This window comes from Mobula hypostoma, chromosome 4 (assembly GCF_963921235.1).
Source record: "Mobula hypostoma chromosome 4, sMobHyp1.1, whole genome shotgun sequence".
NCBI classification, from domain to species: Eukaryota; Metazoa; Chordata; class Chondrichthyes; order Myliobatiformes; family Myliobatidae; genus Mobula; species Mobula hypostoma.
Genome location: NC_086100.1, coordinates 148229360 through 148688869, shown reverse-complemented (window position 1 = coordinate 148688869; position 459510 = coordinate 148229360). Strand labels below are relative to the sequence as shown.

The following is a 459510-nucleotide window of genomic DNA, read 5'->3' as shown; positions in this document are numbered from 1 at the left end:
CACCTCGACCTGCCGCCTGGGACCAACAAAGGTGATCGACCAGACGCTCCACACGAGTCCGTCTCCGTCTCCTCTCCTCGCCAAACACCTTGGACCTCAGACTCCTGCTTGGGGTCCGACCCCGTTAGCGGACTCACAGCACCTGGTCCATCCTCTGTCTCTCTCTCTCCCGCCTTCTCAACAAAAACCTGCGCATCACACTAACTTACAGACACACAGAAAGAATAACATCTATCCCAACTGGTTTGTTCACCCTCTTATCAGTAACATGATCCAAACAAACTGCTAGCGGGAGGACTTTCTCAGCAGTTAACATAACAAAGAAGCCATTTTAATTAGACTACGCAGTATCATAAAAGAAGAAACCCTTTACACTCTCCCCCCACCAAATAAAGTTATGTCCTCATGACTTCTAAATAACTCACCAACCAGTCCTCCCGACACAAAAACCCATCCAGATTCACACAGTGACATTGCTTCCCAAACAGTGGACCTTCCACCCGTCCACGGGCGCTACATAGGCCAACCTATCTGAGAGCTTCCTAATCCTCCAAGATCTCCATACCCCCTCACCTAAACCCTAAAGGCTCGGACACTACTAGAGATACCTCGGGTCTGCTTGCCAACTCCTCTCTCACTGATGCCACCACAACAACTCGGAGCCCCCTGTCCCATGTCCGGGGCCCCACTTCTTTTCCTTCCTGGTCCTGCTGTAACTGAGACGGCCTACAGATGTCAGACGTCAGCTTCTTCTGGGACTCCTTCAACTCTCGCCACAGCCTCCGCAGTTCTGACTCAGGGTTCTTGGCCATCTCAATCTGAGACGCAGTTACCCCACCAGCTTCTTCCACCCTGACCTGAAAAGCAGCAGTTAAAGGATGTTCAGCCTCCGGTTGTTTCTTCCTGAGGACGTCTTCCAGGTCAACTTTCAGTTTTTCCACTTCATTTAAACTGTCGATAGTCATCTTCAGGTTCCTTTCAAGCATCCGCCTCCCTTTTCCGAGATCTGTCCTCCATTTCTTCACCTCCTCGGGAGTGTAGTCAAACTCCCCTCCCTGGGCTCTTGGTTTTCTATTGGCCTTAGTCAGAACACTTCCTTAATCTTCCCCAACTTGTAAGTCTTCCAATCTTTTCTGAATCGACGTCTTGAGTGTCTGCTGATCCCTTTGAAGGTGGGTCATTGTTTCATCTCACTAGATTAATTCATCAGTGCATGACTGCAGTGTTGGCTTGGAATTCTGTTGCTCCTTCTCCACTTTGACGAGCGTGAATTCCAAGTCTGCAATGGTTGTCCCGCAAGTGCGGCACTCAGTTTCCGGCCGGCATTTCTGAGCACTCAGTTCAGCAGTGCAAATCCCCTCTCTCCCCTGTGTCTCATTCAGATTGACGACCTGGGTTTCCATCCCCGAGTCCACCACCGTCTGTTCCAACACCAGGAAATTCAACTGGTATGTCCGGTCATTTTTCTCACATTGCACCAAACTCCTCCACATTTCACACTTCGCTTCTGTCGCCCGGGCTCAGCCACTCGCCTCGCCTCATACTACCCCCAGGCGAATCCAAGCTCTAGGCAGTCATCCACATACGCCAAAACTCCACACACCTTCACTTCCTCCACGGTCTTCCTCATGCCCCGCGGGAAGGTTGCAGGGGCTCCGGATATGCCCTTTGGTATCTCTTCGGATGGGAAGAATCCTAGGGAATTAATAATGGCTGTCTTCTCCTCATCAGCCGCAATCCTCGGAATCTGGCAAAGTCCACTCCTCAGATCCAGCACATTAAACGACATCGCATAATCCGCACACACGCTGCCTACGTCTTCCATGGCGCCAGAGTCCAGTTGCCGTGACCTCTCTCTCACTGAGGTGTCTTCAGTGGTCAACTCCCCTCCCTTGTGGTAGTTTGGAGAGCCTACTAAGAGGGTCTCACCCTCAGCTACTTCCCCCAGGCCGTACCACCGCTGGGTCTCGTTTAAATTCGGTACCGGCTCAAAGCTGCTACCCACGTCCTCAGAAGCAACTGAACACGCTGGGTGCCCAGACAATGCCCCCATTAACTCCAGGGTCATTAACCAATCGTCGTCTTCTGGATAATTACTGGCACTGGTACCCCAAATCTCCGGTGCCCTTGCGGTTGTCAAGGGAAAATGCTTCAGACACCGGTTGTAAAATGAACTGTACAACAACTTGATCTGTGCCCCAGGGTCGAGGATGGCTTTAGCATCGCTTCCCTCTATCCATAGCGACACCCTGGGGCGTGGTCCCTCTAAGCCTTCAGGAATAGGGTCTTTTCCTTTCCGAAGTTCCTTGGTGCATTGCTGGGAACGTCCTCCCCCAGAGACCCCAAGCCGTTCCCCCACTGGGCCTCCACTAAGTTTCTCGACACCTCTCTAATCAGCTGAACAACTGAAGGAGGGGCTGATCCCCTGAAATGATCCCCTTGGCACTGCAAGCAATTTAGCTGCCCTCCTAGCCAGAGAAGACACACTGAAATTTTTCCCCCTCTTTCAAATAACTGACAGCTGTCACTACGGAGTAATTGAACCTGAGAGCTCTAACACCGTCACCAGCCCGCCTACTCAAACTTTCAACCAATCCCTGTCTCTCTCCCTCAACCGAGCACTGCCACTCATCTAACAACTGAGACATCCGCTCCGCCCACGTCTCATACGCCTCCGCCTCTCTTGCAGCGGATACTATCCCAAACGCCAGGCAGAGCCTGCCGGAGCTAGAACACTTACTCGCAGACACTACCTCCGAATCAGACCACTCTTTCCTCTCTCTCCCAACAGCATGGACAGCCCGGAATCCCACCCCCAACTTGTCAACACTAGTCTGAACTCAAACAAAGACCTCACCCACCATGCATGCAGCAACAACCAGCAAATAACCCACAGAGACACACATTACTGATTTAAACAGGGCAACCACACAGCATACCACTGGATCCAATCCCAGACGAGCCCCCAGATGTAGCCCCCTTGGCCAGCCTCAGGGTCATACAGCTTGCTGTCATCTTGGGAAAGAGCCCTTGGCCCCGACAAACTGGGTAATTAGTTTGTGTGGATGCTGTGTGATGTACCCCACCTCACCCAGATAACAGACAATACACCAGATACGATTAAATGATTTACAGTTTATATATACTACTGGAACTATATAATTAATAGAGAATAAAATATAAAAGGAAAATAGAAGGCGCCATACTTATCAAAGTTCAATCTCTTCGCGCACAAACAGTTGGAGCTCAGGACCCTCCTTCTTCAACCTGCAACCCCTTGGACCACCTCGACCTGCCGCCTGGGACCAACAACGGTGGTCGACCAGACACTCCACACGAGTCCGTCTCTGTCTCCTCTCCTCGCCGAACACCCTAGACCTCGGACTCCTGCTCAGGGTCCGACCCCATTAGCGGACTCACAGCACCTGGTCCATCCTCTGTCTCTCTCTCCCGCCTTCGCAACAAAAAACCGCGCATCACACTAACTTACAGACACACAGAAAGAATAACATCTATCCCAACTGGTTTGTTCACCCTCTTATCAGTAACATGATCCAAACAAACTGCTAGCGGGAGGACTTTCTCAGCAGTTAACATAACAAAGAAGCCATTTTAATTAGACAACGCGGTAACATAAAAGAAGAAACCCCTTACACATACAAGGGATAAACTCTGGATCAATCAATTTTTTAAGACTGCTCATACAACATAGTGTTCTGTGTCATTTTCATGATCAAGAATATTATGTGATTATAAATGATTTTTGCATTAATATTATTATCATTTCAATTTAATCAGGAAATCACTATGAAGAAAGTAAAATCCATGGTGCTGAAAAAGCATTTGCTTTATTGAATCATGTTTTCTAACACAATGACACTCCAAACACTATCAAAATAAATTTTGAATATGCCTCTCAGCAGATTGCATCAGAATAAGTACATTTTATTCAGCATTTGAATAAAAAGTAAGTTCTAAATTACAAAAGTGACACGTCTAGTTGAATTGAACAGTTGATTTATTCTGTATGATTCACAGACAGAAGAAACTGAAGTAGACTTAGTCAGGATCTGTGAACACAAAATGTGATTGGTCTCATAACTGACAAGGACCACAAGCCTGAATGAATTCTGTAAATCTTACAGGGATGGGCAAAATAATTACTATAGTTCATCACTAATTATTTTCCAAATTGAATGCACGGTAGACTTCTGCAGTTAAAGAGCTGCATCTTATTTTCCTGCGGAAGCCAACAACAACTGCATCACAATTTTCAGCTCTTAAGCGTCATCATAGATAGAATGCAAATCAGCACTCAGATGCAGAGTTACTGTTGTAGACAAACTGAACTGTATTAAATTTAAATATTGTCGATAGTATAATAGACACCAAGGGTATAATCAAAATCTGAGGACCAAAGGCTGATAGAAAACAAATCAGTTTCATTTTCATGGCTTTGACATCATTCAAATGAAATCCTTCATTTGGTTTAACTGCCTGCAGCAATGCATAATTTCGATGCAATTTATTTCCAAAATTGAATCACTTTATGCATAATTGTCATTTAAGTCACTCTCAAATATCTGTTCATTCTCCACAAAATGCCAATGCAAACAGTAATTCTTAATGCAATTACTCTTGGATATTTATTAATATACAAACTGTGGATAATTCAATGGAAGTTATTCCTATAACTCACCATTTTAAAGTCACATATCAAAATATTATTTAAAAAAAAGCAGGATACTGTCAAGCAATGGATAACGTAAAGCACTTGTGTACACTCTGGCATATCTAATTTTCTTCCGTATAAACAAAATTGCTAATAATGGAGCATTTTCTGTTCCCTACAGAATCTATTACCAAAAACAAATTATTGATTGCAAATACAATGGATTTGGTTAATTGGGACACATCCAGACCAGTACATTTTGGCCCAATTAAGCAACTGACCAAATAAGCCAAAGTATCATGGAAATAGTTTAAAAGATTTTAAAAAACTAACATTTAACTGAACAACTAATTATGCATTTAAATGAAAAACTAAGCAAATTAGAACATTATCAATACTACTACAGTACTATAAAGCCATGTATTATTTCTAACACATTGACAGAGAAATTCATCCAGTGTATGCTGCCGTGTTCTTATGATTGACTGTAAATGAACAAAATCAGCACAGACACCTAGTGTAGATAATGGACTATCTTCATACAATTCTTTTGAGGATTGCATCCTCCAAATCTTCATTTTCGGTATAACATTCACGATGATTGTCGATAAACTCAAATTCTCTGTTGTTCACGACTTGTTGAAATGGTGAAATAGTTTCATTTTCATTCCCGGCCGTTCCTGACATCTCCAAGCCTGAATACTTGAAAACACAGTGAGCCAAACAGTTCTGAATTGATTTACTGCTTATGTCTCACCACTATCAGTGACAAAAATCACATAACATAAACGCATGCAACATAAAACTGTTCACTCTAAGCACAGTATAGTGTCTAACAGCTGCACAAGTGTACGTGACTGATGTTAGTTAAAAACAGCTCAGCAACAGTCTCCTGCCCCAATTAAGCAGCATAGTGTCCCAAATAAATGAAAGAAATCCCAGCTATTTTTGCAATTAGTTTTTGTTCTTTAAGAGTTGGTCCAAGTTACCCAAAGCCCTAATTAATCGATTGTGCAATTAACCAAATCCACTGTCATATAAAACATCCTCTGTTAAAAAGCAAATCCTATGTTTGTCTTTCAAATATTTACAATTATTTAGGAATAGAGAATGAAAATGCTACCAGACATAAAACTAAAGTAGCAGCTACATGCTGTAAGGCCAAGATGGATTTTAATTCTGTTGTAAATGATTAAGCAACAATTATAATGCACAAAACCATCATGAAGGCATCTAACCTTCAAATACAGTGTATAAAATACCTACGTACACTAATTTTAAAAGTTCTTTAATATTACTAATATTACTTTATTAAAACAGTTGTAGACGAGTGTGTTCCCACAAAACCATTCAGTCTTCTCCAAACAGAAGCCCTGAATGAATCATGAGATCTGCAATCTGCTGAGAGCCAGATTAGAGGCTTTCAAGTCTTGTGACCAAGAAAGTTACAAGAGGTCCAGGTACAATATCTGGAAAGCCATTTCACAGTTGAAGTGGGAACACTGGACTAAACTTGAATCAACAAAGAATGCTCGACAGTTATGGCAGGGCTTGAAACTATCACCTCTTAACAAGTTAATTCAAGTGACATAGGCAACAGCAGGGCTTTGCTTCCAAATGAGCTCAATGCCTTCTAAGCTTGCCCTGACCATCAAAACATGGAGGAATCATCATGAACTCCCACAGCCCCAATAATCCTGTGATTTCAGTCTCTGAGGCTGATGTGCAGGCATCCTTTAGGAGGGTGAACCCACAAAATGCATTCGGCCCAGATGGGGCACGTGGCCAAGTACTAAAGACCGGTGCTGATCAACTGTCTGTATTGTTCACTGAGATCTTTAGCCTCTCACTTTGGCAGTCTGAGGTACCCTCCTGCTTCAAGCAGACTTCAATTATACTGGTGCTCAAGAAGAATTTGGTAACCTGTCTCAATGATTATGGTCCAGTAGTACTTACATCCACAGTAATGAAGTGTTTTGTGAGGCTGGTGATGAAACATATCAACTTCTGCCTGAGAGCGATTTGGATGCACTCCAGTTTGCCTACTGGGGCACTAGGTTCACACTCATTTGCTCTCCATTCAACTCTGGAACCACTGGATAGCAAAGTTGCATACATCAGGATGCTCTTTATGAACTCAGCAATCAATACCATCATCCCCTCAAAGCTAATCGCTAAGCTCCTAGACCCTGGCTTCAATACCTTCTTGTGCAATTGGATCCTCAATTTCCTTACTTGCAGAGCCTAGTCAGTTCAGATTGGCAACAACATCTCCTCCATGATTTCCATCAGCAAAGGTGCACCGTAAGGCTGTGTGCATAGCCCTTGCTCTACTTGCTTTACACTTATGACTCTGTGGAAACAGTACATAAGAGGGAGATTGAAAGTGGTGGATATGGCCAAGTCTATCACAGGTAAAGCCCTCCCCACCATTCAGCACATCTACAAAGAACGCTGCTGCCTGGAGGCAGCATCCAATAGGGACCCTCACCACTCACACCATACTCTGTTCTCACTGCTGCCATCAGGAATCACAACAGCAAGTTGAGGACCATTTATTACCCTTCAACTATCAGGCTCTTGAAACAACTTCATTTGCCCCATCATTGAAATATTCCTACAACTTATGGACTCACTTTCAAGGACTCTTCATGTTCTCAATATCTATTTCTTATTTTTTTTTCTGTTTGCATTTGCACACTGCTTGAATGCCCTTGGTGGTGCGATATTTCATTGATTTTGTTTTGATTATTATTCTACGGATTTATTGTGTATGTCCACAAGAAAATGTATCTCAGGTTTGCATATAGTATCATATAGGTACTTTGATAATAAATTTACATTGAACTTTAATAGTTGGAGCTTGTACAAATATTTAATAGGTACAAAATATTAATTTCACAATAAATAACTTAAATGCTAATATCCAGCTGATAATAATTATTTAAAATAATTCATTAACATATTGTTTTTCTTAAAATAGCAGACAAAAATGGTTGAAGAGGAATAAGGGGAAAAAAAAATCTATAACTATAGCCGCTAATTAACATCAGCAGGCAAAAGCATTCATTAAAGTGACTTCAGCAAGAAATAAAGCAAGGCTATTAGCCCAACAGCTGTCACAAAGCTATTTAATGCCCAAAATTGATTTGTAATTTGGCCTTTTTCAATATATATTTTAATTTCAGAATCAGGTTTAAAATATTACTGGCAAATGTTGTGAATTTGTTTTGCAACATCGATAAGTTGCAATACATAATAATAAAAACTATAAATTATGGTAAGTATAAATAATGAAAGAAAATAAAATTAAATAAGTGGTGCAAAAAGAGAGAGAAAGTACTGAGGTAGTGTTCATGAATTTATTGTCCTTTCAGAAATCTGTTGGTGGAGGGGAAGAAGCTGTTCCTGAAATGTTGAATGTATGTCTTCAAGCTTCTGTACCTCCTCCTTAATGGCGTCAATGAGAAGACAGCATGCCCTAGATGATGAGGGTCCTTAATCACAGATGCCACCTTTTTGAGGCATCCCCTTTTGATGATATATTGGATGCTGGGGATGTTAGTGCTCATGATAGAGCTGGTAGAGTTATTCAGATTTCAAACCATTTATTCCATTTTCTAAAACAAGAGAAAATCTACAGGTGCTGGAAATCCAAGAAACACACACAAAATACTGGAGGAACTCAGAAAACCAGGCAGCAGTCTCCTAATCTATTTTGGGTCTCACTGATATACAGGAGGCCACACCGGGACCATCAGACACAGAATATGACCCCAATAGACTCACAGGGTGATGTCGTCTCACCTGGAAGGACTGTTTGGGGCCATGAATGGTAGTGAGGGAGAAGGTGTAGGGGCAGGTGTAGCACTTGCTCCTCTTGCAAGGATTAGTGCCAGGAGGGAGATCAGTGGGGAGGGACGAAAGGACAAGGGAGTCACATAGGGAGCGATCCCTAGTCTGTCATTGCAAATATTTTTAAGAAGTGACTGCTATGGATCACAAACTGGCTGAGAAATATTTGCACCATTTAATGAAACATTCATTTAAAAAATCATAGATCATGTTATACAGACTGGAAAGGCAATACAGCAGAAACAACAATGCTACATCGCATGGGATATAGATGTTAAGAATGGGGATGTCTGGATGGAAAGGAAAAGTAGGAGAACTAACAATGACTACCAGCATTTATAGAATTAATCATAGAAAAATGTCCCAAAGTACTAGAGACCCATATTCAGTCAAAAAATTGCAATAACCTACATTAGACAGATTTACCAGTAAACAAAGTAGAGGACTTTAAATTTGTCTTAAAGGAGAAAGAGAGCGCAGAGACATTTGGGGAGAGACATCCAAAGGCATCCAGCCAATATGCAATAATATCTGATGAATATAGTACATGTGAGAAAGTGAAAGACAGGAAAATGAGTAGCAGTCAGAAAATCAGTGGTGGTATGGATTGATCTGTAAGAGAGCAAAAATGATTTACAACAAAACCAAAAGAAATCCAATTATTTATGGAGTAATATTCCACAGATCAGGAACAGACAATCTTTTTTAACTATTACACATCTGTTAACTTTCTTTACCAAGAACATAAAATTGCAACCTTGCACAATCCAGTATTTTTCATCAGAATTTATCTTTGAAAGGAAACAGATTACTGTCTTCTTGATTAATTAGGAAAAGAATGATTTTGTAGATACAATATTAAATATTTTCTAATTTCTTTCTTAAATTTTCAATTGCTTTCTTTCATACCTTCAGAAGTATCCATATAGTCATTTGACTGCACCTATTCATTATCATTGGATTTTCACCTACACTATTCCTGATAGAGTTTCTATCTTCCGCTGAAGAGGAAATGTTATTAAGCTTACCTCCATGTTGCTATAGCGACATACTGCTAATGTGACTAATATCTTTTTCCTATGAGTGTAGTCCAAAATAATTTAGTTGAATGAGGTAAATATACAAACCAGTGTCAAAAATGTGAATGTTCTCTTCCAACAAAATAACTTCCACTTTCAACCTGGAAAATGAAGTAGAAAGTACTAGCAAATTGTCCAACCTGACATTGCATTAACTGGAATACTATGAAAACTTTTTTTTGCAATTTACAAGGTAGAAATATATAAAATGACTAAGATTCTTCATTGTTGCATATAGTATTTACTAAGAAAAGGTTACCCACAGTAACATAGGCAAAACGTATGTGCAAGAGGAAAATGAAGACCAAGCACATGGGTTGGTGGTCCTTGTACTTCCTAGTAAAATAAGGTAAATTGCATGAAATTACATTATAAATAAAATGATTAAAACTTTGAAATTTTTATCTACATTTCACTTGTTTTTATCATTTCTAATAAATGCTTTAAAATAATTATTCGATGCCAAGATAAAATGGAAGCATTTCTCTCCATTTCAGACAATACTGACTTCATTTTGCCTTTTAACCTCTCCTCTCCCAAAGGAGGTGACATATGCATCAATTCACTTTCAAGGAATGCTGACACTGCTTATCAGCTTATCAGGTTCTGCAAACCAACATTTCAGGAAAGCAGATATGACACCAAGAAGAAAGAACCCTTACAAGCAAACCTCATACACAACTCGAAGGCAAACATAATGCTGACATACCTTAGCTGCTGACAATAAGGAGGTATATAAGGAGGTAAATCTTACCATTTGGGCCTGTCAATATTAGGAAATGCTTGACTGTGGAACGTGAACTGCACAAATATAGAATTAAAAACTGAGGTCAAAATGTTCATGATGTTCAGTCCAAAATTTGGGCACCAGTCTAAGATGTTACTGATCTATACAAGAACATATGTATCTTAGAATATTATAGACAACGTGACAATAAAAACATTAAACATGTGGTGTATTTCCTTTAAGTCTGGAGCACTCACATATCTATCATGTATCATAAGACCATTGCCAATTTCTGTTACCTGAATTTTCTTCCTGAACTTCTTCCACACTTCCTGACGAAGGGTCTCAGCCTGAAACGTCGACTGCACCTCTTCCTACAGATGCTGCCTGGCCTGCTGCGTTCACCAGCAACTTTGATGTGTGTTTCTTCCACACTACCTATCTTTGTCCTTAACAGCCATTCCAACTCATCAAATTTTAGTCACTAATTATTTATCAAAGCTAGTTACTAACCCGAATTTCCCAAGTCACTCAGCAGCCTTTTTACCTCCTCATATAGCTTTCTATTTTAGTACATTAGAGTTGTAATAGTGCATGTCATTAAAATCCCTTTGCTTCTCCATAAGTGTAATATAAATGTTAAATTATTGAAAAGTAATATTTCAGTTCATAATTGGATCCAGCTCCTGTTATCTCTTTCTGCAATAAATCACAAAAAAACTAGTCATGTTATGATATATTTAGGTACACTAGAAACGACCCAGAAAAAACACAATGTTTCCACAGCCATACACAGAGGAATCAAGAATTATCTTGACCTCTTCCCAGCTTGCTCCTATCAATGTTGTCATAACATACAAGAAGAACAATTAAGTTATATTTAAATAGGCCAGAATGCCAGACTTAGTAATACTAAGGAAGTCAGGCACATTCTTTGAGTAGGAATATAAAGGAGGCAAAGCTGAAAGGCAAGTCGGATGCTGGAGGTTATGGCAAAGACAGCAGGGAGCTGAAATAAATGAGAGTATTCAATGCCTGTGTAGCATGGAGTTAACAGCCCTGAAGACATGACGAGGAGGAATCAGTGGGAAGTAACAGTCTCCATTCCTCAATAATGGGGATCATCTAAGAAAGGCACACAAATGTGACAGTTAACTGAAAAGTGACTGCATAAAGAACTAATGTGATAATAATGTAGCATTTCCACTTCAAACAATTTTAAGAGTAAAAAATTGATAGTTTAAACAAAACTATGGAGGGAAAAATAAAAAAAATGAATTTTTCAGACTTTTTAAAAATCTCATCTTAGAAGTGCTCAGATTGTTCTACAGAAATGCTGCATAACCTACTGTAAAACAGAAAGCATCTCAGTATTGAAAGAAAGATGCAGTCAATGTCCAGAAACTGACTAAGCAGAGAAAATTAGTAATGTATTTATGTGCATCAATTTATCAGCCAAGACAATGGTAAAAACAGGCAAAGTTTTGTAATATTTTTATTTTTGTAACCATACAATTTTTAAAAAATGGTGCAAGTACCTTCCTGCTATATCAAAACACTTCCCAAGTGGTGTTTCATGTACAATGAGTGTGCAGCTTACCTCTGTCCTCTGAAGAAGAGTCTGATTGACTTTTTAGTTATTAGGTGTTGCAAAAAAAGATTCAAAAAGCCATAAAACGGGCAGCAGACAAATAAAGCATCTTTATATCAGTTGATAGGTATACCAAAAGTACAATCATCATTAAAAAAAATATAAGTAGGATCAGATCAAGATCATTATTGATGTTGTGTCATGTTGCAAAAGTCTGGCTTTACATCATATTGCCGACACTAGACTTATTCTAAAGACGTACGTTTCATAAGAAGAGTTATGAGTGAATTTCTACGCTAATGTAATTCCGTTGCTGTTGAAGTTATTGTTATATGCGACATAGACACATGTCATTACGAGTTTTGGTTAAACAAAATAAATAAAAGACTTATAGTGCCTTATCAAACATCTTTTCCTTTGGTTGCAAAAGTTTCTTTTCTGCCACAATCCTATTATCATAATGGAAAGAAACAGTAATAAGAAATAGAAAACATTTAGGAAAGGGTGATTAATTTCTAAGTTATGCCCTGTATATCATCAAATAGACTGCCAAGAATACACAGGGAGAGCATTGCCCATCTTATTTCACTCTATTCACAATCCTTGTCAACATCAGTTTACTGCCATATTTATTCTTCGGTAATGGCCCCAACTACTTCTTTAACAGCCTCCAAGCAAAATGCCCTTTCTTTAACTGACAGTCCTGCTAACCAAGCCAATGACTCCTTTATTAATTTGTATTTCCAATGCTGCTCCACTACTAAGCTAATTTATAAACTAAGCTTAATAAGTTTCTCATCCATATGCACAAATGGAGATTTCTGCTGATACAGATGACTAATTCAATTACAATGCTGACCTGTCTCCTTGCCACAGTACCTCAAGTTTTTAAGTGATTTCAAATTTCTACTTTGAGTTACCATTAATTTCACAGATTTTCTTGCTTATTCTGTTTATCATTCAAAGTAATAAACTTAATAATAGAATGGAGCTAATAATATTGGGAAAATTAGTAGCCTAACTACAATAAAAGATCTACAGTATATATTAAAGGCCCAAGTATTCTAGCAATATTCATGAAGGCATTAGCAATGTATGGAAAAATATATTCCAGATCTGCAATAAATTTCCACTAATTAACAGTGAGATTCAGCTTTAACAATACTAGCAATTACTAGCAAATATATTAGCAATTACTCCAACATGCTTATAGTTTAGTTCATTTATAGAACTATGGAGTCATATAGCATTGTAAAGGTCTCCTTGGCCTCCACATCCATGCAGTCCAATGCACCTGTCTATACTAATCACATTTGCCTGCGCTGGTACGAGAGGGAAAGCAACCAGAAGTCGTGATACATGTTGGCACCAACGATATAGGCAGGAAGAGGGATGAGGTCCTGAAGTGTGAGTTTCAGGAACTAGGCAGAAGGCTAAAGAACAGGACCTCAAGGGTGGGATTCTCAGGATTGCTGCCAGTGCTACGTAATAGTGATGGTAAGAATTGGAGGAGATGGCAGTTGAATGTGTGGCTGAGGAGTTGGTGCAGGGGGCAGCGTTTTAGATTTTTGGATCATTGGGATCTCTTCTGGGGAAGGTGGGACCTGTACAGATTGGATGGGTTGCACCTGAACTCGAGGGGGAGCAATATCCTTCTAGGTAGGTTTGCTAGCATGGTACGGGAGTGTTTAAACTAATTTGCAAGGGGGATGGGGCTCGGAATGATAGAGCAGTGGAAGAAGCGCATGGAGTAAAGCCAGATCTAACATATAGAGAGGCTTTGAGGAAAGAGAAGCAGAATAAAGGGTGTAAAGTTAGGAAGGTAGAAGGGCTAAAGTGCGTGTACTTCAATGCAAGAAGCATCAGGAACAAAGGTGATGAACTGAGAGCTTGGATACATACATGGAATTATGATGTAGTGGCCATTACAGAGACTTGGCTCGCACCAGGGCAGGAATGGATTCTCAATATTCCTGGATTTCAGTGCTTTAAAAGGGATAGAGAGGCGGGGAAGGGGAGGAGGAGTGGCATTACTGGTCAGGGATACTATTACAGCTACAGAAAGGGTGGGTAATGTAGCAAGATCCTCTTTTGAGTCAGTATGGGTGGAAGTCAGGAACAGGAAGGGAGCAGTTACTCTATTGGCAGTATTCCATAGGCCACCTGGTAGCAGCAGAGATACTGGGGAGCAGATTGGGAGGCAGATTTTGGAAAGGTGCAAAAATAACACGGATGCTATCATGGGTGAATTTAGGGAAGTTTGGCCAGGTGAATTCAGAATTGGCTTGCCTGCAGAAAGCAGAGGGTCGTGTTGGAGGGAGTACATTCAGATTGGAGGATTGTGACTAGTGGTGTCCCACAAGGATCGGTTCTGGGACCTCTACTTTTCATGATGTTTATTAACGACCTGGATGTGGGGGTAGAAGGGTGGGTTGGCAAGCTTGCAGACGACACAAAGGTTGGTGGTGTTGTGGATAGTGTAGAGGATTGTCGAAGATTGCAGAGAGACATTGATAGGATGCAGAAGTGCGCTGAGAAGTGGCAGATGGAGTTCAACCCAGAGAAGTGTGAGGTGGTACACTTTGGAAGGACAAACTCCAAGGCAGAGTACAAAGTAAGTGGTAGGTTACTTGGTAGTGTGCAGGAGCAGAGGGATCTGGGGATATATGTCCACAGATCCCTGAAAGTTGCCTCACAGTTAGATAGGGTAGTTAAGAAAGCTTATGGGGTGTTAGCCTTCATAAGTTGAGGGATAAAGTTTGAGAGTTGTGAGGTAATGATGCAGTCCTATGAAACTCTGGTTAGGCCACACTTGGAGTACTGTGTCCAGTTCTGTTCGCCTCACTATGGGAAGGATGTGGAATCATTGGAAAGGGTACAGAAGAGATTTACCAGGATGCTGCCTGGTTTAGAGAGTATGCATTATGATCAGAGATTAAGGGAGCTAGGGCTTTACTCTTTGGAGAGAAGGAGGATCAGAGGAGACACAATAGAGGTATACAAGATATTAAGAGGAATAGATCGAGTGGATAGCCAGCGTCTCTTCCCCAGGGCACCACTGCTCAATACAACAGGGCATGGCTTTAAGGTAAGGGGTGGGAAGTCAAGGGGGATATTAGAGGAAGGTTTTTTAACTCAGAGAATGGTTGGTGTGTGGAATGCACTGCCTGAGTCAGTGGTGGAGGGAGATACAATAGTGAAGTTTAAGAGACTACTAGACAGGTATATGAAGGAATTTATGGTGGGGGGTTATATGGGAGACAGGGTTTAATGGTCGGCACAACATTGTGGGCTGAAGGACCTGTACTGTGCTGTACTATTCTATGTTCTATATTGGTATCCTTGTAAACTTTGCCTACGGAAGTGCCTGTCTAAATGCTGGATACTTTACAATTGTATGTATTACATTACCTTCTCTGACAGCAGATTTCCTCTATATATTTTTTCAGATCCCCCTTAAAAGCCACCTTAAAACCAAGTTCTGTTGTTTTTGACATAACCACAAAGAGAAAAAGATTTTGACAATCTAATCTATGCAACTCATTATTTTATATACTTCTATCAGGTCAACCCTCAGCCTCCTTCACTTCAGTGAAAACAAATCCATCTACTCCAAAATCTCCTTATAACAAAAAGTCTTCCAATCCAGGAGACAACATAGTGAATTTCCTCTGCACTCTCTTAGCACAATCACGCCCTTTCTATAGTATGTCAACTGGAACTGCAGTCTGACTACTGTTTTGTAAAGCTGAAACACGAGATCCCAATTCTTATATTCTATGTCAAGGCAATAAACAGCTTCAAAGGCTCTTCTCATCTTTGTGACCATACCTGTTTGTTAGAACATATGATAATAATGAAGAGAAAAGTATGATCCATTGCATTTTGCTCATAGACATTAGCACCAGAATTCCTGTGGACACACACTAGCAATCAAGATCATTTATGAGACCACATTAGCCATAATTTATTTTCTTCAGTATCTCACCTATACTTTATACATTTGTTGTCTAGCCAGGCTAGAAATTCCTACAGCTTTATTGAAAGTTTGTAGGAGTGCACAATTCATGCAATGTTTGAAAAATGACTTGTTCCACAGATCTGCTTTACTCAAGGAAAAGAATCTCATAAAATATAACTTTGACCACCCTTTACTAAATTTTACAAGCAAACCCAGGTTCTCCCTAAGCTACAAAACCAAAACAATCGGCTTTTAGTCTACATGAGGAATTCTGCAGATGCTGGAAATTCAAGCAACACACATCAAAGTTGCTGGTGAACGCAGCAGGCCAGGCAGCATCTCTAGGAAGGGGTACAGTCAACGTTTTGGGCCGAGACCCTTCCAACCCCCCCCCCACCCCCCAGTCTTTAGTCTACTTACTTTTTACAGCTCGGGTACATTCTCAGTCACTGTTTTATTTTCTACTTTGTGTATCTAATTCTGTTGACTAACTAGACTCAACACTTAAGGGAAACCAAGAAAAACTCCATTATTTCCAGGGGCATCATCTGAACCCTTTCTTAAGCATTATCATCCACTTAAGGCCATCAAAACTGGACTCTGTATTCTAAATGGAGCCTAACTTATAAATAACTGAAGGAGACTGTGGAGCTTTTTGATTTATAATGAATCTTCCTAGAAATACAAGTTAATAGTACTCTATTGTTTCACACCAGTGGCTATGAGCATTAAAAATAAATACTGACATAGAAATCATCATCATCTTTCCCAACAGACTTTACTTACGTATCCTGTAGGCATACACTAGTATATCTGGTCCAATCTATGTGTAGATCTTTGTTAAATGCCTTTGTCAATCGAGCATAATATACTATGCAAATTGCAGACAGCTATCATAATAACCCGACCCATGTCAATAACAAAGATTGTAAAAACCCATGAGCTTCACAACATTTCCTGTGGGACATTAGTGATTATTTGTCACCATTAATAACCTTACCACCCACACTCACCCCACTCGGTCCAGGGGAATAAAGTCAATTCTTTAATCCAATCCAGAACAGTACATTGTTGAGTAAGATATTTTGCAGTATCTTATAAAATCCTCTTCAGAATTATAGCTATATGTACTCTACCTTCATGCATCAGTTTAGCTACAAAGCATTTAGTTCAATAAGCAATATTCAGTTTTTAATGACTGCTCTTATCTCTTGGTAATGATACACTTTTTGTTATAATCCCTTTTGGTACCTTAACCATGAATGAAGATAATTAACCTTTGTAAAATAAGCAGTCTATTAAAAAGCATGTTACATTTACCTTGATATCTTCATGAATTCACATTATACTGAAGGTACCATGCTAGTAAATTACTGTGACAGATGTAATGTGTCTATAGATGACAATTGCATGGTGTATTACTGAGAAATTAAGCATCATAAATGCAATAGTCCCAAGAATTAATGGTTGTTAAACATTCCTGTTGCAACTGATTTGCTTCCATAATGATAATACCAATGCAAATTTTAAAAATACAAAACATGGCATCCAATGGTTTTGTTGGTTGACAATGCAGTAAGTATAGATTAGTGCTTATGAGATTTGATTATTCCTCTTTGCTGTATTAGTCAGAACAAATGGAATACTATAATTGAGTATCCTGTGGCACAATACGACAGATTGATTAAATGTTTGATTCTTGATTCCTATCCCATGATTCCTGTTTAAGATCTTCAATGCATAAGTATCAAATTAATGGATGGATCAAGGCTGCTCCCTCACTTGATAAAACACTATCTAGACAAAACATGACCGCAAAAATCTCAAGGACATCAAAAGATGAACTATTTCAGAAAAGATAGAAGAATATACAAATTGGTGTAAAATGGAAGAAATGTGCTTCATGGAAAGTACTGCATAGACAAAAGTTGGACTGAAGGATGGCAAACTTACTATATCATGAGGAATTGACAAAGACGGACTTTTCTAGAGTTTAAAAGAAAGATTTCCTGGAAATTTACAATTTTAAGAGGGCTTGACAGGCTGCACATGGGAAGGGTGTTTCCCCTGGCTGAGAATTTTTGAGCCAGGAGCTACTTAGCAGATAGATGAGGAAGAATTCCTGAAGCAGAGTCTGGCAAAGTTTAGGAATTCTCTATCCCAAAGGACAAGAAGCCTCAGTCAAAACAGAGATTTTAATATTGAGGGAATCAATTGCCAAGAGAATAAATATTAATAAAAGGACATGCCGGCAGAAGGAAAGCCATGATCTTGATGAATGACAAAGGAGGCCTGATGGGTTGGTAATCAAATCCTGCTCTTATTTATTACCTCATTCTCCAATAAATGGAAATTGATGGATATTTTCAGATTAGTTGATGCAGTTGCTCGTAAGATTGAAACTGGACAACATAAGAAATAGTAGTAGGAGTAAGCCTGGCCATTCAAGCCTGTTTCACCATTCAGTAAGATCATGGCTGATCTGGCCACAGGCCAGCTCAAACTGCCTGCCTTTACCTCGTAACTCTTAATTCCCCAGCTATGTAAAAACAGTACCTTAAATATATTTAATGAGGTAGCCTTAACTGCTTCCCTGAGCAGAGAATTCCACAGACTCACTACTCTCTGAGAAAAGCAGTTCCTCCTTATCTCCATCTTAAATCCATTCCCCAAGATTTTCAGGCTACATCCCCTAGTTCTAGTCTCTTTACCAGTGGAACCAACTCACATACCTCTATCTTAACTATCACTTTCATAATATTAACTATTTCTATGATCCCTTCTAATTCTCCAGCATTCTAGTGAGTATAGTTCCAGGCAACTTAACCTCTCCTCATAGACTAAGGTCCTCACCTCTGGAATCAATCTGGTGAACCTCCTCTGCATTGCCTTCAAACCTCTCCTTAAGGACACCAGAAATGTACGCAGTTTTCCAGGTGTGGTCTCACCAGTAGCCTGTACAGTTGTAGCATAACCTCTCACCTCTTGAATTCAATTGCACTAGCAATGAAGGCCAACAAATGCCTTCTTGATAATCTGTTGCACCTACAAACTAACCATTTGAGATTCATGTATAAGCACTCCCAGGTCCTTCTGCACAGCATCATGCTACAATCTTTCACAATTTAAATGATAAGCTGATCCTCTATTTTTCTTTCTTTGCATTACCAATGTTGTACTCCACTTCCCAGATCTTTGAACACTCACTTAACCTATCTATATATCTCTGCAGACTCTTCATATCCTCTGCACAATTAGCATTTCCACTCAGCTTAGTGCTATCAGCAAACTTAGATACAATACACTCAGTCCCATCTTCCAGATCATTAATGTATATCGTGAACAGTTACAGGCCCAGCATTGATTCCTGCAGTGCTCTGCTCACTTCAGTCTGCCAAGCAGAAAAACACCCATTTATCCCAACAAGTTTATCCTAATTCTTGGTTTGTATCAATAAGCAGTTATGGGCAGAAAATCATTTTGATGCAATACCCAAAATTATGCAGGTATGTATTACTATCAAAGCACTAACTTGTGACCGCATTAACAGCATGTTTACAGAAGTGATTGTAGACTTCGGGGAAGGGAAACCAGAAGTTCATGACCCAGTCCTCATCAGAGAATCAGAGGTGGAGAGGGTCAGCAACCTTAAATTCCTGGGTGTCACCATCTCAGAGGAAATGTCCTGGACTAGACCCAGCACATAAGTATAATTGCGAAGAAAGCACAGCAATGCCTCTATTTCCTTCGGAGTCTGCGGAGATTCGACATGGTATCTAAAACTTTAACAAACTTCTATAGATGTGTGGTCGAGAGTACATTGACTGGCTGCAACACAGCCTGGTATGGAAATACTGATATCTTTGAAAGGAAAACCCTACAAAAAGTAGTGGATTCTGCCCAGTACATCATGGGTAAAGCCCTCCCAACCGTTGAGCACATGAACATGAAACACTGTTGTAGGAAGGCAGCATCCATCATCAGAGATCACCACTACCCAAGGTCATGGCCTCTTCTTGCTGCTGCCATCAGGAAGGTGGTACAAGAGCCTCAGGACTCACACCACCAGGTTCAAGAACAGTTACAACCCCTCAGCCATCAAGCTCTTGAGTAAAAGGGGATAACTACACTCACTTGCCTCATCACTGAAATATTTCTACAACCAATGATCTTACTTTAAGGACTCTTTATCTCATTATCTTATGCTCTTATGGATCACAGAGACATGGCTCCAGGGTGACCAAGGATGGAAGCTCAACATTCAGGGATATTCAATTTTCAGGAGGGATAGACATGAAAGAAAAGGAGGTGGGGTAGCATTGCTGGTTAGAGAGGAGATTAACGCAATAGAAAGGAAGGACATTAGCCTGGAGAATGTGGAATCAATATGGGTAGAACTGCATAACACTAAGAGGCAGAAAATGCTGGTGGGAGTTGTGTACAGGCCACCTAACGGTAGTAGTGAGGTTGGGGCTGGCATTAAACAGGAAATTAGAAATGCGTGCAATAAAATTGGTAAGGGTACTGAGGAAGAGGATTTCTTGGAATGTATGCGGGATGGTTTTCTGAACCAACATGCCAAGGAACCAACTAGAGAGCAGGCTGTTCTAAACTGGGTATTGAGCAATGAGGATGGGTTAGTTAGCAATCTTGTCGTGCGAGGTCCCTTGGGTAAGAGTGACCATAATATCGTGGAATTCTTCATTAAGATGGAGAGTGACATAGTTAATTCAGAAACAAAGGTTCTGAACTTAAAGAAGGGTAACTTTGAAGGTATGAGACGCGAATGAGCTAAGATAGACTGGCAAATGATACTTAAAGGGTTGACGGTGGATATGCAATGGCAAGCATTTAAAGATTGCATGGATGAACTACAACAATTGTTCATCCCAGCTTGGCAAAAGAATAAACCAGGGAAGGTAGTGCACCCGTGGCTGACAAGGGAAATTAGGGATAGTATCAATTCCAAAGAAGAAATATACAAATTAGCCAGAAAAAGCGGCACACCTGAGGACTGAGAGAAATTCAGAGTCCAGCAGAGGAGGACAAAGCACTTAATTAGGAAAGGGGAAAAACATTATGAGAGAAAGCTGGCAGGGAACATAAAAACTGATTGTAAAAGCTTTTATAGATATGTGAAAAGAAAAAGATTGGTTAAGACAAATGTAGGTTCCTTACAGTCAGAAACAGGTAAATTGATTATGGGAAACAAGGACATGGCAGACCAATTGAATAACTACTTTGCTTCTGTCTTCACTAAGGAGGACATAAATAATCTTCCGGAAACAGTAGGGGACTGAGGGTGTAGTGAGATGGAGGAACTGCGGGAAATACATGTTAGTAGGGAAGTAGTGGTAGGTAAATTGAAGGGATTAAAGGCAGATAAATCCCCAGGGCCAGATGGTCTGCATCCCAGAGTGCTTAAGGAAGTAGCCCAAGAAATAGTGGATGCATTAGTGATAATTTTTCAAAACTCTTTAGATTCTGGATTAGTTCCTGAGGATTGGAGGGTGGCTAATGTAACCCTGCTTTTTAAAAAAGGAGAGAGAGAGAAACCGGGGAATTATAGACCAGTTAGCCTGACATCGGTGGTGGGGAAAATGCTAGAGTCAGTTATCAAAGATGTGATAACAGCACATTTGGAAAGCGGTGAAATCATCAGACAAAGTCAGCATGGATTTGTGAAAGGAAAATCATGTCTGACGAATGTCATAGAATTTTTTGAGGATGTAACTAGTAAAGTGGATAGGGGAGAACCAGTGGGTGTGGTATATTTGGATTTTCAAAAGGCTTTTGACAAGGTCCCACACAGGAGATTAGCGCGCAAACTTAAAGCACACGGTATTGGGGGTATGGTATTGATGTAGATAGAGAATTGGTTGGCAGACAGGAAGCAGAGAGTTGGAATAACAGGACCTTTTCAGAATGGCAGGCAGTGACTAGCGGGGTACCACAAGGCTCAGTGCTGGAACCCCAGTTGTTTACAATATATATTAATGACTTAGATGAGGGAATTAAATGCAGCATCTCCAAGTTTGCGGATAACACGAAGCTGGGTGGCAGAGTTAGCCGTGAGGAGAATGTTAAGAGGGTGCAGGGTGACTTGGATAAGTTAGGTGAGTGGACAAATTCATGGCAGATGCAATTTAATGTGGATAAATGTGAGGTTATCCACTTTGGTGGCAAGAACAGGAAAACAGATTATTATCTGAATGGTGGCGGATTAGGAAAAGGGGAGGTGCTACAAGACCTGGGTGTCATTGTACACAAGTGATTGAAAGTGGGCATGCAGGTACAGCGGGTGGTGAAAAAGGCAAATGGTATGCTGGCATTCATAGCAAGAGGATTCGAGTACAGGAGCAGGGAGGTTCTACTGCAGTTGTACAAGGCCTTGGTGAGACCACACCTGGAAAATTGTGTGCAGTTTTAGTCCCCTAATCTGAGGAAAGACATTCTTTAACCAATTTCCCCTGGGATCAATAAAGTATGACTATGACTATGACTTGCCATAGAGTACAAAGAAGGTTCACCAGATTGATTCCTGGGATGGCAGGACTTTCATATGATAAAAGACTGGATCGACTAGGCTTATACTTGCTGGAATTTAGAAGATTGAGGGGGGATCTTATTGAATCATACAAAATTCTAAAGGGATTGGACAGGCTAGATGCAGGAAGATTGTTCCCAACGTTGGGGAAGTCCAGAACGAGGGGTCACAGTTTAAGGATAAAGGGGAAGCCTTTTAGGACCGAGAAGAGGAAAAACTTCTTCACACAGAGAGTGGTGAATCTGTGGAATTCTCTGCCACAGGAAACAGTTGAGGCCAGTTGATTGGCTATATTTAAGAGGGAGTTAGATATGGCCCTTGTAGCTAAAGGGATCGGGGGTATGGAGAGAAGGCAGGTACGGGGTTCTGAGTTGGATGATCAGCCATGATCATACTGAATGGCACTGCAGGCTCGAAGGGCCGAATGGCCTACTCCTGCACCTATTTTCTATGTTTCTCTTCATTTATTGTTATTTATTTATATTTGCACTTGCGCTGTATGTTGTCTTCGGCACTCTGGTTGATCTTTCATTGATCTTGTTAGTTACTATTCTATAGATTTGCTGAGTATGCCCACAAGAAAATGAATTTCAATGTTGTATATATTAATATACATGTACTTTGATAATAACATTTACTTTGTGCACTTTGAAATTGTAGAACTTCCAATGTGTGATATTAAAAAGGGATGTGAACCAGATTTACTACTTGGAGCAAAAAGACATCTGAGGCCAATGAAAATGTCCTGTTATAATCCACTTTGCTTTTTGTGAGAGGGGCATGCTAAGGAAGTGTTCTACGAGTGCTTAACTACTTTCACTGAGACTAAATTGAGCTTGGAGGCAGTGCGAAAGGGAGGATAGGCAGGTGATAGAGAAGGGATGTATCTCTTTTAATGTGAGGAGTATTATGAATAACGTGGATGAGCTTAGAGCATGGATCAGCACTTGGAGCTATGATGTTGTGGCCATTACAGAGACTTGGATGGTGCAGGGGCAGGAATGGCTACTTCAAGTGCCAGGCTTTAGATGTTTCAGGAAGGACAGGGAGGGAGGCAAAAGAGGTGGGGGCATGGCACTGTTGACCAGAGATAGTGTCACGGCTGCAGAAAAGGAGGAAGTCATGGAGGGCTTGTCTACAGAGTCTCTGTGGGTGTTTTTTATAGACCCCCCCCCCCATAGTAACAGGGACATCAGGGAGCAGATAGGGAGACAGATTCTAGAAAGGAGTAATAATAACAGGGTTGTTGTGGTGGGAGATTTTAATTTCCCAAATATTGATTGGCTTCTCCCTAGAGTGAGGGGTTTAGATGGGGTGGAGTTTATTATGTGTGTTCAGTAAGGTTTCTTGACACAATATGTAGATAAGCCTACAAAAGGAGAGGCTGTACTTTATCTGGTATTGGGAAATGAACCTGGTCAGGTGTCAGGTCTCTCAGCGGGAGAGCATTTTGGAGATAGTGATCACAATTCTATCTCCTTTACCATAGCATTGGAGAGGGATAGGAAAAGAAAAGTTAGGGAAATGTTTAATTAGAGTAAGGAGAAACATGAGGCTCTCAGGCAGGAACTTGGAAGCATAAATTGGAAACAGATGTTCTCACGGAAACATACAGAAGAAACGTGGCAAATGTACAAGGGATATTTGTGTGGGGTTCTGAATAGGTACGTTCCAATGAGACATGGAAAGGATGACAGGGTACAAGATCCGTGGTGTACAAAGGCTGTTGTAAATCTAGTCAAGAAGAAGAGAAGAGCTTTCAAAAGGTTCAAAAAACTAGGTAATGATAGGAATCTAGGAAGATTATAAGGCTAGCAGGAAGGAGGTTAAGAATGAAATTAGGAGAGCCAGAAGGGGCCATGAGAAGGCCTTGGCACACAGGATTAAGGAAAACCCCAAGGCATTCTACAAATATGTGAAGAGCAGGAGGATAAGATGTGAGAGAATAGGACCAATCAAGTGTGACAGTGGAAAAGTGTGTATGGAACTGGTGCAAATAGCAGAGGTACTTAAGGAATACTTTGCTTCAGTATTCACTATGGAAAAGGATCTTGGCAATTGTAGGGATAACTTGCAGTGGACTGAAAAGCATGAGCATGTAGATACGAAGGAAGAGGATATGCTGGAGCTTTTGGAAAGCATCAAGTTGGATAAGTCACCGGGACGGGATGGGATGTAACCCAGGCTACTGTGGGAACGAGAGAGAGGAGATTGCTGAGCCTCTGGTAATGATCTTTGCATAATCAATGAGGACGGGAGAGGTTCCGGAGGGTTGGAAGGTTGCGGATGTTGTTCCCTTATTCAAGAAAGGGAGTAGGAATAGCCTAAAAAATTATCAGCCAGTGAGTCTTATTTCAGTGGTTGGTAAGTTGATGGAAAAGATCCTGTGAGGCAGGATTTATGAACATTTGGACAGGCAAAATATGATTAGGAGTAGTCAGCATGGCTTTGTCAAAGGCAGGTCATGCCTTACGAGCCTGATTGAATTTTTTGAGGATGTGACTAAACACATTGATTAAGGTAGAGCAGTAGATGTAGTGTATATGGATTTTCGCAAGGCATTTGATAAGGTACTCTATGCAAGGCTTATTGAGAAAGTAAGGAGGCATGGGATCCAAGGGGACATTGCTTTGTGGATCCAGAACTGGCTTGCCCACAGAAGGCAAAGAGTGGTTGTAGATGGGTCATATTCTGCATGGAGGCTGGTGACCAGTGGTATGCCTCAGGGATCTGCTGATGACACATAGGTTGGTGGTGTTGTGGATAGTGTAGAGGGCTGTCAGAGGTTACAACAGGACATTGATAGGATGCAAAACTGGGCTGAGAAGTGGCAGATGCAATTCAACCCAGATAAGTGCGAGGTGGTTCATTTTGGTAGGTCAAATATGATGGTAGAATATAGCATTAATGGTAACTCTTGGCAGTGTGGAGGATCAGCGGGACCTTGGGGTCCGAATCCATAGGACACTCAAAGCTGCTGCGCAGGTTGACTTTGTGGTTAAGAAGGTATACAGGGCATTGGCCTTCATCAATCGTGGGATTGAGTTTAAGAGCCGAGAGGCAACATTGCAGCTATATGGTACCCTGGTCAGACCCCACTTAGGGTACTGTGCTCAATTCTGGTCGCCTCACTACTGGAAGGATGTGGAAACCATAGAAAGGGTGCAGAGGAGATTTACAAGGATGTTGCCTGGATTGGGGAGCATGCCTTATGAGAATAGGTTGACTGAATTCAGCCTTTTCTCCTTGGAGTGACAGAGGATGAGAGGTGACCCGATAGAGGTCTACAGGATAATGAGAAGCATTGATCGTGTGGATAGTCAGAGGCTTTTCCCCAGGGCTGAAATGGCTAGCACGAGAGGGCATAGTTTTAAGGTGCTTGGAAGTAGGTACAGAGGAGATGTCAGGGCTAAGTTTTTTTACGCAGAGAATGGTGAGTGCGTGGAATAGGCTGCCGGTGGCAGTGGTGGAGGTGGAAACAATAGTGTCTTTTAAGAGACTCCTGGATGGCTACATGGAGCTTAGAAAATAGAGGGCTATGGGTAAAGCCTAGGTAGTTCTAAGGTAGTGACATGTTCGGCACAGCTTAGTGGGCCGAAGGGCCTGTATTGTGCTGTGGGTTTTCTACGTTTCTATGTTTCTAAATCACAATTTCAATCTGATCAGCTATGTGGTTATAAAGCACAAAGCATTGCCATCTACTGTTGAATTTGAGTATTTCATTTACAAAAGTACAGACATAACTACAACCATAAATGCTGAAAATTTATAGTCAACTTATTAGTAGAGTCAAAAAGGTATACCATAGCCTTTGTACAACAGTAACCAGGCCTCTTCTTTAGTACTGTGTCCACTTTAGGAAGGTTCTGATGCAGATATAAGGATTTACTAAAGATGGGAAAACATAAAAGCTAAGGAGTTACAGACACAAGGAAATCTGCTGATGCTGGAAATTCAAGCAACACACACAAAAAATGCTGGTGAACGCAGCAGGTCAGGCAGCATCTATAGGAAGAGGTACAGTTGACGTTTTGGGCCGGGACCCTTCATCAGGACTAACTGAAAGAAGAGATAGTAAGAGATTTGAAAGTGGGAGGGGGAAAGCAGGGTGGGATCCGAAATGATAGGAGACAACAGGAGGGGAGGGGTGGATCCAAGAGCTGGAAAGTTGATTGGCAAAAGGGATACCAGGCTGGAGAAGGGAGAGGATCATGGGATGGGAAGCCTGGGGAGAAAGAGAAGTGGGGAGGGGAGCCCGGAGGGTGGAGAGCAGAAAAGGAGGTATAGTGAGAGAGAGAAAAATGAGAGAGAGAAAAAAGGGGAGGGGAAAATAAAAATATATATAAAATAAATAAATAAGGGATGGGGTGTGAAGGGGAGGAGGGGCATTAACGTAAGTTAGAGAAGTCAATATTCATGCCATCAGGTTGGAGGCCACACAGACGGAATATAAGGTGTTGTTCCTCCAACCTGAGTGTGGCTTCATCTTGACAGTAGAGGAGGCCGTGGATAGACATATCAGAATGGGAATGGGACGTGGAATTAAAATGTGTGGCCACTGGGAGATCTTGCTTTCTCTGGTGGACAGAGCGTAGGTCTTCAGTGAAACGGTCTCCCAGCCTGCATTGGGTCTCACCAATATATAGAAGGCCACATCAGGAGCACCAGACGCAGTACATCACCCCAGCTGACTCACAGGTGAAGTGTTGCCTCACCTGGAAGGACTGTCTGGGGCCCTGAATGGTGGTGAGGGAGGAAGTGTAAGGGCATGTGTAGCACTTGTTCCGCTTACGAGGATAAGTGCCGGGTGGGAGATCGGTGGGGATGGGCGGGGGGGAAGAATGGACAAGGGATTCGCGTAAGGAGCGATCCCTGCAGAAAGCAGAAAGGGGGGGGAGGGAAAGATGTGCTTAGGAGGTGGGATCCCACTGGAGGTGGCGGAAGTTACGGAGAATTATATGTTGGACCTGGAGGCTGGTGGGGTGGTAGGTTAGGACAAGGGGAACCCTATTCCTAGTAGGGTGGCAGGAGGATGGGGTGAGAGCAGATGTGCGTGAAATGGGAGAGATGCGTTTGAGAGCAGAGTTGATGGTGGAGGAAGGGAAGCCTCTTTCTTTAAAAAAGGAGGACATCTCCTTCATTCTGGAATGAAAAGCCTCATCCTGAGAGCAGATGCGGCGGAGACGGAGGAATTGCGAGAAGGGGATGGCATTTTTGCAAGAGACAGGCTGAGAAGAGAAATAGTCCAGATAGCTGTGAGAGTCAGTAGGCTTATAGTAGACATCAGTAGGAGTTGGTAGGTTGTGCTCCTTAAAACAAAAGTTAAAGGGAGACAAAATAGAGCTAACCCAAGTCATGAAAAGTTTTGATCGACTCAGAAGGAACTAGTTATTCTGGAAGAAGTGACGAACAGAATTCACAGATTTAAGAAAAATCCAGGAAGAAATTTGGAAAATTGTTTTTAAAGCAGCTACCTATTGTGATCTAGAATGTACTACTTGGGCAAGTAGAAGCAGTTTCAAACATTCACTTCTAACGGTAAAGTGGTTGTAGCTTTCGAAAAAAAAGAGAACAGGAATTCTTTGAGCAATGTAGGAGGGGGGAAGAGATTGATAGTTATATTGTCATGCAGTATACAAACCTAAAGCTGTTCAATCCTCCATTAACAGCAGACCTCAATGTGAATCAGAAGTATTTGAAAAATAATTGAAACTCGAAGTGCAATGTAATGAGGTAGAAGATTGCTAATTAGCCAGTTATGCTGGCTAATGTTAATAAATTCATGTAATTAGCTTTGCATTTGTAAAAGCACCAAAAAAATTAACACGCTTTCTTTTAGACCACAAATGGGAAATGTTGGCATGCAAAAACAAAGATGACACAAAGATGCATTATCATCAATGAATATTAACAATGTAACTTCTCCTTAATTAAATTACAACACATTGTTACATTATTCAGTTATACTTCGCAACTTGCACAACATTAGGTTTGGTTAAATTTGCATCCAAATTTCAATCTCTTGAAATTATACTTGGGCTTCTCATGTTTCTAAATAATTTCTACTTATGTTGCTACATTTTCTCATGTATCATTTACCTGAAATATTCTGTCAAATTGGTTTTGTGAAATACTACGAACATCTGATCATCATTCATGTTATTGATTATGAAAAGACCAACCCTCAAAACCTCTGTGTTAACTGTGTTTGGGTAACTAAGACAATTCTAAATATATACTATCTCAAATTATAAATTAAGAATTTTCTGTGCTGTACTATATATTAAAATATTATGTTCTATAGCAATGAGATCATACTAGTTTACTGAACAAATCATTACAGTAAAAGAAATTTGAATGGAAATTAATCCAAGACTGTCTGTCCCTTCTACAAACCAAATTCCTGCAAGTTAATCAATCTTTCCAATATGACAGATACTTTTCTCCCTGTGCCAGTCAGATCTTCTGCAAAAGCCATTGAAAATCTGTACATTACTACAGTAAGGAAGACAACAGACAAATACCAATTTTACAGTTTTACCTTACAAATAAACAGGAAATAAAAGCATGATTTAAAAAAATGTTTATTTCATTTGACAGTTTCACAAAAAATAAATATACAGTACTTTTTGTCCAAATGTAGCATTACTATATAGAAAACACCGTTCTCAATGATTTAGTAAACACTTGTAACACCAAAACAATGATGTATCTTATATCTATAAAACAAGAGTTCATAGGTTTCTGTAGTGTCATCTAAAAATACACATTCTACAATATGATTCATATATGAAAGTGCAATTAAAAAGTTTCACTACCCTAGCACCAATGATGGATGTTAAGACAAAAGCTATTTATAGGAAATCTGGTCTTCACTAGATTGGCATCAAATGAAAATAATATTATTCAGCAAAATATATGCTTTAAAGATCACCATCTAATTTACCTTTTAAAAAAGTTAGTATGATACACATGTACATTTTGTACATAACATAAGTCAACATGATAAATGGCTGGAAACAAAAAACACCAGCAACTTTGAAAATCACTTTTGCTGCTTCAAAAAATAATAGGGCAAAGTAGTTTTCCATTAAAATACATTATTTCTTTCAAATGAAAAGCAAGCCACAGGTCAGAATGTGTTGAAACCACATATATGGAGACCATTTCCCCCTACACTATGTAGATCTTCAGATATAAAAATTGATGTGATGTCTGGTACATTCAGAATATAACATGTTTAAACACAAAAGAGAGTTAGAAAGAAAAAAAACAAAGGGGAAGGAGAAAAATATTGACTTGAACTACGCTTAGGAATTACATAACCATGCCAAATATCTTTCCTTATTGTATTTCAACTATCCAATAAACTGTAATGCAGCAAATTTAAACCCATCATAAAATAAGTGAGACAAACGCCGTTTGCTTACTCTCAGCATGTGCAAAAATTAAATACAACTTAGACCACAGTGTGAACGTATTTCTTTCAACATGCTTTGATAACCTGATACAGAGCACAATAAAGACATACTCATCAGTGAGACAGCATTTAAAACAATAGTTCTGTTCCATGAAAGTCAAATTTGACAGTCAAAGTCTCTAACAGATCGATATTCAGTGAAATTCAATGTTCACATCTGACCTGATTTGCAGCTTTAAACCTTTTCTTTCTTCATCATTTACTTTTTATTTTTTCTTCAAATTTTAACAAAGGATTTTTGTGAATGGAAGTGTTCCTGCAAAATCACACGTAATTAGTTACATCTAAATTCTTTTTACAATCAGTTTACTTGTACATAATTGTATTATGATTTTAGCTGCTTATTATCTTTGATTAATACAGCAAAGTACATTAAAGGCATTTAAAAGAGAGTACTCACATAGCTATCTTTCACAGACAAGCATTGATAATAAGTAAAAAGCAAAAAATAGAGATGCTGGAAATTTAAATTTAAAAAAACCGAAGAAAACATTGGAGAAAACTTGACAGGTCAGGGAAGTTCTGTGGAGAGAGGAAGAACTGATGCTTCCGTTTCATGAACCAAACCGCAAATTCAGATCTTTCATCACAAGGTTCACAAGGTTAATTCCCGGGATGGCGGGACTGTCATACGTCAAAAAGATTGGAGTGACTGGGCTTGTATACTCTGGAATTTAGAAGGCTGAGAGGGGATCTTATTGAAACATATAAGATTATTAAGGGATTGGACAGGCTGCAGGCAGGAAGCATGTTCCTGCTGATGGGTGAGTCCAGAACCAGAGGCCACAGTTTAAGAATAAGGGGTAGGCCATTTAGAACAGAGTTGAGGAAAAACTTTTTCACCCAGAGAGTGGTGGATATATGGAATGCTCTGCCCCAGAAGGCTGTGGAGGCCAAGTCTCTGGATGCTTTCAAAAAAGAGATGAATAGAGCTCTTAAAGATAGCGGAATCAAAGGTTATGGGGATAAGGCAGGAACTGATTGTGGATGATCAGCCATGATCACAGTGAATGGCGGTGCTGGCTTGAAGGGCTGAACAGCCTACTCCTGCACCTATTGCCTATTGTCTATCACAGATAAACCCAGGCTAACTTTCCCATCTTAAACCAAGAAAATTAATTTGCATCAAAAAATCAAAAATCAACAAAGAGGAAGGACAGAATCTGAGATTTTCATGATAGAGTGACTGATTTGTTCCATACCAAATGGAAATTAGCTTTGGTTGAAAAGCTAAAGGTCAGTTCAAGCAGGACAAAATCTTTCTCTAAATCATTAGGATGTTTTAGTTTATCTCACAATTAATCAAAAACAAGCCAATTCCATCATCATGTTATCCTCAGATCTTCATACTCAGAATATAAACAGCATTTTACAACACCCATGAATTTTAATTCGCCAAAGATCGTAAAAGCTTTAAAATCCTCACAACTGATTGATTGGACAGCTATTTATCTCTTCTGGAAAGACTAATGCCCAAGTCTGCCTTCTCTTACCCGAATATTTTCACAGTTTGTTTTAATTTATCACTCACAGCAACAAGAATAATGTGTATTAGCCGTAGCGTTCAAATGTTTGCCATGATTAAGCTTATCGCCACTAAAACAGTTGTGAAGCCAAATTAAATTATCTTAGAATTTTCCCAATGTTTAATGCTGTACCAGCAATCACTAGTTATGCTGTTTACTAATATTTAATCACACAAAAAATGGTACTTTCAACTATAAATTTCAGCAATAATTTCCAAAAGATTGAGATATATAACAAAACAACTCTAAGGTATCCTTAACATTTCATAAGTATCACAGTGATAACAAAAATAGGTTATCTGGCAACTATTGCATTGCTGAGCATTTCCTGTAGTGACACATCAGAATTATTGTTGCATCCTTTTGATCTACAGTGTATTTTCATGAAAGCTAAACTATTTGTTAGGCTTACTTAATGATCAAAATAACGTATACCAAAGAGCAAATTTTCCTACTTAATGACTGGTTAAAATAAAAATTGCTGGTAGTTCTCCCAGACCAGAGATGATTTGTTTTATTACCCGATTCACTGAAATTTGAACAAAATAGCAGGATTTATTGCATAAAACTACCAATTAATGACACTGAAAGTACAATAATATTATTACTTGTTAAATTAGTAAACAATTTCAGTCCCTTTATACAGTGTCTATAAAAAAGTATTCATCTCCTTGAAAGTTTTCTTATTTTATTGTTTTTGGACACTGATCAACAGAAAAAGACTCTTTTGTATCAAAGTGAAAGGAGATTTCTACCAAGTGATCTAAATTAATCACAAATACAAAGCACAAAATAATTGATTGCATAAGTATTCACCCCCTTCAAGTCAGATTTTAGGAGTTGCCCTTTGGCAGCAATTATAGCTTTGAGTCTGTGTGGATAGGTCTCTGTCAGCAATTTTCCCCCATACTTCTTTACAAAACTGCTCAAGCTCTGTCAAGATGCATGGGGATCATGAGTGAACAGCCCTTTTCAAGTCCAGCCACAAATTCTCAATGGGATTAAGGTCTGGACTCTGACTTGGCCACTTCAGGACATTAACTTTTTGTTGTTTTTTTAAACCATTCCTGTGTAGGCTATATGCACAGGGTCATTGTCTTGTTGGAAAACAAATCTTCTCCCAAGTCACAGTTCTCTTGCAGACTGCATCAGGTTGTCCCTATATTTTGCTGTGTTCACTTTACCCTCTACCTCCTTTACCTTCTACAAGCCTTCTAGGGCCTGCTGCAATGAAGCATCCCCACAGCATGATTCAGCCACCACCATTCTTCGCGGTAGGGATGATATATGGTGTTTGGTTTATGCCAAATATAGCTTTTAGTTTGATGGCCAAAAAGCTCAATTTTGGTTTCATCAAACCATAGAACCTTCTTCCAGCTGACTTCAGAGTTTCCCACATGCCTTCTGGTAAACTCTAGCTGAGATTTCACGTGAGCTATTTTTTCCTCCCAACAGTGGCTTTTTCTTTGCCACTCTCCCATAAAGCTGTGACTGGTGATCACCCGGGCAACAGTTGTAGTATGCACAGTCTCTCCCATCTCAGCCACTGAGGCTTGTAACTCCTACAGAGTTGTCATAGGTCTCTTGGTGGCCTCCCTCAAGCCCCTTCTTGCACAGTCACTCAGTTTTTGAGGATGACCTGCTCTAGGCAGATTTACAGCTGTGCCATATTCTTTCCAATTCTTGATGAATGACTTAACTGTACACCAAGGGATATTTACTGACTTGGAAATTTTCTTGTATCCATCTCCTAACTTGTGCTTTTTAATAACCTTTTTGTGGAGTTGCTTGGAGTGTTCTTTTGGCTTCGTGGTATAGTTTTTGCCAGTATACTGACTCACCAGTAGTTGGTCCTTCCAGATACAGGTGTATTTTTACTACAATCAATTGAGACACCTTGACTGAACACGTCTCCAAAAACAGATCTCCATTTAACTATTTATGTGACTTCTAAAACCAGCTGGCTGCACCAATGATGATTTGGTGTGTCACATTAAAGGGGATGAATACTTATGCAATCAATTATTTTGTGTTTTACATTTGTAATTAATTTAGATCACTTTGAGGAAATCTGTTTTCATTTTGACACGAAAGAGTCTTTTTTTGTTGATCAGTGTCAAAAAAAGCCAAATTAAATCCACTGTGACTCAATGTTGTAAAACAATAAAACATGAACACTTTCGGGGGGGGGCACTTTTTATAAGCACTGTGGGTGCACTCAGTAACTAAAACCACAAATCAGACTGTTTGGCTTTAGATCATGTTCTAAAGCAGAGAGTATATAAGTTTCAGTGAGGGCATTATAAAGCTTACTGCCTGACAACTAAGGAAAGAACCAACTATGACTGGTGACCAGATTACCAACAGCAAACTCAAAAAAACTAATCTGACAGTGTTGCTCTTGCATTTAATAAAGGGTTTTAGTTATATGGCTATGCTTGACCAGTCAATGAACACATGTAGGAGTCCTGAAGACCCTCAGAATCAGCCCACCAAGAATCTGGAAACAGTATCCTGAAAGGGAAAGTAGCTCTTCACTCACAACCACAAAACTTGGACTTATTTCAACCATCAAAAAAAAATGACTACGAGAGATACAGATGTGTGATATTCTAAGCAAACACTTGAAATAAGTTACAATACTGACAAAGAGCAAAAATAAACAAAGCAATGATATGAATAAAAGTGAAGAAAGGAATCCATTTTATGTTATAAGAATGCTATTTTGTAATAACCAGGTTCTCTAGAAAAGCATGTTAGGGAACATGTCTTAACAGATCCAGAGCCTCAGGGTTGATGTCTCTTATTCTCCACCAGTTGGTGTACAAATTGGATTCATAATGGCAGATGAGTTTAGTTTATTTTGTAATATTGTTTTCACCTTTTATCCTCCAAGATAATGCTTGGATTGAGTTCTGAGATTTCATAATCTGTAAGGCAGGGATCGCATCTCTGTATCATTTTGAGACAAATGAGCGAAAAGGCTACAAATAATCTCCACCCACTAATGTCCTCATCAAACACATGCTAAATAGAACAGTGCTGGTGTGTTGAACTAATATAAATCAGTGCTAAATTTTACAGAGTATAAAATAAATGCTCCACAAAAGCCAAAACAACATTAACAAAAAGAAAATCGAGAATTGCATAGACTATACCATTAGATTCAACACACTCCAAAACTGGGCCTCTGTACCTCCCTCTTCAACTGGATCCTCGACTTCCTCACTAGGAAACCATAACATGTATGGATTGAAAATAACATCTCCTCCTCGCTGACAACCAATACTGGTGCACCACAAGGATACGTGCTTAGCCCACTGTCCTACTCTCTCTACATCCATGACTGTGGCTAGGCACAGCTCAAATGGCATCTCTAAATTTGCTGATGACACAATTATTGTTGGCAGAATTTCAGATGGTGACAAGGTGGTGTACGGGAGCGAGGTAGATCAGCTGGTTGAGTGGCGTTCCAACTACAACCTTGCGCTCAACGTAAGACCAAGGAATTGATTGTGGACTTCAGGAAGGTGCAAGGTACACACACCAGACCTCATCAGGGGATCAGCAGTGGAAAGGGTGAGCATTTTTAAGTTCTTGGGTGTCAAAAGCTCTGAAGATCTATTCTGGGCCTAACATATCAATGCAATTACAGAAAAGCCACATTAGCAGCTACATTTCATTAGGAGTTTGAGGAGATTTGGTATGTCACCAAAGACTCTTGCAAATTTCTACAGATGTACCATGGAAAGCATTCTAACTCATTGCATCACTTTGTTATGAAGGAGCCACTGCAAGGGATCTGAAAAAGCTGCAGAAAGTTGCAAACTCAGCCAACTTCATCAAGGGCACTAGCCTCCCCAGCATAAAGGACACCTTCAAAAGGTGCCTCATTAATGACCCCCATCACCCAGGACATGCCCTCTTCCCAAGGAGCTACAGAAGCCTGAAGACACAGACTCACCATTTCAGAAAGAGCTTCCCCCCCACCGTCAGATTTCTGAATGGACACTGAATTCTTGAGCACTACCTCACTATTTCTTTCCTCTTCCTCTCTTTCTGCAGTACTCATTTAATTTATTTTTATACATACTTCTTATTGTAATTTATTTTTTTAATTATTTCACGACATATGCCAGTGATATTAAACCTGACACTGAGAAGTAGGTATGATAACAAAAGTGATTTATAGCTCACCATTATCCGTTACTTGGATGTGGAACTGAAAGAGCAATGGAACCATTTTTAAACTTTCCAATTGTTCATCCAGTGATGCTCCATATGCTTTCAAATTCACAAGGTCAGTTTCCAATTTTACCTTCTGATTCTAAGACAGAAAATATTTAGATACATCATGGTAAATGACAGTTAAGATGTCATGTAAACATTTGATGAAACACGTTTTTGTTTTATATATGTAGATCTAAAATACAATGAAAAATAAATGCCATGATACAAAAGCAGAATTAACCTTAATGTTCTAACATTTTAATATGGTTGGTAGAAGAAAGTGGAGAGATAAATTGATTCAGGCAGGCATATAGGATGCCATAATAATCTGTACTTGGGACTCAAACCTTCTAAAACCTATATTTAAGACAAGATGAAAAATCAAAGGGTATCGCAGTTTGCTAGTAATTTAAAACATGCAGTTCTTGGTCACCTAGAGAGCAGAGTAAATTTAAAAGGATGTTGCTGGGACTTGAGAACCTGAGTTATACGGAGTTATTCCCTGGAGAATAGGGGGAGATCTCATAGAGATTAACAAAATTATAAGGGATATAGATAAGGTAAATACAAGCAGGCCTTTTCCCCTGATCTTGGGTGAGACTATGACTAGAGGGCATAGGTTTAGGATGAAAAGTGAAATACTTAAGGGAAACCTGAGGGGGAACTTCTTCACTCAGAGGTTGGTGCAGATGAGCTGCCAGGGAAGCTGGGGGTGTGGGTTCAATTGTAACATTTAAAAGAAGTTTAGATAGGTAGATGGATAAGAGGAATACGGAGGACTATGATTCTGGTGCCAGTAGATGGGAATAGGCAGAAAAACAGGTTGGCACAGAGAAGATGGGCCAAAGGACCTGTCTCTGCACTGTAGCTCTCTATGACTACAGTCATGCCATGGTAGCATAGCTGTTGGCGTGACGTTATTACAGCTCAGGGAACCAGAGTTCAATTCCAACACCGTCTCTAAGGACTTTGTACATTCTCTGTGTGACCATGTGGTTTAACGGTTTCCTCCCACAGTCCAAAGTAGTACAGATTAGTGGATGAATTGGTCATTGTAAACTGTGCTGTGATTAGGCTAGGGTTAAATAGGTGGGTTGCTGGGAGGAGTGGCTCATTGGTTCTGCAATCCTCTAACAAAATAAACAAATAAATAAATAAATACGGAGAATGATCTGAAGCTATTCAAGAGCTGAAAAGCGAACAGAAAAATTGGTGAACTCTGTGATCATTATTATCCAATCTGGAGTACAATGTATAAGATGATTTTACACAAATTCAGCCTGCCAAGGAGGCTGGTAGAAAAATAAAACAAGTGTGTTCAGAGGGATCCGGGCATGATTGCAATGTCAATATATGAGCTCAACAACCAATGTTTATTTAATGGCAACAGCTTGGAGCCCAATATAGAAAATTCTCACTGCAATTATACAGGGGTTTGATCAGATTACATCTGATACACTGCTAACGCTGAAGGTGATGCAGGTAGACTCATTTGGTACAGGGGATGAAGGAGTCATCATCTGAGGAACTACAGAATACAATGAGCTTACATTCACTACAAAACTTAATACTTGAAAGGGATCAGCTAGATGCAATATTCAGAAGTTGTTTTCTTTGGCTATGAATCTTGAACCAAATATTGTCCAATAGATAAAGGATTGAACAGTTTGACTGAGATGAGGAAAGTGTTCTTTATTTAGATTGTTGAGAATCTTAGGAATTTTTACCAAATCATGAACTTATTAACATTCAATATTAATCATTTCACATACACTGTATGACAGTACTTTTACTCTTTATAAACAAATATATTTCTCTTTTCAAAAAGCTCTGAATGAACACTTCTAGACAATTACATAAAAGGAATAGCTGAACACTAAAGAGATAACATAAGTTACCTTCAATACGTCCAACTGCTTATTTAAATTTTTATGCTTATCTTGTACGTGCTCCAACGATTTTGCAAGTTCATCAAGCTCAAACTCTCTTACTAGGGGTCAAAGAAAACAACTTTAACACAAAAGTCCTTGGTCATGCCTGGGCTACACACTTGCTCCTAATCAGAATTATTGAAAAACCTACAAATACTTTTTAAAAATTCACGTTAAAACACGGCTGACCAATGAAAGTAATTTATTAAAAGGTAGGTCGTACCTAACACACTCAGCTGAGTTCTTCAATGGAGTAAGAGATGGTTCATTGAATTTCAGAGCAGACAGGAGACTATTGGGTCCAGGACACACTGAGAAGGGAGGTTGAGCAGTCAGAGGTCATAGTATATACAAGTATTAATAACACAGGCAGGAGCAGGGATGAGAAACTGCAAAGGGATTTTAGGGAGCTCAGTAGAAAGTTAAAGAGCATAACTGTTAAGGTTGTGATCTCAGGATTACTACTTGTGCAACGTGTCATTGAAATGAGAAGCATACAGTATAGTGTAGTTCAGTACTTCACAAAGGAGCTGGTGTAAGTGGGAGACCTTCAGACTTAGATCACAGGGCTCTTTTCCAGGACAGGTAGGACCTGTACAGTTCACACCCGAACTTGAAGGGAACCAATATCTTAAGGGGAGATTAGCTAGTGCTACTTGGAAAAGCTTAAACTACAGTGGCAGGGGAATGGGAATCACAGCAGCAAGGCAATAGGTGATAGGGTTGGGGGCAAGAAAGATGATATGGTAAGTAAGACTGAAAAGAAGAATAGTAAGGTACTAGCTAATGAAGATGGTGGGATTGATGGTCTGCAATGTCTTTATTTTCATACTAGGAGTATTATGGGGAAGGTGATGAATTTAGAGTCTGGATCTGTACATGAAATTATGATGTTGTTGCTATACAAAAACATGGTTGCAAACAGGACAGGACTGGTGGCTCAACATTCCTGAATTTTGTTGCTTCAGATGTGATAGAGAGGGGGGCAAGAGAGGTGGAGGGATAGCATTAGTGATAAGGGAGAGTTACAGCAGTACTCAGAGAAGACACACAGGAGGGCTCATCAGCAGACACAATTTGGGTGGAGCTATGAAATAAAAAAAGGTCACAATTATGCTGATGGGATTATATTAAAGTACTCCCAACAACCACCAAGAGGTGAAGGAACAGATATAGACAGATTATGGAAAGGGGTAGAAACAACAGGATGTCATAGTGGGTGGCTTTAACTTTCCCAGTATTGACTAGAACTTCCCAAACACAAGAGGCTTAGATGGGGTAGGATTTCTTCAGTACATCCAAGGGTCCAATGTGAGGAGAAGACATACTGAACCTGGTTCCGGGAAATGAGTCAGGTCAGGGAACAGATCAGATAGTGGTGGAATATTTTGGGAATAGTGACCAAAACTCATTATATTTTACTCATTATATTATATGGACAAGGATAAAATTGGATCTTGTGGAAAGGTACAGGAGGTAAAGGATGTTGATTGGGAGCAGCTGCTGTCAGACAAGTGCATGTCTGAAATGCATGAAATTGTTTAAAGATCAGAGTTCAGGATTGGCATGTTCCCATAAGCAGTTAGGACATGGATGTTAAGGAAAGGGAATCTTGAATGACCCAAGATAATCCAACATTTAGTCAGGAGGAAAAAGGAAGCATCTGCACGTGGTAAATAAGGGATATGATTATTATTGCCTCCATTAGTAGGGGTGTTGAATATAAGAGTAAGGAAGTCATGCTGCAGTTAAATAAAAAATTAGACAGACCACACTTGGCGTCGTACATGCAATTCTTGTTGCCCCATTACAGGAAGGATGTGGAGACTGTGCAGAAGAGATTTATCATAATGCTACCTGGATTAGAGGGTACGAGCCACAGGCAAGGTCAGACAAACTTGGGCTGAGGGGAGACCTGACAAAGGTTCTTAAAATTATAAGTAACATACATAAATAGTCAGATTCTTTTCCGGGGTAGAAATATCAAATACCAGAAGACATGTTTTTCAAGTGAGATAGATAGATACTTTATTGATCCCAAAGGAAATGACAATGTCACAGTAGCATTGCAAATGCAGAGATATACAAATATTAGAAAAGAAATAAGTAAAAATAAAAAATAAGTTACCTCAAACAGTCTAACAGGAGCGAGTCATCACTTACCTGGCTATAGGTTGACATTATAAAGCCGAATAACCAAAGGTAAGAATGACCTCATAATGCTCTTTAGAGCAACACAGTTGTCTTTAGAGGTGGGAGGAGTTTACAGCTGATGTGAGGGGCAAGGGGGCAAGGTTTTTTAAAAAACAGAAAGAGTAGTAGTGCCCAAAATAGGCTACCAGGGATGGTAGCAGATCAAGCAGTTTGGTGAGTAGAAGAGGCTTTTAGATGAACACATGAATATGAAGAGAATAGAGAGACATACAAGTAAGGACATTTAGTAAGAATAGCACAAAATTGCCCCTCTAATGTTGTACTGTTCTCTTTCCTATTCTGCGTACAAATGGCATGTCAGCCATTTACAGTTTACAATTAGCATTCCAACCAAAATGGAAAGTTTTGATGAAGACTTTAAAAATGTTTGAAGAGTTATTACAGTGGAATTACGTAAGATTTGAAGTGACTCTGGCAGTATGGAGTCTGTAAGCTGAGAACTTCAATGAACCTGTCCTTCACAGCGGAATAAAGTGTAAAAGTACTCTTGAGGACTTTGCTTAAGGAGCATTATTCTCTTTTGTTACTGATCTGAACATAGGTTCTGGCAACACACTTTAAAATTGGTGGAGGAACTAAGGAAACGTAGTAACAGTGAGGACAACTGAGGCCAATTCAGGAGGTAATCAACGAAGTGTACAGAACCTGATAATTGTAGTTTAATGCAGGACATATGATATCATACATTTGGACGGTTAGAGTGTAGAGACATGCATAATACCAACTTAAAAAGTAGGGCTGGAAGAAAGACAGGCCTAAAGTTCCAGAATCTAAAACTTTGAAGTTTCCAGTGGGGTTGATAAAGCTGGTAAAAATAATAGGTAGCACTCTTGGTCTGATAAAAAGGCATGATACAAACAAAAATAAGGAAGTTAAGGTAAATATCTGTGCATCACTGATTGATCTTGAATATTGGTCAGCACACTTGAGGTAAGAGAATGCGGGAAAACTTAGCAGACTGGTATCAGAATTGGGGGAATTGAGTAATGTGGCGAAACCAGAAGTGGATATTTCCACAAAACAGGAATGTTACAAGGAGAATTATGAAAAGTTGAGGTTTTGAAAAATATTAAGGTTATTTCTTTAAAGTTTCAGTTAGTTTTCTGGAATGTGCTACCTGATAGGGTGAATGAAATAGAATTAATCATAATTTTCAGAGAGAAATTAATATGAAGAGTGAAGGACAGAAAATAATTCAATAGTGTTTTCATCAAGCATGAAATATTCCCTCTAAATTCTTTCTGTGGTTAGATTTTAGGATCATGTGAGACAAAATATAAATTGACACCTTTGAGAATTCCAATGGCTGGCTTTAAACTGCAGTTATTTATTTGGTCATTCAACATGGTGGTGATGTATCAAATTTTGTAGCAGAAAAGCTTTCTATTCATCGACCAGGGTTTCAAATTCTCAGTTACAATGGTAATTAGCACAAGTCAACATGACAGTGATACCATAAAAGGAAGAATCTATAGGTACAGCTGCAAGAAAAATTTTGTGAAACCCTTTTCAATTACCTGGTTTTCTGCATTAATTACTCATAAAATATGGTCTGATCTTCATCTAAGACACAATAATACACAAACATAATCTGCCTAAACTAATAACACATGAACTATTGTACTTCTTTTCATCAATACTGAGTAAACCATTTAAATAAGTAAATCTCTGGGGTAATGACTTCTACAAAAGCTATTTGGAGTCAGGTGTTGTGTTCTAATCAATGAGATGAGATTGGATGTGTGGTTTGTAGAGGTGCCCTGCTCTATAAAAAAAGACAAAGTCCGGTTATTGACAGGCCTGTGATTATTGATCTCAAGAAAGATCTATTTATCTGGAACATGTGCCTCAATCAAAACAGCTTTCAGAGGACTTTAGAAGAAGAATTGTAGAGATGTATGAAGCTGGAAAAGGCTACAAAAGCATTTCTAAAGACCTGAGTGTTCATCAGTCCACAGTAAGACAAATTGTCTACAAATGGAGGACATTCAGTACTGTTGCTACTCTCCCTAGCAGTGGGCATCCTGTAAAGATAACACCAAGATGCAATGCTGAATAAGGTGGAAAAGAACTCAAGAGTAACAATAAAAGACCTGCAGAAATCTCTCGAACATGCCAAAGTCTCTGATCATGCATCCACTATAAGAAAAACACTGACAAAGAATGGTGTTCTTGGAAGGACACCATGGAGGAAACCACTGCTCTCCAAAAGATGCTGCACATCTCAAGTTTGCAAAAGATCACCTGGTGTTCCACAACACTTTTGGGGCAATGTTCTGTGGACAGATGAGACAAACATTGAACTTTTTGGTAGAAATGCACTCTGCTATGTTTGGAGGAAAAAGGGGAATTGCACACTAACACCAAAACGTCATCCCAACTGTGAAGCATGGTGGAAAGAGCATTATGGTTTGGGGCTGCTTTGTTGCCTCAAGGCCTGGAGAGCTTGCAATCGTTGAGGGAACAATGAATTCAAAATTGTATCAAGGAATTTTACAGGAGAATGTCAGGGTAGCAGTATGTCATCTGAAATTTAATAGAAATTAGACAACGGGGTGACCCATTGAGGCACCCTTTGAGAGAAGGGTAGAGCAGTCTGATATGACCAGAATGAACATTAAATTTTCCTGAATGCTATTGGTATCGCTTTGCTTTGGAAAATGAAGTAGAAAACCTCAGGTTATTAAAGATGAACGACGTGTAGCAAAGGAAATATAGCTGCTCCTCATTTAAAGGAGGACAATTTTGATGGCACCATTTCTGGTTTATCTGCCACCCTCGTGCCTCTCGTTGTCATTCTGGAGACGCACAGCCCTTTCATGCTGTCACTTCAGCTCTTCTGCTGTTTGTTGTTTGTCTCTGATCCTGGAGACGTGCACGCCTCTCCTCTTCTGTCTCTTCTTCTCTCATCTTTTTTTGTCCTGACTCTTTGATCTTGGAGTCGTGTGGCCCTGGCCTCATCTGATTCTTGTTCTCTCTCTCTCCTTGCCACTTCCCAGCGAAGTCTGGCGTCATCCCTTAACCATAATGACCCCCTTCCCTTTCCACACGGCATAATTAGGCTGACCATTTTTTTTACCCTAATGCTGGATAGAAGATACGAAGCACTAACACCAAAGGATGCTGATTATTCTTGATGATGTGGTTGGCACTCTCCTAAATGGAAGTGATATAGTTACCGCTGTCCATTGACTGTAGCAAAAGGTTTTATGGGTGTCTCGAAGTACGTCATTATAATAAGACTTAATTATCTCTTATTGATGGGTGGTAGTTAGATCTGTCCCAATCCTGCACATGCTGATGATGATTAACAGAATGTGATGCCTCAAAATCCCTCTCCCTCCCTTCCCCCATCCCAGTTTCACTCTGCCCCCTCCCCCAGCTGCCTATCACCTCCCTCATGGTTCCACCTCCTTCTACTACCCATTGTGCTTTCCTCTATTCCTTCTTCACCTTTCCTGCCTATCCCCTCCCCCACCCCTTTATCTTTCCCCTTACTGGTTTTTCACCTGGCACCTACCAGCCTTCTCCTTCCCACCCTCTCCCCCCACCTTATTAATAGGGACCCTGCCCCCTCCCTCTTCAGTCCTGATGAAGGGTTCCGGCCCGAAACATTTCCGTGGATGCTGCCCGACCTGCTGAGTTCCTCCAGCGTGCGTGTTGTGTGTGTTGCTTTGACCCCAGCATCTGAAGATTATTTTGTGCCCTCGAAATAGAGCTGCCCTGCCCTTTTGCTCCAGTAGGTGTCGCTGCTGAGGCTGGCCATGTGCATGCGCCGGGCTGTCGCGTCCCGATTTCCATGATGGCTGTCTTGGGTGAAAGGCAGCCTGTTGATTTTTGGCAAATGAGCAATTTTATACGAATATATAACCCTGAACTTTGCCTGCATTCTGTAAGTTAGCGCATTTTAATTCGAAGTAGTCAATAAAAAGTGCCGCTGTAATGCAGCTTTTGCGCTGATTGGAGGTCACAAACAGACAGACAGAGCATGAGAGTTTTAGTAGTATATAGACTGGGTGATGCAACAAAACAATGATCCCAAACACAAGAGTAAATCAACAACAGAGTGGTTTCAAAAGAAGAAAATTTGTGCCTTGGAATGACCTTAATAGAATTGAGATGCTGTGGCATGACCTGAAGAGGCTGTTCATGAAAGGTGTTCCAGAAATATTGATGAACTGAAACAGTTTTGTATGGAGAAATGGTCTAAAATTCCTCCTTGCCATTGTGCAAGTCTAAACAGCAGCTACAGGAAACATTTGGTGGAGGTTATTGCTGCTAAAGAAGGTTCTACCAGTTAATAAATGCAAGGGTTCATATACTTCTTCCAGCCTGGACTGTGAATGATTAAACAATGTGTTCAATAAAGACATGAAAAATACAATTATTTGTAGGTTATTAGTTTAAGCAGATTGTGTTTATCTATTATTGTGACTTAGATGAAGATCAGACTACATTTTATGAGTAATTAATGCAGAAAATTGGGTAATTGCAAATGGTTCACAAACTTTCTCTTGCAACTGTAAAACAAGGGACGACTCAATATTATGATGATTCCAGGGTGTGAAAATTATTAACTACAGTTATTTTAAAGCTAATGCCAAACAACATCAGGAAAAATGATCATATTAATGAAATATGACATAAGGTAATTTAACCTCACTTTCACCTCTGCATTTACTAGCAATGGAATGTACGCTGCAGTATTAGCATTCGGGTATCACGGCCAAAGAAAATGTTTCAAGCAATTTAAAAGCTATTTCACATTAATCTATAACTGTATCTTTGACAAAAAGGAAAAGGAGACCATATCACCAATGTCACAACCCACCCAATACAACCACCAGCACAAAAACAAATAATGGAACTGTCAAAAAAGGATTTTATTGTATTTTGTTTCCTCCTGTCCAATACTCTCATTAAACCCAATGGTGTGAAAACATTCTTTGATGATGAACTTACTTAAACAAGAGAACTAAAAGTGTACTTTTCAACAAAAGCAAATTACTGCAGATGCTGAAAAAGAGGATTACCAAATATAAAATCCTGTAAATAATACACAACTCAGGTAATTTTCAAGTGACACATGACACAGCAACATCTGCTGGGAGCACACACAAGAAATTCAAGGCTTATAAATGATTTCATGAGTCATTAGTTTAAATAGGTTTACAGAGAGTGGTGATTTACACTCAAATTTCTGATGTGTATCATTGAAGGTCTCTCCATCGTGATGCAAAGTAAAAAAAAAAGCTCACAAAATTTATGAAGTCCAACCAGCTTTGATGATGCACCACTCAATAAAAAGATGTCAGCTCAGTAAATGCTTTACTAAGTCATAAGAAGGAAGCTTTATTCTCATTCACATACAGTATAACATCACAAAACTAGATTAATTACATTTTCACCATAGATATTCTAGATTGTATTATTAAGGAGTTTATCATGTTCAGTTGTTTTATCTGAACAGAGATCCTGTTTAGATATAACCCTGTGTACTGAACACAGTTGTTTCCTCAAAGTGGTCACCCAGTCTGTTTTTGGTTTCTCCGGTGCAGAGGTGATCACATTGTGAACTTGTAATGCAATAGACAAAACCGCAGCATCACAGGGAAAGACCATTTGTGTCTCTGATTGGTGAGAAGAAAAGAAGTGAAAGGATATATATTGCATTGCTGTGGCTGCCTTTGAAAGTGCCAAAGTTTGGAGAATGGTTGGTGGAATCAGTAGGATGGACCAGGGAGCCTCAAAAGGGAGAAGTCCCTTTGAAATACTGAATCGGAAGGTTGGAGGTTGGTGGGTAAGGTTGAAGTATGTTTATGATTGATGGTAGAACCTTGTTGGAGCTGGAAAAATGTATCTGACAATCTGTTGAATAAAGAAACTGATAGGACTGAAGGTGAAGACAGAAGAACTCTATCCTTGCTCTGTCCAGGGGCAGATGGGGTGAGGGCAGACGTGTGGGAAATAGTTGAGACACAGTCATTGGTTCTGCCCATTAATGTAGTACCTGTGTGAAAAAGTTTCATTAGCAGAGCATATATGATGAAGATGGAGGAATTGGAAGAACGGAATTGGGTCCTTAAAGAAGGCCAGGTGCAAGAAGGTAAAGATAGCTGGGGGAGTCTAAGTCAAATGAAAACTGCAGGAGGCTGGACTAATACAATGTACTGGAATAATCAATAGAGCAGGGGGCCAGAGTAAGCTTGAAGCAAATACTGTGCACATATCCAACAAGAACATAAACAAACCTCGGGCTCATGCAAATTCCCATAGCAACACCTTTGATGAGGAGAAAGCCAATGGTTGAAACAATTGTTCAACATGCAAACAGGTTCAGTCAAGCAAATTAATTTGTTGCTGGAGATGAACTAGTAAGACCTCTGTTCAAGGAAGAAATGGAGGGCCCCTCAGCTTCTCCTGATGTGGGATACAGGTATGAATGTATTCATCATGAAGATATAGCAATGGGACCAAAAAAACAAAAGCTGTCAAAGTAGCAGAGACCATCAAGGACGTCATAAATGTATATGGAAAGATACTGAACCAGGATGAAAGGATAGATTCAGGTAGAAAGAAGTAGATCTGGTGGAAAATAGCAGGATAAAACAATAGGTCTATCTGTGCAGAAGATAGAAACAGGTAGTGCAAGGAAGTACAGCATTTGTGACTGCCTGGTGACAATGGCCTGAACTTTGAGGGTAGCATGTTCGTCCAGGAGATAGGAGATGTGTCCATGTTGAAGTCTGACATCTGTGAGATATGTCAAGTGGCCTGACCACAGCAACACCAGCCTCAAAGAAAGGTAAGCACACGGAACCAGAATATTTTTTTCTATTTCAGGCAACATGTATGATCATTTTGTACTCCCAAATCAAGTACTAACCAGATCAAATGAAGAATAATGCCTCTATCACTCTATGTGAAATAAGCTTTCGGACCCCGGATGCAAGCTGTCATCAATGCAATTCACAATAATTGAATTAATGCCAACTGTATCAAGTTGTAGGAAATTGATGTACTTATAAGACTGTAGTCAAGGCTGGGAATAGATTTCAACTGGGAACCTATTTGCAAAGAATACATGACGTGAAGCTAAATCCATATGAGATCTAAGCATCACCAGTCATTTATCCTTTATTGGTTAAAATACAGCAGCTAATAGAAGTCAGATTATCTTAGCTAAGAATTTATAAATAATACATAAATAACTGAAATAAATAATCATATTTACTTACATTTTACCTGCTTGAAGACATATTCCTCCAGAAAACTTAAATTCAGCGATGTATAGTTATGCCTTGAAGTCAGGCCACATAAATGGGAGAACTCTGCCATGCCAATGTCATCAGCTGAATCTTCATCATCCTTCTGCTGTTCCTGCTGCTGTTTTGAGAGTTCAGCTGCCTCTTTCTCAAAGTCCCCTGTTTAAATTTAAAGTCACAGTCGTTAACATCTAAACATCCAGTTCGAGTGGGATCGGAGGGTATGGTGAATACAATACATTTCCCACATAATTTTTTTTATGAAGTTGTGATGGTAACTAAAATTATTTTAAGTTCTACTAACACAGATTAACACCTTAAATGTTTTGCAAAAGCATTACATTTATAGTATGACTGTCATTGAAATCTGAACACAGTCCAAAAGTGCTAAGGGGATGCTGGTGATACCCAGGGAATGCAATGATAAGTTAAGATCTGTCCGCACTTGCCAAACATTTCAACTGATTTGGAAGACCTTTCTTCTTAATAAGAAAAACTGCCCCATAATCTAAAACAACCATTTGTTCTAGCTGTGCATTGCAGTGCCAGGAATCCAGTCCAAATCCCCATCCCTGGTGCAGGGCTGAGTGAGGCAGCTATTCAGTGGTGACACACATGGCCCAGTTGTAGACCCTAGCTGAAACAGCAAGTGCAGGTTTAGTAAGCAGACATTTAGTCTAGGAATGCAGCCAAGTTCATGAAAATGTATCTAATTTTGAACTACATGAAAGCTTTGTTAGTCAAGTGCACCAAAACCTAATTAGTTACAGCAACAACTTAAAGGAAGCAGAACCAAGTAGAAAGGTCACACTGATGATGAGCGATGAACAAAGGCGGCATAGAGTGGTTTGAACCACTGTAAGCAAGTCGAGAAATGTTCAGAAGTATGGAAATTAGGAAGGAGTATATGCCTCCTGATTCAGACTGTGAAAGAGATGCCTGAGAAATATACAGGGAATAAACTAAGATTAATAATGACACAGTACAACCTGTGTAATGCCTATACATGTGTGAGCTCAAAGCTTGCAATTATGAGTGAATAAAAACAAGGAACTCGATCTGGTCCTGCAGCATGAACCAAGGTTCACAAGTTGAGAACTCGGTGCCAGGTTTTAGCACAGCCAGAATAACTGATGCTGACAATCTGTAATAGTAAGAGAGGTTGCAAGTGCTTGATTACCTGCTGCCCTTTGAATAAATACTATTCTCTATATCACTTTTCCATTGTCCTGCTTTAATACTCAAGGGCTAAAGTTGTAGCAGCACAGGTCACTTCTGGGAGCAAGCAGTGGTTGGTTCATGGCAAAGCCCCAGCATACAAAATGTCATACAGCTGGGAAGGTGTCACGTACACGCAACTCTGTAAAAATCTCAACAGCAATAGAACACACCTGGAGTCTAGTTTTGCTATTAACAAAACACTATTTTATTAGTAACTACGTCATATAATAACTTAAACCAGGTAAAATAAGAGTTAAGGGCATTATGCATATACGGGTGTAAATATATCAATTCCCAAACTTCTTCAGGCTTAGGTGGTGAGTGATACAGTCTTACGAAGTAAGGATATACAGTTCAGTCCATGGAACTGAAGGGAGAGGGGGAGAGGGGGAGAGGGGGAGAGGGGGAGAGGGGGAGAGGGGGAGAGGGGGAGAGGGGGAGAGGGGGAGAGGGGGAGAGGGGGAGAGGGGGAGAGGGGGAGAGGGGGAGAGGGGGAGAGGGGGAGAGGGGGAGAGGGGGAGAGGGGGAGAGGGGGAGAGGGGGAGAGGGGGAGAGGGGAGAGGGGGAGAGGTAATCCAAATCAACAGGTGTCGTCGATCCTCTTGAATGTCCTCCCAAACTTCCAAGTTAGCCAAACGTGACCAACTTAAGAGTGCCGTCTTCAAGTGATAATCTACCAACCCAGGCAAGGGTTAGACACACTGATAGAGTCCACAGGGTCGCTCTTTCACGCACTAATAATCACAGATCGATTCCTCTTAATCGATCCTCAGTCCCACACTCGTGGGCACCTGAAAGTGTAGTGGTAATTTCACCACACCTTAGTGCGTCTGCGTGTCCTGTGAAACAAGCAACTACGCTGGTTTAAATGTTGTTGTGCCAAACACCAGCTGTCCATCATGTAGCTCCTCCCCTCTCTCTTTGTAGGAACTCAGAATCTGGCAGTGTCCTTGCATAAATCCCAAACAAACTGTGTGTCCCCCCCCCCCCCGTAACAAGCTGTTTGTGCTGTACAGCTTCTCTTTCCCATAGGCAGGGTTCTTAAAGGCACAGTCCATCATGAGTAAAATTTAAGATTCCATCACAGAAGGCCATGCCTCCAGATTTCTCTTCTAGTCATAGACGATATAAAAATCAATTAAAGGTTTTTAAAGATTAACAGGAAAGGTAAATCACTTAAAAAAAGTCAAAGTAAACACAATCCATGAAACAATTACCTTTCACCTCCCTTTCTCCATCAAACTATTTCTCCATTCACATCAACAGGGCTCTCCTTTCCATGTCTAATTCAGCACAATTCAGCAGACAAATCCCTCAGTCCAAATACTATGACTCCCTGTTTAGAGTTGTAAACTACGTAACATTGGCAAGAACAAAGCCCACAGTAGTTCACTGCCTCACAAGTTGAAGCCTAGTATTGTGCACTGAGTTCTCAGAAAATGTCAAGAATTCTGCCCTTTTCCAAGTGTAGCTTGGCTTACTTCCAGGAGACAAGATCTTACACGTTTTAATATGACTAGAAAAAGTTATGGCACTTGTTTCTGTTAGTTAAGAAACATAATGGATATAGGAGAAATTGTAAACTATATGTAGTTTTTCAAGACACTTTAAAATCTTGAATGTCTTGAATGACTACCAGAGGCCCTGACCTCACACATCATGAAGACCCTAGAGAGGCTGGTGCTGACTCACCTCTGAACCCTGGTCAGATCATTCTCAATCCCCTGCAGTGATTGGAGTCAACAATGCTGTCATCTACCTGCTGAACAGAGCCTACTCCCATTTGGATAAGCAGGGCAACACTGTGAGGATCATGTTTTTTGATTTCTCAAATGCCTTCAATATCACACAGACCTTCAGTGCTGGAGGAAAAGCTCCATTGAATGCAGGTTGGTACTTCCATTGTATCCTGATTGGCAGACAGTTTGCGTGTCAGATGTGGCCATAAGTAGCATTGGGGCCCCACAGGGTACTGGATTAGCTCCCTTCCTGGTTTCCCTGTATACCTTGGACTTCAGATACATCACTGAGTCATGTCTTCTGCAGAAAGTCTCTGATGATTGAGCAATAGTTTAGTGCATAAAGGGTGGGCGAATACAGGGCCCTGGTGGAGGACTTCATCAAATGGTGCAAGCATCAGTAAGACAAAGGAGGTGGTGATGGACTTGAGGAAGATTAAGCCTGCACTGCTTCCTGTTACTGTTGATGGAGAGGATGTGGATGTGGTGAGGACTTACAAGAACATGGAAGTACGCCTGGATGACAGACTTGAATGGAGCACCAACACAGTGGCCAGGTAGAAGGGCCAGAGTCACCTCTACTTCTTAAGGAGACTGAGGTCCTTTGGAGTATGTAGGCCTCCCTTTCACATGTTCTAGCAGTTTGTTGTCACTAGCACAGTCTTCTATGCAGTGGTATGCTGGGTCAATAGCATCAACACAAGTAATGCCAACACACTCAATAAACTGATTAGAAAGGCTGGCTCTGATATAGGTGCCAAACTGAACACACTAGAAGCTGTGGTAGAACAAAGGACCATACAGAAAACCCTGGCAATTCTGGACAATGATTCTCACCATCTGTATGCCACCATGGCTGAACAGAGGAGAACTTTCAGGACGGGGTCAGCAACCTTTTTGCCTCTGCGGGCCGGATTGCGTATTAATGAGCGGACGGTGGGCCAGATAAATGCCATAAAAAACTTGAAATATGGGAATTATCCATTTAAATACAACTAGTTATGTTTTGCCTCAAATTAATGAATAACACATGCTAGAAAATCATTTGTGCTTAACCAAGGATGCCAATTAGTAATCGAAGAACTCAGTTTAGTTTTTCTGTCCCACCATTGCTGGTGCCCCATCAGTTGTGATGCCAATTAGCTTCAACACATTAAGTTTTATTTCTAACATCATTTTCAACAAAGCTTCAGAAATGTCTGCTCCAGTAACCGTGTTCTTCATAGGAATTAATTGAATAAACTCTTCAAAAATTTGAAAAGTTGAGGTCACTCCTCGCACAAACACTGCAAGTTAAGCAGTGTCTCTCAAGTCTGTACTCCCATCAAGAGCAATTGAAAAAAAATGCAATTCGTTGCAGGCATCCGTTAAACAACTTATAACATCTGCTGACATTTCTTCAACTCGCCGTGTGATCATTCTTGCCTACAAGCTGATAGATGCAAATAAAGATTTCTCTTCAGGACAAACAATATCCACCACTACCAGTAAACATTCTTTGACAAACTCTCCATCTGTAAAAAGCTTCATCTTTTCCGCAATACATTTTGAGACTTTGTAGCTGGCACGGGCATTTCCTTCACTTTCACTGCTTTTTCGGCACTCAGCATCTACCTTCCTGAGTTTTGCATTCATTGCCATTGGAATTTTTTTCTTATTTTATTTTATTTCGAAACGCGAGTTATTCAACAAGTATCATATCACATGTTAATATCTGGATATTTGGCGTGGATTTCTTGTTAAAACACAGTGACGCTGTTTCTGTTTACAAAATTGAACGTTCCCATCTGAAAACCTGCACATGCATAGAGAGTATCTAATATATATTAATAGGGTAGTCTGCCTTCCCGTCATTCGTATATACCAGTCTTTGGTTTGGAACAAAACGGAACCTGGGGCCAGTGTGACGCCATGCATGTCTATCAGTGTGGTTGCATGAAACACTCAGAATAAGGAAAAATCACTCGCAGGCCAGTCACAATATCTTCGTGGGCTGGATCTGGTCCGTGCGCCCATAGGTTGCCTACCCATTTTAGTAAAAGACGAGGACAAATGTGAAGCTCCAAAGAGCACGATATGAGGTCATTCTTACTCTTGGCCATTAGGCTCTATAATGAGTCAACCTATAGCCGGGGAAGTGATAACCCCTCCTGTTAGACCGTTTGAGGTAACTTAATTTTTATTCTTTCTTACTTCTCTTCTAATATTTGTATAATTGGATATCTGTGCACTTGTAATGCAACTGTGACACTGTAATTTCCTTTGGGATCAATCATTAGGTAAAATAGGCTGATACTCCATCCCAAATCCAAATTTTAAAAAATCTGTACATCAGGTTGAATGTATTCATTAGAGGGCTTCCGCTGCTCTAAGGGGTAGTGAATTCTCAAACTTCACACTTTTCATATTTCTTTACAGTCTCGCCTTTCAGAGTATGACCCCACTGCTTGATCCCACAAGTGATCTGTTCTGCTACAACTTTGGCCCTTAAATAACAATGCACAGAAATACACTCCATCAGTCCCATTCCCTGTCATCTCTCTGTAATTAATTATCTATCTCATGCCTATCAGGTGTCCTCAACTCTCCTGTCTCCCATCTACATACGAGGTGAATTTACTGTCATTTTCTTGAGATGCAAAAGAAAACTGAAAAGTTCAGGGAAAGCTCCAAAAGTCGCTGGGAGAAAATGCACCTTCCACACAAATGACAATCTGTGAAGCAATTTCTTAACCTCGTCCTAAATAACCAACACCTTGCCCGACTTCTAGTTCTAGACTATCCTGTCAGAAGAAACAGACATGAGAAGCTGGAAATCAGAGAAACACACACAAAATGCTAGAGGAAATCAAAAGGTCAGGCAGCATCTATGGAAAAGAGTGAACAGTTGATGTCTCGGGCCAAAACTCTTCATCAGGACCAGAGTTCTTGGGAGAACTATCTTATTCCAAGAAACAATGAAGTGAATCTACACCACACTACTTCTAAGCCAGGTTAGTTCTTTAGCTAGAGACCCACAACACATGGTGTGTTCTCAAGGAAACTCTGTACAATTTCAACAAGACTGATTTATTTTTGTAGTTCAATCTACTTGAAATAAACAATACATTTGGTGTACTGATCAATTTCTCTACTTGTACGTAAACTTTTGCAAATTGCACTCTTCAAATACAAAGATTTAGTGATTTCCTATCATTTAAAAGTTCTATTTTCCAATATGTCTTCCCATTCAAGCTCCACATCCATATATTTATTAAAATTTTCATGCAGTGTCCAAATAGAATATAAATAAATATAACTATGCACATTTTAATTACTATAGCTACACAGAAAATATCATGGCTATCTCAGAAGTCTGAATTTTCAGAACACACCAAAAGTAATTTTATTTGAACACTGGCATGTTATGTCATTTTTAAAAATTTATTGATTGCAATGGACTTACATACATCATGCAGTCTGCAATGGACTTAAATATATATTTTTAAAGTCATTAGATGCAGTTATAACACAAATTGAAAATCCATATTTTAATAATAAAAAATCTTGTTTAATTTCTATGTTGAAGTCACTAGTATGCTGAAGGCCCTGATGCTATTATTTCAATGATATATTTTCTGGTTATTAATGGCCGTGATCAGGAAACACAGAATTCTTTTACCTGTCAAGTTCTGAAGATGTTGTCTTCCAAAAAGATGTTCCTTTTTGTTATGTAGTGAACTAAAATACTGATTACATGTTTTGCAGTACAGGTCATTGTTTCCCTCATCCTGCTTAAACAAACACATCCAGTTAATGAATCAATTCGAAACAAAAGTAATGATGACGTACATCATTTCTTGACAAATTATTTTCGACTTAAAAGCAGTACTATAGATCCAGGATACAAATTAAACCAAATTGTTGACTCATTTTCATCGCTATTATCAGCATTTAAAACAATGTCAATTCAAGAGTCAAGAGGTTGATGTTGACTAAAAGAATATAAAACATTCATCTGGTGTATTTTGCATTGACACTCAAGTAGATAAAGTATCGCATGGCATTACACATGTGCAATATGAAAGAGTAAATGTGATAGCAAATGTGAAGTAATAATTACTTAATAATAACTTCCACCAACACCCAGTCCATTCACGACTATTCAGGATCACGAGAAACACATTGGAATATATAGTAATACAAATAGGTTTTTGGATCCTCAAGTTTGTGCCACTCTTCAATGGTTGTGGGCCAACAGCACAAGTGCTCTGATAAGATCAAACATGAAAGTAAATAACATGGCATTAACTGTTACTTCAAAAGGATTTCAATATTATTTATCACCTTCCACATGTAGAGGTCTTTCCTAAAATAATTCCTGAAAAACTTTCCCTAGTTTTAGAACAATGACCACTGGTCGTAAGACAAGACTATCAAACCATCAGAAACTTCACTTCCATCCGTTAACAAAAAAAAATCACTGCATCTGATAGTTTTACATTTGCAAATTCATTGATTTTTACATCTAACTAATGAAGGTCTTAAACTGAAAGAGCCACCTTGGGATAATCTTCACAAATTATTTCTGTCCAATGTTACCACAACTGTAGAGGTTGTTATTCAAGTAATAAACTAGACTTGGCTAAGTAGCTATTCCAGAGTCATGCTGCATGAACCAACCAGCACCTTTGTACAGCACTGAAAAATTCAGCTTTGAGACATTTGAGAAAGCCTTCCTGGTGGATATAACACAATTTACAAAACTATTTGGAAAGTAGCAGAGTTTACCTATTATCCTGACCAGCAATGATGTCCTAAAAACTGTAAAAATAATAACTTCTCTAGTTACTGTTTTATAGCAGGCAATCTGTGTTCAGTACTATTAAATTTCCCTACCTTACTTTGAAATATGTATACTTCAAAAATATTAATTTGCTCTTCAGGTACCAGTGGTAATAAGACCACACTATGGTTTAAAAAAAACTTCCTTCTACCGTACAGACGGCTTCATTAATATATTTCTACTCTCCTTTCATCATTACATATGAATAATTTTCAATAGATTAAGTGTAATAAATTCTCTACTTACACCTATTTCTGACATTGTAACAGCTTCATCTTCACATTCAGTGTCCAGAGATTCGACACCTAATTGGAGTACAATTTTACATTAAGCTCAATTTAAATTCTCAACAATCTAATGGCTCACCAGAAAAAGGAAGACATCTCCTGCTCAGCAAGTTAAACACCATAATCTCCACTGCTGATGAATTCAATATTAGTTCACATTGCATGGCTTTGGTTTCCATGTTAACAGTGAAATGGTTAAACACTGCTAGAGTGTTAAGATATCTTCAAAATAATTTCCACCCATAACTAAAATGAAAAACTTCCAATAGAAATCCGACAGGACATTTTGATCTGTTTTACACAATAAAAAGAGTGCTAAAATTAAGGTGTACTTTTAATTATAGCATTAGTAGTATGCCTGCTCTTGCACATATCACAAGTATAAACACTAAACAATCTCCAAAACTGAAGCTGCAAACTGACAAATATATTTCAATTTCTCTGAACAAAGATCAGTTAATCTGTGAAAAGCCTAAAGCTTTATTTGGTTAAAAAATAAAATTTGAAATTCTTTAGTAATGAAGTTGTAAGTAAATAGCAATCCACATTACATGGACCTGAAATGGTAACTCTGTTTCAGGTTTTCTCTCTACAAATGCAACTTGACCTGCTGAACATTTCCAGTGTTTTATCTTTAATTTCATTTATTTTTCTTTCTCCATCTACACCCTTACCAGCAAAGTTGTTTTCTGTTTGAGTAAACTCTAGGTGCAGCACTTTTGTAAACAGAGCTTACCTGATTAAAACAGTGTAAGAATAAGGAAAATAATTTTCTCTCTTACCACACAGGTTTTTCACTTTGTTCATTGCCTTTCTTTTCAGGAAAGCTTGGTAAGCCTCTGAATTTTGATATGCTTTCAGCTCTTCAATATATCGGCGCTTGTCTTTTTCTGCCTCATTAATGTACTTCTGTCCAGAAAGATGAAAGAGCCCTTAGTGGAAGTAATGTCATTGCTGCAGAGTACATTTATCTACTTCAAACCAAGTTAGATGTAGGGGGTTTGCATTAATTTTTTTTCTTTTTTACAAACTTAACATTAGAAATCTTATCACAGGGCCCAGACTATTTATACATTACTTAACCAAAAACCTGGAGCACACTTAATGCTTCAGCCAAGATTATTCTGGCACATTGACGCTTCAATCATAAAATCAACATTGCAAAATTTCTCAAAGACAAAATTTCTAATAAAAATACTCTAAAATTATCAAACCACAACTGAAAAGTCAAACCTTGTTGTTATGACATGGAATTCCAATGACATACACAGTATACTAAGGTAGCTCAGGATCACATCAGTGAATACACTGAAAATGGTACAACAATGGCTCAGAGTATGATAGCCAATTAAAACTGAAGTGAGAGCTGAAGTTTAAGATTACAGCTAATAATAGGTTCTTGGCTGTTTATGAACTACCCTAAAAAGATTACTAAAGACCTATCTTAGTATTTATATCGGTTAAGTGTTTTTTTTAAAAGGAGAATTCAATAAATATCTAGACTATTAAATGAAAAGCAGAAAATCCAAAAGTGGACTAGCAAAGTTTGAGATTATTTTTCGATACTAAGGGAATCAAGGGTTATGGGGCTAGTACAACAAAGGAGCAGATGGTAAAAGATCAATTTGCTCTTGTGCTTCTATTTCTTCAATTTTTAGAATCGTATATACCTAGAGATTCAAAAGGGAGATTTACTGCTACTGTTACATCCGTGAACACCAATATTAGTTTGCATCAGCACCAAGATATATGTTAGTTAATAGAAGTACAGAAATAAACTCTACATGAAAGAGTAACAGTCAAAGCTTCACATTATACACCTAAGGAAAAATCAAGAGAAACACCTTCTACTTTCTCTCTAGCCATTTTCCTTCCAGACATTTGGGTGGAGAGCAAAGGATGCAACAGTTTAAAAAAAACCTAAATATTGATTTTAATCGTTTAGTGAGAAAAATAATGACATGGGACTTCTCACCTGTTTACCCTCCTGAGACAGTTGTGACCACTGAGTACCCAGCAATTTAGTTATCTCTGTAAAAGGAAGTTCCGGATGTTCAATTTTCAGCTTGGCTCTCTGTTCATTCAGGAATAACACATACCTGTCAGGTAGTTACAAGGAATTTAAGAAACAACTTCTTCAAAATCAGTGCCACACGATTTATAAAAATTTTAAAAAAAACTTTCAAAGGAATAGGTCCTGTGATGTGTTAACTACACATAATAAGTTAGGCAAGAGCAGATATTAATGAAATTCATAAATTACATTTGATACATGTATTTACATATACAGTGCCTATAAATAGTATTTGCCCACCCCCACAAGATTTCATGTTTTATTGTTTTACAACATTAAAATCACAGTGGATTTAATTTGGCTTTTGACTCTTTTGTGTCAAAGTGAAAACAAATTGGTCTAAATTAATTACAATTATTAAACAGAAAATAATTGATTTCATAATTACTCACTCCCTTGAAGTCAGTATTTAGAAGATACATCTTTGGTAGCAATTACAGCCCTGAGTCTGTGTGGATAGGCCTCTATCAACTTTACACATCTGGACACTGCAATTTTACCTCATTCTTTTCAAAACTGCTCAAGTTCTGACAGTTTGCATGGGAACCATGAGTGAACAGCTCTTTTCAAATCCAGCCAGAAATTTTAAATTGGATTGAGGTCTGGACACTGACTTGGCCACTCCAGGACATTAACTGTGTTGTTTTTCAGGTATTCCTGTGTAGCTTTGGCTTTATGTTTGGGGTCATTGTCTTGTTGGAAAACAAATCTTTTCCCTAGTCACAGACCAAACAGCATAAGGTTTTCCTCCAGGATTTCCCTATATTTTGCTGCATTCATTTTACTCTCTACCTTCATAATTCTTCCCGGGCCTGCTGCAGTGAAGCATCCCCACAGCATGATGCAGCCACCACCATGCTTCACTGTAGGGATATACTACTATATTTATACTCTATTCTTGGTTGGTGCAACTGTAACGAAACCCAATTTCCCTCGGGATCAATAAAGTATGTCTATCTATCTAGGGATGTTGTGTTTTTGATGTGCGTGGCCAAAAAGCTCAATTTTGACTTCATCAGACCATAGAACCTTCTTCCAGCTGACTTCAGAGTTTCCCACATGCCTTCTGGCAAACTCTAGTCGAGATTTCATGTGAATTTTTTTTAAAAACATTGGCTTTCTCCTTGCCAATCTCCCACAAAGCTATGACTGGTGAAGCACTTGATGACAGTTGTTGAATGCACAGTCTCTCTCATCTCAGCCACTGAAGCTTGTAACTCCTCCCGAGTTGTCAATGATCACTTGGTGGCCTCCGTCACTGGTCCCCTTCTTGCCCAATCACTCAGTTTTTGATAACCTTTTTGCAGAATTGCTTGCAGTGTTCTTTTGTCTTCATGGTGTAGTTTTTGCCAGGATACTGACTCGCAAACTACTGGACCTTCCAGATACAGGTGTATTTTTACTACGTTCAATTGAAACACTTTGACTGCACACAGGTCTCCAAAAACAGATCTCCATATAACTAATTATGTGACCTCTAAAGCCAATTGGCTGCATCAGTGATGATTTGGTGTGTCATATTAAAAGATGGTGAATATTTCAGCAATCAATTATTTTGTGTTTAATATTTGTAATTAATTTAGATCACTTTGTAGAGATATGTTTTCACTTTTCATGAAAGAGTCTTTTTCTGTTGATCAGTGTAAAAAAAAAAGCCAAATTAAATCCATTGTGCTTCAATGTTGTAAAACAATAAAACATGAAAACTTCCAAGAGGGGGTGAATACATTTTATAGGCACGGTACATACACAGATATATTTAATCACAATGATATACTCAGAAGCATATATACACTGAGTGGCCATTTTATTAGGGTTAGGAACGGAACCCAGTGTGGTCTTCTGCTGCTGTAGCCCATCCACTACCAAGGTTTGACGTGTTGTATCTTCAGAAATGCTATTCTGCAAACCACCGTTATAACGTGTGGTTATTTGAGTTACTGTCATCTTCCTGTCAGCTTGAAATAATCTGGCCATTCTCCTTTGACTTCTCTCATTGACAAGCATTTTTGCCCGCAGAACTGCCCTTTGGATGTTGTTTTGATTTTCACACCATTCTCTGTAAACTCTGGAGACCTCTGTTTGTGAGAATCCCAGGAAGTCAGCAGTTTCTGAGATACATAAACCACCGCATCTGGCACCAACAATTATTCCAATCTAAGTCACAAAGATCACATTTCTTCCCCATTCTGATGCTTTGTGTGAACAACTACTGAACATCTTTGACCATGGCTGCATGCTTTTATGCACTGAGTCACTGCCACATGATTGGCTAATTAGGTTTTTTGCATTAACGAGCAGGTATACAGGTCTACCTAATAAAAGTAACCACTATATATTTTGATGATTTTGCATGTTATGAAGGTGATACCCAAAATTACTGAAATAGGCTCATTTGCATTTATAATAAAACACTGGTTTATCCAAAAATCAGGAAATCCCTTAGAAAAATGTATTTAGTTTCAGACAAGAAACATACATCATTGGGGATTTGTCAATTAGCATCAACATTATTCTAGAACTATAGAGTTGTCACATTTATAAGATATGTCACTGGTTAATTTATTAAAAGTTAGTACTTCAAACGTAACTGTATTTAGGTAGCAGAACCACAACTGACATTCAACAAGACATTATTTGCTTACCCTGTGGTTGGAGCACGTGGAGGAGTGAAATCTTTAGGTGGCTTTCTCTTCTTTCCTTTGGGCCAACCACCTTTCCGTTTCTGAATTTGAAAGAGGTAGGGGAATTTAAGATAATTTTGGATGTCTTGATTATATTTTGAAAACTTGGTATAAGCACCATACAAGAAAACAATGTTTTAAGAAAATTCAGACTTCACATCTTAAATTTATTATAGTTGACACTGTAAGTGATTACGTGATGAAGCATGGACACGTGAAAAATTCATAAAAGCCTGATATTTTCTAATTACTATTCTCTATTTATATGTCCTCTCCCTTGTGATTTACAACCTTACTACGTTTGTAATTCAAATTTCTAACAGAAATTATGAAGTCAATTTTTCAGGACAACTTGACAAAACTTACTGCAAATATTCTTTCCTGTCACAAAAAGGAATGTTTCATAGCCATCCTGAAATACAGGGAATCCCCGAGATACGAACGTCCAACTTACGAATAACTCGTACTTACGAATGGAGGAAGGAGAGTGCCGTCCGCCACTTTAAGTTGGATCACGACACTGTTCGCCATTTTAAGTCGTTGCCGTTAACACTGTGTTGAGTGTGCAACTTTGTATTTAGCTTAAATTTTTATTAGCAAGATTCACCCTGAACCCCCCCCCCCACTTTTCCAGTCAGCACTGCCCCCACTTGTCCCATTTAACCTGTCTCACTGCAGGTGGACTTTAGGACCCGGGGGAGCTCAGGTCAGGACCTGCCGCCTGTGGCTGCAGCTGAATCCGCAGTGTTTCTATTCTGTTGATGGAAACGATCACGATTGAAAATAAAATGGAAATAATAAAGCAATCAGAAAGAGGTGAAACGCCATCAGTCATTGGAAAAGCATTAAACTACAGTCGGTCAACGATCGGAACAATTTTAAAGGATAAAGTGAGAATAATGAAGCATGTGAAAGGCCCTGCCCCGATGAAAGCTACGATTATTACTAAGCAACGCACTGATTTAATTATTGAAATACATACGTTTCTTAAGTGTTTTATATGCATAGAAAGGTAAAATATATACTATACACTAAGACAAACGTTTGACTAACTGACGCTAAATAATACTGGATATACCTGTTCTGACTTACGTACAAATCTGACTTAAAGACGGACTCAGGAACGGAACTCGCTTGTAACTCAGGGATGGCCTGTCTATCAGTAATGCCAGATATAAAGTAGAATGATCAAAGCTCAGGTGAATGCAAAGGATACTAGATCATTATTATTAAACACAAGTTCTTCCTTTCACCTATTCAACATTTATTTCTTAGTCAATATTAGGAAAAGCATGTTGCCTGTTAAATTTCATATTATTTGTTGAGAAAGCTTGATGTGTAAAAATTAGCTGTCGCCTTTACATTATAGCAACAAATGGAAAGTCTCAACTCTAAAGCACTTTGTGTGTTTTGCCACTTTCAGACATTACAATGTACGTATTATTTTAATAACAATGGGAATAACAATAATGAAAAAATTATCCCAATGTTGGCTAACATTTTATTTGATCTTGGGAGGCTGTGAAGAGCTCACCATTTTATTCTGAGGCTTTGGGGGCCTCCAAGTCTCTACCTGTATGAAAGGGACTCCAACCCCCAAAATCAAAATAATTATAGTTACACCAGGAGCCAAGTCACATTTCAGCAAAATATTGTTTTCAATTTACCTGACAATATAATTAATTTTAATTACCCAAAGGCAAATCAAACAGTGGATCACATTTCAGCAAGTCAGTTCCTCAGGCTGAAGGACAAATTTGCCATGAGATGTCAGAACTTGCTGGTCTTTGAGGTCAGAGCCAAGGTACCTCCAAGAACATCCAATTCTTAACAACATCAAGGCATAGCATATGTGTGCTTAAGACAGGTCTAAAACCTATGCTCAACCAGAAATGCTGAGTGAATAATCTGTCCAGGCTTCTTTTTGAGATTGCCACCTTCAATGATATCAGTGTTCAACCAGTTCACATGATATCAAAAGCTAAACTAACAACTGGGATACAGGATAATCTATGGTACCGGGCAATATTCGAGTTATAATAATCATGGTATGTATTTCAGAACTAGCCACAGTCAAGCTACAACATCAACTCTTTTGGAAAATGTGGAAAAATGCCCAAATGCTCACTAAGAACAGGACTAATCCAATTCACTTTTAACATCAGTCTTTCTGCTTTCATCACAGGTTTTGAGACAGAATGCTTTTAACCTGCACTTATTCATAATAACTTTCTCACTGATTAAAACTAAAAACTAAAAGCTAAGGATGGAAATCTGAGACAAAGACAAAACACATTGAAAATATTCAGCTGCTCAGGCAGCATCTTCAGAGAGGGAATTTCAGCTAACGTTTTAGTTTTGATTAACAGAACAAGGCAAGATTAAAATCAGCTGCAGAACAGTGTGTGGTGGAGAAAATAAAGATATTCCCAGTGATAGGGTGTGAACATAAGAATCAGAATCAGGTTAACTTAGCAGCAGCAGTTCAATGCAATACATAATCTAGCAGAGAGAGAAAAAATGATAATAATATAGAAAAAACATAATAATAAACAAGTAAATCAATTACATATATTGAATGGATTATTAAAAATGTGCAAAAACAAAAATACTGTATATTAAAAAAGTGAAGTAGTGTCCTAAGCATCAAAGTTCATTTAGGAATCAGATGGCAGAGGGGAAGAAGCTGTTCCTGAATTGCTGAGTGTGTGCCTTCAGGCTTCTGTAACTCCTACCTGATGGTAACAGTGAGAAAAGGGCATGCCCTGGGTGCTGGAGGTCTTTTAATAATGGACGCTGCCTTTCTGAGACACTGCTCCCTAAAGATGTCCTGGGTACTTTGCAGGCTAGTGCCCAAGATGGAGCAGACTAGATTTACAACCTTCTGCATCTTTCGGTCCTGTGCACAACTGAATGACACAAATGGTGGTGGTACCAGCCATGCAATTAATAAGCCTTGCACCTTCAATGGTCACTAGCTATTGGTATTCAGTCATCCTTGCTAAAATGTTCAAAAAATGAAGTCAAGCATGATTCTACAAGTGGCATGAAATCTATGGAGTTGTCAATGGGTGGAGCAAATAGGAAATTAGAGCCATTACATTTTAACTAAAGCAAACATCTGATCAGCCTCTGCTTATCAGGCTTAAAGATTCCTCAAAATTTTATTGTAAACTGCAGCAGAATGTAAAACATTCCTTCACAATGCTTACTCATCCAGACTTACTTTTAAATGTTGCTGTCTTTTAAAACAATTAAGTTTTATGGATAAATACATTTGGCAATGAATTCAAAAGCCAAGAGCTGGCTGTACCTCTGCTTCTTTAACCTTGACAAAGAATCAACTGGTGTCCAAAATGTGACATGGGATTTCATTATATTAATGAACGCACCATAAAATGTAACCTCATTCTGCTATCGCTTAGGTGTTTGATTAGGAATAAAACTGTCTAACTTTGTCAAAACAAAATTATTAAATTTCTAATGCAAATACCTTTGGCTCATCACTCTCCAGTTCTTTTGTGCCACTGCTACCTTCGATTTGTCCTTCCAGAATAACATTTTGTAGTTGTTGTGATCCTGCATCCAGAGGGCGAATCTGAAGAAGGGGACTGCCTGTTGAAATAGCACTCAAACCATCTTGCTGCAGCAAAGGCTGTGGAGACACTAAAACATATTTATAATAATTTTTATTTAGACACATCCAAATTATAGACCCACATCTGCACATGCTTCTTGTACAAGCTTTGTCATTGTATGCCACTGGCTGTCACAGTACATGTAAGCTGTAATTTGAAGAGCAAAAAATAAATTGTCCTTGCAGCTGGAAGGCCCTAAAATTTGAATCACACACTATGAAGATTAAATGATCTGCCAGGATTCCTGAAAACCACAGCTGTATATTTTCAGAATGCATATGTCAAGTAATGAAATATCCTCCAACTAGTTTGCCAAGAATCACAATAATTTTCATCAAAAGCAAAAACTTATGTTTAATTTCTAAAATGTTCTATAACATAACGAAAGTTCTGTATTTTCAGCTGCTGTGAGGCACAGAGCTGATCGTACAGTTCAAATGCACATTATCAAGCTAACAATTTACTGGATAAAACATGTGCTCAACTTGAAAGTAAACTCCATGAGAGATTAAACAACTACACATGAAAAGATACTCAGCAGAATAGCCAGCAGTTCCAAAAGGAACTTCCAGCATTCAGTTGCTCCCAAGCAAGGAATTCCCTGACTTAAATCAGGCAAACTGTAACTACACCACATGATCAGTCATTGCATATAAATTTGAAGATTAGAATTGAGGTTATGTGCTTATGCAAGTTTGCTTATTAACAGCTAGACAAGAAAAACAAATACACAATTAAGAGCAATGCCGCCATGCCAAGCATAAAGTCAAATAGTGGTTATATTTCAAGTCATCCAGAGCTCAATTCTCACCAAGGCAGCTGTGAAATTTAGTGAATCAGAGAAATCTGGAAAGGCAAGTTTGAAAAGTTATCCTGAAACTACCAAAATAATGCAAAAACACTTCTGATTCACAATTCTACTATAGGGAGATAATCTACCATCCATACATGGTAATTACGTGATTCTAAAGCTATATCACTGTGTCTGACACCCAGAAATGATCCGTTATAGAGCAAGATCAAATACCTCAAAAATGAAAAAAATCTCAAACACTATGGGGCAGATTAACCGTCATCTTACTTACCTTTATTAACACTGGGCTTGTGTCAAATTTTGATTAAATTCTACTTAGTTTGAAGAGTCAGGTGCAGTTTCTCTGGCTCCTCACTCTGTTCTGGACCATATGGTAACAGGAACCTGTAAATCAAACTGCCTTCATGGGCTACTGGTGTTCAACATTATCCCATTCAAATTCATCATCAAGCTTCAAGACCTGAGCCTCTGCAACCTGTAGCTTCACACATTCTTGCACATTTGAGGTCTGCTGATACATAAAGACCCTGGTGCAGTCCTATTTTATCATCAGCAGACCTCAATTAGTGAGAATTGGTAACTCCTCCTCCTCACTAACCATCAATGCAGGTGCACCTCAAAGCCGCTTGCTTAGCCCTGTACACATAACTGTGCGGCTCAGCGCGGCTCCAATGACATTTTCAAACTTACTACAAACTACTACCATTATTGCACAAATCACAGGGACCAATTAGTTTACTGGAGTGAGATAGGTCACTTGGTCAAGTGGTGCCGCAACAAGAATCCCCCACTCAATGTCAGCAAAACTAAAGAGCTGCTCAATGACTTCAGGAAGGAGAAAGACAGCAAATATACACCAATCGATATTGGAAAATCAGCAGGGGAGTGAGTCAGCATCTTTAAGTTCCTGGGAGTTATCATATCAAATGCTTGTCCTGGGCCCAGCACATAGATGTAATTATAAGAAAAGTGCATGAGGGTCTTTAATTTCTTAAGAGCTTAAGGAGATTCAGCTTATCACTGAACACGATCAAACTTCTACAGAGATACTGTCCAAAGTATCTTGACAGGATATATCATGGTTTGGTGAGGCAATTCAAATGGCAAGAACGTATGAAACTACAGGGACGAGTGGACTCTGCCCAATACATTATACACTGTCCCTGTCATTAATAGTATCGACAGGAGGTACCGCCTCAAGAAGGCAACATTAATGATCAATCACCACCACGATCTGGATCTTGCCAACTATTCACAGCTACCATCAGACTTGAGGCACAGAAGCCTGATGTCCTACACCAGCAGGTTCAAGACCAGTGACTTCAGTTCAACCAGTCCATGCTTGAAACAAATAGCAAACGCAATAGTTTAGCAACACTATGAACACTTCGGCCACTTGTATAAAAACGGATGTTTTTGTTCCTGCTACTTGTGTTTTCTTGTAAAAATTGCATATAATTTACGTTCAAAAGAAAATCTGCAGATGCTGGATTTCACAGTAATACACACAAAATGCTGGAAGAACTCAGCAGGCCAGGCAGCATCTATGGAAGAGAGTAAACAGTCAACATTTCAGGCCGAGAGTCCTGATGAAGGGTTTCGGTCCCAAGTATCAACTGTTTACTCTTCCATATATATAATTTACACTTATGGGTTTCTTGTGAATGTTGCTTATATGATGCTATGTGCCAGAGATGCCTCTACAAGCATGTTTTTCATTGCACCTGTGCATACTTGTCCATATGACCATAAACTTGACTTTGAGGATTTCATTAGAAAATGTTAGGTTGCCCAGCTCCAAAATTTGAGTATTCAAGTCCTTTTTGAGAGAACAGTTAAATCTGTTTCCAGCAGCCATACATAGAGTCCATTCCAGAACACAGCTCTCACTGTGCAATTAATTTATTTGGCAAACCACCACAGTTTGACTTTAAATGCACATATTCAAGTCAAGTTTATTGTCATTTCGACCATAAGCTGCTGGTACAGTACACAGTAAAAATGAAACAATGTTCCTCCAGGACCCTGGTGCTACATGAAACAAAACAAAACTATGTGAGACAGCACAAGGCTACACTAGACTACGTAAAACAACATAAAAACTGCACTAGACTACAGACCTGCACAGGACTACATAAAGTGCACAAAACAGTGCAGGGCAGTACAATAACTAATAAATAAGACAATAGGCACAGTAGAGGACAAACTACAATATAATAATAAATGATGTAGATGTCAGTCTAGATTCTGAGTATTGAGGAGCCTGATGGCTTGGGGGAAGAAACTGTTGCACAGTCTGGTCGTGAGAGCCCAAATGCTTCGGTACCTTTTGCCAGATGGCAGGAGGGAGAAGAGTTTGTGTGAGGGGTTTGTGGGGTCCTTCACAATACTGTTAGCTTTGCGGGCACAGCGTGTGGTGTAGATGTCTGTAATAGTGGGAAGAAAGACCCCGATGATCTTCTCAGATGACCTCACTATCCGCTGCATGGTCTTGCAATCCGAGACGTTGCAATTCCCGAACCAGGCAGTGACGCAGCTGCTCAGGATACTCTCGATACATCCTCTGTAGCATGTGGTGAGGATGGGGGGTGGGAGATGGACTTTTCTCAGCCTTCGCAGCAAGTAGAGACGCTGCTGGGCTTTCTTGGCTATGGAGCTGGTGTTGAGGGCCCAGGTGAGATTCTCTGCCAGGTGAACACCAAGAAATTTGGTGCTCTTAATGATCTCAACGGAGGAGCCGTCAATGTTCAGCGGAGAGAGGTCGCTCTCTGCTCTCCTGAAGTCAACAACCATCTCTTTTGTTTTGTTCGCATTCAGAGATAGGTTGTTGGCTCTGCACCAGTCTGTTAGCCGCTGCACCTCCTCTCTGTATGCTGACTCGTCGTTCTTGCTGATGAGACCCACCACGGTTGTGTCATCGGTGAACTTGATGATGTAATTCGAGCTGTGTGTTGCTGCATTTTAATCCTGTTTTCAGTAGAGTTGAGAATCTAACTAATACTTCAGGTTTGACATATTTGAGTACCTGAATATATTTGATGCCTTCCCTATCATTGTGGAGGACTTCCACCAGACCAGCTTGAAGAAATCTCTGAACAACTACCACCAACATTTCAACTGTGGAACCAGAGAAGCCTACAAACTTGACTACTGTTATACCACCAGCAAGAACACTTACTGTGCCATCGCAAGCTTGGAATGTCCGATCATCTGGCTAAACTACTCCCAGCGTATAGGCAAAAACTAAAGATCGGAGCACCAGTGAAGTCCCAGAAGGTATGGTCAAGAAAGGCGGAGAAGTGCTTACAGGACTGCTTTGAGTCAATGGACTGCACAATATTCAGGGACTGATCTTTGAATGTGGATGAATATGTCACAGTTGTGACTGACTTCATCAAGAACTACAGGGATGAGTGTGTACCCTCCAGGACACACCGGACATACCCAAACCAAAAGCTGTGGATGAACCAGGAAATTTGTTGTTTGCTGTGGGCTATATCTGTGACATTCTTGACTGGTAATCCAGAACTAAACAACCCGTCCAGGTACGAGTAAAGGCAGCTATTTTAAGGGTAAAAAAGCCAATTCCAATCGAGGTTAGAGATGGAATTGCATGCGTATCAGCTCTGGCAGGGTTTGCAGGCCAGTACTTCCGACAAGCAAAACATAACATCACGAATGGATGTGGTGCTTCAGTTCCAGATCAGCTCAGCGCCTTTTATGCACAATTTGAGAGGAAGATACACCTGTGTGAATCCCTGCAGCATCAGGTGATACTGTGACCTCTGTCTCTGAGGCTGATGTCAAAACATCCTTCAAAAGGGCCAACCCTCACAAGGTGTCAGGCCCAGATGGTGTACCAGGTAAGGCATTGAAAACATGTGCCAACCAACTGGCAGGAGTGTTCAAGGGCATCTTTAATCTCTCACTGCTACAGTTGTAGGTTGTTCCCCCACTAAAAAGTACAACAATCAAAGCAGTGCCCAATGACTATTGCCCAGTCACTTTGAGAGTTTGGTCCAGGCCTAAGCAAGAACCTGGACCCACTGCAATTTACCTACCACCTAATAGGTCTACAACAGATGCAACCTCACTGGCTCTCCATTCAGCCTTGGATCACCTAGACAACAGCAATACCTACATCAGGCTGATGTTTGCTGATTGCAGCTCAGTGCTCAACACAATCATACCCTGAGTTCTAATCAACAAGCTCCAAAATCTGCACCCCTGTACCTCGCGCTGCAACTGGATCTTTAACTTCCTCACCCGAAGACCATACTGTGTGCGGGTCGGAAATAACATCTCCTCACTGACCAACACTGGCATACCTCAAGGATGCCTTCTTAGCCCACTGCTCTACTCTCTCTATACCCATGTTGTGCAAGGGGAGGATGTTTGGGGGTTGATATTCTGTTAGTTATTTGCGTGGGAGAGGGGTTGTTCGTGGGGGTCAATGTTCTTGTTCTGTTTTGTGTGGGGGAGGGGTGGGTTTGATGTTTCTCTCTGAATGCCTTTCAAGCTCTTTCTTTGTTTAGCATCTATCTAGAGAAGACAAATGTCACAGTTGTATATGGATACATGGTTTGATAATAAATGAACCTTTGAGCGATGTGTGGCTAGGCACAGCTCAAACGCCATCTATAAATCTGCTTTGATACTATTGTTGGCAGAATTTCAGATGGTGACAAGGAGGTGCACAGGAGCGAGGTAGATCAGCTGATTGAGTGGTATTGCAACAGCAATCTTGCGTTTGATGTCAGCAAGAACAAGGAACTGACTGTGGACTTCGGGAAGGGCAAGTCAGTGGAACACACACCAGTCCTCGTCGAGGGATCAGAAGTCAAAAGGGCGAGCAGTTTCAAGTTGCTGCATATCAACATCTCCGAAGATCTATCCAGGGCACAACATATTTATGCATTTACAACGAAGGCATGACAGCAGCTATATTTCATTGAGAGTTTGAGGAGGCTTGGTATATCACCAAAGACATTCACAAATTTCTATAAATGTACTGTGGAGAGCATTCTAACTGTTTGCATCACTGCTTACTATGGAGGGGCCACTGCACAGGATCGGAAAAAGCTGCAAACTCAGCCAGCTCCATCATGGGCACTAACCTCCACAGCATTGAGGACACCTTCAAAAGGCAATGGCTCAAGAGGCGGCATCCATCTTTAAGAACTCCCTTCACCCAGGACCTGCCCTCTTTTCATTGCTATCATCCAGGAGGAGGTACAGGACCTGAAGAAACACATTCAATGTTTCAAGAACAACTTCTTCCCCTCCATCATCAGATTTCTGAATAGACAATGAACCCATGAACACCACCTCACCATATTTTGTTCTTTTTATTGAGAATATCATTTTTAAAAATTATTATTAAGTATTGCAATGCACTGCTGCTGCAAAAGATTTCGTGACATCTCCCAGTAATATTGAACCCAATTCTAAATCCTTTCAGAAAACAAACCTCCTAAAGCAATTCATACTTCCCCAGCAGAGACTGTAAAACACAGGGGTTCCCACCTGGGGTCAACTGACCCCTTGGTTAATGGTAAAGGTTTGTGGCATGAAGAAGGTTGGGAATCCCTAGTCTAGTGGGAACTTAGAGAGAACACGGGTGAAAGAAACCTGATAACTGACTAAATTATACCTTAGTTTAGTCAGTTGTCAAAACAATGAATGCCCTGAATTTTAAAATATTAACAATGTATTTGTACCCAAAGCTTTCTATTTTAGGACAAAAGTCGGCCACTCTTCTGTTCATTTTCTCATTTATTTTACCTATCACTATTTCTTAACAGTCAGTCTATATTAGTTCTAGTGGAAATACCCACAAATTAAAACTTGTCTGACAAAAAGTATATCTTTTGTCACAATGTACAAGTGCCTTACCTGCAGCCTGCAGTTCCAAATTCACATCTGAATTGAGCTGGCCAACATAAGACAATGTACCACCGTTAGCATCTGTCGCCAAACAAACAATCCTGAAATTTTAAAATACAGACAAATTAAATCTTAAAAAGGAAAATTAATGTCCTTGTGTTTTTGATTAAAAAGTTACTTGAATAGTCTAATAGTTTTTCATATAAAAATGTCAGTAATATTCTGCTATAACCATGGCTTAAAAGTGCAAAAATAACAAATATTTATAACTGGTTAATAACCCTTGTGCATTTGATCCCTCATTCCCTCAAAAAATATGCACACTTGTTAAAATTATTCAGATCCATAATCCCAAAAGCTTGATAAAAACTATTCTTGGTTATTAGGAAATAAAGCAAACAAAAGTTGTAGCTTGTGACATAATATTTCTATTTTATGCTTTACCATCAGAGTTAGATTCATACTTATGGTAACTTTTGAAGTATAGTACCCTTTCCTGATTGTAATAAACCAAGGATCAGATTTGTAACTTAGGTTGCAGGGTCCGTGGAGTTTTATGGAAATCATTATCAAAAAAAAAAATCAGACAATGAATTAACAAAATCACAAACTCAGGGCAAAGAACCTCAACACTATTAAATCAATTAGGCTGTACCGTTTGTCGATTGAGAGGATATATTGGTCCTTCCCTCCAAACAATGCCCAATGTTTGGCTCCTGGCAATACATATTGTGTGAGTTGTGTGAGCTGGGCAAACATCATTTATGATTCAAGTTCTATAGTTGCAAGTATTCTTAATACAAACTTGGAACAAATAATACATTTAACAAAAACATACTGATTTTAATCTATTTCAGTATCTAAAAATGTACTAAATGACGCTATGATGGGAATTACTTCAGAAATTTTACCAACAGTACGGAATTCTTAACTGTTACTTATTAGTACAATTAAAGTCACAACAACTACAAAAGTTATTCTGGAAGGACAATTTGAAGGTAGCTGTGGCACAAAAGAATGAGAATGATGAATCAAAGATATTTATGTATTAGAAATTTAATATTTTGTGTTGATAAGCTAAGACAGTTTTATTCCTGGTTATAAATTAAAATCAAATGCTTAGGAATCAAGTTAAAAGCCTTTAGAAGAGAGAGCCAAGAGAGACACTTGCACAAACTGTCAAGAGATACATTTTACAAATGGGGAAAAAAAATTGAAAGAATTGCAAATATTAAAGCAATGTAAAAACATTACCAGAAGTGTTATTAGTTGACAATTAATTTACCTTGTGACTTACACACTAAAAACAGTTAAGAAAAAAGATCAATTCTGTATTTCTATAATTTCAACCTCAACAGTATACATTAACAAAATTATTTTCATAAATCCTGAAACAATTACTTTATTAATGGTGTTTTGACAGAATGCAAAGAGTTCATTTATTTAATGATGTCATCACTTTTTAAAACTTAATATCATGTGGTGTTTATGCCATGCTTTTCCGATTATATAAACACCTTTGTGTTGAAAATCCTAATGTTCAGTACATTATTATGGTTTGAGGATGCAACATTTCAAACACAAGATCAACCCACAACTACACTGCAATTGTGTGATGAGGTCAATTTTCAGTATTGAAATTAATTGGCACTAAAACACAAGTACAAGCAGGAGTAAGCCACCTGACCCTCAATACATCAGCAATTAATAGCATCAAGGTTGATTTAAGTTGGCCTCAACTCTTCAGCGTTAATTTCAAGTTATCCTCAATTCCTTGACATTTCAAATGTTGACCTATCTCCACCTTAAATATATCTAATGACCTTTCCTCTACCATCCTCAGTGGCAGGGAATGCCAGAGATTTACTATCGGCAAAAACATATCTAAGCACCACGGCTTAAAATGACTGTCCCCTTTTTTTGAATACATGTCTTTTGTTCCTAATTCTGCCACAAGTCTGAATCTCAACATTTATCTAATCAAGTCTCCTTAGGATATTATGTTTGAATATGATCATCTTCCATTCTTTTAAACTCCAAACTATATAGCTCCTTGATAGGACAACCTTCTCATCACATGAATTAGCCTGGTAAATTTCCTTTGTTGCGCCTCCAATGCTACTACACTGGATTCCAGTTAACTGGGACACATCAGGACCAATTTTGGCCCAATTAAGCAACTGCCCCAATCAGCTGAAGTTTCATGGAATTAAATTAAAAAGGTTTAAAAAGACAAACTGAGTAACAGATTATGTATTTAAATGACTTACAGAACAAACTAGTCCAAAGACATACCGGGTCGGTTTATAGGTCATTGTGAATTGTCCCGTGATTAGGTTAGGGTTGCTGGGGGCCCGTGGCTTAAAAGGCCTACTTTGCACTATATGACTAAATACATGATTGTCCTTCAAATTATTTGCAGTTACTAACTTGTTTAAGTAGAGAAATTATTTCATTTTCAGTCATAACCACTTCCGGCATCTCCAAGCCTGAATGCTTAAAGCGTGAAAATCTGGAATTGTCTTGCTGCTTATTTCTTGCCAACTATCAGTGACAATAATCACTGCTTTTTGATCACAAACACACACAACTGACACTAGTTTAAAACTGTTTGCTCTAAGCACGGTATAGCGTCTAATGGCCAAACAAGTGCATGTGACTGACGGTAGTTAGAAACTGTTTGTCTTCTGTCCCAATTAAGCAGCAGTGTCCCAAATAAGCAAAAGGAATCCCAGCTATTTTCTCGATCTGCTTTTGTTCTTAAAGAGTTGTCTCAAATGAGCAGGAGCTTTGATTAACCAATGGCACAATTAACCAGAATCCACAGTTTTTAAAGAAGGCAAAGGTCAAGGCACTAGTGAGAAAAGTCATCACTGTTGCATCTTCAAAGCAACATACACAAAATGCTGGAGGATCTCAACAGGCCAGGCAGCAGCTATTGGAAAGAATAAACAGTCAATGTTCCAGGCCGAGACCCTTCATCAGCACCGTCTTCAAAGGGCCACTGCTACATTGTGCTCCTTGTGGCATTCTTAAAAAAAAAGTGTTGGTAAGGTACGAGCATCAGAAATGGTAGAAAACACCATTAGCTTGAGAAGTCAATGAGTCCATTTGTGTGTGGGTAATGACACATCAGCTCAGAGGCCAAGCGGAGAAGTGCAGCAGCAATCACTGAAAGAGCTGAACCAACCTATATTAAGAAATTAGCACAAGGCACTGTTACTTTGGACCACAGCAGGAGATGCTTGCTGTAAAATTGAAACACTACTTGAATATCATGCCACCATTTGTAGAAAAGTAGAAGAGAACAAGAGTTCAGGCACAAGTATGCTTCACAGACAACCTAGAGTTGAAAAACAAAACTTACTCAGTGAAGGTTATGTTGAGGGAACACAGCAAGGTAGCTGTACTCTGAAACAGGCTCCAATACAGTTGCACACTCACTCAGTTTGCAGTTCTGCAGTCAGCCTGTTTAACTAGGGTGTGTCAACTCACATGTTTTCAATAGAAAAAGAAAATACAAAGAAAAAATTGGGTGAACAATGAACCACAATATTGCAACTTTGCAAGGTTTTAGATTACACATTGAGACAAATTTATGTACGGTATAAGCAGCCGAAGCTAATAGACATCTCACCTGATTCTGCTTGCATAACTGACTTCATGAAGATGGCAGACCAATGCATCAAGAATTCAGTTCCCTTCTAGTCACAAACATAAGGGTGACTTCATAGAACATAGAATAGTACAGCACAGTACAGGCCCTTCGGCCCAAAATGTTGTGCCGACCCTCAAACCCTGCCTCCCATATAGGCCCCCACCTTAAGTTCCTCCATATACCTGTCCAGTAGTCTCTTAAACTTCACTAGTGTATCTGCCTCCACCACTGACTCAGGCAGTGCATTCCACGCACCAACCACTCTCTGAGTAAAACACCTTCCTCTAATATCCCCCTTGAACTTCCCACCCCTTACCTTAAAGCCACGTCCTCTTGTACTGAGCAGTGGTACCCTGGGGAAGAGGTGCTGGCTATCCACTCTATCTATTCCTCTTATTACCTTGTACACCTCTATCATGTCTCCTCTCATCCTCCTTCTCTCCAAAGAGTAAAGCCCTAGCTCCCTTAATCTCGAATCATAATGCATACTTTCTAAACCAGGCAGCACCCTGGTAAATCTCCTCTGTACCCTTTCCAATGCTTCCACATCCTTCCTATAGTGAGGTGACCAGAACTGGACACAATACTCCAAGTGTGGCCTAACCAGAGTTTTATAGAGCTGCATCATTACATCGCGACTCTTAAACTCTATCCCTCGACTTATGAAAACTAACGCCCCATAAGCTTTCTTAACTACCCTATCCACCTGTGAGGCAACTTTTAGGGATCTGTGGACATGTACCCCCAGATCCCTCTGCTCCTCCATACTACCAAGTATCCTGCCGTTTACTTTGTACTCTGCCTTGGAGTTCGTCCTTCCAAAGTGTACCACCTCACACTTCTCCGGGTTGAACTCCATCTGCCACTTCTCAGCCCACTTCTGCATCCTATCAATGACTCTCTGCAATCTTTTGACACTCCTCTACACTATCTACAACACCACCAACCATTGTGTCGTCTGCAGACTTGCCAACCCACCCTTCTACCCCCATATCCAAGTCGTTAATAAAAATCACTAAAAGTAGGGGTCCCAGAACAGATCCTTGTGGGACACCACTAGTCACAATCCTCCAATCTGAATGTACCCCCTCCACCACCACCCTCTGCCTTCTGCAGGCAAGCCAATTCTGAATCCACCTGGCCAAACTTCCCTGGATCCCATGCCTTCTTTCTGAATAAGCCTACCGTGTGGAACCTTGTCAAATGCCTTACTAAAATCCATATAGATCACATCCACTGCACTACCCTCATCTATATGCCTGGTCACCTCCTCAAAGAACTCTATCAGGCTTGTTAGACACGATCTGCCCTTCCCAAAGCCATGCTGACTGTCCCTGATCAGACCATGATTCTCTAAATGCCCAGAGATCCTATCTCTAAGAATCTTTTCCCAACAGCTTTCCCACCACAGATGTAAGGCTCACTGGTCTATAATTACCCGGACTACCCCTACTACCTTTTTTGAACAAGGGGACAACATTCGCCTCCCTCCAATCCTCTGGTACCATTCCCGTGGACAACGAGGACATAAAGATCCTAGCCAGAGGCTCAGCAATCTCTTCTCTCGCCTCATGGAGCAGCCTGGGGAATGTTCCGTCAGGCCCCGGGGACTTATCTGTCCTAATGTATTTTAACAACTCCAACACCTCCTCTCCCTTAATATCAACGTGCTCCAGAACATCAACCTCACTCATATTGTCCTCACCATCATCAAGTTCCCTCTCATTGGTGAATACTGAAGAGAAGTATTCATTGAGGACCTCGCTCACTTCCACAGCCTCCAGGCACATCTTCCCATCTTTATCTCTAATCGGTCCTACCTTCACTCCTGCCATCCTTTTTTTCTTCACATAATTGAAAAATGCCTTGGGGTTTTCCTTTATTCTACTCGCCAAGGCCTTCTCATGCCCCTTTCTTGCTCTTCTCAGCCCCTTCTTAAGCTCCTTTCTTGCTTCCCTATATTCCTCAATAGACCCATCTGATCCTTGCTTCCTAAACCTCATGTATGCTGCCTTCTTCCACCTGACTAGATTTTCCACCTCACTTGTCACCCATGGTTCCTTCACCCTACCATTCTTTATCTTCCTCACTGGGACAAATTTATCCCTAACATCCTGCAAGATATCTCTAAACATCGACCACATAGTACGTTTCCCTGCAAAAACATCATCCCAATTCACACCTGCAAGTTCTAGCCTTATAGCCTCATAATTTGCCTTTCCCCAATTAAAAATTTTCCTGTCCTCTCTGATGCTATCCTTTTCCATGATAATGCTAAAGGCCAGGGAGCGGTGGTCACTGTTCCCCAGATGCTCACCCACTGAGAGATCTGTGACCTGACCCGGTTCATTACCTAGTACTAGATCTAATATGGCATTCCCCCTGGTCGGCCTGTCCACATATTGTGACAGGAATCCGTCCTGGACACACTTAACAAACTCTGCCCCATCTAAACCCTTGGAACTAATCAGGTGCCAATCAATATTAGGGAAATTAAAGTCACCCATGATAACAACCTTGTTATTTTTGCACCTTTCCAAAATCTGCCTCCCAATCTGCTCCTCTGTATCTCTGCTGCTACCAGGGGGCCTATAGAATACCCCCAGTAGAGGAACTGCTCCCTTCCTGTTCCTGACTTCCATCCATATTGACTCAAAAGAGGATCCTGCTACATTACCCACCCTTTCTGTAGCTGTAATAGTATCCCTGACCAGTAATGCCAACCCTCCTCCCCTTTTTCCACCCTCTCTATCCCTTTTAAAGCACTGAAATCCAGGAATATTGAGAAGCAGCCAAATTTGAGGCATATGGCCCACACCCTCTTGATTGACACAATCAACAGCTTCAGTAAGTCAAACAAAGCCACGTATAATAGTTTGCATTGTTCCCTGCATTTCTCAAAGCCCCCAGACGAACCGAACCCATTATGTCATTCAGAGAACAGCTGTTTGTCCACTTCACAAAACAGTTGAGGAGGATCTTGGCGATGATTTTCCATGGCAGACTATAGCCAGTCATATTTGTTTCCTTTTTTGATAGCGGTCTCAATTATGGCATTTCTCAAAGTCCCGTGGAATATCTACTTCTTCCCAAACATGGGAGAAGCAATGATGAATTTAAGACCGAATTTCCTCATTGCTATATCAAAGAACTTTAGGGCAGATACTGCCGGTACCTGAAGTCAGTCCACACTTATCAAATCAGTTCTGGTTCTTTCTGATGCAGAATCCTAAGAGTCTCTTTCTTGATGCTAACTATGATGGACTTTAGGAAAGTTCAGATGTTGTGGCCACTTTATGGTTCCTGTTGGTGGAGGCCAGCAGGTTAGAACATTATGTCTCAGGAGTTCTCTTTATAATGCCTTGGACCTTCAACAATGATTTTCTTATATTGATTATTTCTGTCGTTGATGCTTTGGAGGCAGATTAATTGAGTTAACAAAGTTAGTAAGATGGTAGCCCATCCAAGAGACATTGTTAAATGTCACAGCATGGGTAATGCACCCTCTTACTCAGACAATGACATAATCCAATACATACCAGTATTTGGATCAGTTGTCCTGATTTGTTGTTCTTGTATCTCTGAGGAAATAGTGTATTGGTTATGATAAGGTCATGCTGCAGACATTAAGTCAAGAGGACACCCCATTGGAGTTAATGTTCCCTATTCCTCACTTACCAATCACACCTTGTCAGAGAGATGCATCTTTTCAAACCCTGCCTTTTATGTTGTGCAGCATCTTCCTTTGGCCAAAAGTCCCCACACCACCAGAGCCAATGTAGAAAACTCCTCAACTACATCCACAACTTTCAGAGTTGGAATGCATGTACTGAAGAGAATATCCTTATAAGTCGATGCCTCAAGAAGATAGCATCCATTATTAAGGACCCTCATGATCCAAGACATTCCCTCTTCTCATTACTACCATCAGGAAGGAGGTATAGAAGCCTGAAGACACACACTCAACACTTCAGGAATAGCTTCTTTCCCTCCACCATCAGATTTCTGAACTGTCCATGAACCTACAGACACTACTTCACTATTTTGCTCTCTTTCTGTATTACTTAATTTTTATATTTCTTATTGTAACTTACAGTAATTTTTTTGCATTGCACTGTACTGCTGCCGCAAACCAACACATTTCACGATGAGTCAGTGATAATAAACCTGATTCTGAGCACAGAACACTATTTCCTTATATGAGTGTGCCAACATGTCATGAGATGTCCATATACAGTATAGCAAAGTAGTAGCTGTCAAGACATCAGATTATTCATTCATGATAGCAAAGCCATAGAAGTAAACCAATCACCTTGTTTTTTTGAACTGGACATCTCCTACTTGCCATGTACCGTTCAGGGCAGAGATGGCAAAGTAACTTTGTTCCCAAGCTATGACAACAGAGCAGCATTCAGGTTAGTCGCTGATGGTGGTGTCTATGATGCCACGATGATCCTAATGCTCCAGGTGCAGAAACTCCATATCAAAGACTGGAATTTGCCTTTATTTGACTAACATGGTTAGCCATAGCTTAACAACTACTGACAAAGAAAAGCTTTCAGTGGCAATGGGACCAAAAAGACTGGAAATCAAACTCTGCTTTCTGGATATGACCACGTATAAGCATCATTCGGATTGTATAGATTATATTTGTGCATACAAACATCTATGCCCTATTGCCCCACTGAACTCATAATTGGCATACCTTGACTTTGTTTTATCCCCCCCTAGTTCAGTCCCTTCCTACCTACGTCCGTGACACCACACACACACTCCTTATCTTTTCAAGGACTTGAAGTTCCCTAGCCCTCATCATCTTATTTTTACTATGGATGTCCAGTCCCTATACACCTCCATCACCTGCCAGGAAGGCCTCAAAGTTCTCTGTTTTTTTCTGGACACCAGACCTAACCAGTTCCCATCCACCACCACTCTCCTTTGCCTAGCAGAACTTGTCTTCTCTTGAAACAACTTCTCCTTTGGCTCCTCCCACTTCCTTCAAACAAAAGGGGTAGCCATGGGTCCCAGCTATGCTGGCCTGTTCGTCAGCTTCACGGAACCATCTATGTTCCAAGCCTACACTGGTGACCGTGCAGCATTTTTTCTACACTACATCAATGACTGCATTGGTGCTGCTTCCTGCACCCATGCTGAACTCGTCAACTTCATCCACTTTGCCTCCAACAGCCACCCTGCCCTCAAATTCACCTGGTCCATTTCTGACACCTCCATTCCCTTTTCTCAATCTCACTGTCTCTATCTCCAGAGACAGCTTACCCACTGATATCTATAACAAACCCACAGACTTTCACAGCTACCTGGACTACACCTTACCCCACCCTGCTACTTGTAAAAACGCCGTCCATTCTCTGAATTCCTCCGGCTCTGCCGCATCTACTCTCAGGATGAGGCTTTTCATTCCAGAATGAAAGAGATGTGCTCCTTTTCCAAAGAAAGGGGCTTCCCTTCCTCCACTATCAATGCTGCCCCCAACCATATCTCTTCTATTTCACCCGTCTTCTTAACCCATCTTCCCACCACCCTACAAGGGATCGGGTTCCTCTTGTCCTCATCTACCACAACATCAGCCTCCATGTCCAGTACACAATTCTCCGAAAATTCCGCCACCTCCAACCGAATCCCACCACCAAACACATCTTTCCCTCCCCCTCACTTTCTGCAGGGATCGCTCCCTACATGACTCCCTTGTTCATTCGTCCCTCCTCACTGACCTCCTTTCTGGCACATATCCTTGCAAGCAAAACAAGTGCTACACCTGCCCCTATACCTCCTCCCTCACTACCATTCAGGGCCCCAAACAGTCCTTCCTGGTGAAGCAACACTTCACTTGTGAGTTTGTTGGGATCATTTACTGTGTTCGGTGTTCCCAGTGTGGCGTCCTGTATATTAGTGAGACCTGATGTAGATTAGGAGACTGCTTCGCTGAGCATCTACACTTTCTCTACCAGAACAAGCAGGATCTCCCAGTGGCCACCCATTTTAGTTCCACTTCCCATTCTGATATGTCCATCCATGACCTCCTCCACTGTCGTGATGAGGCCATTTTATATTCCTTTTGGGTAGCCTCCAACATGATGGCATGAACATCGATTTCTCAAACTTCCGGTAATGCCCCCACCACCATCTTCACCATTTCCCATCCCCTTTCCCCTTTCTCACCTTATCTCCTTGACTGACCATCACCTCCCTCTGATGCTCCTTCCCCCCTTTTTCAGTCTTCCATGGCCTTCTGTCTCTTTCACCAATCAACTTATCTCTTTACTCCAATTCTCTCCCTCCACTTTTCACTTATCACCTGGTGTTTCACCCACTCCTCCCCCCATCTTTTAAATCTACTCCTCAGCTTTTTCCCCCCAGTCTTGCCAAAGGATTTTAGCCGGAAACGTTGACTATCTTTATCCATAGATGTTGCCTGGCCTGCCGAGTTCCTCCAGTATTTTGTGCCTGTTGCCCTATTGCCAACTACCTCCCTTCCCCTTGAAATATTGACATCGGTTTCTTTTATTTAGAACCCGTGAGAGAAGACAAAATCTCAGTGTGGGCTGTCATCCAAAGGCAGCACCTCCAGCATTTCATCAGCTCAGATCTTTCAGCTAAAGTTTCTCGAATGGAAACTGAAACCGGCACATGGCAATTCACTTAGATGGTGGGTGGTAAATGAAACGGATCCTGCACTCAAAAGACGGGAAGATCCGCCAAGAGTACACGGAACGGGAGGGAAAATTATGAAATATCAATATCAACAAAGAATAGTCGGGCCGAACGGACTCCGTTCTCCGTTGGTCCTTACGGGTGCTACAAAGCTAGCGGCACTCTCAATGCCGCTCCTGGCCGTACCTGTGCTGACCGTCGACGTTCTCCAGGGAGACGGTAACGGGTACGGTCCCGATGAAGGAGTCCGACTCTCGGGCTCCAGTACTGCCGCTGCAGGTCGACACGTCACCGCCGCCTCTCCCTCCTCTGGCGTCGGCCACCGGGTCCGTCCTGACTACCGGTGCCGCTTTCTGGCACGACGGCGCTGCCAAAGGAGACACCGTGTAATCGGGCTGGGGTAAGGCCTGCGAGTCCCGAGCTCCGGAGCCTTCGCTACCGCTCGCTTCCAGATCCATATTGGCGCGGGCGCGGACGCGGATCGCGAGCCCGGGACCCGGACCCGGACCGCGAGCACACCCAGCGACCCCAAGTGGAACTACAGCGAGCGAGCAGGAGGACGTCTGCGGGACCGCCGGGCATGCGCGCCGAGTGCCCTAACCGCAGAGAGACGGCGTGCGCTCGGGCGCGATTTGCGTTGGCAATCGTACAGTATTCGCCATCATTGTGGTGATAAAAATTGCATTAGGGTTAGGGTGCATGTAGCTTTGATGAAAAGCCATAATTCACGGCATATTTTCCCGTGGGAGTGGATGCATGCAAAAGTCTCGGAAACCAGTTCTTGTAAAGTTTAATGGCGGTTGGCAGAACATCATAGTGCGTTACCGCCACCTACTGAGTTCAAGCGTGGAACCAAGAGACAGGATGTATAGCAACCTACACAAAATGCTGGAGGAACTCAGCAGACCAGGCATCATCTATGAAAAAGTGTTACTAAATTCCCCCGCCCACCGAAAGTCTAATGTTTTTCAAAAAGTCAAATACGCACTTATGATGGCAATGGCACTTAAACAAATTTTCCATGTTTCCACTGTGTTTGTCCCAAAGATCTCAATTGAGCAATCAGATGTTTCCTTTCACCTCGGAGGAACTGCATTCAAACACATGCTGCACCGTTTTTTGATAACTGCACTCCCTAAAAGTGGCCACATCATGCATTTTAATTCTGAACGAAGTATGCAACCTAGTATGACCAACACATAAATGAAAGTATAACATATTCCCTCCTTTCATAGCTATCTCCCAGCTGACTTCCCACCATTCTCAGAATTTTATATCAATGCTGTTCTTTCTTCCTTATCCCAACTTTGTTGCCTTAGTGATAAAACAGACATTTTAATTATGGCTTTCACCTCCTCCTTGTGCAAAGGCATGACTATATTTATATCCTTAATTTTAAGTGTTTGCTTGGCTAGAATGTCTGCACCTAGTTTCCTTCAACCCCAACACGGCAGGGACCCATAAGAAATGAATACACGAGCCTGCACCCAGCCTCAACAGCTGTCCAATCTCAAGAAGAATGTCTGACATACCTGTTTGAAACAGTTTGAAATACAGTACCTGTTTTAAGACATGTCAAGACCAAGAATGAATTGGAGCATAGAAGTACATAATCAGGGCATACTCATTGTCAATCTATTCCATGGCTAAAATGACAGCAATAATCTCAGATGTGAATACTGATACCTTGTCTAATAATCTTTTCTGAATAGTCACCCAAAACTTTGGAATATAAACATACATTTGAATGACCTGTCACTGGATCTTTTGAACCATCTGTGTCGAATTATAAAAATTCATAATATCTGTCATGCATAAATTGCTGAACTTCCTGTTCCCCGATATACAATCACTTCTCAATGTGATCTTTTCCTGAAAGCCCAAATCAACCACAGGCAAAGGGAAAAACCATGGAGTGACAGAAAAGGGTACACTGGGGTCACCTTCCACATTAAAAAACTCAGGGTTTTGCGCCCATTCATTTTCCATCCACCCAATTCTGAAAACCTACCGATATAGTGCTCCAAAAACTCTTGTAATGTTGCCAATATTGAATGACCAACTTTATGTTCTCTTACATAGAGCAATAAACCATTGCTGACTGTAACCTGCGTAAATGTAAGTGTCATGATCTGGTCCGTTAACTACTCATTTCAGTTAATTTCGTTTTCCTCGTGTTCCACCAGGCTCCTTGATTAGGGCACCTGATCTTCATCCGAACCAGCAGGATAAAAGCCCGGCTTACAGCTACTCGGGGCTGGTCTGTCACCATCGCCAGGGCAGCAATGAATGTTCCACGCTGCCAAGAATAAGGGACCGTTTTCTGACCCACCAAGAATAAGGGACCGTCTTCATGAGCTTCTCCGTGTCAAGATTCGCATCGTCTGTTGTTTGTTTTTGTCGTCTTGTGTCCAGCTGAGTGTTGCTGACCGTTTTGCTGCTGCTGCGAGCTGGGATGCGAGTGGTCTGTCATTGTTTTGTTTTGAAGGCTCCGAGTCTCAGTCCAAGTCAAGTCTTCGTGTCCAGTCAAGTGATTACTGGCCGTTTGCTGCTTCATGAGCTTCTTTGTGTCAAGATACGTATTGTCTGTTATTGTTTGGTTTAGTTGTCTCGTTTCCAGCTGAGTAGGTCCAGCCATTTGCCGCTACTCCGAGTTAGGTATTCTGTCACTTCGTGTCCGTGTCCAAGTCCAAGTTCAAGTCCAGGTCCTGGCTCCATGCCTGTGTCCTGCACTTGGGTCCACTTCCTCCAGCTGCCCTTTGCAACAGTAAGGGTACTTTACCCATTTCTACCAGTAATGCCACCACAATATAATAGCACCATAACATAATCTCGATGCTTGGACTTGAACTTTCTCTAGAGGCTTTAAGATTGCAGGCGAGGCTGACCCATAGGTATGTGAATGACCCATTCATAATCAAAGGCAGATCTGATTAAAGCAATATATATATTGGTTTAAATGGCCTCCCACCTGTAATCCAATCACACCCAACTAAGCAACTGAGCACCTGGAAATATTACCATTGGCTCTAGTTCAAGCTTTGCCATATAACTTGAGATCAGTTGTGGATGTAATCAGGGGTGCATTGCTGCTGGAGCTCACTGGAGCACTGCTCTGGCACCCTGTAAAAAAAAGTCAAAATAAACAAATGGGAAATTTAACAGCGGCCGCATATTAAATAGAGGGAATTTTACGGAAGCAGGGGTTGGAGAGAGGGGATGGTGGCTGGTAGGGAAAATACCAGTAATAACATTAGGATATTTGATTGTCTTTGGTGAAATCCTGGAGCTGTGACTGTTTTTTATTTAGGTATTTGCGAAATTCCTCCTCACTCGACCCATTTTCCCAGGAAGCTGGGAAATACAGTACACAAGTGTGAGCATTTTTCCGCTCTTTCCAATGGGGTACCATTGGATTGCAGGTAGGAGCTATATTAAGCAAGGAATGAACATTGAAACCTAAGGTTAAAAGTCAAAAATAATGAAAGAAAAATTCACTGCTCGCTTATCTTCAGCCTGATTTTGATGAAATATTCAAGGTAATCATCCAAGATCTTTTTCTACACCTGGATAAATTTAGTTTTTTTTAATAAGCCAAATGGGGAAAAATATTTCTAGGCTATAAGCTAGTTTTATGTCATTTCAACAATCATTAATAGCGGATCAACCCCTTGGCCTAGTTCCACCAACTATAGTTGATTGCAAAGAGGTTCTTTTTCTCTTTGTGTTGATAGGAAAAAGAGTAATTTAGTGAGGCAATGAACGAGACGAAACGCATTTCCAAACCTCCCCAGTTAACATTTGTCACTGCCAAAGTACGATATTTTTATTCGTATAGATACAATAATAATTTATGTAAAGATTCAAGCTTCTTTAACTTTTTACATATTTAAAGACTAAACAGGGTATTGGTCCAACCATGTATAACCCGACGTCTGAGGATATTGTGAGTATCCACGCACACAGGTACACTTCCGGTCCGACCATTTCTGCAAGAGGCACAGTGGCCAACCTACCGCTTTTGATACTAATATTCAGCAATATTCGTGGCTTTAGCAATAGTTCATTAGGCGTTCTTTTTTTCATACTTGATTACTTGGTTCCAATTTAGGTGGCTAAAAGTGTAAAAAACTTATTTACTTTATTTCTGTTATTTTTCTACCTGCAACAAATCCATCAGCTCCAATCGTCGTGGTTTCCATGCCATTGGAATCAGTTGGTTGATTTGTGAAGTATCGTGTGCTTCTTGGAGTGCAACATCAAGTACACTTTAAACAAATACACGCATAGGCGTCTTCACTCTGTGGGCCACTTCTTCAGAACGAAGAACAACATCCTCGACCTTGAGGGATAGCCACGACGACCTGCTCATTACGTGAATGGGGCAAGGAAGTTACCCAGTACATGAAATTAGCAGGTACACAAATTGGGTGTGACATATATATGGCCAGGACATTGGAAATGGCAAAACATTTTGTCAGCTCCGGCACCTAAAAAATAGCACTGCACCCCTGGGTGTAATGTTCCTTTTACAAAAAAACAAATAACTTGAATCTTTGTAACGGGAATTTAAAGTCCCCACCGACATTCCCATTCATCTACTTCATTACCAGCTACTTGCTTGTATTTTCCGGACTGTATGTTTTATATATCCGCCACGCGCAGGAACTGTCTTGCGCGATTGGCTGAAGTTACGCCTGGGGACGACACCGATGAATGACGTCAGCGGAACGCCGGGCTCCGATGACTGCACCAATCAGAGGTCCGGAATACGTTGGTCTGACAGGGTCGGGCAGACTGCCGCAGCAGGCGCGGCCGGCGGGCGGGCGGAGGTTGCGGCGATGGACCCAGAGCCGCTGACAGTCCCGCAGCACGGCAAGTCACAGCTGAATGCTGCTGCTGAAGATATGCATCGGGATGGATCAGAGGCTGTGACCCTTACGGAAGCGGCAGCAGAAAATGGTTAGTATTTTGCACCTTGTCCACCTAAAACGCTTCAACAGTTGGCCGACTCCAAACGTATTAGTAGTCTATCCTAAACACAAGTGGAACATATTCTTCTATACAACGTGCAGAAAGCTAACACTATAAGGACACGGCTTCTGTGACCGTAAAAATCGGTTTTACAAATCTTTATTGCTTGTAAGCGGGAAAGTCCTTGTAAGGAGAAAGGTGTGGTACGCTTTTAAAAAAAATAATGTTCGTACAACAGTACGTTTCCTATTTACCTAAAGTTCTTGGTTTGCAAACGTAACTATTAGTTCATTTTTTTTATTCTAAGCTAAACAGCAGGATATTCAAAATGAACCACACACACTCAAACAGCGTTTGTGAAAGGAGATTCCAATCAATGTAACCCTTCTTCAACGGAGCTGGGTGATTAAAAGGGTGCAACTATGATGGCACTGTTCCACTTTTCCCCATCCCTGTCCCAACCAGCCCCTTTCAAATTGGGCATCAGGCGCTGTAACATAACTCTAGATAAGCAAGACTTGAATGATCCAAGATGCTTGGGATTTCTTGGATGAAGAATGTGAAAATGCTGTCAAACAATGCTATGTTGTCAGAACATTTGACAAAATCTCCTAAAGGTTTTAAGGGGAAAAGTAATAGCAGTTTGCAATTAAAACAAAGAATGTTGGAAGCATGTTTCAAAAACACAGACCAAGGCCTTCCTTAGTGTTCAACCCTATCCAACACTAATTAATAATTTCCAGTTGCACTTAATGTAACTAAAGCAGAATAAATAGAAAGTCATGGAAATAAGATTATATAGGTAATAGTCAGATGTTTTTTGTGTGTATCTTCACTGGCATCAATTGGCATGCAGTAGCGCACCCTAACAAGTGATTTAAGGGTAACTGAGGAAGTGGGGTGAATGGTGATGAGAAAAGGGCAGGGGAAGCAATGTTAAAGTTGATCAAAGCACTGTTTTGTAGAGTTAAAGATATTTGAACAAGCCAAACCAGCATTGATAATTGTTGCCACACACACTAAATGCTGGAGGAACTCAGCAGGTCAGGCAGCATCTATGGTGAGGAAGAAACAGTCAATGTTTCAGGCTGAGGCCCTTCATCAAGTCTCTGATATGGTTACAGATTTGTGTGTGCACCAGTGCAGCTTTCTTTCCCATGGTGGTGGAGAATAGTTGGCAAGAGTATTAGTGTTGACATGTTTATACTACACAAACTCCTCCAGTGATTGTTTTTATTTTAAGTTTGTCTGTGGCATTTGAAAAAAAACCTTTAATCATTTAAATGAATCCAACATTAACAGATGTTCTTCCAGAGTTTATCACATCCTCAAATGTTAGCAATGAAGCTTAGTTGATGTTTGCTTTGCCTGTCTAAATATTCAAGTGGATTATTGTAGTGAAATGCCAATGGACCAATGCCACTTAATCATGCTTGGACTTATTGCATGATAGTGTTTGTCAAATGAGGCTTGTTGTTCCTTTTCATTTGCTTTTGTTGGGCTGCAGCAGTTAAATCTTTTTATTTGGATCTCCAACATTTTGCGTGTGTTGCTGTGGATTTCCATTGTTAGCCAAATCTCTTGTGGTATTGATAATTGTTTTGAAAACTACATTAAAGTTTTTAAAAACTATCATCTCACACTGAAACTACATCTTCTCATTGTTCATCTTACAGAAATCACTTTAAATGCATCTGCTTTCTTATGTCAGTTCGATTTTTTTTTTGTTTGCTTACAATGTTCGAGTGAAAACAAGCTAGTTGCAGAAGTAGTTCACCCCTGGCAGGGCACAGTCCATTCAGCTGCATACATGCTTTCCCAGTACTTCTCTGTTCAGGTTCTGGTGAGATTCCAATGCCATTACTCACCAACAGTAAAAGTAATTCTCTGTCAACTAAAATCTAAGCTTTTCCATTTGAGCTATGCTGAAGCTATCTGGCTTGTCATTCCCTAACACAGATTGTTTTATTAATGCAAGGGAATAGGATTATTCTTAGCTTTTTGTCTAACAATAAGTAATGTAGCTAAAAATAATCAGATACCCTCTGAAATCAAATGTATCTCATGCAATTAGGAGGATATGAAGTTTTAGATTATCTTAGCAAATGTGGAGCTTGTAAAGCATCCTTTACATTAAAACCCATTAGATACTGCAAGAAACACATATGAGATGCTGAAGGAGCAGCATTTATGGAAAAGACTAAGCAGTCGATGTTTTGGGCCAAGAACCATGATGAGAAATTGCATGATCCATTTGATTAATTAAGTTCCAAGATAATGTTCTACTTTATTTTTTGAACAATAGGATCTTCACTTTATTGACTAGCAGAAGACCAAGCTATGCCTAATCAGTTTTTTGTTGGCTAGCCAATTTTCTGTTGATGCCCTTGTGTTCTCCGACACTGTGAGCTCAACAACCTTTGATTGGAACCTTGTCAAATATCTTCTGAAAATGTAAGTCAACCCATGACTGGTGTTCCTTCCATAAGTGAACTGAAGTGCTCTTTTAATTACCTAGTTATTTTTGGTGATTGCTGGATTGATGAGTGTTTAATCTGTTTTGTTACTTCCATTAACCTGGCTGCAGATCTTCAGCAATAGTGGCAATATTGTTACTAGAAGATCGACTGATCAATTTTCAGGTGTGCCATAAAGGTAGATCTTCTCAGAAGATCCCTCACAAAAAAAATCTGTTAGTAACCGTCTGACAGGAACCACCAAGTTAGAGTGTAATTTTTGAGCTGCCGTTCAATTGAGTCATGATTACCACTTGTACGGAAACTCCTGGCTTCTCTACAAGAAAAGCAGGATGAGTTTGATGAGAATAATCAGGAGATTAAGACAGGATATTTCTGGATTGGAAATTGCACTCATTCCTCAAGGGAAAACAAGCTATTCTCCGGCAGAAAATCGATTACCTGAAGAACATTTGGAGTAGAAAAATCACTGGAGGCTCAGTAACTTAGAGACAAGCACAATATATGAGAATACCTCAATGCTGATATGAAGGGGCCACTGCACAGGACCAGGAAAAAGCCGCAGAGTTGTTAACTCAGCCGGCTCCCTCATAGGCAGTAGCCACACCAACGATGAGGACATCTTCAGAAGGCAGCAGCATCCATCCTTAAGGCCCTCATCACTTTGGACATGCCCTCTTCTCATTACTACCATCAAAGATGGGGTACAGGAGCCTAAAGATGCACGCTCAATGACTTAGCTTCTTCCCCTCCACTATCCAATTTCTGAGTGGTCAATGAACACTAACTATTTTTGCTCTCTTTTTGCACTACTTATTTAATTTTATGAGTATTTCTTATTGTAATTTAGTTGTTTACGTATTGCCCTGTACATCTGCAACATAACAAATTTCACAATATATGTCAGTGATACTAATACCTAATTCTGATTTTGCTGTTAAGCACACGAGGCCCACGCCACTGAGAGCCACAGATAGAGGAAATATTATCAAGGACAGATAGTAAATACCTCAACACCTCAAATACTGCTTTGATATGAGTCTCCTAGGAATTCTACGGCAGCTTATCCAGTCCAGCTTGGCCACCACTCCTGACAACTGAACGTCGAAAGGCCCAAACTCAACAAAAAGCCACTTTAGGACCATGCTGCCTCCTTAATGCAAATCTTGAATCCACACTCATCCATATTCATGAAGAAGGGGATTTACCTGTAAACCTTTGAGAAGCCACAATCCTAATTATCCTAATTTTAATCCTAATTATCCTCAAGGAAAGAGTCAAATTAATTGTGGTAACTACTGCTGGGTCTTTCTACTGTTTGCTCCAGGGAAAGCCATTGTCAGGACCACAACCCATTGTCTGAAGGCCTGGTTCTGCATCTCAATGCACATTCACCCTTGAAAGTAAGGGGGTGTGGGCAGAATCCTCACCATACTACAACTCTTAGAAGTACAGAGAGCAAATTTTGACCTCACTTAAATATTGATTCCCATTAACAGTGAGGGAATGTGGAGTATTCTCAAATTTGGCTGCCCACACAGATTGGACTACTTCATAAATTTTAAGGTGGCATATGAGTGATGGCCCTTACAAATGATGTTGAAAATCAGGACAAATAAGACCAGTGTTGTTGCTCCATCACTTTTTTTTTTAAGACTTTCTGGTCTCAATTGTGCATCTCTTCTCCTACAGCAGTGAGCAAATGTTCAGAACTTCGGTAGTTGAGCTGTAGTACGTGTACCGCGATTCATGGAATCCAGCCTTCCCTCCATGGACTCCTCCACTTCTTACTTCCTCAGTGATGCAGCCAATGTAATCAAAGGCCCCACCTACCCTGAACATTCCCTTCTCACCCCTTCCCATCAGACAGAAGATACAAAACCTGAAAGCACATACGCTGGTGCTAAAGGAGAGCTGCTGACCCACTGTTGTAAAACTATTGAACAGTCTCCATGTACAATAAGATTATCCTTGCAATCTACTTTGTTATGACCTTGCACTCCAATAAAGTGCAAGGTTATGACATGATCCTGATGAAGGGTCTCGGTCTGAAATGCCAACTGTTTATTCATTTCCATAGATGCTGCCTGACCTGCTGAATTCCTCCAGCATTTTGTGTGTGTTACTTTATTCCCTACCTGCACTGTACTTTCTCTGTAACTGTAACAGCTATTCCATACTGTCATTATTTTGTCTGATACTACATCAGTATACTTCTGTATTGAAATGTACCGTATGGATTGCATGCTAAACAAAAGCTCTTCAATATACCTTGGTACATGCTTCCCACTTCAAAAAGGCAACAATTATACCAATGCCTAAGAAGAATAATGTGAGCTGCCTTAATGACTATCGCCCGGTAGCACTCACATCTACAGTGATGAAATGCTTGGTCATGACTAGACTGAACTCCTGCCTCAGTAAGGACCTGGACCCGTTGCAATTTGCCTTTTGCTACAATAGGTCAATGGCAGATGCAATCTCAATGGCTCTTTACACGGCTTTAGACCACCTGGACAACACAAACACCTATGTCAGGATGCTGTTCATCGACTATAGCTCAGCATGTAATATCATCATTCCCGCAATTTTGATTGAGAAGTTGCAGAACCTGGGCCTCTGTACCTCCCTCTGCAATTGGATCCTTGACTTCCTAACTGGAAGACCACAATCTGTGGAGATTGGTGATAACATATCCTCCTCGCTGACGATCGACACTGGTGCACCTCACGGGTGTGTGCTTAGCCCACTGCTCTACTCTCTACATCCCCATGATTGTGTGGTTAGGCATAGCTCAAATACCATCTATAAATTTGCTGATGATACAACCATTGTTGGTAGAATCTCAGATGGTGACGAAAGGGTGTACAGGAGTGAGATATGCCAACTAGTGGAGTGTTGTCACAGCAACAACCTGGCTCTCAACGTCAGTAAGATGAAAGAGCTGATTGTAGACTTCAGGAAGGGTAAGACAAAGGAACACATACCAATCCTCACAGAGGGATCAGAAATGGAGAGAGTGAGCAGTTTCAAGTTCCTGGATGTCAAGATCTCTGAGGATTTAACCTGGTTCCAACATATCGATGCAGTTATAAAGAAGACAATACAGCAGCTATACTTCATTAGGAGTTTGAAGAGATTTGCTATGTCAACAAATGCACTCAAAAACTTCTGTAGATGTACCGTGGAGAGCATTCTGACTGGCTGCATCACTGTCTGGTATGTGGGGGCTACTGCACAGGACTGAAAGAAGCTGCAGAGGGTTGCAAATTTAGTCGGCTCCATTTTGGGTACTAACCTACAAAGTACCCAGGACATATTCAAGGAGCGGTGTTTTGGAAAGGCAATGTCCGTTATTAAGGACCTCCAGCACCCAAGGCATGCCCTTTTCTCACTGTTACCATCAGTTAGGAGGTACAGAAGCCAGAAGGCACCCACTCAACGATTCAGAAACAGCTTCTTCCCCTCTGCCATCGGATTCCTAAATGGACATTGAACCCTTGAACAAAACCTCACTTCTTAAATGTATATTCTGGTTTTTGCATGATTTTTAATCTATTCAATATACGTATACTATAATTGTTTTACTTACTTATTGATTCGGAGCAAGAAGGCTGCGAGTTAACGGCTGTTTTCCGGAGTAAAGGCAGTTTTTTACTGCTTGGGGTAAAAGAGAGGTGAGACTGCGCAGGCGCATGACGTCATCCATTAGAGCGCGAAAGGTTTAAAAAGGCAAGGAATCTTAAACGGTTTTTGATTCGGAGCAAGAAGACTGTGAGTGTTGGGGTAAAAGGGAGGCGAGACTGCGCAGGCACATAACTTGGATGGCGAAAGGTTTAAAAGGAAGACTGCCATATCCAGCGGGCAGCATTCAGAGCGGGAAGAGGAGTGAGAGGCAGCAGAGTGATAGGGCTTTGGCTCAACGGGCTTAGGCGGTAACGGGACAAGGCGAAGTAGGCTTACATGTGTTATTTGCGGAAAGGAGTTATAGGCAGGTGCTCACACTGGGGCCATGGGAGACAGACAAGTGGGTCACAGTCAGGAGGGTGAAGGGGAAGAGTCAGGTACTAGAAAGTACCCCCGTGGCTGTACCCTTGACAATAAGTACTCCTGTCTGAGTACTGTTGGGGGGGGTAGCCTACTGGGGGGAAGCAACAGTAGCTGTGCCTCTGGCACGGAGTCTGGCCCTGTGGCTCAGAAAGGTAGGGAAAGGAAGAGGAAGGCGGTAGTGATAGGGGACTCTATAGTTAGGGGGTCAGACAGGCGATTCTGTGGAGACAGGAAGGAAACTTGGATGGTAGTTTGCCTCCCAGGTGCCAGGGTCCAGGATGTTTCAGATCACGTCCAGGGTATCCTGCAGTGGGAGGGAGAACAGCCAGAGGTCGTGGTACATATTGGTACCAGTGACGTAGGTAGGAAAAGGGAAGAGATCCTGAAAAAAGAATACAGGGAGTTCGGAAGGAAGTTGAGATGCAGGACCGCAAAGGTAGTAATCTTGGGATTACTGCCTGTGCCATGCGATAGTGAGAATAGGAATAGAATGAGGTGGAGGATAAATATGTGGCTGAGGGATTGGAGCGGGGGCAGGGATTCAGATTTCTGAAGCATTGGGACCTCTTTTGGGGCAGGTGTGACCTGAACAAAAAGGACGTGTTGCACTTGAATTCCAGGGGGACCAATATCCTGGTGGGGAGGTTTGCTAAGGCTACTGGGGAGAGTTTAAACTAGAATTGTTGGGGGGTGGGAACCAATCTGAAGAGACTGGGGAAGAGGAGGTTGGCTCACAAATAGACAAAGCTCGTAGACAGTGCGAGAGGGAGGATAGGCAGGTGATCGAGAGGGGATGTGCTCAGACCGAAGGTTTGAGATGCGTTTATTTTAACACGAGGAGTGTTGTGAACAAAGCGGATGAGCTTAGAGCGTGGATCAGTACTTGGAGATATGATTTGTGGCCATGACAGAGACTTGGATGGCTCAGGGACAGGAATGGTTACTTCAAGTGCCGGGTTTTAGATGTTTCAAAAAGGGCAGGGAGGGAGGCAAAAAAGGTGGGGGCGTGGCACTGTTGACCAGAGATAGCGTCATGGCTGCAGAAAAGGTGAACGCCATGGAGGGATTGTCTACTGAGTCTCTGTGGGTGGAGGTTAGGAACAGGAAGGGGTCAATAACTTTACTGGGTGTTTTTTATAGGCCACCCAATAGTAACAGGGATATCGAGGAGCAGATAGGGATACAGATCCTGGAAAGGTGTAATAATAACAGAGTTGTCGTGATGGGAGATTTTAATTTCCCAAATATTGATTAGCATCTCCCTGGAGCAAGGGGTTTAGATGGGGTGGAGTTTGTTAGGTGTGTTCAGGAAGGTTTCTTGACACAATATGTAGATAAGCCTATAAGAGGTGAGGCTGTACTTGATTTAGTATTGGGAAATGAACCTGGTCAGGTGTCAGATCTCTCAGTGGGAGAGCATTTTGGAGATAGTGATCATAATTCTATCTCCTTTACAATAGCATTGGAGAGAGATAGGAACAGACAAGTTAGAAAAGCACTTAATTGAAGTAAGGGGAAATATGAGGCTATCAGGCAGGAAATTGGAAGCTTAAATTGGAAACAGATGTTTTCAGGGAAAAGCACAGAAGAAATGTGGCAAATGTTCAGGGGATATATGTGTGGAGTTCTGCAAAGGTACATTCCAATGAGTCAGGGAAGTTATGGTAGGGTACAGGAACCGTGGTGTACAAAGGCTGTAATAAATCTAGTCAAGAAGAAAAGGAAAGCTTACAAAAGGTTCAGAGAGCTAGGTAATGTTTGAGATCTAGAGGATTATAAGGCTAATATGAAGGCGTTTAAGAAGGAAATTAGGAGAGCCGGAAGGGGCCATGAGAAGGCCTAGGCGGGCAGGATTAAAGAAAACCCCAAGGCATTTTACAAGTATGTGACGAGCAAGAGGATAAGACGTGAAAGAATAGGATCTATCAAGTGTGACAGTGGGAAAGTATGTATGGAACTGGAGGAAATAGCAGAGGTACTTAATAAATACTTCAGTATTCACTGGAAAAGGATCTTGGTGATTGAGTGATGACTTGCAGCAGACTGAAAAACTTGAGCATGTAGATATTAAGAAAGAGGATGTGCTGGAGCTTTTGGAAAGCATCAAGTTGGATAAGCCGCCGGGACTGGATGAGATGTACCCCAGGCTACTGTGGGAAGCGATTTATGAGTCTCTGGTGATGATTTTTGCATCATCAATGAGGACGGGAGATGTTCCGGAGGATTGGAGGGTTGTGGATGTTGTTCCCTTATTCAAGGAAGGGAGTAGAGATAGCCCAGGAAATTATAGACCAGTGAATCTTACCGCAGTGGTTGGTAAGTTGATGGAGAAGATCCTGAGAGGCAGGATTTACGAACATTTGGAGAGGTATAATATGATTAGGAATAGTCAGCATGGCTTTGTCAAGGGCAGGTCGTGCCTTACGAGTCTGATTGAATTTTTTTGAGAATGTGACCAAACACATTGATGAAGGAAGAGTAGCAGATGTAGTGTATATAGATTTCAGCAAGGCATTTGATAAGGTACCCCATGCAAGGCTTATTCTGAAGTAAGGAGGCATAGGATCCAAGGGGATATTGCTTTGTGGATCCAGAACTGGCTTGCCCACAGCAGGCAAAGAGTGGTTGTAGATGGGTCATATTCTGCATGGAGGTTCATCACCAGTGGAGTGCCTCAGGGATCTGTTCTGGGACCCTTACTCTTTGTGATTTTTATAAATGACCTGGATGAGGAAATGGACGGTTGGGTTAGTAAGTTTGCTGATGACACAAAGGTTGGAGATGTTGTGGATAGTGTGGAGGGCTGTCAGAGGTTATAGCGGGACTTTGATAGGATGCAAAACTGGGCTGAGAAGTGGCAGATGGAGTTCAACCCAGGTAAGTGTGAAGTGGTTCATTTTGGTAGGTCAAATATGATGACAGAATATAGTATTAATGGTAAGACTCTTGGCAGTGTGGAGGATCAGAGGGATCTTGGGTTCCGAGTCCATAGGATGCTCAAAGCAGCTGCGCATGTTGACCCTGTGATTAAGAAGGCGTGTGGTGTATTGGTCTTCATCAATCGTGGAATTGAATTTAGGAGCCGAGAGGTAATGTTGCAGCTATATAGGAACCTGGTCAGACCTCACTTGGAGTACTGTGCTCAGTTCTGGTCACCTCACTACAGGAAGGATGTGGAAGCCATAGAAAGGGTGCAAAGGAGATTTACAAGGATGTTGCCTGGATTGGGGAGCATGCCTTATGGGAATAGGTTGAGTGAAATTGGCCTTTTCTCCTTGGAGCGACAGAGGACGGGAAGTGACCTGGTAGAGGTGTATAAGGTGATGAAAGGCATTATTCATGTGCATAGTCAGAGGCTTTTTCCCAGGGCTGAAATGGTTGCCACAAGAGGACACAGGTTTAAGGTGCTGGGGAGTAGGTACAGAGGAGATGTCAGGGGTAAGTTTTTTACGCAGAGAGTGGTGAGTGCATGGAATGGGCTGCCGGCAACGGTGGTGGAGGCGGATACGATAGGGTCTTTTAAGAGACTTTTGGATAAGAAGCTTGGAGCTTAGGAAAAATCGAGGGCTATAGGTAAGCCTAGTAATTTCTACGGTAAGGACATGTTCGGTACAACTTTGTGGGCCGAAAGGCCTGTATTGTGCTGTAGGTTTTCTATGTTTCTATATTTATTATTATTATTATTTTATTTTGTTATTTTGTTCTATATTATGTTTTGCATTGAACTGCTGCTACCAAGTTAAACTTTACAGCACATGCTGGTGATAATAAACCTGATTTTGATGTTACAATGATAAACCAATTTATAAAATTACTAAGCTTATGATAGTGTAAGCCTGGAGTGAGAGTTCTAAGTTATCAACTCATTTACTGAAGCTTACAAGAGGCTAGATTGTACAAGCAACATCTACAAGTTAGAGACTCTTCACCAACCTGACCCACCGTTCAGCCATGTTCTCTTATGGTAACAATTCATGCCAAGACTTTGGAAAATACACACCATTTCTCATATCATGGGAGTCACTTAGCAAAGTAAGTTATCAGTGATGAAATTTGCTATTGTTTTCAATGTGCCAGAACAACCTTTGGTCACTCAAAAGACCTCTGACCTCACACACAACTCACGATTCATATACAGCAGTGATTGCTGCTTCTTGTATGCTTACAAGTTCTAGGATATCTCCAGCAGATGCCAGTTACCATCAATTGTATGTCTGCAAAGTTCTCTGAACTCAATAGAAGAATAAGTGATATTATTTCTGCTTTTTGCACTATTTTTAATTTATTCAATATACATATACTGTATCACTTATCTAATACCTCAAACTAATATCCCCAGCATTGAGACCCTTGTTAGCTCAGCCAGGCAGATCACATCATTTGCATGCCCACCACCAGACTCTACAGAAATCAACTGCTCTGAGCTCACTGCATAGAAGAGAGTACCAGGTGAAGGAAAGAAATTATTCAAAGCCTCATTGGTAAAACATTCCCACTGGTTCTCAGGCATATCTGGTGGTTCAAAGTGGAGAAGGTATATCAGTGCTGGTACTGAGAATCTTAAGTTCATGTATCATGACCATACAGCAGCCTTGTATGAGGGACAGAGAGAATGCAAACCATCACGACTACCCAGCCACTTGCCTGCTTAGTCAGGCACAGTATGTCCCATCTGCAGGAGAGCCTCTGGTTTCCACATTGATCTCGTCAATTATCTCGTAAGCCACAAAACCAGAGTGGAAGTGAGTCATCCCCTATTTTAAGAGACTGTCTTAGACTATTTTATACTGCCATTTTTTATGAATTGTTGAATCATGCAACCCTATCTTCAAATATTATTTTCCTCACTTGAACATCTACATCCTAGGAGAAATCCAGGTTTTATTTATTTATCCAAAAAGGTGCAATCTTGTGCTGGTCTGTTTTGAAGTTTAATTACAAATTAAATATACATTGTTCAATATTATTAATATGTTGTCTTGATCTTCTATATTAACCACACCTAGCAACCTGTTTTCAAAACAAAGAACAGTAGTATTTGCAGTTTTTTAAACTGACTTTCAATTCTTGGGTCTAGATTGTTTTTTGTGTACCATAAGAAACCTTCACCAAAAATAATTTAAAACATTCCCCCCCCCCCCAAGTTTGAATAACTGTCTTTAAACATTTGCCCTGTGTTTGCAGGCAGCTTCTTGTTTTCTGTATTTCTTGCCCTTTAGATTCTCATTAGGTTCTTTTGTTTCATACCTTTCCGTATCTTATTCTTTGACAATTGAAAGGTATTTTCTTGATTACAATACCCTATTCTTTGATAGAGTTACAAGTGATTCAATAGAGCAAGATCGTCACCATACTGACTCAGGAGAAAAAAGCAATTTCGGCTTGTGAGTTCTCATTGTTCACTATTGGCCTATGATAATCCACTGTTGTCATCTCTAGTGATCCTCATGTAATAGATGCCTTGCACAGTTGGCAGAATGTTATCACATGTATGTAATGTATTATCTTAACTGTTCAAATATCTAGTACTTAATGAGCTCCTTCGCAATATGGTGTGTCTTTTTTAACCTATAATTTTAATGTTCATCTGTGCCAGAACAGTTGCATAGTGTTAGGCTTTGCACTAAAGAAGGATAAAGCTGATCGATGAGATTATTGAATTCCTTTTTGTCTGTTTGAATTTTGTTTTTTAGAGGAACCACTAAATGAGGAAGAAGACGTACCAATAGAGGAACAGAAACAGAGAGCCAGAGATGGTGATGCAAGAGCACAGACTGAGGTGGAATATGAACTTTATGCAAAGAAGTTTGGTGATTGAAATGTACTCAGCTATTGCTCATATAATCGCAATCTTCCTTCATGTCAACAACCTCCATATATATTTACATGATTAAGAAAGGAAATAATCAAAGACTTGAGAATTATTGTGGAATTATCCATTTTGTTTGCCCACCTACACTATGTGGATGAGCATAGTCACATATCAATATTTTTGTGAGCATACTCTATACATTCTGAAACTTTCTTTTGACTGGTGCATCTTGTCTGCTTTTTAGACAATTTGAAGCTTCATTTAATTTCACAAACATGGCTGGGGTAGTATATATTGGGAAAATATTATTCTTTAAATGTGATTTTTTAAAAATTATTATTTTTTTTGCTCAGCATAACAGAACTTTCAATTTCCAGATACACTTACATTTACATTTCTTCCCCTCACAGATATCAAGTATCAGAACACTTCCATCGAAATATAGATATCACCACAACATCCTATACAAAAGCCCTAATTAGTATAGCAGATAGGTTTACATCTACTGTATATACTGCAGAAAAGGTTGCCATGTTTTATGAAAACTCTTTGTTTTTGAGTGTACCATGCATGTCAAAAAGTCCAAAGGAATGTATTTCATGATTAATTTATGCCAACCAAAAAGTCCGGGGGCATTATCAGATATCTAACAAAGTAAAATGTTCTTCCTCGCACAAAAAGTCAGGATGTTGAGAAGTTTTTTTTGACGTGCATTAATAATGCGACTGCTGGGTAAGCCTAAGAGAAAAGACACTGGGTCCAGTTCAAGCTCCACCTTCAGAATCTTTTCCATTTCACCCAAAATATCACTCCAGTATGCCTGAAGTTTGGGACAAGTCCAAAAACAGTGGGTGAAAGTTCCAGTATTTACTTTACATTTAGAACACATTGGAGATACCTCTGTCTTAAATATAGAGAGACGATCTGGAATCAGATGGGCTCTATGCAGAATCTTGAGTTGCAATGCTTTTGTTCTATTACAAACTGAAATCTTCTTTGCATTATCACAGATGTCTTCTCATGTTTCAGCTGTAATTTCTACTCACAGCTCAGCCTCTCCACAAGAACATTCCCTCAGGATGCTGTGAAAAGTACTAATAGAGACTTCACCCTCAGAACGAAACACCCTCTTTTCTATGTCAGAACTATAGAAATCAGTTAACAATGATGATTTTTTTTCTGTATATAATCTTTTATCTGAAAGAAACGAAAAAGATCCTTGTTGGGTATGTTAAATTTCTGTACTATTTGACTAAAAGACATCATCGTTCCTTCATCAGACAAATCTCCTAGATGGAAAATACCCTTAGAAATCCAAAGTTTAAATCCAGAATCCATTATGCCAGGCTGAAAATCTGGACTGCCGGTTATTGGAGTGAAGGGTGATATTTTCGCTGTGTTGCCCTCAATTTGTCGCACCGCCCTCCAAGCCCTGAATGTATTAATTGTTATTGGATTGCGACAATATTCCTTAACTAGTTTCATCTTATTGAGGAAAAACAAATTAATAAGAGGGCATTTTGCTTGTGAAGCTTCAATGTCTAGCCAAATTGAGGAGGGGTCCCTGCAAACCCAGTCAATCACATTAGATAAAAAGGAACTTGATTGATATTTTTTGATGTCTGGAAAATCCAGACCCCCTAGACTACTGGGAAGCTGTAACTTAGACATTTTAATACAGGGTCTTTTTTTTTGTTCCAGATGAAAGAAAGAAACCAGCCATTTATTTTTTTAAGTATTTGTTGGGTAGAAATGATTGGAATCATTCGTATTGGGTAGAGCAGACGAGGAAGAATGTTCACTTTGAGCAAGGATATTCGGCCAAGCCAAGAAATGGGAAGAGTGCTCCATCACTCAAGATCCTGTTTGATTTTGTCAAATAACTGTGTAAAGTTTGCTTTGAACAAGAATAGTAGGTGTGCAAAATATGCCTAAGTAAACAAAATCTATCTGCGACCATTTAAAGGGGAAAACACTCAGTGTCAGGTACGCTGCAGATTCCCCAGAGGCATAGCCTCTGATTTAGTGAAGTTGATTTTATAACCTGAAAAGGCGCCAAATGAATTGATACACTTATAAGGTGGTGCACTGATGTAGCAGGGTTTGATAAGAAAATTAGAACATCATCCACATACAATGTAATTTTATATGACTTTAGTCCTATGTCTGCAGCAGATATTTTGGGGTCTCGCTGAATAGCCTCAGCCAATCAATCGCTGACTAGTGTGAAAAGTAGTGGTGATAAAAGGTAGCCCTACCGGCTGCCCCTCAGAGTACTAAAATTATCCGACTTAATACCATTAGTGAGAATCGCAGCCAAAGGGCTTCACCCACTTAATAAAATTATTGCCCAAACCAAATCGTTCTAAAGTGAAAAAAAGACATGGCCATTCGACACGGTCAAAGGCCTTTTCTGCATCTAAGGAAACCACCAATGTGTCTCCTGCAATAAGGCTATATCCACGCTTTCCTTTTTCAGAATTAGTAGGATTTTCTTTCTCTTGATCGCTGAATGACTCCCCTTAATGTTCCAAGCGCACAATTTTAATATACAGTCGCCCTCCTTATCCACGAGTTCCACATGCGCGAATTCAACCAACCGCGAATCGAGAAAACCTGGAAGTGCTCTTCCAGCACTTGTTGTTCGAGCATGTACAGACTTTTTTTTTGTCATATTCCCTAAACAATGCAGTATAACAACTATTTTTCATACCATTTACATTGTATTAGGTATTATAAGTAATCTAGAGATGATTTAAAGTATATGGGAGGATGTGCGTAGGTTATCTTGAATCGGGATCGAAAAAAAACCGCAAGTTCTCTTACTTAGTAAGTCGGAACGGGTACATCCGGTATTATTTAGCGTCAGTCAGTCAAACGTTTACCTTTAGTATATAGTATATATTTTACTTTTCTATGCATATAAAACACTTAAGAAACGTATGTTTCAGCGCCGGGCTTGGAAATTCCCGAGTTCGATCCAGTGACCAATTGCTCTCCATCCCTGCCGGGATGATGTGGAGGATCAAAAGCCCAAAATCCCAAAACCCAATAATTAAGCCACTGCATTGCTTAGAAATAATTGTAGCTTTCATCGGGGCAGGGCCTTTCTCATTTTATCCTTTAAAATTGTTCCGATCGTTGACCGACTGTAGCCTAACGCTTTTCCAATGACCAATAGCGTTTCACCTCTTTCCGACCGCTTTATTATTTTCACTTTATTTTCAATTGTGATCGTGATTATTTTTGTGAACAGAAATACTGCGGATTCAGAGCTCCGCCGCCGGGTCCTAATGTCCACCACACTGAGACAAGTTAAAAAAGGTCCGGGTTCTGCTGGGTCCTAGGGTCCTAAGGTCCACCGCATTGAGCTAGGTTGAATAAAGTCCCTTATTCATCCGCGTTTTTTGGTATCCGCGAGAGGTCCCGGAACCAATCCCTCGTGGATAAGGAGGGCCGACTGTATTATTGGTCATAACCCTTTATAACAATCATGTGACTCCGGAGGAGAAGAAACCTGACTTAAGATCAGCTGAGCAGCAATAAGTACCGTAAATAAAAAAAAACACAAAAAAATCAAAGCGCCAACAGCGCTGAACAAGAGGAATTACCCCACACTTAAAGGGGATATCTGAACCTTCTAGCACCCTATATTCTGCCCCACTGCCAATATGGCATTTAACCTAGTCAAAAATAAAAACGGCATAATTTATCAATCCACCAATTTGTTACCGTCATATTTAAACTCCTTCAGGCTGGAGCAGCACCGCTAATTTAATCAAATAGACTGTATCAATCAAAACAAACACGTTACCCATCCTATAAGATATCTTGCTGTTGAGTAATGAAAAGGTGAAATAAAGCGACCACAGAGCATGTTATCATCCATAACCAGGGCTACACAATATACTGTATACATTCTTTAGCCCAATGTGTCCACAGAAGTTTTAGCTTTGCCAGGAGAATCAAATATCTTGGTGGTCCTGTTGTAGATGATTTTCAGCACTGCTGGGTATAACATAAAGTACTGGATTCCGGATTCTTTCAGCTGCTTCTTTACTTGATTGAATTCCTTGCACTTCTGAATAACAGCTGCTGAAAAATCTTGAAAAAACATAAGCCTGGATTCCTCCTATATTAAAGCCTGGGCATCAGTCCCGCAGCACCTCGAAGCCTCCATCACTCTTTGCCTACCACCAAAATTATGGAGCCGCACAAGAACAGGTCGAGGGCGTTGGCCTGGGCCCAGCTTTGGCACCAGCGTACGGTGAGCTCTTTCCACTTTAATGCGTCCAGCCTTGGTTTCCAAATCAAGGAAATTAGGCCAGCCAGCCCTCAAAAAAACTTCGCTGGTTGGCTGTCTTCTGTACCTTCAGGTAGACCGATGATTCATATATTCTTTCTCCTACCTCTGTTCTCAAGATCATCGATATAGTCAGACAGGCTTTGAACTTGCTTTTCTAGCGCCCGGATGCGGCTTTGGGCCTGATCAGCTACAGTTTCTACCGTGGAGACTCGGCCCTCGGCTTCGGCCGTTCTTGTATTAAGATTTTTAAGCTCCAGTGTGTGGTTTTGAAGTGTTAGAGAGAGTGGAGCCAGCTTCTCGTCCATCATTTTGGATATGTTCTCCGTAACTTCCTGAATTACTTGACAAAAAGCAGGGTCCAATGTGTTAGCATAGCTAGCAGCAGCTCGCTCCTCAGCCCCGGGCGAGCGCTCTGTGCAGCCCATCTTGGCCACCTTTTTAGTACCTTTCGATGGCATGGTGTTAAAGCAGCTCAAGAAAAATTCTATTAATATTCATGTCATTAAATCCAACACGAGCATTTAAAAAAAAAAGGTTGAAACGGATAGGTTTATATGCGAAATTATCAGTGTTGCGGTGCTGAGCTCAGCAAAGCAGACTTTTCACCGCGCCGCCATCTTGAAACTCCTCCAAGTGTGATATTTTACTCTAATTGTAGTTTCATTGCTCAGCTGCTGTTGCTAATTTTTATTGAATTGAATTGACTTTATTACTTCCATCCTTCATATGCATGGGTAAAAATCTTTACGTTACGTCTCTGTCTAAATGTGCAATGTGCAATTTATGGTAAATAGTATGTACAACAATATAACTGTAGACACAGTTGTGTCAGCATGAATTAAGCAGTCTGATGGCCTGGTTGAAGAACCTGTCCCGGAGCCTGTTGGTCCTGGCTTTTATGTTGTGGTACCACATCCCGGATGGAAGCAGCTGGAACAGTTTGTGGTTGGGATGGCTCTGGTTCCCAATGATCCTTCAGGCCTTTTTTATACACCTGTCTTTGTAAATGTCCTGAATGGTGGGAAGTTCATATCTACAGATGTGCTGAGCTATCCGCACCATTCTCTGCAGTGTCCTGCGATTGAGGGAAGTATAGCTCCCATACCAAGCAGTGATGCCAGGATGCTCTCTATTGTTCCCCTGTAGAAAGTTCTTAGGATTTGGGGGCTCAAATCAAACTTCTTCAATCATCTGAGGTGAAGAGGCGCTGTTGTGCCTTTCTCACCACACAGCCAGTATGTACAGACCACGAGAGATCCTGGGTGATGTTTATGCCGAGGAACATAAAGCTGTTCACCCTCTCAACCCCAGATCCATTGATGTCAATAGGGGTTAGCCTGTCTCCATTCCACCTGTAGTCCACAACCAGCTCCTTTGTTTTTACGACATTGAGGGAGAGGTTGTTTTCTTGACACCATTGTGTCAGGGAGATGACTTCTTCTCTGTAGGCTGCCTCATTATTATTTGAGATTAAGCCAATCATTGTAGTATCATCAGCAAATTTAATTGGCATATTGGAGCTGTGGGTGGCGACACAGTCATGGGTATACAGACAATAAAGGAGGAGGCTTAGGGCACAGCCCTAAGGTGCACCTATGTTGAGGATAAGAAGGGCAGAGGTAAGGAAGGCCAGTCTTACCACCTGCCCGTGATCTGACAGGAAGTCCAGGATCCAGGCAGGGTGAAGGCTGAGGTCTCTGAACTTCTTGTCGAGCCAGGAGGAAATGATGGTGTTGAATGCTGAACTGTAGTCCAAGAACAGCATTCTCACATAAGCATCCTTCTTCTCCAGATGTGTAAGGATGGTGTGTAAAGCAGTGGCTATTGTGTCATCTATCGATCAGTTGTGTCGGTAGCCGAATTGTAGGGGATTCAGTGTGGGTGGTAGCATGCTGCAGATGTAGCATGCCTTGCTACTGGATAATATTGAATATGACACTTCATTTGTTCCATTGCCAGTGTCATTCAACTATTACTCAATGTGGTAGGCGTAACGTGGAAAAGCATTTTGTAGCCAGTGAGATTAGCCAAGCCACTGCAGGGAGAGACTATTGGAGATGGCCAGAGAATCAACCTGGCAAGAGCTGTATTGGAAGAAATTTCATGTTTGTTGAATTGCTGAGACCCTGAGCAATTGACGTTGAGATAACTGCAGTGTAAAAGTGTCTTCCTGCCTTTGAAATGAGGGTGAAGCTCTTGTTTGGAGCTCTTCCAACTAGCCAGTTTGTTCCTAGTTGTAGGATATCTGCAAGGCCCTGCACTTGCTGATCTCAATACAAGTTTTAAGGTTGTTCTGTACTTGTGCTTGAAAAATATTCAGTTTGTTACTTTTGATGTAACTATTTGGGTTTTAGATGTAATTTGATTCTGGTGCAGTTGTAGGGTGGCAGGTTTACTTTAACAGTGAAACATTTTTCAATATGTCTGATAGATGGGGAGGATCTGATGCAGTGAATGACTTCACCCATGTCTCAACCACCCCATCATTTATATTCATAGCACAGATCTGAGTCCTTTGGCCCACCACATCTATACTAATCTTTATGCCCATCTGCACTAATCCATTATGCTTGTATGAGGTCTGTTCTATACCTTGCCTTTTCAAATGCCTGTCTGAATGTCTTACTATTATAGTGACTGCATGTGATATGAATGCTTTCTCTGCTAGTGAGTTTCATATATCAACTAGTAAACATTTCTCTGCCAAATTTTAAACTCCTCACACTTTTTGTCTATGTCCTTTTGTTTTTTAAATATCTTCCATTTGATAAAGATTCTGACATTCTACCCTATTTGTATTTTCATGATTTTACACCTTTATCAGATCATCTCTCAACTACTTTGCCTCAGGGAAAACAGCCCAGGTGGATTCATTTTCTCCCCGTAACTAAAGTTGTCCATAATGGGCAATCACTTCTGTGCTCTTTCTGGCACAATCTCCTTGTAGTCTCTTCCTGCATTGCAGCAACTAAAACTGCTTACAACACTCTCAATGCAGACTAACCAGCGTCTTGTAAAGTTGCAACATAACATTTCCCGATTACAGCTTGGGAGTGTCCCTGAGTTTGGAGTTCATTTCTGGCGCTGTCTGTAAGCAGTTTGTGTGTTCTCCCTGTGAATCCTGTCGGTCTCCTCCTAGTGTCTGGTATCCATCCACGGTTCAAAGACATACCAGTTAGTAGGTTAGTTGATCATTGTAAGTTGTCCTGTGATGAAATGTGGGTTGCTGGGCACTGCAGCTCGTTGGGTCAGAAAGGCCTGTTCTGCTCTGTATCGTCTAACAAGTAATTCTATGAAAGCAAAGCACGCTATATGTTGCCTTCACTGTACTATCCTCCCACATTGCCTCCTCAGGGAATATGAATTGGAACTCCAAGGTCCCTCTATTCATCAACATTCCTTATTGCCGTACGATCATTCACTGTATCTGTCCTATCCTTATTTGACTTTCCAAAATGCATAGCTAAGATAAAATTCCATCTGCTAACTCTCTGCCCACCTTTCCATTTGATCCATACCCTTCTGTCTTCAGTGACCTTCTCATCTGCAGCAACCCCAACTTTTGTGTCACTTGCAAACTTGTGAATTATTCCTCCTATATTCGGATCTCAGTTGTTAACATACATGCAACCAACAAGAATCCCAGAAGTGATCTCTCCAGTACATCACTGATCACAGACTTCCAATTCGAAAACCCTCTCTCAACTATCCCACTGCCTTCTGTCAGCAAGCCAATTAGCCGACTCACTTTAAATCCTTTGTACCTTCATCTTCTGACCAGTTTACCATGCAGGCCTTTATCAAATGCCTTATGAAAATTCAGAATCAGGTTTATATCACTGACGAATGTCTTTAAAAATTATTGTTTTGCTGTAGAAGTACAGTGCAATACATAAATATACTATAACACTAAGAGATATTTATTTTTTTATAAATTGTGTTAATGCAAAAATAACGAACTGCCTTGCCTTCATCAATCTTCCTTTTGATATTTCCTTTGTCCCCATTACCTCTCCTCTATAATTTAAAATGACTGTTTTCTTTTTCCAGTTCTGTTGAAATATCATTAATCAGAAATTTTTACTATTTCTCTCCCCATAGATGTTCCCTGAATATCTGATTATCTCTTAAAATTTTGTCTGTTTCATCTAATTTATTAATTGTTTTGATTGCTTTTTTGCATAAGACCATCGGCAGACAAATATTTATTGCCCAGTCCTAATTTCATCTCAAAGACACTGAAGTTCTTCTGTTGAAACTACTTTCACACTGCTGTTGTGTAGTGTTACAGAACTCCATGATGAAATAGGAATATGATGTGATTCTAAGTCAGAAAGATACCACCAAGTCATAAACCAAACTATATGTTGCTGATGGATAATGTCCCTGACTCAGAGTCCATACTATGAAAATTAAAAAAAAAGCAATGCTTCAAGATGCTTCTCAACATTGATCACGAATCAACAGAAGGCAAATGACTTTCCCGAATGTAATCTTAAGCCATGTGATGTCATGGGATCTGCAGTCAACATTGAGGATTTCCAGGTCTTTACCCTCTTTTCTGTACACCACACTACTCTCAGATCTGAAGCTCTTTCTATCTTTAAGGAAGCATAAGGGAACATTACTATCTGTGCATTATCCTTCCCTGAAAATGTGTTCAGTCCAAGAGTCCCTTCCCCAAACCATGTAGGCTCTCTTAGGTCTACACCAATTGAGTAGAATAATTCTCAGCTACTCAACAACAACCCGTGGTTTTTGAAACAGCAAAGCATTCTAAAAAAGATGCTGTCTAGCAAACAGTGGCACTAAATCACATTAAGGTAGGTAACACATGTTTGTGGAAAGGTTAGTTTTAAAGAGCACGCTGTGCATGTGAAAGGATTTTTTAAAAAAATACAGTACTGTGCAAAAGTCTTGGGCACATATATGTGGCTGGGGTGCCTAAGCCTTTTGCACAGTACTGTAATTGTCAATGTGGAGCGGAGAGTGAGTTTGTAAATCTAGCGAGGGAGGTGTGTAGGATAAGTGGCAGAGATGAAGTGTCAGGGATAGGGGGATGGCACAAGTGCAGATACACCTAGCCGTGAGATACCTGGCAGGGTCATTTGATTCTAAAGAATTGGTTTATTGATCATTACAGAATGTCTCTCTGATGCTTCCTGCTCCCTTCCTTCTCCCTTCCACTTTTTTCAACCGTGAACCATTGTTTAGTCCATATCTAAGATTACCCGCTATCTTTTAATGGACTAGTCAATGAAAACTCGTGATCTTCATGGTCACACTATTTTGCTTCTACTATTCTGACAAAACTTGTCCTAAAAGCATATTTTGTAAGCATTTATGTAACAGTGAAACATCTGGGAATATACAATTCTTACTCAAATCTGGGTGCAAGGAAGCACATAATTCTCCAAAACTTCTGCCACCTCCAATGGGATCCCACCACCAAGCACATCTTTCCCTGCCCGCTGCCCCCGCCCCACTTTCTGCTTTCTGCAGGGATTCCCTACGGAACTCCCTTGTCCACTCGCCCCTCCTCACTGATCTCCTTCCTGGCACTTGTACTTGCAAGTGGAACAAGTGCTACGCCAGCCCCTACACCTCCTCCCTCACTACCATCCAGGGCGCTAAACAGTCCTTCCAGGTGAGGCAGCACTTCACCTGTGAGCTTGTTGGGGTCATTTACTGTGTTCGGTGTTCCGAGTGTGGCCTCCTGTACATTGGTGAGATCTGACGTAGATTGGGAGACTACTTCGCCAAGCATCTATGCTCCATCCACCAGAACAAGCAGGATCTCCCAGTGGCCACCCACTTTAATTCCACTTCCCATTCCCATTCCAATGTTGTGATGAGGCCACAGTTAGGTTGGAGGAACAACACCTTGTATTCCATTTGGGTAACCTCCAACCTCTTGGCATCAACATCAATTTCTCAAGCTTCCGGTAATGTTCCCCAACCCACCCCCTCCTTCTCCCATCCCCTTTTCCCACTCTAACCTCATTCCTTGCCCGCCCATCGCCTCCCTCTGGTGCTCCTTCCCCCTTTTTCTTTCTTCCATAGCCTTCTGTCTCTTTCACCAATCAACTTTCCAGCTCTTTACTTCATCCCTCCCCCTCCAAGTTTCAGTGGTTCTCTCCCCCCCCCCACCTTTTAAATCTACTCCTCAGCTTTTCCCCCCCCCCAGTCCTGCTGATGGGTTTTGGCCCGAAACGTCGACTGTACTTTTTTTTTTCCCCCATAGATGCTGCCTGGCCTGCTGAGTTTCTCCAGCATTTTGTGTGGGTTGCTGGGATTTCCAGCATCTGCAGATTTTCTCTTGTTTGTGAGTTTCTGTACTTGTGATAAGCATCAAAGTAACCTTTCTATTCCCTCTGCATCGGTACCCTCCAACCTTCTGAGTATTTCTGTTTTGTTTTATTTTCTAAACTTTCTTGTTTTAAAAAAAAATTGTCAGTAACAATTTTGTGGATGCACTTGATCAGATCTCTTCTGATCCCAGCAACACCATTTTCTGTGTCATCCAATTTGGTGTTGTCGGCAAACTCAGATATACAGTACCCTTGATTTCAATACAGAGATATACTAAACTAAATGTCCAAAATGGCACAGCAATCTAGTAATATCTTGGTAAGCACGTCTGTGTAATATGACACTGCAGTGATCTGCTTCCTGCATGCCAAAACACTCCAAAGGAGTCTTCCAGCTGCTCCTGTTATGTAGAAAGATGATTTGCACTGTAAAGTAAAGGTATAAAATGATATAATCATTTACAATTCCTAGTAGAACCTAAAATATATTTATGTACATTCAACAGGAAGAAAAATATCTTTACTCACAATAATAAAAAAAATCCTTTGCAGAGTCACAGACGTATTTTACCATTTTTATTTGATTTTTTTTTGTCAGGCTGATTGTTTGCCATCTCGTGATTTTTTATGTTCTGGATACTTACCTTGAGAATGTAGATAGGCCTAGGAGAGGCTGCTATTCCATTCACTGGAATGATATCAGCACAAAATTAAATTTTGAAGACAGTTTATATTTTATTTTCTATTTGAATACTTTAGAAACAGTATATTTCAGTAATTTAAGATTAAAGCAGTTGAAAGATGGACTTCAGAGATTCACCTGAATAATCTTAAATTTAGATTTTTTTTTTACACAGGTGATGTCAGCAATTATCTGTTCATCCCTCTTGTGCCCGAGAAAGCTGCTGTATATGGGTCAGTCGAAGTTATCAAAACAATGACATGCAAAAAATGCTGGAGGAACTCAGCAAGTCGGGCAGCATCCATGGAGGGGAATAAATAGTCAACGTTTTGGGCTGAGACCCTTCAGGAATGGAAAGGAAGGGGACAAAAGCAAGAATAAGGTTGTTGGGGAGGAGAATGACTACAAGCTGGCCAGTGATACGTGAGACCTGGTGACAGGGAAGTTGGGTGTGTGGGTGGGCAAAGGGGGATGAAATAAGAAGCTGGAAGATGACACATGGAAGAGGTAAAGAGCTAAGGAAAAGGAATCTAAGATGAGAGACATAACTTTACCTCTTCCTACTGTCACTGGTAAAAAATCTAATCCTTAGTTCTTTTGTCCCTACTGCATCTGTTCTCAGTGTAAGGCTTTCCATTCTAGAAAATCTGAGATATCCTTCTTTTTTCAAAGAAAGGGATTTCTCTCTCTCAACCATTGACGCTGCCGTCATCTGCATCTCCTCCATTTCCCACACTTGCCCTCACCCATTCTCTGATTGTCACAACAAGGATAGAGTTCCCCTTACTCTTACATGCTACCCCATGAGCCTCTGTATCCAGCACATCATTCTGTATAATTTCTGCCATCTTCAATGGGGTCCTGCCACTAAGCACATTTCCCCCACCCCCTTTGCTTTCCATTCAGATTGCTCTCTGCATGACTCCCTTATGCGCTAGTCCATCCCCTTTGATACTCCTTCTGGCATTTATCCCTGCAGACAGGATAAGTGCTACACCTGCATCTATACCTCTTCCCTCACCACCATTCAGAGCCCTAAGCAGTCCTTTCAGATGAGGCGCTCTTCTCCTGTGAGTCTGTCAGAAACATCTGTGTATCTGGTGCAGCCTCCTTTACATTTGTGAGGTAGATAGAGGATAGCTTCATCAAGACCTTCACTTAGTACGTTGCAAAAGGCAGCATCTCCCAGTGGCTACCCATTTCAGTTCAACTTCCCTTTCCCATTCTGATGTTTATGGCCATGACCGCCTTTACTGCCATAATGAGGCCACACTCGACTTAGAGAAGCAGCAGCTCCTATTTCCCTCCATGGATGATGCTTGACTTCTTAATTCCTCCAACGTTTTGTGTGTGTTTAACGCAAGATATCTATCATCTGCAGAATCTCTTGTGTTTATCAAAACACTGATTGGATAGATTCTTGTTAGGTAGGACTGTTTAGGCAGCCTAGATGGGAAGGAAGATAATAAAGCCAGAATGGATTCATGACCTACCAGTGATGTGTGGCATTAGTGTGGGCCAGTTACAGCCGGCTGTGCCTGCCAAAGTCTCAGCTGATTTCAGTAGATCAGCTGGAAGTCCGATCTGTTGGCTGCCCTGATGAGGCTCCTTTCCACTGGTGAACAGGGGCAATGTGGCTTTTTACAATGACCGATTAACTTACTACTCCGTATGCTTTTGGACTGTGGTAGGAAGACGAAGCACCCGGAGGAAACCCATGCAATTCATGGGGAGGATGTACAGATTCCTTCAGAGGGCACCACAATTGAACTCTGAACTCTGGAACGGCCGAAACTGTAATAGTGTCGTGCAAACTACTATGCTACCGTGGCACAAGATAAATGCACACACACACTTAGTTAAAGTATATGTAATGGAATCCTTATTTTACACATTGTTCCCAGCATTTTCAGGGTAATTGAGGAAAGTTGGTGATGTGTTTTGCTTTGGGGCAGACAAGACTGGTACAGTTTTATCTGAATGGTCTGAATGTGCACATTTAGTATTAATTGAACTAAATTCACCTTAATTGAAGCAATCTCTGACACATGGACTTGGGTCTCTGTATGGATTGCACATTTTAAACGGTCTTTTACAATTGAAGAAGCTGTCTACAGTCAACAAAAATGTTTGAGGTCTTCAGGCCTTCTGCTTAACTGTTAATCAGTGCAGCCAATAATTTGTATGCCGTTGCCATCTCTCGATAATGACAGCTGCTGGTACTAGTGGGAAGTGAAAGTGGTATTGTAACTAATCAAAAAAAAATCTCTGCAATAGACTGCTTCAATTAATTATTAGTTACAGTAAACTAGGGCCAACACAATGATGTCTTAAATGTTCATTGTGACTTCCTTGTAACTTTAAAATGGGGAGAATTTTCCTCATTGGACAAAATGGCTTTAATGTAGAAGACTACCCATCTCTTGGGATTCTTGAGCAGTTTGATGCAGGAACATAAGAAGCAGAAGCAACAAACCCATTCGATTCCTCAATCAGGGCTTATCCAATCTCTTCCACTCTTGTCATAGCTTAAATGTCTAGATCTGTGCTTGAATGTGATTCTTTACACTGCCTCCATTGCTCAGGTAAAGATTCCAAAGATATAGGAGCCCTCTGAGAGAAGAAATCACTCTTTGCCTCAGTCTACATGGGCAACCCCTTTATTTTGAAACTGTGCCCCTAGTTTTACATACCCTCCCTCTGGGTCTCCATCCGGTCAGGCCCCTCAATTTTTTGTTTCAAAATGATCACCTCTCATTCTTCTAAAAGTCAATAAGTAGAGGCTCAGTTTTCTTGGTTGTTCTTTAAAAGTCAACTCCTTCAACCCAAACTGTTTCTCTATTTACCGATTTGTTCTTAAATCAAGTCAGAGTTTATCGCATAGTACAGAGATAAATAAGAATAGTAGCAATTCAGTAACACTCAGCTCGGATAGCTTTCTTGAGTGTGGTTTCCATGGCTGTGTTCTGTCGGCTGATGTCTATCTTCCTCATTTAAACACAAAACAACACAAAATGCTGGAACAATTCAGCAGGCCAGGCAACGTCTATGGAAAACTTTTTTTTCCTCCATAGATGCTGTCTGGTTTGCTGAGTTCCTCCAGCATTTTGTGTGTGTTGCTTGGATTTCCAGCATCCGCAGATTTTGTCTTGTTTGTGATTAGATATCCTCCTCTAAACTTAGGTTTTGTGACAACACATTTATTGCATTGTGCCTCACTGTGATTGTATTAGTTGAAAATAAGGTGACTATTGGTGCCTTTTGCTTACTCATAGTTTTTATGGCTCTGTTTGTCGACTACTAAATGTTCCTTTTTCCTACTTTGGGAACCGCTCAAAATTCACACGTACTCCTCCTCATGGCTTTCTGCACATGCTCCTTATTCTGACTCACTTGCCCCCATGAACCTGTACAGATGTATTCTGCAAAGATGTCAGCTTTGAAGAACAACTATTGTCAGTCTTTCAGTGTAGCAGAGTTGTATACATATTGGCTTTCTTATTAGTGAAACTTTCCCTTCTCGCCTGCTAGTTTGCATTTTATAGTCATAGTCATACTTTATTAATCCCAGGGGAAATTGGTTTTCGTTACAGTTGCTCCATAAATAATAAATAGTAATAGAACCATAAATAGTTAAGTAGTAATATGTAAATTATGCCAGTAAATTATGAAGTAAGTCCAGGACCAGCCTATTGGCTCAGGATGTCTGACCCTCCAAGGGAGGAATTGTAAAGTTTGATGGCCACAGGCAGGAATGACTTCCTATGACGCTCAGTGCTGCATCTCGATGGAATGAGTCTCTGGCTGAATGTACTCCTGTGCCCACCCAGTACACTATGTAGTGGATGGGAGACATTGACCAAGATGGCATGCAACTTAGACAGCATCCTCTTTTCAGACACCACCGTGAGAGAGTCCAGTTCCATCCCCACAACATCACTGGCCTTACGAATGAGTTTGTTGATTCTGTTGGTGTCTGCCACCCTCAGCCTGCTGCCCCAGCACACAACAGCAAACATGATAGCACTGGCCACCACAGACTCGTAGAACATCCTCAGCATCGTCCGGCAGATATTAAAGGACCTCGGTCTCCTCAGGAAATAGACGGCTCTGTCCCTTTTTGTAGACAGCCTCAGTGTTCTTTGGCCAGTCCAGTTTATTGTCAATTCGTATCCCCAGGTATTTGTAATCCTCCACCATGTCCACACTGAACCCCTGGATGGAAATAGGGGTCACCGGTACCTTAGCTCTCCTCAGGTCTACCACCAGCTCCTTAGTCTTTTTCACATTAAGCTGCAGATAATTCTGCTCACACCATGAGACAAAGTTTCCTACCATAGCCCTGTACTCAGCCTCATCTCCCTTGCTGATGCATCCAACTATGGCAGAGTCATCCGAAAACTTCTGAAGATGACAAGACTCTGTGCAGTAGTTGAAGTCCGAGGTGTAAATGGTGAAGAGAAAGGGAGACAAGACAGTCCCCTGTAGAGCCCCAGTTCTGCTGATCACTCTGTTGGACACACGGTATTACAAGCACATTTTGAGGCAAGTCATAAAGTTACCCACACCAGGATAATATTGAACAACATATTGGAATGCTACATATCTTGCAATTTTAATTTAAATGCTGCCTCCATTTAGAAATCTGCTCCATCTTATCTACAAAATGTGTGCATTTCTTAATCATGATGTCAAGTTTTTGGAAAACATTGCAGACTGATCTTCCTGTTACAACTAGGTTGGTAAATATTATCTGAAGCTAGCTGATGAAGAGGATGAAGAATTGAATAACTGTACAGCTGTAGAGTGGTTGATCCAAGCTGCCAAACAGGGCAGGAAGGAAGCAGTGAAAATCCTGAAAACTTGTCTTGCAGAAAGGAAAGGTAAGTTTTCTTAACTGAGAAGAGCAAGTTACTATTTGTGACTGAAATTGCAAATGTTAGCTTGAGCTCAGGCCAACAAGATTGCAGTGCTATTCCATTTAGTACAAAGCAGCACACTGACAATTCAGTTACTAAAAACACAATGACTAAATCTAAAATAACGTCTGAGTTATTTAGAATGACATTTAAGTTGCAACTGAATTAAAAACAAACAACTCTAATATGGGGCATCGTTCCGTTACATGACAGCCATAGGGAAAAAGCTGTCTTTCAGTCTGCCTGTATCTGTATCTCCTGCTGGATGGTAGGAGATTGAACAGGTGACTACTGGGATGGGATGAGTCGCTCACGATCATGCGACCGCAATGTGAACACCATGAGTTGTAGATGGTTCCATATCTGGTATTGTGTCCCAGTGCTGTCCTGTTCACTCGCTGAAGTGGATGATTTTGTTTCGGCTGGTCTACCATACTGTCATGCATGAGGTCAATATGCTCTCAATTACACATCGATGAAGGTTTACCTGCAGCTTTTGGGGCGGATTTGCTCTCTTTCAGGTATAGGCGCTGCTCAGCCTTCCGTACTTGGGTGTTGTTGGTCAATTCAAGCTGAAGACCCTTTCCACTGCTTCGCCTTTTGAGTGGTGGAGCTTGTTCCTACTTCTTTGATTTCTGAAATCTGTAATAATTTCTTTGGTGTTGAGTGAGAGGTTATGGTTATCGCACTATTCGGACAGTTTCTGCGCCTCCACTCTGTGTGCTGTTTCATTGTTATTTGTAATTAATCCATTCACTGCGGTGTCGTCCGCAAATTTGATGATGGAGTTGGCGGCATTGGGGCAAGGGCACAATCATGGGTGGAAAAAATGTATAAAGGAGTGTGATCAGTACACATCCCTGTGGTGTATCGCTGTTCAGGGTCAGGGAGGTTGATGTGTACTTGCCTAGTCTGGGTGCGATTGGTAGGAAGGTCCAGAATCCAGTTACAATATGATGTATTCAGTCCCAGATTATGTAGTTTAACAGTCAGCTTGTTGGGAAGTATGGTGCTGAAGGCAGGACTGTAGTTGATTCAAAAAGTATTCTGCCAATACCACTCTAAAACAAATAATATTAAACAAGGAAAGGTCATTCATTACATAATCACTTAAGTAACCTACTCATAATAAAATACTGCCTACACAGGCTATAATTTAAATAGTTATTCAGTTTTGAACAAAACTAAATACATCTACTGAAAAACATCTGTAAATAAACTTATTTGAATTTTTAACTTTGAACTTTGACAATCCAGCTATTAGTCTGTTGTATCCTTTACTTATGGCAAGAAAAATATTCTTTAAGACCAATACTGTGCACAATGCTACAGTGTTTATATATAACGAAAGCATTCCTTTCAGAGCAATAAACAATAACTTTCCTAGCTACGTGCTGAAGCTCCAGATTAGCCTCGAGCAAATTGTACACCAGGGCACAAATTCCTTTGGCACATCACTCATGACATCTTGCCAAGGCAGGTCCATTCATGCCTATTTTGCTCGTTAACCAATATTTCATCCATTCCAATTTAATATTATCAACACTCTGGGTTTTATTTCCCACAATAACCTTTCAAGTAGCCTTCTGGAAATCTTGGTACACCTTTCGGTTTTCCTTAATCGTTAGCATGTTTCTTCAAAGAATTCCGATAACTTGGCAATACATGACTTGCCTTTCACAAAAATATCATGACTTGCCTTAGATTTTATTTTAGGTACCCTGCTAAAAATGTCTTTAATTTCTAACATTTGCTCAATGAAAACAAGGAGTTAACTGGTCTGTACATTAAGACTTCTATCTAAAATCAAAAAGGGTACAAACTTCTTGTGGACAACAAAAACGGGGACATCAAAAAATACAGGTACCTCTAAGATCTCTTTCTCTGCACTCAGTACAGCCTACCCACAATATTCTAAGAGCATAATAAACACTAAAACATCTAAATACCCAAAGGAAATAATATTAGCTAACAAAGCAATTCCATTGATATTTAAAAGTAGTGGTTAGTTTTGTAATCAAATAGTGCAAATTGCTGTCTGTTAAAACAACACATAGTAGGAAGCCACTTAGTACAAATTGCCTGGAAAATGTTCACTATTTATATGACAATAATTGGTTGCTTAACATGTTTGGGAAAAGTTAGGATGGGAAAACCTTACTAGGGTGCAGATGTACATGTGGCAAATTGATAGGTAACAAAGATGGAGTGTAGTTACCTACTTTGTCTCCCTTTTTGAATTGCGTTCCCTTATTTTCCAATTTAATGGAAACTTCAATAATTTTTGAAAAAACTTAAAATGAAGGCAACAACTGTCTCATTGGTCACTTCTTTTGAGATCTTAGTTTGAAGTCTATAAGATCTGGGAACTTCCCTGCTCACACTTCTAATAATTTAGTCAGTACTATTTCCCTTGTTACTTCGAATCCTCCTTCCTTCCCACCCCCAATTATTTTTGGGATGCTACTTATTATCTTTTAGTGCATAATCCACTGTGACCTTATTGTACATTAATTCCCCAGATTCTCTTTTCTACAGGGACCACTGGTCACTTTGTCACTTTCTACCTGTCACATTTTCTAACTTTTCCCTTCTCATTAATCTTTTAATCATTCTTAAGTTTTATATTCTGTACCATCTTCTATCTGTCACCCAACTTTTCACAAACAAGTTTTGTTTCAGTCATTGGAAATGTCTTTAAATTTAGTTAATCACAAATTATCAAAGATTTGTCTATCACAAAAGCTTAAACAAGCTGATTCTCATTTTCACCTGATAGACCTTTAAAACTGAGGGAATTGGAGAGATTATTAAAAGTTCAGTAAAATTGGGAGCCATGAGTGTAAGGCAATAAGTCCAATAAAAGAATAAATAAACTTCTTTACACAGAATGATATGGGTGTGGGACGTGTTCGCACAAGTAATGATTGAAGAGAATAAAAGAAACACTGAAAGCAGACCAACATGTAATGGGGAACAAATTAATGGACACATCCTGGCTGAGTAACTTCTTTGTGAGCTCTAGGTGTAAGATATTCTTCTACAAAATGAGATTGTACTAAGATTAAAGACCAAAGTAGCTGAACCACTACCTTTTTAGAGGAAGGCTAAAGCGAGAACTTTATAAAAATACAGTATCTGAAACAAAAGCTCAAAATCTATTGAAATTAAACCTGTTTTCCCATCCAAGCATAAATTTGGTGGGAGTATAACATTGAAGGTGGGAATTGATATGATTGGCAAAAGGACAGGAAATTGAATTGAATTGACTTTATTTCTTACATCCTTCACATACATGAGGAGTAAAAAATCTTTGTTACGTCTCTGTCTAAATGTGCAATGTGCAATCATAGTAATCTGTAATAAGTAGAACAGTCAATGTAACATAGAAATACACTCAAATCAGCGAGAGTTAATCAGCTTGATGGCCTGCTGGAAGAAGCTGTCCCAGAGCCTATTGGTCCTGGCTTTTATGCTGCGATACTGTTTCCCAGATGGTAGCAGCTGGAATAGATTGTGATTGGGGTGAATCGGGTCCACAATGATCCTTCTGGCCCTTTTTACATACCCGTCTTTGTAAATGTCCTGAATAATGGGAAGTTCATAACTACAGATGTACTGGGCTGTCCGCACCACTCTCTGCAGAGTCCTGCAATTAAGGGAGGTACGATTCCCATACCAGGTAGTGATACAGCCAGTCAGGATGCTCTCAATTGTGCCCCTGTAGAAAGTTCTTGGGATTTGAGGGCCCATACCAAACTTCCTCAACCGTCTGAGGCAAAAGAGGCGCTGTTGTGCCTTTTTCACCACACAGCTGGTGTGTACGTGAGGTCCTCGGTGATGTGTTTACCCTCTCAACCCACAGATCCATTGATGTCAATAGGGATGATGTCTCCATTCCTCCTGTAATCCACAACCAGTTTCTTTGTTTTTGCAACATTGAGGGAGAGGTTGTTTTCTTGGCGCCACTGTGTCAGGGAGATGACTTCTTCCCTGTAGGCCACCTCATTATTGTTTGAGATTAGGCCAATCAATGTATTGTCGACTGCAAATTCAATTAGCAGATTAGAGCTGTGGGTGACGACATAGTCATGGGTATACAGGGAGTAAAGGAGGGGACTTAGTACACAGCCCTGAGGGGCTCCTGTGTTGAGAGTCAGAGGGGTGGAGGTGAGGAACGGTAAAGGAAGCTACCATGGCTAACACTATTCTGTGTAATCTACCTGGGCTGACTTGGCTGGGATCAGGTAGTTGCTACTTTCATGACTAGCTTTTAAACACTTTCGACCAATATTTAAAGACAGTTTAAAATTTCTTTTCCATCTATACTGATACAAAATTTTTAGACTTCTGTCTTTGAAGTTAAGTCTTATCCATTAGTATTCTATGAACTTGGTTTCCTGATATACTTAACACCACAATTCACCCACTTTTTGGCCTACTTTGCTGTTCAGACTATGAAAACAATCATGTATGTTGTCTGCATCCTCCTGCTACAGAATCCTCTCTCTATCTTGCAATCCAGTAACATGTATTCACTTTTTTTACCCTAATACAAAAAATAGTTGCATCTCTGAAAGTGAGGATGGGAATAATTGGTGAAAGTGACTTAATAAGCTGATGCCATTCTAAAATTGACTTGTAGATGGGTTGTCAAAGTCTAAAAATCTTCATCTTGAAAAGAATCTTGTTAGAAAATGTTGTATAAGATGTTTGGTTCCCATTGATTAAATAATTGTCTTCTCACATTTCCTGCCCCCCTCCACCCCCCACCCCCACCACAAAGGAATCACTTCAGAAAATGAGCAAGAAGTGAAACAGCTTACAAGTGAAAGTGATTTTGAGCGGATTGTGCGGAAGGCTACTTTAGTTATGTACTGGAAGCTTAATCCAAAGCGAAAGAAACAAGTTGCTGTTTCTGAACTCCTGGAAAATGTCAGCCAGATCAATGCTGAAGGTAGGATAAAAGAAAACAGTAACGGCTGAAGCTTTTCAGATTTGTTCTTGGAGAGATGACAGACTTTCAGATTTAAAAAGAACATGTTTTATGCTCACATGGTTGAGGTTTTTCATTTCAGAACAAAGGAGGTGTCCTCCTCCTTCAAAGAAAGGAGCTTCTCTTCCTACCTACAGATTCGCACAGTCACCTGGACCCTTTTACTTGTAAAATTGCCAACCCCTTCTCTCAATTTCTCAGTCTCCGAAACATCTGCTCTCAGTATGAGGCGTTTCATTCCAGAACAAAGATGGCCTCCTCCTTTAAAGAAAGGGGCTTCCCTTCCTCCCCTATCAATGCTGCCCTCAACCGCATCTCTGCCATTTCACCCAAGTCTGCTTTCACCACATCTTCCCACCACCTTACCGGGGATAGGGTTCCTCTTGACCTCACCTACCACCCCAGTGGCCTCTGCGTCCAGCACATAATTCTCCACATCTTCTGCCATCTCCAACAGAATCCCACCACCAAGCATATCTTTCCCTCCGCTCCCCCTCCTTTCTGCTTTCTACAGGGACTCCCTGGTCCATTTGACCCTCCCCACTATCTCCCTCCTGGCAATTATCCTTGCAAGGCGAATAAGTGCTACACCTGCCCCTACACCACCTCCCTCACTACTGTTCAGGGCCTCAAACAGTCCTTCCAGTTAAGGCAACCCTTCACCTGTGAGTTTGTTGGGGTCATATACTGTGTCCGGTGCTCCTGGTGTGGCCTCGTGTATATCAGTGAGACCAACGTAGATTGGGAGACCACTTCGCTGAGCACCTATGCTCTTGTCCACCAGAAAAAGCGGGATCTCCCAGTTTAATTCCACTTTCCATTCCTATTCCAATAAGTCTATCCATGGCCTCCTCTAGTGTCACGATGAGGTCACACTCAGGTTGGAGGAACTTCTTGTATTCCATCTGGGTGGCCTCCAACCTGATGGCATGAACATCAATTTCTTGAACTTATGGTAATGCTCCCCCTTCACAATTCCCCATCCCTTTTTCCCTCCCTCACCTTATCTCCTTGCCTGCCCATCACCTCCTTCTGGTGCTCCTCCCTCTTTTCTTTCTTCCATGCCTTCTGTTTTCTTCTATCAGATTCCCCCTTCTCCAGCCCTGTATCTCTTTCACCAATCAACTTCCCAGCTCTTTACTTCACTCCACCCGCCCCCCCCAGTTTCACCTGTTACCTTGTGTTTCTCCCCCTTCTCTCCCCCCCCCACCTTTTAACTCTGACTCCTCACCTACTTGTCTCCAGTACCGCTGAAGGGTCTTGGCCTTAAACGTCGACTGTACTCTTTTCTATAGATGCTGCCTGGCCTACTGAGTTCCTCCAGCATTTTGTGTGTGTTGCATGTTTTATGATAAATTAACTTTGTCTTTATTATAATACAGAGACCATGGCTGAACCAGGCCCTGTCCCAACAGTGCTGCAAAAAGAGAGACGAGTGCTTGAACGACTGGTCAGTGTTCAAAGTAAGGGCAAATCTTGCTAGCTATTTCAGTCTTAATATCTTAAATTCTAGTTTAATGTTCTAATAGAATTTTTAAAAGCAATTTCATTATTAACGCAGCTTTCCACGTGTTTGAAGAATCATTCCCTCAGAAATGCCGCACCATGTTTCCATGAGCTGCAAAATAGCATCATCAAAAAAGGCAGCTTGCAATCAGGTTCCATTGTATATAACAGATTTTCTTTCAAGGTTGTTTGCTGCATCCAAGCGTAACTACTGTTTGGATGATTACATGAAAATCCATTGGAACTAAAGAAAACCTATAGTTTCAAGGAAAACTCTAAAATTTGGAAATAATTTAAAGTCCATTGGAGAATGTTGCACGTGCCGAGTCACTGCTGAGTATAAATACAGGTGTTCAGTAGTTCTCAAACAACTTTTGAGCAACAATGGGACAGTGGTCTAGTGCCAGGCCAGTAATCTCTGCCTCAATGTCAACAAGACGAAGGAGGTGGTTATTCACTTCAGGAAAGCCTGCACCACCTGCCCCACCTTTCACATTGGCAGTACAGCGTGGAAAAGGCAAGCAGTTTCAATCCCTGGGAGTGCTCATCTACAGATGCATCCCAGCACATTGCATCATTGTGTGGTGTGGAAACTGCACTGTGGCAGACAGTGGGGCTCTACAATGCATAGTTAGAACTGCACAACTCATCACTGGGTACCAGCCTACCCGCCGTGAAGGAGATCTATACAGAAAGGTGTTTGAAAAGGCCTTTTTTAATATATATTTACAGCTCTGTGGGGTCGAATGCTCTGATTAATTTTTCTTTTATTCACAGAAATGGTTGTCCTGGGGTTTTTCCATGGGAGGCTGGGGAGGATACTAATCTTATATGATTTTATTTTCGCTGCTTTTTCCTTATTGTTATGACTTATATATTGGACATGTTTGTTTTCACTGTATAAATCTCCATTTGGTTGATTTTTTTTTCCTGTAGCTATATGGTAGAAACGCATAAAAAAATTAATAAAAAGAAAGAAAAAGGCCAACAGTATCATGAAGGATCCCACTCACCTTGCTTATAGACTGTTTGTCCCACTCCATCAGGAAAGAGGTACACAGCATACGCATCAGGACCACTAGACTCAAAAACCGTTACTTCCCCAAGCCAACAGGCTGATCAACATCTCCACTCAATAACCACTTCACCATCCCCCACTACCACAATATACACATCACCGAGTGTCACCTATGTACATACAATCACTGTGTGTATAACCGTTACTTATTCATTGAGGTTTGTAGGAATGCATTTATATTTATTATAGTTTTTTGTGTTTTTATGTTTATTCTCTTTTCTTCAGATCCAGTGCAGCAGTCATTTCATTCTCCTTTACACTCATGTACTGATACATTCATGTAACTGTTTACAGTTACTGTACTGTAGATTTGCTAAGTATGCCCACAGGTAAAAGAATCTCGGGGTTGTACAGGTGACATGTTTGTGAGGTGAGGGCCTCGGTCAGTCAGCATTGACCATGGGTATTATGTCCCAGCTGTCTAGATACACAAGCCTGGGCAGGATGAAATGGAGAGCAAGCTGTTGCCTGTGTAACAAGCTCTCCCTCTCCACGCATCTGATCAACCCAAAGGAACGGCAGAGACTGATACAGTTTGTCACGGCAGTGTCATAGAGTTACCAGTCGGCATTGAACTCAGTGTAAGACTGCCTTACGGACTCCAGCTCTGGATCTTTCCCTTGGGGTTTACTCCTGAAGCCTTCTCCACACAGCGGAGGTTTGAGATCAGAGTTTTCCTTCTCCCAGATGAGCTGCCAACCATGGCTGATGAGCCCCATCTGCTCAAAGTGACAAGATTTAAGTTGCCAGTATCCCGCTTTTGCCCCTTGTCCTGTCAGTAGAAATGGTTCCGCCGGGCTTAGTAGCTAAGTCACACGTGAGGGTCAGGAGCAGAACTTGGTAATAAGAGGCTCTTTGAGCTGCACACAATTGGGAGCATTTAATAGGTAGTGGGAGCTTGTCCTTGTCCTGGCTACCTTAAGGAATCTGATATGTACTGTACGTACTCTGATAAATTTTACTTTGATCTTTGAAGAATGACAATAAATAACCTCAAATCTTGTAATTAATCTATCTTGTAAACATCCTAATATCATTGTTATAACTTAAAATGAAACTTGTGTTGCTGAATCAGCTTTGTGGTTTCTGTGTTCTACAATGCCATTGTAAGACATTTTATACAGCGGAAGTGACTGATTAGATTTAACTACCTATTTTGAAGATTAGATAGTTCAATATGCCAGGGTACGGCTAATTAGAAGGTATATTCTTAGGCCTGAAAGGCTTTATTTGCCTGGGTTGTAAGTTATCTGTAGATACAAACAAATTAATATCATGACAATTCTGCTCCCACCCACCCAGTACAGTACTCCAAGCAAAGATTCATCCATTCACTTAAAATGCATCTGAGTATTAATTCTATTAATGTTGATGGGAAAAGACTCTGGCCTTGTGAGGAAGCTTCACTGCCTCTGATATTCATGTGGCAAAGTTATAATTATACAACGTGTTCATAATTTGGCATAAAAATGACAGATACTTGGACATAGATGCTGGGATAATTAAGATCTTATTAGATTACACATCATGCTTGAGCCAAGAGTAATATTCAATTTGCCTGAAACACGGGCTTGTTCTGTTGGTCATTGTTAATGCCCTTACTCCAAGCATGAAAATATATGCTGCAGTGATGCAGTGTTTTAGTTGTCTTTCTGGTGCATCCGGATGTATTAACAAAAATTGGTCCTGCTATTTCAGGTAACAAGGACATGAAGGTAGAAGATTTTGTTGACATGACTAAGAATTATGCCAAGGGTATTTTACCGTCTGGCTTGATAGCCCAAGGAGAAGATGACAGCGTTGAAGGGAAACCACCTGAAGATATGCCGTTGCAACAGAAGGTAAAATTAAGAATGTGCCGAGTGTATTCTATAGATGATTTTGGCAAACTGCAGTTTCAGAAAGGAAGTAGAGTTCAGACTTTGACACTTAGTTTTGCAATATCCTGAGTGTGGTACAGAAAGCAATCACACTATTTGGTGAATTATCAAAATTGTGGTTTATAAAAGGAAAAAGGGCGGGTGAGCAGTCAGCTGTAAATAGTTCAGTGGTTCCTTTGAATACAGGTGAAAGTTCATACCAAAATCTTCCTCTTTTTTTGAATAAAAGCAGCACCAACTAAACAGGTTGAATTGAATTCCTACAGATTATGTATATTTCTTTAAGTGACTTCAAGTAAACATTGCTATTGATCCTTTAAATGCACATCACTGGGTTTCTGATCATTTTATTGGCCTATTGAACTGTAGTATTACCTTATAATTTGTCAATAGTGACATTGCCTTGTTGTAATTAATATAGTCAGCTTTCATCAATAGTAGGGGTTATAGCTTGATGAGCAGTTTTTGTTACCGATTGTATACAGGTTTAATATTTTAATATAATGAAGATTTTCTATCATCTTTTACAGATTCTGAAATACCCACTTCATGCCTTAATGGAAATAAAGGAACATCTAATTGAAATAGCCTCCAAAGCGGGAATGCATTGGTTGCAGACAATTATTCCACTCCACCATGTAAATGCCCTTATCTTTTTCTTCATAATTAGCAACTTGACAATAGATTTTTTTGCTTTCATTATCCCTCTAGTCATCTTTTACCTGTCCTTTATTTCCATGGTGATCTGCACTTTGAAAGTCTTTCAGGACAGTAAAGCATGGGACAATTTCAGGACAATGACTGACCTGCTGCTCCGCTTTGAACCAGATCTAGACGTAGAACAGGCTGAGGTAAATTTTAGTTGGAGTCACTTGGAACCACATATACACTTCATGCTCTCCGTGTTCTTTGTGATTCTTTCCTTTCCGGTAGCAGACAAAAATTGGATTCCTTGTTCAGAGCTTTCAGTCATTGCTATTTTCTTCTTGATAACATCTTATATGAGCTTGAGTTCATGTGCAGAGCCATACACACGGTGGGCTCTCATTACAGAAATTTCATGGTCAGTATTGGGATTCTTTCGCTCTCTTCCTGATGGTTGGTACTATCTAAAGGTCCTTGGGCAAGATATTATAACCATCACGATAGGTAAAAACTTTGTACTGAATTTAGGTCTGCCCTGTGTCTTATACTGTTTCTTGTTCTACTTGTTCTTCAGAATGGCACGACTGAGGAACTTTAAAGGTACCTACTGCTTCTTAATTCCTTACCTTGTCTGCTTTATGTGGTGTGAACTTGCAATAGTCTTACTTAAGATATCCACAGGAATAGGTCTTATAAGGGCATCAGTTGGCTACTTCCTGTTTCTCTTTGCCCTGCCCATCCTCTTGATAGGACTTGCATTAATGTTTGTGATCCAGGTAATAAAATGGTTTATTTCCATGGAATTGATCAAGATTATTGTCACCATTGTTTTGTGCATTATTCCTGTTGTCCTCCACATGTGGACAAAATCAACTGGCACCTTACTGGGCTTAGTCAAGTCTCTGACTAGGAGCTCAATTGTAAAGCTCATCCTGGTTTGGCTCACCGCCATAATGATGTTCTGCTGGGTATATGTGTATAGATCAGAAGGAATGAAGGTGTATAACTCCACCTTAACTTGGCAGCAGTACAGCTTGGTTTGTGGCCCTCGTGCCTGGAAAGAGACTAACATGGCCAGAGTTCAGATGCTTTGTGGCCATCTTGAGGGACACAGAGTCACATGGACTGGAAGATTCAAGTATGTTCGTGTTGTAGACATTGACAACAGTGCAGAGTCTGTGATAAATTTGCTTCCATACGTCATAGGTGATTGGATGAGGTGCTTGTATGGCGAGCCATATCCGGAGTGTGATTCCCAAAATGTGTCAGTGGTTGAGGATGACCTTTGTCGTCTCAAATTCCTCACAAAGCACACCTGCCATCTTAAAAGATTTTGTCATTATAAGTTTGAAATAACTGTTGGCATGCCATTTAATACAAATGGAAATGAGGTGCTTGAAGATGATGCAACTAAAGATATTGTACTGAGAGCTAGCAATGAGTTCAAGAATGTTCTGCTGAACTTGGTGCAAGGAAGTGTGGTGGAATTCAGTACCATTTTGGAGGGCAAATTGGGTAGTAAATGGCCAGTCTTTGAGCTGAAAGCCATCAGGTGCCTCAACTGCATGTCGAAGTTAATACCACCAACAGCAAGGCAGGTTAAAATTGAACATGATTGGAGAGGCACAGTAAAGCAAGCTTTCAAATTTGCTTTCAATTTTTTCTTCGAGCCAGTCATCTGTGCTTTATAAAGCTCGATTTTTGCCTTTCAATCTATTCTTGCTGTATAAGCTCCTGCTTCCTTGAGGAGTATGCTGCAGCACATTTATGCCACAAACCCGAACCTCCAACTCATTGGAATGAATGAATGCGCATTAGGCAATAAAATGCACATTACCTAGTTCAATTTTATTGTTATCTGGACCAATCATCATGGTTATGTAGGAAAGGAAAGAAGAATTACCAATCTTTAGGAAGAGGTGCAGTCGACATTTCGGGCCGAGACCCTTCGTCAGGACTAACTGAAGGAAGAGTTAGTAGAGATATGAGAGGGGGAGGGGGAGATCCAAAATGATAGGAGAAGACAGGAGGGGGAGGGATGGAGCCAAGAGCTGGACAGGTGATTGGTAAAGGGGATATGAGAGGATCATGGGACAGGAGGCCCGGGGAGAAAGATGGGGGAGGGGGCCTCGAGGATGGGCAAGCGGTATAGTCAGAGGGACAGAGGGAGAAAAAGGAGAGTGAGAGAAAGAATATGTGTATAAAAATAAGTAACAGATGGGGTACGAGGGGGAGGTGGGGCATTAGCGGAACTTCAGTTAGTCCTGACGAAGGGTCTCGGCCTGAAACGTCGACTGCACCTCTTCCTAGAGATGCTGCCTGGCCTGCTGCGTTCACCAGCATCTGCAGAATTCCTGTTGTTTGTTGTTTACCAATCTTTTTCTGGATTGCAATATTTGGGACATGTGGGACATGTGCTTCATATGATCTTAAGTGGCTGTGCTGCTACTATCTACTCCTTCAGTCTGAGCTACTTTAAATCAGAGATTAGATGGTTGTGAATTATTTTGAACAAGGTGCTTAAAACTGTTAACTAGTAAGGTACTTATCTATCACAATGCAAAAGAGTTGACTTTAAAAAAGGCTAAATAACAAATCATGTACTTACTATGTATGTTACAGTTCCATAGATTACTGGAATGTACATATGTGGCCATACTTATTTACTAGAAAATATACTGTAAGAGGTCTCAGTGAAATGGCATTCTAAGCTTCCTCGGGTTTTGCCTTTGCATGAAATAAGTTTGAATTTAAGTAATGTCACCTGGTTTTAAAATGCAGGGGAAGACTTCAGTCACATTTAAAAGACAAATTACTCTATCCACACGAGGTTTTTATTGAATAATCATACTTTGCATCACTCGTATTATTTTCATCTGAAACTGTACTTGTATATTACTGAGAGATCACTGGATTCTATAAAGGGTACTTAAATTTGCATTTTTAATAGATGGTATATTTTATTTCTTGTTAGAGACCTAAGATAATATGGTCAACCTATGATGTTGTACCATTAGAGATGCTCAGAGGTCACTCAGTTATTCTACAAAATTAATTTGAGAACACAGAACTTGAATGCCAGGAATTTGATTCCATCACAGTGAGGATATGAAGATCCACTTCTGTTTTTTAAAAATACATGTAATGAGCTGGGAAATATTCCTCTTCCCTCCAAAATCTGCCAGACAGGTGCACTGTCATGTAACATGGGCAAAATAATTATAGCATACCTGTTGTTAAGCCTTTAACCAATAAATGGAAAGCTGTTTTTAAATTTCATTGTAATATTCTCTGAGCATAGGATTTTGGTGATGACCAATGAAGGAATAGGTTATGATTAACGAATAATTGGTCCATTCTTGGACTTAGCACCTTAAATCTCAAATGACTGAGAAATTGACCAAGATTTGGGCATTTATAATGGATAGTTCAAAAACTGTTGGTCTCAGTAAAATTAGTTTACTACCATCTTGGTTTGTGCAATTATTAATTGGATCTTATGTGAGTATTTTAATCACCTTTAATCAGACTTCTGGTTCATGAAACTTATTTGCCTCTGACCAAATAGTATAATGTATGTGTACGGAAAGATGCTGCTGTTTGCCAGCATTATGCATTGCATAATCATGTCAATCAGTGTGAGGTGTTGATTTCCAAAGATCAACCTTTCAAACTTTTGTGAACTATTATAAATGTTTAAAAGCTAAATATGGTTGAAAAAAAAAACAAATGTTAAGCCATTTGATTTTATAGTTTCTAAATAGAAAATCAGAATTTAAAGGAGAGTTTTAATCTTCCATTACAGTCGGAGCATTACTTTGAACATTACTTTCAATAAAGCCAGCAATTTTCACTGGTTTTATGAAAACCCTTTTCTGTGTAAGACGAGGGGGAAGAGTAAAAGATAAGCTAGCATGGGAAGTTGTTAACTACTACAACAAGATACTTGGTCATACATTTCTGGTTCTAGAAGTAGTCATAAGTAATAGGGTTAGCATAATGGAAGTGGGGCAATATTTCGTACGAGCACTTGGATGTTGCATTCAGTATGATTAGATCTATCATACCTCTGCAGGGAGACATGAAATGCTGAGATTAAATCACAAAATTATATAGCTGAACTTAAAGTAATAAAATTCTTTTTTTCATAAATGGTACTTTTAAACTATTTCTGTAATGCAAATTCCAAATCAACAGAAGACTACACTTTTGTGAATGGATTTGGCATCTGTTTGTCCGACACTATTTTGAGTTAAAACATAATTAAAAGCTAAATGCATGCACTGTTTCCCAACGAAGGCTTATAATTCATGACCCTTTGTAATAATTTAAAATGTTTCTTAACCTAATTAGTCAAATGCTTCACAGGAATTGAATTTGTTTCATGCTGCTTTTACTAGAAATCACAGTTCATTGAGTAATCAGTTTTTACTTTGAAGTGCCTGATGCTGACCTTTCAGTGTGGCCCTGTAACCCTGTTATTAAGTATTCATCAGTTTAAACAGGATAGAGAAGCAGACAATACATTTGGAGTAATTTCGTTGAAGTGTTACTTACTGTTGTATAAAGATCAACACTAAATCCTGAGAAATAAAACCTGGTGCCTATGGAGTTATCATTGAACTGAATTTTTTTTTAATTGCAAAAGTCTTACATGAACTTATGTTCACTATTGATGGTTATTTTCTTAAGCTTTATCATTTATTTAAAATATTGTGACAGTACATATTAGCTTGAATTACATCTGCACAAAAACTGGTATGGGCATTGTATTAATGCTTGTACGATGTATTACCAAAGAACCTTAAACTTCTGTTATTCTTAAATAAAGGTACTTCTTGACCTGTTCAGTTTGTCTTTTATTCTTGTTACATTTGCAAACATACAAAACTTTTGGTACAAGGAATTTAGTTAGAATTGTATACTCTAGTAAAGGGTCCATCTTTGGGGATAAAGTGGGATGGAGAGTGATGCATTACAATATTTGTTCCCTAAAGATTTGAGCTTCATTGTGGGAATAGACACAAGCAACTGGACTGTGGAAATAATGGGTTAGTGTTTTTCTTAAATGAATTTAAAACTTGCATCAAATTTCTTCGTGGAATTATCAATCTCAAAACAATGACAGAATTTGGATTGTCAAGAGCCAAAAGAATTGCTGATGACTTTCAGCTATGCAGAACTGCAGAATGTGTCTTCAAATTGACTCCCCCATGGATAATAATATTTTTCCATCTGTGTGATTAGGCATAGTGAAGAAAGAGTTTAATTTTGGTTTTTATAGGGTTTTAGAATTATTGCCCATGAACCTTTGATTAGATCTGATTAGACAGACAGTTCTTATCACTTTGGGGTTGGAATGCACGACATTGACGCCAGGGGGTCAATGATTGCACCCAATGGAGGCCACCATTAGGACCCAGTGTGAGTTACAGGTCATGGAAGGACTGTTTGATGTTTTGAGATTTATGTGATTGGACTATCCTTTATATTGATCCCCCTCATTTTTTCAGTGTTTTCTTTCTTGAGGTCGTTTGGCAGGTGGGGGTGGGGAGAGAGAGGGGGAGGGTTTTTATACTACCATCACTGCTGTTTGTTTTTCTGTGGGGGAGGGGTTGGGATATGTTGCTATTGTTGCTGTCTTTTTCTGCAAGGGGGGGTGGAGGATTATTATTATTTTTTTTCTATGGGGGAGGGAGTTGGAAATTGTTATTGTTTCTGGGTTTTTTCCTGCCGGGGAGGGGGTGGGGGATACTGGGGTTTGTTCCTTTCTTTTCCATGTGTATATCATGGCTAACTGGAGAAGACAAATATCAGAGTTGTACATGCATATGCTGGCAATAAAATGAACTCTGTGCAAAGTTTGTCGAATTTTCATCATCTTCCCTTTTTTAAAAAACAAAACCACGCTTGTCATTTTGAAGGAGTGTGGTCAAGATTGATTCCAAGGATGATAGTTCTGAAGGGTAAAGAAAGATTATATTGAAACTTGGTATTTGATATTCGGGATACAGGGAGGATGTTTTACCTGGCTTGAAGAATCTAGAACCAAGAGTTGATATTTTAGAACAAAGGCAAGGTTATTTTGAGCTAAAGATGAGACACATTTTGAGAGGAAAGGGTTATGAATCCTTGGAGAACTCTGTTCTGGATGGCAGCAGAGGTTCAGACACTGTGTTCATTCAAAACAAATGGTGATTCCTAGATATCAAGGCAATATAGAAGCAACACTCACAATACGCTGGAGGAACTCAGCAGGTTGGGCAGCATCCGTGGAAACGATGAGTCGACGTTTCGGGCCGGAACCCTTCGAGGCAATATAGAATCTGGATGGTGCAGAAAAATGGCATGGAATTCTGTTCTTGTTAAATTAGAAAGATAGTAAGGGCTAAGTAGCCCACTCTACAATTATTAATGTGTTCATTACTAAAATACGAAAAAGTATGGGGCCAAATCATTTAAAAATGCAATGAAAATGAATGTGGGGAAGACTAACTTCAGGGTTGTATAGTGCATACATATTTTGATGATAAATGTAATTTTAATCTTTGAAGCAGCTTATTACCTTGCAATAAAATTGAAAGTAATCAATAAATAATCACATTTCCTTTGATTGAATTTAGATGCTTTTGTAATTTTGATTTTAAAATAAAACTTACTTAATTCCCCTGGTTTATAATTTGCTTAATTTTTAGGAGAAATTTGAAATCCAAAGCTATATATTTTGGCTGTTGTGGTTTAGTATTCAGAATGGCATCGAAGAGAACAATTTAATACAAATATATTTAGGTAAAAATAGCAAACTAAAAACCAGGTGGCATAGGGTTTATGTTGAGCTGTGAAAACTTTAAGAGGGACCCTTGAGGCAATTTGGTATGCTTATCCCCCCACTTTACTCATTTTATACATGTAGTTAACTACAGCTCCAATGCTCTATTTAAGTTTGCTGATGATACCAAGTTGTTGGCTGCTTCAAAGGTGGTGATGAATCAGCATATAGAGGGAGATTGAAAATCCGGTTGAGTGAGGCCACAATGCCCTCTCTCTTTACATCAGAAAGCCAATGAACTGATTATTGACTGCAGAATGAAGAAGCTGGCTATGGACTGCTTCGATTCAATGGACTGGGCTGTATTAAAGGACTCAAAGGATCTGGGCAAATGTGCCACAGTTGTCATGGTCTTCATAAAGACAGTCATGGGTGAGCCTTCCCCAACTACAATCCCTGGATAAACCAAAACATCCACAATCTGCTGAGGGCCAGATCAGTGGTGTTCATGTCTGGCAACCAAGAAAAATACAAGATATACAGGTATAACCTCCGGTAAGCCACATGATATGCAAGATGGGAACTCTGGGCCAAACTTGAATCATGGGGCTTGAATATTGTCACCTCCGACAAAGTGAAACAAAGCAACGCATGTGATGATGTTTCACTCCCAGATGAGCTGAATGCCTTTTTATACTGGCTTTGACCAACAAAACATGGAGGCACTTTCACAAACTCTCACAGCCACCAATGACCCTGTGATTTCAGTATCTGAGGGCAACATGAGAGTATCCTTCCGGAGGGCATGCCCACAGAAAGCATCTGGCCGAGTACTGAAGACCTGTCCTATTCAACTGGCTGATGTGGTCAAAAAACTATAGCAGCAAAAACCTCAACAATCCCTTGACTACTCGCAATTAATTAAAGAAGAAAACTTAAGACAAAAAATTTACAATTGAAGTAAGGAATAGATTTCAAAGTCTAGAAATAGAATCTGTTGAAGATGATAGCAATCATGTAGAAATGAAATTTAACTCTCTGAAAGATGCCTTGGTAGAATCAGCTGTGTACATGCTTCTGGACACATCTTCAGTGATGTTCCTGGAATCATCGGGTGTTTCAGGTCTTTCAACATCATACAACCTCCTCCAGGTGACCCAGCCGGGGCTGATCAGACCCCAGCTTGTGTCCAGATGGCTAGCTACTTATGACTCCATGGCTCCCCTCTTTTGAGCCACAGCCATCTTGAGGCCCTCTCTGCCGCATCGGTGGTACTGCGGATGGCTCTCCTCTTCCTCTCTCCCTCGATGCCCAAAATGCTGAAGGCTCTAACTAAGGAACAGGCTGCGAATCCCCTACAATCAACCTCCACTGGGAGACACCTCGCTCTCCATCCAGCCTACTGACAGTTGCTGAGCAGTCCTGCGTACTTGGAGAGCTTCCTTTCAAAGGCCTCTTCCAAGCTATCTTCCCATGGGATTGTTAGCTCCAGCAGCACCACTTGCTTAGTAGACTCAGACACTAGGACAATGTCCGGTCGCAGGGTGGTGGCTGTGATATGGTTGGGGAACTTCAGCTGCCCTTCGAGGTCCACCAACGGCTGCCAGTCCCTTGCAGAGGTCAGAATGCCTGCAGATGTTCTTTTAACAACACACATCAAAGTTGCTGGTGAACGCAGCAGGCCAAGCAGCATCTATAGGAAGAGGTACAGTCGACGTTTCAGGCCGAGACCCTTCGTCAGGACTAACTGAAGGAAGAGTGAGTAAGGGATGTTCTTTTGACAGGTTTTGGCTGCTCCTCAGCTCTGAAAAAGGCAATGGCCTGCTTGGAGGGTCAGGACCGCTTTGCCCACTCAACTCCTGCGCTGATGGCTTCAGCGATGGTCTTCAGGACCTGATCATGCCTCCACCTGTACCGTCCCTCACCAAGTGCCCTTGCACAGCTGCTGAGGATGTGCTCCAGGGTTCCTCGCTTGGAGCACAGTGGGCACGCAGATGATTCTGCCTTGCCCCATGAAAATCAGTGATTCCTAAAAAAAATCACAAAGAATAAATGGATGACAGATGAAATCAAAAATCTAATGGAAGAAAGGAGACTGAAGAAAGCAAATCCTATGGATTATAAATTCTTAGATAATGAAAGTTAAAAGCTTATGTCAAAAAGCCAAAGAAGAATTGTGAGCAAATAGAAAGAATCCCTATTATTGATTCAAAAAGGATACATCAACAATTCAAGAATATCACTGGTAAAAAGCTCCTCTGCTCTTCAGGTGGATGTTTGAAAGCAAAGGACAGTACTATTATCATGGAAAAAGATGAGATTATGAACAGATGGACTGAGTATATTCAGGAATTATTTGAAGACGATCGAGGCGAAAGACCAGAAATTAAAAAGAACATTGAAGGTCCAAGTATTTTAAAATCTGAAGTTCGTAATGTAATAAATAAGATGAAGGAAGGAAAGGCAGCAGGTAATAGAACAAATTATTGCCCTTAAAGATTATAGAATTGAAAAGCTTACTGATTTAATCAATGACATTTATGAGACTGGAATAATGCCAGAAAAGATGAAGAAGCAGTATCACTCTTTCAAAGAAACCTGGAGCAATAGAATGTGAATTACATAGGACATAAGTTTAATGAGTCATATCACTAAGATACTTCTAAGAATTTTGATGCCAAGAGCTAAAAGTAAAATACAAGCTGAAATAGGTAAAAAAAAAACAATGTGGCTTTGTGGTATGGTACAAGAAACGCAATATTGATGTTAAGGATACTATCAGAATGAGCTATTCAAGTGTAAAAAGATTTTTGTTTGTTTTATTGACTACACAAAAGCATTTGATAAAGTGAAGCACAATAAATTATTTGAAATATTACAGGAAACTCAATCTAGATTCGAAGGACCTCCACCTAATTAGAAATCTGTACTGGGAACAAACTGCTGCTGTAAGAATAGATGGAGAAGTGAGTCAGTTTACAAAAATCAAGAGAGGCGTTAGACAAGGGTGTGTTTTCTCCCGATTTGTTTAATGTGTACAGTGAAACAATATTACAAAAAATAAGAGACATCTTGGGAATCAAAGTTGGCGGTGAAAACATCTATAATTTCAGCTATGCAGATGACACTGTTAATTGCAAGTAAGGAGGAAGAACTACAAAACTTAATTGATATAGTTGTTGAAGAAAGTGCAAAAATAGGTCTATCTATCAATTGCAAAAAGACAATGTATGGTGATATCCACAAAGAAGGAGAATCCTATCTGCAGGCTGAAAGTAAACGGGGAAGACATAAAACAAGTACAGAACTTTTGCTACCTAGGAAGCTGGGTGACATCAGATGGCAGGAGCAACATGGACATCAAAAGAAGAATAGGGATTGTTCGGCATGGACTAGAAGGGCCAAGATGGCCTGTTTCCATGCAGTAATTGTTAATTGTTACATGGATGGCAAAAGACACCTTTACAAGAATGAAGAGTGTACTGACCAACACTAAACTAGACATGACAACCCACCTCAGAGCACTGAAATGTTACATTTATCCAGTTATGTTATATGGATCAGAATGTTGGACAATATCTAGTAACATGAGGAAACGAATTGAAGCAGCAGAGATGTGGTTTTTGAGGAGGATGCAAAGAATATCATGGACAAAGTGAATATCTAATGAGGATGTCATGAACAGAGCAAGCACAAAAAGAGAAATAATGTGTGAGATCATGAAAAGGCAACGCGACTTTATTGGACATGTGATTAGAAAGAGGAGTTACAATACACGGGTAATTATGGGAAAGATTGAAGCGAAGAAAGCAAAAGGAAGGCGAAGACAAATGATGATGGAGACAGCAGCCAGAGAACTGGAAATGAATACCAATGAACTGATCCACTTGACCTGAAACAGGAGTGTGTGGGCCATGGCAGTCAAAGCTCAAACTGGGCATGGCACCTGATGATGATGATGATGATGATGTGGTTACTGGCATCTTTAACCTCTTGCTTTGACAGTCTGAGGTACTCATCTGCTTCAATTATACTGGTGCCCATGGTAACATGCCTCAATGACTGTTGTACACTTACTCTACATCCACTGTAATTAAGTGCTTTGGGAGGTTGGTGATGAACCATCTCAACTCCTGCCTGAGAATTGACTTGGATCCACTCCAGTTCACAACAGGTCAACATCAGGTTCCATTTCATTGGCTCTTCATTCAACACTGGAACGTCTGGATAGTGAAGATGCTTACAACAGGCTGCACCTCTGCATTCAACATTATCACCCCTTCATAAGCTCCAAGACCTGGGCTTCAATACCTCCTTTTGTAACTGGATCCTGATTTCCTCACTTGCAGACCCCAGTCAGTTCAGATTGGCAACAACGCCTCCTCCATAATCTCTATCAGCACAGGTGCACCACAAGGCTGTGTGCTTAGCCCCCTGCTCTACTCACTGTATAGTTATGACAGGTTAAGTGCAGCTCCAATCTCAGTGAAAGTTTGCTGATGACACCACTGTTGTTGGCCAAATCAAAGGTGGTGATGCATCAGCATATAGGAGAGAGACTGAAGATCTGGCTGAATGGTGCCACAACAACAACCTCTCACTCAATATCAACAAAACCATAAAGATGATTATAGACTTGAGGAGGAGGAAACCAGAGGTCTATGAACCAGTCCGCATTGGGGATCGGAAGTGGAGAGTGTCAACAACTTTTAAGTTCCTTAGCATTAGTATTTCAAAGAATTTGTCCTGGGTTCAGCAGGTAAGTGCCATTACAAAGAAAGCACAGCAACACCTCTACTTTCGTAGAAGTTTGTGCAGATTCAACACGTCATCTAAAACTTTGACAAACTTCTCTAGATGTGTGGAGGAGTGTATGTTGACTGGTTGCATCACGGCCTGGAATGGGAACACCAATTCCCTTTGACGGAAAAAACCTACGAAAAGTGGGTACAGGCTGCCCATCACAGATAAAGCCCTCCCCACCACTGAGCACCTTTAAACAAGGAGCATGGTTGCCAGAAAGCAGCATCCATTGTCAGTGACCCCCACCATCTAGGCTATTCTGTCTTCCCACTGCTGCTATTACGAAGGAGGCACAGGAGCCTCAGGACTCACACCACCAGGTTCAGGAATGGTTATTACCCCTCAACCGTATGGCTTCTGAACCAGAGGGGATTACTCCATTTCACCCTAACACTTAACTTACTCCACAAACCATGGACTTCCATTTAAGGACTCTTCAACTCATATCCTCAATATTTATTGCTTATTTATTTATTTATTTATTATTATTATTTTTTTTTTCTTTTGCAATTGCCCAGTTTCTCTATTGCACATTGGATTTTTTTTTGCAATTGTGTCCAGTTTTTAATTCTATTGCTTCTTTGTCTTTGCTGTGAATGCACCATAGAACACTACAGCATAGAAAACAGGCCATTTGGCCCTTCTAGTCTGTGCCAAAACATTATTCTGCTAGTCCCATTGACCTGCATCCAGTCCATATCCCTCCAGAGCTCTCCCATCCATGTACCTATCCAATTTATTCTTAAAACTTAAGAGTGAGCCTGCATTTACCACGTCAGATGACAGCTCATTCCACACTCCCACCACTCTCTGAGTGAAGTTCCCCCAAAATGTTCCCCCTTAACTTTTCCCCTTTCACCCTAAAGCCATGTCATCTTGTATTTATCTCCCCTAATCGAAGTGGAAAGAGCCTATTCATGTATACTCTGTCTATATCTCTCATAATTTTGTAAACCTCTGTCAAATCTCCCCTCATTCTTCTACGCTCCAAGGAATAAAGTCCTAACCTGTTCAGTCTTCTCCTGTAACTCAACTCCTGAAGACCTGGCAACATCCTAGTAAGTCTTCTCTGCACTCTTTAGATCTTATTGATATCCTTCCTATAGTTAGGTGACCAGAACTGTACACAATACTCCAAATTGGGCCTCACCAATGTCTTATACAACCTCCCCATAACATCCCAACTCCTATACTCAATAAACAACAGGAATATACTCAATACTTTGATTTATGAATGCCAGGATGCCAAAAGCCTTCTTTACAACCCTGTCTACCTGTGACACCACTTTCAGGGAATTATATATCTGAACTCCCAGATCTCTTTGTTCCTCCGCACTCCTCAGTGCCCTACTATTTACTGTGTATGTCCCACCTTGATTTGTCCTTCAAAATGCAACACCTCACACTTGTCTGCATTAAATTCCATCTGCCATTTTCTGGCTCATTTTTCCAGTTGGTCCAGATCCCTCTGCAAGTATTGAAACCCTTCCTCGCTGTCCACAACGCCTCCAATCTTAGTGTCATCAGCAAACTTTCTGATCCAATTTACCACATTATTATCTAGGTCATTGATATAGACAAACAACAATGGTCCCAGCACAGATCCTTGAGGCACACCACTAGTCACCGGCCTCCAGTCTGAGAAGCAAGAATCCATTACCATGCAAACATGAGGAAATCTGCAGATGCTGGAATTTCAAGCGACACACATAAAAGTTGCTGGTGAACGCAGCAGGCCAGGCAGCATCTCTAGGAAGAGGTACAGTCAACGTTTCGGGCCAAGACCCTTCGTCAGGACTAACTGAAAGAAGAACTAGTAAGGGATTTGAAATTGGGGGGGAGAGAGGGGAAATCCGAAATGATAGGAGAAGACAGGAGGGGGGGGATGGAGCCAAGAGCTGGACAGTTGATTGGCAAAAGGGATATGAGAGGATCATGGGACAGGAGGCCTAGGGAGAAAGAAAAGGGGGAGGGGGGAAGCCCAGAGGATGGGCAAGGGGTATTGTGAGAGGGGAAAGAGGGAGAAAAAGGAGAGAGAGAAACAGAATATGTGTGTATAAATAAATAAATAACGGATGGGGTACGAGGGGGAAGTGGGGCATTAGCAGAAGTTTGAGAAGTCAATGTTCATGCCATCAGGCATTACCACTCTGTCTTCTTCCCACACAGCCAATTTCGAATTCAGTTTACAACCTCTTCATGGATACCTAGTGTCTGAACCTTCTGAACTAACCTTCCATGTGGGACCTTGTTAAAGGCCTTACTAAAGTCCATGTAGACAAAATCCACAGCCTTTCCTTCATCTACTTTCTTGGTAACCTCCTCAAAAAACTCTACAAGATCTGTTAAACATGATCTACCACGCACAAAGCTATGCTGACTATCCTTAATCAGTCCTTAGCTGTCCAAATACTTGTATATCTGATCTCTCAGAATGCCTTCCAATAATTTACCTACTACTGATGTCAGGCTCACCAGTCTATAATTACCTGGTTTACTTTTGGAGCCTTTTTTAAACAACAGAACAACATGAGCTACCCTCCAATCTTCCGGCACCATACCCGTGGCTAAGGACTTCTAAACTCCCCGAGCAGAACTAGCAAACCTACCTGCAAGGATGTTACTCTCCCTCCAGTTCAGGTGCAAACCGTCCCGTCGGAACAGTTCCTACCTTCTCTGGAACAAAGCCCGATTGTCTAGAAACATGAAGCCCTCCCTCCTGCACCATCTCCTTAGCCACGTATTTAGCTGCATTATCTTCCTATTTCTAGCCGCACTAGCACGTGGCAGGGGTAGCAATCCTGAGACTGCAACCCTGGAGGTCCTGTCCTTCAACTTTGCACCTAACTCCCTATACTCTCTTTGCAGGACCTCCTCCTCCTTCTAATCCACGTCATTGGTCCCACATAGAGCATGACATCTGGCTGCTCACCCCCCACCCCGCAAGAATATCGAGAACTTGATCTGAGATATCGTGGACCCTGGCAGCAGGGAGGCAACAGCTCATCCGAGATTCTCAATCTCTCCCACAGAACCTCTTATGCCCCGCAACTATCGAATCCTCTATCACTACTGTTCTCTTCTTTTCCCTCCTTCCCTTCTGAGCTGAGGGTTCAGTCTCGGTGCCAAAGGCTTGACCACTACAACTTGTCCCTGGTAGGTCATCCCCACCAACACTATCCAAAGTGGTATCCTTATTGTTGATGGGAATGGCCACAGGGGTGCTCTGCTCTTTCTGTCTACTCCCCTTCCCTCTCCTGACAGTCACCTAGCTTCCCGCCTCCTGACTTTTAGGGGTGACTGTCTCCCTGAAACTCCTGTCTATTTCTGCCTCTGCCTCCCGAATGATCCGAAGTTCATCCAGCTCCAGCTCCCTAACATAGTTTGTCAGGAGCTGCAGCTGAATGCACCTTTTACAGGTGTAGTCATCAGGGACAATTGTGCTGTCCCTGACTTCCCACATACAGAGCACTCGACTGCCCTAACCACTGCCTCCACTACCTACTTCTAAGTTAATTAAATTAATTAAAGGAACTGACCCGGCTTTACCTCACTGGGAGCAGGCTCGTCCTCAGCCTCTGCTCGCCGAAGCCTTTTGAGCCAAAACCTCAAAGCTCCACTCCTACCCTGAGCCACTCATGCACTGGCCGCTCCTCTTCAGTTACCCCTCCATTTATTTGTGTCTGCCGATATCTTAAGTACTCACTCCCTCTAATCAACACTGTTTAACCCTCCATGCTCCTTTTTAAAGCACACTCACCTGAGCTGCCTCCCAGCACTCAGTGCTCTCCCGAGCCTTTCACTCCTCCTCCAGCTGCGACCGTTCCTCGATCACACTGTCCACAAGAAAATGAATCGCTTGGTAGTGTATGGTGATGTATATGTGTTTTGATAATAAATTTACTTTGCAGTTTGACTTGAAGTCCATGAGCTAGTCCTCATTAGGGAAACAGAGGTGGAGATGGTCAATAGCTTTAAAGTCCTTGGTGTTATATACCTGAGGATTTGTCATGGAACTAGGAGGTAAGTGTCTTCACAAAGGAAGCACAATAGCACCTCTAATTTCTTAGAGGTTTGTGTAGATTTGGTACGTCACCAAAAACATTGACTAATTTCCATAGGTGTACAGTGGAGAGCATCCTAACTGTTTGCATCACAGCCTGGTAATGGAAGCACCAATGCCGAGGAACAGAAAAGTGGTGGATGCAGCCCTATCCATCACAGGCAAGGTCCTCCTCATCACTGAGTATTTACGTGGCGCATTGTCACAAGAAAGCATCATCCATTAGTAAAGACCCCATCCATGACCTCTCTTCATTATTACCATTAGGTAGGAGATATCGGGTAGAGCCAAGTTTATGAAGAAATATTACCCTACAACTATCAGGCTCCTGCACCAGCATAGTTAACTTTATTCCCCATTACTCTAAACTGAACCTATAATCAGCAGCCTCACTTTCAAGGGTTCTTTGCAACTGATGTTCTCAATTTAACTTTTATTTTCACAATATGACTTTTGAACAGGTGTTTCAGTCTGTCTGTTTATGTATAGTTTTTCACTAAATTCTATTGCACTTTTCCTGTAAATGCCAACAAGAAAATGAATCTCAAGGGAGTATATGGTAACATATATAATATTTTATTATTGTATACACTTCAACCACTTACTCTGTGTGAAGTTGAGTTCAAAATCAACTTATCAAAATATATAAATATACAATATCGAGAATAAATCTATTTTGAACTTAGAACTTCACACAAAGGGTGATGCATGTACAGAATGAGCTGCCAGAGGAAGTGATTGAAGTGTGTACAATAATAAAATTTTAAATACATTAGGACAGGAGGAATTGAGGAATTTGGGCCAAATGCAGGCAAATGGTGATGGACAAATTGGGCCCAAGGGGCTGATTCTATGCTAGCGATGATTTCTTCTGCAACACCTTGCATTACATGCCACAAGATGGCACCATAATACTTAACTTGAATGAATATAATTGAGCTCTGCATGGAGGATCCTACCAACAATCTTCCATATGTTTTCTATTTGCAATTTGCCTTACCATGAACTTCATCTTCTGACTTAATACAGGAGTGTGAATAGAGCTTTTACAACAGTAATTTCAAAATATTTCTCCCATTTAGTGAATTAAAAGATTCGAACTGCAATTACTACCACCATCTCTTCCTCATTCCTTCATTCGCCCCAGTTTCCTCCTTCCCAAAACCCACCCACCACCAATCAATTACACAAAATAAAATTATGGAATCACTCAGGTCAGCAATCTTCCATCTCAGTACAGAGGCATGCTGCAGGTCACTGGTGATTTTGAGGTAGGTTGTATTACTGTTAAAACAAATTAATTACAATCAACACACATAAAAGTTGCTGGTGAATGCAGCAGGCTAGGCAGCATCTCTAGGAAGAGGTGCAGTCGATGTTTCAGGCCGAGACCCTTCGTCAGGACTAACTGAAGGAAGAGTTAGTAAGAGATATGAAAGTGGGAGGGGGAGGGGGAGATGCAAAATGATAGGAGAAGACAGGAGGGGGAGGGATAGAGCCAAGAGCTGGACAGGTGATAGGCAAAAGGGGATACGAGAGGATCATGGGACAGGAGGTCCGGGAAGAAAGACAAGGGGGGGGGACCCAGAGGATGGGCAAGCGACATATTCAGAGGGACAGAGGGAGAAAAAGGAGAGTGAGAGAAAGAATGTGTGTATAAAAATAAGTAACAGATGGGGTACGAGGGGGAGGTGGGGCATTAGCGGAAGTTAGAGAAGTCGATGTTCATGCCATCAGGTTGGAGTCTACCCAGACAGAATATAAGGTGTTGTTCCTCCAGCCTGAGTGTGGCTTCATCTTTACAGTAGAGGAGGCCGTGGATAGACATGTCAGAATGGGAATGGGATGTGGAATTAAAATGTGTGGCCACTGGGAGATCCTGCTTTCTCTGGCGGACAGAGCGTAGATGTTCAGCAAAGCGGTCTCCCAGTCTGCATCGGGTCTCACCAATATATAAAAGGCCACATCGTTGTAGTCTGGCGTACTGACCTCTACCTTGCCGAGGCACAGCGACAACTCGCGGATACCTCCTCTTATTTACCCCTCGATCGTGACCCCACTAAGGAGCACCAGGCCATTGTCTCCCACACCATCACCGACTTTATCCGCTCAGGGGATCTCCCATCCACTGCTACCAACCTTATAGTCCCCACACCTCGCACTTCCTGTTTCTACCTCCTACCCAAGATCCACAAACCTGCCCGTCCTGGCCGACCTATTGTCTCAGCTTGCTCCTGCCCCACCGAACTCGTTTCTGCATACCTCGACACGGTTTTATCCCCCCTTGTTCAATCCCTTCCGACCTATGTTCGTGACACTTCTCACGCTCTTAAACTTTTCGATGATTTTAAGTTCCCTGGCCCCCCCCCGCTTTATTTTCACCATGGATGTCCAGTCCCTATATACTTCCATCCCCCATCAGGAAGGTCTGAAAGCTCTACGCTTCTTTTTGGATTCCAGACCTAACCAGTTCCCCTCTACCACCACTCTGCTCCGTCTAGCGGAATTAGTACTTACTCTTAATAATTTCTCCTTTGGCTCCTCCCACTTCCTCCAAACTAAAGGTGTAGCTATGGGCACCCGTAGGGGTCCTAGCTATGCCTGCCTTTTTGTTGGGTTTGTGGAACAATCTATGTTCCATGCCTATTCTGCTATCTGTCCCCCACTTTTTCTTCGCTACATCGATGACTGCATTGGCGCTGCTTCCCACAGGCATGCAGAGCTCGTTGACTTTATTAACTTTGCCTCCAACTTTCACCCTGCCCTCAAGTTTACCTGGTCCATTTCCGACACCTCCCTCCCCTTTCTAGATCTTTGTCTCTGTCTCTGGAAACAGCTTATCCACTGATGTCTACTATAAGCCTACTGACTCTCACAGCTATCTGGACTATTCCTCTTCTCACCCTGTCTCTTGCAAAAACGCCATCCCCTTCTCGCAATTCCTCCATCTCCGCCGCATCTGCTCTCAGGATGAGACTTTTCATTCTAGAACGAGGGAAATGTCTTCCTTTTTTAAAGAAAGGGGCTTCCCTTCCTCCACTATCAACTCTGCTCTTAAACACATCTCCCCCATTTCACGTACATCTGCTCTCACTCCATCCTCCCGCCACCCCACTAGGAATAGGGTTGCCCTGGTCCTCACCTACCACCCCACCAGCCTCCGGGTCCAACATATTATTCTCCGTAACTTCCGCCACCTCCAACGGGATCCCACCACTAAGCACATCTTTCCCTCCCCCCCCCACATTCCACAGGGATCGCTCCCTACGCAACTCCCTTGTCCAGTCGTCCCCCCCATCCCTCCCCACTGATCTCCCTCCTGGCACTTATCCGTGTAAGCGGAACAAGTGCTACACATGCCATTACACTTCCTCACTTACCATCATTCAGGGCCCCAAACAGTCCTTCCAGGTGAGGCAACACTTCACCTGTGAGTCGGCTGGGGTGATATACTGCATCCAGTGCTCCCGATGTGGCCTTTTATATATTGGCGAGACCCGACGCAGACCGGGAGACCGCTTTGCTGAACATCTATGCTCTGTCCGCCAGAGAAAGCAGCATCTCCCAGTGGCCATACATTTTAATTCCACATCCCATTCCCATTCTGACATGTCTATCCATGGCCTCCTCTACTGTAAAGATGAAGCCACACTCAGGTTGGAGGAACACCTTATATTCCATCTGGGTAGCCTCCAACCTGATGGCATGAACATTGACTTCTTTAACTTCCGCTAATGCCCCCCCTCCCCCTCGTACCCCATCTGTTACTTATTTTTATACACACATTCTTTCTCTCACTCTCCTTTTTCTCCCTCTGTCTCTCTGAATATACCCCTTGCCCATCCACTGTCCCCCCCCCCGTCTTTCTTCCCAGACCTCCCGTCCCATGATCCTCTCGTATCCCTTTTGCCAATCAACTGTCCAGCTCTTGGCTCCATCCCTCCCCCTCCTGTCTTCTCCTATCATTTTGGATCTCCCCCTCCCCCTCCAACTTTCAAATCCCTTACTCACTCTTCCTTCAGTTAGTCCTGACGAAGGGTCTCGGCCTGAAACGTCGACTGTACCTCTTCCTAGAGATGCTGCCTGGCCTGCTGCGTTCACCAGCAACTTTTGTGTGTGTTGCTTGAATTTCCAGCATCTGCAGAATTCCTGTTGTTTGAAATTAATTACAATGCCTCCTTCACTCCCAAACCTGTGAGGAGTGAAAATGGCTCTAAATTTTGAATGCTTTGAGGATTTCTTAGAACAGAAGCTAAAAGTTTATCTATGTGCGTTGCAAAACTTTTTTTTTCCTTAAAAGCTGGAAATAGTTTAAAGAAAAATGTTTGCATGTGCAAGATCAAAGTGGGTATACAGACAGTTAAGTTGGCATTTCTGGGACAGGGAGCATGCTGCAGGCAGGGACTTTCTTCCCCTGCACCACATTGTTTCTAAAATAGTTGAGATGGCTCACAACTTCAACATTAAGCATTATCTACTTAAAGAGACCTCTTCCATAGCTCAATCATGTCTTTAAAAACAGCATGGATATACCAAATGATAATTTGCAGAAAGGTGCTGACGAAAATAGAAAGGGGCAATTTTTAGACAATTCTATATCTGTAGATAGGTGGAGAATAAGCGAGTGAGAGGGAATACCATACACCAATTGATGAATCAATGCCAGTGGGAAAGGGAGAAGGGCAGAGTTCGCAGCTGGGAAATAGATCTGATCAATAGAGTGGTTGATCGTGTCTAACCAATTCTGTAAAGTTTTTTGAGGTGGTTACCAGGAAAGTTGATGAAGAAAAGGCAGTGGACATTGTTTATGTGGACTTTAGCAAGGGCTCTGACAATGTCCCACATGGGAGGCTGGTCAAGAAGGTTCAGTCACTCGACATTTAGAATGAGGTAGTAAATTGGATTCAACATTAGCTTCACTAGAGACTGTTGCCTATCTGACTGGAGGTCTGTGACTAATGAATTGCCGCAGGAATTGCTGCTGGGTCTGTTGTTTGTCATTTATATCAATAATCTGGATGATAATATGGTAAATTGGATCAGCAAATTTGTGAATGACAAGATTAGGGATAGCAAGGAAAACTACGAAAGCCAGCAGTGGAATCCGGACCAGTTGGAAAAATGGCAGATGGATTTAATGCAAACAAGTGCAGACATTTTGAAGGAAAAATCTGGGGTAGGGAAGGACAACTCACGATATGTGGAGTTCTGGTTACCTGCCTACAGGAAAGATATCAATGAGAGCAAATTCACAAGGATGCTACTGGGACTTTTATAGAGATAGGTTAGGACTTCATTTCCTGGAGCATAGGAGAAAGAGGAAAGATTTGATAGAGGTATACAAAATTATGATGGGTACAGATAGGATAAATCAACTAAGGTTGGGTGAGACTAAAGGTTATAGGTTAAGGATGAAAAAGAAATATCTTGGGGTTCTTCATTCATTGAGTAGTGCGAGCGTGGAATAAGCTGCCAGGTGAAGTGCTGAATGTGGGTTCGACTGCAACACTCAAGTTCACTTAAGTACTTGGGATGGGAGGGATATGGAGGCTATGGTCCAGGTACATGTCGAAGGGATTAGATAGTATAATAGTCTGAACGGGCCAAAGAATCCATTTCTGTGTTGTCGTGTTCTATGACTAAATCCCCCCAAGGTGCTTCTCAGTCACGTTACCACGGAACTTGAAACACCAGATGTGGAGAGGATGTTTCCTATAGTGGGTGAGTCTAGCACCAGCGGGCACAGCCTAAGAATAGAGGGACGTCTATTTAGACCAGAAATGAGGAGGGATTTCTTTAGCCAGAGTGGTGAATTTATGGAATTCATTACCACAGACAGCTGTGGACGCCAAGTCATTGGGTATACTTAAAGTGGAGGTTGAAAGTTTCTTGATTAGTTACAGCATCAAAGGTTACAGGGAGAAAGCAAGAGAATGGGGTTGAGAGGAATAAGAAACCAGCCTTGATGGAATGGCAGAGCAGACTTGATATGCTGAATGGTCTAATTCTGCTCCTTTGTCTTAGAATGAATTTAGAATGACTGAGGGTCTTAATCTATTGGAATGTTAATATACATTCAAAACAGGAAAGACTGAAGTATTTAATAGACAAAAGTTATTTAACAATTACTTCCTAATATCATGTATGAATGAGTGTTTGCCCTCCAAAGAAATAGTTTTCTTTGTTTACCATATAGATTGCTTTCTCTCATATAAAACAAATTGATTATTCTAAGTACGCCAGGGAGCCAGTGAGACAATCATTTGTCACCTGCATGATTGATTATATCTTGTTTTAAGGTCTTGCAAGGAACTTAGCCAAGTCAAGGATCATTCTGCAACAATTCCTGATACAAGTTCGCATTGATAGCAAATTAGAACAATTCAAAAGCTTGTGATTTCTGATTTAAATTAACTGCAGAACATCACAGTGCCAAAATGACAAGGTCAAATTGTATGATGTGCAAATGTCACTGCAACTACAGTGAGGATTTGCCCAAAATAAAAGTAATGTTCTGATATTAGTTACATAGAATAAAAACTTGTCTGATTTTATCATCCAAGTACTTAATAGATAGCATAAGGGTGGTGTGCTCATGGTTGATTCAAAGTAAATTCAGAACATTGCTAAACTGATAAAATATTGGAAATTGCAATGTTATAAGCAACCAACCGGCTCCTTTATTCCCCTACTGCCATCTTCCTCCATCAAAACCGATCATGACTTGAACATACATTACACTCTGTCTTCACTTGATCTGTGCTCAAGAACTTTCTGACCAACACCACTAAAGCAGAACCTTCCTAAGGATTGCCTTGACCCTCTGCCATATTTCAGGGAGATTGGGAATGGACAATGAATTTAATAAGTTATCATCCCCATCCTAACTTACCTTAATACATCTGCTCATAAAAGTTTACCAGTGTTCTGCTTGTCTCAAAATGTGACCATGCCAACACTTTCGAGCCTGACCTTCCATGTTCCAGCCTCAACCAAAACCCGCTCATTCAAAATTCTTGATTGTCAATGACAGGCATACCAGTTCCTGTCTGTTCATCAGTCCTCCGCTTAGTGATGTGTACTGGTGCCCAGTTAATCAACAATTATCATGAAAAGTATGCATTCTCATCCTTACATCCTTCTGCTTTTATTCTTCCCCGTCTCTTCAGCCATAGGAGTGACTTTGCCTTCAGCAGTTCAGTGTCAGAATTCTGGAAATCATTCTCTAAACTATGATTCTGTATACTTGCTTACAGTCATAGAATTATCCAGCACGGAAACAGGCCCTTCAGCCCAGCAAGTCGATGGTGACCAAGTAGCTATCTATACTATAACCATTTACCTACACTTGGTGTGTAGTATTTAATGCACTGGGAATTCAAGTATTTATTCGCACATTTAAATATTGTGAGAATACCTGTCTTCACTTTCTCTATTCATCATTAGAACATCAAGTTGATATTACTGGACACATTACTGAAAGGAGTCATTAGACTAGGTGCTAAACATTAGGTGGCCAAACTGTGAGAAAAAGATTAGCGTTTCAGCATCTTTCTCTCTGGCTTGGCATTTTTGAAAATGTTAGTAATGTCCAGGCTCAGTAGATGCAAACTGGTTGCCAACAACTCCATCTATGGATGTCATTAACATTCGACATCTATTCCTTGTCACTAAAATGTTTGCCCTCATCTGCCACATTGATAGGGAATGTCAATTTTAAAAGTGTAAGTTACATTTATACACTAGACTAGGGGTTCCCAATCTGAGGTCTACAGACCCCTTGCTTAACAGTATTGGTTCATGGCATAAAAAACGGTTATGGACCCCTGCCCTAAACTGTGCTTCTAAATTCTTAGTTTCCACACTAAATTCTGAAGAATTCCCTACCGTTCTTCAGAAAACATTCCAATCTAAGCTAGTTTTCTATCTTATTACATAATTTTTCTTGAAAATTTATAATTCTGATTTATCAGTATGTCATTATGTTGAATTATTTTAATTGTGTATAAAGTTTCGTAAGTTGAGACTGACATTCAGAAAATGTACAGTATGATAATGGATTGAGTAGATTATATTCATCATATATATCAACACAGAAGCAAGGCACATGGCACAGTTCATAGGTTCTTTCAATGGAGAGATATTATTGTTCACAGCTGATATTATTCAACAGCACTGGACGAAGCTCTGATGAAAATATGAATACAAGACATCACAATTTCATGCTGTAATACCTTGTTCAAATTGTCAAATGACATCAGTCATAAAAGGATCTGTTTTTTAAAAATTTCTCAGGAGCTCTTCAAAACCAGTTACAGCACCTGTGGCCAGCGTAAAGAAAGATACTTTTCTGTAGGAGCTGTGTACACATAAATAATGCTCTAAATAGCAAAGTACACATTTAGGCAAAGGTAAAGGTTGCAGTGGCTGACATTAGATTTTATTTGAAAACCTGATCCTCTCTCTCATGGACAAATATTTTTACCAGCATCACTTGGATATAGACAAGCAACAGGTTCAAGAGATATGTTTTTCAAGCAAATGTCAAAGTTAGTTCTTAAAATAGCTTCAAGTTGAAGCTCTAGTGGGTTATTTTTAATATTCAATACAATCTCCTCAATCTTTAATAGTTTTTATTCAGTTCTTTCTCCAAGAAGTTAGTGTTAGTGATAATGAGTCTGTTCAGTGAAGCAGGGAGTCAAAAAGAGTACCAGAACACACTGAATTTTCACACATCCATTACATTTTGACAACGTTAACCAATTTACTTAAACTGTATTGTGCTTTATGATTCAGGGCCAATTTTCTCAATGAACATCTCCAAAACTCAATGATATTTCAGAATCTTTAATAAAGGATAAGAATAAAGACAAAGTACTTGTGCCTTCTGCATCACAACACCCATTATCCTCCATTCCCAATCCATCACTCTCCCACCCCACCCTCCCCAACCTAACACTGTCCACTTTTAAGCATGTCATTTTAGGTTATTGAGAAATTTAGTAAAATATAAAAACACAGCAAGTCTTGTGGCTTTTCAATGCTGAACTATGGACATGAGAATTAAATAGTGTTTAAATTGTAATGACTTTCATTATTTTATCTTTTCATCTGGTTAACCATAACACAAAAACTGGTATTGTCAGCACACAACAGGTTCAATAGAGGCACTATCATCTGATACTTTATCCTTCTGCTTTATTTCAAGCATCTGCAAAATGAAATAGTAACATTACCTTCCTTTTTGCCCTTAGACTCAATACAGAGAGCAATGGTTATATCAGGGATATTCCAAATAATGATGTGCTCGATTTCTGAAGTCTGTACAAATATCTAACATTCCGCCTAATATCTTTGAAGGCCATCTAAAAATTTATGACAGGTCACAAAAAATTCAACTTAAACAGTTTCTAAAAATTGCAGCTTAGTCTCGGTTTATCTAATAATTCATTCTATGGTTCCGTTTGGTCAGAGCCCAAGTAGATTTTCAGCTGTTTGAAGAATTATTAATGTAAGGATTTTTGTTTCAAAATTCTGAAGATATTTTTTGAAATAAAATTGCATAACCTTGGATTTCTCCCCCCAATGCAGTGCTGAATTATGGACAATTTTCACATTTGGCAGTGTGACCCTGACAAAAGGTTTTGGAATCAGCTGTAAAATTATTTACGTTCAATGAAATATTCATAACATTTTCACCTCAACTGCAACTTCGAAACAATGTTCCTTGTACTGTCAGATTTTAACTTAAATGCCTTTGAATCAGACTGCCAAATTACTATCATTTATGCCAAATCTGACGGCAATTGTTATTTTTTTGGTTCATATTTTCAGTGTGCAAATAAGCAAACCTACTTTGCTTCGAACAATTCTCAGCAATCTGAAAGGAACGATGGACCATTACCCAAATATTCAAGCTAATTGGCAAGAGAATACTATTGGAATCCATTTGTCCTTAGAAAAGCAAAAACTGCAGATGCTAGAAGTTTGAAATAATAACAAGATGCTGGAAACAGAGGCAGCACCTACAGAGATTAAAGCAGATAACTATTCTGCTGAAACAACCTGAAATTTTAATTATGCTTCTCCCTACAGATGCTGCCTGACCAGCTATACATTTCCACCATATTGTTTCAAATTATCTAACAACCAAAACAATTTTTTTTTACATTGCCATAAATTTGGCTAGCAATCTGTTAAATTGGATTGTGGGCAGACTGACACAACTAAGACTGTTTTTTTTAATCTTTCAGGTTCCTGCTGAAACTATTTACTGATACTTGGCCATCTGAATCCACCAAAAATACCAAAAAATGTATCAGGAATTAAATGGTAATTAGATCCTGTTTGTGTCTTTGTCTATTAATTTGGAGATGTTAGGTGAAAAAGATTTCAACCGGTAAATTATCTAAGAAGCCCGAACCATTGGCTGGAGAAGAGGTGTAACTGTGTTGATGGTAGTCACACCTGCCCCTTTGAAGTGCTCAGCTCACCCCCAGTGACAGACAAAAATCAATCCTTACTGACAAGTGATACATATTAATGAGAAATCACACTCCACAATTCCACTAAGATGAATTCAACCTTGCGAAGATCATTGGCAGAAAGGTCAGAAAAAAAAGGCTGGTTTATAATTACGCCAAGGTATTTATAAACCTAGTGCATCTCAGAGTTCACTTTATCCTGAAATATGTAGAGATTGTTTGTCGCTGCCACTGCTATTATGTTCTCTGTTGGGTGCCAGGCCATGTGCAGGATCTTCTTGTTAAAGTCTAAACTGTCAACACTAATTTCATCTTTTCTCCTCTTGCCTCCCGTGCAGACTCTGCGTGGTTTAAGCACTGCCCGTGGTTTACTGTTCTCTCTGGAAGCTTCCAGTGTGACATCTCGTTTTGTGTTCCGGTCAAACATCCTGAAGAAGTTATTGTAGGCACCAGTCATAATAACACTGTGGAGAAACAGATGTTGAAGCTTTAGTCCAGTGTATTCGGTTAATTAATATGATCAGATAATCAGGACAGCATCTAGTTTGAATTGTATCAATGAATGCACATGCTTCAGAGTAAATTTTTTAGCAAATGGATTTTCAAACAATATTTCCTTCAATGTGGACAGTTTCATTGTGTACAACATCTATTCCTCATATAGTTGCACTGTGCTCCGAAATGTAAAAAAATCACCTTCACCTTATGGTACCTTCAGTGAGTCGAGTGCCCTCAACAAAATATGTTTAAATATAGTTGGATACAAAATGCCACTGAAAGTGTTCAAACAGCTTCTAGGACATTAGAAATTGTCTAGGACACAACTTCTAGTATTTTTTCCCCCAGTTTGAGAGGTGACAGTCACTACGCTTCACAGGTCAGATGAAGCACCTTTGTGATAGCTACCAAACGATATCCAGGTTCTGGCTGCAGGATGGCTTCCATTTTATTTCTACCACCATAAAATATTATTCTTTTTACCATACTTTTCCTTTGGATGTTCAAGTCTATATTTTGGAAGTGTGTGAATGGCAATATCTGCACTAAAAACACGGTCCTGTAAAAAGGTCCAGATCCAAGAGATCCACCACAATCTTTAAACAGTTTGATATTGCACTACAGCAGAGAAAACACTTTTTCCCATTCAGTCATACACCATCTATAACAGAGCAAATATTTCTTCCATTCAGTCATAAGTCATAAGAACCTGAAATAAATGTTTGAGACCCAGACAAATGCATATAATTAGAGAGGGTTTTATGAAAAACACAGCTGATTTCACCCTAAATGCCAGAGTGTACAAGTAGTAATCATTGAGTCATGATCAGAAGGTGAAACCTTTTCTTGATTTGCATCTCCAAAGTGTACAAGAATTCAGTAAAAATCCACCAAGATCCACCGTCTCAGCACAGAATATCTCGTAGGCTGCCCTTGCACATGACACAAGCAATCAATTATATAGCCATGCCAATTTGGACAATATTTTTGAAAAGTCTCATTTGAAGTAAGCTCATGTGCCAATGAATTTAATTCTTTGCAGTTCAGTTACAATGACCATCACAATGAGCCAGCGTAACTGCAGCCACAATAAAGAATTCTAACAGATGACCATGACAAATATTGTACTGTAACTTAACTCATGCCTTCAGGAATAATATCGGTCCAGGCAATTCAGGTAACCCGATAAACCAGTGCTACATACACAATGAAGGATCTCGGTATGAAACACTGACTGTTTATTCCTCTCCTCGGAAGTTGCCTGACCTGCAAAGTTCCTCCAGCATTTTTTGTGTTCTCTTCTGGATTTCCAACATCTGCAGAATCTCTTGTCTTTTATGAATCCAATGAATAATTTTGCTTACTTAAAAAGAAAGTATCTGAAAATACTTCTGAGTTCATTGACAAGGAAGATGATTCCAATGCATTTTTAAACGACCTACATTCATTCTTTTTTGCTTCGAAATTGTCAGCTGAAGATGACTCACACAGTACATGCAGTTCTATATCCCAGAGGTTACTTCTCAGGGACTGAATGTGCCAATTTTTGCCTGTTCAAATTAGCTATCTTCAAAGGTACATAAATTCTGGAATTTAATGAGTTGATTTCTTAAAGATGTCTTTTCTGGAACAAATGCACCTATCATCATATAAATTGTCAGTAACAGACTTTACCACCTGCTGTGCAGAGCCTAATGCAACATCTGTTCAAATGGTCAAATCAAAAGGAAGCTGTAATCTTATTCAATCTGTCAATCAAAATTCCATCTTAAAACTTCCTTCTCCACTTTTGTGGTGAGAGGGGTCAATATAAATATTAAACCAATTTTGCCTTCCTGTGTTAAAATTGTTTTCTTTTCATTAATTTGCAGTTGCAGATGCAGTCAAGCTGACCATTGATTGAACACCCAAAATCATCTGAACCCAGTTTTCAGAGAGAATCAGTGTGATTGCTGAGTGTCTGGACTAATGGAATGCCCATTATTCATGGCTCCTTAGATAGTTCACTTGAACCCCAAGTGAGAGTTAGTAACACCAGCCACAATTCGTCTTTGCTGGCATACACAGATGACTTTATGAAAACCACAGTGGTCAGCAGGAGAAAAGGAACAGCTGCTTTAAGTTCCTCGGTGTCAACATCTCCAAGGCTCTGGCCTGGGCCCAACACATTGAAACAATCACAACGGCTATACTTCATTAGTAGTTTGAGGAGGTTTGCTATTACAACAAAATCTCTAGCAAATTTCTACAGATGCATAGTAGAGAGCATTCTGACTTTTGCATCAGACTGCAATAGAGCCTCCAAAGCACAGGATTACAAGATGCTGTAGAATTGTGGACTCTGTCAGCTCCAAAGGAACAACCCTCCCAAGCATCAAGGACATCTTCAAGAGGTGGTATCTCAAAAAGAAAGCACTACCATTGAGGGCCCTCACTATCTGGAACATGCCTTCTTCTTGTAACTTAACATTAGAGGGGATGTACAAGAGCCTGGAGACTCCACAATTCAGGAACAGCTCCTTTCCCCGTCATCATATTTCTGGGCACTTCACAAGCCTGTGAGCTCATCTTTTTTTCACTATTTACAATTAGTAATCTCATGTCTTTGCACTCCATTCCTGCCACAAAAGAATACATTTCACATCAGATAAAAGTGAAAGTAAACCTAATTCTGAAATGATCAAGTCACCTTTTATTGTCATTTCGACCATAACTGCTGGGACAGTACACAGTAAAAACGAGACATTTTTCAGGACCATGGTGCTACATGAACAATACAAAAACTACACTGAACTACGTAAAACAACACAAAAACTACACTAGGCTACAGACCTACCCAGGACTGCATAAACTGCACAAAACAGTGCAGGCATTACAATAAGTAATAAACAAGACAATAGGCACAGTAGAGGGCAGTAGGTTGGTGTCAGTCCAGGCTCTGGGTATTGAGGAGTCTGATGGCTTGGGGGAAGAAACTGTTACATAGTCTGGTTGTGAGAACCTGAATGCCTCAGTGCCTTTTGCCGAATGACAAAAGTATCTGGCAAAATCTGAGCCATTGCACAACAACAGCCACAAAGTCGCTCTCCACTAAACCTACTGATACTCCAAAGCGGACTTTATCTGCAAACCATTGTTGGCAGAATTTCAGAAGGTGACAAAGGGGCAAACACAAGTGAGATATACCAGTTAGTTGAGAGGTGTCACAGCAACAATCTTGCACTCAACGTCAGCAAGACCAAAGAGCTGTTTGTGGACTTCAGGAAGGGTAAGATGAGGGAACACAAACCTATCCTAAGAGGGATCAGAAGTAGGGAGAGTGACCAATTTCAAGATCCTGGGTGTCACAATCTCTGAGGACTTAACCTGGATGCAACACACTGATGCACCTATAAAGAAGGCAAGACAGTGGCTATATTTCATTAGGAGTTTGAGAAGATTTGGTTTGTCAGCTGAAACACTTGAAAACATCTACAGATGTACCATGGAGAGCATTCTGACAGGCTATAATCACCATCTGTTTTCTTTTTGGGGGGGTGGGAGGTTACAGCACAAGGTTAAAATAAGTTACAGAAACTTGTAAAAATTAGTCAGCCAACAACAGGAATTCTGCAGATGCTGGAAATTCAAGCAACACACATAAAAGTTGCTGGTGAACGCAGCAGGCCAGGTAACATCTCTAGGAAGAGGTGCAGTCGATGTTTCGGCCCGAGACCCTTCGTCAGGACTAACTGAAGGAAGAGTGAGTAAGGGATTTGAAAATTGGAGAGGGAGGGGGAGATCCAAAATGATAGGAGAAGACAGGAGGGGGAGGGATGGAGCCAAGAGCTGGACAGTTGATTGGCAAAAGGGATACGAGTGGATCATGGGACAGGAGGTCCGGGAAGAAAGACAAGGAGGGCGGGGGGGGGGGACCCAGAGGATGGGCAAGGGGTATATTCAGAGGAACAGAGGGAGAAAAAGGAGAGAGAGAGAAAGAATGTGTGTATAAAAATAAGTAACAGATGGGGTACGAGGGGAGATGGGGCATTAGCGGAAGTTAGAGAAGTCGATGTTCATGCCATCAGGTTGGAGGCTACCCAGACGGAATATAAGGTGTTGTTCCTCCAACCTGAGTGTGGCTTCATCTTTACAGTAGAGGAGGCCGTGGATAGACATGTCAGAATGGGAATGGGATGTGGAATTAAAATGTGTGGCCACTGGGAGATCCTGCTTTCTCTGGCGGACAGAGCATAGGTGTTCAGCAAAGCGGTCTCCCAGTCTGTGTCGGGTCTCGCCAATATATAAAAGGCCACATCGGGAGCACCGGACACAGTATATCACCCCAGCCGACTCACAGGTGAAGTGTTGCCTCACCTGGAAGGACTGTTTGGGGCCCTGAATGGTGGTAAGGGAGGAAGTGTAAGGGCATGTGTAGCACTTGGTCCGCTTACACGGATAAGTGCCAGGAGGGAGCTCAGTGGGGAGGGATGGGGGGGACGAATGGACAAGGGAGTCGCGTAGGGAGCGATCCCTGCAGAATGCAGAGAGAGGGGGGGAGGGAAAGATGTGCTTAGTGGTGGGATCCCGTTGGAGGTAGCGGAAGTTACGGAGAAAAATATGTTGGACCCGGAGGCTGGTGGGGTGGTAGGTGAGGACCAGGGGAACCCTATTCCTAGTGGGGTGGCGGGAGGATGGAGTGAGAGCAGATGTACGTGAAATGGGGGAGATGCGTTTAAGAGCAGAGTTGATAGTGGAGGAAGGGAAGCCCCTTTCTATAAAAAAAAGACATCTCCCTCGTCCTAGAATAAAAAGCCTCATCCTGAGAGCAGATGCGGCGGAGACGGAGGAATTGCGAGAAGGGGATGGCGTTTTTGCAAGAGACAGGTTGAGAAGAGGAATAGTCCAGATAGCTGTGAGAGTCAGTAGGCTTATAGTAGACATCAATGGATAAGCTGTCTCCAGAGACAGAAAGATCTAGAAAGGGGAGGGAGGTGTCGGAAATGGACCAGGTAAACTTGAGGGCAGGGTGAAAGTTGGAAGCAAAGTTAGTAAAGTCAACGAGCTCTGCATGCGTGCAGGAAGCAGCGCCAATGCAGTCATCGATGTAGCAAAGGAAAAGCGGGGGACAGATACCAGAATAGGCACGGAACATAGATTGTTCCACAAAGCCAACAAAAAGGCAGGCATAGCTAGGACCCATACGGGTGCCCATAGCTACACCTTTAGTTTGGAGGAAGTGGGAGGAGCCAAAGCAGAAATTATTAAGAGTAAGGACTAATTCCACTAGACGGAGCAGAGTGGTGGTAGAGGGGAACTGATTAGGTCTGGAAAATTAGTCAGCCTATTGTGGGTACCACCCTCTGTAGCATCCAAGACATCTTCAAGAAGTGGTGCCTTAGGAAGACTGCGTCCATCATTTTCCATTCAAGATTATCGGTGTTTATCATTGCAGGTTGTAATCCAGCCAGATAATAAACTTTTCACTACACATCTGTAGAGGTTCGTCAAAGTTTTAGATGTCATGCCAAATATTTATAGACTCCTAAGGAAGTAGAGGCACTGTTGTGCTTTCTTCAAAATAGTACTTCCATGCTGGGCCCAGGACAGGTCATCCAAAACAATAACACCAAAGCATTTAAAGTTGTTGTCCCTCTCAACTTCAATCATCCAATAAGGACTAGTTCATGGACCTTTAGTTTCCTTCTCCTGAAGTCAAAAATCAGTTCCTTGGTCTTACTGACATTGAGTAAAAGGTTCTCGTTGCAGCACCACTCAGCCAGATTTTTAATCTGCCTTCGATATGCTGATTCATCACCACCTTTGATTCAGCCTATGACAAAGGTGTCATCAGCAATCTTGAATATTACATTGGAGCTATGCTTAGCCACACACTTAAGTGTAGAGTGAGTAGAGCAGGGGCTAAGCACACCATGTTGTGGTGCATCTGTGCTGATAAGAGATTGTGGAAATGTTTGCCAATCAGAGGTGACTGGGGACGGCAAGTGAGGAAACCAGGGATCCAATTGCACAAGAATCTCACTGAACAGCATCCTTGAAAGAGATGCAAAACCTGTTTATTACTTCTGCAGATGTGTCTCCAATCATTCAAAATAATTAAAAAGCATCACACATTTCTTTAGAAATTTAAAAACAAAATATATCATGTCTATTTAATTTGGAAGCTATGCACAATCTGTATATTTCAGGGAAAAAATATATAAAGGTAGGTATTTTTGTTAAGCTCATTGGCACTGCACACGAACATTTGTGTCACTATTAGTTTGAGTTAAGGGATTTAAAAGTACCCTGTATATCTCTGCATATTGCAACCTGATAATCTGAACTCCTAGATGACAGGTCAGATTTCCTGGACCACGATGGACCATCAACACTCGCCACTAACCACAAAGACTTCATGGTGTAGATTTACCCTTCCCTAATGTGCTGCACTTTGGTACCATCTAAACAGGGCTTGTGGCTAATTCCATTAAAACAATCTCATAATAATTACGTTAATTTGCAACTTTTTAAAAAATCAGAAAGTTTTTGATCACATGAATAGGTGAAAATTAATTTTCATAATAAAAAAGCAGAATTTTCAAATATTTGGAGAGAATAACACTCAAATTAAAATTGGGTTTAAAAGGTAGAATGTGTTTTTATTAGCAATTTAGAAGCACCACATCAACAGTGCTTTATTTTTAATCTACGTATCTCAATTGTTACTTGGATAGTTCGTGGTGCTCAAAACTAAAGTGAGAACTGAATGCAAAATTGATCCAATTTCACTTTAACTGGTACATTAGTTTGCTTAAAAGGAATAAATGAATAGTCACTTTTATCAACTGTAGAGTCCAGAGCCCACTTTTACAGAGGTTAGACTCAAAAGGGGCTGTACTATGCTGAAGTAACATACATAAAATGCTGGAAGAACTCAGCAGATCAAGCAGCACCAAGGGAAAGGAACAAGAATTTTGGGCTAAGACCCTTCAACTGGACTGGAGAGAAAGGAGAAAGAAGCCAGAAGCCAGAATAAGGTGGCAGAGGGAGCTGAATGTGTTTAAGTACTGTGTCTAAAGTCTGAATCCCCACTGATTGCACCTCAAATGAGCTGCTACATATTGTCTTGATGAGCAGAAAATTCCACGCATCAGCTACTTTACAAAGATTTCGTAGTATCCCAGAGGCTCAAGGCTGATGCATGAACTGTTCTGGTCACCGCATTGAGAAAGAGAGAATTCCACCAGAGAAGGTGCACAGGAGATTTGAGGTGGCTTTGTCAGGACTGCAAAAGTTTAGCTGCAAGGAAAGATTAGGTAAGCTAAGGCTGTTTCCTTTGCAACAAAGGAAATTGAGGAGTGACTTAGATGAGGGGCATAGAATTATGAAGGCTCCAGATCGAGTATATAGGAAAGGCCATTTTCCTCATTAATAGAGGCTTCAAAACCAAGAGACGTAAATTTTAATTTGAAGAATTGGGGAATGGTAGAGGTCTAGAACTGATTGTCTGAAAAAGTGGTAGCAGCTGACACCCTCATCACAGTTATAAAGAGCTTGAACGTGTACTTGAAGATAATATGGTTTGTGTGGTAAAGGGCCTAGTACTGGAATGTCAGAATAGGAATCAGCTTTAATATCACCAGCATATGTCACGAAATTTGTTAACTTTGCAGCAACAGAACAACAATGCAAAACATGATAATTATAGGAGAAAAATGAATTATAATATATAAACATTTTAAAAAAGTAGTGAGGTAGTATTCATGGGTTCAATGTCCATTTAGAAATCTGGTGGCAGGGGGGAAGAAGCTGTCCCTGTATCATTGAGTGTGTGGTTCAAGCTTCTGCACCTCCTTCCCGATGCAAGTGTGAAGAGGGCATGTTCTGGGTGGTGGGGATCCTTAATGATGGGCACCACCTTTCTGAGGCACCGCACCATAAACACTTCTTGGATACTATGGAGGTTAGTACCCATGACTGAGGTAACTAATTGTACCATTCCCTATAGCTTCCTTCGATCTTGTGCAGCAGCACCCCTTCCACAACCATACCAGATGGTGATGCAGTCACTCAGAATGATGTCCACAGTATATCTGTAGAAATTTGAGTGTTTTAAGTGACATTCCAAATCTCCTCAAACTCCGAATGAAATTTAGCCACTGTCTTGTCTTCTTTATAGCTACATCAATGTGTTGTGTCCAGGTTAAGTCCTCAGAGATACTGACACTCAGGAACTTGAACCTGCTCACTCTCTCCACTTTTGCTCCCTTTATGAGGATACTTTTATACTTTATACTTTATTGTCGCCAAACAATTGATACTAGAACGTACAACCATCACAGCGATATTTGATTCTGCGCTTCGCGCTCCCAGGAGTACAAAACAATAGTAAATATTAAAAATGTAAATTATAAATCATAAATAGAAAATAGAAAAATGGGAAGTAAGGTAGTGCAAAAAAACCAAGAGGCAGGTCCAGATGTTTGGAGGGTACGGCCCAGATCCGGGTCAGGATCCGTTCAGCAGTCTTGATTGGTGCAGGGTCTAGTTTATTGTCATTCAACCGTACACATCTATACCGTCAAATAAGACAATGTTCCTCTGGACCCGGGTGCACAACACAACACAAAATAATATTACCATAAATGTGATATACTGTTTGATATAAGTTTAAAGTAAAACAGTACAACGCTACTGGCTCTTCATACGTGATGAAAACTGGGTGGTGGCAGGGAGTTCAGTAGTCTTAGGGCCTATGGGAAGAAGCTATTTCCCATCTTAACCATTCTTGTCCTCCTGTCTGCTGGTAGGGGATTGAAGAGATTGTTGGACTGGTGTGAGAGATCACGGACAATGCTAAGAGTCCTGCATATGCAGCACTCCTGATAAATATCTCCAATGTGTGGAAAAGAGACCCCGATCATCTCAGCAGTCCTCACTATTAAATGGGGGGGGGGGCTCAATGTTCTCAGGAAGTGGAGATACTGTTGTACACTTTTGACCAAAGAGGTGGTGTTGAGGATCCAGGTGGGAGCTTTCTTTGTGTGCACTCTTAGAAACTTGGTGCTCCAAACTCTCTCCACGGAGGAACCATTTATGTGCATGGTCAGCCTAAAGTCCACAATCATCTCTTTGGTCTTGTATATGTTGAGGCTCAAGTTGTTGAACTCACACCATTCTACCAGCCGCTCTACGTCCTCTCTGGACACCGTCTGATCATCGGTGTAGATGAGGCCAACTGCTGTTGTGTCCTCAGTGAACTTGATGATTTGTTTGGATTGGACTGGATCTAGCAGTGCAGTCGTGCGTCAGCAGTGTGGACAGCAGTAGGTTCAGCACACGACACTGGTGCTCAGGCAGCTAGAGATGTTTTTGCCAATATAGACTAACTGTGCCCTTTCAGTCAAGAACTCTAGGATCTAGTTACAGAGAGAAGTGCTGAGACCTAATGAGGATAGTTTACCCGCCGTATTCTTGAGTATAATTGTATTGAATGCAGGGCTGAATTTCAATAAACATCATGCTACCATTTTCCAGGTGGAACAAGATGGAGTGGAGTGCAGAGGCTACGGCATCATCAATGGACTGAATTGACCAATAAGTGAACTGGAAAGAATCCAATGTAGCAGGAAGATGGGATTTAATGCGATCCATAACCAGTCGCTCAAAGCACTTCATTATTGTTGAGGTCAGTACACTGGAGAGTAGTCATTCAGGCAGGTTACTGTTGCCTTCTTGGGCATCAGAATGACGATGGCCGCCTTGAAGGCTGAGGGGATGCAGCTGAGTAATTTTTTTTGGCATTTTTGAATTAGTATAATTCTATTTCAGATTCTGTATGGGTAGTCCAGAGAGGGATCACCTCTCGCGAGGGTTATGCCCACTCGGGGGCAACTCACTTACCTTTGATCCCCACTGGACACTCAGCTCTCACCGGCATCTCCAAGTAGCTATTCGTATGCGACAGCAGCCACGCCCCAGTACATCACTTCAACAGGCAGGCTAAACCAGGCAGGTAGCAGGTGGGCCTCATACCCCATTGAGATAGGGACATCCCTGTTCTTGCATGGAAAATCTGCTCCAGCAGGCTGGGAGAATGAGATCAACAGTGACATCCAACAGCCAGGGAGCTGGTTCTGCAATGCTTTGTGAAGAGCATAACAAGGCACAGAAGTATTTGTAGTCATCCACTGCAGCCAAAGATAGCCCCAGTTGTGATGACTATTCATCACTGGACTCAGAATTCCGAGATCAAAAGAATGAACTGTCCCAGTGCAATAGCTTTTCCACTTTATTTCTTCACGCAATTCACATCATGAACCACATAGATACAACTGTCATCATGCAATGGACAACAAATCAGAGGCATCAAAGATGTACTCAACTGGGAGCCAAAGCCTTGCAACTCCATGTGCCTTTCTATTGACTTGACAATATCTAGCAAGGCAATTACAGACCATGAAACCAGCAGGCATGATCCTGGTGTTGCATCTTAAGCCTGTTCGAAAAACATCCAGAGGATCAAAGGAATTCATGAATACCAGCCAAAATGCATATTAAGTTAGAGACAGTTGTAAAACAGTCAAGTGTTGGACTGGGATGGACTTACACTATTCATGTTCAACTAAATCTGAAAACATTGTAATAGGACTTCAGAGACTGGGAGCAGAGAAATTTGCTGCAGTAAAGAATGGATTGTGTGAGAGGAACAGAATGTAAGATATGGTCTAGGCTGCCATGAAGTAGGCACACGTCTACATAGGGATAATACATCTGCTGTGAATCAGCCATATGATTTTGATAACCTTACTGAATTTCATGAAAGGCTGATGCTTGTAACCAAACTATTAAAACAATATCAGCTCTCTGTAGACTCTAGCCTGCCAGTTGGTAACATGTTGATTCAGTACAGTTTTCTGCAATTATTAACACGAGAGTTCAATACTTCACCTGTGAATCTGTTGGACAACACATCACCTGCAAATCTTTTGGGGTGGCCTGCTGTATCCAGTGCTCCAAATGCAATCTCCTTTACATTGGTGAGACCTGACACAATTGGGGGACTACTTACCATCCCTAATGTAGTACTCTTGTGACATGCAGAACCAGACCTGGTTCAGTACATGAGCAGTCTCAGTCAGGGTGGCCAAGTGGGGGTTGGGGGTGGGGGGAGAAATCAAACATCCTCCTGATGTAGGAAATCTGATATAACAACAGAAAATGCTGGAGAAACTTAGTAGATCAGGCAGTTATGGTGAAAGTGAAACAGTTACTGTTTCCAGTTTGTGATCCTTCGTCAAAGGCCAGAAATACAGTGCTGTTCTTTTCAAAATCTTACTTGATCTGCTGAGTTTTTCTACAATTTTCTATTACTGTGGCATGATTAAGTGGTAGTTATCAACAAGTCTCAGAGCAGGTTCAATTTTGAAAGTACTTTTCTTAAAAATAATTAGAGAAACAAAATCAAAATTTATTTGGGATTTTCCTGATCTTGGATTTCCACTGGGGCTATTGAAGATGTCAGAGTTCCCTTTCATTACCAAGGTGAACATTCACTCTGCAATGGAACATCGGGGCTCTTGAATTCAATGAAATACCAGAGCTACAGACCTGTCTGAGCCATTCCACGCACATTCAAACTTGTCAAAGATGCAATCATTCTCGTAAAGAGAACAAAGCTTGCTCCGGAGGTAATCATGAACCTGTTGTAAAAAAATTAACCATAATTAGCAATTGAAAGAATACCATGGTAACATGAAATGACTGTTATTAGCAACATAATAGAAATAGAAGATCTTAAACCAATTACAGATAGCAAAATTGAAAGGATAATCAATACATTCCTTCTCGTGAAATATAGCACTGCCAAAATTAGAGTCTGAATAACTGAATTCTTCATTAGCCTGTCATAGCTCTTTCTTAGGTAATCCTTTCTGCACAAAGCACACAATTATTATTTGCTGAAAATCTAACTGCATTCCTAGGATATAAAAATATGGCATTATATCTACGAATATATATGGTACTGCAATGGTGAATGACAGTTAGACACAGGAAATGATGACAATCATTCAGCCACAGACCAGTCAGCCTGACCCTGAATGCAGAACGTAATGAAGAGACCAACAATGAACAGATCTGAGATATAATTCACCTTGTGACAATGAATGCATGCTACTTATTTTTTTCATTCCTCCAAATCATGTTCATGAGACACATTGCAGACTCTTCTAGTTTTATAGACTGAACCTTTTAGTGTGTTAGGCTGAAAAATGCTCAGTAAATGTGTGATAAAGTACTGATTTTAAGCTGTGAATGTACGCTAAATAAACTACAGATAATGCTGATAGGCTAAGCTTCTAGAATAGGAGAAACAAAAAAGTATGAGAACCCAGAAACAATCTTAAAATGAAGCAATAAGTAGTTAACAAAAGGTGAAATATAATTTCAGAATGAAATAAGACTATAGACCATAAGACATAGGAGCAGAATTAGGCCATTTGGCCCATAGAGTGTGCTCTGCCATTCATCATGGCTGATCCTTTCTTCCTCTCCTTAACCCCACTCCCCAGCTTTTTCCCCGTAACGTTTGATGCCATGTCCAATCAAGAACCTATCAATCTCTGCCATAAATACACCTAATGAGTTAGTCTTCACAGCTGCCTGTGGGAACAAATTCACCACCCTCTGGCTAAAGAAATTTCCCCACATCTATTTTAAATGGATGTGCCTCTACCCTGAAGCTGTGCCCTCTTGTCCTAGTCACCCCCAACATGGGAAACCTCCTTCTCAGATCTACTCTGTCTACGCCTTTCAACATTTGAAAGGTTTCAATGAGATCCTCCCCCCCCCATCCTTCTAGATTCCAGCGAGTACAGACCCAGAGCCACACGTTCTTCATATGATAATCCTTTCATTTCCAGACCTTCTCCATTGCTAGCCCATCTCTTCTAAGATGACGAACCCAAAACTGTTCACAATATTCAAGTTGCAACCTCACCAGTACAGTGCCTTAAAAGCCTCAGCATCACATCCTGCTCTTGTATTCTCGACCTCTTGAAATGAATGCTAACATTGCATTTGCCTTCCTCACCACTGACTCCACCTGCAAGTTAACCTTCAGGGTGTCTGAACAAGGATTCTCAAGTCCCTTTGCATCTCAGATTTTGGGATTTTCTCCCCATTTAGAAAATAGTCTACACATTTATTTCTACTACCAAAGTGCACAACCGTGGATTTTCTAAAATTATATTTCATTTGCCATTTTCTTACCCATTCTCCTAATCTGGTTAAGTCCTTCTGCATCCTACCTATTTCCTCAATACTGCCTGTCCTTCCACCAATCTTCATATCATCTGCAAACTTGGCAACAAAACCATTAACTCCATCATCTAAATCATTTATATACAGCATAAAAAGAAACAGTCCCAACACTGACCCCTGCGGAACACCACTAGTCACTAGCAGCTAACCAGACAAGGATCTTCTTATATGCACTTGCTCCCTCTTACCGATCAGCCAATGCTCTAACCATGCCAGTAACTTTCCTGTAATACCATGGGCTCTTGGTAAGCAGCCTCATGTGTGGCACCTTGTCAGAAGCCTTCTGAAAGTCCAAATATACAACATCTGCTGCATCCCTTTATCTATCCTACTTGTAATCTCCTCAAATTTCAACAGGTTCATCAGGCAAGATTTTCCCTTAAGGAAACCATGCCAACTTTGTCCTATCTTGTCCTGTGTTCCCAAGTACTCCATAACCTCATGCTTAACAATTGACTTCAACATCTTCCCAATGACTGAGGTTAGGCTAACAGGTCTATGGTTTCCTTTCTGCTGCCTTCCTCCTTTCTTAAAGTGTGGAGTGACATTTGCAATTTTACAGTCCTCTGGCACCATGACAGAGTCCAATGATTTGTGAAAGATCATTTCTAATGCCTCCACAATCTCTAGCGCTACCTTTTTCAGAACCCTAGGGTGCACTTCATCTGGTCCGGGTGATTTATGTATCCTTACGTCTTTCAGCTTTTTGACCACCTTCTCGCTTGTAATAGTAACTGCATTCACTTCTCTTCCCTCACACCCTTCAACATCTGGCATGCTGCTCGTGTCTCCCACAGTGAAGACTGATGCAAAACACACACTTAGTTCACCTACCATCTACTTGGCTCCAGTTGCTATTTCTCCAGCCTCATTTTCTAGCAGTCCTATATCCACTCTCATCCCTCTTTTTTTTTAAAACCTACTTGAAAAAGCTTTTACTATCCACTTTGATAGTGCTTGCTTTCATATTTCATCTTTTCCTTTCTAATGATTCTTTTGGTTGCTCTCTGTAGGTTTTTAAAAGCTTCCCAATCCTCTATCTTCCCACTAATTTTCGCTTTGTTGTATGTACTCCTTAGTTTTTACATTAGCTGGTAATGAATGGGATATGCATCTTTTCACTGTCAGATATAAGACTACCATGCTCTTTTCTTTAAGCCCTTCAAATGTCATGCATTGACAGCTATTTTACAATGGTGGGTACGTGGATCAACAGTTTCAATTCAATTCCTTCGAAAAAAATATGAACATTGAATACAAGCAAAGAAAATAATTTCATTGGACATAGACAACACACAAGAGATGATTAGCTTTCTGAGTTCAGTCAGCAGCTTGCCAATACTGGTCATATAAGCTGCTGGTAAAAAAAATCCTGATAATGTAATTTTGCTGTAAATTAAATGCTATCCACCACCTCATTTTACAGACAACAAACGTAATAAGCTGTCTGTGAACTCTGGAACACGAAATTGTAAGACTTTATAACTGCCACTGGAGCAGTCAATAGCAGGGGAAGATTAGGAATGATATTCTGTTAGAAAGGATAACTGAAATTGCTTTAGTTAGTTTCTAAAAAAACACATTTTAATTAATTTTTCAGGATGTGTGTGTCAAGGCAGGATTTATCAACTAACCTAAAAGTCCTAAGAGGTGGTGAGCCATCTTCTTAAACTGCTGCAGTTTGTTTGGGGAAGGTATTCATTAGATAGGGAGTGCACCAGGATTGAGCTCCAGTGATGCTGAAAGATCAGCAATATATTATCAACTCAGAATCATGCGCAATCTGTAGAAAACCATAATAGTGACTGACGTATTCCACTCCTGCTACCTTTCTTGACTGTAGAAGTCACAGGTTTGGGAGATGCTATTGGCAGAGCCTAGATGAGCAACCACAGTGCATTTGGTAGATGATCTACACTGCAACAACTGTGTATAGATGGCAAAGGGCAAAGAAGTTTATGCTGATCGATGGTGTGCCAGTCACAGGGGTCACACTATCCTAATGGTAGCTGGCTGTCAAAATATGAGTGGCAGTTATTTCTGGAGTTCTGTTTGTAACTAAATGAATTTTATAGTGCAGTTCTCCAACAGATTTAGAGGGATACGATTCAAACACAGGAAAATGGGATGAAGTCAGCGTGAATATGCTGCAAAGTGATCAAAATGGGCAAGGTTACCAGTACAGGGACAAGTCATTCCATCCATAGGACAACCCAGTAAAGTGTCTTGGTAAGTCGTTTAATACAGCAGTCATGGACAGTGGCAACATCACTGACACTGTGAAGCATTCTGAAGAGTCACTGGAGACGATCGACAAAACCAGACTCCCTGGTAAGTTTAAGACAGGCTGTACAACATGATTTTTGCTGGCACACTGGAGCAGGAGAGGTGTAAAAAGAGACCAGCTGGCAGAGAGGTAAACAGGGCAGTAATTTTGATCAGGGAGAGGGCCACGTCAGTCACATCAAAAAGGCCTGAATCCAGTCTGCTGCTAACTGCCAAATCACGGGAGGTGAGGGGCGATGTGGGGAGGAAGCTACAGCTCCCGGAGGTGGTGCAAACCACCCTTCAACCAGTCATTGTACTGTGCTCCGCCGAAGACAAGAAAATCATCCTGGAGGAGCTCACAGTACCATGGGAGGAAAGGTATTAGGAGGCTCACTAGAGGAAGACCCTGAAGTACTAGTCCCTAGCCCATGAGTGCATGGACAAAGGATGGTAGATGTGGCTATTCCCCATGGAGGCTGGCTGTGGAGGGTTCCCAGCAAGGTCAGCATGGAGGTTGCCGTCTGTGCTGGGCCTTGATGAACAGTGCAAGAGCCAAGCAGCTCGCAGAATGGGGGAGGAAGCAGAAAGAGCCTCTTGCTGGATATGGAGCAGGCAAGAGGAGTTGAGCTGGAAGTCAGGAACAGAGTGCAGTGGTTAAGGGTTGAAACACTCCATGAAGGCTGGGCACCACCTGACAACATCTGCCCCTGGCCAAAGGCTATGGTTACCTCATCAAGTAACAGAAGAGAGCAAACAAGGAATTGTATGTTAAAGGATAGAGGAAGATAACTGGAAATAAAAGTCTTCTGGGAGTGAAAAGTCAATATATTATAAAATCAGATATTTATAATAATTGTCTTTGAACTGTTAGTAGATAACCAGTCTTAAGAAAACTCCATTGCTTAAGGGAAGAAACTACAGGACACGTATGCTAAAAACTCGCCTCAAAATCTTGATGACCGGCTTTCTTCTTTGGATTTTGCCTAACCTGTTGAGTTCCTCCAGCAATTTATGTGGAGGTGATATCCAATGCATTTTTCTCCTCTGCTACTCCCTTCCTTAAAAGCCAATGAGCAGAACTTTTGAAAAACTTGCAAAGAGAGGTGATAGATTTTTTATAATCAAGGTTAAAGGTTACAAATAACTTGTGTTGAAAGGCCATCATCTCACACCACTCCCCTCTCCACGTATCCCCATCCCACATTCTGCCACACATTTCAGGAATAATGTGAAACTAGATGCCCTGCAAACATGTCCTTTGCAGAGCCATTTTCTTTTTAGAAGAAATAGCTACAGACATAGCACAATGAGGGGCTAGTTTGGTTCAACTACTGTGCAAATCTTGCATGAATTCCCGGCAAATGTTGGAATGCAATACAGAGAGATTTGTTCCAGTAAGGTCACCAACAAGATTTATTCTGTCGCCTTTCCTACAAATTCCCAGTTCTCCACAGCACACATCACTCAGCGTGCAGTGGATTACCTAGGTGCTCTTTTCATGAGAGAACCACAAGCAGAATGAAAATAAAGGCAAAAATCTTAAATTTATTAAAAGAGTGCTGAGGTCAAAACCAGTACTTTTGTCCCTCGACTGTTACAAGTACCTATTTGTGAAAGGTTAAAGTTTCCATTTCAGGGAATGCAATTTTAACAATTGAAAATAAAACTGCTGATGCTGGGATCTGAAACAATGCACTCCCTGCACTAGAATATGTGCAGCTCCATTGCAATTCAAAAAGCTTCAGAGCATTAATGACAAAGCAGTTCACCCAACTGAAATTCTGTCCACCACCAGCACAAAGTGGCTGCAGTATGTATTAATAGCAACACTTCCCAAGTTACAGTCTGCATCCTCAAAAAGGGTGACCTTCATGGATCTGGAAACATCACCACCTGCAAGTTTTCCCCCCCAAATCATACAGCATGGTACTATCATTATTGGTATTACTGAGTCTAAATCCTGGCGCTCCCTTCCTGATGTCACTGTGGGAGTACCTTAACTGGATGGACAGTGCTGTTTCACCATCACCTTTTCAAGGACAAAAGAAAAAAAAAATCAGTGTTGCACAGTAAATGCCGGCCTTGAGAGGAAAGTTTATGTCTTGTTCAATAACTTGAGCTGGAAATCTATGGGAATTTTAGAACTTTTGTATAAATTACAACCAAAAATTTGTAACAGTACTAACTGGCGAAAAGGTAGCCCACACCATACAAATTGATAGCAAATGATAGCAAATGAATTTAACAGTTTTGAATACAAAATACCTGATATGTTTCTATAGGCTTGGTTTCCATATTGAGATCCCAGACTTTGACAGTGAGGTAATCTCGTGTCATCATATATCGGCCACTGTGACTGAACTTCACATCGGACACGGAAGAGGTTATCTCTGAGAAGAAGAACCTATTACTGGGATCCTCTGGCTCCTCAAACACTGCAAGGCAAAATAAATGAAGTAATATTAAAAGTTGTGTTCCAAAATCCATACGATTATAGTTAGTTCAGGGAGAAGCATTTTTAAAAAAATACACTGTTAACTCAAGGTTATATAAATTACTTTCTCAGTCCATGTGTCCACTCATAATATTAACCAGCCAGTAGCAATGGTACAGAAGCTGTGCATGTATTGCAAAACTATTTCTGAAGGCAGTTTTGTCCAACATGAATGCTGCCATAAAATATTTGTTAGTCTTTTTGAACTGATTTAATTACATGCTTAACTCTAGGATGAACAAAATATCCAAATTCATTTTATGGCTATCCCACTGTTAGCTTGAGATACAGTAAATGGATATTTAGTTTCACAGAAAATACAAATTAGTGATTTTATAAATTAGCAGTAAGATCATTTCCAAAATTATTTCATAGAAGGCAGCACGAGCAGCAATCATGTCTGGTATTATATTAACTTCAGGCTATTTATTCGCTTGCAGTCTCTCCAAGCTGATTTCCCACTGGGATGCTAATCCAAACCAATCTTTGTGTACTGAAATAATTATATTGGTCTCAAGTTTTTATATTTTAATAAACAGAATGTATGTTTTGAAATTCCATAAGAATATATGCCAATTTCAGCTAAATAGTGGAGCTTAAACAATCACAACAGAAAAGTAGTCTCATCATTACAAAGGTTTTACAGGTTACCATCCTACAGCCAAAGTAGTTTGTGAACTGATTCAAAAGTGATCACATTCAAATTTCACTATCTCAATGTTACATGGACAGATCTACTTTCAGAATTACTTAGACTTAATTCAACAAGTTTTGGGAGTAAACCTTATCAAATTAATTCATTGTATTAAATTAGCATATCTGAAGTTCAGCTTTCAAAATGTGAATTCAAACAACTTCATATCACTATCACTGGCTATAAAAATGATAATGTATTTCAAGGCAGGTTAAAGAAGTTTTGCCTCAAAGAACTCAGGAGATTGACAAGGATGTTGCCCGGATTGGGGAGCATGCCTTATGAGAATAGGTTGAGTGAATTCGGAGTGACGGAGGATGAGAGGTGACCTGATAGATGTGCACAAGATAATGAGAGGCATTGATCATGTGGACAGCCGGAGGCTTTTTCCCAGGGCTGAAATGGCTAGCACAAGAGGGCGTAGTTTTAAGGTGCTTGGAAGCAGGTACACAGAGGAGATGTCAGGGGTATGTTGTCGGTTTTTTTTGCGCAGAGAGTGGCGACTGTGTGGAATGGGCTGCCAGCAGTGGAGGCAGAAACGTTGGGGGTATTTTAAGAGCCTCCTGGATAGGTACATGGAGCTTAGAGAATTAGAGGGCTATGGGTAACCCTAGGTAGTTCTAAGGACATGATCGTCACAGCTTTGTGGGCCGAAGGGCCTGTATTGTGCTGTAGGTTTTCTATGTTTCTAAAAAGAATAGCAACAGTTTTGTTTCAGTGGCAGACTAATTTCTTGCAGACTTAGTTCATGTCCGAAAGTGATTAAATTTTCTGCAGCTGTCTTAAAATAGTTTTTAAGTTACTTGCTCCAGAAGAATCACAATATGAAATCCTAACACAGCAGATCCTGTGAATACAAAATCACACCATGGGAAAAATGGGGTGGCATTGTGGCATAGAGATTAGCACATTAATGGTAGCGATGACCATTGGAGCTCAATTCTCCCCACTGCCTGTAAGGACTTCAGTCCATTCCCCCCTTGTCCTCGTGGGTTTCCTCCCACAGTCCAAATAGGTATGGGTTAGGGTTAGTTTGTTGTGCCAGCTTTGTTACATTGGTGCCAGAAGAGTGGCCCCATCTGCTAAGCTGCCCAGTACAATCCTCAGTGATTTGACTTGATGCAGAACAATACATTTGACTGTATGTTTCAATGAGCTCCACTGTAGCAAAGTAGTTAGCACGATGCTATCACAAGCTTGGTGTGTTCCAGACTTCAGAGTTCAATTCTGGCACAGTTCTGTACGCAGTCTCTTCCCATCCTCCCTATGCAACGTGTGGGTTTTCTCCAAGTCCCCTGTTTTCCTTCCACAGTCCAATGATGTACCAGGTTGGTTAATTGGTCATTGTAAGTTGTCATGTGGTTAGGTTAGGGTTAATCAGATTTGTTGGGGGTTGCTGGGGCAGGGAGGTTCGAAGGACCAGAAAGGCCTACTCTGTACTGCATTGCTAAAATAAATAACCTGTTCTATCACTAAAAATAGAGCTCAAATTAAGCAGTCTATTACTCAATCATTTTGTAAAAGTCTATTTCTACATATGACATTTCAACAGTAGGCAAATGCACAAAGCCCAAGTAGTTAATGCCAGCAAAATACATGAACATTTTGTTTGAATCTAAAAAATATAGTTTCGTTTTCTTTCTGGTGGTTTATTGATCTTTCTTAAACTTGTTTGGATTCAATGCAACCTTAAATGGAAAATATTCTGATCAAGTATAAGATCATACCAATTACACTGATATTTTATTCCCTTTTGTTTGGATTATGCATGATCGGAAATAAGTCCTCAGACATCACATAAGACATCTGTTTAAAAAAAACTAAACTCCACAAGTCTAATTCTTGTAACAAATTAGCAAACTAAGATAAAGGAAAAATTATAATTACAGAAAATACTATGAGGAAAACACTGAGCTGGTCAGAAGGGCTTGGAGAATAATGTTACATATCCTCAACTGATAAATGGTTGGAGACAGCAATACATGTAATGTATGTCATTTACTACACATCTTCCCCTCTGATGAATCTGCTCAACTAGATTTTAATTTGCTGACCAGGATACTTGCTAGAAGGAAGCAAAGTTCTTTCATACAATCCATGCATGTTGGACCCAATGATATAACAAAGCACACCTGGGCATCAAGATTACCCATTCACTCACGGCATTCAAAGTCCCTTGTCCTCAATCATAGCCCCAGTCTGAGGCCTTACACCAAGAACTTTATTCCTTCCAAACTTACAACTGTTGGGAGGGGAACTGGAACATTTTATTTACACAGTGCTTCAACAGCAACATTCTGAACACTCTACAAATATCACTAGACTATGATACACATTCAAACACAGTTGATTTTCCACTGTGGTGTAAACCTGATCATGTGTAACATGTAATAAATTTCAACCTTTCACAAACGTTAGAGATGGTACTGCTGCATTACAACGCACTACATATTTGTATTGATTAAATTTTATAATAAACTACTGCAGTACCATGTAGCAGTCTGCAATATTTCTATTGATTTTGTCTCAAGTTTTACACTGCGTGTACAGTATTACATCTTTTGTTCCAATAAATCTGTTTGTTTTCCCTATAAATTTAAATTACAGCTGCCTTGTCTGACCTGTAGTCCCAAGTGCATTCTCTTTTTATGGGCAATGCTGAATCACTATAAACAAAAAAAAATGTTTATTACTACACTACAAACCTGTCTGAGGAATTCTTACCAGATTTATGGAATAAAAGTCAAAGTGTGCATTAGAACATGTTATTATGTCACTATAACAGATTTATAACATCAATGGTGAAGACAAAATTGGAAAGGCTTTCAAATTGTAACCTATGTCTTGAAATAGGACTCAAAGACCCTTTTCTTCTATCCTCTTTTTTCTTCTATCCTCTTAGTTTCAATCCTCTTATCCAAAGAAAATGATAAAGTAGCATTCAAGGCATTTTGAAGGACATTCAGGAGACTAAAAATTAGAATGAAAGGGCTGCCCTACCAAGTAATATTAGACAGTTTGCATCTGTACTTGATGGAATTTAGCAGAATTAGGGGTGACCTTTCTCAAACAATAAGATCCTAAAGAGGTTTTAACAGGGTAGATGTTAAGATATTTTCCACTGGTGGCAGCATCAAAAACAAGGTAACAAGGCAGTCATTTAAAACAGAGGCCAATTGAATTTCTTTTCACATAGATCAGTGAATCTCTTGAATTCTCTGACTCAGAGGGAAGAGGAGATCTGATCATTAGAAATCTTTAACAATAAGAGATAAAAATTTGGAAGTTTAAGTAATGGAGAGAAATGGAACAGAGGACAAAATGAGATCAGGAAATAGTAAGGATTACAATGAATAGCAACATAGGCTTGCGGGGGGGCCTGATGCCCTACTCCTCCTGCTTTCTAGTGTCATTTTTTTTCCAGAGGAAACAAACAAAACCATCAAAACAAATTTTAATTAATATGAATGCTTTAATCAATTTACATCAGTTAAGTGATTCCATTGTGTTTGATTGAATTTTTAGATTTCTTCCATACTTGCTTCAAATGTGTCTAAACATCGGAAAGGCTTGTCCAGCATTTGTAAAGCCATACTTGCTTCAAATGTGTCTAAACATCGGAAAGGCTTGTCCAGCATTTGTAAAGACCAGACAGTGGCAAATGAGAAGTCAGGAAGTTATTTGGGTGGTTATTAGCTTCTGGTGCCTGGGGCCTGGTAGCCACTTGTTGAGTCCTCTGCAGTTGCCATATGCAGAAGCTTTGTGACTTTGCACTTTCATTGACCCCTATGAGGCAAATCATGGGCCACATGCAGCACAACTCAACCCAATAATTTAACGAGCATTAAATTTATAATCTGCGAAAAGAGGCAAAATTTATTTCAGTTCAAAATGAGAATGAATAAAATTTTTAAAGTGGATAAGTATTTGCACAATGAATACCAAAACTATATTTATTGCAAAAGATGACATTCAGAAATCCACTGTTATCTTTTTAGAGGCAGTACTTAAATGATAATGTACCTTTCTCTCTCTCAAAATGTAGCTTTCAAAGTCTATCTGAAACTTTTGTCTTCCAAAATGTAATCATTTCATCACATTTCAATTGGGAGTATAATGAGCACAAACCATTTATCATCCCTAAAATCCCAATTTCTGCAGGCAATCAAGATGCATGTGTGTCAGATATAACAGTCATTCAATGGGACAAATTGCATTATTTGTTAGTGAAAGTGAAGATGCTATCAGACCACAATTGCAGACTTAATTGCATATTTTTAAAGCAAAAGAAACTTGAGAAAATACAGTGTTTCTCCATTCTTTTTGCTTAGTTTCCCTCTTAGGCAGATAACATTAGATTTCCTCAGCAGATAAGATGGAAGACATTTGACCGCAAGATGTTCCAGGTCGACTGAGAAGGACTGAGACAGAATTGCCATATCTGGGCACCACGATTACCTCTACTTTTTAAAATAATAAGCTTTTTATTTTAAAGGTAGAGGTAATCGTGGGACACATATACGTTGATTCTAGACATACTCTCTTCTCATTGCTACCATCAAGGACATAGCATAGGAGCCTGAAAACACACACTCGATGTTTCAGGAACAGCTTCTTCATACCTACCATCAGATTTCTGAATGGACAGTAAAGCCAAGAACAGTACCTCACTGCTCCTATCCCTCTCCGATGCTATGGAAAAGGAGATAGAATTGTCATCACTATCTCCAAAATGCTCTTCCACTGACAGAGCTGACACCTGACCAGGTTCATTTCCCAATACCAGATCAAGTACAGCCTCTCCTCTTATCTACCTCACTGTTTTTTGTTCTCTTTTTATGCCAATTACTTTATACACCTTATATAGGAGGAAGTCATGGAGGGATTGTCTACTGCATCTCTGTGGATGGAAGTTAGAAACAGGAAGGGGTCAATAACTACTGGCTGTTTTTTTGTTTAAAATAGACCGTCCAATAATAACAGGGACATCAAGGAGCAGATGGGGAGACAGATTCGGGAAAGGTACAATAATAGCAGGGTTGTCATGGTGGGAGATTTTAATTTCCCTAATATTGATTGGCATTTCCCTTGAGTGAAGGGTTTAGACAGGGTGGAATTTGTTAGATGTGTTCAGGAAGGTTTCCTGACATAATATGTCGGTAAGCCTACAAGGGGAGAGGCTGTACTTAATCTGGTATTGGGAAATAAACCTGGTCAGGTGTCAGGTCTCTCAGTGAGAGAGCATTTTGGAGATAGTGATGACAATTCTATCTCCTTTACCATAGCATTGGAGAGGGATAGGAACAGGCAAGTTAGGGAAACATTTAATTGGAGTAAGGGGAAATATGAAGCTATTAGGCGGGAACTTGGAAGCATAAATTGGGAGTAGATGTTCTCAGGGAAATTTACAGCAGACATGTGGCAAACGTTCAGGGGATATTTGTCTGGCTTTCTGTATTGGTACGTTCCAATGAGACAGGGAAAGAATGGTAGGATACAGGAACCATGGTGTACAAAGGCTGTAGAAAATCTCGTCAAGAAGAAAAAAAAGCTTATGAAAGGTTTAAAAAAAAAACCTAGGTAATGACAGCGAACTAGAAAATTATAAGGCTACCAGGAAGGAGCCACAAATTAGGAGAGCCAGAAGGAGCCATGAGAAGGCCTTGGCGAGCAGGGTTAAGGAAAACCCCAAGGCATTCTACAAGTATGTGAAGAGCAAGAGGATAAAATGTGAGAGAATAGGACCAATCAAGTGTGACTGTGGAAAAGCGTGTATGGAACTGGAGGTGGTAGCAGAGGTATTTAATGAATACTTTGCTTCAGTATTCACTATGGAAAAGGATGTTGGTGATCATAGGGATGACTTACAGTGGACTGAAAAGCTTGAGCATATAGACATTAAGAAAAAGGATGTGCTGGAGCTCTTGAAAAGCACCAAGTTGGATAAGTCACCGGGACCGGATGAGATGTACCCCAGGCTACTGTGAGAGGCAAGGGAGGAGATTGCTGAGCCTCTGGCAATGACCTTTGCATTATTAATGGGGATGGGAGAGGTCCTGAAGGACTGGAGGGTTACAGATGTTCCCTTATTCAAGAAAGAGAGTAGAGGTAACCTAGGAATTTATAGACCAGTGAGTCTTACTTCAGTGGTTGGTAAGTTGACGGAGAAGATCCTGAGAAGCAGGACTTATGAACATTTGGAGAGGCATATTATGATTAGGAATAGTCAGCATGGCTTTGTCAAACGCAGGTCGTGCCTTAGGAGCCTGATTGAATTTTTTGAGGATGTGACTAAGCACATTGATGAAGGTAGAGCAGTAGGTGTAGTGTACATAGATTTCAGCAAGACATTTGATAAGGTACACCATACAAGGCTTTTTGAGAAATTAAGGAGGCATGCGATCCAAGGGGACATTGCTTTGTGGATTCAGAACTGGCTTGCCCACAGAAGGCAAAGCGTGGTTGTAGGTGGGTCATATTCTACATGGAGGATGATGTCCAGTAACGTGCCTCAGGGATCTGTTTTGGGACCCTTTCTCTTCATGATTTTTATAAATGACCTGGATGAGGAAGTGGAGGGGTGGGTTCATAAATTTGCTGATGACACAAAGGTTGGGGGTGTTGTGGATAGTGTGGAGGGCTGTCAGAGGTTACAGTGGGAAATTGATAGGATGCAAAACTGGGCTGAGAAGTGGCAGATGGAGTTCAGCCCAGATAAGTGTGAGGTGGTTCATTTTGGTAGGTCAAATATGATAGCAGAATATAGTATTAACGGCAAGACAGTTGGCAGTGTGGAGGATCAGAGGGATCTTGGGTTCCAAGTCCATAGGACACTCAAAGCTGCTGCGCAGATTGACTGTGTGGTTAAGAAGGCATTTGTGTATTGGCCTTCATCAACAGTGGGATTGAGTTCAAGAGCCAAGAGATAATGTTACAGCTATACATGACCCTGGTCAGACCCACATGGGAGTACTCTGCTCAGTTCTGGTCACCTCACTATAGGAAGGATGTGGATACTCTCAAGAGAGTGCAGAGGAGATTTACAAGGATGCTGCATGGATTGGAGAGCATACCTTATGAGAATAGGTTGAGTGAACTTGGCCTTTTCTTCTTGGAGTGATGGAGGATGAGGGGCAATCTGATAGAGGCATACAAGATGATAAAAGGCATGCCCAGGGCTGATATTGCTAACATGAGAGGGCACAGGTTTAAGGTGCTTGGAAGTAGGTACAGAGGAGATGTCAGGGACAAGTTTTTTTTTTATTAAACACAGAAAGTAGTGAGTGCGTGGAATGGGCTGCTGGCTCGGGTGGTGGAGGTGGATACAATAGGGTCTTTTAAGAGACTCTTGGATGGGTACACGGAGTGGAGCTTAGAAAAATAGAGGGCTGTGGGTAACCTTAGGTAATTTCTAAAGTAAGTACATGCTTGGCACAGTATTGTGGGCTGAAGGGCCTGTATTGTGCTGTAGGTTTTCTATGTTTCTATCATTTTCCTGCTGAAGCACATATTTCCTGATTCCGCTAACATCCAGAAATCTAATCATGTGTTTTGTATTCCTCCAGAATGGGGAATTGTAAAGATTCACCACCTCTTTGGGAAGAAATTCCTTATTTCAGTCACTCATGGCCTACCTTTTACTTTAAGATTTGTCATCCTTGATTCTTCACATTCAGTGAAGTAAAGTATCTTCCCCATATTTACCTTTCGTAACACATCAAGAATTCTCAGTGGCCTTCTCAACATTAGTGGCACCAGAAGCAGACACATTGGCTGACTGTTTTATTGAGGACATTTGTTTCATTTATCATGGCTGTCTGGATCTCTTGGTTGCCAGCCATTGTAATTCTCCTTCCCATTCCCACTCTGACATATCTGTCAACTGCCTCCTCCACTGCCAAGTTGAGGCTAAATACAAATTACAGGAACAGCACCTTATTTTGACTGGCTGTCTGTGACTAGTAGTAACCTGCAGGTAGCTGGTTGGGATCCCTGTTCTTTGTGATTTTTTAAAAATGATTTGGATAGGAAGTGGAAGGGGTGGGTTAGTAAGTTTGCAGTTGATACAAAGGTTGGTGGAGCTGTGGATAATGGAGAAGGTTGTTGTAGATTACAGAGTGAGCTGGACGGAAAAGTGGCAGATGGAGTTCAATCTAGAAAAGTGTGAAGTGATTCACCTTGGAAGGTCAAATTTGATCATGGATTTCCGGGTTAATAGCAGGATTCTTAACAAAGGGACCTTGGGGTCCACATTAATGGACCCTGAAAACGCTGAGCATATTGATAGGATTATTAAGAAGGCATATGGTGTGTTGGCCTTCATTAGTCGGAGGATTGAGATAATATTCCAGCTCTATAAAGCCCTGATCAGACCGTGCTTGGAGTACTGTGTTCAGTTACGTCATTATAGGAAGAATGTGGAACTTTTAGAAAAGGTGAAGTGGAAACTTACCAGGATGCTGCCTGGATTGGATAAAGTAGACAGATATCACCTCTTTCTTAGAATATCTTGGAAGGAAATGTTGAGCGAGCTAGGGCTTTTCCCTTTAGAGTGAAGGAGGATGAGAGGTGATTAAGATGATAAGAGGGATCGATAAAGTAGACAGATACCACCTCTTTCCCCAGGGTGGAAATGGTTAACAGGAGAGGACATCATTTTAAGGTGATTGGAGGAATGTCAGAGAATTTTTTTTTAAATATACAGAGTGGTGGGTGAGTGGGACGTGTTGCCTTGGGGTGGTGGTAGAAGCAGATACATTAGAAACATTTCAGAAACTCTTAGATAGGCACAGGGATTAAAGAAAAATGGAAGACTGCCAGGGAGGAATGCATTAGATTGATTTTGAAGTAGGTTAAAAGGCTGGGACAACATAATGGGCCAAACAGCTTGTACTGTGCTGTTCTACATTGATAGCAAGAAACTAGGAGCACATGAGACAAAGTCAAAAAAGAATAGCTTCAAAGATACTCCACCTGCAGTAAAAACAAAATATTCTGGAATTGATCATGCTCTCACTGTATTGAGATGACACTTGTCAATGACCACAACTCGAGTCATTGCCAGCGTTCTTCAGCACAGCATCCAAAGACCAACCACTTTCAAGAATGTCCCCTTTCTCATAAGATCAAAAGTACACTTTATTTTGCTCAAGTTTACACATGTCCAGTTCCAATCAAATAATGAAAAAGCCCTTGATCACATTCATCCAGATTTGGACAACATTCAGGGCAGCACTACGCTGTAAATAATACTTGCAGCACACAAAATGCAAGCATTGTCATCTGCTATGAGAGATTAGAAATATGTCTACTTGATATTCACTGGCAACATAATTAGCATCATTAATTCACCCACCATAAAGCACCAATGCTTTATGAGGGTTCCCACTGACCAGAACTTGAAAAGTCACATAAATAATCTTAGTAAAACAGATCAGCAACTCGGCATTGAAACAAATCACTGCGTGACTGAACAAAACCTTTCAACGATTTACAATTTGCAAGGAAGGTGAGTGATAGAATACTTCTTCTTGCTGGACAAGCACATGCGCAACAATATGAGAGTAGCTCAGTAGCAGCCAAGGCAGACAATTAATTGAAGTCCGACTGGCATTTTGAATACGCACAGCTTTGATTGCACATGTTGTGGTTATACTGTGCACCACACAGATAACTCACCAAGTTATTTTCATTAGAGCTTGATTCCTGAGAGCACTTTACCAAGGAGACTGCAGTAATATGAGGCAGCAAATCACTACCATTTTCTGATGGACCTTGAAGAATGTCGAATAAATTTAGAGTAAATAGTAATGCCCAGATCTTATAAAGTGAAGCAACATGCATGTGATGGTTGATGACCATTAAATCAGTCTCCCTCTGCCCGACACAAAATTGAACCATTTTTAGGGATACAGCTGTTCAACTACAGTGTATGCTTTACCAAAAAAATTGTGAATATTATACTGCTTCAGGTTAATTGTTATGAAATTTCTGCCCTTTGCCGTCATCCATCATGCTTTAATAACATTTCAGCAGACTTATACTACTGCAATCCAGCTGCTGTACAAAAATACGGTAATTAACCAAGCATATTTTGATTGATGACAAGATTCTAACTTTACTGATAAAGGAATGAAGCCAAAATAGAATTGTCTTGTGATGGAGAGAAGCGTAACATGTGGAATAATGCAATTGCTAAAGAAAGCACTCAGTACAAATGTTCCTTGATATTAGAGACTCTTGGTGCATGCTTAATTAAACACTTTCCACTGGGAAAGTTCACACCCCCTTCACAAAATATTACAACCATTTGTTTCATGACAAAACCATACAACTTCATACAAGTTGCCAGTTTCTTTTAAACATTATATAGATGTATTTAAATATGTTTCACAGATGAACTGGTTGACCAGATCTAATCCTGGAGAATGGAGCTTCAAGTTGGAGAACTGGGAATTTTGAAGTGCTGTTGTAAATAATTTAGAGTGAACTTTTGAAATGCCAAATAAAGAAGCAATTGAGATTGAAATGCAGATTTAGCAGTGAGGAACATAGCCTTCTCTGTAATATATGTGCACTTTCCAGTGTCCAAGAAAGCTGACCTCAGCTTTCCAGACCAGCAGCATGACCTTTCCAAAGAGTCAGAGCTGTTAAATTTCAAACAAATATTCCGGCTCAGCTTGTTGTTGTGAACAAGAACCAGTCTTCAGTTCTTAATGCAAATTCCAAGCAGTTATCAGTTTGATGTTAAAATACAGCTTTGCGCTACAGAACCATAGCAGGGGGTTGGCTGCTAAGAGATGTGGTTTACAAAGTGAAGGGACTATGAAACTTCTTGTCTGCATTAGCTAAGCGTAAGAAAATGTGGTCATGGCAATTGGCTTACATTAAACCAGGCAACTACAGCTTCGCAGGTTATTTACATCATTGTGACAGAGATCAGGGAAGTTTCCAGACTAGGCTTATTTAGTCACTTAGTACATCAAAAATAGCCACAGATATGATTGATCAATCAATAGTTGGGTTATTGTGTAATCAGAGTCAGCCCTCACAGCATTAAATTTAGGTAGCTGGGACCCCTAAACTAGGGGTCCCCAACCTTTTTTGCATTGCGGACCGGTTTAATATTGACAATATTCTTGCGGACCGGCCGACTGGGGGGGTGGGGGTAGGGTTGCCAACGGACAAGAGTAGCAGTCAAATGCATTGTTTACCCAGAAAAACTACAATGGCCATGAAGCCTTGCGCGGGCACCAGTGCGCATGCGCGTCGTGACCTGCCGATTCCCGCCCCCAGCAAATCCTTTTTGACGATTCTGTTCATGGGGGTGGGTGTTAATCACTACTGGAATATAGGCGATAAGTGGGTAATACACTCAATTTTGTTTCTAAAAGGGTTTATCTAACGAATTTAATATTAAACAGCGCATATTTTCCTCGCATGAATACAGTGATAAGTCAATTATCAGGGGAGGTCAGGGGAGCTTGAAGTGTTGAACGAACTTCCAGTAGAAGTGGTAGAGGCAGGTTCGATATGATCATTTAAAGAAAAATTGGACAGGAAAGGAATGGAAGGTTATGGGCTGAATCAGTGGGAGCCCTGGGCTTGTTTCCCTGCAACAACACGGTCCTATCGAGAGGTGATGGGAGACAGCGATACTCGAAGGGGGTTCCTTATGTCAAGTCTATTCCGCAATTTAGTTTTCATTGCATTCATTGCAGAAAACTCCGCTTCGCAGAAAAATGTTGGAAATGGAAGCAACACTTGCAGTGCTTTCGTGGCTATCTCAGGATATTCAGCCTTGACTTTGATCCGGAATGCCGGCAGAGATGTAATGTCAAACATACTTTTCAGCCCGTCGTCATTTGCAAGCTTGAGGAGATGATCTCCTTCCCACCCTGACATGGATGACGCGCGGGTCACGACCTCGCATGCATAATGGTCGATCAGTGGCCGTGACAGGGAATGAGGAAAGGTGCAGCTGACTCACATCGCCAAATCATATTGCTTCCTCGCGGCCCGGTGGTTGGGGACCGCTGCCCTAAACCATATGTGTATATTATTTCGTCATAGCAAAGGTAACCGGAAAACAAACATGCAAATAGTATCAACTAGTAGCAAAACTATCTTAATGTTTGAAAGCATTGGGGATTGTTCAGAGTGACAAGGAGAATGACAGAAAGAACTTGAATTCATTCCTCAGCCTTTAGTTTCTGACAGACACCTCATTCGTCTGTAACTCATTGGTACGTTCTTTGAGTTTGCTCCTGCAGAAATACAACTGTTTTCCTGGTCTCCAACCAAAGACTTAGAAGCTTGGAAAATATTTCCTCCATTACAACATTAATCCATGCTTCCTCAGAAACTATATTCGTAGAAAAGTGAATTTGGGATTCAATTGCAGAATCTCACAAGTGAGCAGATACTATATGTATCATGGTCGCAACCCAGGAGCATGATCATTGGCCAGTTTCCCTTTCATAACTCACACAAGGCCCTATTCATTTCAAATCTGCTACCATGGCACATCAACAGTTTGTTTCTTTGGTTCATTCTTAAACAGACATGCAAAACACAAATGTCAAGACACTCTCAAGCCAGTGCACCTGGAAAAGGTTTGCAATTTCACAAGACTTCCTACTTGACAAGTATGCCCCTACAGAAAAGCTACTAATAATGCAATGCACTGACCCTGAAAGGAAAATATCATAGGGGAACTGAAAAATTGTCTCAATGATTATAGGAACATAGAAAATAGGTGCAGGAGTAGGCCATTCGGCCCTTCGAGCCTGCACCACCATTTATTATGATCATGGCTGATCATCCAACTCAGAACCCCGCCCCAGCCTTCCCTCCATACCCCCTGACCCCCGTAGCCACAAGGGCCATATCTAACTCCCTCTTAAATATAGCCAATGAACTGGCCTCAACTGTTTCCTGTGGTAGAGAATTCCACAGATTCACCACTCTCTGTGTGAAGAAGTTTTTCCTAATCTCGGTCCTAAAAGGCTTCCCCTCTATCCTCAAACTGTGGCCCCTCGTTCTGGACTTCCCCAACATCGGGAACAAGCTTCCTGCATCTAGCCTGTCCAATCCCTTTAGGATCTTATACGTTTCAATCAGATCCCCCCTCAAACTTCTAAATTCCAACGAGTACAAGCCCAGTTCATCCAGTCTTTCTTCATATGAAAGTCCTGCCATCCCAGGAATCAATCTGGTGAACCTTCTTTGTACTCCCTCTAAGGCAAGGATGTCTTTCCTCAGATTAGGGGGCCAAAACTGCACACAATACTCCAGGTGTGGTCTCACCAAGGCCTTGTACAACTGCAGTAGTACCTCCCTGCTCCTGTACTCGAATCCTCTCGCTATAAATGCCAGCATACCATTCGCCTTTTTCACCGCCTGCTGTACCTGCATGCCCACTTTCAATGACTGGTGTATAATGACACCCAGGTCTCGTTGCACCTCCCCTTTCCCTAATCAGCCACCATTCAGATAATAATCTGTTTTCCTATTTTTGCCATCAAAGTGGATAACTTCACATTTATCCACATTAAATTGCATCTGCCATGAATTTGCCCACTCACCCAACCTATCCAAGTCACCCTGCATCCTCTTAGCATCCTCCTCACAGCTAACACTGCCACCCAGCTTCGTGTCATCTGCAAACTTGGAGATGCTGCATTTAATTCCCTCATCCAAGTCATTAATATATATTGTAAACAACTGGGGTCCCAGCACTGAGCCTTGCGGTACCCCACTAGTCACCGCCTGCCATTCTGAAAAGGTCCCATTCATTCCCACTCTTTGCTTCCTGTCTGCTAACCAATTCTCCACCCACACCAATACCTTACCCCCAATACCGTGTGCTTTAAGTTTGCACACTAATCTCCTGTGTGGGACCTTGTCAAAAGCCTTTTGAAAATCCAAATATACCACATCTACTGGTTCTCCCCTATCAACTCTACTAGTTACATCCTCAAAAAATTCTATGACATTCGTCAGACATGATTTTCCTTTCACAAATCCATGCTGACTTTGTCCGATCATTTCACCGCTTTCCAAATGTGCTGTTATCACATCCTTGATAACTGACTCCAGCAGTTTCCCCACCACCGACGTTAGGCTAACCGGTTTATAATTCCCCAGTTTCTCTCTCCCTCCTTTTTTAAAAAGTGGAGTTACATTAGCCACCCTCCAATCCTCAGGAACTAGTCCAGAATCTAACGAGTTTTGAAGAATTATCACTAATGCATCCACTATTTCTTGGGCTACTTCCTTAAGCACTCTAGGATGCAGACCATCTGGCCCTGGGGATTTATCTGTAAATTATAGTAAATTCTTGTACATAATTATTAAAGAAGGCAGTATGAGACATAATACTGAAAGTAAAGGGAAAATTATTAGACTGATCACTGAAACTGATAAACCTTGATTTCTACTCTAGGAAAGCAACACGAGTTATTTTCCATTTAACACAAATATCCATTCTTTAATATTCAATGAATGAGATTGCTAACTTACTAAAGAATTCCAATTTTGATCCTGTTAGAGGAGACTCAGCATAACTATTCATGCAGGTCAGTCAACAGGAAAGTCACTCTCAGTCAGCCCGCATGGTATTATCTTTCAGTTCTAATATTTGATAGTATTAGAGGAAATGATACAATATTACAGGTTTCCCCTGCCATGCGAAGGTACAGCATTCCTATGAAACGGTTCGTAAGCCGAAATGTCGTAAAGCGAAGAAGCAATTACCATTTATTTATATGGGAAAATTTTCGGAGCGTTCGCAGACCCAAAAATAACCTAGCAAGTCATGCCAAATAACACATAAAACCTAAAATAACAGTAACATATAGTAAAAGCAGGAATGATATGATAAATACACAGCCTATATAAAGTAGAAATACTTTTCCACAATCATTACTGCACTGTTCTCCGTAGCGAAAATCTCACGCAAGCACCATTGGCAGAAAATCTCACACAAGCACTGTCAGCAAAAACACGGCGCAAGCGCTCTCCAGTAACATTTAAGCTATGAAGCTGCCAAATCATACCAAATAACACTTAAAAATACACAGCTGATATAAAGTAGAAATAATGCATGTACACCGTAGTATCACTTACCGGAATCGGGACAGCGTCGAGCACACTGATGATGGCGTGTTTGGCTGAGTGGTGCAGTGGCCCCCACCCTCCGGGCCACCAACCGATACCAATCCGCGAAGCATGCAGGGGTGCAGCGGTAGCCAGGAGGCACACAGCACATCTTTAAGGAAAAAGCTGAAACAAACATGCTAATTAATTAGGTGCCGCTGGGCACGTAATTAATTAGCACGTTTGTTTCAGTTTTCTTAAAGATGTGTTGTGTGCCTCCCAGCTACCGCTGCATTCTCCGCGAATCGGTATCTGTCCGTGGCCTGGGGGTTGGGGTGATGGGACACTGGGGTGTCATCTCGTCATCGTCTGTTTCCATTAGGGCAGACAGGTCACCTTGTATCTCTGCCCACCTTGATGTCGAAGGTCGAGGTTCATTGTCTGCTGTGACTGATGTGGAAGGCTTGCTTGACTGCTGAGCCTCGCGCATTTTTCTATCACACAGTTCTTTGTAAGGACTCAAACCATCTTGCAAATATCCCCTAAACCTACGTACCCTTTCAAAATTAAAGTCGTACTTTATCATTGCAGCGAAAATCTCATGCAGTTGCTTCACATTCAGTTCCTGGACAACTTCACTTTCGGTCCGTTCGCTACTGCATTCGGTTTCAATTGTTATCCTTTTTTCTTCCAATTGCATCAGCTCTTCATCTATCAGTTCTTGGTCATGGGATACCAAAACCTCTTCAACATTATCTTCGTCAGCTTCCACAAGCCAAACTCACTTTGTCCTTACTTCGTTCACCACGATCAAAACGTTTAAATATGTCTAGCTTTATGCTAAGCATAATACCCTTACGAGCTCTTTCAGGTTTTTCCAATACCATAGAACTCATCTTGCAAAAGACTGCTCACAGGCATGTGTTTAAACAATGCCGGCGAGAATGCAGTTCCAAATCTGGGGAGAGCGGCTGCTCCGGGCGCGCGCTGATTTTTTATCGCGCACTGCTTTTTTTTCGTAACAGTGCAAACGCCTTCTGAAAGTGAAAACAGGGTACTAATGTAGGTCTTTCGTAACAATGAGGTTTCGTAAAGTGAATGTTCGAAAAGCAGGGGACACCTGTACTTAAATACCATTGCCAAAAAATTGGGGCATGATGTTTACACAATTGCTAACGGCCAGGTCCTGGGAGATGAAGGTCGATGTGGGAAGGAGGCTGCAGTTCCCGGATGTGCTGCACACAACCCTACACCCGGACATTGTACTGTGGTTAACTGAAGACAGGAAAATAAGTCTGGTTGAGCTGACTGTTCCGTAGGCTCACGAGAGGAAGGACTTGAAGTACCAGCCCTTAGTGCAGGAGTGTAAAGACAAGTGATGGCAGGCATGGTTGTTCCCTGTGGAGATTGGCTGCAGAGGTTTCCCAGCCAACCCAGCATGGCGGTTGTTGTCAGCTCTGGGCCTGGGAAAAAAAACAAGCAGCTCGTAGGATGGGGGCAAGAGGCAGAATGAGCCTCTTGTTGGATTTGGAGTAGGCAAGAAGAGGGAAGCTGGAAGCCAGAAGCCAGGAGCAGATGGGCAGTGAGCTGGCCACCACTGCCGACCCACCAACTGGAGAGTGTCGTGGTTAAGGGTCAAAACACTGTGAAGGTTGGGAACCACCTAATGACATCTGCTCCTGGCCGGAGGCTTACGGTTACCTTATAAGGTATCTGGAGAATGCACCCCAACAGGTGTATGTAACAAGTAACAAGTAATGTTTAACACTACAATTGATCTGATGCACAATAATAACTCATGCTAGGAAGTTAGCTGAGCAATGCAACATAACCTGAAATGATCACTTTCATGCCCCACTTAACCCAATGTTTATTTTAATCATATACTTACATAATTAGAGCTTGAGATCAAACTTCTTGCTGACATCTTTCTATCAATGAGCATCATGCATTATCATTGGGAAAGGATTTATTTAATAATTCTTCAGGATATGGGTGTCACAGGCAAGTGCAAAATTTATTGCCCATTCATAATTGCCCCTGTTGGAGTGGTTAGTGAGCCACCTTCTTGAACGATAAAAGTCCTTATGATTTTTCAATTCAAATATCTCAAACACTAAAGCAGCTCAACAAAAACATCCTTTGTCTCCATCTACAAATGTTTTAAAATGGGTGATAACTAAACTTTGTGTCACTATATTGGTCATTTGTACAATGCCATTTTAACTTGCATCTGGAAGAAGCTTACTTATATTGCATCCAAAAGAAGCAAGTTAATTTTGACAGCATCTGTAGTGTTAGATAAAGTTAATCTGCTTTTTTTGTTTAGAAAAGAAATATGCATCTATTTGTCGTTCCAATCCATTTAATCTACTTACAGTATACAATGTTTACCTGCGTAATTGGGGATAGATCTTCGCTTGATTGTGAATGTAGAAATACACCACGTCAATGTTAATGTTGCATGGTTCTGACCTCTTAAATACAAGGTGACATTTTACTTTACAAGTCTCATTCAAACTTAAAAACAAATGTTGTCTCTTCATCTTGGCAATTGAACTAAACTAGAAGCAGGTTCCTCCCCATCCCCAAACGTTGAGGTGAACACAGCTTAAATTTGATAACTAGGATATCTTCCATAAAAAATTTGGAACTGTAAGCTTATCCAATAGCTTCAAATACAAAAATATTTTAGGCAGGCCTTTGATTTGCGAAGAACAATAAGCAGACTCCTACACAGAAGAAGAGTTATACAGCACAGCAACAAGTCTTTAGTCCCTACTGGCCCGCGGCAACCAAGGTAGCTACCTGAGCAAGAGTTCCATTTGACTGTGCTAGGGCTATTTCCCTCCAACTCCTCCTTATTTCTGCTCTGTTAAAGTATCTTTTAAACATTGTAATTGTACCCACCTCTATTCCTTCCTCTGGGAGCTCATTTCATATATCCACCACCTTAATGGATAAACTTACTTCTCAGGTCCCCTTTAAATCTTTCTCCTCTCACCTTAAACCCATCCCTTGATTTTAAACTCCCCTTGTCTGGAACCATCCACCTTACCTGTGCCCCTTGTGATTTTGCATATGTTATTCCTGGCATGTAGGATGCCAAGGTCACTCCTCAGCATCCTACACTCCAGGGAAAACAGCCCCAAGCCCATCAGACCTCTCCTTATAACACAAGCATCCTTATGAATCTTTTCCATACCCTTTCCAGCTTAAAATATCCTTCCCATAGCTGGGCAACCAGAACTACACCTGATATCAAGTATTTGTACACCTGTAACAGGACATCTAAATTCTTGTACTTAGAGTCCTGATTGATCAAGACAGGTTTGCCAAAATGTTTGTAAGAACCTCTCATCATTTCCAGCAAACTGTACTTGTTCCACTTACTCTCTTTCTTCTGTGACACTCTCCAGAGCCTGGCTCTGTTTTAACTTGTTAAAATCTATCTCTTTGCTCTTGTTAGGGTTAAATTCCATCTGCCATTCTGCCCACCTTCCTAGCTGACTGGATTATTATTAAAAGTAATCTTTAACTGTCCACTATACTACCAATTGCGGTGTCATCCACCAACTCACCAACCACATCACCAAGCTTCTCATCCAAGTCATCATTAAAAATTACTACAAGAGGGAACCAGAATGGATCCTAGTGGTATACCACTGGTCATAGGCCTCCATTCTGAAAAATACAACCCTGAACTATCATCTTCTGACAACAATGAAGGCTTACTATTTTCAGTGCATATCTACTCCTCCCCCCCAAAAAAGAAAAATGAAAACTTAACTTCAAATAATTTGCTTTTCTTATTAATTTAAAAGATACTTTACATCCTTGTCTCCCTCCTCACACATTCCTAACAATATTACACCCTTCCCTCAATATTACACTCCTACTGCTATGCACCATACTTGTATAACGCCCTGGTTAAGATTTTTTTACTGCAATGCGGTAGTTATTTCATTTTAGCAGTTCTGTAAGAACACTCTGTTCTGCTTTTAGCATGTTTGGGTTTGAGCTGAAGATAAGGGGCTATGTTATTCAGCTTAGGGATATTGTGTCAGCCAGTCAGGATGGTGGAATTGGGAGAAGGCTCTACAGAACACTGGGTGGAGAGGTTTTTGTGATGGATACAGGTGTGGGTCAAGGTCTTTTTGGCAGGAGCTGGGAGAAGACAGGAGGGAAGATGGCTGAGGATGCCATACTTGCTGCAGATGAATGGCTTCAAGGAGGAAGCACCAATACTCCCATGGGGGACCCTGTTTATTCCAGGTGGATTTTAAGCAAGATTCAGAAGGTGGGGTGTGCTTTCACACGACCGTGGCTCCAGCTTGCGAGCTAAAGACAATTTCAAAATGAGCTCCAACTTATGCACACATTTGTACTGGGTTAACTGTAATGAGCCCTTTTTATTTCTTCTCTTTTTCCTACTAACTGTTCCATAAAGTTGACATTTATAAATATACTTCCTTTATAATTGTATGCAGTGTATGATCTGTTATTTCTTGCTGACGGCTAAATGCCTGGGGGCAGCATTTACGCAGCATTAATGCAAATCAGGGTTCAGGTGATCGAGACATCCCAACTTCCTGGTTTTGGTGGGACCCAAGTCAAACCGACCCTAGACGTATGGAGTTTGAAAAAGCTGGTTTTCTCACCTCTGAGTCCAGTAGCTGTTAGCGAGGGGTTAATGAGCCCGTGTCTGGAGATGCCTGGTAAAAAGGGGTTTCACTCGATTAAGAGTATACCTAGAAATACGGCTCAAGCTTACTCCTGGCAGATGAAAAATGAATATACAAATGGCTTTATTCAAATTATATTTTAAGCCATTTTCAGAGCCCATAACTAGCTTTGGACATTTCAGTATATTAAAAAAAAGATAGGCAATTGCAAGTTGCTGTTATTATTGTAATGTGTATTCCACAAATGAGCTGCATAAACCAGCCAAAATGAGCAGAGTATAATTTCTTCTGATATGGATTATGGGTCAATTAGAACCAAACGAGTTGGGAATTATCAGTTCTTCTAATAAAACAAGGCACGAGGAAGCAGTAATGACTATGAGAACGATTATGCCCCCAACATGATTCATGTTTTGTTTTAATATCAGAAAAAAACAGCTTAATAAGACAAGTGATACTGTGTATTGACAACATAATCAGGTGATAGGTTCATTAACAGCATTAAAAAAAAAACTCAATGATCCACTGGGTGTCATTTCTACATGTGTTTCAAGAGTGGCAATGAGTCATTTAGCCTCGTATCTAATTTAGCTGCCAAGCCACCCACTTTATTAACCACTTTCAAATCAGTCTCACCAAGTCAAAAGAGTAACTCGGGTTTGGTAACATACCTCAAGTTCAAATGTTTCAGCAAACTATTTCTTTGATTCCCATTATTGCTTAGCCACATTGAAGTTCAGAAACATCTTCCATCCCAAAAATCAGTCAATAAGCCACAGGAAATATGATGAAAGATTACTATTTCTCCACCTCCAACCCCATCCCCCTCTAGAGGGACTTGTTCACAGTCTCTGGGAATTGGCACAAAAACCACTGATTTTCTTGATATACTGCACATTAATGGTTTAGACCAGTGGTCCTCAACCACCGGTACCGGGCCACGAAGAAACAATATGATTTGGTGATATGAAACGATACGAGTCAGCTGCACCTTTCCGCATTCCCTGTCACGCACTGTTGAACTTGAACATAGGGTTGCCAACTGTCCCGTATTAGCCAGGACATCCTGTATATTGGGCTAAATTGGTTTGTCCCATACAGCAGCGGTCCCCAACCACCGGGGCTGCAAAGCATGTGCTACTGGGCTGCGAGGAAACGATATGATTTGGTGATATGAGTCAGCTGCACCTTTCCTCATTCCCTGTCACGCCCACTGTTAAACTTTAACTCACGCGAGGTCATTACACGTGAGGTAATTACCCACGCGTCATCCATGTCAGCGCAGGAAGGAGATCAACTCCTCGAGCTTGCAAATGACAGCAGGCTGAAAAGTATGTTTGACATAACATCTCTGCCAGCATTCCGGATCAAAGTCAAGGCTAAATATCCCGAGATAGCCACGAAAGCACTGAAAACGTTGCTTCCATTTCCAACATATCTCTGCGAAGCAGGGTTTTCTGCAATTAATGCAACGAAAACTAAATTGCGGAATAGACTGGACATAAGGAACCCCCTTTGAGTATCGCTGTCTCCCATCACGCTTCGACGGGACCGTTTTGTTGCAGGAAAACAAGCCCAGGGCTCCCACTGATTCAGTGATATTGGTGTGCTGCAGTGATTTTATATGTTCATACAGGGAAAATATGTGCTGTGTGTTTAATATCCAAACGTTACTTAAAATGTTATAAGTCAATAGCATCATAAGTGACTTATATAACCATATAACAATTACAGCACAGAAACAGGCCACCTCTGCCCTTCTAGTCCGTGCCGAACGCTACTCTCACCTAGTCCCACCGACCTGCACTCAGCCCATAACCCTCCATTCCTTTCCTGTCCATATACCTATCCAGTTTTTCTTTAAATGATAATATCGAACCTGCCTCTACCACTTCTACTGGAAGTTCGTTCAACACTTACTTCAAGCTCCCCTGTCCTCCCCTGATAATTGACTTATCACTGTATTCATGTGAGGAAAATATGCACTGTGTGTTTAATAATAAATTCATTAGATAAACCCTTTTAGAAACTAAATTTGAGTGTATTAGCCACTTATCACCTATATTCCGGTCATGAGTAACACCCCCTCCCCCCACCGGACAGAATCGCCAAAAATGATTTGTAGAAAAAAATCGGCACATACATGCATTTCTCGGGGTAAACACAATGTATTTGACTGCTACTCTTGTCCGTTCGCAACCCTACACCGCCCCCCGCCGCTCCCCCCCACCCCTGTCGGCCGGTCCGCAAGAATATCGTCAACATTAAGCCGGTCCGCAGTGCGAAAAAGGTTGGGGGCCCCTGCCATACAGGACCGCCCTTGTCCCGTATTTCCCCCGCTAAGGTAAAGTGTTCCTATGAAACCGTTCGTAAGCCGAAATGGCATAAAGCGCGGAAGCAATTACCATTAACTTATATGGGAAAAATTTTTGAGCGTTCCCAGACCCAAAAAATAACCTACCAAATCATACCAATAACACATAAAACCCAAAATAACGCTAACGTATAGTAAAGGCAGGAATGATATGATAAATACACAGCCTACATAAGGTAGAAATAATGTATGTACAGTGTAGTTTCACTTAACAGAATCGGGAAGATTAAGCCAAAACTGATTTGTAGAAAAAAGAATCAGCATGTCACATATGCGCACATCACACATGTGCACACAGGTGCCCGCGCAAGGCTTCATGGTCACGGTAATCTTTCTCGGGGTAAACACAAGTGTCCCGTATTTGACTACTACTTTTGTCCCTTATTTGGGAGTGAGAAAGTTGGCAGCACTACTTCAACATCACACACCACCCCCCACCGCCCCGTCAGCCAGTCCGCAAGAATATTGTCAATATTAAACCAGCCCGCGATGCAAACAAGGTTGGGGATCCCTGGTTTGGACTGGGTTCAGACAGCACTGTTTCCTATTTTACTAAAAGTATATCGATGTGCATGATGGAGTCTGAAGGGTGACTTGATTAAAGAATAAAAGATTGAAATGCAAAGAAAAGATGTATAGTCAAAATCCCTCTCAAGTGGAAGAGGTATCAGAAGCAAGAGGGCACAGTTTTAATATGAAAGGTAGAAGTTTTAAAGGGGACTGAAGGGGCAAGTTTGTTCCCCAACTAGAGTCTCAAACATACTGCTACAGGAGATGGCGGGGCATTGAAGAAGCATTTACACAGACATTTATGTAGACGAGATGTGGAAAGCCAAAAGGTCAGCAAGAACATGGGCTGAAGGTCACATTTCTTTGCTGTACAACCAGGAGGATCCAAAATAATTGGTACAAGAACAGAGAAGGGGAAGATGTATATAGTTTGTTGAAATCGACAGCAGGTGAGAAAATGGTTTAAAGAGTACTTGGGCTCTATAAATAAAGGCAGAAAGTACAAGAACTTAGAAATTATGATTAACACTCTGAACACCTTGGAGAGGATGCAGTAACAAGTTACTGAAATGATTTCAAAGCTGAAGCATTCTTGTGTAGTGAAGACAACTAATTATTTTATTTGTAAGCATAGCTGCTGAAGAGCTTGAAAGATACAGATTGACCACAGAGGAAAAACTTACCACTGACTAGTGGTAAAGCTCCATGGGCCATGAAATAAAGGTGAAGGTGATTGTCAACAGGACCAAAAGTAATAAGAGGAAAATATATATTTTTTAAAAGTATACATAGGATCAGAAATGTACTGGCAGAGGTAGCTGCAGAGGCAGGATTAACTAGCTAGTTCCTTGTTGAAACTAGAGCATCAGAATACAAACTAATATAGAATTGTGGTAAAAGCTGAGCTGCACGATACTTGCAAACTGTCAGTATAGACAGCAGGTTGAACAAGCTCTTTCTATGCCACAAATATTCTGTGATTGACTCAGCCAACCACAATTTTAAAAGAAATATGGAAGTCTGTTGTTAAACTTTCAGGTTCTTGGCATAAAAATTCAAGAAATAAACTGCACACTGAAATTTAACTATTATATTAAATCCCAGATTTAATACTCTGATATTAGACACATGCTAATTAGATTGATGCCATACCACCGATACTATTTTCTTTTGTTACCTGATAGCATCGCCCACAGGTTGCACACTACATGAACCTTGAACTTGCTCAGTAAAGCTCTGCTACATTAAACGGCTATTTTCCAACTCGCAGATCTGGAAAATGGACTTTAATCAATGATAAGACTTTATTATACTTTTAGGCACCAAATGGATTATACATATCAAACCATGTTTTATTTATGACCATCCAAATCATAAGGATAGATGAATATCATTGCAATTCTAAACAGCACATAGCCTGTATGTGATCCCATGTTGATAATGTCTATTGCATTTTTGTGCCTCCTGTCTGCATAAAATCAATGTTACACAATAGAAAAGCTAAAATGCTTAACATACAATCAAAACATTTTCAATGAGCATTATTGATTTTTTCATAGTTTGAAATCAAGAAAATACATTTTATTGTGTTGAAGCAAAAAGACTGAAAAATATAATAGGTAAGGAGGGCAATTCTCCTCCATCTGCAATAAAGCAGGAGAAGGCCAATTAGGAAAATAACTGCAGAACACTGTTACATCTGACTTTTCAAAGTAAAACAAAATATAGAATGCTTATATGGGAGACTGAAGGAGGGGGATGGGGTGGTGGGAGTGCTATGAGGGAGCCCTCATTAATACTATATGATATAATTACCAACGCAGGATGGAAAACATGCTTGAGATCAAAAAGTGCTCTTTAATACTGAAACTAAATATAAACTATGACTTAATGCTAGATTATTAATTGAGTGAAATATCTCCAGCAAAAGCAAACGTGAAGGGGAGGAGCAGGACAAAAAAAAATGTAGAAAGGGGAAGGAAAGGAATAAGGGAAGCAGAGGGAGAGATCCCAAAGTAAATTGTTGAAGCAGGGTGTGACCTCTACCCCAATGTTACAAGTGCAGGGCAAATCTCTAAAAGTAGGAGTGTCTGCAACAGGTTGTAGGGATGGACAAGATGACACCAAAGAACATGGCAGGCAATTATGCACGCATAGTATAAACAATAAAATTTACTTATGAGCAAATTATATTCTTTAGGAGTTAGCTAAGGAATATACAGACCTCTGCTTAGTTTTGAAACAATACCTCCACACAGAGGAGAATTGGGGTGCTAATTTAGCATCTCATTGACAAACACAGCCATTAAGTAAGTAGTTCAGCAGCTCCTAAGCACTGCTCTGGAGTAAAAACCTTTTCTTTTGTGCTCTCATCTCTAGAGTGGGACTTAAAAGTACAAACTCTGAGATAGGTGTCAAAGTATTATCTTGCTAAATGGACTCTTGCACACTACCTCGCATCCAGATATTTTGGAAATATTCTTAATCTTTCTTGGATCCACCACACTAAACTCCTTTCGTTCTTCATAATCTCCAAATAATCCCTGATCACCAACCTTTGCTGATTTAACTTAGTTCAGCATGTTATTTTATAAATAATTATTACCATCTAATCCTTATGAAAAAGCACACAATATCATTGACAATGCTTATCAAGGTCACTGTGAAAAAGGTTGTTAGGACACTCAGATTGTGACCCAAGGTTTCAATGTCCCTTAACACTAGCAAATCCAATAATCATCCTACTCCATCAAAAAGAGCAGCACTAATTTAATATTATAATCCTTCCCAAAAAAGCAACTTAAAGCCAAGCAGAATTTTTAGCCATGTTGCTTCCAACATTATTTGATATCTATATGAAATATAAAGCATGAAAAGATATAGAAGTAAGCCTATAAAATCAAAATAGGTTTCTGGATTTTTAAAGGACACATATACATTGCTCAACAACAATGGTTGATATTAATGATAGTGCAGTAACTAACTAGAGAATGGTACAAATGCAGGCGTTAAAAATGAAACAGTGAGTTCCAGAGATATCCATCACTTTAACTAAGAACTTGAGATAGAAGTAAAAGTCAGCCATTTGGCTCTTTGTGGCTACTCATTCAACAAGATATTGGCTGATCTTTTATCTTTTACTTCAGCATCACCTCACTGTATGTAGCCCATACTTCTCAACTCACTTTATATTTTATAAGGTGCCACACCTGAAGCTGCTTAACAAGATAAAATCCCATCGTGTAACAGGAAAGATACTGGCATGGATAGAGGAATGGCTGACAGGCAGGAGGCAGTGAGGGGGAATAAAGGGGGCCTTTTCTGGTTGGCTTCCAGTGACTAGTGGTGTTCATCAGGGGTCAGTATTGGGACTGCTACTTTTCACATCGTTTGTCAATGATTTGGATAATGGAATTGATGGCTTTGTGGCAAAGTTTGTGGATGATATGAAGTTGGGTGGAGGGGTAGGTAGTGCTAAGGAAGCAATGTGATTGCAACAGGACAAATTGGAAGAATAGGGAAAAAAGTGGCAGATGGAATACAGTGTAGGACAATGTATGATAATACATTTTTGTATTTCAAGGGGAATAGAATATAAAAACAAGGCGATAATACTGAGCCTTTATAAGACACTAGTCAGGCTGCACGGAGTATCGTTAACAGTTTTGGACCCCATATCTCAGAAAGGATGTGTTGTCATTAGAGAGAGTCTAGAGGGGGTTCACAAGGACAATTCCAGGAATAAAGGAGTTAACATATAAGGAACATTTGGCAGCTTTGGGCCTGTACTCACTGGAATTTAGAAGAAAGTATGGGTATTTCATTGAAACAGACTAGATAGGGTGGATATGGAAAGGATGTTTCCTGTGTTTGGAGAATCCAAAACTGGAGGGCACAGCCTTAAAATTGAGGGGGTCCTAAAAGAAGAATTTCTTTTAGCCAGAGAGCAGTGAATCTGTGGAATGCTCTGCCACAGATTGCGGTGGAAGCCAAGTCCATGGGTATATTCAAGGCGGAAGTTGATAGTTTCCTGATTGGTCATGGCCTCAAAAGATTTGGCGAGAAGGCAAGTGTATGGGGTTGAGTGGGATCTGGGATCAGCCATGATGGAATGGTGGAGCAGACTCACTGGGCTGAATGGCCTAATTCTGCTCCTATGTCTTATGGTCTTGTATCTAAAAAATTCAGTCTTGAATTCAACTGAGCCTCCACATCCCTGTTGGCAGAAAACTACAAAGATTCACTACCACGGCATTAAGAAATTTCTTCTCAGCTCAGTCCTGAATGCCAAATCCTGGTTTTGAGATTTGCAGGTTTTATTATCACTTTGGATAGCTAGCTGCATGAGGTGATTTCATGTTAACTATTAATGAAATCAAATATCATGAGTGCGTTCATTAAGTGTGGTGAATTATAGAAAAGCTGCTTTGTGATTGATTCAAGGCAGGCATGAAATTTCAACTAGCTGCCAAAATTACAGGAAAGGGCTACATTTAAATCTTATTTAAGATCCTCTAACTCTGGAGTCTCAGAACACTACAACACAGAGAAAGACCCTTCAGCTCATCCAGTCTGTGCCTATTACTCTGCCTAGTTCTATCAGCCTGCACATGGACCATAGCCCTCTGATCTATATACCCGATCAAATTTCTCTTAAAATAGTGAAATCAAACCCAACTACATTCACTACTTCCACTGGCAGCTCATTCCACACTCTACCACTCTCTGAATTAAGATCCTCCCCCTCTGACCCCTTTTGAGAGTGCAGAGTTTGTATGTTCCTGTCAGGATTAAAGGCAAAGTGAATAAGAATAAGGAACCTTGGTTCTCAAGGGATATTTGAACTCTGATAAAGAGGGAGAGAGAGAGATGCATGACATTTATAGGAAACAGGAAGCAAATAAGGTGCTTGAGGAGTATAAAAAGTGCAAAAAAAACTTAAGAAAGAAATCAGGAGGGCTAAAGGAAGACATGAGGTTCCTTTGGCAGTCAAGGTGAAGGATAATCCAAAGAGCTTCTACAGGTATATTAAGAGCAAAAGGATAGTAAGGGATAAAATTGGTCCTCTTGAAGATCAGAGTGGTCAGCTATGTATGGAACCAAAAGAAATGGCGGAGATCTTAAATGGGTTTTGTGCATCTGTATTGACTAAGGAAACTGGCATGGAGTCAATGGAAATAAGGCAAACAAGTAGTGAGGTCATGGAACCTATACAGATTGAGGAGGAGGAGGTGCTTGCTATCTTGAGGCAAATCAGAGTAGATAAATCCCCAGGACCTGACAGAGTATTCCCTCGGACCTTGAAAGAGACTAGTGGTGAAATTGCAGGGGCCCTGGCACATATATCTAAAATGTCAGTATCTATGGGTGAGGTGCCGGAGGACTGGAGGATAGCGCATGTTGTTCCGTTGTTTAAAAAAGGATCAAAAAGTAATCCGGGAAATTATAGGCCGGTAAGTTTGACGTCAGTAGTAGGTAAGTTATTGGAAGGAGTACCAAGAGATAGGATCAACAAGTATTTGGATAGACAGGGACTTAATAGAGAGAGTCAACATGGCTTTGTGTGTGGTAGGTCATGTTCAACAAATCTATTAGAGGTTTTCGAGGAGGTTACCAAGAAAGTGAATGAAGGGAAGGCAGTGAATGTTGTCTACATGGACTTCAGTAAGGCCTTTGACAAGGTCCTGCATGGGAGGTTAGTTAGGAAGATACAGTCGCAAGGTATACATGGAGAGGTAGTAAATTGGATTAGACATTGGCTCAATGGAAGAAGCCAGAGAGTGGTAGTAGAGCATTGCTTCTCAGAGTGGAGGCCTGTGACTAGTGGTGTGCCACAGGGATCAGTGCTGGGTCCATTGTTATCTGTCATCTATATCAATGATCTGGATGATAATGTGGTAAATTGGATCAGCAAATTTGCTGATGATACAAAGATTGGAGGTGCAGTGGACAGTGAGGAAGGTTTTCAAAGCTTGCAGAGGGATTTGGACCAGCTGGAAAAATGGGCTGAAAAATGGCAGATGGAGTTTAATACAGACAAGCGAGAGGTATTGCACTTTGGAAGGACAAACCAAGGTAGAATATACAAAGTAAATGGTAGGGCACTAAGGAGTGCAGTAGAACAGAGGGATCTGGGAATACAGATACAAAATTTCCTGGAAGTGGCGTCACAGGTAGATAGAGTCATAAATAGATCTTTTAGTACATTGGCCTTTATAAATCAAAGTACTGAGTATAAGAGTTGGAATGTTATGGTATAAGGCATTGGTGAGGCCAAATTTGAAGTATTGTGGTTGAAAGAGTGCAGAAAAGGTTTACAAGGATGTTGTCGGGACTTGAGAAACTGAGTTACAGAGAAAGGTTGAATAGGTTAGGACTTTATTCCCTGGAGCATAGAAGAATGAGGGGAGATTGATAGAGGTATATAAAATTATGATGGGTATAGATAGAGTGAATGCAAGCAGGCTTTTTTCCACTGAGGCTAAGGGAGAAAAAAAACCCAGAGGACATGGGTTGAGGGTGAAGGGGGAAAAGTTTAAAAGGAACATTAGTGGGGGCTTCTTCACACAGAGAGTGGTGGAAGTGTGGAATGAGCTGACAGATGAAGTGGTAAATGCGGGCTCACTTTTAACATTTAAGAAAAACTTGGACAGGTACATGAATGAGAGGTGTATGGAGGAATATGGTCCAGGTGCAGGTCAGTGGGACTAGGCAGAAAAATGGTTTGGAACAGCCAAAAGGCCTGGTTCTGTGCTGTAATGTTCCATGGTTCTATGTCTCCCTTAACCATTTCACATTTTAGGCTTGAGCCATGACCTCTAGCCCTAGCCACTCCCAAACTGTCTATCCAAATATCCAGTCCCAGAGTAAAGGAGCCATGTATCTATTTTTCTGTCTGTCTATATTGTATTGTGTTGCAAATTTATTATGGGTGTTTTGTCATGTGGTTTGGGGCATAGTAAAAGGAAATGAACATAGTTATGTATTCACACTTTGTCTTCAGGCTCAGTTTAGTCTAGTTAAGAGCCAGGAGTGAACCACGGGATGCCATTTTTTCATTGACTGCTGCAGCTTCAATCACCAATTGGAATACCAAGATCATTAATTTCTCTATCACGCTAAGATCATTAGTTTTGCTACTGCTTAGTACCACTAACTTTGTTAATTTCACTATATCGCTTGTTTTAGTTTTGTTAGTTTTTTTGCTACAAGATTGTTCATCTTTGCTAATTCCTAATAAAGGATTGCACATACTCTTTTGAACTTTGGAACTTCATTATTGTGGAAAGCGCATCATAGTGTCAACCCCCATAGTCAGTCTGTGAGCAGTTTTGGTTTGTTTTCAAGTCACTGCTACACAGAATACACATGTCAGTAACTTACCCACTACTGATGTCAGACTCACCGGCCTAAAGTTTTCTGGCTTATTCTTCGAGCTTTTCATAAACAATGGAACAACATTAGCTATCCTCCAGCACCTCACCTGCCGCTAAAGACATTTTAAATACTGCTGTTAGGGCCCCTGCAATTTCTACACTACCTTCCCACAAGGTCCATGGGAACATGCTGTCAGGACTTGGGGATTTATCCATCCTAATTTGTCTCAAGCAACAAGCATCTTCTCCTCCTCTAATCTGTATACAATCCATGACCTCATTGCTATCTTGTCTCAGTTCTAGACTCTGTGCTCATCTCTGGAGAAAATACTGATGCCAAAACACCCTTTTAAGATCTCCCCCACATCTTGCAACCCCATGCATAAATAGCCACTCTGATCTTCAAGAGAGCCAATTTTGTCCCTTGTAATCCTTTTCCTCTTAATATATGTATAGAAGTCTTTGGGATTCTTCTTCACTCTGTCTGCTTGGGCAACTTCATGCCTTCTTTCAGCCCTCCCAATTTCCTTAAGCATTCTCTTGCATTTCTTATACTCAAATGTCTCATTTGTTCCTTCCTGCCTTTACCTGCTATGTACCTCATTCTTCTTCTGAAACAGGGCCTTAATATCTCTCAAAAACCTGTGCTTCCTAAACTGTTATCCTTGCCTTCTATTCTGACAGGAATGTACACACTCTGAATTTACGAAATTTCAATTTTGAAGGCCTCCCACTTATTAAGCACTCCTTTGCCAGAAAACAAACCTTTCCCAATCCACTCTCATCAGATCCTTTCTGATGCCATCACATTTGGCCTTTCTCCAGTTTAGAATCCAACCTGAGAACCAGATCTATCTTTCTCCATAATTATCTTGAAACTAAAGGAATTAATGATAATTAAATCCAAGATGTTTGCCAGCACACTCTTCTATAACCTGTTCCATCTCATTCCCTAAAAGATCTGATATCACACTCTCTCTAGGTGTGACCTCTGCGTACTAATTAAGGAACCCCTCCTGAACATATTTGACAAGCTCTTTCCCATCCAGCCCTTTTACAATATGGGAGTCCTGGTCAGAATGAGTAAAATGGAAAGTGTTTACCATCAGATAAATGCACTTGGACATAATTTCCATTCGGTTTACAATGGAAATAGATTGATTGTGAGGATTAAAATCAGGATTTTCAAATATAATTATTATCCCCACCCATCACAGTCTGGGTGGATTTACTGGGTGTTAAAACCACTCTCAAGCTTTTACTTACTTATTGTTAGCTCCTCAACTCTCCAAACAGTACTTAAATGTTTGGCATGCTGCCTAAATGTGGCCACACTAATGTACAAAGGTTTCTAGTAGAGTGCAAAGGAAATATAGACTTCCAATCACACCCTTCTCAATTCAACAGACTGATGCAGGAAGCACAGAACAGTCTGTGTGTTGGGTTCACAGCAGAACGTAACCCTGGAATGACAAAAGACTGCTCAGCTCACTTGTTTTAATAGCAAGACAGGAATGGTTCAACTGGAGTGTAACCTCTTCGCTATATATTGTACAACTATATAACAGAATAATGCAAATCCCTTTGTACTGCTTGCATGCAAATTCAACCATGAAATTAGTGTTTATCCAAGACTTGTATGTAACCAGATTTGAAAATCCCAAATGACAGGCAGATACCCAGCTCACTCTAGCATTTTGAAGGATAATGAAAACAATCTCAAATTACTTTATAGATCCTCTTTTTTCTTTATTACTTTCGTCCTCTATTGCAAATCAATTAATGAAGACAAGACGTGAATTTTATATACATAGTGACAAAGTTGGTAAACTGTTGGCTAATCAGTCGAAGACTAACTCCATTAAATTTCAAATTAATCAGATTTATAATCAAAAAGATCAACTTACGTTTGATCAAGCTGAGATTAGTCAATCCTTTTTGACTTTTATTCCTCTTTATATCAATCAGAATCTCCACGAGATTCTAAACATATGTGTGACTTTTTAGATAACCTAGACTGCCCTAAGATTACACACGATACACCTTCTATATTAGAAACTTCCTTTACTACTGATGAGATTAAGAACGTTATTTTTTCTATGAACTCGGGGATAGCTCCTGGCCCTGATAGGTTTACCGTGGAATTTTTAAAATCTTTTGCACCCTCATTAGTCCCCTGGTTATCCAGGGTTCTGGAGGCCTCATTAAAATTTGGTAAAGTACCAGAATCCGTCTATAGAGCATCAATCTCTTTAATATTAAAGGAGGATAAAGACCCCGCTCAATGTGCATCTTACAGACCAACATCCTTGTTAAGTGTTGACTCTAAGATTTTTTTCTAAATTATTAGCAAATAGACTATAAAAAAATACTTGCTTATATTATTTCGGAAGACCAAACGGGTTTTATTAAGGATCGCTACTCTTTTTATAATATTCGTGCACTTTTAAATATTGTCTACACCCTGTCACAAAATGATCCTGAATGCGTCATTTCCCTTGACGCTGAAAAAGCCTTTGAATGGCCCTACTTATTTAAGGTGCTTGAAATGTTTAACTTCAGCCCGAAATTTATATCCTGGATCAAATTGTTATACCATTCTCCTATGGCCTCAGTTAGTACTAACACTCTAAATTCACCTTTTTTTCCTCTTTTTCGAGGTACCAGACAAGGTTGTCCTCTTAGCCCTTTATTATTTGATATAGCATTAGAACTTCTTGCAATTGCTATTGGAGAATCTCCTAATATTATTGGTATAACTCGTGGGTTAAAGTCTCATAAAGTATCACTTTATGCTGATGACTTACTTTTATATACTTCTAATCCTCAAAGATCTATTCCAGCAGCTTTAGATTTATTAGCACAATTTAGCCTTTTTTCAGGATACAAATTAAATCTTAATAAGAGTGAACTTTTCCCTATTAATAAGCAGAACCTTACATCAGAACCTGCCGTTTAATAATCATTTTTCATATCTTGGGATTAAAATTACCGGTAAACATAAGGATTTATTTAAGACTAATTTCTTACCCTTAATTGATCACATTACACAACCTTCCTTTAACTGGTCTCCACTTCATTTAACTTTGACCGGTCTTATTAATGCTGTTAAGATGTTTATTCTGCCAAAATTCTTGTATATATTTCAGGCATTACCAATTTTTGTTCCAAAATCCTTTTTTGATAAAGTAGACTCTAAAATCTCTTCATTTATTTGGCAAAATAAAACCCCGAGATTGGATAGAATATATCTACAGAAAGCTAAGAGAGATGGAGGCTTGGCATTACCTAACTTTAGATTTTATTATTGGGCAATTAATATTCGACACATGAAATTTTGGTTACTTGACCAAGATATACTATCCATTCCTAAATGGGTAGTTTTGGAATTACATTCTGTTCAAGGCTATGCACTTGGCTCTATATTTGGTTCTTCTCTTCCTTCCGATTTGAAACACTATAAACAGGTTTGCAACCCGATAGTTAAACATACCTTACGCATCTGGTATCAATTCCGAAAATTTTTCGATCTTAATCAATTTGTGCTAGTGATCCCTATTATTGGCAATATATTTTTTCTCCCCTCCTCTACAGACCGTGCCTTCCAAATTTGGAAGACCAATGGTATATCATGGTTTTTGGACTTATTTTCAGATGGTTCCTTATGTCTCTTGAACAGTTATCTAACAAATACAATTTACCAAGAACGCATTTTTTTTATAAAGATATTTGCAAGTTCGAAATTTTCTAAATACCATACTTTCTTCCCTTCCGGCGTTACCCCCTACAAATATTTTAGACGCTATCATTAACCTCAACCCGTGTCAGAAAGGTGTAACGGCTATTATTTATAATACTATCATGAACCTTAGGATAGCTCCATTCGATAAGATTGGGACTGACTGGGAAAAGGAATTGGGCCTTACTATCCTGGCGGATGACTGGGCTCATATTTTACAACTAGTCAGTACTTCCTCTATCTGTTCCAAACACTCCTAAATTCAATTTAAAGTTGTCCATAGAGCACACACATCTAAAGATAAATTAGCTCGTTTTTATTCTCATATTAACCCTCTTTGTGATAGATGTCATGGGGAGATAGCTTCCTTAACCCATATGTTTTGGTCTTGTCCTACTCTGGAAACTTTTTGGAAAGACATTTTTAATATTGTTTCAAAGTTTTTGAATTGTGATATTTCTCCCCATCTTTGGATTACCTAAAACTTCTAATAATTTATCCCCCTCAGCGCGTAGAATGATTGCATTTCTTACTTTAATGGCGAAAAGGTGTATTTTGCAACATTGGAAAGAGATTAATGCCCCAACTATGTTTTTTTGGTTCTCTTAAATGATACTGTGTCTAAATTTGGAAAAAATCAGAAGTAGTCTTTATGATACCTCAGTTAAATTTGAACAGACCTGGAGATCTTTTATTCAATATTTTCATTTAATGTAACTATTTTTTTTCTCTCTGATCATATGTACACTCCGTTTGTGGATTTTATCTGCTATTAGTGCAGCTCAGGTTTGAGGACGTGATTGTTTAATCTGTTTAAGTCTACTATTTCCCTAGTTAGCCCATTTCTTTGCTTTGTAGCTCAGTGGCACGGTAGTTTTTTGGGGGTTTTTTTTCGGGGTTTTCTTCTCCTTTATCGTTTTATATGGAAAACTAGTATACTATTATATTACCTTGTTATTTTATAACTAACCTATGTTGTTTGCATTTTTTTTGCATTAATATTTCTTGTATATCTATATCATATTAATGTATTGGTTGCTATATGTTTTACCTTGTGTATACTAATTCAATAAAAAGATCTAAAAAGAAAGATCCTTTTTTTTAGAAAAAAATCTTCCCAGACATGATTAATATGGCACAGCTTCTCCAATTCTTTTCTCCCCCTGGCTTCATAGCAAGCCAAGCTAGGAGAAATAGTGAAAAAGAAATAGTTAACATTGAAGGTTATCTTTCTGGGACAGCAGACTCCAAAAGTTCATGCTCATCAAATTCAGCTGCTGCTGAGAGAACCATTTAATAAATGAAATTTTTTCTTTCCCAAACCAAACCACTGGCATTTCCTTCCACCTGACTGGTTAAACTCTTGAGCAAACTGTTTTGTAGAAGTCTACATTTGCACCAAAAAATTACACATTCACGGAAGTACGTCAATCAAGACGACAGCTAGAATTTGGGAGCTGACACTTACATTTGGCGTGTTTGTCACACAGTGCAGCTGTCCTCATGTCGCAGAGCCGCAGTGTTCCTTTGCTGCTGCTGTAAACCAAGAGGTTACAGTGATGAGGGTGAAACTCAGCTGCCGTGATAACTTCAGTCAATTCTTCCATGTCTACTGGTTTAATATCTACAATGTCTGGTTAAAAACACCATTAAGGACAAAAATTGAAAGATGTGAATAAAATTGATGACAGAACATTAAAGTAATGAAGAAACAGTGAAACTGACTGTGAATTGCCCCATGCACCTGTAAGCAATGTCTGAACTAATTGATCAGGAAAAATCTGGATGATCAAAAGGACATACAGTACATACAGAAAGGTGTGGAAAAAGGGCTTGTAACATCATGAAGGATCCTGCTCACCCTGCTCATTAACTGTTTGTCCCACTACCATTAGGGAGGAGGCCAAGTCACATCCACACCATGATCACAAGAAACAAAAACAGTCACTATCCCCAAGAAGTCGATGAATCAATCAACACCTCTGCCCATTAACCCATCCCTCCACACCTGCAAACGCCACTACTTTATCATTTCCTGTAATCACCTTATTTACACACACGCTTGTGCCCAGCGTCATTCGTGGACATCCAAAGTATATAAGCTGCCTTGTGTTTTTTTTCTAATTATTATTGAATTGTCTTACTTTTTTTGGTCCATCGGAGCTGGAGTAACAATTATTTTGTTCTTCTTTACACTTGTGTAGTGGAAATAACATTAAATAATCGTGAAACATAAAGTAACATCTTACACCTCGGAAATTCATTCAGTCCACTTGTTTAAGTTCATGTGGGAGTGCAGGCAAGTTATAAAGAACTAAAGCAACTAGTACCTTGTTCCACAGGACCTCAGCAACATTTCACACACAAAAGACTGCCTAATTGCATAAAAACACTTGATCACAAGTAAGAGATTCCACCCCCTCCTCCCCAAAAGGGACAGGTGATGTTGCATGGTCCAATAGAATGTGATGTTCGCAAGAGTATGACTTGGCCCATTCACAGCTCCAGGAAAGGTAAAGTGGCAGCACATGGTGACGTCTGGCATTTGTACACCTCGACCTTATGCACATTTTGATACACCCACACACAAAGGTTACCATCGGGATGAAGGATACTTTAGGGGTACTTTCCATCTTCTCTGACTGCTTAGATGGAGGAATGGGCCATCCACACCTACAGCCATGTACAGCAATATTAACAGCACCTCCCATCTGATGATCATGTGCTTTTCTATCACTGAACAAATACTGCTCTCAAAGTTCCAACTTCTTTTCACCTGAGTATTCATTCCACCCACCCCTTATTCCTTCATACCAGTTTCCCAGCATCTTTGGGTGAATAGTCTTGACAGTGAAAAGGATAAATGACCAGTTATCAAAGAACACGGCTTCATTTTTTCCTCCCGAACTGGTTCTGTAGATTTGAACTAATTGCAGAACGGGATCTAGAGACTAATGGTGAAAGAACAGAAAGTGATGACACTGTCCGTGTATAATGAGACTTTGATTTCAACATCGCTACTGCTCGAGAACATCACTCCTTAAGCGAGATGCACTGAAAAGCTTGTCTTGCATCTTGTTCATACAACTCTAATCATTATACAGTGCCTTAGCTAGAATAAGATGAAAAACAATAACAATGCAAAATTAAGTGCAAAGTTACCAAATGATTGCAGTGCAGGCAAGCAATAAAAATGCACAATCATAATGAGATAGACCATCAGGTCAAGAGCCCATCTTATCGTATAATGTGTCCATTCAAGAGTGGGAAAATAGTGGGATAGAAGTTGTTCTTCAGGTTGATGGTAAACACTTTCAAGTTTAGTATCTTCACCTTAATGTGAGAGAGAGAGGAGAAAGAATACCCTAGATGGGTGGAGTCTTTGATTATGCTGGCTGCTTTACTGAGGCCTTGGTAATTATGGTGCGGACAGACCATAGAAGGGGAAGCTGGTTCCTGTATGCTGAAATGTGTTCACAACACTCTGCAGTTTCTTGTGGTCACGTGCAGAGCAATTGCTACACCAAACTATTATTAATCCAGACAGAATGTTTTCTATGGTGCTTCGATAAAAGTTATTAAGAAACAATGAGGACATGAATTTTGTTAGCCTCCTAAGGAAAAAAATACCACAATTCAGGAGCCAAGACCACCAAAACATTTTCGTGGCCTCATCCAATCTGGAGAAATTATTCATTACCACAACGTTCAATAAAATCACAATTGTGAACTAGTAGAGTACATTCTTGTTGGAATGCAGCAACAACAGTCTGCACTGAACTACAATAAACTTGATTATATGGTACTTAAGCATCTGAAATTCTTGTGCAATTGCTACAAAATTTCTAAGGATATTTCAGAATTTCAAAATTGTAAATTTCAATTTTATACTCTGAGTTCTGATACAATCTCCCATGAGCCTGCAGTGCAGCAGCCCTTCAAGAGGCAGTTGGTTCCAATACATAAATTGTACCATATTCATCACATCTATGCACTACATCAGATTGGAATTCCCACAGGGAAGTTACAACACAGAAACACATTGTTTGAATGCAGCCACTACCCCCATTCCCAATGGATATCCAAAGACCAAGACAATACTGTAATTAATAAAACTAAGCCTTGTGTTATAAACACTTCTGTCAGCAACTTCAGCAATAATTAAATCAGAATTTTATAGATTTTCATTGATTGTACAATTACTGCCAAAGAGTTAGCATGCTGACTGAAATAAGTACTATCACTTATCCTCAAATATCTATATAATGTTCTTGGCCTCCTCCTGTGCCATGATGAGGCCCCCACCCCTCACAGTGAAGCAGTAACACTGTCTGAGTAGCCTCCAATCTGATGGCATCAATATTGATTTCTCCTTCTGGTAAAAAAAAACACCTCCCCCTCCCCTCTTCTTCTATTCTCCACGCTGCCCTCTTGCCTATTCTGATCTGCCTATTGCCTCCCCCTGGTGCCACTCCTTTCCTTTCTTGTATGATCCACTTTCCCCTCCTATTAGATTTTTTCCTCTCCAGCCCTTTACCTTTCCCAGCTGTCTAGCTTCACCTGTCACCTTCTAGCCATCCCCCTTTACCTTCCCCTAACTCGTTATTCTGGCATCTTCCTCCTACCTTTCCAGTCCTGAAGAAGGGTCTCGGCCTGAAATATTGACTATTTGTTCATTTCCATGGATGCTGCCCAACCTGCTGAGGTATTTTGTACATGTTGCTTTGGATTTCCACCATCTGCAGAATTTCTTGTTTCAGATTCTAATACAGTCTCTAAAGTACGTATTATCATCAGTATTACTGTTTGTAATATTATCTTAGGCTAGACAATGTAATTTTTGAGGGGATTTTAAATGAACACATTAAGTGGTGCTTTACCAACAATGAATACCCTTACGATAACAGTACAATCCACAAAGGTTGCAGTTACTTGAAGAAATTGATAAAGGAACAGCTCAGCTGGAAGAAACAACAAAAAAAGAGAAAAACTGCATACATCTTGTTTGTAGCTGGTAAATTTTTCATGCCAGTCAGTCCTTGTTAGATCCACTCACCTTCCATTAAGCTATCCAATTAGAATAAAGAAGAAATCTCTTGTGCTCTAAAATGCACTTCAGCCAACCGCAATCATTGTTTTGCTTTATATGGAAATTAAGATTTGTTAGCAATTTACTAAAATGTTATGGCTTGGGGACGAGAAGATGGGATCAAGCTTGCTGGGGTGGAGATGGAAAGATAACTTATGAATGAAACATTACCAGTTACATTTTTAAGTCATACATATGCAAATATAAAAAAGAGTCTTGTGCTTTCTTGGCGTATATGACAAATAAACTCTCCTTGGGATTCCAGCTGGGTACAGGTATCGATTATAAACGATGTTTGACAACAAACTCTGCCATCTTCATCGGGGATGATGCCTGGGCATGTCTAGTCTGGTGGTATTTATACCCATCACCCGTCCCTCCCGGCTGGTTAGTCCTCATCCAATCAGGTTGCTGCTCTCCCACCTTGTTTACAATCGAATTCCAGTTCTTATAGAGCGACACCTTCATCTTTGTTAAAATTCTTTTTCCTCTAGTTTTATTTCAATGGCTTCCTTTACCAGGCAGTCTCAAAAGCCTTTGGCGCAGCACAGTAGTTTTATGTGAAGTCAGTCCTACAGTCACTGCGAATGCAGTGTTCTGCTACGACCAATTTCTCCAGGTAACCCAAGCAGATACACCTGCTGTGCTCCTTGATGTGGGTTTCCACCGTGACCCGTCTAGCCAATACAGGCTGCTCCGCATTCACAGGGAATCCAGTACACGCCAGCTGATCAAGTTTTATTTATTAATTGAAATAACCCAAGTTCTGAAGAGTCATGCCCTGCAGATTGATGGTGCACGGCATCTTGTCCTGGAGCCACGTTTCTGCAAGAACAAGCATGCAGCCACAGATGAACACAATTTGTTTTCCACCGAGCGAACACTGGAGAGCTGCACTGACAGGAGAGGACAGCCCTCAACTCAGCATGGACTCCTGCCATGAAAACATTGCCTCCAGTGTCTCCTCCCCGGGGTGGCTGCAACAGGCGACCCCACAGCGTGAAGGCTTGGTCCGCGCAACAATTGACGCCACAGTGCTCCCCCGCCATCAGCCTCATCAATGAATCAGACTTGCAGTATTCTATAATACCAATTTCCAACAGGGTTTTGCAATCACACGAAAATGCCCAAGACTATCATTTGCACCATTTGCTTTCCGTGCACTACCTCCAATGTGTTCCTGTAGCAGATGGCAACACGGTATGCAACAAGTCCAGCTCCTCTGCTGTTGAGCAACTGCAATACTTAATGCTCTTAATATCCAGCAGTATCTTGTGATCGTGAAAGAGGCATGAAGGACAAACAATTACATCTTTATTTAGACTCAGAGTTTGGTGAATTCTACTGTTCTGTTCTTGCAACAAGTAATTGTGGTTGAAGAAACTTTAGAGAATTTAAGGCCTGAATAAATATTCACATAACCGAAAGCACATCCTCCAAAACCTGAAGAGGTGCCAAAGTATTGTGGTTAATGGGTGAAAGAGCAAGTATTCAAGCCTAGAAACTGGACTACATTTAATTTTAGTGCATAAAAACACTACTGCATTTCATAAAAATAAGAGAGTCTGCATATGCTGGAAATCCAGCGCAACACATAGAAAATGCTGGAGGAACTCAGCAGGTCAGGCAGCATCAATGGAGAAGAATAAATTGTCAATATTTCAGGTCGAGACCCTTCACCTTTAATCATGCTGCAATAGGGCTAATGAAAAATCATGTTCCCCTCAAAAACGTCATGGAATAGGTCAAAAATCCATGTGAAACTGTTATGGTGCTTTACACCCAGAAACGAGCACAGAACTATGACTTCACTGAGTAAATACAGCTGCCATCATGTTTCTGCAAAGCAATCAGAAGGCTGGTTGCCCTAAAAATAAAATCACAGTCTTCAGTGCAACCATGTAACAGCAACATCAGTGCCATGGAGCAGCCAGAAGTGACAGGGGAGAGGGAGATAGCTCCCACCTTTCACATTAAAGATGGCATAGTGTGGGTGACATAGGTGCAACACGGTAGCCTAGCAGTTAGTGCGATCAATTTACAACACCTGCATTCACCATTCGGGGTTGATACACACCACTCTCTGTAAGGGGAGACAGACGGTGTCAACTTCAAAGGTTGCAGCAAGAACTGGACCAGCTGGAAAAGAAGGCTGAACAATGGCAGATGGAATTTAATGCACACAAGTGTGAGGTGTTGCACTTTGGGAGGACAAACCAGAGTAGGACTTGCACAGTGAATGGCAGTGTGGTAGAACAGAGGGACCTGGGAACAGATTCATAATTCCATGAAAGTAGCATCACAAGTAGATAGAGTCATAAAGAGAGCTTTGTAGTATATTGGCCTTCATGAATCAAAGTATTGATTTCAGGAATTGGGATATTATATTGAAATTATTTAGGACATTGGTAAGGCCTAATTTGGAGTACTATGTCCTGCTGGAGTCACAGGAAAGATATTAATAAGATCGAATGAATACAGGCAATTTTCAAAGACACTGCCAGGTTTTGAGGACCTGAGTTATAGGGAAAGGTTGAAGAGGTGAGGAGCTAATTCTCTAGAGCGTAGGAGAATGAGGGAAGATTTGATAAGGGGTATACAAAATTATAGTTAGGGTAAATGCAAGCAGGCTTTGTCCATTAAGTTTGAGTAAGACTAGAACTTGAGGTCATGGGTTAAAGGTGAAAGCTGAAAGACTTAAGGGGAACATGAGGGGGAAACTTCACTCAAAGTGTGAGAGTGTGTGGAAAAAACTGCTGGCAGAAGCGATGGATGCAGGTTCAAATTCAAAATTTACGAAATTTGGATAGGTATGTGGACAGGTGGGTACGGAGGTCTATGGTCTGGGTGTAGGTCAATGGGACTAGGCAGATTAAGAGTTTGGCATGGACTAGATGGACCAAAGGGCCTGTTTCTGGGCTGTAGTGTTCTATGACCCTATGACTACGAATGTACAAACACATTCTCCCTGAGACCTTATGTTTCCTCCAGACGCTCCAGATTCCTCCCACACTCCAAAGGCAAATGGTTAGGATTAGTGTGCAGTGGGCATTCCATGTTGACTCTGAAAGCATGGCGACACTTGCAAACTGTCCCCAGCACTATCCTCAATGAATTGATTTGTCGCAAATGATGTATTTCACTGTATCTTTCAATGTATACGTGTCAAGCTAATCTTTAAAAAAAATTTTAAAAGGGTGTTCAAGTGCATCTGTGGTAAGAATCCCTGGACAATGGATGAATACAAAAGAAATATCATGTCTTTTTGAGATAAGCTGAGGAAATCTGCACAACACTGTTTTGCCAGCAGAGTAGCGGTCCAAAGAGGTATGGAGATGTCAAAATATGTTAAGGGAGGTATCACCCATCACTAAATACGTACAAGGATATTGCAGCAAGCCTTAAGAAGCAGGAATACATTCAATCATGTTATAATCGAAGCAAGTAACCTAGAGAATAGGTGTGCCATCTGATTCCCTCCCCCCCCCCAACTGATTATTGGTAACTCTACTGATGGTAGCAATCCTCCTGTAGACAGAATCTCTCAGCCTGCATTAGGAATGATGACCTTGACAGTCATTTTGGAAGAATTTTGAAAGATCTCCTCACATCAGCAGTTTGCTCCTCTGAATAGCAAACTGAAGCAATAAACCAGTGTGACGCATTCCTAGTTCTACTGGGACTGCTCCAAAATAGAGATACTTAGGAAATTTGAACTCCAAGTTATGCCTGTATGGGCAGAAGCAGATGTTACGCTGATAAAGGCGTCCTTCAGCACAGGCTGAATAAAGATCAGCTCTATCAGGTATGGAAGTTCCCAGTCCAGTTTTGCAATTTCATCCAGAAATTGTCACTGTCATGATCTGAAACAGGGGTTCCCAACCTTTTTTGATGCCAGATGGACGCCTATCATTAACCAAGGTGTCGTGGACCCCAGGTTGGAATACCCCTATCAAGAGCAAGGTAGATGGAGTAAGTGGAGGAGGGAAAAGAAACAGTGTTAGGATGCTTGACTGGGTATAGAAGGAACTGGGTTAAATAGGAGTAGAGAGTAATGGATATAGAGAGAACAGGTTACCTGAAATTACAGAATTCAATGTTCATACTTGTAGACTACAGAATATGAGCTGCTGTTCCTCTAGTTTATGTTTAATCTTGCCCTGGCAATAGTGGATAGACAGGTCAATGTAGGAATGGGGAAGAAAATTAAAATGGCTTCCAACTGAGAGATCTAGACTACCACAATGGCATTGTGTCGGTGCTCAGCAAAGCATTCGCCTAGTCTCACAGATGTATGTGAGAACAGATCAAGTTCAAAGTACATTACCAATATATATAGTATACAGTATTCAACCTTGAGATTCATCTTCTTGCAGACAGCTTCAAGGAAACACAATAGAACCCATTAAAAAAACCCACACAACAAAGACTGCCAAACACCCGTGTGAAAAAAATGTGCAAACAATAAAAAATAAACAAATAACACAGAGAATATTAACTGCAGGGTCTCCAAAATTGAGTCCATAGCCATGGAACCAGTTCAGCACTGAGGTAAGTAAAGCCGGTCCTGGAGCCCAATGCCTGCAGGCCACAGCCACAGAGCCAGGTTCAGTGCTGACGTGAGTACTGATGGTTGCAGGCCACAGCCACAGAGCCAGGTTCAGTGCTGACATGAGTACTGATGGTTGCAGGCCACAGCCACAGAGCCAGCTTCAGTGCTGACGTGAGTGAAACCATTCCTGGAGCCTGATGCCGTCAGGCCACAGCCACAGAGCCAGCTCAGTGCTGATATGAGTACTGATGCCTGCAGGCCATAGCCACAGAGCCAGTTCAGTGCTGATGTGACTACTGATAGTTGCAGGCCACAGCTCCAGAGTTAGTTCTGCACTGAAATGAGTAAACCTCAATGAGTAGGAAGCTGAACTCAGGTCCATCCTCTGCTCTCAACCTTGACACCTTGATCAGATTGTGTCAATAGTTTTTAAAAAAGTACTCAAAAACACATGGAACGTGAACTGCATATCAAGAGCATCAAATACAATAAAGGCCAGAGTGGTTACGTGCCAGTCTCCTTCTCACCTGGAAGGACTATTGACAGCTCTGGATCATGGTGCAGAAGTTACACCTCCTATGGTTGCAAGGGAAAGAGCCTGGGGTCGGGATGGGGGGGGGCATGTGATGGATGGGTAGAGTTGAGAAAACCAGGAAGTCACAAGGAGAATGATTCTTATGTTAAGCAGAAAAGGGTGCAGGATGGAGGGTGGCTGGTGGCAAGATCAGGTTGTATCGAGTATGATCTACCCTTGGTAGAGACAGATGGTCTAATTAGTATTTAAAAATGTAGTAGTACATGATCCAATTTCTAGGCATTCCTGATTAATAATCAGCATAAAGCAAAGCATTTAGTGTAAGTACTGTTGCTATTTGAATTTCCACATAACTTGCATCCAGCTTATCCATCATAGATGTGTAGTGCATTGCAAAGCAATGGGACTGATAGTCAGAGCTTTAACACTAACTCACTGTAAGTAACTATGATAACATTAACAAAACAGATGGTGGACACAAAGGTCAACACCAATTTAACAAGTATTCTATGTTGATGACCACATTAAAGCATTTCCAGAGGTCATAGCAGTTTCAATAACAGCGAACTGCAACTAATACACAACACCCTGAAGTACACACAATTATTTGATTATCTAAGGAGTCAAATAGGAGTTTAAAGAATTAAGTTTATCTTGTTTGCCACCACTCACCCAACTTGCCACTGATAATAAAGCTGTTTCCATGGCATTATGCGAGCATGTGTCTGGAAGCATTATGGATGGCTGAATTATGGGGCAACCTTGTATTCCTAAAATAATCTGACACTCCCATGAACACTTCAAAAGAGCAATTACTGCAAAGTGAGGATCAGCAATTTTGAACAAAAGAAAATCTGAAGATGCCAGAAATCCAAGCAACACACACACACACACACACACACACAATGCTGAAGGAACTCAGCAGGACAGGCAGCATCTATGGAAAAGAGTACAGGTAACCCTTTGGCCTGAAACTTTGTCTGCACTCTTCTCCATAGATGCTGCCTGGCCTGCTGAGTTTCTCCAGCATTTTTGTGTGTGCTGCCAGCAATTTTTCCTGCTTTTATTCTCTTTAAATCTATGTAATAATAGTATAGAATTTCCTGGCTGCTTAATGGATATCCAGTGAATAATTCTTGTGCCTAGATCAGACAAACACATCATTGTTGATAGATATGGTACAAGTAAAAAGGAATAATGCAAGTTTCTCACATCAGCAGTTTTTGCACATGTAGTGAATCACTGAAGTTTAGCCAGATTAGAGTTTAAGCAGCTTGATCATGGAATACAATACATCCAATCTCATGCAGATACGAGCTGAAATTTTCTATACACAGCTCACTAAACATATAATTTGGATTATTTTAACAGTAATATTTGAGTAAAGTTTCCAAAAGCATCTAACACAGGTTTCAATGAATTAAGATGGAAGTCAGCCATTTTGTCCAGTGAATCCAACCCAGTCACTTTCTCCCCATCTTCCCTTGCAGTTCAGAAAAAAGTTTCCTTTGAATAACCATTCACATAAGTCATTCACGAGAGCTATTCCTGTTGTAGACCTTCTAGCTCAATGTTTCACAATCTTTTTCAGCCCAGCATCCCCCTAAAGCACTTTTGCACTTGCTAACACCTCTCTTAGACACAATATACTTTCTGGCACCCCCATAGTGTAAAGACATGTCTGCCATATGCTAACGTTAGAAAAATCATTCTGCTTTAAATTTTCATTTGTCCTTAAACCTATCTTACTTAGCACCTGTGCGCTGTACAGCAGATTCGACAACAATGTGATCCTTGAACTTGGTTTTTAGGAAGAGTTGAAATATTCGGTTCAAGTTGTGACAGCAAAAGCCTCAAGTCCCCATGCATAACAATGTCCAAGCAGTTTCTGTGTTTTTTCTTAGGTACGTGGTTCACTGCACTGAAGCCTCTTACAGCAAGGTAGGAGGATGGAAATGCAATGAAGAGCAGTTTGGCTTTTCTCCAAAGACCAAGAAATATCGTATGACAATGTAGTCATGTACTACAAAAGCTGACATTTTTGAAAAGCATTTTTGCTTCTTCATTCTAAATTTAGTAATTTCTTCTTGCAAGCTCTCTTCTTGTACTTCCACCTTGCAAAGAAATGGGTTAATTACCCAGTCAAAAAATTCCAGACCATTCAAATACTTGAATCAATTCTGAAAATCCTTTTTCAGTGACTGCAGGTGTAAGCAGTACTCTGGCAAATCACCTTCTGTGAAAGAATGCCGTACTTTCCATGAAGTGAAACTGTGAGAACATTCTTTTCCCAAAGTTTTGCTTATATGTTTCCACTTTTCTAATAAAAGTAAACACTGCACTTTTTGCCTGGATTAAATTGAAATTCTCACCCTGCAGTTTCATATTTAGAATAGAACCATAGAAACTACAGCACAGAAACAGGCCTTTTTGGCCCTTCTTGGCTGTGCTGAACCATTTTCTGCCTAGTCTCACTGACCTGCACACGGACCATATCCCTCCATACACCTCCCATCCATGTATCTATCTAATTTATTCTTAAATGTTAAAAAAGAACCCGCATTTACCACCTCGTCTGGCAGCTCATTCCATACTCCCACCACTCTCTGTGTGAAGAAGACCCCACTAATGTTCCCTTTAAACTTTTCCCCCCTCACCCTTAACCCATGTCCTCTGGTTTTTTTCTCCCCTTGCCTCAGTGGAAAATGCCTGCTTGCATTCACTCTATCTATACCCATCATAATTTTATATACCTCTATCAAATCTCCCCTCATTCTTCTACGCTCCAGGGAATAAAGTCCTAACCTATTCAACCTTTCTCTGTAACTGAGTTCCTCAAGTCCCGGCAACATCCTTGTAAACCTTCTCTGCACTCTTTCAACCTTATTTATATCCTTCCTGTAATTTGGTGACCAAAACTGAACACAATACTCCAGATTCGGCCTCACCAATGCCTTATACAACCTCATCATAACATTCCAGCTCTTATACTCAATACTTTGATTAATAAAGGCCAATGTACCAAAAGCTTTCTTTACGACCCTATCTACCTGTGACGCCACTTTTAGGGAATATTGTATCTGTATTCCCAGATCCCTCAGTGCCTTACCATTAACCCTGTATGTTCTACCTTGGTTTGTCCTTCCAACATGCAATACCTCACACTTGTCTGTATTAAACTCCATCTGCCATTTTTCCAGCTGGTTCAAGTCCCTCTGCAGGCTCTGAAAACCTTCCTCACTGTCTACACCTCCAATCTTTGTATCATCAGCAAATTTGCCGATCCAATTTACCACATTATCATCCAGATCATTGATATAGATGACAAATAACAATGGACCCAGCACTGATCCCTGTGGCACACCACTAGTCACAGGCCTCCACTCGGAGAAGCAATTCTCTACTACCACTCTTTGGCTTCTTCCATTGAGCCAACGTCTAATCCAATTTACCACCTCTCCATATATACCTAGCGACTGAATTTTCCTAACTAACCTCCCATGCGGGACCTTGTCAAAGGCCTTACTGAAGTCCATGTAGACAATATCCACTGCCTTCCCTTCATCCACTTTCCTGGTAACCTCCTCGAAAAACTCCAATAGATTGGTCAAACATGACCTACCGCGCACAAAGCCATGTTGACTCTCCCTAATAAGTCCGTCTATCCAAACGCTTGTAGATTCTGTCTCTTAGTACTCCCTCCAATAATTTACCTACTACCGACGTTAAACTCACCAGCCTATAATTTCCCGGATTACTTTTCGATCCTTTTTTAAACAACGGAGCAACGTGAGCCACTCTCCAATCCTCCGGCACCTCACCTGTAGACAGCGACATTTTAAGTATTTCTGCCAGGGCCCCTGCAATTTCAACACCAGTCTCCTTCAAGACCCGAGGGAACACCCTGTCAGGTCCCGGGGATTTATCCACTTTAATTTTCATCAAGATAGCAAGAACGTCCCCCTTTTCGATCTGTACAGTTTCCATGATCTCACTACTTGTTTCCCTCAATTCCATAGACTTCATGCCAGTTTCCCTCGTAAATACAGACGCAAAAAACCTATTTAAGATCTCCCCCATTTCCTTTGGTTCCGCACATAGCCGACCACTTTGATCTTCAAGAGGACCAATTTTATCCCTTACAATCCTTTTGCTCTTAATACACCTGTAAAAGCTCTTTGGATTATCCTTCACTTTGACTGCCAAGGCAACCTCATGTCTTCTTTTAGCCCTCCTGATCTCCTTTTGTTATGCAGATCAGCTAGGTACGCCACATCTCCACATACAAATTCAATTTTGTTTCCCAAGCTCTGTCAACTTTGAGCAAAAATTCAAGCACAGTGTCAAAAAGATCACAGAAACATTCTAAGCAGTAGCCTTCTGACAGCCAATGCACATCAGCGTGAAGAAGCAAGCATTCAAACTCATTGTTACCTTGGCATAACTCACAAAATATTCTGCTACTTAATATATGAGCTTTAATATTGTTGACAACAGATATTACAAGAGTCATGCTTGAAAAATGTCACTGGCTGAGGTTTTTGGCTGCGGGATGTTGATGATGAATTACACAATGGATTGCAAACAGACTTGGAATTTGTTTTTCATAAATGCCACTAAACCAACATGGCAACCTGTCATATATGATGCTGCATATGTTGCACAAGAAATTAGATTACGAAGACACGCAGTCCTCTTTTATTGTCATTTAGTAATGCATGCATTAAGAAATGATACAATATTTCCCCTGGTGTGATATCACAAAACACAGAACAGACCAAGACTGAAAAAACTAACAAAACCACATAATTATAACATATAGTTACAACAGTGCAACAATACCATAACTTGATGAAGAAGTCCATGAGCACAGTAAAAAGTTCAAAGTCTCTCAAATGTCCCATATCTCACACAGACGGGAGTACGAAGAAAAACTCTCCCTGCCATGCCCGACCACAGTCCGACTCTGAGACATCCGAATACTTCGAGACTCCGATCAGCTCTCCGACACCAAGTACTGAGCGCCATCTCTGTCCGAACGATTCAACCTCAATCTCGGTCGCCAACAGCAGGCAAAGCCGGGGATTTTGAGGCCTTCCCTCCAGAAGATTCCTGACCACGCAGTAACAACAGCAGCGAACTGGTGTTTCAGAAATTTCTCCAGATGTTCCTTTGTGCTTTCACGTCTGTCTCCATCAAATCAGAATTGTCCACGGCCCCTATTTAACGGATACGATGTTATTTTTCACCAGAGGGCTGCACACGCGCTGTGCGCTGCTCTCTCTCCTCCCGCCACTTTTATATCCCTAAATGGAATAATTTCATCCTCAACATATATTTTGAGCTTATTGTAGATTGATTCTCTGTTGATATTTGTTTTTGTCTTTGAATAAAGGAAATAAACTCTTCATAAGCTTTTCCATTTTTGATAAACCATAGATATGCCATTGGCAATGCCTTGTTGTCTCACACAGTTGACTCATCCAGTTGTATCCCAAATTCTGTTCTTGGTAGCTCTGTTCATAGTTGATACTCAATGTCTTCACTCGTTTCATCAATACGATGAGCAGCAGAGTTATTACTCAGAGGAATTGATTTTAAAATACTGTTATCCATTTTGAGAACAGTGGTGAGCACTTCTGATACAGCAGGCATGATTAATCTTTCACCAATTGTATGAGATTTTCCACACCTCGTTGACATTTTGGAAATGTTATAAAAAGCAATGAGACCACCCTCAAGGTAATTGTTTGGTTTTCTTGGCAAATGATTCGAATGTGCAATGCTCATCAAATGCTTCTTTCATCTTCTGGAACTGAGTAATACCATAAGTAGCCTTTTCAGGGCATCTTTTATGGAAGTGCTCCTGCAATCTTGATGGTTTCATGGCTTCACTGGAGAGTACAGTATTACAAGAAAGACATATGGGATCACTGATCTGATGGGAATGTTATAAAACCATACTCCAGGTATGTAATATTGTACTGACACATTTTCTGTAGATTCTGTTTCCTACCAGGATTAGAGTTCAAGGCTTCGCTGACGTCAGACCCATAGGGGTTGTGCCATACATTTTTATCCATCATTAACAGGGCTAAATTAAAATAAAAAATTGTCACAACTGGGAATGCCTGTTGGATGTTGATGACAGCAGTGAGTTAACACAAATAGAATGATAGTAGTGGCACACAAAAGAATGGCGAGACAAAGATAAAGACAATAACAGTGAAAATTACGTTGACAAAGATCCAGATTGAAATCTGAATGTTAGTTGGGATAGAGCTGGTGTTTGGCAAGCTACCTTTATACTACTCCAATTAGTGCGATTGACCAATCACGCAAGGTCTCAATCCACAAAAATAGTTCTTGACTGCCTATTTGAAGCTGAAGTTGCTTTGATCACCTTTAAGAGGAATCCCCTGGGTTGGTGGGTTCACTGATCGGCTCTATTTCACCGCTTGGTTCAGGCCAGTGCTGTATCATTGCACGACCTGTATTCAGTGAATCTGTAGAGAAAGTTGAGACGTGTACTTAACATACCAATTGTTAAATTGCATGAACTTGTTCCATGCCGCGAGTCCAGGGGAACGGTTGGGCACCCTAGTTGCTAATTCATGCAACCCTAATGATGTCTGTTTGGTTGTTGAGGTCAGATGAGATTGCTGAGTTGCAGATGTGTTGTGACGACGAGTGCTCACCACACACAGAGCCAGGTTTTTTCTGTGTTCCAGTGCCTCACCTTTTTTTGGGAAGTGCCTGCTCTAATGGTCAGTTAGGTCTCGTGCTTCAAGTTAGAGCACAGCTTACAGCCCCCCCACCCCGCCCACCCCCAAGAATCTTGAATGGGCCCATGACCACTTCTAGTTCCCCTAATGCCCCCTTAAGACACGCATATGCTCCCATTGGGAATCACTGTTCTAGACACCATAGCCATTCAGTTACCTTCTGGTAAAAAAAATTCCCTCCCCCTCCCCTCTTCTTATCTTCTCCACTCTGGCCTCATGTCTTCTCACCTGCCCATCATCTCCCTCTGGAGTCCCCCTCCTTTCCATTCTCCTTTCCTACAAGATTCCTTCATCTCCAGCCCTTTCCCTTTCCCACCCACCTGGCTTCACCCATCATCTTCACGCTTGCCCTTTCCCCCCTCCCCCCTTATACTCTGCTATCAGTTCTGCCTTCCTTTCCAGTCCTGAAGAAGGGTGTTGGCCCAAAATGGTGACTGCTCATTCCACTCCATTTCTGTCACCTGACCTACTGAGCTCATCCAGCACCATGCTGATTAAAATTCTGAAGTATTCTGCTTTTGCATATGCCTACAGAATCCCACACAGAAGCTTTAACAGCTATTAATCTTAGCTCCTGTAATGATTGAACTCCGAAGGCAGGGTACTTGGCTGAGAGTACAACTTCCACAAACTTGATCATAAATGGATTCACCCCTAAAGAATTAAAATGCCACCTATAAAAGTAATTTTGCAGGATTTATCATCAAGTGTGCTAAGATATACCCCGATGTTCATATGATATTCATAAAGAAGATCCCTTTGTTTTAATCTAATTACCACATATCTGCAAAACTACCATAATGAATAGGGCATTCACACCAAACTTGCATACCATCAAGGGAAGAAAGGTGCTGAGGACTCATCAGTTATCCATTCAATTCTCACGTAAATGAAATAGTTGCTTAATCTAAAAACTGGGGGATAAAATTGCTTAAATTAACCTGAATGAAATGGTTGCTTATTCCAAAATTGTGGAATAAGATTGCTTAAGATTTCTCTACTTTATTTGTCACTTAAAAACTTTATGTCACACTCTTTATATTTTCTTTCAAGCATTAAATGGGTCTAGAAGTACAGGAGAGAGATTCCACCAACAGCAATTGATTTCCACTTTGCCCCTGCCAGTTACCCATCCCGACTCTCATCTGAACACACTTCACCACACCCCACCCAACAACCTGTAATCTCTCCTTTTTCCATTTCTAATCTAAATAGAAGCTTTGTGGTCTTCCACCTCCAGGGTCTCTGGCCTAGTAATAAAGTAAAAGGCAAAAAGCACAACTTGAAGTGCTGGTATGCAAAAGTTTGGGCACCCAGGTCAAAATTTCTGTTACTGTGAATAGCTAAGCGAGTAAAAGATGACCTAATTTCCAAAAGGCATAAAGTTAAAGATGACACATTTTTTTAATATTTTAAGCAAGAAAACTTTATTTCCATCTTTTACAGTTTCAAAATAACAAAAAAGGAAAAGGTCCCAAAGCAAAAGTTTGGGCACCCTGCATGGCAGTAGTTAGCAACACCCCCTTTGGCAAGTACCACAGCTTGTAAACGCTTTTTGTAGCCAGCTAAAAGTCTTTCTATTCTTGTTTGGGGAATTTTCGCCCATTCTTCCTTGCAAAAGGCTTCTAGTTCTGTGAGATTCTTGGGCCGTCTTGCATGCACTGCTCTTTTGAGGTCTATCCACAGATTCTCGATGATGTTTAGGTCGGGGGACAGTGAGGGCCATAGCAAAACCTTCAGCTTGCGCCTCTTGAGGTAGTCCATTGTAGATTTTGAGGTGTGATTAGGATCATTATCCTGTTGTAGAAGCCATCCTCTTATCATCTTTGGCTTTTTTTTTTACAGATGGTATGGTGTTTGCTTCCAGAATTTGCTGGTATTTAATTGAATTCATTCTTCCCTCTACCAGTAAATGTTCCCCATGCCACTGGCTGCAACACAAGCCCAAAGCATGATCGATCCACCCCCATGCTTAACAGTTGGAGAGGGGTTCTTTTCATGAAATTCTGCACCCTTTTTTCTCCAAACATACCTTTGCTCATTGCGGCCAAAAAGTTCTATTTTAACTTCATCAGTCCACAGGACTTGTTTCCAAAATGCATCAGGCTTGTTTAAATGTTCCTTTGAACTTTCTGAATAGAACTTTTGGCCGCAGATTTTGATAAAGTTGTTGAATAAAATTACAGCTTCGCAATACAAACATGGTTTAAAATTCAGTATGAACAGATGTGTAACTCCTTTTCAAAGTATAATATTTAGTCAGCTCATTGTAATTCACAGTGGTTCATTTCAACAAAGTTAATCTCACAGCGAAAAATGTGACATGATTGTTATGGAAACAATATACTTCCTCCTTCATGCCCTTTAAAAAATACAGAGCAAATGCAGCAATGATTCAGCAGACTAGCTTTTGGTATAACTAATCTATCAAGTAAGGAGAGATTAGGTTGGCTATGCCTCTATTATTTTTCTAAGTGAGCTAATTGAAGTTTACAGAATTCTTAGTGGAGACACAAGAGAATGCAGATGCTGGAATTTGGAGCAATCACAATAAGCTGGAGGAATGCAGGTCAAGCATCATCTATGGCAGGGGTCCCCAACCTTTTCCGCACCGCGGACGGGTTTAATATTGACAATATTCTTGCGGACTGGCCGACCGGGGGGTAGGGTTGCCAACGGACAAGAGTAGCAGTCAAATACGTTGAGTTTACCCTGAGAAAGACTACCATGACCATGAAGCCTTGCGCGGGCACCAGTGTGCATGCATGACTTGCGCATGCGTGTACGTGCCAATTTTTTTCTACAAGTCGTTTTCGGCGGTTCTGTTCAGGGGGGTGGGGGGTGTTAATCACGATCGGAACATAGGTGATAAGTGGCTAATACACTCAATTTCGTTTCTAACAGGGTTTATCTAACGAATTTAATATTAAACAGACAGCATATATTTTCCTCGCATGAATATAGTGATAAGTCAATTATAAGTCAATAGCATCGTAACATTTTAAGTAACATTTGGATATTAAACACACTGCGCATATTTTCCCTGTATGAACATATAAAATCATTGCAACACACCAATATCACTGAATCAGTGGGAGCCCTGGGTTTGTTTCCCTGCAACAAGACAGTGCCATCGAGGGGTGATGGGTGACAGCGATAGTCGAAAGGGGTTCCTTATGTCCAGTCTATTCTGCAATTTAGTTTCTCATTGCATTCATTGCAGAGATATGTTGGAAATGGAAGCAATTTTTTCAGTGCTTTCATGGCTATCTCAGGATATGTAGCTTTGACTTTGATCCAGAATGCCAGCAGAGATGTTATGTCAAACATACTTTTCAGCCCGCCGTCATTTGCAAGCTCAAGGAGTTGATCTTCTTCCCACGCTGACATGGATGATGCGTGCGTAACGACCTCACATGCGTTCAAGCTCAACAGTGGCCGTGACAGGAAATGAGGAAAGGTGCAGCTGACTCATATCACCAAATCATACCATTTCCTTGTGGCCCAGTAGCACATGCTTTGCGGTCCAGTACCGGTCCGCAGCCCGGTGGTTGGGGACCGCTGATATATAGGAATAGATAGTTGATGTTTAGGGTCCAGACCCTTCATTTGGTCTAAAAGATTGCTGTGTACACTTGTGAAGGGAACTGGTGGATCAAGATCTGGCAGGTATTAGGTTGATCCACTAAAGGTGAAGGGAAATGGAGAGATGGGTGAGGCGTCAGAGTGAGAATTGCATCAGAAGTTATGAGATGATGAGTAGAAGTGACAAAGGGAGGAATGGAGATGAAGGTTGATGGAATCTCCTGAGAAGAAAGTGGAGCATGGAATTAAATGAGGATGGCGGGGAGGGAAACCAGCAGTTGGAGAATGCAGAAGGTGAGGGCGGCAAATAGAAAAGAAATAATAATGGGGTTCAGATGGATCTGGAGGAGAGGAAGGATGGACACAGTTGGAGTAGTTACCAGAGGTTAGAGAATTCAATGTCCATCCTGCCAGTTTACAGATTACTAAATCAGAATAAGGTGCTGTTCCTGTAATTTGTGCTTAGACTCAACTTGGCAGTGGAGGAGGCAGATGACAGATATGTTAGAGTGGGAATGGGAAGATGAATTACAATGGCTGGCAACCAAGAGATCCAGACAGCCATGATAAATGAAACAAATGTCCTCAATAAAACAGCCAGCCAATCTGTCTGCTTCTGGTGCCACTAATGTCGAGAAGGCCAGTAAGAATTCTTTGTGTGTTACTAAAGGTAAATATGGGAAAGATACTTTCCTTTGCTGGAAGTGAACAATCAAAGATGACAGATCTTAAAGTAAAAGGTAGGCCACTTGTGACTGAAATGAGGAATTTCTTCCCTCTCTCTCTCTCTGGCTATTCATCCCATAGGATGATGATGGTTCCTTTCATTCAGTTAGTGGGGTTTGATATGTGCGTCCTGGAGTGGCTATACAGGCCGATCCTTGACAGGCACTGCTTGCCACATACTTGGCAGGTGAGGCCTAGAGGGGCAACAGGGGCAGAAGCCCTGGGGTGGCACTTCCTGTGCCTTTCCTCTGTTGCCTCGTTGAGCTTGTTCTCAGCAGTGTCCACACCTCTTCTGATGGCATCCCTCCACTGTGAGCGATCTTGAGCCAGATCCTCCCATGTTGATGGGGCAATGTCAGCTTTCTTGAGGTTGCTGTGCAGAACATCCTTGTACCGTAGTCGCTGGCCTCCTCATTTTTGGGTACCACTGGACAGTTGGCCGTACAAGGTGTCCTTGGGCAGTCTTCCCTCAGGCATTCTGACAACATGTCCTGCCCAGCGCAGTTGGGCTGACATCACCAAGGCTGAAACTACTGGCATTCTGGCTCGAGAGAGGACCTCAGTATTGGAGACCTTGTTTCACCAGGTGATCTTCATCAGAGAATGTATGTGATGCTGCTGCAGTTGGTCAAGCTGGCGTAAGTGTTTCTGATATGGGCACCATGTCTCACATCCATATAACACGGTTGATATGACAATGGCCCTGTATACCTTGCACTTAGTGGCCAACCTGATGTTCTGTGACCAAACTCGATCTTTCAGCTGACCAAAGGCAAAGCAGGCTTTTCTGGTTCTCGACTCAATCTCTACATCCAGAGAAGCTTAGGATGTTATTACACTGCCCAGGTAGCAAAACTTGTTGACAGCATTGAGACGAGTGTCATCAATGAGGACAGTTGGTTCTTCGTAGCTTGAGCCAGGAGCCGGTTGGTACAAAACTTCCATCTTTTTCAGGCTGATTGTCAGTCCGAAGCTTTTGGCTGCACTGGCAAAGCGACTGGTGATCTCCTGTAAGTCTTCGAGAGAATGGGCAACTAGTGCACAGTCATCAGCAAACTGTAGCTCATGCACCACAACGTCCCTGACTTTTGTTTTCCCTCTCAGTTTTGCGAGGTTGAGAAGCCCGCCATCAGCCCTCGTTTGTAGGAAGACCCCTGACTTCAGATCTGATGTGGCATCCTGAAGAACAGCAGTGAAGAATAGTCCAAACAGAGTAGGAACCAGAACACAACCCTGTTTTACGCCATTGCTGATGGGAAACGGGTCGGACAATTCACCACACATGTTGATGAGGCCTTCCATACCTTCGTGGAACTGACAGATGATGCTGGTGAGGTGTGGGGGGCAACCAAATTTTGGTAGAAGCTTCCACAGGCCATCTCTACCAACAGTATCAAATGCTTTGGTTAGATCAACAAATGTGACATAGAGACTTCTCTGCTGCTCAACACATTTCTCTTGGAGCTGCCTCACTGAAAAATCATGTCCACTGTACTATGGCCTGTTCGAAAACCACACTGGCTTTCTGGAATGATGTTGTCACTGATGTTGGACATCAAGCACGTAAAGGTGATCTTCACGAGGCATTTTCCCGCAACTGACAGAACAGAGATGCCACGGTAATTGTTGCAGTCTCTCGTCTCCCTTGTTCTTGTAGATGGTCATGATTGATGCATCTTTGAAGTTTTGTGGTAGTTCTGCAGCTCCCCACAACTTTGTGAACAGCTGGTGCAGGTATGATGTCAGTGTGTGATCCCCATACTGGTAGATCTCAGCTGCGATACTGTCAGGCCCTGGTGCTTTGTTGGGTTTTAGCTGTTTGATGGCTTTGATGACCTCGTGAAGAGTAGGGGGAGCATCTAGCTTGAACAGTATGGGTCCAGGGTGTACTCTGCCCAGTGCTTCATTGGTGATGGTTCCTGGTCTGTTCAACAGCTCGTGGAAATGTTCTTGCCATCTTTTCACGTGCTCTGACTTCTCAGTGAAGATGGATGTACTGTTCTTGCTCAGGAGTTGTGAGGTGCCTTGTTTTGATGAACCATACACAACCTTGATTGCTTCATAGAAACTTCTTCAGTCATTACAGTCAGTGAAGGCTTGTAACTCCTTGGCCTTGTTTGCCCACCACTGGTCTTTCTTAGCTCTGAGCTGCCTCTGCAAAGTTGATATTGCACTCAAAAAGGCACGTGTTTTGGAACTTGAGTTTGGGTGTCGATGAAGAGCCTGGTGTGCAGCTGCCTTGGCTCTTAGAAGGTCTTGTACAGATTGGTTGCTCTCATCAAACCAGTCCTGATGCTTGTGCTCGACTTTACCCAAGGTGTCCTGGGCAGCGCTGTAGACCGTTTCTTTGAAGTCATTTCAGTGCTCAGTAACATCGTCTGGTGGATTCTCAACCAGTCTGCTTAGAGCAGTTTCCATAGAGGATTTCAGGGCATAAGCACATTCGCCATGTTTCACTTTGGTGATGTTCAGCTTTTTGGTGGTTTGGCACCATTCAGTCTGCGTGGAGGTTTGATCGATAGACATAGATCCGACCACACCATTTGCTCTTTCTTTCCTTTTTTTCCTCAATCTTTTTATTGATTTTTTTAAAAAGTGTGTATACAAACAGGAGGAGAATATCTCTGGTATTTATGTCAATAACAGTACATACAGAAGGTAAAATACACACCATTTGGTAATCAGTTGAGCACTCAGCTCCACGGTTAACTCTGGTGATATGAATATCAGAGATGTCTTGTTGTCAGGTGATGACATTGTCAATGAGATGCCAGCTTTTAGATCGCGGATGCATCCATGTGTACTTGAGCTTGTCTGGCAATCTGAACAGTGTGTTAGTAATGCACAGTTTGAATTCTGTGCACATCGGGAGTTGGTGGTGAATCTTTACAATTTCCCATTCGGGAGGAATACAAAACAGATGAATAGATTTCTGGATGTTAGCGGAATCAGGAAGTATGAGCTAGAGCAGGAGAATGATGTTGAGAAAGATCAGTCATGACATTGTTGAATGTTAGAGCAGGTTCAAGGCATAGAAATGGTTAATCTACACCTACTTCAATTTCATAGGTTCAACTCCCCGCTTCTTAATTCATCTGCCTTCCCCTGCCAACCATCCAAATTCCCCTTCATTTGGTCTCACATTATCACCTGCCAGCTTTTATTCCCTCTCGTCCCACCTTATTCTGGCTTCTGTCCCCTTCCTCTCCAGTCCCGATGAAGAGTTTCAGCCAAAGGCATCGGCTGTTTATTCTCCTCCATAGATGCTGCTCGACTTGCTGAGATCCCCCAGCATTTTGTGTGTTGTTCAAAATTTCCAGCTTCTGAAGAACCTCTCGTGTTTATTATTTGTCACTCATTTCCTGTTTCAAGGGCTAGGACAGGCAGCCAATCCTTTCTCAGGAAACAAAGCCCAATTCAAAATATTTTGTTCAAGACCCTGGTTTTGATTTTGTTTTTCCATCTTGGGTTTAACACTGGCTTAATTTTGTTTTGGATCACAATTACAGTAGACAAGGTAGTATGGGTAAGACACATGTCTACTGTTCCACTGGTTAGGGCCACAGGACCACCAAATTAACTTGCCTATCTCTTCCCCCATAATCTCCAAAGTCCTCCTCTCCATACACAAAGTTCAACTTCCCATGAAGATTACCACTAATCACACCCCCACTACCATTTCAGTCAGTATCCCCATAGTCAGCTCCTTGTGCCCAAAATCTCTGCACCCTGACATCAGCCTACATCAACTATTCTTCTCTTCATTCCTAGCCATTCCTTGACACCCAACAGCCAAATCTCCACATTCCTCAGCTGCTCCTTTCCTTCCTTCACATTAACACTGGAACCAGAGCTCTTGGCTACAGCAACAGGAGCTAGTTGACATAAGAGCATAGATTTTATTGAAACAAGGAATTGAATCAATTATAGGCATCTTTTTTTTTAAAGCACTAACTGCAGATTATAGTGTAACATACTGGCAATCAATCAATTTTCTCTGTAGATTTTGCTCACAGTTTGACATAACCTCTTGAATACACAAGCATTCAGCAGATAAGCTAATTTGGTTCAGCATTTGTGTAAGGTGTAACAGCAGCAGTTTATTTCCCCCAAGATCTTTCACATACAAAACTGTAGACAGAAGAAGATTGTTTTATTTTATTTTGCAATACGGCGTGGAGCATTTGAGCCATGCCACCCCAGCAACCCCACAACCCCAACCTATCACGGGACAATTCACAATGACCAATTAACCTACCCAGCACGTCTTTAGTCTGCGGGAGGAAACCAGAGCACCCAGGGAAAACCCACACATTCTAGGGGGAAGACATGTAGAGACTCCCTTCAGAACGGTGCTGGAATTGAACTCCAAACTCTGGAATGCCCCCGAGCTGTAATAGCATCATGCTACTCGCTACACTACCATAGCACCCTAAAAGCAAAGTTACTGATTGGACATGTTTGAAAGAGGACATTTTGGACACAATAAAATCCTGCACACTTCGCTAATAACAAGCCCCTTGCTTTTGAGTTCTATTAGTCTGACATAAGGTTCAGACTTTATTCGACCTTACCTGAGACAGTAGGATCATACTTCAACAACAAAAACAGGTGCAGTAAACCTATATTTCTTCTGGAAACTTGCAGTTACCCTGCCGTGCTCAAAAGCACAATAGGGAGTGCGACCAACTATTAATAATCGCATTTTCTAGTCAGATGAAACACTGAGCAGATATTAAGTGCAGAATTCACACAGCTGTTGTTCTAAATCACTGCACTGAAAATGAAATTACACTCAAATCAATTCCCAGGTTACTGCAGGTGTCATTTAAATTACTGCACTGCATACAGCCAATAAGCTCTGAAATCACTTCCAGCACATTGATCATGAGGCTGCTTAAACCACTCTAGTCAAGATACTAAGCAAAAAAATCTGTTGTAACATCAGTCATCATTAATGCTAATTTCCTTTGCATTAGCCCACTGCAACCTCAATCTCCTAAAAAAGCAGATGAGGTTTGGACACTTTGATAAGGACCTGCAAGTTGAATTTAGTAGATATCAATGCAGATCAAGATTCAGACTCAGCATATGATTATGGACTAAAGTGTCTTGAGACCATAGCACAGCTTCTAGCTTGGACCCAAAGAAAATTTCCATTTCTCTTTTAGATGCTTCGTAGCCTGTAAGGAGTAAATTACAGGAAAAGATCACTCAAACAAGACTGCTGATGCTAGAATCTAGAGCAAATAAAAAGCTGCTGTATGATTTCAGCAGGCCAGGCAGCATCTGCAGAGGATAATGGATTGTCAACATCTTGGGTTGATGCCCTTTGTCAATTCTGAAAGAGTAGATTGACATAGCCAGTACAAAGAAGTGAAGGGAAAGCAGTGGGGCAACAGCTGGCAAGCAAAGGTGGATCTAGGTGAAGGGGGGCAATTGGCAGATGGATTGAAGTATAGAGAGCTGTGTGGGGAAATTGCATTTGTCCATTTTCCTCCTGAAAACAGGGAGAAACATAAATCAGTAAAGTTATGGAGGACCTCTACAGAATGTCTGAGTTTTGCAATTTTGTTCTGCAAGTTGCAATTGATGCTTGATCAGTAGTTTATTTAAATGCAAGGCTGGTAGATTTTTGCTAACCAATGTATTAACAGGAGGAGGAAAAGTAAATGAAAAATTAGATTACAACTAAATTAAAGCTTATATAAATTCTTAAAAATGAAATGATTACACAGCTTGCTCATGTTCCTATTTCTCTATTTAGGATATTTTGAAATTTGCAGCTACAGACACTGAGAGCTCCATCCATATCAGAATTTTAAAGATGAGTAGAACAGAATATTGAAAAATACAACACAAGAACATTTGGCCCACAAGGTTGTGCTGAACTAATTAGTAATGAAATGGCCAACAAAGCTAATCACTTCTGCCTACACAATGTCCATATCCATCCATCTAGAGCACGTTAATCTGCATCTCCAGGAGCCTTGAACATTTTAATTGCATTTGTCCACCACTACATTGGATCTCCCAAAGTCTGACACATCACATTTAGCTGGGTTAAACTTCATCTGCCATTTCTGCAACCGATCTATATTCCCGGCTGTATCCTTTGCCAATCTTCTATGCTATCCACAACACCCACCTTTGTAACATCTGCAAATTTACTAATTCTCCCTTCTAAGTTTTCATCCAGGTTAGTTATATACACATCATAAACAGCAGACAGCCCAGTACAGAACCTTGTGCAACACTACTCATCACAGATAACCAGCCAGAATAATTCCCATCGACTACTACCATCTGGCTTCTATGGGCAAGCCAATTCTAAATATAAATGTCCAATTCACCATGAATCTCATACAATCCAATCTTCTCTATGAACTCCGCATGAGGGACCTTAACAAATACCTTACTAAAATCCATATAAGACAACATCCACAGCTCTTCCTTTCATCACCTTTGTCGCTGTCGTCACCTATAACAAAATAAAATGACTGGGCCCAGAACACACACACTCACATAACTCAAGCAATATTTTCTACTTCACATGTGCACAAGGAGAACAGCATGGGCCCATGTCAGCCACACTACTTTGAAGCCAGGACAGAAAACTGATTTTTTTTATATATACAGAATTAGCTTATCAATTACAAACATTGAACATTTGGTAAATCATATGTTTGAATTCCTTACTTGCAAAATCAATCACCATTCACGAAAGTCAATTGAAACTTCAAGCAGACAACCGATGATATTTCGAAGATAGTAAAGGAATTGCTCCTTTGCTAGGTGTGTTTCACAGCCTTCTGTTATTCCCATATTGTCTGCATCCAGCACCCCCTTGTGGTAAAGGGATGCTATGTTTCAGGAAGACATTTCTGATAAAGCCTCTCTGCAGAGCTCTCACTTGTCTGGCTTAGTCATAGTCATACTTTATTGATCCCAGGGGGAAATTGGTTTTTGTTACAGTTGCATCATAAATAATAAATAGTAATAGAACCATAAATAGTTAAATAGTATGTAAATTATGCCAGTAAATTACCAGCCTATCGGCTCAGGACCAGTCCAGGACCAGCCTATCGGTTCAGGGTGTCTGACCTTCCAAGGGAGGAGTTGTAAAGTTTGATGGCCACAGGCAGGAAAGACTTCCTATGACACTCGGTGCTGCATCTCGGTGGAATGAGTCTCTGGCTGAATGTACTCCTGTGCCCAACCAGTACATTATGTAGTGGATGGGAGACATTGACCAAGATGGCATGCAACTTAGACAGCATCCTCTTTTCAGACACCTCCGTCAGAGAGTCCAGTTCCATTCCTACAACATCACTGGCCTTACGAATGACTTTGTTGATTCTGTTGGTGTCTGCTACCCTCAGCCTGCTGACCCAGCACACAACAGCGAACATGATAGCACTGGCCACCACAGACTCGTAGAACATCCTCAGCATCGTCCGGCAGATGTTAAAGGACCTCAGTCTCCTCAGGAAATAGAGACGGCTCTGACCCTTCTTGTAGACAGCCTCAGTGTTCTTTGACCAGTCCAGTTTATTGTCAATTCCTATCCCCAGGTATTTGTATTCCTCCACCATGTCCACTCTGACCCCCTGGATGGAAACGGGGTCACCTGTACCTTAGCTCTCCTCAGGTCTACCACCAGCTCGTTAGTCTTTTTCACATTAAGCTGCAGATAATTCTGCTCACACCATGTGACAAAGTTTCCTACAGTAGCCCTGTACTCAGCCTCATCTTAACTCCTCTCCCTAGTAGTTGAAACTCCTCTCGTAGTCCTACTACTCCTAGTAGTCCTAACTCCTCTCCCTAGTAGTTGAAGTCCGATGTGTAAGTGGTGAAGAGAAAGGGAGACAAGACAGTCCCCTGTGGAGCCCCAGTGCTGCTGATCACTCTGTCGGACACACAGTGCTGCAAGCACACGTTCTGTGGTCTGCCAGTCAGGTAATCAAGGATCCAGGACACCAGGGAAGCATCCACCTGCATCGCTGTCAGCTTCTCCCCCAGCAGAGCAGGACGGATGGTGTTGAACGCACTGGAGAAGTCAAAAAACATGACCCTCACAGTGCTCGCTGGCTTGTCCAGGTGAGCGTAGACACGGTTCAGCAGGTAGACGATGGCATCCTCAACTCCTAGTCGGGGCTGGTAGGTGAACTGGAGGGGATCTAAGTTTCCCTGACCATAGGCTGGAGCAGCTCCAGAACAAGTCTCTCCAGGGTCTTCATGATGTGGGAGGTCAATGCCACCGGCCTGTAGTCATTGAGGCCGCTGGGGCGCGGCGTCTTTGGCACAGGGACGAGGCAGGACGTTTTCCACAGTACAGGAACCCTCCAGAGCCTCAGGCTCAGGTTGAATATATGGTGAAGTACCCCACATAGCTGGAGCACAGGCTTTGAGCACCCTGGTACTGACACCATCCGGTCCTGCAGCCTTGCTTGGGTTGAGACGTTTCAGCTGTCTTCTCACCTGTTCAGCTGTGAAGCTCACAGTGGTGGTTTTGTGTGGGGGAGGGGTATAGTCATGAGAGCAGGGTGAGGGACTGTGAGGAGGGGTAGGAGGGGAGAGTGGAACATGTGTTGATTGGGGGCTGACAACAGATGGCTCATGTGGGGGATGGGCAGGGGTCACAAAGTCAAATCTGTTAAAGAACAGGTTAAGTTCGTTGGTCCTGTCCACAATGCCCTCAGCTCCTCTGTTGCTAGTTTGCCAGAACCCAGTGAACCCTGTCCTAGTCAACCCAGCCGATCTCATCTGTAGTAAGCAGAGGTGTCTCTGGTGGTCTCATTTGACAACAACTGTCCCAGGCTAACCTTGCCTGGATGTTGTCTTTAACCCTTGCCTTACCACAACTTCCACATCACCTCAGAAAATGCAATCAAGTTATCAAAACATGACTTGCCCTGCACAAAGGCATGCTTACTGTCTCATGGTTCTCCAAATGCTCATAGAGCCTATCCTTAAGAATCCTTTTCACCAACTTCCCAGCATTAACATGAGACTCACTGGTCTACTGTTTCTAGGATTATCCTGATCCTCCATCAGGCCCTGGAGACTTAGCCACCTTAATGTTCTTTCGGAAACCCAGCACAACCACCTTTAACCTGGAATGCACTAACAAATTAGCATGCTCTCCAGATCTCCCTACCATCTACGTATCTACATCTTCTTCTTGAATACTTCTGCAAAGTTTTAATATATGATCTCATTCACATCCTCCACCTCTAAAGCACACGCTCCCTCCTTTATCCTTGAGTGGTCCTAACTCCTCTCCCTAGTAATCCTCTTGCTCTTGATGTATGTATAGGATGCTTTGGGAATTCTCTTTTCTGATGTACAGCTGCTCTGATATGTCATTTGTTAACATCAATAACTGAGTACAAGGTATTTTGCTGCATCTCAGTCAACTGTACTTCAATTGCAACACAAGTTACCATTAACCATGCAAATAAATTTGACTTCATATCCCCCACAACAGGTCTGCGCTGATCACAAAAAGCAGGGCAAATCTAATCCACTTGATTATAGCACCTTTGACCAACTGTTTATCACCAAAGTCATGGATATGACATCGAGTGAGATCGTTCTTAATAACCTGTTCTAGTTTTCTGCTGGGCTCCACCAGCAAGATACACCAAACTATGAATTTTTAAAAAAAGCTAAATTCCTAGGTTGAGGCGAAAGCAACTTCCTTCAACGAGGCAGCATACAATCATACGCGACTTTAAGGGGAAAGAGTGACAATCATTCAGCAGGAGGGTAGTGGAATGGCAAGCCGCTGCACTGGATGGGGTCACATCTAATACAAACAGAAACAATCATTGTTCAGAACCATTCATTTCAGCCCCAGATGTCAGAGAAATGCTGAATATCTAGCCATTTTCAGCAGTTTCAGGATTGAGAGCATTCTCACACCATTGAGATATCTAGGTGAGCAACAGAATCACCAAGGCACAGCTCACCATGGACTGAGCACTGGGAAATGGGATTAGTATACATAGATATTAGGTGGTCAGCACAGAGACAGTGGGCCAAAGGGCCCACTCCCACATATTATGATTTTATGACTCTTGGCGATATTACTTAAGGAGACAATAGCATCAGAAAAATGATCAGGAAGTCCAAGTGGAGGATATTGGTGGGAGTAGTATAGGGCATGAGTTGCAAACCAACTATAACAACATATAGGAGGCACTTAACGAAACAGATTCCAGCAGAACTAAAGAAGGGGGCATGGGTCCTATAACACTAAAGTTATTAATTAAGATTTTCTTGGCCATCTGTAGCCTGAACATCACAGACATCGGCGAGTAGGATTTTGTGCAAATCATGTCAAAGCGAACATCATTTGCATTTGAACACTGCAGTGGAATCCAAAAACTCCAATCTAAAATATGGAAGTAAAGTGTATTTGTGCTTCCATATGCTTCTTATAAACATATCATTTGCAATGTCCATATCTCACACAATAATACTACACATGTTTAAACATTATACAGGATTTACTACAAAATAAATTCACCAAAATTTCAGCAAACGGGCTTCCATTTATACAATGTTCTTGAAGACGCTCTGTCACTGATCATTATGGGTTTGTAGGGGAGGCGCGGTAAGAACGGAGAGGGGATAGGGGTTAAGGTGTGTCAGGTGACATTCAACTGTGGCAAGCAACTACCAGAATTATATTTATTATCAGTGCTGGTGTGAACTTCGATGATTTACATCAGATACCATAGGCTTTGAGGGGAAGACGGAGAAAAAGAGGCCATTATGGGATTTAGTGGGTAAATGAAGGTTCCTCAGAAGCAGAAGGGGTAAGATTGCTACTTATCAAGAAAAAAGACAGTACAATTGATGAGAAGAAAGCTAAAGACTTGAGCAAGTAGAAAGCTGGTGGCGGAGGGGATGGGAGTGTGCAAGAAAGCACAGGCAGGTCAGCCCTGGTAACCAAGGAGTCCCAAACTATTTTGAATATTGATTTGTTCACCAGTCAGAAAATACGCAAAGAACTCAACAGGGCAAACTTACTTCCATAATATTGTAATGAATAACATCAAAATCACACAAGACTGATGAGAACAATTCCTAGAACTGTAGTTCTGCCAATCATAACAATGAGCATACTGTGTACATACATCTATTGATGCTTCTGGACACATCTTCAGTGATGTTCCTGGAATCATCGGGTGTTTCGGGTCTTTCAACATCATACAACCTCCTCCAGGTGACCCAGCCGGGGCTGATCAGACCCCAGCTTGTGTCCAGATGGCTAGCTACTTATGACTCCATGGCTCTCCTCTTTTGAGCCACAGCCATCTTGAGGCCCTCTCTGCCGCATCGGTGGTACTGCGGATGGCTCTCTACCTCTCTCCCTCGATGCTCAAAATGCTGAAGGCTCTAACTAAAGAACGGGCTACGAATCCCCTACAAACAACCTCCACTGGGAGACACCTCGCTCTCCATCCAGCCTGCTGACAGTTGCTGACCAGTCCTGCGTACTTGGAGAGCTTCCTTTCAAAGGCCTCTTCCAAGCTATCTTCCCATGGGACTGTCAGCTCCAGCGGCACCACTTGTTTAGTAGACTCAGACACTAGGACAATGTCTGGTTACAGGGTGGTGGCTGCGATATGGTTGGAGAACTTCAGCTGCCCTTCGAGGTCCAGCAACAGCTGCCAGTCCCTTGCAGAGGTCAGAATGCCTGCAGATGTTCTTTTGGCAGGTATTGGCTGCTCCCCAGCTCTGACAAAGGCAATGGTCTGCTTGGAGGGTCGGGACCGCTTCGCCCACTCAACTCCTGCGCTGACGGCTTCAGCGATGGTCTTCAGGACCTGATCATGCCTCCACCTGTACCGTCCCTCACCAAGTGCCCTTGCACAGCCACTGAGGATGTGCTCCAGGGTTCCTCGCTTGGAGTACAGTGGGCACGCAGATGACTCTGTCTTGCCCTATGTGTGCAGGTTTGATGGGCTTGGAAGCACATCGTAGACTGCCTGGATGAGAAATTGGATGCAGTGTGGTTTGGCTTTCCAAAGATCAGCCCAGGTCACTTTCCCCTCAACCGCATTCTCCCATCTTGTCCACACTCCCTGTTGCTTCATTCCCACCGCCATGCAGGCTCTCGTCTCCTCCACTACTGCTCTCACCTCCTCCTGAACTAGACGACCCCTTTCCTTCCCTCTGGTGTCCATTTGGGGAGTTGGAAAGGATCCTAGCCCAACTTCGCCTCGTGTGACCACTCCCACCAGCCTCCTGTGACGCAGCCTCGCCTCTGCCTCCTGAACAGCTTCCTCTGCCCTCCACTTCCTGCCAGTACTTACTTGGATCCCTGCTCTAGCCACCTTCGGGTCACTTGAGTCCCTATACTGTAGCACTTCTCTGGCTCTTGCTACCTTGAATTCTTCCTCCAAAGATTTGAAGAGCAGTTGCAGTTTGTTGTGGTGTCCATAGAGTGCGAAGCTGCTCAGGCTCTTTGGCAGCTCCAGCCATCTCCTGAGGTGGCTGCTAACCCTTCTCTCTAAGGTTTTGACTGTCGAGATCGGAACTGCATAGACGAGGAGGGCCATAGGATTCTGGGAAGAATGCCATGCTGATACACCCAGGCTTTAAACTTCCCAGGAAGGCCAGACTTGTCCACGGATTTTAGCCAGCCATCCAACTCGGTGCAGGTTGCCTGAATGGATGTTGTGTCCCTTAAAGAGCTGTCAAAGACTTTGCCTAAGCTCTTGACTGGCTTTTCTGTGATGGTTGGGATGGCTGTGCCTGCGATGCTGAACTGGAACTTGTTCTCCATCTTCCCTTTCCTTAGCACCATCGATCTTGATTTGGCAGGTTTGAAACACATCCAGGAATAAATAATTATGTCTGATTTTTGAATTAAATATGTAGATGTGTTCATAAGTCAGGTGTGCTTAACCCAGAGACTGTCTATGTTTTTACTATACAAACCTACAAGATGACCACAGTGAACCATCAGAATCTTGTCTCTGCTTTGCTTTTCAATCATTTGGGGAAACCTATTATACTTAATTCCAGGTGCACATTATTGGGTGTGTATTTGATGCAAACATGTTAGTAGAGTACTCCAATTTCTGAGAGGAGCCTACTCATCTGATGTCATATGTACTGGTGTGGGATAGCAACTGGCATACACAATGGTGTGAGAACATAAACAGCGTGTTTGAGTTTTACATTTTGAAGCACCCTGTCCATATGTGGAACTACTCAATCAGAAACTGAGGGGAAAGCATTAATTTAGCCACAAGTGCCAAAATGTTCCATAATAAAGGAAATAATTTATTTATACAATTCCTCCTTTTCATCAAACATAACCAGGAGCAAATTTATTCTATTAACATCAAATGTGACCAGTTTCCAGCTAGCCATTTGTAGTGGGTAACACACTCAGTTAAGAGCAGACAACAGTATTGCACTTTTTAGGTCCAGCTGAACAAGCTTTGATGTTTCATCATATTAAAAACAGAGCAACTTGCCAGACAAATAAGTTTCTGTTGGCAGCCGGCTCCTTATTGGATTCAGTAAATTAATCTACAGTTACAGCAGTCTGGCTCAGAAAGTGATACTACCACTTGGCCAAGCCGATGTGACATCATAAACCAAAACAACTGATGCAAGCAAACACCAAGCGAAGTCACTTCCTTCAAGGTTCCAAGCACTTCAGAGTTAAACAATAACTTTTGCAGTCACTATCATTTTGTGCTTCATTTCGTTCAATCAGTAATTCAATGAGGGTTACAAAGACTTTGGTTTCAATCTCCCTCAGCAATTAGATCTTCAGTTCCTACACTTGCAACTATTATGGATTAGAAACTTAACCTTGTCATTGACCATCAACACAGGTGCATCACAAAGCCGTATGTTTAGACCTTGCTCCAATCTTTACCAACTACTGTGCTGCTAAGCACGGATCCAACACCAACTCCAAGCTTGCCAATGACACCAATGTTGTTGGCGCAATCACAAATGGTGACAAGGCGGTAAAGGAGTAAGATAGGTCAGCTGGTAGACCGGTGCCTCAATATCAGCCACAACTTCCATTGTGAACTTTAGGAAGGGGAAATTAGGCAAACTAGCACCAGTCCTTATTGAAGGGTCTATGTTAGAAAGGATGAAAAGGTTCAGTTTCCTGGATGCTAGCAGCTGAGAATCTCTCCTAGGCAGAGCTCATAGATGCAACCCTGAAGGCAGCGCACCAGCACCTCTCACAAAGTTTAAGGAAATTCAGTGTGCCCTAGTCTCTGACCAACTTCTCCAGATGTTCAGTGGAAAGCATTCTAACTAGGTGTACCACGACCTGACAAGGGAACTCAAGGAGGCTACAGAGAATGGTGGACTTGGCCAGAATCATCATGGGCACAGCTCGCCCACTACTGAGGACATCAACAAGAGATGTTATCTCCGGCAGGTAACATCCATCATTGAGGCCTGCCACCATTCAGGCCATGTCCTCTTCTCACTGCTGCTACGAAGCAGGAGATACAGGCAGCTGAAGACCCAACCCCAAAGTTCAACAGTAGCTCCTTCCCCACTACCATGAGGTTCTTCAACAGACTATAAAAAAAATTTTCCGAGATAGAATTAGGTTTTCCCTCAAAATGCTCATTATGCTTATTTTGTCAAGTAACTTGCTTTGATTTATGCAATTTCTGCTCATCATATTTGCAATGTTCAGTTCTGCTACTACAAAAACTTAACTTTCATGGTATTCATACTATGGGTGTGAATGCCCATGACAATAAACTTGGATGAGAACAATTAAGAATAGCATAGGTGTAAAAATAAAAAGAGCTTATGTAGAACTGCAAGAAGTTTAGTTTGAGTAACAAAAAAATCTAGAAGGGGTATTGTCATTGTAATATTTGCATATACCTAGCCATAATAACTTCGACACACAAACATGTGCAAGATATGTTAGCAGTGCACGTCTCTAAACATCCTGTGATTAATCAGTGCCTCAAGGTACGAGCTCCTTTACCCACTTAATTTCAGTAACAATAATCACATACAAACACAGTGAAAGGATACTGAAACTCCTGTCTGTTATTCCCAAGTGCCAGAGGTTTATCCTGAGGTCATCAGCTGACATATACGTCTCACAGTCACTGTTGACTGAAATTGAGTTGATGTGATAGGTATGAGCATTAGCGAAGATCTTCCGTGGAGTCACCTCCACCATCAGATCCATAGGTTTCAGTACTGGGACCTGCAGGGAGAAACAAAAGTGCATTATTCAATCACTTGTAATCAACTTCAACACCTTTATAATTCTCAGTGTATTAAGCAAAAGGTACTATTGACGCCAGCAGTCCAGGTACCTGAAGTATATTCAAAGAGTAGTCTTCAGCTTCAAATAGTTATAAATGAATTCCTTTAAAAGCCATGGCTCCAAATGGAAAAGCAGTGGGAATCTCAAAAATCTGTATTCGCAACTTGCACATCTTTAGTTGATTTACATTTTAAGCAACATTTCCAAGTCAGTTAAACTCGTACATTTATAACTGCATCAAATTTTTCTGCATGGGTTTAGTTATCTGCATTCCATAAAGGCAGGAGGAAATGCCAGAGCACAAGTAATGAAAATTTTCTGTTTGACTTGAACATGTAAATTTGGCATTGAGTGTCAATCCATGTCAGATAACCAGGCTACTGAAGAAAAATTATCTATGGCGCACTGTAATATTAAGGTGGTACTGAAATATAATAAACCATACAGCATAATAAAACATTTATTCTACAACAATTCTCTATCACCAAGGTGCCAAAAGTAACTTCAGGTTTTAAGCTCAAAATAAATTTGGTTGTCCTCTTATACTAGGGCATTTTGAGCTTAATCAAAATCAATGGTCAAGAAAACTGACCAGGCTTCGTGATATTTTTATCCTGGCCCTTCTGATTTCTTAATCGGATGGAGAAATATATAGAATTGCTGAACGACTCAGTTTTCTGCGCTCTCCTCCAATTCATTTGCGTGTCTGCCTAAATTATCCCATTCAGTTGTGCCACCCCTTTTGTCCCATTTTTGGTGGCTTAATTCATCACCTGGTCATGGGCTCCCCCACTTCTGTTAATTATCCCTCAAAACTGTATTTACTGCTACCCTTCTATAATATCCATCTTAAACCTGTTCATTCTACTTCCTGTCTCAGCAGTGGACATATCTGAGTTAGAACATTAAATGCATAGAGAAGTAGAACAGCAACCGAAGGGTCATACAAAATGAACAAGTTCAATATTCAATTACAAGAGCATATAATTGCAAATTGTCCCACGATTAGGCTAGGATTAAACTGGGTGATTGCTGGGCGGTGTAGCTCAAAGGGGTGGAAGGGCCTACTCTGTGCTGTATATCAATTTTTTAAAATTAAGTTAACTTAGCAGTGTCACAGCTTGAACCAAATCACTGTAGAATTAGATCCTCTGTGAGATTCAACACAGGCTTATTTCAGATGTCTGGTCAGTTGCTTAAATCAATTAATAAGTACTATTAAGACCACAAGATACTGGAGCAGAATTAGGCCATTTAGCCCATTGAGTCTGTTCCACCATTTCATCCTGGTTTATCCAATTTCCCTCTCAGCCCTAATCTCTCGACTTCTCCCCATATCCCTTCATGCCCTGACCAATCAAGAATCTATCAACTTCTGCCTTAAATATACATAATGGCTAAGCCTCCATAGCTGCCCGTGGCAATGAATTCCACAGATTCACCATCCTCTGGCTAAAGGAACTTCTCTTCACCTCCATTCTAAAGGACACCCCTCTATTCTGAGGCTGTGTCCTCTGGTCTTGGACTCTCCCACCACAGGAAACATCCTCTCCACATCCACTATCAAGGCCTTTCAACATTCGATAGGTTTCAATGAGATTCCACACCCCCTCCATCCCCCACCAATCTTCTGAATTCCAGTGAATACAGGCTTGGAGCCATCAAACGCTCCTCAAATGATAAGCCTTTTTATCCTGAAGTCATTTTCATGAACCTCCTTTGAACCCTCTCCAATGTCAGCACATCCTTTCTGTTTTATTTTGTAATGAAACCTCTGTTTGCAATGCTCAGTTACATGATTCAATTGCTGAGCAAAGAGAAAATATTTGCAGGTTTACTGATCAACTGAAGTTATCTTATAAATGCAATGTACTACCAAAAATAAAAGCAATCATTGCGTATTCCTCAAGAATTTTATCATTGGCATAGTTTACTCCAGCTCTACAAAGTGCAGTAGTGCACTTGTCAGTCGGCCGTGAAGCTGCATCACACGAAGCTTTTTCACAATATCATGCAGGCACATTATCCGTCAATGTTTATGACCTTTTCTCTGAAATCCACTGACAGGCACTGTATTTCACACTGCTACATATCCCCAAGAGCTTTGCTGCATTCGCATGATCATTTCAGCTAACGACTGATTTAAAGTCTCATTCCTGCACAAGAAGAATTGTAGAAATGACCATAATTCAATTTAAAAAATGAATGAAAAATTTTGGTGGTTCCGCTAATACGTGACTGCAAACAAATGGCTTTAATTGATAGATTTCTCTCATATTGATGGATTAATGGGGCAAGATGGTGCCACTGAAAACTGTTTTATTGCTTTGTTGTTCATATCTATTTTAATAGCCTCTCACCGTATGCACCATTCCTCACTGTCCTAAGCAATCACAACAACAGTTCAATCAATGTTCATTTCCCACTTTCTCTCTCCCTTTGGGGGGGGGGCAAGGCTCTAATTCAAAACAAACCAAATACCGATTTTCTCACCAACTGCCATTATGCTTCCCCCACCCCCATTCATAATTTCTGGAATTATGCATAGAAAACTGGCAAAGTATAAAGCAGGATATGTATCAGTTGCAGTTATGAGCGGAGAAACGGCAGATTGAGTCTAACCCAGCCAAATGTAAAGTATTGCTCTTTGAAAAAACAAATGAGAAGGGACAGTACACCGTTAAAGGCAAAATCCTTAACAGTGATGAGCAGAGGGATCTTGTGCTCCAAGTTGATAGCCCCCTGAAAGTGGCTACACAGATTGACAAGGTGGAAAAGATTGCATATGGCATGCTTGCCTTTATTAGTTGAGGCACTGAGTTCAGAGGTCAGTAAATTATGTAACAGCTTTATAACGCTCAGGTAAGGCTGCATCTGGAGCAGTACGCAATTCTGGTCGTCCCAATACAGGAAGGATACCTGGGCTTTGGATGGGGGTGCAGAAGAGGTTCACCAGGATTAGAAACTATGTGCTTTAAGGGATGGCTGTACAAACTTGGCTTTTCACTGGAACAGCAGAGGCTGACAAAATATCTGATCAAGGTTTGTAAGATTATCAAAGGTATAAAGTTGACAGCTAGTGACTTTTCTCCAGGGTTGAAATATCTAATACCAGATGGCATGTGTTTAAGGTGCGAGGGGCTAACCTAAAGGAAATGTGCATTGCAAGTTTGTTTTACAAAACACACAAGAGATTTGAAGTTCCCTGCAATGTGCAGCCTGTGGTGATCGTAAAGACAAATACAATAGGTGGTGTTCAAGAGGTTCTTGGGTAGGCACCTAAATGTACAAGAAACGGAAGGACATGAACATTGTGTAAGCAGGAGGGATTAATTTAGTTGGGCATTTGGTTACTGATTTTAATTAGCTTGGCACAACATTGTAGTCCGAAGGGCTTTCTCCCATGTTTTACTGTTCTATGTATCCTTACTTGCATATTCAAAATATTGGGCCCAATTGCTCATCAATTCACTTCTTGAAAAAAGGTTATAATGAGGGTCACTGATTTACCAGAATTAGCAAAGCAAAATTTTATTTGCTTACTTGGAATTATTTTGGGGGAAACTGATTCATCCATATTCCCATGAAAGTCAATCTGTGGCTTGGGACATGAAAATAATGGTAACCCAAGAAAAATATTCTCACTAAATTCAATCTTCCTCATATAAGATTATTCCATTTAGTCAAACAAATTCATTTAAAAAATCATTAGGTAGTACAATTTGACCATCCTATCAGACGTGTTTAAAAAAGAAGTGCTGCCAGAGTACGATGTGTTACATGGATGAGGAAGTAAACTCATCTGTGAGTTTTGACTGGCTTCCATAGTAACTTCAGATAGTGCATGAGACTGGGGAAATACTCAGGGAAGGTGCTAGAAGCCTGGAAATACATTTGGAAATAAGATTACACTGCTGCTCTGCTATATTGAAAAGCCCAAAGGTCAGGATGGGAATAGTGGGACGTGGCTTGGAACTGGGATTGGATTGACGATTAAAGCAACACACACAAAATGCTGGAGGAACTCAGCAGGCCAGGCAACATCTACGGAAAAGAATACGGTTGACATTTTGGGCCGAGACCCTTTAGCAGGACCCAATTCGTGATTGGATTGACTAATATCATGTGTGAGAGTGACTGGTAGAATCTGGGAGGAGTTAGTGTGCACAGAGGAAGATTAAATGGGTAAAAGGATATGATTAGTGTAAATAGGTGCTTGGTCATTGGCACAGATTCTAATTGAACAGCCCATTTATATGCTGTATCTCCATGACGAATATCATCTTTGTGAAAATGAGAGAGAAAAACAGGTGCAGAACAAATTAATTTATCAGTGACACTGCCTGAACGACATCACTGCAGAATTAGATCCTCTGCAAGAGTGAACACAGCCTTATTTCAAATGTCTGGGCAGTTGGCTAAATCAGTTAATAAGTATTTTTAATAGGCACATCTCAGAAGAATGGGATTGGAAATACATTTTGGTTTTAATAAACTTTCGATTAACTGAGCCCAGTTTAAATACAACCGAGACCTGTTCAGCAACTAAACATTAAACACCAGCATCTTGTTTCCAGGATTCATACTCCAATCAGGAGACATAATAATTCAAATTTAATGGGAAATATGACACACCAATACTGTTAATTCAATACGAGTGATAATTTTATATGATGATTGTAAACAGCCCAAAATAATTGCAGTTGGATGGTGAGAATACTAGAATAATCACATCTCTTGGGACATAACAGCCTCCAGGCATCAGTCCCTCTCTTCATTACCCCTTCTCGTACTCTACCACCTACATGCTCCTTCCCACCCGAACCAATTCATTTCTACCAACATAATCTCACTACATCCAGTTCGGGCTTTGGGAGATGTGTCCCATTGGTGGTAATTACCAAACTCTGGGTTCTCGACTTTAGTTACATTGTAGTATTTTCTTTTTGGTATTGTTATCTTTTGGAATTTTATTATACTTTAACATTGTATTAATGTTTATATGGCTTACCTTTTTTGTATACTTACTCAATAAAAACATTTAAAAAAGAAAAGAAAAGACTTTAGTACAAGATCCCATATCAAAATTCAATCAATTTAGCATGTGTACTTTACAGAAGGAAAGTCAGTTGAAGCTGGGGGAGCTCGGTAGCTCAGGTAGCATCTATAGAGAGAAATCGACCATCAATGACTCAAAGCTGAAATCGCTCATCAGGAATGAAAAGAAAAAGCTGAATCCTGTCACCTCCTGGCTTCTGCTTTTTTATTTCTGGTTCTGATGAAGAGTCTTGGCCCTAAACATCGACAGCCCGTTTCCCTCCAAAGATGCTGCCCAATATACTGAGCTCCTCCAGCATTTTGTGTGCGTTGCTTCAGATTTACAGTCTCGTGTCCCCAGAAAGCAGCACTTGGGATTCAAATCAACGACTTTTGATAGCTATGCAAAGACAATCCAAAGGAAGGTCCACAGGGTCTGTCAAATAAAGCCAAGTTGCTACTCATAGAATGCTCTACTTCCTGGGACATAGTACCAATTTTTCCAGAAACATCAGGTTGCAAGAGGTTTGTGCAACAGTAGGATTCAGTGTACCGGGCAAGTCAGAAGTACTCCTAACATGTAATTGACAACACAAGCAGTTAGAGCCTTTAGTCAACTACCAATACATCCCTACAATCAAGTTGAAACTAATCCACCCAAGGAAGGCAGAGATATACAACATCCAACAGAACCAAACTATTCTGCTGTAAAACATTGAATACCACTTGTGCATTGATAATATCTCATTCTGTTTTGGACAGGTGACAGACAAAGGAACACGTGACATTTCCCAATACATCAATTTTTGAAGAGCGGAATGGCCTCGCACCCTGCCCCACAAAGACCCCGATCCCAAATTGTCAAAGCATGTAAATCATTTATAACCTTGAGATTCACCTTCTTGCAAGCACACACAAAACAAAGAAACACAATGGAATTCACCAAAATAAACCACAGACAACCGCCACATATCCAATTGCGCAAATAGTAAAAAAAGTAAATAGTAACACATTGGACATGAACTGCAGAATCCCCAGAAGTGAGTCCACAGCTATGGAACTTGTTCAGCACTAATCCAGGAACCCAGTGGCTGCTGGGCACCAACTGCTCCAGAACCTGGTAGCCTGAAACCCAAGACTTCTGCACTCCCCACCCGAAGGTAGTAGCGAGGAGAAGGGGAGACTGGTCAAATGCAAGCAAACAACGCTGAAGACCTGCTTTCTCCTCTTGCCTCAGATGATCTTCCACTATCAGGCTTTGACGCAGCATCCACCCCCAGCAACAGCCACGCTGGCCATACCTGCAACAGAGTCTAGTTTGCTGAATCCCATAAGAGATTGCACGAGTGCCAGATCGTTAAGTCAATTCAAAAGTACATCTTTACAAGGGAAATTACAGACTGTAGCGATTGCAGTTCAGAAGAAGATGTATATCCATTAGAGTATCTCGTAGCTTCGTGAACTCTCTGCAAAACATTGTTGTTTGTTGCAGCACCATCTTGGGAAAGATATTCATCTTTCCCAAAGTCTAACACAAACAGATCTCCTGTCATTCAGTGTACAGTCTCAACAAAGCTGTAGCATGTAACCACAGGGCCACTGACCAAAGGCTGAAGAAAGCCCATATACCAGTGGAATGCAGTGAAGGACCTGCTGCTCCAATGAGCAGATGGCATAAAGTGGCTATCTCCATGGTTGGCAAGTACTAGTTCAATCTTCTGACTGTAAATAAAGTTAGTTACTGGTATTTCTGTTACTGTTTTTGAACAATGTGGTCATTAATTTCTCTTCTTTATTGTCCTCTGCCTCTGTTCTAATTATCTCAAAAATGCAATTGCTGTTTGCCTTGAGAGCTCAAAGGCATTGTAAAATCCACTGGAGTAATATGGCAACAGTTTTTATTATACTAGAGCCTGCAGAGCAAGAGTACATCAGCCTCTTTTTAATTTTGAGATTTATGACCCGTGCAATGGATTTATGGGCAAAATGTTACATTTCAATGCTTAACATACAGCTTGGCTAATAAACTGGATGGTTTAATCAAAATTAATCCCCTTCAACTGGAGAAAATTATTACAACAGTGGCCTGCATGGGGGCTGTTATCTATGTCTTGCTACCTCACAGAATAATGGATGCAATTTTCCAAGATGCAAGACAAAATTAATCTTTTTGCAATGACAACATTGCCATGTATTAAGCAGTGGGGGAGACCAAACAAAAGGGACAAATGGAATATCTTTCAAACATTATAATAAATATGCCAAATGTTAAAAGTTGTTTAACCGAATTGAAAGGTAATCTCTCCTCTTTCAAATTATCTGAAATTCATGAATATCTGCCTCATTGTTTCTGAAAGAGGAACTCTTTCATTTTTCCTAAAGCCAAATTAATGTGTCTGAGATCCAAGAGGAATGCAGCCAAAGGGAAAATTTAGAAAACAACTAATCTGGCATAAAGATATGATGGAGATTAAGCACTCGCAATCAAACTGAAGAGAAGCATTTGGAAATGTTTATGGACAAGAATAAATACAAAAACAGTAATTAATTTCATCTCACACCTACACTGAAAATGAAGTAGTCAAAATCCTTGCTAAATTGGTCAAGAATTGCCAAGATATTAAATCACCACTAAAGAATATCAACTCTGTAACTTAAAAAGAGAAGAGAAAAATTTCCTTTGTTGTTCTTTGTAATAGTAGCATGCTTACAGTCAGTCTCAGCAAATTAGTTTTAGGACTATTTTCCACAGTACCTTGTACACATCAAATCATACCAAGGCAACTTACCAAAAGATCCAAGAGGACCCTAAAAGATGACCGAGAGGAATAACCTCAAAGTTCAAAGTAAAATTTATTATCAGAGTACACACACGTCACCATATACAATCCTGAGCTTCTTTTCTGCGGGCATACTTAGCAAATCTATAGAAGAGTAACTGTAAACAGGATCAATGAACAAACTGTGCAAATAGAAATATAAATAAACAGCAATAAATAACAAGATAAAGAATCCTTAAACTAAAACTATTGGTTGCAGGAACACCAGAAATAGAATGATTGTAGTTATCCTTTTGTTCAAGATCCTGATGGTTGAGGGGTAGTAGCTGTTCTTGAACCTGGTGGTGCATGTCCTGAGGCACCTGACGGCAGTAGTGAGAAACCAGCATGGCCTGGATGGTGAGGATTTCTGATGATGGATGCTGCTTTTCTATGGCAACGTTTCATGTAGATGTGTTTAATGTTTGGGAGCATTTTACCTGTGATGTACAGGGCTGAATCCACTATTCTTGTAGGATTTTCCACTCAAAGGCATCGGTGTTCCCATACCAGGCTGTAATGCAGCCAGTCAGCACAATTTCCACCAAACACCTACGCAAGTTTGCCAAGGTTTCTGATGAAAAGCCAAATCACCGCAGACTGAGGAAGTAGAGGCACTGTCGTGCTCTCTTTGCAATTAAGAGTTGTCTTTCTTTGTCAGTAGAACATATTCTTGCATAACTGAATATTTATAAATACTCGGAATATAAAATAACAGATGTGATTTAATGAACTAGATAGTTCACCACTTAATTGTCCATTTGACTCTTGGATAAGGAGCTCATGCTTGACTACATTTTGAAATTCGCAGCACGCACGGCCTCTCCAATGAAGTGATATCGTATTTGTTAAATAGGGGCCATGCACAATTCTGATTTGATGGAGACAGACATGAGAAGCATGAAGGAACATCTGGAGAAACTTCTGAAATGCCCGGTTCACTGCCGCTGCTACTGTGAGATCAAGAATCTCTAGAGGGAAGGTCCCAAATCCTTGGCTTTTCCTGTTGCTGGCGGCCGAGGTTGGGGTCAAAGTGCTCGGCAGAGATGGTGCTCGGTGCTTGGTGTCGGAGGGCTGGTCGGAGGCTCGAAGTTTTCGGACAACTCAGAGTTGGACTGTGGTCGGGTGCTTCCAGGATGCTGCATTGGCAAGTTTGCGGCACTGGAAGCTCATGGCAGGAAGAGAGTTTTCTTCCTTCTCCCGTCTGCATGAGATGATGGGACTTTCGAGAGACTTTGAACTTTTTTTTACCGTGCCCATAGCCTGCTCTTCATCAAGTTACAGTATTGTTTGCACTGTTGTAACTATATGTTATAATTATGTGGTTTTTGTCAGTTTTTCAATCTTGGTCTGTCTTGTGTTTCTGTGATATCACACTGGAGGAACATTGTATCATTTCTTAATGCATGCATTACTAAATGACAATAAAAGAGGACTGTGTCCTCATAATATAATCTAATCTAAAAAAAATTAATTGTTTAACTTGGGTTTCATGCTGCATGACACATTTGAAAGCGAGATTCGATTGTGTTTATTTCTGCACAACACACAACGGGAAACATTATCACCTTCCTCAGATATGATACATTTGCAGCAACTGATATAGCAATAGCTATGCACATTTGCTGCCTCTGGTGCAATATACAAATACACATTCATGGGAAACCATAAGAGTCCTTGCAGTATCAAGAGTAGGCCAAGGTCTTCCACTGCTTTCAGAGGAAGCGATTAGTAACTTTGACCTTTTCCCTGAGTGCCCACCTCCAAAGCGAGAATATCTTGACTCTCTATCAGAATTGTAAACTTTCCTCATTCATTTCCAACCTGTAACTGAAAGCATCAGCTAAGCCATTTGAAGCAGTACATCCACAGCAAATTGCTCCTTTAGAAGGTCATGCCTTGCACTCTGTACTCAAGAAAATCATTCCCCAGCAGCCCACACAGCAATAGGACACATTTCCTTGTGTAGCACTGGGGCTGAAGTGTACATTTTCATTTTCAGAAGAACACTGACTTCCTACCTATGATTCTGAACTGATAGAAGCAGCCTCATATATGTTCAAAGCTCGCTCTTCCTGGAGAATCAGCCAAAATTCCTTCCTCATTAAACTATATATAGTTCTACCCCATGCCTGGAAAAATAAAGTAAATTCAAAACCTTTTGATCTGATTGCTGAAGTAAGTAGTAATTGTTAAAACTCCGATTCAGAGCACTGCAGCACAGAAACTGGCTATTCAGCTTATCAAGTCTATGTGACTATTTTCTGACTAGTTCCATCTGCCAACACCTAAACTATAGGCTTACATACACCTCTCATTCATGTACATATCCAAACTTCTCTTAAATGTTACAATTGCACCTGCATCTACCATTTTCACTGGCAACTCATTCTACACTAACACTTTGAGGAACTCCCCTCAGATTCCCCTGAATTGTTTCACCTTTCACCTAAACCTATGAGTTCGAGTTCTAGTTCTACCTCACACAACCAGAAAGGAAGAGCCTGCATGCCATCACCCTGTCTATACCTCGATAAGATCACACCCCATTCTTTTGCCCTCCCGTGAATAAAGTCCCAACCTATTCAACCTTTCTTTACAACTTAGGTGCTCAAGTCCTGCCAACATCCTTGTAAATTTTCTCTGCACCTTTTCAAGCTTATTGACACCTTTCCTGCAGATAAGTGACCAGAACTGCACATGATACTCTAAATTCAGCCTCACCACCGTCTCATACAACTTCAATGTGATACCCCAGCTCCTACAGTCAACTCCCTGATTTATGAAGGCCTATGTGCCAAAACCTCTTTTTATTACTCTATCTACCTGAAATTTTAAATCTGTATCCCCAGGTCTCTTTGTTCTACTGCAGGTCTCATACTACCCTACCAGGTCTCTTTGTTCTACTGCAGGTCTCATACTGCCTTACCAGGTCTCTTTGTTCTGCTGTAGGTCTCATACTGCCCTACCGGGTCTCTTTGTCCCACTGCAGGTCTCATACTGCCCTACCGGGTCTCTTTGTTCTACCGCAGGTCTCATACTGCCCTACCGGGTCTCTTTGTTCAACCGCAGGTCTCATACTGCCCTACCGGGTTTCTTTGTTCTACTGCAGGTCTCATACTGCCCTACTGGGTCCCTTTGTCCCACTGCAGGTCTCATACTGCCCTACCGGGTCTCTTTGTTCTACCGCAGGTCTCATACTGCCTTACCAGGTCTCTTTGTTCTGCTGTAGGTCTCATACTGCCCTACCGGGTCTCTTTGTCCCACTGCAGGTCTCATACTGCCCTACTGGGTCTCTTTGTCCCACTGCAGGTCTCATACTGCCCTACCGGGTCTCTTTGTTCTACCGCAGGTCTCATACTGCCCTACCAGGTCTCTTTGTCCCACTGCAGGTCTCATACTGCCCTACCATTCACTGTAAGACTTACCCTGGTTTGTCCTGCCAAAGTGCAACATCACACACTTGTCTGCATTAAATTCCAAGTAGCAATTTTTCAGCCTATTTTGCCAGCTGCTTCAGATCACACAGCAAGCATTGATGGCCTTCTTTACTGCTTATGAAGCCTCAAAATCTTGGTGTCATCTCAAAATTTGTTGATACAGTTTATATTAAATCATTAATATAGATGATAAACAATGATGGAGCCATCACCAATCACCGGCACACAAGTCACAGGCCTCTAGTCAGAGAGACAAACCACTACTTCCAGTCTTTAGCTTCTCCCACTAAGGCAATATTAAATCCATTTGACTACTTCATCCTTAATGCTAAGCAACTTAACCTTCTGGGCCCACCTCCCATGAAGAACTTAGTCAAAGGCCTTGTAGACAACATTCACTGCCTTCCCTTCATTAACCTTCTTGGAAAATTCCTAGAAAAACTCAGCAGGATTGACTCCTCTGTAAAGAGTACAGGACAGGTATGTTCCTGTCAGAGGAAGGACAAGGATGGCAAGGTAATAAAATTTAGTCAAGAAGAAAAAGGTGACGTATGCAAAGCCGAGGAAGTTAGAATCAAACAGAGCCTTTGAGGATTATAAAGAAGTCAGAAACAAAAACTAAGGGCATTAAGAAAGCCAGGAGGCGTCATGAAAAGTAGGATTAAACAGAAACCCAAGGCATTTGATACTTACGTTAAGATTAGATAATACTTAGGGAGAGGACAGGACCATTCATGGATAAAGGGGGAAGCATTTACTTGGATGTGGAGGATGTGGGTGAGGTCCTTAATGATTACTTAAAAATCACTATTTACCAAGGAGAAGACGTGAAGAATACGAAGATTAATGCCAAGCGTATTGATATGCTAAAGCATTGAGGTGCAAAGGTTCATTTATTATCAGTTTACAACTCAAATTCTTCAATTCTCCAGGTAGCCATGAAACCAAGAAAGAAAAGGAAAGCAGCACAATCATCAACCTCCAAATCCCACCTCCCCACAAAAAAACGAACAAAATTGGAACAGACACATCAACCCCCAAATCCCTCCTCCTGCACAAAAGAAAATGAACAAAAATGGATCAGTCATATCAACCCCCCCCATCCCTCTACCCACACTCAAAAAAAAAATTGGGCAAAAAAAATACAATATAAAAACTAGAAAAAAAAAGGAACTATAGTCCAAGTCCACATCCAAAATGCAGAAGAAACCTGGGCAATACTCTCTGGGTGCAGCAGCAGGCTCTCCCCTCTGCAGTATGGAGCAACCAATCAAAAGGCAAGCAGCCATCACTCACCCACTGCACTCACTTCGATGCTTCAACCTCCCTCATCGCTTTAATCAGCGAGCAATGGAAGTTATACTCTGAAATGGAGACAAACATCGGCTTGCATCCTGCCCTATAGCTCACCCACTACGAGGTCCACGCACGCTGCTTCTACCTCCCAGAATCCTCTTGGAGACTCAGAGTACTGAAGCCCCTAAATGATCTCTGAACAGCAAAACACAAGCTCCAATGGTTCCAGAATCACATTCAAGATAAGAAACAAATATAAAAGGGGGAAAAAAGTTAAAAAAAAGATGGTTTCATGATCTATCCAGAAGATGTTGGCCAGAGGTGTGTTATACACAGCCGCCATCTTGATGGAGACAGGGGAAGAGGTGGTGCTGGGTGCATTAAGTTGGATAAGTCCCCAGGTTTTTGAGAAAGGCAAGCAAAGAAATTGCTGATGCCTTCACCAGTATCTTTGAGTCCTCTCTCACCACAGGTGAGACCCTGGAGGACTGGCAAGTAGCTAATGCTGTTCCATTATTCAAGAAGGCAACCGAGGATAATCATAGAAACTATAAACAAGTGAGTTTCACATCAGTGGTAGGGAAGTTACAGGAGAGAATCCTTAGGGATAGGATTTATGAACTTATGGAAATCTGAGGCCTAATTAGAGAGAGCCAGCATGTGCAGGGCAAGTCCTGTTTTGCTAACGATTGAGTTTTTGAAGAGGCGACATGAGTGATTGATAAAAACAGTGCTTTGGATGTTGTCTGTACGGATTTGAGTAAGGTGTCTGACCAGGTCCCTCATGGGAGGCTGATCCAGATGATTAGATTGCATGGGATCCATGATGAATTGGCAGTTTGGATTCAGAACTAGCTTGCCCATAAGCAGACAGAGGGTAGTGATCAAAGAGAGCTAGCAGGAGATCTGTGATTAGTGATGTTCCACAGGAATCTGTACTGGAACATCTGTTGTTTGTAATTATCTGGATGACCTGTATGAAAATGTACATGGGTGGGTTAGTAAACCTCCGCCATCGAACAGACCCAAGCCTGGCTGCGAAAGCAAGAGAATTGGCCATGGGGCTAGCAACCCCATCCCAAATAACCCAGAATTGCAGAAACTGCAATGGAAGTTCCAAATACCTCATTCCTGGGAGGGGAATGATCTTTGCCTGGAAGACACACAAAGTTGTGTGTTGAAAGTGGAAGTCACAGGGTCGATTAACCTTCGGCTCAGGATGGAGAACTTTGGTGAGCTGTTGTCCACAGCCTTTGCCCCAGTAGGGGTGATGGGCTCAAGACAAAGGGTAGTAAGTCTGCAAATGATATGAAGATTGATGGTGTTGTGCAAAGCGTAGAAGACTTGCAAGGAATCCAGTGGGATATAGATCAGTTGCAGATACAGTTGCAGAAATGGCAGATGGAGATTAACCCAGCTGAATTTGAAATGCTGCACGTTGGTAGGTCAAATGTGAAGAGACAATATACTGTTAAGGTCAAAGTCAGGAAGTTATGCTACAGCTTTATAAAACTCTAGTTAAGCTGCATATGGAGTATTGCACACAGTTCTGGTCACCCCATTAGAGAAAGGATATTGAGGATTTGGAGAGGGTGCAGAAGATGTTTATCAGTTTTCTGGCTGGATTAGATGGCATGTGCTATAACAAGAGGTTGGACAAACTTGTTTTTTTTTCCTGGAGCAATGAAGGCTGAGAGGAGATCTGATAGAGGTTTATAAATCATGAGAGGCATTAACAAAGTCACAGCATCTTCTCAGGGCAGAAATTTCTAATACCAGATGACAGGCATTTAAAGTGAAAGGGGGCAAATTCAAAGGGGATTTGAGGGTATTTTTCTTTCTTTTTGAAAACAGAGTAGTGGGTGTCTGAAATACGTTGCCTGGGGTGGTCGAGATAGATACATTAGGGACTTTTAAGAGATGCTTAGATAGGCACATGGATGAGAGGAAAGCAGAAGAATATGGACATTGTATAGGCAGAAGGGATTAGTTTAGATGGCCTATTGATTAGTAATTTAATTGTTTCAGCACAACATTATGGGCCAAGGTGCCAGCTTCTGTGCTGTACTGTTCTAGGTTCTATTAGACATGAGCTGCACAAAACCATAATGACTATTCATAATCAGGCCCTATAGATCCAAATACTTACTGTCACTTCGAATACCTTCTGAATAATTTACCCACGACTGATATCAGACTCACTGGACTATAATTTCCAGGCTGATTCTTAGAGCCTTTCTGAAACAATGGGACAACACAAAATATTCTTAGCAATGGGGGAGGTGCCAGAAAATTGAAGGATAGCTTAAGTACATCTGCCAGAGCCAATGCAACTTCTGCAATAGCCTCTCATAAGGTCTGAGGCGACACCTTATCAGGCCCTTGGGATTTATCCTCAAGACAGCAAAGACCTCCCCCTTTGTAATCCAGATGATGTCCATTACCTCACTACTTTTGCCTCAGTTCTACTGACTGTTGTCCAAGTAAAAACAGATCCTTCTCCAAGGGTTGTCACTTTATCACGGTGGAGAGGCTTGTGAGTTCCTGAAATCCCAAGAATGATGACTTCTGGAGGAGTTTAGCTTCTGGCAGGGTCACTCATGGCGGTAAGGTCAAGGGTGAGAGGTTCCAGACAAAGAGCGATCCAACCAAGACCTCATTGGTGGAGCTGGCCGAAGATGAGGACACTTCACAATGCCAGTGGAGAAGAAAGACTGCAATGGTGAATGCAATGGTCACCAGTCACCCTGCACTGCATATCATTGACCTTGACCCCCCCACCACAACCCCCACCCATCTGCCAAGGACCATGTGGTGGCAGCGTGTGTATCAGTCTCCCCTCATTAAACAAAGTCATGCACAGGTGTTTTCCCATTAAGGCAATCTATCGTAACATCTGGATTTACTGCAGTCCCATGGTGATCAGCAAGTGGGGAAGGGGGCTGGATTGTGAGGTCTGTGACCAGCTGGCACATTGGATGGTGGCTGTCAGTCGCTGGGCTCTTGGGCTGAGGCAGAAAGAGCACCCACAAATGAGCAGCCCTATTTAGGATCCATTCTGTTCACCCCACTCAGAGAAGAGGCTGAAAAAAGGTGCCTAAAAAAAAACAGCCTGCTTTGAAACCTCTTGATTGGATTCACGCACCCAGAAGGATCACCATATGAGGTCCAAGACAAAAGGAACATTGCCTTTGGAGCCTGGAATGTACGCACTCTGAGAGATAACGTAACCAGTGACCAACCAGAGAGGAAACTGATCATCACCGATGAACTGAGGAGATGTCAGAGTGACCTAGTTGCTTTTTCTGAAACCCGTCTGCCCTGCCAATGATTGGCACAGATAATTGCTGTTCAGATAATCACTTATCCGCTCCACCATGTCAAGACTCCTGAAAAAGAGGAGGATTCATAAAAAGCAGACTGGGCCTAGACTAAATCTTGAAAGCTTATTTGACACTGCCACCCAGCAGCACATTCAGGCCTCATTTGAGTAAAACCTCCAACAAGGATATCTGGAGGATATCAAAGAACACCGGGGTCTGCTCAAATCAACCATCCTCTCTACCTGCAAAAACATCCTTGGGTGCAAGTCCAGAAAACTTCAGGATTGGTTTGATGAGAATAACATGGAGATAGAACAACTTATCTCCAAGAAAATGAAAGCCTTTTGTGCCTGGCAGAACCACATTAGCAGCAGGGCCAAAAGAGAAACTTACTCCCACAGCAAATGTAGAGCGCAGGGTAAGGGAGCCCTGAGAAAGCCCCAGAAATCCAGAAATTCGCACTCTGGTGATACTAGAGACTTCTTCAGTGCCACCAAAACAATCTATGGTGCAAGTTACTGCAGGTTAAGTCCCCTGAAATTAGAGAATGTGAAGAACTCGCTAAAGGATCGTAAGGATATCAAAAATTGACTGAGAGAGCTCTTAACCACGACAGCACTGCTGAACCAGAGGTAACCAACCAAACCCTCAAGAAACCTGTGAGGGAAGATATGGGGGAACCTCCCAGAATAAGAGAGGTCCATGATGCCATCAGGAGCATGAAAAGCAAGAAAGCCACAGTACTGATGAATACTGAGGCTACTGCATAATGGCAAGTCAGCCTAAACACTCAGCAACAGTGGCACTGAATCAGAACCCTTTACTGTCTGGACAGGAGTCAAACAGGGCTGTATCATTCACCACCTTTATTGCTGCTGTCCTTCACCTGACTGGCCAAGATCTGCCGCAGGGAATCACAGCTGTGTATTGAATGGACAACAGCCTTTTCAAATCTCAACTGGTTCAAGACCGAGAACAAGGTCAGCACCACCAATATCAAGGAGCTTCAGTATGCAGATGCCAACACCATCACAGCACACTCTAAAGACGACCTTTCAAATGTATCTTGAATGCCTTTGCCAAGGCATAAAGGGCCCTGGGTCTTGTTTTGAATATAAAAATGAGTGGTCCTGTATCAGCCATCCAAACATTTATCCAGACCTCCATAAAAGTTGACAATATCACCCTTGAAAATGCAAACCACTTCCCCTACCTTGGCAGCATTCTCTAATCAAAATCTAACATCTACTCTGATCAACCACAAACTGAGTAGTCCTCGTGGAACCCATGCAAGCTTAAGGAAGGGAGTCTTTGAAAACTGCAACTTAAAGGTCCAAACGAAACACTTGCTCTATGGAGTAGTCATCCTTCCTACATTGCTGTTTAGAGCTGCATCACAGACCACCTACAGTAGACACCCGAAAGCCCTGGAACAATACCAAAGAATATTAAGACAGATTCAGGATCATCTGAAAAGACAGGTGCACTAACACCAGCATACTGGAAGAAGCCAACGTGAATAGCATCTCCACCATAAAGTAAAACCAACTCTGATGTCATGTCATCCAGATGCTAAACTCGTGCCTCCACAAGCAGATCTTTCATGCCCAGTTGAAGGTCAGTCAGCGAGCCCCTGGTGGCCAAAAGGAATGCCTCAAAGGTAGCATCAGGAACAACCTGAAGAAATTCAACATTACATCTAAAAAATGGGAAGACACTGCACTCAGTAGATACACCCAGAGGAAATCAGTTCACTAGGGAGCTGTACTACGAGAACGACCTCCACAGTGCTGCAGAGAACAAGCAGCAGCTGTGAAAGGCAAGAATGAACAACTGAAATACCCAACCACTAACCAGTTACAGAGGGAAAACCGTTGCAAAGGTTGCTGCTCTGTATTTCATTGTTACAGAAGTAACATTATTTGAGAAAATCTCTGAAGCATACCTACTGGCTTTATTCTTATGATAGGATCGATTTGTGACTTAAGCAGTCAAAACAGGTCATCTTCTGCTATTCAATATTACAAAGAAATAAGCTGATCCTGGACTTATTTCCATCTGGCATAGTTTGCATATTGTTGTTTGATTGTTTGTGGTTTTTGTATTGCTATATTTATGCTCTACTCTTGATTGGTGCAGCTGTCAATTTCCCTCGGGATCAGTAAAGTCTATTCACTTTTGCAAATTAAATCCACGGTAAAGTCTTTAAATATGATAGAGTCATCCTGCAACAGCCCCAGAAATATGCTGCTACCAACTCTACTTTACTTAGCAGATAGAATTAGCACCAACTCATTCAACCTCTTGTTCCTTACAGCAGTGGTCCCCAACCACCGGGCCGCAGAGCATGCGCTACCGGGCCGTGAGGAAGCGATATGATTTGGCGATATGAGTCAGCTGCAGCTTTCCCCATTCCCCGTCACGGCCACTCGCATGCGAGGTCATGACCCATGCGTCATCCATGTCAGGGTGGGAAGGAGATCAACTCCTCGAGCTTGCAAATGACGACGAGCTGAAAAGCATGTTTGACATAACATCTCTGTCGGCATTTTGGATCAAAGTCAAGGCTAAATATCCTGAGATAACCACGAAAGCACTGAAAACGTTGCTTTCATTTCCAACATTTTTCTGCGAAGCGGAGTTTTCTGCAATGAATGCAACGAAAGCTAAATTGCGGAATAGACTGGAGATAAGGAACCCCCTTCGATTCTCCCATCACCCCTCAATAGGACGGTGCTGTTGCAGGGAAACAAGCCCAGGGCTTCCACTATTTCAGCGATATTGGTGTGTTGCAATGACTTTATATACTCATACGGGGAAAATATGTGCTGTGTGTTTAATATCCAAATATTACTTAAAATGTTATGATGCTATTGACTTATAAGTGACCGTATAACAATTACAGAACGGAAACAGGCCATCTTGGCCCTTCTAGTCCGTGCCAAACGCTACTCTCACCTAGTCCCACCGACCTGCACTCAGCCCATAACCCTCCATTCCTTTCCTGTCCATATACCTATCCAATTTTTCTTTAAATGATAATACCGAACCTGCCTCTACCACTTCTACTGGAAGTTTGTTCAATACTTATTTCAAGCTCCCCTGATAATTGACTATCACTATATTCATGTGAGGAAAATATGCGCTGTGTTTAATATTAAATTCGATAGATAAACCCTTTTAGAAACAAAATTGAGTGTATTACCCACTTATCGCCTATATTCCAGTAGTGATTAACACCCACCCCCACGAACAGAATCGTCAAAAAGGATTTGCTGGTGGGGGAAATCGGCAGGTCACGACGCACATGCGCACTGGTGCACGCACAAGGCTTCATGGTCATTGTAGTCTTTCTATGTAAACAACGCATTTGACTGCTACTCTTGTCCATTGGCAACCCTACCCGCCGCCCCCGCCCCCCAGTCGGCCGGTCCACAAGAATATTGTCAATATTAAACTGGTCCTCAATGTAAAAAAGGTTGGGGACCCCTGCCTTACAGCAGTCTAACAGAATAAGTAGTAGATAGATACCCAAATCCACCACTATAACAACACATACAATGTGCCTTAGTGAAGAGACAAACTAATGTGGAGGATTACAGGCTTTATTTCTGATGAAATATTAAATTTAAATAAATAAAAAGCTCAATCTTCATGTGGAGGCACTAGGTACCCACAAAGTTAAATGTTACGTGCATCTCACAAAGAACATGATTGGTATATAACATCATACAATGCTAAAATACTAATAAATAATACTATTCTGGAGATCTGGACTACATCAACTCAAGAGCTGACATCTAATACTTCCACAATCACAAATACATCAGTTAAAAACCGAGCAACACACATCAAAGTTGCTGGTGAACACAGCAGGCCAAGCAGCATCTATAGGAAGAGGCACAGTCGACGTTTCAGGCCGAGACCCTTCGTCAGGACTAACTGAAGGAAGAGTGAGTAAGGGATTTGAAAGCTGGAGGGGGAGGGGGAGATGCAAAATGATAGGAGAAGACAGGAGGGGGAGGGATAGAGCCGAGAGCTGGACAGGTGATAGGCAAAAGGGGATACGAGAGGATCATGGGACAGGAGGTCCAGGAAGAAAGACGGGGGGGGGGGTGACCCAGAGGATGGGCAAGAGGTATATTCAGAGGGACAGAGGGAGAAAAAGGAGAGTGAGAGAAAGAATGTGTGCATAAAAATGAGTAACAGCTGGGGTACGAGGGGGAGGTGGGGCCTAGCGGAAGTTAGAGAAGTCAATGTTCATGCCATCAGGTTGGAGGCTACCCAGACGGAATATAAGGTGTTGTTCCTCCAACCTGAGTGTGGCTTCATCTTTACAGTAGAGGAGGCCGTGGATAGACATGTCAGAATGGGAATGGGATGTGGAATTAAAATGTGTGGCCACTGGGAGATCCTGATTTCTCTGGCGGACAGAGCGTAGATGTTCAGCAAAGCGGTCTCCCAGTCTGCGTCGGGTCTCACCAATATATAAAAGGCCACATCGGGAGCACCGGACGCAGTATATCACCCCAGTCGACTCACAGGTGAAGGGGAGGGAGGTGTCGGAAATGGACCAGGTAAACTTGAGGGCAGGGTGAAAGTTGGAGGCAAAGTTAATAAAGTCAACGAGTTCTGCATGCGTGCAGGAAGCAGCGCCAATGCAGTCGTCGATGTAGCGAAGGAAAAGGGGGGGACAGATACCAGAATAGGCACGGAACATAGATTGTTCCACAAACCCAACAAAAAGGCAGGCATAGCTAGGACCCATACGGGTGCCCATAGCTACACCTTTAGTTTGCAGGAAATGGGAGGAGCAAAAGGAGAAATTATTAAGAGTAAGGACTAATTCCGCTAGACGGAGCAGAGTGGTGGTAGAGGGTCTTCCTACTTATCCGTGTAAGCGGAACAAGTGCTACACATGCCCTTACACTTCCTCCCTTACCACCATTCAGGGCCCCAAACAGTCCTTCCAGGTGAGGCATCACTTCACCTGTGAGTCGACTGGGGTGATATACTGCGTCCGGTGCTCCCGATGTGGCCTTTTATATATTGGTGAGACCCGACGCAGACTGGGAGACCGCTTTGCTGAACATCTACGCTCTGTCCGCAAGAGAAAGCAGGATCTCCTAGTGGCCACACATTTTAATTCCACATCCCATTCCCATTCTGACATGTCTATCCACGGCCTCCTCTACTGTAAAGATGAAGCCACACTCAGGTTGGAGGAACAACACCTTATATTCCGTATGGGTAACCTCCAACCTGATGGCATGAACATTGACTTCTCTAACTTCCGCTAGGCCCCACCTCCCCCTCGTACCCCATCTGTTACTCATTTTTAAGCACGCATTCTTTCTCTCACTCTCCTTTTTCTCCCTCTGTCCCTCTGAATATACCTCTTGCCCATCCTCTGGGTCACCCCCCCCCCGTCTTTCTTCCCGGACCTCCTGTCCCATGATCCTCTCGTATCCCCTTTTGCCTATCACCTGTCCAGCTCTCGGCTCCATCCCTCCCCCTCCTGTCTTCTCCTATCATTTTGCATCTCCCCCTCCCCCTCCAGCTTTCAAATCCCTTACTCACTCTTCCTTCAGTTAGTCCTGACGAAGGGTCTAGGCCTGAAACGTCGACTGCGCCTCTTCCTATAGATGCTGCTTGGCCTGCTGTGTTCACCAGCAACTTTGATGTGTGTTGCTTGAATTTCCAGCATCTGCAGAATTCCTGTTGTTTGAGTTAAAAACCGAGGCAATGTTTATAAATGTTTGCATTTATGCAAATACAACCCAAGGTAGGAAGAGTTGAATTAATTCAAAGGAAGTAAACTTTTGAAGTGATAGTTCACTGAGACAAACTAATTGTTCAACACATGCAAGGATAAATTTCTGCTCTGTATATTCATGGCTGACAAACATTTTACATTTCATAATTCCTTAGCACATTATCAGATGCCTAGCTATGATTCCTCAACAAGACTGGCTGGGTCAAAAGATCGCAGAAAGAGCTGAATGATTAAACTATGAAATAAAGGCAAATAGTCAACAGGATCAATATAATTAAAAACAGCTTTCTAATAAGGAATTGCTCTCAAAACCGTAACCTGCCATAATATTGTGTCTTATTTAGCTTTACATTGACAAACACAATCTGGAAATGGCCTTTACATCACACATAATTTATGTGAACAATGAAATTAAGCACAAATTCAATTTCCAAATATTTACTCCAATCTGTGCCTAAAAAATCTAATCGTACTGAATTTCAAGGTACTTAATTTTCTGAATCAATTACTGTCTATTATTTCTTATATTTAGGCTTGATGACAATACCTCTGTCACTGGTGAAATCAAAGGTGGTGACAAATCAGCATATAGGAGCAAGATTGAAAATCTGGCTGAGTGGTGCCACAACAACTCAATGTCAGCAAGACCAAGGAGCTGATTATTGACTTCAGGAAGAGGAAACATCAGGTTCATGAGATAGTCCTCACTGAGGGAATCAGAGGTGGAGAGGGAAAAGCAACCTTAAATTCCTTGGTGTCATCGTTTGAGAGGATCAGTTCTGGGCCCAGCACCCAAGTGCAATTACAAAGAAAGCACGGTAGCACCTCTACTTCCTTGGGAGTTTGCAAAGATTTGGCATGACGTCCAACTTTTTGACAAACTTCTGTGGATATGTTGTGAAGAGCATCACAGCCTGGTAAGGAAACACCAATGCCCTTAACTGAAAATACAACAAAAAGAAGTGGATACGGCTCATTCCATCAGGGGTAAAGCTCTGCCCACCATTGAGCACATCTACCTGGAGCACTGCCACAGGAAAGGAACATCCGTCATCAGTGACCCCACGCCCCAGGTCATGCTCTCTTCTTGCTGCTGCCAATGGTTAAGTGGTACAGAAGCCTCAGGACTCACACCGCCAGGTTCAGGAAGTTATTACTCCTTAGCCATCATGCTCTGGGACCAGAGGGGATAAAATCATTCAACTCGCCTTGCCCCATCACTCAATAGTTCCTACTAACTATGGACTTACTTTCAAAGACTCTTAATCTCATGTTCTCAATATTTATTGCTTATTTCTTTCATATTTGCACACTGGTTGCTTGTCTGTCATTGGGTACAGTCTTTCTTTGATTCTATAATGGTTCTTGGATTTACTGTGAATGCCCACAAGAAAACGAATCTCAGGGTTGTAAATGGTGATATACATGTACTTTGATAATAAACTTACTTTGTACCAAGAAAATCTAGATTAGAGTTGTAAACACATTAATAAACAAAAAACAAAAATTCTTGGACTAATATTTTAACATACCTTGCTCCTAATGGGATAAAACTAGGATATCACTTTATCAGGTGTGATTAGTTTAAAATATCAATTTCATTCTGAAACAACTGACATGTGCAGCAACATGTTTAATTTCAAGGCTCCTAGTTCCCTGCACAGCCGCATCCAATTGCTTCTTCCAGGACAAAAAAAAATTACATCTAAACAACTTCATACAGTATTAATATTTAACCTCCAGTGTGTTTCATGTCACCAAAAAACCCTTAAAAATAGCTTGGAGGCAGGCTATAGAATATGAACAATTAAAATAAAGCCCAGAGCAAGCTGGCCTCAAACATGATTTTGTTATTGCTCTTTAAAATACACCACGTGCCGAAGTATTTTTTGTTCTCCCCACAATTCTTGGGCAGTTTACTCAGCTCCACACAAAGAACAGTTACTCATTTACGGCGCAATGTTGTTTACGAATCTTAATGAGCAGCAGTTTTGCAGACAGCTGGCAAATAGGCAAGAGGTCAGTCCTTGCCTGCATAAGTATGTGGCAGTGTTTGTCTCTCAGCTGCAGCAGACCAGACTAGGATATCCACAGTTGTTTTGAGGTGTGCAGATTAAAATATAATTGTCAATTTAGAGGTTGACAACTTAAGTGAATAAACTGCACAAGCAATTTGTTGAGGGTTCATTCAGACAAACTGAATCAGATGAGTCTACAACTGGATTCATCTCATTGGATGGCCTTTTTTGTCCATCTTCTGAAAAGTATGACATCTGTTTTCAATACACAGGGGGATGCTTTGTTATGTCTTCCAGGGTCTGGTATTACTTAAAACATCAAACACTATAAATAATTCCCTTGCTTCTAATTACTTGGGCTATAATCCATTGAAATCAAACAGGTTTCAGATTCTGCAGAGAACCACATCGCGAGGGATACGAGGACAATATACATGACTGCAACCACACATTTTAGAAAACATTCTTCAATAGCAATTTGAAAGGTTTTAACCTGATCAGAGTCATATTACTTAGCCCACTCATGTCTCAATATTATCGGTGTGTATGATAGTGATCCTCGCTCTCAGTGCATAAACTGCGCTGACAAAGGGAAACTAAAGCTCAATATAAGTAGTTTCTCATGGAAAAGGTAATTCCTTCATGAACACAATCATGCTACAGATTTTACACGATAATGAGATCATCTCCATTCCAACACCGTTTCAAAATCTCTTAAGGAAAGATGTTAAAGTTCAGTTCTGCTTTTAATCAAGACATAACAAAGTTTGAGTATAACCACTTGTTAAATTCTGCCAAAGTGAGGCTCAACATGTGAAGTAGTTGCTCACCTGTAACACTGTAACTGTTGATAAATCCTTCATTCTACCTTCTTCATCTTTGAGGTTATAACCTTCTGGCCTCTTATCCCTTTCACTGACCTTCCACAATTTAATGGTTTTATCTGTGCAAACCAGAGTACATTACAATCTGTTAGGATCAAAGAATGCACAGTAAGAGTTACGTAATAGGAGAAGCACATTTTTTCCATATCACATTCATCGCATTATTCCACTAATCAGCTGAAACACCTGATCAAATGGACACTATCTGAATTGAGTGAATCACTCACAAATACAAGCATCATCTGCAGCTTGAACACTTGAGATAGTGGCTTTTATAGACCCATGTCAGGCAGTGACACAGAGTACACAACAACCTGTGTTTCTAATTTAGGCACAAGGCGAGTTTCTTGACAAAAGAACAAGGAACAGTTGAACAATAATTCTCAAAATGTGCACAGGACCTCCAGAGCTTTTGATCAGGTGCCATATAACAGCAGTGTTACTGAGTATATTGACTAAAAGGGACCATTTCTACATTTGCAAATAATACAAAACTTGGCAGCTTTGTGAAATGTGGAGCTTAGTAATAACCACAGCAGGATATAAACTGATAGAATGAGCAAACCTGTCACAGATGAGAAGCAACGTTGAGAACTATCTATCTGCGAATAAAAATGAGTCCAAGAAACAAAGACTCCTGTTGTAAAAGGGGTGCAGGAAAAGAGGGACAAGGAGGGCGTGTTTAAATTATTATATGTGACAGGCAGGTTAAGAGAGCATAAGCAATCACTAGCTTTGTCAATACAAAGAGTACACAAGCAGAGAAGTCATATTGAACCTTAATAAAGCATTGATCCCATTTCAACTGCAGTGCTGTGTTCAATTCTGGTCACCAATTACAGGAATGGCGTGCAAGCAACAAGACCATCAGATGGAAACGGAATTAGATCATTTGGCCCTTCGAGTCAGCTCCACCATTCCATCATGGCTGATTATTATCCCCTGCAACAACATTCTCTTGCCTTCTCCCCATAACCTTTGACGTCCTGACAAGAAACAATCATCATCCACTTTAAATATAGCCATACAACTTGGCTTCCACAGTCATATGTAGCAAAGAATTCCACAGATTCGCCACCCTCTGGGCTAAAGGAGTTCCTCCTTATTTCTGTTTAAATGGATATCCCTCTAATCGGAGTTTATACCCTCTGACCCTTGACTTGCCCACTATAGAAAACATCCTCTCCACATCCACTCTACCCAAGCCTTTCAATATTAGGTAGGTTTCAATGAGATCCCTCCTCATTCTTCTAAACTCCAGTACAGGCTTACAGCCAAACACTCCTCATACATTAATCCTTTCATTCGCAGGATCATTCATCTGAAACTTCTTTGGAACCTCTCCAATGCTAGCACATCTTTTCCTAGATAAGGAGCCCAAAACTACTCAATGCTCCAAGGACATTCTAACCAATGCCTTATAAAGCCTCAGCATTTCATTCTTGCTTCTGTATTCCAGTCCTCTTGAAATGAATACAAGCCTTGCATTTGCTCTCCTCATCATCGACTCAACCTGCAAGTTAACCTTTTGGGAATCCCGCACGAGGACTCCCAAGTCCATCTGCACCTCTGATTTTAGAATTTTCTCTCCATTTACAAAACAGTCCACACCTTTATTCCTTTTCTTACCTTATATTCCATCAGCTATTTCTTTACCTATTCCCCCAATCTAAATCCTTCTGCAGACACCTTGCTTCCTCAACACTACCTGCCCTCCACCTATCTTCATATCATCCACAAACATGGCCATCAAGCCATCAATTCCTTCATCTAGATCATTGACATACAATATGAAAAGAAGCTGTCCCAACACCCTCCTCTGCAGTACACCACTAGTTACCGGCAGCCAACCTGAAATCATCCCCTTTATTCCGACTCTGCATACTGCCAGTTATCCAAGCTTCTATCCATGCTAGTACCTTTCCTGTAATGCCATGGGCTTTTATCTTGTTAAGCAGCCTCATGTGCGGCAGCTTGTCAAATGCCCTCTGATATCCAAGTAAACAACATCCACTGATTCTCCCTCGTCTACCTTGCTTGTTATTTCCTCAAAAAAATTTTAACAGATTTGTCAGGCAAGTTTTCCCTTTCAAAACTATGCCAGCTTTGACCTATTATTCCTTAAGGGAACCATGCTGATTTTTGCTTGTCTTATCATGTGCCTCCAAGTACCCTGAAACCTCATCCTTAATAATGGATTCTGACATCTCTCCGACCACTGAAGTCAGGCTAACTGGTCTGTGATTTTCTTTCTTCTGCCTCATTCCCTTCTGCGAGTGGAGTGACACTTGCAATTTTTCAGTCCTCTGGAATCTTTCTAGAATCTATTGATTCTTGAAAGATCATTATTATTGCCTCTTCTGATAAAACTTTCAGAACCCTGCGGTGTATGTTGCTTATCTACCTTCAGACCTTTCAGCTTTCCCCAAGTTCCTAACTACACTCACTTCTGCCCCCTGACACTCTAGAATTTCTGGTATTCTACTCATGTCTTCTCCTTAGTAATTTCAACTACACTCACTTCTGCACACCACCCCCCCACACCACCGACACTCTAGAATTTCTGGTATTCTGCTTGCATTTTCCACAGTGAAGACTGATGCAAAATACTTATTCAGTTCATCTGCCATTTCTTTGTCTCCCATTACTACTTTCCAGCATTATTATCCACTCTCATCTCTTTTACTTTTCATATATCTGAAAAAAACATTTTGTATCCTCTTACATTCTTGACTAGGTTTCCTTCATATTTAATCATTTCTCTATGGTTTTTTTTTAAGATGCCTTCTCTTGATTTTTTTATAGCTTCTCAATCCTCCAATGTCCCATTGATTCTGGCTAAATCATAGGCCTTCTCTTTACCTTTATTCTGAATTTGACTGCCCTTGTCAGCCATGGTTGCCTCATATTCCTTTTAGAATACTTCATCTTTGGGATGCACTTTTCCTGCACCTTATAAATTTCCTCCAGAAACACCAGCCATTGCTGTTCTGCTGTCATCCTTTCCAGTGTCTCCTTCCAGTCAACTTTGGCCTGCTCCTCTCATGCCTCTGTAATTCCCTTTATTCCACTGTAATACTGTCACATCTGATTTTAGCTTCTTCTGAAACTGCAGGGCGAATTCTTTCATATTATGCTCATTCTCCCAAGAGTTCCTTCCTAATCAAATCTGGGTCATTACATAACACCCAGCCCTGAAATGATATTCCCCAAGTAGAGCTCAACCACAATTTGCTCCAAAGAGCCATCTTGTAGGTATTCTACAAATTCCTTTGCTTGGGATCCAGCACCAACCGAATTTTCCCCAATGATTATTGCCAACATTCCCCTTTTTACACACCTTCGCTAACTTCCATTGTAATTTGTAGCCCATATCCTGGCTACTGTTTAGAGGCTCGCTATAAAGTAACTTCTATCAGGGTCTTCTTATCCTTGATTTGGTTTCATCTTTTTAAAGCAGAGCTACGCCATCTCCTCCGCCTATCTGCCTGTCCTTGTGATACAAGACGTATCACTGGATGTTAAGCTCCAAACTATTATCTTTCAGCCACGACTCAGATGCCCACAACATCATACCTGTCAATCTCTAACTACGCTACAAGATCGCCTACCTTATTCCGTATGCTGGGTGTACTCAAATATAATATCTTCAGTCCTGTATTCATCACACTTTTTGATTTTGGCCTCACACTTCAACTAATCCCACTGACTGCAATTTTGCCCTATCATTTGCCTGCCCTTCCTCAGTCTCGCTACAGATTGCATCTACTTGAATACCAACTGTTCCATCCAGAGTCCTATCACTCCAGTTCCCATTCTATTTTGATTCCAACTCATTCTTTGAGTGAAAGCTGTACAGTATGCACTCCTGTTCTGTGGCAACAGGATACTTAAACAAAGTGACGGTCCAAAGGCCATAAAACAAGCAGCAAAATATATCCCACATCTCACATCATACATTAAATACGAGGGGTGGGGGTAATGACAAGGCCAGTATTTAAAACTCCTTCGTAATTGTCCAGGAGAGGGAGTGCCTCAATTTTGGTTCAGTAGCAGTTAAGAAATGGCTATACATTTCAAGCAGAGTGTGTGACATGTTAGGGAAATATCCACTTTCATTAAAATCCTGTGGCCTTCGAGATGGTGAAGATTTGGTAGCGTTTCTGAAGAAGTGCTGGAAAGTTAACACAATACATTCTATTTGTGGTACATCCTGCAGGTACACACAGGTATAGTGTAGCAGACAGTAGGGTGGCATGGTAGTGTAGTGGTTAGCACAACGTTTTACAGTACAGGAGATCCAGGTTCAATTCCCGCGCCGTCTTTAAGGAGTTTGCACGTTCTCCCCGTGAAAGCGTGGCTTTCCTCCCACAATCCAAAAATGTACCGGTTGGTAGGTTAACTTGTTATTGTAAGTTGCCCCATGATTAGGATAGGATTAAATTGGCGGATTGCTGGATGGCGTGGCTCAAGAGGCCTGAAGGAACTCCTTCACACTGTATCTCAATAAATAAACAAGAGCTCTGAGCGTTGTACATTGTCCCATGACCTCTGGGTTGTTCAATTTCCCCCATATCCCAAATGTGTACAGGTGAGTAGGTTAGCTGGCCGGTAGATTTAGTGTGCACAAGTGATAGAATCTGGGGCAAAATTATGAGAAAGGGAGAAAAATAAAATGGAATTAGTGTCGGATCAATGTAAATAAGTGCTAAATGATCCATGTGTTTCAGTAGATTGTATGATTTAATGGTTTCAATGATCCAATTTCTTAAAAAAAAAGGAGAAACATCAGGAATTCAGAATCTGCTCGACCAACCTTAAGTTGCTGCACTCGGATAACACCACCAGGCAGAAAAATCGAAGGAAGAGTCTGAGTTCACTCACCGTTGGTGGAGAGGAGGAAGTGGGCTGCATTCTGTTGAGGCAGCCACCGAATCTTGTTTATCTTTTCTTCTATTTCCAGACTTTTTAAGTAATCAAATTCAGGTTCATGACTCTGGAAAGTGCTGTAAACATTATACTCACCTTGGTGGTGAGGCTGGCTTTTCGTCTAAAAAGAAAAGAAACAATAACTGTAAAGGTGAACAGAAGAGATTAAAGGGATATTTTTGGCCAGGGGGAAGCAGCATTATTAATAATTTTCAATTATGACCTCTAGTGCTGATTGTGTGGAGTTTGCAGGCTCTCCATGTGAACAAAGGTTTCTTCCAGAGGCTCCCATGTTTTGGGGTGTTCAAGCTGTTAATGTAATGGCTACTGTAAATTGCCCCAAGTGCAGGTGGTTGAGGGGAGAAAATAGAGGGAATAATAGGATCATGTAAGTGTATGGATTATGGGTAAATGTTAAGAAATAGCACTTGGCGGGATTGAGACAAAGTCAATATACACTGCATGTGCCCAAAGACCACCTTTTAGCTAATGAAGTGGTAACTGCAATGCTCCAGCAATCCGGAATCGAACTTGATCTGTGCTAGTTGGTTTATTTTTGTCACATGTACTGAGGCACAGTGAAAAATATTTGCATGCCATCCATAGATCAAGAGCCAAAGTGTAGGAGCCATGACAAATTAGAATTCTGTAGACTATAGATGGTTGGATTGTAGGAAAGCCCCGCAGTAATCTGATGGAAGGAAGTAGCAACACAAACCAGAATATTCTCAACTTTGATAATTCATCTCGACTGAATAGTTATACAAGTTAATGGCCTTAACACTTTTTGGGGAAAAAAGTCATCCCATTCTTACACTTGGAAATACTATTCTTCAGCTGCTGCTAAAGTTGGGTCATCTGGATATATTTCATAATCAATGAAAAGGTGCCAAAAATATCAGCTAAAATGAGACACCAGATTAGCAAAACTGGTCAGGTGCCCCATCCCAACTCAAGTTTGCATCTTCAGGGGAGAAAATGAGTGGCTGAAAAGGAAGTGGTGTGTTGAAGAATACAACTGATTCAATTGAAGGCAACAATTAGTTAATAATGATGTCGCCAACAAACAAGAACGTTACACAGAATCAGTAAGCTACAGGCAATGGAAATCTTAAAAAGCAGAATGCTGAAAACACTCAGCTGGTCAGGGAAAGATGGAAAACAGGCATTTCAGGTTGAAAACCCTTCACAAGAACTGGAAGGATGGAGGAATTGCTAAAAAAAAAAACAAGCCAACAGTCACCAATGCACTAAACTTAGTGCTGGGGAAATTAAGCATTTTGCAATTGTTTTGCCTGTTTTTATTTAATTAAATTGCTACCTTATCATTTCCTGAATCTGATAAAATTGTTGCTGGCAACATCTATTAAAAAACTGTAAAGTTCTAACAGTGATGCAAACCAGTTTCTTTGCTGATTGTTACTCCAAGCAGATTGGTTGGTTTAATGGAAAATTTATTTTGCACTGGGACCTCTAAACATGAAATATTCAGACCTTTATCCAATTACATAATGGAAAATATCTTGCAGATGTATTTTATCTATGATTGATACCTTGAATTTTAAATCAGAATATTTGAATTACAAAATAATAATATACAAAATGTACAATTACTTTTTTTTAGTCAAGCCACACAGCAGATTTCTCTCAAAATTCTGCAAAATGCAAGGAAAATTTCTCCAGGCCACCTACACATTCTTGGAGAAGGTTCTGAGGTTACATTTAGATGATTAACTGTGGAACATGTAAAATGAACCTCTGGAATTCTATTCTGAATCACATACCAAATCTGATCTCAACTCAGTAAATGAGATATTAACGTTATCAAAAAATTGGGGACATTGTTATGGGCTTCAGCACAATCAATTTTCATCTATCTCCCAGAGAGGAGAACAAACTGAAGTGAAAAATATTCATGTATTTTAACAAACATTGAGAATTAATGTGAGCACTGCTTTCAGGAAAGAAACTAGCTCATTCAGGTTGCTAACTTGCCAATGAACTAAGCTCAGAAAGCGAAACAAACAAGACAATCTGCAGATGCTGGAAATCAAAACCACACACACAAAATCAGGATCTATGAAAGGTCTCGGCCCAAAACATCAACTGTTTACTCTTTTCCATAGTAAGGACTATTTATTCTTTGCCTGGCCTGCTCAGTTCCTCCAGCACTATGTGTGTATATTGCTAGAAAAGAGTAAATACATTTTCAATCCAAAGCAAAATATTTATTGTTCTGTTTTAAGTCATGGAAGGAAGCTTCAGCACACAGAATTTACAAGGGGGAATTTAATCAACTGCTTCATCTACTGCACTCAGGGAATAAATGTAGTATTATTCAAAAGAATTAGACACCAGAAATGGCAATGGAGTACTGACTTGCAATTTGTCAATGCTTACCTCTTGCTCTCTCTGAAATATTACAACACGACCCCCCTTGTCCCCTGTAGCCAGCAATTCTCCAGTGTGGTTGAATTCTACCGTAGAAATGATATCAGCTGGAAGACATGAAAACACAAGTTCAAACTAAAACCAAGTTGGAACTCAAAGGTACATTTATTCATCTTACACACACTAAAGTGATACACTTGAATTAAGACGCACACAGCACACGTTTCAGTAGATTTGAAGACTAGGTTCCACTCAAGCAAGACAGACTAAAGTTACTCTTTTAAAGATAGCATCTCTTTTAAAGATGACACGCTGAGCGACACTGATATCCATGGGACAGTGAAATTTTGATGATGCATTATTAGTTTGGTTGCACTAACAATCACCTCCTCATTGTAGGGGAGAAATAATTAATGAAAAGTTATTAATAAAAATTAATGAATCATAGGCGCCATAGAAGCATCGTTGAAAAGCAGTGTCCCAAAAAAAGGCTGCATCTCAAAGAAGTCAGCATTTATCTTTAAGGACTCTCACCATCCAGGATATGCCACTTTCTCATTACTACTATCAGGGAGGTAGTGCAGGAGCCTGAAGGTGCAGACTCAATGATTTAGAAACAGCTTCTTCCCCTGTCAGATTTTTGTATGGTCCATGACCCTACCTCAGTACTTTGCTCTTTTGCATTCTGTTTTCATATATCACTTGAATCGGACTTAAAAATTAAGTAAAGGCATCCGTTAAGCCTTGCGAGACCATGGATCTGCACCTGGAAAGTCTTCACTCTCCAGGGCACAGGCCTGGGCAAGGTTGTATGGAAGACCAGCAGTTGCCCATGCTGCAAGTCTCCCCTCTCCACGACACCAATGTTGTCCAAGGGAAGGGCATTAGGACCCATACAGTTTGGCACCAGTGTCGTCGCAGAGCAATGTGTGATTAAGTGCCTTGCTCAAGGACACAATGTGTTCCCTCAGCTGCGGCTCAAGCTCATGACCTTCAGGTAGCTACTCCAATGCCTTAACCACTTGGCCACATGCCCACACTGACTTAAAAATTACTATGTCAAAAAAAGGTAGCACGCTGAACAAGCACATTTTAGAGGACTTGCCCAAAAAAAAGACAAAAAAAAATCACATTCCAAGAGCTTCTTTTAAAAACAAAATCATAATAATTAATGTAGGATTTAAAATAGTTAAGAGGGGGAAAGCAGAATAATGTTCAGATTGAAATCAAATATTGAATGGAGCCACAATTTGAGAACAATGCATAAAGTACAGGGACAGTTCACTCCTGAAGTACATTGCTCTCTGTCATGGATTTTAATTTAGAAGTGATGCTGTCAGTCCTGTGCTCTCCTCACTGACCCTCTAGTTCAACAGCAGAGCAAGGGATATGATAGACCACAAAGTTACAGATCATAATGGGGTGCATGCCTGAATCTCCTGATGCCCTCAAGACCACATGAATGCCTACTTTTGAGCTGTCATATCTGTTCTGAGACAATTCCATATAATATTAATGACATGCCACCCACCACAATGGAGGCTCCTTCGTGTGCACAACTTTGACCCCACAAGGACTGTGTAATAGTGGCCTCTATCATTAACAGATGCATGCAGCTCACATGGTTTACTAGGAATAATGCTGAACGAGTTCACTGCTCATGTTGCTTCATTAAATATCAGCTGTGGTCCCAGGCTGCCAGCTACGTCCTTCAGTACACAGCCAACTCAATCCATTCAGTTGCTACCAAGTAACTCTTAGTGATGGCCACTGAAGTTGTCGAGGCAAATTACATTCCGTGTCCTTGTTACTTTTAATATTTCTCCCAACCATTTCCACCATGGGACAGCACATATTCTGTGGTAGCTCAGGGGCTTCTTTAGCCATGTTTCACCTGATGCCATGAGACTTTATGAAGATAGGCACCCATGTAGTCCCTCCTTCCCATTAGATATCATGCCCATGATGAGTTAGTCCTGCCGGTATGACAAGAACTCCAGAGTTTTGCACAAAACCCAACTGTGTTGCTTGAAGAGTCCATAGAATAGCTCTCAATTTATGCACTAGTTCCCAGATGTTTAATTATCATTTGCTAATTTAGTGTAGATGGACACTTCAAAAGTCACAGATTCTGAAATATCCAGGAGATATTAAGACTGGGATAAACAAAGGATAAATAAAGTCAAAGTATAAGCATGCATACCAAAAAGAAATGTTGTTTTGCTTTTGATTTCAAATAAAAATCAGTCTAAGTGCCATCCTGAATGACACTCTGTACCGATAAAATTAGCTTTTTCAGAGCCAAAGGAATTGTTTCGCTACAATTATGACCGAGAATACTACTGACACTTTTCCAACATCTTAACAGATCAGTATTTTTTAATATGTATACAAAAACACATAAAACATTAAAGCTGATATCAAATCAGGAACTATACTCGCAAACTGCAGTAACACAGCCTGCAGACAACTCTCACAAAAAGCAGCTATAAATTTGTTTAATAGTGTATGTGCTGAACGGTAAATGTGCACAGAATGATTACAAGCACAGATGCCACACTACTAACACTCCACGAGGTCCATGCTCTGCTTTGGATCTCAGAGGTAAAATTGTGTGCAAAGACCTATCTAGTCACCAAGTATCGAAGCACTACTAACAGCATGTCTTCTCCAGCACTCTGATGTATTTGAACTCCTAATTTTCAAACACTTGATTGAATTCCTAATTTTCTTTCTCAAAGTAAATATCCATCGAGTCTGCTTCACCTTTCCATCCTGGCCGATTTATTATCCCTCTCAACCACATTCTCATAACATCAATAATACTCCCATGGTTTTATAAAAGTAACTTAACGTTCAGATTTGATGCAAATGAAGCTTAATGAGTTTTGAACCTTTGTATTGCACGTAATTTGGAGATCTGAACGAGAGAAATGACTAAGATCAACATGAAACTGAAGTTTTGATATTATACGTAACACAAAGCATGCTTGTATCACTTTATTATTGCAATTTTAATGTTTTTAATACCTTGATGAAATAGATCAGGAATAGGAAAAGCTCCATGAAGTTTCTAAACAGTGACTTCACACCAATTAAAATAATGAACTGTTAAGCATTTAATATTTCAGTAACATTTGAGTAATATAGTAAATATATTGTTTGGTTAAGCATTCTTTGTTATTTACGTAATGCATTGCGGGTTATCTGTAGAAGCACACAAATGGCACACGTCATCACAAACTACATAATACGTGCATCTTGCTTAAAGTAAAAACGAAGTACACAAATTTATCACACGGCTCCTTTCTTTTCTTGCAATTAGTTTTTGTGTTTTGTAGTTACAAAACATAACAGTGGTGATGAGGAATATATAAAGTGAACCCGAGATGACTACCTAATAGTTGAAGTGCAGAGAGTTGCCCAAGTTAAAACAGAAGTTCAAAGAAACAGTTGAGTAAAAATAAAAGCAACTCAGCATGTCTCTTCAGAAAAAGAGACAGAGACAATAGAGGTAAAGAAAGGCAGAAAATGAAGAAATTCGTCGGTTCATAAACAGTGACTACTGAGTGATAATAATCACAAAGACAAAGCTGAAATGACTGGCTACATCACAAAAGATTGATGTATCTGATTACACAGCTGCCTCATATATACTGACCTAATTGAGTACTTTGAAGCAAAAGAAACAGTCAATATGAAGCGAGCGCCAATTTTTCTAAGTGCATTGTATTTACAGTAATACAACCAAACCAGCCAAAATGAGCTTTGCTGATATCATGAAAGTAATGCAAGAACATTTAGAATTGAAACCATTGTTGACTGCAGAACGCGTTAGGTTTCATAAGCAGAGTTAAAAGGAAGGAGAGTCCATTTCAATGTACGTGGTTGAGTTGAAGTCGTCGCCTGAGCATTGTCAGATCAGTGACGGGCTTAATGATACACCAAGAGACTGTTTAGTCTGTGGAATTTTACAAGAAAGCATTCAAAAACAGCTCTTAACTGAAGTACAACTCATTTAAAAGAGCAGTGGAAATTGCTGAATCAACGGAAACAGCAGTCAGAGATAGAATTAAGTTGTAGTCAGGAATGAAAGTGTGATCAAAATTGTAACATCTAAACAGAAAATAGACAGGTCAAACAAATTCTGTTACCATTTGTGGCAAGGGCTCACGTATACCAGATCAATGGAGATCTAACAGCTAAATTTGCAGAAAATGCAACAAAGTAGGACACATACAAAGAGTATGTAGGGCAGACAAAAATAAATGAACTGCACAAGGAAGAGAAAAAGATAAGTCAAGTTGCAGTTTCAAGAAAAGCACTAATCTGTATGCTGTTGATAAAAAATATGATTATGACAAGTGTGACAGAGAACTGCATTGCCTGGAGATTTATGATGTGAAAACAAACAAGCGACAAGCAATATGGCTTACACCAAAAGTGAACGGTAAATTAATTAAAATACAATTGGATACTGGCTCGGCTGTTTCAGTAATATTTGGGGAATATTATAAATATTAAGCATCACACATCGAAGTTGCTGGTGAACGCAGCATCCAAAATTTTGGATCTCCCCCTCCCCCTCCCAAATTTCTTACTAGCTCTTCTTTCAGTTAGTCCTGACGAAGGGTCTCAGCCCAAAACGTCGACTGTACCTCTTCCTAGAGATGCTGCCTGGCCTGCTGCGTTCACCAGCAACTTTGATGTGTATTACTTGAATTTCCAGCATCTGCAGAATTCCTCATGTTTAAATATTAAGCATTCTTGGTTGTATACATAATGCCTTGTGTGTTACCTGTAAAAGTACGTAAATGGCATACGTCATCACACCAACATATCACTCGTGCATGTCTCGTTAAAGTAAAACAAAGCACACGTCTTTATCTCCCATCTTTTTTTTCCATTGCAAGGAGTTTTTGTTCTGGAGTTACAGAACATAAACAACTTTTTTTTAAAAAAAGGGGGACAATTGATGCATTTGTGCAGATGTCAACATTAATATATTTTTCTATTTAACAATTAATATTTACGTACTGCATACCAAGGAAAGCAAAGTGGAAGGATGTTTATATTTTTAATTTAAAATTTGGTTTGGAAAGCCTTCAACATTTACTGAGTGAGCACCATTCACTGGAAGCTTGAAATTTACTAGTACCAGACGATCAACAGCAGAGCAAATTTAACCTAACACTACATCCAATACAAAAATCTCTGATGTTTATGCACCAAGGCTACAACATAGCTTTTTTTGCACCATTATCAAAATCCAAAGTTATCTCAAGACTCATCTCTGGGATCAGAATACAAAATTCATCCTGACTGCAAACAACAAATAACGTATACTGACATTCTGAGGAAGCTTTGGGTTGTATTTGTGACAAAGTATATATTTTAGAATTGTTACTTGTGAGAAGCATCATTTACATCCAAAAACAAAAACTAAACAAAGCTTTTAAGTTGTCCCTTTTAAAAGATTTCCATCAAAAGCAACCATTTACTTGAAAGTGAACGGACAAAATATTTTATTACAAACTTCATTGTTACAAATATTGACAAGAGGACAGAAACCTATTACTTCAAGCCTCAAGGCAATAGAGAAGAATTTATATCATCCACACCATCAGGATATCAGTGTTTATTATCAACATTAATGAGCTCCAGACCATAGGTGTCATTTCTGTAACCATGGAAACCCATAATGGCATTTATGTTGGAAGGAGAAACAGAAGGATCAGGGTGTGCCTTGGATGTTAAAGTGACCCAGGGAGGCAGACAAATCCAGGAGAGGAACCAATCTCAGTACCTCTGGTATACAGTGCAACACAAAGGGAGGAGAAGCCCCAGATTAGTGGTCACCAACCTTTTTAAGCCCAAGATCCCCTACCTCGACCTTAGCGAAAGGCAAGAACTACCTACTAAATCATTTAGAGAAAATACAGCTCAGATTGTACTTCCAATTTGAGGACTTTTATTTGGGCTAATTGTACCTGAATTACACAAAATACTTTTGTCAAACTTTCAAATTAATTCAAACAAGAAAACACTAACTAGCATATCAAACAGGCCATAGCTGTCTTTAAGAATATTACAATACTTCACACCTTTAATTCTAAGTTTCATTATTTAATTGTATTTAAACACGAAAAATAATTGAATAAAAAATGACTGTTGCACTCAGTGTGATGACTGGGGCTGAATACTTTCTGCTAGTTACCTGAAAATTGGCTCATAACTACAGACAGCCAGTCTGAGGCAGTCTGTGAGGTGTCTGTCAGTAAGACAGTTCCTGTACTTAGATTTAATAATTTTCATCTGTGAAAATGCAATTTCACATAGATAAGTTGACCCGAAGTAGGCACCGACTTTTAGTGCTATAAAACCAACACGCACACCGCGCATTGCTGGGGCCCCATCAGTAGTAATTGCCACCAATTTATGAATGGGAATGTCATTTTCACGGACATATTTTTAAACTCATTGTAAATATCCTCACCTCTCGTTCTCTCCTTTAATTGCAGAAGAGTGAGGAAGTCCTCCTTTGTTGTAAAATCCTGGAAAGCCATTCTGACAAATACAACAAGCTGAGCTGTTTGCATTACATCCAGGGATTCATCGAACTGCAGTGAAAAATATTCACAGAGTGCCAAGTCTTGCGATCCACATACTCTGACAATGACTCTACCCTCCTTGTCACTGTTGTGGGGCCAAACGGTATATTATGTATTGTGGTTGTGATGTTGTTTTTGTTTTTTAAGTCTCTGCGGTAATGGCCATTGCTTCCTTGAATAAATCGCCATCTGTAAAAGGATTCTTGTGATTAGCCAAAAGGTGACTTACACGAAATGATGTTTCAATAGCAATCTTATTTTGAGCAGCATGTTTTGTGAAAAACGATTGCTGGGTCTTCAGCCCTGATTTCAGCTCCTCAACTTTCCTGGCACGAATTGCGCTCTTTGGGGGGTAGGTGTCTTTAAATTTCTGGTGGTTGTGTCACCTCTGATCTGGGCTGACATTTATGTGCCCTGCAGCACCTAATTAATTAGCATGTTTATTTTGGCTTATTTCTTAAAGATGTGCTGGGTGCATTCCAACTACCGCTACACCGCTGCATTCTTCGCGGATCAGTATCAGTCTGTGGCCTGGAGGTTGGGGACCACTGCCATGTATAGATGTCTGCGACAGTCTGTACTCTTATCTAATCTAATTGGTCACTTTGATGCAGCACAGGCTACGCTGAAAATGCGGTGCATGGCGGGGGAGCTACACACATGCGCACTGGGCAGAAAGAATGGAACTAAAACCCTGCAACCCGGAAACAATCTCTCTTTACAAACAGCTTTCAGTAGCAAAAGTATTGCTATATTACAAATTAGTATTACCTATTTTTATAATGTTCACATTACAACAGTAGTTGTGTATTTATTTTTGATTTTTTTCAGGATCTACTGGGAAAGTCTCAAAGATCGACTGGTTGATCGCGATCGACGGGTTGGTGACCACTACCCTAGAAGAAAATGAACACTTTATGATATGAAAGGCATAGAAAGAGATGAGAATTGGAGTGAGACGGTCCACAACTAAAAATAATCAAAGGCAGTTCGATGCTGAACAACATGAAAGTGCCTTGTGGGAAAAAAAACAAAAGTGGCAAGAAACACTGTCTGCAGTAATATTATGTTAATTATGATCACTTTCAGTAATTTTACATGGTGTAATGTGTGCTAAATGATATGCAAATGTAACTTTGCAATGATGGATTTAGAAACTTTTGATTTCTTAATGATGTACAATATCAAAAACTATTTGATATGAATTTAGTGCAATGAAAGTTGGCATGCAAGTGGATGCAAGACCGAAGAGGGGAAAAAGGTGACAAATTTGTCTGGATGCTGGGGAAGACAGCATCGATTACTGGGTGACATATTCTACAAAGACGGATTAAGAATGGTGACAAGTCGTGTCTTCTAGAACTAGGATATGGTTTCATTACAAGGGTTTGACCATTTTAAACTAACAATAAATACCTGGGTAAGCCATTGCAAATCTTTGCAATTTCTGTTAAACTCAGAGGGCTCTTGAACCTAGTGGCATGGAACCCAAGATTCCTGTACCCTCCACCAGATGGTAGTAGTGAGAAGAGAGGGAGACTGGTCAAATGCAGGCAGACGAGACAGGTTCAGGTGGGGATTCTTGGCTGGCACTGAGAACACCAGCTCGTTTTACACCCTGCGCCAATTAAAGCATATAGCAAGATCATAGCACAGTAGTGGAGCTGAGCACAGGTACGTTTTAAGATCTCATGCCTCAGTGCGGTGCCTGCCCCCAGCAACTGACATACCAGTGCTCTCAAGAGTCAAGTTCATCATATCCTTCATTGCTTGTTCATTTAGACGGTTCAAAAGTACATTTCTTGAAGGGAAATTACAGGCTGCAGATTGCAGTGATCATAGTTCAGAAGTATATTGAGCAGGTTATCCCGTAGTTTTGTGAGCTGTCTGCAAAATGTTGCCACAAGTCCTCAGTGGCATCTTGGCAGGACAGCATATATCATTAAAGACCATCAACCAACTGGGACATGCTGTTTTTGCATTACTACCATCGGGGTGGTGGCAGCACAGGAGTCCAAAGACTCGTAGTCAGCAAACAGATTCTTTCCCTCCATCATCAGATTTCTGAACAAACACCAATCCATGAACACCATCTCATTATTTGTCTTCAGCATGATTTTGTAAATTACAGTAAAATTTTTTATGTCTGGCATTGTGCTGCTGCCACAAACCAATTTCACAACATGTTTGTGACAACAAACCTGATTTGGATCCTAAAATATCCTGGACACAGTTGAGTTTTGCACGTAGTGCCCAAGACCTGTACAGTTATGGTATGAAATATTCAACTCCTTAATCAGCTCCTCTCAGTCAAGGTCTTAGTGATAATGAATGGTAAAGTAGCTACAGAGATGAGAAATGACACTTTAAAGCAAACAAAAATTTAAAAATTACTGTAGTGCAGCCCTATCATTTATCATCTGCAAAGTGGTCATAAATAATTCAGCATTTTGAAAATACACAAGGAATATTGCACAATATTCACCTCAGTGCTGAAACATTAAATTGACTTTTTTTCTAATGAGCCATATTTTTGATTTTAAGATTAAATTTCTAAGAATCCAAGATCTTCTATTTGACGTGAAATTATTTACAAAAAATTTTGCCATTTCTTCAATTAGCTCAATTCCTGTCACAATACACTGCAGAATACAGGCCCTAGGCTGGAGTCTACTCAGAGCATCAAGCACTCACTTCCACTAATCCTACAGTACCTCCACTTTCCATTTTCCCCTCATGTTCTGAACAACTGCTCCCCGATTCCATTGCTCACACACATGCCAAGAAAAATGTGCAGCAGCTGAAACCAACCAAACTATACATTTGACATCTGGGAGAAAATAGAGTATCTAAAGGAAACCTACATAGTTACAGGGAAAACACGCAAATTCAACACAGACAATAGCCAAGATCAGGATTGAACCCTTCTCTGATACAGTGAAGCACCAGAGAAAATTCCACAAGAAATAAAATAAAAATCATTGATGAAAAATCATTGATATTGGAGGCAAATGATCCTGAAATTAGAGAGAGGATCACACAATATCCAAGACAAATATTCAGCATCATTGAGTTGAATTTTATGCAAAATAAAATCTACAGCACAAGTCCTGTTGTAGCTACTGTTGGACTGGACTGTACAGTTGTTAGTTTTCTCGTAGTTCAACTTTCCTATGCTTAGTTCCTCCCTTCCTCTATCCCTATTTCACTCTACCCCCTCCCCCAGCTCCCTCATAGTTCCGCCTCCTTCTTCTACCACCCATTGTTTTCAGGGCTATGACGTCAATGCTTCCCCTCCCCCACCCCTTTGTCTTTCAAATTACTGGTCTTTCATCTGACGCTACAAGAATTCTTCAAATCCTTGCCCATCTTTCATTCTTCAGTCCTGATGAAGGGTTCCAGCCCGAAACGTCGACTCATCGTTTCTGACTGAAGCTGCCCGACCTGCTGAGTTCATCCAGCGTACTGAAAGTCTTTCATATGACTGGCACTAATTAGAAACTGTTGGGCAACAGTCTCCTGTCCCAATTTAGTAGCGCAGTGTCCCAAATAAACAAAGGCAATCCTGGTTATTTTCTTAATTAGTTTTTCTTTTAGAGTTGTCTCAAATAAGCAACTGTCCTGATTAACTGATGGCCCAATTAATTGGAATGAATTGTACATGTAATCATTCAGGGAGCTTTTCAGTGGTTACAGTTGCCTCTTTGGAAACTTCTTGGTTTCAATGACAGGCATATTACTTGAATCTGGCTATTTGATTGGTCTTATACTGAAACTCCATTGATAATATTAACCAGAATACTGAGTCTTTATCTGCCTGCTCTGCTGTTCTTCTCTCACCGTGCTTCTTCTCCCTTCACCTTTGCTCTTGCTAATAAAACAAATCATAAGCAACTCATTATATGACTCATTCTTAACTTCTGAAAAAACTTTGGATTGCAAAAGCATCAGGATCCAACACTACTGACAAGCCCAGTGCTGAAACTTCTTGCATCCGTGTTATAACGAAGGAGTCTAAACACCTGCCATTGACATTCAATAGTATTACCATTACAATACCTCACCACCCTGGATCCGAAGATCAATAGGAATAAACACAAATTTCAGAGCAACAAGAGCAATTTAGAAGCTCGGTTTCCTGTTGAGAGTGATTCACTACCCATCAAGGCCTTTACCTACAAGACACAGATGTGATGGAAATCACCTCACCTTACCTCAGCATCATCCAGGATGCAACTGTCCATGAAAGTCACAAGTAGAGGAAGGAATGTGTTCAGGGTGGTTCAATAGGGTTCCCCATCTCTAAAATGCTCAGCAGTAACTTGCTCAGACTTCTCCAAAAGTACTTCCTAAACCCTTCACCTATATTAAGGGGCAGAGGGTACATAGGAATACCACCATCTTGTTTCAGAACCATCTCCAAATTTTCAATTGTCACTGGTTTAAATGCAAGATCACTCTAAGAAGCAGTGAAAAATGCCAGAACTCAAATGATTCAACACAGCAGCTCAACAACCCCTTCTCGAGGGGAATTAGGTATGGGCAACAAATGTTGGTAGTATCAATGGCATGAAGATACCCAAAAATGAATTTACAAAAATACTCACTAAATACACAATGTCAGCTTGTTACTGTAGACACTTAAATTCCATTATCTAAATGTGGAAGGCAACTATGTTTTATAATTTATCAAGCTCTGCTTCCAGTTACATTCAATCATTCTTATGACATGCTACAAAACCACAAAAACAACATAGTGCTTCTCCTTCACTGATCCTGAACTGATCGGCTTTTACACCCATTTCTGAGAACTGAGTAAATCACTGAACTGGGTCTGTGTTCAGGTGAAAGTCAGACTGAATCAGATTTAATATCATGGACATGTCATGAATTTAGTGTTCTGCAGCAGTAGCACAGAGCACTACATTAAAAACTATAAATTACAATAAGGAATATATTTAGCTTTACATATATGTGTTGGGCACGTGGCCAAGTGGTTAAGACGTTCGTCTAGTGATCTGAAGGTCGCTAGTTCGAGCCTCAGCTGTGGCAGCATGTTTGTGTCCTTGAGCAAGGCACTTAACCATACATTGCTCTAGTGTCTGTGCGAGGAGTGGTGCCCCACACAGACTTCCAATTTGCGCCTTGTAAGGCATGAAAATGCCTGACACAAGTCCCTCATGGTCTGAGTCAACGTTCCCTCCCTTTACATACATACATAAAAAATAGCGAAGTTATGTCCATAGGTTGGTTTATTGTCTGTTCAAAACTTTGATGGTGATGGAAGAGAAGCAGCTGTTCCTAAAACATTTAATGCTCGTCTTCAGATTCCTGTTCCCCCTCCCTGATTGTAGCAATGAGAAAAGAGCATGGCTTGGGTGATGGGGGCCCTTAATGATGGGACCCCACCTTTCTGAGTTCTCCTTTTGAAGTCTTCATTGCTAGAGAGTCTAGTGCCCATGATGAAGCTAGCTGAGTTTGCAACCATCTGTGGCTTTCGCCCATCTTGTGCAGTGGCCCTTCCATACCCAAGAGTAATGCAACAAGTTAGAAAGCTCTCCATGGTACATCGGTCATCTGTAGACATACCAAATCCACCTCGAGCTCCTACTGAAATATAGCAGCTGACATGCCTTCATTGTAATTGCATCAATATGCTGGGCTCACGACAGTTCTTCAGAGATGTCGTTAACCAGGAACTTGAAATTGTTTAAGAATGGCAAATTTCCTCTCACGAAATACATTAGTGAACTAGTTAGTTTTACACAACAACATAGTCTTGTGGTTGTCACTATTAAATAACAGCTGTTTTTTTTTAGATCAGTTCCAATTTATTAACTGAATTCAGATTGCTATTCCAGGCATCAGAACTATTAGTTGAGTAAATCAATAACTGCACCACTGTACAGAAACACACTTAAACTCTTATTATACAAACCTACAGAAAATACAGCTGCAAGGCAATCAACAAGAAACTAATGTCTTCAATGAGACAGATTTATCAGTATGACAAAGACAAGGGTGGTACTATCAATTTGCTAAATTATAGCAGAAAGTTATGCAAAGAACCACAACCAAGATATTAGCAACTTCCTCCTTCAAAGTAAAATTCAGCAACCAGAATTAACACTATTATAAAGCTACAGGAGGTTTAATGGCTTAAAGATGAAACCACAGTATTGCTGCTGCTAGTGGTAGTAGATGGCTGCCTCACTGACTAGAGTCCAGTGAATAGCAGCATGCCTCAAGCATTGGTGTTGTTGTTTATCATCTATATTAATCATTTTGATAAGGTGGTAAACTGGATCAGCAAATTTGCTGGTGACACCATGATAGGAGCACAGTACATGGCAAGGAAATCTTTCAAAACTTACAGCGTGACCTGAATGAGTTGGAAAAATGGGCTGAGAAAGGAGGGCCAGCATTTCATGCAGTCAAGTGTGAGGCATTGCACTTTAGAAGGACTAACCAAGATAGGACTACAGTGAATGGAAGGGAACAAAGGTGCGTAGTAGAACAAAGGGAGAGTTTATGGAGGCATAGAAAATTAGGAGGGGCATAGATTGGGTCAATACAAGAAGCAGGGGCTCCCCCCGCCCCCCAAAGGCTGGGAAAGACAAGAATTAGAGGTCATAGATTTAGGGTGAAGTTTAAGTATTTAAGGAGCACCTGAGAGTGTTGACAGTACGGAGCGAGCTGCTGGCATTAAGTGGTGGATTCAACTGCAACATTTAAGAAAAGTTTGGATAGCTACAGTGCCTTGAAAACACGATCGGTCCCCACAACTATTTTCATATTATGCTGCCTCATTTTATAAATTTAAAATATATTCAAGTAGGAGTTTTAAGCTCATCTATAATATTTTGCATGGTAAGTCAAATCAAAAGAAAAACTCCAAAACTTGTCAACAATTTACTAAAAATTAAAAACTGAAATTGTGAAACTGAAAAAGTATTCATCTCCTTTGTAATTACTACACTAAATTCCCTCAGGTGCAATTCTGTATTACATTACCAACTCACCCAATTTGATGTAGAAAATTGAAGAAACCCTGTTTTCAATGAATTCATTGGAATACTGTAACCGCCCCCCCATCTCTATAAGGTCCAACAATATGGTAGATTTTAAAGAGACCTAGTCAAAATGAAGACAAAAGAGTATTCAGAACAAGACAGAGAAATAATAATAGAGATACACAAATCTGGGGAAGGGTACAAGACCATCTCAAAAGGCACTGAATGTACATTGGAGCTCAGTGCGGTCCATGATGAAAAAGTGGAAGAAAATATGAAACCACAGCGTAGTCCCCTCTAAACTCAAGTCGCCAAAGAATAGCACTTGTAAAAGGGGTGACTGTGAAGCCAGTCGTCACTGAGTGAGCTACAGAAGTCAGTGGCTGCAACTGGAGATGAAGTTCATGGCTCCACAATCTCTAAGGCCTTGCACAAAAAGAGCATTGATGGAAGAGTGGCAAGGAAGAAGCCCTGGCCAAAAAAAGTGTGTATCTTTGCCCATAAAGACTCCACAAAGTGTCACTTAGAAGGTACTGTAAAGAAATGGAAGAAGGTTTTGTGGTTGGATGAGACTAAAGAGGAACTATTTGGCCTCAACACCAAGCAGTACATGTGGCATAAACCTAATACTGTGCATCAGCCATCCCAACTATAAAATGATGAGGAGGTAGTATCATGCTATGGGGGATGCTTTTCAGCAGCAGGGACTGGAAACCTGGTCAGGATTGATGTGAAGAGAATGCTGCTACATACAGAGAAATCCTGGATAAAGACCTGCTAGCCTCTGCCAGAAAGCTTAAACTAGAAGGAAGTTCATCTCTCAGCAGGACAATAACCCAAATCACACTGTCAGAACAAGTGTGGAGTGGCTTCAGATGAAGAAAAATGTCTAGTCAGAGTCCTAACCTTAACCCGATTGGACATCTCTGGCAAGACCTGAAGACTGCTGTCCACTGCTGCACTCCAACTAAACTGGTACAGTTTGAGCAATTTGGCAAAGAGGAATAGGCAAATCTTGCTCCATCAAATTGTGCAAAGTTCATAGAGACTTTTCCAAAAAAACAGAGGTGGTTCTGAGCAAAGGGGACGAATACATTTCGTATTTTCAACTTTTTGTTTTTTTATGCTTTACAATTTCCCTGTTTTATTGGCTTTGTGTAAAAAGGAGCATGTGATACACAAATATAAATTCTCACTTAAGTTGACCAAAATCCCAGGCTGTAATACTCATTTATGTGAGCGAAGGCTTTTCCAAGGCTCTGTACATGGATGAGAGGGGTGTGGAAGACTGTGGTCTGGGTGAGAGCAAATGGGATTCTGCAGATAAACAGTTCAGCATGGACTAGAAGGGTTGAAGGACCTATTTCTAATGGCATCAATGATTATGGGGAGAAGGCCCGGGAGTGGGGCTGAGGACAGGAAAAATAAATTATCAGCCATGATTAAATTGCGAAGCAGACCCGATGGGCCAAATGACCAAATTCTGCTCCTATGTCTTACAGTCTTTGTGTTGTAGTGCTCAGTGACTTCAAGCATTTTAATCAAATCTTTTGCTTATAACATTTTAAAACTACAAAAAGGTGTAACAAAGCCTCATTTTTAAAACATTTGTGTCAGTCACATTGTGTTGTAATGTAAGGGTGTGGTTATTAAGCACAGTGGCTCAGGACATTAAGGGTGCAGCTAGTAGAGCTGTTACTCCACAGATCCAAAGATACTGGTTCAATCCCCACCTCCAATGCAATGTGTTGAGTATGAATATTCTCCCTATAACCAAGTGGGTTTCTTTCATCCGCATCCAAAAAATGCAACTTGGTAGACAAACTGAAGACTGTAAATTGCCTCCCGTGTGTAGGTGAGTGGTAAAATCTGGACTGAGTGTGAAAGGACCTGGGATGAAGGATTCATATAGGATTAGCGTTAGTGGGCAACTGATAGTCAATATGGAGTCAATGGGTTGAAGGGCTCATCTTGATCCTCATCTGTGATTTCATAAAGAAAAATGAGGAGAATTAACATTCTGCTCCTATTGGCCAGTGCAAGATTGTAAATGGCATGTGATACACCGGCCAAGTGTTAACTCAGATGATGCAGTTGAGCAAAGCAGTAAGTTAAGGAAGGAACTAAATAGATGGGGAGGGTGCCAATAGCAGAAATCAATTAAGTGACAATTCAGATTTTATTTGCTGTTGGACACTAAGCATCCTTTCATTATTCACCTACGAGTTGACCAATTCTTAAGCACAGTAACTTGGAATAGGGCTGTCAAGAGCAGTGCAGAAGATATGGAAAAATTCCTGTCAAAATGCAGCTGCAGAAGTTATTTCTGTACATTCCTAATTAGTACATTATGCAAAATTAATGACATTTTTAAAGGGTTCTTATTTAATCATGCTATCCTTTGCGCAAATAGTAATTACCAATGCTTTATTTTTCATACATAAAAATAATTTTGTATTCCATTTGTAATTCAGTTATAAACACCAATCTTAAAAAGTCAGGTTATTAGCTCACTGCATGAGATACCACCCATCCCTGTCCTTCCCCCAATCCCCTAAACTCAATGTGTAGCACAAGAGTCATCCTGCACATCCTCACCATTAAAACACATTGTAATTGACAAATATATTAAAATCCATTTATACATCATTAAACAGTCACAGGTTCCAGAAACTGGGTATGATGACTGGGGGGGTTGGAGGGAGGGACAGTCTTAGTCACAGTATAACTCAGAAGTGTGCTGCATTATTAAGAAATGCTTTGTCTAACAATTCAGAATTTAATGACCACTTTGAGCAGCAATAAAACAATCTATAGAGACAGCATTTACTATACTCAAAAAGTAAAATGAGAAATCTACTTAATTCTGAAGTACATGGAGAGTGCACTTTCCAAGACAATTAAATGCAACTTCTAAATGATTAATCTAAGGATTCAATAAACTCTGGCATTCTCAAGTAGTCTCATACTTACTATAAGACTCAGTACATCCAGAAAAATTCAGCACTAAAACTTGAACATGGATCCCTCTTACAATACTGCATTATTGCAAATGTTGTTCTATGGTGCAGACCACTAATTAATCAGCAGTGTCCCTAAGTGTTAACGATACAGAATCTTGGATTAATTACATTTTATGGTAATTTCCTGTTGTTTAAACCAACATTTTCCCCTCATGTCCCCAGGTTTATTCACATATCTATTTGACCACAAGACATAGGAGCAGAATTGGCCCACTTGGCCCATGGAGTCCTCTCTGCTATTCCATCATGGCTGATTTATTATCCCTCTCAACCCACTTGTCCTGCTTTCTCCCTGTAATGCTTGACACCCTGATTAATCATGAATCTATCAACCTCTCTTTTAAATATTCCAAATGACATTGCCTCCACAGCTGTCCGTGGCAATGAATTCCACAGATTCACCACTCTCTGGCTAAAGAAATTCCTTTTCATCTCGGTTCTAGATAGGTTGAAGCTGTGCCCTCTAGTCCTAGACTCACCAGCTATAGGAAACGTCCTTTCCACATCCACTTCCAGGCCTTTCAATATGTTTCAATGCGATTCCCCACATTCTATTAAACTCCAGTGAGTACAGATCCAGAGCCAGCAAACGCTCCAAATATGTTAATTCTTTCACTCTCAGATTCATTCTTGTGAACCTTCTCTGGACTCATTCTAATGCCAGCACATCTTTTCTCAGATAAGGGGCTCAAAACTGATCACAATACTCTAAGTGCAGTATAATGAATGCTTTTTAAAGCATCAGGATTTTACCCTTGCTCTTATATTCTAATCCTCTCAACTGAATGCTAACATTGCTTTTGGCTTCGTTATCATCGACTATCTGCAAGTTTACCTTTACAGAATCTGGAACAAGGACACCCAAGTCCCTTTGCAATTCTGATTTTTGAATCTTCTCCATGTTTAGAAAATAGCCTACGACTTTAATTTTTCTACCAAAGTGAATGACCATAGACTTCCCTACACTGTATTCCATCTTCCACTTCTTTACCCATTCTGGCAATCTATTCAAGTCCATCTGCAGACATCCTGCTTCTTCAACACCACCTGCCCCTCCACCCATCTTGTACTATCCAAAACTTGGCACAAAGCCATCAATTCTGTCATCAAGTATTGATATCTAATGTGAAAAGAAGTGGCCCCAATACCAACCAGTGGCACACAATTAGTCATTAGCAGCCAACCAGAAAAGGCCTCCTTTGATCCCCCACAATTTACCTCCTGCCAGTCTGCCAATCTTCTATCCATGCTAACAAGAGGAATTCTGTAGATGCTGGAAATTCAAGCAACACACATCAAAGTTGCTGGTGAACGCAGCAGGCCAGGCAGCATCTCTAGGAAGAAGTACAGTCGATGTTTCAAGCCGGGACCCTTCGTCAGGACTAACTGAAGGAAGAGTTAGTAAGAGATTTGAAAGTGGGAGAGGGAGATCCAAAATGATAGGAGAAGACAGGAGGGGGAGGGATGGAGCCAAGAGCTGGAAAGGTGATTGGCAAAGGGGATATGAGAGGATCAGGGGACAGGAGGTCCAGAGAGAAAGACAAGGGGGGGGGGACCCAGAGGATGGGCAAGGGGTATAGTCAGAGGGACAGAGGGAGAAAAAGGAGAGTGAGAGAAAGAACCTGTGTATAAAAATAAATAACGGATGGGGTACGAGGGGGAGGTGGGGCATTAGCGGAAGTTAGAGAAGTCAATGTTCTCTGGGTCCCCCCCCCCCTTTTCCTTCTCCCTGGGCCTCCTGTCCCATGATCCCCTCATATCCCCTTTGCCAATCACCTTTCCAGCTCTTGGCTCCATCCCTCCCGCTCCTGACTTCTCCTATCATTTTGGATCTCTTCCTCCCACTTTCAAATCTCTTACTAATTCTTCCTTCAGTTAATCCTGACGAAGAGTCCCGGCCTGAAATGTCGACTGTACCTCTTCCTGGAGATGCTGCCTGGCCTGCTGTGTTCACCAGCAACTTTGATGTGTGTTGCTTCTATCCATGCTGGTATTTTTCCTGCAATACCACAGACTGTTAACTTGTTAAGATACTGTCTGCTCGGCACCTTGTCAAATGCCTTCTGAAAATCCAAATAAACAACATCCACTGACTCTCCTTTGTCTATCCTGCCTGTTATTTCCTCAAATAATTCCAACAGATGTGTCAGGCAAAATTTCCCTTTAGAAAACCATGATTACTTTGGCCTGTTTTATCATGTGCTTCCAAGTACCCTGAATCCTTATCCTTAATAATGCACTCCAATATCTTCCAAAGCACTGAAGTCCATTGTATCCTGGATAATGGACAACCTGACTGGCAGACCACAGTTTTTGCAGCTTCACAGCTGTGAGTCAGACACTGCAGCCCCAAAGAGGAATGTATTGGCTCCCTCCTGTTTATCCTGTATACAATACAGAATCATGTCACATGTAGAAATTCTCTGATGACTCTGCAATAGTTGGGTGTATAAAAGGAGGATGGGAGGATGAATACAGGGCCCTGGTGGAGGACATTGTCAAATGGTGTAAGCTGAATCATCTGCAGCTCAACATCAGTAAGACAAAGGAGATGGTGATGGACTTTAGGAAGACTAAGCATGCAGTGCTCCCTGTTACTATTGATGGTAAGGATGTGGATGTAGCGAGGACCTACAAGTACCTGGGGGTGCATCTGGATGACAGACTTGAGTGGAGCACCAACACAGAGGCTGTGTACAAGAAGGGCCAGAGTTGCCTCTACTTTCTGAGGAGACTGAGGTCCTTTGGAGTATGCAGGCCTCACCTTCACATGTTCTACCAGTCTGTTGTTGTGAGTACAATATTCTATGTGGTGGTGTGCTGGGGCAATGGCATCAACATCGGTGATGCCAACAGGCTCAATAAACTGACTAGAAAGGCTGGATCTGTTATAGGAGTCAAACTGGACACACTGGAGGCTGTGGTAGAACAAAGGACCCTACAGAAAATCCTGGCAGCTCTGGACAATGTTTCTCACCCTCTGCATGCCTCCTTGGAAGAACAGAGGAGCACTTTTAGTAATAGACTAAGACAACTGTGCTGCTCCAAAGGAGTGCTATATGAGCTCATTCTTACCTTCAGCTCTATAATGAGTCAACCTGTAGGCAGGGAAGTGCTGACCCCCTCCTGTTCAACTGTTTGTGGTAACTTTTTTAAAAAATTCTTTCTACTGCACCTCTCTTCTAATATTTATCTGCGCACTTGTAATGCAACTGTGACACTAATTTCCTGTGGAATCAATAAAGTATGTATCTAACTGGCCTACAATTTCCTTTCTTCTTCCTCCTTCCCTTCTTAAAGAGTGGAATGATACTTGCAATTTTCCAGTCGTCCAAAACCATCCCAGAATCAAGTGATTCCCCTCCCCCTCCCACTTTCAAATCTCTTACTAGCTCTTCTTTCAGTTAGTCCTGACAAAGGGTCTCGGCCGGAAACATCGACTGTACCTCTTCCTAGAGATGCTGCCCGGTCTGCTGCGTTCACCAGCAACTTTTATGTGTGCTGCTTGAAATTCCAGCATCTGCAGATTTCCTCGCATTTTTAAAATGACTATCGTAACATTGCCGTTTTTACATGCCTTTTCCAACTCCCATTGTAATTTGTATCCCACATCCTGGCTACTGATCAGAGGCATGTATGAAATTGTGTTTATCACTGTGTTTATATCTTCGCAGTTTCTAAACTCTACCCATTAACAATTCTACATCTTCTGATTTGATTTCAACTCTTAAGGATTTGATTTCTTCTTTTAAAAACCAAGAGCCACACCATGCTTTCGATACAATGTGTATCTTTGGATGTTAAGCTCCCAATTATGATCTTCTTTAAGCCACGACCCAGTGATGCCCACAACATAACTGCCTCTCTCTGCCAATCTATGATTGGAAAAATATATGTAAAGGCTAAGTACATGCAGAGACATTGTTTTCTTTCCTCTCCATTTCCTTGGTGAATAGCCTCAAAATCAGAGTCGCAGAAGGGGTTGTAAATACTTTGATTGTAGGGACAGAGTTACTGTGACATTTCCTGCTGCCAGCATAAAATATTCAAGTATCATTAATGCATATAGTGCATGCCAGCAAGTGGTGGAAATACTGGAAATGCAATTATCTAAAACAGCAGTATGATTTCATAGGTTCTTTGAAAGCCTCTTTCTCACTCAGTAGCTGATTTTAAATTTACTTTACTCATCACTACATTTAGAATCAATGTTCCTTTTATACTTGACAATTTCATTAACCTTTGGCAAAGCTTGCAAAAGCACTCACAGTACAAATTCAATATCAAATGGGTTGCTTGGACACTTAAGCCAAGAGACAAAGGCACTGAGGAAATAATTTATCCAAATCACTGAACTCAACTTCACCATTTACTCCACTTCCACTTTGAATTGAAGTAAAGGAGCAGCCTTTCAAAAGGCCATCTGAATTGTCACAAGTATATTTAAGCATTAACACAGACTAAATGCCTGGCACACACCAACACTTTTGCAATAACATTCATCAGACCAAAAACGCATTGTGTAATTTTAAAAAAAGTAATATAATTTTATATTAATCTTACTAATTGCCAGTCAAGTACCTAACTACCTTTGGGAGTCCATACTTTTCAATGCCTGTCATTAGTAACAATCATGACTTTGTATATTTAACTGTTAACAGTAATTTGTTTGCAATAATATAAACTTCATTTCACACATGCCTGACACTTATTAGCATAGTCTTGTGAGGCTTCCTAGCGAGTAATTTAGACAAGCATATTGCTCTCTAATAAAAGCATGCAGAGAATGTAATTCTTTTCAAAGTCTCAATATATTAAATTTAGATACTGGCAATGCTGCACTGTCACAAGCTAATTTTAGAAACAAATTCACAATGAAGACGTGCATAATGAGGAAATTCATAAACATTACTATCAATACTCTTCAAAAAATTTTAATACAGAAATTACATCTACAACTGGTACAACCATATCTGATTTAGAGGCCTTTCTCTCCCACTTAATCTGTACAGTGAACCAAAACTGAAATTGATCTTCAGTACTTAAATCTATTATATAGTCACATCTGTAGCTTGAAAAATCCTTAGCATAGATTTTAAATACGAAATTCTGCTTGCTCTCCCATTGACTGGGGAAATTGCTGATAGAGTAGTTGAAGCAGATAGGTCACTGGACCTACAGGTTTGGCAAATTTATATCAGCATAGAAATGGCACAGGTCTTTTGGCCCATCTTATCAGTGCTTTTTTTTCCAAAAAGGGACTCAACTCAGTTGGTTCCATTTCCTGACAGATTATCCAGCTGCTTTGTAGATATAAAGAACAGAAAATACCTCTAGGTCTCAGCAGGTCAGACAGCATCCATGGGAGGAGAGATAAATTAATGCTTCAGGTTCAGAACCCATCACCAAAACAACTTTGTAGTTTTACTTTATTTCAACTACATTCAGATGTCCCTCACCTCCATGTTCGTCGGTTGAGAACGATGAGGGACAGATGCAGTTAAGAGAGAACAAAATTAAACCGGATTACACGGACAACAAATTTCTTTGAAATTGTTGCTTCCTCAGAAATGTTTTGCGGCTATGATAGAGCACTTGAGGCTAAACACATAATTTCAGACCACTTGTATCACTTAGGAATTTGGAGAAACAAGATAAGAACTTTTATTGAACAATGCGTTTAATGGTATAATGGTGCTGACGCTTTGTAATAGCTCAACTAAACTAAAAATGTTTTGTTGATGATTTTTGTTTGTACTCAGTGTCTGAGGGTTCTCGCTTAAGTGCCCAACAATAATCAGCCAACACAGAACATGCACATCAATGTATTAGCAAACATGCACACATATACATGTAAATACAATGCAATGTGTGTGATGCTTTTTACAGCCTTTCTAAAATCTGTCCTGCCATGCAGCATCTGTCCTGCCTAAGCATGCCTGGACAAGATAGAAAATTTGTCAGCATATATTGTGGACAACATTTAACTGACTTGAATGAGTTGAAATAAATAGAGATTACAAAAATGTTGCATGATAGAGAAATTCATGGTGACTTTCATGATCAGCAGCCCAAAATCCAGAAGATGCACCCAGAAGTATTCAAAAAGCAAAATCTTAGTTGTCCAGAGTCATCAGTATGGTGATGCATTCAGTGAATTCTCGCAGGAGGAATCTATGAATGACCATTGGGTAAAGACTATTTACCCAATTAAGCAGTCAAATAACCTAACAATTTTACAGGTAAAATTAAGTTACACCCCAAATACATCCAGGTAAAAGAAAACTGGGATGAAAACACAATTTTGACCTGATGAACAAGCCATTCTGGTTGTTAAAATATACTTGCTTCTCCACTTTTCCTCCATCAGTTTCCCTTTTGCAAACTGTTGTGGCCTGGTACAAGTATAACACCATTCACCAAAACTATCTTAGAAATATTGAAAACTAAGAGTAGGCCATTTGAACCAAAATTTGCTCCACCATTCATTATGACCATGACAATTCTCCAATTTTAATACCCTATACCACCTCCAGCTGTGATACAAAATGCACAAATCTTTCTTGAACAAGAAAAAAAAATCTGCAGATGCTGGAAATCCAAGGAACACACAAAGTGCGAGAGGAACTCAGCAGACCAGACAGTATTTATGGAAAAGAGTAAACAGTCAATGTTTTGGGCCAAGACCCTTCATCAGGACTCAAAATCTTTTTTGAATATACTTTATAATTTGGCTTCAATGGAATCCTCCATCACAGACAGCAGACTTGCACCATTAACAGGGAGAAGAAATTTATTCATTCAAGTCTTAAAAGGGCTACCCCTTATCCTTCCACTGCAATTGCTGGCTTTGTGCACCCCAGCTATGAAAAATACATTCCAGTATCTAATCGATCCACTTCTTGTCCCTCAGTTGTTAGCCACTTTCCAAATCAAAGGCCTGATGATTCATTTTCCAATATCCTTTAGTTCAAGCACATGACTTAAGGTGGAGCAGTCAGCCACTAAAGGGTGACATCAACCAACTTTGGTTGTTCATTGTGCACAGTATTCACTCCCTGTAATGAGAAGCCATCTCATTACTTGTGTACGTTTTAAATATCTGTGTTTTGGCAACATCACAATACTTTGAGAAGTCTTGGTCACCCATGTCATACTCCTGCCGTCATTGAGTAACCTGAAGAATGAGACAGCTTTCATTTATACGACAGTTCTCAAAATCAAGACCTCGGACACACATCAAGTATGCACCCAAGTGAAAGACACTGACCAGTGTTCTCATTGGTTAAAATGTTTCCTGCCCAATCAAAATCACTATTACAAGTATGTAAGCTGCAAATTTGAATGGTTTTAGCCATTCCAACAGCAGCCTCATTTCAAACACACAGCATTAGCTGCAAAACTTTTTGAACATAATTTTATGAAAGCCACTATATAAATAGATATGCAGTGAATTAGTTATTTGGGTCATTAGTTAATTGGGGTAGCCACTGAATTGGGACAAATCTTAAAGAACAAAGTAATTCAGAATATTGCCTGAATTTCCTTCATTTAACCATTACACGGTGCTGAGAGCAAACAGTTTTTAAATGGCGTAGTTTGTATTTAAAAAAAAGCAGTGATTTTTGACAATGATATATGGTGGTAAATAAGCAGTAAGACAATTTAGAACTGTTTTGTTCACTGTAGTTTCAAGCATTTAGGCTTCAAAATGCAGAAACAGCTGGGAGTGAAAATGAAACTGTATCATTACTTCAAATTAGGAACTATGAAGAAATTGAAGGCATTGACAATCATCTTGAACATTACAATGAAAATAAAGATTGAGGATGCAATCATGGAAACCATCGTTCAAAGGCAGTCTATTATTTGTATTAGGTGTCTGCAATGATTTTGTTCACTTACAGTCAAAAGAACATGGCAGCATATGGAATGAATTCCTGTCAGTAACTATTAGGAACTAATAGTTTTACAGTACTGGGTTCTAATTTGTTCTGTATTCTACTTAAATATTTGTTTCTTAGTTAAGCAGTCATCTTTATCCCTTTTTAACTGCTTCTGTGAAACTTCGGCTAAATGGTGCAGCTCCTTGATTGGGCCAAAATACATTGATCCAATATGCCCCAATTAATCAGAAACCATTGTAATTTTTTTAAAGCAAAAATTAATGCATGCAGTTGACTGAAATAAGCCACAAGCCCATCTTCAAATGAAGTCAATGGATATGCTTTGAAGAATGTGAGTCTGTCTGTACCAATGCACAGCTGAAAAGTGGGATTCATGCAGTTTGTTTCAGCTGACACCTATCCAAAAATATTTCCATCCTTTGACAACCTCCTTCAGCATTCATAACTTGAACTGCTCATTTTTTTCTGCAAACCTACCGATCAGATCTTCTACTTTTACATCCAAATCATTAATACACAATCATGGAGGTTCTAGCACAAAACCTTGCAGAACACCACTGGTCACAAAACTCCACCACCACACTCAATATGCAAGCCAATTTAGTATCAATGTTACCAACTCACCATGGACCTCAAGGGACTTAATCTTATGAACCAGGCTACCATAAGGGACCTTATCAAATGCTTAGTCCATGTAGACAACATCCACTGTCCTACTTGCACATCTTTGTCGTCATCTCAAAAAAGTCAAATTTTGGGAATGACCTTTGTCACAAAAATCAAAGTTCAAAGTAAACTTATTATCAATGTACATGTATATCAGCAAACACAACACGACCCCAAGATTCATTTTCTTAGGGGCATACTCAATAGGCATAATAGAATTAATGAAAAACAGCCCCGACAGGGTGGACAACCAGTGTGCAAAAGACAAAGATTTTTAAAAAATAATAATAATAATAAATATATCAGTAATAGAGAATGAGAGATGAAGGGTCTTTGAAAGTGAGTCTATAGGTTGTGTGAACAGTTCAATGATGGAGCAAGTGAAGTTGAGTGAAGTTGTCCCTTCTGGTTCAAAAGCCCAATGGCTGAGGGGTAAAAACTGCTTCTGAACCTCATGGTGAGAGTCCTGAGGTGCTAGTACCTTCAACCTGATGGCCATCCCCTACAAGTCAATCTGTTCCTAAATGGTGATTAAATCCTGTCCCCAAGAATCTTCTCCAATCATCTCCCTACCACTGCTGCAAAGCTCACCACCTTTTCATGGTCTGGCTTATCCCTGCTGCCGTTCTTGAAGGACCAACTTTAGCTATGTGGCAGTCTCCTGGGATTTTAATAATTCTCACTTACAAGCTGAAGTTTTCTTTTCTGAACCTGTCTCATTCAGCAGTGGGAAGGTTAAGAAATAATGCTTTGAATTCCTAAAACAGAATATTCCACATAAGATCTATGCCAACTAATGATAGGAAGTCAGACATACAACAATTAAGACAAATTGGGGCAATCCTTTATGAACATTTTTTTAGATAAGTAGATCTTACTTTAATTACGTATGGCTTCAAAGAGACTGCACCTCAAGATCATGCAAAGTTTTGGTGATACAATAGAAGTAAAAAGTGCATAATTTAGTGGTGACGAAGTGAAATAATTGTTGAAATAAAATAAGTATGTCGTGAGGGGAGACTGTGGAAGTGTTTTGGCTCAGCCTGAGTTTTTACAGAGATTAGACATTTTGGAACATTTAGATCAAGTTGTTCAGCCATGATCTAATACCTGTTAACTGCATAGTAAATGGACCTATTCCAGCTATAGCTCAAATTCTATTTAATTAACTAATTCTTCAGTAACATTTTTGATGCAATATTTCCCCGTGCCTTTGCCAAGCTTTCTATAACTTGATTCAAGAGGACATGGAAGAGTACAGCATAGGGGCTGGCCTTTCAACCTTGTGCTGAATTAAACTCCCACCCCCCACCCCCACCCCATCAGTCCGTACATAGTCTAGAATCACTCCATTCCTTGCCTGGTCAATGTTGATTTTCTTGCACAACGGCCAGCCATTTAACAAATCAATGGCTCATAAGTAAAATTGTAACATTGGACTGCAAGGACAAGACCATATGAACTTTCAGATGTCACATGAACATGCAATCAGAATTTTGTTTACACTGCATATATGATGGAGTTACCAAATGCCAGAACAGCACAAACAACTTCAACTTTGTGCTCAAAACCCAGGTAAGGAGAATTGAAAGAAAAGTAGAAAACAGCACTCAGGAAGTTCAGCAGACAGTTAAGGTTTCAGACTGATGACCTTTCAACACTATTGGGAAAAGATAAAACTGAAGCACTTTTACTTTGCTGAGTGGGTAGTGGTGGAGAAACGGAAAGAGTCTAAGAGTGGATGACTCATCCCAATTAGCTGGGCAGAGTTGCCCAGTCTGTGAATACTGTGGTCATCCAGCACTGGTTGGCACCCATCCGTCTCAAAGGACAATGGGTGATGATCATCATCGCAAGACTGGGCAGAAGGTATGGAGATCCTGAGATGCCCAGTTGTCAAGATCCCCCTCTCAGCCTCACCAGTGTAGTCCAAAAGATAGCTTATGAAGCAATAAGTCTGGCACCAGCTCGGCTACAGGAGCTGCTGGAATGATGTTCAACGATGTCCAGCCACCTTGGGGGCTCCACTCCAGATTTGCTGCCTGGGTTTACTCCCATAGACTTCGTCTCTCCCAAGGCTGCCCAAAAGGCAGTGGGGCTATTTACCCCTAGCTAGGGATCAGGTCCCCGTCTTCTGTAGTTCACCCTGAGTGCAAAAGGAGTCAGTTTCCATCTGTTGCCAGCAAGGACAACTACATGAGGTTTGCTGTTGGAGAGGCTATGTACTGGCAAGGAAAGACTTGCACATTCAGGTGTCCAGTACTGGGTACACAGTAAAAATAAAGTTATACTTCCCTGAAAAGCATACAATCTTCTCTGGTACTCAACCACATGATGATCTAATTTAGACCATTGATATCAATGTTGACACACACACACACACAGAATGCTGGAGGAACTCAAGTCAGACAGTGTCTATGGAAAAGAGTAAACAGTTGCGGGCCCAAGACCCTTCATCAAGGCCTGGAGGGTTTCAGTCCGCAACGTCAACCACACACAATACTCCAAATTAGGCTTCACCAGCATCTTATATATCTTCATAACATCCTGTCTCCTGTACTGAGTACTGTGATCTATGAAGGCCAATGCGCCAAAAGCTTTTTTACAACCTTATATACAATATGTACCTGTGACGCTCTTTTCATGAATTATGGACCTGTATTCCTTGATCCCTTTGTCCTTCCATACTCAGTGCCCTGTTGCTTACTGTGCAAGACCTACTCTGGTTAGGCTTCCCAAAGTGGGACACCTCACATATGCCTGCATTAAATTCCATCAGCCATTTTTCAGCCCATTTTTCTAGCTGGCCCAGATGCTGCTGCAAGGTTTGATAGTCTTTTTTTTGCTATTCACTACACCTCAAATCTTGGTGACATCCACAGATTTGCTGATCTAGGTAACTACGTTATCATCTAGATCATTGATACAGATGACAAACAGCATGAACCCAGCACTCATCCCTGCATCTCCATTAGTCACAGGCCTCCAGTTAGAGAGGCAACCATCTACTACCACTCTCTGGCTTCTCCTGCAAATCATTATTTACACAATTTCCTTCAAATAACAAATTGGAGTTATATTTTCACATCAAAGGCTTTCATGCACCAAAGACGCATCTTATCTGTTGATGTCTCATAAGCTTTGTAGTCTTTGTAACTTAACTATCCTCTCATAGGTGCTTTATATGTCACATAAAGTACTCATGTTCTCATCTTGAAATTCTTTCACATCAGCACATCTTAAGCAGACGGCAAGCACGGCAACTACAGATCGTCTTTTCTCCACAAAGAACACACTGATGGAATTATGAAAGATGATTCTCATGTGGTACATTACAGCACATTGAGTCTGAACTCACATTGTTGTTCTTGATCACAAAACAAAGATGTTTCGCAGAAATGAACTAAGAACTGATAAAATTCAAAAGAAAGAATCATAAATAAAAGGCATTGTCACGAGGGAATTGGAATTAAAATATCCTCATCTTTAATATGTTTGCACAAAAAATTTTGTGCATGGACAGATTTATTTTTAAAAATGACTTCCTTTAAAATTTAGACTTGCACTTTTAAAATAGCAAATAATTTATAATTCATGGACACTAGAATACCAGCTGCACATGGAAATAACAGTCAGCCAAAACAAAATTATCCTCTTAAGATGGTTAAACTGGGAGAACCTGTCCAAAGACAAGACAGACATAATATATCTGTGAGTCACTTTGCTCAGACAAAGAACTTAACCAAGTTACTTGCTGTAAAGGCAGACAGAAAAATAGCACGGACAAATTAATGATTAATAGTAACTACTTTTAGAATTAAATGGCAAATTCTATTAAGATTACAATAATCAAGACAAATGTAATTTGTTGCATAAACATTATAAACAGATATAACTGAAATAGAGAACAAATTTGATTTTGTGAATTGCCAAGTAGCTAAATAAAGTTGCTAAACTGGATGTTAATTTTCTACGATGTCTAAATGCCAATATTAAATTTCAAACTGAAAATCTTATGCTCACAATCCATTGTCAGTACAATAAATTTGAAAAACAATGAAAAAACTGAACACAGATTCTGAGAATATTCATTCACTGCTGCCAATATAAAATGCAATGTTTATTATAGTTCAACTTTATAATGTTTAATTCACATTTTCTTATATATGCTATTAATTTCACCATCACCAGCCAAGTCTTATTTTAAAATAGGAAGACTGCTCAGCCATTTACCAAAATAAACAACTCAAAATGTGACAGAATGCAGAGCCATGATTGTCATTAAAGGAAGAACAACAGACTACAAATCAATCCAAATAGAATCATTGAGATCTCTGTTCCACCAGAGATATTTAATCAGGAGCTCTGTATATGCAGGGCCCTTAGCATTGACAATGGTTTGTTCCAACTGTACAACAATCTTTGCACCCCCCCCCCACCATCATACAGGCATTACCACAGCATTAAGACAAGAATTGTATATATGTGAATGGTTGAATGACAAGAAACTAAAATCTTTAACTTTATGTGCACTGAGCATTTGATTTGCAGAATACCAAGGCACTGCCAACTAATATTGTTTCTTGGACAGAAAATGCAAGTTTAAAACCATATTTAGGAGACAACTGCCAAACGGTTCAATAGTCAGCATTTGTATACACACTTAACCCCCACCACTATTGCCGATGCACATGCAATTGTTCATTGAATACAAGAAAATACTTGTTTATTCACCACTGAACATCTGTGCATTACTATAGAGACCAATTAAACTCATCTGCTGCACAACACAAGCTGAGGGCTAACAAAATTTTACATGTTTTAATTACATTTTTATGTTTAAAAACATTTTGGCTGTTCATATCAAATTAGGGGTGTTAATTCTCACACAATTTAATAAATAATCCTCTGTATTACAGTTCAATATCATCAGTGCTTGCATCTACTACAAACATTGGTCATTGTATTGTCAGGTCAAACTGAAAATACAGCTTGAAATGAGCTGGAATTTGAACTAGTGCTCCATGCCAGAGTATTTCACACTAAGAACTTGCCTCAAAATACATCAAACAGATCAACAAATTAAACTTTAACATTGCAACATTTACTGAGTTAAATCACAATAGTATTCTCAAACTAGTATTGGAAAGCTTAATTAAATAGTTTCAATGCAGTGGTTCCCAAAGTGGGCAGTATCACCCCCTTGGGGGTGGTGTGAGCTTCTAAGGGGGTGATAAAGATAAAGAGGGTAGTGGGATAGGGATACTCTGTAGCAAAGGAAGCAGTTGGGGGATTACAGACTAAGAAATTAGTTACTTATAGTAAGCATTTGATCCTCAATAGTTCATAATTGGTTACAATTATCTTGTAATCACCTCATGCTAACCCACCATTCTCTCAGGCTTTGTTCGAAGCACGTCATAGCAATTTGACATATCATGAGAAATCTGGACTGAAATAGTGTTACTTCTCGGAGCAGCCGCCCACTGTCATTCACTATTGTAGTACAGTATTAGCTAATACGATTCCCATATCCTAATTACACAGTTACACAATTCCTGTGAATTAGGGTATGGTGTTCAGAACCTACCCAAATGGTCTTGACCTCATTTCAGTAGCCTGTGACCCAACGGGGATATTGCTGCCCTACTTATGTACCTTCAAGCAGAGAGGCAGGTTTGAGGTTGGATTTAACAACAGGCGATTGACCGTGGTCACTAATCTATACCAAAAATAGTAAAGCAGACTAAATGGAAAAATTATGTAGTCAGTATAGTGTGGAGTATCTGAAATATGGATTTATACCAGCACCAAGCAACCAACAGCGGTCAATGAATCTGTTGTATGAAAATATTTTTTTTATTCAAATGAAGCCATGAAGCCTTCCAGGCTCCTTGAAGATTTGAAAAGTATACATTCTGATAAAGCAAACAAGAACCTGGCTTATTTACAGTCATTTTGTGAAAACTTTCAGAAAGGGAAAATACTTCAAAACATGTTTCCCAGCACTTCCCAACAAAACTGTGATCAGTTCTGGTCGCCTCACTACAGGAAGGATGTGGAAACCATAGAAAGGGTGCAGAGGAGATTTACAAGGATGTTGCCTGGATTGGGGAGCATGCCTTATGAAAACAGGTTGAGTGAACTCGGCCTTTTCTCCTTGGAGCAACGGAGGATAAGAGGTGACCTAATAGAGGTGTATAAGATGATGAGAGGCATTGATCATGTGGATAGTCAGAGGCTTTTTCCCAGGGCTGAAATGGCTGCCACAAGAGGTCACAGGTTTAAGGTGCTTGGGAGTAGGTACAGAGGAGATGTCAGGGGTAAGCTTGTTTTTAAAAAGCAGAGAGTGGTGAGTGCATGGAATGGGCTGCTGGTAACGGTGGTGGAGGTGGATACGATAGGGTCTTATAAGAGACTTTTGGATAGGTACGTGGAGCTTAGAAAAATAGAGGGCTATGGGTAACCCTAGTAACTTCTAAGGTAGGGACATGTTCGGCACAGTGCTGTAGGTTTTCTATGGGTCACACAGCATTTCAATGCTCATTGCTAAATCTAGAAAGCCCCATACAATTGGAGAAGGGCTGATTCTGCCAGCAGTAAGGGAAGTTCCTGGTTCACTTTTGTTCAAGTCTACCTGCCTCTTGCTTGCTGCTGCCAGAGAAATTGTCTGTGTATGGTGGTCTCTCTCCCCCTCTCCCTCACTGCTCTCGAGGGAAGGTCCTTGCTTTTGAGTGATCTCTCTCCTTTGATGCTGTCAGAAGATGGACTCCATTTCAGGTTTGTGTTCTAGTTTTGGCAGTTCTTTTTTTGTTGCTACTTTTTTGGGCGGTTCATTGATTGAAATAACCCCCTTCCACCAAACTCATTCACCATAGCCTAACCCATTACCATGATTCGCTTGGGATCTCAAATTTAACTTGCTCAAACTTGTACTTCAATGTAGCTCAATAAATGAGAGCAACTTGCAGTCTCGTGGCATCTCTGATCCACGAGGATATCAAGCTGCTCCCTGGATTGTCTGTACTTCCTTGGAGATTCAAGCTTCTCCTTTGTGATAGTGACCTAACCTTTAGATGGATCAGGCCAAGACCATGCATTCATAAGCTCTACCTGAGTTTATCCAGCTGCAGTCACCAACATCAGTAAGGCAATGGTCCCATCATGGTCTTGCCAAGAAATGTGCATTAACTTCCATAACAGAGGTCATTGCCTCCAGGATCTATACAACCTCCTGAAACAGCAGAGGAGGACTAGTATATTCAGCCAGATAAGTCTCTCTCAATATGTAACAACATCAACCTCACCACAAAAGCATCCCAATCAAGGTCCTTACTGGAGCCCATGATAGTGTGCACTATGTTCCTCATGACTCCCAGCAAAAATTGCAATGTGAACATGTCTGGTCTAACAAGATACTGGAGTCAGCTTGCACCAAAGTACTTTTATAATGTAGCAGCAAAAAAAAAAGTAGCAGAGGGTTCTACTGAAAATTAAGTGATATCTAGTAATCACAATGAAACACCATTTGCAAGAATACGAACAGATTCCATGTACCATCCGCCCTTCCAATGATTTGGGCCTCTATTCTCATTGCCCATAAAGGAAGTTTCCTCCAGCCACGTGAGCGGTTGAGTTTGTACTTCCTGGGGTGAATCTGAAGCAAGAATCTGGGATCTTTCCTACTCCCCCAACATAGTAGACCGAGTTTGTTACCTTGGTATGGTCATCTGTGTGCACTTTTAAGTAGCACGAATGAAACTATCCAAGATCGTAGATGTCTTTCTGAGATCATTTCTCAGCATGAAGCACACAAATGCTGTTTCAAACTGCATTTTGGTCATTGTGCCAAGACTCAAATTTGTCAGCAATGCTAAATGCAGTCATGCTTTAGCTCAGCAAAACTATGTCCAAGTTAACTTCTACGTAAGGTTGAAAAGATCACCAAAACTTTTGGGCTAAAAACACAAAAGCAAGGCATTTAGGGAGACCAAAAAAAATCTCTGGGATCAGACTATGAAATAAATTAGAAAGTGCCGACTGTGGTGATATCACGTGCAATAACGTGCCAGTACATGATTGGACAGCATTGAGCAAGCACGGGGTTTACCAGAATGTTTCAGCATGTGGCGGGGTTAAGACATGTTTGTTTATAGCTGTAAATAAAAGTTCTCTAATTCTTCCAGAATATGATTCTTTACTGTTAACCCATGGTACATTTAAATAGAAGAATTAGATCCTGGATAATTATACTCTACTTTTATTTTCATTCTGGTTTTCAAGGAGGGTCACTTCTCAGACACCAGAACTCCTGGGGGATCTTTACTTTTCACTTTATCCCTCATGACTGGGAAAGAGTACCTCACCTACTGGGACAGAGTCAGCGCTCATTCAACTTGGCCATGAGCAGAAGGAAGGAGATTGATGGGAGGCCGTGAGGAAGTGTGGCATTGGGAACCATTATTTAACAGCAGCTTTTCAAACAGAATTTAAATGTCTCTTCGAGGACCATTCCATCCTGTCACTCCATGCATTCATTAGCTTCCAGGCCACACTGACCAGTCTTCTCAAAGTCTCTTTCACATCTGTACTATTAAACAGCAGTTGGAAGACATTGTTGCTTAAATGAAGCAACTATTTCAGATTTCTCCAGGAAATATAGTCACTGGCCTTAAATATATCTAAAATGTTGATCAGGACCATGAGAACAACTTCCGTTCATGTTAAATTTTGTTCTTGTGGCTAAAGGAGGGATATGAAAAAAGTATCTCTTTAAAAACAAAAGTGTACGGTCACGCACTTTGGTAGAAGAAATAAAAGTGCAGACTGTTTTCTAAATGGAGAGACAATTTAAAAAATCTGAGGTGCAAAAGGGACTTTGGAGTCCTCATGCAGTATTCCCCAAAGGTTAATGTGCAGTTTGAATCAGTGGTGAGAAAGACAAATGCGGTGTTAGTATTCATTTCAAGAGGACTAGAATATTAAAGCAAGGATGTAATTTCGAGGCTTTATAAAGCACTGCTATGGCCTCACTTGGAGTATTGTGAGCAGTTTTGGGCCCCTAATCTTAGGAAGCATATTCTGACATTGGAAAGGGTTCAAAGGAGGTGCATGAAAGTGATTCCGGGATTGAAAGGTTTATCATATGAGGAGCACTTGATAGCTCTGGGCTTAATGGAATTCAAAAAAGAATGTGGGGGGGGGGGGGGAGAGACAGAGAGATCTCATAGAAATCGAATGATGAAAGGCCTTGATAGAGTGCATGTAGAGATGATGAATCCTATGTTGGGGGAGTCTCAGACCAAAGGACACAGCCTCAGAATAGAGAGATGCCCATTTAGAACTGAGAAATTCATTAGTCAGAAAGTGGTAATCTGTGGAATTTGTTGTCACAGACGGCTGTGCAGGCCAAACTATTGAGTATATTTAAGGCAGATGTTGATAGATTCGTGATTAGTCAGGGCAGGTAGAGATACTGGGAGAAGGCAAGAGATTGGAACCAAGAGAGAAGTGGATCAGACATGAGAGTCCAGATTTTTTTGGTAATGAGGTTTGTTGATATGTACTTTAATTCACTGATCTTTCAGAGAAATACATTTAAGAATTTTGTCCAAGCCCTGCTTTTAGGAGGCCATTGTCAAAAATATGAGTTGGCACAGCAAAGTAGAGTAATAGGACAATAGACCTGATCAATACAAGCAAATAGTTGTCATTCAGAATTAAAAGTATAAGTGATGAGGTATTTAAATCAAATTTCGTAAATCTCATGTCCTGTCACGCACAAAGGCAAGAAAGACTGAATTAAAGGAGAAAAGAGAAGGGAATGCTGTTTTGTAGTAAAATAATTATTGCACTGCTGAGACTATAAAAATGAACTTAAATATTCTATGACTTTTAATTATCTGCTGCAGTATTTAGCAACTTCACACCATCTAAAACTGACGGTGAGGTAGAATTTGAAAAGCCAATGAAAAAGCAGCATATTTCTGTCAGAGTTTTAACTAATAATCGTTTGCTTCAAGTTATAGCAATTGACAAGTTCTCTTAGCCTTGCCGTAACCTTGAGAAGAAATTCTGGGCCAGTTGAAAGCAAAAACTTTCAAATTAATGATCATATTACTGTAAGGAATCAAAATGCATACTGAATAATGCTTAAAGTTCAAAGTACATTTTATTATCAAATATGTGCAAATTATACAACCTTGAGATTTGCCTGCTTACAGGCAGCCACAAAACAAGAAACCTGAAAAAGCCCAAGTTAAAAAAGATCAACACCCAATGCGCTGCAAGAAAAAAAACCAAATGAAATCAAGCAAACAATAAAGCATCAGAATTCAGAAAAAAAATTTGAGTCCAGAAACCTGAAGCTGAGAGCAAGTGGAGAGGACCTATAGTCACAGTCTATCACACAAATCGCCCCAAAGCTCACAGACACCAAGCCTGGAGCAGCCAGGGTACAATACAGCCTCAGTGCTGAGGAGAGTCGAGTAAAACATCGTGGAGCAGAACTGACTGGACCCTCACCTCTGGTCCTGACACCTGCCTTTTCAAACCATCTGGACTGGTGTTTAAATTGTCCAAGCATTGGGTCATCCCTCAGACCCTCATTCTGCTACAATGATATGCTCTGGGCTGTTTCCGGCCCATTCTTGACCTATACAAATCAGTGCAGCTGGATGGATCAAACCTTGCTCCTGGTTTAAGTGGATGGGCTCTGAAACAGCTCCACTTCAGCTCTTCTTCACTCTGCTTGCTCCAACTATGTCTCCAATTCCTACTCTGACTCGATCTTCTCCTTGGAACATGCCTTGACCTTGCACCAGCTCTGTCTCACATACCTCTATCCTTGGATCAGGTTTGCCTTCACTTGCCTCTTCATTGTTTGCAGTGATTGTTTACCACAATTTTCCATATAAAGTATTATTAAAGAAGCACTTAGTCAAATTTCTTGGGATGTGAACCACCAGTAAGCTGTTGCCCATGTTCATGGAGCCATCTTAAACCAAGAGAAATTAACATAGAATAAAGATATTTCCTTCTGACAACTGGTTTTAGCTTCCTTGGAAAAAAAAGTAGTTATATCTAAATAACAAAATCAAAATGAAGACACTTGGGATTTTTATTGCATTTAAGCTCAAGGAACACTCAGTAGGTGAACATTTACATAACCCAAGTTGGATCTACAAAGTATTAAAACGACACAGTTTAGAACACTTTCTTGTTAATTTTGAAGGAAACGATTGAGGTAAAAGTTTTGAAGTAGGACATCTGTATTCACCAGAAATTATAGACATTCGGCATAGGTACTGATGACCAACTTGCTTACTTCTTGGAAGAGGGTGCACACACTCTATAGCACAATAGAAAAGTTGATGACTGTTTCAATGTGATGGTAAAAAGACACTGTGAAATAAACCTTTTAAAATTTAAAAATAATCCAGCATTTCAAAACCAAAGATCAGATCTCATTTTAGAATATAAATTAGGTTCTCTGCTGCTGCAATCTGGAAAAAAAAATCTATAATGTTGCAGGAGGCTCTTTTGTTGAAAGGAAAGCTGACTGCTCAAATGGCTGTTCTCAGTTCCGGAGTAAAATTGGAGAGCCTCCATTCTCATTTGTTAAACTACAATGACTGCATGAACATCAATAAAATTTGAAAACAGATTTTGAATATTTTATTCCAGGTTAAATGGTGGAGTAATAGATAGCAAGGAAGGTTGTCAAAGTATACAGTAGGGTAGAGATCTGTTGTGGAGAGAAATAAACAGTTATTTGCAATGAGCTGCAGGAAATAATGGAGGTATAAATTATTACAACACTTAAAAATGTATTTAGACAAATATCTTGATGGCAAATTAATAAAGTTAAACATGCCTAATGCAGGTGAACGTGATCAGCAAAGTGAGACAATACTGTGAGTGAATAAAGACTTCAACGTTCGAAGTTCTAAGTAAATTTTATTATCTAAGTACATATGTCATCAGAAGATACAACCCTGAGCTACATTTTCCTTCAGGCATCCTCAGCAATTTCACAGATTAGTAACTATAACAGGATCAATGAAAGATCAACAAGATTGCAGAAGATTACAAACTGTGCAAATGCAAATATAAATAACTAACAAGAACATGAGATAATAAAATAAAGAGTCCTTAACCTGAGATCATTGGTTGTTGGAAGGTCTCAATGGATGGGCAAGTGAATGTAGTTATCCCTTTTTGTTCAGAAGCCTGATGGTTGAGAGCTAATAATTGTCCTTGAACATGGCCGTGCGAGTCCTGAGGCTCTTGTACCTTCTGCCTGATGGCAACAGTGAGAAAACAGCTTGGCCTAGTTGGTGCGGATCTTTGATGATAGATGCTGCTTTCTGATGACAGCATTTCATGTAGTTGTTCTCAATGGTTTGAAGGACTTCACTCATGATGTAGTGGATTCAGCCCAAAACCTTTGGTAGGAATTTCTACTCAAGGGCATTGGTGTTTCCATGACCTGGCTGTGTTGCAACTGGTCAATATACCCTTCACAACACATCTATAGAAGTTTGTCAAAGTTTTGATGTCATGCCAAATCTCCATAGACTCCCAAGGAAGCAAAGGTACAGCCCTGTTTTCTTCACCATTGCACTTAAGTGCTGCATCCAGGACAGGTCCTCTGAGATAGTGACACCCAAGAATTTAAAGTTGTTAATGCTCTCCTCCTCTGATCCTCCAATGAGAACTGGCTCATGGGCCTCTGGGTTCCTTCTCCTGATGTCTACAATCAGTTCCTTGGCCTTGCCGACATTGAGTGACAGGTTGTTGCCATGAAACCACTGAGCCAATTTTTCAATCTCCCTCCTGTGAGCTGATTCGCCACCTTTGATTCAGCCAATGACACTGGTGTCATCAGCAAACCTGAATATGGTGTTGGAGCTGAATCACAGGTCACACAGCCAGAGATATGAAGTGAGTAAAGCAGGAGGCTAAGCACTTGTGCTGATGCAGATTGTGGAGGAGATGCTGTAGCCGATCTGAACTGTACTGCACTTTTCTATAATTCTATGACACCATTCTGGGCCAGTTGAATCTCTACTGGTAATCTATTCAGCCCACATTTCCCCCGGGTCCTCCAGGATGTACGTACCACATTCTTGTCAAGTGTGCATCAAAACATAGTGAAATGTGTTATGGGCAGAATGTTGCACCAAATAAATGACTTTTAATTATTCTGTTATGGTATAACGTTTGCTAACTGATTGCTTGCAAACAGGATGGACAGGTAATGCTAAGGTTAGATTACTTTGTGAGTTATTCAAGGATACAAGTTGAACCTTTCACTACACTTGGAGACAAAAGGCATCAAGAGGCATGGATAGATAAGGAATATCTTGTTGGGAAAGAGAAATCATGATCATATTATATAGTAGATTCAGAGTGAAGGACCAAATGTCCTGCTCTGCTCCTATTTTGAAACACAGGAGCAGAATTAAGCATCAGGTCTGGTCTACCATTCCTAGACAATACAAACATCTGTGCCAGGATGCTGTGTATGACTACAGCTCAGCATTTAACACAATCATTCCTACAGTTACCAGTAAACCACAATCTGTGCAGACACAGAGAGGTAAAAAACTGAATGATTATGTATTGCATTGTATGCTGCCTCAAAGTTAAATTTCACAACATAAACCGGTGATTATTAAACCTGATTCTGATTTTCTCAACCCCATTCTCCCACCTTCTCCCACCCCGTAAACTTTGACTCCCTGATCAGTCAAGAATTTATCAACCTTTGCCTTAAATATATGCAATGACTTGGCCTGTACAGCCATCTGTGCAAAGAATTCCACAGATTCACCACCTCTGGCTAAAGAAAACTTTCCTCATCTCTGTTTTAAATGTATGTACCTCTATTTGGAGGCTGTGCCATCTCGTCCTAGACTCCCTAAATACAGGAAACATCCTCTCCACATCCAGTTTATCTAGACATTTCAATATTCGATAGGTTACAATGAGATCTTCTTCATTCTTCTAAACTCCAGCAAGTAGAGGCTCTGAGCTGTCAAAAGCTGCTCATATGTTAACCCTTTCATTCCTGGGATCATTCTTGTGAACCTCCTCCTGACCCTCTCCGATGCCAGCACATCTCTTCTCAGATAAGGGGCCCAAAACTACCTACAATACTCCAAGTGCAGTCTAACCAATGCCTTATAAAACCTCAGTATTACATCCTTGCTTTTGTATTCTAGTCCTCTCAAAAGAAAAGCAAACATTGCATTTGCCTTCCTTACCACTGACTCAACGAAGTTAATCTTTTGGGAATCTTGCACGAGGTGTCCCAAGAACCTCAGCACTTAGGATTTTTGAATTTTCTCCTCACTTAAAAAATATTCTATACCATTATTCCTTCTGCCCAAGTGCATGGCCCCCATGCCTCTAATTCTCTTTGCTCCACTGTTATACCGATACATCCGATTTCTCCGTCTCAAACTGCAGAGTGAATTCAATCATACTATGACCACCATCTCCTAAGGGTTCTGTTATCTTAAGCTCCCTAATCAAACCTGGGCCATGACACAACACTCAGTCCAGAATTGCAGCTCCCCCAGTGGGCTCAATCACAAGCTTCTCTGAAAAGCCATCGCGTAGGTATTCCACAAATTTCCTCTTGGGATCCAGCACCAACCTGATTTACCTGCATGTTGAAATCCCCATGATTATTGCACCATTGTCCTTGTCATGTGCCTTTTCTGCTTCCCATTGTAATGTTCAGCTCACATCCTGGTTCCTGCACAGTGGCCTGTATACAACTCCCATCAGGGTGTTTTTACCCTTGCAGTTTCTTAACTGTACCCGCCAGGATGCTACATCTTCTGATCCTAATTCTGTGTAACCCACCCTTTCTCAACAAGTGATACTTTCCCCAGAAGAGATCTCAAATGACCCAGAAATATGAAACACTGCCCCCCACACCAATTCCTCAGCCACACATTCATCTGCCAAATTATCCCATTCTTCCCCTCACTGGCACATGGCAAAGGCAGCAATACAGAGATTAGTACCCTGGAGGTCCTGCTTTTCAGCTTTCTGATTCACAATATTCTCTTTTCAGGACCTCCTTCCTTTTCTTACTATGTCGCTGGTACCAATTTGTACAATGCCTTCTGGCTGGTCACCCTCCTTTAGAAAGCTGTGGATTTTTCATGTGTCTGTGAAACACTAATAAATCCTGTGCTTTAAAAAAAACTGTTTGCAAGTCATGAGTTATTATGGGCAGGATTGCCATTGTGCAACGTTCCAAAATAGAAACAGTGCATGGCAGCTTCAACCCACTTGAATATATCACAGAGAATCGCATTTTCAGCAACAAGGAAGCAGCTCATATCACTATGGTAACAATTTAAGCTATTCTACAGCACTGAAAACATCATACTGTTCCAAATCCCACCCCCAAGACCTATTTATAAAGTTTAGTTACAATTAACAACCAAGTTGCTTCTATAATGTAGTTTTATACCATGATACCATTTGAAAGACTTGCTATAAGAGGCAGAATGCAGCAAGAAAATACCAATTTGTAGTGATGCTCAAAATTCACAAGAATATGGCCAGGATGTTATAAAACTACAAGCCAAATATCATCCAATGTGGAAGAAATTTATATATCAGATTTTTTTCTTTGTTTAATACTATTATTATAAAGTTATTTGAAAGTCTTTGTTCACACAGCGGATAAATTAATTGCATAGGATCCAAACTTGGCAACGAATTTGCATTTGCCCATTTAAGCAGTCAAAATTTACATACATCTGTTGAATCTTTCTAACGGCATAGTCTTTTATTCCCAAGAAATTAACAAGTGAGATGAGCAATCACTAGCCTTTGTTTAAAGCAAAGTTGTCAAGGCTAAGGAGAACCTGTCTCTTGTTCTCTTCCCATCATTCAAAAAAAAACACACCTACAATCTGCCTCCAAAATGCACCTAATCGTTCAAGAACAACATACACGCTTCCCAAAACTGACTCGCTGAAAACTTGTCACCTTCAATGCAGTTGTCATCACTGTCCCATTAGTGAATTTACTGTGCTTGGGTACTAGCTGATTAAGTAAAACCTGAATCAAGTAAAATTGGGCTAATGTTACCAAAACTTGTGGTAAGTATACAAATATGGTATGGGGGGCAAAAATGATCCACTGGCATGTTCTTTACTTCAAAAAGGTACCACTGACATTGTCTCCATGCAATCCTTCAACTTCACTGAAATATTAAGTGAACCTTCACCAGCATCCTGCCCCCAGCACTGGGGTTGTTATTCCATCCATTTGACTACATTGGACAGGTTGCATTGCAAACCTGACAAACCTCAAACAGACTAATCCAAATTCTGAAACAGACAGAAAAAAAATGTCAAGAACTTGCTTGAAATATCCCTTGAAGAAAGACAACAGCTCACTGTCTCCTGACCCATAACCATTCCAAGTGAAGGACCAGTATTCAGGATGACAGAGAACTGTAAATATGCATCAAAAGCACACAGAGGCTTTGCATAAGCAGCAGGAATGCACCATCTTGAATATTCATTTGGCCCAGCAACTCCTGCACATCCATGGAACACAGCAAGCTGATGTTTTCATCCACACCTCTATCAAGATTCATTCAAAACTAAGAATTTTTCACAGCATAAAGACAAGGAAATCTGCAGATGCTGGAAATTCCAAGCAACACATACACACACACACACACACACACACACATACAAAAATGCTGGAGAAACTAAGCAGGCCAGGCAGCATCTATGGAAAAGAATAAATAGACAATGTTTTGGGCTGAGGCCCTTCAACAGGACTGGAAGAAAAGCATTATTAATTTATTAAAATAGCTTGGAGTGCTTTCAGATCTGACCAGTACTCATCTATTATCCTGCATAGAACTAATCTCTATTTCAATGAATCATTTAGTAAGTTACTGACACTATATCAGCATCTACCCAAAATCAAAAAAAAAAATTCACTGGCAGGGAGTTAGTTGGAATAAATGCAACATTCCTTCTGATTTTAAAACATTCCACAAAATCGGCACATTTCTTGCAGTTTTCATCTTGAAATGAAGTTAAGGCAACATTTGCTTGAGGTTCCTCGACAAGGAAACGGGAACACGAGTCAATGAGCCTGCTCTGCTATTTAATAACTTGGCTGATGCGATGCAACTCCATAACCCTTTGCCCACACACCCTCACATCCAAGACTAGCAAACATCTATTAATTTTATGTTAAAGTAATAATTGGCTTGATGGTAATTGCTATTTGAAGTACATTCTAAACATGTAAAAAAATTGCCCTAGTTTGTGACTAGAAAGAATGATAGCAAAATGCAACTTTTACCCTATTTATAATCTCATAACATTACATACTAATCAAGAACCATAGTATTAAGTGTGAGAAATGTCACTAAACTATATCCAGTGCCATATCTATGAAAATTTTCAGTGTCAGGCAGTTTTCCTTTGGCTAGGTCAATTTACCCCTCAAGAATAAGATTTTTTTTAAAAAAATACTCACTGGAAATTTTAAAAAGGCAAATAAATCTTCTACCACAAATTATTTGCACTGGTTGAAGACAAAGAAGCATTTCTGTTTGCCGGGAGCACCAGGTAAATTGACTTATTACAGTAAGCCATGACATGAACTCATCCAATCATACCAGCTGTCTGCAGAACAGAAAAGGTAACATGGCAGATTAAAATTATATCAGCCTCCAGTTTCTTCAAATGTTATCTGTCGTATTGTTGAAAATGTCACCGAGCTCCTAAAAATATACGACGAACCAAGTAATGAGATGTTGCTATCTGTAGTCTCGTGGGTTGCTCTAGTCAAACTAATGATGTTTCGCCATTATCAATCAGTGGCGTGTTTCTTTGCAGCTTTGTGATGAGCTCATCAATGTGGTTGTGATAGATAGAATTCTATCTTGTGTGCAGAAACCGACCCTCAACCTTACTACAAGCTGGATGATGAATCTGATCCATCACGATGCCGGAGAGCCGAACTCCCATGGAATTGATTGTTCACTGAATTTTGTAAAGGGCACACCACACACACAAAAATCACTGCTTCTACATTCTTATCTTCTACAATATTTTTCCCATAAATTCATTCACCTGTCTTGGTGGACTTTTCTTTGCTGTGACAATCTTAGCACAACAAAAATTTGTAAAATAATAAATGTTACTTTGTAGCATAGAATGATAAATGTTCTGGAAAAAGTCTATTTTTAATATTTAAATATATTGATCACATAACAAAAGATTGGGATAACAGGATAAAGAAATTAAAACGTCAATTAATGGAATGATTACATTTAGTGTCACTGGTATTGCAAATTTTCATCTACCGAGTCTGAAATAAAATTAAATGAAATTTGCAGTCCAATTGTCCCCCCACCCCACAAGTCCCTCAGAATTGAGGAGGAAAGAAGCCTCAAACTGCCATTGTTTTTTGCTGCAATATTATCTTCCAACATCATGCTGTCTCAAGTATTTGTGCCTTTTTGCTGAACCATGATGAGCTCATTCAGGTTATTTGGAGGAACAGAAGACGGGAAACCAATTACCTGTGCATTTTTTAGAATCTTAAAACTACACTAAACAGATTTATAAATGCTGACCCATTGGGGTGGTATGGGCAAGGTGGTGACTGGAGGAAGGTGAGAAATACAACTGAGGGATAAAAATTGCCCCTTTATGATGTACAATGCAAGTAGACAGAGTCAGTGACATCAGTGGAGAAGTGGGCAAGGTGAATGGGAACTACAGAGAGAATTCAGTGACTACTGCGTGCAAGGAAAGGAAGTTCAGTCGGGTGAGAAGCGTGTGTGCTTGAAAATAGAAAAGGGGGAGATGAGAGAGTAAAATAAAAAGATAAGCTTGAGGACAGGAGTTGCAGAGGAGCAGGAAGGAACAAGAATATTCAGTAGTAAATGGAACACAGCAATTCCAGTCATGGGTGGAGGAGGAAATAGAAAGCAAAATGGAAGATGCTTACTTATCTAAAGATGGTTTTATAAATATTCCCATATGTGACAGTCAAGAAATTACCACTGTCATTCATGCTTCACTGAAATCTGTCTCCAATCACTAACATTGCAATATTACAGTTAAGGCACTGCATGAAAGAAAATAAGATTTACTCCTTCCCAGAATAAAATAAGAACAATCCCCACAAGGGAAGTCATTTGTTCTCCGGACCATATACAGTATTACAAGCCTGCAAGTGTAATCAACTCTGATGCATTAACAATACACCAATGGAGTAGAATGGATTAGCTTCGTTCCTGAAAATAACCCAATATATTTCTGAAGTATTTCACTGCTCACCTGCACTTAAACAGATAAATAAAGATTTTTCAGGCACTTACTGATTACAACCATTCATCCAGGATACTCAATACCAATTCAAACGAGGGAAAAGATGAAAGCAAGTCATTGAAAGCAAAGCATATTGTACAATGATCAACAGGAGATCAAAAAGACAGGATTATTTTGGAATTTAGGTAACATATTCATTGCCATTTCAATTAAAAATGTGGTTTACTTAGTGTATTCACCACAAAATAACAAATTTACTTCACTCCTTATTTCCTCTGACTCCAAGCTTCTCCAAGAAACATACATAGCATTGGGAATACTGAATAATATTGGATGGCTGGACAACTCTGGATGGGCTCCAAGGTAGCACCGTAGCTAATGTGCACAGGGCATCAGAATTCAGAGTTCAATTCCAGTGGAATCTGTACATCCTCCCCACAGAATACATGTTTTTTCTCTGGGTGCTCTGGTTTTATCCCACAGTCCAAAGACACACAGGTTAGTTGGCTAACCGGTCATTGAGAATTGCCCCGTGATCTGGGTAGGGTTAAATTTGGGGTTGCTGGGCAGCGTGGCTCGAAGGGCCAGAAGGGCCTATTGCGAGCTGTATCTCAATAAACATTCGACAAAGGCTTACAATGAAGACATTGATAGAATACAGGAAACAGGATCTCTGATCTTCTCCACTTCCCTTTCAGTTGTCAAATGAATAGACTTCAAAGTTAAAAGTAAATTTATTATTAAAGAACATATGTCACCATATACAATCCTGAGATTTATTTTCCTGTGGGCCTATCCACAAATATTCCAGTCACTTGATCATCATCTCCTATTATCCAAACTTTACTCACTGTTCAACAGCAATATTCCCCCGTGTCATTGTTCTATTAAAAAATGACTAATCCTATTCAGAAGGAAATGAAAGCCATTTTTAAGTGTCCTGATGACGTTCCTCTCTGTGTGTTCATAGAAGAGTTCCAGAGATTTCAGGTTCACACTAGACTCCGGAAAACTTAAGTTTGAATTAAAATACAGATCCCTGCAGATTCCCACACACGTTCAACCCTATCCTATTAAGTATACTTTCACTGACTTCACAGCAGTTCTGTGTTCTGCAATGCAAATAATCTGCAGACCACTTTGGCAATAAGTGAGGGATCGTTGGAGATTTAAGTCAAATACAAGCTAGCCATGCATGCTGTTCAACAACACCATGAATCTAACAAATTCATTTTAATTTTTCTATGCCTTTTCCACAAACATTGAATACAGAAATCAATGGTTTTAATGATGGTAGAACAGGTCATTTTTAATGATTTCATTCAATGGCCAAAGTAGCACTGCACAAAATCCACATTTGTTGCTCTTTTTTCAAAACAAAAAAGGTCATGAAGAAACTATTACTCAAAATTATTGGTGTTCATTTATCTGTACTCAGTGACATTGGTGTCAAGTTTCTTTCAGTTCTTAGAAGACTCAACAATTAAAGACATCTCTTTTAGCCTCTGTTATTTTGCTAACTTAAGGCAAAATTAATCTGCACAATTTGGCACTTAGAAAGCTTAGTGAAGTATTGGCAATTTCAGCACAAAGCCCATTGCAATAATGAAATGTTACAATGGCTCAGCTTGTATCATTATTCATGACAGAAACCATTCTTCAAGATGATTAGGATTTGATTTTGACACTGGAAACCTGGCTGTGTTCCAAGTTATTTGGAAACCACAAATCAGCAACAGCATCAACTCTCAGAAACTAGCAACAGGTACTTCTCCCTACCCATCACCCCACCACCTTCTTGCACTATAGAAAACTCAGCAATAGGTTCTCTTTCCTACCTGCAGTTCGCCCACCCAACCCTCAACACCCTTGTATTCTGAACATCTGTATGTCAGTATCTCAAGCAAAATCAAGTAATCTTTATTTGTGCTTATTATGAATTCCTTATAAACCTCAATGAATTATTTGAAATAAGGCTTCTCAGCTTTTTCATTTTCTCCAGAAATGCAGGGTTTTTCAACATTTACATCATTTCCCCTCATATCGTGAACAAATTTTTACTAACTCTCTGAATTGGTCAATACAAAGCTGACATTCAATACACTATCAATATCTTGTCTCTGGTCTCAATGAGAAGATACTCATTTACTCTGGGTGTTTGCATGAGTGAAATTAAGAATGGAGTGTGAGCACATACGCGAAAAATAATGTAGCAAGTCAACAAGATAGGATGGCCACTAGACCCTTTATTGATTCTCTAAGAATTCCTACAATGCTGCAATAGAACAGATTCTCCTGCATCATTGCCTTGTGTATGGATATACAGTGCAAAACCATAACTTCTCCAAGTTTCATCAAGAGGTACCAGAAAGAAAATGTTTTTTTTGAGGTAATGATGAAGGAAGGGCAAAGGATGAAAATCCATTTTGAAAAGTTAGTTCATTAGGCTTCGGAAGTAAAATAATCAACAATTCAGTAACAGATGTTTTAAAATTAAAAGTTATGTCTTTAAAAATATTAACTTATTTAACTCTTAACTGCCTCCTTATAAGCCTTTATGGCTAATCCTTAATAAAGGGCTGAAATTTCTGAGGTGCTAACGTGGTAAGTCTGGACACTTGCACAGAAGAGGGAAGATAAGGTTAAACAGGTAGGTAGCTTGTTAAGTGGTGCACTCCTACTGCATACACAAGAATTTGTGTACTCTTGACACATAGAAATGTTTCTCAATGTCATTCTGATTGCCTCTTCTCCACTTGGAGGTTGAGTTGTGCCAGGAGGCTCCTGGGGAACAGCACAGCAAAGGAGCAAGTCCTTCAGCATATATTGACTGTGCTGATCATGATGCCAATTTAAATTCATTCTATCTGCCTTAACGTGGTCTATATCACACAGTCAAAATGTCTGGTTTCTTCCAGCAAAGTGAACACATTCCCAAAGAATTTTTCTATCTATGAGGAATAGAACGTCAGCTTCAGGAGCATGGTATGAAGAACAGGGGCAGCACAGTTGCTGTCTTAGAGCTGTGAAAAAGGCTTGGGACAGGACAATAATATTTGTATAAGCACAAGAGATTCTGCATAAGAACAAACACAAAATGCTTAAGGAACTCAGTAGGTCATGCAGCATCTACTGAGAGGAATGAACAGGTTCTGATGAAGGACCTCAGCCCAAAACTTTGACTGGTCATTCCTCTCCATAGCTGCTGCCTGACCGAGTGAGTTCCTTCAGGATTCTGTGCTTGTTCCATTAACATTGGTATGTGTCGACATCTTTCCAGTGAATGTGGAGCATTTTGCAGAAAATTTGTTAGTGACATTTTTCCAGTGCCTTTTGATCCTTGCTGCAAGTCATCCAAATTTCCAAAGCAAATAAAAGGACAAGGATTAATACTGCCTAATCTGAGTTTTAGAGTACAACAGCATAGAAACAGACTCTTTGGCCCATCTAAATCATGCTGACCTGATCTTCTACCTAGTTCCATCTACCAGCACCTAGACCACAGCCCTCCATGCCCAACTCATCCATATATCTATCCAAGTTTTTCTTAAATGTTACAATTGAATCTGCATCTACCACTTCTGCTGGCAACTTGTTCCACACTCACTCTGAGTGAGGTTCCCCTCAAGTTCCCACCCTTAACCTATCACCTCTAGTTCGACTCTCACCCAACCTCAGGGGGAAAGCCTACTTGCATTCACCCTAGGGAATGATGTCCTAACTTGATCGACCTTTCCCTATAACTCAGGTCTTCAAGTCCTGTGAACATCCTAGTAAATTTTCGCTATACTATTTCAAGCCTACTGATCTTTTTTCCTGTACATTGGGGACCAGAACTTCGTAAAATACTCAAAATACGGCTTTACCAACATCTTTTGCAACTTAATTTAGCTTCCCAACTCCTGTATTCAATGCTTTATGTCAAAAGCTCTCTTCATGATCCCATTTACCAAAGATGCCACTCTCAAGGAATTATAGATCTGCATTTCCCATTCCCTTTTTTCTACGACACATCTCAGAGGTTTACTATTCAGTATATGTCTTAACCAGGCTGACCATGAGTTTTGTGCCAAATCTGAGGTGTTGAAACTTAAATGCCCTGCTTGTCAACCAACTAAAGGCTCTGCTGTTGGTGCGTGGCCAAGTGATTAAGGCATTGGTCTAGTGATCTGAAGGTCGCTAGTTCGAGCTTCAGCTGACGCTGCGTGTTGTGTCCTTGAGCAAGGCACTTAACTACACATTGCTCTGCAACAACACTGATGCCAAGCTGCATCAGCCCTAGTGCCCTTCCTTCCCTTGGACAACATTGGTGGCATGGAGAGGGGAGACTTGCAGCATGGGCAACTGCCAGTCTTCCACACAACCTTGTCCAGGCCTGTGCCCTAGAAACCTTCCAAGGTGCAAATCCATGGTCTCACGAGACTAACGGATGCCTAAAGGCTCTGCTGACACACTGAAGGCAGTAGTGGATCTCAACATTCTAGCTGAAGCTTCAAATAAACACACAATATTCTCGCAGGAAGACAAGAGATATAAAATTTGTTTCTACAACCAATATAATTCACTGATAAATAAGTTTCTATTCTTTCAGCAGCTTATCCATTTTAAATGATTCACCACTGACATCTCCTTAATGGACAAGATAAAATCTAGAGGCTCCCTTGATAATGATATTCTGAAAATCGAGATGCAGTGTGGGGCAACAGATAATCCACACCTTTTATTGCAGCTCTGCATATTACCTTTGAGAAGGTTCATGCTTTATAAAGCGGTGTTTTCTTTAGCAAGCACATTTGAATTGTGCAGTGTTGGCAAAAATAATGTATGTAATTTACATATCTTATCTGACACACCGCTACACCGCATGTGAAATACAAAATCTGGTAAGTTTATAATTACTCAATTCCTATTATCAGTGGATCTTATTCATAACGACAGATGCTAAAGTTTCAAACAGAAAAACCAATGTCAAGGGTTCTTTTCAGGGATCTTCCAATTCAGACCTCATGATTTTTACCAAGTACTGGAGAAAATGAAATCTACAATATGTTTCATTATCATCACTTACCTTGCCTCACTTTAACTGAATGTTTGAACTAATGCTGGTGACCCCCGCATTGCAAAGTTATGTTCAAAGTAAATTGATTATACAAGTACGTATATGTCACATTACAGAACAGAAAACAGCAATGGAAAAAGATCTTCAGCCCAAATAAATGAACCAAATAAATTAATAATCAAATGGCCAACTAAACTACTCTTTTCAGCCTACACAATGTCCATTATCCTTCCATTTTCCCCTCATTCATGTGCCTATCTAAATGTCTCTCAAGTCCCGAACGTATCTGTTACTACCACTACCCCAAACAGTGGATTCCAAGCACCTACCACCCCTTAAAAAAAAACCACGACGTTGTCCCTCATATCTCCTTTGAACTTACCCCTCACATTAAATGCGTGCCCTCTGACATCAGACATTTCCACCCTGGCAAAAAGATATCATGCCTCTAAGCCTTATACATCTGTCTGACCTCCTCTCAGCCTCTGCCACTCCAGAGAAAATAACCTATTTCAGAGTTCAAAGCCTGACATCGGTGGTGGGGAAAATGCTAGGGTCAGTTATCAAAGATGTGATAACAGCACATTTGGAAAGCGGTGAAATCATCGGACAAAGTCAGCATGGATTTGTGAAAGGAAACTCATGTCTGACGAATGTCATAGAATTTTTTGAGGATGTAACTAGTAGAGTGGATAGGGGAGAACCAGTGGATGTGGTATATTTGGATTTTCAAAAGGCTTTTGACAAGATCCCACACAGGAGATTAGTGTGCAAACTTAAAGTACACGGTATTGGGGGTATGGTATTGATGTGGATAGAGAATTGGTTGGCAGACAGGAAGCAAAGAGTGGGAATAAACGGGACCTTTTCAGAATGGCAGGCGGTGACTAGTGCGGTACCGCAAGGCTCAGTGCTGGGACCCCAGTTGTTTACAATATATATTAATGACTTGGATGAGGGAATTAAATGCAGCATCTCCAAGTTTGCAGACGACACGAAGCTGGGCGGCAGAGTTAGCTGTGAGAAGGATGCTAAGAGGATGCAGGGTGACTTGGATAGGTTAGGTGAGTGGGCAAATTCATGGCAGATGCAATTTAATGCGGATAAATGTGAGGTTATCCACTTTGGTAGCTAAAACAGGAAAACAGATTATTATCTGAATAGTGGCCGATTAGGAAAAGGGGAGGTGCAACGAGATCTGGGTGTCATTGTACACAAGTCATTGAAAGTGGGCATGCAGGTACAGCAGGCGGTGAAAAAGGCGAACAGTATGCAGGCGTTCATAGCAAGAGGATTCGAGTACAGGAGCAGGGAGGTACTACTGCAGTTGTATAAGGCCTTGGTGAGACCACACCTGGAGTATTGTGTGCAGTTCTGGTCCTCTAATGTGGGGAAAGACATTCTTGCCTTAGAGGGAGTACAGAGAAGGTTCACCAGATTGATTCCTGGGATGGCAGGACTTCCATATGAAGAAAGACTGGATCAACTATGCTTATACTCGCTGGAATTTAGAAGATTGAGGGGGGATCTTATTGAAACGTATAAAATTCTAAAGAGATTGGACAGGCTAGATGCAGGAAGATTGTTCCCGATGTTAGAGAAGTCCAGAATGAGGGGTCACAGTTTAAGGATAAAGGGGAAGCCTTTTAGGACCAAGATGAGGAAAAACTTCTTCACACAGAGTGGTGAATCTGTGGAATTCTCTGCCACAGGAAACAGTTGAGGCCAGTTCATTGGCTATATTTAAGAGGGAGTTAGATATGGCCCTTGTGGCTAAAGGGATCGGGGGTATGGAGAAAAGGCAGGTACAGGGTTCTGAGTTGGACGATCAGCCATGATCATACTGAATGGCGGTGCAGGCTCGAAGGGCCGAATGGCCTACTCCTGCACCTATTTTCTATGTTTCTATGTTTCTAAAGCAAATTTATTATCCAATTACATACATGTCACCATATAGAAACCCAAGGTTCATTTTCTTGTGGGCATACACAGCAAATCCAAGTAAAACAATAGAATCAATGAAAAAGCACACCCAACAGGACGGACAAACAACCAATGTGCAAAGGTAAACTCTGCAAATATGAAATTTAAAAATGGGCAAGTAAACAATAAATATCAAGGACACAAGGTGAAGAATGCTTGAAAATGAGCCCTTAAGTTGTGGGAACAGTTCACTGATGGGGTGAGTGAAATTATCCCCTCTGGTTGAAGAGCCTGATGGTGAGGGGTAATAACTGTTCCTGAACCTGGTGCTGAGAGCTCTGAGGCTCTTGCACTTTCTTTCTGATGGCAGCAGTGAGAAGAGAACACATCCTGCATGGTGGGGATCTGTGATAATGGATGCTGCTTTCTTGAGACAGCACTCCCTATAGGTATGCTCAACAGTAGGGATGGCTTTACCCACAATGAACAGGACCGTATAGATGCTGCCTGGCCTGTTGAGTTCCTCCAGCATTTTGTGTCTATTACAAACTCAATGACTCTCACAGCTACCTGGACGATACCTCTTCCCACCCCGTTACTTGTAAAAATGCCATCCCCCTTCTCTCAATTCCTCCATCTCTGCCGCAACTGCTCTCAAGACGGGGCTTTTCATTACAGAACGAAGGAGATGTCATCCTCCTTCAAAGAAAGGGGCTTCCCTTCCTCCACCATCAATGCTGCCCTCAACCGCATCTCTTCCATTTTGTGCATTTCTGTCTTTACCCCATCCTCCCACCACCCTACCAGGGATAGGGTTCCTCTTGTCCTCACCTACCACCCCACCAGCCTCCAGCACATAATTCAGTGTAACTTCCGCCATCTCCAGCAGGATCTCACCACCAAGCACATCTTTCCCTCCCCTCCCCACTTTCTGCTTTCCGAAGGGATCATTACCTGCACAACTCCCTTGTCCCTTCATCCCTCCCAGCACTTAGGCTTGCAAGTGGAACAAGTATCAGTGACTCAATAGAGTAAAAGGAATTATACAGACATGAGAAAGGAGATTGCCCAGGTGGATTGGAGGAGATACTGGCAGCGATGAGATGATAGCTGAAGTTTCTGGGAATAGTTCACAAGGCACAGGATAGGTAAGTCCCACAGAGGAAGAAGTTCTCAAACAGCAGAGACAGGTAGGTGAGGAGGACAAAGGAAGATAAAGACTGCATAAAAGCCACGGAAAGGGCATGCGAGGTAGCAAAAGTGAGTGGGAGGTTGGATGATTGGGAAGCTTTTATAATTCAACCAAAGACAAATTAAAAAGCCACAAGAATGGAAAAGATGAAATGCAAAGGCCTGTACTCACCAGAATTTAGAAGAATGTGGGGGGGGAGGGTGGGGAGGGAGCCCTACCGAATGTTGAAAGGACCAGATAGGGTGGATGTGGAGAGGATGTTTCCTATGGTGAGTTTGTCCAGAACTAGAAGGCACAGCCTCAAAATTGAAGGGCGATCTTTTAGAACAGAGGTGAGGAGGAATACTTTTAGCCAGAGAATACTGAATCTGTGGAATGCCCTGTCAGACTGTGGTGGAGGCCAAATTCAATTCCCTGAAGAGGACTGGCTCATGGACCCCCAGTTTCCTTCTCCTGTAGTCAATAATCAGCTCCTTGGTCTTGCTGACATTGAGTGAGAGGTTGTTGTGGCACCACTCAGCCAGGTTTTCAATCTCCCTCTTATATGCTGATTTGTCACTACCTTTGATTCGGCCTACAACAGTGATATCAGCAAACTTAGAATGACAATGAAGCTGTGGTTAGCCTCTGAATTGTAAGTATAAAGTGAGCAGAGCAGGGGACCAAGCACATGGCCCCCTATGCTGGTGCTGAAATGATTATGGAGGAGATATTGTTGCTAAACCAAAATAATCAGTGAGGAAATTGCGGATGTATTTGCATACGGTATTGAGGCACGTCTTGGAACTTAATGATTAGTTTCAAGAAGGTGTTAGCATTGAATGCTGAGCTGCATCTCTGAAGAACATTCTGACTTATGCATCTTCAAAGTCTAGATGTTCCAGGGTCGAGTGACAAGCCAATAAAATGGAATCTGCTCTGAACCTGTTGTGCCCATAGATAAATTAGAGCAGCTCCAAGTCACTTCGCAGGCAAGAGTTGTGTGTTTCATCAGGAAATATGGTCAAGACTGATGAGAAGATGAGTGCTGCTAAATACAGAGAGATCTGAATAGAAACCCATCAGAATCTGCCAGAAAGCTTAAACTGAGGAGGAAGTTAGTCTTTCAGCAAGACAACAACCCAGACCACACTGCCTGAACAGCTCTGGAGTGAATTCAAATGAAGAAAACTAACGTCCTTGAGTGGCCCAGAGTTCTGACCTTAACTTGATCGAACATCTGACAGGACCTCAAGATTGCTGTCCATTGCTGCTCCCCAGCTATCATAGCACAGCTTGAGCAATTTTGCAAGGAATGGGCAATTCTGGCTTCATCCTGTGTATAAAGCTAATAGAGAATTAGCAAAAAAGACTACTGGCTGTATGAGATGCGAGAGGTTGTTCAACCAAGTACTGAGCAAAGGGGGATGAATACTTTTGAACTGCTGACATTTCAGATATTGAATTTTTAGTTTTTCATGCTTTACAAATTTCCCTGCTTTTTTGGGCTCTATTGCGAAAAAGAGCATGTGATTCATAAAGAAAAGTTTTCGGTTAAATTTATCAAAATCCTTGGTTGTAATATTTATGTGAACAAAGGATTGAGGGCTGAATACTTTTGAGGCATTGTAAGATAATGAACAACTATGAAAAACAATAAAAATTAGTTTTTCATCCAGAATATTTTCTCAATACAAAATAAACTATTCTTTGTTTCTCAAAACCACACATCTAACACTTCTGATTCATTACGAATATCCATCATTTCCCATTGAAAATGATTTACATGCTGTCGCTAATCCAAGTACAATGCTTGGCTTACTTCAGGGATACCAGGAACGACTGCATTTACTTATCCAAACAGTGATCCCAGATAGTGAATGAATCAAACTTTAATGACAAGTACCCCATGACACTACTCAGTTAAGGCAGTGTGTGCTGCAGGCAAGGTCAAAACTTCATTTCCACTCTGTTACATATTGCAGCTGATACAGCAAACCAACTCTCAATTTGCCTTTACGTAGACCCTTTCCTGGTTATATACTTTGACAACCAACATCCTAAGCTAATGTTGGCATGCACATTAAGGCTGCACATAATGCAAATGGAAGAAATAATCACATTAGTCATGTTATTGGTTGACCAGCATTAGTGCACGTGGATAAACCGTTTTGCAACCGTGCTACAAGTTGAACTTTACAGAATGACGGGCTTCAGTCTGACATGACCTAAAAGGCAACCCCAGGGGAAAAAATGCAGGAATTGTCATGATGCTTTCAATTATTGCCTAAGATTACACGCTCAGATTCACAGCAGGTTATATGCAAAGACAAATGTGTGTACTTTTACCTCCGGTACATTTTTACTGGTGCTTTTTTCTGGGCATGTAAAGGAAAGAAGCTTGAATGACCTCAGTGTTTCTTAATCCACACCATATTGCGTCCTATTAAAAGTTATGAGACAAATAAAGTTTCTAAACTACAGCTTGTTCAGGAAGAGGGAGCTAACTAAACGGCACAACTGAAATAACTTAACAGACATGGCTGAATAAGACCATAAGAAACAGAAGCAGAATTAGGCCATCTGGCCCATCGAGTCTGCTTTGCCATTCAATCATGGTTGATTCTTTTTTTTAATCTCCTCCTCAACTCCAGTTCCTGGCCTTCTCCCTGTAAACTTTGATGCCATGTTCAGTCAAGAAAATAATGCAGAAATGAAAGCCTTGCTCTGCACCAAATCACCTGATAAACTTGGGAGCACTTGGTGTTGATGTACTGTACTAAATCTGTACTATTCCCCTGCCTTAACAAAATATGATCCTGTCATGTGATAAAATTATTGATGCCAAATCTCCTTCAGAATGCTCAACTACTCCATAAGGAACAAAATGTCACTATTATAATGATTTAGAAGATTACCTATCTAGCCAGGGCATTATTTTTGCAGCTCTCTTGAACCTCCGTATATAAAAACAACACTTGGTTGCAATGTGTCACCCATTTTATAAACTTCAGACCAAAATCTCAAGTGAACTACTGAGGACTATTGGAAATATCAAGCTCTGGAAAACATAATACAATGTCAATCAAATCCATTTGACAACTATTTTTACACAATGTACTCAGATTTTTCCTTGCATTTGCAGCTATTGTTTACTTGATAAGAGATTGAATAGTATTAATTCCCTTCTGCTAAAGATAACAAAGAGCCTGTCTGATCTATGCTGATACAGGGACTAACTAATTAGAGGAAATTCAATTTGATTCAAGACAGTGATGGAAGATAGCAATTTTTCTCCTTGGTCATTATGGGGATGTCTGTTGGGTATCTGTACAGTCATCATCAGCAGGCAGATTCAGCCATTTTATGCCACTTTGAATTGTCACCTCACTGTAGACTATAATATGATTGTACGCAATTGTCAAGTCCTCAGCCAAACCCAGACTGAAAATGAATTCAAAACCTTCATGGAGAATATTAGCATCAGGTTTATTATCACTGACATATATCATGAAATTTGTTGTGTGATTTCAGCAGTACATAAAACCACTTAATATCATTGAAATAAACAAAAATTGTGCAGCAAGAGAAAAAACATTTTGATTCAACATTAAACTCAAAATCATTTTTGGTCTTGAAAAGTCTATTCCTTCCGCAAATTTATATGAAAGAAGCAGAGGGGAAAAAAATCCTCCCAAAATGTGATCAGACAAATCCAATCATGTTTATATTTTTGTAAATAAACTACTCATTTGATTTGTATCGCTGATTATTTCTTGCACTAGATCTTTGCAGGGACATTTGGAAATGTCCTTTCATTGATACTTCTTGCAAGGAGTCTTCCTATCTGCATAATACAGTATCAATCATGTGTTATATGCAAAATTCTTCTGCTGTTTCACCGATCTGGCAAACAGAAGCTAACATAATACTCCCTGAAGCTACATTTGAGGGAGTTAAACTGCTTTCTTTACCCTCACTATTAATTTGTGGCCTCCAGCAGCCTTAATTCCTACGCCATAAGCACTTTCCCTGCTTCACCTCAGATCAGAATCATCGTCATTCTCAGCTTAACCACAGAATCATTCCAGGCAGCTGTTGGTGACTTCTGGCATGACTCACAACTGGCTCCTCACTGCTGTATGAGCTAAGATGCTCAAACTCCATTTTCAAGGAGAGATTTCAGCTTCTCCCCCAGTGCACAGGAGAAAATGTGGGCATAGATCTTTGCCCGAACTACAAGCTTTCCCCAAAGGGAAATCATTCATACAGTGCAATCATTTTCTGCTTACAACTCCTGAAAGATAATGAAGCCTGAAACAAAAACATAAATGTTGGAAGAACTCAGCCAGTCAGTCAGCATCTGCATAAAGAGAAAGCCATTAACTACTCAATTTAAAAGTCCTTCAACAGAAGTAATTTTGCTTCCTACAGATGCTGTTTGATTGGCCAAGTTTGGTTTTATTCCTACAAATACCCCTGGTTATAAACCTGCATGTGCTCTCCAACTACTATACACAAAGACTTTCTATGTGTACCATACTTAATCTGCATCTGTCTACTGTGTCTCAGATCACACTCCCACCACTCATCACTGAAGCAACAATTGGTCCGGTAGCAAAATCCTCCAGCAGCTCAGAGTGTTGCTTTATCCCAGTATGCTCCTTTTAAAGCTACTGAGATTAAACATCAGTGTGAATTTGAAGCATGTTAATAAGTGAAAGCTCTTCAGAACTGAACCCATTCAGCTGTGAACCTTAGTGATCAATTTCGATTTTCATGGGGTATTCAGAAGGGGCAAGAAGGTGACCCACAACACTATTTTAACACCAAGTACACAATGTAGAGCAATCTTAAAGACCTTGTGCTTTCTGTAGTTAGCTTCAAAAATATTCTTATATGCTGGTTGCTATGCAATCAGTTAAGCTTATTGGCATTTAATGTTAGCTTTTGTATGTGTTTTTAAACCAGACTCTTAAACAGATCTCTCATGTGCTGAAAATTAATGCTTGATCTCCCAATCTACCTTATCAGGGTCCTTATAATTTTTTTTATTACTAACTACTGCATTTTCTTCACAACTGCAACACTATTTTTTGCACTGTTTTCATTTTTCTGCCCGATGTAATTATGTATAACATCTGACAGGATGGCACCTAAAGGTTTGCACTGAACCTCAATACATGTGCCAATAAACCATTGCTTCTCAGTCATCTCCGCTTAACAGCCATTATATATTTGAATTACTACCATATTATTTCACCCTTTGACATGTAATATCCTTACGTACATACCCATGGAAGCTACTTTTATAATGAGGCATACATTATTTGTAGCAATCTATAATATGGTTTTTATAATCATATTTATTCAAAACAATACTGACCTACTTGTGGTTCTTGTCATGTAGCTTTTGATGAGTTTGACTAATAAATTCACAAGCTGTAAAAGCTTGGTTTCGTTTTTGAAACTTCTTTTCAAAAGACTAAATCTTTCAAAGTTTAAGATTCATTCTGTTCTTTCTATGGATTGTGACCTCCTAGTAGTCTTTCCACTCGCACACTCTCTTCTTCTGCTCAATGACCTCTATTCAAAATTCAACTTATTCATTCTCAATGACAAGTCCAAGTGCCAATTACCTTGTATAAAGCCTGAATCAATGCATCTCAATTTCCTTCATGGCCTTATCTTCTACATTGAGAATGGGTCCTTTCAACCTTCTGAAGGACACCAAGGTTGTGGAAGCAATGAGTAATAGTTGCAATTGTGTTTCTATACAGAGGAATGCAGTGTGGAAAAAAAACATTTCCCAATTTAATTGCAGAGCAAAGAGCATTCCTAACGTTCCACCGATTTAAACAACTATGATGTTTGTCATTAGTTAGGAAAATAATGAAAAATCCAGGAGGGGCAAGCTCAAACTCATTTCACAGTGCAACCCTTCTATGATTTACTGCGTGTTAATTTAATTCACTGAGTTGACATGTAAATTTCATGTACATTAATCTTTTGATCTCATGCAACATTTGATGTTCCAAACCCATCAGAATTTACATTAAGCCCTCAATAAATATTTTTGATTGCTCACGAACAGTATTCAGGAATTCTTAATGTTGTAACTAACAGACCTCCCAAGTTGGATGTTAATGCCACGACAGTGCAACATACAAGATGAACAAAGGAAAAATGGACCTATGACAGGATAGATGCTTCCAATGATTAATTTACTTCAGTTCGCTCCTAAATGTGGTAGCAAATCTATTAATATTAGATAAGATTTTTGAGCAAAAGTGCAACAAGACGACAACATAAAAAATTCATCTTAAGAACAGTTGGATTTAAGTCATGAGTGAAGTCTTGAACCCAGTGCTGAAAACACAATTCTGACTACTGTGCTCATGCACTTTTAGTGACAAAGACAGTTATTATGAAAAAATGGGTATTGAAATCATGAGAAAGCTGCAAAAACAACTCAGAAAGTCAGGCAACACCTGTGAAGGCAAAGGATGCAGAGACTAACCAGAAACAGTGACCATCCCTCTACCTGCACAGATACTGCCTGGATCCTAGAATTCCTCCAGCAGTTTACTTTTGGTTCCAGGTTAGAGCATCTGGAGTCTCTTAAATTTCCATTTAAAGATACAAGGTCCTGTTAAGGAATTCAATTCTGTATCCACCACCAAGAACACTTTTATACTAAACATATCCAAGGGTCACAGACCTGCGCACCATATGCAGTTTTCGATGGCTGTTACTTACAGATACATTTAGACAACTGACAAATGAAAATTGTGAATTGAAGCATATGTAACAAACAGGAATTTATCCAATATATTCAAACATTATTAATGCTGCCACTAGCATATGGTTTTATGAATTTTGAGATTGTGGTTCTCAAAATAGAAGTAAAAGTCAGTAAACTATTTCAAGCAACACACATCAAAGTTGCTGGTGAACGCAGCAGGCCAAGCAGCATCTATAGGAAGAGGCGCAGTCGACGTTTCAGGCCGAGACCCTTCGTCAGGACTAACTGAAGGAAGAGTGAGTAAGGGATTTCCTTACTCACTCTTCCTTCAGTTAGTCCTGACCTGAAACGTCGACTGCGCCTCTTCCTATAGATGCTGCTTGGCCTGCTGCGTTCACCAGCAACTTTGATGTGTGTTGCTTGAATTTCCAGCATCTGCAGAATTCCTGTTGTTTGCGTCTAAACTATTTCAAGTAATGTTTGAGGTATCATTTCAGTCAGCAAAATCAATTTTCTAAGCAAATGATTTTCAAAGTGTATGAGGAAGCTTTAGACCATGCTAGTTAACGAGAAAGGAGCGTACTGTAGCATCAAATAGATTCTGATTAACTGGAATACACTAATCATATTAAAGTGCCTTTAAGTATCTTACACATGTAACTGTTAAGCCAAACCTTTTTTATGCTCTTCCTGACACTGCACCACATGATGCCATTAAATATCAAATACATTATTCATCATCTTTATATTGAACATGACCAGATGTGGCAACTACAATTCCATGCAAAAGTAAAGGGGAAAGGCTAGTTATTTGGCTGAACTGAGATACAGAAAATGAAGCTCTCATCCAGAGCACTTAAACCTTTTAATATTGCCTAGGGCATTTATAATCATATTACTTCTGCAAATAATGCCTGTACTATACATTCATACAAGGTTTGAATAAATATTGACTGATGAAAAGAATGAAGGCCTTGCATCATTTCACAAATGAACAGATTTCTGCTGGCTCTGAAGGTTCCCTCATGGCTTTGACAAATGCTCTCCAGTCACATACTTACACAATAGAAACTTCATTAAGCAAAAGACAACTAACTCATAGAATATGCTCAAGGTCCATAACTAACAGTTGGAAAACATAACAGTACAAATGAAAGGGAGGATTCCACTATTAACACTACTTAACTGACAAATTGCTATCATTTGTATTGATTGCTGCTTACCATTAACTAATACACGAAGTATTGCTGTATTTTGTGCTTACTAAAGACATCTTAATAGGTTTAGCATTGTTATTGTTTTGCCTTGTTCTACATCAATGCACACTAATGAATTCATCTAAATGAACGGTATGCAAGACAAGCTGCTCACTATATCACAGTTCATTGGAATTAATTAATTTCACATGTTAATACCTTTCGTAACGCTTGGGATTCATTCACAGTATCCACTTGCTCAATCAGATATGTTGAGAGGCAACAAAAATAACAGCATCCTTTTGTGACCATGCTTTCAACAATGTTGGTTCACTCTCTGATGAGAGGGACTTGACATAAATAGTGGAGAAGCTGGGGTTATTCCTTCAATACCCAAGTTTGAGTGTGGGCAATTACTGACGGACTATGCACTAGCTCATCATCAAGTAAAGCAATTACTCAAGTCAAGTTTAATGTTCTCCCAAAGGGTTATTCCTTTCATGAAGGACGCCTGTGCGTGACTGTTTAATGTGGGGAGGCTGATGCACAGGCAGCCACCATGCGATTCTTAACACAAGAGGTCAGGGTCCAGTGGCATGGCATCCAAGCGAATGGGCACCATGACGAGGTGGTAATCCTCGAAGGCCATCAGCTACCCCGCAAACAATAATACTTTCTTTAGTCTTGTAACTCATTTCACTTTAGAGGATGAGGAACAACAAATAACACAGAAAACTAATGCATTAAAATGAATTAGTTTGCTCTTTCTGCTCTTTCACTGGAAAAGGTTCTACTCTCTACCTGGTGACTGCACAATGAGTAACTAATCCCTGATAACTGGTGGCTTAGTCATCAAGGACAAAACAGAAATAAATGTCTCAGCTGAATGGCACAAAGACGATTCAAGCTTAACAATTTCAATTCTAAAGCAATATTTCAGCACATTCAAGAAAACTATGCAACTGTTCTGAGAAATTTTTGAATGGCCAAGTGGCATCAACATTGCCTAGTTTAAAAAGAAACAGACAGCAAGCACTTGAAAATTAAGTGTTCGAGGAATTCTCACTTGCACAACAACTGCAAAAACAGTACTGCACACCAGGTCCATGATGGGATTTTCTTGCATATACACAAGCATGCATGGATTCTTTGCCTTTGGCATGGTAACTCATGATAAAGTGCAGAACGTTTAAAAATCTTGCCTAGTACTATCATAGTTCCATTAGAGTAGCAGTTCACAACAGTAGCCCTCAATAGAAACTAATGTTTAAACAAGTAGGACAGTCTCAGTATGGGTGATGGACTGGCAAAAAACCACATCAACAAAAGCCCATTCTATCAACTAGTCATATAGTACCAGAGGTAGCACTCAGTGAAATTGTCAGAACTCTCCCTGGAGTGTCAGCCTACCCATATCATCTGGTTACTTAGAGAAGATCTTGATCTTAAGTGGCAAACTCACTGCCAGTGATAGCAAGATTTCTTCTGAACATCTTTTCCTCCTATTAATACCTATTCTTCTAACTCAGATACACATGAATTCCTCCATGCAATTATACACTCAATTACTGCAGCAGCAAAGTCAAACATGCACTGCTGACCAACTAACATCTCAGATGCCTGCCCAGGAGACTCCATGCTGAAGCACACTGTGCAGTCAGGGTTGCAGTATAATTGTTTTGTGATAGACTTTATACTTTAATCCATGCTGAGCACAAATACTGCATATTAGGTCGAAGAAATCCAAGAGGAAGTTACAAATCATTTTTATCTTTATCAAAATGAAATGAAATTTGATTGCTACTGAAATAGTTATGATGATGCTTTTCATTATTATGTACAGTTCCATCAGTGAACCTGTCAGTGAAGTTTGCAGTAAAATAGTCCTTGAATGGAGATGGATTTGGCCTGTCAACAAGATATCAGATCTGTCCAGAACACAACTGTGTAAACAGAATAAGGATCAACAGACTTCACCTGATTAACATGTACATACAGTACACATACACAAGTTCACCATGGAATCCTAAATCAATAGTTTAACTAAATGATGCCCATAAATTATAAATTGTACATTTCATCTGTTTAAGCATGAATTTTCTGTCGTTAATATGTTTCACAGAGAAAAATGCAAATATCCTCAATTTTGCTTGTTTGTCCCTCACATGCCCAGTCTCACTACCTTACTGACATTTCACATGAAGATTGTTACCTTGGCTTTTGACATCTATCAATCAGAATATTTGCAGCAGCCAGATGTTTCACTTAGGCCAAAACAATCCAATTGGGTTATTGGACAAGTCGTCCCTCTCAGAAATAAAGTGGCAGGAATTCAAAGGTCAAATCAAATTTCCTATCAAAGTACAGATATACAACAGAGGTTCATTTTCTTGTGGGCATATTCAATTAATCCATAATAGAATAATAACCATAATAGAATCAATGAAAGATGGTATGTGGGCATTCAACCAGCATGCAAAAGACAAACTGTGCAAATACAGAAATAAATAATAAACAACATATAAAGAAAATGTGGGAACATTTCAGTGATGGCGCAAGTGAAGTTGAGTGTAGTTATCCCCTCTGGTTCAAGATCCTGATGATTGAGTAGTAACTGTTCCTGAATCTGGTGGTAGGGTTCCCTGATGATGGTGGATCCTGCAGCAACAGTGGGAAGGGCTTTACCCATGATGGACTGGACCGTATCCACGACTTTTTCAAACAGACAATCTATTCATCCTCATGAACTGGTTCCACCACAATTCACAGGGGTTTCAACGGTACAAATACAGGGCTATTGATTGTGTTGGCTGTAGTACTTAAAACCAGCAGTCAGTGTCAAAATAAGGGACGAGTCACATCAGACTGGGCTGAAGAAGAAACTCCTTCACCGCCCCCCCCCACTCCAAGAGGAGAAAAGTCACTAACAGAGTCCCAATCCATTGTGTGCAACAACAGAATGGAGTCACAGAACAATGCTGAGGGAGTTGTACTAGGTTATCTCCTCAGCCACTAACGCTTCAGAAAGAACAATCCAAATTTGTCCAATCTTTACTAAGAGTTACATACTTAAATCCAGGCAACCCCCTAGGGAACCTCTTCAGCACCCTCCCCAAAGCCTCCATATTGTTCCTATATTGAGGGAACCAGAACTACAGATAATATTCAAAATGTGGTCCAAGTTTCATACAGCTGCAACACAACTTCCCAGTTTTTGTAATCATTGCCCCCACTGATGAAGGCAAAAATGCCATGTGCTTTCTTCTATCCACTTCTGTTGCTACTTTCAGGAAACTACAGACTTGCACTCCATGTCCCTCTGTACCTCAATACTTTCAAGACATCTCAAAGGTTTCAAAGGTACATTTTAATGTCAGAGAAATGTATACAATATACATACTGAAAAGTTTCTTCGCAACCATCCACAAAAACAAAGGAGTGCCCCAAAGAATGAATGACAGTTAAATGTTAGAAGCCCAAAGTCCCACCCTCCCGCACATAAGCAGCAGCGAGCAACAATCCCCCTCCACCCACTGACAAGAAAAAAGCATCAGCACCTGCCACTGAGCACTCAAGCATGAGCAAAGCAACAAAGACACAGACTTGCAGTCACCCCAAAGACTACATTGTTCACCCAGCATTCAACGTACCACAGGCTCTCACGCTCCCTAATAAGGGAGAAAGGGACATGTCCATTTCACAGCGAGAGGGGAGCCATAAACAGCTCGTTGGTTTACAAAGTTAAAAGTCCGTTGCGTCACTTTTTCTGAGCTCTGTGCCCAAAGGACTTGGGTCTCTGGGCACACAACCTTAGATCTCCCATCGCCCACAACACCAGTCTTCTGCTCAGACACCTGCCATTTACTGTAGACTTTTCTCAAACATTTAACCTTCCAGCATTTTTATTGTCAGCCTAAATCACAAATAAAAGTCATCCCAGTACTGATCTCTGGTCAGATTTTCAGTTTGAATGGTTGATTCTTTCAACAATAACTTGACAAATACCTTAAGCAGAGTGGCCCTACTTGAGATAAAAAAGAAATCACTTGGTAAAACACACAAAATGCTGGAGGAACTCAGCAGGCCAGCCGATGTTTCTGGACAAAAGCCTTCAGCAGGACTAGAGAAAAAATGCTTGAGGAGTAGATTCAAAAAGTCAACTGTATTCTTTTCCTAGATGCTATCTAGCCTGCTGAGTTCCTCCAACATTTTGTGTGATTCTTGGATTTCCAACATGTACAGATTTTCTCTTGTTTGTGATTAGATCGCTTCGGAAAATATCACCACAGTCAAACAATTCTGTCCACAAACTCGAGATCATGTAGAGTACCTCTAAGAGGGAAAAAATAAGACTGGGTTAGAAGTCCACAGTTGTTTACATGGCAAAACAGGCCTCCTTTAACACTGCTATACACTCTGCTAGAAGAGCTCAATTTTCCAAGATGCTTACAGTGAATATTGGCAATTCTAGAATATTGTTCTCAACTATAAACTGCCTGTTGAACTCTGCCCCAACCAAAAATGTTCTCAGTCAAGCATCTTCCACAAAACGTGAGGAGTCTGCATTATTTTTTTCACATCAATGAAGTTACTTCCATTAGGGAGAGTATAGCTACAGATACTGTTAATCTCTGTAGCCAACATCATTAAAAACATAGCGACCATGTCCAAATCTACAAGTATTCCCAACTTTGTAATAAGGAGTAAAATGTCTATTTACTGTCTTGACCCTGCCCCTAACACACTTTAAGGACTCAAGTGTTTTCAATTCTATTAGCAAAATTATTAACATATCCCTTGAAATTGAAGCCTTTCCAGATGTCAAAACCCCACTTAAAAAACCAAACCTTGATTCGTGAGGAATGAGCTAACTGCAGGCCTACAGTTAAATCTTCCTTTCCTAGGCAAGTCATTTTCAGAAACTTGTTGAGTTAGTTGAATGAGAACAATACTCTATAAAAGCTTCAGTGACATTTTAGAGCAAGCCACAGCACAGAGATGGCCCTTACCAAAACTGCCAGTGACCTTAAGCTCAGCACTGAGTCTCAGTTCTAATTTTTTTCAGATTTATGCAAATACTGTCTTTGACACAATTGACCACAAAATTCTTCTAAATCGCCTTGAAAACTGGGATGGCCTCTCCAGTAGTGCCCTTACTTGGTTTCGCTCATATCATAACAAAGTGGTTTCCAAGACAGAATTTTTTTTGTGTCTAAGAGCTACAATGTACCTTTCGGTGTTGATCAGAGAAGCTGTCTTGGTCTTCTACTCTTCCCCTTTTACATACTCCTTTAAAGGAGCTATCGTTAGAGTGTATACACTTAATTTCCACAGTTATATACCTGATAATACAACATTTCATTAGAGCCTGACGATGATATCACCCTATCCTCTGACTTCTGGCATGGCTGTAATAAACAAATGGATGTGCAATAATTTCCTTAAACTAAAAGAACTGAAATACTTTTGGTTGGTCCCAAAGCTGACAGAGATAAACAACTTGACCTTGGCTCCCCTTGCAAAATAAGTAACAAGCCTTGATTTGAATTTTAAATCACACATTTAGAAAATGACCAGAGCAGCATTTCTACACTTAATATTGTAAAGTTATGTCCATATCTGTCATGTAATGAAGCTAAAAATTAATTCATGCCTTAATAACGAATAGAACAGAATACTACAATGTACTTTTACTGGCCTTCCAAAGCAATCAATTGACAAACTTAGACCATAAGATAGAGGAGCATAATTACAAACAAGAGAAAATCTGCAGATGCTGGAAATCTGAGCAACACACACAAAATGCTGGAGGAGCTCAGCAGGCCAGGCAGCATCTATAGGAAAAAAACCACAGCTGACATTTCAGCAGGTCCCGAAGGGTTTTGGCCCGAAACGTCGACTGTGCTTTCTTCCCCCACCCAGTGTTGCTAGGAGCAGAACTGGGTCATTGAGCCCAATGAGTCTGCTCCACCATTTCATCATGACTGATCTCAGCCCCAATCTCCTGCCTTCTCCTTGTATCCCTTCATGCCCTGACCAATCAAGAATCTATCAACTTCTACCTAAAAATGCATAAAGACCTAGCCTCCACAGATGCCTGTGGCCAAGAATTCCATAGATTCACTACTCTCTGGCTGAAGGAATTCCTCTTCATGTCCATTCTAAAAGGACGCCCCTCTATTCTGAAGCTGTGTCCTCTGGTCTTAGACTCTCCCACTGTAGGAAACATCCTCTCCACTTCCCCTCTATCAATACCTTTCACCATTTGATTGAAGAATGAGGGGTGACCTCATTGAAACCTGAATTCTGAGAGCCAAACACTTTGCATACAACAAGCCATTCAATCCCGGAAACATTTGTGAATCTCCTTTGAACCCTCTCCAGTTTCAGCACATCCTTACTCAGATGAAGGGCCCAAAACTGCTCACAATAATCCAGGTGAGGCCTCAGCAGTGCATTATAAAGTTTTAACATTGCATCCTTGCTTTTATATTCTAGTCCTCTTGAAATGAACACTAACATTGCATTTGCTTTCCTCACCGGACTCAACCTGCAAGTTAATCTTTAGGGAATCCTGCACAAGGACTCTCAAGTCCCTTTGTGTCTCAGTTTTTTGGTATTTTCTCTCCATTTAGAAAATAGTCAACTCTTTCATTTCTTCCATCAAAGTGCATGACTTCCCAACACTGTATTCCATCTGCCACTTCACTGCCCATTCTCCTGATCTGTTTGCCCTCTGTAGCCTCTCTACTTCCTCAAAAATACCTGCCCCTCCACCTCTCTTCATGTCATCTGCAAACTTCACAAAGTTATTAATTTCATCTTCCAAATCTCTGACATAATGTAAAAAAAAATCAGTCCCAACACAGACCTCCGTGGAACATCACTAATCACCGGCAGCCAACCAGAAAAGGCTCCCTTTACTCCCGCTTTTTGTCTCCTGCCAATCAGCCAATGCTCTATCCATGCAAGAATCTTTCCCGTAATACCATTGGCTCGTTAATCAGCCTTACATGTGGCACCTTGGCAAAGGCCTTCTGAAAATCCAAGTACACAACATCAACCAATGCTCCTTTGTTTATCCTGTTTGTTATCTCCTCAAAGAACTCCAACAGATTTGTCAGGCAAAATTTTCCCTCAAGGAAACTACGGTCTATTTTATCATGTGCCTCCAGGTACCCTGAGACCTCATCCTTAATGATAGACTCCAACATCTTTCCAACCACTGAGGTCAGACTGACTGATGTATAGTTTTCTTTTGTCTGCCTCTTTCCCTTCTTGAAAAGTTGGGTGAAATTTGCAATTTTCCAGTCTTCCATTCCCAAATCTAGTTATTCTTGAAAAATCATTACTAATACCTCCACAATCACTTCAGCCACCTCTTTCAGAACTCTGGAGTGTACAGCATCTGGTCCAGGTGACTATTTTCAGATCTTTCAGTTCCAAGAACCTTCTCTTTAGTAATGGTAACTTCGCACACCTCATGGCCCGACTCCTGGAATTTCCACTGTACTGTGTACGTCTTCCACAGTGAAAACTGATGCAAAATACTTGTTCAGTTCACCTGCCATTTCGTTGTCCCCATTACTACATTTGGTATCCTCTTTACTATTTGCAAGCTTACTTTCTTATTCAATCTTTACCTTCTTAATGACTTTAGTTGCCTTCTGTTGTTATTAAAAGCTTCCCAAATCCTCCAGCTCTATTATATGCCCTCTCTTTGGTTTTTATACTGGCTTTGACTTCTCTTGTTAACCAGGGTTGTGTCATCTTTCCTTTAGAATACTTCTTCCTCTTCGGGATGTATATATCCTGTGCCTTCTGAATTGCTTCCAGAAATTTCAGCCATTGCTGCTCTGCCGTAATTCCTACCAATGTTCTTTTCCAATCAATTCTGGCCATCTCCTCTGGCATGCCTCTGTAATTTACTCTACTGTAGTACTGATACACCTGACTTTAACTTCTTCTCAAATTGCAGGGTGAATTTGATCACATTATGATCACTTTCCCTTAAGGGTCCTTTTACCTTAAGCTCTGTAATCAATCCAGTTCATTGCACAACACCCAATCCAGAACAGCTGATCCTCTCGTGGGCTCAACCACAAGCTGCTCTAAAGCCATCTTGTAGGCACTCTAGAAACTCCCCCTCATGGAATGCAGCACCAACCTGATTTTCCCCAATCTACCTGCATATTGAAATCCCCCATAACTATTGTAACATTGCCGTTTTGGCATGAATTTTCTATCTCCAGTTGTAACTTGTGGGCCACATCCTCACTACTGCTTTTGGGGCGGGGTGGGGGGGTAGTCTATATCCAACTCCTTACGTTACCTCTTTCTCATCGCTTTTATTGTTTACCAGAGCAATGCCGCCCCCTCTGCCTTCCTGACTGTCCTTTTGATACAATGTGTATCCTTGGACACTAAGCTCCAGTTATAATCTTCTTTCAGCCATGATTCAGTGATGCCTATGTCATCATACATGCCAATCTGCATCTGTGTTACAAGCTCATCTACCTTATTCTGTATATCTGCACATTCAAATACAACACCATCAGTCTTGTTTTCACCCTTTGATTTTGCCTGCCTTTTACGTTGCAACTCATCCTGTTGACTGCAATTTTGCCCTATCAACAGCCTTTCCTCCCTAGACATTGCCTCTGTTTGTAAACCAGCTACCATATCTTCACCACTATCATCTGCCTTTCCTATAATACTTATTGCATTGAAATATACACAGCTCAGGGTTCTAGTCGCATCATGCTCAAACTTCTTGATTTTTAACTTTGTCTGGGGTCTTACCAATACCTGCCTCCACCTCCTCTCCACTAACTGTTCTGGTACTCTGGTTCCCATCCTCCTGCAAGTCTAGTTTAAGTCGCACCATGTAGCATTAACTAGTCTTCCTGTGAGGTTATTAACACCCCCCCCCCCAATTCAAGTGCAAATCCTCCCTTCTATACAGATCCCACCTTCCCAGGAGGAGAGCCCAGTTATCACCCTCCCATACCAACTCCTTTGCCATGTATTAAACTGTATGATCTTGCTAGTTCTGGGCTCACTAGCACATGGCACGGGTAGCAATCCTGCAATCACAATCCTACAGGTCTTGCCCTTTAGCTTAGCACCTAATTTCTGAACTCCCTATGCAGATTCTCGTCACTTGTCCTACCCATGTCATTGGTACCTACATGGTCCACAACTTCAAGCTGTTCACCCTCCCATTTAAGAATGTGGAGGACTTGATCCAAGAAATCCTGGACCCTGGCAGCTGGAAGGCAACATGCCATCTGGGAATCTCATTCTTGTCCACAGAATCTCCTGTCTGTAATCTTAACTAGTGAATCTTCCATCACCACAACCTGCCTCTTCTTCCCTTTTCCCTTCTGAGTGAGAGGCAAACTCAGTTCCAGAGACTTGACCACTGTGACTTTTCTCTGTTAGGTTAACATATCACTCAGCTTGGCATCCCGAAACTTCTTACTTGTTTTTAAAGTTCTTAATGGTCTGAGAGGGGAGTACATCACAGAATCATTTTCTTTTTATAACCTTGCTCAAGATCTTCCTCTGCCGGTCTCAAACAATCTCCTTCAATTGGCAGGTTATCTTCTCTGAATTATACTCCTAAAGTGTGGAATTCCTAAATCTACATTGGATGCAGATTCATATGACACTTCAAAAACCTCAAAAACTTGGTTTTGTCTAATATCTTTGTCTTTTATTGTCGTGCTTTTTCAAATTTTCACATTTGCACTTTATCCCATTGTAAAGGACTTTGATGTACATCATCTGAATATAAAGTGCTCTGTAAATAAATTATTAACACTCCATCACTTCTATGATCAAGCTAATTCTGGATTCTACACAGCATGTCACTGTGGATTCCACCACATTAATTTGGATCAGTCTGCCATGAGAGACCTTGTTGAATGCTTTAAAGTTCATGTAGACAAAAACAAATGAGCTACTCATTAATCAGCTACATCATCTCAAAAAGCTCACAGCCCATACCATGCGACTTTTCTATACAAAGTCGTACAACTAAACAAATAATCAGGTGCTTAACACATCAACAAGTGAATGGCAGCCAACTTCAACAGAGGATCTCCAGGGGTGGGAAGAGATAAAATTTAGAAATACAATATACTTCATAAATGAGCAGGAGGCCGCCACCTGGCCCTTCAATTTTCTCCAATATTTAATTATGGCTTATCTTCCACCTGAACACCACTGTTCTTCACTATCCCTATATGACTGGATTGCATTAATTCCGAACAATCTTTTGAATTAACTTCATAACTAAGCCTCAGTAATTTTCTATAGAAGTAGAGAATTCCATTGTTTGGAATATTACATGCAGTTTTAGTCAATACATCACAGGAAGGATGTGGGAGTCTGGAGAAGATGAAGAATAGGTAAACCAGGATGTTGTCTGGATTAGAGGGCATTAACTCTAGTGAGAGATTGGAGAAACCTGGAATGATATATTTTTACGTTGAGGAGCTGAGAAACAACTTGACAGAAGTATATAAACTTGAGAGATGCAAGTAAAATGGACAGTCAGTTTCCACCCCCACCCCACCTTCAGAGTGGAAATAGCAAACACTGCTGGGCATGGATTTAGAGGAGAAACAGGAAAGGATATAAAAGAAAATTTACAAGGCAAGTTGTTATTTTTCAGACACAGAACAACAAACCTCTCTTCTCACACAACACCCATCATCCTTCTAAGTAATCAAGTGAATCTTCTCTGAAATTGATCTATGGCAAGTATAAACTTTTGCAGGCAAGGAGACCAAAGCTGTACAAAACATTCTAAGTATACAGACTTGGCAGGCCCTATTCAATTGCAGTAAGATTTCTAATGCTCCAGAAGGAGGATCAGGATGCAGCCTTCAGACAGAGGGATAGGACAACTCTAAAGTGAGCAAGAGCCATGATCTGCCATGCCATCAAGGCAAAGCGAGTATACTCATAGAAAATTCATATGCACCTTTATGATATCAGAGACAAGTGGCAAGGTATATAAACCATAACAGATTGCAGGTCCACTCTGCGCGTCAACAACAGCAATCCCTCCCTTCCCAATAGGCTAATCGCCTTCTATGCACTATTTGATGCAATGAATTATGTGATGTTGAAGGAAATCCACCCTTCCCTCCAAAGAACGGACATACTGTCTGGCCACAACTGAGATGAACAGGATCTGAGCCAGGGTAAACCCATAGAAAGCTGTGGAGCCAGACAATACACCTGTATGGGCGCTGAGGGATTGTGCGACCCTGATAAAATAGTCTTAACGGGCATATTTTATCCCTTTACAACAGTCCATTGTCACTGCAGCTTCAAGGCAGCCACCATCATTCCTGTGCTCAAAAGAACAACAGTAATTGGCGTGAACAAGGACCACCCAGTAGCACTGACCTCAATTATCATTTGAGCAGTTGGTAATGGACTGTATAAAATCCCACCTTCCATCTACATTGGATCTTTTCCATTTTGCCCACCTCTCAAACCAGTGGACCGATAATGCCATAGCCTTGGCCCTCCACGCTGTCCTTGCATACCCACAAATGATGCCTCAGACACCAGGATGTTGTTCATCGCCTTTAGCTCAGTGTTTAGCACAACCATCCCCCAGAGATCGAATGGTAAATTGCTCTTGTTGGAACTCAACACCCTTTGCTGTAACTGGATCTTGGACTTCTTGATGGAAAGACCCCAGTGTCCAAGTTGGCAGCAACATCTCAAGCTCCATCATGTTGAGCACCAGTGCCCCCAGAAATCTGCTCTACCCACTGTTGCTCATGCTGCTGCCTTATGACTGCACTGCCAGATCCAATTCAAACCGCATCAAGTCAGCTGTTGATACAGCAGTGGTAGCTTCATCAACAACAAACATGAGCCAGCATACAGAGAAAAGGTATAGAGGCTTGACAAATGGGGTGGGAACAACTTGAGTCTCGAGGTGGACAAGACAGAAGAGATGATTGCGGAATTCAGGAAGGCACAGGTCAACCACTCTCCATTCCACATCAATGGCTCTGCCATGGAGAGTGAAGAGCACCAAGTTCCAAAATCACTCCCCCCCCCCCCCAGTTTGTGACATTTACTGGGAGTGCTGTACACCAAGGGCCCAAAGCATTGTTAAGGATTCCTACCACCCATCCCACAATACATTTGACTCACTACTGTCAGAAAAGAGGCACAGGAGCATCAGGACTAAGACTACTAGGCTGGAAACAGCTTTTTCCCCCTCAGGCTTGAGACCAATGAAAACCCTGCCATCACCAAGGTCTCATCACTTGGACAGTGAGCTATTTACTGTACCTTTTACCTGTGTTGCGCACTGCATGCGCTTTGAATTACATTTACTAACTTATTTGTGGTAATATTTTGCTTGATGTGCTGTGTGTGATTTATATTTTGTGGGTGTTTGCTTTGTTTCATTTGGTTGTACAGTCAGGTGATAATAAACTTTACTTGAATAAAAGCCAAAACATTTCCAATCCAAAGTGCTTGCTTCTCCTGCATGTTGGTTTTAGTGGCTCATGCATTATATCACTCAGATCCTTTGAACACCAGCAATGTCTAATTGTTCACTGCAGCTTCTTCAGTTCTGTGCATTTACACAACACCCCGCCCCTAACAGAGTCCCCTCATTCAGATTTTCAACACATCATTGAAGCTTTCTAACATCCTCCTCTCTAGCCACAGGCCACCTGGTTTCATGTGATAAGCAGACACTGAAATATGATCACCTTAGCCAAGTTATTGATATGAATGGTTAACAGGCAGGACCCAGGCAGTGAACCAAAGACATCCCCTTAATTAACACACCAACAAAAGATGGACCACCTGCCACTTTGTCAAATATCCAGCTCTCAACCACGTCAATACGAAACCCCAAATTCATGTTCTTATGTCACTGATCAACCTTATTTGCAGGACTTCATTGTAAGCCTTAAAAAAAGTCCAAAAGGACCACCGCACTACCACCCCCCACCCATCTACTCTACAATTCACATCCTCCAAGAATTCTACCAGATTCAAACACTATTTTCCTTACATCAGTCAATCCTATAATCTTTTTCAGTGTCCTGTTATTACATCCACTATGGAGTTACATAAAAGGATTGGGTTGCAACGCAAAAGGGCAACAAAATTGATAAAGGGTGACAAGATGTTATATTTGAATGCATGTAATATACAAAATAAGGTAGGTTTTGTAGCGCAGTTAGAGATTGGCAGGTATTATGTTGTAGGTATCATGGAGTCATGACTGAAAGACAATTGCAGTTGAGAGCTTAGTAGCCAAGGATACACAATCTATCAAAAGAACAGGTAGGTAGGCAGAGGAGGATTGGTTCTACTGGTAAAAAAAATGACAACAAACCTTTACAAGGAGATGATATAAGATCAGAAGGTTTAGAACCCTTGCAGATAGAGGTAAGAAACTGCCAGGGCAAAAGACCCTGTAAGGAGTTATTTAGAGGCCTCCAATCAACTCAAAGTTCAAAACTTCAACATAAAATTTATTATTAGAGTACACGTCACCAAGATTGTCATACAATCCTAAGATCTTTTTTTTCTGTGGGCATACTTCGTAACCTGTAGAAAAGGAACTGTAAACTGTAAAGTAGCCAGAATGTGCTCTACAAATTACAGTGGGTGATAGAAAAAGCATGTCAAAGAGGCAATGCTGCGATTGTCATGGGGGATTTCAATATGCAGATAGATTGGGAAAATCAAGTTGATGCTGGGACCCCGGAGTATTTATGGAATGCCTTCAAGATGGCTTTCTGGATTGGGTGTTGTACAAAGAACCGAATTTGATTAGGGAATTTAATATAATGGAACCCTTAGGAAACAGTGATCATAATATAATCAAATTCACCCTAAAATCAGATGTATCAGTATTTCAGTGGAGTAAAGGGAATTACAGAGGCACAAGAGAGGAGCTGGCCAAAGTTGATTGGAACGAAACACGAGCAGGGATAATGGCAGAGCAGCAATGGCCAGAGTTTCTGGAAGCAGTTCAGAAGACACAGGATACATACATCCCAACATAGTATTCTAAAGGCAGGATGACAGAACCATGGCTACATAAAAGAAAAAGACAGGGCATATAAATAGATCAAAAGTTAGTGCAAAGTTAGAGGATTGAGAAATTTAAAAAAAACAAAGGCAACTAAAAAAATAGGGGAAGGGGGAAAATTAAATATGAAGATAAGCTAGCCAATAACATCAAAAATGGTATCAGTTTTTTTCCCAGATATATAAAGAGTAAGGGGAGGCGAGAGTAGATATTGGACCAATGGAAAAATGGCACTGGAGAGATAGTAACAGGGACAGGAAAATGGTGAAAATCTGAATAAGTATTTTGCATCAGTCTTCACTGTGGAAGACACTAGTGCCTTCTGACACTAGACACTGTGCCAGACGTTCTAGAGTGCCAAGGGGCATAAGCGAGTGCAGTTACTATTACTAGGGAGATGGTGTATGGGAAACTGTAAGGTCTGAAGGTAGATAAGTCAACTGGACATGATTGATTGCACCACAGGGATCTGAAAGAGATGGCTGAAGAGATTGTGGAGGCTTTCATAATAATCTTTCAGGAATCAAAAAGTCTGGCACGGTTCTGGAGGAGTGAAAAATTGCAAATCTCACTCCACTTGTCAAGGGAGGAAAGCAGAAGAAAGGAAATTATAGGCCAGTTAGCCTGACCTTAGTGGTCGGGAAGATGTTGGGGTAACTGGAGGCCCATGATAAATTAGACCATAGTCAGCATGGTTTCCTTAAAGGAAACTCTTATCTGACAAATCTGTTGGAATTCTTTGAAGAAATAACAAACAGGATAGACAAAGGAGAATCAGTGGATGTAGTGTTCTTGGATTTTCAGAAGGTGACAAGGTGCTGCACATGAGGGCTGCTGAACAAGGTGAGAGCTCAAGAGTATTTACAGTAAAGATGCTAGCATGGATAGACCACTGGCTGATTGGCAGGAGGCAAAGAGTGGGATCCTCCTTGTGTTGGCTGCTGGTGACTAACGGTGCTCCACAGGGGTCCGTTTTGGGACTGTTTCTTTTGTTGTATGTCAGCGATTTGGATGATGAAATTGATAGTTTTGTGGTCGCATTTGTGGATGACATGAAGATAGGTGGAGGGGTAGGTAGTGTGAGGAAGCAGAGAGGCTGCAGAATGACAGATTAGGAGAATGGGTAAAAGAGGTGGCAGTTGGAATACAGTGTCAGGAAGTGCATGTGATGCACTTTGGTAGACAGAATAAGAGCACAGACTATTTTCTAAAGAGAGGAAATTCAAAAATCAGAGTTGCAAAGGGACTTGGGAGTCCTTGTGCAGGATTCCCTCAAGGAAAACTTTTCAGGTTGGATCAGTGGTTGGAAGATGAATGTAGTCTTAGCAATCATTTCAAGAGGACTAAATATAAGTGTAATGCTGAGGCTGTATAATACATTGGTGAGGACACATTTGGAGTATTGTGAAGAGTTTTGGGCCCCTTACTTAGGGATGTGCTGATGCTGGAGAGGGTTCAGAAGAGCTTCACAAGAATGATTCCAGGAATGAAAGGTTTATATGAGCAACGATTGAATGCACTGGGCCTGGTGGAATTGAAAAGAATGTGGGGGGGGGGGGCAGAATCTCGCTTAAACCTATCAGATGTTGAAAGGCCTAAAGAGAGTGAATGTGAAGAGAATGTTTCCTTTGGTGGGGGAGTCTAGGACCAGAGGGTACAGCCTCAAAAATAAGGGATGTCCATTTAGGACAGAGCTGAGGAAGAATTTCTTGAGCCAGAGGCTGATGAATTTGTGAAATACATTGCCACAGGCCGCTGTGGAGGCCAGGTCACTGGGTGTATTTAAGGCAGAGGTTAATTGTTGCTTCATTAGTCAGGGCATGAAAGGTTATGGGGAGAAGGCAGGAGAATAGGGTTGAGAAGGATATTGATCAGCCATGATGAAATGGCACAGCAGAGTTAATAGTCCAATGGCCTATTTCTGCTCCTATGTTTTATAGACAGTGATTGCAGTGTCAAGTTCTGATTCAACCCAATGCTCAGTGAGGGGGGAGGGGGAGAGAGAGGGGGGAGAGAGGGGGGGAGAGGGGGGGGAGGGGGGGGGGAGAGGGGGGAGAGGGGGGGGAGAGGGGGGGAGAGAGGGGGGGAGAGAGAGGGGGGAGAGAGGGGGGGAGAGAGAGGGGGGAGAGAGAGGGGGGAGAGAGAGGGGGGAGAGAGAGGGGGAGAGAGAGGGGGAGAGAGAGGGGGAGAGAGAGGGGGAGAGAGAGGGGGGAGAGAGAGGGGGGAGAGAGAGGGGGAGAGAGAGGGGGAGAGAGAGGGGGAGAGAGAGGGGGAGAGAGAGGGGGAGAGAGAGGGGGGAGAGAGAGGGGGAGAGAGAGGGGGAGAGAGAGAGGGGGAGAGAGGGGGGAGAGAGAGGGGGAGAGAGAGGGGGAGAGAGAGGGGGAGAGAGAGGGGGGAGAGAGAGGGGGGAGAGAGAGGGGAGAGAGGGGGGAGAGAGGGGGGAAGAGAGAGGGGGAAGAGAGAGGGGGGAAGAGAGGGGGGAAGAGAGGGGGAAGAGAGGGGGAAGAGAGGGGGAAGAGAGGGGGAAGAGAGGGGGAAGAGAGGGGGAAGAGAGGGGGAAGAGAGGGGGAAGAGAGGGGGAAGAGAGGGGGAAGAGAGGGGGAAGAGAGGGGGAAGAGAGGGGGAAGAGAGGGGGAAGAGAGGGGGAAGAGAGGGGGAAGAGAGGGGGAAGAGAGGGGGAAGAGAGGGGGAAGAGAGGGGGAAGAGAGGGGGAAGAGAGGGGGAAGAGAGGGGGAAGAGAGGGGGGGAGGGACTCAAACTTAATAAAATTTGATTAATTTGAATTTATCATTCAGCAAACTATATAGCCCATTAGCTAACCATGCACACAGGCAGTTCCTGGCAGCCGTCTTATGCATTGACTTAATAACCTGGAAGCTTACCAGCAATCCTACGCAAAGCTTATGTCTGTATCACAGTACTTAGCATTCTGCCTAAATCACGCAGCAACATTTGTATCAGGCTTGTTCATGCACAACATTGCTTTGGCAGTAGGAAAACCTTCCTGGTTAAAATAATGGTGGCAGATTACATCTTTCTGCTAAGACTGGTCACTAAAATGCCTCAAAAAAATGCCTTAGATTGATTCAGACATTTCATCTCAATCCAGCGGTTACACGTGGGGCTCAAACAATCTGCAAAAAACAAGAATTTAGAAACAAATTTTGTTCATATTCATCAACTCTGAAAAAAATCTATAATGTCCACCAACACAAAGCTGTACAAGTGCACATTGTAAGACAAAATATATTTTACTTATGGCAATAAAACTAAATATTCTGGGAACACATCAGATCAGGTAGCATCTGTGGAAAAAGAATCAAGACAACATTTTATTTTAAAGACAGTCAGAGAAAAGGGAGAGTAAAAAGCTAGCTTTAAATTGCAGAGGTAGACTATAGCAGATACAATAGTATGATATACAATATGCATTGTATTGTATAATAGTTCTCACAATAGTTCTACTCCAGATCTAACCTTACTGGCTCTCCATTCAGGCTTGGGCCATCTGGACAACAGCAAAACACACGTCAGGCAGCTGTTTATTGATTACAGCTCAGTGTTCACCACCATCATACCCTGAGTTCCAATCAACAAGTTCCAAAACCCGGGCCTCTGGACCTCTCTGTGACTGGATCCTTGATTTCTTCATCAGGAGACCATAGTCAGTGCAATCTTAAATAACATCGCTGACAATCAACATCAGCATGAACGTTGAGTCCACTGCTCTCTGTACTTGTCACCGTGTGGCTAGGCAAAGCTCAAACGCCATTTGTAAATTTGCCAATGTCACAACCATTATTGGGAGAATTTCCGATTTAATGAGGCATACAGGAGTGAGGTAGATCAGCTGATTGAATGCTTTCGCAACAATAACCTTACAGTCAATGTCAGTAAGAACAAGAAACAAGAGAAGGTTGAGGGAGCTTATACCAGTCCTCATCGAGGAATCAGCAGTTTTAAGTTCCTGGGTGCCAACATCTCTGAAAGTCTATCCTGGACCCAATATATTGATGCTGTCAAAAAGTACGACAGCAACAATTTTCATTGGAGCTTGAAGAGACTTGATATATCACCAAAAACTCCAGCAAATTTCTACAGATGTACTGTGGAGAGCATTCGAACTGGTTGCATCGTTTGACATGAAGGAGCCACTGCACTGGATCAGGAAAAAGCTGCATAAAGTTGTAAACCTTGGCCAGCTCCATTATGGGCACTTGCTTCCCCAGCACTAAGAACATCTTCAAAAGGTGATGCCTAAACAAAAAAGTTGGCATCCATTATTAAGAACCCCTCCCCCATCACCCAGGACATTCCATCTTTTCATTCCTACCATCAGGGAGGTGGTACAGGAGCTTGAAGACGCACAACATTTTAGGAACAGTTTCTTCACCAGCAGATTTCTGAATAGACAATGAACCCATGTACATTCCCTTTTTTTTGCTCTTATTGAACTAGTAACTTTTATTTCTTATTGTAATTTATAGTTTTCTTTTTATTACATATTGCATTGTACTGCTGCTGCAAAATAAATTTCACGATACATGCCAATGACATTAAACCTGATTCTGGTGGAAATTGAATAGTACAGAGAGAATCTCTTTGATCAGCTAAGACCAAAGCTGCTGTGGGGTAAGATCACTCAGTCAATGGGACATGTTAGACAGGGATTTAGGCTACGAGAGGAGAACAGTTAGGTTGAGAGTATAGACAAAGTAGAATGCTAAAGATGTGAAATGGTGACTGGAGGGTCCGATGTGTAGGACCAGAGAACAGCTTGTGCCAGACACTGCTTCAGCTATGCCTGCACAGCCCTCTTCCATCTCCTGCCCAAGATGCACCGTCAGTATAGTCCAGGCTCCTGCCTGCTGAACAATTTTCTTATTGCCTTGACTCCATCTTTCCTTCCCTGGTTTAGAGCCTTCCCACCCTCATCCATCACTTCTCTGATGCACTCCTCCACTTTGATAGTTTCCAGTTCTTTGGTCCCAACCTGGTCATCTCTGCAATGGATGCAGAATCTTGCATCACCACCATTTTGTAACTTATTCCTTTCATAGAGTCATAACCAGTTCCCCTGGACCAACAGATTTGCTTGCCTGAACATTTTCCTCACATTGAAGAACTTTATCTTCAACTCCACCTACTCTCTCCAATGGAAGAACGTGAAGCGCTGTGAACTTGACTTAGTCCAAGCCAAGCATCCCTTTTTGTTAGTACAATGGAATAGTCTTTGTTGCAATTATACTCTCTCCTCAGTTATTCTTCCAGCACAAGACTGTACAGGTGCTGCTTCCTGCACTCATTCTGAAATCACTACCCCTGACTTCTTCTGGATCAAGTCATCACATTTCAGATGCAGCCAGCCACAAACACACATTACAAGTCACTAGACTGCCACAGCCATCTGATTTTACTTCCTACAATGACAATCTATTTTCCCATCTCCATTGCACTTACTCTAATGATGACTTGCCATTGAGACCAAAGAGCACCTGCCTCTGAAATATTTTACTCCTTCCTGAAGGGAGGCATCAATATCACCCCCCCCCCCCCGCTATTGTTGACCGAGCCCTTGACTGCATCTCTCAGATTTCTATAAAACATAGGTGCATAATTGGGGCATTCAGCCCATCACATCTGCTCCACCACTCCATTATGACTGATTTTATTATCCTTTGGAACCCCATTCTCCTGGCTTCTTCCTGTAACCTTTGCTAATCAAGAACACATCAATATCTGTTTTAAATATGCCCAATGACTTCGCCTCCACAGCCCTCTGTATCAATAAATTTCACAGATCCAAAACTGCTGGCTATAGAAGTTCCTCAATTGTTCAAAATGGACATCTTTTGATTCTGAGGCTGTGCCCTCCGGTCCCAGACTCCCCCACTTTTGGAAACATCATCGCCATGTCCACTCCATCTTGTCTTTCAATATTCGGCAGGTTTCAATGAGGTTCCACTCTCATTCTTCTAACTTGTAGTGAGTACAGGCCCAGAGTCATCCAACACCATGTTAATCCTTTCAATCCCAGAATCAGTCTTGTGAACCTCCTCTGGACCCTCTCCAAATCCAGCACAACCTTTCTTAGGTAAGAGGCCCAAAACTGCTCAATTCCCCAAATTCAGTCTGACCAATACCTTATGAAACCACAGCATTACATCCTTGTTTTCATTTTCTAGTCCTCTGGAAGTGAATGCAACCTTCCTTACCACTGACTCAACCTAAAGGTTAACCCTGGGAATCTGCACAAGGACTCCCAAAGTCCCTTTGCACCTCTGACTTCTAAATTCTCTTCCTATTTAGGAAGTAGTCTACGCCTTTATTCCTTATAGCAAAGTGCATGATCGTACACTTCCCTACACTATATTTCATCTACCAGTTCTTTTCTCTTTCTCTTAATCCAAGTCCTCCTGCAGATTTCCTGCTTCAACCACACCACCTGCCCCTCCACGTCTTTGCATCGTCTGCAAACGTAGCCATAGAGTTAATGCCATCATCCAAATCATTGACTTATTGTATAACATGAAATGTGATCCCAACACCAAACCCTGCAGAATATCACTCGTCACCAGCAGCCAATCAGTAAACGTCGCTTATCCTACTCTTTGCTTCCTGCTAGTCAGCCAATCCTCACACCATGCTATCTTTCCTTTAACACCCTAAGCTCAAGTTCAATTTACTGTCACTCAGTTATACACATATACCACCAAACAAAACAACATTCCTCCAGACCAAGGTGCCCAACATGATACATAGTACAACTGACACACATAACAGAAATAATATTTGTTAAATTGCTTGTGGTAATAAGGTGCATATCTGATACTTTTCTTGCATGTTAAAAGATGGTGACGACAGGGAGCTCAGTAGTGCTATGGCCTGGAGGAAGAAGTGGTTTCCTATCTTATTAGTTTTTGTCCTAATGCTACAGTACCTCCTGCCTGATTGTGGAGGGATATTCAGCAGCCTCATGTTCAAACCTTGTCTGAAAATCCAAGTAAGCAGCAGCCACTGATTTTGTCAATCCTGCCTGATAATCTCCCACATTCCCAGCTCTCAATCCTTCCCTGAACTTCAACCACCCCAATGTATCCTCTACATGCAACAGATCATTGACAATTTCTACAACCTTTAGCCAGATTTCACCACAATGTAAATCCTTCCTTCTTCCCCCAAATTTTAAGGGACCATTTCCCTTTGCACTTGAATGGTCTGCATCTTGAGCCTCACCAGCCAACTCCCTACTTACAGCACTTACCCATGCAACCACCAAAGATGCCACATCTGCCCCTCGACATTTTTCTCTTTCCACTACAAGGAGACCTAAATGTTCTTAGCAGCAATTCAGTTGTACATCTTCCAATCCAGTGTACTGCATTCAATGTTCACCATGTGTTGACCTCTGCCCTGGAAAAGCCCAATGCAGACTGGGTGAACGCACCTGCGTTCAGTTTACACACAAGGTTCTTGTACTCTGTGGCCTCCCACTTCATTTACAAGCCTGACTGAGCTGCCAGTGGCTTCCTGCACTTGGACCGAACAACAATACAAATTGGAGCAACAACTCATCTTCAGTCTGGGCACATTGCAGCCTTCCATTCTCAACACTGAATTCAAAGTCAGTCAAGCAGCAGAGAAACAATCCCTCTATCCACCATGTCAACATCAATCTTTATACTAATCCCATTTAACAATCCCTTGGACTGGTCAAAGAACACTGAGGCTGTCTACAAGAAGGGTCAGAGCCGTCTCTATTTCCTGAGGAGACTGAGGTCCTTTAACATCTGCCGGATGATGCTGAGGATGTTCTACGAGTCTGTGGTGGCCAGTGCTATCATGTTTGCTGTTGTGTGCTGGGGCAGCAGGCTGAGAGTAGCAGACACCAACAGAATCAACAAACTTATTCGTAAGGCCAGTGATGTTGTGGGAATGGAACTAGACTCTCTCACGGTGGTGTCTGAAAAGAGGATGCTGTCTAAGTTTCATGCCATCTTGGACAATGTCTCCCATCCACTACATAATGTACTGGGTGGGCACAGGAGTACATTCAGCCAGAGACTCATTCCACCGAGATGCAGCACAGAGCATCATAGGAAGTCATTCCTGCCTGTGGCCATCAAACTTTACAACTCCTCCCTTGGAGGGTCAGACACCCTCAGCCGATAGGCTGGTCCTGGACTTATTTCGTAATTTAGTGGCATAATTTACATATTACTATTTAACTATTTATGGTTCTATTACTATTTATTATTTATGGTGCAACTGTAACGAAAACCAATTTCCTCCGGGACTATGACTAACATCTAATTTATACCATTCCACACCTTGACAATTCAAGCACTTGTCTAGATACTTCTACAATATTGAAACACAAATTCTTGCACCAGCCACTCAGGTAACGTGTTCCAGATTACAACCTACCCGAGTAAAAATATTACTTCTGACCCCCCCCCCCCGAACATCTTACCCCTTGCCTTTAACTTACACCCTGTTTTATGCACGTTATGGGAAAATGTTTCTAAATACCTTATTCAATTGTTTTGTGTATCACTTTCTGCTCATCCTCTTCACTCCCACCCCACCTCAGCTGCCTCGATTGAAAATAAACCTCATCATTGCATGATCCACCCCAGACAACACCATGGTGAATCTTATCTGCAGCTCTCCTGTATAATCACATCCTTGCTATGCTGTGTCAACAGTACAGGACGCAGAAATGAATACAATACTGCAGCTGCAGCCTAACCAACGTTTAAAAGTTGTACCAGGAACTCCCCACTTGTATTCCATGCCCTAGATAATTAAAGAAAGTTCCTTAATCTACCCATGATGCTGTCTTCAGGAATTCTAGGGTATGGATGCTGAGGTCCTTGTTCCTCACTATTATCTGGGTCCCATCATTGTTTACACCTTTTTAAGACCTCCAAAAGTGCACCACCTTAATTATGAGGATTAAATTCCATGTGATATTGATTTGGCACTAGGCTTTACAAAGCAATGCTGTCCCTTGGCTCAAATTATCCTCCTCTCGCAACAACCCCACAAATTTGCATCACCTACAAACACAATACATATTGATCCAATTTAGTTTCAGCCTGCTCAGAGCAACTTCACACCGTGTTATTTGATCTTCAATACAGATGACTCCCCTCCAAGAGGACCACAACCTTGTCACGGTCATGAGATATGTGTCCCTCAATGACCTGGAGAGCTTTATGCTTTGGCTCTTGGTAGGTCCACCCATGCCAAACAGGTCAAAGGGTAGAGGCCAGACTAAGAGTGGTCCACCACTCCTCCATACAGAGGTTCAGCTCAAGGCTGACAACCCTGACTGGTCAAACAAAACTGGTATTGTAACTTCAATGAAGAATCCTTCTACATTTGTGTGCGATGCCAAGGACAGCAAGATGGAGGACCCTCATTGCTGCCCTAAGCATCAGCAGCATAACGGGCAGCAAGTACACATGCCTCACCACTTTCACACACATATGCTACACCCATAAGGTTATATACATGACAGCAGAGCGAGATGAAACGTAAAACTCAACCTGGCCTACTGCAAGTCATCTTTTCACACCAAAGGCTAGAAGCACCAGACATCTTACAAAGCACACCTCATGAATGAAGCAATTGACTTCAATTAATTTTTTTTGTCAGATCTGGAACCTTTTTTGTGGGTAAGCATGTTAACAGAAGAGCTGCTTTAGTTCATGTCAAATTCAGAAACTTCAGATCATGACCATTGCTCATATTTTAACTGAAGTGAAGATGCAGGTTAGGACTCCACTATCTATTGAACTCTTGTATTTCACCATACATTTCATCTCCCTCTCCTTGCCCTCTGCATTTGCTCTCTACTTATTTATTATGACAGCGGAGGCCATCACACAGTCCACCAGGCCTATCCCACTTGTATAATCTCTGCTCTCAATTTCCTAGCAACTTACTCTCTCTGATATGCCCTCTTTACTACTCAACAACACTCGGGGGCAATTGGGAGTAGGAAACACATCTCTGGGATGTTGGAGGAAACCACACCAGCTGTGGGAACTGCACATAGACAATACCCAAGACTGGGATCAAGCTCACCTCACTAAGGCAGCAGCACAAATCACTGAGCCACTACACTGGCAGTGTAGAAGGTTTCCTTTCTGAAAATACATCACCTCTTACTTTCATGATGAAATCCCAGCTGTGAACACTCTGCCCAATTTTTCATCAAGCTCGAGCCTTAGACAACCTTCATGGTCCACAGCCACCATTTTTCATAATACCTGCAAACTTACTGACTTATACTGACCACCATCACAATCCACTTCACCACTCACACTGCAATGCAATTTGCTATGAAGAGATCACAAAGGTCTTTAATGATAACAATCCCATTTGGAGCTTTCTTTCGGAGCAAACAGACCAGAACCATTTACTGCTGGATCAGGCATCACGTCTTTTCATGATGCTAGGTTCATTGCATGCTTTCCGCCAAATCACTACAGAATTGTACCCTACAGGTGCCTGGGCACGTGTCTATAATGATTTCTAGGAAATCAAGCCATAAACTGCAAGATTAGGGTGACAGCAATATGGTCTACAAGCAGGCTGTGGAAATCAATGAAAGCAAAATCCACAGCTATCATAGAGTTGTCATAATGGCATCTCGATGCTTGATCTCTGCCCCCTACCTACACAGCAACAACGAGCAACAACACAGACTTATTCCTTTTTTTGGCCAGGGGACACCAAGTAAGCAAGACCAATTCAACTGCTACAATTTCTGGCCAATTACCAGACACCAAGGCTTTGTACACACCACTGAGAAACAGAAGTTCTCACTTAGAAGTACAAGTTAATTGCACAATTGCTTCATGGCTTGCATTTTTTTTTACTTAGAAAAAAAATGTTACAGTCCCACAGAGCATTGTTGCTTACATCAGTAAGTTTACGTTATTTGTATACAGAATCAATGAGAATACTTTTGTTCCCAAGTTTGCAGAGTAGTCAAGGACTAACTACAAAAAAATGCAGTCTCCGCAATTAAGAGTTGAAAAAGCCAAGTGTTTTTCTGACGATATAACCTGGGCAAACTGAGCAATTATAAATCAATGTGAGAGTTTACAGAAACTGATTAGTTGAAATTGCAGGACAGTTTTTCCACCCTTCAATTCATCTGTAATGTTTTGTGGTAGACACTTACACAGCAAAAGCAACTGATACTGAACTATTTGAGGAGAGTGTTAAAACCAACATCTGTAACGAATTAATAATTCAGCAAAGCTGGTCAACAATGTGACATGGCCTACAATGGTCTGTGCACCGCTAGAATTCATTATGGAGACTAATCCCAAGACATCCATTATCAGATGAATACACTCCATTTACAGTATCTCGGGCTGTAATTTGAGATTAGTCCTATCTGAATCCTGAAACCAATAACTCTCACATTGAATTGGAAATATATCATTAATGCAGTCAATGCTTTTCATCACCCAGTATTGCAATCTGCAGAGTCATTACTAAGTATGGCAATCCACCTCAACAAGAACTGAACTGCTTCTCTATGAGCAGCAAAAAATAAAGCAGAAAATCATTTCAAACTGCACTTAGTACAATACTTAGTTATTTGAAGGGCTCTACTGGATATGCTGTTCATAACAAAACATATGGCACCATTACCTTTGGACAAGCCATACAGATGTTTCCTCACTCTCAAAAGGTCACTTTCCATTTCAGATACCGAATATTTAGCATTTTACTGAAGGAATAAAGAACAGCTCAAAGCTGACAAAAACATACCATAGCAAAAGGCACCAAATGCAGCTATAAGATGATCTACATTTTACAGACTTAAATTGATAAACCCAAAAGCACAGGTTCGAAGTAAGCGGCAAAGAGTTGTAAAATTAGACGGCTCCATCATGGACACTAGTCTCTGTAGTATGCAGGACATCTTCAAGGATGGGTGTCTCAGAAAGGTGACACTCATCATTAAGGACCCCCATCACCCAGGACATGCTATCTTCTCATTCCTCCCATCAGGAAGGAGGTATAGAAGTCTGAAGGCATTCAACAATTCAGGACCAGCTTCTTCCCCTCTGGCATCCAATTTCTGAACAGAGCCCATGAACACTACCTCACTACTTTTTTTTCCTGTTCTTGTACTACTTACTTAATTTAGCCATTTTATTTATATTATGTATCACAGCTAAAAATTCCTTCTCATTTCATATGAAGCAAAGCATCTCAACTTTATATCCATATTCTGTCCTTTCAGACAATGTCACACAGCAACTCCAAGCTGTTAAGCACAAATGAAAGCACTTGCATTACTATTTATTTTAAGGCTTGTAGGTTTTTCTCTAGGATCTCTATGGGAAAATGTGGGCTATTCCTCACCAGATAAAACATGTCTTCCCAAAAGCTATGGTATTCATAAAGGTGGGCATATGTTAAAGGAAAATTTAAACAGATATTGCAACTTTGTCACTGAAGTGTCAAAACTCCCCACGCTACACTGACACCATCCTCTTCCAGCATTGCAAAACACCTCATGCTACACTGATACCATAGTCTTTCAGCTGAACAAAGTACATGCTGCACTGATACCACACTCATCCAGCTCTACAAAATTCCTCATGCTACACAGATACCAATCTCTTCCAGCTCTACAAGGCACTGATCTACAGTGAGACAGCCCTACAGCCTATGATCTTCTGACACTCGTGGCCATGCCTTCAGTTGCTACTGACTCTAAGGAAGTTTGTTGCCAAACTTTTGCCACACACACACACTTCTCCAGGATTGCTCTTCCTACCTCTGATCCTTTACTTTAAATAATGTTGCTAGATTATATGTATAATTACTTGTGGATACATGTTGAATGATTGAGCAGAATGTTGCACATTATAGTAGTTTGCCCAACTGAAGTTATTTCTAGAATGGACATAACATTTGGATTACAACCAAGTATATTGTCTCCATTAGAGATCATTCTGTAGTTGTGACAATTAACTGAAATAAGAACCAAAAATCTTCAGAAAATAAAATCTGTACATAATTTAACTTCCAACTGATACATTGTGGCTAGTGAAACCAATTATTTGTATGGGACATTTTGATTTGGTCCCAATGAAACTACATGGAAGACAATCAATTAATGTTTCTGCTATCGGCACATTAGGGCACAGTTCAGGAGAGATCTGCTCTGTCATTTAACTTCCTGGTTAGTTGGATATTCCTGAAGCCATCCTTCAACACTGCAACAAAATGGGTATATTTTGAGTGTCTGGAGTATGTACCCAGAGGTTTTTGGAACAGACACCTGTAATAAATATTAAAAGAAGTTTTGCCAGTTGGGATGTGCTACCATTGTAAATATAATTCTGTAAATTTACCCATCACAAATGTTAAAGTCGATTAGGTTAAGTAGTTTAAGTAGATTAAGTAGTTACTTGTTTATACCTTGTGTTGAAGTATAAGACATACCGGGAGAATGAGATTCTCCTGGATCAACCCAGACTGTCTTTCTCCTGGAAGTTGGCTGTGTCAAACAAGGCTTCTATACTTCCCAATTACAACTTCCTCGTGGCTCAGTTTTAGTCTATCACAACAGTCTCATCTCTGGACAATTTTTCATTTTAGCCAAAATACTTGGCCATTATGTTAGAAGCAGGATATTAGGCTCATCCCTCTCCAACTGCAATACAATGGGATGAAAGTTTGAACACATTGGTAAAAGATGCCACCTAAACAAAGAAACACTGAGCCTAATAACAGGCATCCAGTTACACAGCGGCATCAAATCAATCAATATTCTCAATCCTACACAACTTAGAATTGTACACTTTCCTCACCAATTCCCAGTTTAAAATACTTTGATATTGATGGAGAACTTCATTAAATCCATTTATTACCTTTCTCTTCCTGCTTGTTTCTGAAGAAAACAAGCATCTCTTTCTTCACTCTGGCCACAAGGAGGCGTGCAAGAGCAACCAAGGCTCGAAACTCCCCTGTTTGGAAAGCAGCGCCTAGCCTGTGGGTTTCATCTCATCAGCAAGTCACACCAGAAATGAAACACTAAGTGCATGAAAGTACATCCCATCTTCAATGAGACAAATTAGTACTGCCACACAACAGATTTTTGGGCAAATTCATAGTTAAGAACAAACATAGATGCAACAGATTTCTAACGAATCGGAAAAAAAAATTACCACAAAGTAACCCACAGACTTTTACAACAATTTTAGAATTTAACATTTCACATCATTTTGTGTTACCTAGAGAAACAGAAAAACCACACCACAGTGATCTAGTATTGTCTTTTATTACAGCTTTTGTTCAAAGCTCTTACTACTGAGAAACCTGACAAAAATGAACAGTAGCCTCAATTAAAATGTCAAAGTAGAGGAGCCCTCAAGTGAGCCAAATCTCTGCAGTCTAAACATTGACAAAATTCATGACATAAAACTAGAAAATACACATTTCCAAATGTGAGTTCTAAAGGGATAGGCCTCTATCAAGTACAGGTCAGAGGAGGCAACATTTAACATCCGATTTAAAAATTCAACTAAATCAGGACGAAGCTTTTTTGTACCCTGCTCAGGTTTTTCTTTTAAACAGCATTTGAAAGGTTTCTCCCTGGTGAACATTTGAAGAAAATCTGCTGACTCATTACTTCATTTCTGATCTGATAAGGTATTCAACACATGACTTCACTGATCCTGCTGCTATTCTGCAAGATTACAGTCAACTCTTGAATGCATTGTAAATTATTAGTGGAGGTTAAAAAGCTATAGAATTAAAATAAAATGAAAAATACAATACCTTCTGTCACATAGTTATGGTCTCGAAGGAAGCTGTTGTTGATTTTTCGTGCATCAATGTCCTCACCCATTGACAGCAGGATTATTCAGCATGCCGATCCGCAGTGGACTAAAAGAAGGAGAGGTCGTCACAACAGCAGCATCCATACTCCCACTGCCTAGCAGAGGTGGAGGAGGAAGGCAAAGGGTGCAGGGCACAGCATAATGTGGTTTAGTGATGCAGCACAGCTTTACAAAAAAAATAGTTTAAAACAAAAAGCCAAAAGGGAAAGAGAAATGAGGAGAAAATAGCTGCCAAAGTGACAGTGTCAAAAAAAAATCAAGCAAAAGGTGGTCTATTGTAGAGGGGGCGTTTCACAGTACCGTAACACTTCTGCAGTGAAAAGGGCCAATCTTTCAGTCAGGAACTCCCCACACAAAATCCTGTGCAGAATATGTTCGAGTACTGCCGCAGAATCCTAAAACAATTGCTGAGGAAGTGGCAGGTTTGAGCAGCACTTGGAATCCAAGTGCTCTGCTGCATTAGCTGCCTGTGGAGACTCAGTAAAGCGGTGTGGCGGCTGCTGCTGCTATCGTATGTGCAGGCTGCATCAGGGCAAGCTCCTCCCAGTCATGCTGTCAGCATCCAACCATGTTAGTCCGCATTTCTGGGAGATGAAATATGGCAATGCAGGTGATTAAAGGAAGATATTGCATTATAATTCAGCGGCTGAGTAAAAATACTCCGTGCTGTTGGTCCTAATAACACATGTTATTAACAAAAATATGGGGGGCGGGGAGAACAGAAGAGAAGAAGAAGGAGAAGGAGAGATCAGCACAACAGGTTCAACAGTTTGCTTCAATTATCAGCCAGAGTGCGAAAACAATGCTGAAACCATTGAAATTATCAAAGCTGGAATTTTGTCAGTCGGTCCTGTTTAAAGCCTGTTGATATCAAGTTGTAGTACATTTTAGGTTCAGGCCAAAACCGATTTTAAAAATTAATAACATCATCAAGTAAAGCAAAAAGGATAAGATTTCTGGAACTTTATTTTAATTACAGTAAAACCTCACTTCTGACATCAGCATGGTCATAGTGTAGGTAAAATTACTCCGAATATTTTTAATGAAATAATTAAGACTTTAAAGCAGAGCTCTGGCGTTACAAAACAATGAAAAATTTACTCAGCCCAAAGCAATTAATGCTATTTTACATTCATGGTGTAGGTCTAACACTTATTCTCAAAGTGAAACTCAACCACTGCTACTCTCCCTTCCGCAACACTTACAAAGTGCTCTTTCGCCCTCCATTTGGAAAATCAGATCACTCCTCCTTTTTTCTGGTGCCGAAGTACATGCAGACGCTGAAACAAGAGGTGGCCGCAGTTACAGCGGTCGACTGTTGGTCCGACCAATCAGCCTCCACGCTGCAGGACTGCTTTGATGACATCGACTGGAATGTCTTCCACGATGAGGATGTCTCCTAGTTCGCGGATGGGGTCACGAGTTTCATCCGGAAGTACATCGAGAATGTTGTCCCTCAGAAATTGGTCAGAGTCTTCCCAAATCAGAAATCCTGGATCAACAGTTCCGTGCGAGCAGCACTTACTGCACGACACAGAGCTTACATTGCCAGTGACCAACATGAACTCAAGAAATGTAGTTATGATCTGCACAGTCATCATAGCAGTGAAACAACAATAGAGACAAGATTCAGACTCACCTTTCCACCAACAACACACGCAGCTTATGGCAAGATCTGCACGCCATCGCAAACTTCAAAGCTAAATGCAGTGGAGTTTCTAACATCGATGCCTCTCTCCCAGACAAGCTAAATTTTTTTTTCTACTCTTGATTCAACGTCACCAATACTGAACCCCTGAGGAGACCTGCAGATGATGTGACCGGCAGGTTGGTCATCTCTGAGGCCGAAGTACACAGGTGTTTCCAACAGGTGGACAGTCGCAAGGCTGCAGGACCAGACAGCATCCCAGGGCAAGGACGCAGGATATGCACGACACAACTGGCAGGTGTGTTTACAGACATTTTTAATCTCTCCCTCTGCCAGCGTAGAGTGCTCTTCTGCTTCAAAATATCCAACATTGTCCCTGTACCTAAAAAGACCAAGGTAACATGTCTGAACGATTGGCATCCTGTCGCACTCACCTCAACAATAAGCAAGTTCTTTGAGAGACTGGTCAAGGACTACATCTGCAGCACGCTGCCATCTGCACTGAACCCCCTACAATTCACCTACCGACACAACCGATCGACAGATGACACAAGAGCCACAGCTCTACACACCATCCGTACACATCTGGAGAGCAGGAATGCTTATGTGAGAATGCTGTTCTTGGACTACAGTTCAGCATTCAACACCATAATTCCCTCCAGGCTCGAAAAGAAGCTCAAAGACCTTGGCCTTCACCCTGCCTTGTGCAGCTGGATCCTGGACTTCCTGCCAGATCGCCGGCAGGTGGTAAGAGTGGGCTCCCTCACCTCTGCCCCTCTGACCCTCAACACAGGTGCCCCTCAGGGCTGTGTACTAACCCCCTCCTTTACTCTCTGTATACTCATGACTGTGTCGCCATCCACAGCTCCAATCTGCTAATTAAATTTACAGCTGACACTACACTGATTGGCGTAATCTCAAATAATAATGAGATTGCCTGCAGAGAGGAAGTCATCAAAGTGGTGTCAAGAAAACAACCTCAAGAAGATGGCGGCACAACACAGCTCGCAGCAGCCACTCTGGTGGTGATGTCTGTTATTTGTCAAGTAGGGTGCCATGCACAATCCTGATTTGATGGAGACGGATGTGAAAGCACGGAGGAACATCTGGTGAAATTTCTGAAATGCCTGCTTTGCTGCTGCTGCTACTGTGTGGTCCAGAATCTCCGGAGGGGAAGGCCCTGAGTCCTCGGCTTTGCTTGTTGCTCGGCGGCCGGCACAGGGTCGAAGCGCTCGGCAGAGGATGGTGCTCGGAGAGGCTGTGTCGGAGGGGCTGGTCGGAGGCTCGAAGTTTTCAGACGGACTTAAAGAGTCCGCTGTGGTCGGGTGCTTCCAGGGCGCTGCATCGGCAAGTTTGCGGCGCGTGGAGGTTCATGGCAGGGAGAGTTTCTCCCTTCTGCCGCCTGCGTGAGATGATGAGGCTATCGGGACTTTGAGACTTTTTTTTTAAACCGTGCTCATGGTCTGCTCTTTATCAAATTATGGTATTGCTTTGCACTGTTTTAACTATGTTATAATTATGGGGTTTTGTCAGTTTTAGTCTTGGTTTGTCCTGTGTTTTCTTGTGATATCATTCTGGAGGAACGTTGTATCATTTTTTAATGCATGGATTTCTAAATGACAATAAACGAGGACTGAGTATCCTCATAATCTAATCTCCCTCAATGTCGCAAAAACAAAGGAGCAGGTTGCGGACTACAGGAGGAATGAAGACAGACTAATCCCTATTGACATCAATGGATCTGGGGTTGAGAGGGTGAACAGCTTTATGTTCCTCAGCATAAACATCACTGAGGACCTCACATGGTCTGTACATACCAGCTGTGTGGTGAAAAAGGCACAACAGTGCCTTTTTCACCTCAGATGGTTGGAGTAGTTTGGTATGGCCCCTCAGATTCTAAGAACTTTCTGTAGTGGCACGATTGAGAGCATCCTGACTGGCTGCATCATTCAAAGTTGCTGGTGAACGCAGCAAGCCAGGCAGCAACTGCACCTCTTCCTAGAGATGCTGCCTGACCTGCTGCATTCACCAGCAACTTTGATGTGTGTTGCTTGAATTTTCAGCATCTGCTGAACTCCTCATCGCTGCATCACTGCATGGTATGGGAACTATACTTCCCTTAATGGCAGGACTCTGCAGAGAGTGGTGCGGACAGCCCAGCGCATCTGCAGATGTGAATTTCCCACTATTCAGAACATTTACAAAGACAGGCATGTAAAAAAGGGCCTGAAGGATCATTGGGGACCCGAGCCACCCAACCACAAACTGTTCCAGCTATTACCATCCGGGAAACTATACCACAGCATAAAATCCAGGAGCAACAGGCTCCAGGACTGCTCCTTCCACCAGGCCATCAGACTGATTAAATTCATGCTGACATAAACTGTATTTCTATGTTATATTGACTGTCTTGTTGTACAAAATATTTATTATAAATTACTATAATTGCACATTTGAACAGAGACGTAAAGTAAAGAATTTTACTCCTCACGTACATGCTGGATTCAAACCATCTTTTTATGTTTGGACCACAGAAGCTCACAAATGTAAAGAACACTAATCATCATACAAATGGTAGATTCACATGCAATAATGCATGGGCTGGCGATGTTATGCAGGGGTGCCTCAGGTACTAAACCATCAGAGGTTTTGCTTACATTAATCTCGGTACAGCACAGCACAGCAATAATGCATGGGCTGGCGATGTTATGCAGGGGTGCCTCGGGTACTAAACCATCAGTGGTTTTGCTTACATTAATCTCAGTACAGCACAGCAACACTCCCTTGAGTCCTTGAAGTTGTCCAGAACTAATTAAACAAGTCCTTCCTGACTGCGTAGGCAAATAGCAGTTTGACAAGAGTTTTAATAAAGCTGCAATGTACCTTCCAAACTCAAACTCAGTACCCTGGCTAACAAGAGCAAGGAAGCTGGACACATCTTTGCCATCCCATGAGCCAATGTAGCTTCTTTATGGGAACCATAGATTTTGATCCTCAGATCTCTTTGCAGATCACTGTGCAGGGTCCTGCTACTACCTGTGTAGAGTCAGAGATTCTTTGACCCCAACTCATCCATGCCTACTGTATTGCCTAAGGAATGAGTGCCATCTGCCTGCTTTTGGCCAACAGCCCTTTAAACCTCCTATGTACTTACCGAGACGGCTTTTAAACATTGCTAATTATACCCATCTCAACCACTATTTCCAGCAGCTCATTTAAATTATGCACCACCCTGATGAGTTAGTGTGGAAGCCAATACATAATCCAGAGTCAAAAATTCTTGCTTGAATCTCCAATCTGATTGGACACCTGATGACAGTAAATACATATTTTTGCTTTTATGTTTGGAATATACTGTCTATTACACATGGTGATAGAAGTATGCTAAACTATCATCAGTAAATGGGATTGAGATATAGTATTTCTTGGAGGCAGCATTAACGAAGTGGGCTAAATGGCCTCTGATGAAGCCGTGATTCTATGACCAATTTCAATTTGAAAAAACTAATCAATTTTTCCAGAGAACAAACAGCAGCCATTTTCGAAAATGAAAAACATAAATAGAAAAGATATTCCAAAGCAAACTTGAAATTTAATGAAAGTCATTTTTAACTAAGGGGTCTTGGATATTTAAGATTAACAGGTCCCAAAGCCTTCAGAGAAATACAACTCATTTCCTCCCACCTTTCCTGAAACCATGGACTATTTCCTAGGCTTCATTTCAACTCTTGCAATTTCTCCTAACGTCAAGTAAAATACACCATTATATTGTCTATCTCACCAGCAATTATAATTGCATGGACATTCAATTATAGAAGGCAATCCCATACAGCAATTACTCTGGACTAAGCAGAACCCGGTGTATTTGGACCTTGTTTGATTGCAAGGGGGCAAGTTCAATGTCTTCACTCCAGCTGACAATATTTAAGATCAGAAACAGATTTCATATCACTGATATACATTATGAAATTTGTTTTGCAGCAAAATACAATATATACACTTTTTAAAGATTAAATTAAATTAGTACAAAGACAGAGTAAAATAGTAAGGCGGTATTCATGGGTTAGTGCATTGTCCATTCAGAAATCTGATGACGGAGGGGAAAAGCTATATCTGAAACACTGATTGTGTGTCTTCAGGCTCCTCTACCTCCTCTGTAGCAATAAAAGAGCACATACCACATATTGGATTTGTAAGGTGGGGTGGGGGTGCTTAATGATGGATGCTGTGTTTCTGAGGCATCGCCTTTCAAAGATGTCCTCGATGCTGGGGAGGTTGTGGAGCTCTCCATGATGGAGCTGGCTGAGTTTACAACTTCCTGCAGCCTTTTACAGTTCTGTACAGTGGTGTCTCCATACCACACAGTGATGCAACCAGTTAGAATGCTCTCCACGGCATACTTGTAGAAATTTGCTTGGGTCTTTGCTGCGTATCTTTTCCACTGTTATCGCATCTATGAAGACTGGTGTGAGTTGCTTCAATATCCCCATCCTGAAGTCTACAATCAATTCCTTGGTCTTAATGACGTTGGGTGCAAGGTTGTTGTTGGGTCATCTCTCTTCTGTTCCGTACACCTCGTCACCATCTGAAACCCTTCCAACAATTGCCGTTGTATGATCAGGATCTGCAGCTCTGGATGACACCCTCCTTCTCCTCCTCCTCCTACACCAAGGGAGACCGAGATCAAAGTCAGCATTACTCCAGTTCATTGAGATCTGCCAACTCAGAGACATCCATGCTTTCATTGTGTGGACATTCAGTACACAAATTTACTAAGCCAAGGACTTCTGATGAATATTCAGCCATGTTATTTTCAAAGGCTGAACTCAATTCCACACCAGGTGTTGGGGAGATAATAAAGCAAGTAATTACAAACTTTGTAGTTCCCTTCACTCATTCCCACTTCATCAGCTTTATTTGCCATATAATGAATAGGACTTTGTTGTGTTGTGTTGGCACAACATGCAAAAATAGATTTCCTGTCATGGGACCATGTTCGTCTGAATTTTTGCCTGGACCCACTGCCTACATCCACCACTTCCATTTCTTCACTTGATAAGGCTAGACATCTAAACATGCCAGTCAGTGAAGTCTGTCGGGTTCCATAGTTTGACATTTGGATACAAATATACCAGAGGTCAAACATCCCTGCCTGTACCAGGTTAAACTCGGGTAACTTCCAGCAGACCTGCCGATGTTTATCTAATGGGACTGGATTGAATGGGGCATTTCTGTCAGCGTGGACCAGCTGAGCCTAAGGGCGTTCATCTGTGCTCTGTCACTAACAAACACTGAGTAAAAGATTCACACAACAGAAAGACCTTTTAAACTACTGTACTTGGGAGGGCGTTTAACTTGGTGGTTCAATCATTTTCATTTTAAAATTTAATTACATAATACATTGTTTCTGTTTAAACAGCAGAAAACATTTCCTCTCCCAATTACATCAAATGGGTATAATTTCATAAGTCTTCTAATCTTTCAATGATCATAACACTGATTTGGAAAGCTTTATTCTGGACAGAGTTCAAAGGAGATTCACGAAAGTGATTCCAGGATTGATTGGCTTGTCATATTAAGAGCATTTGATGGCTCTGGGCCTATATTCACTAGAATTCAGAAGATTGAGGGGTGACCTCATTGAAACCTATCGAATGGTAAAGGTCTGTTGGAATGGCCATAGACAGGAGGATGTTTCCTACGGTGGGAGAGTCTAAGACCAGAGGACACAGCCTCAGAATAGAGGGGCGTCTTTTTAGAACAGAGATGAGGAGGAATTTCTTTAGCCAGAGAGTGGTGAATCAGTGGAATTCTTTGCCACAGGCAGTGTGGAGGCCAAGTATTTATGTATATTTAAGGCAGAGGTTGATAGATTCTTGATTGGTCAGGGGATGAAGGGATATGGGGAGAAGGCAGGAGACTGGAGCTGAGAGGAAAATTGGACCAGCCATCATGAAATAGTGGAGCCGGCTTGATGGACAAAATGGCTTAATTCCTCTACTTTATTTTATGGAATGCACTTAATTATGAAACCTGTTCAGTAAGTTACAGAAATATCCTCTGTAGCAATAAACCAAGAGAAATTTGCAGCTGATGAATGCAAAACAAATTGGAGGCATGTCAAATCCATGCCAACTGTGAAAGCTTGAACAATTTCAATGCTCAGGTGACTTTGTTCTTTAAGATTCCAATGCCCCTTCTAAATTAAGCTGCTTCAAATGCAACTGCACCATTAATCAGGTTCTTTTTTGGTGATGAATGGGCCCATTTACACTGGATTCAACAAAGCAAGAACAAAATCCACTCAGCTTCCAAAACTACAGTGTTAAAGTGCAGCAAGTTGCATGTCATAATTGTGCCTTGCGAAGATTGGGTCGGCTGACTATTTGCCAATAAATCTAACTTCTTGTTGTTTGAAGCAATATGTTCAGTTCACAAGATAGCTCAAACCACAAGTTACAGCTTCTGGGAAATGCAAGCTAGAATGAGAAGCTGATCTGTCTTGTTTTAAGATTACAGCAAACATTCATAGAAGATGTTGGGATATCCAAAATGCTCATTATCGGCAAGGATTAATACAGAGAATTTCTCACCTGTTTTTAAGACAGTAACATCTGACTGGCAGGTTAAAATAACCAAAGAACTGAAAGTTAAAAATTAAAACACCTTGAATTTATAATCCTCCATTTTAAAATGTGGATTTCCATCAATTTGCGCTAATTTACCAGCACAATTTAGCAAGAAATAAAGAACATTTTCACATAGAAAACTCTTAAAAACATTATAAATAAGCTACTTTAAAAGATCAGGAAAAGTTGGCCCAATCAAGAATTAAATACTATTGCTCACCACATAACTTTTCGGACTTTTTTTTTAAGGAATGAAATGTTTCATTTTCTATGAAATTAACAACACATAGCTTGTTCTGCGTGATTTTTCATGTCATTGGGTGGTTTAAAATCAGGTTGGGTCAACACTCAAAAATGTTTTAATTGACAGTTAAGCCATCATCAGTTGTGTTATATAGTATACAACTTGCCACCATTAAACACCAAGTATTTCCTCATCCATGGAAATTCACTCCCTGACTCACATTTTACTTTCAAGCAAATTGTCGGAGGAGCTACAGTCATCAGTTGCACACAATTCCACTCAAAAGGCAATATGATTTGTACTTGCATTGCTAATCTACACCTGGAGTAGCAGCACCATTTCCCTCGTCTCCTACATCCAGGTAGAGATAGGCTCAAGGGGGTAGGAGAAATAGTTAACTTTCCAAGTTAAGAGCCTTTACCAGTCCGAACTATTTTGCCTTTTCACTTTCCATCGAGGATGCCTGACCCACTGATCACTTCCATTGCTAATAGAGATTTCTAATGTCTTTTGATATTGGCTTTAAGGGTCAATAATTTCTCCATAAACTTGTTCTGTTTAAAAATTATATTTTGTGATGTGCCACATTAGTTTAGGTTACATGAAATGTTACAAATCAACAATAAAATGAAATGCCTGTTAATAACCTAGCTTTCATCTAAAATGTTACAATATCTTTTCATTGTGTAAGGCACTGAATCACATGCATCAAGTTCACATGATGAGTTTACAACCTGATGCCACAATATTCAAAGACTAGACAGTTTCCATTGCAGATACTCAATATAAAAACTGGAATCATCAACTGGCTTGTGATGTGACTTGGACGAAAATGTTGCTGGGCGGGTTATGAAGGTTGCAGATGATCAAGATCGGTGGCCTTATGGATGGTGTAGAAGATCACTAAAGAATCGAGCAGGAAATAAATTAGTTGCAGATATGGGCAGATGGAGTTTAATCTGGCCAAATGTAAGGTATTACACTTTAGAAGAGCAAATTACCAGGATAGTACACTATTAATGGCAAGACCCTCAACAACATTGGGTTTGAACCGATGTCCCTGCATACAAAGCTCCTCAAAATTTATTGCACAAGAAGGTGGCAAAGAAAACACAGGACACACTTGCCTTTATTGGTGAAAACACTGAGTTCAAGAGTCTGGAAGTTGTGTTGCAGCTTTATAAACCTCTGGTTAGGTTGTTTCTGGAGTATTGCATTCAGTTCTGGTCACTCCATTGCAGGTAGGGTAGATGGGGTCAAAATGTCTAAAGCTATTGGGCATGCATTTAACACGGGAAGGGGAGTTCAAAGGAGGTGTGAAGGGCAAGGCACCTAGAATGTGCTGCCAGGGGAGGCACATACTGTAAATAAGCAAAGATTGGAGGGATGTGACCTTTCATAGATGGAAAGGACTAATTTAGATACTGGGTTTAATTAGTTTTGTGGGGCAAAGGGCCCTTTCCTGTGCTGCACTATATTCTATGTACTAACTATTAATATTCTTATTTTGGACTCTAGCAATCTTCTAGGAGCTCCAAAATGACACCCAATGTACATGATTGTGGAGAGACCAGTATCTGACACCACGTTACTGAGGGATACAGGACCTTGCTACTGCAGTCAGATTGGGTGTTTTACCACTTCTTCAAGGCTTCTTCAATTCCATTTTCATGATTTGAGTTATAACATTTATAAGTCCAATGAGGCTGAACAAAAAAAAACTATCAAACCTTAAAATTAGAATAATCTTATTGAACATCGTTCCAGGCATCCTCAACACAAGGCAAGACACCAAGAGACAGAGATACAACTCCCACAGAATGAAGGTGAAGGGCCCTGACCTCTAACATGCTCTATTGATTGCCTCTCCATGCTTACACCACTCGGGATTTGCCACAACAGCATGCACTCAAAACTGATTATTAGAAGGCTCCTTGCCATCTAATGCCATTGATTGCAGTTCAACCTTGCACTGTAATCTTTACTTCCACAACATTTCAAAATTAATGTCATAACTTAGAGACGGGCAGAAGTTTCAAAATTGCGTTTCTAATTAAGTGTCATACAACATGCTCCAGAGACTATGAATCAGAATCAGATTTAGAATCACTGACATATGTTCATGAAATTTGTTGTTTTGCAGCACTACATTGCCATAGATAATAAACACTATATTACAATAGTGTTTTTTTTATTCTTTCTTCTCTTCTATTATTTGTATATCTGTGCACTCTTAATGCTACTGTGACATTAATTTCCCATGGGATCAATAGTATCTATTATATGTGAAAAATTAAATTGAATAAGTAGTGCCAAAAGGGCGTGAAAAACAACAATAGTGCGGTAGTGTATATGGTTTACTATCCATTCAGAAAGTTGATGGCAGAGGGGAAGAAGCTGTTCCAGAAACATTGTGTGCGTGTCTTCAGGTCCCTGTACTTCATCCTCCTCAATGGCCACAATGAGAAGAGGGCATTTCCTGGGTGATGAGGGTCCTTAATAATGGATGCCGCCATCGTCAGGAGGTTATGAAGTTAACAATTCTCTTGGATTAAGTTAGGATTTGAAGGATCTTACTATGACTTTCATACTTCATTATCAACTATTAAGGGACATGTGGTAAAACAGGTTACAGGCATGTTTAATTTCTGAACACCATCAGCAACTGGCGTCTTCAGTAATATTCCCATCCTCCAGCCCTGCCTCCAAACTGGTTCTATTGAACTATGTATAGTATTTAACTTGTAAAATAGCTAAGAGACAAAATTAGATTTTAATTGAAAAGCTTGTCCTCTAATGCACTAATGACATTTAAAGTAGCCTGAATATTTAAATATATAATATAGCTGTAACATAGGCTGCAAGTTCCCACCAACAAAAATGTGGTGGTGACAGATGATCATTGTTCCTGTGCTGCCAGAGGACGATATACTGCATATTGGCGAGGACCATGGAGATGCCTCCAGTGCCGCCAGAGGTCGATATACTGCATATTGGCGAGGACCATGGAGGTTCCTCCTGTGCTGCCAGAGGACGATATACTGCATATTGGCGAGAACCATGGAGATTCCTCCTGTGCTGCCAGAGGACGATATACTGCATATTGGCGAGGACCATGGAGATGCCTCCAGTGCCGCCAGAGGTCGATATACTGCATATTGGCGAGGACCATGGAGATTCCTCCTGTGCTGCCAGAGGACGATATACTGCATATTGGCGAGAACCATGGAGATTCCTCCTGTGCTGCCAGAGGACGATATACTGCATATTGGCGAGGACCATGGAGATGCCTCCAGTGCCGCCAGAGGTCGATATACTGCATATTGGCGAGGACCATGGAGGTTCCTCCTGTGCTGCCAGAGGACGATATACTGCATATTGGCGAGAACCATGGAGATTCCTCCTGTGCTGCCAGAGGACGATATACTGCATATTGGCGAGGACCATGGAGATTCCTCCTGTGCTGCCAGAGGACGATATACTGCATATTGGCGAGGACCATGGAGATTCCTCCTGTGCTGCTCGTCAGGGTATTGGTACAGGATATTTTACATTCACAGAGCAACTGAGATCACATTTTCTCTGACAGTTTGACACTGGAGCGTGAGCATACATTTCCACTCAGTGGCTTGGAGTCTAGTGATCCACCAAGCATCAGCTGCCAACAGAAAAGGGCAGCATTCAGCTGTGGGGGGAAATTAAATTTATCAGGGCTGATCTGTAGACTAAGATATTGGGCAGGCTAAAGTCAAGGTAAAACAGGAAATAGACCCAGTTGAAGAGTCCTACTATATTAAGGGAAATAAATGACACTGCAAATTGCTAAATAAAAAATACAGTCACAAATAAGCTGTTTGCAGAGAAAATCATCTTCTTGCCCATTTGGGATTTCACCTAACAAATCAGTTGCCATACTTCTAATACCAATTGTTCAAGGATCACAAAAGCTTGTTTATTGTGACTATAAAAGATATTTTCAAAGTTTAAAAAGATCTAATATCAAGTCACATGTTTGAAAAGTGCCTGCTTAGCTTTCACAAAATGAATTCAAAATCCTGTACCAAATAACTCAGACAATTTAGGCTAATACTTAAATAGGCAAGTCATTGAAGAATCCAGTCCTAATGCAGAACACATACAGATGGGCAATAAGGTTGGCATGGATCTAGTGTCCCAAATTATTTTGTTTGAGATTTTCACCTCTTTTCCATTAACTCCTTTATTATTTAATTGCTATAGTCATAAATCAAGTTTTTTGCTACCCCATCTCACAGCAAACACATTCAAACAAATCCATTCTAGATACAATAATTTTATTTTAATTCAATCACTTACAGTATTCAATCCAGCAAGATTTTACTATTATTAACCCTGTATGCTGACCCTGTGTGCAGTGTTCCTGAACAATTTCTTTCCTCCAGATGCGGAAGGTTTTGTCTTTATTTATAATAATCTAGAAGCCAATGGCCTATTTTCTTTTTTGCATAAAAATGCAGAAAAACTTTTATCCAGATAATATCACACAAGTTATTACAAATTTTTAACCACACTGGTCAGAACATTGGGCTAAATACTATTCACCCCAAGATCTCTGACTCACACAGAATGTCAAATTGTGCATCACATCTTTCCGGTCTGATTGGAATAAATTTGATTTTTTAGGTATAATCCACAGTAGTCCTGGAATGTTCAGTACAACATTTACACAGTGCCACATCATCACATATTTGCCTTTGCTGACATCAGGAAACATGACTGGATTGCTTCAGACTTATTACAGGCCGTTGAAATACATTCTAGACTGCAGACTTCTCCATGGATTGTCACCTTGTCATGGTGGAGAAGCTTGTGTGGTCGTGTGATCCCAAGAGCGATGCCGTCTGGAGCTATGCTCCTGGTAGGGTCACCCATGGTGGTAAGGTCGAAGGTGAGGTCCCTGACAAAGAACAATCCAACCAAGACCTCAATGGTGGAACGGGCGGACGAAGTTACTTTGAACTCAACAGCTGTGAAGGTGGATGAAGGCTGCAACCAATCCATCAGCTCCAATTGTCGTGGTTTCCATGCCATTGGAATCAGTTGGTTGATTTGTGAAGTATCGTGTGCTTCTTGGAGTGCAACATCAAGTACTTGTTAAACAAATACACGCACAGGCGTCTTCGCTCTGTGGGCCACTTCTTTAGAACGAAGACCATTATCCTCGGCCTCGAGGGATAGCCACGACGACGAATCTGCAGACTGCCTTTGAACTAGCAATGGCCCTTTTCTCCTGACATTCATTCAACTGGTCCTGCAGGTGTGACACCACCACCAGCACTGCTGTACTGGAGATACCATAATGGATAAGGTCTGTCTGCACAACAGTCAAAGACATGACCATCTTGAAGACCCTGCCAATCAGTATCTTCAGAGGAAACACATCTCACCTAGATTTCTCTGAAGTGCAATGTGCTCCTGGCTTCCAAGTCTGTCAAACGTGTGTAATGTTGTGGGATGGAGGTTCAGACACACTCTTTTGTGCTGATGGCTCTCTACACAGAGGTCAAGGTCACCTTCACAATCAACTTGCTTGCCAAGGATTTTTCCAAGATATTACTGAACAACTCAGCCATGTTTTACAGCATGATGCTCACATTAGTATCAAAGAGGACACACAGGCACAGTGCTCAGAGGAATGTTTCCATTTACTTGAGTTTCAACAAGAAGCAGGTGGCATCTCAGGCACTGGGATTTGCCAGCATTGCTGACTTACCACGAGTACAAGCTATCACTGTCATGCCCAGGAGGATTCCTATTAATAACTAAGACTTCATATCAACAGGAAAACTTGCACTCCCTGAGTAGTTGCAGATCATAAGACTTTCCTGATGACGAATACCATGTTTCCCATGCACAAGATCAACCTGCTGGGTCATTCCTACAATTCCAGACAGAGGGAAAGCTCCAATTGCACAACTAACACCCTCTATTTTCCAGGCAATAATTCACCATTCTTCCAGAGTTCCTCAGCACCAAGAGCCATACAAGTCTTCAATACATACAGAAAATGCCACATGCTCTCTTAAAGTGAGATATCGGCACCTGTATCAGTTAAGGGCGCCTAGCAGGATGCATCAAATAGATGCAGATATTTTTCCTCATGGACTGCACAAAGACAGCATCCTGTCTCAGAGAAGCAGCATGCACATATGCCACTAAATCAGGGGTTTCTTTCCTTTTCGGTTGCTTCCACCCCTCCCTTGGCAGTTGAAGAACTGTAGCTCACTCACGGTAGTTGCAATGTGAAGTATACATTTGGGGGGCAGCCCCCTTGTCAGACTAGCATACCACAAAGTGCTTAAACAGTGCAAAACTGAGCCAGCCCTCAACAGGAAAGGCACAGAAACATTTTAGCACACAATTATGGAAATAAACCACCAACTTACAGAATTTCTGGTTGGTCTCATTCTCGGTTGAAGGTCTAAGTGGGAAATTAGCATAGTTCTCAACAGCACACACCAAAAACAAATTTGAAATCAAAAGAGGCAAATATGAAATCCAGGAGTCAAGTACAACATTGCTATTAACCTGTTCTTTTCAGTCTTTCACAGAGCACAAAGGGTTATGCCAGCATGGAAACAAACCAATGGTCATAACTATATTAGCTAGGGATATAAAACTATAAGTAGTGAGTTTTAAAAATATATTGGAGAAGCAATATTAACCTGCCATGGTCATTACAATAGCTATGTTTATTCACTGTTAGATTGTGCGGAGGCCATCATTCAGTATAAAGCTTCAATTCATCAATTCACCATGCATTTCAATGCAGTACAATAACTTGTTTTTATCTACCAGCATTAGAATCTGTTACTGCACAAAAATAAGGCTTCAGTGAGCATCCAAGCTTTCACCCAAGAAGCCAACCTCACTAGGACAGAATACTTCAGCTTACATGGCAGAAATATGAGTCTCCAAGTGCCAGAGTGAAACTAGCCCCATGAACGTTTGCCATCAAGCATCTCAATAGATAACTCCAATTTACATCAGGCTTTGTGGAGAAAAAAACCCTCAGGCATCACGTCTGTCTTGACTTTAATTAATTATCATGCTCCATGCATGCTTGTGACAAACGTTTGTTAGGATGTGCTGACACCACTTAATTGACAGGTTATTTTATTAGTGCTCTTTGAGATTATGGCATTGATTAGTGTATTTTATCTTTTGCAAGTCAAATTAAAACTGCAAAGGAAATTAACATTAAAAGGAAACAATTTCTTAAATTTGTTTGTCCATAAATAAACGCTGCAATTTCATGTGGATTCTTACTTTCAAACCAGCTGCTTTTAGGTATAACAGAGCTTTCTGACTGATAAAGGTAACTGCAGATATTAAGTTGAAGATTTTAATCAAACATGATAATCAGTGCTTCATCAACTCTGCACCTTAACCAGTCATGTGACTGCTTTTTGGATGTAAGCTCAACAGTTTGGCTGGCCTGAGTTGAGAACTGCTGGTTCATCTCTCCGCAAGAGGATGTGCCATTACCTACAAGCTGCTGCTATGACTAGAGACAGATCCTCGCCTCCCAGTTCCTTTGAGTTCTTTGTAACTGGCAAATAGCCCAACAGTAGGAGCACATGACCAGGTCAAGTGTTTCCATCCTGACTGCCAGTCACAAGTCACTGTGGGAGTATGAATGTCGGGGGTAGAGCAGCTGCAGGCTTCTACAACGGATGCCTCCATTTCATAACTGAGATGCTTGTTTATTTTAACAGCATTTTAGTGATAAAGTGATCCAATACAGCTTATTGTGACTTAATTAAAATTTAATTGAACCACACAGCAAAAGGAATTGCAAAGTTAGTATTTACTACTATTAGCATCACATTACACACATCAGCCATGTACTACAGTTCTGTGCTGTCATCCTTTCTTGAAGCAGTAGCATCACTGTAAACAACCATCATTTTGTATTGGCCTTTTGATGGAGAGTGGAAATACATATATACATTAAAAAATTAAGTGGGTTTTGCATGTAAACCATCATTTGAGCCATTCTGCACCCCCCCCCCCGCCCCCGGCATATATCAAAACATCAGGGAGCAGCATTCCTTTAGGACTGTCTGCTCTGTAGCTGCTATAAACATGTGATAAACAATAATTTCACCTAATTCAAGTGACAAATACAACCCACATACAATGCGCTAACATTCTCAAGTTTGGAAATGGTTTTGCTGGTACAAGCTGGAATCAGAATGCATCTATCCTTCATCAACATTCCACTATATTTGTAAGAGCACCACATTCATTCCCAAGATACAGAAATCCAATCAAATAATGCTGTCCTCACCCCCACACCTCAAGAAACTGAAATTTGATCATTTATATATTAAAAAAACTGGTTATTAATCATTTCTGGATGTTTTGTTTCCCTCCAAATATTTAATTAGTCACTTTTCATGACAATCTTCCTCCTCTTCTGGCTATCATTTGCCTGCATTAAGGCCATACCCTTCCCTGCTTTGCCTTGCCAATTTAAGTTTAAATTACTTAGATCAAATTTGCCTGTAAATTTTGCAGCTTTTCTGTCCATATACACACAGTTACCACTTTATTAAGTACACCTATTCATTAATGCAAATATCTAATAAGCCAATCATGTGAGAGCAACTCTATGCATAAAAGCATGCAGGCATAGTCAACTAGTTTAGTTTTTGTTCAGGTCAAATATCAAAGCGGGGAAGAAGTGTGATCAAATTGACTTTGACCCCGTGGATTGATTGTTGGTGCCAGATGGGGTGGTTGGTGCATCTCAGAAATTGATCTCCTAGGATTTTCACACACCATCTTGAGAGTTTACAGAACAAAACACATTCAGTGAACAACAGTTCTGTGGCAGAGAACGCCTTGCTAATGAGAGAGATCAAAGGAGAAGGACCAGACTGGCACAAGCTAACAAGGGGACAGTAACTCAAATAACCATGCATTACAATAGTCTTGTGCAAAAAGAGCATCTCTGAATGCATAGCATGTCAAACCTTAATACGGATGGGCTACAGCAGCAGACCAAACCAGGTTCCACTCCTGTGCCTGATATCATGCTACTGAATGTAGATAGAAGCATTAAAGACAAATCCTTTCTGAAGATTTCCCAAAGGAAGCTGAATTCCAACATTTAGTGTGGTTTTTGGAACAGTAGCTTGCACAAAAACCCTTTGTGTTTTTATAACAAATCCAAATTTGTGCATATTGTATTTTAGCATACAGACCTTTTTCACATTTTCTTAAAGAATTTTATCTATTTCTGGCAGAGGCAAAATTCCACAATTTCAACATCTCTGCCAAACTACATAGAAAGTAATATCAATGTTACTCCCTGCATACATTGTGTACTTTAAGTATTCAAGGGAACTGTTGCCGCCTTGTTTTTGGGTCGCTGCTCTTCCCTCTTAGGGTACACTGTCAGATTCAACAGGAGGTTATATAAACAGAATTCTTGAAATGAAGCTTCTCTTGCGTGGCTCAAGTGGATATAGCATTAACATTTACATGAGGTTAGCTGATCCCTTATGGAAATAAAGATAGTAGAGCAGACATCCCATCCTGCAAAAACTCATTTCAGGGAGGTAGCACCCCCGCCCCTCGCAACCCCATATCTCCACCTCCCCCCTCCCTCGCGATCGACCTCCAAGGGTGTATGTAATACTTTGTTTAGTGATTTTGTCGAATTTGTAAACCAAGTTGGGTATATGCAGAAATGTGACATTAAAATATGTACTTTATTATATTATCATGTTTATTCTATTACACCTTTAAACAAGTCTACAGAGAGCTTGGCTTCATCAAGTAGGACATCAATAGAGTAGCTCCTCAGCAGCTAGCCAGCTAGTTTAAATAACGCAAACACGAGGAATTCTGCAGATGCTGGAAATTCAAGCAACGCACATCAAAGTTGCTGGTGAACGCAGCAGGCCAGGCAGCATCTCTAGGAGGAGGTACAGTCGACGTTTCAGGCCGAGACCCTTCATCATGTTACGTCAAACATACTTTTCAGCCTGTTGTCATTTGCAAGCTCGAGGAGTTGATCTGTTTTCCCCATGCTGACATGGATGATTCACCAGGGACATTTACAAATAGGTCACAGACCCGTTCCTTTGCATGTCTCAGGTCACTGATGACCTCGCGTGCGTTAAAATTCAACAGTGGGCGTGACAGGGAATGAGGAAAGGTGCAGCTGACTCATATCGTTTCATATCGCCAAATCATATCGTTTCCTCGTGGCCCGATGGTTGGGAACCACTCTTAGCACGAAGAGAGACCAATCAGGATGCTCGCTCTCCCTCTCAAAAAAATCTATTTCCAGAATATTGTATATAATTTCCGGGCGTCAGGGAGCCACTATCGATATGCGGGAGACTCCCGGAACTTTCGGGAGAGGTGGGGTGTCTGCTAGAGAACTTTGAGTCCCGCTTTGCATGTGTGAATTTTGTTGTTGCTAATGATTTGAATTACTTACTCAAAGCAGAATATTACATTTTTGGTGCAGAGATAACTCAGTGTGGACAGGATAAACTGCTGAACCTTTCCAGTTCTCATTTCCAACAAATGCAATTGCCTCAGTCAAAGTGGCAAACTTTCAAAGTGGCTACTTATGTTAAGATGGCTACACATGCGAAAGCAATGGCCTCTCGGATAAACAACCAAATGTGCTTTGTTCTTTGTAAATTTATTTTTGTTTTTGAAAACAATCCAAAGACAACTCTCCTCCAAGAACATTGGGTACTGCAGGGCTACTCCAGTGAGCTGCTCATTGATGGGAGTGGCTGGACTGGTGTCGATGGCAGAGCTGTTGCAGGAGTGGGAGGGGGGAGTCTGTGTGTAAAAAATATGCTTCTTTGAATTTTTTTTACTCACATTTATTTTTAAAAGAAACATTTGCTCATTTTTGACTGATTTGTACCTTGGCCCCAGAGGAACGCTGTCTTGTTTAGCTGTATCTATGTATGTCTTGAATGATAATTAAACTTAATTTGATTTGAGCTCTGATAGAGAAGTTATTGACTGATTTAAGACATTTAGTCATTATCTGGTTTGACTGCTTGACATGCTTTTAAATGTTTCTAAATAGCTTGCATAATATGCTGAATTCTATCTGTGTAATGTTTGCCTGGTATTCAAGAAAAGGGAAACAGTTAAGTGAATCATTTGCTAGATTCTCAAGAGCTCTTTTTAAAAACTATATCTTGGAATCTTACCAGCACATTACTTACAATGCCAGTATGATGCAAATAATCAAAAGAAACTATTTTAATGCTATTGCTTTTGTTGGAAAAATTGAGTCCATAGACCTCAAACTCGAGCATTTGTTACTAACTTGTGAATTAGTTTTCTTTCCCTCTTTTTCCTTGCCAGTAGTAAGCTGACAAAAGTGAAACAGAAATTGCTATTAAACTAGCTTCTTGGGGGGGGGGGGGGAAACTCTTCTCGATAACATAGCTGGCAACAATCATAAAAACTGCTGAGCCAAAGGTCACTTGATCAATATCAAGCAGAGTCAAAAAGTGGATTGTGCAGAAAATTGATGAACTGTTGCAGTATTAAGTCAAAAGAATTTGTGTGGAACTAATTACCTTTTAGTGGAAAATAATCAAGGATACTCAAGAGGCATTTATATTGGCAACTTGTTTCTTTAAAAAGAACAACACTCAGTGCTTTATGATGCAGTTAATCAATTTCAATACACCAGGTTTTTCCAGGAAGATCTTAAAGGATATTTTGCTTGTTTACCTGTATAAAGAATTCAATACAAATAAAGCCATTTTTAATCCTATATCTCAAGTTTTAGTCAATAGTTTAAAATTCTGAAGAAATGTGTTATCAAATGATAAAAATATACTAGAATCATTAGATTATTCCACAAGGATACTTTTAACTATTTACTGTGTTGACTTACTGAAATCCATTCAAATCTTTTCCCCACACCAAGTTTCCCCTTAGTTTCCTTTAAAAGAAAGGCATAAAACATTACAACCATATACTGAATGACACAATATTGCTATTTGGAATTTTGGCCCTGTTCCATCTAGTATTCCAAGAATTTAATAGTTTCAGACCATTGACTGGTAGCACCATTAAATTTCCAGAATTTCTCTATACATTGTTATTCTTATGACATGGGCTTCCACTGGTGATACAGTAAAACTAATAGTGCAAGAGCCAAAGCAATACTACCCAGCACTCGCTACAGCAATAATCTGAACCATTTATTTACAATTTTAGCTTAATAGTCAATGATCACTTTAGGCTTTTGTCCCTTATTCACACCAAATCCAACTACTATTGAAAAATTATACCCATTTGTATAACTGTGCATTTATTTATGTAAAGTAAATGCCATTTTGGGATTCTTTGATGTCCAAATCATGCTTTGATCCTTCTGCCTTCGACATCTTAACTCAGTCTTGCAATTGTCTATAAATATAAATTTCAGCTCCACGTTTTTAAATAAGCATTTGGGCACCTTGCACTGAACATTGGGATATTGCACAGCCTTGGGAGTTCCTTTGGGAACTAATTTATTTCTGTCACCTGTTGGTCAATCATCCAGCTAATTTGCAATACAGTTTTCATATCCAAGTTTTATGTGGGCACACATCCTGAAAATTTTCAGGAATCTATATTAAATTTCAGCCATTATTCTCCCTCTCTTCTTGCCCACTTGTTCCATGATTGGGGTATAATCACAAAAGCAATTATTCTCCTTAACTGTTTTACATAGGAGGAAAAGTTTGCTGTCTTGAGGCAAACTTGGGTGGACTAATCCCCAGAGCCTGACAAGGTGTCCCTTCAGACCGTGTAGGAGGGAAATGCCAAAATTGCAGGGGCCCTAGCAGAGATGTTTAAATCATTCTTGGTGACATAGGAGGTACTGGAGTATTGGAGAGTAGCTTATATCATTCTGCTGTTTAAGAAATTCTCTAAAAATAAACCAGGAAATTATAGGCCAGTAGGTCTGACTTCAGTAGGGATAAAGTTATTGGAAGATATTCTAAGAGACTGGATATAGGAGTATTTGGATAGACAAGGACTGATTAAGGGTAGTCAGCATGGCTTTGTGTGTGGTTGGTCATGTTTACCAATCTTAGAGTTTTGAGGAACTTACCAAGAAAGTTGATGAAGGTGAGGCAGTGGATATCGCATAAATGACTTTAGCAAGGCATTTGACAAGGCATTAGAAAACTCAAACATATCAAGGGGAAAATAGTGTTCCATGAAAATACAACACCCAAGTTTTACAAAGTCGTCCAGATCCATATACCATCCATGATAAGGTAGCTGGTGAGCAAGATCACAGAGAGGCTGAAAGAAATTCTTTCCAAGTTTGAGTGGAGCACATGGGCAACACCAGTGGTTCCAGTAGCCAGGAAGAATGGGCCTGTCAAGATTGGTGATATTTTAAGGTCACCATCAACCCAGTACTGAAAGTAGATCAATAATTTCTGCCTAGGGTAGAGGACATCGTTGCAAACTTTTCTGGAGGGGAAATACTTCAGCAAAGTGGACTTAGCTGAGGCCAACCGACAGATGGAAATGGTAAAAGAGTCCAAAGTGTTTCTCACCGTAAACACTCAAAGGTCTTTATGGCTATTAGACATTTATTTTTGGAGTAGCATCTGCACTTACATGCTGGAAGAAAGCTGTGTACCAGGTGGTGCAAGGCTGCCGAGGCATTCAGTGTTACCTGGATGATGCCATTTTTAACCAGTGAAGGTGACAAGGAACATCTCCAAAATCTCAAGACAGCACTAAAATGTTAAGATTATGGTCTCAGAGCAGAACATGACAAGTGTGAAATCTTTATAACAAGCATCACTTCCTATGGTCACACTATTGACACACAAGGATTACCCGTGTGCCTAGAAAATTCAAGCAGTGGTGCATGCCTCATTGTTTCACAGCTACAAGTCTCACCTGCCAAGCAGACTGACCCCCTCATCAGGAAAGGCATTATTCCACAAGAATAAGAAATCATGAGCAATTAAATCTTTAGGCCAGAATGGGACAAATTAAAAGTTTACTATGCTGTGGATGTCTGTATAGTAGTTGTATTATATTATACAGTGTATGCAATTGAGATGCATTCTATATTGAGTAGTTTATAGCCAAGCAGGAAGGAGTGTAATGTATTTAATATTCAGTAATATTTGAGTAATATTGTAAATATTTTGATTAAGCTTTATTTACGTAATTCATTATGAGTTTACATGCAAATAGTATGTGAATGGCATATGTCATTATGCTACATGCCATTTATACACCAAATACTCTCAACCAACATTTTCATGTTTAGGAATGCAGTGCATTTGAAAATCTTTCTTCTTTACGCAAACCTAAGAGTCATCTTTAGCAAACCCCCACACGTTGCCACTAGAGCTTTTCTTGCAACATTCCGCTACCTTAACCACTACCTAGTGTAGCATGCAACTATTTTTTGCCAACTATTTCTAGTTGCTGGAAGAATGCAATGTTGTATATGATTTGTATAATCCTTTAAGGACTATTCCCAGAGGTCAGAATATTAAGCAAAGACCTTTTAAACACAAGAAATTTTAAGAACAAGGGCAGTCTTCACGAAACAGCAGCACTACATGAGAGCAGTTTTGGATAAAACTATAATTTTTAATTTTTGCTTTGAGTGAGTGTCAGGGAAATTGCAATGGCAAAATATTCCTTTCTTGCCTTAAACTGGTGATGATCTTAATGCAACATGTACACAACCTGTTAAAAGTGAATTTTAATACAAAAAACACATCTGTTTACTTAAACTTTGTACCCAATAAACAAAAACATTCTAAAACAACTTTGCTTTCCAAGTTTTGCATCCTTTCAGCTCAGTACAACATCATGAGCTGAAGGCCCTTTTCCCATGCTGTATTGTTTCACACTCAACGTACTAAGAGGGGGTTTTGAACCACAGTGCAACTTAATTTAAGCAATGAAATTGTAATTGCTATAAAAATCTTGCATTTTTTGTTGTAATCATTATGCATTTTAAGCGTACTTCTAGACAATTGGAAGTTTAAAGCACAGGTCATCACACAACTGTACAGCCTATCAGTACAACGGTATTACATTCAGATCTGTTTATCACACTGGAGACGTGCTGGGGAGCAACACAGAAATGTTGCCACACATTCTGGCACCAGCATACCATGCCCACAATACTTGGCAGAACAACAAAGAACATAACAAAACACAAACGGGCAAGAATGGCAAAACAAGCTACTGTCCTCCCTCCCAACCTACACAAGGACAACACCAGCCATCAGGCTTCGACTTCTGGACTTCCAATTCTAACCTTGATTGGCCTCACCAAGGTGCTGTCACTGTTGTGAGCATAAAGAGTTTACTATAGTAACTGTTTTACAATCAGCATCTGGAATAAAGTTACCATGAGGCCAAACTAATGGTACATTCTTCTCATTTGCATCATAACTTCGAGTTAGATTAAAACAAAAGGCAAAATGCTGGAATAACTATGGCCCAGCAACATCTGCAACAAGAGAAACAGTCTGATTACAGAGTACTTTATAAACTCGGGTTCTAAGGCTGATTTCAACAACTCCAGATCGTAAGTCCCTATTGTCCCATGAACAGTGGGTGAAAGTAGCAGGACAGGTGTGAGCCATTAACTGGTATTCCAAATCCATCACTGACTCATGGTTGAAAAATTGTATCTACACAGATCTTCTCTTTACAATTTTCTGATGGATAAGAGCCATTAGCTAATTTCCTATGTCTCTCTCACATTTCCAATGGAAATGCAAGCCTTCACACACGCTCTGACCACCTCTTACCTCTTCCATCAGGAACAAGGCCATTCTGCATTCCAGAACAGTTAAGCCAATCAGTAATATTTTTGGTGATATACATTTTAACTGAATTTTAATTCTAACTGCCTCAGCTAGATGTCCTATTCTTCCCTGACAAAGTCTATTGATTTTTAATTTATTGATCTACTGGATTTATTGATTTGACCTCATTAAAAGAAAATATTACAGACCCTTATTGTTCTTTACCCACAAAGACTACTTGCTAATTTTTGGATGGCATCTTTCTTTGAGGCACTCCTCTCCACAAAGCACCAAAAACATGTTTCATTTTAAATAGAGTCAATTTTTTTTTATATATATATATATAAAAGAAGTCTCTACTGAACCATTCCTGAGCCTTCTGCATTCTGGAAAAAATACATGCTATTTCTCCTTGTGATACAATTCTTACAGTCACAAACTGAGGAGCCTATGCTACACTTTCAAAGATCAATATTTTCTTTCTAATGTGGTCTGTCCAATCTAGAAAAAGCACTCAAGATGCGATCCAACTCAGGATTTCTCTGAACACATCTTCTCCCTTTTATCTTGCATCTCTCCAATTAAAGATAACTATCCATTTTTTAATTTTTGGCAGATTTCATTGATTTGCGCACACAAACCCCTCAATCACATTGGCTCTTTGCTGTCCAAATCTTTTAAATTGTCTTAACTTACATAATCATTTCTTGATCAAAATTGATGACTTCTAAATAATTGCACTGAAATACAGTTTCATAAATTACATCCAGAGGCAGCTCTCATTACTTATTTCCTCCAAAATAATATTTACTTTTAAAGACCCAATTTATCCTTTACAAATTTACTTCAACTCTTCTCTAATCAAATTTCAAAGTGCTCAATCACTTTCCCTGAACAAAACAAAGTCACATCTTATTGTCTTGTGTTATCAATTTTTCTATTTCATTACCTCCTGCTTTCCACCAAATCACAGATCTATTTTACTCATCCTTCTGTTCTTTAATAATGAGCTGTTCATTTGTAAATCTCTCTCCATTCTGACAGAAGGTCATTAATCTCTCCACAGGTGTTGCCTAACCAGCCATGGGCTTGTTCCCTTAAATTTCCAGTATTTTGCTTCCAGTGCTGTGATTAGGGTTTGTGACACACTTGAGTAAGGAACTCATTTTTACACGTTTGCTGTTATATTAGTCAGAATGCCAACTAAATCATTGACTTGAAACACTGAAATAGAACCGGTTTAGTCAAGCGTTAAGAGAATGATACGGGTGTAAAGTAGGTCATAGGCACACTGGAATGCAACAAAATAACTTGCATACACAGTGGGAAAAAAAGGTGTGGAATACCACATTGAAACCAATATGAAGAGCATGGAGAAAAGATCCAACCCTTTGTAAACAATACAGTTCCCATTTTACCGGGGTGTTCCTCACTCCAACGTCTGACATTTACTGGGAACGTTGCATACAAAGGGCCTGAGCATAGTTGAGGATCCCTGCCAGCTATCCTACAAGTTCTTTGACCCACTAGCATAAGGGTGGTGATTCAGGGGCATCAGGACTGGGACTGCCAGTTGAGGCAACAGCTCCTTACCCCAGGCCAACTAATGAATACCCCGCCACCTCCGAGATCTCATTACTAAGATAACAAGCTGTTTACTGTACTGTTTACCTGTGCCGTGCACTTCACATGCATTTTGAATTACATTTTAGCAACTTATTTGTGGTAATATTTTGTCTTGTGTGCTATGTGTGATATGATGCTATTGGTGCACTATGGTTTGTGTAGTATTGTTTCTTTTGGTATGTACAGCCAGACGATAAACTTGAAATTGCTTTTCTAGCACTTAGAACTATTTATAAATGCAATTATTGTTTCTGAAGTTGTCTTCTGGAATTAATCTTCCAGATTACTGAATGCAATTCAAGTGTTCCAAGTTCTTGACTTTTGTTCTTTACACTATGAGTGAATTTGAAAAATAAAATTTAAATTTGACAGTTAATTAATACTAAAATAACGTGTATTGATTTTAGGCAGATATCAAAAATGTTACATTGTGTGATTTTCCTTTCACAAAAATCAGATCTCTGAAATAATTTTATTAAGCATGCATTTACAAACATGCACAATGTTAGTTTTCTGAGGGACTGAAGACAAATCAAAGCAAACTTGATTTTGGACAAATCATATATCGCATTTCTGGCCAACTTTAAATGGGTCAACTAAATGAGATACATTTATGGCTCTTTACCAATGTAGGAGATGGATAATGGACCACAATTTTGAGCTTGTAGCTGATATTGATAAATACAGTTTTAATTTGAGTGAATTAGTAATTCTCCATACCAAGTTATAGTTAACAATTAAACGGCTGTCAATATTCCATTCTTTTCAAGATTCTAAAAAGAAAAGCTGGAGACAGTAGATCCACTAACCGAGGTAAAAGGTCAAGAAAACTGCGAAGTTTGTTGGGGTAACCAAGATAAATTTTGGCAATTTCCAGGTTTCGCTTTTCCTGAAATGATGGCATTTGATTGGGAGAACCTTTTCCAATTAATGATCATTTAGAGATTTGCAACTGTACTTTGAATATTATACATTTAAATGAATCCGGGGGGGGGGAAGAATGACAGAATTTGGCATGAGAATTCCCAAAGCACAAGATAAAAAAATGCAACTTTTATTTGATGGCCTTTGACTTTCAAGCATCACTTTGTCAGAATGCATTTGGGTTTCAGTTTGATACATTTTCAGCCATTTGCAGTTTATGCATAAACTAATGAGTCAACATCATTAACCATGAATATAAATAGGCAGTATGTTAATATTTTAGGAGCATAGTACGACACAGTACAGTTCCTTCAGGCCAATGTTTTGCTGACCTTTTAACCTACTACAATCAATCTAACCATTTCCTCCCACAGAGCCCTCCATTTCTCCTTCAACAATTTAAAAGGAACAGGTTGAATCAGTGTTAATAAATGGCAAAATTAACAAATTCAAAATAAAATATATGGGGTCTTTACTTTCTTGAGGGACTCGAGCAATAAAACTGATGAGTTCAGCAAACAAGGCACATGAACTGTTGTGGCTTCTGTAATGGCTGGATCAGTGCTGACGAGCATGGCACCAGTATATGGAATATGGAAGCAGAGCAATTATTTGTGTTTTGCTGTGAGTTTCAGCTGGCAAAGGATTAGCTGAAATCCAAACCTTGAGCAGCAATGTCACAGGAAGAATAGATCACCAATCCTTTACACAAGGTCTATTTCCATAAACTACAAATCTCTGAAATTAGAGCTCCAGATCTGTCTGGAGTATACCAATTTAACAAAAATGTGGGGTCACTAACATGAGAAATTCTACAGATGCTGGAGATCCAAAGCAACACTCAAAATGCTGGAGGAACTCAGCAAGCCAGGCAGCATCTATGTAAAAGAATAAACTGTCAACATTTTGGACTGAGACCCTTCATCAGGACTTAAAAGAAAGAGTAAGTAGTTGGGGGGGAGGGGGAAGAGGTCCGGTGGTTTCGAACAACATTTCACTTTAAGATCGTTTCTTTGATTTGGCAATTGGCACTATTCATCAAACCTATTAATGGAGTGGGACAAAAGTGCAAGAAACATAACTAAGGGGCAAACATAACGAGAGCAAAATGGTATCTATAATGGTAGAGATGAAGTTAATGATGTGAATTATCCATGATGCAATTAAGATCTTTTACTGCAAGATCAGCTTAATGAGGCAACAAAAGGTTGTCAACAAAAAATAATTCCCACAGCTCAGGATGAAATGCTCATTCCAGACCAAATCTATTCACTGGAAGCAAACAAATTCACTGGTTCCAAAGAAAGTAGGAATAGATATGTGTTGATGGAGGGGCAAAAAAAGGGGCCGATTGCTGGGGACTTAGTAAATAAGGAATGGTGCAGTTGCTAATGGACAGAGATATCGAAAGGTAGAGCAATGGGATTGTTAAAATTGTCAGCTGCTAGGAAGTTGGGGTCACACCCATGTGTTCAACAAAAAGACCACAAAACAGTTAGTCTTTCCAGCACAGGTGATTTGAGAACATCTGACATTGTAGATTAGAAGCAGTTTTTTTTTATATAAAGGAAGGCTTGAATGCATACATTTTCTAGCCCCTGTAGTTGAAAAGGAAAATGATAAGACAATCAACAGACACTGAAGCTAAAGAAAACTAAGCAAGCTGAGAGATAGTAAATTAGCGAGGGTGAGCATAGACAGTAGGGATATGATCCACTAAATGCAATAAAGTTATAGGTGAAGAGAGAACATTGTGCCACAATGAGAAGATAGAAACAAAAAGAATCCTGTCATCTACTGACCAGAGGTGGTTCACTGCAAGAAAACACAAACCCAGAAGAAGAGGCATGATGCAAAACTACAATGAGAAATAGTGAGGAAGGAATAAAGTAGACAAATCAAACATAATCCAAGTCAGTTGATGCTAACACAGAGTTCACAGCTCAAGTACTTTCATACCAATTGTAACATTTTCTACCTAAAAAAGGGAATTGCATGGCCACAGTCAGCCCCAGGACGAAAATGGAAAGGAAGAATTTACTACCATGAATAGGTATTGAAAAATGACTACATCATTTGGAAAGCTGAATAAGTAAACAGAACAAATGAAACTAAAACATGGGAACAACACACTTGCTCTCATCTCTATCTACATATGATTTTGAGGCTAGGCATAGCTCCCATGCTGGGCCCAGCACATGGAAAAGGGTACCAGTGTCTTCCTTAGGAGGTTATTATCGAACACTAGCCAACTTCTACAGATATACCATCAAAAATATACTCAGCAGTTGTATCATGGTCTGGAATAGCAAATTTGAATGTGCAGGAATGCAAGTAGTGGACTCTACCCAACACATCACAGGCACATCCCTCCCACCATCGATAGTATCTGCAGGAGACACTGCAGCACCAAGGCAATAATGATCCCCATCATTCAGGACATGCCATCTCCTCCTAATTACTGCTGGACAGGAGGCACAGAAGCCACATCCCGCAACACTGGTTCAGGAAGAGTTACTCCCAAAACCCCAATCTCTACGGTCAAGCAACACTGACCACTTGGCACTAAAATGGCTTTCATGTTCTTTTTCTTCTAATTGTGTTTTTTGTTAAGAGACAGTACAATTTGTTTTTTTCTAGTGAATGCTTATGATACCATGTGCCTGAGATGCTACTGCAACTATTTTATTGTACCTGTTACAATGTGAGCATTATTAAAAGTTAATACTAATTATGATAATGGGGGGGGGGGGTTTACTTCCGTTCTTTTTACTTCCGGTGTGTTTTGTATATAGTGTTCCTGCCATGCCATACAGTTTGTGAAAGCTTCTGTATATCCTATCGGTTTTGACGTTCGAGATAAAGTTGTTTCGTTGGGCATGAAGTTGTCGAGTGTGCCTTTTTCAAAGTTGAAGTTACCACACACTTTTGGCGACGAGGTAAACTGGTTTTGTGGACGTGTCAGCACGTTTCAAACGGGAGCAGCAGCGCCAATAAGGAGCCTCACGTTCAGATGGCTACGTTTGGGATTATCGTTGAAATTGTGGAGGTCACGGAGGACTGGCCGGAGCATGAGGAAAGGTTGGGACACTCTTTCTGTGCTAATAAAATTACTGAGAAGGCTAAGAAGCGCTCTATTCTCCTGAGTGTGTGTGGGGCAAAGACTTACAAGCTAATAAGGAATTTAGCCACACCGCAGAAACCGGGGGACATTCCATATGACGAACTGGTCAAGCTCGTGGGGAACCACTACAATCTGAAACCTTCTGTGATAGTCCAACAGTGTAAGTTTCACAGCCGTTTCAGGAAGCCAGGTCAGTCTGTGGCCAATTTCGTGGCCGAGCTTCGGCAGTTGTCGGAGCGTTGTGATTTCGGAGCGGTGTTGGAAGACATGCTCCGTGATAGATTGGTATGCGGCATTAATAATGACGGCATACAACGTTGCCTACTCCCACTGTTGACTTTCAAGAAAGCCTTAGAGATTGCCGAAGGCATGCAGATGGCTGCTAATAATGTCAAGGATATCCAGAAAGGACATGGAGGGATCGCAGTCGGCGGCAGTGCACCAAGTCAGGAGGGAGACTGGTAAACAGGCAAAGCAGGTGGAATGTTTCCGGTGTGGAGGGACACACTATGCAAATGACTGCAAATTCAAAGACACTGTCTGCCATGCTTGTAGCAAAAAGGGACATTTGTTAAAAAGTACAGAAGTTCAAAGGGTAAGATGAAGCCTGGGCGGGGGAAAGCTCAACAGGGTCAGGCAGCCACACACCATCTAGAAGATGCAGATGAAGAGGCAGTGTGTGACTACAACATGTTTGGAGTGGAAACAGATGAGGAGCCACCTGATCCATATTATGACACAGTCACTATCAGGGGAAAGGACGTTAAGTTTGAGATCGATTCAGGGGCTACGGCATCGGTCATTAGTGAGGAGACCTACCGGAGGACATGCGGGTCCAACCTGCCTCCCATTAGACCGTCAAAGCTCAAACTTAGGACCTATACGGGGCAGCCTATACCTCATTTAGGGATATGTGGACATTTCAGCCAGGGGTCAGAAGGCTAAAGCCAGGCTGGTGACAGCTAAGGGCAGGGGGCCCAGTCCTTTGGGTCACGATTGGCTTCGCAAAATCAAGCTAAACTGGCATGAAATGAAATATGCACACGCGACGGAGGACATTCTGCAGTGGTTTTCAGGGACGAGCTGGGCACACTGAAGAGCGTGACAGTGAACCTCCACGTCGACCCTGAGGCTACACCACGTTTTTTTAAGCCCAGGTCGGTGCCCTATGCCATGAAAGGCAAAGTCAAGGAGGAGCTAGAACGTTTACAGAGGCTGGGCATTATTGAGCCTATCCAGTTTTCAAGGTGGGCGTCTCCCATCGTTCCAGTTTTGAAGGCAGACAAAACGGTGAGGATATGTGGGGATTATAAGCTTACAGTGAATCAGGTCTCTAGGCTGGAGGAGTACCCATTGCCACGGGTGGATGATCTGTTTGCGACCCTGTCAGGGGGTAAGCCGTTCACAAAGCCTACCAACAGCTGCTGTTCAATGAGGATTCAAAGGAGTATGTCACAATTAATACACACAAGGGATTATTCAAGTACAATCGCCTTGTGTTCGGAGTGGTGTCCAGCCCCACCATTTTCCAAAGGACAATGGACACTTTGCTGCAGGGGATTCTGCATGTAACAGTGTACCTTGATGATACTTTGATCACAGGGGCTACAGATGCGGAGCATCTGGCTAATTTAGAACAGGTGCTGAAGAGGCTCTCAAGACGCAGGGCTGCAGTTGAAACGCGGAAAATGTGTGTTCCTGGCATCAAGTGTGACTTACCTGGGACATGAGATCACAGCTGAGGGGCTTTGCCCTGTGGTGGACAAAGTGAGAGCTATTAAGGAGGCCCCAAGACTTAAGACTGTCACGGAACTCAGATCATTTTTGGGCATGGTGAGTTATTATGGCAAGTTTCATCCTGACCTCTCAAGGGTTTTGACCCCACTGTATAAGCTGCTTCACAATGATGCTAAGTGGCAGTGGGTTGAAGAGCAGGAGAAGCTTTCAAGGAAGTGAAAGAACTCCTCCACTCAGCGAAGCTGCTTGTTCACTATGACCCAGACAAGGAGATCACCCTCGCATGCAATGCCTCGCCCTATGGAGTCGGGACAGTTCTCTCACATGTAATGGAGGACTGTTCAGAGAAGCCTATTGGTTTTGCTTCACATACCCTGACAGCTGCTGAGAAGGGATATTCACAGCTAGACAAAGAAGGTCTGGCCATTGTTTTTGCGGTCAAAGGCTTTCATCAGTACCTTTATGGCCACGTATTTACAATTTATACGGACCATAAACCACTGATGAGCCTGTTAATTGAGACTAGATGCATCCCACTGCTAGCCTCAGCCAGGATACAGCATTGGGCTCTTACATTGTCAGCCTACCAGTACACTATAGTGTACAGAGCAGGTGGGGATAATGCAAACGCCGATGCACTGAGTCGGCTACCTTTACCTGAGACACCTATTGCTACATATGTGCCTCCAGAGACTGTGTTTTCATTGGAGAGGCTGTCAGAGTCACCTGTAAAGGTGACCCAGATCAAGCAGAGGACAGAGAGGGACACAGTCCTGTCCCAGGTCAAGACTTTACTTTTACAAGGTTGGCCCACAGTCGTGGAAGGAGAGGAACTGAGGCCTCATGCCAAACACAAGACAGAACTCAGCCTGCAGGATGGCTGCATTTTCTGGGGGGCGAGGGTCATCGTGCCTCCCCCTGGCCATTCACAGATTGTGGAGGAAATTCATGAGACTCACCCAGGAGTGTCTCAAATGAAAAGCCTTGCAAGATCCTATGTTTGGTGGCCAAGAATGGATCAGGATCTGGAGAACAAGGTAAAATTATGCACGCAATGTCAGACTAATCAGAATATGCCACCACCAGCTCCTTTGCACCCATGGGAGTGGCCAGACCACCCCTGGTCTAGGCTACATTTGGACTTTGCAGGCCCTTTTATGGGGCAGATGTTTCTTGTCATGGTAAATGCGCATTCTAAATGGATCGAAGCTCACATCACGAGCAACATCACAGCCCCCTCAACCATAGACAAACTCAGGCAAGTGTTTGCAGTCCATGGGTTGCCTGACACTCTGGTCACTGATAATGGTCCGACGTTCACCAGTGAGCTGTCCAGTGAGTTCATGCAGCAGAATGGCATTCATCACATTCGAACGGCCCCTTCCCACCCAGCCTCCAATGGTTTGGCTGAGCGGACAGTTCAGACGGTGAAGGAAGGCCTGAAGTGGATGACAGGGGACTCTCTTAGCATTCGGCTTTCATGTTTCCTGTTTAAACACCGCCTCACGCCAGACTACGACTGCCCATACTCCAGCAGAGATGCTGATGGGGCATAGGCCCAAGTCAAGAATGGACCTGCTGCTCCCGGACATGAAGGCAAAAGTGAGACAGACTACTGTGGAAGCATGTCCACCAGTGACTCTGCCAGAGGGAGAGACGCTGGCAGAGGAGTCGGGGTCCCCTGAAGAGGATGGACATTCTCACGCAGACACACAGACCCTCTCATGCCCCCAACACCAGACCCACCCAAAACACCATCACCAACGGTGCCTGCTGGGTCACCGGGGGTAGTGCACAGATCACAGCGCACTTGTAAACCTCCTGTCAGACTGAATCTTTGACAGGGCAGTTTTTGTTGTTCAATTGAATGTTGAATCTGCCACATTTTCCAGATGTTTTGTATTGATAAACTATTGCTGAGATATTAGTATAAGTTTTCAGGGGTACACAAGTTAGTAACACCACTGTTTTTATTTCCTAGTTTTTACATTTGGGGAATGTTGGATTTTAAAAGGTGGAGAAGTGTTGTAATGTGAGCATTATTAAAAGCAAGTTAATACTAATTAGGATAATGGGGGGGGGGGTTTACTTCCTTTCTTTTTACTTCGGGTGTGCTTTGTATATAGTGTTCCTGCCATGGCGTACGGGTTGTGAAAGCTTCTGTATGTACCTATTGGTTTTGACATTCGAGATAAAGTTGTTTCATTGGGCATGCAGTTGTCGAGTGTGCCTTTTTCAAAGTCGAAGTTACCACAGTATCTGTGTATACATGTACTTGTGCACATGAATTACATTTGACTTCCATTTGTGAATGCCTTTGCACTTCAACTACCGGACTGAAAGTCTTAAATATATTAAATATTAGCTGAAACAATTTCTTTTCTAAGGTTGTGAACCTTTGGAATGGAACATAGAAAAGTACAGTACAGGCCCTTTGGCCCATGATGTTTTACCAATCTATATAAACCTACTCAATTTAACTCTTCCCTTCTACACATCCCACAACTCACATTTTCTTCCATTCATGTGCATATCTAGGAGTCTCTTAAATGCTCCTTCTGTATTAATCTCTACTACCATTCCTGGCAGTTATTCCAGGCACCTACTGCTCTGTAGAAAGAAAAAAAACTACCTGATATCCCTCCTATACTTGCTTCTAATCGCCTTAAAAGTATGTGCTCTCGTACTAGCTATCATCACCCTGGGGAAAAAAAGAGTTAGCTGCCCATTCTATTGATGCCTTGAATTTTATATACCTCTCATCCTACTTTGCTCTGAAGAGAAAAGCCCTAGTTTACTCAGCGACTCTTAACCCAATGTACTCCAATTTAATCTACTCTAACGCAGGCAGCATCCTAGTAAATCTCTACACCATCTCTAAAGGTTGCACATCCCTGCTATAATGAGGCAACAAGAACAGAACACAATACTACAAGTGTGCACTAACCAGAGGTTTCAGAGCTGCAACATTACAGCTTTTTAACTCAGTGTCCCAATTAACAAGGCCAACACCTTCTTAATCACTCTCTCAACTTGCGCAGTAACCTTGAGGGATCAATGGACTTGGACTCCAAGATCCCTATGGATACAAGTTCCACGAAGGAAGAGACTGCAAGCTTGACTTGCTCTGTGGCTCTAAGATGCATTTTAAGATAAAAACTGGCTGAAGTCGAATTTTCATCTCAACTTAACTTCAAAGTCTAGGAAAAATAAATGGCCGTTTCCATGGATTCATGGGATAAAATTTTATTACTATCTGTGGAAGTTGGCAATTTATTCATTTAAAGAGGGGTTATAGATGAAAAGAGCAGTAATGTGACCCGGGGCATAGACAACATATTTGTCAAAGTGCTGGAGAAACTTAGCAGGTCATGCATCTATGGAAAAGAAGAGCCAGTTAAAGTCAGGATTCTTCGTCAGCTTTAACAGGGACATTGAAAGTGTTGTCTGTGAACAGCTGGAATTTGAAAAAAAAAATTCTCAGCTGCTGGAAAAAAATGTTTCGATCGGTTGAACTAAAGAGGTAAAGGGCTATGAAGAGTCAACTCCAACCCCACCCCTATGTCAGATATTTGTTATCATTAAACAAGCTAGATTTTGGGACTTTGTTCTAAGGGTGAGAGAGATGCTTTTTTTTTTACCCCAGTGAGATTGCACTAATTTGTCACCATGTCAGAATGTGATTTTTTACTTCTCAATGAATTACACAAGTAAATTTTGGCATTTCTATCTTTATGTATTATGAGTTAGAGCCCAGTAGATTTAATAATGTTACCACTACACTATTAAATGAAATATGCCATCTATTATGATCTTAATCTTACCAGCATATGAAGGCCAAAAGCTAAAACTAGCTAAATAAAACAGTCAATTTTTTTTGCATCAGCCAAATTCTAAAAGGGATATTACCTTTGATGTGAGTAGAATTCTAATCTACTTATGCACTTGCAACAAGTTGATTCATAATGTGTTTATCTATAGTTAACACACTGGAATCTTAAAATTAATCCAATTACAATTTTTTTTTAAAAATGGCAAGATACACAGCCTGCAATTTGCAGTCAAGCCGTGAGCCATCTGCTCACCTACCAACTCAAGACGGAGCCAAGTATTGACTTGATGCTATTTGTGAGAACTTATTAGACAAAGCTGGTAAGCCCTCAGAGGCAACAGCCTTCTGCAAGTGAAAGTGAAGCAAGAGCAGCAGGACAACCTTACCCACAGAACACCAGAGATCCTGCAACACACACACACACACACACACACACACACACACACACACATTGCATAATATTAAAATACTTCCATAACACAAAATTTGCTCGACTGAAATTTGAATATTTTCTGCAGATTCAATGGTTGCTAGGTAACGACTGTCTTGTGTAGCCAAGGGATAAGAATAAGAAATCGGTAGGTCACATATGAACCCAAATATCCTTGGAGGTGCACAAGATGTTATCTTCCCAATGGCATTCACTGTTCAATACAAGAAAGGTGAATACATTTCTTCCCACATTTTTACTACACAAGATTTGGACAACTGCACTGCATGCAAGCACAATCGATTAAAATTCCAAACTTACTGGTATTAGCTAGAGTGATACCAAAGGGGTGGATACATGTCCTAAGGGGATGTTAGGGGAAATACAGTCATTGGAGGGCTTTCAAGATTCTGGGGGGGGAGGGGGGGCAGGGGGGGTGGTAAGCAGTACCCCAAATCGAGGCACAAGATCTGGCCGACCGTATCAACCTTTTGGCATCGTCAACATCCGATTGGCATTCCCGGTTGTTTTTTTTTAAGACTTTAATTTAGTCCTGTTAATGATAGAAAAATATGTACGGCACAATCTCCAAGTCTGAAGGTGGTGAAGCTTTAAATTCTAATCTCGCAAAGAAACAAACTACAGAAAGTGCATCAATACAATACTACATACCTGGAGTATGGTTTTATTCCTTCCCATCAGATCAGCGATGCCCCATGTACCCGATTTGTAATATTGTACTTTAATGAAGCCACAAAACCATCAAGGTTGCAGGAACATTTCCATAAAAGACAGCCTGAAAGGTTACTTGAGGTATTACAGGAGAGTACTCAGTTCCAGAAGATGAAAGCACTTGAAGAGTGTTGCACACTCAAGCTATTTGCCAAGAAAGCTAAAAACAACCTTGATGGTGGTCTTATTGCTATCATTTTGGAAATGTCAAAAGAAGCAAAGTGTGGAAAATCTCATACAACTGGTGAAAGAGTAATAATGCCTGCTGTATCAGGAGTGATTACCACTGTTCTCAAAATGGATACCAGTATTTTAAAATCAATTTCTCCGAGTAATAACTCTGTAGATCGACACATTGACAAAATAAGCAAAGTCGTTGAGTATTAACTTTGCACAGAGCTTTAAAAAAAAACAAACAGAATTTGGGATACAAAAGGACGAGTCAACTGTGTGAGACAATGAGGCATTGCCAATGGCATATGTATAGTTTATCAAAAATGGAAAAATTTATGAAGAGATTCTCTTTTGTAAGAAGTTAAGAAATATCACAGAATCAATCTATGACAAGCTCAAAATATATATTGAGGATAAAAGTATCCCAATTAGGAACATGATTTCTTGTGCAACAGATGAAGCACCATATATGACAGGTCGCCAGTTGGTTTAGTGGCATTTGTAAAAAAAATTCCAAGTCTGTTTGCAATCCATTGTGTAATTCATCATCAACATCTTGTAACCCAAATCCTCAGCCAGTGACTTTTTTCAAGAATGATTCTTATAATATCTGCCATCAACAAAATTAAAGTTCATCCTTTAAACAGCAGAAAATGAACATTCTAAATATGGAACTGCAGGATGGGAATTTCAATTTAATCCAGGCAAAAAGTGCAATGTCTACTTTTGTCAGAAAATTAGAAATATATAAGCAAAACATTGGGAGAACAATGTTCTCACAGTTTCCCTGTATGGGAAGTATGGAACCCTCTTTCAGACGGTGATTTGCAAGAGTACTGCTTACACCTGCAGTTACTGAAGGAGGATTTTAAAGATCGATTCAAGGATTTCAATCATCTGGAAATTCCAAACTGGGTAATTAACCCATTTCTTTGCATGGTGGAAGAACAGGAAGAAAACTTGCAAGAAGAAATTATGAAATTCAGAATGATGAAGCAGCAAAAATGCTTTTTTAAAGTGTTGGTTTTTGAGGTATGTGGCTACAATGTCATGTGAAGCTTTCTGGTCTTTGGGGAAGAGCCGAACTGTTCTTCATTGCAATTCCATCCCCTACATCATCGAAAGAGGCTTCAGTGCAGTGAACCACATACTCACAAAACATAGTAACTGCTTGAATGTTGTTAGGCATGGGGACTTAAGGCTTCTGCTGTCACAACTTGAACTAAATATTTTAACTTTTGCTAAAAACCATCAAGCTCAAGGATCACATTGATATCAAAACTGCTGTATCGCACACAGGTACTGTGTCAGCTAGGTTTAAAGACAGATAAAAATTTAAAGCAGAATAATTTTTCTCATGTTAGCATATGGTGGGCATGTTTTTACACCACAGGGGTACCAGGAAGTATATTGTGCCTAAGAGGGGCCATTGGCCAGTATGAAGGTGCTTTAGGGGGGGCGTTGGGCTAAAAAAGGTTGGGAAAAACAGAGCTAGAGCTTCTTTGTGGAAAAAAAAGGAAGAAACCATAATTCATCACAAAGAATCACTTTTGTTTATCCAGCAAAGTACATTCACTAGCAGGATAACCATCAAAAGACTAGCCAAATTCTGTTGATTCAACTTTAAGTAAAGGTTATAAATTTGTAAGCTATGAAATCACTCAGCTGCAGTGAGGATGAGCAATAGGACTGACATCTTTCTTGCAAGTTATTTCAGTACAACTGTGATACTGACATGAGAAAATCTGGTCAAATACTGTTTCAACTATGAAGCGATCATAGACTATTGCATCAGTACCAATCAAACTTAATTCAGATTAGCCCACTTTCAGTTGGTTCTGCACTTTTTTTTTTATTTATTTATTGAAGTTCAGTGCAGAGTAAATCCTTACAGCCAGGCTGCCCAGCAATCCCACAACTTAATGCTCACCTGATCACTTGTCCTACCAACTGTGGGAGGAAACCGGAGCACTCACAGGAAACCCACACTGTCATGGGCAGAACGTACAAACTCCTTGCAGGCAGCTGTAGGAATTGAACTTGAGTCACCTGTATTGAAAAGCATCGTGCTAACCACTACACTACAATGTCTGGATCATGACATGGATACCAGTATTGATTAACAGGAAGGGGAATGGGCTGCAACGTTTGTCACATAGGTAGGATTAGACAAGATAGGCTTTAAGGAAAGTTCCCATCTTCTCTTGAACAGGAGGACTGATGCAAGCAAGATCTGCTTATTTTGGAGATATTGGCTAGGAAAAAACTTATGTTCTCATGTACTTTTTTTTATAAAACCAGTTTCAGCCATTTTAAAGCAATTTCTCTCTGAAGGTCTACCAATGCAGAACTACTTACAGTAAAACTGCAATAATCCAGAATCCTCAGGACTTGTGATGCTTGGCCAGAAGATTTTCCAGAGTTTGGATGTTATTCTTATTGATTCATCGCCATTTCATTCATTTTTAAAAAATATACATGAGCCATATCATTAATTTTCCAATGAGCCACACAATCTAAAATAAATATTTGACACCATTGACCATAAATTATTATTAACCAAATTAGAAAGATATGGTATTACAGTGGTGGCACATGACTGATTAAGCAGTTACTGTATTTGGAAGAAAGGTATCAGTATGTACAGATAAACAACTCAAATTCAAAACTTTTGAGGGTAACTTGTGGGGTTCCACAAGATTCAGTGCTTGGTCCATTGCTGTTCATTTTGTATATAAACGATATATGTATGGTCTCTCAGACGTTAAAATGTATATTATTTGCTGATGATACAACTATATTTAGTAGCGAGGAACATCTGAAACAACTTTTGGATACAGTGGAGAAAGAACTAAAAATTATAAAGAAATGGTTTGATACTAACAAATTATCACTGAATCTAAGTAAAATTAAATTCATAATATTTGGAAACTCATAGTAAACTTAGAATAAATGATGTTGAAATTGATAAGGTATCTGAAACAAAATTTTTAGGAGTGGTAATACATAGTAAATTAAGCTGGAAACCACATATAAATTATGTCAAAGCAAAAATGTCAAAATCTTTTGCAATACTATACAAAGCACAAGATTTCTTAAATCAGGAATCTTTGTATACATTGCTGTTCACTTACAGTCCCATACATGACTTACTGTGTAGAGGTGTGGGAAAATACATACAAAACAAATACAAACTCAATTTTTCTACTCCAAAAGAAAGTCATATGAATTGTAAATAAGACAAGTTATTATGAGCCAACCAATCCACTATTTATTCAACTAAACACTTTAAAATTCAGAGATTTCGTAGATTTTAAAATAATACAAATTATGTACAAAGCAAAAAACAGACAGCTACCACAAAGTATCCAAAGGTTGCTTAAAATGAGAGAAAGTCAACATGATGTGAGAGGAACATGTATATTTCAAATACAAAGGATAAGAACAAATGTAAAAAAATTATTATATTTCAGTCAGAGGGGTGAATCTATGGAACAGTTGTAGTGAGAATTTAAAAACATGCACCACACTTAACAAGTTTAAAAAATTATTTAAAAATAATTTAATGAACAAATAAAATACATGATTTAAAATGAATGTATGTAATGTATATAAATGATACTTGGAATTGGATTGTGTTAAACAATTATGAATTTTTTTTGTTTTGATGTGATGATTGACATCAGATAAGTTGATGATTGACGTCAGATATGTTATGCGTAATAAGCTGTAGCTTCAGCTCACACCCTTTGTCTATTTTAAAGAATATCTGTTTTTTGTTGTAAATTCCAACAACTGGAAACTAGACTAGGCATTTACTTTCATACATCTGATCTTTTCCTTACATTAGTTACGTTAGTAGTGACTTTAGTTATGCACTGCACATTTCTAAGGACAAAATTTAAAGCTCCAACCAATGCGGAACAGGTCTTGTTGTGATAAGGAGCACATCCAAGCTCAATTCTCCCTTTTCCCTCACTATCTTAAGAAGCACTCTGATGAGAGAAGATGACTATAATGGACATCTTCCATACTGACTGCTTAATTAGCTTCCAAAGTTTACAGGTTGCCTACTGCAGGTTGGTTACCTGGGCAGAAAGGAAAACCCCATATACTTTCCTGCAAAACTTCTATTCCCCAAAGATTCTTTGAGGCCATCATATCCTACCGAGAGTTGCTGGTGAACAATTCATTTGAAGGCTCTGGCTATCTAATGCAGTCAGACATGCACAGCCTCTCTCTTGCTTGGGCAACTCTATCTAGGGCAAAGTGTTAGCAGCCCTCAACTTCTTGATAACTGGATTAACTGAGACAACCTGTAGATTTTAAGATTATTTCAATGTGTTGCTCGTGGCATTGAGTGGTCACTCTAACACATAATACAAAAAGATTTTTTTTATTTCAGCACGGAGAAAATAGCTCCAAGGGCACTGGGATTTTCCAGAATTCCCCAGGTTATGTACTTAGACTACCCCTGATTGGTATAGGTAAACAAAGGCTCTGGTTACTGACCCAGACCTTTTTGTTATTAGAAAGCTTCTCTACTCCCTTAATGTACAGCTAATTCTCAACAATAAGAATCTAATACTTAATGTCTGGCATCCCCAACTGCTCTCTCCCAAAGGAGTGTATTCTGACAGACATTTTCAACACCCTGCATGACAAGTAGATCTTGATCCTTGGGAGCAAGGTCTTCCCTCCTTGCACAGCTCCACAAGTTCTCCAACACAAGAGCCAAGGACCAATGCAATGAGAATCACATTTTGTAGGTCTAAACATCAGGCAAGAAGTTAACCCTTTTGATCCTGATATCATTCTTGGCACTACTGCAACAAAGTGCTTAACCTGGAGGCAGATGGCATTGATTTTTTTAAAAATCAACAAACAGTTCCACAGCCTTATACCAGTTATTCCTGGTCCATCCAGCATACTTCTAAGTGGTCACAGCTGGACTTTGTTACCGAAGGTTTAAGTATTTAAGTATTAAATTCCAAGAATCAATATCAACTTTGTTCATTTTAATGGAGGTTAGCGCTTAAAATGTTTACATGTAGAATTATATTCATTTTATTATTGCATTTCAACTACTTCCAACATTGCTATGTGACCATGCCTCCAGTACATTGGAGATGGCATGGCTCCCAAAAATTATTGTGGCTACAAAGTTGGAGGCAAATACAAGGCAGTGCTTGAGACAAGCATGATCCAGCCCACATAATAATCAGGTCAATGGAGTATAAATGCCTCTGCATCCATTAAAAACTGCTGATCAGATATTCCACCTTGATCATTCCACTCCACTCACACACTCTAACCTCACTCCTTATGAATGTGCAGCAATCTGCTCACTTAGAGCCAATCCCAACATTATACATGTCCTGCGAGTACAGATGAACTCGTCCCTCTGACAGCACACCATCGGACCATACAAATCATCAAGCCATTATCTTCCACACAGGTAAAGACCCAATTCCTTAAAACTTTCCTCCACAGCCCTCGTCCCACACAACCTGCTTCTGCCCAATATCTACTAGGAGCGCCATCCAGGCAAACTCATTGCTGTGGCCTAATTTTGCCCAACCTTGCTTCCTACTTCACCCTCATCCATTGTTCTTGATATCTTCTTATTTACATCCTTGAATATTCAGGTGCCCCCTGACTCACTGACAAATTTCCAATTCCACCTTAACAACCAGTTCACCTCATCATTGATGTAGAAATCCTCTGCACCTGTATCCTGCACTAGTCATCTCAATGGGTTCTCTGCTTCAGGATTATTGTGGGAATGTGTCAACATCGCTTCCAACAATTTTCAACAGAACTGCAGCCATTACAACACAACAGCAGATAAAGCAACAAACACCACAACAGGAGCAAAACAACCCTTTATTTTGCAGGGAGAAAAGATACGCAAAGAGAACATGACTCAGAAGTTTCTTCGCACTATATGACTTTGCTCAGCTTCTCACTGGAGTACCACTTTCAGAGGTTACATGATAAGTATCACAAACAGATAAAAGCAAGAATAACCAGGAGAGAGTCATCATTGACAATTATTAGATTAACAGATTTTAGATGAATAGTTGCCTTCACAATCACCTCCTCCACTGCAGTGTTATTAGAAGTTTTAAAGAGAAGAATCAATGTCTGGAGATCATGCAGCTTCTAAACAAGCATATCCACATGGTCTTTGCATTCTTCCTTGACAAAATATTAGAGGATATGCAGTAGCAAGAGTTGGGTAAATTCAATGTACAACCACTTTGCACTCACTCTCACCTGCCTTAATGTTTTGCCTTCACAGTTGTTAGCTGATACAAATTAGAATACATTTGAATTGTCCTTAAAGCAAACATTAAATAAAGTAAGTGAAAATTCATGACAAGTTTCTGTAAAGTAACACATCACACTGCTTTTCAATTTCGGAGTCTTGATTGTGGATCTTGATATCTGAGCATTTTCTTGTGTGGCTGCAAAATAGATGGTGAAATCTGTTCCCTTCATTTAAACAGATGTTCTTGAAGTTGCAGGAGAATCTGTTGTCCCAGATGGGCTAGCTTCAGACTGCTGCCCAAGGCCAAGAAAAGAGCAATCTGTGTTGACTGGCTGAGTGGCAAGAGCATCTTGCCCGAGAGGCCACAGTAGGAGACGTATTGATATTCATCAACACAAGGGTGCCAATGTCTTGAATTTGCTGACCGCATGAGCTCTCGGAGAATTGACACAGCAATATATAATGGTTTGCTGGAAGTCCTATCACACTACCAGTATATGAACATCTGAAACCAGAAGGTATGAAGATAACAAGCTAGTTACTGCTGTCGTCCCTCCTTCTCTACAATGGGGACAGAGGTGGAAAACATTGAGAACACAGTAATTTTCCATCATTGAGCATTTGTAGGGATGACATCTGACATTCTACCCCTTAATCGTTCAGCTCTACTACACCCTTGTCCAAACACTGTGCATACATCATTCAATGTGCTTTAAATAGAAGTCTGAGTGAGGATGGGTAATTATGTTTGAGCACGAGATCCAGTGTCACCCCGTTCATCTTCACACCTCAATCATGAAATTCCATGCAACATTCCCCTCATCAATGATTTGTCACTGCTACTCATGCCACATCTTAACACGTTCTCCTTACAGTGGCTTTTGCAGGAAACTAACAAACAGAATCTTCCCCCTGATTATTAAACTCACTTATACATCTCTCTGAAAATCATAGTGCTTTTTCCTCCCTCTGCAGCCATTTTTCTCTCCATGGCAACCGGAGTGCAGCTTTAAGAGCCAACACTTTTCTGATTGCTGTGCTACAAAGCACTAAACAGAGTGCAATGCCTTGCAGAACCACAAGCATTGTCTGCTCTTCCTTCTGGCTGCAAACGGCCGAAAAGCAGTTTCAATGTCTTTTTGACCAATTTCAAACTCCAGGTTTTGAGCAATACCCAATTTGGCACTGGCAGCAAACATAACACTGCTTTTGTGCACTGAAGTGAAATCTAATTCCCATGCCGAGATCATTCATTTCCCAAAACCAAGATTGGGAAAAACAGCTCAAGTGCTCCCTCTGTGTGTGTGATGCCCACTTCCAAACAAGCACCGTCTGAATGAAAAAAAGTTTTTATAGAGGTAGATAGATCCGTTTTAACAGTTACAGATTAAAAGCTACTCAACATCTGTTCTTGAATACCAAGAAACCACAGCCTAGGAATTCATATACAATACAGTTCTGAAAAAAGGCAGCATTTCACAAATGAAAATCAGTACAAATACAATGCAATTATAATTATTTCTGGATCAAAACTGACACTCTGGACTATTTTATTTGCAAAGTACAAATACATATTATTCCCTTATTTAACACTTTTTACACCTTTTGCCCAGGAAGTTAGATTACACTGTTTGGAGGTGCACCACTGATCATTACCATTGAAACACGGCTGCACTTGAATTAAAAAAAAACATGCAGATGTCGAAAGCCTGAAATAAATGAGGGCTTGGAAAGAGTGTCAGTGGAAAGAGAGATTAAAGTTTTATTAGATGTGATTCTGAGAGTTGATGAGAAAAAAAAGGATTAAAAGGTTCATGATTAGACCTTTTCTATGCTTTCTTGCTCTATATACATACAGTACATATTTAAATCAATAACAATATTCAATCGGTTACTATTATTTCTCCACACAATGCGTCTATGTTTTGTGGAAAAGGTAGTCAGCCTCAATCAAGCTCATGCCCTCGATTAAATCCTCCAAAGGAAATTAAAATTCCTTGGGGAGTCTCAGGATTCCAATGCAAGTTGCAGAAATGAACAACTATTACCTTCCTACTGTGCACAAACATTGTAAAGGATTAAAACAAAGCAAGCTAGAAGCATCTTCAAAGGAAGTGGGTACAGGTGAAGTTGGAGAATTCTGAACTTTAGGTCCTCAGTTCAATCCATAGCAATCAACTCAGGAATCAGGAATCAAAGATCAGTTGAGAAACCACAGACAGGCGTTTGTCTGAAGATTGCAGAGATTGCGAGGGCACAGCTGCAGAAACAGAAAAGGTTTAGGATTTTAAAGTTGAGCCAGAAACTAATGATAAATGATGAGCACAGATTTATAATAAACATCACTACCTATACCGTGTGTTACACTGGTTTTTAAAATGAGCTAGCTTTCATGGAGGTTGGGATGGTTGTCTGACCAGAAGTGGCTTCAAACAGAAATGTAGACAGAACTAATCTAACAAGGATTTCAGAAATTGATGGCGGCAGAAATGGATGTACTATGAAGATGAAGCAGGAAGTCAGTGATGCCACAGATGAATGTTTAGAAGATCTTAGTTAATTATGACAAGGGTTACAAACAATCTAGATCATGTCCACTAGGCAGAGATACAGCAGATGGCTGGGAATGAACCTCATCATGGATTAAATCCTCTATTAAATACTTGGATTGAGAAGATTTCCAGAACTAAGTGAAGTGGAATTTGACAAAGGCTAGTTTAATGATTAAAGAAGCTCATGTGTTCATAACTAGCCCAAAATAAAAACGGTGAGGAGAGAATACTTCTGAAATTACAGTGAATAAAGAATCCAAAATAAAAGGAGTCCTGAAGGTCCTTGGCCTGAAACGTTGCCTGCTTATTCATTTCCATAGATACCACCTGACTTGTTGAGTTTATCCAGCATCTTGAGGGTTGCTTTGAAACAAATGGTCCTCCTTCTGGATTATTAGCTTATGTAGCAAATAAACCAGAAAAACAAAATGATATTTTCCCCAGTGTAATACATTTCCGTAACATCTGCCAAGTAATGCAGTCATTATATTCAACAAAGACACCTGTTCAGCTGTTCTTGGGCTCTGATGCAGAATGCTAGTTTTCCCAATCCAAAAAATTAAGCTGGAGAGCAAAATACATCATTTGATTTTTTGTCTTATACTTGACAGGCTCAGAATGTAGCTGGCTCCTATTTTTAGACCACTGACTGTCTGTGCTTCCTTGCAATTGGGCAGAAATCTTACAATTTCAGGAAAACAGGAATTTATTGCTATTCTTGCTAACAAGGCACATAATCGGTGCTGCAATTGCAAAACAGGTGGATGAACAAGTCTCTTTTCAGCTAACCTTATTATAAGCTTCTAAGCAGCAGGAAAAAAGGAGCTGAATTAAGTTTTATTGAACGATACTGATATAAAGTACACGCTGCCTCACCTGACTTTATGGGAAGCCTACTACTGCAGTACAGGTGGCAAGGCTAAAGATGCACTCCATGTTTTGGCCCACACAGAAAAAAAAACTTCCACTCATAAGCGCGTTTAAGTGCAATTAGTAGCTCTGATTCCAGAGAACAACACAGTGCATCTGTTAAAATGAGAAGTTGAAAGTCAGTGCTCAGGCAATTCAGAAATCAGATTTATTCAGTTTACACAGGTTCATTTTAAGATTACAAGTTAACTTGCAGGCTGCTTCATGAAATTAATCCCAAATTTAATTTGGGACAACGGTTAAATGGCAATAAGGATACAAGCAATTTTGATGTTACCTAGGAAGGCAGGCCCGGAGTGGGGGTGGAAACAAACATCTGCATTGCAAATGTAAACTGATGATGGTATTACAAATGGTTGGAATGGGAAAATTAGTCAAATACCCAATTTTCATTGACAAACCAGACGCCAATGTGAAAGGAAAATGGTTATAGTAAGCACCAAGAGCACTGAAGCTCAGTAGTCAACATTACTTTCTTTTCTTTCAAAGCCACTTTACTGCCTCCTAAACCACCTCTAAGCATTTACTTCCTCCATGACATACGCATTTTGGCAGCAGATACCTGATACAAAATGCACCAGAAGAACTCACCAAATCTCGTTTGACCACACTGAACAAGATCACAATTTCCACCAACAGGAGGAATCTCCACCATGGCTCAGTGTCCTCCTGTGGTAATATATTGCTGTTCCTTCATTGTGCCGAATTTCAGAGCTGAAACTCAAAGCCCAACCATACCCTGGCACCATGTTCACTGCGAGGATTGCAGGAGTTCAAAAGAACACATTTTTGAAAGCACAGGGCAATAAATTTTGGTCGTGTCAGCCATAGCAACATCCCACAAATAAGTCGCTCTTTTCAAATCTGAGCAGGAGAGGGGGAGAGTTAATGGAATCCTTATGATGATCTATTTCATTTGTAGTCAGACTACTAATCTAGGAAAAATATTTTATAATCTGTAACAGTCAATTTTGGTTGAAAATGATCTTGCCTGCACCATCGATTTCACCTCCCCTACCCATGCACACATATGCACAACCCTCAGGTGAAAAAAAAAGAACTGGAGGCAGATGTAAACCCTGAGCAGAAATGGATGTCAGCAGATACAAGAGTAGAAGGGAAGGCTTTGTTGAATCAGTTTTTTAGAAAAAAGTAGTGGGGGGGGGGGGAGAAATAGCCTGGCAATATTGTAAACTCACATCCTTTACGTATTTGAACACAGTCTCTCAGCAGGATACTGAAGTAGCTTCAAAATCTCCAGTGCAATAACAACCTATTGATATCTGCATCTCACTGGGCACAGACCCCAAAAGTTGTAACATAATGAAGTATTAATAACAGCTAATTCAGACAGACTTTCAACAAAGTCTAGGCCCATATATTTTCCCTCTAGAGTTCTGCTTTTCTATAATTCTATGTGAAGTGACTGATAACTGAGTGTCTGGGAAATGACAAAATGCTCGTTTTGCTATAATCTGCATTACTGAAGGTCAATGCCAAAGATAAATCAGAAATTCCCTCCAAGGGCACTAAAATATCTATATGCTAGGATACAGAATAGATGAGAGGCATCTTCTCTAAGTATCCACAAACGAAACAATAAAGGAAAGCAATCAAAGGGACATGGACAAAGGCTTGTTGCTGTCAGTTTTTATTATCACTCTTCGGGGAGAGATGCATGGTACCATCTTGTCAAGGCAACAAACTTAAAAATAAAAAGTGACAATTTTAATAAATCTTTCTATTCCAACATAACTCTAGACAGAGGCACCTCAGCATAGATTATTTCAATTTAAAACTCAATTTAATCAGTAATCCCCAGTAACTGGGCCTTCAAAAAGATCCCAAAGGAAATAAAACATTTTTACATCCAATTTACTACCATTATGATCTCAAGTTATGAATCTCAGATTTCTCAATTGTCATTAATTCACAATTTTAGTAGGGGAACTTTCAAATTTTAAAGTTCCATATACATTATAAAAATATGTATACAGTATACAATCTTGAGATTCATTTTCTTCCAAGCAGTCACATAACAAAGAAACAATAGGACCCATTAAACGAAAAACCCCACAAGACCTCCAAGTACCCAATGTGTGGGGAAAAAAAACAAATTGTGCAAACAATAAAAAGTAAATGAATAATATTAATCGTTATGTCCCTGAATGGGAGTCCACAGCCAGGAAGCTGCTGAGGTGAGTCTGCAGGCTGCAGGCCAAGCCATGGAGTCAGACCAGCACTGTGCTGATGGTTGAAGCACCTTGATCAAGCCGTGCAGATAGTAAATAGTAAACAAAAACACATGGAACATGAATTGCAGAGTACCAAAAGTGAGTCCACAACTGCAAAGCGCATTCAGCACAGAGGCCAGACCACAAGACATAGGAGCAGAGTTAGGCTATTCAGCCCATCAAATCGGCTCCACCATTTCATCATGACTGATCCAGTGAAGCCTGTAAGTACATGGTAACAGCTGCTCCCAAACCCAGCAGCACAGGATCCAAGACAGCAGCAGCGAGAAGCTGGGGGGGGGGGGCACGCAGGCAGAGGCACTAACACCTGTTCATTTTCCACTCTTCTCCTCCACGACTGTAATCTTGCTTGATGCTTTAATCGGTGCGGAGCAATGGAGCCAGCCACAGGTTCATATTCGATCATTACAAATAGACGCTCAGATAAGCAAGAGGCACTTTGTTGAGACCATCCCGGGTAGGTCTTACACAGTGAGCGATAGGGCACTGAGAAGTGTGGCAAAACAAAGATCTGGAAATACAGGTCCATAATTCATTGAAAGTGGCATCACAGGTAGATAGGATCATAAAGAAAGCGTTTGGCACATTGGCCTTCATAAACCAATGTTTCAATTACAGGAGATGGGATGTTATATTGAAGCTGTACAAGATGTTGGTGAGGCCTAACTTGGAGTATCGTGTGCAGTTTTGGTATCCTACCTACAGTAACGATGTAAACAAGGTTCAAAGAGTGTAGAAAAAGCTTACAACGATGTTGCCAGGTCTGGAGGACCTGAGGTACAAGGAAAGATTGAACAGGTTAGGACTGCATTCTTCAGAACGTATTAGATTAAGAGATTTGATAGAAGTAGACACAATTATGAGGGGTATAGATAGGGTAAATGGGGGCAGACGTTTTCCACTGAGATTGAGTGGGACCACAACTAGAGGTCATGGATTAAGGATGAAAGGCAAGAAGTTTAGAGAAACATGAAGGGGAAACTTCTTCGCTCAAAGGGTTGTGATAGTGTGGAATGAGCTGCCAGCACAAGTGGTCCATGCGAGCTCTATTTCAACTTTTAAGACAAGTCTGGATATATACAAATGTTTGTAGATGGATAGGGATATGGAGGGCTATGGTCTCTGGGCAGGTCAGTGGGAGTAGGCAGTTCAATGGTTTCAGCATGGACTAAACGGGCCAAAAGGCCTGTTTCTGTGCTGTACTTCTATATGACTCTGATTTAATCCCCAGTGACGGCAACTCGACTAACATCCACTCCAAATCCCCTAAAGTCACAAAAGTACCAGATCATTTGGTCAGCTCAAAAATACATCCTTAAAAAAGAAATTACAGGCTTCAGTCAACCACAGTTCAGGTGTAGTATATTTAGAAGAGTATCTAGTAGTTTTGTAAACTGTTTTGCAAAATATCACTGTCAGCCGCCCACAATGTTCATCAGAGCAAAATAACAAGGGCAACCAAATTAAACCAACAAAACCACCCCTTTTCACCCTCCCTCTCACTCACAGTCATCCAAGCTTCAGCCATTAGACTTCAGCTTCCAATCTACTTTCATGTCCTTTGTCACCTGTTATTTGTTTAATTGGGTTCTCCTTATCTAGTTGTTGGGCTTGTGAGAGCATCGGATCACATCTTAGGTCATATTCATACAGAACTGGAGAAAATTTCAAAATCTTTCACAAACCTTCGAGCACCACTGTATGATAATCCTTTCATTCCAGGAATCATCCTTGTGAACCTCGGCTGAACCCTCTCCGATACCTGCACAACTTTTCTTAGCTAAGGAGGCCAAAACGGTTCACAATACTCGAGGTGAGGCCCCACCAGTGCCATACAACGTCTCAGCATTATATCCCTGCTCTTATATTCTAGACCTCTTGAAATGAAAGCTAATGTTTCATTTGCCTTCTTCACCATCGACTCAACCTGCAAGTTAACCTTCAGGGTTTTCTGCACAAGGACTCCCAAGTCCCTTTGCTTCTCAGATATTTGGATTTTCTCCCTGTTTAGAAAATAGTCTGCACATTTATTTTTACTACCCAAGCGCATGACCATGCATTTTCCAACATTGTAATTATTTGCCACCCTCTTGCCCATTCTCCTAATCTGTCCAAGTCCTCCTGCAGCCTACCCATTCCCTCAACACAACCCGCTCCTCACCAATCTTTGTATCATCCGCAAACTTTGCAAAGGACAAAGCACATCTATTCCATTATCTAAATCATTGATACACAGCATAAAAAGAATCAGTCCCAACACAGACCCTGTGGAACACCACTAGTCACTAGCAGACAACCAGAAAAGGATCCTTCGCGGCCCCCCCCCCCCACCATTGCTGCCTCCTACCAGTCAGCCAATGCTCCAGCAAGGCCAGTAACTTTCCTGTAATGCGATGGGCTCTGAACTCGGTAAGCAGCTTCATGTGTGGCACCTTGTCAAAGGCCTTATGCAAGTCCAGATATACAACATCCACTACATCCTTTTTATCTATCCTACTTGTAATCTCCTCAAAGAATTCCAACAGGTCTGTGAAAGAAGATTTTCCCTTAAAGAAACCATGCTGACTTTGTCCTATCTTGTCAGTAAGTCACCAAGTACTGCATAACCTCATTCTTAACAACTGACTCCAACATCTTCCCAACCACTCACGTCAGGCTAACAGGTCCACAATTTCCTTTCTGCTGCCTTCCTCCTTTCTTAAACAGTGGAGTGACATTTGCAATTTTCCAGTCCTCCGGAACCATACCAGAGTTCAATGACTTAAAAGATCACTACTAACACCTCCACAATCTCTACTGCTACCTCTTTCAGAACCTCAGGCTGCAGTTCATCTGGGCCAGGTAACTTGTGCACCTTTAGGTCTTCCAGCTTACTGAGCATCTTCTCCCTTGTAATAGCAACTGCATTCCCTTCCCTTACTCCCTTCAACACCTGGCACATTGCTAGTGTCTTTCACAGTGAATTCTTGGTGAAAACTGATTGGAAAGCTGAGCCTACTGGGCCTGAACACCTCCCTCTGCAACTGGATCCTAGACTTCCTGACTGGGAGACCTCAGTCAGTCCGGGTTGGAAGCAGCATCTCCAACACCATCACACTGAGCACGGGGGCCCCCCAGAGCTGTGTGCTCAGTCCACTGCTGTTAACTCTTCTGGCCCACGACTGTGCTGCAACACATAGCTCGAACCACATCATCAAGTTCGCCGATGACACGACCGTGGTGGGTCTCATCAGCAAGAACGATGAGTCAGCATACAGAGAGGAGGTGCTGTGGCTAACGGACTGGTGCAGAGCCAACAACCTGTCTCTGAATGTGAACAAAACAAAAGAGATCATTGTTGACTTCAGGAGGACACGGAGCAACCACTCTCCGCTGAACATTGACGGCTCCTCCATAGAGATCGTTAAGAGCACCAAATTTCTCAGTGTTCCCCTGGTGGAGAATCTCACCTGGTCCCTCAACACCAGCTCCATAGCAAAGAAAGCCCAGCAGCATCTCTACGTTCTGTGAAGGCTGAGAAAAGTCCATCTCCCACCCCCCATCCTCACCACATTCTACAGAGGTTGTATTGAGAGCATCCTGAGCAGCTACATCACTGCCTGGTTCAGAAATTGCAACATCTCGGATCGCAAGACCCTGCAGCGGATAGTGGGGTCAGCTAAAATCTTCCGGGTCTCTCTTCCCGCCGTTACAGACATTTACACTGCACGCTGCATCCACAAACCAAACAGCATTATGAAGGACCCCACGTACCCCTCATACAAACTCTTCTCCCTCCTACCATCTGGTAAAAGGCACTGAAGCATTCAGGCTCTCACAACCAGACTATCTAACAGTTTCTTCCCCCAAGCCATCAGACTCCTCAATACCCAGAGCCTGGACTGACACCAACCTACTGCCCTCTACTGTGCCTATTGTCTTCTTTATTATTTATTGTAATGCCAGCACTGTTTTGTGCACTTTATGCAGTCCTGGGTAGGTCTGGAGTCTGGTGTAGTTTTTGTATTGTTAATGTAGCACCATGGTCCTGAAAAACGTTGTCTCGTTTTTACTGTGTACTGTACCAGCAGTTATGGTTGAAATGACAATAAAAAGTGACTTGACTTGAAAATACTCATCTAGTTCATCTGCATGTCCTTGTTCCCCATTATTTCTCCAGCATCATATTCTAGCAGTCCTGTATCCACTTTCATCTCTTTTTCTTTAAAATACACTTGAAAAAGCTTTTTCTATCCAACTTAATATCGCTTGCTAGTTTGCTCTCATATTCTATGTTTTCCCTTTTAGTTGCTTTCTATAGGTTTTTAAAAGCTTCCCAATCCTCTGTCTTCCTACTAATTTTTGCTTTGTTATATGCCCTCTCTTTTGTTTTTATATTATCTTTGATTTCCCTTGTCACCAATAATTGTCGGTGTTTTGCCAATTTGAGTATCTCATTTTTGGAATACATCTATCCTGCACTTTCCTCATTTTTCCCAGAAACTCACGCTATTAATGCTCTTCTGTCATTCCTGCCAGCATCTCCTTCCAGCAACACACAAAGTTGCTGGTGAACGCAGCAGGCTAGGCAGCATCTCTAGGAAGAGGTACAGTCGACGTTTCAGGCCGAGACCCTTCATCAGGACTAGTCCTGACAGGTAGTCCTGACGAAGGGTCTCAGCCTGAAACATCGACTGTACCTCTTCCTAGAGATGCTGCCTAGCCTGCTGCGTTCACCAGCAACTTTGATGTGTGTTGCTTGAATTTCCAGCATCTGCAGAGTTCCTTGTGTGAGCATCTCCTTCCAATTTACTTCAGCCAACTCCTCTCTCATATCATTAATTTCCTTTAGTCCACTGAAATACTGCTACATCAAACTTTACTTTCTCCCGATCAAATTCCAAGTTCAACTCATACATATTGTGATCACTGCCACCCAAGGGTTCCTTTACTTTAAGCTCCATTATCACTCAGGTTCATTACATTACACCCAATCCAGTATAGCTGACTCCCTAGCAGGCACAAAGACAAGCTGCTCTAAAAAGCAATCTAGCAGGTACTCAGCAAACTCACTCTCAGGATCCAATTTATTACCTCCCCATACCAACTGCTATCATCCCAATCTTCACCGACCCACCCCCACCCCCCCGCCACCTTCCACCAACTCCACAGTTATCATGGATTTACCTTCAATACTGAGCATGTGAGAAGGACTCTGGGGAAACTCAGTCACAGCAAAGCATTGGGACCAGATGGCATGAACCCCAATGTCCTGAAGGAGTGTGCTTAGCAGCTGTGTAGAGATCTCCAGCACATTCTCAATCTGAGTCTCCACCTAGAAAGAGCCTCAACTGTGTGGAATACATCAGGCATGGTCCCAGTACCCAAGCAGGGCCAAAGGTCCTGAATGACGACCGTCCAGTGGCCCGTTCTCCTCTCCAACCCCCAATCAGATCAGCCCTCGGTCCATGGAGTTTGCCTACCAGAAGCACGTTGGAGGAGATGATGTTGTTGTTATCTACCTGCTGACAGAGCCTACTCCCATTTGGATAAGCAGGGCAGCACTGAGGATCATGTTTTTTGATTTCTCAAGTGCCTTCAATACCACACAGCTCTCACTGCTGAGGGAAAAGCAGGATGGGACTTCATTGTATCCTAGATAATGGAATACCTGATTGGCAGACCACAGCTTGTGCAGCTTCAGAGCTGTGTGTCAGAGATGGTTATAAGCAGCACTGAGGCCCCACAGGGAACTTGAGAGGCTCCCTTCCTGTTTAGCCTGTATACCTCAGACTTTAGATACAACACTGAGTCATATCATCTGCAGAAATTCTCTGATGACTCTGCAATAGCTGGGTGTATAAAAGGACGATGGGATGATGAATACATGGCCCTGGAGGAGGGCTTTGTCAAATGGTACAAACTGAATCATCTGCAGCTCAACATCAGTCAGACAAAGGAGATGGTGATGGACTTTAGGAAGACTAAGCCTGCACTGCTCCCTGTTACTATTGATGGTGAGGGTGTGGATGTGGTGAGGTCCTACAAATACCTGGGGGTGCACCTGGATGACAGTCTTGAGTGGAGCACCAACACAGAGGCTATATACAAGGGCAGGGATGGATTTGCCCTTGAAGGGATTTGCCTTATGTGGGAATTGAGAGTTGTTGTAACATCCAAGCTGAGAGCTAAAGTGTTGGAGGTGCTACATGCCAATCATCTAGGCATGGTCAAACTATAAGTGTTAGCTGAAAGCTTTATCTGGTAGCCTGGGACAGATCAGCGGATCAATTTGTTTGCCATGCTCTGTTTAGGATGCCAAGACATCCAGAAGATGCCAAGAGAAGCTTGTCTCCATCCCTGGGAATGGCCTTCATTGCCCTGGCAGAGGATTCTAGTGGCATTTGCCAGACCATTCATGGGCACAAAATTTCTTGGTAGCAGGGGGTGCAGCTACAATGTGGTCACTAGTGTTCCCAATAGCCTCACACACTGTTGATGTCTGTGAAGCCTCTTCTCAAGGACTGGTGTTCCAGTACATTTACTGACAATGAACCAGTTTGCTGTGGAACAGTTTCAAACATTCCTGAAAATGAATGGAATAAGACAAACATATTACATCTGCACCAAACCACCTGTTGTGTTTGATATGGGGGAATTATGGAGGGCAAGTGCAGAGCACACCAACACATTAGCCTTGTAGGATATTCAAATGAACTTTATTGATAACCTTGCTTATACAATGTGAACTCCTCCCACATGGGAGTGGCTAACTGAGTGATGTAGGAATAACACTACTAATAACCACAACATCTCCCTAGAAAAGTTTGTACTTTTTTACAATAGAACTGAAATTATAGTCACTGAAAATAAGTGATTCAATTCACTTTACCCATTGCATGTAACTGATGCTCCTTACATAACAAAGAATTGCCAACATTATAAATGTCTTTATTTTTAATGGTCTGTTTTCCTCCTTTTTCAAAATACAAGAACAGTCTCATTTATGAAATGTTTTCAACATTAGAACTCTTTTTTAAAAAAAAAGAGTCTATTGCAGGTCAGGATAGACTACCTGAACACTCCAGCAAAGTGAGAGGATTATTCTGTCTCTTTAATCACTTGCCCTAAGCTTTTAGGCTCTGTGGTGGGATAGATAAGTGCCCTGATCTGGTACAGGTTCTTGGTAGTAGTGGAGCAGATGGAGATTCTGAACAGGTGCGCCTACCTCAGGTAAGTGGTCCTTGTCATATGATCAAACCATTATTTCTTTCTTTACCTTCTATGGACTTTGAGGACTCACAAGTGCGTACCTGTTCTGCCCAAATTCACTCTGTGATGTTATGATCACAAATAATCGTGGCGTTCCTTTGGTGACTTGGTCTGAATCCCAAACGGCTTCACCATTCCTGAGCAGCGACAAAGATTCTGTTCTGTGTCCGAGTTCATGAGTGCTTTGTTTTCTCACGCTGTATTGTCGCAAAATTTCTCACTTTGTCCAAGTCTGGTAAGTGAGGTTAGAGAAGGGAAGGAAGAATGGGCAAACTTGTTCTCACTCTCCAGCCCAGTGACACTGGACTGTCGGCATTCACTAGAGGTATGGAGCAATGAGTTAGCAGTGCTTTGAAAGCGGTCTTTTGTCTTCAGGAGGACATTTGGAACAGTTTGCACTGCTCTTTCTGCATCTCCATTTACTCGTGGGTACTGTGGACTGGTCGTCTGGAGTTTGAACTCTGTTTCTAGCAAGTGCTTTGAATTCTAAGCAGCTGAATTGTGGACTGTTGTCCGACACAAGTGTTCCTGATATTCCATGGTGTGCAAATACAGCTTTCAGGTGCTGTGTAACTGCTGCTGAGGACGTAGAGGACAGCTTGAGCACCTCAACAGTTCATGAATAGTAATCCACAGTTAGAAAATATTAGTCTCTTTTCAGCTCCACAAGGTCTGTGCCTGCAAAAGACTGGGAATTTGGTGGGACAGAGAGGCTCAGCATGATTTCTCTGCAGTTTTCTGCCTGCCTCACACACTCTCCCAATTGTGCTCTCAGCCCAGGTGACCATATGGACTACATTGCTCTTAGATGCCACTTTGCAATGCCTTGATGTCCTTTGATTTGACAAATGATGTTGGTGTGCACAGAAGCAGGAGTGATGAGTCTGGAGCCCTTTAGCAGCAAACCATCAAGAATGGCAAATGTGTCTCTTTCAACCCAGTAAAGTCTGGGCTTGTGAGCTCCTTTGGAACAGCTGGCCATCCATGCTCACAGGATTGCATGACCTTGCTACAGATTTGGTCCTTTTTCAAATCAGTGCGAATTTTGACCAGTTTTCTCTGAAGCAGGAAAGCTTTCATGCACCTGAGCAGAGTAGATGTTGCTATCTTCCATGAGAGCGGAGTCAGCTTCCGACCACTCCTTTTTGCATGGCATCCTTGACACGGTGCCTGATGTTGTGAAAGATTTGCCGGGGACATACTTGATGTCATAACAGTATCACACAAGTCTCATTCTGAATCTTTGCAGATGTGGAGGCAAGTCATCCAAGCATTTTGAGGTGAGGTGGCTGACAAGCTGCTTGTGGTCGGTTTCAAGTAGAAATTTAGTGCCTTTCAAGTAGCAGCTAAAGCGTTCAGAAGCCTACACAGAGCTAGCATCTCCTTTTCGATTTGGGCGCAATGTTGTTCAGTCGGAGTCAGTGCTCTTGACGCACATGCCACCAGTTTCCATACACCACTACAGTTTTACATGACTACTCTCCCAGGCTAAAGGAAGAGGCATCTGCTGAGAACTTGGTTGCATTGTTCACATCAAACGCCAATGTTGATAGAGATAAAATAATAAGATCTAGGAGCAGAATTTGGTCATCTGGCCCATTGAGTCTGCTCTGCAATTGCATCATGGCTGATTCTCTCAGCCCCAATCTCCTGCCTTCTCCCCGTAGCCCTTCCTAACCAAGAATCTATCAGCCTCTGCTTTAAATATACATAAAGACTTAGACTCCACAGTCACTTGTGGCAAAGAATTCCACAAACTCACCACGCTTTGGCTAAAGAATTTCCTCATCTCCATTCTAGAAGGACACCCTTCCTCTTCTGAGGTTGTGTCCTCTAGTCTTAGATTCTCACATATGAAACATCCTCTCCACATCCATTCTGTCAAGGCTCTTCACCATTCGGTTGGTTTCAAAGAAGACACCTCTCATTCTTCTGAATTCTAGTGAATACAGGCTCGGAGCCATCAAACACTCTTCACATGATAAGTCATTTTTGTGAATCAACTTGGAACCCTTTCCAGTTTCAGCACATCCTTTCTGAGGTAAGGGGCCCCAAACCTGCTCACAATACTCCATGTGAAGCCTCACCAGTGCTCTCTAAAGTCTCAACATTACATCCTTGCTTTTATATTCCAGTCCTCTTGAAATGAATGTTAACATCACGACTGCCTTCCTCACCAGGCTCAACCTGCCAATTAACTCTAGGGAATCCTGCACAGGGACTCCCAAGTCCTTTTGCACCACAGTTTTTTGTATTTTCTCTTCATTTAGAATATAGACAACTCTTTCATTTCTTTATCAAAGTGCACGACCATACATTTCCCAACACTGTATTCCAGTCACATTTTTGTCCCTTCTCCTAATCCATTTGAGTCCTTTAGTAGCCTCTCTACTCCCTCTAAACTACCTACCCCTCCACCCATCTTCATAACGTTTGCCAACTTGTGCAATAAAGTAATTAATTCCTTCATCCAAATCATTGACATATAATATAAAAGGAACTGGTCCCAACACAAACCCCTGTTGAACACCAGTCATCGCCAGTAGCCAGTCAAAAAAGGCTCCTTTTATTCCCACTCTTTGCCTCTTGCCAATCAGCCACTTAACTCATGCTAGAATCTTTCCTGTTATACCATAGGCTGTTAAGTAGTCTTATGCATGGCACCTTGTCAAAGGCCCTTTGAAAATCCAAGTACACAATATCAAGCACTTCTCCTTTTTCTATCATGCTTTTTGCTTCTTCAAAGAATTCCAACAGATTTCTCAGGCAAGATTTTCCCTTGAGGAAGCTATGCTGATTATGGTCTATTTTATCATGTGCCTCTGAGACCTCATCCTTGATGATCGACTCCAACATCTGCCCAACCGCTGAGGTCAGACTAACTGGCCTATAATTTCCTTTCTTCTGCCTCTCCCCCTTCTTGAAGTGTGGAGTGACATTTGCAATTTTTCAGTCTTCCAGAAGCATTCCAGAATCTAGTGATTCTTGGAAGATCATTACTAATGTCTCCACAATCTCTTCAGTCACCTCTTCCAGAACCCTGGGGTGCACACCATCTGGTCCAGGTGACTTATCTACCTTCAGACCTTGCAGTTTTCCCAAGAACCTCCTCTCTAGTTATGGCAACTTTGCACACTTCATGACCCCTAACACCTGGAACTTTCCAGTATACTGCTAGTGTCTTCCGCAGTGAAGACTGATGCAAAATACTTATTCAGTTCAGCCACCATTTCCTTATACCCCATTATACCTCTCTAGCATGGTTTTCCAGTCATCTGATATCCACTCTTGCCTCTCTTTTACACTATGTATCTGAAGAAATCTTGGTATCCCCTTTAATATTGTTGGCAAGCTTACTTTGGTAATCCATCTTTACTTTCTTAATAACTTTTTAAAAAGTTGCCTTCTGTTGGTTTTTAAAAACTTCCCAATCCTCTAACTTTCCACTAACCCTTGCCCTTTTATAAGTTCTGCTTTGAGTGATGAGAATGACTTCTCCTATGATGCATCCCAAGTCCATGTGTTTCTTTGAGAGAGGAGGTCACGTAGTGGCTTTGTTTTCTCCGCCAAGTCTGGAATGAACTTTCTCAGCTGGTTTACCGTAAGGAAGCTGCGGATCTCTGATGCATTCGTAGGTTTTTCCATGTTCTGAACTTCTGCCAGTTTGTCTGAATCTGGTTGCTCTCCCTAAGGACAGTTGGTGGCCCAAGAATGTCACCTTCAACTTTGTGAATTTGCATTTTTTTTTTGTTCAGGGTGATTCCAGTCTGTTTCAGTTTCTCCAAGGCAGCTTCCACTCTTGTCACTTTCCTCACCTGTGCCTCCAAAGAATATCATCCACGTGGCAGACTACACCTCCCAGTTTATCCAAAATTTGGTTCCTCATTTGAAGATCAGGAGCTGATGATATGCCAAAAGGGAGTCTCTTGATGGTATAGTGTCCATATGGTGTGATAAAGGTTGTGGGCTTCTGTGACTCGGGAGCTAAACAGATCTGCCAAAACCCCGAATTTGCATCTAATTTTGTGAAGAACTTTGCTCCACCCAGTATAACCAATATGTGCTCAGAGGGCAGAATAAAATTCTCCGACCTCACTGCATCGTTCAATTCCAGAAGTTCCAGGTGTTAGGGGTCATGAAGTGTTAAATCAGCACAGATCCTCACTGTACTTTCTAGTTTGGAACAATGGACCTACTAACACCAGTTAGTAGGTCCATTCACTCTAGTTATGATGTCCAGCACTCCATTCCTTCAAGTTTAACTTTGACTTTGCTCATCAGTGGGACTAGTCTATGCCCTGCCATGGTCAGAGAGTAAGGCATTACTCCTGGCCTCAGTTGGATAAGGCACTCTTCTTCAGTACCCCCAGGCCTGTGAACAACTCTGGGTACTTGTCCAGCCACTGAACATTGTTTAGCAAATCCAACCTTGCAAAGAGATTCAGTTTCTTGGTGGCATGTCGTCCCAGTAGCATTGAGAAGAGATTCTGAATAACATCGACATCCTCTTTAACTGTTTCCCATTTTAAAGGACAGAAGCAGTAAACAATCCTTTCACACCGAGCTTGCACTTCCCTAGCCCCATGAGCACTTTCTTTGTTGGGTTTAGCATAATGGCTGTTCTCTTCACCAGTTTTGTGGACAGACATCCAGGGATGGCTGTGACATCTGCCCCATTTTGAACATCACTGCCTCATTTTGCAACTGAACCGTAGTACACCAGCCTTGTCTATTTGTATCTGGAGCTCCAAGAAAAGCTCTCTTCGTCTGAATCATGGCCTTCTTTGACCTCCTGAAGAACTGTTTGAGTAACACTAACTTTTATAACAGCCAACTCTACTGCATTGATGGCATTTCACTTCTTTTACTGGACAGCTGTTTGACATAGAATAAAGACGTGACGCATCCCCTGCAGTTGGACATTTTACATGCTCTTTGCTTCGCTTGTCTGTTTTGTCTGAGCTGAGATTTACTGTCACCTCTTTCAGTAGTCTCTGTGACTGCATCTTGTTTGTACCCTTCTTTTTGAACAGTTTCTAGCTTTACCTCAGCATTGTTTTCATGCCCGAGTTCCGGCTGTTTCTGGCAAACATTCTCACTCTGCTTGACCATTGTAATAGCTTTCTCCAGTGTGAGATTTTCCTGCACTTGAAGTCTTTCCTGACATGATGGTGGCTTGTAGCCCATTGCTCAGATTTCCATATGCACAGTTGTCTGACAGGGCATACAATGTTGTGATGAAGTCATTGACACTTTTATCTGGCTCCTGTTTTCTGGAGTTGAACTTTGCTTTCTCGTATCACATCTTGCCTTCCTGTGAACTATTTTTCAAATTTGTCCTGCACTGTTTTGTACTCCTTTCTGTGCAACTACCAGTCCTAATCCACCAGTGGCGACATCTGCTTTGTTGCCCATACAGTATATCAGTGTGCTTACTTGATGCTCTTCTGAAGCCCAAATGAGATTGCTTGCAACCCTAAATGTTTCAAAGTGTCTGAGCCATCCATCAAAGGCCCCTTGTTTAGAAAAATCAACATGTCTTGGGTGGGAGCTTTATTAGTTAAGTAGATGCAAGTAATTTGCTCCATTTTCCTGTTTGTATATTTATTAGGACTACAAAAGTCTTCTTTTCTCTCCCTGAGAATTTGACGTTTCTGCTGTGTCTGTATGCACTTCCCTAGGGTAGTGGCCCACAGATTAATACAATGTATCTACTTTTGGATGTGACTTGAAGGCATTGCCTGGCAAACTTGGCCAGTACTCAGCTCATGCAGTGCATACAATTAGCAACTGGCATAGGCAGTTTAGGTTGATAAGACTCTGGATATTTTTCATAGATTATATGCAAACAGTCTTACTGTAAATTTTTGCATGTTCGGGCTTTCACTTGGTCTGTAGCACCATCAACAATCACTTTTGACACCATTTTGTATTTGATCTTGAGAGAGAGTGCAGAGCACACCAAGACACCAGCCTTGCAGAATATTCAACTGAACTTTATTGATACCTTGCTTGTATTATGTGAACTCCTCCCATGTGGGAGTGGCTAACTGAGCAACATAACACACCAATTTAACAAATGGCTTCGCAGAAAGGTTTATCCAGAGTTTAAGGAAAGATCTCCTCAAACCCAATCTCAGAACCAGTATGTAGGACAAACAGCTCCTCAGACAAGGAGGTTCAATATTTCACTCCTGGACAAGTAGTCTTGGCGAGGGAGTGGAGGTGACCAGAAGTGGATACTTGGAAGATTAAGGACTGAACAAAACCACTCTCCCACACAGTGGAGATAGAGTCTGATATCATCTGGGGACAACACTTCGATCAGTTGAGGAGAGCAGAATTAATTGTTACAGAAGGGGTCCAGAGCTGTCAGAGCCACATCCTGCAGCCCCAGAATCAACTCCTTTCACTACCACAGAGGAGGCCGAAGAGCCTGAGATTGTTTCAGCCACAAGTCTCACCTGCCAAGCAGAGTGACCCCCCCCCAGCCCCCAAATCAGGAAAGGCATTATCCCACTGGAGTAAAAAATACTCCAGTGGTTGAATCTTTAGGCCTGAACTGGACAATTGAAAATTTACTCTATGAATATAGATAAGTAAAACACACAGCAGTACGTTACATATTTGAGTTCAGATGCTTTCTATATTGAGTTGGAATTTATAGTCAAGGCCATGGGTAGTGTATTTCATATTTCAGTAATATTGTAAATATATTTTTGATAAGCATTCTTTCTTTACACAATTCATTACAAGTTAAATGCAAGTAGTACGTGACACCATCACATTACGTTAACACCTCACTAAAGAAAAAACGGAAATACAATCTTAGTGGACAAGTCTCCCAGCTCCTGTGTATTTCTTTCAATTAGATTCTTGGGTTACAAAACATAACATCAGTTTCTGCATTTTAATTTCTTACCCAAATCCCTCGTCAGTTTGCAGAACCTCATCCCTTGTACCAACATGTACAATGACCGCTGAGTGTTTGCCCTCCCCCTTGAGGAATTTTCCTACAGCCACTCAGACATCCTTGACTGACACCCGGGAGGTAATACACCATCCTCACATCTCTTCTGCGGCCATGGAATCTCCTGTCTGCCCTCGTAATTTTCAATAAATCTCTTTACTGAGAGAAAGATTTACAAGTGTGGAGTTTCATTGAGGTTGAATTCTTCTGAGTTTTAAAGAAGTTCCATTTTGAAGCAAGTTCTCATTTTTGATGTTTCAATTTTAAAGTCTACCCGACTTCAAATGGAGACAGAAGGCTGCAGATGCCACAAGCGTGGAGCAGCACACAAAGGAGCTGGAGGAACTCAGCAGGTCAAGGAGCTGTTATGGAGTGAAATGAACAGTCACTGCTTCAGCTGAGAGTCTCAACCTGACTCATCAACTGTCCATTTACCTCCACAGATGATGTTTAAACCACAGAGTTCCTCCAGCTCCTTTGTGTGTAGCCTCTTAATCCAAATTCTCCTTTTGTTGCTGAGCATGATTTGACCTTGAATTTGCCAACTCTTGTTCTCCCTCACCCTTAACAACTTTTCTTTTGTGCATCTCAATGCTCAAGTTTCACTTGTAAAAGCAAATTTGCTTACTAATTGCAATGCACAGTATATTTTCACAAATATGACTTCGCAACTCAACCAGATCATCTACAACACTGTCAGACTTGGATCGTAACATGAAATGATAGACAATTATGTTGATGACACTTGTTTAAAAAAAGCCCCCTTAATGGTGCAGCTCTCTCATATTGAAACAGAATTAAAAAGGGAGAACTGAAGTCTGCTTCATATTAGGCAAAGGGGATCAACTGTATCTGGACATTGTGATGCTCAGATCCTCTAGTATCTTACAGGTAGACCCTCCTTCACACTGGTGTTAACCCCACCACACCTCATCTCAAAGATGAGCATCCAACCATACTATTGCATCCATTATGTTCTTGCACCTTATCATTAGCTAATCTCCCTTCACTATCCATAGCATTATTGACTGAGGCCAGCTGACTACCATCATTTACCCAATGAAGATTTAACAAAAAAAAACCAACAATACTTCAGTATAAAAAGCCAGTCCAAAATCATGGAAGACTTTGGGTCAGATGTGCAGCTAATTTCACCGTGAAGGGCTTTGTGAAAAACTAAATTTCTTGCCATTGCTGTTGGTCCAAAAGTTTACTCAGACCCTAAATGTTATTGTCCATGCAGTGACACTTAGGGCAACTTTTGAGAGCAGAAAAATTTTAAATCCTGAATGTACACTAACAAGTCTAAATGGGGTGTCATGTGCCCTAAACCAATAAAAATCAGTACAATTTAGATGCTTGCTTTAATGCTTCAGGTGAATTGAATGAGTCCATTGCTTTTACTACATTTGTCAGCAGGGGGCCCTATTTTGCAATAAAACCTCTTGCAATAGGCACCAAGTATGATTATAGATACAAAGCTGAACAGGCCCTTCCAGCCCAACGAGCTGCACCACACAGCATCACACCTATTTAACCCTCACCTCAACATAGTTCAATTTACAATTAACCTACTAACCAGCACATCTCTGGAACATGGGAGGAAATTGGAGCTCTGGGGGAAACCCAGGCGTTCAAGGCGAACACATACAAACTCCTTACAGGTGGTGTTGGAATTGAATTCCGATGCCCCAAATTGTAATCTCATCCTACTAACGTGGTGCCGAGTGCACTTATACACAATACACACATTTAAATCTTCAAAGCACATTTTGCCATGCTCAGCATCGTTTGTTTTGGGAAAGCCTCAATGTCCTGCAGTGCAATCCATTTGAAACATCATCTTTTCAAAAACCTTGTTCTATTAGACCCACACCCGAACTTCTGTATTCACATCCACTCCACAATAGAAAGATTAAAAATAATTACAAGAGTAGAATTAGCTTGGTTTTGTGAAAAAAATTACACTTGACCAATCTACCCGAGTTCTTTGAAGATGTAACTGGTGGAATATATTGAAGAGGTACATGCAGTACACATGGGTTTTCACAAGACTTTTGACAAGTTCTCACACGAGACGATGGCCAACAAAAATGAGAGCAAAAGGGGCGTTTTATAAGAGTCACACAGCACGGAGACAGGCCCTTGGGTTCGTCAAGTCTCTGCCAATTGAACTAATCACATTTTATTCCCTCATTGCTATGAGCTAACCTTAAATTCTATCATTTGCCTACACACAAGACCATTTCTAGTGACCCAGTAGAATACCAATCCACACAACTTTGATATATGGGAGGGAACTACAACACCCAGACATCAACCATACCATCACAGGGAGGATACACAAAGTCCACAGGGCAGGATTGAACCCAGGTTGCTGGAACTGAGAGGCAGCAGCTCTATCTACTGCACAGCTCTACCATTTAGCTCAGCTAGAGGGGATATGCTGCCTAGGTAAATCGGGTTTGGCTGGATTTTGTCCTCTGAAGGAACTCAACGAATCAAGAATCTGCTCGCTTGGAACTCACCATAAGTTCCAATTTTTTTTAAAATTCCAAGTTATCTGAGCAGGAGAGTGGTGTGCTGTGCAGTTGGGAAATTCAATGTTCACACCACTAGTTCGGAGATAACCTGGGCAGAATATGAGTTGTGTCCTTCTAGTTTGTGATTGGCTTCACGCTGGCAGTGGGGAAGACAGACAGGTTGGTGTGAGAAAGGGGAGTTGAAATATCATGCAACTGCAAGCACTGTAGATTAAATGTAGACATTCCATAAAATGACTTTCTATTCTGGACTTGACCTTGCCAGGAGGACACCAAGAGAACCAAATGCAGACAAGGTGCATGTTAATCTTTCTCTACCCAGAAGAGGCTGTTTGGGTCCTTGGTGAAGGAGGAGGCATGGGGTCAAGTGTTGAACCCCTGTGAGGGAGGGGTAGATGGATTTCTTGTGGATGCCCTGCTTTCCCAGAGTTGTGTAGATTGGTTGGTTAACAAGTAACTGTAACTTGCTGATGTATACATGTTAATGGAATATGGGGAGAAGGGTACTGGAAAAACTTCTGGTTTAAAAAAAATACACTTGATACTGGGGTGGGCTCTTTTGGCTGAAAAGTCTATTTACCTGCTGCATGACCAAATAACATTTAATACAGAAAACAGCTCTAGAGATGCAGGAAAGGGGAGCAGGGGTTGGTAGTAGTCCTCAAGCAAGTGCTACAGATACTGAAATAATAATTTTAAAAAGCAGCAGAAAAATGCTGGGAATACTCTGGTCAGATAGTATTGGAGGGGGGAACATTGCATATTGATGCTCTTGATCAGCAAGAATGGAGGGAAGGGATTAAATGACAACTGGGTGAGATACAAAAACAAAATGGTGACTAATTAATGCAGCATGCAAGAGAACAAAAAGGCAAGTCTGGAAGGTGAACAAATAAAGGAAGTAGAAATTTAAAAAATGCTGGGAATGCCTATTGCCTGAATTTAGTGAATACATTGTCAGATCCAGAGGCTGTAATGTACTTCGCCAGGATACAATCTGTCACTCAAACTTTTGTGAGGCTCTTTGGAACAGGGTAAGGGGGCGGAAGACAAAGGCTCGATTGGAATTGTGATGAAGAATCAGAATGCCAAGTGGCTCATATCATTATTGCAGACTGGAGAGTCCCTCAGAGCTGCAAAGGAAACATCACAAGCAGCATATACATCATTTTAGGAAGTAGGTACCTCTATAAGTAAGTGCAAGTGCACAGGCCATTTAGCAACTCCAATGAAGCTCTCTGCATGTCAGTGGCACGTGCAGCTGTGGCCAGATATGATCAGTCACTTAATGACCAAAATGGACCAAAAATTAATAATCGGGGAGTAAACAAAACCCAGCATCCTTTGAAAAGGAGATTAGTTTTATTATCATGCGTACATCTAAACATGAACAGTGAAAAGCACAAGCTGTTTTGCAATCAGAAACCAATGCAGTCGAGTTTGTGCCAGGGACCACCAGCAAGTGTCACCGTGCTTCCCGCACCAATATGGCATTCCCACAGCTTACTAACCCATACATCTTTGGAACATGGAATTAAACCAAAAACCTGCACAGTCATGGGAGAATGTACAAACTCCTTAGAGCAGGGGCTCTCAGTGTTTTAATGCCATGGACCCCCCACCATTAACCAAGGGGTCTACGGACCCCGGATTGAGAAGCCCTGCCTTTGACCATGTTCGGAATCGAACCCCGACTGCTGGACTGTAAAGTGTTATGCCAGCAGTGATGCTATGAGCTACCCATATACTACAAGAGACCCCATTTATAATATTCAGTAACTGCTAACATATTAAAACTAATTTAATGAAAAAAGTCAGTCTAAAAACTGCTCTAATCCTTTACGTGGTGAAAAATCAAATCAGGCAGCTTAGCTTGGAAGGTAATGATTAGATTAAAAAGATTAATTAATACCATCATTGAATAGTTTGACAATGGTCATTTTCTGCAAGGCTATGATCAATAATTAAAATTGACCATTTAGAATTGCAACAATTACAACAGACTCCAATGTCTTTGCAGGCAAAATGAATCAGACCATACATCTGCATCCATACATAGACACACGAACATAGACAGATGTAATGTGACCTGTATTATTCTTCAAAGGTGGGTGTTAGAGATAGAGATAGTCATACTTTATTGATCCCAGGGGAAATTGGTTTTCATTACAGTTGCTCCATAAATAATTAAATAGTAATAAAACCATAAATAGTTAAATAGTAATATGTAAATTATGCCAGGAAATAAGTCCAGGACCAGCCTAATGGCTCAGAGTGTCTGACCCTCCAAGGAAGGAGTTGTAAAGTTTGATGGCCACAGGCTGGAATGACTTCCTATGACGCTCTGTGTTGCATCTCGGTGGAATGAGTCTCCAGCTGAATGTACTCCTGTGCCCAACCAGTACATTATGTAGTGGATGGGAGACATTGTCCAAGATGACATGCAACTTGGACAGCATCCTCTTTTCAGACACCACCGTCAGAGAGTCCAGTTCCATCCCCACAACATCACTGGCCTTACGAATGAGTTTGTTGATTCTGTTGGTGTCTGCTACCCTAGGGTGGAGATACAAGGTACTCCTCTCCACCAGCCTGAAGGTCACCCTTGGGCAAGGTGTAGCACCTGCTTAGCTCTCCACCAGGGAAACGTGAAGTCATGGGAGCAGGTGTGGATGGGTGTTTGAGCATCTGGTGCATATCACAAGTCCTGGTTATACAGACAGACAATCTCTGAAGAGTATTGATAATGGCTGGGGTCACCCATCTAGTAAAGACACCTCCCGGAAGGCAGCGATGGAAACCACTTCTGTAGAAAAATTTGCCAAGAACAATCATGGTCTTGGAAAACTGCACAAAGAGAACTGTTTGAAGAGTTCACTCGTTAATTCATAATTCAGTAACCCTTTCAAGCTCTCAAAATTTTCCAGCATTGGTTTATTTCTTTATACTGGAAACAAGTTTTTTCTGGTAAAAAAATTACATGTTTGTAATTCAAAATTTAACACTAAATTATCAGAATAAATCATTGTTGCATCTTTGATGAAGGGCTTCTTTGCATACAATCTCATGCAGCTCTGCTTCATTCCTTTTTAATCAGCTCAATGCATGTGCTTATTAAATTAAAAATTATGTGCGTTCTAAAGCAGTAATTCCATTTAAATTCAAGTTGTAATTAATCACTTTTAAGAAACCTCATTTGCAGCATAAAGCTATTCTTCACACCTCAAAGTGCAATGAGAAGCACTACTTTGCACAACAAAGTTTCATGAACTCAAATTATGCACTAAAAATTAGCAACTGAATCTCGGTGCTAAACTAGGTTTTAAAAATCAGCCCTCTGTCAAACCTGACAATATATAACCACAAGATCCAAAGTACCTCAAATGTTGTTTCCTGTCACCAAATTTGGATGCTGAGATAATTTATAACAATCTATTTAAATCGAACACGATTCCATGCAACACATTGAAACTAATGGCTTAACCACATTAATGTGTATATGCATGTGACAGAACAGTGTCATACTTCAAACTGAAGCTAACAGATTTGCTTGCTGCCTATATCAAAGATCAATTGTTTTACATACACACACGCACTGCTGCAGAAACTCAGCAGGCCAGATGGCACCCATGGAAAAGAGTAAACAGTCGATGTTTCGAGCAGAAACCCTTCATCAAGACTCTTGACGAAGGGTCTCAGCCTGAAATGTTAACTGTTTACTCTTTTCCATAGATGCTGCCTGGCCTGCTGAGTACCTCTCAATTTTTGGGTGTTGCTTGGATATCCAGCATCTGCAGATTTTCTCTTGTTTGATCAATTATTTTAGGCAACTGATATTAGAATATCAGTTGGACCAATTCCTTGATGCTTTTCTATTGCAAAACAGAAATAATGAACGTCAAATTGCAAGTAAATGTAAAAGAAATAACCAATTAAAATCATATTGCTTGAAATTGCTCAAAATAGATAGGTAATTAGAAGCACTTTAGTATGGAACTGCTAGTACATATTCTGTAAACCTGAGGTTTGAAATCCCCACACAACCATGTAAAAATGTGGAAGCCTCAAATTTCCGTGTAGTTGATTATTGATCCAACACGGCTCTCCTCATATGGTCAATGAAGTAAGAATAGTACATATTTCTTGATAGTTACTCTGGAAACGTATGACAAGTTGCAGAGAAAGAGATTTCAGCCACCATACAAACTTGTTGGCAGACAGTACAGCCTTGGGATACAACCTAAATGCCTACCAAATCATTTCCATATTAAAGGAATATTTCTTTTTAAAAGATTTTAAAAAACTGATCACCTCAGACAGAACAAAAAAATATTGCAAGGAGAGAAATAAGCGCACAATAGAATTTAGGACTTGCCCAATTCTAAAATATGTATCTGCAGAGATTTTTTTTAGGCATGAGAAGATGTTCATGAGACAATTAGATCTCAGTTAAGGTTTAGATTTCAGTATTTAAACTCTGCAAATGAAGGTGGAAATTTGAGCACAGCTCTAATGAACTTATTTTACACAAATTTTCCACATCTTGAAACAGTGTAGCCACAGAAACATTGACACTTTCCCATGCTTTTGCTGAAGTACTGACAAAATTTCAGGTAAATACATGTGGTTTCAGATATACCCTTTTGACCTATTTCAGCCATCATTCAAATTAGGCTTAGCAGCAAGGAGAGGCAGTGCGAGTTTTTAAAATCTATAGTAGGTGAAGCCAGTAGTTTTCCTTCCAACATATTTAGAATAAAATGAAATAATGGAGCAGCTATTTTGAAGAAGATAGCCTTGAAGTCCAAGAGAGGCTGCTAAGTCAAGGATGGTGAACGTCAGGCTTAAGTGAGAAAGAAACAGCATTAAGGCAAAGCAAAAAAGGGCAGACAAAATTTGAAAAGGGTGAAGACTGAAGGTGATAAATTTGAATGCATGCAGTATATGGAATAAGGTCAATGAACTTGTTGCAGAGTTACAGATTGGCATGCATGTTGTAGGCATCACTGAATCATGGCTGAAAGAAAATTATAGCTGGGAGCTTAAGGTCCAAGGATACACATCGTATTGAAAGGACAGGCAGCTAGGCAAAGGGGATTGCATGGCCCTTGGTAAAAAAAAAGTCAAATCATTAGAGAGAGGCAACATCGGGTCAGAAGGTATTGAATCATTATAGTCATAGTCATACTTTATTTATCCTGGAGGAAATTGGTTATGGGTAGTACTAAGGAACTGCAAGGGTTAAAAGACCCTGATAGGAGTTGTGTACAGATTCCCAAACAGTAGTAAAGATGTGGTGTACAAATTACAAATGGGAGATAGAAAATGCATACCAAAAGGGCAATATTACAATTGTCATGGGGGATTTCAATATGCAGATAGATTGGGAAAAAAATCATGTTGGTACTGGATCCCAAGCAGGGAATTTTCTAGAATGCCTCCGAGATGGCTTTTTAGAGCAGCTAGTGGTTGAGCCCACTAGGGGATCAGCTATTCTGGACTGGGTGTTGTGCAATGAACCAGAATTGATTAGATAGCTTACAGGTAAAAGAATCTTCAGGAGTAAGCAATCATAACATGATCAAATTCACCCTGAAATTTAAGAAGCAGAAGCTAAAGTCAGACATATCAGTATTACTATGGAGAAAAAGGAATTAGAGGCATGAGAGAGGAGCTGGCCAAAATTGACTGGAAAAGAACACTGGCAGGGATGATGGCAGAGCAGCAATGACTGGAATTTCTGGAAGCAATTTGGAAGGCACAGGATATATACATGCCAAAGAGGAAGAAGTTTTCTAAAGGAAAAATGTCACAACCATGGCTAACAAGAGAAATCAAAGCCAGTCTAAAAGTCAAAGAGAGAGAACATAATAGAGCAGAAATCAGTGGGAAGTTAGAGGATTGGGAAGCTTTTGAAAACCAACAGAAGGCAACTAAAAAGTCATTAAGAAAAAGATAGAATATAAAAGTAAGCTAGCCAATATTAAAGAGGATACCAAAAGTTTCTGTTATGTCAGGTGCAAAAGAGGCAAGAGAGCTTATTGAACTGCTGGAAAACTATGCTGGAGAGTGTGACGAGAATACACATAAAATTAAGATGTTTGCTGGCCTAGGTTAGCATCAGTGACATCAGCAAGTGGTCTGCCACCTGCCCTCAGGGGAAGGAGAGATAAGGAACAATGGAGCAGCATCTGGAGATGTGTAATGAAGGGACGGGGGAGAGAGAGCTGTCTGGAGCGGCTCCCCCTTTTGAACCTTGAACTGTTTGAAGTGATGGACAGGCGATACCCCAGCAGGGGGATAAAAAGGGACCGGTTCGCTAAGGCGGACACACACACGCCACCCGAGGTAACGAGACCCTGGAAGCGTTACGCTTCTCACGAGTCGGTGGGAAGTACCAGACAACGGCCAGGGTGGAAAGGTACGATCCGCAGGAACCCGGTGTGTGTCCGCCCTTGCCTGGGTGCCGGGTTCACTGCAGAGGATCGACCGCATCTGGAGGAGGGGTCACAGTCGGTGACCTCAGGTGACATCACCAAGGACCCACCCAAAAGCTGCTTGTGAGCCATCTCGCCGGTCTGTGAGTGAAGCCATGTCTGAATGATCAGTTGTTCCTGTTCCCTCTCTCTCTCCCCCCACGTTGTCCATCGCCATGGCAACGATTACTGTGAACTGAACTACTAAACTGGACTGAACTTTGAGTCACTTTGAAATTTGGTCATTTACCCCTAGACAACGATAGAGCTTGATTGATGCTGTTATCTTAATTCTATGCACATGTGTGTTTATCATTGCTGAACTGTTGCATTTATTATCCTTTCGATTACTGTGTTGCTTATTTCTTTAATAAAACTTTCTTAGTTCTAGTACTCCAGACTCCAACTGAGTGATCCATTTCTGCTGGTTTGGCAACCCAGTTACGGGGTACATAACAAGAGGTAGCAATGGGGGGACAAGGAAATGGCAGACAAACTGACTAAGTATTTTGCATCAGTCTTCACTAAAGAAGGCATGAGCAGTATCATGCAAGTTTCAGAGTGGCAGTGGTGAAAAGTGTGTGAAGTTGCCATTACTAGTGAGAAGGCTCTTGGGAAACTGGAAGATCTGATAAGTCACCTGTACCAGATGGCCTACACCCCAGGGTTCTGAAAGAGATGGCTGAAGAGACTGTGGAGTCATTAGCAATGATCATTCAAGAATCAGCAGTTTCTGGAATGGTTCTGGAAGACTGGAAGATTGCAAATGTCTCTCCTCTCTTCAGAAGAGGAGACAGGCAGAAGAAAGGAAACTATAGGCCAGTTAGCCTGAACTCAGTGGTCAGTAAGGTGTTAGGAGTCAGTTGATAAGAATGTGGTTTCAGGGTACTAGGATGCACAGATAAAATAGGCCATAGTCAGTATAGTTTCCTCAAGGGAAAATCTTGCCTAACAAAGCTGCTGGAATTCTTTGAAGAAATAGCAAGCAGGATAGACAAAGGAGAATCGGTTGATGTTTTGTACTTGGATTTTCAGAAAGCTTTCGATAAAGTGCCACAAGAGGCTGTTTAACAAGACCCCATGGTATTACAGGAAAGATACTAGCATGGAAAAAGCACTGGTTGATTGGCAGGAGACAGGAGTGGGAATAAAGGAAGCCTTTTCTGGCTGACTACTGGTGTTTCACAAGGGTCTGTGTTGGGACCGATTCTTTTTACATGTCAATGACTTGGATAACGGAATTGATGACTTTATTTCAAAAGTTTGCGGATGATACGAAGATAGCTGGAGGGGCAAGTGGTTTTGAGGAAGTAGAGAGGCTACAAAAGGACTTAGATTAGGAGAATGGGCAAAAAAAATGGCAGATGGAACACTGTACAGTGTCGGGAAGTGTATGGTTATGTACTTTGGTAGAAGAAAGGAAAGGGTTGACTATTTTCTAAATGGAGAGAAAATTAAAAATCTGAAGAGCAAAGCAACTTGGGAGTCCCTGTGCACGATTCAATAAAAGTTAAATTGCATGTTGAGTCTGTGGCGAGCAAGGCAAAGGCAATGTTAGCATTCATTTCATGAGGACTAGGATATAAAAGCAAGGAAGTAATGTTGAGACTTTGTAAAGTACTGGTGAGGCCTCACCTGGAGTATTGTGAGCAGTTTGGGGCCCTTTATCTTTCAAAGAATGTGTTGACACTGGAGAGGATTCAATGGAGATGCATGAAAATGATTCCAGGAGTGAATGTCTTGTCACATGAAGAGCATTTGATGGCTCTGGGCCTATATTCACCAGAATTCAGAAGAATGAGGGGTGACCTCATTGAAACCTATCGAACGGTGAAAGGCCTTATTAGAGTACATTTGGAGAGTATGTTTCATATGGTGGGAGAATCTAGGCCAAGAGGGCACAGCTTCAGAATAGAGGGGCGTCCTTTTAGTACGGAGATGAGGAGGAATTTCTTTAACTAGCAAGTGGTGAATCCATGTAATTTGTTGCCACAGGTAGCTTGGAGGCCAAGGCTTTATGTATATTTAAACAGGAGATTGATAGATTCTTGATTTGGCAGGGCATGAAGGACTACAGGGAGAAGGCAGGAGAAAGTTAAAGTCCAATGGTTTAAGTGGAATTATGGCAGTTAATGGAGTGGTATGCTCCCCCTGCGAGATGTGGAAGATCAGGAAGCAATTGTGTTCCTGATGACGGTTTGCAGGAAAGTTGTCCAGCTGCAACTTAGTGCTAATTGGGTGGACTGTTATTTGGACTCAGAGGAGCATGGAGGAAAGAGATTGTGTTCCAGATAGGAATCTCAGGAAGATGGTCCAAAAGATTTAGCTATTTTGATGGTTGGCCACCAGGGGGGATAGGCAAGTAGTGCTGAGACGTGTTGCATCTTGCCTCTCAGTGGACAATGACAGCAACAACCCAATCAGTAGCACCACATCTGGCACTGTTGTTCAGCAACATCTAGCTAAGTCAAGGTAAGCAATAGTGATAGGGGACTCGATAGTTAGGGGTATAGGCAAGCATTTCTATGGCTGTAAGTAAGACTTCAGGATGGTTTGTTGCCTCCCTAGTGCCAAGGTCAAGGACATCTCCGATGGGACACAGAGCATTCAGTAAGTGGAAGTGACCAGAAAGAGTTCACGATTCACATTGGAATCAAAATCTTAGACACGAAGACAGCCATCATTCTACAAAGAGAATTCAAATAGAGCTAAAAATACAGACTCTCCAGGGTTGTAATCTCAAGATTACACACCATGTCACATGCTTGAGACAAGCAACAGGATCGCACAGTTGAATGTGTTGCTAAGCAGCTGGTACAGAGAGTCACTTGGGGTAGGGCTTCACGTCTATGGATCATTGGCTGTCTAATGGGGTGGATAGGCCTTCTATAAAGAAGAGTTGCACCTGAACTGAAGGAGTAAGAAAGCTTGCAAGTGCTACTACGGAGGGTATAAACTATAATGGCAGGGGCTAGAAACCACAGCAGGTCAGTAAGTGGAGGAATAGAGGGGAAAATAGAGGTTAGATCAAGGTTGAAAGCAAGAACAGGAGGCCCCGGTTAATGAAGTCAGTGGGACTGATGGGCTGAGACCATTTGTTTCAATACAAGGAGAATAACAGGAAAGAAAGGAAATTACAACCTGGTTTAATACATGGAACAAGTGTTTTAGCCAAGACAGAGACAAGGCTGAGAGAAAGGCAAGGCTGACAGCTGCACATTGCAGGATTCAGATGTTTCAGGTACAATAAAGAGGTGAGTGCGTGCAGATCTGATCAGAGAGAACATCACAGCTCTACTTAGAGACAACATCTTGGATAGTTCAACCAGTTTGGCAACAGGCGTAGAACTCAGAAATAAGAATGGGGTTATACTATAGGCCCCCCACCCCCAACAGCCAGTGGGTTACAAAGGAAGAGATACGTCAGCAGATTATGGGACGATTAGGCCCTCCGTTGATTGGGTTCGACCATGGATATTGCATCCTAGATGTCTGTGCAAGCCAGTATGCAAACCAGGGAAGTACAATAAGAAAAAGCAAGCTCTCCCTCTCCACTCATGAGTGGATCCAAAAAACGGCAGAGACTAATACAGTTCTGCACCAGTGGCATCACAGGAGATACCAGTCAGTATTGAACTCATCGTAGGAATACCTTAGGGACTCGAGCTCTGTACTTTACCCCCAGAGTTTACTCCCAAAGCCTTCTCCTTGAATGTGTATAGCTGAAAAGCAGCAGAGGTTTTCCTTATCCTAAATGAGCTGCTAACCATTGTTGAAGAGCCCTATCGCCCCCCAAGTGACTGGTTTTTAGGTGCCAGTAACCCGACTTTGGCCCTTCGGTCAGTAGGTTTTTAGTTGCTAAGCCACACACGAAGCTTAGGAGCAGGACTTGATTGTCAGGGGCTAGTTGAGATGCACACCATTGGGAGCATTTAAAAGATAGTGGGAGCTTATCTGCACCACTTCTCCCCCCTCCCCCAGCTACGACAAGCTTAAGGAACCACCCTTATAGGAAGATGCAAAAGCAAATTAGCCATAGTGGGTGACTAATTTTTCCAATATTGTCCAAGACCTCCTTTCTGCCAAATGCTTTGATAGGGCAGAATTTGTTAGGTACATCCAGGAGGGTTTATGAACACTCTGTGTAAAATGCCTAACCAGGAAAAGAGCACTGGAACTTTTACTAGAATATGAACTTAGCCAGGTGATTGGAGCAACAGCAGACCATTTCAGGAACAGTGATCACAACTTCTAGTTTTAAGCTAGCCATGGGTAAGTTGTTGATGGTGCAAAGTCATGGGTAAGGATGATGCCTAAATTAGGAAAAGGTGATTACTAAAGTACTAGGCAGGAGATCATTAGAAAATAAGACATAGAAGCAGAATTAGGCCATCTGCCATTCCATCATGGTTGATTTACTAATCCTCTCAACCCCATACTTCAGCCTTCTCCCCGTGACCTACGTTAAGAGGATACTCTGGACTTGAGGTGCATAGCAAAATATTAACTTCAGCAACCAACCTTCAGATCTGAATATGGATTGTAGATCAAATTTAAAATGCAGTACTGGACAACTGGTTCCTTGAGCTGTGAACCACAGTTAACTGAAAAACCAGACAATGCTGATTTAACATTCATTTTGGCTATCGAGTGTGGGTGCAAAGAAGGTGATGCGAATGTTAAATTCAAAGAAAGCACTGTAGATACACTGTAAATATAGAATTGCCCTTTGATCTTTAGCATATAAAACGTCATGTAATATTGGGTCAAACAGGCCTCTTCCTCTGAAAGGGTCTTAATATGATGATTTGTCAAATAAAAGTCTGCTTCGTATCTGCTAACTGAGTCTCTCTGGTAACTTTGTTCACACTACAAGTACCGACAAGACCAAAGGAGCTGAGATGAGATTGTGAGCAGTTGTTATTGGTCAAGTCCACAACCAACACATGAGAGTTGCTTAACAGCCCACTATATCGAATTCAGGACCAACATGTTACTGTGCGGAAGTCATACAAAGATGGCAAGATTCAGGAAGCTTGGAGGAATACAGAATTGGTCAGGACTTCAGGAATTAAAGGAGAGAAGTGAATCAGGAAGGGTCAAAGGGACCATAAAATGTCTCTGGTGAATTGGATTGAAAGAAATCACCAAAGCATTTTATTTATACATTAAAAACATGAGGTAGGACCACTGACAGACAGAGGAGGGAACTTACGCTGGAGCATTAGTGTGTGTGGAGTACTAGAAGAGTGTTTACATCAGTATTTACCAAGGACAGAACATAGAGGATAGCAAGATCAAGTTGGGACATGCCGATGTGCTAAGGTGTGTTGATAAAAGTGGTGGTGGTGGTAACATGACGTGGACTCTTAAGGAACATTAAGGTGGATAATTTCCCAAGACCAAGGCTCCCTGAAAGTGGCAAATAGTGGATACAGCACCAAGTCTGACTTCTACAAGACAGATTCATCCAGGGAAGTTGTTGAAATGTTGCTTCAATATGCCTTCTTTACCATCAATTTATATCTCATTTTAGAGGCAGATGAATACCAACATCAAATTAGCTGATCTTTGCATTCAGCTATCCAATTACATGGGTGCAGGCAATAAGTCCAACTCTTCCCAGACAGTCATTTATACTTTGCTCAAAGAATTACAATCTGAGTACCTATTATCTGAAATGCTTGGGGCTAGAAGTTTTAAATTTTGGAAAATATAATGAGATAGCTTTGGATCACTATCATTTCCGACTGAATTTATGTGCCATGGGTTAGCAGTCTGTCTTACAGTTGTTCATCACGCACATGTACTGATGTAGTCATTCAGCATGTTAGATTTTCATTAGCAATGATCTTGGCAAACTCAATGAATTTCTCTGCTGCTTCATGATCAGCAGATGCCTTAGCACCACAAATCGTTAAAAATTTAATGTTGTGCCTTTTCTTAAATTTCTGCAACCAGTCTACTGAATATTCACAACTACCTTCAATTCTCTGTTTGTTGTGATCGAACTTTGCTCATTTCATGATAAGCATACTATTAAGCAGCACACACCCACTGACACTGATGAATCCACTCTTTCGATGCACGATTGAGATGTTCATTATTTGCTTTATGCAGTGTTTTTCTATTTTTCATTAATTTCTGTTCATTACATACGAGGTCACTTCTCAGAACTGTCTGTGGTACACAAAGACCTGCCCATCACCTGGGAACCTTCCTAGTGCCTTGGGGAATTTTCCATTTGTGATGTTATGTCAGTGCTCAAAACAATTTTGGATTATGGTGGTTTTCAGATTTTGAAATTTCAGTTAAGAAGTACTCAACCTGCATCCTCCAAATTTGACCAACACAAAATTATTTGATAAGATATTTTTCTCCAAAATGGATCTATAGATTTATTTTATTGACTATTTATATAAAAACAGACATTTTCTGCAAGTTTTGTATTCCATTCATTAGGTTACAACTGTAAGGTCCAAGGTGATTTGGTCCAGGATCTCGTTAATTAAATGTTTCCTTAACATTGGCTAGTAAAGAGGCACAATTAAATAACTAGAGATTACAATCCTCTTGCAATGTTGTACCTTTTCAATGAAGTACCGACCCAAGTTTAAACTGCATATAACAATGATCTGAAATGGAAACTGCTCCAATATACACATTTGTAAAGTCATCTTTAACAAGCATGAGTAAAGTATTACAGCTCTCAAGTATCATGGAATGCCAGTCAAGAACAATGGCAACTATTTCTGCACAATGAGTCAATTATTCTTGTGTCAATATACCCATTTGATACAAGCCCCACAGTCCCTCATGTCCGCACCAAACACTATGCCAAATTAAACCCTGCACATGATCCATGCCCTTCCATATTCGTGTCTTTCAAACTGCCTCTGAAAATGCCACTATCACAAAACCACAAGATATAAGAGCAGAAGTAGGCCATTCGGCCCATCAAGTCTGCTCTGCTATTCAATCCTGGGCTTATCCAATTCTTCCACTCCCCTGCTTTCACCCCATACCCTTTGATGCCCTGGCGAATCAAGAACCTATCTATCTCTGCCTCATTTAACATAGAGTAGTATGCCACCCCAGCGGACATAAGTGGGAACTATCAGAGTTGTTCCCACCACTATCCCAGAAGCCTATTTCAAACATCTACTTTCTGAAACAAGGAAGTCTTGCCCCATATCTCCTTTAAACTTTGAAACATTCAACTTAAATGGATTTCTTCTAGTACTTGACATTACTGAGGAAAACATTCTATCTATCCTACAAAATTATGGGATGCATAGATACATTTCTGTCAGGTCTCGCCCTCAGTCTCCAACATTTGAGAGAAAATAACCTAAATTTGTCCAACTTCTTGGAATAGCTCATAACCTCTAATCCAAGCAGCATCCTGGTAAACCTTTTCTGTACTCTATCCAAAATCTGCAAATCCTTCTTGTAATGGGACATCTAGAACTGAATGCGATACTCAAAGTGTAATCTAACCAAAAGACTTACATAGCTGCAATATGACTTCCTTACTTTTATACTCAGTACCCCCACTATTAAAGGCAAGTATGCCATATGCCTTTGTTAATATCCTGCACTACACTACTTTGTGCACCCACTTACACACAGCTATGAACTTGGAGTCCTCTGTACTACAAAGCTGCAAGTTCTGTCATTAACTGTACACTTTACTCTTACATTTGACCTCTCTTTGTAATGTTTCAGTTACTTGGATTAATCTCCATCTATTCATGTTTTATCTGTAACTAATCTATATTCTACTGTTGCCTTTGACAGCCCTCTATACTGTTCACAACTCCAATCACTTTCATCTTCAAACTTAAAGACAATAAGACATAGGAGGAGAATTAGGCTATTCAGCTCATCTAGTCTGCTCTTCCATTTGATCATTGCTGATTTATTTTCCCTCTTAGCCCTATTTTCCTGCCTTCTCCCCATAACATTTGATGCCCTGATTAATCAAGAACTGTCAACTTCCACTTTAAATGTACCCAACGACTTGGGCTCTACAGCTGTCTTTGCCAAGTAAATTCCTCCTCATCTCTATCCTTAATGGATGTGTTAGAGTGATTTTTGGTTTTAGGTCACTTACATTTAGCAAATGACTTTGGCAACCAGTCTTCTACTCCTTTATAATGTATTGTAGATTTAATTCGGAACAATGTTTTTCCCAAAAGCTGTGGATCCCAGTCCAGACACTGCTGGCGCCTGTGGGATGGATGCAATCAGAAGGTGTGAAGTTTGTATGCAGCTTCAAAAGAAAGTATTGTCTATACTTTGTAAACATGGAATTGTCCTTTGTGTTTAGCAAATAAATATCCAGCCCCACGTTGGGCCAGCAGACCTTTCCAACTAAAGCGTCTCCATATGATGCCTGCTATACCTTGTTTTGTCGAATAAAGAAGCTGCTTTGTATCTACCAGTAACTCTCTCCCGTGATTTCATTCATGCAACAGAATGTATTGCTATTCTGATACTACGTCCTCTGTTCTTAAATTCTTCCTCTATTGGAAACATCCTCCACACACCCACTCTATACAGATCTTTCAGACTTGTCCATCCATCTGCATTTTCATCCAAATCCTTTTTAATCAAGATAAACTTTATTCACAACGAAAAAAATTTACAATAAATCATGCAGTGCTATTTTTACATAAATATTCAATGCTTTCAATACTGTTCTATTATATTCCTATACATCAATAGCACTGCTGCCACTCATATCTGCTGGGGTGGCATACTACTCACATTAAATGAGAGGCTTCCTCACCCAACCCAGCCCCACCTTCTCCAGTAGAAGAACACTACACCACGGTCCTTCCCCACTGAGCCCTTGCGGTGACTGCACCAAGCTTCAGTGCACCCTTCAGCACATTCCTGCAGCCTGGAATGTGCCAGACGCAACATTCCTCAATGGACATCTCGACCTGTTGTCAGACCAACAACTTTCGGGCAGACGAAAGCACATCTTTTACCAAGTTAATGGTGTGCCAGCAGCATTTGATATCTGTTTCTGTGGGTGTCCCTGGGAACAGTCCGTAGATTAGAGAGTCCCCTGTCACACAGCTGCTCAGGATGAATTGCGATACAGAGCCCTCCATCTTTCTCCACACCGTCTGAAATCATTTACATCCACGAAGTTCCAGCTCTTATCCCTGTGGAACACCACTGGTCACAAACATTTACCAATTTCTTCACTACACCTTTAGATGTCACACTTCATATACATCCAAACTCCATTTTCACCTCAGGTTCAAAGGTCATTTCCAATTTTTAAATATTCTAACAACCTTTGAAATGGACTTTTGAAGAACATTTTCAACTCCCCTTTGCTACTAAATGTATACTCACTTTAAATTGATCATTGCAAATCTAATTTCATCATTTCCCTCAAACCATGTAACACTGACTTACAAACGTTTGTAATTTAAATACTGTTAGTGAGGAAGATTTTTAAAAATCTTACCTATAACTGCTTGGCATTGATGTCATCATACCTTCTTTGGAGTCCTGCTAATCTTCAAATTCTCTCAAGAATATGCACAAAACTAGATGAACGCTGGCAGTCTTCCGTAATGTCTTTTGTCACTTTCTTGCACAATAAAGTATTCCTGCTCACAAGTTAGCTTAGTGTCTGTATTTCAAATCAATATCATTATGGGTTATCAAATCAGCTCAATTCATGGAACAAGATTCCAACTGATTTTACTGCATTTGTTTATTAGGGTGATACTTTTTTTTAAAAAAGGAACTTGTATTTAGCCATTTGATCTCATGATTCAGTGCCATTTGCTCCGAAAGCTTTTAATTATTGTCTCTTTAATTTAAAGATAGAGTTTCTATTCATGGTGGCTTGTCTACTTCCAAATCAGTTAGCTAATGAGTTCTCCTACCCAATAACTATCACTGTAAAATCTAAAAGTTTCAATTCCACTTGAGAGCATCAGTAAAACTGAACTGTTGCTGCCAAGTACTTACAGCATAGGAACAGGCTTTTCAGCAAAGGCAATTTATGTTTGTGTTAGTATTCCATTCCATATCATCCAACACCTTGAAGACATCTTCCATTTCCTTCTCCTACTGGATCCTAGGTAGCTAGTCAAATGCTTCCTTGCTCTTTGCCTTCATTTGTGTGGCAATAAGTTTATTTCTTAACACGCTTCAGGTTTCAAAGCTTCTCCAGAATTCCTTTGGATTTACTGGTAGCTTGTTTACATAAATGCCAAGTTTCTCTTCCACACATGTAAATAATTTTCACATCAAATATTTACATAATCTTAAAAGCCTTCGTAGCAACCTAATCTACTTTCTAGTGAAAACAACTTCCAAAATTTGGCTACCTCAATAATTAATCTATCTTCATTTAATGTTTGTTGATTGAAGGTCACAAATGTCAGTAGATCTGCCACAGTCGCAGCCCAGAGAAGACCAATCTGCTCCTCAACCCTCCTAACTACAACCTCGCCTCACAAACCAACATGCTTTCGACTGGAGTGAGACTGCTCCCCTTCATCTCCACTCCAGAATTTAGTTATCAAGTTGCCGCACACATCAATGCTCAGAGGCCACCTGCAGCTCATTAAGACAAACAGGCCAATGCTAACAATTCCTCTCTACACACAGGACACAGATAACACGGATCCACGACAAGACCCTGGGAAACTTGATTACCTCAAGATCTCTGAAGCCATTACTAGGCAAACATATTGATGACTAAGCCAGCACAGATTTTAACCATCCAAGGAAAAGAACATTCACATTTCAAGACATGGATTTTGGTCTTTAGCTCATTGTTTATTAGGCAGCAGTGACCCCTGCCCTCAAGTATGCATACCTTGGATAAATGGACCACTTATAGCAGGCACCTTAAAGCACTGGAGAAGTATCACCAATGCAGTCTCTGCAAAATCCATTCACAAGATAAATAAATCACCATCTTTTTCTAGGCAAAACCTTATATACCTTGGTCAGGTGAACACCACATTCCCATTACAACAAGAGACAACCAGCAGAGTACAAAAAAAAATGCTTTAATGTTGTTTTCCAGGGCCAACATTCTCACAGCTTGTGGGAATTTCAGGCCAACGATCAAAATAAACCTGTAACATTTGGTGGAAGGAGGTTTCCTCATTAAATCTCTTTGGAGATTAGTAAAAAACATGGTAGGAGCAATGGCACAGGTAAGAGTTACTGCCTCGTAGCTCCATTGACCATTGTTTAGTTCTTAGCTCCAGTGCTGTGTGTAATTTGCATGCTTTCTCCCTTAGTGTCAGCTTTCTCCCATAATCAAAGACATACAGTACTGCAAAAAATCTTAGGCATACATATAGCTAGAGTGCCCAGGACTTTTGCACAGTACCGTAATTGTCCACATGGAATGGAGAGAGAGTTTGTAAATCTGGCAGGAACAAAGGCTGTTGGGAATGAGGGGGGTGGGGATGTAGGATAGGTGGCAGAGAAGGGGTGCTGAGAGCAGGTGCAGACGCAGACACACGGATCATTACGGAGATTCTCTTGAGCTTCCCTCTCCCCGACCCCTTCCCACTCTCAGTCCACAGTGGAGACCCCCATCAGAATCAGGTTTATCATTCACATATGTCATGAAATTTAGTTTTTGCAGCAGTACAATGCAATACATAAAATTACCACAGTATTGTGCAAAGGTCTCAGACACCTTAGCTATATGTACCTACAGTTTGTAGTACAGTAGGATGACAAATTAACTGACCACTTTAAATTGGTGTTTTGATGAGATGGGGGGGGGGGGAGAATGTGGATAGAATGGGATCCATGCAGTATTATTGTGAAAGGGTGCTTGACTATTAGTGTGGATTCAGCAAGCTAAATGATCTCCAAGAATACCAACTCTCAAATTATCCTCGTAAACACGAGGAATTCTGCAGATGCTGGAAATTCAAGCAACACACATCAAAGTTGCTGGTGAATGCAGCAGGCCAGGCAGCATCTCTAGGAAGAGGTACAGTAGACATTACAGGCTCAAATTATCCAACCATTTGCCCCGTAAAGCACTGCAAACTCCTTCAATGAATCTGACACGGGCTGAATGACCACCTCAGAAGCAGAGTGGAAGTAATCCTTGCTTTTGAAGATTCATCAAGCACTCAGTAATCAGGAACAAACGTGGCAAAATGGCATTATTGAGCGTGGAAACCCAGCCCAGTTCTGGTGGTGTAATTGTACCACACATCTCAGAAAGTAGGTGAAAGAATGACCCCCGCATAATGTCACTTTGCTTTCCTATTTGAATAAAGGGTCTTAATATTCAAAAACTATATATAAACTGGTGTTGGATGACGCAAAACTCATTCTCAATAAATTACTTCTCTGTACAATTGCCTGCTTTTTACAGACACTAGCTAGATAAAATATAGTAATTGTGGGGGTGTAGTGATGTCAGAGACCAGATACTGTACTGCTAACAAAGCTCTGAAACCTCGCAACAAGTTACAATTGCTTTCCCTGACAAATGGTGATTAGAAGCAACAACAGCCAAAAAAGAAAATCAACATTCCAAGTAATCAGTTCTTTAGATTGTTTTGAGTTGAGAGATACTATTTGTGGAAGTTCTTCCGAATGTGACTGCCAGTTTCAGAGCAAGCTGAAAATTCAGACTATTTTCAGTTCAAAACATACGAAATATAAACTCAGCTCTCAATGTTCAATTACAAAGCACTCAGGGGCCCCTTTTTGAGCCATCCTAAGCACAGTCCTAATGAAAGACAACTGAAATTTATTTTCTCTCCACCAACGCTGCCTGCAAATGCTGAGCATTTCCCGATTTTCATCTCTACCTTCAGTTGCCACCATTCTGTTGTATGTTACATTGCAGATACTCTCTTCCACATGACGAGCATCCTTAAAATAGTGACATTAAATTCTATGATTTGGGAGGTTCTGGCATACATTTTCAGCCAAATCCATATAATAATCAATTCTGGTTAAATTCTTTTCGATCCAATGACGTTTTCTATGAATAAGCCAGGAAAGGCTTTTGACACAGATGGTCCAATGCAATGAGATGTCATACTTGCAGCATTTGAGCCCTTTAAAGAAATGGTAAACAGTACAAAATGCAGTCATAGCTTAAAAATCATAGCTTAAAAATAGCTTAAAGTTAACAATTAAATATCAAGACTTCTTGAAGGAAAAAAAGTGTCCAGGCCTGCATCACAGAAAGATGAGGTGGTAATCTGCCTTTCGTCCTCTATTCAAGTGTATGGGAAAATTAGTGAGAGAGCACTTAGATAGTTTCATATTGTGCACAATAAGCTATATCATCCTGCTGCTAGCTAATGTACTGTTACACAAGTGCTACATTATCAAAACAATTAAATAGGAACATTTGGTGAACCATTAAACTGCAAGTGATAGGCAGATGGTTCAAACAACAGAAGGTTAAAAAACTATCTCCAGCGAAGTTGTTAGAGATGAGCAGACAAAAATTTCCATTAAATTTGACACGCGCACGCACGCACACACAAAACCTCTCCAGGAAACTATAAATAGACAAACATGAAAATTACTGCAGCTTCATTCCTATTGTAGAAAGCTACCCCATTCTAAATGATATTTTGTGTTATAATGTACTGGAATAGTCAACAATTAAGCTAAATCCATGACCTTCATTACAGATATTGTTGAGAGAGTAAACACTCTAATTATATTTTATGAACAATTTAAAGTTGCAGACAATAGATAATGAGGAAACGCTTGGAAGTCATAGTCAAAACATTCCCATTTATAGAAACACTTAAGGGTGTACAAATTATCAACTGTATCATCTAACCAGGACTATGAAACAAGCTTAAAATGTGAAAGTTTAGTATCAATAGTTAAAAAGTAGCCAATTGTTACTATCCACAGCAAAATAACTATATCCTTGCCAGAATTTCATACAAGCAGATTATAAACTCTTGCCCAGTATGGAAGTATGAACCATTATTAGCATAAGACATTAACACTATGATTGCAGAAGGCTACCTGTAACCTTTCTCTGGTGATCAATGTGCATTTGAAATGCCACACCCTTTGTACTGGACTGTTAGCAAAAGGAAGGAATTCAGATCATACATTCACATGTCACTCTAATTTTAGACAAAACACAACACTTTACAATTTCCCCAACCCATAATAAAAAGGTATTCTTCACTTTCTATCTCCTGTTCCTTGGATAAACAAAAGTTGTTTGGCAAGGTTTTCAAATTCGGTTTTATTAGCATGTTATGGAGAGATGAAAGTCAGCATGTTTGGTGATTTATCTCCCTCAGTAGTATATGTACAAGCATGATGTTTGAATAACCAGTAATTAACTCCGACATCACAAGGGGATCCACAGACATTTGTCTGTTTTAAGATCAAAGTGTGATTACTATGTATCATGTAAAAATGTTCTACATGAGGTAATTAAGAATATCATAGTCATAGCCTCCCAAGAATTCAAGCAAAAGAAGTAGCAAGCCATTCAGCCCCTTGTCTCCACCATCACGATTCTCATTTCAATCTTCCTTTCACCATTGGAATAAGCCAGGAGTCTGTACTTTGAATGCACTCAAGACCTGAATCTCCATAGTCTTCTTGCATACAAAGTTTAATAAAAAAATATACCAGCTTTTATGTGAAAAAAAATTATTCCTGACCATTGGCTAGACATGGTTTCAGCTTTGCATCTAATCAGTCAAGCTTCTCTTCCAGGACTCCAACATAAAAATCACAACCAAAAGCAAATAGGACCTCAAGAACATAGGTCACCGAGTGCAAGCATTCAGGAACCACCTTCTCCAAAAAATCATACATCATTTCATTGTTTTCTCTCTTCACACCTGTCATGCCCTCACCACCTTCATCCAACTCATGAGAGAGTTCCCACCTCAGATTCCTGGTCAGTCTGCAAGTCATCTCCATTTGCAATTAAACATACAATAAATGAAACTAACTCTAACCTGACACTAATTATTATATTTGTAATTCTTCACAGAAAATATAGTTGATACTGCACAAGGATTACACTTTAATACTTTAAGATTACCTTTAAGCACAAACTTAAACAGTCACTTTAAATTATTTTCTCACTTCAGAAGTAATTTCTTGAAAAAATAATTTCCTCAAACAAGAACACAATAGTTCCAATATTCTTCACAACTTACATCAACAGATAGAAAGTTTCAAGTGGCATGGGACTAAAAAGTAACAAATCAATATTTTTTTTTAAAAAGGGAGAGGCATCACGTCCTCTCCATTCTCATCTCAGTTCCAAGTGTGAATCCCTCCTAGTTTTCACACACACTGCAAAACTGGAACAGTTACGCACAAAATATATGTGCAAGAGGCAACATCAATTTTGACTTCTCTAATTTGACATTGCCCTTGATGTTGTGAAACTTACAACTTCCTCCAATACTTCCCTCCTTTTGTGCAATATAAATGGCACTACCCTAACCTCTTCCATCTAGCAGTGGAGATATTCCTTCAATGTCTTTTCCAAGAGCCCCCATTTACCTGCTACTTTTCCATATTATCTGAAGCCATCATTTGTTTCTAGATGGCAATCAAAAGCACAATTCTCCTCATCATTCCTCTCAACTTCGCTATTGCAAATTGTCAAATTACTTGCTTGTCTTCCAATTTTTATTGAGGAACACTTGCTTTGAAATGAATACTATTTCTAATTTTCACCAAGATTTTGCTACAAATTCCATCTTTTTCCAACCACAGTTTCTATTTCAACTGTTCATAATCTCAGTATTTTATAGACACAGACTGAGCTCCTGACAACAACAGCCAGCTCAGAGCCTACGTCAGCTAGTCCCAAGCCTCTCATCCAAGCTCTTGAAGACAAAAAGAATTCTGGATTCAACTTGCTTTTGGCTTGCCTCCCCATTTAAAACCTCCGTAAAGCCATGCCTAAATCCTCACATTGTTCACTGGTCAAAACAAGTTCCACATCTATCAATGTAACATTTCTTACAATGCTCAACATCTTACTCAAATTCTTTAATTGTTAATTTCATACCTTCTACTCCAATAATCGCATTAGAACTCAATTATTCTTGTATCCTAGACAACTACAGTGATGTCTTCAATTGCCCATCCCCTAAACAATGGAATGCTCTCCCATGTTGAATTTTTCAGGATCCTTCCAGTAACACATTTGGCAACAAAATAATTGTACTTCTGAGATCAACCTTCCATTTTTCATCTGTTGAATTTGTTGTATGTGCCTCAAGTCAAATTTATGTTGCACATTCAATTATCTGTTCACAGATTAAAGTTAGGAAAAAATCATTATTTCAAAAATGAAATAATGATCAGTTATTAAGAAATGATGCAAAACATTTCTTCAGCAGTCCATGTACAGCCTTCCATCAGAATTTAAATACAATAGCTGATTAAAGAAATGCATCCAAACTTCCAATACCAATGAAAAGTTCACCCATGAAGCAATTAAACATGTCAAATGAAGTAGAATTGTAACAATGCAGAAGTAGATATTCAAATAGAACTGTGGGTATACTACAAGCAACAAATCTGTTCATCATGAATAGATTGTCCAGGATTACAGATGCAACTCCATAATCAACCAGACACTAATGTTGATGACCCATACTAACTTCCCCACAGAACAATGTAAAACTTTACAGACACACCTTAAGAGAAAAAAACTTCAATCATCCAAACATTTGTGATCAAGCAAACTATGCATTTATGGGATTGTAATCACATTTCTAAAAAGAAAAAAAGTCAAGATCAATAGACTGCTGCATTCTCCAAAGGACACAACCCATGAAGTTGGCTATACGCTGACTGACATTTGAGCATTAATGCCTTGGACTTCCCACACAAACAGCTTTTGATGCCCTGGACAGTCACTTCCTTGATAATGGAGAATTGTAAAATAAAAAAAATGTCTGTTTCAGATGGTATAGTTCAAGCATGGCTATGAACTGTTTTGTTGGGGAGATCAAAACCAAGCAGTAGGAAAACAAAATCAAATTATAAAGTCTAATAAAATAATACTCCCAGTGAATGAGTCACAGAAACACATAGATCCTACTTTAAATAGATTTAAGGAGGAAAAGCAGTTGTTTTTGGTCATGCGTTATCACTCATTTCCAAGTGCTCTTTACTTGGATGAATGGAATTTAGTTGACTCACCTATATTAACATAATTCTGGATGATGAATTCACAGCTGTATTTTACTGAAGACATCTATAAAATTTAAATTGATTGCTACCTTCCAATTTTTTTTTTCAAAAATGGCTCTGAGGAAACCAGTTAATACCAGACATTCATACTTGACTACCAGACACTAAACTCAGAGCAGACCAAAAAAAAGGCAAAATAGCATTGTAACCATACTCATAAATTTCTCTAGCACAACACTTCACTTCATTCTCCAAAACCTCATTAACACAAATTATAAAATATTAAATTATTTTTGTCACAGTCTTGATACAACAAATTCCTTGGGATTATTTTAAAAATCTAGATAGATAATTCAAGTCCTAACACAGTAAATTAATATTTGAGCACTCACACTCCATTTTACAGGTCAGATAATTTAAATAACTACACACGCAGATTTCCCACCCTCACGTTTTAAACAGGTTGGAAGACAACTATAAAACACATATGTGAGGAAAGAATGAGAAACCTGTAATTCAAGAGGGGTGGGTGTGTTTACAAAGATAAACATACCACTTCCACCACACAGGAGAGGATGACAAATTTAAATCCTACCTTCAGATATATCAAGGTCCGAGGTACCTTTCACTTGGGTAAAGCACCACTGAACATCGTTCCCACATCCTCCGACTCCTAAAAGATAAATTCATCAACAGCGCATCAATTCAAGGTGCATCTAGTATTTCGACAAATACAAACTAGGCTTATGTTACGCTATGCCGCTCCGAGTATGTAATGTAGCAGCTTACTTCTCATGGCTGCGAGTTCACCCCAGCGTTACAAGCGGGAGACTGGAGCCAACACTCGGTCACACCCCAAAGCGATGTCCCTTAATCATCTGTTGGCTGATCGTCTTGGTTTGGCCATGAATGGGGCTGTCCTGATTGACAGCTGTTTAAGCCAATCGCGCCAGGACCAACGGGGCGATTCCCTAGTGAGGAGTTTTCGATTGCCCAATCAGAAAAAGCGAGGCAGGTTACCGTTCAGTTGACTCATGGTGGAGATTTTGAAGATTTACCAGATTTAAAGTGATTTTCCGATTAAAATAGTGTGGTGTTTATCATCTCATAATGAACTATTCTTTAAAATTAACACTTAGACCAGTGAAAAGTCCACTGGCTCCAGTCTCTCCAGTATTATGCTAGCCAAAGAAAAGTTAAACGCCGTTTACTTACAGAACACCTGTTGGAATTTAAAACATTTTGTCCCTGTAGAGTCAGCCGCTCCCCTACGAGTCTCTGCGTTTGTTAGATATTTGCTGGGATATTGACTTGCTCCTTCCTGGTTCTGAGAGACCAGTGTGGGACTCCCTAACAGGTAGGGCAAATGGTTTTGAGCAGCAGATTCAATGTGTTATCACTTTTGTTTTAATATAATCCTCACATAAAAGGAGACAAATAATGACAATAGAGGCTGTTAGAAAGCAAATAACCACAAAATCTGGAAAGATACCAGCAACCAAAAAAAAATTGCTTATCCCCATACACAAATAATTTAATTTCCTGGACAGAATAATAATGCAGATGCTGCAAATCTGAAATAAAATAGAGATACTCAGTATATTGTGCAGAATCTGTGGAGCGGAACACTATAGCTTCTCTTTGCCATAGATGCTGCCAGTCATGCTGAGTTGTCCTTATCTTTCGTCTATTCATTCTCTCAAAATACCAAAACGGAGAGGGCACTTCCAAAAAAGCACCATTAGTTCAAATGCAAGCTGGAGTGCACAGAATTGACAGACTGTATACTATTTCTTTTTTTTTTCATTCGATTTCTTTCGAGATAATAGAACAGTATCTTCATTCACTACCTACAGTAAATCATTCTTTGTGTCAGCTGCAGCTCAGTTGGTAGTTCTTTAATTCTGAGCCAGAAGGTTCTGGGTTTTATTTCTGGTTGAAAGATTTGAGCAAGAAAAATATAGGCTGGTGCTGCATTGCAGCTCTGAGCTTATAGAGGTGCTACCTTTCACCCTGCCTGTTTTTTCAAATGAACGTCAAAGATATCAATATACCCTTTTGAAGAAGAGCAGGGAATTATTTTAATATGCTGCTTGAGATTTGTATGTAATAAACCTGTTGTAAACAGACAATCTATCACAGCATTGGTTATGGGAACTTTATGCAAATCTTCAACCGTGGTCTTATATAACATCTATTAGCATTTCATTGGTTGGATAGCATTGTGGGGTGTTGTGAAAGGTAAATAAATGCACATTTTAATGTGTGGGAAATGTACTTAAATCTCACCCCATCTAGTCTTGTAATAATTATAAATTGATCTTTGCTTCCTACAGATCATCCTGTCAAAATATTGCAATTTTGAAAATTTCCTTCGGTGATTTGTTATTTATTCTAGTAATGGATGTCTTATGCTTGAAATCTCAGATGAATATACAAGTTTTAGAAAACGTTCATAATTTTGATACTTTCTATCTTTTAATTTATCCTTCACGATAGAAAATGTTAATTTACTTATTTTGTCTTATATATCTTTGAAAATATGGCAACCAATCCAACTTTAACAAATAGATTATGCCAACAATGTCCACCTATATTTTTGTTAATGACATTTAATATCACAGCTTTTCTCTGCAAACCTAAAACTCTGGTCTCTCTGACATTACCTTCCCAATTCAATGGTAAATCCATGGGAGCAGCAAGAAGTAAATAAGCACAGAAAGCCAAAATCTGGTGTTTGGTATCGTTTGTCACCCTAAAAGTGATGTATTGGTGCAGCCAAGGAGAATTGCTCTATTTTATCACGTTCTTTGCGTTGGGGAACTTCACTCGTTTTTCTGATGCTTTACAAACTCAGGCATGTATTACATTTCAATTCACGCACTCTGTATGCACAAGTAAATTCTTATCTCCATTTGCCCTGTCCATGATGTATATCTCGAATGCTTAGTTCTGAATAGTGTTGCAAAATGTGATTAACATAATAATTTTATACGCTGATTAAACACTGATTTTCTCCAAAGGCTAAATAGGAATCTTATTGCTGTTATGTATCTTTTCTGTGCTGTCTTACTCTGTTTGTTTTGATTTTCAGTGTTGCTAATTCATGTCAATTGCCAAATCAATCTCCACTGAATTGCCTCAATAGGCCAAAAAAGAGACAGAACTGAGTCTCTACGAAACATGTGATAAGGTTTCTACTTAGTTCAGAGAAAATTAGAATTTAATCTCCAGGTAAAGACCCATTACATTCATAACATTTGGTTCAGAATCAAAGAAATGTAAGCATAGAAAAAGATACAAATATCATTGCATGTTCAAAATAATTAAGGAATGAAACATGGTATGCATTGAGATGTTATGAAGCTATCGCATAATGATAATATTTTTCACAGTAAGATAGTTTTATAACAAGGCTAGCTATTGTGTTGTTTAGTTAGTAAATTTAAAAATAATAATTGTAACAATTCAAATAAAGACAAATTCAGAAAATTCAGGGAAAGACTACTTAAATGGTGTTCTCACAACCCTGAAACTTAGCAAAGCACTTTATAATCAATAAAGGGCCTTTTGAGGTGCAGTCATCATTGTCATATAGGAAATGCAATACCCAATTTGCATGCAACTTTCCAAAAAGATGACCTGTTGCTGCAAGATCATCAATTCAGTGAAAGATGCACAGTGGTCTGCCAGTATGTGTAGATCTTTCAGTGTATGGAGATGCCTGAAGTCAAAGCTGCTGACTGGTGCATAAGAACGCAGGAATATGCATAGTAAGATGTACTGAAACTCAGTACGGGTAGCACAAAGGTGTTGTGGGAAAGGAGCACAGTCCAGGCACCTGCCTGCAGAACAGGAGCTGTGCCCCGTCTAACCAGTGATGTTATATTTTTGCTCAGAGAGCTTGTGTGTTGTGAATGAGAGGCAAATTAAAGGTTTCGAGTCTGCAACCATTAAAGATTTTTCAAACATTTAAAAGATAGCTAAAAAGCACAAAGTGAGAAAGCGAGAAAATAATGAGAGAATGTACTTTACTTAGTGTCAGTTAAATATTCATAGAAGAGCCTTTGAACTCATCTAATTATTTCTCCATGGCAATTAAGGAAGAATTTACTGTTAACATCATACATGCTGAAACAGATTATGCTTGCTATCACCTATTAAGTGAGGGAGGAGGGAGGGTGGCTGTTGGTGAGAGAGAGAAAGGGGGGTGAGAGAGAGAAAGGGGGAGAGAGAGAGAGAGAGAGACAGAATGATAGTACAATACAGCACAGATACAGGCCCTTCAGTCTATCAGTTCCATGGTGACCACTCTGCCACACAAGTAGTCCCAATTTCCTGAGCTTAGCCCATATCTCACTAAGCCCTACCCCTCCATGTGCCCATGTACCTATGCGATTGCTTCTTAAATGACATGATTGTACCTACCTCAACCACTCCTTCTGGCAGCACATTCCATATACTCAACACCCTTCGTGTGCAAAGGGTGCCCCTTCGATCCCTTTTACATCTTTCCCTTCTCACCCTAAATCTATTCCCTAGTTTAGGTTTCCCCCATAATGGGGAAAAAACTGTTGCCGTCCATCTTTTCTATGCCTCTCATAATTTTAAGCATGTCTATAAGGTCACCCCCTCATTTTTCCGGGTTCCAAGGAATGAAAACCCAGCCTGGCCAACTTCGCCCTATAACTCAGGCCTAACAATGTCCTCATAAATCTTTTCTGTACTCTTTCCAGTTTAACCATGTTTTCTCAATTACAGGGTAATGAAAACTGTGCATGGTATTCCAAGTGCAGCTTCACCAATGACTTATACAACTGTAAAATAATGACATAACCCCTATACTCAGTGCCCTGACTGATGAAGGCCAAATTGTTGCCTCCTTGTATGCTGCATTCAATGAACTATGCAGTTGAACCCTTATGTTTCTCTGTTCCACTACATTCCTTAGCGCCCTACCAGTCACAGTATAAGTTATCTGCAAATTGCATCACCTCACACATATCTGTATTGAAATCCATTTGCCATGCCTTAAGGCTGATTTATACTTCTGCGTCAAATTGATACCGTAGGTGTGACATTGCCACAAACCCTACGCAGAGCCTACGCGGATTCCTACGCCGTAGCCTGACGCGCACCTCTCCCAAAATGTAACTATGTGTCGCGGCAATGCAGACCGCAACAACTGTGATTGGTCTGCTTGGTAGCATCAAGATCCCCCGGCAATCTACAGTAACCTTCTTAACAATTTACCACACCTAATTATGTATCATTCACAAATTTACTGGTCAAGCCTTGATCATTTTGCACCCAAATCATTTGTATAAATAATGAAAAACAAGGGTCCCAGCAGAGACCACTATTCACCAGCCTCCATTCCAGGAAACAACCTTCGTTCAACCATCACCCATGAGGCGATTTGAGATTCGGTATGTCATCAAAGACTCGCAAATTTCAACAGACGTATAGTGGAGATCATTCTGATTCATTACATCACATCTTGGTATGGAGCCTTCAATGCACAGGATTGCAAGAGGCTGCAGAGAGTTGTAGACTTAGCCAGCTCCATCATAGGCACAACCCTCCCCTCTATCAAGGACATCTTCAGGAGACAGTGCCTCAAGCAGGTAGTGTCCGTTGTTAGGAACCATCACTATCCGGGACATTCCCTGTTCTTGTTACTACCATCAGGGAGGAGGTACAGTTTCCTCCTCCTGTCGACAACAATCAGCTCCTAAGTCCTGCTGACATTAAGTGAGAAGTTATCGTTGTGGCTCCACTCAGCCAGATTTTCAATCTTCCTCCTATATGCTGATTCGTCACCAATTCAGCTAACGACATTAGCAAACTTAAATATGACAATGGAGCTGTGCTTGCCCTCAAAGTCATAAGTGTAAAGCCAGTGGAGCAGAGGGTAAGCACACAGCCTTGTGGTGCTCCTGTGCTGATGGTGATTGTGGAGGAAATCATTTTGCTATTCTGAACTGACTGGGTCTGCAAGTGAGGAAATCGAGAATTCAGTTAAACAAGGAGGTTTTGAGACCAAGATCTTGTAGCTTATTGTTTAATGTCGAGGGAAGAACAGCATTTGATAACAGATAAGCTGTAGTCAATGAAGAACATCCTGATGTATGCATATTCACAGTCTGGATGTTCCAGGGTTGAGGGAAGAGCCAATAAAGTGGCATCTGTTATTGACCTACTGTGAGACTAAGCAAACTGGAGCAGAACTCTTTAGGCAGGAATTGATTTGGTTCATCACCAAATTCTTAAAGCACTTCATCACAGTGGCTGTAAGTCCTACTGGACGTAGTCATTGAGCAGTTTACCACAGTCTTCTTAGGTACCAGTAAAACTTAAGCCTGCTTGAAACAGGTGGATACCTCAGACTGCCAAAGTGAGAGGGTGAAGATCTCACTGAACACTGTTGATCGGCACAGGTCTTGAATACTCGACCAGGTACCCTTTCCGTGGGGTTCACCCTCCTAAAAGATTCTCTCACATCAGCCTTAAAGACTGAAATCACAGGGTCGTCAGGGGATGTTGGAGTATGTGAAGAAGCCTCCATGCTCTGTTGTTCAAACTGAGTCTGAGCTTATCAGGGAGCAAAGCCTTGTTGTCACCTATGTCACGTGGTTTCTCTTTGGAGGAGATGATAGTATTCAAGCCCTGCCACAGCTATTAGGCAACCTTCAGTGATTTAGGTTTGGGCCAGAATTCCCACTTCGCATGCGAGATGGCTTTCTGGAGGTCTAACCTGGACCTCATGCATCAAACTTGGTTACCAGATCTGAACGCCACTGATACGGCACTTGGCTGATTGCAGATCTCTTCGTTCATCCAGGGCTTCTGCCTGGGGAAGACTCTGAATGATTTTGTGGGGACACACTCATCTATGACTGTTTTTATAAAGTCCGTGACACGGTAGCATATTCATTCGGTTCTCCTGATGAGTTGTAGAACACGGCCAAGTCACCAACTTGAAGCAATCCTGTAGCCACTCCTCTGCCACTTTGCAGTCCTTTTGTCTGGAGCCTTGCTCTTTAGCCTCTGCCTGTATGCAGGAAGGAGAAGGATAGCCAAGGGGCCAGATATCCTGAAATGCATTCTCAGCATGGAATGGTAGGCACTCTTTCTCTTAGTATACCAGTGGTCGAATGTGTTTGGACCCCTTGTGCGTGTTGCTGATATCTGGGCAAAGATTTCTTCAAACAAGCCTGATTGAATTGCTTGACAATGATTTGAAAGGTGCCGGGGTAGCCTGTTTCCTGTTTGCTAATCACTGCATTCAATACCTCAAGTGCTTGCTTAACATTGGCCTTTGGTGGTATGTAAAATGCATATGGAAGGGTACTCTCTTGCTAAGTGGAATGGTCAGCATTTAATCATCCGACGTTACAGGTTGGGGAAATAAGAGTGCAACAAGAGACTGAACATCATGAAGAGTTTATCATGAAACACAGACCCACACCTTTTCCCCTCCTTGAATAAGAACTCCAGTCCATCAAGTGTATTGAGAATCCCTTGGGTCTTACCAATGTATTTGATATATCTAAAGTGAGCCGTGTCTCTGTGAAATACAGAATGCAACAATCCCTCATTTCCTTCCGGTATAGCAATCTTGCTCAAGGGTCTTCGACCTTGTTCAAAGTTCCAAAGTAAATTTATTATCAAAACACATATCTCACCATATACAACCCTGTGATTCATTTTCTTGTGGATATTCACAGTAAATACAAGAAACACAATAGAATCAATGAAAGACCACACCCAACAGGATGGACAGACAACAAATGTGCAAAGGACAGCAAACTGCAAATACAAAATGAAAAAAATAAGAAATGATAATAAATAAATAAAGACCATAAGGCATAGAAGCAGAATTAAACCATTTGGCCCATCAAGTCTGCTCTGCCATTCTATCATGGCTGATCCTTTTTTCCCCTCCTCAGCTCCACTCCCCAACCTACTCACAATAACCTTTGATGCCATGTCTAAGCAAGAACCTATCAATTGCTGCCTTAAATACACCCAATAACCTGGATTCCACAGCTGCCTGCGGTAATAAATTCCACAAATTCACCACCCTCTGGCTAAAGAAATTTCTCCACATCTCTGTTTTAAATGGACACTTTTTTATACTGAAGCTATGTCCTCTTGTCCTAGACTGCCCCATCATGGGAAACATCTGTTCCACATCTACTCTGTCTTGTCCTTTCAACATTCTAAAGGTTTCAATGAGATCCCCCTCATCCTTCTAAACTCCAGCGAGTACAGACCCAGAGCTATCAAATGTTCATCGAATGATAACCCTTTTATTCCCAAAATCATCCTTGTGAACCTCCTCTGAACCCTCTCCAATGCCAGCACATCCTTTCTAAGCAGCCCAAAATTGTTCACAATGTTCAAGATGAGACCTCACCAGTATCTTATAAAGCCTCAGCATCACTCCCTGCTCTTGTATTCTAGACCTCTTGAAATTAATGCTAACATTGCGTTTGTAATAAATATGCAATACATATCAAGAACATGAGATGAAGAGTCATTGAAGGTAAATTGTGGGAACACTTCAGTGATGGGCTGCGGGGAGTCTGCACCAAGAATCTGATGGGTGAGAGGTAATAACTGTTCTTGAACCTG

The 459510-nt window shown here is 40.8% G+C and overlaps 3 protein-coding genes across 8 annotated transcripts; 1 reads left to right on the top strand and 2 right to left on the bottom strand.

Moving 5' to 3' along the window:
* Positions 1 to 29012: 29012 nt before the first annotated feature.
* On the bottom strand, positions 29013 to 81094 carry LOC134345663 (uncharacterized). The gene is made up of 12 exons (XM_063046686.1): positions 80763 to 81094; positions 70256 to 70347; positions 63402 to 63574; positions 59870 to 59949; positions 57126 to 57249; positions 55933 to 56059; positions 55110 to 55168; positions 53700 to 53808; positions 47052 to 47237; positions 37567 to 37658; positions 35636 to 35765; positions 29013 to 30168 (listed from the first exon to the last, which is right to left on the bottom strand). Exons 1-12 carry the CDS (start codon positions 81032 to 81034, stop codon positions 30137 to 30139), a joined length of 1476 nt encoding a protein of 491 aa, XP_062902756.1. The 5' UTR covers positions 81035 to 81094; the 3' UTR covers positions 29013 to 30136.
* Positions 81095 to 85273: 4179 nt separating this feature from the next.
* wfs1b (Wolfram syndrome 1b (wolframin)) lies at positions 85274 to 129053 on the top strand. Its single transcript, XM_063046685.1, has 7 exons — positions 85274 to 85538; positions 97771 to 97856; positions 113927 to 114071; positions 118894 to 119064; positions 120486 to 120566; positions 123386 to 123528; positions 124098 to 129053. Exons 1-7 carry the CDS (start codon positions 85289 to 85291, stop codon positions 125901 to 125903), a joined length of 2682 nt encoding a protein of 893 aa, XP_062902755.1. The 5' UTR covers positions 85274 to 85288; the 3' UTR covers positions 125904 to 129053.
* An 18793-nt stretch (positions 129054 to 147846) lies between these two features.
* Positions 147847 to 451765, bottom strand: LOC134345661 (serine/threonine-protein phosphatase 2A 55 kDa regulatory subunit B gamma isoform). 6 transcript variants are annotated; one of them, XM_063046679.1, is made up of 10 exons: positions 451660 to 451765; positions 451466 to 451543; positions 271863 to 271960; positions 269418 to 269583; positions 264480 to 264592; positions 239700 to 239877; positions 204842 to 205006; positions 168668 to 168837; positions 162422 to 162513; positions 147847 to 150795 (listed from the first exon to the last, which is right to left on the bottom strand). In XM_063046679.1, the coding sequence occupies exons 1-10, from the start codon at positions 451664 to 451666 to the stop codon at positions 150504 to 150506; spliced, it is 1359 nt and encodes a 452-aa protein (XP_062902749.1). In that variant the 5' UTR covers positions 451667 to 451765; the 3' UTR covers positions 147847 to 150503. The 6 variants fall into 6 exon arrangements, with proteins under 6 accessions (XP_062902749.1, XP_062902753.1, XP_062902750.1 ...); XM_063046683.1 differs by having other exon boundaries at positions 269559 to 269583; XM_063046680.1 differs by lacking the exon at positions 451660 to 451765 and adding an exon at positions 361435 to 361542 and having other exon boundaries at positions 451466 to 451540.
* Between the last annotated feature and the right edge of the window lie 7745 nt (positions 451766 to 459510).

Bases quoted from the DNA above. Each gene is read 5' to 3' on its own strand.
- wfs1b (XM_063046685.1), top strand. From the start codon at position 85,289: ATGAATGACGTCAGCGGAACGCCGGGCTCCGATGACTGCACCAATCAG. The intron at 85,539-97,770 runs GTTAGTATTTTG...TTTGTTTTTTAG, and splicing joins GGAAGCGGCAGCAGAAAATG to AGGAACCACTAAATGAGGAA. The intron at 119,065-120,485 runs GTAGGATAAAAG...ATTATAATACAG, and splicing joins CAGCCAGATCAATGCTGAAG to AGACCATGGCTGAACCAGGC.
- LOC134345663 (XM_063046686.1), bottom strand. From the start codon at position 81,034: ATGGATCTGGAAGCGAGCGGTAGCGAAGGCTCCGGAGCTCGGGACTCG. The intron at 53,809-55,109 runs GTAAGTAGAGAA...TTGTTTAAGCAG, and splicing joins TTACAATGTCAGAAATAGGT to GATGAGGGAAACAATGACCT. The intron at 37,659-47,051 runs GTAAGTAAATAT...TTTGACCCCTAG, and splicing joins TGTCTTCAAGCAGGTAAAAT to TAAGAGAGTTTGAGCTTGAT.
- LOC134345661 (XM_063046679.1), bottom strand. The intron at 205,007-239,699 runs GTATCCTTTCAC...GTTTTTAACCAG, and splicing joins AATAACAGACAGGAGTTTCA to ACATTGTAGATATTAAACCA. The intron at 168,838-204,841 runs GTAAGTGTCAGC...TTTGCCTTGCAG, and splicing joins GTGTGACAAACACGCCAAAT to TGTTTGAGGAGCCAGAGGAT.